This window comes from Megascapheus bottae, chromosome 29 (genome assembly GCF_031878675.1).
Source record: "Megascapheus bottae isolate mThoBot1 chromosome 29, mThoBot2.hap1, whole genome shotgun sequence".
Classification (NCBI taxonomy): Eukaryota; Metazoa; Chordata; class Mammalia; order Rodentia; family Geomyidae; genus Megascapheus; species Megascapheus bottae.
The window spans coordinates 8,327,284-8,896,896 of NC_143537.1; the positions used below are offsets into that span (position 1 = coordinate 8,327,284).

The 569,613-nt window shown below is 45.6% G+C and overlaps 18 protein-coding genes and 1 long non-coding RNA gene across 40 annotated transcripts in view; 12 read left to right on the plus strand and 7 right to left on the minus strand.

The window, feature by feature from the left end:
• Window positions 1–482: 482 nt before the first annotated feature.
• Window positions 483–4,238, minus strand: LOC150044639 (nuclear envelope pore membrane protein POM 121-like). The gene is made up of 2 exons (XM_090321064.1): window positions 2,894–4,238; window positions 483–1,639 (listed from the first exon to the last, which is right to left on the minus strand). The coding sequence occupies exons 1-2, from the start codon at window positions 4,113–4,115 to the stop codon at window positions 1,611–1,613; spliced, it is 1,251 nt and encodes a 416-aa protein (XP_090177190.1). The 5' UTR covers window positions 4,116–4,238; the 3' UTR covers window positions 483–1,610.
• An 8,525-nt stretch (window positions 4,239–12,763) lies between these two features.
• Flt4 (fms related receptor tyrosine kinase 4) lies at window positions 12,764–50,228 on the plus strand. The gene is made up of 30 exons (XM_090321066.1): window positions 12,764–12,878; window positions 25,867–25,963; window positions 26,434–26,678; window positions 26,873–26,985; window positions 27,117–27,279; window positions 27,388–27,527; window positions 27,810–27,978; window positions 28,205–28,322; window positions 30,720–30,874; window positions 30,948–31,110; window positions 33,573–33,699; window positions 35,281–35,389; window positions 36,345–36,707; window positions 36,819–36,965; window positions 37,086–37,217; window positions 37,331–37,437; window positions 37,616–37,751; window positions 38,272–38,376; window positions 38,679–38,792; window positions 38,968–39,056; window positions 39,197–39,347; window positions 39,591–39,685; window positions 40,023–40,145; window positions 40,752–40,863; window positions 42,104–42,203; window positions 43,541–43,646; window positions 44,306–44,454; window positions 45,649–45,769; window positions 46,258–46,343; window positions 48,414–50,228. Exons 1-30 carry the CDS (start codon window positions 12,821–12,823, stop codon window positions 48,601–48,603), a joined length of 4,083 nt encoding a protein of 1,360 aa, XP_090177192.1. The 5' UTR covers window positions 12,764–12,820; the 3' UTR covers window positions 48,604–50,228.
• A 5,849-nt stretch (window positions 50,229–56,077) lies between these two features.
• On the plus strand, window positions 56,078–57,053 carry Scgb3a1 (secretoglobin family 3A member 1). Its single transcript, XM_090321065.1, has 3 exons — window positions 56,078–56,144; window positions 56,271–56,506; window positions 56,909–57,053. Exons 1-3 carry the CDS (start codon window positions 56,090–56,092, stop codon window positions 56,930–56,932), a joined length of 315 nt encoding a protein of 104 aa, XP_090177191.1. The 5' UTR covers window positions 56,078–56,089; the 3' UTR covers window positions 56,933–57,053.
• Window positions 57,054–58,530: 1,477 nt separating this feature from the next.
• On the minus strand, window positions 58,531–94,974 carry Cnot6 (CCR4-NOT transcription complex subunit 6). Of its 5 annotated transcripts, XR_016533083.1 has the most exons (13): window positions 94,592–94,974; window positions 85,402–85,515; window positions 79,788–79,974; window positions 77,730–77,815; window positions 72,162–72,266; window positions 72,010–72,078; window positions 70,290–70,447; window positions 69,413–69,567; window positions 68,725–68,879; window positions 67,588–67,818; window positions 65,048–65,250; window positions 62,258–62,540; window positions 58,531–60,751 (listed from the first exon to the last, which is right to left on the minus strand). XR_016533083.1 is itself a non-coding variant. In XM_090321056.1 (12 exons), the coding sequence occupies exons 2-12, from the start codon at window positions 85,511–85,513 to the stop codon at window positions 62,328–62,330; spliced, it is 1,659 nt and encodes a 552-aa protein (XP_090177182.1). In that variant the 5' UTR covers window positions 85,514–85,515; window positions 94,592–94,974; the 3' UTR covers window positions 58,531–62,327. The 5 variants fall into 5 exon arrangements, 4 of the variants coding, with proteins under 4 accessions (XP_090177182.1, XP_090177179.1, XP_090177180.1 ...); XM_090321056.1 differs by having other exon boundaries at window positions 58,531–62,540; window positions 72,177–72,266; XM_090321053.1 differs by having other exon boundaries at window positions 58,531–62,540.
• Window positions 94,975–136,047: 41,073 nt separating this feature from the next.
• On the plus strand, window positions 136,048–175,102 carry Gfpt2 (glutamine--fructose-6-phosphate transaminase 2). Its single transcript, XM_090321067.1, has 19 exons — window positions 136,048–136,155; window positions 148,300–148,407; window positions 150,137–150,235; window positions 151,179–151,304; window positions 156,153–156,211; window positions 156,905–157,039; window positions 159,644–159,705; window positions 161,608–161,687; window positions 162,162–162,279; window positions 164,049–164,212; window positions 164,860–164,955; window positions 165,063–165,160; window positions 165,662–165,782; window positions 168,189–168,346; window positions 168,726–168,840; window positions 170,043–170,170; window positions 171,253–171,420; window positions 173,166–173,327; window positions 174,169–175,102. Exons 1-19 carry the CDS (start codon window positions 136,149–136,151, stop codon window positions 174,211–174,213), a joined length of 2,049 nt encoding a protein of 682 aa, XP_090177193.1. The 5' UTR covers window positions 136,048–136,148; the 3' UTR covers window positions 174,214–175,102.
• A 4,058-nt stretch (window positions 175,103–179,160) lies between these two features.
• Mapk9 (mitogen-activated protein kinase 9) lies at window positions 179,161–216,074 on the plus strand. 4 transcript variants are annotated; one of them, XM_090321061.1, is made up of 12 exons: window positions 179,161–179,201; window positions 187,990–188,158; window positions 194,934–195,063; window positions 196,860–196,918; window positions 199,670–199,808; window positions 204,214–204,379; window positions 205,842–205,913; window positions 207,888–208,070; window positions 209,134–209,258; window positions 210,011–210,074; window positions 211,012–211,083; window positions 213,046–216,074. In XM_090321061.1, exons 2-12 carry the CDS (start codon window positions 188,037–188,039, stop codon window positions 213,186–213,188), a joined length of 1,275 nt encoding a protein of 424 aa, XP_090177187.1. In that variant the 5' UTR covers window positions 179,161–179,201; window positions 187,990–188,036; the 3' UTR covers window positions 213,189–216,074. The 4 variants fall into 4 exon arrangements, with proteins under 4 accessions (XP_090177187.1, XP_090177185.1, XP_090177188.1 ...); XM_090321059.1 differs by lacking the exon at window positions 205,842–205,913 and adding an exon at window positions 206,261–206,332; XM_090321062.1 differs by lacking the exon at window positions 205,842–205,913 and adding an exon at window positions 206,261–206,332 and having other exon boundaries at window positions 213,041–213,154.
• A 5,234-nt stretch (window positions 216,075–221,308) lies between these two features.
• Rasgef1c (RasGEF domain family member 1C) lies at window positions 221,309–257,494 on the plus strand. Of its 2 annotated transcripts, none has more exons than XM_090321058.1 (14): window positions 221,309–221,360; window positions 243,544–243,726; window positions 243,875–243,997; window positions 245,138–245,275; window positions 249,139–249,339; window positions 249,815–249,889; window positions 251,575–251,664; window positions 252,336–252,438; window positions 252,876–252,955; window positions 253,036–253,131; window positions 253,433–253,528; window positions 254,199–254,322; window positions 255,606–255,678; window positions 256,153–257,494. In XM_090321058.1, the coding sequence occupies exons 2-14, from the start codon at window positions 243,550–243,552 to the stop codon at window positions 256,175–256,177; spliced, it is 1,401 nt and encodes a 466-aa protein (XP_090177184.1). In that variant the 5' UTR covers window positions 221,309–221,360; window positions 243,544–243,549; the 3' UTR covers window positions 256,178–257,494. The 2 variants fall into 2 exon arrangements, with proteins under 2 accessions (XP_090177184.1, XP_090177183.1); XM_090321057.1 differs by lacking the exon at window positions 221,309–221,360 and adding an exon at window positions 221,724–221,847.
• A 15,539-nt stretch (window positions 257,495–273,033) lies between these two features.
• Window positions 273,034–362,179, plus strand: Rnf130 (ring finger protein 130). Of its 4 annotated transcripts, none has more exons than XM_090320865.1 (9): window positions 273,034–273,297; window positions 294,565–294,759; window positions 307,551–307,801; window positions 320,385–320,456; window positions 322,356–322,438; window positions 331,055–331,151; window positions 334,171–334,375; window positions 356,966–357,053; window positions 357,186–362,179. In XM_090320865.1, exons 1-9 carry the CDS (start codon window positions 273,051–273,053, stop codon window positions 357,244–357,246), a joined length of 1,299 nt encoding a protein of 432 aa, XP_090176991.1. In that variant the 5' UTR covers window positions 273,034–273,050; the 3' UTR covers window positions 357,247–362,179. The 4 variants fall into 4 exon arrangements, with proteins under 4 accessions (XP_090176991.1, XP_090176992.1, XP_090176993.1 ...); XM_090320866.1 differs by lacking the exons at window positions 356,966–357,053; window positions 357,186–362,179 and adding exons at window positions 338,486–338,579; window positions 343,944–344,120; XM_090320867.1 differs by having other exon boundaries at window positions 356,966–362,179.
• Window positions 362,180–365,566: 3,387 nt separating this feature from the next.
• Tbc1d9b (TBC1 domain family member 9B) lies at window positions 365,567–390,490 on the plus strand. 2 transcript variants are annotated; one of them, XM_090320833.1, is made up of 22 exons: window positions 365,567–365,784; window positions 370,143–370,253; window positions 372,839–372,957; window positions 373,424–373,652; window positions 374,308–374,566; window positions 374,734–374,941; window positions 375,833–376,045; window positions 377,511–377,672; window positions 378,047–378,197; window positions 378,720–378,934; window positions 381,416–381,533; window positions 382,061–382,346; window positions 383,020–383,149; window positions 383,263–383,361; window positions 384,094–384,162; window positions 385,876–386,116; window positions 386,426–386,491; window positions 386,716–386,787; window positions 386,992–387,042; window positions 388,487–388,546; window positions 388,704–388,810; window positions 388,904–390,490. In XM_090320833.1, the coding sequence occupies exons 1-22, from the start codon at window positions 365,667–365,669 to the stop codon at window positions 389,624–389,626; spliced, it is 3,807 nt and encodes a 1,268-aa protein (XP_090176959.1). In that variant the 5' UTR covers window positions 365,567–365,666; the 3' UTR covers window positions 389,627–390,490. The 2 variants fall into 2 exon arrangements, with proteins under 2 accessions (XP_090176959.1, XP_090176961.1); XM_090320835.1 differs by lacking the exon at window positions 386,992–387,042 and having other exon boundaries at window positions 365,568–365,784.
• A 2,340-nt stretch (window positions 390,491–392,830) lies between these two features.
• Window positions 392,831–406,793, plus strand: Mrnip (MRN complex interacting protein). The gene is made up of 5 exons (XM_090320734.1): window positions 392,831–392,913; window positions 393,730–393,789; window positions 398,818–398,906; window positions 401,348–401,420; window positions 404,381–406,793. Exons 1-5 carry the CDS (start codon window positions 392,848–392,850, stop codon window positions 404,852–404,854), a joined length of 762 nt encoding a protein of 253 aa, XP_090176860.1. The 5' UTR covers window positions 392,831–392,847; the 3' UTR covers window positions 404,855–406,793.
• Sqstm1 (sequestosome 1) lies at window positions 404,888–412,966 on the minus strand. Of its 2 annotated transcripts, XM_090320732.1 has the most exons (8): window positions 412,733–412,966; window positions 411,099–411,194; window positions 410,533–410,762; window positions 410,291–410,435; window positions 409,441–409,521; window positions 407,325–407,539; window positions 406,848–407,043; window positions 404,888–405,816 (listed from the first exon to the last, which is right to left on the minus strand). In XM_090320732.1, the coding sequence occupies exons 1-8, from the start codon at window positions 412,941–412,943 to the stop codon at window positions 405,659–405,661; spliced, it is 1,332 nt and encodes a 443-aa protein (XP_090176858.1). In that variant the 5' UTR covers window positions 412,944–412,966; the 3' UTR covers window positions 404,888–405,658. The 2 variants fall into 2 exon arrangements, with proteins under 2 accessions (XP_090176858.1, XP_090176859.1); XM_090320733.1 differs by lacking the exon at window positions 409,441–409,521.
• An 11,187-nt stretch (window positions 412,967–424,153) lies between these two features.
• Window positions 424,154–433,709, plus strand: Mgat4b (alpha-1,3-mannosyl-glycoprotein 4-beta-N-acetylglucosaminyltransferase B). Its single transcript, XM_090320735.1, has 15 exons — window positions 424,154–424,534; window positions 429,087–429,272; window positions 429,353–429,493; window positions 429,574–429,707; window positions 429,963–430,009; window positions 430,289–430,402; window positions 430,563–430,638; window positions 430,781–430,895; window positions 431,077–431,207; window positions 431,397–431,504; window positions 431,618–431,811; window positions 432,485–432,563; window positions 432,645–432,732; window positions 433,017–433,129; window positions 433,214–433,709. The coding sequence occupies exons 1-15, from the start codon at window positions 424,438–424,440 to the stop codon at window positions 433,235–433,237; spliced, it is 1,647 nt and encodes a 548-aa protein (XP_090176861.1). The 5' UTR covers window positions 424,154–424,437; the 3' UTR covers window positions 433,238–433,709.
• Window positions 433,710–435,464: 1,755 nt separating this feature from the next.
• Ltc4s (leukotriene C4 synthase) lies at window positions 435,465–437,533 on the minus strand. Its single transcript, XM_090320821.1, has 5 exons — window positions 437,371–437,533; window positions 436,238–436,337; window positions 436,069–436,139; window positions 435,902–435,983; window positions 435,465–435,677 (listed from the first exon to the last, which is right to left on the minus strand). Exons 1-5 carry the CDS (start codon window positions 437,426–437,428, stop codon window positions 435,536–435,538), a joined length of 453 nt encoding a protein of 150 aa, XP_090176947.1. The 5' UTR covers window positions 437,429–437,533; the 3' UTR covers window positions 435,465–435,535.
• Window positions 437,534–448,526: 10,993 nt separating this feature from the next.
• On the minus strand, window positions 448,527–481,365 carry Maml1 (mastermind like transcriptional coactivator 1). Its single transcript, XM_090320757.1, has 5 exons — window positions 480,785–481,365; window positions 457,647–459,062; window positions 454,774–455,019; window positions 453,788–453,884; window positions 448,527–451,737 (listed from the first exon to the last, which is right to left on the minus strand). The coding sequence occupies exons 1-5, from the start codon at window positions 481,097–481,099 to the stop codon at window positions 450,758–450,760; spliced, it is 3,054 nt and encodes a 1,017-aa protein (XP_090176883.1). The 5' UTR covers window positions 481,100–481,365; the 3' UTR covers window positions 448,527–450,757.
• A 1,003-nt stretch (window positions 481,366–482,368) lies between these two features.
• Window positions 482,369–487,928, plus strand: LOC150044653 (uncharacterized). Of its 2 annotated transcripts, none has more exons than XR_016533101.1 (2): window positions 482,369–482,827; window positions 487,790–487,928. It is a non-coding gene; the product is annotated as an uncharacterized LOC150044653 (long non-coding RNA). The 2 variants fall into 2 exon arrangements; XR_016533100.1 differs by having other exon boundaries at window positions 482,369–482,775.
• Window positions 484,550–510,434, minus strand: Canx (calnexin). Of its 3 annotated transcripts, none has more exons than XM_090321103.1 (15): window positions 510,350–510,434; window positions 498,718–498,894; window positions 498,050–498,123; window positions 497,297–497,355; window positions 496,774–496,915; window positions 495,297–495,378; window positions 494,179–494,371; window positions 493,269–493,458; window positions 492,325–492,438; window positions 491,869–492,025; window positions 489,268–489,483; window positions 487,782–487,901; window positions 487,136–487,259; window positions 486,888–486,967; window positions 484,550–485,122 (listed from the first exon to the last, which is right to left on the minus strand). In XM_090321103.1, exons 2-15 carry the CDS (start codon window positions 498,889–498,891, stop codon window positions 485,069–485,071), a joined length of 1,779 nt encoding a protein of 592 aa, XP_090177229.1. In that variant the 5' UTR covers window positions 498,892–498,894; window positions 510,350–510,434; the 3' UTR covers window positions 484,550–485,068. The 3 variants fall into 3 exon arrangements, with proteins under 3 accessions (XP_090177229.1, XP_090177228.1, XP_090177230.1); XM_090321102.1 differs by lacking the exon at window positions 510,350–510,434 and adding an exon at window positions 510,214–510,343; XM_090321104.1 differs by lacking the exon at window positions 510,350–510,434 and adding an exon at window positions 510,253–510,330.
• A 10,276-nt stretch (window positions 510,435–520,710) lies between these two features.
• On the plus strand, window positions 520,711–523,435 carry Cby3 (chibby family member 3). Its single transcript, XM_090321051.1, has 2 exons — window positions 520,711–520,763; window positions 522,797–523,435. The coding sequence occupies exons 1-2, from the start codon at window positions 520,714–520,716 to the stop codon at window positions 523,398–523,400; spliced, it is 654 nt and encodes a 217-aa protein (XP_090177177.1). The 5' UTR covers window positions 520,711–520,713; the 3' UTR covers window positions 523,401–523,435.
• A 10,715-nt stretch (window positions 523,436–534,150) lies between these two features.
• Window positions 534,151–544,236, plus strand: Hnrnph1 (heterogeneous nuclear ribonucleoprotein H1). 6 transcript variants are annotated; one of them, XM_090320862.1, is made up of 14 exons: window positions 534,151–534,230; window positions 534,764–534,893; window positions 537,078–537,233; window positions 537,437–537,580; window positions 539,046–539,184; window positions 540,121–540,299; window positions 540,390–540,461; window positions 540,516–540,649; window positions 540,793–540,928; window positions 541,317–541,376; window positions 541,468–541,557; window positions 542,275–542,367; window positions 542,829–542,878; window positions 543,465–543,554. In XM_090320862.1, exons 2-13 carry the CDS (start codon window positions 534,797–534,799, stop codon window positions 542,876–542,878), a joined length of 1,350 nt encoding a protein of 449 aa, XP_090176988.1. In that variant the 5' UTR covers window positions 534,151–534,230; window positions 534,764–534,796; the 3' UTR covers window positions 543,465–543,554. The 6 variants fall into 6 exon arrangements, with proteins under 6 accessions (XP_090176988.1, XP_090176984.1, XP_090176989.1 ...); XM_090320858.1 differs by lacking the exon at window positions 542,829–542,878 and having other exon boundaries at window positions 543,465–544,236; XM_090320863.1 differs by lacking the exon at window positions 541,468–541,557 and having other exon boundaries at window positions 541,317–541,406.
• Window positions 544,237–545,071: 835 nt separating this feature from the next.
• The window catches only part of Rufy1 (RUN and FYVE domain containing 1), a 29,790-nt gene continuing 5,248 nt past the window's right edge, over window positions 545,072–569,613 (minus strand). Inside the window, exons 4-18 of the mRNA XM_090321215.1 lie at window positions 569,578–569,613; window positions 568,788–568,911; window positions 566,743–566,804; window positions 564,077–564,142; window positions 561,073–561,142; window positions 558,142–558,243; window positions 556,672–556,788; window positions 555,505–555,672; window positions 552,361–552,458; window positions 551,059–551,178; window positions 550,471–550,600; window positions 547,690–547,784; window positions 546,633–546,681; window positions 546,251–546,328; window positions 545,072–545,624 (exon numbers count right to left, since the gene is read on the minus strand). The exon at window positions 569,578–569,613 is cut by the window's right edge and continues 66 nt beyond it. Coding sequence (XP_090177341.1) covers window positions 545,481–545,624; window positions 546,251–546,328; window positions 546,633–546,681; window positions 547,690–547,784; window positions 550,471–550,600; window positions 551,059–551,178; window positions 552,361–552,458; window positions 555,505–555,672; window positions 556,672–556,788; window positions 558,142–558,243; window positions 561,073–561,142; window positions 564,077–564,142; window positions 566,743–566,804; window positions 568,788–568,911; window positions 569,578–569,613 — 1,459 coding nt within the window. The 3' untranslated portion in view covers window positions 545,072–545,480. The remainder of the gene's footprint in view (window positions 545,625–546,250; window positions 546,329–546,632; window positions 546,682–547,689; window positions 547,785–550,470; window positions 550,601–551,058; window positions 551,179–552,360; window positions 552,459–555,504; window positions 555,673–556,671; window positions 556,789–558,141; window positions 558,244–561,072; window positions 561,143–564,076; window positions 564,143–566,742; window positions 566,805–568,787; window positions 568,912–569,577) is intronic.

Here is a 569,613-nt window from a genome sequence, read left to right on the forward strand (position 1 = left end):
CCAGAACCGCTGAGGAGTTATCCAGTGCGCCTGCGCGGGGATCTCCCGCCTCTTCCGGTCCCCACATCCTTGGGGTGTAGGGAGCTTGCTCCTGGTGTGTCGTGGCTCGCGTCTTGTCCTGCAGGCATACGGTACGGTCCTCCCCATCTTACACATGGACATGAATTAGAAAAATGGAACGCTGCCTCTCGTTCCCCAGGTCAGCCATAACAGGGTCGATCCAGGATGCAGAGCCTACTTTCTTGGTACCCAAAGAAAGGTTTCCACGAAAAAAGAACCCACAGGGATAGGGGCTAAACTTCTGGTACCCGGCCCTCCCTCTCAGCAAGGGCTATACAGGCATCCTCTTGACACTCTTCAGTTCAAGAGCGTGAGATTGGGTCTCTTCAGCTCATCCAGAGCACTTTAAAAACAAAACTTCTTACACTATTATATATATGTCCCTCCCATGGGATTACCACACACCTAAGGGAAGACTGCAATATTTTATCATTAATTTTATTCTTGCCCCCCTGTGCTCTGCTCTATGGTATAGACCCCAAGTCCCCGCAAATTACATTATCACCCTCATATCCAGTCAATTCTACTTAGGTTCAGCCAATGAACGAAGGGGAAATCCATATTTTTTTTCTGGACAGCACACTTCCCAATAAGATGAGGACCTCTCACTAGGGCTCACCTCCTAATTGTCCATACCACTTCCCAATAGGCCCAGCCTAGGGACCAAGTTTTTTAATATATGGACCTTTGAAGAGACAATGAAGATCTAAACTATAGCAACTTCTCCCCTGAGTTCTGCTGCTCATCATCGTTGGTCCTGTCCCATCCAGTACAGTCCAGTCCTCGTTTGACCTTTGTCCTCACAGTTCCTCTTGTTGGTGTTGGTGGTGTTATTTTATCTCTGCCACTTTAAAATCCTCTTCCTCCTCTTTTGGGATTTAGCTCCAGGACCTTGTATTCTGTCTTCTGTACTTTAGTTTTGCCCTTAAGGCTGTCACTGTCCTAGAGGAAACTAGAAGGAATTCCTTGAAGCTGGGAAAGGAGGTCAGTACAGGTGAGCAGGCCAGTGAGATGAGATGCTAAGTTATGTGGTGCACAGAAGCAAAAGTGGACACTGTGTGTGTGAAGGACACAGGAGTCAAAGTTGAACATGGATGGTGCCACTAAATGGTGGTTTTATGCTGCTCTGGACACAAGTACAAATGCTTTCTCGTGGCATAGCACAGAGAGTGGTTCCAAGAAGAAGAAGAAGCAGGCTTTCCTCATGGAGTTGGGTGCTGTGCTGGTGTCCTGAGGAATGAAAGGTTGAAGAAGATCTCAAGTCCGTATCTTCTGTGATGATCATTGTCCTGATAGGCAAGAAACAGTGGAAGACCAAGGGAGTAGGTGGGTCATGGCTGTGGCCAACAGAGAAGATATCTAGCCATCATCAAAGATAATATGCACCACACACTTAAGTCTAAGTCAGACATTACAGTTAGCACTTTAAGGGATTAAGTATTAAAATTAGTCTACATGGAACGTGATATTGTACTACATGTACAAAGTTCAGACTGGACACTCTTGGTTACAGGGTCAGCAGATGAGTTATATCGTCGTCTTCAACTCATTTAATTGCTGTGGGTCTTAGGTCCATCCTCTGTAAAAGAAAAAAAAAATCACAGTAGGTACTTAAAGGGCAATAACAAAGGCAATAAATGAAAAACAATGCCACGGAAGACATAATTGTTGCCAACGCAAGGTGTATACACTTACTGGCTCTGTCTGTCTCTCTAATAGAATTGAATATACCAGGGAAATTATTAAGCAAACAATAAAAAAAAAGTCTGGAAGCTGAAAAGAAAAAAAAATACTGACAAGTGATGTTAAGACCTGAGTAATGGTTTGTGACGAGCTTCCTATATTTCTCAGCTGCCTCAAATATCAAATACTTGGTGCTAAAGAGGCTTCCAATCTAAAATTACCAATAAGTCTGACACTAGATATGCGTACAGAGCAAGGTGCTTTTGGTCAGCATACTCCATATACTGCTGTGCTCCAGAAAGGCTCTGAAATTATTCAATTCAGTGTATTGATTGAAGATTATAATTGAACTGAAAAACTCCTTTTACCTGCCATCTTAGCTCTCTTAAGGTACCACAACGTTAGTCCCATATTTGAGGTGGTGCTGATATAAAGAACCCCACAGCGTTGCCAGTCACACCAAAGAATAGTTATATGATTATGTACTGTACATAATACTTGATAGTGATAATAAGCAACAGTATTACCGGTTTATATTTACTGTTACCATTCTTCAGTCTAAGAATTAGGCAAATGGGAGAGGCAGGAAGAGACAACAACAAACAGAATGAGCACTCTGCCTTCTCCCACCTAGAGAAAACAGGTTCAAAGCTTTCCTCTTCTGTGGCAAGGGATTCTGAGTCAATCAAGCCTGGCAATCTCCAGCTACCCAACTTTTGTGAGCACTTTTGGCAGAAAGGAAGAAGAGAATAAAACATTTTCCTCCTGGGGGTGAGTTAACCATCTGATGGGCCCACAGGAACTCCTCTGGGCTGGAATGGGCTCAAAAACAAAACTGGAAATCCCAAACTTGTCAAAATCTAAGCAGCAAAGTTACTGGGGTAACAGAACCCTGGTAAGCCAGTGAACTAGAATCTACTTCTTTACAGCCAGACAAAACACAGTAGGGTTTAGGATAAATGAAGAAAGCCTTTTATAAGGGTGTGGTCACTCCAGTTAACTATGGAAAGGCCACCAGGCTGGAGCTTCTGCCTCTTCCTGAAACTCTTTCACTGGGTTTGTGTGCTGGGGTGAGGATGTGGCTGGAGGGAGAATTCATGAAGAAAATCTCTGCAAAAGACAGGGAAGAACAAGCTTCTGTGAATCTTACCCTTCAAGATCTTGTTGATCCACTGGACCCTCGCTGTCTTTTCTAGGTCTAGATCTTTGGTAGTGATGGGGTACCCTATCTCTGGAGGTGGAGGTAGGATCAATGGGTCATTTCTTCTCCAGGGCATCAACAGAGGAGTCTTGCGTTTCTGAGGTCCACAAAGGTCAGATGAGGGTACTTGATGGCTTCGAAGTTGTTGTGGCCGGCTGGAAGAATCTTGGGTCACGTTGCCATGTGGGATTTTCCTTTGTGGTACCACTGAGGCTGAAGAGCTCGCCTGCTGCTCTTTCTCACTGACATTTCTTAATGGCTTGGGGGTACAGAAGGAGGTGGAAGAGGGAAGTCCTGTAGCACCTCCACTCTTTTTCTTCTGCAAGATGGAAAACCCTCCAGTGGAACTGTAAGAACTAGTGATTGCATTCCTTTTGCTGCATGAGCTCATGAAGGTCTGGGATTTTGAAATCAGACTGCTTAGTGAGTTCTTGTGACAAAATTCTCTCTTCAGAGGCCCAGGCCTGGGAATAAAAGAAGAGAGGACTCCATTGACCACGAGGCGCCTAAATGCAGATGGTGCCTTGTCTCTGCCATCCGAGGCCTTTCCCGGATGCTGGTGCCTTTTGGAGACTGTCTGGCTATCCAACTTTGCCAGCCCTTCCACCCTGTCCCCCAGCTCTTCATCTTCCTCTTGTTTGGCTTTTGACTGACTGCTCCTGTCTCCCGGGGCTTTGATCACCACGATCTCTTTTGCATATGGAAATGAGAGGTGGCCAGTGAACGAAGACCATATATTCAAGACTGACTGCTGGAGAGCCAGACGCAGTGTGACTTTACCCTTCGCAGATGCCAAGTTCAGGCTCACTGAAGGACAGGGCACCTTGGAGCTGGAGGCAGAAAGCACCGACTTCTTCTGCTGGTCATTCCAGGTGGCTGAGGAGAAGACCCCCAGAAATAAACACCGCGCCTGCTCCGCTGGGTAACGCTGCCGGTGGACGATCACGAGTCTCCGGCAGTGCTGGCGACGACTTGCCGAGGCCACACGATCCTCGTAGGTCAATCTCCGGGACAAGTTCAAAGACGGGGCTACCGAGTGAATCCGGAAAGCCGGAGGAACCCGACGACCATGGTGCAAGGACCCGAGGCGCATAGGTTTCTTATGGTAATGGCCACCCGGCAGATCGGGGGACTGTGGGTGAGGCCTGTCCCGGCTCAGATAACTCCCCATCAGGGGCTGTGCTGCACGATCGCCCTCAAAGGCTCGGAGAGGTTTCCGTTAGCTGCGCGCAAGGAGCCCCAAAGCAAAGCCCGCATGCTGCGGGGAGTTGGGCCTGTGACGTGGCCATGGATGGAGCGCGTGAGCGAAGAAAGGGCGCAGGGCACGTGTGCGCGCGTGGCCCTGGCCGGCCAGGGGGTGGCCGTGCGCGCCCCCAAGCCAACTCTGTGTGGGGGGACGAGGCAGGAATGTACTTCGCTCCCACCCCAGCCATGAAACACCCCCGTCTCCAAGACGTCGACCTCTCTTCTCTCACTTTAAGAGGATTACATTGGACGTTTAGATCTCTCATTTGACCCCCCCGCCCCCCTTTTTTAGCCCCACTCAGGATCTCCCCCTGTCAATACATAGTATAGACTAATCGCATCCTTTTCCTGGCTAACTGGTATTCATTTACTTATCCAAATCCAGTCCTGGAGTTTCTCTCATAAACACACAAATGTGGAGATTTTGATGTTTACACAGCATAACTCAGAGGCACAGAAATACATATTTTTTTTATCCACAATCGAGTGAAATTACTGTCAGGAACCATTCCACCATTGGCAGGACAAGTGCAAATAAACAATTTTATGCCTACAGTTTGCTCAATCATTTCTAGATTACATCTATGTTCCTTCCCCAGCTGACTCAGCCTCCTTTAGGGAAATTCTTGGCCCTCTATTGCTTCCCTTTCATGGGGGGATTTCATCCAAACGTGGATGTAGAAATTTGCCTTCCACCTTCAGCAGCATTAAGTATGGCTGGACGTTCTGCCTTTGACTGCTGGGGTGGAGCTGGCCGACCTGAAGCTGAGTCCTGCTGGGGCATCCAAGGATTACTGAGTTTTCTTCCAGGCCACATCTGCTGGGTATGTGTTCTGGGAGATGGGCCAAGAGCTTTTACCTTATCTCTTTGTACTGAGAAGGGCTCTTGCTCTGAGATGCTGACTCAAAGGGTCTGTGGTCCTCACTGTCTGTGTTCAATGACCCCAGCTAGTTCAAGTAGGATGTTGCATATGAGCAAGACTGCAGTGACCACACCATTTCTGACAATCCTCTAAACAGATAAAGCACTGACTCCATACCCTCAGATATCTTCCAGCCACCCTCTCATACTCAGTTGTCCCTTCCTGGGACAACATCCGAACACAAGGAGACGAGTCCCTTTGAACATGCAGGTCTCATCTGACTCCTATTCAGTTCCTGTCTCTCTTATTCCTTTCTTCCTGTCTGCCTAGGAAATGTGTGACTTTCCCCAGGGGACATTGGTTCTTAATGCCATCGCTGCTTGTTTCCCTGCTTTGTGGCTTCCTTTTATAAACTCTGTGGTCTCAGTGCCTCTAGAGTTCAACACAAAACAATGTATCCAGCACTGCCTAACAACTGCAAATCAAAAGCCTTCACATTTTTCGATGGGCTTCTCTGCTCTCTGTTTTAACACATCTCATCTGAAATTCCAAGCGGAGTGTCACTTCATATTCTCTGCTTCCAGGCCTCCAGCAGGCTGCTCTGGCAACATACAGACATGGTGGCAACAGGGTTAACCACCAGAGTGCAAAGTGACAAAGTCTTCCTATGCCACTTCTGCTGGATCTGCTTAACTAAAGTTAAGGCCTTCTCGTCACCAAAGGGAAAAGCAATCACCTTCAATCCCTGATAGGAGACACTGTGTAATAAAATCACACGAATTCAAGGAGAAGTAAAGAACAATGACTATCTTCACAATCTACCACACTAAGAAGTGTGAAGATGACGATGATAAATATTGTGATAATGCAAAATAAATAACAGCGTGGTAATAATAAATATAAAAATGCACAAATAAAGGGAAAAAGGGCAACATGATAGCTGTAAACCTAGCTATACCACTCACAAATCACATCGAACATAAGGTCATATCAAAGTTTGCAGATCTGGTATTTGAAGCCTAAACTGTATCCTGTCTATGATAGATGCATAAGGGCACAGTTAAAGTCTGGTCTTGTTACATTTGTTTTGTATCTGTGAATTTGTCTAATACAACGACACACACACACACACACACACACACACACATGCATGCGCATGGAAAAAAGCATAATTTGCATTTTGCATTTGCTTGCACAAATGATTTTGCTTACAAAATTGTCTGTAGAAAATTGTACCCAACCAAGTGACTGATATGGACCATGATGAAGGGCACAGAAAGCACACACACACACACACACACACCCCACATTTCCAACACCTCTCAGCCACCTGACTTCACTGGAAAAGTGACAACTTTCCATCTCATCTGCTTTAATCACCAACCACTTCACAACTCAGTTCTACTTCTACCAACAACCACTCCAACAAGAAGCCAGATTCCAGATTTATTGTAGCATTTATATTTGTCTAAACTATTTAACCTGTGTAAAAGTGTACAGCCAATATTGTGGTTATGGCTTGATTGAAATATAGCTTGCCTATCAAAGTATTCATCCATTCAAATTCAAGGAGGCTTTTAGTACATCTTTTCTTTTTCTTTTTGCCAGGCCTGGGGCTTGAACTCAGGGCCTGGGTACTGTCCTTGGACACTTTTGCTCAAAAATATTGCTCTGCCACTTGAGCCACAGCACCACTTCTGGCTTTTTCTGAGTATGTGGTACTGAGGAATCAAACCCAGGGTTTAGTGTATGCTAGGCAAGCACTCTACCACTAGGCTACGCTCCCAACCCAGCTTTTAATATATCTTGTGTCGTGAAACCATCACCACTATCAATTTTAGAACTTAAAAAAACTTGTTTTAGATCTGGGAATGTGGCTCAGTGGTAGAGGGTTTGCCTACTATGCATGAGACCCAGGGTTCAATTCCACAGTACCACATAAACAAAACAACCACAACAACAAAAAAACATTTAAAGAATGTTTTAGAAAGAAATTTTGTACTGTTTAGCTATCACTAGGCAACCACAAATCTCTATTTCCATTTGCCTACCATAGGCATTTCTTAAGAATGAATAAATATATAATGTGTCATTTTTTTTTGGCCAGTCCTGGGCTTGAGCTCAGGGCCTGAGCACTGTCCTTGGACTTTCTCAAGGCTAGAGCTCTACCACTTGAGCCTCAGCACCACTTCCAGCTTTTTTCTATGTATGTGGTGCCGAGGAATCGAACCCGGGTCTTCGTGCATGCTAGGCAAGCACTCTACCACTAGGCCAAACTCCCGGCCCCATAATGTGTCCTTTTATGGCCAATTTCTTTTACCTATTATAATGTTTTCAAGACTCATTAATGTTGTGTGTTATTTCTTGTATGCCATCATTATATTCCATCATGTAAGCCAAACCACATTTTATTTATGATGCATTTAGGTGATGGATAGTTAGGTTATTTCATTCTTTGGATGGTTTTGAATAGTGATGTCATGAGCACACAGGATTGTGCTCACATGCAGGTTCCCTTTCCTCGCATCTACTTCTTAGCAGAGAAATCGCAGGGGCCTATGCTAACTCTTAATCTAGCTTTTCATGTAGCTACCAGTCCATTTCTGAAGTAGATGGATGATTAGCAGTCCCACAAAGTGAAGGAGGATTTTCCCTTCTTATATCGTCCCCAACAATTTCCATTGTTCATCATTTGTATTTTGGTCAGCCTAGAAGGACTGATGAGGGATTTCACTGTGCCTTAGATTTGCATTTCCCTGGTGGATAATGTGTTGAGCATGTGTTTTATGTGCTTATTTGCTACTTGTACATAGTACTGTCCATCCAAAAAAATATATAAGTAGACAAACATAGTGCTGACAAAAGGAACTTTCCATAATTGATAATGAACCATTTAGCTATTCATATGGAAGGAGGAAAAAAGGAAATAAATTTGACCCTTCTCTACTTCACATTGTGGAGAGAAAGCCATCTTGGGTACCTGTAGATCTAAACATAATACAAACAAAAACAAGAAACAATAACCGCTCACCAGTGATTTAAAAAAAGAGGAAATAGGGGCCGGGAGTTTGGCCTAGTGGTAGAGTGCTTGCCTAGCATGCACGAAGACCCTGGTTCGATTCCTCGGTAACGCATCCATAGAAAAAAGCCGGAAGTGGTGCTGAAGCTCAAGTGGTAGAGCTCTAGCCTTGAGAAAGTCCAAGGACAGTGCTCAGGCCCTGAGCTCAAGCCCAGGACTGGCAAAAAAAAAAAAGAGTAAATATCTTCATGATCTCAAGATAGAAAGCATTTCTTTAGAAGAATACAAATAGCCCCAGCTAGGATAAAAGTAACTCATAAGAGTGCCACATTGAAATAATATCACTCATCTCCTCCAACCTCTGAAGACTGATCTTGACATGGTGGTAAATGCCCGTAGTCCTCGCTACTCAGGAGGCTGAAACAAGAGGACTAACTTGAGCCCAGGAGTTAAAAGATCAGTCTGAGCAAAAGAGCGAGACCCTGCCTCATACTGAGTGAAAGGAAAGACGCTAAATAAGAGAGGGAATCTGTAATACCTTGTGGTCAAGTGTGTTTCCCAAAGATGACCTCAAGCGTCTACCATGTCACATGTTCTTCTACAAGGTGACCTCCTCATCCCTGTCAAGAACTGGGGATTATTTCTAGAGGAATAATAATAATATTATTATAAGAAATATTATTTCTTCTCCTGACAACTTCTTTTGCCCCCACATGGCTCCCATGTGATCATCTGGGGTTGCTCATTTGGGTGTTCTTTTTTGGGAAGCTGGTATGGCACAGGAAGTTCAACCACCTTGAATTGGGATGGTAGAAAGACCATAAATGGGTGCACCAGTTTACAGTCCTAGCTGAACTCCCAAATGTCACTCAGCATCATCTGACAGCCATCCAATCCAGTCAAGCTTTCAGAGAGATGACAAAAATCAAATGAGGGATCCCAAGCAAAAATTATATAAGCCCTTCTCCAATTCCTGACCCGCAGAAACACGAGCAAAATAAAAATCATTGCTGCTTTCTCTGCACCCCAACATTTGGAAGTCGTTGTTACTCTGTAATAATGAGACCTGACTGAGAATTTCATTCCCAGAAAGCACAAAGGACTCCTTACCAATCAATAAGAGAAACAGACAGACAATAGGCAGGAAGAAGGAAACAAAAGGCTTGAAATCAAATTGGCCACTTACCAAAAATGTATTCAATCTCAATGACAATTGAGGAAACGCTAATTAAAATCATAATGAGATGCCACTACAAACCTACTACTATGAAAAAGAAATAGTTGATACTCTTGACTATAGTTGAAGAAGACACATGTACCTAGCAATTTTACCATAAATATATATATATACATATGTGAACATGTGTGTTTATATGTGTGTGAGAGAAGTGCATATATATATATACACCAGAAGATACATGCATGAGTGTTCAGAGTAGCAAAAGATAGAAACTGTAAAAACTCAACGTTCCATCAGTAGTAGGCAGACAAATTAATCACATTACATCAAACAACGGAAAATCCAGTGGCTGTGAAAATAAGCAAGGTATAAGTCATTACAGCAATAGATATAGAAATCTTGCAAATGATTATGACTGAAAGAATATCTATGACATGAATCCACTTAAATAAGACCCAAGAAAAACACGTATTTGGGAAATAAAGGAATAAAATCAGCGAAATGATAAGATCAAGCTACCTTATCCTGGACACCTTTGGGCATTAGTGAAAGGCTTGTGAAAGGAAGTGGGAGAAGCTTCTGGAATGTCAAAGCTATTCTACGTCTCTGGTTGGGACATAGATGTTTGCTTTAGACTTCATGTATCTAATGAAATTATGTTCTACTTAAGATATTCAATTCTTACACTGAAAAGAGCTAGTAATGGTTATCATTAACAATCTGGTCTTGGTTTGGGGCCAAGGATGAACTTGACTTGTGCAATGGCATGAAAAAATCATGAATGGAGACCATAAAAGCCGAAGAGAGGGTATCATCATCATCATCATCATCATCATCATCATCACATCATTGTGCTGGTCCTGGGGCTTGAACTCAGGGCCTTGCACTCTGCTTGGCTCTTTCACTTAAGGTTAGTGATCTACCACGTAAGCCACACCTCTACTTCTAGCTTTTCGTTGCTTTCTTGAAGATAAGAGTCTCATGGATTTTCCTGCCACCTCAGATCTCAACCTCCTGAGTATCTAGAGTTATAGGCGCGCGTCACTAACATCCAGCTTTGGATTGTTTTTTATGTCTTGTTATTATTCTTACAAAGGTGATGTGCAGAGGGGTCACTGATACGCTAGAAGCATTCTAGCGATGCGACTGAAAAAGAGGGAGAGGATGTCTGACGGAGGGCTTGCCAATGCAGAAAATAAAATGTATGTCACCTGATTTAGAAAGACTTAGGCATGAGCTCAGAGCACAAATATTTGGGGGAATTCTGAAGCAAGAGGTCAGACCTGCAGTGTGGGGTGGGATGGCAGGAAGGGTGATCATCCATCTATCTATTGTCACACATATATATATATACACACACATATACACATGGTCACACACACGCACTATATATATATATATACATATATATGGTCACACACACACTACATATATGGTCACACACACTATATATACATATGGTCATACTATATATATATGGTCGCATGCTATATATATGGTCACACACTATATTTGTGGTCACACTATATATATATGATCACACTATATCTATGGTCACACTATATATAAGGTGACACTATATATATGGTCACACACTATATATATGGTCACATACTATATATATGGTCGCACACTATATATATGGTCACACTATATATATATGGTCACACTATATATAAGGTCACATTATATATATATGGTCACACTATATATAAGGTCACACTGTATATATGATCACACTATATATAAGGTTACATTATATATATAAGGTCACATATATATATGGTCACACTATATATATGTGGTCACACTATATATATGTGTGGTCACACTATATATAAGGTCACACTGTATATATGATCACACTATATATAAGTTTACATTATATATATAAGGTCACACTATATATAAGGTCACATATATATATGGTCACACTATATATATGGTCACACTATATATGTGTGTGGTCACACTATATATAAGGTCACACTATATATATGATCACAATATATAAGGTTACATCATATATAAGGTCACACTATATATAAGGTCACACTATATATTAGGTCACACTATATATAAGGTCACATATATATATGGTCACACTATATATATATGGTCACACTATATATATGTGTGGTCACACTATATATAAGGTCACACTATATATAAGGTCACACTATATATTAGGTCACACTATATATAAGGTCACATATATATATGGTCACACTATATATATATGGTCACACTATATATATGTGTGGTCACACTATATATAAGGTCACACTGTATATATGATCACACTATATATAAGGTTACATTATATATATAAGGTCACATATATATATGGTCACACTATATATATGTGGTCACACTATATATATGTGTGGTCACACTATATATAAGGTCACACTGTATATATGATCACACTATATATAAGTTTACATTATATATATAAGGTCACACTATATATAAGGTCACATATATATGGTCACACTATATATATATGGTCACACTATATATGTGTGTGGTCACATTATATATAAGGTCACACTATATATATGATCACAATATATAAGGTTACATCATATATAAGGTCACACTATATATAAGATCACACTATATATTAGGTCACACTATATATAAGGTCACATATATATATGGTCACACTATATATATATGGTCACACTATATATGTGTGTGGTCACACTATATATATATGGTTACACTATATATGTGTGTGGTCACACTATATATAAGGTCACACTGTATATATGATCACACTATATATAAGGTCACACTATATATATAAGGTCACACTGTATATGTGTGATCATACTATATATAAGGTCACACTATGTATATAAGGTCACATTATATATGTGATCACACTATATATAAGGTCACACTGTATATCTAAGGTCACACTGTATATATGATCACACTGTATATAAGGTCACACTATGTATATAAGGTCACATTATATATGTGATCACACTATATATAAAGTCACACTATGTATATAAGGTCACATTTTATATGTGATCACACTATATATAAGGTCACACTGTATATATGTGTGTGTGTGTGTGTGTGTGCGCGCGCGTGCGCGTGTCCAGCCACACGATGGAGGTAACCCGCGCGGTCTGACACGCTGGTATTTCCAGGTTACATGTATGGCCTTTTTGCTGACAGGTCGCTGATGGAGGACAATTGCAGGGGTGGCGGGGGACAGCAGACCCGCTGCCCGGCTCGCTGGGTCCGACGCCCGTCCTGGGCCCCGGGCTGGCGCCGTCGAGGCCCCGGACACGCACGCGTCCTCCCCGGGCGGGGCGCACGCCGGGCGGCCGGGCCGGGAGGGCCGGGCGGAGGGGCGAGGGGGCGGTCCACGGCGCCCACGGCCCGCCTCTCCCCCTCCCCAGCTCCGCCCCGGCCCCACCCCGAGCCCGCGGCCCTGTCCGGGGGCCCCGCCCGCGCCCGGTCCAGCCTGCGATCCCGCTGCCAGCCCGCCAGCCACGGCCGTGCCGGTCGTACCCGCGCCGCCACCGCCACCGCCGCCCGGGCCGGAGATGCCGCGGGTCGCCGCGCTCTGCCTGCGCCTGTGGCTCTGCCTGGGATTCCTCGACGGTGAGCACGGGGCACGGCGAGTCCACCGCTGGTCCCCGGGGCGGGGAGGACGGGGGGGGGGGGAGAGGCTGCGCGCCCCGGGGCCAGTGGTGACCCCGCGCCCACGGCAGGCGGGGGAGACGGGCCGGGGGGGGGGGCTGGATGGGCCCCGGGGAGCTCCGGGAGGAGGAAGGGGCTGGGTCAGGGGACCCGGGAGAGCGGGCTGCGCCTCGGGAGATCGGATCACCTTAGGGGTGGCAGGGGGAGGGGGGGTCTCCGGCCTCCCGGCTGAGTCCAGGCGCTGCCTCGCTCCGTCTGAACCCCACCCCCGGCCCACCCCGGGCTGGATTGCGCACAGCGTCCACACCGCGCTTCCCAGGTGACTGGGCATCCAGAGGGTCTGTGGACCCCCGGCCCCTGACCCCGCCGGCTCAGACAAGCAAGCAGCGGTCGGGGGTTATCCATGCAGGAGCAAACTGGAGTCTAAGGCCAATCTTGAGTCCGAAGTGAGAAAGGGTAGCTTGGCATGTGATTGACCAGGAAAGCCAAGGGTCGAGCCCAGGACTGAAAGGTGTGGGTGCGAACGGGTGCTATGTCTCTGGCAGGGAGAGAGACCACCAGAGAAGAAGAGAGAGAAGGGAATGTGGAGCACAAGGGGAGGAAGCGGAGGGGTTGGATTGGAGGTATCAGGAAGGAAGAGGCAGAGAGGAGAGGCAGAAGGCACTGAAAATCCTCTCCAGATCTAGTGTATCTGGAGATCAGAGCGGACCAGGCATCACAGAGCCCTGGTTTGTTTGATTGGAGGAATGCTGGGTGGTTTGGAGAGAGACAGAGACAGACACAGACACAGAGTGGGGGAGAGAGACAGAGACGGAGAGGGAGGGACTTTTCCTGCTTTTACACGCCATAGAAGCTGGATATTGGCTTTGCATACTCTATCCTTTCCAATTCTTTCTATCCGTTCCAATCCCCGAGTACGAGACCTGATTTACACCCAGTGAAGCCTACATTTGAACTCAGAGACTAAATGCCGTCCCTAAGCTTTCATCACTCAAGTCTAGTGTTCTGCCACTTGAGTCACAGCTCCACTTCCAGCTTCGGGGTGTTTAATTGGAGATAAGCATTTCCCAAACTTTCCTGCCCAAGCTAACTCTGAACTATGATCCTCAGTATCCCATGACTAGCTTGGATTATAGGCATGAACCACTGGCACACAGCTTCCTTGATTAATTCTTGCTCTCCCACACCCAGCCCAGTCTCTCTCCACTGCTCAGTACGTGTTTCTTGAGTGACTGAGTGAGTGTGTGGGGATAGGAGCCCAGTTGGACAGCAGAAATGAAGACTGGAAGAGCTCCCCACTGCCCAGGGAACATGCAGCAAACAGCTGGGTGTAGGATCTGAGGCTCGGGACAGAGGTTGGATGGGGTAGCTGGAGGGGAAGCAGAGCAGAGGGTGCAGAGGGGACCTTGGAGGAGGAGATCCAAGAGGAAGGGGCTTCCAGAGAGACAGGAACAGTCTGCAGGTGTGAGAACCAGGAGATGCCAATAGGAGTGGGAGGTAGAGAAGGGAAATGATGCCGTCTCTGCAGAACACCCTGGCCAAACTCAGCTGTGAAGGGGAGAAAGGGTATTTGCTAGGATGGATGTCCCAGGCTGGACATAGCTGTGACTGGCAGGCAGATACCACTGACGGCAGAGGCCATGCCATTCTGAACCCACTCCTAGGATGGAAGAGAACCCAGAAATTCCCAGCAGGAACATGAACCCCTAAAGGAGGGTCTGGTGTGTAGCTCAGTAGCAGATGCTTATCTAGAGCAGGCAGGAGACCCTACAAAAGAAACCTCAACAATCCTAAATTTGATTACGTATCAAGGAAGCCAGATTGGGGGGGGGGCAGGTGAGAAGTCTGAAGACCCTGAATCTGACCTCTCCAAGACTGTAGAATGACTGACATTTGGGAGAGGCTATGCCCCCTACGTCCTTGTTGTGTGCTCTGGACTCTCCTTTTCCCTTCCCTTCCTGCACCTCAGTTTCCCCATGAGTTATGATGGACAGGTTGGTGAATTCAGAGGGCACTGTGTGTGCCTGGGTTGCACTTCATTTCAGCCACAGTCCGACTCCATTGTTAGGGAAGATGGTAAATGACATACTCAAGAAGTTTCATCTTTGAGCATGTAAAGTGGGGGGGGGGCTTCACCTCTAGATGGTGGGAAGCCAGCTTGGAGATGTTCAGAGAAAGTAGCTGAGATGGGGGGGGATATAACCTGATGACACGCCCCTGCCATGGTTTGAATTTCAAATGGCTGGTCCAGTTTTCTGCTTTCCCTGCTCCTCATCCCTGACCCAAGCCTAGGGGAGTCAGAATGGAGCAGGGACGTAAGTAAGTGCCAGCAGGAGACAAGGACCAGGTTCATTTTATTGGTGTCTGTGGACCTCTTGGCCCAAATCCAGTGCTCTGGGCTGGGGAGTAGGGGTTCTGTTTCCTTTCCACACTAACCCCCACCACACACACACACACACACACACACACACACACACACACACACACACACACACAAGGTATCCCAAGTGGAGAATCCACTGAACTCCCCAGTATGCCAGGGTAGAAGACCAACGCTCTGCAAGCCAACAAGCCATGGTGACCTCCTCAGAGTGGTCCAAGAAGGACTTGGCCTTGGCCTTGGACTGCAGGGTTTCTTGAGTGCCAGATCAGCAGTGGCCCAGACATAGCAGCTCAAGTCTGTAGCCCAGGGATGGAGCTGCTCAGTGGTCCCTGTGAAGCCCAACTGGCAGTGGTAGACTGCACAGAAAAATGGTGTCATTTCCAGGGGTTGGGGCTACGGGGGGGGGAGGGTCTGCAGATTTTAGGGAAGGGAATTATGAGCAGGGCCAAGAACCCCTTGAAGATAGCATGTGAGGACAAGTAAATAGTCCAATGAAGCTAGAGCCTGGGGTTGAGTTGGCAAGAGGTTGAGGCAGGAGAGGTGACAGGAGCCAGCAGTAAATCCACCACTGATGATTGTATAGATGAGACTAGAGTGGCTTAAAAGAAGGGGTGGATCACCAGATAACTATCAGCTGAGGAGCCCCCTCCCCTCCAAAGGAGAAGCAAATATGGAGAGGTCTGTCTTTCAGGACTTCCCATTTAATGTAACTCGGGCAACTAAGAAACTGGGAGTAGTTGAAGGTAATGGGGCAGAGAGAAGCCCAGGGAAATAAAGTAGGGTCATAGCCCGAGAAGGGAGGTTTTTTTCTGTGTTTAGCTTCCAACCCCCCTCATCTTCCTGCTTGTTGTTTAAGAGTTTCCATGCAGATAGATCTCTCTGCACCTGGGTCAGTGTGCCACCGTTTTCTGACATGCTCTAGGAGTGGCAGATGGGCAGGGAGAGGGATCCAAAGAATCCCTCACACTCTGTGACAGACAAGCCGCAGACACGTCCCATTTGGAGGCAGGGATTCAGACACTGGCTTCCTCTGGGATCTCAGTTTTCCGGTCAAGCCGAGGGACCAGTCTGGGAGCAGGAAGGTGCTGTGGGAGGCTCAGGGGCCAGGTCTGCCCCACTGTGGGCGGAGTGAACCATGGGCACACCCCCTCTCCTGTGCCTGGCCCCTCTCCCCCTGCATAGGGAGAGGGGGCTGGAGAGGGTGGACAGCTAGGCCGATACAGACACCCAGGTCTGGGTGGTAAGTGGGGGAGCCCCCGCCACGTGGCCACAAGGTCAGCAGGGGTTCATGGGAAAGGACTTGTCGGCCACAGAAGAGGACATCCTGCCTGCATTTCCCTCTTCCTGTGGCAGGAGCCGGTGGCCCCGATTTAGCCGTGCTGGGGGTCCACCTCTGAGCCAGCTGGGCTCATTGATAACAGTGCTCAGGCTGCTGCTGGTGAGCTAGAGGCCTGACCCCAGCAAGACCAGGGCAACTGCTCTGGCACCGCTAGCTGCCTTGAACATAGCGCTCACCACCTGCTAGGGTACCTCCCGCCTCTTCCACACCCCTCGGGGTACTGAGGCAGCCCACCTGCCCGGCCCATCCATCCTTTACTCATCTTCCTCAGCAATACCAAGGTCCAGCATCTTCCTGGCTGCACCATCCAGGAAGGGATAGCTCTGAAACACAGATCAGAGCCAGACACTGGTGGCTCAGGCCTGTAATCCTAGCTACTCAGGAGGCTGAAATCTCAGGATCACAGTTTGAAGCCAGCCGGGGAAGAAAAGTCCTTGAGACTCTAATCAGCAGTAAACGACTCCCGCCCCTCCAAAAAAAAAAACAGTGGAACCATAACTGAAATGGTGGAGTGTTAGCCTTGAGCAAAAGAAACTCAGGGATGACACCCAGGCCCTGAGTTCAAACCCCGGGACTGCCACACATACAAAAACCACACATCTGAACCTTCAGTGCCCACCCCTTTCCAAAGATAGGGACAGATTCTTGAACTACAGTAGAAGCCGGACTTTCTTGCTAGAGCCCATATGTACCCAGCTTGTATCTACTGAGCTCTAGTCAATTACCAGGATCTTTTCCTACTCTGGACAGACCCTTGGGAGAAGCTTCTAGAAGACAGGCTTCTAATAGTCACACTGAGTTGTAAAATGGTCCATCAAATTGGGAATTTTCACCTTGTGGCATGCATGTCATCAGGCTCATTTTGAAGATTAGAAAATGAAGACCAGAGGGTTGAAATGGCTCATTAAGATAGATGATAGATGATAGGGGTAAATTGATCTCTGTCCGGGAAGTGGTAGATGTCACAATGTGTCGCTATTTGGTCCCTGATGACAGAGATACCAAGAGAACACAAAGAAGAAAGCCCCACAGGTAGCCATCCACACCCCCCAGGGAAAGCCCTGGACGGACAGACAGGTAGAGTCACAGATTTCTGACACTATCTGAACATCGTTACCTGATGTCTCCTTCTTTCCCTCATGTTTGGTTCTAGACCAGGCTGCCCACATCTCCCTGGCATCTCTGCTTCCCCAGGCACCAATTCCCTCTCCTCGACATCTGCCCACATGCTCTGCATTGGGCTTTCTTTTTCTTTTCCTTGGGTTCTCACAGAGTCCATCATGGGTTAATCACTCCACAAGCCCATGCGGAGAAGGAAGAGACAAATGACAGCCCTTGACCTTGAGCTAAGGAATTGTCAAGTGTGATAAAGCCAGGCTCCAAGCTGCCACAGGAAAGTGCAGGAGGCCAGTGGAGGGAGCCTCAGTGTGTGACCCTAAGGTGGTAACACTGTGGATGGGTATCAGAGTGGAGGAGGAGGAGGCCTTCCCTACAGAGATAGCAAATGAGGGGCCTGGAAGGGACCCTGGGCTGGGGGTAGGGAAAGCAAAGGAGCACTCAGATCCCAACCATGCCAGGGAGAGGCAAGGAGAGGGGCAGATAGCTGACCACTAGATCAGAACTAGGTCAGTGGAGGCAGAATGTCTAAGGTTGGCCACCGTGCCAGAATGAGCCCTCTACAAGGTGAACCCTGTGGGTACAAAGTGAGCATGGCAATGGAGAGAATGGGCTGCACACAAAGCCACCCTGTCCTTGATGCCCCTCCTCCTGGCCCAACAAACACCTACTCAGTCTGCAGAGCCCTTGCTTCATGAGATGACCATCACTTGGGCAGCCAACCTAAGGAAAGAGAGAGCAAGGTTTCCACGGAAGAAAGGGATTTGATCATTCTTGCATTTTGTAATCTGCAGAAATGTAAATCATGTCGACATTGATGAAAGGTGCTTCATAGTCTTGTCCCCTCCCCTCCCCCCACCCAGACAGTCACGTCTTTTGGGACCAGTTGGCCTCGGTGTGTCTCGGTTTGTTCAGTATTGCAATGGTAGTAATAGCCCCTACCTGGGAGGGAATGTTAAAGGAGTGTGGGACTGCACAAGCACACCGGGAAAAATGCTAAATATGCATTTGTTCTTGTTGTTAGAACAGGATGCATTCATATAAGCAGAATTTGGGGGTCAAAGGGGACAAGGTTGTTTTTTTTTTTAATTGCATAAATGCCTGTTTTGTCCACATCCTTGCCAACCCTGGAAGTGTTGCTCTTTTTAGTACTTGCACATCAGGTCAGTGGACTCATCTGTGTTCCCTGGCTCTATCTGTTGTCCCAGGCCTGGATGTGATCTGGGCTTTCGAGCAAAGTCCACTGAGGATGGGATGCAAAGGAGCTGGCCAAGAGGATGGGGAGATAACAGAGTGAGGGTGAAGCCTCCAGGAATATCATTGTCAAGAGAAAAGCAGGTCAGAGGCCCAAAGTTGGGCCTGTAAGCCTGGGCCTTTTCCTGTGGCCTTATCACTTCACTGCTTACTCTTTATCTGTTCTGTGCACATGATACTTCTGGTTACCTACACTCTGGCGTTTACCACACATCCTTTCAATCAGTGTTTACCTCCTGGCCCCAGCAAACTTGTATTCAGTCTACAAAGCCCATTCTAGCCCACATGAACTCTCTCCCTGACCCTCTACCTCCACACTCTCACCTCAGCACCAGCTCACGATGAGATGCAGTGAGTCAAGTGCTCAGCCAGCAGGTGATGAGTGGATGGCTTGGTGACCGTGTCTCTACACTTGCAGTGGTTCTCAATGTGCTTGTGGTGGTATTTTGAAGTCTAGGGTTCCCAGCAATACTACAAACAATCTACATTTCACAAGGGGAAGAACTAGGCCTTTGGGAGAGAAATGGAGTCCATATCAGCAATAGCCACTCTGTCCTTGTCAGCCCTGCAGACCAGAAGTGAAGGACTCATGGCCACCAGAGCCTGACCCTTAAGCTCTAGAGTCATAGGCCAGAACACACCCAGTGCTTCCATGTTGGGTGTCTGCTGACTTGTTCTCAGGGATGAGGAAAGGGCACTGGGGCAGGTCTCCCTGACCCTTGCAATGGCCCAGGGAGCAATGCATGCTAGCCCTGAGTTCTCCCTCACCCTCAGAGAGAAGTTGTAAAGAGGACCCATGCTCAGTGCAGAGGAGCCCCTACTCTTAAGTGATTCTAATGACAACTTGTGTCCACCATATTGGATTTGGGGACCAAACCATGGCCTGATGATATTTCAGCCTTGATAGCCACCAGAGGACACAAATTTTCCTTGGGTTGTGGATTAAGGGCAGAAATGGGGTGACTGCTCTGAGCCCCAGAGGTGAGAGCAGACTGTACAGCCCTTGGAAAAGGATCTGAAGTTTGCCAGGCACAGACAGATGACAGGAAGGACAGCGGACACAGCCTGAGCCCAGGAGCTGGGCTAGGCAAGCACCTCTTATGCCTAGCCCAGAAAGTGGGGGGTTACTGGAACAGACAGCATCTTGGAGACTGTGTACTTTCATATGGCTGGAAGGAGTTAGAAAAGGGGTCCTGAAGCCACAGTATCCTCCTTTGGGATGAGTTCTGTTGCAAAGTGGTCAGGAGGCTGAAAGGCCAGGGAGCCTCTACTCAGAGTGGCAACATGAGTGGGTACCAGCTGAGTTATCCCTCTCTCTTTCCAGCTTCCCTAACCACCCTGTTCTGGGACCTGGGCTTGTCCATTAGATCCCAGAAATCACTCTAGCCCAGGCCTCATCCTTACCCTCACTGCAAAGGGGACTAAGTTCTTTCATTCATCTAGGAAGATCCCACTGTAGTCCCATTCATAAAGGGGATGTCCCCTCCTTCACTTCCAACCTTGCTTTTCTTCTTCTATGGAGAGAATTCATGTTTTCCTAACAAACCCTTTCTGGGCCCATCTAGATAGAATTCATCCACAGATGAAATTAAACCTCACTCTCTGGAAGCAGTACTTTCTGTGTTTGGTTGAATCTTCCCCCCAAGTTTCCCAAGAAAGATGCTTCTGATACATGATCTTGGTTTAAAGGTATGGGTTCCGTCCCCCCTGGGGATAGCAATGCACTCCTGTATGCTGCTCCCCACAGTTTTTCTTGCCAATGGCTGATGCAGGATTCCCAAGGGCTCAAGGCCAGGGACGGTGAGAGGGGCGGGATGGAGAGGAGAGGGGGTTGTCACGGGGCTGCTGACAGCACAGAGGAGAGGAGGTGTGCACTCTGGCCTTGCTGACCTCGGCCCAGAGCCTGCCCCGACTGCTCTGCTGCAAGCTGGAGGGGCGAGTGCCCTACTGGCCAGGGGAAGGAAGAAGCCAGTTCCCGGGGGCCAGAAACAGGAAGGCAGGGGGAGCGTGGCAGAGGCCAGGATGACAGTGCTTCCTGCTGCGGGAAGGGAAGGACAGTGGAGACAGACAACAGCCAGGCAGGAAGGATGCGCCTTCTGTAGGTGGGGGCTGGCAGTCATGGAGCCTCTGTGCCAAATATACCCAACTGTTGAGCACTGTGAAGTTTCATACACTCAGCAAGGAGCCTCACCTCCAAAACTGGAAATGACCTTTCCAAAGGAACAACAGAGTCTGATCCAGTTCTAACCCAAAGACCTGGTTAACCATCTTCCATCCCTCTGTCCATCCACCCATTAGTTATCTCTCCACACACCCATCCAACCATCTGTCCATGCTTCTTCTATGCTGTCCAAGTATCTTCTATGGTCCATCCATCCTTTCCATCTGTCCATTTATCTACATACCTACCTATCCATCCACCCATCCATCCATCTATCCATCCATCCATCCATCCATCCATCCATCCATCCATGTTTGTGCCCAACTCTGTCCAGCCACCTTTCTTTTCCATCCGTCTATCCACCCAACTACTTATTCATTTGACATGTATTGAGTCTTTGTTCTGTGCTGGATGCTCGACATGTTGTGGGATAGAAAGTAGAACTGTCTTGATCTTGGCACCATTGAACCTTGATGCTAGTGCAGGACATAGGGAAACACAAATAAATTTCATCTTATCTGTTGTGGCCAGGCAAGTAACCAGGAGGTGGAGATGGAGCCTAAAGAGGAAACTTAGATTTTGTAAGGGTGAGGTCCTAAGTTGAGACAAAGCTGGCTGTGCAGGGAGCATAGGAAAAGCGTATCAAGAGGACAGGTATGTGTACAAAGGCCCTGAGGGTAGAAAAGACATGCCATGCTATAGAGCATCATGAATGATACATGAGAGAGATGGGGGGGGGGCTAGACAGAGGCCAGATCTTCATCAGGTATTTGGATTTTTCTAGAAATGCATGGGAAAGTCACAGATAGGACGTAAGCATGAGGGTGACAGAGCTCTGTCACTGCATTGGAAGAGGAGACCAGGGCAGTCTCAGGCAAATGCAGCTGTCAACCCTCTGCCCACTCTCCCCTTTCCACCCCCTCCCCAGCAAGAGAGCAGGCTCCAGGTATGGGTGTTCAAGTCCACTGGGCAGGTAGATGCCTGGGGATGAGTTGAGCAAGAGATATATGTTGGAGACAGAGAGTCAGAGGTATCTTGACCCCTTGGTGATAGGAAAGTAAAAATGAGGAGCAGTAGAAATTAGTGTTGGACTGAGGGGGTGAAGGAAGCTGAGGGAAGAGTGAGGTCACAGGAGCAACAAAAGAAGAACGTTCTGCTATCTGCTCTTCAATGCACACTGGATCGTTGGCAATGGAGTCACCAGAGGTCATGAAGTTGGGGGGAAAAGTATGGAAAAAGTGAGCTTTGGCTAGAAAGAGTAAGGGAGAAACAGGACAGTAGCCAGAAGGAGGTCGGAGACTAAGGAACTGTTTTGTTTTGAAGAGGGGGGGATGATCTCATAAAGATCAACGATCTTGTGTGGTATCAGGGCCAGGGGCTGCTGAGTCTTTGGGGGAGAATTTTGGTTTGGGAGCAGAATTGCCAGAGGCCCTGATGGGCTGATGAATCTTCATCCGATGCTGGGTGGTGTGAATGCCGAGAGGAAGGAAGGGACACGGGGAAGTGCCTTCAGGAGAGCCTGTTAGCAGGAAGTGCAGCAGACACAGCCAGTATACGGGGTTTTGCAAGGGCTGTGTAGAGCTGCTTGATCGATGGCGTTGAAAGGTTGGCATGGGGAGGTGGGGGGAGGCAAGGGTGATAGATTCCGGCATGGGCTATCGGTGAGCGCTGCATCAGGATAGGAGCATCTACCAATGCTAAAGGTAATAGGGGAAGAAGACAAAGGAGAAGGGGGAAAGAGGAGGACAGCATGGGGAGAGAGGCCATACAATCGGTGATGGTACGGCTTCGTGTAATGTCTGTGTCCAGGGTGTGCCCCTGGAAGCCCCTGGGTGAGGGGGAGGAGAAGAGGGAGGTTCTCAAAGGCCGGGATTCTGGTGAGTCATCTGTGTGGATGTTGAAGTCATGGAGAGTGGTATGAGGTGGGGTGGGGAAGAAGATGGTGAGTCCGGAGCTACGGTCAGCAAAGAATGAAGGGAAGTGATCTGGAGAGAAGCTGATGACAGCTTTAGTAGAGAGAGGGTGGTGCCATCCAAGCATGAGATTCCAAAAGGTTATGGTAGGGAGGGGAGGTGACGAGGTGACCACAAGAAGTTCTTCATCTGGCCTGCGGTGGAGAGCAGTAACTAACCGCAGGGAAGTAGTGTCCTCAGAAAGCCGGATTTTACATCAGATAAGATGACCAGGATAAAGGATCCTGAAGGTGGAAGTTAGCTTCTTGTGATAGTATAGTACTGTTTCGGAAGAAGTTTCTATTGACTCTGTCCCCTCATCCATCCATCCATCCATCCATCCTTCCATCCATCCATCCAGCCAGCCAGCCAGCCAGCCATTGGTATGGTGATCCATTATTTTCCCATCTATCTATCATGCGTCCAAGCCCTGAATCTTGGGTTACACATCTCTTGATTTGAACTTAGGAAAGTACAAAGCACAATTCAGTCTATTAATGCTCTAATAGCAGGATGTCCAAGGAGGAGGGGGGGAGGAGAGGGAGGAGAAATGTTGCTTAGGTGGTGTTGACTGTCCTATGGGGAAGGGATGTGTGAATCAGACCCTAAATAGGGAGATCCACAGAAGAGAAGCAAAGGCAAAGGATTCAAGATATGGAAGAGGAAGGAAAAAAAACCCAAAACTGTCACTTTGCAAGTTTGGTGAGAGGACCTGTGTCCTCTCTACTGAAGCAGTAGAGAATGGAAGTGTCCAGAAGGTAGCTGCACATTTGCTGTACCTTGGAAACAAAGGGAACCACTAAAGGAAGCTAAGCTAGACATTGTCACCATTCTTACTATTGCTAGCAGTGTGCCCACATGTATACTACCGAGGAAAGCAACAGCCTCTCGGGGGCTGCATCCTGGACTTCAATGTGGCAGGGACCTCTCCGCCTTGGTGAGGGCACACATAGAGCTTGGGCAGGGCACTGAGTGTTGGGCAGAATATGAGTGTTCATATGCTGTCTTTAGGCCTGACCTCCAATACAGCCCTTTGACCCCTGTCCCAATACACCCAAGAGAGGGACCCAGTTCTTCCAGAGCTCTCAGTTCAATCACACATTTGCCCATGTACCTACTTAGCATGGTTTTATTTGCTTCCCACTAATTCTTTGGAGCACAGCTTGCTAATGCCCTTCTGGGGCTTCCTTCCCAGAGAAATCTTCTCTCTGGAGCTCTTGTATTCTGCTGTGAGAAGTTTCGAGGAGGCAGGGACTGGGGATTTGGACAAGCAATAGAGAATTACTGAGTTTTCAGGCCCAGCTCCTGTTAGGAAAGCTGGACACCTGTGCTGGTAAGGAGGCTTCAGAACCCAGGATCATCTTCTACATCCACGACCCCAAGGCAGAGTGGATTTCAGGGCCAGGGATGCTGGCCTGTGTGAGGAGGGGCATTGGGCTCAGGAGAAGAGAGTGCTTGGCAGAAATCCCAGCCACTGAGCAGGTGGGAGGCTGCCTTGTTAGGACAGCAGTTTGACAGGCTTGTTTCCTCTTCGGTACTTGGTAAGGCCTTCCCGGAGTTCTAGGAGGCTTTGACCTGGAGAGATGAAAGAAATTGTGATGAGAAGTGAGAGACAGTGGGTGCTAACTGGTCACTGTTTCACCCACATTTTGCTTAAGTGGGATCTTGGTGGACAGGATGCTGTCCTGGTACCATTTGGTCAGATTACTTGGGATCAGGTCTAGATTCCCCTTAGCTTCAGGGCAGGACTCAGTGGGTGACAGGGGCTGGCTGCTTTGAACCTCAAAGGCCTGCAGGAATGGAAAGATCTGGAGGCAAAGAAGAGTAAATGACGCTCCGCCCAGGAGGACAGGGACTTGGGGGGAAGGGACGGACAGGACACAGCCCTGGGCCTCTAGCCACACAGTCCTCCCTTCCTGTTGTCTCAGGATAGTCCTGGCAGGATGCATCTGCCAGAGTTCCAGGCCTAGACCTTCCCCAGGGTCTGCCCTCACCACAACACCCCCACACATACACATCGGGATTCCACCACCCCCATGTATATGTGCGTGCATAGAAGAATAAGTCAATGATAAGCAACTATGCATACTTGCACACAACACAAATTCACACGCCTAGGCCCACAGATACAAACAGACCTGAGCATGCAGAAAACATCTACCTGTCAACACGCACATGCAAACATGAATACAGGAAGCAGGAAGCAGGGTGTTGAGCACAGAGCAATGTGGATAGCAGGATACTGAAGGACAGAGGGAACTGTCCCCTTCTCCCCTAATTGGTCTCCAATCATAAAGGCTTAAGAGCCAGAGTTCAACCAGGTAAAAACAAGGATGGGGAGGTGTTGGAGAAAAGATGTAGGCAAAGAGAGTTCAAAGAATACTGAGGCAAGGAGACAGGGCCTGAATGGAGGGTGGGGGCTAGAGGAGAAGCTGGTGAAGCTGAGGAACAGCTTATAGGCTTCTTCCTTGGCAGCTTAGCCAGAGGTCAGGGTTCACTCTAGCTGCAAACAGGGCTTACTTTAGGGCTAGGCTGAATCTGAGGGTTGGGGCAAGGCCCCTGCTGGCCATGCAGGGATGTTCCTGGTTGGATTGGGGTGCATACAAGGAGACTTCCTTGTGCTGATCCAAATCCACTTGCTGGCCTCTGCCCTGGAAGGCGATGCCCAAAAGATCCAACAGCGCCGGCTCCGTTTTCATGCAAACTCGATCCAACGTCCCATTAACCCCACTCTCCCACTCCAGGCCTGGCGAGCGGCTACTCCATGACCCCCCCAATCCTGAACGTCACAGAAGACCAGTACATCATCAACACCAGAGACAGCCTTTCCATCTCCTGCAGGTACTGGCAGGCAGCGCTTCAAGGAGACGGAGAGAAGGTCACGGTGGGAGGTGTATTGGCTGTGAACCCAGAGCGTAGCTCTTTCCCCAGGGATATGAGACCACCAGGCTGAGTGGGGATTCCGTGGATGCCTGGAGGCATCCTGCACTCACCCACCCCTCACCTGTACTCATCAACCTTGACCACCTTGCATCCATCTCCAACCATCCTTTGCTAGCCCCAAACCCACACACTTAGCCTAGGACCTCAAGGACAATCCAAGACTCAGGCTTCTCTGCAGGCCAATCAGAGCCACCACACAGAGGCCTCTAGGGAGTTCCGGGAGTACCCTTCCTGGCTGGTCTATGCTGTCCCAGTCTTGGGGACAATAAGAATGATGTAAATGCTCCAGGCCCTTGAGGGAGTCTCCTTGGAGACTGTGCCCCGAGGAGACAAGGAGCGGCTTCCTGACCTCTCCCATGCATTGCCAGTGGGCAGCACCCCCTCGAGTGGGCCTGGCCAGGAGCTCAGGAGGCACCAACCACTGCGGAGAAGGACAGCGAGGACACAGGGGTCGTACGGGACTGTGCGGGCACAGATGCCAGGCCCTACTGCAAAGTGCTATTGTTGACTGAAGCCCATGCCAACAACACAGGCAGCTACCGCTGCTACTACAAATACATCAAGGCCCGGATCCAGGGCACCACAGCTGCCAGTACCTACGTGTTTGTGAGAGGTGAGGAGGCAGGCCTAAGGGGCCCCTGGTGGGATGGTTGGTGGCCCCAGGCTGGCAGGATGACAGCTTAGAGCTCTAAGCAGCTCAAACCGGACTGCCCAGCATTGTGGGACAGTTCTTGCTGCCCCTTGTACAACACTGACCAACGAGTCCCTGAACGCTTTGCCCTCCCAACTCCTGTCCCCTCTCCTCAGACTTCAAGCAACCATTCATCAACCAACCTGACACACTCCTGGTCAACAGGAAGGACTCTATGTGGGTGCCCTGCCTGGTGTCCGTCCCCGGCCTCAACGTCACCCTGCGCTCGGTATGACCCCCGCCCCCATCCCCACCCTAGGATCACACACACACCCTCCCCCTCCCTCCTGGGAACATGGTCAGTGGCCTGGCCAGGAGGAAAGAGGCAGCCAGGCACTGATCGTCACTCTGTCTGTCCAGCAAAGCACTGTAATGCGGCCTGATGGGCAGGACGTGGTATGGGACGACCGCCAGGGCATGCGGGTACCCACGCCACTGCTGCGTGATGCCCTGTACCTGCAATGTGAGACCATCTGGGGCGGCCAGGATTTCCTTTCTAACCCCTTTGTGGTGCACATCACAGGTAAGGGTGGCCACTCCCTCCTCGCCAGGCCGTGGCGGTGATGGGGGGAGGGGGGCCTGCGCCTTGTCAGCCATCAAGGGTTGGGAGTCACTGTGCGTGTATCACCAGGCAATGAACTCTATGACATCCAGCTGTTCCCTAAGAAGTCACTGGAGCTGCTGGTGGGGGAGAAGCTAGTCCTGAATTGCACCGTGTGGGCTGAGTTCAACTCGGGTGTCACCTTCGACTGGGATTACCCAGGGAAGCAGGTGAGTCTGCAGGTATCACCCTCCTTCCTGCCCATGGCTCTTGTGATTCCCCCCCTCCTCCTGCATGCTCTTCCCCCCTCCCCGCCCGCCCCCAGCACCATTCCCAAGTGTCTGTCATTTCCCATGCCCACCTGTGGGTACAAAGCGATCCAGCTCTGGGGCCAGGCTTCCTGAACCACAGCTGGCCAGGCAGGGTGTGTACATTTGGTGGGGAGGATTCGAGAGAGGGTTACCCTGCCAGAGGGTGCCTGCTGACCCTGGGCTTCCCCTGGGTGTGGGCAGGAAGAACGGGGCACGTGGGTACCTGAGCGGCGCTCCCAGCAGACTCACACAGAACTCTCCAGCATCCTGACCATCTACAACGTCAGCCAGCATGACCTGGGGCCTTACGTGTGTGAGGCCAACAATGGCATCCAGAGATTCCGCGAGAGCACAGAGGTCATCGTGCATGGTACAGACTGCTGGGGGCGTGGAGGGCCTTGGGGTGAGCCTAATAGAAGCAAGGGGGTCTTGGGGTGCCAGTGGGCACCTGGGAAGGGAAGGGGCTGCCTAGCTAGAGAGAGAAGGAAAAGCTATAAGCAGAAGCCCTGGCCAGCTTTGACTAACCGCAGTCTTCAAGCAATGGAGAGGAATCCCTCGTCAGCCTCAGGTTGACCTTGCCGCCTCCTATCTGGCAGAAAAGCCCTTCATCAGCGTGGAGTGGCTCAAAGGACCCATCGTGGAGGCCACAGCAGGTGATGAACTGGTGAAACTGCCTGTGAAGCTGTCAGCATACCCCCCGCCGGAATTCCAATGGTAACAACACCCCCACTCCCTCCCAGGCTTCTCTCTTGGCTCTCCTGCCAGGGCTAGCCTAAGAACTAGCTGGAGGAAGTAGGGCAGTGTCTGTGAGTCTCTCAAGGGCATGCCCACAACTCGATCTTCCAGCTAGAAGGAAAAGTTATCCCACCAAGCTGCTAAACCATAAACAAGTTAAATACCAGCCTTTCTGGTATGTGTGGTGTGGTGGGCCCAACATGAGATTTATCTAAATACTTCTGCATTCCCTTAGCATCTCTGGGGCCCTGCCAGCTGGACACCCCTTCCACCCATCCTGTTCTGAGTGAGAAAATTCAGAACTGGCCCTGTAGCCGTGGCTTTGGGTTTCTTAGGGTGCCTCCTTCCAACTAGCGGGGGTGGCTCTTCTAGGACACTCCAAGCCAGAAATTTGGAAATACCATAAGGGTTTGGCAGATTATTATAGAGCTCAGCAAGAGAGCTTTTAGGAGTCCTGGAATAGAGCTGAGAGGGTGAGATTTCCCCTGCTAGGTATATCCAGGGCACTGGGAAGAGAGACCCTCAGTCGAGGCTCCAGCCTTGCTGTATGTTCCTACCTGAGTCTTAAGCTTCCTGTGAGGGCTTTCTGCTCTGTCTTCTCCCATCTAGCCAGGGAACCTTGCCCACTTTCCAGGCTGTGGCACCTCCTGCCCAGCAGAACAGCTTTTTTTGTTGTTAGTCAAGGCAAAGCCCCAAGAAGCTTCAGCCAGAATTCCCTTGCACTGGCACAGGCTAGACTCAGCCTCCTGAGAGGGTCTGAAATGCCCTGGTCCTAGGCCTTATGGCCTGGGACCTGCCCTTTTAGGTCACAGGTTTGTGGGCAGCTGGCACAGCAGAAGAGAATTCTGAGAGGGCTACTGTAGCTAAGAGCATCACTCAAAACAGGGCAGCTTCTAGACCTATCAAGACCCTGTTCCCTGTCTTCCAAGGACAGCGGGACTGAGCCTGGTATGGGAGATTGGCCTTTGTTGCTGCCTCTGTGGTTCAGCCTGGTTGGTTCTCAGGCAGCTTGTGACTTCTCGGCATAGCTTTTCCCTATGGGGAAAAAAATCTCCCCTGCACGTGGCTTTTCTCTTCTCCTGCAGCTAAGACCTGCCTCCCAGAAATGCTTAGCCAACCCCAGGGCTCTGGTTATCAGCCCAGTCCACATTTTCTTGCTGAAGAAAATGATTCTGAATCAGTGGACAGTGAAAGGTCTTGGAGATAGACAGACAGACAGACAGACAGACAGACAGACAGACAGACAGAGAGATGAGTCCATCCTCAGCTCCTGGAATATTTCATCTGAGGCACAGCCTTGGCTCTTCACCTGCCTTCCCTGCCTTGCTGTGATTCCAGACAAAATCATGCTCTTCTTTGAGTTCCAGCTACCTTCACAAGTTGGTCCCAGAATCCCTGTTAGTGTAGGGGCCACATCTGACCCATGCATATGTCTTCCCCAGGGCCAGCCTGCTTCATCTCTGTGGCTTAGCATACCCAATGTCCAGAAGGAAGGATTATCTACAGAAGTGAGGACTTAGGCTACAGATCTTCAAGAATTCCAGAAATTCCTGGTTCTGGGGGGGGGTGGGGAGCAGCTTTATGGCTTATCAGCATTATTTTTCCAGGAAACTTGCCCACCACACCTGGCCTCTCTGTTCCCACTGGGAAGAAAGAAATCAGAGAACCAGGCAGTTGCTACCCCATGTGCTGCTCTTCCTGCACATATATTGGCCAGAGCTGCCATTTGCCCAAGTCCAGCCCATGAAGACAGGTCCCTTAGCCTTGTCTTCCTATCAAAATGTGGATTGACCGTCCTGCATGCACAGATCTAACCAATCATAGATGAAAGCATTTGAAAAAAAAATCAGTATACCTCACACCTGTAACCCTACTTACTCAGGAGGCTGAGATCTGAAGATCGTGGTTCAAAGCCAGCCCAGACAGGAAAGTCTGGGAGACTCTTGTTTCCAATGAACCACAAAGAAAACTGGAAGTGGTGCTGTGGCTCAAAGTGGTAGAGTTCTAGCTTTGAGCAAAAGAGCTCAGGGACAGAGCCCAGGCACTGAGTTCAAGCCCAATGACCCACAAAGAAAAAGAAAAAGAAAAAAAAATCAAGCATCTGTACCAGACACAAATAGATTTTTGTGACCTGTCTTGTCCTCATTCCCTACTAGTATAATAACCACACACATGGTATAGACACTGTATCAGGCGTTAGAAGAACTCTAGAGATGGGTGCATTCACAGAGGTGGGGGCAAACAGGATGCTATTTTATAGAAAGGACTTAAGCTCCTAAGGGAAGACTTAGAACCAATTTGGTTAGGATGGGACAGGAGTGCCAGGTTGGAGCTGGGTGAGATCCATTCAGCCTCTGAACTCCCTTCCTGGGCCAGGTACAAGGACAAAAAGGCAGTGACTGGGCGCCACAGTCCACACGCCTTAGTGTTCAAAGAGGTGACGGAGGCCAATGCAGGCATCTATACCCTGGCTCTGTGGAACTCTGCAGCCGGCCTACAACGCAACATCAGCCTGGAGCTGGTTGTGAATGGTACGTGGGAGAGAGGACGGGCAGGTGGGCAAGTATGGCGAAGGGGCCACTGAACAGCCATCTGTGCTTCTAGTGCCCCCCCACATCCACGAGAAGGAGGCCTCCTCCCCTAGCATCTATTCCCGCCACAGTCGCCAGGCCCTCACCTGCACGGCCTATGGGGTCCCCCAACCTCTCAGCGTCCAGTGGCAATGGAGGCCTTGGACACCCTGCAAGACGTTTGCCCAGCGCAGCCTGTGAGTGTGACTCCAACCCTGATCTCCTCGATTTTATAACCTCAGCTGGGGTAAACGCACTCTCCTGCCTTTCTTGACACCCAGAACTTTCTCTACTCTGCTAGGAGCCTTGCTCAAAGTATAAACCCTATCTTCACTTTTCTTGCCTGTGTGTTGAGATCTTACCCATCAAGTTCTCACGTAGACCAGCGTCATGACGTATTTTCTCTGTATTTTCTTCTAGTAGTTTTGTAGTGTCAGGCTTTCCGTGTACATTTTTTTTCACCATTTTGTGTTGCTTTTTTTTTCTTTTGTAAATGATCTAATATCACATTCTTCTCCACATGGATATCTAGTTTTCTTGTCACTACATATTGAAGTGTGTGTGTTTGACAATGTTGTCAAAAATCAGTTGGTTATCAGTGTTCAGATTTATGTCTGGGCTATCTGTTCTGTTCTGTTGGCTTAGATGTCCATTTCTGTGCTAATACCACGTTGTTTTAGCCACTGCAGCTTTGCAGGTTAGCTTTGAAGTCAGCTAGTATTAGGTCTATTGGCTCAAGATTGTTTTGGCTATATGGGAGTCTTTTCCAGTTCCTTATGAGTTTTAAGACATTTTTTCTGTTTCTGTAGAGAATGTCATTTGCATTTGGAAAGGAATTGCATTGACTCCGTAGATTTCTTTGGGTAGTAAAGACATTTTTAGTGATATGAATTTAGCCATAGGCAATCCCTGGCCTCACCTTGCCTGAGTAAAACTCAGCTATTTCCTTATTCCTGTGAGAGAAGGCCAGACTGGACCCTGGGAATGGAACTTGCCCTCTCCTGTCTCCCATAAGAGCGAAGCCCTTTGGAGATGTCATTACATCACTGGGAAGACCAAAGGAGGTGATGCTGAGAACCAAGGCTGGCCTCTCCCACAGAGTGGGCAAACTGGGACAGAATCATAAAACTTACACACAGCAGACACACTCACACGCCTTAGCTCATCTTAGCACACGTCACATTAGGAAACAGGGTCAGAGAGGGGAGGTAATGTGCACAAGGTCACAGCAGTAAGCAACCGAGTTTGCCTAAGTGCTGGCCCACTTACGTTCCTCTTCTCAAAGCTAGACATCAGTGGTACAGGTGGCAGAGGGAGGACACTCAGAGCAGAGACCGCTCGGACATGGAGGGGATAAGAGAGGTGCCGAGGTGACCAGCAGTCTCCTAGGCATGAGGGGGACAGTGAGGGACATTGAGCAAGAATGACCCATCCCAAGTTTGCTATTTAGCAAGAGATTCTGTGTCACAATCTGAGAAAGGTTAGGGCTAGAGGACAAAACCCAGGAACCAAAGAACGCAGGCGGGACATGAGAGATATCCTACTAGCCTTCCCACAGAATGTGGCTCTATCAGCTAGTGGGAAAAGCTCGAGAGTGGCCAGCCTGAAATATCCAAGACTTATAAGGGAATCTTCTAGACCACATACCATGCAAGTCATGCCGGTGAAACTGGACCTTTAGGCCCAACATCCAGGAGTCCCAAATTAGGTTTCTCATCTCTTTCCCCCATATGTCAAATAAGGAGACTCAGTGAAGGGCAAAGAGAGGTTAACTAGTAACATGGCAGCTGTGGAAGAGAGCACTTGAGTCAGCCATCTTCACGGGTCCAGACATTGCCTTCACTATAAATAGGGAGGATTGGGGACCTGAAGGTGAGAAAGGTATGGAGAGTTAAATATAGTCCCAAATCACAGGCTCTGTGGCCTGGTTGACCATTAGCGCAGTCTTTGTCCCTAGAGGAGTTCTGGAGAATTGTGAACAGAAGCAGAATAGGTACAAGGTGATCTGAATGGGGGGCTGTTTTCTTTTAAGATGGTTGAGGGGCAGTTTGCCTGTGACACAAGATGTTCATCTGTGAATTGGGCCTTTCTTGGAGCCCATGGTGATTGCAAAGTTGACAGCAACAGAAGAATTCAGCTCAAAAGGCACAGACACAAAGTTGGGCAGCCTTTAGTCCATTCACAGGGTTCAGCAAAAGTACCTTTTTAAGTTGTCCCTTACACTGTGGCACCTTCCAACTCACTTCATTCTGATGGCCCATGATTCTTCTCTACATCTGGGCAGATCCTCAGACTCCCCTGCTACTCTGTTAGGAACAGAAAAGAGCCTCCCATCCCAACAGGAGACCAATGTACTGGTATAGCCAGGGAAGGAGGGAGGAGAAAGGGAGGGGGGGCAGACTCAAGGCAGACTCTCTATAAGAAAGGGCACAATTGAAGTAGGACATAGTAGTTCAGATGTGTAGGAAGGGTAGCAGGTCCCTCAGCAAAGTCCTCTGCCCTCCCCCCACAATCTCCTTTATTACTTGGGCCTGAGAGTTACCCTTACCCACTGTGATATGCGATGACTATAAAGATGGGAAGGCTGGACTCCCACCGCAATCTCTACCATCCCTGTGCATATCCCTAACGTGCTCCTCAACCTTTTGGTCTATGGCAGCCGGCGGCGGCAGCAACGGGATCGCATGCCACAGTGCCAGGACTGGAGGCAGGTGACCATGCAGGACGCTGTGAACCCCATTGAGAGCCTGGACACCTGGATGGAGTTTGTGGAGGGGAAGAATAAGGTATACACTGAGTGGCCACTGAGAAGGAAGGAGAAGAGAGTTCTCTCCTGGCTTCTCTCTGTTTCCACAAAGCCTGCAGGGGTAGAAAATCACAGTTTCAAATCAAGTGGTATGTGACTGGGAATGTGGCTTAGAGGTACAGCGCTTGCCTAACATGCATGAAGCCCTGGGTTCAATTCCTCAGTACCACATAAACAGAAAAGGCCAAAAGTGGTGTTATGGCTCAAGGAGTAAAGGGTTAGCCTTGAGCAAAAGAAGCTCAGGGATAGTGCCCAGGCCCTGAGTTCAAGCTCCAGGACTGGCAAAAAACAAAACACACACACACACACACACACGCGCGCGGTCTTTCTGTTGTTTCTGGGCCTCAGCTGCCCTGCTTGCATAGAGGTGGGAGCCAGGCTTCTTGTCCAGGGCTTGGGAGCTGACCGACTCTCCACAGAAGGCTGCTGAATTGCTTGCTGGACCAAGCCTGGGGGCAATGTTGAGAAGAAGCCAGGAGGGGGAGGGGGACTGAACAAAGGCACCCACTTCCTACAGTCACTTCCTGTTTTCCTACACACCTCCAGAGCCTCTTCCTGTTCCAGGCCTGGCCAGGAAGTGCCCGGCTTGGGGTGGGGGTGGGGGTCTTGGGAGGGTAGGCAGGGCCTAGGGCCCTCTCTCCTCCTCTAGTGCTCAAGTTCCTTACTCCCTGAGGACAAATTTTTTCTGGAAACCTAGCATACCTTTCTCCCCCTTGAGATGACTCTGGACATGGGGAGAGGTGCTGTGTGCCCTGAGGTTTAATTGAGGTGGGCATATCACACAGTGATCAATTATTGACATTGAGCCACAGCCGGACCCTAGTTAGGGAATAGGTGTCCCCTTGAAATGACAACAGTCTGGCTTAAATCTGGCTCCAAATCAACCCCTCAATATGGCCCCTGTCTGAGCCCACAGAGAAAAGGTCTCTCTGGTCCTACCAAAAGCTACCATTGGCCAGCATTCTCTCTCGTTCTCTCTCTCATTCTCTCTCTCGTTGTTCTCTCTCTCTCTCTCTCTCTCTCTCTCTCTCTCTCTCTCTCTCTCTCTCTCTCTCTCTCTCCCTCCCTCCCTCCCTCCCTCCCTCCCTCCCTCCCTCCGTGCACTCCCTCTCTCTCTGTCTCTCTCTCTCTTTCTCTGTGTCTCTCTCTTCATTTGAGGGTGTTGCCTTTTTCTCCCTCTCCCACATTCCCAATCCTATTTCTGGGCTTTGGTCATTTCCAGTCCCAAAGCCTCAGTTTCCCAACCCCCTGCCCATTGCTAGTAGACACATTGGTCTCCTTGCAGAAAGAGAGGGTCCAGTCGGGAAAAATTGAGCAGAAAATGGATTCTTTTTTTTTTTTTTGCCAGTCCTGGGCTTGAGCTCAGGGCCTGAGCACTGTCCTTGGATTTTTCTCAAGGCTAGAGCTCTACCACTTGAGCCTCAGCACCACTTCTGGCTTTTTCTAAGTATGTGGTACCAAGGAATCGAACCCGCGTCTTCATGCATGCTAGGCAAGCACTCTACCACTAGGCCAAACTCCTGGCCCAGAAAATGGATTCTTATGTCTGTGCTCTGCCTAGACGGTGAGCAAGCTGGTGATCCAGGATGCCAACATGTCTGCCATGTACAAATGTGTGGTCTTCAACAAGGTGGGCCAGGATGAGCGGCTCATTTACTTCTATGTAACCAGTGAGTGATAAGACTATCCCTCAGGGCGGGCTCCTTCCCCTGGGCAGGACTGGGTGCCTTGTCAAGAGGCAAATTTGAGATTCTAGTGATCATAGAGACAACCAAAAGAGATATCCAGGGCCCATGGAACTGGATGGAAGGATACATTGAAAGACAATCGCTATATGGGCACTGGTGTACTGAGAGGGAAAGGGCACCCCTCTGTCCTTTGGTTCTGAAGGTTTCTTCCTCAGGGGTACCTTTCTGTTCCATCTGCCTCTACCAACCTCCTGTCCCTTCTCAGCCCTGGAGTCTTGTGGTTCGTACGTATATATTCTCCCCAGAGGGAAAGTCCATCGTTTGCTCTGATTTTAAAATGTGTTAATAACCTCTGGCAAAGCTAAGAGGCTCAGGGAGTGGACACTCACGGGGTTTAGGGGTTTCGATGAGGGCACCTCCCAAGAAAATATTTGGGGCCATGAGTAGCCTGGAAGACCTGACAGGACACAAATGAATATCAAGAATGTGGCAGTGGTTTAAAAAAAAAAAAAAAAGCTAGTGAAGAAAACATTTCAGAGAGAAGAGAGTGGTAGGATGTGATCAGGAGCAAAAAGACTTGGGTTCCACTGAGTCTGAGGGTAAAACACTTGTTGATTGGCGTTTCCAGGAGAGAAAGAGACAACAGCCCAGCGGGGGGTTATCTGGGAGAGGCAGAGAGGTAGAAAGAAATCCTGTGAGGTGAGGCTGACTTCAGACAGCAGACTCCACTAGTCAGTCAGTAATGGGGAGCAAAGATGCAGCAATAGAGGCCCGGGTGGATATTCATAATGCACATGCGTGAGAAAGAACATGGTGCATCACCCTGAGAGAACTGCTGCACGGCAAGGCCAACAGGAAAGAGGGAGAAGGGGCTGTGACAGGTGGACAGGTGAGCAAACACCTGGAGAATGTCACAGGGGTTCTTCTCCCCACACAGCCATACCGGATGGCTTCAGTATCGAATCCGAGCCCTCTGAGGAGCCCTTAGAGGGCCAGTCTGTGCGTCTCAGCTGCCGGGCAGACAACTACACGTACCAGCACCTGCGCTGGTACCGCCTCAACCTGTCCATGCTGCACGATGCCCACGGGAACCCGCTCCTGCTCGACTGTAAGAACGTGCATCTGTTCGCCACGCCTCTCGAGGCCAACCTGGAAGAGGCAACACCTGGGACACGCCATGCCACGCTCAGCCTAAACATCCCCCGAGTGGCGCCTGAACACGAGGGCGATTACGTGTGTGAGGTTCAAGACCGGCGTAGTCAGGACAAACACTGTCACAAGAAGTATCTGTCAGTGCAGGGTGAGGCATCATCCCCCTTCACTCCAGTGGCCCGTTTTAGAGTACTCCACTCCCAGATGCCATCTTGGTTGCTGGGATTCTATTCAGATCCCTTCTCTATCTCTGCCCCAGCTCTGGAAGCCCCTCGGCTCACCCAGAACCTGACCGACCTTCTGGTGAACGTAAGCGATTCCTTGGAGATGAGATGTGCCGTGGCTGGGTCGCACGTGGCCAGCATTGTGTGGTACAAGGATGAAAGGCTGCTGCAAGAAGAATCTGGTAGGAAGAGTTGCCCCTGGTGGACTGGAAGGATCCAGAGTCCTGCCAGGACCTAGATCCCATCTAAGCTAGAACCTTTCATTCACCCATCCATCCCCCACCCCACCCCCACCCGGGTAGGCATCGACCTAGCTGACTCAAACCAGAGGCTGAGTATCCAGCGGGTGCGTGAGGAGGACGCGGGCCACTATCTCTGCAGCGTGTGCAACGCCAAAGGATGTGTCAACTCCTCGGCCAGCGTGGCAGTAGAAGGTCTGATGGCCCACCCCTCACTGGCCCCTTCTCCAAGCCAGCTCACGGGCACACTTCCCCATAGGCCATGTCTTCCTTCTCCCGCACACAACACCCACTTTCTGCCCTCTCAGGCTCCGAGGATAAAGGCAGCATGGAGATCATTATTCTCATCGGCACCGGAGTCATCGCTGTCTTCTTCTGGGTCCTTCTCCTCCTCATCTTCTGTAACATGAGGAGGGTGAGGTGCCTCCCCTGATGTTCCCAGATTCCCTACATCCTCCATGCTGAACTCCAACGAGGAGTCTCCTGATCCCTCCCTTTCCTTGATTGACATCTCTGAGGCAAGGGCTGTGTAGGGTGGGTGATGTGTTCCTCCAGCTACAAGAGCACTAAATCAATAACCCGTCCCCACCCAGCCAGCTCATGCAGACATCAAGACCGGCTACCTGTCTATCATCATGGACCCCGGGGAGGTGCCTCTGGAGGAACAGTGTGAATATCTGTCCTATGATGCCAGCCAGTGGGAGTTCCCTCGGGAGCGGCTGCACCTTGGTGAGGCCAGACCCCATTCTGCCCAACCCTCCCCTCTCCCCATACACACACCCATCATGCACTGCCTGGCACAGGCAGCTTCAGCTGCTGCTGGGTCAGACACACTGGAATGTCAGAAAGGCCTCTCTTCTCAGAACTCATGCCAAGAAGGCCCGCCTGGTCTCCACCTGATCTGACCTGTTCCATCTGGGCCTGCATATCCCCCCAGAATCACTGCCAGGGCTTCTAGTTCCCAGGCTCCCACCCCCATCCCAAGGTCATTTCCTGCTGCAGTGAGCAGGGCAGACCTATCACACCTGTCTGGAGAGGATACTGAGGCCTTCCTGTCTTTTTCTCCACTCCCACTCTCCCACTCCTGCTCCCTTTGCTCTTCCTGTTTGGCAAATGAGGTCCCTACCACCACCACCGCCATGTTCCTTTCCTTCCTGGCCCTTGGGACAGGTTACTCCTGCCACCTACCCTGCTCCACCCTCCCCACCCCCCATCCAGCTCACCTGGAACAGGTTCCCTGCTTCCACAGGGAGAGTCCTAGGCCACGGGGCTTTCGGGAAGGTGGTGGAAGCCTCGGCTTTTGGCATCAACAAAGGCAGCAGCTGTGACACGGTGGCTGTGAAGATGCTGAAAGGTATGTTGGGGAAGTCAGCCTATAGAGGAGGGGCCTCCACGCTGAGTGAGACTGTGGCACAGGAAGGGAAACTGAGAGTATGAGCTAGAAATCCCACCTGGAGTGGGAAAATGGCAAGTAGCAGAGGCCGACTTCCACCTGAGCCTTGTATCTCAGTGGAATCAGGAGGATGAGCTGGAGACCTACACTGCCAGGAGCTCTACCTGTACCTTAGCCTGGAAGCCCTGGGCTGGCAGGGAGGAGGGACTGGGGAAGGAGCCAGGTGTGTCTGGCATTATGCTAAGCCCTCTGATCTCCTCCAGAGGGCGCCACAGCCAGTGAACACCGCGCCCTGATGTCTGAACTCAAGATCCTTATCCACATTGGTAACCATCTCAACGTGGTCAATCTCCTAGGGGCGTGTACCAAGCCCAACGGTAGGAAACTGGGTGGGTGGGATGGGGGGGTGTCTCTTGGGCATGGAACCAGGCAAGAAGGGGCCACATTCTTGCTATGGCTACACTTGGGATGAGCCATAGCCTGTTGGGGAAATGGAGGCAGAGGACTGGTGGCAGGCACACAGGCAGGGGTGCTCATGGTCCTGTGTCCTAGGCCCACTCATGGTCATTGTGGAGTTCTGCAAGTATGGCAATCTCTCCAACTTCTTGCGTGCCAAGAGGGATACCTTCAGTCCTTATGCGGTAAGTGGCGTCCCCCAGCCGGCTGCAGGTAGCTCTGGTGGGCACTGAGGTGGGCTGGGAATGAGAATGGAGACACCCCCCCGCCCCCCAAGGGGAGGCCAAGAGGCAGGACTTTTCCAGACGGCTTCGTGCATCCACAGGAGAAGTCTCCTGAGCAACGAAGGCGTTTCCACGCCATGGTGGAGGGAGCCAAGACTGATCGGAGGAGAACCGGAAGCAGTGACAGAGCACTGCTTACCCGGTTCCTAATGGGCAAAGGAGGAGCAGGGCGGGTCCCTCCGGCCCAGGAAGGTAAGAACCTGGCTTCCCCCCTTGCTTCATGTCTGATTGGCACCGTAATACTTCACGGTGACGTACGCTGGGACCACTGAGCCTGGGACCCTCTGTGGAGGAGATTCCATGGCAGGAGAGGGGACTAACATGCTTAGTGGGCGCCTTGCCAGGAGGTGGCAGATGCACACGTGTTATCCATTCTGGGAGGTGAGTGGGGGCAATGGAAGAGGCACCTCCTGAGTCCACCTTCCTCCTCTGCAGTGGAAGACCTATGGGCGAATCCCCTGACCACAGAAGACCTTGTCTGCTACAGCTTCCAGGTGGCTCGAGGGATGGAGTTCCTGGCCTCTCGCAAGGTAGATTCTTAGCACCTGTCGTGTGCTCCACTGGGGAGAGGGGTACAGCCCCACTGGCATGCCATAGGGGTGTGCAGGTCCTTCTTCACCACCCTTCCACCTTGCAGAGGCTGCCAGATCATCTGGCTGGTTGGTGGCAGAGCTGTAGATGGAATGAATCGGCTCACTAACTTTCTCTGCTCTCCCCCGTTTCACACAGTCTCTCCTTGCGAGGCACAGAAATCTGTCCCCCAAAGAACTCAGACAAAGACACCCTCTGGGGGTGCCCTGGAGCTCCAGGCCTGAGGATCTGAGCTCATCTGTCTCACTCATTCCCCCTCCCCGCAACCCTACCTAGTGCATCCACAGAGACCTGGCTGCTCGGAACATCTTACTGACCGAAAGTGATATAGTGAAAATCTGTGACTTTGGCCTTGCCCGTGATATCTACAAAGACCCCGACTATGTCCGCAAAGGCAGCGTGAGTGCATCAGGAGAAGGAGGAGATAAAAGTGCAAGGGAGATGGGAGGGAGAGATGCCAGTCCAGCAGTCTGCCAGCTCATCTCTCATTGCTGGGGGACTGACTGACTGCCCCTACGAGCCCACCAAAGTCTGAAGAGCCTAAGAGGATCATAGCAGCTTGGGCCTGTTTAGAGGCAAGAGATGAGAACAAGAATCACAGGTTCCCAATTGGAAGTTGTGTTCCAAATGCCTCAGCGCATTTAGTGAACACTGAATTTTCACACCTGCCCAGTATGGGTTGGGTATACACAGTGGTGAGACCAAGAAGGTGCATTTGTGTCTGAGGGAAGCCTTATTGGGAGGACTCAGAGGCAGATGGCTGAATGGGTATCCACAGCTGATGAGGGGGTTCAGGCTGCAAAGAGGAAAGAGAAGGGTTAGGGAAATGAACAAGATGAGTCCAGAGGGTGGGGTGATAGTGTGGACATGCTCAGCTATGGGAAAGACAGCTTCAGTCTGTAGACAGAAGGAAGCTATGTGTTTCTGTAGTGTGTCTCGGGAGGGGAGGGGAGGGTCCCAGTGTCTCCCCCATAGAACACAATCCCCTCTGCCCTCCTCCCCTAGGCTCGGCTGCCCCTGAAGTGGATGGCTCCTGAGAGCATCTTTGATAAAGTGTACACCACCCAGAGTGACGTGTGGTCCTTTGGGGTATTGCTCTGGGAGATTTTCTCCCTGGGTAAGTGGAGGATGAGCTATCCTATTATTCTGAGGGGATAGGAGAGTGTCATGCAGCTCCAAGGGCTGGGAAAACCTCAAGGAGTGCCTGTGTGGCAAGCAGCCCACCAGCATGAAGCAGATGAGGCTGGCATTAACTTCTACTCCAGCCTGACCCAGCTTCCCAGAGACCTTTGCCCTCCATAGGGCTCAGCCTGGCACCTCCATGACTCTGTGCCTAAGCAAGACCTTCCTTCTGTCAGCCTCCAGCTCATTGTGGGAGCTCCAGCGGGAGCTCGGAGCTCTCTCAACAAATGCACCTAATTAATGCAAGCCATGTATGGGGAACAGGAAGTCCCCATATGAGGTGGAAGGAAACACTAAAAAGAAAAAAATGAAATCACCAGATAGTAATCATGACACACAGTTACACAAATCAAAGGACAGAAGAGGCTAGGAAGCTTGGGGGTGGTGGGAAGTTGTATAAATCAGAGGTCTAGGAAGGATCCGGGCTACAGGAAGAGTGGTGTGGGATAGCTGTAATCAGGGGTGATGGTGGTACACCATCAATGGATGGATGGATGGATGGATGCATGCATGCATGCATGGAAAGATGGATGGATGGATGAATGGATGGATGGATGCATGGACAGATGGATGGATGGATGGATGGATGCATGGATGCATGGAAAGATGGATGGATGGATGGATGGATGGATGGATGGATGGATGGATGGATGGATGAGTGGACAAATGCATGGATGGATGGATAGATGGATGGAAGAATGAATGGATGGAGAAATGAAGTGGGTTACAGACAATGATCTCATAAGGCAGCAGTCCAGAGCGGGGAGGAGCCAGGTCCCCGAGTACAGGAGGGAGGAAGGTTGTGATCCGGGTAGGACATCAGGAGATGCAGATAGAGGTAGGAAAGGCTTAGTGGAAAGTAGTTTCACAGACTCCCCAGACAGAAGATCCCACTAATGCATGATGAATCAGTGGATGCACAGATCGGCGGATCTGTAGCAAACGAGTGGCCTTGTCTTCTCTTAAGCAAATGGAGAACGATATGGAGAACTAGAGCTGGAGGAAGGGAGTGACTTGCCCAGAGCCCCACCACCATACACACACACTAGGGCAGAGTTCTTTCTCCGTGAAAGGAAGAGAAAGAGAGGAGGGGACAGGGCAGGGGGAATGGAGGCAGAGTCATGCAATGAGCACCCATGCCCCTCTCCCTCCCCATTTTGCTTTTTTGCTGTCAGGAGCCTCCCCATATCCTGGGGTACAGATCAATGAGGAGTTCTGCCAGCGGCTGAAAGAAGGCACCCGGATGAGGGCCCCAGAGCTGGCCACCCCTGCCATGTAAGTCCCTTGGCTGTCGTGCATGTGTCAGTCACAGAGCAAGGGGGTGGGGAGAGGGAGGGGGAAGAGGGATGTGGAGCAGGAGGCAGGCAAGTAGGAGGAGGGATACACAGGTGTGGAGAGAAGTACACAGCCATGGGGGAACTCACCTGGAAGGAGCAGGCAGGGATGGACTCATGGCCTATAGTAGACAAAGCCACTGACTGTCATTAACAACTCCTCTCCACTTCAGAGTCCAGCAGACCTGGCCCCTGTCCCAGTGGATACACTGTATAGCTAGAAGCATGATGAACACAAAGAAGGGGTAGCCTGGATATTCTAAGGACATTTGACAGAATCAGGATGATCTGGGGATGATCTAAATACTCCCACAGTGAAAACAAAGGAGGATGTTCTTAGGAGAGGATTGCAAGGGCTCAATAGCTATGAGCATAAGATCATACAAAATGCGAAATGGAAAATGGTTTTTTTATTATTCTTTTTTATTCTTTGATTTATTCCCTTCTGTCATTGGTTTTTATTTCTGTACCCTTTGTCTTGTATATAAGTTTATCTGATTTGGGTAGGTGGTAGGAAAGCACAGAAAAGACTGGACAGAGGGTGAACAAATTCAACAGTAAAACCCACTAGACACTATGTTGGAAATTAACTGTACAGTGTGCAGGGAAGAGAAGCCAGGAGGGGGGAAAATGGGGAGAGAATGAGGGAGGGGATGAAATGCACTTGTTATCTGACTCGTGTCACTGTAACCCCTCTGCATATCACCTTCACAATAAAAATTTAAAAACCAAACAAACAAACAAAACAAGAAAAGGAAAGACAGCTGGAGATGGGTTCCCCAGGCAAAGAGATAGCAGAGTGAGGTGGGCAGAGCCAGGTAGGTAAGGATGGGCTTCGTCTGCTTTGTACTCCTGTAACAAAGTACTTGATACTGAGTACTTTGTAAGGAAAAGAACTTTTAGTTAACCCATAGTTTTTGCAAGTTCGAGAGCAAGACACCAGCAATTAGCCAGCCCTTATGAGAGCCTTCTGGCTGCAGCACACGTATGGCAGACATGATGAGACAAGAAACAAGGGATTGGAAAGGGGACAGGCTCTTTGTATGAGAACCCGATCTCTGAGGCACTAAATGACTCTCGTGAGACTTGACCCACTCCACAAAATCCCAGCATTAATCCATGCATGATGACATCTAGCACATAATCCTTTGAGCACCACCGATGAGCCATGGGCAAACCGCGGGGAGGGGAAGGAGGGTCAGGGGGATCAGGGTTGGTTAATAGAAGCTTTTGGGTACATCCAAAAGCCACAGATCAAAAGTCACTTTTACCCTGCAGACGCCGTATCATGCTGAGCTGTTGGTCTGGAGACCCTAAAGCAAGGCCTGCTTTTTCAGAGCTGGTGGAAATCCTAGGGGACCTGCTTCAGGGTTGGGGACTGCAGGTGAATGTCATCTCCACCCTGACACCCCCCTCCCCCCAGTCTTTTCATTGGCTGTCCCTCTAAGCACCTCTAAGTCCCACTCATTGCCTCAACCACCAGGGAAGGGTCATGTATCCTGTAAGGCAGCCCTGTCTCCCTGGCTTCATTGTGCCTATAGCCACAGGCCAATGACTCATGCCTGTAGTCCTAGTTACTTAGACGCCTGGGGTCTGAAGCCACATCAGACAGTAAAGTCTTGGAGGCGCCATCTCCAATTAATCAGCCAAAAGCTATGCTGGAGGCATGGCTCAAGGGAGAGCATGCCAACTATGAGCAAGGAAGCTAAGCAACACAAAGCCCTGTGTTCAAACCCTAGTCCAACGCCACTATTAGAAAAAAATAAATAAATGAATCCATGAATCAGTGATACATTCCTTCAGCCGCCCACCTTAACTGAGCTGAGGCTGGCCTTCCTGCAGCCTCATTTGCAGATGGTGTCTGGGAAGGATGTTAGAAGAATTAAACACCAGCCTTCAGCAACTTCGGTCTTCCATGCACACCCACTTGGTCCAGGGTCCAGCATGAGCTCCATGAGTCCTGAGGTCAAGAGTCCACGCCAGTCCTCAGTACAAAAAGACAGGTCGATCTCTCACTCTGCTCTCTTCTCCTCTCCCTGCCAGGATGGGGAGGAAAACTGCATGGCCCACTGCGGCTCTCAAAGCTCAGAGGAGGGCAGCTTCCTGCAGACGTCCACCACAGCCCTGCACGTGGCTGAAGCCGATGCCGAAGAGAGCCCACCAAGCATGCATCGTCACAGCTTGGCTGCCAGGTGAGCCACACTCCCCAGATGTGGAAACAGAGCTGGTGGAGGAAGCGGTTTGAAAAGCACTTTCGTTCATGAGTCATGAAGGAAAAGCAGCTTTACGGTGACCTGAGAGGACACTTCATGACATCACTGGGGTTAGGGTGATGTCCTGGTGACACTGGGAACCTAGCGACTCTACGTTTTTCCTTGGTGCCTCCTGTCTGTCTGCTGGGATCCAAGTCCGTTTTCCATTGCTATCATAAAATGCCCAAGGGTGGGTACTGTATAGAAAAAAAACAGTTAACTTGCCTCACAGTTTGGGAGATTTAAGAGCATGATACTAGAACCTGTTTAGCTCTAGGGGAAGTGTCATAGGATTGCAATGGTCAGAACATAGGCGGAAATGAGGATATGGCGAGGCTGGATGCCAAAAGGACTTGGAGCTAGGATGACTCTTTCTTAATACCAACCCACTGTCTTGAGCTAACACAGATTTCAAGAGAACTACATTAATCCTTCCTGAGAGTGGTCCCCTAAGACCGAATTACCTTACACTGAGTTCCACCTGTTAAAGGTTCCACCCCTCAATGCCACAGGGAGTAAGCTTGCAGCACATGAGCCCACAAGGGTCCACACTCGTGCTATGCCTGTCATCCTCTTTCCCTCAGCTTGGGCCCATTTTTCTTTCAGGATGACCAAGTCGAGGGGGCTGGGATCGCATTCAGAGACCCGGTGTGGGGGGTGGGGTGAGATGAGCCACTCAGGAGCCCATGTTCCGAAGTGAGACTTCTCCTAAGTTCCCAGACTCCTGGGTCTGAGGTCTCTTTGCTCTTGGCAGTGTAGACCCTGGAAGCCAGCATTGTTCGCATTCCTACCTGTGCCACTGAGAGGCTTGGGCCAGGCATGGGGTGGGGAGCAGGCTCGTCTGGAGGCATGCCACTCACTCCCCCGCTTTCACTCTGGAGCCTTAGTGGTGGTCTCAGAGATTGTATGGCCCATGCATTCGAAAGGAAATGCAGTTCTGGAGTAGGAGGGAGAAGAGGGACGTGCCCCAGCTCCCCGGGTTGGCGTGGTGAGGTGGTCATCTGAAGCAGGGTTCAGGGAAAGTCCAGGCTGCAGAAGACCCTGGCTGGAGGCCCTCAGCTGGAGGAGAAGAGGTTATTTTTCAGGAGACCAGGAACCATGTTCTTCTCCACTCTCTCTGTCTTCTTCCCACAGATACTACAACTGTGTGTCCTTTCCGGGTTGCCTAGCCAGAGGGACGCCGACAGAAGGGCCCTCCAGGATGAAGACATTTGAAGAATTTCCCATGACCCCTACCACCTATAAAGCATCAGTGGTAAGGGAAGGAAGGAGCATCCATGCCCCTTCGAGCATGACTAGGGGACGTGCACAGGGATTCCTGGGGAACTGGGACTTTGAGCCACAGTGCCACTTGCAGCTTTTCCTGTGTTTAACTGGAGAGAAGAGTCCCAGGGACTTTCTAGCCCAGGCTGGCTTTGAACTGTGATCCTCAGATCTCAGCCTCCTGAATAGCTAGGATTACAGTCATTAGCCACCAGAGCCTGGTTTATTGTTGTATTTTTTTTTCACATGCAAAGAGGTTACTTCAGCGCTTCATTCTTATTCACACCTCCTCTCACTTGTAAGCTCAATCACCACCCCCCACACACACACTGGTACCCACACCCCTGCAAAAGAACTTGTTTTACTTTAATGTCACGAATGATTATGTTCATTACAACGAGAGGCTTTATTAGGGGGACCAGCTGCCTTGTGAGGTAGCACCACGTGGGACCACCGCCTTGGCCCATTCTCTCTGTACAGGATAATCAGACGGACAGCGGGATGGTGCTGGCTTCGGAGGAATTTGAGCAGATAGAAAGTAGACATAGACAAGAAGATAGCTTCAGGTAATGACTTTCAGAACTTACACCCCTACAAGGATTGGGCATGTCCTATGCTGGGAAAGGCTTGAACAGGGTCTAATGGGGGGGGGTGCTGAGTATGTCTGTCAGTTTTATTCAAAACCTTTTGTGGCTGGGCACGAGTGGCTCATGCCAGTATGCCTAGCTATGCTGGAGACTGAGGTCTGAGGTTTGAAGTCATCCCAGGCAAAAAGAAACAAACAAAAAAAGGTCTGTGAGATTCCCATTTCCAAGTAACCATCCCAAAGCAGGAAGTAGAGGTGGGACTCCAGTGGTAGCGTGCCAGCTTCGAGAAAACACCTGTTGCATTGGGGATTGAATTTCCAGTGCACGAACTTTAGGGAACGCAGTCAAACCACGATACTGTCTAAATCTGTCCCTTTTTCACATGGGGGACTTGCTATTTGTGGTGTAGGAAATTCCAACACGAATAATCATGTCTTGAAATATATATAGATAGATAAGCATTATCCATGTGAAGTTATAAGACTAACACAGGAAATTAGAAAGAAAACGTCATAGTAGGGCATTCTTCAGAATGGAAAACTAATACCGCCTGCCAACAAGAAAGAAATATATCAGCAAACCAACAGCTGCACCATGAATCAGAAATTAAATAATTCAGAAATAAAAGTGGACAACTGTGAAGAATTAGAAGGACTAAAAGTAGGAAGGAAACATGAAATAAATTCTCTCAGAGTACCTGAAGCTCAATGTTAACCTGATCAGTTGTACAGTATAGGTCATAGTCCCGAAAAAATGAAGAAAATAACACAGGAACAAAGACATGAGAGTATCGAACATAGAATATGAGAAAAAGGTACATATTACATGTAATGTAGAAACCCTTGAAGTGGAGCAAGTGCAGTGAAACCACTGGCTTCAACTTTCATTCACTCACAAATAAAAGAAGACCTGAATCTACATATTGGAGGGGTGCCTAGGAAAATGTTAAGCTCTGGAGTCACATTTAGAACTATTTGACTTAGAGAGAGAGAGAGAGAGAGAGGGAGGGAGGGAGGGAGGGAGGGAGGGAGGGAGGGAGGGAGAGAGAGAGAGAGAGAGAGAGAGAGAGAGAGAGAGAGAGAGAGAGAGAGAGAGAGAGAGAGAGATTAGCATCAGGATTTCCTCAATAGCCCTGTGCCAAGTAAAACAAGGATAAATCAATTATTTCCAAAAAGATTCATAAGAGAACTAAGGATTTAGCATTGCAGGACAATCAGCGAGGCAGGAAGGATGAATTCTGTGGAGATTGAGGTCACAGTGCTGGGCTTAATTACAAGAGCAAAGAGGCCCCTGGAGTGTGTGTGTGTGTGTGTGTGTGTGTGTGTGTGTGTGTGTGTGTGTGTGTGTGTGTGTGTGTGTGTGTGGTGTGTTCAGAGGAGGTCCTGGTACCATGTGGAATTGAAAGGATCACTCTGAAGAATCGGCCACAGGGAGGAAGCAATGGAGCTAGAGATCTGCAGGGAGGGCTATTTCTGATCTTGCAGTGATCACGGGCTCTCTGAAGTAAGGCCATGGGGTGGGAAGGATATTCGGGGAGTCTAGGCAGCAATTCAAAATGGCTATGGGCAGGAAGTGTCTGCCATACCTCAGGAAAATCGAGTCTTAGAAAAATGGGTCCCATGGAAGCGAGAGTATCCAGAAATTGCACAAGCACACGCACACACACACACACACATTCAAGGCACTGCAGTCGCAGCAAGTGGCAACAGAGGGCGCTCTTCTCGGCACCATGGTCCCGGGGAAACCCCATGGTGAGCCAGGAGAAAGCACCCCCAGAGGCACGGGAAGTAGGCAGGTGCATTCAGTGTAATGAAGCAGAGGTGTTTTGTTTTGTTTTGGGGGGTGGGGATGAAGTCAAACATTTCCATGGTCCTGTGTCTGGACTGGGGACAGAAGAACCTGAGTGAGTGTCAAATACCTGGCTTGTGATTTAAGTCATTATTTCCCAGTGTCTCTGAGCAGGCTGGCGTCCTCCCACCCATTCAGAGCCTGAACCGGGCCCAGTCTCCTCTGCTCGACTTACTGACCTTCTCCTCTCTGTCTTGGCAGCTGTAAAGGCCCTGGCCAGGGTGTGGATGTGAACTCTGACCTCCAGGGGAGACGGCAGAGGACCAGCCGGGGTGGACAGGCAGGCCACGTGCATTACAACACGGAGTATGGGAAGCTTTCGCAGCCCTGTGAGGAGGCTGACCACGCCCCATCTGGGGGTGTGTCCTTCTTTACAGATGACAGCTACTAGGACAATGCTGGCAGTGCCCCCTTATCCCTTGAACTCTGACACCTGGGGGGTGGGGGGAGCAGGGGTCATCCCCACAGCGTGAGCAAGAGGATGGCAGGGGACCCCCTGTCGCCCCCCTGGAAGGCGTTTCCTCTTCCTTCTGTATACCTTCCACAGCTGGGAAGAGCCAAACATTGAGTTCAAGGACTCCCCTGAACTCTGCCACAAGACCTATCCCAGGATTCCCTTTGGCCTCCCATCCTTGGCTCTATCTCTCCCTCTGATTCAAAAGCCATTTAGCTGGCTCCTGGGCTAAGCACTTTGGCGACAAAGCGTCTGCCCTAGCTCTTTACATCACCGAGTGTGAGTGACATGGTTCCTGTATTCTGATTCCAAGCGTCTGAAGAGTTGCAGAGCGATTGAGGTAGAGCTAGACTGGAGCCATCACCTTAGAGTCCTTGTTCAAATAGGGCCCCATTGAGCTGCAGCCACCCAGACCCACGGAGGATTAGAAGAAGGTGGCAGTCTCTCAAGGACTGAAGAGAGCATACCACGTTTCTGAGTCCTAGATGAAGAATTGGGGAGCAGGGCTTGGGGGTGGGGGGAGACTCCTCTCCTGTGTGGAACTATGAGAGTTGACATCTGAATTGGCTAAGAAGCTCACGGGGTGGCCTTTTGTACGAGTTGAGCCAGTTACAAAGCACGAGGCAGAGTCTCCACCACCCTGAGACCTTAGAAGAACTGTTGGACCGATTCATTTTTCAATGCTTAGGTCAGAGATGATTTCAGCTGTTGCGAAGAATTTACTTTTCAATTTATTCCAACTGGAAAGGGGAAGCTCAGTGAATCTAGATGATCTTTTGAGGACCCCCTCACCCTACCAAATTCAGAGGCCTTCAGTGCAGACACCTCAGTTATTACCTGTCTCTTTTGAGAAGGTTCCTTAGCACCAACCTGGCTGGCTAAGAAACTAAAACAAAACAACACCTCTTTCTACAGCTGCCCTGAGCGATTCTTTCCCCTGTGCCTTGGGGAACTCAAAGTCCTCAAGAGAAACAGATAGGGGTGATTCCACTGAGGAATGCCTTGGGCGTGACCCAGAGAACAGTTGCCCCATACAGCTCTCCATGGGCATGCCTTTAGCTCTTTAAGGATCCTGCGTTTTTCCTTCCCTTTGCCTGGGTCTCCAGCTGGCATCTTTGTTCTCAAAGGCGAAGGGAAAGGACAGCTTGGAGGCCCGTCTTCCCCTGGAATCACTCTCCCCTGGACTCACTCTTCCTCAACAGGAACAAGATTCTCATCTCCATTACTACAAAGGAGATGATCCCTCCCATCCCCATCCCTATCCCAACAAGACGTTTGCAGGACAGGCGTCGGTGCAGCGAGCAGGGACTTGCTAGAAGACTCTCCCTACCGTGTGTGTGCTATTCCTCTATGACGCCTTGAATTCACCGATGACCCGAGGTCCTCAGTATCCTCTCACCTGCCATGGGACTTGCATCTCAAGGTTCACCAGAGACTCAAAGGACCAAAGCCATCTTCCTGTGGTGGTGTAGTCACCTGTTTGTGTTGTCCCCCTCCCCCTCCTGCCATATCACTGGACACCCTCCCCCCCCAAAAAAAAAATGTACTGGGGAAGAAAACCTACTATGATGCCTTTGTAGACAATGTTTTCTGAAAAGATTTAAAGTATTTAACAGAAGATAATAATACATTGAATGCCAGTCTTTGAGTTACAAGGAGTGGATGGCAAATGAAATGACAACTTTATTTGGGGGTGGCATGGGGTTTTATTTGTCAGTTTTGGGGATCAGGGCCTGAAATTTTGCACTCAATGCTAGCACTCTACCACTTTGAGCCATAGCACTACTTCCCGTTTTCTGATGGTTCATTGGAGATAAAAGAGTCTCATGGACTTTCCTGCCTCAGCTGGCTTCGAACCACAGTCCCCTGATCTCAGCCTCCTGAGTAGCTAGGATTACAGGCATGAGCCACCAGTGCCCAGCTACATCTGTACATTTTTTTTGCCAGTCCTGGGCTTGAGCTCAGGGTCTGAGCACTGTCCTTGGACTTTCTCAAGCTAGAGCTCTACCACATGAGCCTCAGCACCACTTCCGGCTTTTTTCTATATGTGGTACCGAGGAATTGAACCCGGGTCTTCATGCATGCTAGGCAAGCACTTTAACCACTAGGCCAAACTCCCGGCCCCCATCTGTACATTTTTTTAAATCTAATCGCTCTCCCAGTTGAATGGGAGAGGAACCAAAGGAAAGAGCCAGGATGGGAGGTGTTGCTGAGTGAATTTCTAATCTCTGATCTGCTGCCATTCCCTAGTGCTGACAGCAGAGGGCGTCTGGGTCTGGTTTGCAATCTTTGATGGCCTGCCTTTCTGTCACCAGCGTGATAGCACCTGGTGGGTTGTCCATCTGGTTGTAGTTGCAGCAGACTTTCCAAGGCAGGCCAGCCCAGCAATTGTCTCATCGGCTCAGGGAAGGCCATGGATGACTACTGGGCGGCAGCCCTGTCACCCAGACCAGCTTGACCCAACCATTCTAGGAAGGACCATATAGGCTGACCACCAGTTCTGTGGGGGCAGCCAGGAGCCCAGCAAAAGGCAGGAGCCAGAGATCCCTGCCCTGGATTACAGAAAACACCTACACTCTGGGCCTGCCCATCCCCCCTGGAGTCTGCTCTATACTTACAACATGGATTTTGCTGTTTGCCTGGCCTTCTTTTTAATGTTCGGGTGGGAACAGCCCTGAGTCAAAGAGTCAACTGTGGTGAAGTTTGTTTTGTGTGTGTGTGTGTGTGTGTGTGTGTGTGTGTGTGTGTGTATGTGTGTGTGGTGTTTGCTTCCATAATAAATCTAAGTCTGAATATGAAAAGACTATTTATGCCCAGGAATAAATAGGCAAACTCAAAATACACTCCATGTTTCTTTGGCCACTGCTGGGATCACCCTTCTTAGAGCCATGGCGGACCCATAGAAGCCTTCTGAGAGAATCCTGGGAACAAAAGCAGGGCTTCTATCCCCCAGACCGACTTACCATTTTGGATTGGCATTGCTGGCTGCTAGCTCGCGATCCAGAGAGGACAATTCGGTGAAACAGATACTGAAAATAGCAGAGAAGAGCAAGGGTTAGGGTGACATTATTGGAAGCTGGATCACATTTTAGCTTTGAATGTCAGTCATGCCTCCTCTTCAGCTCTCCTATCATTTCCACCAAGACCCTCAGCCCACATGGGAGGAGCCTAGCTGATGGCACCTTTCCACACTCTCTACTGCCTGGTAGAAGGTCCCTGGATGGGGAAAGGGTAGAAGGAAGTGCTTGAAAAGTCAGATCAATATTGACCAAGATAAAAACACTGCAGAGGGAACACACAACACTGGTGACACACGCAGCACTCCAGAATCAAGATGGCTAAACTATGAGGAAAGAGGAAGGAGGCTGAGGAGAGAGTGATGGCAAAGATCCATGAGTGACCCCCAAATGAGGCACCCACCTCTGTGTGCCAGGCAGGGAAGCCAGGGCATCTGGGAGAGCTTCGCAGCAACCCTGCTCTAGCTTTGTCCATAGCCTGAAGTACCTCATCAGTCACCAGCCTGCTACTTGTGCTGGGTGCTACAGAAAGTACAGGACCCTGCAAACTGGGGTTTGTACTCAGGGCCTGGGCACATTCCTTGAGTTTTCTCAAGGAAGGCTAGCACTCTACAACTTGTGCCACAACACCACTTCTGGCTTTTTCTGTGTATGTGGTACTGAGGAATCAAACCCAGGGCTTCATGCATACTAGGCGAGTATTCTACCACTAGGCCACACTCCCAGCTCGTGCAATCAATTCTTTTTTATTTATTTTTATTTTTATTTATTTTTTGCCAGTCCTGGGCTTGAACTCAGGGCCTGAGCACTGTCCTTGGGTTGTTTTTCTCAAAGCCAGAGCTCTACCACTTGAGCCTCAGCACCACTTCCGGCTTTTTTCTATGTATGTGGTACCGAGGAATCAAACCCGGGTCTTCATGCATGCTAGGCAAGCACTTTAACCACTAGGCCAAACTCCCGGCCCTGCAATTAATTCTTGACACCCAAGGGACCCTGCCACACTGCCTCTTGTCCTTGTCATGGACACTGAAGCTGGAGAGGAAGGAGAAAATCAGTCTCTTGGCCAGAATAGGGAATCTGGACCAGGAAGACTTCCCTAGAAAGGACATGGGTGGCTGGCTGTATTGGCTGGGAACCAAGGTCCGACAGGAGTCCAGTATTGTGGGAAGGCAGCAGGGTGCTGGCTGACCCCACTTAGGGTCACCCATTTGTCCCCACCCTCTTCTGGGAAAGGAGTTCTAAAGGAATGAGGAAGCCTAAAGGGCTTGTTTCCAAGTGGGGGCATACAGCTCCAGTGAGAGATGGGGCAGTATATGAACAAAGCACACCACAGACACACCCTGCAGCTGAATCATTGCATCCTCGAGGTCTAAGTAGCCCCCAGACTAAACTGACCATAGTAAGTATATGACACTTTGTAGAAAAAGCAGAAAGTTCCTATCGAGCGCTCCTTACCCCTATCCATACCCTCTAGACACCCCAGCAGGTGCCTGGTTTGAAGGTCTAAGAAACTAGGCCTACCTGCTCAGAGCAGGCACCTCATAAAGTGGTGGAATTGGGATTCACACCCACCCAGTACATTTGCTTAATTATTTCCTTCATTGATATCAGAAAGGGTTCCAAGATGGCAGACCTCAGAAATGGAGATGCTGGTTGACCATGGGAAAAGAGAACGAAATCACTTTGGGACTTGAGGATGTTGGAGGCAGCCAGGTGGATGCCCCACCAGTGTGTTGAAGCTCCAGCTCCATGAGCTTACAGCCTCCATACTTTGAGCCCGGGATTCGATGAAGGGTAACTGGGAGCGGAGGGGTGGGTTGTGCTAGTTCTGAACCCAGACTGCGCGCCGAGACAGGAACTGGATGGATGGCCATACCCAGGGGAGCGTTGGGAGGAATAGAGTTTGGCCTAGTGATAGAGTGCTCGTTTAGCATGCACAAAGCCCTGGGTTCGATTCCTCAGTACCAAATACACAGAAAAAGCTGAAAGCGACACTGTGGCTCAAGTGGTAGAGTGCTAGTCTTGAGAAAGCCCAAGGATAGTGCCCAAGCCCTGAGTTCAATCCCCAGGACTGGCAAGAAGAAAAAAATGGAGGCTAGTTTGTGAGTCTCCAAGGAGAAAGAGGCAAGTCCTGTGTTTAGCTGGGACTTCATCTTGAAGTCTGCTGGCCTTGCTATCTGGGATAGCACTGAGAACATTGCCTGGACAGTCTGGCCTTGATGTGTGTTGAAATCACACACCATCAGGTGATGGAGGTGCCAGCAGAGATACTGCTATTGGCTTCTCTACTCTCCTCACTGGACCATCATTAGCTGAGCCTTCCATGATTCCAAACTTGACCTCTGACCCAAGCCTAGGGCTGCTACTCATCATTTCCCTCCAAGACTTCTTGTATGCCCAGCTGATAAGACAACATGCAAATGTTTGCTCTGGCCCCAAAGATGCCCTGAAAACATTGCCTGGGACAGGCTGACATGTCATTCAAAGAAGGTGCCAAGTGAGCGCTGGGTGTTTCAGCCAGCTCCCTTGCCAGCAGGAGGCAGAGACTAGCAGGAATAGATAGGGAGGGACTCTTGACAGTCCCTGGAGACCCTCACCTGGGAGAAATCTGAGAGTGAATTATGCACCGTCCCCCAAATGTATTCACCTCTAATTGCTGGAACCTATTAGTGTTTATGTTGTTGTGATTAAGTGAATCCTTTGGAGAAGAGGAGGGTCTCCTAGGTTATCCAGGTGGACTCTGAAGGCAAGCATGGACAATCTTAAGAGGGAGGCAGTGAGATAAGACACATACAGAAGAGCGCGAAGCAAAGCCAGGTACCTGTGGATCATATCTGTCATCCTAGCCACTCAGCTGAGCTTTGAGGATGTCAGTCCAAAGCCAGCCCAGACAAGAGAGTCTATGAGACTATCCAGTTAATCACCCACATACAAAACAAAAACAAAACAAAAAAGCGCAAGAAGAGCTGGGGCTCAAAATGGTAGACACAAAGCTCAGGGACAGTGCCCAGGCCCCGAGTTTAAACCCCATGACTGACCAACATAAAAGAGCTCGAAGAAGAGATTGGGGAGATGTGGCCACAAGCCAAGAAAGCCCACAGACACCAGAAGCTGGAAGAGGCTAAGGATGGATTTTCCTATAGAGCTTCTGTAAGCCTGACAATATCTTATTTTCATCCCAATGATACCAAAATTCTGGCCTTCAGAAATCTGAGCATATAAATGTTTTTCAGCCATCAAGTAGATAGTATAGCAGAGTGATAATGGACAGAAAGCGTCCATTCCTCATGGATGGGATCAGTTTGGGTGGAAGGGTGGGTCTTTTATGAGAAGAGTCTGACCTGGGCTCTGGCACTACTTGGGAAACTGGGCGAGTCTCTTGGTCTTCTCCATGGTGAAACAGGGACATGATGACATATACCTTTAATGTCAGGATGTATTTTGGGAATTCAAAATCTTGGGAACAAGTTAACCAGGCTGGCGACAACACTATAAGCTCATAGGAAGCTAAGGACTAAAACACAAACTACCTGAGCCTGGATGATCCAAGAAGGCGTGGGTTTTGTTGCTTTTCAGCATGAGGAATCAAACCCAAGGCCAGAATTTTAGACTTATTCTTCTTTCCTCTATCATTAAGCCATACTCAGGTACTAGGAAGGTAATTGTGAGACGGGCTCTTGTTTTATAAGCTGGGTATGCAACAATCCACCAAGGAGGAAGGTTGTTTTAAAGATAAAGAATGCCAGGAAAGGATGTAGGGAGGCGTCAGGATTAAAACCAGGGAGCCAAGAACTATGGGGATACAGAGATGGCTGAACCCCAGCAAGACTGCCGCTTGACTCACTGTGGTAGAGTCCCTCCTACAACTCTCTAGGTAGTTTTTGCTATTTTCAGTTTCTCAGCTGGTATGGCAGAAGCCAGGCCCAAGTTCCGCTCCCGAGCTCTACGCAATCATTTGAGGGGCTGCTCGAGGAACGTGAGAAGTGTTGGTAAAGCCCTTCTCTCCTCCGTGAGGTGCTAGTTCCCATCAGGGCTTGTGTTCTACCCTTGGGCACGGTAGGGTGAGTTCACCAAGTCCAGGTGAAATCTGGGTGCGTCTCACGAAGACAAAGCACAGACAAGCCTCAGTTCCTGGTCTCAGGACAAGGGCTCAGCACTTTAGCCCAGGACCACTGCCAAGAGGAAACAGCCACGATCCAGGTGAGATCGAGGAGTTGTGTGTATGTGTGTGTGTGGTGGGGGGGAGATGCACTTCTCAGGACCCCCTGGGTCAGAGTGAGCATTTGGCTAGGGCACTCCCTATTAGCTGAGCAAACAATGCATTTGTCAGGAAGATGGGGCGAGGCTCCAGCATGGGGTATATGAAACCTTCAAGACCAGGCTCTGAGAGTAAGGAAGCATCTGCCATGAAGCTTGCCGCTATCTTCCTGGTGCTCTGCATAGCCCTGCTCGGAGGCTTTGGTGAGTGTCCTGGGGCACAGGAGATCCATCGGAGGAGAATGAGGGATGCAGGGCAGACTAAGGGTGGCTCCCTGCAGGAGGTAGGAATGCCTGCCCAGGTGCAAGCTTCTCTGCTTGTGTTGACAGGTGATGCTTTCTTCGTGGACTCGGTAGCCAAGCCTGTGGCGGAGCCTGTGGCTGCGCTTGCTCCTGCTGTGCAAGCTGTGGCTGACAGAGTGCCCAGCCTCCCTCTCAGCTCCTACACTCTCCTCAAGATGGTCCTCAGAAGCATGGGGATTCCAGTAGAGCACCTCATAGAGGGCTCTAGGAAGTGTGTCACTGAGCTGGGCCCCGAGGCTGTAGGCGCTGTGAAGACACTGCTGGTAACACATGCATCCTGGCATCCTTCTTGGCATGGGCAATCCCTCCTCAACCATGCTCGAAAAATCCTTCAAGTGCTGTCCCAACAAGCCTGGCCCCGGGGAGCTCAGGGATCTTACATGTCAATTGGTTTGATTGAACCATGTGTGCCAATGAGTTGTTTGTGTGTGTGGGAGGGGGGAGAGGAGAGCAGGGGGATGGTATGTGTTCTATAGTATGCTCCTTCCAGGGGAGGCGTCCACAAGGCCAGGGTACTCTGCCCCTGCACCCATCCCCAACCCTCTGCTCTACAGCTCCCTCCAGCGCCAGCAGCCATGACTTCCTAACCTGGGGTGCCCAGGGCCTTGTGGCTGCCAATTCTTTCTGGCGGTGGTGGACTTCAACTTGGCCTTTTTCCTCCCCAGGGGGCCCTGACATACTTTGGTTGAGCTGATGATGCTGGGGTAAGCCTGCCTGAAGACACGATACCCACGCCCACAGGCTGGAAGTCCAGCTTCCCCTTCCCCACCCTGCTGCAGGGCCTTCCTTCCTCTCTCAATTAAACATGGTAAATGCAGCATGGTAGTTGAAGTTTTTGTCTGAAAACCCCATGGTGCCAAGAGTACCACATGATAGAGCCCATGTGTTGGGGATGGAGGGGGAGCAGAATGGTGGAGGAACACATGGTTCTCAACATGTTCAAGATCCATCAAATTCTTTTTGTCAGTCCGGGGGCTTGAACTCAGGGCTTGAGCAAGGTCCTTGGGCTTTCTCAAGTTAAGAGCTCTACCTCTTGAGCCACAGCACCATTTCTGGCTTTTTCTATGTGTGTGGTATCAAGGAATCGAACGCTGGGTCTTCGTGCATGCTAGGCAAGCACTCTACCACTAGGCCAAACTCCTTGTCCCCGTAACATTCTTAACCATGACCCCACAAAGGATTTGAAAGGCAGAATCCTGGAACCAGGCTCATGATGGTCCTTTAAAATACAACTTCAAAGTCACCTCTAGATCTTGTGCACTCACGTAGGTATAGAAGCATGGCTATATTCAGGGTGCTTAAAGTCTGTAAGCAATTATAACAATCAACATGGTACAGGATGTACTTGCAAATCTTTTATTTCTAACCCTAAGATCTACACTTCCAAGAAGTGTTTCATCAAAATGGCTCAATTCTTCAAGCTGAAGGCAGATTAGACTAACTTTGCCAGTAAGGCTAGAAATAGCACTAGCAGCTCTTGGGGCTGAGATCTGAGGATCGAGGTTCAAAGCTAGCCCGGGCACAAAAGGACCTGAGACTCTTATCTCCAATTAACCTCTATAAAACATAGGAATCCGGGCTTGGCTTAAGGGTAGGGCTGTAGCCTTGAGATGAACAGGTAGTCTTGAGATGAAGAGCTCTGGGACAGCACCCAGGCCGAATGCAAGCCCCATGACCCACAAAATAAGGGGGGGAGGGGAATAAGCAGTTTCTCATGGTAGGTCCCAATTTTAAAGTTTTAGGGTATTTAGAATTATTTGACACTTGCCATTTAAGGAAAATGAAAAAAAGACATTTCTTTTGAGATGCTAAAAAAAAAATCAACTACAAGCTCACACCTGAAGATCTGGAAAATGACACATTCTTAGTTTATATGTATGAGAAAATACATTTGGCCCATAACTAATCAATTATTCATAAGCCTAACACCATGTTTGCTACTATATTTAAGAACATTCATTTAAAATGCATCAACCTCCTTCAAAACCATGGAAGACACCTAAGTCCCTTCTTGTATTATGAGGTACCTGATAACAACAGAAGACTGGACACCTATACACTAAATGCAACTTTGGCAAGGATATGAGCACAATACTGGATAAACACGGCCACAAAGGGGAAATGGGTGTTCATATCATTCCACCACCCTATGGCCACATCTCATTCATGCTTCCCTTTGTAGAGGTGAGTTATAACCCTGGTCCAGGTGAGACGGAAGGCCTGTCAATCAACACTGATTTTTCTCAAGTATCGATACTACAGCTGCACAAATTACACTGTTAAAATATTTGAAACAGATATTGAATTTATTGGTTGGCTATGAGTAGGAAAATACATCGGTAAGGAAAAGAGACCCTGCATATAAATATAATACTAGCTAGTTACAATTTGACCAGAAGGTTCCACTGAAAAGAACAGTAAAAGCGCTTGTTACCACCAGTCCATATGGTAGAAACTTGGTTTCCATGACCCTTATCCATGAGCTGCCTGGCAAATGTGACATTCTTTGAGCTTGGTGCAGATAGTGTGCTGGGTTTCATCATAGGGAAGGTAAACAAGAATCAGTCCAGTGCACTGCACAATACAATATACTGTGAATAAAGACTAGATAGCTACTTTACACATTACATCAGCATACTGGTTTTTAAATTTTATGTAACCAGAAAGAAGAGCAAAGTGAACATCCTAAAACACTGTTTATGGTGGTGGCAGGGTGGAGGGGGGAAACAACCTTCCTGGTGGTACAGTGTTCTCTGAATCGCCTGCAGCAGCTGTCCTGGATGGTATAGCTGGGTGTTACACCACCCTGCTGCCTGCTGTCTGCCCAGGTTTGCTTTTGTCCTTATGACAATGTGACCAGCAAACCTTAAAAGTCACAATGGAAATGAATTCCCTCAATTTAAAATAGGATAAAAGTGGAACTCTTAAAGCTCTTGTTATATTGAAACAAGCCAATCTTAGAAGAGGTTTGAAATGACAGTTTCAACGGAAGTGCATTCTACCCAATGTAATAATGTCGTCGTTAGGTTTCAAAGTGCTAACACAAAATAGGTTTTCCTGGTTGTTACCAAATCGAACACAAAAAGCACATTGCTTGGAGATGTCCTTTGCCTATCTTCTGGGACTATTAAAATTGCAATAAACAATTTACTTTTACAACTTCAGTTAAATTATACCATATTTGATTTTGATGAGCATCATTTAAATTCTCAAAGCATAAAAAATGGCCACAAATATGGCAACGATTCACAAGAAACCGAATGACTCCAAATTCTTATTTCCAAAACAGAAAGCATACTCCAAATTTCCTGGCAATCATTCCTAAGATGGATTTATCCAGCAAGAACACTAAAATTACATCAGAGAAAAACATTACACATATTGTTCACAGAATTTCAAAAAATAATCTACATTGCAAACAGACTATAGTTTTTTATTGCATTTTAGGAAGTATAGATTATTAGATATTATTCGGGACACAGAATGAAAACATAAAACCTTGCTTTCAAAAGTACCATTCAATTTTGGTGTGACTGACCATTCTTTATACATCCAAGTGTTTTGTTTGTAAATCAACACTCTTGGTTCAATTTACCTAAGTAAGGTGTAGAAGCTGTTCAAACTGACCTACCTATAGAATGTCTGGAAGAATCAAGAACAAGTATTTTCAAGACATAACAGGCTATTATATTTTAATATGCTGCTCCAAAATTCAAATATATTATAGACAGTAACAAATACAGGTGAAAATGTCTTGTGTAAAGCTCAAACCTTTAGCATCTAACAAGTGCACTCTAGTTCCAGCATCTATGTAAGAGTATGCCTTCCACCAACAAAATACAAACAAGTAAGTGCTTCTCCCCCCTCCCCTTCCCCAAGCTCTCAGGACCTGCCACTCCACAATGCAGGCCATAGGAAAAGCGGCTTCCTTAGTCTTATCAGTCCAACCAGCCCCCAGCTCCCCTGGCTGGAAATCGTCATGATGCACACACATTACCAACACAGTGTTTAGGAAAAACGAGTAAACATACCTTTAATTCACACATTACCCCCCCCAAAATAAGACAAAAGACCCTAAGAATTTATGCACTGGTTTCTACATCAGCAATACCAGCTTTCCACTGTACTGATTATAAACTGGATGTGTTTGGTGTCAGCACAACTTAAATACAAAGCACAAAAACAATTTTGTTGAAGGAAAAGCAAACGAAAATCCACCATTACAACAAAGTCTTAAAAAAAAAAGTTAAAGGGAAAAATCAAGTCTCAGACAGATTGAAGATCAAAACCTTTTGGAGAATTTCTTGAAAAGAAAAAAAAATTCATTTATTTAAACAGTATGTCATTTTATTTTCTCTAAAAACAGAATAAGCACATTAAGTGCCAAACATTTTCCATAAAATTTTAAGTCATTATCCAAAATGACTCCTCCTCTGTATAAAAACTGTTAATAACATTCAACAATTTTTCTTCTTAATGCTTATATTGGTGTCCTTTTGCTCCCCTGCCTGCAGTTGAAACAAAAGCAGTTAGTCCAAACTCCCTCTGAATTCATTTGATTTGGGAGAGAAGAATCAATGAATGAAAACAGAAGATACACAAGTTAACTTCGCAAAGTTAAAGCTGACTTTACATCTCTAATCTATTAATGGCACTATGGGCAAAATACAGGGTACAACATAACTTTTATCTTGGTTGACATATTAAAATGACTTAGTCACTTTAAAAATGATCTGAAGAATTGCTTTAAGGACCTGTTTTGAAAATGCAATCATTTATACTGCTTCATAAATGGAAAATTACTTTTTTTTAAAAAAAGGAATGATTTAAAAACAGTGAGAACAAGGAATCTACAGACAACCGAGTAGAACTCACATGATAGTAGTACTCTGGTGACTAACAGCACTATGCAGAGACACCTAGAAGCAGTGCGTGGGTCACCTGGCCCACCCTCTCTGTACACGCTCCAAAATGTGATATGCAATGCTTCACAATGGGAAAAAAGCCATAGCTCATACAAAAGCATTTTCATAAAATTCTCACAAATGTTCTTAAAAAATATAAAAGAAGATGCACAGATTTTCTCTGCATGCACAGGCAGTGCTTGGTGAGAACAAAGGTAGGCAGGCACAGTGGAGATAGATAGGACAGGAAGTGTCTCCACAAGGAGTGAAGCTGGACCAAGCAGCTGTAGTTTTATAACTTAAAAAAAATTACTTAAAAATATCAGAATGTACATATATTAACTATCACATTCGGTCCTTAAATGCCTACCAATCAGTCATTGTTCAGCTTATCTGTCCTAGTAGATAGTTTTCATAAAAATTCAGGAATTCATGAGTTTAAGTTGCCTCTGGCCCAAGAAAATGTCCTAAGGTCTAAGCAGACTTAGATTTAAAGAGCAATGTTCTCCATTTAAAAATAAAGTAGTACAAAAAGGGCTAAATAAAACCCTAACAGTGCAAATCATTGCAGAGAAAGTCTGTTGCAACTCTTTTACAAGCTGGCCTTCAGAACACAGGAAACAGGTTAAAAAAAGAAAATTAGCCTTAATTTACAATACAATTGTTTTCAAATCTGATTTTTTTAGTACAAAATTTCATAAATCAGGTCTCTGTGGATCATATACAATCATAAAGGCTAAATTCAAATTCTATACTTTACAAACAAGTCTGAAAAAGGAGGGAGTAAAGTCTGGGAGAATGGTCTCTGGCTGTTACTACTGGCCTCAAAAAAAGTAGTGCTACAGATTTCTGTGCAAAGAGAATATGCTGTTCAAACATTTTCCTATTTCAAGGCATGAAAATATTATATTAGATAGAAGAAACAGGAAAATTACTTGTAACAAATTAAAAATAGGTGCAAACACACCAATCCCTGTCTAGCAGTATATAAAGCATATTGGGCTCAGAATTTGTCTGTTGCTAGCACCTGGCTTCTTACAATACCCTTATACCAAATAATCAGACTGAAAATTCAAATCATCATTACAAAAGAATCCCTAGTGGCCATACCTCACTCCCTTATATTCAGGTTTTCACGAGCTTGCAAGTAAAACTGAGTTTGTCCTCTGAAGGTACTTGACTACCTCCTGCCAGGAAGATGAATGCCATTAACTTGGGGCAGGAAAGGCAGTAAGAGCTCCAATTGTGCAAAAAGTGAGAAGTGGTCGGAGGGGATGAGTGGATGTGGGCAGCCGGTGATATTATTCTCAACTAGCCAATGGTGGTCCAGAGGTCCCAGGATGGCTAACGTGTTTAGCTGAGGTTTAGAATAAAAGATGTAGTCAATTATACCCTGAAAAACAAGAATTAAAAAAGACAAAAGTCCCAATAAGATAACATGGAAATACTGAATGTTTTCAAGACATCCTTATCATCTATATCTGTTAAATAAGACAAAAGAAAATACCCTAGCTTTGCAGAAGAGATATTACAAAAACCAAATGACCAAGGATCAATCCTAAGGAAAAATCTGAGTCTGTGAATGTCCAATTCAGAAAAATGGATTCTGTCTATGTGGATCTTCAATGGATCCGATACTTCCTGTGCTTCTCTTTCCTAACTTCATTTGGGCCATTTTCCTTTCTGACTGCCACAGCAGCCTGCGGGCAGGAAGGAGAACCTTTCTTAGGGACTTTTACACAGCTCTCTCTCTGTGCGGAACATTTTCTCCTATTTGTTCTCTGTTAGCCCTTCTCCATCTTGAAATGTTAGGCAGAATCACTTCCCAAACATCCCTCTAAATCCTAAAATCCCTACTTCTTACATCTAAACCACTGATGTTCATCTTTTGCTAATGGCTGCCCTAAGGTGTCAAGTATATATCATGTGACTGAATTTGTTTTGATGTTGAATGTTCCTCAAATGTCCACGTGGTAAAGGCTTGGTGTCCACAAGGTGATGCTTTGGGGAGATGCTGCAGGCTTGAATGAGGTTTGGTCTTGGTGGACTCTGGTCATTAGAACCATGCCCTTGAAGGGAATTACATCTTTCTCCCCAGCCTGTTCTCTTCCTTGTTCTCTGCCTTTGCTGCCTCAGAGAAGCACAAAGTCATAGGGCCACTCAATCATGAACTAGAACCTCCAAAACTGATATAAATCAAATGCCTTTCTTTGATAAGCTGATGTTATAGTAACAGGAAGCTGTCTAACACAGGACGGGGTTTTCCCTTTCAACTGTAGCTGCAGTACCTAGAGCGACATTCAGCACCACTGCGAATCCGCTGGCTTTGTTCCCGTGTCCTTAGCCTCTCTTCTCCTCTCCTGGGCCAAAATCCCTGAAGCATATTCACAGAAACAAGAGGGAATCCAGCTGTACTCTCTCTCGCCCTTTGTTAGCATCCTTGACCCAGTCACCCTCAGAATTAAAAAAAATATTTAGAGACAGAGGTCATAACGTCTATGTTCGAAAGTGCAAGAAACCTTGAGACTCTATCTAAGCTCTCATTTATATTTCTGACAATCTTAAATGGAACTCTTTTTTTTTTTTTCTTTTTCTTTTCAGAAAGACAGAAACTGGGGTTTAGGATAACTATGACTAAAAAGCTAAGAGGGACATAAGAAAGAGGCACAGTCTTCCCACTACTTGACGAATGTTAAGTGTAACCCCTCTAAATGTTACCCTGACAAAATACAATTTAATGGCACAGCCTTCAACAATCACTGATAAACAAATGAGGAATGGCCGGGAGTTTGGCCTAGTGGTAGAGTGCTTGCCTAGCATGCACAAAGACCCGGGTTCGATTCCTCGGTACCACATACATTGAAAAAAAAAAAAAAAAGCTGGCAGTGGTGCTGAGGCTCAAGTAGTAGAGTGCTAAGCCTTGAGAAAGTCCAAGGACAGTGCTCAGGCCCTGAGCCCAAGCCCAGGACTGGCAAAAAAAAAAAAAGAATGAGGAATGCCACACACCAAGAGAAGTTTCTAGATTGTGTGCTACTAACTATTTAAGAAGGCACATATGAATATATTTTTAAAACAGAAGGAATGGCTAATCCCAATCACATTTTGGCACTCACTCTAAGGTATACAGTTTCACACACCAAACTAGATAATGTGGTATTACATTATGCATCTGTGCTGTGATACTGTACAAGACATAACTGGTCCCCAAAGGCAAAAAACTAACTTAGGAATTGATTTTGCCAATATTTCATCTCACTTCTCATTCTGGAAAACATTCTAATAGGTTACCTAGAAAGTACAGACATGAAACCAATTATGTGGAACTTCACAGAAGAGCAAAAAGAATACTGCTGTCAGTAAATCTAATTCAAGTATGAACCAACATTTTAAAGGCTTACTGGTGCAAAATCCTTTGGTATAAGTAATATATACCTTAAAATAACAGGGTTCAAGTGACAGCAGGAGGGTGAATGCAGAGAGTGAATAATGGTGAATATGATCCAACTATTTTATATGCATGTATGAAAACAAAACAATGAAAGGTGAAAATGTTTTAAGAAAGGAGAGACAAGAGATTGCTAGAGAAGGTGAGGTGGGTAGGGTACTCTCATGCATGTATGGGAATGTCACAATGAACTCCACCCCTGTACAACTAGTATATATTAATTTTCTAAAAAGTTTTTTTTTTTTTTTTTTTTTTTTGCCAGTCCTGGGCTTGAGCTCAGGGCCTGAGCACTGTCCTTGGACTTTCTCAAGGCTAGAGCTCTACCACTTGAGCCTCAGCACCATTTCTGGCTTTTTTCTATGTATGTGGTGCCAAGGAATTGAACCCGGGTCTTCGAGCTAAAAAGTTTTTTTAATGGAGATTTATATATAAGTCTAACAAATCTTAAGACATACCTTGAAATCAAATGTGTAATTCGTGTAAGGCATCAGACCACTCTCATAGGCACTCTTTAACTTGAAACCGTGAGTGATTCTTCCATTGGTCATTCCGTTTTTCCCATTGCAGCTGAAGTTTGTAAGACTTTCATTATATCTCAGTTCCTTAAAATCTTTATGATTTGTTTCTACTCCACCAGTGCTCAAATATTCTACAACACCTACAATGAAGTGGAATGTATTTTATCACTGTCAAGTATGATATACAGCAAGGAACATGTAATTTTAAATAGCTTAAAAACCTAAATATATTATTTTCTAAAATGTTCTGCTTTTTTTAAATTTCATATTTGTGTGTGTGTATGTGCGCACACACGCGCGCCCGTCCTGGGATTTTAAATCAGGGCCTGAGCACTGTCCTTGATTTTATTTTTGCTCAACGCTCCAATGTTCTGGCTTCTTTGGTGCTTAGAGATAAGCATCTCACTGACTTTCCTATCTGGCCTGGTTTCATATTGTGATTCTCAGATCTCACCTTCCTGAGCAGAAAGGATTATAGGCCTGTGTGACCTGTGTAGCCAAATTCATTTTTACAACTATAACACACTGAATATTTTACTTTTGGGGGGGGTGGTAATTGGGCTTGAACTCTGCCTGGGCACTGTCTCTGAGCTCTTCAGCTCAAGGTACCACCCTACCCCTGAGCCTAAGCCCCACTTCTCATTTTCTAGAGGTTAACTAGAGATAAGAGTCTCAGGTCCTTTGGTGCCCAGGCTGATTTTGAACCTTTATCCTCAGATTTCAGCCTCCTGAGTAGCAAGGATTACAAGCATGAGCCACCGTGCCCAGCTTAAATATTTTACATTTTTATTCACTTACATCTATACTTCATAAACAGATATATCTTCTCAATTATCTTTCCCCAATGGCTTTATAATACAATTGGGCTTAAGTCTATTTGCTAAATTGGTCCCTTGTTTTTAAAATTCAGGCAACTTTTGAAGAATTAACGATAATACCACATCTGAGGTTTCTGCTTATGTTAAACTAACTAGATGATATGCAATCTTTACCTTGGGATTTTATTTGTTAGTTTATATTGTCAACCATGGAAGAGACCAGATAGTGACAGAGCAACTTCACCATCCCTGGACACTTATTTCTCAATTTCCTATGCATAAAATGGGCTCCAGGGGCTAGGAATGTGGCTCAGTGCTGGAGTGTTTGCCTAGCACACATGAAGCCCTAGTTTTGATTCCTCAGTATCATATAGACAGAAAAGGCTGGAAGTGGTGCTGTGGCTCAAGTGGTAGAGCACCAGCCTTCAGTAAAAGAAGCTCAAGGACAGTGCCCAGGCCCTGAGTTCAAGCCCCATGACTAGCAAAAAAAAAAAAAAAAAAAAAAAAAAAACCCTCTGCAAATATGATAATCTGTCTTAAATTAGCTAGCAAGACTGAACAGTTTTCTACATTTGCTCCTAAAACACTGTGCTTTGCATGTAGCGAGTCATACTTTACTGAGAAAGTGCCCGAGAATTAATTCTCATCTGCTTCAGAGGCAAAAATACCCAAATAGCCTAACAAAATGGACTATAAATTATAGCTCTCCAATACTTTCATTTTCCTTGAAAACAAAAATTGTAACTGTTTCCAACACAGCTTATTTCTTAATGGAATTACCTACTGTGAAGGCTACCATGTACTGTCCAATTTATCTACTGTGGAAATGTGTGCATTCATGCCTACAAGCAAATCTCAAAGTATTCATGTTTGAAAGGGAATCAACCACAAAAAAGGAAGAATAATCTAGTTTCTTACAATAACTACAGTTTGTTGCCTGCATTACCTATGGAAAACTATTTAAGACTATAGACTTTCTGAAGCTACATTATGAAAAATCAAGGTCCTTGCTCTTTTTGATCTTTGTAATACAGAATCTGCATTTCTACCTGCAGTGGAAGGTCATCAAACAAAATAAAATATGAGTTTCCATAATATACAGTTATACAACTTAAGTAGGATTATATTACCACATGAAATCCCACATGAGCTTTTTTTTTTTTTTCCTTTTCGGAGATGGAGTTCCAGGTTAGTCTGGAACTTGTGATCTTCCTACCTTAACCTCTCAAGTACTATGATTATAAGCCCAAATCTCTGTAATCAGCTCCCAAAGAAGCTATCTTAATAACCCTTTTGGAGTGACTTCAGGCAAGAAAAAAAAAACAGCTGTATGAAGTCAAGTATGGAAGTCCATAAATCTCAGCACTTGGGATTTAAATTATGTCTATGTTGAAAGTTTAGGACATTGGAGCAAACTGGATGAGGGATGTCCAAACTGTACTACATGCGATAATGATAACTAAAAGATTCATAACCAACCACCTTAAGTTTCCACAACACCACATCATTTCCCAAAGTCTCCTTACCTCCTTATACCAAAATTTTTTAAATTGTACATTAATACTACAAACTGAATTTTTATTGAACTAAATTTGAAACAGGGAAAAAATACTGAATATCTCAGGTAAAAGGGGCTGATTCTGTACACCCTTTTCTTACCAGAGTCCGGTAAAGAATTCAGATCTGCACATAAGACAAGTGGAATAGTTCCAAATTCTCCCAACACACTGGATTTGAGGTTTCGTGAGGCTTTATCAATAATGTTCTTCACTTCTGAGAGGAACATCATAGTCTGCACTAACTTCACATCCGAGTATTCAGGATCCCAATGCATATGAGCATTTGCCACGAGAATAAGCTGTTTTTCTGTACCGAGATGTGGTTTGCCAGCTATATGAAAGAAGAAAAACTTGCCCATCAGCTCACAGATTCTTAAGAATATGAAAGCAAGTCATACTTTAGTCTCAGAATAAAAAAGGGCCCTAAACTTCTCCTGATCATATCCCACCAGATCACTGAATTTGATGTACAACAAACTTGAGAAAAATGAGTACCTAAGCCTCTGGTTGATATTTCTCAGCAAAGGGGGATTCACTATGTTATACAAATAGCCCAAGGGCAAAACAAGGCTTTTCAGATATCCTCTTTATTGTGCCTAGATCCAACTGGTCAAGAAACAGGAGGTTTCGGTTTTAGTAGGAAAGTCCCTCTAAATATACTTTTTATTTGAAATAAGTTCAATTATTAAAGAAGATCAAGAGAAATGAAGTTTAGAAACTATCCTTGTTGGTAGGAAATCATGGAATTGTATGCTATCCTATTCCTAAGCAGTTTTTAAAGTAATATTGACTTCAGCATTATCGTGTGTGTGTATGTGTGTGTGTGTGTGTTAGTTGGTTGTGGGGCTTGAACTCTGGGCTTGGGCATTATCCCGGAGTTCTTCAGCTCAAGCTACCTCCCTACCCCTTGAGCCACAGCACCACTTCCGGTTTTCTAATGGTTAACTGTCTTTAGTGACAGGACTGGCTTTGAACTGCGATCCTCAGATCTCAGCCTCCAGGGTAACTAGGATTACAGGCGTGATCCACCACGCCCAGCTTCAGCATTTTTTTTAATGTGATGAATTTTAGAGAACAAAAACATTTTCAACACTTTTTTTGGATAAGGACTTCTGAGTTTGTTCAGGTGTTAAGATGAGACCATTAAGTAATGAAATTACGGGTTCCTATTTTTTAAGATGTCTAAGCAGAACTATTAAATTTGAAAGCCAACTATAGAAGTGAAAGGATCACTCACATGACATTTCAATCAACTCCTTTCGAAGTTCTAGCAATATTGCAACTCCAATGTTATCTTTTGTCATGACTCTATTCAGCATAGCTTCAGACCCTTCTGAATTTGCCATTGCTAGCTGATTAAATTCAACAGTGTGTTTCTGAACCAAAGTAAATCTAAAACAAAACAAACACACACAAATTTGAGAATATCAAAATATTAGCTTCATAGAAAATATTTTCGCCCCAAATTCCCTGATGGAAAACTTTAACATTTAGTAGCAAGCTTCCCATACATTCAAGTTATTTCACTCTATTACTGATACAAATAAGACCTTGGAAAACCTTTACAAATTCATCTAGTATAGTTAAGTCATCCTGTTTGGGTTTCATGTAGGACTATCTTAGCTTGAAATTTTAAAATATTTTTTTGTTCTTCCCAAAATATAGGTTTAAGACTCCTACTGTCCCAGTAGGAATGTTAACTACACTGTATTTCAATTAACATCTGGAGTAATAAAAGACCTAAGAAGCACCTGAAGAAACAACAGCATTTAAAGCAGAAATAAGGTTATTTCTGATAGTTTAATAATCCCTTATGCCAATAGTACCAGATCTTGACAATACTAAGCACTTATTTGCCAATTTCCACACTCTCTGCTCCCACCATTTAAATACATTTCTCTTTTTAAGAAATAAGATGAGCTTACTTTTCTGTCTTGAAGAATATTGCACAGCCATCAACATGTTTTCTTTCTTGTTCTGACATTGTCCTAGCTCGAGATTTAGGACTAAAGAACCCATTATAGCCACGTTCTTTCAGTTCTACCAGGAAAAAATTATAATACTGTTCTGTTTCAACCTCCTGAAAAATTATAAACAGCAAATAATTCACAAAATGGAATGAGTCTTACACATAAATTCTGTATGTTCATTCAATTTTCCTAGGCATAAACACTTTCCATTTGAAAGCTTGAAAACATCTTTTTCAAAGAACAGTGTATAGATTAAAGACTATTTAACATTTTCACTGTAACTTATTTAAAATTGGAACAACTTATTGACACCAGCTGCCCAGGTCAGTTTTTAGTGGTCCAGTATAACACATGGAAGACACAGGCTTCTATGCATGTACATTCCACCACTACACGTGGTAGAAAAAGAACCACACATATAAGAAGGGAGCCTACTACATACCATAGGTCAGAGGCAATCTGACCAACATTACTTAAGATATGGGAGCTGGACTAAGGAACCACCTATGGATGAGGTCTAATACTTCTCCTACTATGCCCTAATTATATCAGTAATACTGCTACTAAAGTAAAATTTTATCTAGGCAATAGACATAACATCACTAACTTTGTTGTAGTGCAATTAAAAAATAGTGACCAATGATATTTGGGGAGCGTGAATATTTATCTGGTGCATTTGGCACCAGTACTACAAAGCAAACGTGTTTTCAGGAAAACCCAGTATTTTAAGAATTGTTGAAATTAGAACTTAAAATGGGTTCATGTAATATGCGCCTTGCTTTATGCATGTTGGGAGATTTGTGAAATTTAAACATTCTAATCTGTAACTTACCTGAAGACTTATAATGTCAGCATTACAGCTGAAGATTTCTTGAATAATGGCCTTTTTCCTGTAGTCCCAATTTAGTGCCCATGATGGACAGTAGCCGTATAACTGCCGGGTCGCATATTTATCACAAAGAACATTATAGCACATGACAGAAAACAAGGCTGTAGGAAAGATAACTTTACTTATTCACACACTTGGTAAAAATAAATAAATAAGCCAATAATTAATTCCAGCAATAATTACAACTTAAATGTTAAGTCCAACTTGAACCATTCAACCTACACTAAAAGCCGAGACATGGAAAAAATAAAGACGGACAATGAAAAGACACATGTGAATAAGTTAGAATATAATGTGCTTTGTTGCCCCCTACACAAGTGAGACTCAGATCTTGAGCCTTTCAACCTCTAAATCCAAGACTTCTGATTTCCACATGTCTTCCATTATGATACCAGTTATCAATATAAGACATGGAAACTTGGCAGCTTTTTTAATAGACATGGCTAGCTTTCTTTTACAGAGCAACAACAGGTGTAACTTGGAAAATAATAAAGTTTAGTCTAATACCATCATAATAAACTCATTTCTTGGCTTCTCAGTGCATATATGCTGAACCTATAGTCTATTAAATGTATAACATTTAATACTTAATTATGAAATAATCTCTTGCTAGAAAAATTCAAATAAATATCTGTGGTGATCATAGACAGGCTTGACTGAGTTGCCACAAACCTTCCACTGTAAAATAAAAACCTTCTAACCAAAAAAATTAACAGTATTTATATAAAGCACAGTCAGGCCAGGTCAATGAAATGGGGTATGACTGTATTGTTGATTTATACAGAACGAAGTATTATTGTTACATATGACACAGGAACTCTAAAGCTGTCTTTTCTAAAATTTACCTTAAAAGGAGATTATAGGTCATTAATTCAATTTTCTGTCTAGCTAGATTACATTTTTATAATATAAAATAAATATGGAACATATTAGGACATGGAAACTTCCAAAACAGTAATGTCTTGGTATATGACGAGTGAATTTTGGGTGGATAATCTCTGTTAGTGTAAGGCTGTACCCTGAGGACTACTAACACTGTATCTGAACTCTATTCAGGCCAGAAGCACAATCAAAATGTTCTCCAGGGGCCTGGAGTTTGGCATACTGGTAGAGTGATTGCCTAGCGTGCATGAAGACTCGGGTTCGATTCCTCGGTACCACATAGAAAAAAGCCAGAAGTGGTGCCGTGGCTCAAGTGGTAGAGCAGTAGCCTTGAAGAAAACCCAAGGACAGTGCTCAGGCACTGAGTTCAGTCAACTGGACTGGCAAAAAAAAAAAAAAAAATTGTCCAGACACTGCTAAATGTCCTGTGGAAAAGAAAACTGATCCAGTTTGAGAAATACTACTAATATATATTGTACTTTGTATAACAAAGAGTACACAGATCCAAGAAAGCAAGAATTAACCCCTCCCCACCTTTGATGCCAGTGTTGGGGCTTGGCTTTTTTGCTCAGACGGTACTCTATCACTGCCATCTTTTTGGTGGCTAACTGAAGATAAGATAACCAGCCTGGCTGGTTTTGAATTAGCTTTAGTATTATTACCCAACAAAACCCAGCTTTCTATCTTACTGGTACTAATAATCTGAATGAAGTATGTCAACAATACTGTCAGGCTTAACAGGAACAGGTAAAAATAAGGAGTTAAATATAAGGCTACCAACCAGTTGGTCTTGTTCTGTCTGGTTCTTGTAACATAATCCAAGATCTTGGAGGTGGTTGTTCTGTTGAAACTGGTTGAAAATAGAAAACATAAAATTAAGCAATGTTCTTTCATGTCTTCCTAATTAAAAGATTCAAACAAATAACCACTTACTTCTTTTTGCAGTACCTGACAAATTATCAAGCAAATAATTCAGTAGCCTTCTTGTTCCATCTGGTTCCTGATAGAGGTTCAATATATCCTGGGTAAGTGGATTTCCTACAAATATTTTTTAAATAGATAAACCAAGATCAATACAAACACACTTAATAATTGAAAAACATAACCACATCAGATTATTTGTAATGCTGTCATACTCACTAAAAATTTACAAGTATAGAAAATTTTAGTTTTTCAGTTTTTACATAAAAAATTAAAATTTATACCCTGGGAGGAAGAAACAGACAGGATAAGAATAATGAAAGGGGTTAACTCAGATAAAGAATGTGATACATAGACTGGGACATGTTACATTATAACTCACTTTACAAGCTTTAAGAAAATACTGAATTAAAACCCTTTGTACAACTACTTAAAAGACAGTAATAATAAACAAGGAAATACCATGTTCTCTAGAAGTATACAATAATTACCAATGGATATATCAATCTAAATATACTGTAGTTCCAGTAATGAATGCTTAGAAAAATCAAACTTGAGTGAAACTAAATTGAGAACAGAAGACTGGGAAGAGAAATTAAAGGAGGGAAAGATGACCATCAATCAATATAAAGCTCACAGAAGAACATTACAATGACAGAATTCTTAAGTTATGCACCCAGATTGTATGTTTGTATGTGTGTGTGGGGGGGGGGAGCGTATGTGTAAAAGCACATGCGTGGAGCTTGAACTCAGAGCCAGGATGTTGTCCCTGAGCATTTTTTTGCTCAAAATTAGCTCTCACTTGAACCATAGTTCTGCTTTTTGGTGATTCTGAAGAATCTCATAGATTTTCCTGCCTGGACTAGCTTTTAACAGTCCTCAGGTACCAGCCTCCTCTGAGTAGCTAGGATTATAGGAGTGAGCAACCAATACCCAGCTCACTTAGATCTTCTTTTATAACCCAACAGAACTAACAAAACAGAACAAATTTGATCTAATAAAGTGAGGAAGAGGAGAATGGGCCATTTTTGTAAATTTAACAATTTCTATGAATGCTAAAAACAAAAGCAAATATAATCAATCACTTACATGAACCTTCAAGAATCTCAAAAACCAGGAGGATGTTTTATGTACAATGAGGAATAACAGTGTTCAACTGGTCAAGTTGATGTTCATGCTATACAAATGCTGTATGTTATTCTAGATGTCCCAGTTCCACTTAAAAACAGATAAAAATCTATACGCAGATAAAAATGTTAAAGATCTTATACTAACCAAAGAAAAATGAAAAGTTACATAAAAATGATCACAGCCCTGAGGCTTTTTTAGTTCTCTTCTGAAAGACAAGACTGAAAAAGCCAAATGAACCAGGTAAGGTGGTTTATACTTAAAATTTTAGCTGTTCAGGAGGCAGAGATAACTGAGACTAAAGATGAAGATAACTGAGACTGAAGATGAAGATGAAGGCCAGCCAAACAGAAAGTTCATGAGCTCCCATCTTACTTAATTACTATCTCAGCTATTGGTAAATAAGAAGATGATAATCCAAGTGGATGTGCGCAAAAATAAGGCCTTATTCAAAAAATAATTAAATAAAGGCCAGAGGACATGACTCAGGTGACATAACACCTGCCTAGTAAGTACAAGCCCCTAAGCAGTGGCACTTCTTCTAGAAAAATGACAACTTATGTTCTTGTGATATTCTGTACACAGGATGCTTAGCAGCTTAACTTGTAACACCCACAAACTGGAAGCAATTTTATTCCAAAGGTGAATGGTTAAACAAACCATAGAACTTTTACACCATGAAGCACTAGTCATCAATATAAATGAACTACTGATAGACACACCAACCTAGCTAGACAACGCTTAGAAGAACTAATCAGAGTTACGAATGAGATGCCCCTTCAAGGTCTTTAGGACTCCAAATAGACAGGGCCAGAATAGAAACATTATATGGCATATTACAGTTAAAATACTAAGTACAGACAAGAAGAAAAATATTAAAAGCTGCATGAAGGGTCAAGTAATCTAAAAAGACCATGAGAACAGCAGATTTCTCAACAGAAACATTAGAGCAAAGAAGGCATGAAATGATATATTTTAAGTGCTGAAAGAAAATAACTGCCAATCTAGATTACTCAATTCTCTTTCATTAACTCAATGAGAAATTAAAACCTTCTGTGATAAAAGCTAAAGCTATTATGACCAGCATTGCAGAAGATAATCAAAGGAAGCCAAGTCTGTACACTGAACAACATAAACCCAAACACAAAAAACAAAATACGTCTCACTTAAGAAAAAAAAAAAGAGTAGAAAAGAATAAAACACTACAGTAACAAGAAAATGGTAATTACAACATACTTATTATATTAACCAATCAGTTGTAATTTTCTCAGTTCATCATCCAAAATACAAAATGATAAACTGGATTAAAAACTAAAGCTTGGAAAGTGGCACTGCACCTCAAGTGGTAGAGTGCTAGCCTTGAGCTGAAGAGCACCCAGACCCAGAATTCAAGCCCCACAATCAACTAAAACAACAACAACAAAACAAAGCTGAACCATTTGTTGCATATAAGAAATGGATCTCATAATGACAAATACTATCTTGGGCTGAAAGCCTAGGAAAAAAATCTTTTAAGTAGACAGACCCCTGAAACAGGCATGAAAACTTATACTTGTATCTAACCAAAGACTAAGTCCAAAATAATTTAAAAGAGTTCACATTACGGGCCGGGAGTTTGGCCTAGTGGTTAAAGTGCTTGCCTAGCATGCATGAAGAGCCAGGTTCAATTCCTCAGTACCACATACATAGGAAAAAAAAAAGCTGGAAGTGGTGCTGAGGCTCAAGTGGTAGAGCTCTAGCCTTGAGAAAGTCCAAGGACAGTGCTCAGGCCCTGAGCTCAAGCCCAGGACTGGCAAAAAAAAAAAAAAAAAAAAAGAGTTCACATTATACTGATAAATGAGATCTATCCAGAGGAAATAATGACTGTTAATAAGTATTGCACAACACTACATCAAACTTTATTAAACACACACCACTAGACTCAAAAACACAGATAGCCCTCAACAATTTGGGGAGATTTCATATCCTACTCTCACCAAGAGGTAGGTGATCTTTTGCACAGCAAAATAAACCATTACCAGAATCAAGAAACAACTCACAGTATAAGAGAACATTTTTACCAGCTACTCAACAGAAAAAGGTATCTAGCATATATATAGAACTCAAAATATTTAACATGGTAAAGGATCAAATTATATACATGTACATATATACACATATGTAAACAGTATAATGAAAAAAAGGGAATAGAACAACAGAAATGTTACTGAGGGTGAACTTGTCCTAAATTCACTGGATGTGTATATGAAATTATCACAATAAATCTCATTAATATACGCTAATTCAAAATAAATGTAAATTAAATTTGAAGTTACCCCTAAAGATTAGATACAATAGGATTCTATTAATGCAATATTAATCAAGAGGTGAATAAACCCAAGTAGCTGTCAGAAGTTAAGGAGGAGCTGAGGTAGAAACAAAGTCTTAACACTGTAACAAAACAATGAGAGAGCCTTTGATGATGGAAATGTTATGTGACAATTATAACTAACTATGGCATACAATTTAATGCTTCATTTTATGTATCACTGCAGGATGATCTAATCAGGCTATTCAATGCACAACAAATACCTTTTTTGTGTGTGGTAAGAATGTTTAAAATAATTTCATTTAGCAACTTTGGCCATTATGTTACTATCAACTATATTACCATGCTGTTCAGTAAGGACCAGACTTAATCCTCCAACCTAAATGCAGTAGGCCCACCTACAGCATCTGCTAGTCACCATTCTGCTTTTCAATAAATCTGATGCCTACATCAGTGAAATTACATTTTTCTTTGTGCCTGGGGACTTGACAAAACATACTACTGTATTTTCTGCTTGTGATAATGCTCTATAGTTTGAAAGAGAAAATGTATAATGAACACTGGTTACAAGTGCATATAAATCTTAAAGCAAAAGTTTAAAAGTGAGTAAGTGCATAACTAGAATGTAAATCTTACCTTTTACCCTAGCCCCTTTTTGAAGAGTCTGGTAAAGTGTGAGGAGAAAGAAAAGATGAAGTATGAGAAAGTACAGGAGCCCTACACAATCCATTTTAAAGAAAAAAAAATTCATGAATACTTGTGCTCTGAAAGAACATATCGTGTAGTAAGTGTAGCTCTATGCTTCCAATAACAGAATCTCTGACAAATCTAAGAGAAGTTATTGAGAAAGCAAGGTGACAACTGATGTAAGAAGTAGCTGGGAAGACATTAGAATTAAAGCAAAACACATTAAAAACTCAGAAAAAGACTAGATTTGTCTAAGAAGAACTCATGAAAAAGACTGTTATTAGAGCAATGTGTAGCACTGCCCATCAGGGCATCTGAGATAAGTGTTACTGTGCTCAATATCTCCAAGGAAGAAATGTTAAAAATACAGATGCAATATACAAAACATTGGAAACAGAAGAGCAAAAACAAAGGGGTGTTGCCAGGCACTGCTGCTTAAGAGGCTGAGATGGAAGAGTTAAGGTTTGAAGCCAGACTGGGTGGAATCCATGGTTAATCTCCAATTAACCACCAAAACCTGAAAGCACAGGTGTGGCTCAAGGGGTAGAACAACAGCCTTGAGAGAAAACATGAAGGGGCAGCAGCAAGGCCCTGAGTTCAAGCCCCAGTACTGACACAAACAATTCAAAAAACCAACACAGTGTAGCCAGATACCAATGGCTCAACACTCGATCCTAGCTGCTTAGGAAGCCAAGATTTGAAAGTCAAGGTTTGAAGAGAGCCCAGGCAACAAAGTCCAAGAAGCTTAAAGTAGAGATGTGGAAGAGTGCACCGACTGAGCACAAAAGCTAAAAGCACTCAGCCAGTGCCCGGCTGACTCATCCATCAAGCTTAAAAAAATAAATAAATAAAACTCAGATTGAAATTTTCATTAGCAGGTGTCAATGGATCAAATTTTCTACTTACTATTTCCTGTAGTATTTTATGAGTATCCATTATTTTGTGATATAAAGCAAGAAAAAAAAAAACCTGTTTATAATAAAATGAAAAAAAACTCATGATTAAAACAAAAGGCTAAAAGAGCAACCTTAGACTAGGCACCAGAGGCTAATGCCTCTAATCCTAGCTACACAGAAGGATGAAATCTGAGGCTCTCAGTTAGAAGCCAGCCCAGGCAGGAAAAGTCCTGGGTAGAAAAGTCCATGAGATTCTTTATCTCCAATGAACTATTTTAAAACAGATGGAAATGGAATTCAAGCCCCAGGACCAACAACCTTCCCTACTTCCTCCACCCAAATGAATGAATGAATGAATGAATGAATGCAATGTTAGGCTAGGAGCAAAAAGGAAAAAAAAGAGAGAAAACAACAGTAGATAGTCTGCAGCAAGAATGGTGCTCAGGCCCTGAAATCAAGGCCCAGGACTGGCAAAAAAAAAAGAAAATCCCTGATAAAAGTATTCTCTTATCTCTTCTTTAGAGTCAAAGACATAAAACTATAAGAAGCATAAAGGGATACCTGTCAGGCCTAGAGTTTGCAACTGAAACAGTTTTCCCAGCTCAAAAGGTAGAACTCGTAACTGGTTGTCATTTAAACGGAGCTCCCTGTTGATAGAAAAATTACAGAAGTCAGAAGACATACTAACTTTAACACTTAAAATCAACATATAATTTAGGAAACGATGTACCTAAGAACTGCAAAATTTTATTTTATTTTCCAATATCTAGTCTTGGACTTTTTTTGTGTGTGGGTCATGGAGCTTGAACTCAACCTGGGTGCTGTCCCTGAGCTCTACAGCTCAAGGCTACCGCCATAACCCCTGGGCCTGGGCGTTGTCCCTGAGCTCTTCAGCTCAAGGCTAGTGCCCTACCCTAGAGCCAAGCCCCACTTTCCATTTTCTAGAGATTAACTGGCTAAGTCTCAGGTCCTTCTGTGACCATGCTGGCTTTGAACCTTGATCCTCACATCTCAGCCTCCTGAGCGGCTAGGATTACAGTTGTGAGCCACCGCGCACAGCTAGTCTTGAGCTTTTTTATCTATATGGATTGAATAAAAAAATAAAACAAAATAAAAATAAAACAAAAGGACTGCCAAGGATCAATATTTGTAAAATATAGGAAAAAAATTACTGACAAAAAACAAAGAAAAAAATAAAACACAAGCTTCTGTTTCTATTTTTGGAACCAGTCCTAGGGCTGAACTTAGTGTTTGGGTGCTGTTCTTGATCTTTTGTGCTCAAGGCTAATGCTCTACCACTTGAGCCACAACTCCATTTCCAGCTTTTCTGGCTGTTAACTGGAGATTCAGTCTCACAAGACTTTCCTGCTAAGGCTGGCTTTGAACTGAAATCCTCAGATCTCAGCCTCCTGAAAAGCTAGGACTACAAGGTGGGAGGTCACCAGTAGTCCCTAGCACAGACCTATTTTAAAAAAATTGTTGGAGTTAGAGGCATGGCTCAGATGGTAGTACATCTGCCAATGAGTGTAAAGCATCAGACAATGAGTTTAAGTCCTAATCTCAGACAAAACTATAACCAAAAAAAAACTGTTCACAAACTTATTATTTATCTCACTTCAGAATAAAGTTCTGTAAACTGGTATAAGACCACAGCAAATAACACTGGTGTATGTTGTTGACTATATGTTTAAAAAAAGATATGATTAGAAAAAAAAACCTAACATGAATTGTTACAGGAGAACTAAAATGACCAATGAAGTTGAATAAATTCTTCCAAACTTTTTTTACTTAGAAATAACTAACTTTTCTGCCCAGTTTGGCTTAGAACCTTGGGTACTCAGATCTCAGCCTCCTGAGTAGCTAAGATTACAGGCCTGAGCCACCAGAATCTTGCATTGTTATTTATCAAACCTTTTAGTGTGGAAAACTTTCTATAATCTGTTTTCTTGAAATTTAAACAGATCTTGCTTTCCTCTTAGTAAACTTGAAGTCATGCCATAAACAGAACAAGAGAAACTAGTTCTGAGCCAAGTGGTTCCTGTTTATTCCCAAATACATAATATAGGAAAGCCCAGTAAACCAATTTATTTCATAAAAATAGTCACACTTGGCCAGGCATCAGTAGCTCACAACTGTAATCGTAAGCTACTCAGGAGGCTGAGATGTGAGGATTGTATTTCAAAGTCACCCCAGGCAGAAATGTTCCCACGAGACTCTTATCTGAAATAGCACTATGGCTCAAAGTGGTAAATAGCTAGTCTTTAAGTGAAAGAGCTCCAGGACAGAGCACAGGTCGTAAGTTCAAGCCCCATAACCAACAACAACAAAAGTCATACTCACTAATTAACCCTGAAAAATGTCAAACTATGGTACTACAACAGACACAGATGAGTACAAGGGACAACACTAGTGCCTGATAGTTCTTCCCCTGACTTGTTCACAAATTTTCACGCAATGGATTTACTTATTAGTTAACATTCAACTCTCAAAACTTTCAGTATAAGATAAGCTATGTTTCCCTTTCTTCAAATATCATCAATAAAGACAATCTTTTCCTAACAAAACTAATGCTGCATTTTAAGGGCATAAAATTAGTATATAATAATTGAATCCACATACCTGAGTGATACCATGTTTCCGAGTTCTGCCGGTAAACTACGGATTTGATTACAAGACAGGTCCAGATACACCAGATTGTGAAGCTTGGCAATGTCTGAAGGAATGCGGGACAAGGAATTGTCACTCAGATGCAAAGCTGTCAAGTGAGTTAATGACCACAAAGATGAGCTTAAACTTCTTACATTTCCTGTAAGAGGGAATGGAAAAGAGGAAAGGATTATATAATGGTCTCTATAATAATTTGGTCTGTGAATTAAATAAGATTTAGATGTCATGATTAGTAATACAACCATAAGTGTAAGAAAAGGTTAATAGAAGAATCTACGCTGTTCAACAACTAACTGCTATCTTAGTTTAGAAGCCCTCTACTTAGCAGATTGAAACAGTTTAAAGTGTATAACAATATTTAAGACCATATTTTTAAAAGCACAAAGAATAATTCAAAATGACTTTAACTATCATACAAATGAAATATTTTATAATGATCCATCTAATTTTTAAACATGACTGATTTAAATTTACGTAAAACCAAATTCAATTCCAGTATCTAAACTTTTAAGTTAAAAAGAAAAAAAAAAAGAATTCTGCCTAAAAATGAAAAGGAAAACAAGATATTCTCAGCTGAGTTTAAGACCAAAGTACTCAAGTATCCACGATCAAGAACCATGTAAGAAAGGGGTGGGGAGAATGCAGTCATAAAATTCAATGCATATTCTACAAAATTAAGACAACTGACGGAAGAATGGGGTTGGAAGAGAATGATGAAATGGTTGCTTTGATCAAGATGCACTGATATTGATCAAGATGCTTGGGTGAATGGCAACTTCTTTGTACAACTGCAAATAAAAAAAAAAATAAGCAAAATTTGTACTGCCCAGAAGTATTTTAGATATTAAATTATAATTATATAGTCAAGTAAAAGAAGAGACAAAATTCAGATAGAACAAAATGGAATTGGGGCCGGGAGTTTGGCCTAGTGGTTAAAGTGCTTGCCTAGCATGCATGAAGACCCGGGTTCGATTCCTCGGTACCACATACATAGAAAAAAGCCGGAATTGGTGCTGAGGCTCAAGTGGTAGAGCTCTAGCCTTGAGAAAATCCAAGGACAGTGCTCAGGCCCTGAGCTTAAGCCCAGGACTGGCAAAAAAAAAAAAAAAAATGGAATTATCTTTGAATATAATAATAAATGTGTACTTTGTCATTTCTTGATTAAAAAGTCAATATTTCAACAATGTAAATTTTTTCTATAATCACCTTAATGATTCAGGATCTAATCTGAAAGAAAAATGGGCAAACACATATAATAGAAATAAATCAACTGTTAAGAGGTAATTAACATCTAGTGGCTGGAAAACTGTTCTAAGACTTACTTCTAATTTAGATGGAATAAATTTCTTTTAACTCACTAAGTACAAGTTAGTCCTGGATTTATGGCTGCTCTAGTCTCAGAAAAAGTTAAGATCAGGACTCAAAAAAAAAGCAAATGTTTTCCATTAACCTAATACCTATAGCAACACTCAAAATCAAAACCCCTTCCTTTTTTTGGGGGGGGGCGGATCATGGGGCTTGAACTTGGCCTGGGCACTGTTGTCTGAGCTCTTCAGCTCAAAGATACAGCCCTACTCCTGAGGCCTGCATGCTGTCCCAGAACTCTTTAGCTCAAGGCTACCTCCCTACTCTTGAGCCAAGCCCCATTTCCTGTTTTCTAGAGGTTAATTGGAGATAAAGAATCTCAGGTCCTTTTGTTCCCAGACTGACTTTGAATCTTGATCCTCAGATCTCAGTCTCCTGAGCAGCTAGGATTATAGGCATTAGCCACTGATTAGCCACTGCACCTGGCTCAAAACCCCTTTGTGTAAAACTAAAGATAAAATGGTATCCCAGCTATTCCAAAGGCAGAGATGAGAATGGAAGAATAAGACCAGAAAGAGTAAAGAGATACTCAGGGACCTTGAGGCTGGCTCCAGCCTCAGCAAAAGATCCTATCTAAAAAATAAAATACAGGACCAGGCTGGATTCCATTCCCCAGTACCACACACACAGAAAAAAGCTGGAAGTGGTACAGTGGCTCAAGTGGTAGAGCGCTAGCCTTAAGAAAGCCAAAGGACAGTGCTCAGGCCCCGAGTTTAAGCCTCGAGACTGGCAAAAAATAAAATAAAATACAAAGGACTAGAGGGATGGTTCATGTGCTACAGCACTTGGCTAGTAAGGCCCAGAGTTCAAACCTCTTTTTTGAGAGAAATACCTGCATGGCCATGTTTATTGCATTTCTGTTCACAATAACTGAACTGTGGAATCAACTGAAGTGCAAAAGAATCAATGAATAACTAAAGAAAACTGTGTGTGTGTGTGTGTGTGTGTGTGTGTAATGACCTTAAAAAAATAAAACTGTCTAATTTTCAGGAAAACAAACAGAACTTGAGGCCATCATACTGAATTAAGAAAGCTCAAAAAACAAATATCAAGTTTTCACCCACTTGTGAAGTCTATACCTAAAAAGTTCACATGTACATAGATATATACATACTACAAGAACATGGTTGCAACTGTGGCACTATTTGGGGGAAATGAGGGACAATGGAGGATGAATAATATTCAAACAATCTATGCATGAAGACGGTGTGAGGAAACTTTGTTGAAATTTGCTGAATAATCAAATAGGGCAGGAAAAATGGAGAAAATGAGAGTAGATTAATCTGATTAAAATATAAGAGCGAAATACTATTGTGAAATCCCTTTGTGCAACTAATATACACCAAAAAGAAAAAAAAAAAGATGACAATAAAGTAAAATACGCTGTTGGTGAATGTGTACTATGAAAGGGAGAAAGGCAAATGAAGAGAAGAATGGTCATAGCTCGGGTGTCAGTGGCTCATGCCTGTAATCCTAGCTACTCAAGAGGCTGAGACCTGAGTATTGTTGTTCAAAGCCCGATTAACCACCAGAAAACTAGAAGTGGCTCGGCAGCTCAAGTGGTAGAGCGATAGCCTTGAGCTCAAGAGCTCAGGGACAGTGCCCAGGCCCAGAGTACACACTGTCAAAACACTTCACATTAAAAAAAACAAACAAAACACCTATTCAGATTGTTTTAAGAAGGTTAAGAGGCGACGAGGGACAATAATAGAGGGAGTTAATTTGACCAGGGTACATTGCATCATGTTTGGAGCTATCACAAACACCCCCTACACACAGTAATATACGCTAATAACAATGTTTTAAAATTCAAGATAACAATAACTAAGTTAATAGGTAAACATTAAAACCATATACATCTATACTCTGCATGGTCAAGATGGAAGACTAACATATTAAGAAAGAAAAGACAGATAACCCAGTCACTCTAAATGAACAAGTTGTATCAACTTCTAACATTAAACACTACGTGATTAACAGATCAGAAAAATTAGTGAATTTGAGAACTCTCCAGAATAAAAGGACAGGTGAAAAAAAAAACTGAAGAACAAAACAAACAAAAATATATCAGTGATACCAAGCATAACTTTAAACAATCATATATACATGCAATTAGAATCCCCCCACAAAACAGGGATGAGGTGAGCCAGAAAAACAGGTTTTAAGAAATAAATAAAGAGGGCCGGGAGTTTGGTCTAGTGGTAGAGTGCTTGCCTAGAATGCACAAAGACCCGGGTTCAATTCCTCGGTACCACATACATAGGAAAAAGTCAGAAGTGGTGCTGTGGCTCAAGTGGTAGAGCTCTAGCCTTGCGAAAGTCCAAGGACAGTGCTCAGGCCCTGAGCTCAAGCCCAGGACTGGCAAAAAAAAAAAAAAAAAGAAAAGAAAAGAAAAGAAAGAAAGAAAGAAAGAAAGAAAGAAAGAAAGAAAGAGCGAGCGAGCGAGCTGGGAGTTTGGCCTAGTGGGAGAATACTTGTCTAGTATGCACAAAGACCTAGGTTTGATTCCTCGATACCACATATATAGAAAAAGCTGGAAATGTTGATTTGGCTCACGTGGTAGAGTTCTGTCCTTGAGAAAGCTCAAGGTCACTGCTCAAACCCTGAGTTCAAGCCCTAAGACTGGCAAAAAAAAAAAAAAAAAGAAGAAAAAAGAAAGAAAGAAATGAAGGGCTAGGAATGTGGCTTCATGGTAGAGTACTTGCCTAGCATGCATGAAACCTGGGTTCGATGCCTCAGTACCACATAAACAGAAAAGGCCAGAGTGGCACTATGGCTCAAGTGGTAGAATGTTAGCCTTGAGCAAAAGAGGCTCAGGGACAGTGCCCAGGCCTGAGTTCAAGCCCCAAGAGTGCTCCCCGCACCCCCCCCAAAAAAAAGGAAAGAAATGAAGCTGGGCACCAGTTTCACACCTGTAATGCTAGGAAGGAAGGATGAGATACACAGGATTGAGGTTCAAAGCAAAAGAAGTTCTTCAGAGTCCATCCAAAATAAAGAGCAAAAAGCCAGCTAGAATAGTTTTGAGTATAGAACAGGAGGCATGCAAGCAAGGTGAACTTAAGCAAACATGATACATGATACCCTGAAAGTTCAAACTCAAGTGCCAGTACAAAAAAGAGTGAAAGAGAGAAAAACAGAGAGAAAGAGAGAGTGGGGGGTGGGGTACAATTAGATTACCACATACCTAAGAATGTGGCTGGACCCTTTCCTCATACTATATTCAAACTGAACTGAAAAATTCTTGACAGAAAACATGTATAAGTCTTCCTGGATTTGGGATCAGGCAACAAATCATGTTATGAGATTTGCAAAATGGATCAAGAGAAGCACTAAAAATTCTAAGAATGCTTAACTTAAAAACAGTAAAGCTGATGAGGAAGAAAACAACTTAACGTACCAGAGCGTGTGAGTTAACAGATGAAAAGTTTCAATCTCTAAAGGCAAATAATAGAGCTCCCAGTGTAAGGCAGAGGAAGGAAAAAGGGAAGAGAATCCTTCTTATCCTCAGAGAAATTAAGTGACCTTTCTGGTGCTATAAAATAGAGGGAATGTCCTAAAAACAGTGAGTAAAACTGCCAATACAAGCTACAAAGGAGAGAAAAATGTAAAAAATAATCCAAGTAACAAAAGGAAAGAGGAGAGAGTCATTGCATATTCATGAGACTTTTAAATGAAAGCATACTATTCTTTAGGCCTCCCCAGAATAGGGAGCCTATTTTGATAGGAAATTGGAAGACTCCCTATAATACCTACTTGACAAAACTAAGCTTAAAAGTGCAAGCACCCTAGAAATCAAGAGGGAAAAGGAGACACTCCTGTGACTAGCAATCTCAACCATGTCTGTACAGAAGGGCATTTATGTCTACCCAGGGACTGGTAAAAGAAGACAATATTTATTTTGTATTTTTCAGAGGTCAACTGAGAAGTAAAAATGACTCTTCACCAACTCTAAAGTTAGATAGCATTCCCAATAGCAGGGCTTCTGGGATATTCCTAGTAAGTCTAGGAGCTCATGTATTTATTTGGTAATTTAGATTGTATTAAGAGATAAGAGAACTTGAGATCTGCTTAAAGTTCTCCATGTTTTATTTCTGAATTAGTACTGTTCTCAGATATGCAGATTCATGTATTGCCATAGAAAACTTATTTTTCTGCCATATCTTTAATTCCCATACCATACATTCATGCTTGCATGCCTTACCACTTATTTCGAGCTCTGCCCAATGAGATTTCTTTCCGTTTGCTGCTTCCTCAGAGGACATAATTGTGTACATCCTCCGAGGGTCAGGTGGCTCGTATTTTTCTTTGGGCATGCCTGTGACAAGAAAAGAACCTAATCAGTATTTGAAGAATCAATAAATAAAAGTTAACACCTTTTAAAAGGTCTATATTGTAATTTCTATATATTTCACTCAAAAAATAAGAAACTCAAGAGTTTCCTGGAAAAATGGATGAATGGAGCCCAATTTGTATTAGTTCGACTGTGATCATTTTGTGGGATATTCGGTCTGTCTTATCCTTGGCCAACAGAATCCTTGTAAGTTAGGAAATGGTATTATTAAACCTACATGATGTTTGCACTCGGTGCAGAAACTAGAAATATATGCTTTTATGACCATCCTGGGAAAGTCAGGGGTGTGAAACAAAACCACAAACCTAAACACAATGAACTAAAATAGAAACTGTCCTGAAGTACTGAAATTAAAGACAGTCATACTGAATATCATTAGTGGAAAAGAGGCAATAGGGGATGAGCATTCAGGAATTCACTCTAATACCATACCACAGTTCCCTAAGAGTCTCTCTGTGTTTATGTTTTGTAGAGAAGTACTATAGCAATTTATCAGAATCTGATGAAAAAAAGAGAGAAGACAAGAAAAACAAAGGAAGCAGAAGAGAATGAAGATACTCCTAACAGCCAAGGAAGGAAAGTTACACCCTCAACCTTTACGTGCTACCTGGGTGAAGCCCTAAGCCCCCTACATTTTAACCTCCTCTAGTCAGGAGGGAAGCAGAAGGAAACGCTGAAATCAGACTTGAATTAAACTTCTACTCAACCAAAATCTGGAAAGCAACAAATCTTTGGGTTCTTTCATGAGAAAAAGATTTCTAACTACAAAAGTGAAAACACAAAAGCTAAAATCTGCCAAAAAAGTATCCCAGTCAACCTCTTCCTACCTTGATAAGCAAAACGGATCTACCATAAAGAAAAATATAGTTTTTCTTCTTTATCCTCATACTTAACACTTCTACAACCTGCTATATGAAGGTTTTCCCCACACAACAATTTGTCCAGTGAACACCACCGGCTGTCATATAATTCAATCCAATCCTGGCATCACCTACCTACCTAGTATTAAAGATCCTACAGTTTAAGGGCTCAGTCCCGCAACACAATCCCAAATTCAGATACCAATCTCAAATAGAAGGCTGTCACTTAAAACTTCTGACCAACATCCAGCTATGAATAGGGTTCCCTTTACTCCCTCCTTTGATCCAATTAATTTGCTTGGATAATCCACAAAACTCAAGAGAAACAGTTTACGTAAATCCACTAGTTTATTATACAAGAATATTACAAGGACACAAATGAACAGCCAGAAAAAGAGGTATCAAAGGGATATGGGAGAAAAGCTCCCCTCCTCCCCCAGGAAAGCAAACCTCATAGCAGCTTCTAGTTGTTGCTTAACAGGTTACACTACTGTTACTGTTAATAGTTCTGGGGATGGATACAGCATGCACAGTATCACTATATATTATAGTCCCTGCTCTTGTCTTATAGAACCCAGGACTTGAGCTCTCTTCTCTTTCTTCTACAGGTTGTTAATATGGACTGAAAATTTCAAATCTCTAATCATCAGGTGACCAGCCCTTATTGATATTTAGGGAACCCACCATGTGAAGTCATCTCTTTAGCATAAGGTAATGTAAGGAACTAATACAGTATACCAAGGTAAGAATAAGGGAGAACTAATGTATTAGACACTTGCAGAGGACACAGCCACACCCATCAACGAGCCAATTCCTATAACAAGCTCAGTAAGCAATGGACTTTGTTTCAAATCAGCATGGAGTGGGCCGGGAGTTTGGCCTAGTTTAATTCCTCAGTACCACATGCACAGAAAAGCCAGAAGTGGTACTGTGGCTCAAGTGGTAGAGTACTAGCCTGGAGAAAGCGCAAGGACAGTGCTCAGGCCCTGAGATCAGTCACCAGGACTGTCAATTCACTCCTCCCAACCGCCCCAAAAATAAAAAACACAAATCAGCCTGGAGGACATTTCTTCCCCTTAGTCTAAATCTGCTTGGGTAGTCTACCACAGCACACATACCCCAAACTATAATCCCCAGCTACTACCAATAAACCCTGCTTTGGAGAAGTTCCTTCAGATTCACCATGCATATTATATCTTACAGCTACAATATAATACTTGGACAAGTGTGAGAGTATTCTTGGGTAAAGTATAAAACAAATCAATTACCATGAAAACATGCAACCTGCATACTACATATACACAACCTACATACTTTATCCTAAGTACATGCATACTGTTTGAGATAGAAAATGGGAGGTAACCCAGGTATAAAAAAAAAATTAAGCAGGGTATGGTGGCTCATGTCTGTCTCCTAGCTACTTGGGAGGCTGAGATCTGAGGATCAAGGTTCAAAGCCAGCCCAGGCACAAAAGGACCTGAGACTTTTATTTTTTGGTCATGGGGCCTGAACTCTGGCCCTAAGCTCTTCAGCTCAAGGCTACTTGCCCTACCCCTGGGCCCAGGTGCTGTCCCTGAACTCTTCAGCTCAAGGCTACCACCCTATCCTTGAGCCACAGCCTCACTTCCCAATTTTCTAGTTATTAATTGGAGATAAGAGTCTCTTAGCTTTGTACTGCCCAAGCTACCTGGCTTTGAACTGTAACCCTCAGATCTCAGTCTCCTGAGTAGCTAGGATTACAGGCATGAGCCACCACTTCAGGCTTTGAGACTCTTTTTTTTTTTTTTAATTCAAAGAATTTATTAACATTGATTTTTACATCATATTTCAAATGATGTGTTTAACAAACAAGTACTCAAGAAGGGAATCTCTATATACAATCACTGGAACTTAGATTTTAGAACATAATTAAAATTAGGCTGAGGGTTTCTATGACATACAAACCCCCAGGCTTTGAGACTTATCTCTAATTAAACTTGAGAAAATGGGAAGTGGGGCTTAGCTCAAGGGTAGGGCAGTAACCTTGACCTGAAGCACTCAGGGACAATGCCCAGGCCCAGATGTAGGGCAGTAGCCTTGAGCTGAAGAGCTCAGGGACAGCACCCAGGCCCTGTGACCCACAAAAATAAATAAATAAATAAATTTCTGCTCAGCTATCCATAGTAAGGAAAATCACAACTATGAAAATAAATAAGGCACTGACATTATACCAATTTATTTATTTTACATTGTAAAAAGCAAATAAATACTTAATAATTGGGAATCAGTATTTTCAGTATAAAAGAATGCTTATGAATCAAGGAAATTAAATGAAAAACACTAAGTTGATTTAAGAATATCAATAATGCCAAGCTCAGGTGGCTCAGACCTGTGACCCTAGCTACTCAGGAGGCTGAGATCTCAGGACTACAGCTGGAAGACAGCCTGGGCAGAAAGTCTATGAGATTCTTTCATATCTTCAGTTAATCACCAAAAGCCAGAAGTGGAGCTGTAGCTCAAGAGTGCAAGACTTGAGCTGGAACAGTACCCAGGTCCCAAGTTCAAACTCCCGAGTTAAAGCTCCAACACCAGCACACACACACGCACACACTATTATACTGGGCTGAGTATGCAGGTATGACTATTAATCACACCTGTTCAGGAGAAAGACCATAGAAGGCTAGGCTAGCCTGGGCAACAAGTCAGCAAAACCCCATCTTAAAAACAAAACCAGGGGCAAGGAGTTTGGCCTAGTGGTAGAGTGCTTGCCTAGCATGCACGAAAACCCAGGTTCGATTCCTCGGTACCACATACATAGAAAAAAAACAGAAGTGGTGCTGAGGCTCAAGTGGTAGAGCCCTAGCCTTGAGAAAGCACAAGGACAGTGCTCAGGCCCTGAGCTCAAGCCCCGGATTGGCAAAAAAAAAAAAAAAAAAACAACTAGGTATGGAGGATCCAAGTCTGAGATCAGCCCAGGAAAAAGCACAAAACTCACTCTGAGCTGGGTTTTGAGCTGTGAGGTAGTGGCTCACAGCTATAATCTAGCTCAAGGACAGTGGCCCAGACCCTGAGTTCAAACCCAACAACCAACAACAAAAACCTATCTGAATAGCTAAAATAAATGGGCAGGGACTGGGAGTTTGGCCTAGTGGTTAAAGTGTTTGCCTAGCATGCATGAAGGCCAGGGTTCGATTCCTCAGTACCACATACGTAGAAAAAAGCTGGAAGTGGTGCTGAGGCTCAAGTGGTAGACCTCTAGCCTTGAGAAAGTCCAAGGACAGTGCTCAGGCCCTGAGCTCAAACCCAGGATAGAGCATTTATTTACCAAGTGCAAAGTTCAAATGGAAGCACCAAATACAAAAACAGTAATATCAATATGAATTATTTTTAATGCATTTCTAATTATTCATTTTTTCCAAAATGTTACTCCTAAACCTCAACCGTTACCTAATATGATAGCCTGTAAAGAATATATTCCAAGAGCCCCCTAGTACATGCATGAAACTGTGAATAATACTGAGCCCTTTAAGTCTAGAGCTTTCACATCTTAAGTGGTTGTAACTTTCCATTTGTGACAGCATAGGTTTCTTTCTCCTTCTTCATATCATGTGAAAGATTCATTTGTACTATGGCTGTCAGCAAACTCAGCCTAAGATTTTGTCTCTCCTTTGAGAACTTTCACCTCCTCACTCTGAAGCATTTTATGTATCTTTGGCATATTCAATTTGCCAGCACCATTGTGCTTGTGCTCTGGGGACACTAGATAAAATAAAGAGTTCAACACTAGCACTGTGATGCCACAACAAGCTGACAGTGCTAATGGGCAGCCATCATATACAGTGTGGAAACACTGAATAAAGGCATGATTCACTTCCTGGGTGTGGGATGGCACAAGAATTCGTGCTACTCAGGATGGTGTGTGTATTTATAACCTTAACTTGAAGACCTGCCTTCTGGTAAACATAGGGGTGATTTTTTTTTTTTCCAGCTAAGCTCTAAAGGCTACCTAAGCCTAACTAAGAAGTTCTCAAAGCTTGAACTTTCATGGGTACCATTTTAGGGCTTGTGTTGTTTTTAATTTCTTTTAAGTTCTTCCAAAACATACTGACATTTTGTTTACAAATGACCCTGTGTTATAGAGCAACAAACAGGACTACACACATACCACAAATCCACATTAAAAAGTTTCAGTCACTATCTCTCTTATTTTAAATGTGACTTGATTTTTGCATGTACAGTCTCCACTCTATTCTCCACACTAATACCAGCTGTTCTCTAACTTGGCTCCCATTAAAAAACAAAAACAACAACAACAAAAACTCCTTTTTAGCGGCTCTCTCCTAGCTCTAGGAAAAAAACATAAACCTGATACTTAACAAACAGGATCCTTTAAAATCTGGGCAGGATATAACTTTTCAAGTTCCTGTCAAGTCAATCCTGCCATTCCAGGAACATCTCACCACTGGCCCTATCCCAATACTTGACACCTCAGCAAACTCACTGTTCCTTCTGTGGCAAATGACTCTCCTTCCTAGTTTGGCAAGCTCTATTCAGTGACATTTTTTGTAAACTGGCACCAAACTCTCCCCTAAATTTAATCATTCTCGGTTCTTCCAAAGCAGCTGAAATTAAGCAGTGCTAAGCCTATGTTCTCACTACATGTAGGCAGAAACAGTATGGTCATCACGTCATAGGAACAGATATGGTCATTTGAGTTACCAAGAAAATATAAATGTCAGCCATTTGAGCAAAGTAAACGAAGCCCAAAAAGCCAAGTATTGTGTTTTTACTCATTGTGGGATCTAGACCTAAAAGAAATGTGTGTGTATACATGCAGACATATAGAGAAAATATGATTCTAACTGTGAGAGTGCTTGGTGGTACAAGAGAAAAAGGGAAAGAAAATAAAGAAGAAATAACATCAAAATGTATGGTGCTTACATAAGAAAACTTGCTGAAAGCTTTTAAATAGGGATCAGGGGAGCCAGTAATTTGGCCTAGTGACAGAGTGCTTGCCTCCGCGGTTTGATTCCTTGGTACCCCATAAACAGAAAAAGCCAGAAGTGGTGCTGTAGCTCAAGAGCTTTAGCCTTGAGAAAGCCCAAGGACAGTGCTCAGGACCCGAGTTCAAACCCCAAGACTGGCAATAAAAATTAAAAAATAACTAAGTAAATAAACAGGGAACAGGGAAGATGGGGAGAGCAACAGAGGGAGACAATCAGACTAAAACAATACGTATCAGTGTAATTTCATGTCTAACTAATATACACTAAAAAGTGAGAGATTAGTAAAAACAGGTCTGCTAGAGGGATAGGTACAGAGGGGGAATGGAGGGTCAACAAGACTGAATATGGTTGAAGTACTTTAAAATGGTAACAATGAAAGGGGGTACAGAGGATGAAGGAGAGTGACAGAAATGTGATTTTATGAAAATGTCATAATGAAAGTTCCTTGTACAGCAAATGCTAATTAAACATGTTTAAAATATATAGAGATAAATAAGGAATTACAAGGGCAAAGTTAAGGCAGCCTAAATGAGCCCCCTCCTGTTCCTCTTTATTCCTTCAAATACCAAAATCTGGTGCATCCAGATTGTATGCTAATACAAATGTGCTAAATGTATAGTATGATTACAATTTAAGGTATTCAATGTTCTATCACATTTCATTTCAAGATGGCTGTCTCTCGAAAGTGAGTAGCAGCTAAAGTTAAAGGAAAAAGTACCTCAGTAAAAGATTTTGCAGATACTAAGGGATTTGAGGATTAAAACTGGAGTTTCCTAGAAAATACAGTTCTAGCCAGAACAAGTGTATACGGTATTCTATACCCATAAATCCAAGTTTATTTTTCAATGAAACATACATTCTTAGCAGGACTGTGTGGACTTTATGAAATTACAATCCCTTTGTACAAATAGTAAATAATAAAAGATAAATTCATTAACCAAGATGTACATTTACAAGCTACAAATAACATGGGTGAATCTCTACAATGCCTTTATTTATAGTCAAGACCAAGTTCTGTATACTCAGAATAGCCTCAATTTTCCCACCAACTGTTGTTTTGCTTTACCTTGCCAACAAGATTTAAGAAATCTAGGATGGGGAGTTTGGCCTAGTTATAGATTGCTTGCCTAGCATGCACGAAGACCTGGGTTCAATTCCTTGGTACCACATACACAAAAAAAGCTGGAAGTGGTGCTGCAGCCCAAGTGGGAGGGCTCTAGCCTTGAGAAAGACCAAGGACAGTGCTCAGGCCCTGAGTTCAAGCCCCAAGACTGGCAAAAAAAAAAAAAAAAGAAATCTGAAATTGCCTACATATAAGGCGATCAAAAGCATCTTGCTGGACTACATTATCACTGATAATGACACAATGTGGAATTACAGAAGAACTGCCTTTCCAGGGGAATCTTTGGTCTCACAGCAAAGTGTCTTTTCTCTCATACTTTTGTCCATTTCAGTAGGTATCTTTGTTTAACCATGAGTAAAGACCTCACAGATCTACCTTAAAGGGAAGAACACCCTGTTCAAACAAATCTGTAGCAATTACCTCACACGTCCATGTGCACTGGCCAGCAAACAAAACTTGATCCTTCCCCCTCAAATTATCTTGGACAAGACACTTTCATCTTTCTAGGTTTCCTGGACAGCTGTTCAAACGTTTTGTTTCAAATAAGATGGCAGCAAACATGTGTCTAAAGATACACCACTTTTACAATAAATAATCACATTCTAAAAGATGTGACAACTGCCTAAATCATTAGAAAGTCTTCAGGACCTTTCGGTCAATGGCTATTGTCAGCCTCTAAAACTGTTTTGGAAAGGTGGTAAAATCTAGTAGACTGTGAAGAATACAAAGTGCTGTATTACACACCATTTTGCCATTTTCAGTATTCACACTTCCTCTCCAAAGTGAAAACTCTCTGTTACAAGCGGGTAAGAATAAAGAATATTCAGCACTATCCAGTCCACCTGTAAATCAGCTAAATACAGAGACTCAAATTCAAGCAGATTACTTCAACATCAGCTTACAGTAAATCCAAGAAGGTCAGGCACCGAGACCATTCACAATGTTGCCATTCGCTGTGAACAGTGAAAAAAAAAAGGGGGGGGGGAGATGATAGTGTTGGGTTAAGAGTCGAAGAAAACTAAAGGGGGACGGGGGTGGGAGGAGAACCCGACCACTTGAGGTATAAGAACAACAACAAAATGGGACTGCGATTATAGAAGGGGGGAAAAAATCGCTTCCAAGTACAATCCCCTACGTCCTCAGCAACACCACCGAATCATCTGGTGCTCAAAGTGCTTCTCCAACCATCGAATTCATCCCGATCCCTTCTCTCTTCTGCCCACCACCCCCCACCACCACAAAATAAATAAATAAATAAATAAATAAACCGGCCGTAAATTGAATTCAAAATACTTTTGGAAGCCAGGGCGCTGGTGGTGGAGGGGGGGTGCGGGGGGTGTGAGGGGTGGCTCATGCCTTTGTAAATCCTAGCTACTTCAGGACGCTTGCTGTCCTGAAGGATCCGAGGTTTCGAAGCCAGCTCAGGCAGAAAAAAAAAAATAATAATAATGCTAATAAGTGAAACAAATAAACGAAATATGGAAGAAGAGGAAAGGAAACAGGACAAACAACTAAACAAACCCACAGGCGCTTTCCCGCCTGGCGGTAACGACGTTCGCGTCGTGCAAAGTTCCATAGAGCGCAAACCCTCCGGAAAGGCCACTTTTTCTCCGAAGTTGCCACCCGTCGGGGCCTCGCGAGCCCCAAGGGGGTGGGGTGGGGGTGGGGGGGCCTAGAACGGGAGGGAGGGCTTAGATGGAGGAAGAGGAGGGGGGGGTGTCCTGGAGGCAGGGTGCCCGCCCTCGCCGTCAATCAATCTCTCCCTCTCCCCGCGAGGATGCGGGGTGGGGTGAAGGGGAGGCCCGGGGAGGGACGGGAGGGCGATCTCGTCGTTCAAAGGGGGAGGGGGAGGGGATCGGGCCGACAACCCCCCCCACACCTCCCTCCCACTCCGTTCGGCAGCGCGGCGTGGGTCCGCCATGCACAACTAGAAAGTTGTTCCCCTCCCCCCCCCCGACGGAGCCCCCAGGGTCCCGGCCAGGCGGAGGGGATGGAGGAGGAGCGGGGGGGGGGGGGGGGGGGGGGGACGGCGCGCCGGGGTCGGGCGCGGCCTGGGGCCGGGCCGGCCTCACCTCTCGAGGAGCGACGCCTTCGTCCTCCGCCGCCGCCGCCCTGTGAGTGCAGCGGGGTCTGAGCTGTGGAACCACCATACCAGTCCCGCCCGCTGCTGCAGCGCCGCCGCCGCCGCCGCTCGTCTGCCGCCTCAGCCGCCGCTCTTTGTTCCCCCTCCGAACGCCACCGCTTCAAGCTGCCCGCCTCCGCCGCCCCGACCGGACGCCACTACGCCCTCCTCCCGCTTTCACGGCCCCCGGCCTCGCCCTCTTCGCCGTGCCCGTCGCCGCCGCCGCCGCCGCCGCCACCGCTTTCGCCTCCGCGCCGTCGACGCCGCCGCCACCGACGCCGACGCCTCCTCCTCCGCGCCCCCCTCGTTTTCATTGAAAGCAAACAAGCATCATGGCGGCGGCCGCCTACCCCGCCCCCTCCCCCTCACCCCCCCCCCCCCGTTAGCCAGCGAGCAACCTCGACCGCCACCGCCGCTCCAACATCCGGATCGCTCATTGGCCGCCGCCGCCGCTGGGCGCGACCATCATGCGTCGGAAGCGTGGGGGGGGAGATGCGTGCTCCGTACGGCACTGGGCCTAAGCCCCGCCCCCGGCCCCCCCGCGCGCGGAGCACGATGGGCCAGCCCGACGCGCGTCGGCCCGCCTCCGCGGCGTCCCTTCCCGCTCTCTTCGGAAGTTTTCCTCGTCCTGCGTTTCCTCTCCTTCCTCCGCGCTCCTCCTGGCTTTCCTGAGCTCTGCCTTGTTCCTCTGGGTGCTCTCGATCTTCCTCTTCTCGCTTTTTTTTTTTTTTACCTCTTCCTTAGGCCTTGACCTGTCAATCACGTGGGAACACCGATTAGGCTCTCAGACTTCACGGGTTGCCCGGATCTTGGTCTTCTAAAGACAAAACATTGGATCTCCAACAGTCGTTTGATTTTCTTGCCATTCATTATATGCGTTGCATATATTACATCCGTATACACGTATTACATTAATATAGACATATGTGTATATTACCTATAGTATTACATATGTAATATGTTGTATATAATATATAATTGCTATGTATATATTTATAAAATATGTATATTCGTGGCCCATTTCCATCCATTAATGGTAATTCAATCCAGAGAACTGATGCATGGACAGTTTTTTGGTGGAGTTTTAGTTTGAATGGGCATAAGTGTTGGAAGGACAAAGTTCTCTGGGCGGGAGGAGGCTGGGGAATGGTGGTTGAAGGTGATAGAGAAAAGACTGGGCTGTGTCACATGCTGTTTGTATCAGGAAACATTTGTCAACTGGTACTTTCGGGCACACAGGAATCAGAGACTCCACTTGTCCTGAATAAGACCACAGGCTAGGGCCACAAGACCCCACTGACGTCAAAATACATAAGAGATGTACATTTGAGGCTATGGCAAGGACAAGATCAGCTCCCTCCTCTCTCTCACACACACACACACACACACACACCACCAGCCTCCACCCACCACCACCACTACCCATATGGGTAGAAATGAGTGAGAGGCCAGGTGTGGGGGCTCATCCCAGCTACTAGGAAATGGAGATAAGAAGATCTTGGTTTGAAGTCAGTTCCAAAGCAGGGAGTGGTAGATTCATCAAGATCCTGTCTCAGTAGCCAACTGGGCTGGTATCTGTGGCTTACGCTTGTAATCCTGATTATTTGGAGGTCTGAGGTTGGGAAGATCATAATTCAAATGAAGTTGGGGCAAGGAAAGTTCACACGACCCTTCAGCCAAGAGCTAGGCACTGTATGGCTGGGGCTTTAAAACAGGCAAGTCATCCGAGGCCTGTGTCCATGCTGGAATGAGGCACTATCTCCAATATAATGGGGGTGGGAGTGCATAAATGGGCTGGAAGCATGATTAAGCAGTAAAGTACCTGCTAGCAAGTACGGAGTTCAAACCTGATTATGACAAAAAAAAAAAAAAGAGATTGGGAGAGAGGGAAAGAGAATTGGTAGTATGATGCGATACTGTAGTCCCAAGAAGTGGAGGTGGATCTCTGCCCTTGATAGGCCCCAAACAAAACAAGGGGAAGACCCTATTTGAAAAGTACACAATAAAGCTGGAGATGTGGTTCAAGTGGTAGAGCCTATCAAGTGAAAGTCCCTGAGTTCAAGCCCCTGTTCCACGAAGAAGAACAAAAGAAGAAGAAGAAGAAGAAGAAGAAGAAGAAGAAGAAGAAGAAGAAGAAGAAGGAGGAGGAGGAGGAGGAGAAGAAAAGAAAAAAGGAGGAGGAGGAAGAGGAGGACAAGAGATTCCAAGAAGTAATAAAGAAGACACATTGAAAGTCTGCCTTGAACTAAAAAGGATGTGGGAAAGGGTTGACTTGCCTGGGGCTGGATGGCAGCCAGGATGAGGAAAGAATGAAGGCAAACACTAGTCAAGGACATATGTTCTATATTCAGGACAGAATTTCCACCCCGGCCTCTACTCAGCATGGCCTTGTGGTCATCACCCTCCATTTGTGGGGACAGCAGCAATCACAGCCCAAGCCTTTAGTGTCTGAGATACTGGAAAATGTGTCACTCTATTCCCATAGGAGTTGGATATAGTCTGTCTTCTACACAAAGGGTAGCAGGCTGAGGCCCCGGTGAGGTTGACATCTGGCTGAGCCTTTCCCATGCAAGTCTTGTGCCTTGCACAGCCTAGAGGAAGGGTGTAGTTGTGTAACAAAAATACTTGGCAGCACATTTGCCCATCTCTTAGGTCTGTGCCTCACACAATGACTGGGTGTTGAATGTCTGGTACCTGTGCATCTTCTAATAAAGCCCTTCGCTATAGATAGAATAGAGAATGCTTCATCTTTTTACCTTTCTGGGTGGCTTCCTTTCCCACATAGGCATTATCCTGGTCTTTACTCATGGAAACTCAGGGATCCAATAAGAAGGAAGTAGAAGCATCAAGATCTTTTGAAGGTCACGCTCTCTGAATTCTATCCATCGTATCCAGAGAATGGTGAACTTATATGGAGTCCTCTAAGTAAATGAGCCCCACAAAATGCTGGAGTACCCGGAGATGGTCAGGGTCGATTAGATTACAACCAAAAATCCACAGGATCCCAACAAATGAAGCAGATTCTAAGGCTTATTTGAAAGACAAGCAACCGCTGTAAGACAATGCATTTGGTGGAAGATCAATCCACGAATCGAGTAGGAAAGCTTGTGGGGAGCCAAGCCATACTGGAGTTTGCTTGGTGAGCCTGAGCTATGAACCTCATGGAAATATTCAGGACTGGGTAGTCTGATATCTCTTCCTAGATTTGGAGGCTTGGTGTCCAGGGACATCAAAATCTTCTTCTGTAATGCCTAGGACATGGGCCACAGTTTTCCTCAGGCAGAGTTTCAGATTGTAATATTTATTTTCCCTTCTATGATCCTTTGTCTCTTGGTTCACTGTATCAGTCTTCAATTAATCGAAAATCTGACTTGAACAGCTGTAAGAAAATATGGAAATGAAATGATCCGTTTGTTTAGCCTTCAAAGAGCCAGGAACCGTAAGCCACCTTGAGATGTGCCTTGGTAGGAGAGCTGATGCCAGCTCTGGTTACCTCTGGTTACTTTCTAATATGGTACTATGAACTAATATGGTATATGAATGATACAACTTGTGGGAGGAAATGGGAGGGAAAAAAACCTGGGAGAGAGTGAGGGAAGGGATGACATTGTCCAGAAAGAAATGCACTCATTACCTGACACTTACTTATCTGTAACCACTCTGTGCACCATCTTTTTTTTTTTTTTTTTGGTTGGTCGTGCGACTTGAACTCTGGGCCTGGGCATTGTCCCTGAACTTTTCAGCTCAAGGCTACTTCCCTACCCCTTGAGCCACAGTGCCACTTCCTGTGCATCCTCTTTATCATAACAAAACATTAAATAATGGCCTGGAACTGACTTTCATTTCCATCCTGAACTCAACACCATGGTCAAGGGAATGTCAGAACTGACCAGGAAGAAGTCATGTACCCATTTCTGGAGCTGGATTGTCTTCATCCTCACCAAAGCGTACATGGAAAGAGTTGGGAGTGAGAGGAAAAGGAAAAGAGGTATTGAAGGGGATGGGGAAGGGGCAAGAGAAGAGATGGAAGAAAATCAGAAATATAAGGGCAGGAGGAGGCAGAGAACTTGAGATCTCCACTTGGCTTGGACCCTTTCCCAGGTGATCCTCCAGACGCCTGTCTTGCTTGGCCTCATTACTGTATGTGTAATATCAGGGGAAAATGTCTCAATGCTTTAGAATGTGTGTGAGAGAAGAAGCTTCTATTCTGAGTTTAGGTATGATGCCTGAAAACTCACCTTTTAGAGAATCCATTAGAAGAAGAAGTGGCCTCAGATCTGTCAGTGTCTGTCACTGTTAAGATCGAACCCATTTTTCATTGTTAAATAATTTGTAGGGGCTAGATATAAGGAGCACTTGCCTAGCATGTGAAAGGATCTGTGTTTTAGTCACAACAAAATAGAAAAAAATAATCTGAGCTGACTACCAGTGGTCATACTTGTAATCTTAGCTACTCAGAAGGCTGAGATCTGAGGATTGTCGTTCAAAGCCAGCCTGGGCAGGAAAGTCTGTGAGACTCTTATTGCTGGTTTACCACCAGGAAACAAAAGGGGAGCACTGGCTCCAAGTGGTAGAGTGCTAGTCTTGAATGTAAAAGCTCAGAGACAGCACCCAGGCTCTGAGTTCAAGCCCCATGACTGACAAAAATAAAAAAAAAAAAACTTAAAAACGAGTAAAGCATAAAGAAAAAGTAAAAACAAGAAAACAAGACAAACCTCAGGCTGTTTTTCTAGATAAAGATGCTTTATTCCCAAGAACATCTGGAGACAAGAAGGTTTTATTCTTAAACATTATGTGAATCATGTTTTAAATAATATGCCCAATACATTGTTATGCAATTAACAGACACCATTTCAGATAAAAAAAATACTGTCTAAACTGAGACTAGCAGGATCCACTCGTCCCATCCAGTGGGAAGAAAAAAAATGAAATAAAATAAATCTGAACACTGATTTGTGTTGGTTGTACTCCTTCCAGGATTTTCTGATGGTTTGGGGTGTGGTGTGAGAGGCAGTAAGGAGATGGGAATGGTTCTTAGGCATTTAGCCTGAGCAATTGGAAGGTAAATTGGTGTCAGCTCTGACGTACGGACTGGTAGATGGAGCTATGTTTGGCACCACAAGTTACAGCTTGGAGATTCTTTCTGCTTAGACGTCATAAGATGCCAACACCCACAGGTGAGTAACTAAATCACCCATACTTCCTGGGTCAAAAAGCACTGAGCTATTGGAGTGATGATGGTGGGTGGTGGATGTAGAGAGTCTGAAAGATATTTATTATTGAGTTTGGCCTAAAAGAGTTTTTATTTTTTTAGGACAGGGAGACATGCTTGTAGCAGGTAACAGGAGGCTTTGTCAGCCCCCCTGGGAAGCCACAGTGAAAAGCAGAATTTACCTCCAGGGTATGCACAGCTGGACAGCTGTCCCCTAGAGGGAGGGGAGAGGACTGCTCCTCTGCCTTCAGGAACAATAGATTAACTCAGAATCCCAGAAGGGTCTACAGGTGGAACCTCAGCAGAAGTGAAAGCAAAAATCTGAAGAGATACAGAGAAGGTGAATCCCCTCAAAGATCTCTCCTCAGCTCCCAACACACAGGACACCCAGCAGTCTAGGTGATGAATAATTTCAAACTTCTTCATGTATAGGCCACCATCTGAATCTATTAGGACTCATTCAGCTTCTAGAATTAAAAATAAATAAATAAATCTGGGAACTGAGGTATGGCTTATATAGTACAGTGCCAGCCTTGAGCAAGAAAAGCTTAGCAAAGCCGGGTCCTGATGGCTCACACCTGGAATCAGAGATAAGAATCATGGTTCAAAGCCAATCTCGGGCAGGAAAAGTCCATGAGACTCTTATCTCCAATTAACTACCAGAAAACTGGAAGTGGCACTGTTGCTCAAGGTGGTAGAATGCTAGCCTTGAGCAGAAAAACTCAGGGACAGTACCCAGCCCCTGACTGATATATGTAAAAAAAAAAAAAAAAAAGCTAAGCAAAGAGTACCAGTCCAGACCCTGTGTTCAAGTCCTATCCAGTACGGACATTTTAAAAAAAACCTAAGGGGCCAGGAGTTTGGCCTAGTGGTTAAAGTGCTTGCCTAACATGCACAAAGACCCAGGTTCGATTCCTCGGTACCACATACGTAGAAAAAAGCTGGAAGTGGTGCTGAGGCTCAAGTGGTGGAGTGCTAGCCTTGAGAAAGTCCAAAGACAGTGCTCAGGCCCTGAGCCCAAGCCCAGGACTGGCAAAATAAATAAATAAATAAATAAATAAATAAAATTAAAAAAATAAAAAATACCTAACTAGAATTAAAAAACAAAAACAGTGATCAAGCAGAATTGGGAGTTTATTGGCTCAGAGTATAAGCATTCTGTATCTCAATAAACTATCCATTTATTTCTTGTTTATCTACCATTGAAGTGTTCCAATTTATCAGGGAATTATCCCCTAGGTAATGATTTATGATGTAGATCCCATCTTCTTCTTACACTCCTCTCATCCTCTAGGCAGAGGTTCAAATACTTATATATATTTCTATATCTATATACATAGCATATGTGTCTATATAAGTGTCTCTATATATACACACATATATGCATATATGTAGTTGATGTTTGATTCCTGTCACCTTATTTATTGAATACTCTCTTGTAAATTTTATATTTTTTGGAATTTTCTATGTGGTCCCAAAAAGCTTGATAGCTACTAAGTAATTAGTGGGCAGATAGTATATACAGGGTGGAATGTCCTGAATAAAGGGAAGATTTATGTCCTGACTTGGACTGGAGTAGGATTAAAAGAGATTTCATCATACTACTCAGAACCGTATGCTATTTTTTTTTTTTTTTTGCCAGTCCTGGGCTTGAGCTCAGGGCCTGAGCACTGTCCTTGGACTTTCTCAAGGCTAGAGCTCTACCACTTGAGCCTCAGCACCACTTCCGGCTTTTTTCTATGTATGTGGTACCGAGGAATCGAACCCGGGTCTTCATGCATGCTAGGCAAGCACTGTACCGCTAGGCCAAACTCCCGGCCCCTGACCATATGCTATTTTAATGGTATAAATTATTTATCTCTGGCCTTCTCATGGTCAAAAAGGACCATAAGCAGGAGAAACTACTTGACTATCACAGGTCCTAAATCTCAGTTCTCAATTTCCTGTGCCCCCTGCCAGGTTTGTTCAGATTGGGTTAAGTCTATAGTGCGTCTTTAATTTCAGTGTGTCTACTCTCTTGTCATCTCCACTCCATGATTAAATCTATCCAGTAAGCTTTTAAATTGTGGTTCCTGTGTTTTCCAGCTCTACAATTTCCACTTGGTTTCTTTTATCACTTCTTTGCTGAGATTTTTTTTTTCAATTGTTCCAAGAAAATGAGGTACCAATAACCATGGAATCATTTTTCTCTTTATGATGGCTGCTTTAACATTGTCAGATCACTCCAACATCTGATTCATGTCATTTCTGACGTCATTTGTCTTCTTGAATTCTAATTGTGGTTTTCCTGTTTCTGGGTATGCTGAATGATTTTCTATTGTACTCTTTATATTTTGATTATTATGTGAGAGGACCCTTAATCCTACTGAAATCCATTTTTAGCAGGCAGCTGCCCAGGTTTGAATGTAAAATCTGTTTACTTGTATGAGCTTTTGTTCTGATGACAGCTTGGCTTTCTGAGCCTTTTGGGTAAGTACTATTATGGTTTGTTGTGTTGGGGCTCACTCTGTTCCTGCTAGTCCACAGAAGGCACCTCCCTACATGTGACTGATTGGCCTTTGGGAGAAGAATGGATAGACTGGGGTCTCCTTATGGCCCAGGATTTTGGCTGATGGTGACACAGCAGGCCTAGCAGTTCCTGGCAGTGGCATGGGGTCTGGAATATCCCAAGGCTTTGTTGCAGATGCTGCTGAAGGCAGAGGGTTCCAGGCAGAGCCCTGGAATGGGAGCGGGGTGACCCAACAGGTCACTCTTGTGCTGTTGCCGGTGGATTGTGGGTCAGGGGCTGGATGTTGAGGTTTTAATCTGGTTTCTCCGCTTTCCTCTGTCCCTGATTAGTTTATACCACCATCTGGAATCTCAGTCAATTATGACTCAAGTATGTGTTTTTCAGCTTCCAAGATTTTATTGCTATTTTTCCTCTCCCTTTTTCTCCCCATTTTTGCTTTGGGGGTTTATTTGCCTCTCTTTATTCATTTTTACTGCACTTTGCATAAGGCATTAAGAATGATTGCAATCAGATGGAGGTAGGTCAGTTCTGCATCTTTTTTTTTTAATTTTTTTTATTGTAATTAGTAAAAGGGTTACATGATATTTGCCAGATAGAAGGTGCATTAATTCACATACATTGATACCCTTTCTCAGTTCTGCATCTTAAAACACAATTCATACCTGGGTAAACAGAAGAATAGATGAAAGAATATGAATATACAAGACTATCTGAATGAATACATATATACATATATGGATTGAATCAAAGATGTTGCCATATGCTAAGCACACAGTCTACTTTCTTATCATTTTTTACCTTCATATGAATCTGTGATCATAGCCTTTTCCTTATTTCTAATATTTCCTATTTCTGTTTCTAGTTTTTCCTCTCCTTTTAATTTTGAGTCTAACTTATTTGCTTTTCACTAGCATTGTAAAAAGTAATCCTTGATGAGGCTACATTTGGATTGTGTTTCACTCATTTCTTTCTCACCTTCATTAATTTTCTCCCCTTTCCTCTCTTAGCATTTATGGTCTTGCTTATTTTTATTCTGGGAGCGTTTTTACTGAGGGTTTTACCGAGGGTTTTTTTTTTTAAATTTAGCTGTATTCAATAACTTTTAAGATAGAATGCTCTCATTCATTGCTTTATGAATTAGTATTTCACTTTGTGTTTCTTTAACAAATAGTTATATATGAGTTTTCTTTTTCATCGCAACGTTTAGAATTCTGGCTAGGTAGAAGGAGAGTAGGGGTAGAGCACAAAGAGGCCCCATTTTGGTAATTTCTCCATTATTATTTTGTGGTGAGAAAGTAATTGGCACACTTCCTACATGGTAGAATTTCCTTAGATGTTCTTCATGGTAAAGGAAAACAATTTTGGTGAATGCTTTGTACGTATCTGAAGGGGGTGATAGTTTCTGTGAGCCACACTTGTGTTTGGACAATCAGGAAAGAATTTTCATTGCAGCTCTTTTAAAAAGGACTTATATTTATTGAGTACTTATTTTTATTGTCATACACAATTCCAGGCTTTCTCAACCCTGGCACTGTTACCATTTAGGGTAAGTCTTATAAAGGACTGTCCAGTGAATTGTGAAATGTTTAGTTGTATTTCTGACCTCTCTCATTCAGATGCCAGAAACATCTACATCAGTTGTTTCAACCAAAAATGTCTCTAAATGTTGTCTCTGGGTACACAATCGCCCCTCACTGAGAATCACCTCACTTGTCTAAGAACTTACATCTATGAATTTATGTTAGTCTTCCTCAGAAAACTATGAGGAAGGCTCTTCTAATATCACCTCATTTTGCAAGTAAGTATCTAAAAACCCAGCAAAGTTAAAAGTAACTTTGCTTGACTACAGTGTTAAGAATCATTTGTAGCTGAGGGGGGAAAAAGAACACAGCGAATGTAAACATCATTTAACACATCCCCTCACAGGCATACAAGATGTGGAACAAGTGGCTGCTTGATTTATGTCTCAGGACACTATTGAGGGGGGAGGGGGAAGAAGCAAGTTGCTGACATCTTCTAGTGAGGCTGAAATACACATCACCTCTGATCTGAAGATTCTAATTAGAGTCTTCTGGGCACGGTTTCTTTTCCTGTTTCTAGAGGTCCCTCTAATTAGGGGAGTCATGGTTTGAGCCTTTTTTCCCTGGTCTTCCCCTTTCAAGTAGGCTGCCTCCTCTTTGGATGTCAGCCTGCTCTGCCCTCTGTTCACATTTATGGAGGAGGAATAAGTGAGAGTTAGGGGTAGTACTTGTTGACTAATGCCCTCAGCACAGGCTGACTTTATCCTTGCACTTTCAGACACTCTTCTCTTAGCATGACCTTGCCAAGCAGCTCAAGGCACCAGAGTTCCTCCTTGGCCCTTGAAGTCCCTCCAGGGTGTTGCCACAGTTCAACAAGCCCAACCTCCATTCTTTTGTGATTTTGTTTTTCCAGTACTGGGGCTTTGAACTCAGGGCCTGGGTACTGACCCTAAGCTTCTCTTTGCTCAAGGCTAGCACTCTACCATTTGAGCCACAGCACCACTTCCAGCTTTTTATTTTTTATTTTATTTATTTAATTTATTTTTTTGCCAGTCTTGGGCTTGAGCTCAGGGCCTGAGCGCTGTCCTTGGGCTTTCTCAAGGCTAGAGCTCTACCACTTGAGCCTCAGCACCACTTCCAGCTTTTTTCTATGTATGTGGTGGTACCGAGGAATTGAACCCGGGTCTTCGAGCATGCTAGGCAAGCACTTTAACCACTAGGCCAAACTCCTGGCCCCCAGCTTTTTATTTTTATGTGGTACTGAGGAATTGAACCCAGGGCTTCACTCTACCACTAAGCCACATTCCCTGCCAAGCACTCTACCACTCTGAGCCACATTGCCACTTCTGGTCTCCTGGTGGTTCTTTAGAGATAAGGGTTTTACAGACTTTCCTGCCTCAGCTGGCTTTGAATCAAGATTCTCAGATCTCAGCCTCCTGAGTAGCTAGGATTACAGGTGTGAGCCATCAGTGTCTGGCCCTTTGGCTATTTTGAATGTGTCATTGCTTGTAAAAAAAAAAAAAAGGAGCAGCGTGAATCCTGGTCCTCCAGAAGGCCTTATTGCATTTTCAGAAAGATTTCCTGGGTGATTTTGACTGCCAGTCTGATTTACGAGCCATTGGCACAGACAAAGGGGCTGGAGTATACTTTCTCCACTTATCCAATGTGAATTTTTAGTGATATCACTGGCAATCCTTAAAGTCTTACTTTCCCCATCAGTGAACTAGGGATAGCGCTTTCTTCTGCAGAGCTGTTAGGTAAAAATTAGAAGAGATACTTTGTGCAGCAACCCTAACCTGGGTCTGAGAACAACACATGAGCTTATTTCAATATCCCTTTAGGAAGGCGGTGAAACTCTCACAAAGGCCACCAGGTGGAGCCATTGCAACCATTGACCAAGAGCAGCGGTGGTCAGACTTGGACGGACATCTGCAGTTCTGGTATGCATCATTTTCGTTTGTTTTTAAACGGATGGCTTCTCCAGGGACACAGACTCATCATCTCAAGGGTTGTGAAACTCGAAAATGGTCAAACAAGAATTATATGTATATGTATTTACGTATACATATATGATTTGTGTCGTGATGTGATGCTTTTGTATGTGTTTACAATGCAGAATGATTACGTAAATCAGATTAATAAACAAATCCATCACCTCACATGTTTAGCTTTTTCTTTTCTTTTTTTTTTTGAGTATGGAGAAGGAAGGTTCCAGGAGAGCTTCACCCTCCAACTTTCTTCAAGGGCTAATAGTAGCAGCAGAAGCATCCAGGATCTTGCTAGAAATGCCTAAAATCCTGGCATTTGCAGCACCATGGATAGAACAAGGACATTATTGCATCAAGTGAAGTTAGCCAGGCACAGAAAGAAAAATACCATATGTCTTCATCTGCACAGGTCAACTTACCATTGTTCTAATAACATGTAGGAAATAGGTGAGTTAGGAAGTAAGGAGAGCTTGATTTCACCTACAGTTTTGAAGACTCAAACTCCACATGGCTCAGCCAGGCTCATGAAGGGAGGACAGCAGTGGTGGTGATTGTGTGTTAGGAATAAAGAGCAAGACCAGATATCCATAATCCCCTTCAAGGCCTCTCTCCCAGTGGGACCTAAGGACTTCCCACTAGATGTGCCTCCTTCCAACACTGCTACTCTGTGAATTAAGCCTCTAGGCGTGGACCTTTGGGTGACAGTACATAGAAACCAGAACATGATTTGTATGTGGAAGCTATAAATATTTGGTCTCATAAAAGTAGGAAAGGAAACTTATCCCAGGCTGGAGAGGGGAGGGAAAAGATGGAAGGAGGTTAGCTACCAAACAAATGTATAGTTGGGTAGGAGAAATAAGTTCTGTTGTTCTGTAGTTCAGTAAGGTGATAATTGACAGTGACGCACTGTGCATTTCAAGATAGCTAGAAGATAGGGTTCTCTATGCTCCCTGGGCATGGAAATGATCAATATTTGAGGGAATGGATATATGAATTACTCTGAGTTGATCATTATACAGTGTACACAGGCTTCAACATATCACACTGTACCCCCATGAACAGTACCAGAATGAGAATACTCCTTCAAAAATTATGTCGGGGACCAGGAGTTTGGCTTAGTGATAAAGTGCTTGCCTAGCATGCATGAAGCCCTGGGTTTGATTTCTTGGTACTACATACACAGAAAAAGCCAGAAGTGGTGCTGTGGTTTAAGAGGTAGAGCTCTAGTCTTGAGAAAGCCCAAGGACAATACTCAGGCCCTAAGTTCAAGCCAGGACTGGCAAAAAAATCATATCTGTATTGAAAGACATGATTATATAAAAATAAATGTATATGCATTTGTTTTGAGTCATTTGTGGGGCTTGAAGTCAGGGCCTATACACTGTCTGTGAGCCTCTTTGTGCTTGAGGTTTGCATTCTACCAGTTGAGCCACAGGGGCATTTCCAGTTTTTGAGTGGATAACTGGAGACAAGAGTCTCATGGGAACTTTTCTGCATGGGGCCGGCTTTAAACAGTGATCCTCGGATCTCAGCTACGATTCCAAGCATGAGCCACTGGCACCTAGTTGTACATGCATGATTAGGTAGGTATTGTAAGTCACTAGAGATCATTTAAAGCATGAAGAAAGATGTTCCATAGGTTGCTTATAAACACGACACTATTTTATAGAAGTATCTCTGAATTTTGGTATCCATGGCACTAGACCGAAGCCCTCAGCACATCAGGGGATAGCTGTGTTTCCTTCTTAATGGATATCAGCATTGTGATGGCATATGTACTTTCCCATGACAGCCAGCACAGACAGCAGATGACTTTCTCTCCAAGATGGTGGGTGCCAGATCCTTATACTTCAGCCAGTGTTGAGTGACTGGTCAACATAGTACAGGATCCAGCACATTCCAGGTCCCTCGGGCTGGAGTGGCCAGGAAAAGCTTCTGGGAGGGCCTTCTTGAGATAAAGCCAGGAGGAGAATGGACACTGTGTGAGTACAGACTATTTCAGGCAGGGCCAAGTGTGAAGGATGAGACTGAAGTGTACTTACAGGAGGTGGAGAGAGGCTGCCCTGTCTGCAGGGAGGCTGTGGGATCTGCAAGGGGCTTCTGAGATGGGAACATAGAAGGCCCCAAATACCAGGGTAGATGAGGCTGGGACCAGGAAACTCCAGACCCTCTGAGCAGGGTTCAAGTACTCTGGGGCCTTCAAGGTTCTGGTCCCTCTGCTCTGGGTCACTTAACAGCAGGGCCCACCTGGATCTGAGCTCACCTTCCTTGGCACATTTTTCTTCTTAGTCTGTAATAGAATTCTGTACACTGACTAATTTCTTGTGAACAGAAATTTATTGAGTTCATAGTTCCAGAATCTGACTCATTGCTTGAGAAATAGAAAGCAGGACAACAAAGCCTATGATGAAGGAGAGAGAAAGAGAGAGAGAGAGAGAGAGAGAGAGAGAGAGAGAGAGAGAGAGAGAGAGAGAGAGAGAGAGAGAGAGAGAGAGAGAGAGAGAGAGAGATCCACCCTGCCTATCCCTTGCAGGGATTTTAACCACATTTTCACCCCCAGATTATTTGCCTATGTGAAATGCCTTCTTTTGTTTTCCCAAACCTGTTAGGACTGACCAGGGACCAGAAAACATCCCCTTTTCATCCTGGGTTGGACCTGAGGCTTTTCTCCATGCCTCATAGCTGGACAGGCAGTTCCCTGACTCACGCTCTCCCTTTAACTACCTCAGTTCTTATCTTGACTTCAAGGCAAGCCCTTATCCCTGGGTTATGGGATGCCTCTCCTCCCCATTCACCTCTGTTTTGTACCAAAGGCAAAGTGAACCATCCATCAGTGCATACCTGCCCAGGCTTCCAGCTGCGGTTGATGCTGGGATGGATAGGTGGTGGTGGGATGAGGTTGGAGACAAGACAGGAGGGACAACCCACTCCACCCTGGCTTTCAGACTTCTGGAAAGCCCTGGGGAATTCCAAACTCATCACTGGAACCAGGCAAGGCTCTGACTCCCCCAAACCACCACCATGGCCTCTGCCACCACTAGCCCTTGGCTGCTCAACCCAACCTCTCTATTCCAGGCCTTCCCCCATAAAGAAAACCCCAGGGATGGGTAATATTGAACTTTATGCTTAACTTTCGAGTCAGTGCTCTGTGATAGAATCAGGGTCTCCCTTTTTAGTCTGGCCCAATGCCCAGTGCTAGAAGGCTACTGGAACTCCCATTTTATCCACCTAGAATAGTGAGCAACAGGCTCCTTGCTCTATCTGTGTCAGCAATAATACTGCGCTGTTGATGGCTTGAGGAAAAGACTGGAAACCTCTCTTCCAGCCATATTCGCCCCCAGGGTGGATTACGCCTGAAATTCAGAATTTATAGACAATGGAACTGGGCTTTGATCAAATGCTGCCCTTCCTAGATTTGGGACATGGAGTCGGGGTGGCAAGGCAAAGATAACTTTGCAAATGGGGGTGGTCTTTGGCTAGGCCAGCCACAGGGTTTGTGGGAGACAGGGTATGATGATCCTACCCAGGTTAGCTCATGTGTCTGTGATTATCAGGCCGAGCCACTTGTAAACTTAAACTTCCTTCCTCTCTGTTTCCAGGCTCCAGGGGATCTTTGTTTCCTTCAGGGCATATACATATAGATATATAATCACCAAAAATAAACAGGTGAGTATCTGGGTTGCTTGGAGGAATCCAGCCTGGACCTGTTTCTCTAGAGAATTTGATCCAAAGCAAATTCTCCAACCTCAGAACTACTTAAGGGGGAACTGACCAGAAGTCCAGGGGCCATCTCACCTTTCACTGGGGTCTGTTAGTCTGCAAGACACCTCTTACCAGCTATCCTCACTCTGGCCCAACAGGTAAGCAGAAATGGCTCCCCTGTCTATTTTGCAGATGAAGAAACTGAGGTCAAGGAGTGTGCTACCGGCAGTCCTCCGATTTACAAAGGCTTCACTTCACAATGAAGCAGAAGCAATATGCATTCAGAAGAAACTGTGTCAAATTTTGAATTCTAATCCCTTTTCCAGGCTGGCCATAGGAGCCCCACTCATCAAGAGAATTGATAATCATCTGCCGTGTTACTGAGCTCAATGGTTATGTCTATTAAGTGTATGTTCACCAGGGCACAGTGTATGTTCACTGTAAGTTCAAGAATCTGTACTTAAATCTCTTGAATATGAGATAGCCAATCTGTTCCGTTTCCTCTTTGCTTCTTCAGTCTTGGGAAGGTCAGGGGGGGCGCACAGCTGGCCCAATCTGGTCCCTAGGAAGGCTCAAGCTGGAGTTCAGGCAGGAGCTGATTGTAAGAGTCAATTAGAAAAGCCAGCAGGGAATTGCAACCTGTACAGCTTGCAGATTGAGCAGAGTAAAATGATAAACCCAAACCCTGCTTGACAACAGAACAGGGGGCAGGGGGTCTACAAAAGAATGAGGAAGTAAGAACAGAAGATTAAGGAAATAAAGGTGGAACAATACATCTCTGGCATCCTCATCTTACAGGAAACAGAAAGGAAACCCACCAATCCGAAAGCCATCCATTTCTCACTATTTAACTTACAGCCCAAGCTCTGTAAAGACAAAGACAACCGAGATGGAGGAGATGGGCTAAAATGCCACTGCAAGGTGGAGATAAATCAAGCAGAGATGCTCTCAAGTCCAAATGGAATGCTCAATGGGTTAGACACGACACCAGAGTCAGATCTGGGCAGCCTATGAAGCTGTAGGGTCTGTCTGTGAGTTCCTGTAGGTGAAGAATCCATACTTTCTACCAATCTGGCATCCATTCTCTCTGAAAATGAGTTTCTTCTAAGGGATAATTTCTACCCCAGTCTTCATAGGTAGCGTTCCAGCAAGATCTCTTTTGCCAGCACCCCAACACCAGGCATGAAGTTGGGATCTGAATTCTGACTCAAGAGAATGTATTCCTTGCTTGGAATTCGTGCCTCAGAGGTGTGTAAGAGTTGAACTGAGTTTGAAAAGGCTTCATCTGGGGACTTTTGGGGGGGACGGTTTTCTGTGGGTTTATTGAGCCAGGCACTTTGGAAAACTGGCATGCAGGGTCTTTCCCAGGAGTGAAGTCAGCTCAGAGCATGGCAGAGTTGGCTGGCAAGGAGACACATGGGCTAGGGGGTTCTAACCAAGGATACCTAGGACCCACACACATGCTCAGTTAAACTGAGCCACAGCAGTCCTCTGGGATGGAGTTTTCACTGGGTTTCAAGCCCTGCCAAGTGGCATCCAGGGAGACTCAGTGCAATGTCCTCAGGAGTCCCACAACTATGGAGACCACGCGGACAGAAGGGGTGCAGGAAAGCAGGAAACAGAGCTGAGAAAATGAAAGAAGTTGTTGCTAGGAAGATAGGCCCTAAGGAGAAGGTAACTATAGAAGTCCAGGGAGTTTTTCAGAGTCAAAATACCCACTGGTCACTTAAGGCCCAGATTTTTAGTAGGCAATGGGCATGGTAGTCAGAACGGAGAATGAGATCAGGAAAATGGCACTGGTAGCCTCTCAATGAACCAGAGGCTGCAGCAGCTGTCCATATATCTTGTCCTCCCAACTGGGAGAGGGAATTATCACAACTTTCCCCTGATACTAGCCTAGAGGAGTGCTGGAGTACGACAGTGTAGAATTGCCCCAGTGACAGGTGCTAGCTGCTTCAATGAATTCATTAATATTTTGATATGCCTAAGTTTGTCTTTCTTTTTTTCAGTTGTAGGGCTTGCACTTGGGGCCTGGGCATTATCTCTAAGCCCTTCTACTCAAGCCTAGCACTCTGAGCCATAATGCCACTTCCAGTTTTCTTTTTTTTTTTGCCAGTCCTGGGCTTGAGCTCAGGGCCTGAGCACTGTCCTTGGACTTTCTCAAGGCTAGAGCTCTACCACATGAGCCTCAGCACCACTTCTGGCTTTTTTCTATGTATGTGGTACCAAGGAATCGAACCTGGGTCTTCATGCATGCTAGGCAAGCACTTTAACCACTAGGCCAAACTCCCGGCCCCTACTTCCAGTTTTCTGCTGGTGAATTGGGGATAAAAGTCTCATGAACTTGCCTGCCCAGGTTGGCTTCAAACCACCATCCTCAGATCTCAGTCGCTTGAGTCACGAGGATTACAGGTGTGAGGCACCAGTGTCATGACTGTTTGTCTTACACGTAACATAATGGAAGTGGTGCTGTGACTCAAGTGGTCGAGTGGCAGCCTTGAGCTGAAGAGCTTTAGGGACAGCACCCAGGGCCAGAGTTCAAACCCCACAATCGACAAAATAAAAAATAAAATAAAAATATGTTACTACCTGCCATGCAGAAATGAAAAGCTTGGTTGGTAAACCACAAGGATCCTAAATTTTCTACAGCCAAAGAAGCCTCATAGTGAGGTGAGGATTTAAGAAGAGTCAGGAGGAAACAAAACAAAAAGAGGAAGTTAGGCAGCCATGTGTGGGAACCAGCTCTCCAGACAGAAGTAAAGCCAAATGTGGCCTCAAATAAGGGACACATTCTGTCTCAAGACTCATCAGCCACAGAAGAGACCCTTGACACCTGCTGGCCCAATCAAATGGCCCACATCTGGTCACGGGGGTTTGTCTGCAGAGGCGGAAGAACGTTCTGGCCAAGTCAAGTCCTGGAAGCTCTTTTCAGCTGGAGTGGAAAGAAGCCTCTTTCTCATTAGTACTGGAGCCAAGGCTGTCATTTCCCCTGCAAAGAAGCAACTGCATAGCATGTGCTTGGAAAATATGCCCCAACATTTTCTCCAAATAGTTGGGGTTGTTCACTCCATTCCCAGGATTACTTGCTTTCAGCTATGTACTGGAATGATGGGAAGGGTAACATTGGTCAAGATGGATTGTATTTATAAACTGATTTGGCACCCCTGTTTATATAACAACTTAAAGATAATAAATTTAAATAAAGTATTGATCATCAGGTTATACAATGTACAACATAAAGACTTAAACTGTGCACAAAGCATACCAAGAACAGTGATCCATCCATTTTCTAGTGAACGCCTCTGGTCCATTCTTTGGGCCTTAGTTAATTTATCTCTGAATAGCATGTTTATATTGTTACTTGCTGATCATTTTCCTTTAAACTTCCTTTGTTGTGTTTCCATAATATAGAATGAAAATTTAACGCTTTCTCTCAGTCCCTAGCTCCTCCATATCTACTTTAAATCCCATTTCTCTAGTTTTATTATCATCTAAATCCCATTTCTCTAGTTTTATTATCATTTTGATTAGCTTGCTATTTGGAAGAATATAATTGTGACTATGTAAATACTATTCACAGCTGAACCACAGGGTACCATAATTACTTTTCCTTTCCTAGAAAAGTTCTTTGTTAGCACCAGAGGAATGATTGGTGTCTGTTTCTACGTGTACTGATTGGTGATTTTATCTGCAAACTTTCCCCCTTTTGGAATGGGAACGTTGACACTGTGCCATTTCATTTTGAAAGCATGTTACTTTCTTTTCTTTTCTTTCTCTCTGTCCTTTTACAGGGACTCACAGCTCAGAGTTTGCCCTGAGTCTCAGAAGATATTTTGGATTTGAACTTTTGAACAATGCTAGAACTTTCATGACTCTAGTGACTCTTGTAGATAGATTCAATGTGTTTAGCACTGGAAGACAGATGTGTGTCTTTGGTGGACTAAGTGCAAGACTAAGTTATGATTTGAATATCAAGCTCCCCTCCTGCTACGGAGGGGAAAAAGGCTTACCTATAGAAGGCTTAGATCCCAGCTGGCCATATCATATGAGTTTGTGAGGTTCTAAAAACTTTAGAAGGTTGGTCTTTGCTATAAGTGATGGGGACAGGCTCTTGGAAGCTGAATCTTGTCCTGGGTGTCTGTCTGTGTCTCTGTCTCTCTGTATTTCCTATCTGCTATGAAATGAGAAGGCTCTGTTGCACACTCCAGCACCATTCTGAAGTCCACCAAGCAGACATAATGTATGTCTGCCATATAATGAATTGAGAATCAGTGGAGCCAAGGGTCATGGACTGAAACCTCTGAAACTGAACCAAATGAAACCTTTCCTCCCTTAAATTTTACTACCAAAACCTGACTGAAACAATCTTGTTTTTTTGGTGGGCTTTTAAAGCTATTAATATTTTATAAGAAAATATTTAGTCTCCCGGTTAGGGATATGGAGATTCAAAATTATTCGCTCTATTTTTCAAATAATAAATGGTCACCGTTTTTGTCACTTATATCTATCAAAGAAAGAAAATGTTTATAAATCCATTAGAATTACCTCTGTTCCTATATATGTTTCTGAGATGTTATGCTTTGCATATAAAAAATGACCACTCTAAGCAATAGAAAGGCAGTTAGATGTTTATATTATTTTTATTACACTTGAATGATTTTCTTTGTCCCATTTACATACATTCTGCTTTAAATTCTACTGTCTGATAATAATGTTGCCATGACTATTTAAACTGTGCTTACATTCTTTTGATACAGTCATTTCTATTCTTTTTTTCCCTCAATTTCCTACATTTTTTAGGGCCAGAAATGCTCGTGTAAGGTGGATGGCCTTGTTGATTGTTTACAAGGTACTTTACTACAGATTTTCATCTTTGATACTTTTTTGCTTTTCTATATCATATAACTATATTTATTTTTTTAGAAATGACTTTTTTTTTTTTTGCCAGTTCTGAGGTTTGAACTCAGGGCCTCGGCACTGTTCCTGAGCCTCTCTGTGCTCAAAGCTAGCATTCTATCACTGGAGCCACAGCACTACTTCAGGCATTTTCTGTGTATGTGGTACTGAGCAATTCAACCCAGATCTTCATTACATGTTAGGCAAGCACTCTACCACTAAGCCACATTCACAGAGCAAATGATTTTTTACAATATTTTGTAATTTATACATTTAATTTACTCACTTCTAAGAATACTCATATTCAGTGTCAACATGAGTAGAGTGCATTTGAAATGTCAAAATCAGATCCTGGGACTGTCAGTGTAGTTGTCTGCATGAGCCAGTAACTGTTCAGCCTCAGTTTCCTGTCCAAGATATGGCAAGTGGCATCTGAATGCTTTGGGTCTGTCTCTCTCTTTGTTATCTTCTGCAATGTAAGGCTGGCGAGGGTTTCACCGAGAGAATATTCATTCACAGGCTATTCCAGGTTTCACTGAAGTTGTATTGCAAAGAGCTGCAAAACACTCCCCCATCCCATACACGAGCCCTCTGTTTCCCTGAGGACTTTTCCCTTCCCCAGATTCAACAAACACTCTGCACACTGCATTGGCTGGAGCCCCAGGCATACATGCCTTTGCATGGCTGTAATCACATCCCACTTCCTAGTGTCTAGCTCTGGCTTCCACGTTGCAACATAGTCTTCAGAACTTTGCTCCCTACGCCATCAAGCCAAAACACGTAACTCACAGATCCACACCCTTGCAAGCCAGAGGTTTTCCCCTTTCCTTCCAATTATTTCATTCGAGTAACTTCCCAGCAGTCAGATTCATGAGCAAGAGAATGTGAATACTTGTGTGGTTCAGTACAGTCATTTCCAAATTAGTTCCCCACATGTTTATGTGCTTTCCCTATAAATAAAGGAATCTAATGACTTAACTGCAGCCTTATAGGCATAGGTCCTTCACATGAACTTGTGAAAATGTTTGCAAATATCTTTACTCCTCCAGTTTGGGGAAAAAAATAGCTTGCCCAGAATATTTTTATACTTTTATAATAGGCCACTGGTAAACAGCTGATACAAAGCAACTAAATTTGCGGTCTGCCTTCATAGCTCTTTTTTTTCCCTTAAAAAAACAAAAACAGGGGCCAGGAGCTTGGCCTAGTGGTAGAGTGCTTGCCTAGCATGCACGAAGACCCGGGTTCAATTCCTCAGTACCCCTCATACATAGCAAAAAGCCAGAAGTGGTGCTGAGGCTCAAGTGGTAGAGCTCTAGCCTTGAGAAAGTCCAAGGACAGTGCTCAAGCCCTGAGCCAAGCCCAGGACTGGTCAAAAAAAAAACAAAAACAAAAAAAACCAAAGCCTATTATGCTCTCATTCTTTATAAGTACATTTTCCCAGGCCCTTATAATGTCATTGGAACAGTAAATAGTCTGGAAGACATTGGTATCATGTAACAAGCAAAGCATGATCACTGAAAGAAAGGTCATATAAGGTGTTTATGTGGTCAGTTTTTAAAATTCTCTTTAATCGTTACTGACGCTCCTCTTCCTGATTTGCTCTAAATCAACTCCTCCAAGTTTGTCTGAGTTTCCCTTATGGGTGCTTGAACTGGATGTTCTATTTCCTTTCTCCTCAAAGCCAGAAATCAGTTCTAAAGCGAATTCATTGGCTTCAAACACATTTTTTTTTTTTTTTGGTATAACACCTCTGAGGCAGGGTGAGAGCTTGGTATCCTGTCCCATTTAGAGGCAAAGGACATCTGCCATACCAATTGTGATCTCTACAAGATAAAGACCACCATCAACTCTATCCATTCAACCTTGTTCAGTCAGCATTGACTGGTCCCTGTGGCTTAGCAGTCAGTAAGGATCTACTCACCAGTTCCACCACAGAGAATAATGATTCAATGCTTTACTCACTCATTAACTCTGACCAGCGGGAAGTAAGAATTTCCTTTTAAAATCTGGAGTGCAAACATTCAGTTGCTATTCGAAGGAGTTACAGAGTCTTAAGCAGAACCCAAATATCCATCGATAGGAGACAGAACATACCAGCTTGTCGGTTGGTACTAGGGAAAACGGAAGTCATTAAAAGAATGGCAGAGAGCCATGTATTGACATAGGCTTTGTTCAGGAAAAGTGAATGGTGAAAAATTCAATATGCAGAATAGTATAGACATATTATATTTTTATGACACACACATGGAAACTGTGCATGTATGAGACTACAAACTCAAATAGTTGTTACTCAAAGTCTGGGACTGCAGGAGGATGGGGTGGGAGAGGGATTTTCAGGATTACTGAGATAGTTTTATTGTATAAGAAAGAGATATTCAGGCTGGGAGTTTGGCCTAGTGGTAGAGTGCTTGCCTAGCATGCATGAAGACCGGGTTCAATTCCTCGGTACCATATACATAGCAGAAAGCTGGAAGTGGTGCTTAGGCTCAAGTGGTAGAGCTCTAGCCTTGAGAAAGTCCAAGGACAGTGCTCAGGCCCTGAGCTCAAGCCCAGGACTGGCAAAAAGAAAAAAAAAAGAAAAAGATATTCAAACACTACTGGAATGTACATTGGTGTACAAGTGTCTCTATTATATCCTGATGTAAGTTCTTTCAAATAAATGACTAGAAGTGGTATTACCTGATCATATGATAGTTATCTTAGTTTATGGGAAAAGTCTATCTGATTTCCAAAATGGCTTCCATAGTGGTTACACTTCCAGAGTTTGCATTCATATTGACAGTGTCTAAAGGTCCAACTTTTTTTCTACATCCTCACCAACACCTTGTTGCCATTTGTGTTCTTGATAATGGGTCATCCTTGACTGAAGTGAGATGAGCTAGTAATACCTAAAATCCTAGCTACTCAGTAAGCTGAGATGTGAGGATCACGGTTTGAAGCCAGCCTAGGCAGAAAAGTCTGTGAGACTCTTATCTCCAATTAGCACCAAAAAGCTGGAAATGAAAGTGGTAGAGCGCTAGCATTGAACAAAAGTAGCTCAGGACAACACCAAGACCCAGAGTTCAAACCCCAGAGCCAGCAAAATAAATAAATAAATAAATACTTCATTTGTTTTGCTTATACTTGTATAATTCTAGCCACTCAGAAACATTTGCTGATAGCACAGAGCAATTGTAATTTCAGGTGAAGCTTATGTTTTGATGAAATCAAATGGGTCAAGTTTTATTTCTATGGATTTTGATATTATAGTGAAGGACTCTTTGCCTAGCCCAGGAAGGTCTTATCTTGGGATTATTGTTCTAAGTCAGCATTGCTTTGGACTTCACAAGTCATGAAAACAAAATTGTTTCTTAAAAACTTAACTGTTTACCAGAACAAAGCTCAAGAATATTTGTAAGAGCCAAAAAACAAAAAACAAAAAAAAATACAACAATGATAAAATTTACAACATACAACATCTAGTCAAAGATACCAGGTACACATGAAACAAGAAAGTACACTCTTAATAATAAGAAAAGTCCATTGAGATTGATTCAGAACTGGAATTGTGTTAGCATGACCCGACAAGAACATTAAAACAATCACTGTACTTAAATTATAATATTCAGTAAGTTAATTAGAAAAATGATGAAAATTACCATACCTGAAATGAAAATAAATGCATTCGATGACATGGATAGTAGATTAGACATTTCAGGAGGCAGTAAAAAGGTAGTAAACTTGAAGCAGAAATCAAATAACTAAAAATAAAAAGAGCACAAATGGGGCCAGGAGTGGCCTAGTGGTAGAGTGCTTGCCTTGCATTCACAAAGCCCTGGGTTTGATTCCTTGGTACCACATACACGGAAAAAGCCAGAAGTGGTGCTGTGGCTCAAGTAGCAGAGTGCTAGCCTTGAGCAAAAGTGCTCAAGGACAGCCCCCAGGCCCTGAGTTTAAGCCCCAAGACAGGCAACAAATTAAATAAAATTGGGGAACGTGTGTGTGTGTGTGTGTGTGTGTGTGTGTGTGTGTGTGTGTGTGTTAGGAAGACTGAACCCAGGGTTTCATATATACTGTCTAGACAAGCATTCTATCACTGAGTTATATTCCTGGCCCAAATTTGTTTTTAAAAAAAAAATCATGGTTGCAAGCTATATATATATGGTTGACCATCTTCACTCTGTGTCTCCCAGTGAGGGACCAGAACCTGATCTTGTTTGAGAATGCTGTGATATTGGCTTTGATGAAACTATAGGGAAAGAAGATTAAACTCAGCAAAAGAAGTTTTGAAGGCCAAGGGCAAAACCCATACAAAATATCTCCACTCAGGGAATCCCACTCCAGTCTCAGGGTCCAGCCTCTCACTCAGGACTTACTGTAGGTCAATCCTTCAGTGACAACCTAAATTCAAGATGTCAATAGTAAAACCTGTACTTCCGTTATCTGGATGTTTGCACAAATCAATCCTGGCAAATTCTGGGAAATTAGAGCTTAGAAGTTCATCATTGATGTGGGTGTATGCAAAATACTATACATCAGTGACAAGGAGATGATTCTATGGGTCATTATTCCTAGGAACTGGCCAAGGGTCAGTTTTCAGGCTTTCCTGGTAACATATAAGGTTTGAACAGTTGATTGCACATGGCACATTAATATTCCTCACTACATCACAGAGAGATTCCACCTCCAGATTGCAATGGAATGTGATTGTTTTTCATTTCTGTGACCCAAGAGAAAGAAACTTAAAGGAGTTCAGAATGATTTTGGGGGTGGGGAGAGGGGCTGGTCATGGGACTTGAACTCAAGACCTGAGTGCTGTCCCTGAACTCTTTTGCTCAAGGCTAGTGCTCTACCATTTCAAGCCACAGCTCTACTTCTGGTTTTCTGGTGGTTAATTGGAGACAAGAGTCTCACAAATGTTCCTGCTTGGGCTGGCTTTGAACCATGCTCCTCAGATCTCAGTCTCCTGAGTAGCTGGGATTACAGGCATGAGCCACCAGCAACTAGCTCTAAATGGTTTTTGATTCATGCTTTGTAAAGGTTTTCTCCATCATAACAGGAATGGGAGTTCACATTATGGTACCCAGGAAGCAGGTGGGGAAAAAGAATACAGTGTGGTGGTGGGGAGTGGGGAGCCAGGGCAAGATATAATCCCAAGGACACATATCCAGTGACCTACTTTCTCTCAATAGGCCCTACCTCCCAATAATGGCATTGTATTATAAATCAGTGAGTATGTTAATCCATTCTAATGGTGTCAGATTCTTCATGAGCTAATAGTCTCTGGAAGAGCCCTCGTGGACACCTCCAGAGGCATACTTTGCTAACCTCAATCATCTTTCATTCCAATCAAATGGAGAACTGAAATTAACCACTGCAAAGATTATGACCCTATTTATACACAGGAAAGAAGAGCAGCAGTGACTCGCAGTGAAACCAGGACAGTAAGAAAATGAAGGCCACATAACAATGAAAAGCAAGGGTTCTAAGGTCAGACAAGTCTGGGACCTAATAATGCTACCACTACTTAATTCCAGCATGACTGTGGGCAACTTCTGTCATCTTTTCAAAAAGACAATACCCTCCACAAGCACTGGGTCTAGGAATATGTGAGAGAGAGCAGCAGAGGTACTTAGCAGAGTTCCCAGCCATCTCTTCAGATAAGAATATTCCTTCCAGATTGGCCACAATCCCAGCCAGCCATTTGCTCCTTCAGCAGGCATCTATGTGTGCATTCTGCCAGCTTTCTAATGAAGGCCAGGATGCTGCTGTATCCTTGCCTGAAGGTACCAGAAAGGCCAAGACAGTTGGAGACCTCCCCAGCTCCAATCCAAGCTCTGCCATATCCCAACAACAGCTCCAAGGATGTGTTACCCCCATCCTGCATGCAGAAAGTCATTTTTCCTGTCCATCAGCCAAGAACATGAGCAGAATGAGGGAGTAGAGAGGGGGTACTGTCAAAAACCCAGAGCGGGGCACTCCCCCCTGCTCAGGCCTCACCTCTTCCTTATGCCCCAGCTGAGAACCTGAAGCTGATGTCAGAGCCTGATCTCAGGCAGCCTGCTATGTGACCTGAGGGTTTGTGGTCAGGATGTCCCCATCCTGAAAATTATTGACATAGGAGGATGAGTGACAAGGTGGGGGTGCTGGGTGATCTGAGGTCTCAGCTTACATGGAACAGCCACCTTTCTCACTATCAGAACTAGGCAGGATCAGCCTGCCAATGAGCAGAGGAAGAAAAGAATCCTTCTTGTAGGAAGATTTCAACATGGCGCCCTACCTGGTTAGCCATCACCCCTGTGCCTGTGGTTCCCAGAAGAAACCTGGTTAGCTGGATCACCAGATCTTTGGGTCTCCACACCCCAATACTCTGAACTTTGCACTTTTCCTTCCAGTTCTCTCTGCCTGGATGGAATTCCTTTAAATTTCTTCTTTCTAGGAGTTTCCCCTGGCCCACAGCCAGAAGTGTACCCTAGGCTCTGGACCTTTCCCCATTATCCTGCCAGACGACCACTCTGTAATGAGATGGCATAGTCCTATAGTTATGCGTTCCCCTCCAGGGCCTGGAATCCAGGGAGTAAAGACCACCCCATTTTCCCAGAACCCAGGCCAAGGCTCCACATAGATGTTTCAGACTCAGATTTATCCCAGGTTCATGGGACAGAACCTGTGTATCCCGTCACCGCCCACCCCACCTCAGAGTCCATGTGCCTGTGGTCATTGCGCAAGTCACAGACTCACCCCCCACCCCCCAGGAATACACAGCCTAGTGGTGTGTGCAGTGGGCCCAGGGGACGGGAGGAGTCTGTCTGACTTCAGAGGGGCGTGTGCAGAGACCAGTGTGAAGTCATGCTTGTTTATGACGCCTGTCATTTCTTCCCCACTGGGCCACACAGCTCTCCTCCCCAGCTCAGCCAGCAGCTGACTTATTCCCTGGAACCACACATTGTCCTTCTTGCCGCCCATTTTCAGTGGTGATGATGGGATCAGAGCTGTTTGTCTGCAATTTGGGATACTGAGTACCAGGGAAGTACTTTGGCCTTGGGGTCGAGAGACTCTCCCAACAGCTGGCCAGCTCAGGCCTGGCCCCTGTGTGGGCTGGAAGACTTCCCTGCTGAAGCTTGGCATGTCTGTATCATGGAGGCAGATACAGTGGAGGTCCCTCTCATTCAGTCTTGGGAAGGGAATGACCAGAAGGACAAACGAAAGGGATGGTAAGATTTAGTGTTGAGAATTAGACCATTTGGGTTATCCAATGCCCAACTCCCTCCCCTACCTCTATTCCTTCTGCTAGCTAGCTAGAAGAATGACTTCCTCTCATTGCAGAAATGGGGCTTGAGACACGGTGAAACCAGGACTAAAGCTGGGATGGGCTGAGGAAAATTTGATCTTTCCTAGCCCTAGCTACTCACAGCCCTCTCAGAGAAAGGCACACGGGTTGATTTCAGAGGCCTGGTCTCCAGAACACTGAGAGAACTTCTTTCTTTGTTTTGTTTTGCTTTGTTTTTAAGCCATTCAAATGTGGTCGTTTGTTCTCATAGCCACAGGAAATGAACACATTTGTTGACTAATAACTGAATGCATGGGCACCTGATTGAAGGAAGAGCTGTAAGCAGAGCAATTACTCCTTTACTTCGCACCCCTCTTCCATGCTACAGGGACTGTCTCTCTGCAGGTCAACTCCAATGGTACTAACCTCATGGTGGAATCCTTGGGGTAGTATGGAGAGGCCTAGTTGGCTTCTTCACTATGCTGTGATGTATTCTTCCTGTTCCTCCTGATTTGAAGGGTAAGAGGAAAGAGATCATTCTTGCCTGATGTTCAAGGCTTCAGGGTATAGGAGATGTCTAAAGGAAATATCCTTCTCGTCTGGATAAGTATGTCTGGGGTTCTCTCAGTGATCCCTGGAGCAAGACTTCTTGTTAGAGCATGTGTGTGTGTGTGTGTGTGTGTGTGTGTGTACTAAGACTGGGGCCTGGGCACTGACTCTGCTTTTTCACTTAAGGTTGGTGTTTTATCCTTCAAGCTACAGTTTTACTTCCTCCATTTGTTGGTTAGTTGGAGATAAAAGTCTTACAGATTTTCCTACCCTGGCGGGCTTCAAATCTCCATCCTCAGATCTCAGTCTCCAGCATAGCTAAGCTTATAGGTGTGAACAACCTCCTCTGGTAGTTTTTTGCTGATTAATAGGAGATAAGAGTCTTGTTGACTTTACTGCCCTTGCTGGCTTCCAACCTTAGTCCTAAGAGCACAGCCATCTGAGTAGGCATGAGCCACAGGCTGGCAGCAGGGAACTCTTGGCTGCCAGACTGGCATGCCTCCTTGGTTAGCATTGAAAGACCCTCCTTCTACCTCTGGTCTAGAATTTTATCCTCAAGATCTTTTGGGTTCATTCAAGGCCATCCACCTCCCAGATAATTCAGTGGCTCACAGGAAACTTACATATCTTGAAATGGCAGGCTGAATACACAGGCTATACAGTGCATTCCCAGATGCTATTTCCATTAAAGTGACTAGAAAGTAACATTGGCCAGTTAATTCCCTCTGTTTTAGTTACTGATTTCCTTGTAAACTCACACTTCCCCATAAATATTTAAATCAGTTAGTCCAGTCCCCTCCCCGTTCCTGTCTAGACTGGCTTTGAGCCATAATCCTCAGATCTTAGCCTTCTGGGTAGCTAGAATTACAGGTGTGAGCCACTGCCAAACACCCACCTGGGATGTTGAATTTTATTGAAGGATTTTTCTGCATCTACTGAGATAATTGTGTGATTTTAATCTTCAATTCGGTTTACATGCAGTATAGTACAGGTATTGGTTTGTGTGGTTGAACCATCTTTGCATTTCAGGAATGAGACCAACTTGATTGTAGTGGAATATACATGTTGGTCAGTCACAGGGCTTGAACACTGGGTTTAGGCTCTGTCCCTTAGCTTTTTCACTCAAAGCTAATATTCTACCCCTTGAGCCACAGCTCCATTTCCAGCTTTTTTTTGTGGTTGATTAGAGATAAGAGTCTCCTGAACTTGCCTAACAAGGATGGCTTCAAATCACAGATACTCAACCTCCTAGGATTATAAGCCTGAGTCACTGATGCCTGGAAAGAAATAATCTTAATAGCCTCTTCCTTGCGGCAAAAAGTCATCCTGTTTGTGTTTTGGAACTTAATCCTTCCCCCTAATGGGGAAAGCTGTTTTTGAAAACAAGAGTGGCAAGACTTCCACTCACAAGTCTTTCCCCCTATCAAAGCCCCAACAAGAGCCCTAGGCCAGGAGAGAGGTATCATAGGCAATATGACCTATAGATCTGAGACTGAGAGCATAGAGGCTTGTCAAAATAGGCCTTAAAGGAGGGGTGAAGGAAAGTACACCCCCCCCTACACACACACAAAAGGTATACAGCCTGAGGGAAGGCAGGGGAGGTGAGATGCCAGACAGGAAATGGGGATAAGCTGGTAAACTGGGCAGAGTGGGGCTCAGCTGAGTGTCAGGTAGCCCAATGAGATGCATTTGGTGAGAAGGGACAGACAGACTTACAAGGAGAGTCTCGAGGCACAGCTCCTAACTTCAGCAGACACCTTCTGGATCTTTCCCAATGCGAGGCCATGTCCTGACCACATGGCCTTCTTTGCAGCTTCTTCTTCCTCTCCAGTGGCTCTGTCTCTCCCCAACTCCCGTGTGTCTGGCTTCCTGCTGCCCTGCTTTGCCCAGCTGCTCAGCTGTGCTCTGGGCTGTGTCTGGAAGTCATTAATGGACAGCAGGGGCCTCCTGCTGTCTGCACCCGGCCAGGAAAGCAAACAGAGTGAGGGTGAGGAGTATGAAAGGACCTCAGTTCTGCCCTAAGAAGTAAGCTAGGGGGGTGGGTGGAAGTGAAACGGGAGAAAGTGGGCAGAGAAGTGAGAGGTAGATTTGCAAAGGAGAAAGGGGCCTCTGCCAGTCTAATGATGGGAGGAGGAGGGGAGAAAGATGACAAAGTTCACCAAGGCCACAGCATACAAAGGAAGATACCAGGATTCAGATAGGCTAAGGGGCCTTGGTGGGGGGGGGGGTGAGGATGATACCCCCAAGGGCTCTCCCTTAATAATTACACCTAGAAATGAGGGGTTGGAGAAGGGGCTAATGAGCTGCCCCCCTCTCCCCCCACCCCACCCCACACCACCCAGTCTCAATCTCTTGCAAGAAAGCAGACTTAAGGATAGTTTCAGAAGTGAGGTCCAGGGTACCATTAAAGTAGACATGGAGAAGAATGCTAAGACCTAGCCCAGGGCAGGTAAAGGTTGGGGCGGGGTGGGGGGGATACGCTTAGAACCTCATCCTGCTCTGAAAAGCAGCAGCGCTGGAATCCGCTCAGTGTCCTGGGAATCTGAGGGTTCTGATTACTCAAACTGAGCTCATGTTTCTAGAAATGATCAGAGGACAGCAGGGGTGGCGGGAGGGGGAGAAAGAGATAAGGAATTAGTCTCTGACCTTTTTGGAAGGCTGAGCCCACCCTAGGTTGAATGGGGGGTCTTACCCACGGATTATGGTGTTGTCACCATCCGATGTACTATTAGCCCATTCTGCAGGCAGAAGGAAAGAAGTGGCTCAGGAAACCAGGTCAGCTGCGCAACACGGCAAAGCTAAGAATTGTAGATACCTGGGCTTATCAACCTCCAAGGTCCACAAAAGCCTGTGAGCTCCTGCGGACCCAGAGGCGGAGCTGCAGAGTGGGCGTCTGTACCCCCACCGAAAGCCCCACTCCTTGCCTCCCCAGGGTGCTAGCCAACATCTCCAGAACATTCTTGGACTCCTGTCCTAACATCCCTCCCTCCCTCCTTCCCCTTCTCTGTGCCTTCTAGTTCAAGTTCATGGACACAGGATGCAGACTCACAGTTGAAAGGAGCAGGTGCTGGAGACTCTGTTGAATAAAAGTTTCTTTTTTTTTTGCTCAGTAAGAAGAGAGAAACTGTACCCTCTCTCACCCCTAAGAGGAAGGGTTTGGTTCAGCCAGAGGCTCCACCAAATTCTCAGAAGAGGAGCCTTCTCCATCTCAAGACTCCCTGTTCCAAGTTTGAAATTAGTTTCTGTGTTTATCTTTGAATGTTTGGCCAGGACTAGCTTTGGGTTTCCAGGATGGGAAGTCTTTATGTGTCACCATGTCAGTTTCAGGGCCCTGTGAGCTGTTCCCCTTGGGTACAGATCCTGCCTGACACAAGCAAACAGGACCCCATCCCCCAAAAAAGACCCTTAAAGTACTAGATCAGTTTTTTCTTCTGTCTGTATGTGTGTCTGTTGTATTAATTGGTTACAAAAAAAAGAGGAGGCTTTCCCTATGAAACCCAAAAGCTATTAAAAAACATCACTGGCTGTTATTATGAGAAGTTTTGCTTCCTGTTAGTAGAGTTCTGGTAATTTCTGTGCATCCAGGGTTTTTCACACATGCGTGCGCGCGCACACACACACACACACACACACACACACACACACACACACACACCACATACCTCTGCACTGGCTTTCTCTGAGGTTACATGTGAGTGAGTAGAGTGGTTCTGTAATTCAACTGCAGGACACAGCCATTTTACTTCCCTTGTCTTGGCATGGCTGTAAACAGTGTCCTTCTTCACACTGAAAACTCCAGGCTTAAAACCAAAAATCACAGGGTGACTTTACACAGAAGATGCTTAGATTGGTTTGAGAGGGAAGACCTTCTTTATTGGTACATTCCTGCTGGCATTAGCCACACCGGCCACTCACCAGTTTGTCCCTGGGATTTTGTTTCTCAGAGTTTCTAGGTGTGAACTCCCTCCACCCCCAACCTTCCTCCTTCTCTCTTCTCCTTCCTCCTCCTCTTCCTTTTTCTTCTGACCATAAAGCCTATCACATTCTTCTTTTTTTATCCGTAATGGGACTTAAAGTCTGGGCCTGGGCATTGTCCCTGAGTTTTCAGCTACCCCTGAGCCACAGCACCATTTCTGATTTTCTAGTGATTAACTGGAGATAACGGTCTCATGAACTTTTTTAGTGCCCAAGTTGGTCTTAAATCATGATCTTCAGATCTCAGCCTCCTGAGTAGCTAGGATTACAGGTGTGAGCCACCGCGCCTGGCTTTATTCTATTCATTTTTATTTCCACTTCTGGGATATGTCAGTGAGCACAAAACAAATGGGGAAAAAAGTCCTGATTTCTCTTCTCTAATTTTTTAATAAAGACACTTTATGGTTATGATTGATAGTTCTCTAAATACCTCCTTTGTATACATCCCAGAGATTTAAATATGTATATTCTTACACATCTTCTAATATTCCCTTTGGTTATAGGGTTATTTATTAAGAACGATTTTGATCATTTGGGTTTTAAAAAAAATTTCTAAGGAAATACTTTTTCTCTTATTAGAATTAATAAAGCTAATTAGATGTTTCCGGTCAGTTTCTAAAACATTCAAGTGCATCATACAGTGTCATAAATGTCCCTCTGACTCTATTTTATTTAATCCTTCCAACCCACTGAGGAGGAAACTGCTCTTCCCATTTCACATAGGAGACACTAAGGTCCAGACAAGGCTAAAGTAACAGATGATTAATTTTCAATGTCAGCCTGACTGGATAAAGGAATACCCAGAGAACTGGCCACACATCATTTCTGGGTGTGGCAGAATGTTTCTGTGAGTCAGTGGGCTGAGTGGGTAGACTAGCCTTGAACGTGAGCAGACATTATCTAATCTGTTGGTGGCCCAAACAGAACAAGGTGGTGGTAGTGAGGGGGGAAATCCCTTCTCTCTCCTGGAACTGGCACCCTCTTCTCATTCACCAAGGGAGCTCCAGGTTCTCTTCACCTTGGACCAAAAGGCCCATCACTAGATTTCTTAGTTCTGATGCCTTTGAACTTGGAATGAACCATATCACCTGTGTTCAAGGTCTTCGTCTTGCAGAAGACTATATGGGACTTCTCATGCCATCCCTATAGTCATGTGATCCACAGATAAAGATGCGGATGGAGACACAGGCTTACCTCCTATTGGTTCTCTCCCTCTGGGATACTCTGATTGATATAGATAACAGTGAAGGGTCTTGGAACAGGAACAGAAATTCTCACCCTAACCCAAGCAAGGCTCTGAACAGCAACTACTTCCATGCCTTCAAGTCCAGGCCTGGAAATCCACCAGCAGAAGCAATGGAGCTCTCTGGAAAAAGTGCTTGCTGGGCAGTTGCTTCTCAACTCTGATTTGAGTTTTACCTCTTCTCAGTGGGTGATGACAGAAGAACTAGGCTGTCCAGCCCAGGATAAGCTGTCACTCTGAGAAGGCATCTGATTGTCTCTGCCCCAGTCTAGCCCCCCAGATTCCCTCATGCCAGGATAGGCTCACTTCTGATCCCGTCTTCCAGTGCAGCAAACTGAGCAAGGTGCTCAGCAGAGAGACTTCTAGAGGCCTTGTTCACTCAGCCTGGGTCTTTCCAGTGAGACCTGGAAGTGGAGGAAGCATAGATGAAGCTTGGTAACGGAAGCCTGGAGCCTGGTCCGTAAGAAGGCACAGACAGAGCAGCGAGTGCAGTGGTTAGTGGCAGACAAAGCAATCGGGACCTTTAGGAACCTTTTCAACAGGGGCATTCTGGGGAGGCTTCTCTGAGAAAGGGACACAAGGCAGCCAAATAGCTAAGTCATAAAAAGGAATAGGGCTATTCTACCTCTGCCCCCACCAGGTCATACACTGGGCCAAATCCTTGAGGTGTTCTGTTGCCTGTTGTCCTGTAGCCTCTGAGTTCACACACACACACACTCGCACACACACACCACAGCACACACAACCTCTCAGAATCAGGGGATGAGTTCCAAACCAAAGAGCACAGCCTTTTCTCAATGCTCCTCCTAGAATCTGCATCTGCCACCACTCACTTCAAGGGTTCTCAAGTTGCCAGATGATGCTAGACTACCAAAGTACAGGGCCCCTCTCCCATCTGTCCAATGGGCTTGTTAGGCTACAAGATGATTCACTCTACAACTAAGCAACTAGAAGTTCATTTTCTTCATCCATCTGACATGACAAGCTCCAAAAAAATATCTTTAAGCTGACTGGGGTGATAGAGAGGCCATCTGGCCAACACCCGTCCTGTGACCAGTGATCTTTGATTTCCCAGCTGTGTTTTTGGAAGAAAATAATGAAGGCTCTGAACGTTGCCAATAGAGTGGTTCTGCCCTGTCCTTGGCAAGAACCCCTGCAGGAGGGTCCCAACTTGAAGTTCCCCTCCTCTGGTTGCAGCTCCACCCACCAGCCTTTGCTGGGGCCTCTGGAGTTTAACTCCCTTGGGAGAATAAGAAGCCACTACCTTCCTTTTCATGAATGGGCCCATGTTCCTTCCTGCAATGCAAGTCTTGGACCCTCCTGGCCTTGCCTGTTGACTCTTGAACACCTATTCAAGGCTTCCTGATTTCAGAGCCTGCTTGGGAATTAGGCTTTCTCAAGCCTCATTTCACACACGGGGAACAAGGAGGTTCTAGGAGATGAAGAGGCCTGCCTGGAGTCTCAGATGAGCAAGATTAGCTTAAAATCAGTAGAATCCAAGCATTTTTTTTCTTCCTCTCTCCCTCAATCTGCTGCCATTTTGAATTCTGAAGAGCCTTTTCTACTGTCCTCCAGTTGCATCCAATCAAGACAAGCCCAAAAGACTCTCCACTTCTGGATGCCATGGGTAGTCTGCCCCCTTTACTTCTACTTATCTTGGAGCACAGTAAGTATTTTCTAGTCAGTGTTTGCTTGCTTGACCATGGAGGATCACAGACAGGGGTAAAGATTCATTCACCACTGGTACTTCAAGACAAACACATGCCTGGAAAGTGCTTGGAAATGAATGGATGCTCTTCTTAAGTGAGAGAGGGGTTTCCTCCCCCTTCTCCCCACAGGTAACTTCCTGACAGACAAAGAGGAAGAAAGGGAAGGAACATGCTTCCTCCTCTGAAGGCTCTCTCAGACACACAGGGATTTGGGTGAACACTTTGCATGGGAATTACTCAGCCTCTTCCCTCACATTTTCTCTGGGGGTCCCTTTACTTCCCGCTGGAGGTGGAGCCACAGGAAAGGGACCCACACCTCCAACTTCCAGGACAGAATTATAATGGGGAGGGGACTTCTCCCTTTTTACTGACCTCACTACTTGAAGAAGGCTCCTGCTTGAGCCTCCCCAAGCCTACCCAGAGACAGCCTACAAGAGAGTCAGAGGGATGGAGGGTGGGGAGACAGCACCATCAAGACACAAGTTAAGTCCCTGAATCTGCTTTCAGGAATACCAAGTGACCTTTATTTTAGAAAGCTTGAGCTAGGTTGAGGTAAGTTCCTACTTCATGAACTAAGCAGAGGGCACTCCAGGCTGGCAGAAGCCAGGTGGAGAAGATAGGAATGAGGCAAGACAAACAGACCCTGTGTTTCAAGGAGTCACAAGCCATCCAGGTGTCCCAGTCACAGGGATTTGTTTGACTGGCAAGTAAAAGAGTAGTGTCATATCCCAAATTACCTTCAGTCACATCCCAGGTTGAAGGCACCTGGCATTAAAGTCACATAAAGGCAGAGTCCAGGCTCTCTGACATGCCTGTGAAATATTAGTGGGAGCCCAGACAAACCTAGTCTATCCCGTCCTGGAAAAGCAGTAGTTTGTTACCAGGGGCTCTACTGTGATTCCGTCTGTGCACTTGGACATGCCTGCATGGAGGATGGGAGTCTGGATACTGGCTGGTGTCTGCATCTTTGTTCACCAAGGTCTACGTGAGGTCTGAGGCCTCTCATTCCACAAACTGAGCTCATGATGTGGGAAGAATCTGTAGCCGAGTGCTCACAGAAGTCCCTTGTTCTTCCTGCCCTGGCTTCTCCACCAAAGAGGAGACCAACCAGACTGGCTGGTGCCCAGAAGCACTGGATGCTACCCTTCAGAAGCTACTGGTGGTGGCCAGAAAGGGATGCTTGGACCATCATGCCTCTGTGAACAATGATCCCTTCCCTGGGCCTGTGAGCTTCCTGGACTGAGACCTAATCCTCTGCCGTCTGCGCATGCCTCCATGACTTCTCCCTCCACAGCAGTTCAGAGACCCACTTTGCAGACAGGACCTTGTTAGGCTGGAGGCCAGCCCCTGGTATATACACCCTTCCACATTTGGAAGCTTGCAATCTGCAATCTCTTTCTCTCTCTCGCTCTCTCTCTCTTCCAAAATAATGATGAAAATAGTCCAAAGTGACGGCAGAATGGTTGTACAACTCTGTCATAGTAAAATCCATTGAATGGGCCATTGTATTTCCCCTCAAGCTTTGACAAACAAATTTGCCTACATGTACAGTATACAATATAATGTTTTGAGGGATGAATACATTGTACAATGACTATCACAAAGCAAGCCAGTTAATGTATCCATTCATCTCACGCAGTTATTATTTCTTGGATTGGGGGAGGGGGAGGTTGTTTTGTTGTTGTTGTTTGTTTTTATGGCAGGATTGGGGCTTGAACTCAGGGACCTGAGTTCTTTTCCCTTTTTCACTCAAGGCTGGCACTCTAGTTCTTGAGCATAGCTTCACTTCCAACTCTTTGCTGATTAATTGAAGATAAGGGTCGCACCGATTTTCCTGCCTTGGCTGGCTTTGAACCACAATCCTCAGATCTCAACCTCCTAAGTAGCTAAGGTTACAAGCCTGAGCCATCAGCACCCAGCAACAATTGGCTTAATTTCCTTTCCTTTCCTCATCTCTTCTTTTCTTTTCTTTCTCTTTCTTTATTTTGGTGGGGAGCCTATTTAAAATGTCCACTCTGGGCAAATTACAAGTGCATGGTACAGTAATATTCAGTAATTACCATGCTGTGTTTTAGCTCTCTGGAACTTCTATTCCTCCCACCTGAATGAAACTTTGTGTCCTGTGATCCTGTATCCACATCCTCATGATGTGGACTGTAAGAGAGTAAATTATAGACTGAGTGAATGTTCTCTAAATAAAACTGTTAAATACAAAGCAAACACACGGGACTCATTATGCAACACACACTTACATCTTCCTGGTGGCCCTCCTTTTCAGTTTAATGGTAGAGCCTGTGCATTTGTTGACAGCCTCAGATGAATAGTGCCTCCTTGTGGGTAAGGTGTATTCTTCTTGGAGCCAGTCCGCTATGGATAGGTGCTATTTCTAATGTTTGCTCAGGGTAAGGGTATCAGGTGAACATCTGGACTCTATTTCTCCCAGTTACTCATTATCTCATTGAAATAACATTACATCACAACCTACGCGTTTTAAGATCTTTGATACACACAGTCAAATTTCTCTCAAGAAAGCACCCAGCCATGCTACCTGGAGCAGAGTGTGATACGAAAGACTCCGCTGTTTCCATTTTATGGAGAAGAATGTGTGCTAGAGGCCCCGGTGTACAAGCCTTTATCCTGGACCAGAGCACTTTACACTCTTGTAGTTGTCTCTGGTTAGTGCTACCTCACCATCCCTCCTTCATCTTTGTCATGCTGGCTCTAGGCCCTGGGGGTCATTGGTGCCTGCTTGTGAGCCAGGCAGGGAAACAGATGCCACGAGAGTACAGTTCTGCAGGCTTTACGGGGTGGAAAAATACTTAACTACAGTCAGCTGTTGCAACTGGGAGAGGAGTGACATGGGGAAAGCGGTAACTATTTTTAGGGGTTACACATTTCAAAAGTCTAGCTGGATACCAGTGCCTGTCATCCTACATATTCAGGAGGCTCAGATCTGAGGATCACAGTTCAAAGCCAACCCAGGCAGGAAGGGCTAAGAAATACTTCTTTCCAAGTAACTACCAAAAAATTGTAAGTAGTGGTAGACCTCAATTGGTAGAGTCCTGGCCTTGAGTGAAAAAAATCTAAGGGATAACACCCAGGTCCTGAGTTCAAGCCCACTACTGGCACAAACTTTAAATGCATAAGATAAAATTAAAAATAAAAGTCTCAGAGTCATACCTTCCATTATCATGGCTAAATCCTGTTTATGTCTTGATTGAAACCAATAGGCTATAAAAATGTAATTTTGAGGACTCGGTGGTTACAGGTCACTGGTAGAGATTTGCCTACCATGTTTGATCCCCAATACCAGCAAAATATATATAGTTATATTTTTGAGACATTCAAGGATCTTTAATGTGAAGTGAATATTAGATAGTATCAGGGTATTATTACTGCTATTGCTTGTTTGATGTGATCTAGAATTGTCATTGCAGATCTTTATTTGTAAATCCACATAAAGAGTTATTAGCAAGTCAAAATCTGATCAGGATTTGCTTTAGAAAAAAACAAGCAAAACAAATGTGGAAATGATAGTCTTTTTTAAAGGGGACGGGGATTAAATACTGATAATGCTTGACTTGAAATGAGGAGGTTGGGGAGTTGGCAGATTATTTTTGCACTTCTGAAATTTTTACCACAACAAAAAAATTGTGTGTATGTATAAACATAGGTGCTAAGACCAAAAAAAAAAGATGTTCCACCAATAATATTTTTGAAGAAAGGAATTCAGAAGTTCACATTCCCGTTTATAGTTATAAGGAGGCAATGTTTTCTGTAGATAGGTCAAGTTATTTCAAGACATAAGCAAAATATTGCAAGACTGTCCTGTATTGTCTGTAAAAGTGTTTTTGCTTCCCAGAAGCATGAAGGTCCCTCTTTTCATCAACTCAGACTGAGGGGGGGTGGGAAAGTTTCCATTTCTCACAGCAGTGCTTTTCACTGATGCAAAAGATACAGAGCAAACATCCAGGGGTATGCTCCTGTGTTTCCTGGTGACTGGCTTTCCCCAAACAGCATGAGCTGTACAAGACTCCTGCGCTCAGCATTTCATCGAAGATGGAAGTTAGATCCACCCCACTGATTATATGGGCAGATACTAGCACCCTGTAAGAAACAGCTAAGAATTTCACCAGAATCAGGAACCTGCAGGACCCCATCACAGGAAAGACTCATGTACAGGAAGATAATGGATGCCTGTATGTCTGTATGGTAAGATCACCCAAAAGACCCCCAAACGCTGCCAAGCCCAGAGAAGTCAAGACTATTAGCTGCGTGTATGACCGCAGGTAGGGCTGAATCCAGACGCACACAAAGCCCCCTTCCTCTGTGTTCTCCACTCTGCTATATTTTCACCTTGAAATCAAGGTATAGACACCCCCTGTCCCCTAAAAGAAGACTTAATCCTTCATTCAAATATCTGGTCATCTGCTGGAGGAGCTAGGCATGAAACAAGGTGGAGTAGGGTATTCAACTTAGAGTCTAGGAGCAGGAATGGGGGTTAGAAGGGATGAGGGACAAGGCCCATTAAGGACATGGCTGGCCACCCTCTGTGTCAGACAGCTATTGCCTTCTGGGTATGGCCAGTTCTTCTGGGTTATTTAGAGACTGGAGTCCAAGGGTGTGTTTAGGTTTTTCTTCCTCTGCCTGTAGACAAGAATGGAAGGGAACCACAAGACAGGATCAGAGTCTCTATAGAAATGGAGAGGCAGCTAAAGTAACCAATCCTTCCTCCAACCCCCCTGCTCACAACCAAGGGGTTGTGTGGAATATAAGAATTTCATTGATAGCGTTCCTCCAGGGTTCAGCAAGGACCCATGATGGGGCCAAGTCAGGCTTAGGATGACCACTCTCCCGAAGAGTCTCAGGGGTCTACTCTCCAAAGCAGAGGGGAGGGCATGGAGGCCTTTGTTGCTTCAACTGTTTCCAGGGGTCCTGGCATTCATTCACACCACTCCTCATCGCAGAGCTGTGAGTCTCCAAGGCCTATGACGAAGGACAGACCTGGACCCTGACTCAGGGCTTCTGGTGTCTTAGTGCTAATAGAAATCTTGATGATGTCATCTTGCCTCCAGACAGCAGAGGTTAGTCTGAGGCCAGACATCTTAATCTCAACACTTAAAGTTTTGCCCTCAGATCTGGTATCTGCATCTCTTTTTCTTTAATCTATAGACTTCCTTTGGCATCCTGCCTTGGCTCTGGACTGACCAAGTTCAGCCCTAGCCCAGCCCTAGGTAGAGTTGAGCAACTTTCTACATTTTTCCAGACCCTTCTTGTAGCCCACCTGGAATTGCCCAGCTCTCTGTATGACCATTACTTAATGACCATTGTTTCTCTGTCACTTTGAAAGTACTGACAAGGCATATGGTAGATCTGTTCTCATTTGACAAGTTCCTTGCATGGGACAGGGAAGTGCCTGCTTGGAAACAAATAAATGAGTGAATGAATGAATGAAATCCTACACAGCCTTGCAATCAACTCTAGTATTTTCTAGCAGTGAGATTCAGACAACCCTGTCTTTGACTGTTACTGAGCCTCAGTTTCCTCCATAGTTCAATGTGTACAATAGACACCTCCTCCTCCCTTTGGGTCTGCAGAGCTCCATGAAGCTAGAGATGTATCTGGTAAAGCACCCTGGATGAGACAAAAAGCTGCATCTCTCTCTCCCTCCCTCCCTCCCTCACCTCCCGTTTCTCCCCTCTGTCATGGGGCTTGAACTCCAGGCGTGGGTCTTCAGCTCAAGACTACTATTCTACCACTTTGAGCCACAGCACCACTTTCCAGTTTTCTGGTGGTGAATTGGAGATAAGAGTCTCATGGACTTTCATACACGGGGCTGACTTTGAACTGATGCTCAGATCTCAGTCTCCTGACTAGCTAGGATTACAGGCGTGAGCCACCGCCACTTAGCCTGCTTCTCTTCTGGTCTGGTTCTTCTTGTTCTTGTTCTTGTTTTTCTTGTTCTTGTTCTTCTTCTTCATTACTGGGATCGTTAAAATTTTCAGGATATCTCTCTGTCTCTGTCTCTGTCTCTGTCTCTGTCTCTTACACACACACACACACACACCAAATGGCTTCAAAGGACACAGGTATTAGTCCCATTTTCATGATTTAGGGAACACTGGAAAGGAAAGGGACAGCCCCAGTCTGGGGAAGGCCAGGCTTGGGTGAGTTCTGACAGGTTTGGATTTCTGCTCCAGGCCACTTCAGGACGGAGGAGCCCCTGGCTTTCTCTTCTGGGTTAGCCTCAAGGAAGAAAGGTCTACTGTAGCAGTGGTTTCTTGGGCCACCTCTGTCTTGGCTGCTAACCGAGGGAATCCTTATCTACAGGTCCCAGCTTTGTAGGATTCCTCCCTTTCCATCTCCAAGGCCATTGGGGTTTTTCTCCTTTTCCGGGTTCAGAGGGGCCTAAAAGTGTGTTGCATTTTCAGGTTCGGTAAAGGATCTGATGTGTCTGTGTGTGTGCATATGTGCAAATGTGTGTGTGTGTGTGCGCTTGTGTATATGCATAGGCATGCGTATACCTGACATTGTGTCAAGCGATTCAGATCATCTCTAACCTCACCAGGACTTTTTTTTTTTTTGGAAGTAAGGAAACTGAGTCACCGAGCCACCAGCGATCAGGGCCCCCCTCCCTATCCCCCCCCGGGAAAGATCCACACCAGTGGATGATGGGGTCTGAATCCCGCCCTGGTATTATAGCCCAGATTCGCGCTTGGCCCCCATCCCCAGCTCGCGCTCTGCTCCTCCCCCCGCCGTTGTCACGACAACCGGGAGCCAATGGGAAAGCGGCAGGAGGGAGGAGGCCCCGCCCCGCCCCACCCCTCTCCGAGGGCCCCGGGCTATAAGGACTTGAGGCCGAGGGCAGGAGGAGCCGAGCTGCTGCTGGAGCGCCAGGCGCGCGCGGAGAACTCGGGGTGCCCGGAGCCAACGGATCCCAGGAGCAGCAGCCGACATGTGCGGTGAGTGTAGCGTGGCGCCCGCGCTCTGCCCCTTCTCCTCGGCGTCTCAGGGCCTCTGCCAGGCTCCGGGGACCGGGCTGGGGTGGGGGGTTGCTGGGCCTGCCTCCTTCCCGCCCCTGCGCGCGCCCCCCTCATCAGAGGTGTCCTGGGCGGCCATTGTGAGAAGACCCCCCCCCACCACACACACACACACTCGGGGTGGGGAGCAGCAATGGGGTCCCCACCCCGTGTCCGGGGCGCCTTTCCTCCACTGCGCCCCGGTCCCTCACAAAGGCGGCCACGCGCGCAAGCCCGCGCGTCCTGGGTGCGGTGGGGGGGTCCCACCCGGGTCTCAGCCCTGCCTCCCCTCGGCAGCCTCCCCGGTGCCCCACAGGGCACTCGGGGCAGCTGTCGGGGCGCCTCCTCCAGCCCTCCCAGCTGAACCACGCGTTCCTGGAAAGGTGGATACCGTGGCGGACCCCGTCGTTGCAGGGAGGAGAGAAGGGAATGGTAGGGAAGCCCTAGAAGAGGGTACCTGGGATGGGGATCCGGGCATCGCAGAGGGGACCCAGGTCCCCCAGGATCTGGGCACCACTCTGGGTATCCGATTATCACGGTGACAGGGAGCTGTCCCTGGCGTGGCGTGGGGTGATGGGGATGGTGGAGTGGGGTGGTGGCCCTGGGCGCACATCACAAGTCCTTACTCTCCTGGCTGGGCCGCCTCCACTGTCTGCCACCCCCCCTTCCCCAAAGCCAGGAACTTCTGCTGGGACAAAAGGTCACTGTGTTTATTTATTATTCCCCCCCATCTTCCTCCCCCCTTCCCCCTTCTCCTTGAGCAGGATTCAGTTACCCACCCCAGCCCCCCTGTGGCTAAAGAACCTGGTGAAACTTAAAAAAAAAAAAAAATGCATGAAAGGTTCTCTGAAGGCTGAGGGCAGCCAGGGTGGGGCGTGCCAGTGGTAAGCCCTGGGCCAAATTCTGTACCGGCCTTGTTTCTCAGGCCAGCAGCTCAGGAAAAAGGAACATCTGACCCAGGAGTTTTTGGCAACAGAGATTCAGCGTTACTCCGGCAGTGTAGGCGTTGTTTTAAATTGCTGAACCCTTCAGTCAAAAATTTTCAAAAAAGAAAGAAAAAAAGAATCTCAGGACTCCCAGGCAAAGGTTAGGACTGGTGGCATGTTTCTAGGGACAGGGCTGAGGCAAAGGTAGCAGTTTTGTCTGTACAGCAAGAGCCTTTCCCATCCCAAAGTCTTGGTGCTTGAGACTGAATGCCAGCCTTGTGAAGGAGACCTTTGAATTGGTGAGCTTTCCTCTCTCTTAGATCCCTCCCCACACACCAACCCTCCATCCTTCTTCCTACTTGCATCAAGCTTTCATTTCTTTCTGAGCTTTGGTGGAATGTGACCCCACTCTCCCAATCACAAGTTCTTTTCTTTCTTTCTTTCTTTCTTTCTTTCTTTCTTTCTTTCTTTCTTTCTTTCTTTCGTACAGGGCCTCAAGGTGAGGCAAGTTCTCTACAGCTCTACCACCTGAGCCATACGCCTAGCTCTTTCTACATTCGTTAATTTTCAGATCTGGTCCTGCCTTCCTGAACAAGACCCTCCTAGTTATACTTCCCTCAGAGCTGCTGTGATAGATACATGCCAACACACACCCAGCTTCTGGCTTGAGACGGGGGTATCAGTAACACTTTGCCTAGGCTGGCCTTGAACCCTGATCATTTACCTCCAGAGTAAAGTGAGACTACAGACATACGCCACAAAGCCTCACCTTTGTGCTGCTCTCTTAAAGGGTTGCACATGAATGATGCCTTTGGAAAAGGTTAAGCTTTCAAAGGTAACTAACCTATATCTTCACATCTTTGAAACCAATGTGTGGTTGAGTGTAGGAAAAAAAAAAAACTCTTGAGGTTGCCAGAGGATGTTCAGGGCTCAGATGCCCATTCAGTGCCAGGATTAAAGAGCATGTGCTATTGGCTACTGCTGTCCTTCCTGACCCCTGGCCCTTAGCAAGGATGCATGCAGAATTCCTGTGGAGGAAAGTTACTCTGTTTCAGTGGAGTGGGCAAAAGTCTCAACTGGGTGCTAAAGTTTTTGCTTCTCCAGTATCCTTTGTACAGAGATGACTGTTCATGGGTTCAGAGAAGAGAGCTGTCACTGGCTAGAATTGAGTATGTGTTCTAGACCATGATCCTTGTATGGATGGCAAATATACATTATTTTCCTTTTGTGGTTCTCTTGGAATGAATTCACTTTGGCTTATGAAAACATAGTCCATTTTCCAGAAAAATTGTAAAGAGATGACCATGCTGTTGGTAGAAGAGTACAGCTAAAATTGTGACGATGCTCCAATAAACATGACTGCTTTGCTTTATATTGAGGAAAACTGAGGCCCAGAGAAGTCTCTAGATACTTGTCTGTACCTGAGCAGGAATTGTCCCTGGGCCATGTTTATTGAAGCAAACACAGGTCTCAGCTCTCCCAGACTCAGATTTATCTCAGGGGTCAAGGCCAAAGGCCGTTCCTTATCAACTAGTTAAGAACCATGCTCAGATGATGTCTTTGCTGCTTCTCCTATGGAAAGCTGGAGTCCAGCAGTAGCTAGTCATCCACAAATTGAACAGATGCCCCTCCAAAAATATAGTGCACTGTCCTTGGGCTTACTCGAGACTAGCACTCTACCACTTGAGCCACAGTACCACTTCCGGCTTTTTCTGTATCCGTGATACTGAGGAATCGAACCCAAGGCTTTGTGCATGTAAGGCAAGCACTCTGCCACTACGTAGAGTATTTGCTTTCAGTAGGATGATTATTCTATTTCCATTTCCTTGTCTCCTTGATCTCCCCTCTCTCCCCCATCCTCCCTTTCTTCTTTATTCCTTCATAAAACCACCAGTGAAGGACTGCATGTGCAGAGGCTCTGTGTTTTCCAGGCCTGGGACTTCAGGCATGAGCTACTGGCGCCCAGCTTTTCAGCCTTATCTATCAGTTTTCCCCAAGTTCTGAGAAACCTATAAATTTTTATAGTATAACAACAGCAAACAGCTCTTCAAAATGGAGACAGATTATTTTTGTATTTAGCAAAAGTATGACAAGGGATTAACCAGAAGTTAATAGCAAGTTGGGAGAAAAATACAAAAGCAATTAAACAATTTCAGCGGACCATCTGCCTCTTTTCTGTTTCAAAAGAAACATTTCTCACTGAAAGAAAAAGCTTTGGCTTCTTTTATAGCCATATTTTGGCAGCTGAGACCTTTAAAAGTTTTCTTTTCTTGCAATAACTATGGGAGAATACAGTACTTCTTGCTTTATTCTTAGGGAAATTCTAACCTCACACAGGCATCAGGAACTTTCTGTTAAAAAGATAGTGTCAGACAGGCACCGGTGGCTCAGGCCTGTAATCCTAGCTACTTAGGAGCCTGAGTTCTGAGGACTGTAGTGTGAATCAGCCAGGGCAGGAAAGTTTGTGAGACCCTTATCTCCAATTAACCACCAAAAAAACAGAGCTATGACTCAGTTGATAGAGCACTAGTCTGGAACAAAAGAAGCTGGGGGGGACAATGCCCAGGCCCTGAATTCAAGCTCCAGTATCTGCATACACATGCAAAAATAGCAGTGCCTTATACAATGTTTACTCCAGAAAGAAGAATGGTACTGTTATCCTGTATATTTATCTGGCAGTAACTTGAACCCAGGGAGTTGGGAGGAGGCCCCAAGCAGGATAAAGCTGGTCCTGGAGAGGCCAAGACCTCTTCCTGCCCCTAAGCTAGGAACTGGATCCTGACCTTAGGGCCCTGTGGGGTTTGTCTCTAAGTACTTGGCTTTGGGACTGCATGTCTATGTGGGCACTTCCCCCTCCCCTCTTGTTTCTTTGTGGGGTGGGGGGCGTTGACAGTAGAAATTGTCCATAAAGTGGTCTGCCCTAGTCTTTTTGGGAGAGAGGACCAAACCTCTGATCTGCTTTGGTGACTTTCACCGATCTGTAGGCTGCCCAAGAGAGCAGATTTGCCATATGAGGGGGGGGGAGAGGGAGAGGTAGAGGGGGAGAGAGGGGAGAGAGAGAGAGAGAGAGAGAGAGAGAGAGAGAGAGAGAGAGAGAGAGAGAGAGAGAGAGAGAGAGAGACAGAGAGAGACAGAGAGAGAGAGACAGAGAGAGAGAGAGAGAGATTTTATGAGCATTCACTGAAGTGCAAACCCAACTTGGCCATGTTGTCTTTTTAAGAGGAAATTCTAAAGTGACCAGGCAGAGAGTAATCCAATTTGAACACCCGATCTAGGTTAGGCTTATGGACTAAAAACATCCGTTTCCTTCAATTCTGAGGTGCAGTAGACAGAAGTAAAGGGGAGCCCCAAGTCCCTCCCTCTCTGGATACCCAATCTCTGCCACCCATCTGTATCCCCTGCTATTCCTCCATCCTTTGGCAATCCACCTGATGCTTAGGACCTGCTCCCCCACACCCCAGCCTTGACCAAAACCAGCCAATAGCATCTCTCCTGTGAACCCAGGACCCTCTGTGAGAGCTGTTTTCCACCCTTTGGCAGCACTCTGTGCTCAGGACCAGGTATCAGTGGTGGGGCCTCAGAGCCTCAGGTGTGTTCTCTAAATCCATGGCATCTGTAGCCTCTTGGAGATGATTAGACAGGATCAGGGGCAGAAGAAGTGAGCACATGGTCCATTTGTCTAGAAGGTGTCCTCATTCCAGATTTAGGATCCTCCTCATGGCTCACAGCAGTAAGGGGAGGAAGTGTGGAGGTGGTGCAGGGAGCAGAATATCTGTCACCCCTGACACCATTCGAGGGGTGGCCCTGTGGGGACCCCAGGCTCAACTATACCCACTTTCCCAGCCTCTTTACCTCTCACACATTCCAAATGTGCCTCTGGATGGCTACACACGATTTGCTAAGGCCCAGCTTTGCCTTTAGTCATCCTCATACATTCATTCATTCACTTGCTCATTCAGTGATTCACTGAGCACCTAATACACTTGGGCTAGTGCCAAGGACGCAGTGATGGATAAGACAGATGTGGGCCTTATCCTTATGAGGACTGCAGTACAGTAGAGAGTCTGGTAAAAGGACCGGGATAGGAAGTGAATGGCTTTAGGACTTTAAAAGGCAGGGAGGGATAAGAAAGGGCATTGCAGAACGACTTGTATTACATCTCATATGTTACCTGGCAACTGAAATGTGCAGAATATGTCAAAGCCACCTTTGTAAAGAGCCAGCCCTTAGGAGCAGTCTGTCCCCAAGCCAACAGGAAGCTGCTTCACACCTCTCAGCCCTCAGCCCCACCACCTGCAAATCCTGACTAGGTCCTCAGGGGCCCAGAGAACCATTTATGGGACAAACTCCACCTGGCTCAAGTCACAGCTCCAATCTCACATCTGGCCTAATCCATGTTTCCCCAGGCGGTCGTGGAAGAAGAGATAATAGTGCCGTGGTATTTAAATTATGTTCATACCCTGTGCACCACAGAGCACACACTGGATTCAACCCCAACAGCATCCTCAGGGGTGGGGGAAGAAGGGGGAAAGCTGCCTGCCTGCTCCACTTTGCTACATGACAAGCACTGTGCGGTGGGCTTTACAGACACCCTAATTTGTCACAGCCACCCTGGTGAGAAGGTGCTTCCTCTGCCACTGTTTATCACAGAAGAAATGGAGACACTGGGACTCGGGGTCCGGGACAGACAGACAGCAAGGGATGGGGGAGGGGAGATGGTTATCTGTCCCTGACTGCAGGCTTCCGCCACCCACCCTGGGTTCTGTGGATCCAACAGGTGTTGTGCCCCCAGATGTCCCCTTCTTGTGCCCTTGTGACAAGCAGGCATAGGAAGGCACAGTCAGATTGGGCTGTCCCAGCTCAGGAGGTGGCACGGCCGGAAGGCAAAGGTGGGAGCAGTGTCTGAGACCCTATAAAGTCAAACCCAAGGAGGGAAGAGTTAGAACATCCCCAAATGGTGCCAGTCCCTGAGGAAGGAGAGCTCTCAAGCCTGCCACTGGCATGGCTGCCCACAGGGGAAATCAGGGTGAGCTAGGGTCATGTGGCAGTGACCATCGTCCATGGTTTGTCCTCGTGGACCCTCCTGTCTTCGTTAGGATGTCCCTCTTTTGATGGGATGGAAGCTTTTTTTTTTTTTACTTAGAACTTTTTGACCCATCCAGGTGGCTGATGTAGTCAGAGTCATGGTAAGATATTGTGATCTTAAAATATTAAGATCTTTGGGTTGGGAGTTTGGCCTAGTGGTAGAGTGCTTGCCTAGCATGCACAAAGACCTGGGTTCAATTCCTTGGTACCACATACATAGACAAAAAAAAAAAAAAAAAGCTGGAAGTGGTGCTCTGGCTCAAGTGGTAGACCACTAGCCTTGAGAAAGTCCAAGGAGAGTGCTCAGGTCATGAGTTCAAGCCCCAGGTCTGGCCAAGAAAAGAGAGAACAAGAGAGCAAGAGAGTGAGAGAACGAGAGAGAGAGAGAGAGAGAGAGAGAGAGATTAAGACCTTACCCAGTAAGAAATTATGCACTAGCTGTGGAGGAAAAAAAAAAGACATTTCTGCCCCATATCCAGTGGACTCTTCAAAATGGCCACTGTCCCATGGGTCTTGTAGATCCTTGCAGAAGTGCATTATCAATGGGTCAATAATTCTAGGATCATGGACACCTAACCCTACAGAAGTTCAAGTCTTCTATATAAAATGGTACCTACGGGGCTGGGAGTTTGGCCTGGTGGTTAAAGTGCTTGCCTAGCATGCATGAAGACCCAGGTTCGATTCCTCGGTACCACATACATAGAAAAAAGCCGGAAGTGGTGCTGAGGCTCAAGTGGTAGAGCTCTAGCCTTGAGAAAGTCCAAGGACAGTGCTCAGGCCCTGAGCTCAAGCCCAGGACTGGCAAAAAAATAAAAAAATAAAAAAATAAATAAAATGGTACCTACATATTACCTGTATATTTTGAATCATCACTGGACTCCTGTATAAGGCCTAATACCTTGCAAATGCTATGTAAATTGTTTTATTGTGTTGCTTAGGGAATACTGACAAGTAAAAACATCTGCACATGCTCAGTTATAGGTACAAGGTTGTTTTTCTTTTTCCTGAATATTTTTGATCTGCAAATTCAATCAACCTTGGGCAGAAAATGTTTGGAAGAAAAAAAAAATCCACAGATTCCAAAAAAGCCTCGCTTGAATTTGCCACGCACTAAGATAATTCTAAATCCAAAAGAAAGAAGTGGCTTGTAGATGTTGTATTGAGGATGATCAGGAGTATACAGATGATGAAAAGACACAGGAGGTCACGTACTCACAAAGCTGAGATTACGAATCATGGTGGGAAGCCAGCCTGGACAGGAAAGTTCTTGAGAATCTCCAGTTAATCAGCAAAAAGCCAGGAGCAATGGCTCAAGTGGTAGAGTGCTAGCCTTGCATGAAAAAGCTAAGGAGCAGTGTGCTCCAGTACTCACGTGCATGTGAGTACACACACACACACACACACACACACACACTCACACACAGAGAGTATGCAGGGGTATAGCTCAGTAGAGCCTGTTTGCCTACCATGCATAAAACTCGGTTCAATTCCCAGCACTGAAAACTAAAAGGATTATTGAGGGATGTGGGATCAAATTTGAATAGTGCATCATTTTATATAAGGGACTTGAATGCCTTTGGATTTCTGGTATCCTCAGGGTATCATGAAACATCTTTGCAGATATAGAGGGAAGACCCTATCTCCAGCTCTCTGTGCAAATCATAGCCTCACACTGCATAATTTCCCCAAGTTCTGCAAGCTGGTTTTTTTTTTTTTCTTTCACTTGCCATAGAGTGGAGACTTCAATCACTTTCCAAGAGCCCCAGCCAGTGATCAGTTGAGGGCTGCTTCTCACTCCTTGCCAGACCTACGGCTGACTCTAGTGTGTCTTTGGCAATCACCCATAGAACTGAGCACTCATCCCTTAATGTGCACAAATGCATCTCTGTAAAGCTATCTGTGGGATACATTTCTAGAAATGCATTAAGCCTGGTTAGCACATATGTACATTTTTAATTTTGAGAGAATGCCAAATCGCCTTTCTAAGGAGGGCTCCCAATTTTAAAACTCTTACTAATTGTTCATCCATGATCTCTTTAGTTTATTGTTTTTTTTGGTTTTTTGTTTTTTGTTTTTTTACTGTTGGTGGGAATGTAAACTAGTATGACCTCTTTGGAAGGTAGCTTGGAGGTGCCTCCAAAAACTACACACAGGACTACCCTATAATTCAGCCATACTACTCTTGGGCATTTCCCCAGGTTATTATAAGTCAAGATACAGTAAAGACTCATGTACCTCTATGAACATTGCTGCACTATTTACAATAGCTGGAAACAGCCCAGATGCCCTACAACACATAAATGAATCTATGAAGTTTGGTATACGTACACAATGGAATTGTACTCATCCATTAGAAAGAATAAGATTATGTCATTTGCAGGGAAATGGATGGACCAAGAGCAAAGTAGGGTAAATCAGGAAAGCCAAGCTCAGAGATACAAATCGCACATGTTTTCTCTCATATGTGGAAGCCAGAACTAAAATATAACTGGACATGAAAAGCTATGCCAGGTGCTAGGCATTCACACACGAACAGGAGGATACTCTTAGGAGAGGAACCCCAGGGTATAACTTCTCTGAACAACTAAAATACTATTTATCAAAATGAAAAAGAATTTTCATGGCAGCCTTAAGTATATGTTATATATGTATACATTCAAATATATACACACACATAAGGAAGAGGTTACAAGAGGGAATACTGACAAGAGAAATTCCTAAGAAAGCAGCTTTGTTTGATTTTATTATCGTTAAAAAATAATAAGAACTGTTGATAATAATTAGCAGTATAAATGCTCTTTTATTTACTCGGGTTCAGTGGAGTACAGCCAAGAAGATGAGCTACGCACAGAGAGAGGCGGTTCTTCATTACTGGGGGAATCACTGAATAGATATTTCATGTTGAAAAATTAGATTTATGCCTTCTTGCGTAAAAGACCCTGGAAAAGACTTCTTTGGCAGTTGCCCCTGTAAGTCAGCTTCCAGCCTCTGCCAGGCCTCCCGGCTGGGTGTGGACACAGCTGGCAGTCCTGAGGACAAGGACCCTTTACTAGTGTCAGCCCAACTGGTGGCTCTCAGCATCCTGCATTTCCCCTGGGAACCTTTATGTTCCCAACTGAAGTGGGGGGATTGCAGAAAACTAGGGAGCTGGATCATGGAGGCCCCTCTTGGAAACCACTCAAATCTTACACATCTTTTCACATTTGGCCGCGCGTTAGCTTTCTCCACCTTTATCTCATTTGCAATGCAGATCTGATCCCCTTTCATAAATGCCTATACAATTCTGGAAGGTTTCTCAGGATGCTAGGAACGTTTAGTTCAGTTTAAAAGACTCCCAAGAGTGATATGCAATATCTTCTATCCCGCTCGTCCATGGAGAGGTGGAGATTGGGGGGTGGGGGTTGTTTGCAGAGCCCCAATGAAATGCCTGAAATGGCGGGTTCATATAACCTTAAAAGTTATTCTGCAATTCAAGGTGGTTGGTTCTTTTCGATCTCAATTAAGCACTGGCTATGATTTGCACGTGTGTGTTGGTACTAGTGCGTGAACACAGGTCCTGAGTATTGTCCCTTAGCTTTTTTTTTTTTTTTTTAAACATTCAAAGCCAGTGCCCTACGGTTCTACTTCTTGCTTTCTGCCAGTTAACTGGAGATAAGAGCCCCTTGGACGTTTCTGTTCTTTCTGTCCAGGCTGGCTTCAAACTGATCCTCAAATCTCAGCTGCCTGAGTATCTAGGATCACAGGCGTGAATGCCCAGTGTTCTTATTTGAGAACTTTTGCTTGGCTGTTTGAAAGCAGTGCTTTATGACTTCCCCTTCATGTATCTGACCCTGCAGCACCACCAGTTTTGCACATTGGTACCATTATTAAATAAAATAAAGAGTTACTTGGACATAAACCCCGTGCTACTGTGATGCTGCTAAGTGACTTCGTGGGAAGGTAGCATAGACCGCAAGAACACACTGGACAAAGGCTGGGTTGTCACCCAGGCCGTATGGACAAAGCGCTCGTTCATATGTCACTCAGACCACCGTGCAGTTTGCAACTTACAAGTTGCTGAAACTCTGGGATTTTCCATTTCATATTTTCAGACCCAGGTGGGAAGCAGGTAACTGACACCTTAGAAATCAAAATTTCAGAGAAGAGAGGATTATCATTGGGAATGATTTCACCTTTTACATTACTGTCTCCCAAAGTTCCACACCCTTTTAGTGGTGAGAACTTAGCCATCTTACCCTGGGTCACTTCTCCATTGCATGCAGAAAAAGTAATGTTGGGGAAATTTTGACCTTACCATAGACGGTGGCAGTGGTCACACAACTCTGGGAACACAGACGAAAAGCCATTGAATTGTATGCATTAAGTGAGATACTATAGAAGCATATTTCTATCTCAAGAAAGTGATTAAAATATTTAGGAAGGATGGGCTGGGAGTTTGGCCTAGTGGTAGAGTGCTTGCCTAGCATGCACGAAGACCCAGGTTCGATTCCTCAGTACCACATACATAGAAAAAAGCCAGAAGTGGTGCTGAGGCTCAAGTGGTAGAGCTCTAGCCTTGAGAAAGTCCAAGGACAGTGCTCAGACCTTGAGTTCAAGCCCAGGATTGGCAAAAAAAAAAAAAAATATTTAGGAAGGTGACTTAAAAAAAAAAAAACTATGTTGGAGGGGAAGAGGTCTTTGTGGTTCAAAATGCAGGGTGTAAAAGTGTGAGCCTCTGGCTCCATCAAGGGTCAGCTGCCCCTGGCAGTGGCAGGCACCTCCTTGGGAGGGAAGAGGCCAACTCTGCCCTGAGGGGAGCACCTGAACTGGATGCACTGGCCTTTGCAGTCACCACCTCTCACCTGACCCGCAGTCAGTGGGGAAGACGAAAATAGCTCACCCTCAAAATTACCCTTGGCCATTTTTTTTCTTTAAAAAAAAAACACCTAGTTGGTCAGAAAGCGCACTGCATATGCTTAAATCTAAGCCTGGTACCTTAATGCACATATATGCAAAAAGACACTGGTGCCTTAGTGCATATGTTTGCATATATACGAAAGATAAATGAGCAGACAGGCAGACAGACAGACAGACAGAGCTGTCCCCTGTGCAGTAATGTAAGAATGGGAATGTAATTGCTATTTAATTTTTATGGCTGTGTGTGTGTTTTTCATTCGGGAGTTAGAGCTGAGCTTTGAGGGGGGCAGGTATTCCAGAGCAGGGATAAGGAGGATGGAAGGCAGGGAGATGATGACCACTTAATGGGTGAGACAAGATCAAGGCTTCATCCTTGCAAATGGGAAGGGAGGAAGTGGACGGCAGAATCCACACAGTGACCTTTGCTTCCTATTTGGGAAAATACTAATTTGAGTTGTAAATTAAAACAATAAATAAATAAAAATCAAATCATCTTGGCTAGCCAGGCAACCCTCCCCTTGACCCTACGAACCCCCCCCCCAGGGACGAAGGGGACACAAGATGGACCGATTCTTGGAGTTGTAAAAGTATGCTGACCTACTGGGCACTAGTAGCTCATGTCTATAATCCTAGCTACTCGGGAGGCTAAGATCTAAGAATCAAGATTTGAAGCCAGTCCAAGCAGACAAATCCAATAGACTCGTAGTTCCATTTAACCAACAGCAACAACAAAATCCCAAAGTGGAGCTGTAGCTTAAGTCGTAGAGCACCAGTCCTTGAGGGGAAAAAAAAAAGCCAAAGGGATAGACTCAGGCCCTGAGTTCAAGACCAGGACCCAAGCAGGTATTTTTACTTTTAGTAGGGATGTGTAATTGGGGTTCGAATCCAGGGCTTGCTAGTCAGGGCTCCAACACTTGAGCCATGCCCTCTGCTTTTTTGTTGTTGCTGTTGTTGTTCAAGGTTAGTCTCGAACCTGGAGCCTCCCACTTACCACCGTAGCTGGGACCATAGCATCTGCCTTATTTATTAAAGTCAGGTCCTGGTAACATTTTTCCCAGTACAACCTAAGCCTTGATCTCCTCGCTCTTCCTCTTTCCTCTGAGTAGCAGGGATTACTGGTCTGAGCTATTGAACCTGACTCCAAATGTTTCCTTCATACGACTTTCTCTTTTTGGAACAGGAATCTTTGCTTACATGAACTACAGAGTTCCCCGGACCAGGAAGGAGATTTTTGAAACCCTCATCAAAGGCTTACAGCGGCTAGAGTACAGAGGTTATGACTCTGCAGGTCAGTGCTACAGGCTAGCTTGTATGTAAGGGATGGTGTTGTGGATGCCTCTCTGCTCCATTTCCTTTGTAGCATTCTGGTGAGTTTGTTTCTTTTGTTTTGTTTTGCTTCTGGTACTTCTTAAGCTTTCCTTTTAACATCAGATTAATACTTGCTCATTAAAGCAATTGGAAGCCGGGCACCAGTGGTTTCCCGCCTGTAATCCTAGCTACTCAGGAAGCTGAGATCTGAGCATCACATTTTGAAGCCAGCCCAGGCAAGAAATTTTGTGAGACTTATCTTCAAATGGAGCTGTGGCTAGTGGCAGGGCACTAGCCTTGAGTGTTAAAGCTCAGGGACAGCATCCAGGCTCAGAGTTCAAGCCTCATGGCCAATCAAAAAAAAATGGAAAATGAAAGAAAAAATAGAGAAAACTGGGGCTGGGAGCATAGCCTAGTAGTAGACAACTTGCCTAGCATGCATGAAGACCAAGATTCAATTCTTCGGTATCACATACATAGAAAAAGACAGAAGTGGTGCTGTGGCTCAAGTGGTAGAGCGCTAGCCTTAAGGAATGCCCATGGATTGTGCTCAGGCCCTGAGTTCAAGTCCCAGGATTGGCAAAAAAAAAAAAAATAGAGAGAAAACTGTTGTTAAACGTTATAGAAAAGAGCCAGTACTGATAGCTCATACCTATAATCCTATCTACTCAGGAGATTGAGAGCTAAAGATCTGAAATTCAAGCCAGCCCAAACAGAAAAGCCCAAGACTTTTTTTTTTCTTTTTCCAGTCCTGTGGCTTAAGCTCAGGGTCTGAACACTGTCCTTGGGCTTTCTCAAGGCTAGCACTCTAACACTTGAGCCACAGCACCACTTCTGGCTTTTTCTATGTATGTGGGGTGCTGAGGAATCGAACCCAGGTCTTCATGCATGCTAGGCAAGCACTTTAACCACTAGGCCAAACTCCCAGCCCCAAGCCCAAGACTCTTATCTCCAACTAACCAGCAAGATACTGAAAGTAGAACTGTGGCTCAAGTGGTAGAGCATCAGCCTTGAGCCAAGGAAAGTACACTGAGGGAAGCCATGAGGCTCTGAGTTCAAGCCCCAGTACCAACACACACACACACACACACACACACACACACACACACACACACACACAAATTGCAATAATGTTTGTGGTTTAACTTTCATGAAGTTCTAGATAGGCAAAACTAGTCTATTGGAACAGGAATGGGAACAGGGTTTGCCTGTTTGGGGGGGTGAGGAGCTGAATGGAAGCAGCCTTTCTGGTACTAGAACTTTCTTTCACACTAGTATCTGCACTAGGAAAACATTGATTCATGCTGTGAAATGTACCTAAATTTAAAACTCCTCATATAGCTGTGTGCTGGTGGCTCACACCTATAATCCTAGCTACTCAGAAGACTGACACTGAGGATCACAATTCAAAACCAGCGCAGGTAGGAGAGTCCTAAGACGGTTTTTTCCAGTTAACCATCTGAAAACCGGAAGTAGAGTTGTAGCTCAAAGTGGTAGAATGCTAGCCTTGAGCAAAACAAAACAAAACATAGCACAAAAACTCAGGGATAGCACCTAGGCTTTGAGTTCAAGCTCCACAACTGACCCAAGTATATACATACATTCATACATACATACATACATACATGCATACATATATGAATAAATGGAAATATGCATGTGAAACAGATGTGTTAAAAGATAACCCTGTTCTCTTGTTTAAACTTCAGGTGTAGCCATCGATGGGAGCAATCATGAAGTCAAAGAAAGACATATCCAGCTTGTCAAGAAGAAGGGGAAAGTCAAGGCTCTGGATGAAGAACTTTACAGTAGGTCAAAAAACGCTCTTTCGGGAAGGAATCCCTGCTGCTCTGACCATTTGGAAATATCTGATGCCAGCAACATTTAAGGAGGAAAGTATCAGCTCCGTGTCAGGGGCCCATTGCTTGCAGTGCCTAAAATCCTAGCTACTCAGTAAGGCTGAGATCTAAGGGTCGAAATTTGAAGCATCCCTGGCAAGGAAGTCTGAGAGCCTCCCAATTAGTCAGCAAAAGACCAGGCTAAAGGCATGGTTCAAGTGGTCAAGCACCAGCTGCAAGCAAGAAAGCTGAGCAAGTGCGAAAGGCCCAGAATTCAAGCCCTTGTACACACACACACACACACACACACACACACACACACACACCAAAGACTAAGGAAAAGGCCATCTTGTAAAACTGTATCATACAGAGGGTGGGGATGGTTTATTTTAAGCATTGGCACATGGTGAATTTTTGCAATTTTCTTTTTTTTTGCCAGTCCTGGGCCTGAGCTCACAGCCTGAGCACTGTCCTTGGACTTTCTCAAGGCTAGAGCTCTACCACTTGAGCCTCAGCACCACTTGCAGCTTTTTTCTATGTATGTGGTACCGAGGAATCGAACCCGAGTCTTCGTGCATGCCAGGCAAGCACTTTAACCACTAGGCCAAACTCCCGGCCCCTATTTTTGCAATTTTTAAAATAGTTGCATGCTTATTTTACATCTCTCTTTTACTTTTTTTTTTTTTTCTGGCAACGGATACTGATTTTCTGCTTATCACAGGCCTGTATCATTTCAAAAGCGGTTTATTTTGGTTCAGAACTGAGTTGGGTTATTAGTAAAAGCTGAGGAAGCATCCTCAAGGAGTGGCTGCTCCCTGCAGGGTTGCTGTGTTTGGAGACATGGGTCTCCATGTCTTGTGTCGATCAGTGCTTCAAAAGTGTGGCAGACTTAATTTTTCTCTCTTTCATGTAGAACAAGACAACATGGACTTAAAAGTGGAGTTTGAGACACACTTTGGCATCGCTCACACACGCTGGGCCACCCATGGGGTCCCCAGTGCAGTCAACAGCCACCCACAGCGCTCAGACAAAGGAAACGGTACGTGGGGGGGAGGGGTGATCTCCTTCATCCCTGTTCCTGCTGGCTTTGCCTCACTTTGAACTACTTTCAGGGATGATCTAACCACAGTGGTGGTGTTTTTGTTTGCTTGTTTTGTCAGCCATGGGGGCTTAAACCCAGGACCTGAGTGCTGTCCCTGAGCTCTGGCCCTACCACTTTAAACTACAGCTCCACTTCCAGTTTTCTAGTGGTTAATTGGAGATAAGAGTCTCATAGACTTTTCCCGACCAGGCTGGCTTTGAACCACAGTCCTCTGATCTCAGCCTCCTGAGTAGCTAGGATTTCAGGCGTTTGCTACCAGTGTGTTTTGTGCCAGGCTACAGTTGACTTTTTTTCTCTACTGCCCTCTTTTCCTAAGATATTGAAATTTCCTTTCCTAAAGCCTTCCAAAGTAGCCTTGGGCCTCAAACCAGAGGCCAACCCCATCTGACCCCTGTGAGTAGCTAACCACCCAGGTATGACACAGGAAAACAACTATAACTTTCCTAAGAGGAATGCAGGCTTTTTGTAACACAGCATGAAAGTGGAGTAGAGAAGTGCATCAGTCCTTTTTGTATCACTGTAACAAAATATCCAAAGCCTGGGTACTTTATACTGAAGAGTACAGGACAGTTCTCAATGCTTTGGTTCTCCTAAAATGACACTCTAACCTTCCCCACCTCCCCATGGGCAAAGACTGGCAGATCTCAGGCTCCCCAGTGACCTCTCATCAGGGGAAGAAGTATACTGGTTGGCTCTCAGGATGTCTGGCCCTCCTAGCAATAGGAAAAGAGAGATTTCTTTTATCTTCCCAGGCCCCTGAAGAGCAGACAGAGTCTAGTATATAATCTGAGACTTCAAGTAGGCCAGGAGGTTACACACTTGGCCACATCTGGGCCGAACAGGAGGGAGGAGTGCCCAGCAAAGAAAACAACTTCTGGTACCCAAGTCTTCTCTTCCACCATATCCCCATATCCCTAGCACAGTCCCAGTGGCTGGGGGCATCGTAGTGACACTTTGCTGTCCATGTGACCTCAAGCCATTCTTTTACCCACAGTGGGTCAGGACCCCAGGGCAGTGTGCAGTGCCGGGCACAAGGGCAGGAACCACCAGCTCTAACAGAAGGTGCCAGGTTGGGATTTCTGCCCCAAAGTTCTTTGAAGGGATTTTCCTGAAGGGATGTCGGTCCATAGGAGCAGAATCTTTCAATGGTGAGACTTTTACTGGGGGTTCTCCTTGGAGTCTAGCCCATGCCTTTGAACTAAATGACATCCCAAAAATGGAGAAGGGCTAGGAGGGAGCCACCCCCATGGGATGTGAGGACTGAGCCAAACCTTAGATCAGATGCTGTAGCTGGTCCCTGGAGCAGAGGTGTTAGCTATGAAAACATTACCAGGACCATGTGTCCTGAGAGGGTCTCAACTCCAGCCCAGCCTCCCACTCACCCATGCTGAACTTCATTAGGGAACCCTCCCTCCCTAATGAACCCTTCTTCATTCCAGCAATTCTGATTGGTATCCCCAAAGCCAGGAGGTTCCAAGGGGATGCACCCCACGCCCAAACTTGGAAACTCATGCTCTGATTCAGGATGAGTCACTGAAAAAAAAGGGAACAACACAGGCAAGATGCGAAAAGGTTCATGATGGGCGGAAGGTGGTGCAGACCTGTAATCCCAGCCCTGAGGAGTCAGAGGCGGGAAGACTCCAAGTCTAAGGTCAACATGGGCTACCCACTGAGATCCTGTGGCAAGACAAACTGCAAAGATTTGTTTAAAAAAAAAAATCCGGGTGTGGTGGGTCAAGAGGTAGGGAAATAGAGTGCTTGCCTAGCATTCATAAAGACCTGGGTTTGATTCCTTGGTATCACATACATAGAAAAAAAAAAGCCAGAAGTGGTGCTAAGGCTCAAGTGGTAGAGCTCTAGCCTTGAGAAAGTCCAAGGACAGTGCTAAGGCCCTGAGCTCAAGCCCAGGACTAGCAAAAAAACCCAACAACAACAACAAAAAACGTTTTGCCTAAGAAAAACTGGAGAGATGAATGCATATAATCAGTTGGTATCCAGCTTGTGGATAACTAGCATGCCAAGAAGAAATCTGAGCCAATAGAACTACTTTTAATTTTTTTTAAATATTATAAAGATGGCATACAGAGGGGTTACAGCGACAGAAGTCAGGTAATGAGTGTATTTCTTTTGGGATATTGTCAACCATTCCCTCGCTCTCTCCCAGTTTTTGCCTCCCATCCCTACCCACAGATTGTACAGTTCATTTTCAGCACAGTGTCCAGTGAATACCACTGCTGTATTTGTTCACGCTTTGTCCTTCTATTTCTGTGCCTCACATTTGCCTCCCAAAAACAGATAAATGAACAAACAGAACAAAAAGAAAAGAAAAACAGCAAAAAAGAAAAAAAAAACCTCTTGTTTCCATCTTCTGGAGTTCATTAGCTAAATATATATATATGTGTGTATAGCATACTCCTGGGATTGAACTCAGGGTCTGGGCTCTGTCCCTGAGCCTCTTTGTGCTCAAAGTAGCACTCTACCATTTGAGCCACAGTTTTACTTCCAGCTTTTTCTGAGTAGTTTATTGGTGATAAGACTCTCACAGATATTTCTGCCTAGGCTGGATTCAAACCATGGTCCTCAGGTCTGAGTAGCTAGAATGACAGACATGAGCCACCAGCTTCAATAAATATTATTTTATAGGATCATTTGCACATATGCATTGTGCCTTTCTCTTCCAATCCTAAACAAATGGAACTATTTTTAAAACTGCCTAAAATTGCAGAAGATCGCAACTGTGGTTAGTATTCCTGCTGACAATGAGCTTTCCCTTTTCTTAATTTTTTTTTTTTTTTTTTTTTTGCCAGTCCTGGGCTTGAGCTCAGGGCCTGAGCACTGTCCTTGGACTTTCTCAAGGCTAGAGCTCTACCACTTGAGCCTCAGCACCACTTCTGGCTTTTTTCTATGTATGTGGTACCGAGGAATCAAACCCGGGTCTTCATGCATGCTAGGCAAGCACTTTAACCACTAGGCCAAACTCCCGGCCATCCCTTTTCTTAATTTTTTTAAACTAAGTTTTCTTTTGACTGGCACATAAAAATATAAAAGTTGAGGGGCCGAGAGTTTAGCCTAGTAGTAGAGTGCTTGCCTAACATGCATGAAGACCCAGGTTCGATTCTTCAGTACCACATACATAGAAAAAAGCCAGAAGTAGTGCTGAGGCTCAAGTGGTAGAGCTCTAGCCTTGAGAAAGCCCAAGTTCGGTGCTCAGGCCCTGAGCTCAAGCCCAGGACTGGAAGATAAAAAATAAAAAAAATATAAAAGTTGAGCCAGGCACAGTGGCTCACATCTGTAATCCTAGCTACTCAGGAGACTGAAATCTGAGGATCATGGTTCAAAGCCAGCACTAAAAAGTCTGAGACTCTTATCTCCAATTAGTCACCAAAAAAACCAAAAGTGGCGCTGTGGCTCAAGGGGTAGGGCAGTAGCCTTGAACTGAAGAGTTCAGGGACAATTCCCAGGCTCAGGGTTCAAGTCCCATGACCAAAAAAAAAAAAAAAAAAAATTCAACCAAACAAGCCATATATATTTATGTAATATGTTGATATATGGACTCATGGAGTAGCATTTACATTACAGGCTTTCCTTATTCAAGGCCACTTATTTATTATGCATAAAAAATACTGAGAGGATAGGGAGGTATGGTAGTTCGCATCTGTAATCTCAGCTACTCGGGAAGTAGGTATCAGGAGGATCAGGATTCAAGGTCAACCTGAGTAAGAAATTAGCGAGGCCCTCCTCCCCTCCTCCCATTCCAATCAGTGAAGATAAACTTGGTGGTACACACCTATAATCCTAGCTATCTGGAAAGCATAGATAGAACTACAGTCCAAGCCTTGAGCTCCTACTTGAAATGTAGAATGAAAAAGGGCTGACGGTGTGTCTCTAGTTATGGAGAATCTGAATAATAACCTCGAGACCGTGCATGCAAACTTCAGTACCAAGAAAAGGAAAAGAAAAAGAATAGGAAGTTATAGTAGATATAAAGGGAAACCAATATCATAAAGGAGACATCTCTCCTAAACTGAAGGTTAACTTGAATTGGAGCTACAAAGAGTCTCTGAAAGCTGAGTGCTGGTAGCTCACTCCTGTAATCCTAGCTGAGATCTGAGGATCACAGTTCAAAGCCAGCCCTGGCAAGAAAGCCTGTGAGACTTATCTCCAACTGAAAGAAAACCAAAAGTGGTGCTGTAGCTCAAAGGGGTAGAGCACTCACTAGCTTTGAGCAAAAAGAACTCAGGGCAATCAGGCCCTGGGTTCAAGCCCCTTGATCACCCTTCCCCTCCCCCCACACACAAAATATCTCCTGTATTTATACAGGACAGCTAATAGCCTGGACACAGTTTCAGATAAAGTTAAGATCTCTAGGGCAGCAAAAGCCATATGTTTCTACCCTCGCTTGAAGATCCACTGCCTGCCTGTAAACCCAGCCCTTAAGAGGCTAGAGCAAAAGAAATGTGAATTAAAGTTCAAAGGTAGCACCCACCATTATTTCTGGAAAACTGATTACCTCGCCCAGGACTTAGATCCCTAGGCCTAGGAGATAAGAACAATAGATCACCAGGAAGAGCTCTGGTTATGGGAAGATAGAGGGGCACCTCCTGGGGTAAGATTGTACTAGTTCTAGTCTCGCCTCAGATGGAGCTTGCTGAACTGAAGTCTCTGTAGGAGGATTTGCCAAGAGTTTTCAAGCTATGGACATTTTCCCCCCACTTTGGATCAGACCCAAACTTCATTTCTCTCTTCTGACCAACCCCCCCACCTTGTTTTTTCTTTTTCTTTCAGAATTCGTTGTCATTCACAATGGCATCATCACAAATTACAAAGACCTGAGGAAATTTTTGGTAAGATGAAACAAAATTTTCCAGTAGTATAGTTTGTTCCTCAGAAGCTTCTCAATGAGTTCATCTCCCTCGAAAACAAACAAACAAACACAAAAACAAAACAAGCAGGAAGGAGATGAGATCTACGAGAGTTAAGTAAACTTAAGTCACAACACTGACCAAGAATCTCAGTCCCCACCGAACCACCCCAGGCCCAAATCTTGTTTGGGAACATAGCGTATAAAGTATTAGTGCTGGATCCCGGTGGATTCACAGAATTAACCAAATCAAACAAAAGATGGAATTGGTGTTATGTAACACATGGATTCACATGTCCAATGGAATGTAGGCCAGAAAGCCAAACAGTGAGTGCCCACAGAATGGAAAGGGTTGTACATTATAGGTCAGGATATGTGTAGATTTGACTCAACCTATTTTTTTTTAAATCATTTCCACTGCTGTGATTTTGCAAGGTCCAGATTAATGCCAAAGGCAAGTTTCTGAGGAGGGACAATCATACAGAATACAGAGATGACTCAGAGGTGTTTGGCAGTGTGATTTTGGCAGAGATTTTTTTTTTTCTTTTGGTCCCTTCCCAGTTTTTCTTGTTCTCGCCTTACGTCAAATCAGAAGGGACTAGAAGAAACTAGCCAGGCCAGCATTGCACAATGACCATTATCTGTCACCCCCATGTCCAACCTTTTCTGATTCCAGGAAAGCAAAGGCTATGAGTTTGAGTCAGAAACAGACACAGAGACCATCGCCAAATTGATTAAATATGTATTCGACAACAGAGAAACGGAGGACATTACGTTTTCTACACTGGTCGAGAGAGTCATACAGCAATTGGTGAGCTGAAAATCCCAACTGTCTAAATTAGTCATATATAAATGTGTGTGTGTGTGTGTGTGTGTATGTGTGTGTGTGTCTCAAGCCCAGCACCGGGGGCTCACGCTGGTAATTCTAGCTACTCAGAAGGCTGAGATATGAGAATCACAGTTCAAAGCCAGCCCAGGCACTAAAGTCTGAGAGACTCTCCAATAAACCATCAGAAAACTGGAAGTGGCATAATGGTAGAGTGGTAGCCTTGAGCTAAAGAACTCAGGGACAGCACCCAGGCCCAGAGTTCAAGCCCCATAACAGACAAAAAAAAAGATCAAGTGTTATTATGTAAATTGGTACATCATACTGAAGGTGGAAGATGATGTGCTAAGGGACTACATCTCTGTGGCACTGAGAAGGGAGGGAGGGAGGGAGAAAGATGGAAGGAAGAGGAAAGACTGGAAAAAGAAGACAGAAATAGGTGTCAGCAGATGCAGATTTCTGAGGTGATTCATTGTGAAAGGGCACAGAGCACCTCCTACTGGGGCAGGAAATGGTTGAAGTTCCAGAGAGGATTGTGTTTTCCTGATAAAATTGCTCAGAGAACACCTGCAGGCTCCCATCCCTTGTGTAACATCAGGGAACTGGTTCCAGGAAAGAGAGTGAGAGAAATCAGCGTGATCCCAAAGAGCTGAAGCCAAGAAGTAAAGTCCCTCCATCACAGGGGAGACCAGCAAGAGGACCATCCAAGGGGAAGCTCCCCCTCCTCTGAGGAAGACCTGGAGCAGCTAGACCAAGGGCCCCCATAGGATAAGGAGAGGTAGAGGATGAGAAGGGTCCACATATCCCAGATCCCACCCTCCTGGGTATTAGGCCATCTAAAAGCTCCTTCAAGCACCCTGGAAAGAGCATTCAAGGACCTGAAACCAGGACATGCCAGATCAGAGGCTGTTTGGAGCTTACTATGATTTAAACTATATTATCCTGCAGTGGACATTTTCAATCTACTGTCAAAACTCTTTGTGCCATGTCTCATTCTGAAGGGGTTATGTAATTAGAGGACATACGTTTAAATAAAAGTGCATGCCTCTTTCAATGTTGTCCCTCCATACATCAAGGAATTGGCTCCAGGATCCTTTCTGATGCCCAAATCCGTGATGTTCACGTCTCATAAAAATGATATTGGAAGTCTGGCATCAGGGACTCATAGTGCCTGTAATCCTCGCTACTCAGGAGGTCGTGATCTGAGGATCACAGTTCTAAGCCAGCCTGGAAAATTTGGAGGCTTTCATTTCCAAGTAACCACCAAAAAACCAGAAGCAGAGGCATGGCTCAGTGGCAGAGCACCCAGCTCTACCAAAACAAAACAAAACAACAAAAAAAATGTGAGCAAGAGTTCAAGATCCTGAGTTCATGCCTCAGTACTGGCACAAACTTCATATACTGCCCTCAAATATTCTCCTGTATACTTTATATCATTCCTAGATTATCTATAATTTCTAGTATAAGTTCTATATAAGTAGCATAAGGGACAATGACAAGAGAGATAAAAAATCTTTGCATGTGTAATATGAGCGTGAGTACTATTGGCCTAACAACAGCTAGAGTACATTTTCCAGGAAAAAAAAATTACAGGATTCAAATTCAAGGCCTTAACACATGCTAGATGAAACTCTATCACTGAGCCACATATCTCTAGACCCATTCAATTATGTTTTGTGTGTGTGTGTATGTGTGTGTGTGTGTGTGTGTGTGTGTGTGTGTGTGTGTGTGTGTGTGTGTGTGTGTGTGTGTGTGGCAGGGGAGATAACTGGGTCTTGAACTCATGATGTAGGCATTGTCCCTTGACCTTTTCACTCCAGGGTAGTGTTCTACCACTTGAACCACAGCTCCACTTCTGGCTTTTTTTTGGTGAGTAATTGGAGATAAGAGTCTCACAGACTTTTCCATCAGGGCTGGCTGCAAACCTCAATCCTCAGAGCTCAGCCTCTTTAGTAACTAGGATTACAGGCATAAACTACCAGTGCCCGCCTCTAAATCAGGTTTTGCAGAAACCAATGAGCTGCTGCACAGGCATAGCATATAAACAATAACGGTAATAACCTAGACTTTCTTGGATTGTCTCATCATGAAGTCAGAAGGTAGAAGTATTCTCATCTCGGTTCACAGATGATGTGATTGCCCAGGTTAAAGGATGGAATTCAGCTAAGTGCAGTTCTTAATGGGCCTCCATCTTACATCTGCTCCCTAAATTGGTCCCTTCCTTGAGGCCCACAGTATGGGGCACGTCAAGCCTCATTCTCATTTCCTGATCTAATTGTAACAGGTCACTCAGCTCACCCCAGTTCTGGTCATCTTCAATTAGAGTTCCTTGCCAATCCAGCCAGGCTTATGTTGTCCATGATAAGATTCACAAGTTCTGGACTTTGGTGCTTTTGATGGTATTTTGTTTGGCTGGCTTTTCTGACCTCAGCCTAAGCAAGCTGCCTCTGCACTCAGTCTTCCAACTGAATCCAGGACTGCTTTCTATCAACAGTGGCCAAGGGGAGACCTGGCCAGAACTGCCAGCAGCAGCAGCAGCTTAGCTAACCAGATGGAGCTGTCCTTTACATTCTTTTCCTGTGTTTATAGGAGGGCGCATTTGCATTGGTTTTCAAGAGTATCCACTACCCTGGAGAAGCTGTTGCCACAAGGTGAGGCCAAATGCATCAAGACTTCCACTAATAAATAAATTATTTAGCTTGAGGGCCCAGCCTGCTCTAGGATTTTTGGCAAACCAGAAAGTGCTTGCTTGTTGAAATGACAAAAGCACTTTTTGCTCATAATAGCCTTACTCTCTCTACAACTAGAGGTATAAAGAGCCTGTATATATTTTTTCTTTTAAAGAGAAGCCAGAAAGTTCATTTTCTATGTGAAATGTCCAGATTTTTAGAAGTTGACAACAAATTAAAATGCATAAAGGGACCAGATCCAGGCTTTGTAGGGGTTCAAAGCCTTAATATAATTTGGAGGAACCCTCTTGGATAAGTATGTAAAATTATGAACATAACAACTGGGAACCAAACTGACCTATGATTTGGATCCAGAACTGAAAAGCCCTGGAATGCCCTAGAAAGGGCAGGGGAAAGCAGAGAACCACACACATGCAGCCAGATTCAGTCCACATGTCTAGGTTTGTTACAGCCTCATCATTCTTCACCTCAACTCTGGATTCATAAAAGTTGAGGAAGAGCCATTCTGCTATTTTATTTTCAGATGGACTGATTATCCATCCGTGATCCATTGATTATTTGTTATTTGTTGAACATTTCCAGTGTAGCCATTTCCTAAAGGCCTTGTGACATCCAGCCCGGTCTCTGTGTTTAAGGAGAGAGAGGGCTCTGAGTGAGACTTCCAGTCTCCAGGGGTCTAATTGCCACCTGTTGTGGACCAAGTATGGGGATGACCAGCAGATAATCAGGTGGTGCGGACATTGTCTCGTGAACTTCATGGGTTAGAGAGACATGTAGGTGGATGCTGGCCTTGGAGGGAGCCTCAGCCCTGCAGGCTGCAGACCTCATTCTAAAAGCACAAAGGAGCCATGGGAATCTCTGTGCAGCCCTCCTTCCCTCCCCTCAGTCCAGAGCAGAGAGGGCAAGACTGTCCCTTAAAGACTGTCACAGTATCTAGGCAGAGAGATCATATGAATTTATCTTGATTCTATGTTTTTCTAGGACTAGAATGGATCTACCATTTGGGATGCAATTCTTTCCAACTGTGGAATAACAAAGTACAAGTTGGTTCCTAGCAAATTTAGAAACTCCCTTTAAAATGGGATCGTACCTATTACTATTTAAATCCACGCAGATGATGATAGTGGGAAGAAGCAATAAAGCTTTAGTTTTTTTTTCCCCCAAAGTTGCCATTAGCTGATGGCTGTATAACCACCAGGTCAATGTTGGGAGAATTCTATGTCTCAAAGTCTTAAGTTATCACAGAACTCAATCCACAACATTTGCCAAGAAAATTAGATAACCACATACTTGTTTTTTGCCTCAGTGCCATTATTAGAAAGCTGGTTCCCCAAACTGAGCCCAGCACTAGGGCCTCTGACTTGCTTTAGACACTATGAATATTCAGTATTCAAGGTGTACACCACACCTTTTTTTTTTTGACAGTATAAACCTGGGCCTACACTATGAGAACTCAGAAGAAGGGTCCCAATAGGTTAACACTGGAAAACAAGATCATTACTACTATACAATAATAAAAAGCCTGCATTGAGTCAGGCTAAGAGACCAAATGCATTCAATGACTAAACTAAGCCATTGAGCAAGTGACTTGTCAGATTACCAGTCTATAATCATACGACATGGGTGGACATAAAATAGGACCCCATCTTGTTGAACCATTGCGTTCAAGATAGTGGCTATTTTCTCATTTGACCTGCCGGTAGCTGAAACCTTTTGGAAAACAAAATTAAGAACCAGACAGAGAGACTACTGTAGTTGCTAAGAGGTCTGTGCTTTCTCCCACTGAGAGTGAATTAATCTGTCATAAGAAAGCACAGATAATGTTTTGCTGATGAGTAACTTGATGCTTTCTTGTCCCCACAGGAGAGGCAGCCCATTGCTCATTGGAGTGCGGAGCAAATACAAACTCTCCACTGAACAGATCCCCATCCTCTACAGGACATGTAAGTTTCTCCCAGAAGGGCTTGCACAGCGCAGCATCTGAGTAATTGCTCTGGTCCAGTCAGTAGCACTTGGATCTGGCTGGATGGTATTTCCAGGCTTCAAAGATTTTCATTTTCATGCAGTGGAAATCTAGCTTCATCTTTTTTTTTTTTTAAAGCTTTTCATTGTGGATATTTTCAAACATCCACAGAAGTAGAAAGAACAGAACTCAGCTCAATTATCACGACAACTGTGCCCTCCATTTGCGTATTGCTTTGGTTTGTTTTGTTTGCATTTCTCTCTCCCACTGTAGACATTTAAATGCTCTTTCTTTTGGTGATGCTGTGCTATTTTGAGGGGAGCTTTTACACGATTTAGCTGACGCAGCCCATCGCTAAAAATTGCACATTTCTCCCACACACATTCAAAGGGGAGATGGGTTCTGCAAATGGAATATTCTGCTGGGATCTGCAATCCAGCCTTTTATTTACTAGGCAATATTGAGAATGTGAAGAATATCTGTAAAACCAGGGTGAAGAGGCTGGACAGCTCCACCTGTCTTCATGCTGTGGGCGACAAAGCAGTGGAATTCTTTTTTGCTTCTGATGCCAGGTATTGAAACCCCCTTTCACCTTTCTATCCTGGGGATTGTGTAACCCAAGAGTGACTGTCAAAACACTATGCTTTCTTTTGTGAGAAAAACCAAAACCTTCCTGTTATTGGAAATAGACCCAATAAATATCAGTGTATGTGATGTAGACACACAAACAGATAGACAGACAGATAATAACTTCTTTTATCCATACTTTTCTTTCTTTTTATCCTTGGATGGCTTTTTTTATTCCCACCCCACTTCTAGAAGGACCTCGCTCTGAAATAGTGCTCTGAGCACTCCAGGCCAGATCTCCTGAGAAGTAAGAAGAAATCAAACCAGAACCCAGGCTGCAAGGCCTATTTTAGCCCACAGCTGGCATCATAACACTGATCGTTATCAGTGGTTCCCAAATTTGTGCTGCTCAGAGCAGCACTATTTCAGTGAGAAGCTTGGGTTATTTCAATGATCCTAAGACACACACACACACACACACACACACACACACACACACACATTTATTTTTACAGATTTTTGCACCCATAGGTGACATCTTTTAATTACCGTTTGATTACATTTTTATTTCATAGAAGCACACAGAATGATTGTGGCCTTACAAGTCAATGTGATCATATATTTGATGAAATATGGGGAGATGTTTTTCAAACTAGAAAAGGCCTAAGTGCTTGAAAGAAGATGAAATGAGTATTTATAGGCAATGTAGTTATACATATTTTAAATTCAACCAAAGGGCTGGTAGAACTAATACTGGCAGCTGGTTAGAAAATAAAGATGCTGAAATAGTCACTGTGCTGCCAGCTGCCTCAGCTGGTACTGCGTCTACCTTATTTCTTCTAGTATCAGCTCACAAGACCAAAGCTGTAGGCTTACAATCAGCAAGCTGTTTTTGGTGCCAGTACGGGGGCTTGCACTCAGCGCCTGGGCACTGTCTCTGAGCTTTTGTGCTCAAGGCTAGCTCTCTACCACAGAGCCATTTCCAGCTTTTCCTGGGATTTAAATGAAGATAAGAGTCTCATGGATTTGATTTGGCTACCAGGGCTGGCTTTGAACTGTGATCTTCAGATCTCAGCTTCCTGAGTAGATAGGAATACCATCATGAGCCACCAGCACCTGGTTAAACTTTTAAATTAATGATTCAGAATCATTTATATCAAGACCTTACTTCTTCCTCCAAACTAATCTGTAAACTCAACAGATCCTGATTTGAAGAAACCAATGATTAAAAAAAAAAAAAAAAAAAAAAGACTGGCCAGGAGTGTGGCCTAGTGGTAGAGCGCTTACCTAGCAGGCATGAAGATCTGGGTCCGATTCCTCGGTACCACATACCCAGAAGAAAGAAAAAAAAAAGACATCTGTGAGATTATTTAGAGAAATGTGAACATGGAAAATTTGATGATATGAAGAAAGAATTATTCATTCCTAGATATGATGTTGACCTCATGGTAAGTTCAAAGATAGTCTTTATCTCCCAGAGATAGAAGCAAAATATTTACAGGAGCAAAATGATAACCATGTTTTCCCGCATTTCCAAGGAGTTGAGATCAGGGATATGTTCACTTCACTTCACTGGCTGCAGATTAATTCTGAGGAGAAGCCGGCGGGGAGGGTGGGGTGGGGGGAGGGAGAGATTCACCCACGAATCCATGTCTGTAATTTTTTGTCGTGTCACTAAGATGGATCTCATGCTGGGAGCCAGTGAGTGACTGCCACTCAGTCACAACGAAGGCCGGGGTGCCAGTCTTGACATCTGTGTTTCCCTCAACTCCAGCGCCATCATAGAACACACCAATCGGGTCATCTTCCTGGAGGACGATGACATTGCTGCAGTGGCGGATGGGAAGCTCTCCATCCATCGAATCAAGCGCTCTGCTAGCGACGATTCCTCCCGAGCCATTCAGACCTTGCAGATGGAGCTGCAGCAAATCATGAAAGGCAGGTGTCCCCTGAGCTATCGCAAGCAGCAGCCGGGGGGAGAAGCTGCTCTTGGTGGGGTTGAGAGTTGGGGAGACATTGCCCTATATGGCCACTGGCTACTGGGGAAGGACTGCAGGTGGCCTGTAGCTTGCCCAGCTAACAGGCTATGGAGGGCCTCACCTATGACCCTGTGCCGTGATTGATTCCCTGTGATATTCTGAGGTCACCATTTATCCTCAGGAGCAAGAGATCTGTAGTAACAGGGGGTTATAGTCCACCTTCGTTAGATGACAGGATCTCACTATGTGCCCTCTCACTTTGAATCCTCCTCAGTTTTCTAAATGCCAGCATTATAGGTGTTCACCACTGCCCCCAGCTATTCTGCACCCACTTTTCTCTTCCACTATCTCTACTTTATAGGGCAGTGTGAGTAAAGTCTTTGTTGGTTTGGGTTAGTGCTGGGGTTCAAACTCAGGGCCCTTTACCTGAAGACATCCTCTGGGACCTGTGGTGGGCTTTGACAGGTGTGGTCACTCTGAGTAATGACACGATGACAGAAGGTTATACAAAAGACTTGCAACCAGGATCTTCCTCACCAAAAGCTAAGCCGTAGAAATGTATCTAAATGAAAAACTCACCTAACTTCCTTCACATTATCTGATCAGGTAACTTCAGTGCATTTATGCAGAAAGAGATCTTTGAACAGCCAGAATCAGTCTTCAATACAATGAGAGGTCGGGTGAATTTTGAGACCAACACAGGTAACCCCAATATTCAGTGGGGAGCCCCACCTGGGTCCCGTGTCATTGAACGAGGTCACTATGTAGACTTAGCAGCAGTGACGCCATGTCTGTCCTGTGCCCTGCAGTGCTTCTGGGAGGCTTGAAGGACCATTTGAAGGAGATTCGACGATGCCGGAGACTCATTGTCATTGGCTGTGGGACCAGCTACCACGCTGCTGTGGCGGTAAGTGCAGGCTGGACCTTTGATGGAAGTAGAAGGTGGGCAGAAGTCTAGGGTGAGACACTGCTCTTAGATTTTTATCATGCATTTGATCTTCTGGATTTGGCAAAGCCCTGGAACCCATTCCCATCGGTCAGCTTATGATGTGACACCGAGCTAGGCCCCCAGGGGCTCAGTCCTGTAATCCCAGCTACTCAGGAGGCTGAGATCTGAGGAATGGTGGTTCAAAACCAACCTGCACAGAAAGTCTAATTTATCCCCAATTAACCACTAAAAAACCAGCCTTGAATGACTAAGCCAAGGGACAGCATCCTGGTCCCAAGTTCAAGCCCCAGGACTGGCACAAAGAAAAGAATTTATAAATGTAACAATTGAGCCTTTTCTCCAAGGTGACCTCTATAAATGACTCCAGGCCCCCACCACCTGAACAGGAAGGCAACATGTTACAGACTGCCCCTGTGGGACCTAAGGTTGACTTTTTAGCCTTCATGTTTTTGCCTTCAGACCCGGCAAGTTTTAGAGGAACTGACTGAGCTTCCAGTGATGGTGGAACTCGCCAGCGATTTCCTGGACAGGAATACACCCGTATTCAGAGATGACGTTTGCTTTTTCATAAGCCAGTCAGGTAAGGGATGCAGGCAGTGTGTTCAGGTTTGCATTAGCTCATCTCTGGGTTCATCTCTTTGTATCATACCACACGTCACCCTCCCTTCCATTTACCCCTCTGTATACCTTCCATGTGCCCTGTATGCTCTCAGACATTGGCACACTTAACCCTCAAAGGCATCAGTATAAGGAAGATAGACAGGGCCGGGAGTTTGGCCTAGTGGTTAAAGTGCTTGCCTAGCATGCGCAAAGACCTGGGTTCAATTCCTCGGTACCACATACATAGGAAAAAAAAAAAAAAGCCAGAAGTGGTGCTGAGGCTCAAGTGGTAGAGCTCTAGCCTTGAGAAAGTCCAAGGACAATGCTCAGGCCCTGAGTTCAAGCCCAGGACTGGCAAAAAAAAAATTAAAAAAAAAATAAGGAAGATAGACAAGGTTACAATGGAGCTACAGGTAGGCTGAGACTCCAGGTCTGTTTTTCTCCCTGCCTTCCCCACCCCCAGCTCCACAACTCTCATCTGCTTCCATCCCAAAGCTACAAACCCAAGGACTACTCTCCAAGGCATTCATTAATGCTTGCTGGGTTTTAGTGAAGAAGAAAAAAGAAACAATCTCCAAAATTCTGCCAGGTTGAGAGTCCTAGCTTACTGCTCTCTGTGTGCAGTGCCCAGAATGTCCAGCAGGGGGAGGCATGGAGAGACACTGCTCTGAGTCAATTCTGCCTCCATACCAACCCAACACTAGGTAGGGACATTAGCTCTTAGTGGGGTTGTCATAGGCCTGGAGTCCCCTGGAGGTCTATGAGGATTTATGAAATATTTTAGTTATGACGAATTCCGAACCTTTATAAAAGTAGATTGATGTATATAATGAATGAGTTGTCAGGCTTCAGCCATGACCAGCTCTGATGTCGTCTTTAGCCAGCCCCCAAACCCTCCTCTAGATTATTTTTAAGCCAGTGCCAGACATCATGTCATTTCCTCTATAAGTTCTCCAGAATGTCTAATGAAAAATGATAAAAAGGAAAAAAAAACACTAAGCCCCATGTCATTATCATGATGGAAAAGCTGATAGTGATGTTGTAATATCCACAGTGGCTTTTAAGGCTGAGTCTATTTTCACTTTTTAAAACACCATTTCCACTTTGATGACTAGCTAAGAAAAACTAGTGTGGTCATACCTACTGTCTGGGGTTGCTATAGTTGCCTTTGAGCTAATGATCCCAGCAGAGCTTCAAAAACATTTCAAGAATCAATGGGAGCTATGAGCAAAATAACAGAGGTGGGTTTCATGTGAACAGAAAGCAGTCCTTTCGGCTTACCCTTGAGTGTTTATACCAAAGTGTTCAGCTCTTTAAAGAAATGGTGAGGGGGACTATTCAAATTGGGGGGGAGGGGGTTGTGATGGTATCTCCCTCCCCCAACTCCACCATTAGTGATGAGCAAGGCTACATGTGACACTCCAATGTGCTAAATCCAGATGTTCAAAGACAAGGAGGTAAAGAATTGAGCTATCAAACAGTACATAGTGTCTGCAATTAACACTGCCGAAAAGCCTGGATAAACACAGCCAAGAGCTGGGACTGTGTGGATGGAACAGCATCCAAAGTCCTCACTGGTTTTGATTTTGGGGTGTGGCTCGAGATTAACTTAGTTACAAACACGGGGGTGGTTATACTGGCTTTTATGCATAAGTCTATTGAAGTAGCTTTATTAGAAAAATTACTTGAGTTCCCCACTTGGGAAGCTCCAAGAGATGTCAAACGAGGTCTATCTGAAGAAACGTTCCATGAGTGGTTTTGCTTCTTCAATGTCTAACCTGTCAAATTGATACTGAAAATCCTGTAACTCTTGATCAGATCCCCAAGAATGAGCTCATGGACACAGAGGGAGAAGTAAAAGGTCAAAGGGTTTGTTGGAGAAAAAGATGAACAGACAGAAGGGGTCCCAAAGGAGAGCATCACCTGATTGGGCTTTCTGTAAGAGAGAATCACATGACTCTCAGAATTACTGGACAGCCTTTAGACCCTCTCCAGATCCAATCAGTGGCTCCACACAGCCTGCTCTATGCATCCTTCAGCAACCTTAGGTGCTGCTCTGGGGTTCAATTAGCCCATTGTTGATGTGCAAATCTCCCAGAGGCCATGGACCATAACATGATGCCCCAAGACTACTGAGAGCCACGTGGAGGGCTGCAGGCTCTCCATGGGAGGGGGCGGGATGCCTTGACCGCCCAGCCCATCGACAGGGAGGGAGAGGGATGTTGAACGTGCAATTTTCTCTCCTGAAGGCTGGCTGAATGAATCTTGGAAACAAGTTCTCAAGTAGACGCTAGAGAGAGTTGAGGAGTAGGGAGGGGGCAGGGTAGGAGGCTGGCAGAGTGCCTGAACTTGGCTGATGTGCACTGAAAGGGCCCCTGTGTGACAGGCGAGACCGCAGACACACTCTTGGCTCTGCGCTACTGTAAGGACCGCCGTGCCCTGACTGTGGGCGTTACCAACACCGTGGGCAGCTCCATCTCCCGAGAGACTGACTGTGGTGTTCACATCAATGCTGGACCAGAGATCGGTGTGGCCAGCACCAAGGTAGGACGCATAGATCTTTTCCTTGGGAAAGCCTGGGTTGGGTAGGTGGGAGACAAGGAGGATTTGACCGCTCTCCTCTCCTGGGAACCATGTGAGCAATTGTATCCCGCCCTACCAAGCACCTCAGCTCATTTCTCCCTCCCTTCCTCCATTCCTCCCTTCCTTCTTTTCTCCTTCCTTCCTTCTCTCCTTCCTTCCCTCCTCTCTCCATCTCTTTCTCCCCCTCTCTTCCCTCTTCATCTCCCTCCTCCCATTTTTCTCTGTATTTACTCTCTTTTTTGTTCATTGTTTTCTGGTCTTTGTGTTGTCCTTCAGTGCTTCAAGCATCTCTGAGACAAATTATTTTAAACTCTTTGCCACACTCCTCCTTTGACCACAGGCTTATACGAGCCAGTTCATCTCTTTGGTGATGTTCGGCTTGATGATGTCTGAAGACAGAATTTCACTACAGAACAGGAGGCAAGAGATCATTCGTGGCTTGAAATCTTTACCTGGTATGTTACAGAATCATTCTTTCCTTCCTTCCTTCCTTCTTTCCTTCCTTCCTTCCTTCCTTCCTTCCTTCCTTCCTTCCTTCCTTCCTTCCTTCTCTTCTCTCTTACTTTTTTCCTCCTTTCCTTCCTCCCTTGCTTCTTTCTTTCCTTCTTTCTCTCCCACCCGCCTTTTTTATATTAGTACTGGGGCTTGAACTCAGAGCCTGGGTGCTACCTCTTAGCTTTTTTGCTCAAGGCTGGCACTTGCCCAAGGCTGAGCTATAGTTCCAATTCCATCTTTTTGGTGGCAGACTAGAGATGAAAGTCTCACATATCCTGCCCGGGCTGTCTTTGTGATTCTCAGATCTCAGCCTCCTAAGTAGCTAGATTTATAGGCCTGAACCACCAGCACCCAGATCTTTCATCCATCTTAAAGACAATGACTTGCTATATAGCTCAGGTTGGCAATGAACTTTCTATCCCCCTGGTTCCATGGTGATTATAAGCATACACCACCACAGCCAACATTCTCTCTAATCAAATCCGGTGATTATAGTTGGCACTCTCTTCCTTGACTGTCTCTCCTGTAAACAATGTTGTTAATCATCCTCACCATCTAGAACTTTCAACCCACTGCTAGTCCTCTGGCAGCTTTCACTGGGTCAAGATTAACATCTACCCTACATCCCTGTACACTGGGCGCCTATAGCCTCTGACCTTATCCTAGCCTTTCCTCCTCTCTGGGTGGCTCAGGCCATTAGTAATTTCAGAACTTGGCAGACATTTACTCAGAAATGACAAAGCTAACTTGACATTTCAAGAGCAATAAATTGGCAACAAGCATTGCCAATTAATTAACATCAAATTTTCACTAAAAACTTAGAATTGTATCTACCTTCCTGAGATTAACCCCCTCCTGTCATTTAACAATTTTCCTGAAATCACGCTACTGTTAACAACTGTGATTTCTAAAATATACTTTACAGTAAAATAGATCCATTTCTAGAAAATTTGTAGACAGACTGAAGAGATTCTGGTTCCCACTAAACTAGGAAAAAAAAACAAAACGGTAAAATGGAAGTGTGGCTCAAATGATAAGAGTGCCAGCCTTGAGCAAAAACAAGCTCAGCGACAGTGCCCAGGACCTGAGTTCAAGCCCCAGACTGGCAAAAGAAAAAAAATGAAATGACTGGCTTCCTCCCTATGCATTATGCTTCACTTAGAGCTGATCAAGGAAGTGTTGTCGCTGGATGAGAAGATCCACGATCTCGCCCTGGAGCTGTACACCCAGAGGTCGCTGCTGGTGATGGGACGGGGTTACAACTATGCCACCTGCTTGGAAGGAGCCTTGGTGAGCCCACTCTGCCCACCTCCATCCCCCACCAACCACCATACAGCCCCTGGGAATCGTGAGGGCACTCAGAGGAGATAATGCCAAAACCAGGAAGAAAGAGAGCAGAGGAAGTGGAGGTGTAGCATGCTAGCCTTGAGCAAAAGGGCCCTGTTCAGTCACATGATGTGCTAGTTAAGGTCCCCATTGTACCCAGAAAGACTAAGCTTGAAAAGGCTAAGTACCTGGCTCAAGATTGCGTACAGAAAGCAGGGCACCAGTGGCTCATGCCTGCAATCCCAGCTACTCAAGAGGCTGATATCTGAGGATCAAGGTTCAGAGCCAGCCCAGGTACAAAAGTCTGTGAGACTCTTCTGGCCAGTGAACCACCAGAAAACCAGAAGTGGCACTGTAGCTCAAGTGGTAGAGCCCTAGCCTTGAAATGAAGTGCTCAGGGACTGCAACCAGGCCCTGAGTGCAAGCTCCAGGACCAGCAAAAAACTGACACATGCTGCCTTTTGAGGGACATAGTAGAAGTAAGCCCCCTTTCCTCCCCACCGCACCCCCCAATAGTTGTGCTGCCTGGCTGGGAGTCTCAGCTTCAATGGCTAAGTGTGCTGGTGAAAGACAGGGATTAAGTATCTAAAATCAGGAAATGATTCATCAGTTTATTGAATAAGGGTACACCTAAGCAGAACACAATGTTGTATTATAAATGATCTTTGCAGAAAGGCTATATGGTCGCCTAAGGAAGAAAAAGAAGGAAAGCTAGAGTGATACCAACTGTTCATCCAAAGAGGGTAGCCATGCATGGAACAGAACAGAAATGGAGCTACCTTGCTTGAGTGCCACTGGCTTAAAAAATGCAAAGGCTGCCAGCTGGGCTTTCATACTATCCTGGACAGCTGCCAGACCTTGTCCTTGGCCCCTGCCCTTTGCCGTTGCTGCTGTTGACTTGTCTGTCCATAGATCCATCCGCTTGACCCTCACTTCTCACCTCCCCCAGCTTCTTTCTCCTCCTCTATCACATCTACTGTACCACCCACCCTATCTGCCCAATGTGACATGGGTCCAACCTTATGTCCTTCCCACCCCACCCCCAGAAAATCAAAGAGATAACCTACATGCATTCTGAGGGCATCCTGGCTGGGGAGCTGAAACATGGGCCCCTGGCACTGGTTGACAAACAGATGCCAGTCATCATGGTCATCATGAAAGATCCTTGCTTCGCCAAATGTCAGAATGCTCTGCAGCAGGTGACGGCCCGCCAGGTGAGTTCCTTCTCTGAGGCTGGAGACCCCACTCCCTTCCTGTCTCTTCTGCCTGTGCCCAACTCACCCACGCTGCCAGCACTAGCTGTGGGTTGAGTTGCCAGTGAGTGGGTGTGACCATACCCCCCCACACACACACACACTCAGAATTAGTGAATCTATTGTGAAGGGAACTAGACAGCCTGCAGCCATATCCTATAATGGACACTCAGAGTGGTCCAGTGACTTAAACTGTACCCACCCTCACAAGCAGCCTGGGGACCTAGCCCTGGGGGGCAGTAGTGGGGGTGGGGGTGGGTGAGGTAGGACAGGTGATTCTAACTGTGCAGAGTGAGGTCAGATTTCACAAGACTGCCCTTTTTTGTTTTGTTAAGGTGTGTGTGTGTGTGTACTGGGGCTTGAACTCAGAGCCTGGACACTGTCTCTTTGCTTTTTTTCACACAGAGCTAGTACTTTGCCGCTTAAGCCACCCCTCCGCTTTGAGCTTCTTGCTGGTTAACGGGAGTTAAGTGTCTCACAGATTGCGCTGCCCAGTTGGCTTCCTACTGCAATCCTCAAATCTCAGTAGCTAGGACTGTAGCCCCCTACCCCCAACACCCACCTGGTTTCTTTTCTTGAGAGGCCTTCTTTCCCAGATCTCAACAGCATCTCTCAGTCACATCACCCTAGTCTTATTTTTTTGCTCTTGTGGCCTTTACATAAAATTCAACTTTGTTGATTTGCTTATGGTTTTTTTTTTTAAACAAAATTGTTTTGTTTTTCCATCACCAGGTTTTGAGCTCCATTAAGGTTCAGTATGAGACACCTGGGGTAGGCCCAAGGATAGAGCACCTGACCAGCAAATACTAGGCACTGACTTCAAACAACAACAACATTGAACGGGTCTGCATGGTCTTTGACATGATACCCCAAAACCACTTGGCAAGTGGGTGCTGAATTACCCATGAGTGACAATCACGTTTCCCAGAGAAAGAGAGAAAACACCCCAAGGATAATCACACACATGAAACCATCTCTCACCTATACCATGCTGTAACCCCACCTGTAATTCCAGCAAAACAAAATTAGCATCATCATGGTACTAATGCTGAGTCCAGGAACTCTGCTGGGTGTGAGAGCTGGCTTTTCTTCCCATTTTTTTTTTACTAGGTGCATTTTTATTAGCATATATTCATTTTGCAAAGTGGTCTCATGGTGACATTCCTATACATGCACATATTGCATTTTGAGTTTACTTTACTCTATGTCTCTTTTTGTGTGTGTGTGCCAAACTTGGGGCTTGAACTCAAGACCTGGGCACTGTCTTTTGAGTTTTTTTGTTCAAGGCAAGCATTCTACCACTTAAGCCAAAGCTCCACTTCCAACTTTTTTTTTTGCTGTTGTTGGTTAATTGGAAATCAGAGTTTGTGCCAAGGCTGGATTCAAACTGCAATCCTCAGATCTTAGCCTCCTGAGTAGGATTACTGGCATGAGCTACCAATGCCCAGCTTGTTAGTCTCTCTTATCCTTCATCCCCACTTCCTCTGTTTTTTTTCTTTTATAGTTTCTATAGGTTTTATCATGCTACTAATAACATGATAGGTAGATAGGTTTTATCTAATACATGATATAAGTACTTTCGTTCTATTCCACCCCTCCCCCACCTTCTCCATTCCCTCTTCCCTTCCTTATGGGCCTCCTCCAACAGCTCCATGTCTACACTCATGAAACGATCTATTTCATGACCTCAGTCCTGTCTGCCTCAGGGTCGCCCGATTATACTGTGTTCCAAGGACGACACTGAAAGTTCCAAGTTTGCATACAAAACCATCGAGCTGCCCCACACTGTGGACTGCCTGCAGGGCATCCTGAGTGTTATCCCACTCCAGCTCCTCTCCTTCCATCTGGCTGTTCTCCGAGGATACGATGTAAGTCCCAAGCTTGCACTTCATACAGCAAAGAGAAGAATAATCCCCGGGGAATGGAGTGTGGCCTAGTGGTAGAGTGCTTGTCTAGCATGAACGAAGCCCTGTGTTTAATTCCTCAGTACAACACACACAGAAAAAGCCAGAAATGGGGCTGTGGCTCAAGTGGTAGAGTGCTAACCTTAAGAAATCCCAAGGACAATGTCCAGGCCCTGAGTTCAAGCCCCTAGACTAGCAAAAAAAGAAAAATAATCCTGAAATTCCTTTCTTTTTAATTGGCACATGTTTTTACATAGTTACACAGCACAAGCTGGGATTGCAGTACACAAAGTGCACATATAAATTACTTAATTCCTTCTGGTTTTTGTTGTTGTTGTTGTTTGTTTGCTGGTCCTAGAGCTTGAACTCAAGGCCTGGGCACTGTCCCTGAGCTGGTTTTATTTTTTGTTTTCTCAAGGTTAGAGCTCTACTACTTTGAGCCACAGCACCACTTCCGGCTTTTTTTTATGTATGTGGTACCAAGGAATCGAACCCCAGTCTTCATGCATGCTAGGCAAGCACTGTACCACTAGGTCGAACTCCCGGCCCCCATATTCTTTTGATAATGTTAACATAGCATAGCATATATCAAGTACATACCAAGTGTTACTTGAGTGAACTACACATTATACAGCTAGATGAAGTAATAAACCCACTCCCAGGATGCTGATTCTCAGGGAGCTCCTGAGCTAGAGGTGACAGGAGCACCTGTCTCCTTGAGTTAGAGGAGTCTGATAAAGGTCATTAAAGAGAGCCTATGGCTGAGATTTGTGGGATCACGGGTAATTCCTGTCTTTCCTTTTAGGTTGACTTCCCCAGAAATCTAGCCAAGTCTGTCACTGTGGAATGAGAACAAGACTATAACTAGGCCATCCATCAACTTTAGTCTAATCCAAGACCTGTTCCAGCTGCAGGGATGCAACGTGGGGAGAGAAACAGAATATTATTCCGTGTGTCCCACGCGTTCCTGGTAGAGCTCGATAACTTTAAAGTGCCTTCTATCCAAGTGCTTTTGCTTACAGCAAATACTGTTTCTCTGTGTCCTGAAGTCACCCGCGGAGGAAAAGGGGGGTGGGGAGGGGTCACTAATTACACACGAGATCAGAGCAGACTTTTTCACTACTGTGCAATAGACAATACCGCTCTCTTCTGAGTAACTGTGAACCTTTTGTAATCAACTTTTTGTTTTAAAAATGTATTTAACCAATATTTTGTTTACAAAAAAAACAAAATATTTATAATGATGATTGTATAGCTTCTAAGTTATTTTTCTAGTATATGGCTTTTGGTCGCCATTGTAATTAACACCCAAGCTGGGCACCTCAGCTACATTAAGTGCCATCTCTGGGCTTGTCTTTGGCAAGTAGCATTCATCTCCAATTTGAGCACCTCTGGACCCCTTTCTCCTTTCCCTTCCTCTCTAGGCTTTTCCTGATTCCCATTCATCAGTGAAGTCCCTTCAGTTACCTGCTGATACCTCTTAGCTAAAATCTTCTTCCTTCAACATTTTCTTTTCCAGTGGGACCCAAATCCCTCCAACCCCCTGACTTCCATTTAATGAGATCATGGTTGCTTTTAAGTCCAGATAGCACTTTGGTCCCTGCTCTCTACTCACAGTAAAACAGCTTGAGATGTCCCACACAAGAGGATAATTTCAAGTGGGCTGCCTACTCTCTATTTAAAAGCGTGCACAATCAAATTTACTATGCAATTTAAGACAATAAAGATGGTACAGTTTGGGGCGGTGTTGTGTGTTTGGTTGTTGTGTGTCTGTTGTTGTTGTGCACTCTGGATTTTGAGGCCTAAAAGAACTCGGTAGTGTCTGCTGGGAACAGCCCTCTCTGTTATCGAGAGGGTATAGACAGGGTTTGAATGTGTTGAAATATAATCTTTATTCATAATCTCTTTATTTCCAATCACAATCTCGTGGGTCGAAACAATCCTTATTCCCAGCAGTGAATCTCAGCATCAATAAAACCCACCATGTATTCAGAACTTCAGATCAGCCTACATTCAATCTGAGCAGACAGACCAAGGTTATATGACAGAGAAATTAATACAATCAAAGAGCTGAATCTCCTTAAAAAAAACTGGAGATGAAAATTTCAAAAGAAAATATATTGGTGATGGCTTCAGAGAGATTGAAAAAAAAAAGACCTTGAAACAGTCATTCAAAAAATATTTAGTATACTTTTAAATGAACTTGATCTTTTCTCTCTCCCTTCCTCTCTCCCTCTCACACCCCCCCTCATCTGAGATGGTCCAGAAGCAATTACATTCTGATAGAAGCAACCACACCCAGAGAACAGATATTGGGTTCTAATGAAACCCCAGGTTTCTCCAGGGACCCGTGCAAAAATGGCTGGGTTTAGGCAAGAAATCCATTAACAGCCTCAAATTTATTATAGTACAAGTTAGGAAGTACTTATCTCACACATGTGCACACACACGTGCACACACACACACACACACTGATGGGGTTTATATAAAACTAAAAGAGCCATTTCACTAACATCATAAAACTGAATAAAGTACTTTTTTACAGTGGAGAAACCTGAATATAACATCTCAGACAGGTAAGCAAGTTCAACATCAATGATGATAAGGCATGTTAATAGTATATAGCCTGTACATATATGAATGAAATCTCCTCTGTGGTCTTCTTCCCCCAAACCCATAACCCCATTCTATCGTTAGAAAGGCATCAGACACACCCAACTGAAGGACATTCTTCCAAATAACTAGACTCCAAGCTTTGTAGATAGGTCAGAGAAAGTTGAAGACATTCCCTAATTCCTTCTTAGACTGGCAATAGAAAAGAAACATCAACACCAATGTAGCAGCTCCAACCTCTGCAAAGTGGACTTTCCAGAGAAACAGAAGCAACTTTACAATGGAAGTATACCAGAATTCATGAAATAATGAGTTCCCAGAACTGAAAGGCATGAGTTTCCAGCTGGAAGTGAAGACCAAATGAAGCCAAAACACCATACTGAGATACTTTAGAACACTTACAAAGGTTACCTACAAAGAAACAATGACTTCAGACAATTCAAACAGCAATATTAGGAGAAAGCTAATGGATCAGCTTAAAAAGTACACAGGAGCCGGGAGTTTGGCCTAGTGGTAGAGTGCTTGCCTAGCATGCATGAAGACACGGGTTCGATTCCTCGGTACTACATACATAGAAAAAAGCCAGAAATGGTGCTGAAGCTCAAGTGGTAGAGCTCTAGCCTTGAGAAAGTCCAAGGACAGTGCTCAGGCCCTGAGCTCAAGCCCACGACTGGCAAAAAAAAAAAAAAGTACACAGGAAAATTTCTCTTCGAACCTAGAAATCTGTATTTATCCTTGCCTCCTGCTATAGTCTCAATGTGTACCCCAATCCCAAATTCCTATGCTGAAATCCTAACCATCAATAGGGCCATATTGGAAATGGGACCTTTAGAACATGGTAAGGTTATAAAAGTGAGCCAGATCACAAAGAGAAGATTTCTGTGCATGAACCACAATGTGTGTCTTCATCAGATGAAAGATCCATCAATACCTAGATCTTGAACTTCACAACCTCCAGAGCAGTGCAAAAATAAAATTTTATATTACCTACTTAATGTTGATTTAAGACACCTTGTGTCTCAGGCTGTTTTCTATTGCTATAACCAAATACCATACTAACGCAGTTTTGTGGTCCAGGTTTCTCCAGGTTTGGTGGACTCTCAGCTGAGGGAGTCCCCAATCTCTTAATTATTTTTTTTATTCTTGGGATAATATATAGAGGGCTTACAGTTACATTCATCAGGTAGTAGGTGCATTACTTCTCATACACTGACACCCCTTCTTGTGTTTTGGTCCCCATTTCCCTCCCCCCTCCCTTTTCTATTTCTCTTATCAAGTGTCAGTCCTATCTACACTTTTGGCAGGATCTCTTCATTTGGAGGCCCCACCCTGGATTCACTATTCTCATCCAAGGCATGAACCAGCATCCCTCCCCATCATTATCACTTCACTTCTGCATCCACACCTGCTCATTATGTTTCATTAATGGAGTTGGGGGGGGAATAGGAGGGGTGGGGAGCAGTGTCTCTAGAAAATTCAGCATGAATATGTCTAGGAGTGACTAAATATGGCACTGTTTAGTAACTCACTTCTCATGGGGTGAGTGCTGTAAGATCAGACCTAGAGTGTTTGTCTAGGTCGCTGTGGTCCCATTTTAATGTGAGAAGCAGCACCTAAGGTTCTTTGGTGAAAGTACCACTGCTGACAGACGGGTTTCCACTGGTTTCCCATCATGGCAGGCATAGATGCTCTGTTTTCTACTGTATGCCTCATGAGATGCGGGTGGCAGGTGAGGACAAATATGGACAGGAGACTAGCACAAGAACCTTCTTCCACAGGCCACCACTCAGAAGCTAAGAGAATGTTGAGCAGGCACCAAGACGGGCTCGATTTTAGAAACCTCCCTCTGGTGGCCGAAGGGAGCATCTTCTGGCTCGGGCCATTCCTCCTCTGGGGCCTTCTCAGCTGGGCTCAACCCTCAGCATCCTTGGGAGCAGGGAGGCAGGGTTACTACAGCCCTGTATGCAAATTCTGCGATGTCCTCCAGTCCTCTGACTGTCCCCCTCTACAGGGCCTTGCTCTGGGCCTGGTCATTCTTAACTTCCATAATCTATTTGTCAACCAACTGGTCCCAAAAGCCGAGCTCCCATACTCCCAGCAGTCCACAGATTTCTGAAGAAATTTCCCAACGTGTCCCACCAGGTCTTTTCCACCTCACTCTCAGCTTGGCTATCAGCACACAGACTTGTGAAACACACCGACACACCGGTCTCCCTCAACATCCTGGGCCTGCTGGAGGCCCACGAGAAACCGCAGGAGATGGCTTAAAAGCAGTTTGGTGCCCAAAGACACCCAGTCTCCAGGGTTCCCCTCTCCTTTCCCACCCTCCCCCCACTTTATTCTGCAGAGGTGTCACCTCTACCACCAAGAACCTTCTCCCCAATACCCTGTCCCGGGCTTGCTGGGATCTCGGTCAGCTCTTCTTACTCCTCCCCTACCAAGCCATTCTTGGGCTGCAATCTTCCAGCAGCAAGCAGAGGCCCTGCACTTTTCCTCCCCTCCTCCCAGGGCCACTGGACATGGGGTTTCTGGACACCAAGGGCCCGTGGTTCCCACCCCCACCCCCTCGAGGCCACTCCCTAGCTCCGGATCCGGCGTTGGGCCTCGTCCTCTCCCCCCCACCCCCTCCCCATAGCCCACCCACCCAGCCCCCCCACACCTCTCTCCGGGACCCCAAGGGCGGGCTCAGGAGCCAAGCCGAGCCATGCACGGCCTGAAGCTCCAGCCCACTGCCCATATGGCATAATTCTGAACGCGGGGGGAAGTCAGTGTGCAATGATCTCTGAGCAGCCCGGAGGTGAAAAGCGCCCCCATTCGCTCTCGACCACCACCCCTCCTCGCAGACCCCAAGCGCAGGTCCCGCAGCCGACCCCTCCCGCGCCGCCCAGCAGAGGACCCGCCCCCATGACGCGTTGGCCACGCCCCTTTCGCTTTCCGCTCACTGATTGGTCAGCTTTCCGGTCGGTCAGGCGGAGCGCCGCGGCGGCGGCGGCGGCGGCGGTGGCTGTGCTGAAGGGAGCTGGACCGGAAGGGTCGCAGCGGCCCCGGCGCCCCTCACACCCACTGCGGCGGCGGCGGCGGCGACGGGGCGGAGCGGAGCGGGGCGGGGCGGCCGGAGCCCGGGACTGCGGAGCCCGGGAGCGGCTGTGGAAGAGCAGCTCCGTCAGTCCGTCTGCCAACCCGTTCTCTCTCTCTCTCTCCCGGGCGCGGCGGCCGGGAGGCGAGGTGAGCCGGGCGGGCGGGCGGGAGAGCTAGGCCCGGCCGGGGGCCGCTCGGACCAGGCCCCGCTGAGGAGGAGCGGCGGGAGCGTCGCACGGCCCGGGTCTGTGGGAGTGGGCGCGGGGCCGCCGGGCCAGGGTGGGTGGGTGTCTGTGGGGCGCTGGCGGCCGCCGCCCCTGCCCTCCGCGGTGCCGCAGCCCGGCCGTCCGGGGCTGCCGTCTCTGTCTGACCCGAGCCCGGCCAGGCGGACGGGTGGGATCTGAGGGGCGTCATCCTTTCCGGTGTGTGTGTGGGGGGGGGTACCTGTTCTGGATGCTCCAGGAAGGCCCTGCCGAGGGTGTGTGTGTGTGTGTGTGGTGGTGGTGATTGGGGGGGGTGAGATCTGGTGCCCGCGACCTTGGCCAAGAGTCTGACCCCCCTCCCCCTCGGTCCCTCCCCCCCCCCCGTCCCCCGGGAAAGCGGGGAAATGTCTACTATTTTTGGACAGGGATGTTGTCAGGCTGTGTGACTGAAAGAAAGCGTCAGAACGGATGGTGCCCAGGGCGCATCCGCGGAAAACTGGGCGGCCTACTGTCCTTCGCTGATGTCAACCCCTTCCCCATCCTCCACAGGTCTCCCCCACACACCCCGTTTTCTGCACTCCCCTGGCGCGCCTTGTCACAGCACACTCAGCTCCCAGCCAAGCCAGAGAGGGTTCTGCACCGCCTCCACCACACCACCCTAACCCACACGGCTCACCTGCCTTAATTTCCTACGTTTTGAAGTTGCCTCTGGGATTTTGGTGTAGACAACACTTTCTGGCCCTTGCTCTGGTTATTTTTCACGAGGCCTGCCTTGAGCGCTCTCTTTTCTCTCTTAGTCATTACATTTATTATTTCTGTGCCAGTACTAAGGCTTGGTCTCAAGGACCTGGGACAGGCATGGTCCATGAAGCTGTTTTTTTGTTCAAGGCTGGGTGCTCTACTGCTTGAGCCACTTCTGGAATTTTCTGTTGTTGTTGTTGTTCTGATTAATTGGAGCTAAGAGTCTCACAGACTTTCCTGTTGGGTCTGGCTTCAAACCACCATCCTCTTAGATCTCAACCTCCTAAGTAACTAGGATTACAGGGTGCCACTGGCACCCAGTTTCATTTCATTTGTTAATACCATTTTCTAGCACTTACGCTGCTTTGAAACTCTTCTGTTTGTCTGCCTGTTTATTTTCTGAAAACAGGTAGTTGTCTGATTGGTGCCCTGCTTTCCCCAGTGATTAGGAAGTAAACAGTAAGTATTCAGTAGTAGCAGTTCAGTGAATAAAGAATATTCCTATCTGCCTGCTCTTTCTGCTTTCACTTTTGTCTATGACTTCTAACTTGTGAAACTTATAAGCAGATGGAAGCTTATTCTCATTTTGTGAAATATTTTAATGTCCTTGACCCCTTTATTTTGTAACTGTCAGAACAAGCTGTGATAAAATTTTTACATTTTTTTTAAACAACGATTCACTCCTACTTCTTTCCCACATTCAGGAGACATCAACTGAATTCTGCTTTTATCTAGGTCAGGCTTTCTACTGGGCCCCAGGGATACCGACGAGATAGCAACAGGGTCCCCTCCCCCAGAGATCCCAGCAGCTCAGTAGAGAAGGCCAGCATGCAGATAGTTCCAGGATAAGGTAGGACACTTGAGGGGTAGTGGTGGCCTGTGTAGTAGAAATGTGAAGAAGATAATAGGCGGTGCTTGTGGGCCTTGAATGTTGGCCAGAAATATGGCAGGCAGAGAGGCACAGAGATGAGAAAGGACAAGACTAATCAAGGACTTCAGAGTGGGGTTGGAGCCCTTGGGACCAGGCATTTGTGGACTGATGAGGATACCGGGGAATCAGAATTCATGAAGTGTATCTGGCCTTTTTTGATTTCAACTCTTGACAAGAGATAAACATTTTAGAAGCTCCCTTGAGCAAAGCCAAATGCAGGCTTCATTGTGAACCTCTAGGACATGCTGTGTGGGAGGGTATTAGGAGGCACTGGAAAAGTAGCCTAGGGCCTGGGTACCAGCCAGGTACTCATTTGATTGTTGCTGGAGCCCTGTGAGTAGCTGCTATGAAACTTGATTTACAGACTCAAGTGTCTTAAAGGTCTACTTCATATCTAGCAGCTGGCAAATGGAATTTGAACCCAGATGTCCCTCAGGTCAGCATTCTTTCCTGAATCCCCAGCTCTTAGTATTCTTGTCTGACTTTTAATTTATTCTCTGGTAACAGCAGCTAATCTAGCTAACATTTTCCTCTACTTAATCTTTTTATTTTCTTTTCAGAAGAATCCTGTGGGGTTAAAAATAATCCTTTAAAAGAAAAGCATAGTCTCTAGAGAGCTTTGATTTTTCTGAAAATTTTATTCTCAAGGTACTAGGACTTTATAATTTTTTGACAGATTAAAATGTTTTTACTCAGTCCCCTAAATAGATGTTTGAGGATACACTTGGATTTGTTGAAAATCTCAGTTTTCCAGAGGGGAAAAAAAATAAAATGTCAGAGAATAGAGAGTTTGGCCTAGTGATAGAGTGCTTGCCTAGCATGCACAAAGACCTGGCTTTAATTCCTCTATAGCACATACATAGAAAAGCTGGAAGTGGTGCTGTGGCTCAAGTGGTAGAACACTAGCCTTAAGGAAAGTCCAAGGACACTGCTCAATCCTTGAGTTCAGACCCCAGGACTGGCAAATAAATAAGTAAAATGTCAAAGCAGTTAATAGTGAGCAAACCAGTTGTTCATATGATGTGTAAAAAAACTTGATGTTTTTCCTAAGACTTGATTTGGCAGTGGGACTATTTTTGGTAACCTTTCACACTTGGTTTGGAAGGTGCCAATTTGCATAATTCCTTTCAGAAATATTTTTAGTAACTTACTTTGCTTTATATAGCTTAATTCTAACATCAGTCTTTTTTCTTTTTTTAAAATTGTAATAAATAGAAGGCATACATTATATTCACCAGATAGAAGGTGCATTACTTCATAAACATTGATATCCCTTCTCATGTTTTTGTTCCCATTTTCCTCCCCCACCCTCTCCCCTCATCTTGTTTTCCCCCTTCTGTATCCTATTTCAAATAAACAAATATACAATATACCAAATAACAAGGTAAGATACTGTAACAATATGAGAATAACCAAGGAACAACAAAAGAGATGAGAAATAACGTAGTACATTAAGAACAACAATCACACATCATACGGTTCTTGTTTAACATCAGTCTTTTGTTTGTTTAACATAGGGACTTTCAAACATATTCCAAATAAGTTGAATAGTATCCAGTTTTAACGATGATTAACCCCTGGCCCATTTTGTCTATTCCCCTAACCCTGTAACCTTACTTACCTTACCCTACCTTCTTTTATTATTTTCAAGCAAAACCTACTATAATAGTAATTAATGAATTATTCAGTAGATCTACATATGTATAATATGTTTACATATAACAATAGCTAATTAAAACTTAGAAGTTTTAATTATGTTTGTACATTATAATATTTATATATTATACATATGTATGTATACATATTAAGTTTGTAGAAGGAATAACTCTTTAATGGCATCAAATAAGGAGTCAGTATCGAACTTTTACTTATTTTAAATTGAACTTTAGTTTCTTTAGTTATTTGAAGGTAGAGCCGCATAGGGATTCATTTGTTGTGATTGGTTTATGTGTCTTTTTAGTTTCTCTTAATGTCTGTATTTCTTTGTTTCCTTGTGGTTTTATTTGTTGAAGCAATTGGGTGGTTCTGTAGCATTTTCATGGTTGGGGTTTACTGATTATATCTCTGCAGATTAGTGTTTTTATTCTCTGCATTTCTTAAAAATTAGTAATTGAATCTAGACAAAGCTTGGTCAGATTCAAGGTGTCCTCATGTCAAGACCCTTCTCAGATGGGCTGCACTCATCCTAAGAGCAGGAGACACCCGGAGATTTTGTGTTAGTCTGTTTGAGAGATGAAAATAGTCACCTAAGGCCACCCAGATCAGTGGCTGGCCCTCAGGGACTTCCACTCCAGAATTCAGATCTTAACCACTGCTCCACACTGCTCTGCCACATTTATTCTCCTATTCAGTTTTGCCTTAAGCAAACACTGATTACTAATTACTAAGTGATTAGCAAGGGATTGAGAAATAAGTCAGATATGTTTTCTTTTCTTAAGCTCAGAATAGAGTGATAGTAGGCTTCCCATGCAAAGTAACTAAAAAGAATATAGGCCCAGCTAACAAACAGGGATCATTCCGAGCACAAGCTAAAGAGAAAAGACTGTGGAGGGAAATCTACAAGAGATTTTGAAGGATGATGAAGGCTGGCCAGGGAAACCAAAGGGAGAAGGAAGTCATCTCAGATAGATGGAACTGCTTGGGCAGAGACATGCAGGTGTGTGATGGCATGATAGATCTGCTGACCCCAGAGAACATTCCATTTCCTATGTTGTACTAAAGATTTGAACCTTATTCTCAGAGTCACTGTCAAAGGAATTAAAATAAGAGAATGGCATGCTTACTGCATATTTTCAAAAAAAATCTTGCCTTTTAAAAAATTTCTGATCATGCAATAATTATACATCTACAAGAAGTTATAAAGTTCCACTTACCTTTCACCCAGTCATCTAATGATTGCATATTTACATAACCTGAGGATAGTGTGGAAACCAGGAAATTGGCATTGGCTTCGTGGATGTGTGTGTAGTTCCCTGACCTTTTATCACAGGTGGAGATTCATATAACCACCACCACCACCACCACCATATTCAAGATATACTTATCATCCCAAAGATCTTTGTGTTATCCCCTCAAACCCACAGAACCTACCTGGCCCACCTACCATTTGTAACTCCGGAATTACTACTCTGTCTGCTTCTCTATAATCTTGTCATTTCAAGAGTATACATGAACGACCTGGGTGAGGTGGGTCACACCCGTAATCCTAGCTACCTGGGAGGCTGAGATCTGAGGATCACAGTTCAAAGTCAGCCCAGGCACTAAAGGACTTGAGATTCTTATCGCCAATTAACCACTAGAAAAGGGGAAGTGGGGCTCTGGTTCAAAGGTAGGATGGCCAGCAGTAGGGCAGTAGCCTTGAGCTGAAGAGATAGCGCCCAGGCTCAGAGTTCAAGCCCCATGACCCACAAAAAGAAAGAAAAAAAAAATACATGAAGTTACACAGCATGTCACCTCTGAGATGGGATTTTTTTTTTTTTTTTGGTCAATCCTGGGCTTGAGCTCAGGGCCTGAGCACTGTCCTTGGATTTTCTCAAGGCTAGAGCTCTACCACTTGAGCCTCAGCACCACTTCCCGCTTTTTTCTGTGTTTGTGGTACCGAGGACTCAAACTCCTGTCTTCGGGCATGCTAGGCAAGCACTCCACCACTAGCCATAGGCCAAACTCCCAGCCCTGGGATTTTTTTTTTTAATCATAGGATATTTCAGCTGCCATATACACACATACTTAGTGGATATGAAAGTCCATGTATGTACCAGGCACTGGTAACTCACACCTGCAATCCTAGCTACAAAGGAGATGAGGTCTCAGGGTTGCAATTCAAAGCCAATCTAGGCAATAAAGTTTCTAAGACTCCTATCCCCAATTAACTACCAAAAAAAAATGTAAGTAGGGCTGTGGTTCAAGTGGTAGAGCACTAACCTTGAGCACAAAAGCATAGGGACAGAGTCAGGAGTGTGGCCTAGTGGTAGATTGCTTGCCTAGCATGCAGAAAGCTCTGGATTCAATTCCTTGGTACCACATACACAGAAAAAGCTGGAAGTGATACTGTGGCTCAAGAGGTAGAGTGCTAGCCTAAGAAAGCGCAAGGATAATGCCCAGGCCCTGAGTTCAAGCCCTAGGACTTCCCCCCCCCAAAAAAAACCTTAGGGACAGTGCCCAGGCCCTAAGTTCAAGCCCCAGCACAGTACAAAAGGAAAAAAGTACATGAATGTTCAAATCCCCTATATAAAATGATGTAGTATAATTGTATCACCTCCTCTCATGCACTTTAACTCATCTATAGGACACTTTTAATACCTAATACAGTATAAATTCTATATCATAATTATCTTGTTATTACAAGGTATGGAAAAATGACAAAAATCTGTACAGCATATTTTCAGTTCCAAATGCAGTTTTCCCCAAACGCTTTCCTTTTAAAGTTATTTAAACTGATACATAAAATAAAATTTATTCATATCAAAGAAGTGTTATCCTTTGATATAGTTATATGTTGTATAGTGTTTAAATCAGGTCAGATATCTGCCCAGAACTGATCATTTTTCTATGGTGAACATTTTCAAAATCTTTTCTTCTAACTTTTTGAAATGTGCAGTACATTATTGTTCTCTGCAATAACACTCCAGAATTTCTCATTCCTATATATAACTCTAACTTAGCATCAACCTACCTTTCTGAATATTTTGTTTGTGGTTGGTTGAATCAAGTGCAGAACTAGCCAAATGCAGTGGCTCATGCTTGTCTGGGATTGGAAAGGATGAGGATTTAAGGCTAGACTGAGCTAAAAGTTTTCAAGTAAAAATAATGAGAGAGGTGGTGCACATTTACTATCCTAGCTATCTGTTGAGGGAGTGTAAGTAGGAGGATCGAAGTTGATGTTGGCCCAGGCAGAAAGTGAGACCCTATTAGAAAAACAAAGCAAAAAGTCCTCTCAGTCCTGGAAGGTGTGGCTGAAGTAGAAGAGCACCTGCCTAGCAAGGCCCTGAGCTTAAACCTCCAAACCACCAGAAAGAATTTTTAGAACCCACAAATATGGAAGGCTCATGATTCATCATGCCTTTGAGATCCACACAGTAGTTTGGTTCTTTTCAGTACTGGGACGTATTCAGTTCATCTAGACCACCGCTGAACCATCTATCTATTAAGGTCACTGGGGTTGAGTCCAGTTTTGATTAGAAATCAAGCTGCTCTGAGCACTTGAGCATAAGTTCTCATGTGGACAGAGTTCTCTTTTTAAAGTGGTGTGTGTTCTGTAGTCTAAGGGTTAGCAAGGATGGAGGCTAGGATGGCTCTTCTGTGCTGCCAGGCCCAGGGAGCAACATGTGGGATCTCTTACGATTTTTTGCCTTTGCTTACATTTTTGTTATGACCTTTACCTTACTGTAACTTAACCAAATAGTGAATTATATGCTACTTGAAGAATGGTTACAAGATAGTCATGGTGTGTCTTCTACAATACTTACCACGTTAGGAACAGAGGCACTCCCTGAAATGTTGAGTTAAATTGGTTTAGCCTCTTGCAAACTATAAATGAGTAATCTTTGATTTAATTATTTTAAAAGGTACCCTTTCAAATGTCACTAAAGTGTACCAGCATTGTGGGGAATGTTGGAGTGTGGGTCAGATCAGTGAAGGTTTCTTGAATGATCAATGTCTCAGGAACTAGGCCCTCCTTATCCTGTCCTTGGACTGAGAGATGCCATGCTAAGTGAGACTGACCTGTGCCCATCCTCCTGGTCTCAATGGTCTGAGGCAGCTCCTGAGTCCTTCCTCATATCAGGGTGGCCTTGGATTGCTCCAACGTGAGTTGTGACTGCCCATCCCTCTATGGGGGTTGATGGGTACAGTTCCTGTTTGGCATCTAGTACAGTTCTTGCCTGGGGGCACTTCCTGGCCAGGTGTGCCAGTGTCTCCCAGCAAGAGTGACAGGTTAAACATCCAAGAATGGTTTAAAAAAAAGTGGCACAATGGACAATTGAAGAAACTATTAATTTGACTTCAAGTCTTTGTTTAGGCTGTTATTAACTTGTTTGCATGTTTAAGAGACATGCTAGGCATCATTGTGTCAAAACATAAATCATCATTACAGAAAAGTTAATGTGGTAGGCATTCATTATTAGGTGGTAGAGCAAAGTCAGGAATTTGGAACTGTAGAAAAATTTTAATTCTGTGTTTATAAATACTATGAATGCTTACTTGCCTGATCCCATTCTTGGCCTTTAAGCTTTTAATAAAAAAATCTAACAAAGAACTTGCTAGGATTTCTATAAACTTTGTTGGACAATAGCCAAGGAACCAAGTAAATGTTTGCTCGTTTTCTTTCTTTCATCTTGGCTCTTGCATAGAGGGAAGCTTAACCTGCTACCTAAACCATAGAAAAACTGATTTCCCCAACTACTGGTTTATGCTTGTATTTGTGAATAGGCTTTCCAATATCAGTGTTCTTTTACTATAGAATATGGCAGAGTATGTGGATAAGAGGGGCTGCAGGCCTGCTTCAGCCTACCCTCATGAATGGTGCCCATTAATAGTATGCCGAGCTCACATCCGTGTCACCAGTCTTGTAACTGCCCTTCACTTTGGCGTATGAATCCTGCCTTTCAGATTCATCACTTTAACCCAAGTCTTTATTTAGACTTATCAGAAGCCTCCAGAGCCTCTAGAAGAGGTCTCTCTGAAATAACACCCCATCCCTGATAGGCTGTCTATAAACTAGCCCCACAGGAAACGAAGTGATAAAAAGCATTTACCATTTACCAACATAATAGTCTCATCATGGCTAGTCATAATATGTGAATTCTTTTCTCCAAAGGGGCATTTTTTCTAATCTAAAATTTCTAAAATCTGGTCTTGTAGGAGGATCTTAAGATTCCTTCCTTTAATAACAGTCTTGGACCACTGGAATGGCTTGGGGCCTGTGGGAGTCTTCAAGGCCTTGCTTAAGTTCAGAATTCCATCACACTTCGTTTACCAACTTACAGCTTCATTGTCTTCCATCCCAATGAATGTGAAACACTATTTCAGTAAGGATGTATGTTCCTTCTGTTTTTCATCTCAGGAACCTGACAGCATACCGGCTCCCGGAATATTGTATGACACTACATCATGAGTGACAGTAAATGTGACAGTCAATTTTACAGCGTGCAAGTGGCAGACTCAACTTTCACTGTGCTGAAACGGTACCAGCAGTTGAAACCAATTGGCTCTGGAGCCCAAGGAATTGTTTGGTAAGTATGAGCTATTTCATTCATGTAGATTGAATTTTTGCTGTAAGAAAAAGTAAAACAAAATCAATAAAACATAGAAAAAAATAAATAAAGCTAATTGTGTCAAGTCTTGCTGTAGTTATATGTAGTCAGGTTATAGGATACACACCCAAAACCTTAGAATGCCGCATAAACTCACATAGGTAGCAATTTTTCTTTTGCTTTCTTTTTTTTTCTTTTCTGTTTTTTCTGTTGTTATTGTTCATTTGATATCAGAGTACTAGGTATGACAGTGAGGTATAACAGAAATTTGGAGTTTTATTCATTTCTTCATCATGGCCACCTTTTCCTCCCCTCCCCCTTTTATTCCCAATCACTCCTATTCATTTCTAGGCGCCACCATTGCTGTGCCTTGCCATTCATTGGCAAGATGAGGCCAGTCAGTGTCATTATCACACCATGGATTAACCAGGAAGGGATGCTGTGTGAGGGGTTGGGCTGGCCGTCTCTTCCTTGGTGTCTCTCTTCAACTATGTGTCCTGCCCAGGACGTCAGAACTGTTGGTCTGACCCTGAACCTTAGTCTCTTGCATGGTAAGACAGTCAGCAGCTGCAACGTCACTGCCAGCTAAAGGTAAAGTTTTTCACCTGTTTTCTAGACTACAGTTACCAGCTCTTCTCAAACATTTTATCCCTAATTTTTCTCAGTGAAATGTTTTTTTTTTTTCTTTTTGGTCAGTAAAAACAGGATTCTCTTGATCTCTAGAAGAACCTGTGATAAAGCCAAGAATCTGTGTTTATAGCCAGTAGGCAGAGGAAGTTGAAGGTATAAGAACTCTATTGGGTATTTTGGCAGTGGAATTTACGTGTGTATGTAAAGAGGCTGAGCTTAGAGGATTTTAATCAGTGTTTTTTTTTTAATTTAATCCTAAAATTATAGAATTTATGAAATCCACTTTTATCCTTTGTTGCAGAGACATATGAGTAGGGAAATCAGTTGTTCTCTGATTGAGAAGATTGTAATCCAAATCTTTTGAGAAAAAAAAAAGCATAGTGAGTGAGAAGTGATTGTTTGGAAAGAATATTCATCTTCCACCCAAAATAGTGATAAGCTTAACTTCCAAATTATATCATGCTGTCTTGGTACAGGTAGAGGTTCTCTTATCTGAAGGAATACAGGGTACAGAGTTTCCCTTATCTGAAACCCTTAGGTACAAAATATTTCTGGTTTCTATTTTTTATTGTTAATTTTCAGATTTTAAAATATTTACACAGACTTTACAGATTGAACATCCCGAATCCCAAAGTCCTGTCAGTGTTCAGTAAGTTTCAGATCTTGGAACGGACCAGTTTTTGTTTGTTTGTTTGTTTTTCAATCATGGGACTTGAACTCTGGGCCAGGGTGCTATCTCTGAGCTCTTTGGTTCAAGGCTAGCACTCTACCACTTGAGCCACAGCACCACTTTCGGTCTTCTGGTGGTTATGTGGAGAGTCTCACGCACTTTAGTGGCTGGGCTGGCTTTGAACTGAGATCCTCAAATCTCAGCCTACTGAGTAGCTAGGATTACAGGCATGAGCCACCAGTGCCCAGCTAATAGTCCAGATTTTGATTTTTCAAACGTAACTCCATTGCATCAAGAAAAATTTGAAAGTCCAGATTTGGGAACTTTGATGTTAATAAAGATTTGTGAATGATAAAGCATTCTTTTGATTTATAATCCCTCTCTTAAGTGGTAACTTAACACACATAATTTGATGTGAGAGAAAGACACAGACAGAAAGAGAAAAAGTCAGATAGAGGTGAGGAAGGGAAGAAGAAATCAGAAATAACAAATACTAGTGGTCTTAGAGCAGTTCATTTTATGGCTGTAGATAGGCTGCTATTTTATATATGAGCTTTCTTTTCCCTAATTGGCCATTCACTTGTTTTTGAAGATTAGAAATAATATTAATAGTGAATATTTTTTATCCAGCTCTGCCATAATCCTCACTACATTAATGATGCTGTTAAGAACTCTGGCTCATTGCACTTCTCCCTGTCTCACAGGGGGTTAGGTTCTATCTATTGGTCTCAGGAGACCTTACTGCTTTTACTCAGGTAAAACTTGTCTATTCTTTTGAACCACTGATCCTTTTTGGTATGACCAGGACTCTAGGCTAATCCTTGTTTAGAATCTTAGAGATAATGAGTAAATGAGTATTTGTTAAGTATCTTATTTGAGTTAGTTCAAATAATCAGTTGTTTGTACTTATCTTGATAGAACAACTGTGACATTCAAGAAAAGTTTTAATTTTATAGCTATCATTGACTTTCAGTTTTGTATCTTATGTTCAGTTTCTTATCTTCTGTTCTCACTTGGAAAAGTAAACACTTTAGAAGTGTCTTCTTTTTGCCCTTGTTTTCTTTTGTATCCATCCCTTACCAGACTATAAAACAGGAAGTAGGATTGGAAAGTGATCTGCTAATGGCATATTCCTGTTTAAGCAAAACAAAAATTACTTTTGCTAAAAGAAACTTGGCAATAGATTAGCTACTACTTCAATAACAGGAATTGTTGAATTTTCTATAATTTCGTATTAAAATATTATCATTTATTGACTATTTTTTATTCTACTGTAAACATCTCATCCATCAGTGAATCCTTAGGAAAGTATAATGGACAAAAAAAAATATGTGTTAAGATGTCCACATCCTAATACCCGGATACTATGACAAAAGGAAATTTGTGGATTTAATTAAATTAATGATCTTTGGGTAGGAGGATTAGCCTAGTGGATGCAATGTAACTGAGAAAATGTTCTTACAAAAGGAAATCCAGGGTGTGGAGGGTAGCCTAGCAGTATGTGCTTGCCTAACGTGCACGAAGCCTTGGGTTCCATTCCTCAGTACCACGTACTCAGAAAAAGCCGAAAGTGGTACTGTGGCTCAAGTGGCAGAGCACTAGCCTTGAGCAAAGACAGTGCCCAGGCCCTGAGTACAAGCCCCAGGACTACACCCCCCCCCCAAAAAAAAAAACAAAGGAAGTTCAGTGATTCGCAGTAAGAGGAGTGATAGGAGTGATACAGGGCCAGGAGTGAAAGAATATAGGAAGCCTCAAAACCAGAAAAGCCAGGGGAATGGGTCCTCCTCCCAGAGCCTCCAGAAGGAGCACAGTTCTGCCCACCCCTTGGTTTTAGCCCCGTAGGATCCATGGACTCATGGCATCCTGAACTATAAAATGATGTTCTCTGTCCACCACCCCACTGAAGACTACAGTCAAGATGTTAGCTGGGCTGGGCTTTTTTTTTTTTTTTAAGGTTCTGGGGAAGAATCTGTTCCTGGGAGTCGGGGGGGGGGGGGAAAGTGGTTAAAAATACAGGTTCAACTGGTCAAGGAGAAGGAAGTGATCCTTATCAATACAAGACAGAGATATAGGTATGGCTCAAGGGATAGAGCACCAGCCAAGCCAGCAAGCCAAGCAAGTGTAAGGCCCCGAGTTTAAACGCAAGGACCAGAAAAATGTTTTAAACGATAGAAGTCAGAAGTAGTTATTAACTTTGGTGAGCAGGAGGGATAGCAATTGGAAGGGTATCTAGGGGCTTTTGAGACACTGACAGGCATGACTCTCAGTGATAAATATTGAGCTGAGGAGCCCAAAGCAAAGGAATAAACATAAACTGGGCCCTGGTCGTTCACACTTAACAGTCCTAGCTGCTGGAGAGATTGAGATCGGAGAATCTCAGTCTGGAGCCAGCTCAGGCAGCAGACAAATTCAAGAAACTCTTATCACCAGCTAACCTACAAAAGCTGCTGGTGAAGGCATGGCTCAAGTGGCAGAGCACCAGCCTTGAGTGAAAAGGTTGAGTGAAGTGGGAGACCCTGAATTCAAACCTTGGTACCAACACCCAAGAAAGAAAAGGAAAAAGACATACACTGAAATTCAGCAAAGCAGTAGACTTAAAAGTTCTGTAAGAAAATGAGTGATGGCAGAATGTGATCATTTATCTTCCATGTGATTTTTCTGGGAGAAAAAGGTTCTTAAACATGTATTCCAATACGCAAGACCAAACAAGAGCATAAAATATTCGAACAAGTGAAGGCCCATGAAAAGAAATCCTAGGATTATAGCAATGTGTTGTCAGACTTTAGACCCTCCAAGAAAATGTCCCCAAGCAGAATAGATTCCAAACAATAGATACTATAAGCAAGAAGTTAGTAAGTACTGATGATAAAACCTCAAAAGAGACATTTTTCATCTCTTAATAATGAGAAAAAATGTATTAGATATGTGGTAGGGTGATAGAAAAATCCATGATCTAAAAATAAAACAGATTTCTAAGGAAATAATGTTTTAGTGATTGGTAGAATGTAAGAAAATAAAACCTCATTTTTTTTTTTGGTATGAGTGGTCTTTAGAAAATGAAAGCTATATATGTGTATGCATACATACAGATAATATTTTGGTGTTCAGTTTTTTCAGGCACATCCTAAAGAACACCGAAGACTTAATATATACATAAAATGAATGTGTTAGCAAGCTGGCCATTTAAGCCAGATGTTTGGGGGAAATGAGAGAATAAAGAGAGAGAAGAGAGAGAGAATATACTGATCTCACTTTACCTACTGTGGGGTTGGCTCAAGAGATTCCTTTGAAAGTTGGTGGAGTAAGTGTAGGCTTGCTATTTAAAGTTACAAAGGTAAATCTAAAAATAACACAAGAACAAAACTGGCAAATGTGGGAGATCTCAAGTAAGTGGCTTAATTCTCTTGCTGGGAAAGAAGTATTTTCTCAACTAGATGAAAAAATCAGGAGTTAAAAAATGATCACAAAGTAACCATGAATTATTGAAGCCTATTGCTCTTGAAATTGGACCTGGGAGTTAGAGAAGCATGTGGATATTCAGATGCTTAGAATTAGACCCTTTGAACCATTTTTTTCTTAAAATTTTTAAAGTTAAAAAATAGAGGGGCCAGGAGTTTGGCTTAGTGTTAGAGTGCTTGCCTAGCATGCACAAAAATCCAGATTCAATTCCTTGGTACCACATACATAGAAACAAGCCAGAAGTGCTGAGGCTCAAGTGGTAGAGCTCTAGCCGTGAGAAAACCGAAGGATAGTGCTCAGGCCCTGAATTCAAGCCCAGGGCTGGCAAAAAAAAAAAAAAAATAGGAGTGTGTATTTTTATCATGTACATGGTTAAAACATGTATACATGGTCTAATAACTAAATTGATCTAATTTACCTGTGTATTACCTCACAACTTAAGTCTGTTTTTGAGCACTTTTTAAGGAAATAATACACTTTTTTTAACTAGGAATACCATACTGTATAGTTGAGCTCTTGAACTTACCATAACTCCTGTGTAACTGAAATATTGGACAAAAACTTTGGAGACCAGAAAAACATGTTTTCAAATTCTCTAGTCTAAGAAGTAAATACACAGGTATTGTGTATACAAGTTATTTTCTTTCCAAGGCAATTTTTCTTCATCATTTTATGATTCATACAGAATGGTACATCTGTAGGGCTAAGGAATTTACATACGTGTATATGTACATAGGACCTGAATTAAAATGTTTCTAATACTTAACCACAATGAACAACCTTCAACCTAAAATAGATACAGTCAAATTAGGAGTTGTCTGACCCAAAAGCATTATTAACAGAAAAGAACAAAGCATACACATTGTTATGCATTTAATAAAGTAAATACACAGAAGCAATTTAAAGTCTCTACCTAATTTCTTACCTGGTCTTCAGCATGACCTCTTTTGAACTCCTGATAAGTAATCAAAGGGTAGTAATACTAAGCTGTTTAGTGCTAATTTGGAAGTTGAATGTGTGTCATAAGGCAACTGTTTTCCTACTGAATTTCTGGAGGGAAATGAACTTTAAATCTCAGCTGTGTAGAATCTACACAGCCTGTAGATTCTGTTCTTACTAATGGGAAGAGATATTTCCAGCAGAATTTTATATATATTGCTTATGTTGCTCTGATAATTCCAAAATGTACTTATATGTAATCAGTGATAATTATTTTTAATTGTATGGTTAAGCACTATAGTTGTATAAAGAGGTTATAATTCTATAAGTCAAGTTACAATGATTAATTTCTTGGCCTGTTTGAACTGAAGATTTAATTTCTTGGCCTTACATGCTCTGTATTAAATTGCCTGGTTCCAGTGGCTCACACCTGTAATCCTGGCTACTCACAAGGCTGAATGTCACAGTTTGAAGCCAACCTAGGGAGGCAAAAGCCAGGGAGGCATGGCTCAAGTGATAAAACTCCAGCCATGAGCTTAGTACAAAGCCAGATAGGGAAGTCTGTGAGACTGTTAGGTCTAATTAACCAGCAAGAAACCAGAAGCAGAGTTGTGGATCAAGTGGAAGAGCACTAGCCTGAAGCACACATGCTAAGAGAGAGCACCTAGGCCCCGAGTTCCAGCCATCGTACTGGCATTCAGGCACACACACATACACATACCACATTTTTAAGAAAAATTATTTGGCTTGGAGCATAGTAATCTCAAAATTTTATCTCCTCAAGTGAAAATTGCATGTGTAGAGAATTGTGGGATCCCACCCAAACTGTGGGTGAAAGGTCATCCCCACCTGTGCAGAGAACTTAATCCATTCTTCAGTCCTCACCAGCTCCCTCCCCCTCTCTTCATCTGTTCTACCTTGATTGGAAATAAGCAGTACATCTTTCCTTATTTGCTAATTCATTTTAAAAGATAATGTATTGAATATTATGTTCTTCATTGCTATGTTTATTGAAACCATTGTAATCAAGTATTTGTTTCTATTTCCTAATTATAGTGCTGCTTTTGATACAGTTCTTGGAATAAATGTTGCAGTCAAGAAACTAAGCCGTCCTTTTCAGAATCAAACCCATGCAAAGAGAGCTTATCGGGAACTCGTCCTCTTAAAATGTGTCAATCATAAAAATGTAAGTTACATATATGGTGTGCTAGCCTTCAAGTTCTTTTGGAGATACACTGAGTTCAGACCTAGGATAAGAGTGGCCATTACAATCATTATATTTCGTTGATAGAAATGTTTTAGTTTTAAAGATTTTTGTTTTAAAAATATCTTATTGTATTTATTAAGTTGTTATATAGAAAGGCTACATTTTGTAAGTCAAGTAATGAGTACATTTCTTTTTTTGGAGAATGTCACCCCTTCCCATCCCTGCCCACAAATTTCTTAGGTCATTTTCCACATAGTGTACACTGAATAGCATGATTGCATCTGCTCACCCTTTCCCCCTCCTTTTTTCACCCCTCCCCCAAAGAAGAAACAGCAATAGTAACACTGACAAGTTTCCATTTCCATTTCCTGTAAGAGTAAACTCTTTTAGTCTGTTTGTATGTGAATGCCTAGAGTCTTGTATAAGTTATCATGTCCAGTTATATTTTAGATCTATCTTCCACATAGGAAAGAAAACATGTGTTGTTTGTTGATAGTTAATAGAGTTCGAAATCAACTCTGGGAAAACTGAAGTCAAAAACAGGCTTGCTTCATGAAGCCTCTTTTTAAACCACTCAACTAAGGTAGAAATGTTAACTATTCCTTTGACCATTTAGTTTTCAACATTTCTGTTTCTATTTCTATAAATAGAAATAAATAGTGATGTAACTTTTTGAAAAACAACCAACATTTTTTTTAATGCTGTATACAAGAAGCTTTTACCTTGTTATGGAGATTTCCGTTTTAAATACATGTTCTTAGATGGTGTTACATTCGGAAAAACTGTACTTGTCATTTCTACAAAGAATTGAACTTTAAGGAGAAATAATATGTCCCTATAAAATAAGCTTTGACTGAAGCATACTTCATGTCTGACTAGTGGTCTCCTGAGTTGTAATTTGATAACTTTACCCTGTGGTAACATTGTAAAATGTGAATCTAGGTGAGGTTTTGTTTTAGATTTTTTTTTTTTTTGCCAGTCCTGGGCTTGAGCTCTGGGCTGAGCACTGTCCTTGGACTTTCTCAAGGCTAGAGCTCTACCACTTGAGCCTCAGCACCACTTCTGGCTTTTTTTCCATTTGTATATAGTACCACGGAATCAAATCTGGGTCTTCATGCATACTAGGCAAGCACACTACCACTAGGCCAAACTCCCAGCCCGTCTAGGTGAGGTTTTGGAAGTCAAAACCTCTCTTTTTATTGTTGTTGTTGTTGTTTTTTAAAAAAACCTTAAGATTAATATTTTAAATATTAATGATATTTAAGACTAACTATTAAAGATTAATATATAAGATTAAATATATTAACATTTTTATAGCTCTTTCTTATATAGAGACATTAGGTATCAAAGGTTGGTTTATTGTTTTGAATCTGTGATTTGAGTTGGCTTTAATTTCTCAGTAAGTGTTTAAATTTTTTTTGACAGTACTAGGATTTTAACTCGAGTCCTCATGCTTGCTGAGCTTATTTATTTAGCTAGTATTCTCCCACTTGAACTACACCTCCAACCCTGGTTTTGTGTGTATGTGTGTTTTACTAGGGACACACAAGAGGAACTTGACTAAAAGTACATCTTATTTTTGGCTTATGTTTGACATTTCTCAAATGCCATGAAATAGAATGTTTTTTGGTAACAACCATTATAATAATAAATATTGAGTTCTATTGTCATGTGATTTTTTTTCTGTTTTAATACATTTTTATATTCAATTAATTTTTTAGTAATCCAATAGAGTCTTTTGGTATACTGAGGTGTAATTAATTTTCTCTTTTCAGATAATTAGTTTGTTAAATGTGTTTACACCACAGAAAACTCTTGAAGAATTTCAAGATGTGTAAGTATCAATTATATCAACAACAGAAAAAATTTAGAAGAGAAAGTAACTGATTTTTTTATATTTGGGAAATGTAGGTGGCCACTTGTTTAATTATAGACACTTTTTTGTCTGTGGGTACTAATATTTGCTTTGTTTTGTCTAGAGTTTTTTTTTTTTTTTCTTTTTTGCCGGTCCTGGACTTGAGCTCAGGGCCTGAGCACTGTCCTTGGACTTTCTCAAGGCTAGCACTCTACCACTTGAGCCTCAGCACCATTTCCGGCTTTTGTCTATGTATGTGGTACCAAGGAATCGAACCTGGGTCTTCGTGCATGCTAGGCAAGCACTTTAACCACTAGGCCAAACTCCCGGCCCCTCTAGAGTTCTTTTATCTCTGTAGCAGATCAAAGATAAGTGCAAAGAATTTCCTCAGAGCATGAAATGACCATTAATGTTTCTACTTTATTTCACTGAGCTGTTTTCCAGTTCTTGATAGGTATTTATAAGCATTATTTGAAATGATTGTGTCAGTCATTATTCTGTGTTTTACAGATTTTTTTACCCTCTACTACTGAGATTTGATTTCAGGATCTTTTACTTGCTAGAACACACCTCTAAACCGATTTTTTTTTACTGGTTATTTTTGACAATGTGGCTTCCTGCCTGGATGACAATCTGCCCATTTTAGGATTCTCATTGTAGGTGAATAACAGATATACACTACCTGGTGGGAAGAAGTCTCAAAAACCTTACTACCTGAGCTGGCCACAAACTGCAGTCCTCCCAGACTCCTAAATAAAATTACCTTGTAAACTTACTGTGAGATGATGTACTAGTCTAGCATATTTATGTTCAATGAGATCCTACTATTGGTCTATTCACTCATAGAACAAATATTTGATTGCTCACTAGGTGCTATACACTCCCTTAGAGTTGGGGTACATTAGTGAAAAATGGAAGCAAAATTCCCTTTATTACAAATTCTAAGTAGCAAACACCCTCCTAGAACTTGCCAGGGAAAAAAGATAATTAGTAGGTAAGGAACGTATGTAGTTCCCCAGAATATATTCAGCATTTTGGATAAAAAGTCAAGCTGGGTTAGGAGATCAGAAGTGTTGGGAGTTGAGATTCATGCTGCAATTTTAAATAGGCCAGGGTTCTCCAGAGAAAGTCAGTGCAGGGTGGAGGGGGGGATCATTATGTGAGACAGAGCTAAGATGCACACTCTAATTGCAAAGGCCACAGAGCCGAGAAGCCAGTGTGTATCTTTCCATCTGAGACAATGTTTGAGAACCTGAGGACCACTGGTGTCTTAGTCCTAGAACTCTGGAGGTAGGCAGTCCATAGTTCTGATGTCCCTAGAACTCTGGAGGTAGGCAGTCCATAGTTCTGATGTCCAAGGACAGCAGTAAAAGTCTATCTCTACTCTTTTAGAAGAGACCAATTGACCTGTTGCAGCCCTTGGCTGATGGAACGTTATTATACCTACACTCAGATTCACATACTTATCACCTCTATAAACACCTTCCCAGGCGTACCCTAACTAGGATTCTTGCAGGCCTCTAGGTAAAGTAGTCCCTAATCTGTTCAAGTTGACAATCAGAATGAACCATGACAGGCTAGTTGGGGAAAGACCTCAGTAAGGTGACATGTAAAGGAAGTCTTGGAGGAGATGAGTTAGCCCCAGAGGTCTTTGGGGTGAGATGGAGTGGAGATCAAGGGAGACATCGAGGGCAGAGCAGTAGTAGAACATACCTCATGTGCCAGGCAAGACCAACAAGAAGCCAATGTGGCCAGTGGAGCAGGAGGAGATTCAGAATCTCTGTGAGATTCACAGAGGCCTCTAGGTTAGTATAAGGAGGCCCCTTCGCTCTAAGGGAAGTCAGAGTAAAATTTCCAATAGTATTGTTATCTTACCTGGCTCATTTTAAAAAAGAATAATTGATTTCTGGGTTGAGAACTTCTGTAAAGGAGTAGAGACACAGAAACCCAGTTAGGAGCAGAGTCTTCTACAGCTACCCTCAGGAGAGATTACAGTAGATAATAGGGTTAAGGGAAGAGATTGGACATTGGAATAGAAAGAAAGCTTGTGGGGAACTGAAGTTCAAAGTTTTCGTTTTGTCTTATGATCACTTTTTAAAGATAGACTCTTTTAGGGGCTGGGAGTTTAGCCTAGCATGCACAAAGACCTAGGTTTGATTCCTCGGTACCACATATGTAGAAAAGCTGGAAGTGGTGCTATGGCTCAAGTGGCAGGGCACTAGCCTTGAGGAAAAAGCCCAAGGACAGTGCTCAGGCCCTGAGTTCAAGCCCCAGGACTGGCAAAAAAAAAGAGACTCTTTTAGAGCAATTTAAGGTGCACAGCAAAATGTAGCAGAAGTTATAGCTTCCTACATGCCCCCTCCCCCATTTGTTAAGCCTGTCTTTATAAATGTTAAGTGGTACATACCAGCATGGCTTAATACTGGCAAAAAGGATGAAGTAGAGAAAAAAACAAAGTAGGAGAATTTGTAGAAAATTTTATTTGCCATGATACGGATGTTATTTTATTTTTAACTTGAAAGATATTTTCTTTGGAAAAAAATTTTACAGTGTTTTATTTTCTTTCCAAATTCCTTAAAAAATGCTTCGAGAAAAGTCGCCCTTTTACTTAGCCAGTTCAGAGATGAGGTAGTGAGCTATAACTATTTCATAAAATATTTGGTTGAATAGCCATGAGGACTTTTGGGTAGTTTTCATGTAATGGCTGATCTTTTCTTTTTTAATCCTCAGGTATTTGGTAATGGAATTAATGGATGCTAACTTATGCCAGGTTATTCATATGGAGCTGGACCATGAAAGAATGTCCTACCTTCTTTACCAGATGCTCTGTGGTATTAAACATCTGCATTCAGCCGGTATAATTCATAGAGTAAGTAATGACATAATACTTTTTTAAAAAGTAATCATTATTTAGTTATCACAGTTCTTTATATAGAAAATAACTTTTTAAAAAAAATTGGCAGTGTTGAAAATTCAAATAAACTATGGAATCACATATTTCAGAATAATGTCCAGGTGAAAAAAGCATTTGTGGCTGGGCACAGTGGCTCGCGCCTATAATCCTAGCTACTCAGGAGGCTGAGATCTGAGGATCTTCAAAGCCAGCCCAGGCAGGAACCTGAGACTCTTATCTCCAATTAATCACTAGAAAATGGGAAGTAGGGCTGTAGCCCCACGAGTAGGGCCATAGCCTTGAGCTGAATAGCTCAGGGACAGCGCCCAGGCCCAGAGTTCAAATCCCATAGCCAAAGAAAAGAGATAGCAAGGCCAGGGACCCAGTAAAAGCATACCTAGCAGTCTGCCTCTGGAATCCTCTTCTTTTATTTTCTATATTTTTGCTAGTCCTGGGGTTTGAACTCAGAGCCTGGGCACTGTCCCTGAGCTTCTCTGTGCTCGAGGGCTAGTGCTTTACCACTTGAGCCACAGCACCACTTCTAGCTTTATCTGAATAGTTTATTAGAGATAAGCATCCCACAGACTTTACTGCCTGGGCTGGTTTTGAACCCCAATCCTCATATCTCAGCTTTCTGAATAGCTAGGATTACAGGTGTGAGTCAGGAGGCTTGGGATCCTCTTCTATCATAGTGTAACCTCTGATATCAAAATGTAGCCTTTGCTGCCACCTAATGGTCAGTGCAAATGATACAAATTGTGGTGGTAAATTCACTTTAACAGCAACACTAGACTATTATATTAAAAACAAAAGACTCCTAATACCATTCTACTTCTCCTCTTGTTATTATTATTATTATTACTATTTTGTCAGTCATGGTGCTTGGACTCGGCCTGGGCACTGTCTCTGAACTTTTCAGCTCAAGGCTACCTCCCTACCCCATGAGCCACAGTGCCACTTCTGGTTTTCTAGGGATTAATTGGAGATAAGAGTCTCATGGTTTTTAGTGCTTGGGCTGGCTGGCTTTGAACCAGGATCCTCAGATCCCAGTTTCCTGAGTAGCTAGGATTGCAAGAGTGAGCCACCATACGTGGCTTCTCCTCCTAAAATTTTAATACCTCTTAAATACTTTTTTTTGAAATTAAATTTGTTCTATAGAATAATTTCCCAGACTCTTAGGTTCTATTAATTTCAGGGGGAGAAACAATTTGCCATACTTCTTTCCTTTCAAGTCCAGAAGTCAGTGTGAAAACACAATTCCCCAGTTCCTGGAGGTCTCCTCAGAGTTGCAGCAAACATGTCCCTCAGACTGGTCCAGTCCTGACAATCAGCAGGTCACCTGTGCCCAAAGAAGCATGTCATTTCTTTAACAATTTTTAAAAACCTGTAAAAACCTGAGAAAATGGTTCTGCGGCCCACTTCCTCAAACTACCAGGTTTCACCACTTCCTCCCATTCTCGTGTACCCTCCTATTATACACATTCAGTTTGTGTCCACTTGTGAGATGAGACATTCCAAAATAGTACACAAGTCCAGAAAACACAGAATGGGAAATCCCTGTTGTGACCCCACCCCTGTCCAAGTCCCAGAAGTTAAAGAACCTTTTAGCATACCAGCCACCTTGTATGAACTATACTAGTCCTTTCCCCTGTCTACAGTACCACACATAAAGACACACACCCTTAATTTTATTAAATTTATTTATGCATTCAGCTGGCTGCAAATGAAAAATATTTACAAATCAGAAAACAATGTACTGAGCACATACAAACTTTTTTGGTCATTATTCCCTAAATTAATACAGTGTTACCACTACTTGCATAATAGCATTCCATCATAGTAGGCATTATAATTTGGAACCCTTAGAACCAATCTCTAGTGGATACTGGGAAATGGAAGTGTTTGTACACTATCTTCAAGTAGAATCCAGTGGCTGGAGGACCTCTCTGTGGAGGGCCTGGTAGAAATTTGGTTGCATTTGTGTGTGTGTGTGTGTGTGTTTTCAAGACTGAAGTAGGGCCTTGCTCTTGCTAAGCAAGTACTCTACCACTTGATCAGCACCCCGAGCCAGGCATTTCTTTTTATTAATTTTAAATATTAGTTCTGGGCCGGGAGTTTGGCCTAGTGGTTAAAGTGCTTGCCTAGCATGCATGAAGACCCAGGTTCGATTCCTCGGTACCACATACATAGAAAAAAGCCAGAAGTGGTGCTGAGGCTCAAGTGGTAGAGCTCTAGCCTTGAGAAAGTCCAAGGACAGTGCTCAGGCCCTGAGCTCAAGCCCAGGACTGGCAAAAAAAAAAAAAATATATTAGTTCTACATTTGCTATTCAAGTTTCATTGGATCCAGGGAGTTTAGAAAAGGAGAGCATCTAACAATATTAGAGCCTAATTGTAACTTTTTAAATGTTCTTGGCATATCGTGGGAACAGCTCCTGTCCTCATCTTGAGGCATCCCTGCAACCCATTTGTGGCCTGTCACTTGAGAAGTTTTCCAGTCAGATGCTGAGATTCACACTCTAAGTACCCTTGAGTTCTGCCTCCAGTTTGACATTGCAGCTACATGATGGGAGTTATTTAGAAGTAACGGTTTCTAGGGTAAATGTGCAAGCTGGACTCTCCAGGTAGTCAGATTCCTGAAGCTGGAGGGAGGGTCTAATACAAAGGAAGGGCTTACGCTGTGGGGGGTTGGGGAGGGAGGAGAGCAGAGATTGTGTTACTGTGTAAGATGTCGAAAAACACAGTAGAGTATGTGCATTGATTCAACATCTTCTCCGTGTCCTCTATGCCAGGTAACACTTCTGAGTTTGGGACAACCGTGAGATCCATGTCTTCCAAGAGTCAGTTGGAAAGGAAAGAGGAATAGGAGCCAGTAAAAGAACAGATGATTTGCCTGGCATCAGTGACTCATGTCTGTAGTCCTAGCTGCTCAGGAGGCTGAGATCTGAGGATGGAGGTTCAAAAGCCAGCCCAGGCAGGAAAGTCTGCGAGACTCTTATCTCCAGCTAACCACCAGAAAACCAGAAGTGGCGCTGTGGTTCAGATGGTAGCACTCTAGTCTTGAGCCAAAAAGCTCAGGTGACAGCATCCAGGCCCTGAGTTGAAGCCCCACAATCAACAACAACAAAAAGAATGGATAATTTCATATGTACTACATTCGGGCTGTAGAGCCAGTATCACAGGTGATTGGTAGAGTGCTAAATCATTTTGACAGGAGAAAGTTGAAATAGTCATAGAAGTCCTCTCCCAAGTGGAGAAACTGCCACAGGAAGATTTCAGAGATAGAGAAATCTAACCCTGGTCTGTGCGATGTGGTATCCTCCAGCCACATGCAAACATCGAGCCACCAGCCAGAAGTGGCTATAACTGGAAAATACACGCTGGACTTCAAAGACTTAGTATAATTAGAAGAACATGAGCTGAAAATGATGTTTTATATTATGTTCTACAATGATAATAGTATTGATATATTTGGTTAGGCCAAATATATTATGTGAGTTAATTTTACCTGTTTTTGTGTACATCTTTTCTTTTCCTTCCTCCCTCCCTCCCTCCCTCCCTCCCTCCCTTCCTTCCTTCCTTCCTTTCTTTCTTTTTCTTTTTTTTTGCAAGTCCTGGAACTTGAACTCAGTCTGTGCACTATCCTTAGCTTTCTCAAAGCTAGGGCTCTACTGCTTGAGCCACAGCACCACTTCTGGCCTTTTCTGTGTATATGGTACCAAGGAATCGAACCTATGGCTTCGTGCATGCTAGGCAAACACTTTACCTCTAGGCTATACTCCCAGCCCTTTGTTTATATTTTTTAACATGACTACTAGAAAACATAGTTACAGACATGGTTCACATTACATTCCTGTTGAACAGTGCAGCTTCTGACTGATGAGTTGATTAGTTGGAGTGGGTTAGTTGGAGGTATTGGGGGTGACCAGGTTGGATGTTGGGTGTTGGAGATTTAAAAAAAAAAGGACAGCCTCGGGGGCTGGGAGGCTACAGGCAGAGTTTTGCAAGCTCTTGAGTTTTAAGCAAAGGAGAAATGGGTTGAGGAAGACTTCTTTATGTTGGCTTTTAGTTTCTTTTGGGATTTGAAACAAGATCTTGCAAAGTGTAAGGGTAAGCTAGCCTAGAACTTTGACCCTTCCACCTCACTCTCCCAAGTACTGAAATAACAGGTGTATGTATGTCAGGCATTGCCTAACTTAGTTCTTCAAGATGATTTATATTAGTTTGCATCTGAGAGTAGGGTTTTCCAAAATGGTTCCAACTTGCATAGTTCTACCTGTACTCCATCCACAGAAGCCACTGACTTAAAGCCCCTCACCTGTGAGAAATGGAGTCTTTAGACATCTTTGGTTTGTTGTATTAATTCACACTATTTCTTTACTAGGATTTGAAGCCTAGCAACATTGTAGTAAAATCAGACTGCACCCTTAAGATCCTTGACTTTGGCCTGGCCCGGACAGCATGCACCAACTTTATGATGACCCCTTACGTGGTAACTCGCTATTATCGGGCCCCTGAAGTCATCCTGGGCATGGGCTACAAGGAGAATGGTGAGTACAGACAACTATGCGAGCTATGATGCTTAAAATTAGCACTGGCCGGGCGCTGGTGGCTCATGCCTGTAATCCTAGCTACCAAGGAGGCTGAGATCTGACTGAGGATTGTATTTCAAAGCCAGGTCAGGCAGGAAAGGCCTCCACTTAACCACTAGAAAACTGGAAGTGATGCTATGGCTCAAAATGGTAGAATGCTAGCCTTGAGCAAAATTGTTCAGGGTCAGCGCTCAGACCTTGAGTTCAAGCCCCATGACTGACAAAAAGCAGCACTGGTGGTCCACACTAGTTTCTTCTCTTCCAAACCATATGAAACATATGTTGCACAACCATTATCATAACCCATGGATCAAGTCTTAATTTTGCATTCACTTAGTTGAAATCCTTCGCTTTCAAAATTATACCTTTGGACTTTTTCTAATCAACATACAATGTATCTGTAGTAGGAAAGTGTTCTCAGTGTGCTCTGATCACGCCCACATAACCAGCAGCCCTCAAGGGTTCCCCATTCCCTGGCTGGGTCTTGACCCACACATTACCCTGCTTCCCAACAACAGAGTGAGTGTACATATTTTCTGCATTCAGTATAAATGGAATAATGCAGCAATGTTCTTTTGCGGAACATTGATACTTTTAGCATCAAAATTTTGTTTACCAAGATTTGATTTATTCTGGACACATCAGAAGCCTTTGAAACTTAGCTTTTAACAGCTCACCTTTATTTGTGAGAAAAAAAGAGGAATTTTGCTCAAGTCTTCCGAAATGAGTGTGTGCATTCATTTCAGTGCTTCGTAAGCTATACTACTTTTCTAAGAGGCACAGCTCCATGAGCTTCATGGGGAAGAGCTGATGATCAGATCCCTGTTCTCTTTCCCTCGTGTGTACACACCCACAGCAGCAGGTAGACACCTCTGCCAGTAGTGCCTGAGGCATGGGTTGCACTAGGACCACAAAAGAGGCCCCCACGGTGCTGTTGTGCTTAGACAGGACCTTGCCCTGAGCCCCGTCCATTGCCTAAAACACTGCTCTTCTCTGATTGGAAATGATAGTTCACCCAGGGATGCTGGTGACTCACATCTGCAATCCTAGCTACTCAGGAGGCTAAGATGTGAAGATCAACGTTTGAAGTCAGCCTGGGTAGAAAAGTCCGTGAGGCTCTTATCTCCAGTTAAGTACCCAAAAAGCCTGAAGTGGAGCTGTGGTTCAAGTGGTAGAGCACTAGTCTTGAGCAGAAAAGCTCAGAGACAGCATCCAGACTCTGAGTTCAAGCCCCAGGTCCAGTGCCAGAAAGAAAGGAAGGAAGGGAAGGAAGAAAGAAAGAAAAATGTGGTATGGGCTTTTACTAAAGCTCCTACTGACAAGCTGAAGTGTAGTGTGCCTGGTTTTGATTGGGGGGTGGGATTGGAGAAAAGAAATGTGGGGCTCTCTAGCTGGCTTTTAATCACCTGGTGTTTGGTAGTGGACATCTGGTCTGTCGGGTGCATCATGGCAGAAATGGTCCTCCATAAAGTCCTGTTTCCCGGAAGAGACTGTATCCTTCACAGGGAGCGCCCAGCACGTGGCTGGCTGGGTGCGGGGCGGGCTCGTGCCCCTGGAAAGCTTTGTGTTCATAGCAACTTCTTGTTTCTGGTTTTTATTTTCTGTGTTTGTTTTAAGCTGTAAAGCATTGGAATCTTTGGCACTAAGGCCCCAGGTTGCTGCACACTGAAGGCTAAAATAGAGGTCAGCAGTCATTCATACTGTATAAACGGTTCACCCCTAGCTAGCAACTTACTTTTCCATAGTTGTGTGTGTAGTGCACTGTTAGAGTTTCCTTTTTTCCTCACTTTTGTTTTGTTCATGGCACTTCATAATTTTATCATTTCATTTTATTTTCAGTTGATATCTGGTCAGTGGGTTGCATCATGGGAGAGCTGGTGAAAGGTTGTGTGATTTTCCAAGGCACTGACCGTATCCTTCCCCGAGACCTTGACCCTGGCCATGCTTTCTTTCTGTATGGGTGGCCTGAGATGCTTAGAAGGAAATGTCCAATTCGTGCTGTGCTCTCAAGGGGCTTTATCACGTATGTTGACTTAGTGTCACAAACTAGGTGGCTCCGTTTTATATTTTTTTTCTTAACTACCTGTGTTGATTCCATAGAGACTTGGAGTTATCTTAAACCAATTGTGTTAGCTCCTAGTTTTATTCAATAAAAATAGCTAGTTATGTAGCAGAAAGCATTTACTTTTTGATGAATGTATTGATACTTAAATAAAAATACTGTTATAGAAGCTAGTTCACTCGATTAATTCAATTAGGGAAGATGCTGTCTAAATTAATAAACTAATATGCTTGTATGAGTTAATTGATGAAAATGTATTTTGTTTGTTGTTGGTACACATTAAAATAGTTCCCTGAATGTAAGCATAAAAGCATACTAACAACAACAAAAGAAAAAACTGGCTGTGTTCTCCTATGAGAGAGAAAAGGCATTATGTCTGACTGGGTACTGGTGGCTCATGTCTATAATCGTAGCTACTCACAAGACTGAGTTCTGAGGCTCAAGGTTGAAAGACTGCCCAGTCAGAAAAGTCTATGACATTGTTATGTCCAACTAATTATCAAAAAGCCATAAGTGGAACTGTGGCTCCAGCGGTAGAGCTTTATCCTTGAGCAGAAAAACTCAGGATCAGCACCAAGGCCCTGAGTTCAAGCCCAAAGATGGGCACTCCAAAAGAGAGAGAAAGCAAGGTGGGGGATGGGGGGGAGCTTATGTGCCTAAGTTCTGAGTGATTTCAAAATGACCTAAGTTTGTTACCCGAAGAAGATTGCCTTCCCTGACACCTGAGTCTGAAACCCAGGTCGTGTACTTGGAAAGGAAGCCAGGTGCGTTACTAGATTTAGCAGGAATGGTGGAGGTGGGCCCGCGCCAGCTAAAACAGAAGGACATCTGAAAGCAGTCACTGCTCAGTCTCAGGAGTATGTTCATGTGGGAAAGGCCCATTGTGCAGTAAGATGAAAGCCCTGCTGCCACCCCTCCTCCCTCACTCTGTTGTCTTTGGCCAGCCTGACCCACAGGGCTCGGTTGCCCACCTATAAATAGGTCAGATAGGTCTCTTACATTCCTCTCTCCTTTAGAGAGCTGTGAATCCAAAGTAGCTATAGCGTGAAATTTTCTTATGTAAAGTGCACCTAATACCATGTTCAATCATTTCTACCACAGACTTAATCATCTCTGTCATAATTTTATTTTGAACTAGAATAGGAAGACAGATCTCATTGTTTTGATTTAATAAATCTTAGTTCATAGATGCAGAGTATGCAGGATTTTTTTTAATACTCTAATTTGAAAGCCCAAACTTTACCTGAATATTAGGTCCCAATGCTTCTACTGACCAGGTGGGAGGGGTGGCATAGTTACTTACTTGTCCGTAGGTATAAAAAATACTTTTTTTTTGCATGGTGCTATCACATGTAATAGGACTATAAGGCCCATCAGTTGTATTTTCCTCAAGAGATTCCTTAGATATCGATCAGTGGAATAAAGTAATTGAGCAATTAGGAACACCATCATCAGAGTTCATGAAGAAACTTCAGCCAACTGTGAGAAATTACGTGGAAAACAGACCAAAGTATCCTGGAATCAAGTTTGAAGAACTCTTTCCAGATTGGATATTTCCATCGGAATCTGAGCGAGACAAAATAAAAAGTAAGACGTCCTTTTGTTCTGACGCAGGTGCTGCTGTGTATCCATGTTTGCATTCTAAAACCTGTGCATGTGAGAAGATAAGCTAGTTGAAATCCTGAAACAAAGCCTAGTGGTCTGCTGTATCAAGGTATTCAGAGAAAAAGCAGAAAAAGCTTGCTTCCGCCAAAAATTAAAATATTCAGATTTTTTTTTTTTGCCAGTCTTGGGGCTTGAACTCAGGGCCTGGGCACTGTCTGTGGGCTTTCTCAAGGCTAGAACTCTACCTTCTGAGCCATACCACCACTTCTGGCTTTTTCTATGTATGTGTTACCAAGGAATCAAACCCCGTCTTCATGCATGCTAGGCAAGCACTCTATCACTAGGTCAAACTCCTGGTCCCTACAGTGTGTTTGTAAACATGCTTTGACCTCTTTAGGTTTTTTTTTGTTTCAGTTGTGAGGCTTGAACTCAGAAACTGCATGCTGTCTCTGAGCTCTTTTTACTCAAAGCTAGCACTCCACCTCTTTGAGCCACAGCTCCACTTCCAGTTTTTTAAGTGATTAATTGGAGATAAGAGTCTCACAGGGACTTTTCTGCCCCAGCTCGCTTCAAACCGTGATCTTCAGATCTCAGTCTCCTGAGTAGCTAGGATTATAAGAGTGAGCCACTGGTCCCCCAGCTCTTGACTTCATTTTTTTCAATGACATGTATTACAGATACTCCTCCCAGCACTGTAGGCTGACTTGCTCCATACTTTCCACCTTCCATGCAGGTTTCTAACAAAACATTAGGCCCTGACTGGACACTAGTCTGTGGCTTCCTGGTGCCTTTGTCCCATAGGCTACAGCCCTGTTCCCTTCCTCCCTCCCAGGTCCAGTACTGGAGGCCTAAAGCTGCATTTGAAAGCCTGGCTTATTCTAATAGTGGCCACTTTTTCTTATAAGTCTTTGTGTTGTTCTTGGACCTACCAAACGTGTCTCTTCATTCTGTCTGTGCTGTCACATTTAGTGGTTTCCTCTACTGTGTGGTTTCCTTTCAGGCTAATAGCATAAGTATATTAATCTAGTATTTACTTTTACCCTAGCAAGTCAAGCCAGAGATCTGTTATCGAAAATGTTAGTGATCGATCCTGACAAGCGTATCTCTGTGGACGAAGCACTGCGTCACCCGTATATTACTGTTTGGTATGACCCTGCAGAAGCGGAAGCAGTAAGTGTTCATTAGGAAAACATCTATATGAGAAACAGGGCTCACTTTTTCTGGATCCTTCCTCTGTTCATCTAAATAGCTTCAGATGAACAACAGGCTCCTGAATACAAAAGAAAAGGCCTAAGACCCGTGTCCGACACCTTGATATTGAAGCTGAGCATGCTTATTTGGTGATGACCTAGTTGCCTTTGGCAAAAGCTGATGTTTAATAACGATTTAATAAGCATCTGCTCTGTACCTGGCCTTACACCATGGGCCTTGCTCTTACTCAAGCCCCTGAACCAGAGAGACTAAATGACTTGCTAGAAGTGGCAGGTTGTTTATTATTCTTCAAGGCATCCGGGCACAGGATGTTCATCCCTACACTGGTGCTCCTGTCCATTTTCCATGGCAGTGCTGTGTGAATGATCTTTGCCTCTCCAATTCCCTAAATAAGAGGATTCAACCAAAGCCCATGACACAGGGCCAGGCACGGAACAGCTTTCATGTAGTGGTGCTGGGTGTAATCTCTTTAGTTATTAATTTTGTGATCACATTTAACAGATGACTATGGTGAATCTTAAAGTCATTTGATTAAGAAGATTATTATTAACAGCTCTTTTTTGACTAATTTTTTCTTATTTTGATTCTGAAACTGCTGTAGTATCATATAATCATATATGACAAAAATGTTTTAATAAACAATGCACTATACTTCAAGAGATGTTGTCTTTTAATTGAACTACTGATCTTACATGTCCTTTCATTTTTAGCCACCACCTCAAATTTATGATGCCCAGTTAGAAGAAAGAGAGCATGCAATTGAAGAGTGGAAAGGTAAAGGCAATTTATTTTGAACCTTACTGGTGACTTTTTTTTTAATAATCCTGAAAGTTTTTAATTTTGACCTGAGCCCTTTAGGAAGAGGCTAGAGATACCTAGAGCCTCTTTTTTTTTTTTAAATCCAGTCCTGGGGCTAGAACTCAAGTGCCCTCAAGGGCACTGTCCTTGTGCTTTCTCAAGGCTAGAGCTCTACCACTTGAGCCACAGCATCACTTCTGGCTTTTTCTATGTCTATGGTACCAAGGAATTGAGCCCCGGTCTTCGTGCATGCTAGGCAAGCACTCTACCACTAGGCCAAACTGCTGGCCCCAAGTAGTTGTTCTTATCAGAGAAAGTTGAAGGAAATTGCAGTTAAAGCTAAGACATGGTTTAAGTGTGTAGATTCATTTCTGACCAGTCTGAAGGAAGTTACAATCCCACATATAGATGCTGGTGACACCGAAGAACCACAAGTAATGGTGGAGAAAAACACATTCAGCTGCTTGAAAGTCATTTGATCCTTTAAAATGTTTATGAGAGCTGCTCTGTTCATCTGTGTATTCCCCTCCCTTCCCCCTTCTCCTCAACTTCTGTGTGGTTTCAGAACAGCCATACATTTCTTGCTGCCCTCATAATCATGTTGAAAAGATACAATGGGTTTTGAGACTACAGTGGTAGAACACTTGCCTAATGTGTGAAGCCCTGGGTTTGATCCCTAGCACAGGAAGAAGGGAAGGAAGGAAGGAAGGAAGGAAGGAAGGAAGGAAGGAAGGAAGGAAGATAAACGGAAGCGATGATATAATAGATCAAAATATAGACGTTCTGGTAGACTACATTAATGAGTAAACTAATAATACATCACAGTGCCTGTGGAGGGTTCAGGGGATGCGGAAGCATTATTGAGAGATGCAGAGACACTGACAAACATGTTAACTTGCCTTTCCATTTGAAGAGCTCATTTACAAAGAAGTAATGGACTGGGAAGAAAGAAGCAAGAACGGTGTGGTAAAAGATCAGACTTCAGGTTAGTGATTGCTTCAGTCATGTCATAGTACCTTTTCTTTGCCCAATAAACTTGTATAAATAGCAGTAATGTATGAAATGCCTATGAGACCACCACTGGATATGAACATCCAATAAAACTGTGTTACGTGACGTCATCTCTCCCTTTCTGCTATGACATAGTGGTCATGTTTGCTGTCACTCACATATACCAGTGCTGAACTAGCTCCATTTTAATCGTTTGTGCTCCATCCTTGCAACAGCCACTATCAGATCTATTTTAGAGTCTTTACAGGGAGGTTGGCCTTGTTTGTACCTGTCTCATCCAGTTAAAAAAAAAAAAGGCCACCAGACTGGGGTATTGGTTGCCCCTGCTTAATCCTAGTTCTTTGAGAGGCAGAGGTCAGGCGATTATAATCCAAAGGGTCACAGCCTCAATAAAAAATGAGACCCTGTTTAGGAATTAATGAAAATAACGAGGGTGGTGGCTGAGGTGCTAAGAGTCTCCACCTAGCAAGTGTAAAGCCCCTGAGATCAACCCTTACTATTAACAAAAGAAAAGGGAATCTGGGCGCTGGTGGCTCATGCCTATAATCCTAGCTACTTAGGAAGCTGAGACTGAGGATCAGGGCTCAGAGCCAGCCCAGGCACAAAAGTCCGTGAGACTCTTATCTCCAATTAGCCACCAGAAAACCGGAAGTGGTGCTGTGGCTCAAGGGGTAGAGCACTAGCCTTGAGCTGAAGAGCTCAGGGACCAAAAAAAAAAAAAAAAAGAAAGAAAGGAAAGGAAAAGGAAAAAAGAAGAATGCTAACATAAATCCAAGTGAAATGGAATTTGGTTTTGTGCTAAGAAAATATTTATATTTGACTTCGCTAGTGGTAGAAATCTAATGACTAGGTAATTGTGTCTTTGGGAAAGATATAGATATCAGTAGTCTTAATCTATATGTGTAGATTTCTTTTTGCTTATGAAATGAAATTTGTTATGTTTACTTAATAAATCCTACTTGAAATTACAGACATACCAGTATAAATTGCACAGCTTATTTCTTTTCTTTTTTCTTTTTTTTTTTTTTTGCCAGTCCTGGGACTTGAACCTAGGGCCTAAGCACTGGCTGTGGGCTTTCTCAAGGCTAGATCTCTACCACTTAAGCCACAGCACCACTTCTGGCTTTTTCTATATATGTGGTACAGGGGCATCGAGTCTTTATGCATACTAGGCCAAACTCCTGGCCCCACACAGCTTATTTCTTGTTAAATTTTATATTCAATGTGATATGTGTCAAGTATCTGGAGTTTACAGAACTTAGCAAGAATTTAGAATTTATAAATACAAATTTACAACTGCAAACACTGATTTCTGAGAGCTTTGTTATTTTATTTTTCTCAAACCAAACTAAAAAATAGGTATAGTATGACAGGTTAATGTCATTTTCCTCCAAAGATCAAAATACCAGTTTTCTGAACTCATGAGACAAAAATAAAATTTGTAAGATGCCACTAATGTTTTCTTTTGTGTGTTATATCTGCAGTATTCATTTCAGACTTTTTTTTATTGCAGACAATTTGAATATTGAAGCTCTTCTCAGAATTGGAGCTTATGTTATAACTGAAATATTTGGTGACACAAGTCCTATTCAGGCTTAATCTTCTTATCATACTTGTTGGATAAACCCAGCAATTTCCTTTCAAAATCAAAAGGTGTTTTTAAAGTAGTTAGCATGAGCATATATGACCATATCTATCTTTAGCCACTGGAGAGAAAAGTGGCATGAAACAGGAAAAAACAGGAATAGATGAAATACTGGGGCAAAAGAAAGACTTAAAGGAACCTTTAAATTGTGCAGTTGACTAACTTCTTGTTCATACCAATATCAAGTATTGGGAAACTGCAAAAGGACAGGGCCAAGCCTGAACTCCCACTGCCTGGATTTGAAGCAATGTCGTGCCTCAGATTTTATTCTATTTGGTTTTCTTAGCACAGATGCAGCAGTAAGTAGCAACGCCACTCCTTCTCAGTCGTCATCTATCAATGACATCTCATCCATGTCCACCGAGCAGACCCTGGCCTCAGACACAGACAGCAGTCTTGATGCCTCAACGGGACCCCTGGAAGGGTGTCGGTGATAGGTTGGAAACAGGAAACATCATCAGTGGAGGAACATCCGTTTCCATGGCTGTCCCCAAAACGTGGGAGTTAATGGAACCAAATAGAAAAACTCCATGTTCTGCATGTAAGAAACACGATGCCTTGCCCCACTCGGTTCTCATAGGATTGCCTGCCTAGATTATAAAACAAAGCAGATTATGTCTGAAGAAAAAAAAAGTGTGAGCCACACTTGTAGAGATTTTGTTCAAGATCATTTCAGGTGAGCAATTAGAATAGAAGACATTTTTACGAGTCATGTGGTGATAATGGTGACAATTTCTCCTCATCCATATCTGTCAGGACTTGGTGCATGTGGCCACTGGCTTGGGCTTGCCCCCCTGGCAGTGGAAATCAGTATTTAATGCCAAATAATCATCCAGGTAGTGCTGCTTCTAGAATGATCTCTTAATCTTCTTAAGTCATTTGGTGTCTGTCCAAGAAAAAAAATAGATTTATATGTATTAATTGGCCACCATCATATTATAATTCCTTACCCACTTTTATGGTATGATTTAATCTAGCTTTTATATTTCAGAAGGATATAATTAAATTTATTTAATAAAAATATAGCTTTTTTAAAAAAAAAAACTTGTGATGTTTTGGGCTGAGAATTATCACTGCTAAAAACCAAGACACTTATACAGACACTGTTTCCTCTAAATTGTTTAGTGTGAGATGATTCCACTTCTCTGCATGAAAAAATTTTCTGTTTTGTGCTGCTTAAGATGTAAGTACCCTTGAATCTTTTTTTTTCCTCTCGGTTGTTGGGACTTAATAATTTTAAATGTTCCCTATTTTACCTTATCAGACACATAACACTCTGTCTCAATAACATGCTACCACATAGGTTCCTGAACTCATTGCCTAAGGTTAGATTAGAACTTTTGAAAATGGTCTCAAGATCTGTCAATTACCAAGTGTTTCCTTCTCCAGATCTGGCCTGGCTCCTTTGCTCATCCCCTCATTGAGGATGAGGTGCATGGTGATCTCCTAAGGCCAACATCACATTCTAACTCAGTTTTCTTTCTCACTGAAAAAAAAGCCAGGTCAGTCCCCTCAAATGCCTGTTCTCTACTTTGGGGAGACAATCCCTTCTCCTAAGGGAAATCTATGACTGTTTTGGAAAGCTGTCCTAGAGGATAATGATTCACTCTTGAATCTTTCTGGTTTAAAACTGCTCACCTGAAATTGATTCTTTCAGACTTTCTGATGTGTGAAGTATATATGAAATTCATGAAGATACTGAGTATTTACGTGTCAATGCAGAAATGGAGTTACAATTATTATATTTGGCTACCTGTGCTCAGAATGATTTTTCCCTTGAGCTTACTTTATTGCTATTCATATCTTACGTTCAATTATTTTGAAAGCTATTTGGCCAACATTCTATAGTGTGTGTTTCTGGGAGGACCTTTAATAAGAGAGTTTATCTGAAATATATGATTCTCCGCACCAGTTGTATCTTAATGGTTGGTCTTATCACTGGAAACTGGAACCCTTAATGGACAGATTTCATCTTGAAGTAGGAATGGTTATATATCATGTCACTTAGATACTTTCAAGTATGAAGTGAAAATTTGAACTTGGATAGAGACAGAACACCTATTATGTGGCTTAGCCCTGGAGGCCTGATGCTATACCTAAGAAAGTCATCACTATACACATATGTAAACATCAAGACTCACTAAATCTGTCTTTGAAGTGAAAACCAACAGGGAGTACTGTACACTGCGTGATCTGCCTGTGCCATGTGCAGGTAGCACACTCCTGTCAGGCTCATCTGGTCCCATTTACCAGGAGACATCTGAAGGTGGAGCAAAGTGCCACAGAGTAGCTTTCTGCTCACCTCTTCCTCTGTGTGTCCCCAAAGCCTGTTGTCATGAATGGAGCCTGTGCTGGTAGGCAAAGGCCACCTGTCCTGACTCTCTTCTATCAGGTAGGCCAGTGTACCTGGACCAGTCACAGAACTCCACAGAAATACCTCATCCCGAGGTCAGGGTCCTCCCTCCTGAGCCTAGATTTGCCAGAGTCCTGATACAAGGCAGATGGTTTTGACCTGATCTCTGTGGAGAAATGCTGGTGTTGGATAATGAACTGAAAAAAAAAAACAAAAAACAAAAAAAACAAAAAACCAATATGCTCAACTTTTTCATCTTTTCTATTTTATTTTTGTAATTTATATTGTACACACCCTGGAAGTAACTATTTTGGACATGTATTTTTATAAACCAGGTAATGGGTGGTTATCTGGAATTTGAACTAGGTTTGTTTCTTTTGTTGGCTTAGTTACTGGTCAAAAAGGAAATGACCACTTTTCCCCATGTCTGGGTTTCAATTTCAAGCGCAGATTCTAGAGGGTAGAGTCCTGTCAAGGTAAGAGAGCAGTCAAGAAACACTGGCTGGGCAGAGTCCAACAGCTGTGGGTCTGCAAGTAAAGCAAGGCTCTGTTCCTGCCTTTGAAACACTAAACTCAAGAACTCCAGTGATGGAGAAAGCCCTCTGCAGGACCCCTTGCTCATGCTCAGGGTCTGTATCTGGGACTTTGGTTCAATCGGGACTGAACCCTGTGTTTGTCACAACAGTGGCTGGGTTTGTCTGGTTGGTTTCTGATGTAACTCCTGTGATATTTCATACTGATGGTAAATACTGGTCTGACCTTTCAGATCACATATCTCGAAAGTAACATTGCCTAATGTTTTATAATAAAATATATTATGTGTGTTTTGATTGGTTAAAAAATAATAATACAGACTACATTTTAAAAGAGAAATGTATAGCATGTCCAATTTGTGTGTATTTTTAAGTGACAGTTGACTGTATATTTTACATCACCATCTCTGATTACAGACTTAACCTGACTGTGAGTAGATGTTGGAGTGTAATAATTTCAGTCAAGATTTTGCCGTTTTCAAACTGAAAGTCAAGAAATGTTTTTGTTTGTTCGCTTACTGAGAATGTCCTGCAGATTCCCCAAATCATAAGATTTTTTTTTCAAAACAGCAGTAGTAAGTTTGTACTTCAAAACCACACACATGCAAAACCAAACACTCCGAGAAATAGCAAATCTGTTTCCTCACAAGTGGAACCCAGTCAGTCTGTCGATCTGTCTGTATTTGTACTCTGTAGACTACGTAATGGCACTTGTTTTCTACATGGGATGATCCACTCTCATCTCACCTCTGCTTTCAAGCACCTCAGGATGTTTGGGTAGCACAGCCTTCCATGGTTCATGGTTTATATATATATATATATATATATATATATATATATTTTGCCAGTCCTGGAGCTTGAACTCATGGCCCGAGTACTGTCCGTGGGCTTTCTCAAGGCTACCATTTGAGCCACAGCACCACTTCTGGCCAAGAAATTGAACCCTGGTCTTCGTGCATGCTAGGCAAGCACTCTACCACTAGGCCAAACTCCCGGCCCCTACTTCTTTATTCTTTATTTTAAAAGAACTAGAACCATTCCAGATAGATGGCTGTCAGTATTAGTTTTAAAGATCTTTAGATTGGAAAAATGCTTCTCTTGACCTTAGTCCAAATTCTATTTCTCTGTCCTACTTCTCTAATACCCTTCATAGGCTTAAATACTTTCTTGTTTATGACTGAAAGGATTCATGCAGGCAGGTGGGAGGGCTGGCTGGGAGAGTGTTAAAAATTAATATTTAATCATGACTACTCCTGTGAGTATGTGTGTGTATGCCAGTCCTAGGGCTTGAACTCTGGGCCGGGGCACTATCCCTAGCCTTCTTGGCTCAAGCCTAGCACTCTACAACTTAAGCCACAGATAAACTTCCAGCTTTTGTGTCGTTAATTGGCGTCTCACAGACTTTCCTGCCCTTGATTCTCAAATCTCAGCCTCCTAAGTAGCTAGGATTCCAGGTGTGAACCACAGGTGCTCAGTACCCAGGTGGATTAACATAGAACGTCATCTTTAACAACAGGGCATGAAGAGAGATGTGATCAATACAAAGCTTAAGCATACTTTTGCCTTTTTTTATGAGAACCCAGCCAGAGTCTATACATTCATGGAATCATATCCTTAAATATTTTGTACTCATCTATGAAACAAACTTGTGGTGCCAAGTAGGCCGCTATTATTTGTCCACCAAAGGTTCATGTCCTGGAAACTTGGTCCCAGTGTAACCAGGATGGAACAGTGACTGAGCCTTTAAGAGGGAGGGCCTTAGGGGAGATCAGGTCATGCAGTCCCCACCCTTGTGAATGGATTACTACCTGGAGAGACTGTGTTGTCAGCCTCTCTTCTGTCTGTCTCATGTACCCACTGCTTCTGCCCATGTTCACTCCCCCTTTCTCTATCCCCACCATGGTGTGACAGAGCACCAGGTGCTCACCAGAAGCCGAGCAGATCTCTGCACCATGTTCTTGGCCCTTCAGAACTGTGAGTTCAACACTTCTTTTGTCTCCTGGGCTGGAGACAGATATACACAAGACTCAAGTACCTGCCTTTAGGAACCTAATTCAAACATGTCTGCAGTGAAATAACAATTAGTGAGTGCAATCAAATAATTTCAAGTCTATTCTCAACCTGAACCAGAGATGAGTGTTGAGTGGAAGGGAACTTTAATAACAGATGATGGGGAAGATTTCTCCCTACTCTCCGCTTTTTTGAGACAGGTTCTGAATATATAGCCCGGGCTGGCCTGTGATATGCAGTCTTCCTGCACTAGTCTCCCAAGTGCTGGAAATATTATAGCCAGCTACGAAGATCTCCCTGTCTTAAGTCAGATATTTCTTAGGTTGGGGAGGAGGGAAGCCCAGTGATAGAGTACTTGCCTTAGCATGCACCGTGTTCTGGGCTAAGAAAAAAACATTTTTTGGATCAGCACATGATCATGGAATCAAGTGATCGCAATCTATATTGCTATATCAGATGCCTGCTGCGCATGGAAGGAAGCTTTTGAGAAGCTTTTTCAGGAATTGAATATACTGGGCATCTTTCAACTGGACAAATCAATGTTACATTTTACAAAGTTAAAACATCTGTATTACAGCACCACTACTACACTGACCCCCAAACCCCACTTAGGGCCCTTCCTAGCCACGAACCCCCAAGGACAACCATGCTATGTTAGCACTAATCACCTAGATTATTAATTTGGTTTGTAGTATTAGAATGGGATGATGCCATAGGTATCTGTATATCTGTGAGTCTATCCATACGGTGGAATACAGTTGTAATTTATTTCCTCTCATTGCCATGTGGGATGCCATAATTTACTTCTCCTGATAGGTATTTGGGTGGTTTCCAGTATGGAACTTTGCAAATAGTGCTGTGCTAAGCATTTTGAGCAGGGGTGGGGGGGCTTGGGGGTGCTTTTCTGATGGAAGTGAAATTGCTGAGTCGAGGATTGTGTTCCGTATTAGTGGTGTATTAGTTTTCTGTTGCCACCATAACAAATTACGACAGATGGAGTGGTTAAAGCAACACAGATTTATCATCTCATAGTTCTAGATCCCAGAAGTCCAGATTGGCTTAGGTTGCCTCTATGCTTTCTGTATTGGCCCCACTGCCATCTTTCCTTTTCCTTCCTTCTCCATTGCCTTTTTTCAAGCCTATCTGATTGACTCGTGTGAGGAAGTAGGAAAGAACATGCCTGAGTTCCTTGGTCAGCTGTGCCTTCTCTCTGTGCTCAAGCAAGTTGTGGTTAGAAGAGAGAGCATGGTCTCTTGGGCCATCAGTGCCCCGCTTAGTCGATCCTAGGTCAGAACCGAGGCTGAATTTCATGAGACTACTTTCCTTCCTAATCCTGCCAGCCCACCTGAAGCCCCTATGCTCAGACCCACATTCACCACCCAGACATTCACCCAACACCACACGCATCATATACATGCTATCGCATGTGACACCACACCTACAACACCTACTGTGTACACACTACACACTTGCGCTGTATGCATATGTGTAGAATACCAGCACACACGCAGAGGCATGCATCTACTACAAACTTAACACTCAGACACACAGTACATGCATCTACATAATCTCTTTTCCTCCTTAATCTCAGTAGTCCCTGCCCAGGCTGCAGATAGGTGGGACTGTGGTCTACATGCAATAGAAGGTGACCCTTACCACTAGTGCTGGCTGACTGATGAGTTTCTCCAGGAGCTTTGCCCTTGTAGTAACTTTGAAATGCTCTCACCAGATTCAAGAATGGACGACTAATGGCTTGTGCTAATAAAATGCTTTGGACAGAACCCAAAGTTCTGTTCTCATTGTGCTGGGATGTTATTGGTGATTCTTCTCTGCAGCCCTGCTTGCTGTCAGACTCCTGCCTGAGTCACCTGCTGCAGCCGTGCTGGGAGCTGGGACAGACGTGCTGCCACACAGACTCCTGGCACTGCATATCTGTAGCTGCTACAACCCCAAGAACCTCCTCCCTTCACCCCACCCTTAAAGGACTGTACCCACAAGTCTAGCCACCTTCAGGTGTTTGCTAGATTCCCCTCCCTGTTGAAAGTGCTCCTGCCTCCTGGCTAGGTCAGCCTCCTGGATTCTTCTGTCTTTCTATCACCAGCCCTGTGGCTTCTTCCCAAAGAAGAGCTTACCCTGTGTCTACCCTATTCTGTTTTAGAGTCCCCCAGCCTGCCTCCTTACACCCCAGCTCCCAGCCCTCTCTGTCATCATTCTTTCACCCTCTCACCCTCAAAAGATGGGAAGGCCACCACGTTGCTCATTGCTCATAGAACCTTCATCCCTAGTCTCCCTCCTCTCAGAGACTTCCCACCAGCTTACTTTCCACTGGTTCTGCCAGCCCAAACCCCATTGCCAAGAAGGCCTCTGCTGAGCCCTGCCATTTGCAGTAGCCCTAGCCCTGCTCAACCTCCTCCGCATATTGTTAATTTTATGACATTTAGTGACACTGAAAGAATCCTACTTGGGTTTTTTTTTATGGGTACGTTAGTGTTTCACTTCTACACTGTAAGCTCAGAGCTCCAAGACTTGCTACACACACACACACACACACACACACACACCCCTCAGTGAATACCACCTGGGCACAGAGCAGGGTGAAAGATCAGGGAAAGCTGACACTAGCTCATCACTACAGAAATGATCCCCAGGCACTTCCTGGCTTGAGAAAGGAAGCTGCAATGGGGGTAGGAGGTGGAGCAGCCAAGGGACCTTGCTGGAACCTGGACTCTTGGGTGCACTAAGAGGGGCAGGACTGGAACTCTCCAGAACGCCAACCATCCATTTGCAGAAAGTGCCCTCCCCAGCTGGGGATGACCCCCAGCTGGACTCCATGCTGGTCCTGTGGCTCATACAGGCTCTAGTTCTCCTGAGGCAGGGAGAGGTTGCAGGAAATTTCAGGGGTCAGGGCCACAAGACACAGCCTTGTCTGTCATACCCATAGGGGGTGTGGAGATTTCACAGGCGAGTCCACCGGCAGGTATTACTTGACTCTAACACTCCTGCCCTTTCCCAGCATGGCAGCTTGTCTCAGTGGCCCCAGATGTTGGCCAAGAAAGGCCCTTTCATAGAGAGATGGAGACAGACAGCCCCCAGCTCCTAAGTGGCACTGGGTAGAGAGAGCAGGGCAGTGCTGATGAGTGGGTCAGCTTCTTAGAGTTTTCTAGAGATCCCTCCCCTCAAGACCCCCCCAGGATACCATCAGCTGGTGCTCAGGGCCTGAGCTGAGGGGCTAGGATTTGGAGTGAGAATGAAAGGTTCTGAGCACTGGCCCCAGGGCTTGGACTGGAGGGGCATCTGGTCTTGGGCAACGCAAAGTCCCACTGCCTTCTCTGGCTCCCCCACACTGAAGCCAATCCATCTCTGTGCCCCTAACCGATGACTGCTCCCCGCAGACCTCCGTTTTCTCCACGGTTTACAAACGGGCTAGATTCTGTCATTTTTGACTTTTTGACTTTGTTGCCTTTGCAGCCTTCAGGGCATGCTGGGAGCCCCGTGCACATTGGCCAACTCCAGCCCCAGCTCTTCAGAGTGGAGGCCGCCTTCCTGGGAGCCAGCTCCTGGGGGCTCCCTCTCCCTCCCCGGGGAGAGAGGTGGATACCGTCTTCCCCGCCATGCCCACCTGGTGCCCACAGGACTCGGATAACCAAAGTAGGATGGCCATCAAAGGAGAATCGAGAGGAGCAGCCAGGACCTAGCCTTGAGGACAGAGGGTAAACGGGGTGTCTGGGTGAAGGAAGCTGGTGGGAGAGAGGGGGCCGTGGGAGGCGGAATGGTGCCAGGGAATGTGTGTGCCGATGCTCACGGCTGGCCCGTCAGCCCTGGGTGGAGAGTGAGGGGGCAGAGCGATCTTCCAGGGAGGGTCCCAGGCCCAAGGTTACACGTTTAGCCCGGATCCTGAGTCCTGGGAGCCTGGCCGAGGCCTGGTGGGCAAAGCTGCCCAGGGGCGCAGGCCAGCCAAGGCGGCTGGGAAAGCGGGCAGCGCAGCGCGCGGCTCCACCCGCGCCCCTCCCGCCCTGCGGTTCCGCGCGCGGCCTCGGGAGGGCGCCCCGCGCCTCCAGGCCGCTGGTCCGGCACACACGGCGGCGCTGCGCCCCGGATCCGGGCGAGCGGCGGGCGGCGGCCTGAGTCCAGGGCGCTGCGGTTCGTGGTGGACGCTGCCCATGGGCCAAGCCCGGGCTCCGGGCGCGCTGGGAGCCAGTGAGTGGTGGCGCGGCTGGGCGGGGATGGCGGGGATGGGGATGCCGTGGTGGTGGTGGTGGGTGGGGGGGGGTGTGTGTGTACGTCCCCGCTGCGGGACAGAGCGCGCGGGTCCGACTCAGGGCGCAGGTGCGCGTGCGGGGCGCGCAGGGGCTGGCGAGGCCAGAGCCCAGGCGCAGGAGTGTGTGTGCGTGTGTGCGTGTGTGTGTGTGCATGTGTGTGTGTGCATGTGTGTGCGCGCGCGCGGGGCGCGGGGCGGAGGGCAATGGAGCGGCAGGCGTCCCGGGCAGAGGGTCACCGGGTGGCTGAGACCCGGGGCGCCAGGAGGGGAGGGGAGGGACCCACCAAGGGCGGGAGACGGGACTCCGCTGCGCCAGGTGAGGGTCCAAGCTTCCTTCAGCCTCTCCGATGGCAGGAAAAAAAGGCAACCTGGACCCAAAGTCTCCGCCCCTCACCGGGCCTCAGTTTCCCTGTCTATGAAGTGCAGGCGGCAGGTTTGACCTGCAGGTGCTTTGCAGAAGGGAGAAGAGCGTTGATTGTGTTGTCCGTGAAGCTCGTACGGACCAGGGCTGTGGCCAGGGAGACGACTGGGTGTGTCTCCTGGGCAGAGACCTTGGACAGGACCTGCAGTCTGTGTGTGTGCACGGGTGTGCGTGTGTGTACCCATGGGTGTGCATCTCCGTACGTGTGAGCGTGTGCCTGTGATTATGCATCCGTTTGCATGCATGTGTATGTGTGTGTGTGTGTGTGTGTGTGTGTGTGTGTAGATGGGCAAAGACAACCTGGAGGGACGTTGGGAGGGGTGGGTGTTCTGGACCTCTGCTCTGGGGTCCCCCTGCCCCCAGCCTCCAGGGGCTACATGGCCATTGTGCCACTGAAAACCACAGAAGGGTCCTGGAAAGACCCACGAGCACTGTGTTTCCATCTCCCAGCAAAAGCCAGGGAGGCTTAGGGAGGAGACACTGTGGGTCCAGTCTCAGGAATATGAAGTGGAGGAGGTGAGGTTCCCACCGGGGGAACTTGAGGCCCCTGTGCCAGGCGCCCAGGGGAGGCTGTGTGCTTCACTCACTCGCCCAAAGCCATTCACTGAGGACCTACTGTGTGCTGACTTGTTAACTGTTCCGAGCAAGTGTGGTGTGGGAGGGGAAGGCCACACCAGGTGTTAGCAAAGGAAAACCATGGCAATGCTAAGTGCTAGGGACAGATCCGAGGGAACAGCCTGGGTAAAGTTCTCTGAGGTAGACAAAGATGATGGGAGGATGGGGGCAGGGGCAGCTGGAAGGGACAGAGCCATAGCAAATAACTGCTGGGGGCTGAATATTGAGAGGATGGTCCCGATGGTGACTGCAAAGGTCTTGGTAAGGGGAAGGGAGTGGGTCAGGCAGGGCTGGCACTGAGAAGGAATTGGAGAGATACTGGTGAGGAGGAGCCAAGAGGGGGGGGGGGTGCAGTCCACTCTTGGGGCAGGACAGAGCTTCGGGAATGTCTGGGGTCCTGGACAGGCTGAGTAGCCTGAAGGGGTCAGGCTCTTCTGTGGGTTCCCACACTGTAGCCAACAGGGGAGATTAATTTAAATACTGCCACCACTCCTAGGGAAGTGGGGCCTGGAGTTTTTAGAGGTGAGTGTGAGTTGCTGGGTGTTTGGTCTCCACCCAGTGTCTTGTCACCTTTCAAGTTAATCCTTGCATCCTTTGGGGGGGGCTCCCTCTAAGTCCTGTAGAGATGCTCCCCCTCCCATTTACATTTGGACCCCTACTTCAGAGGCAGCTTATGTTCTAGGATGCCTTGGTTCCATTTAGAAGGAGCTGAGGGGCTCAGACACCAGAATCTGGGGTCAGAAGAACTCAATACCATCTTGGTATCACTGCCCTTAGGATTTGTCAATGGCCCAGGCCAAAGAATCTTTTATTAAAACTGGAAGTTAATATTTCTATCTCCTTTGTCCCCCATGGTTTCTGAAAACATCAGTATATTTAACCATCAGCTTAATCTTAGAATGTGCCTAAAATATTTACAGGACCATCACATCTGAACCACCACTACCAACCTCAGATGGCTAGGTCAGGATCATATATGCTGAGCTTTGAGAGATCAGTATTATCAATTTGATAGATTATCAGCTTGTGTGTTTATCTGAATTCAATTTAGTTCCCCCTTTTTTGGTTGTTGTGATATGGTTTTATTTGTGGGATATATTAAAAAATATACACATGGTTCAAAAACTATACAAAAGCTACTAAGTCTCAGTGCCAGCCAATTCCAAGCCATTTATGCACGATGACAAAATAAGCATACAGATCTTCTTTGTATCTTCATTTTATTTTCAATTTTAAAAATATCTCAGAACACATCTCTTGAAAGAGTACTTCTTACCAGTTTGTAGACATTGCTCATTCTTTCTCATTGCAGCATAATACTCCATTGTGTGGCTGGAACACAGTCTATTCAACTTGTGTCCTACAGATAGTTTGGTTTTGTTCAGGCCTTTGTTATTGAAAGGAATAATGGGTAACCTTGCATGCAAGTTTTCTGAATTTGTGGTGGTGTATCTTTCGTATAAATCTCTAGGAGTAGAAATAAATGTGTATTTATTTTGTCAAATATTCCCAAATTGGGGCCGGGAGTGTGGCCTAGTGACAGTGCTTGCCTAGCATGCACAAAGTCCTGGGTTCGGTTCCTCAGTACCACATACACAGAAAAAGCCAGAAGTGGTGCTGTGTCTCAAGTGGTAGAGAGCTAGCCTTGAGAAATCCCAGACTCAGTGCCTAGGCTCTGTGTTCAATCCCCAGGACTGGCAAAAAAAAATCCCAAGTTCTCTGTGAAGGGTGGCATCATTTTCCATTCTTCCTATCAATGTGTGACCATGTTTCTTACCAGGCCTCACTGATTGAAAGTTAAGAGACAAACAACATTTCCGTGATACTAATGCCATATCTTTGTTATATCACACATATTTCTCTAGTTTTTTTTCCCCTCGTTTATAGTGGAACTTAGCATTGGACACTTCTTTTTGCGGGGCTTTAAGCTATCAAGGTCAGAACACAGACTGGGGAAGAGTCACTGTGAACTGACAGTGATGGGAACGAAGAGATGGGTCTGGGGTGTTCCATGCTCATTCTGTTCTGCACCTGTTTTTTGGAAATTTCTATAGGAAGAGGTTGAGAAGGAAAGAGGAGAGATAGCGTCTTTCTCTCTGAAAGAACCATGTGGCCTGGATGCCATGTGACCTTATATGTCATAGGACGGGCTTGTCTGAGCTGGTGATGGAATATAACAGAATGGGGTAGTGGACTTCCCTACCTCTCTCTCTCTCTCTCTCTCTCTCTCTCTCTCTCGCTCTCGCTCTCTCTCGCTCTCTCTCTCTTTCTGTTTTTCTCTCTCCTCACGAGGATGAGTGGCAAGAGTGCTGAGTGCATTCGTTCTAGGTAATGTGCATCTGTCAACAATCCGGTGCATGAAAACTGGTTCCCGCATGGTAACCTAATTTGTTCCTCCTTCCTTGACTCGCTGTTACAAAACAGAAGCCCATTTTCCCTGGCAGACATTTCAGAACTGCCACACACAGACACTTAAAGGACTTTTCATCATCCAAAGTGCTAATACACCTTTGGCTCTGCTCATGCAGAAATATCCATTTTTTTTTTTCAAGCCACAGGCCCCTGGGGATCTGCAATTCAAATCCCCAGAGTGACTGTCACACGCTCTGGCATCTCGGCTCGCTCCACAACCCACCTTGCACACAGTCACCAAAACCCACTGAGTGTGGCAGATTTGTTGTATTTTCTTTTGATTCTTAAGAGGCTTGTCAGGATCGCCGGGTTGTTGGAAGTACTGAGATGAGGGAAAGGCCTGGTGTAGACAGGACATGGCCACTTCCTCAGGTGACCACTGGGCACCATTCAGCTGTTTGAATGGTTTAATGTCAATACCCTGGGGTGGGGGTAGGGGCTCTAGAACCTTCTCTGAGCATTCAGGGCCAGCTCACTGGCCCTGATGCACCTGCCCAGTGACCAGGGTCTAGTACAGGACACCCTGCTCCTGTAAGCAGAGCCTCAGGCCTACTTCCATTCCCACCTCCTGACTCCTCTCTGCTACATGGGGCTGTTGGATGCTGACAAGGAGCTTGGGGAATGACTGCTTAGGTGAGCAGGTGGGTGAGCAGGTTGACAGGCATCTCTGAGCTCATACAGATTTATTTGTATAGCCCTCATGCTATGAATTTATCTCATAAAATAACAATTCTATAACCTGAGGCCAGGTAACGTATACTGGATTAGAACTATCACTGACTCATAGTTCTAGAGGATGGTACGTCCAAGAGTGTGACATTGGCATCACCTTGGCATCTGATCAGGGCTTCCCACAAAGGCTTAATGTGGTGGAGAGTATTCCACAAAGGAACAGAGCAAGTGTGCTAACTCCCTTCTCTTTGCCTATTTTTTTAAGGCCACTGACCACAATGAGGGCCCCACCCTCAGGACCTTAACCCTAATTAGATGAGGTCCTGCCTCCAGATACCATCAGGATAGGAATTTGGAGCTGTGAATTTCTGTCACATGATCCATATCCATTATCTAATAGCAAGTCTGTAATCAGATGCAGATCAAGTTGCCTGGCAATGTTCAAGTTCTTTCATGATTTTTTTCTTTTTTGTTGGTTGTGGGGCTTGAACTTTGGGTCTGGGAGCTTTGCCTGAGCTCTTGAGCTACCGCCCTATCCTCTAAGCCACAGCACTACCTCCAGTTTTCTGGTGGTTAAATGGAGATAGGTCTTATGGATTTTTTGTGCATGGGCTAGCTTTGAACCAGGGTCCTCAGATCTCAGCTTCCTGAGTAGCTAGGATTACAGGCATGAGCCACCGGCACCCAGCTTCTTTCATGATTTTCTATCTACTTGTTCTATGATGACTAAGGAAAAGGTGTTAAAAAAAATCTCTGATCTTGCTTGATGCATTTTTGCAGGGTTTGTTGTTGTTGTTGTTGTTTTTGCCAGTCCTGGGCTTAAGCTCAGGGCCTGAGCACTGTCTTTGGATTTTCTCAAGTCTAGAGCTCTACCACTTGAGCCTCAGCACCACTTCCGGCTTTTTTCTATGTATGTGGTACTGAGAATCGAACCCAGGTCTCCGTGCATACTAGGCAAGCACTCTACCACCAAGCCAAACTCCCAGCTCTGCAAGGTTTTTTTTAACTAGGCATATATATGTTCACAAGGTTTATTTCTCCCTAGCAAGTGACCTCTTTGTCATTATGACATGGCTGTCTGATTCTGTGGTAATATTCTTTGCTCTCACCTCTATTCCAATACTTCTACTACTACTACTACTACTACTAATAATAATAATAATAATAATAATAATAACTATAATTATCATATAGTCACAATAGCTTTTCATTTCTTATCCTTTTAATTCATCTGTGTTTTAAAATTTAAATTCTGATTATTGTAGATAATAATTCATGTGATTCTTGCTTTCTTATCCAATCTGAAAATCTTTGCCTTTTAATTGGGTTGTTGAAAGCATTATATTTAGGGTAATTATTGATATTGTTAGATTTGAATAAACCATCTTACTATATACTTCCCTCTGTTCCATATGTTCTTTGTTTCTTCTATAAATTTTTACTTCATCTGGATGAATGTGGGGATTTATGACCATATGCTGGGAACACAGTAGATTTCTGGCTCCAGAAAAGCCACAACCTCATGCTGAAGACAGCGGTAGTCTACACCCTTCAGGCCAAGCCCTGCTTTGACATGTGACTTTTAACCCATGGTTCCTGCTCTTTGTCAACTTTAGATGTGCCCTAAATGCTTCAGTGTGTTATTACTTCCACAGACGAATAAGTGGCTGCCTTTTAGTGTAATTGACTGGCTAGCTTTCCCCTCGGGGCTGCAGGGAGATGTTACACAAGCAGGTTGCCTCCTTCTGGTGGCAGCCAGGTGACCCTGGGCCCACTCCTGCCTCCACCAGCACCCTCTATTATCCCCCCTCCTCCTTCCTTCTCCCTCCCCCTTCTTCTCTCCTTCCTTCTCTCCCTTTCTTTCTCTCTTTCCGTTTTTTCCCAAATTAAAAACCCCTTTCTTGGTGCATTTCTGTTAGTAAGAGGAACACAACTCATTGCAAGGAGCAGGGGAAAGGATCAGATATGAAGAAAAGGTGATAACTCCTCTGGGTCGCTGGGCCTTTGATCTCCTGGTGGGAGAAAATGGATTTTTTTTTTCTTCTGCAAAGATCACTTCCTACCAAGCGCAGCTAGTATTGTGTGCCTCGCCCATATTCTTCCCCCGTCTCTCCCACCGTTTCTGCAGCTGCATAGAGCTCTTCACACGGCAGGGCCTCAGTTGCCTTTACTCCTCATCTTGCTACTTCCTGTTCCTGTTGTTCAGCAATTCAGTAGGACTTCTTGCCCTAGATATTGCTGTACCAATAGTAGAATTCTTTTCAGATGGGGTCCTTCAGGTACTTGCTGCTAACCTAAGCAGCTTTTAAGTATTCATTATATTCCTGGCCCCCGGGCTCTCTGTGCTTTCAAGCTCTGCTCCCCTGGCCTTACCAACTGCCTTTCTCTAACCACTGAGCCCTTTCTCTCTCTCTCTCTCTCTCTCTCTCTCTCTCTCTCTCTCTCTCTCTCTCTCTCTCTCTCTCTCTCTCTCTCTCTCTCTCTCTCTCTCTGTGTGTGATAAGACTTGAACTCAGACTTGAACTCAGGGCCTTGGTACTGTCCCAGAGTTTTCCTGCTCAAGGCTAGCATTCTACCCCTTTGAGCCACAGGTCCACTTTCCATTTGGGGGTGGTTAATTGGAGATAAGAATTCTCATGGGGACTTTTCTGCTCAGCCTGGCTTTGAACCACAATCCTCAGAGTCTCAGCTTCCTGAGTAGCTAGAACCATACATCACCAGCGTCTGCTGTTTGTGTTTCTGAGACACAGCTCATCCCTGGACTTCCTCCTGCTTCTGCCATGGTGTGGATAGAATTTGTTTCCTCCAAAGCTCATGTTGAAATATGATTCCCAGTGTAACAGAGTCATTAGCTAGTCAGACCTTCTTTAACAGGTATTTTATGGAGAGATTAATGCCAGTCTTGCTAGGATTGGGCTATGTCCTGGGTTCATTAGCTGCTGTCAGGAACCTCTTCTTATAAAGACAGACTGCTTTCATGCTTGTCTTTCACATGTAGTCTCATTTCCTTTCCGCTTTGCCCCCATGAATTGAAACAGTACAAAGCCCTTGTCAGATGGCAGTGCCGTGCTCTTGAGATCCCCAGCCTCCTGAAGCAGGACTCAAATCAAACTTGTAGTCTTTCCCCAGACACCAGTGGCTTACACCTGTAATTCAGGCTACTCAGGAGGCTGAGATTTGAGGACTGAGGTTCAAAGCCAGCCCAAGCAGGAAAATCCACAAGATTTTATATGTCCAATTAACCACCGAAAAGCTGGAACTGTTGCCATGGCTCAAGTGGTAGAACACTAGCCTTGAACAAAAAAGTTAAGGGATAGTGCCCAGGCACTGAGTTCAAACCTCAATACTGGCACAATATTTTTTGCTTTTTTTTTCTTTAAATTACCCAGTCTCAGGTATTCTCTTATACAGCAGGAATCAGAGTAAGACTACAGCTTCCAATTCACTCAGTGTAATCCCTACTGGCTGATAATGGTACTTTCCAGAAACATACCAGTCTCTAGAGCATGGGGTGTTAGGGTTCTGCCCTTGTTAAGTGCAGAAACCTAAATTCAGACAAACTTAAATCCTAAAGGAGAGTCTGTTTGCTTTTCAGAAGTATGATCTTATAAATAAAAGGCCCACCAGAGTGGATTTCAGGCATGGCTAGATCTAAGATACCATCTCAGCCTCATTGACTCTTGACTTTCTGGATTTCTCCATCTGGCCTCCTTTCACAATGAGATCCCATGTTGCTTCACACCTCCTAATTTGATCTGAGCAAAAGGAGCCAGGCTCGCTTCTATGGTTCAAATACATGCCCCAAGAATGAGGCACATGCCTAGCAATCTAGAATCTGTGCCAAGGTCTAACAGGATAGCATTCACAGAGTGGATAGCCCTGGTCTCAGGCCCATCCCAAACCATCAGGGACCAAGGCAACTCTCCCAAAGTGGCAGTGGAGAAGAGGAGGGACAAATGGGTTCTCTTGTTAGAGACAAGAACAGATGCGGGGCAAGCGGAAGGCATGGAGCCTGGGACCTTGGGCAGCTGTAGCAGGGCGAGGCCTTGACCTGGGACCCTGAGGTAAACCCCATCTCTCTCTCTGGTACACCCTCACAGGCCCGGTCTCATTCTACCCACTCCTGTACCCTGTAGTGGGTAGAATAGACACACTCCTCTGAAGATTACACTGGGGCTGCTGGAACATGACGGGGCGGGGCAGGGGGGGAAACTAAAATGGAGGGAGCACCCAAGCCTTCAGGGAGCTCAGCTTGAATGATGAGTGACTAAGGCCAAAAGGAGAAAGGACCAGGAATGGACTACAATTTAGTATTCAGATGGCCCCCAAAGCATCTTCTTCTAACAGTGTTTCTAGAAGGAATTCTGCCCAGCCTGGCCCCTACTCCTCAACCCCTGAGCACCTCACTTCCCACCCCCCTCCTGCTAACAAAGCCCCCACCTTGTAGCCCATTCCTCCAGGAGGCCAGGTTTGACCATGGAAGGGTGGGAGTGAAAGGCTGGGCCTTGGATCATGTGCAAGCCAGAATACAGGCAGGAAAAGCTCCTACCTGGCCCAGAAAGCTGGCATCACCACTGGAGATGTTAGTGTAGTCTCTGTTTGGCTGAATCTTTTTGGGGGGGTATTTATTTTTATTTATTTATTTTTAGTAGTAAGTCCTGAGCCCCTCTGTGACTCCCGCCGCACAACTGGACCTGCACAAGCATCTTTTCCTGGCTTCCCTGTCTTGGCAAGGAGGTGTCCCAGGGTGTGATAGATGGCTCCCAGGCCACCCAAGGCCCCCGTGCTGAGCCCAGAGCTATGGAGACAGCCTCAGCCGGAAGTCATTATCTTGATGACAGGATTGATGAGCACTGGTAAGGCCCAGGCTTTGCAAGATTAAAGTAGGCACTTAGCGTGGCGGAATCAAGTGCTCTCTGGGGGCCGCTCTATCTGCCAAAAGCCTGCAGAGAAGGGGATGGCGGCTGCCCAGGACCTGGCCTTTGCCTCCAGGGCCCACCTGCTGTCTGCAAGGGCAAGGGCGGGGCGGGGGGTGGCTACTGCATAAAGCTAAGACACATTGCCCTAAGTGACCCCAAATCCATCTCACCCAACATCCATGTGCCCTCCAGTGCTGCCTTCGTGGGTCGAGCTGAGGGCTGAATAAGTGGCAGAACGTTTGTCACTGTCAGCAGTCATTATTATGTGTTTGTTTTCATGCATTTTAAAAGCATGTACTTAGCACGTTAGCCCTGCAAGCTCACAGACTGGTATGGTGAAGCCAAATCTAATTTTAAAGTGCAAATTGACATGAGGAGCGAGTGAACCACACACCAGGAGGACTCAGACTCAGGCCCAAGAAATATCCCAAGTGTTTCCCAGAGCTTTTCATCCAACAAGCCACAAGCTGAAACAAGGGGGGGTCCACAGTCAGGCTGCACGGGGCAGCTGGGCTCCCGGAGGCCACAGATGCTGAGCTCTTTCTTAACAGACAGATCTTGTGGGGCTAAGCCCCAGAGCTGCCCAGCTCTGAGGATTATCCCTGACACACACACACACACACACACACACACACACACACACACACACACACACGATGACCAGCACCTACTCTCAGTCCAAGTCCCTGGGAAGAGCTTGGATGGTCCCATCACCGCCAAGTTCCAGCTGGGAAATAGAGCATATATCAGGCTTGCTCTTTCTCTCTCTCTCTCTCTCTCTCTCTCTCTCTCTCTCTCTCTCTCTCTCTCTCTCTCTCTCTCTCTCTCTCTCTCTCTCTGCCTCAGTTTCCCTTTCTGTGAAACACAAATACCCACAAACTGCTTTGCAAGAGATACTAAGTTCTCTCTCCACAAAGAACTGACACACGTTTTGTTTTGTTTTTTTTTGGCCTGGGTTTGAACTCAGGGTCTGGACATTGTCCTTGGGCTTTCTCAAGGCTAGTGCTCTACCACTTGAGCCACAGTCTCACTTCTGGCTTTTTCTGTTATGTGGTACTACAGGTATCGAACCCAGAGCTTCATGCATGCTAGGCAAGCACTCTACCACTGAGTCATACTTCCAGCCTATGACATACATTTAAGTTGATGGCTTTGTCACTTACCGTCACTTAGTTATTATACAATATATGCACACATCAAGATATCACCTTGGGTCCTAGAAATATGCACAGGTACTTTCTATGAAGCTATTATTATTATTATTGCTGTTAATACATAGAAATAGCAAAACTGGGAACAACAGAGGCAAAACTTAATGTAAAACCTTTGGTTCACGGAAGTCAAATAGACTTAAAGAACTGGAAAGACCTCCTGAAGTCATGGAATAGAAAATAGTGTTATTAAGTGGGGGGGGGGGCTTCATATCATTGAGCATTAACACAAAATGGGAGTTGATTTCTTTGCAAAATTTGATCAGGTGATCCTAAATTTTATATGCAAAAACAAAGGGTCTCTGAATATGCAAACTAACCTTGCATGAGAACAAAATTCGAATTTCTAATTTGAAAGCTTACTATAAAATTATAGTAAGTAAGGAGGATTCTGATGGCTCATGCCTATAAGCCTTGCTACTCAGGAGCATGAGATCTGAGGATCACTATTCAAAGCAAGTCCAACTGGGAAAGTCTTTGAGACTCTTATATCTAATCAACCACCCAAAAGCCAAAAGTGGAGGTATGCCTCATTGGTAGAACACCAGTCTTAAGTGAAAAAGCTAAGGGACAGTGACTTGGCCTGAATTTAAGCCCCATTATGGACACAAAAAATCGGGAAAAGAAGAGAAGGGAGGGGCCGGGAGTTTGGCCTAGTGGTTAAAGTGCTTGCCTAGCATGCATGAAGACCCGGGTTCAATTCCTCGGTACCACATACATAGAAAAAAAGCCAGAAGTGGTGCTGAGGCTCACGTGGTAGAGCTCTAGCCTTGAGAAAGTCCAAGGACAGTGCTCAGGCCCTGAGCTCAAGCCCAGGACTGGCAAAAAAAAAAAAAAAAAAAAGAAGAAGAGAAGGGAGGGGAGAGAAGGGGATGGAAATCAAGATACAAGATAGACTGCTACCCTAAGGGAATGTTATGGAAAACTCAGTGATAAATCTATGAAAATACTGAATAACTGAGTTGTACATTTCAAATGGGTGGGTGGAAGGATATATTAATATCATCCCCATAAATCTTTATCTCTGTATATTTAAATGCTTTGCAGATAGATTTGTGATTGTGTTTGTGCACATGCTTTTGGGGTACTGGGTATGGATAACGAACCCACTGTCCCAGAGCTAAGCCCAGAATTGTGTGGGGCTGCTGAGCCACGGGTGTGCACACACACATGCATATACACACACACACACGCACACACACACACACACACACACTGCCTTCCTAACTTTTCTGACAAGGGCCTTTTCTCTGCCTGCCAGACATTTCTAAGGAAAATCAGAGCAAACAGTGCATTGCCTTGTTTTTATCGCAACATCGATGACTTCATCTTCCTTGTCCTTCCCAGAAAAGACAGTGACAAATTTGTTAAAGTTCAGCTGTGAGAGCCTCCTCTTATAGCAAGAATGAGAAATATTCAAAGCCACTTCTTGCTTCCCCAGAGTTATTTTCAGCCACTTTCAGGTCCCATTCGCTGTCCCTGGGCCTTCTTCAAGCCCATACTATATGCCCTGAACCTACCCTCACTGCAGCTCCCCACACAGTGCTTAGCAGCCTCTATCTCCCATTTTCTGAGATCATCCCAAGTGTCCAAACTTCCTCACATCCGTGCATCCAAGGAATGGCTCACCACTAATGAAAAATCTGGATAGATCGCTGCTCATTTCTAAGTTTAGAGAAGAAATGAATCTCTCTTTCCTCTTGTTTTTCTTTCACTTAAGATTTCCCCATACTCTTCACAGACATCTTACGATGGAAGAAAATGGCCCTAGGGAGTGATGTCCACATGGCTGTCCATGATGAAATGGGGGGGCGGGGAGGAGGTCACTCCAGTGTGACCTGAAGCATCAGGACCCTTGCCTCCATGTCCCCTCTCTTGTCCCAAACCCCTGGCTGCCACAGAAGACTCAGTCAGGAGTGTAGAAGGACGGTCTGGTGGGCTGGGGGGAATGGGCAGCACCCCAGAATAGAGGCAGCAGCACTCAGCTCTAGCCAATGGATGACACCACGCAAGACATCGTGTGGCCATCTCTTCTGAGCTTTCCAAGGAAGACAGATGCCTATTGTTGGGAAAACCTCTTGTGGGTTCATAAAGTCATCAAATTCACAACTGAAAAAGGGATCCTGCAACCCAAACAGGCCACCCAGGCCACTGGATGTCACCTTACCTGACCAAACCTGAAATGACCATCAAGTAGGCATTTAGCAAGAGCCCCACCCCCACCCCAGAAGAACAGGGTGAACTGGGCAAGAGAGCCAGCCAGGGAGCAGCAGACTCTACCAGGGGACAAGTGTACCCAGAGAGCTGTGCAGAGGGTGTGGGAACCCAGAAAAGGAGGTGTGACTACCAGGATAGAAGTAGGCAGGCCTTTCAGAGGAGAGCCTTGGCTAGACAGACTGGCAAGAAAAGGAATCCAAGAAAGAAGGTGCTCAGGGAGGAAGAGGAAGGAGAGGCAGAAGTAGAAAGGCCACCCCAGTGGGGAGGATCTTGGGTGTGAGGAGGGTAGACTCTTAGGTGAGATCCTGGAGAACAGGAGGGCGTGGACTTGGGCCTTTGCTGGCAGATGGTACCACCATGGCTCTGTGGCTCTGACGTGTGTGTGGCTAGCGTTGGTGATAAACAGGCCCCATCAGAAGATATACATGTGGCAGATTCAGTGTCTCAACTGCTGAGGACTCCTGTTCCTCCACTCTCCATTTTCATTTTTCTTTAATCTACCTCATGATCCCCAAACTACAGCCAGACCTCAGAGTCTGGACTCTGAGCAAAGCCCAAAGCAATCCTAGCAGCAGAGAGCCAGGCGGCCCAGGTCTAAGAGTCTCCCTGAGTAGGTAGCTGAGACCTGGCTGGAGTGACCATCCTTCTGGGCCTGGCAGGGGGCACCTGCATGCCTGCATGTCTGGGGTAAGCTTGGATACACAATGGCTGCTTTTTCCCACTGGGCCTGCCCTGCTGGACTTCTTGACCCATCAAGGGGCAAAGTGGACAGGGCAGTATGGGCAGAAGAAGACCACAGCAATGGAAATACTAGCCATACCTCCCGACCCATTTAGGGAAGTGGGTCTTCCACGTTTGTGGAAACTGAGGCTCAGCAAAGGGAGAAGCTGTTCCACAGCCAGTCAGTGTGGATACCAACCCCATTCGAAGGGGCCCACATTCTGTCTACAAAGCAGCTCCCTGAGCCCCACTTCCCCCACTGAGGCTTACCCACAGTCTGTGAAGAAAACAAAGTCTTTATTTTTGCCAAATGCTCCCTGTTCTTGAAAGTGCCTGCAAAGTGTTTGTCAGGAGGTGTGGGTGACTCATGCAGACACTTGGAGACAGAACCGGGCTATTTTTGCCCCAGAGTCTGGAGGGAGGAAGCGGGGGCAGTGTGCCTGCAGGTGATCTGGACATGTCCAAGGGTTGTCAGCTTGACTGCAAACCCCTAGGCCCAAGAGGCAGGCCTGGAAGTGGCTAGGAGTGTCTTTCATGGCTATAGAGTGTTTCCGTACCTCTCATCAGTTATATAGGGTCTGGGGGCCCCAAGAGGGGAAAGGCTGTGGTCGCCCCTTGTTACTATCTGCTCCCCCAGTGAGCACACAAGGGCCCGCTCCTACAGATGGCTCCCCCTTTCCCCCCAAGTCCTCTTCTCAGTGCCCAGCATAGGATACTAAGCCCCCTAAGCTCTTGGGGTATAGAAGCCTCAAAGTCTTGAGAATGGCTTTTCTGCTTCCACATTCTTCTGGGTGCTCCTTTCCTGGAGGGTCCCATGCCTGAGCTGGGGAAAGACCAGGGGATTTCTAGAAAGAGGAACCATAGCTGGTGTCTTACAGAATGGTCTTGTGGTCCTGGGAACTTCTGCCTTCAGCTGGCTCCCCACTCTTTGGAACTGTAGGACCATGCTTTGGAGGGGCTTGGTGAAGCTTGCAGGGCCTCCCCCCCTCCAGGCCCTTACTGGAGACTAAAGGCATAGAGCAGACATGATGACTGCTCATACATCAAGACCTGGGCAGATACAGGAAAACCTCCCAGGCTCAGAGGACAGCAGCCATGAACAGGAAGCTCAACTTGAGGGAAAATTAGCAGCAGCCCTCATGTTCTGCCTGTGGCCCTCCGGACTCAGGACTGATATTTCAGGGGTCTCCTTCTGGGTCCAGACATAGAAGGAGCCAGATGGCCAAGCAGACAGGGGAAGTCAAAGTCTGGGGTCTACCATGCTGAACACATATAGGTGAGGGCCCCCCTGGAAGGTGAGCAGAAGTTTCATCGCGTGCCTTTGAAGGGCTGTGAGAACGGGAGTCTGGGATGGCTGTCTGAAGAAGGCCACTGCTGGTGTGAGCGTCACTCTCGGGGTGCCCCGGGGGGGTGGGTGGCCTGTACCTATGCAGAGCAGGCAGGGCAGGAAGGTACTGGGCCTTGAGGCTGGAGTGGGGGCCATTCAAAGTGAATCTCTGCTGAGGACAATTAGGATGTGCATTCTTAGTGCCTTCACAGTGGCAAATGTGATTTGAACACAATCTGATATTCATTCTCCATGGTAAATAAGGCACTTGTTTTCGTCTCACCAAACATGCCCCTCCACAGCTGCCACCCGGCTGGTCAGCCCTGTGAAAGCAGCCAGGTTGCTGCTGTCACCCTCAGCTGCTGGCCAGACAGTCACTGAGCTTTCTCTTCACTCTTCTGCCACCCTGGCCTCCTCCATCTGCTGCCACCCCCCACCATCGCTCAGTGATGTCATGTATTCATTCATGCACTCATCGTTCAGCCGGCAAGCATCAGTGCTGGGGTACAGTCAGAAGAGGGCTAGGGAAGGTGGCATCCCAGAAGAGCCTGCTGTCCCATGTAGAGGGTACATGACTTTAGATCTGCCTAAATCCTACCAGGAAAATGAAGCCAGGAGGTCAGAAGGACCTCCAAGGGAGGAAGAAATGGAGGAAGAAACCCTCAAAAGAGGGTTTCCAGTAGAACAGCAAGCTCAGAGCTCACAGGCAGGAATGAGCACAAAGCTTTCATTTACTCTGAATAATAAGGCCTATGAGGTTGTGTCCTACCTGTGTGCAAGAGGAAAGGGGGTGGGGTGGACAATGATGCGGCAAGGCAGGAAGGTGGGCAGAGAGCCTAGTGGGCCAGTAGTCGAGTCAGTGTGGGTCATGTGATATGGCCAACCACCGTGCTGAGCAAGTCCCAGCCAAATGCCAGGAGTATTGGCTCACACCCAGTTTGTACTTTCTTAGGCTTTTTAGCCAATCTAACAGAGTGAAAGACCCAGAAATAAGCCTATACACCTACAACCATCTGCTTGTTGACAAAGGAGCCAGAAATATACGTTGGAGGCGGCGGGTTGGGGGGAGAGGTAGCCTTTTCAACAAATGGAAAATTGGACTTCCATATGCGGAAGACTGAAACTGGATCTCTGTTTCTCAATTCAAAGTGGATCAAAGACTTCAATGTAAGACTGGAAACCTACAGAAAGGTGTAGGGGAAACTCTAGAACTTGCCTGCATAGGCAGAAGCTTTCTAAGTAATGATCCAAGAGACAGAATTGATAAGTGAGGCTGCATCAAGCCAAAACACCTCTGCACAGTGAAGGACCCAGTCTAGGACAGCCTAGAGAATGGGAGAAGATAACCCCTCAAAGAATCTATAACTCAATTCCTAGATGAGCAAAGGAACTAAACAGACACTGATCAGAAGAACTCGTGGGAATTTGCCCAAAAGATTGCAAGTCATGTGTGCATATATGTGTGGACACGTATGTATACACATGCATATATATGTACATATGTGTGGGTGTGTACATATACATGTGTATGTGTGTATTCGCACATAATAGAATTTTATTCACTCATCAGGAAGAAAAATATTGTGTCACCTGAAAGGAAATGAATGGAACTAGAAAAATGTCATTTTGAGTGAAGTCACTCAGGCTCAGAGAGACAAGAGGCGCGTGCTTTCTCTTATTTGTGGAACTTAGAGCTAAAATGTAAACCATTCTAGAAGAACACATACAAGGCCTATACACAGGGTCAGACTGACCAAAATGTGGTATACCCCGAGTTTCCTTAGTGTAACTCCTTTGAACAATTAACACAATGAAACCAGGAAGCTGAAATATGTCTGGTTTGAGGGGTTACAACGTGGGAAAGGGTGGGGAAGGGGGTGGACAAATGTAGAGAGGATCAGTGGGTAATGTAATCATAATACTCCATGGACACACATGAAACTTGAGGAGATGGGTGGAATAGATGCAGAACAAGACTGACGGGTGAAATGACAGTGATCAAGATGCATTATATATAGGTGGACATGTTACATTGAAACCCCTTTGTACAACTACTGGAAGATATTATTTTTAATTATTATTATCACTCTTGGTAGAATTGCTGCTGCCCTAAAGATGTCACAGGACATACTGGAAGTTATCATTTTTATTCAGGAATAAATAGAGACTCAAGTCATATAGATTCTTCACACCTGACTCTTGCGGATATATATTTTCCTACGTAGACCAATCTTCTCTTCAGTTACTCCATATTCTTCCTTCCCCCATATGTTTTTGTTCATTAGTCTATTCCTTGGGCTGTTTTCATATTATGCCTTTCCTTTCTGAAATGCTTTGTGTTGTTATTTTGTTGTTGTTTTTTAACTCGGGATCGCAACTACCAAATTGTTGTCTGTTTTTACCTAGCAGTTATTCCACAGGTGGGCTGTTACATTAAGAAGAGTGAATTCATAGCTTGTATTTGTTCTTAAAATTAAATTAATACTTGATAAAAGTTGCTTAGTGATCGGGGCCGGGAGTTTGGCCTAGTGGTAGAGTGCTTGCCTAGCATGCACGAAGACCCAGGTTCGATTCCTCGGTACCCCATATACATAGCAAAAAGCCGGAAGTGGTGCTGAGGCTCAAGTGGTAGAGTGCTGGCCTTGAGAAAGTCCAAGGACAGTGCTCAAGCCCTGAGCCCAAGCCCAGGACTGGCAAAAAAAAAAAAAAAAAAGTTGCTTAGTGATCAAGTTAGTCCTTGATCACTAGTTTGATACCATCTCCATTTTCGATGGAGATGGCTTATACTCTCCATGCCTGTGTAAGGGCTTATAATGAAATAAATTGCTATTTTACATTTTTTAAAAAAGATGGCAAGGGGCCTTACTACTTTCCTACTTTCCTTTCTGTTCTTTCACCATTCAGCCCTAAATCCAGGAAAGCACACTGCAGAGTGGGGTAAGTAAACCCCAACTTTTAAGCAGGAAGAACAAAACAGGGCTGCCTCGGGAAAATAGAAAATACCACACAGATTGTACGAAAGAAGGGATTTGGGAAAGCAATCCCACAAAGTTGTTTATTAACTCCTGAGTTCCACCTTAAGCACATGTGCACAAATCTGGCTTTGATAATGGAGGTACCACAACAGACCAATACCCCGATCTGATTGACTATTAGGCAACAAGTAAATACAACCAATTCGCTTTCTCCTTTCTCCATCCTTTCCATGCCCATAGCCAACTATGCTGAGAGTCCTGGGGAGGAAGCGGCAGCTGAGAAAAGAGAAAAACAGGACCTTTTTAAGAGATGGGCCCCCACCCCCTCTCTCCCAGCCTAGCTACCTTCAGGCACTGCACCCAGTTGCTGATATGTCTCAGTGCCCCCCCACTCTGCCCCAACTCTCAGTTTTCTGTCATCTGCCTTATTGAAACATTTCCCAAATATCACCACATGGTGTTATACTGTAAATAAAGATGCTATAAATATGTATGTGAATATTAGCAGAGCAAGGAAAGTGCCCTAAAAGCACTTGTAGGAAGAATTTATTAATCCATTCTAGGGACTAGCCTGTCTCTTAGAGGCAGGTTCTTAAGCAGTGTGTAGATTGTTGCTGGAGTGAGACCCTTATCCACACACATATTGTACTCATTGTGTACTGATTTATTGCATATTTCTAAGCTTTAAAGGCATTTTTAAAAGCTTACCAGTGCTGTATCACTGGTGACAGACCCATTATATATGGCTTACCTGAAATGAAGAGCTGTTTGTTGTTGTTTTTTTTCCTTCCCTGAGGTAAAGCTGATATGGATGCTGCCATGTATGAGAGGATGGTAATTAGGATATAAGTCTGGGTGCTGCCAAGTATTGGGGTCTTTGCCTGCTGCCCAGCCAGATGGCATGACCCCCAGGTGGTAAAGCTATGGCTATGTGTGACCCACCTCTCATCCTGTGCTATCTCAGGACTCTGCCAGCCTGTAGGGCATCACAGATTCAAGGTCATCACAAATGACCTTGGATCACAATGATGGATAAAAACCTCCTTTCCTTAGAACTTACCCAGTCTGGGGTTCTATGCTATATTAGCAGCAGCAACAAAAGAATAAGACAGAAGGCAAATGTGTGCCTTGACTGGGGCCTACAGGCCTCTGTGACACCCCTCTTCCCTGCTACTCAGGCCTGATGGAGCCAAGGGCTCCTGGGTAAGGATCAGGATAAGTACTGACCTGAACCACCTAAACCAGAAGAGACCTCAAAGGCAGCATCTCCATTTCAACAGTAACATTCAGTGGGCAAAAATAAATAAATAAATAAATAAATAAATAAATAAAATGCCTTATCCGAATTTAAAACATGTTGACAGAAATTAGATTTGGGAAATAAAATTTAAAAGTTTCCAGAAAATAAAGCACTGAGCTATCACTAATGGAAAATAAGAAATAACTGATCCTTTAGATGAGAACAAGTCCCGGAGGTCCCCCTTCAAAGACCAGAGAAAAATAAGGGGCAGGCACCTCTATAATCCTAGATACTCAGGAGGCTGAAATCTGAGGATTGTGGTTCAAAGCCAGCCCAAGCAAAATATCTATGAGCTCTCTTATCTCCAATTAACCAGCAAAATGTTGGAAGTGGAGCAAAAAAGGCAAGTGATAGCCTGAGGCGCTATGATCAAGCCCTAGTATTTGGCATAAATAATAATAATTATTATTATTATAATTATAATTTTAAAAAGAAATCAGAAATCACCAGTGAAATAATCTGGAAATCTTCCAGCAGTGGTGATGAAATAGTTCATACTAGAGGGTCAGTATTATATATTCCTTGATTTTGATAAATGTATAGGGTGAGTAGCTCTGGGTATAGTGTTATTCATACACAATGCTTTCCCTATTTCCCCATCCCTCCCTCCCTCCCACCTCTGGAAAACACTGCTCTTTTGCTGTCTGATAGATTTGTCTTTTCCAGAATGTCTTGGATGGAATTATGCCATAGGTAGCATCTTTAGAATGGCTTCTTTTACCTAAGAAATACATTTAATCTTCCATCATGGATTGATAGCTCTGGGTGTTGAATGACTTTCCTTTAACAGATGTATCATGTTTTATTTACCCATTTATCAACTGAAATGCATCTTGGTTGACTTTAGTAGTAGTAGTAGTAGTAGTAGTAGTAGTGTGTGTGTGTGTGTGTGTGTGTGTGTGTGTGTGTGTGTGTGTGATTTCTCAGTCTTAATAAGAAAGGAAATTCTGATCCATGCTGTGGGGTGATGAGGATTCAGACATCCGAGGGAGAGAAGCTTGCCTGGCTCACATGCTTTCTGTGTATGGAGTTAGACTCTGGTGCCAGCACTTTGGGTATGACACAGAGCTATCATCACCCACCACAGAGCATCTGCACCCTGTCCCATGTCCTCCTCCACGAGGGCTTCCTACTGGGACATACAGAAGGTAAAAATAAAAAACCATGTCTGTCACTTGGGTCAGCACAGATTGCTGCCCATACCAACATCTGAGTCTTCCCCATGCTGAAATCCATGAGACAGCTGTTCAAAGGGTCTCCTCTGACTCACCTCCCATGTTCCTTCTATCTAGGGTCACTCGGGGAGTGGAAAAGACAGACCCTGGGCCAAGGCCAGGGTCTTCACTGGAGTCAGTGAGAATGGGTTAAGCAAGGAGACTGAGTCCTGAAATTTCCTTATAGTGTGTCACCAAGACTCCAGGATTGAATGTCTAAGGTTTAACTGTTACAGGCTTGGTCAAGACGTGTCCCAGTGAGAGCCCCTCTTCTCCACCTTTCAAGCCATATGTGAACACAGACTCCTCACATGGGGGCATGGATACCAGGCTGTACCAGGCCTGAGAGGAAAGGCACATGGCGAGCTCTCCTCTGACAGCAGGCCCCCAACAGGGCCGACAAGGAGAGTCTGCTGATGCCTACCAGTACCAGTGGCCTTGAAGCGGGGGACACTCCAGCTATGTCTGGAAGGCTGGAGAAATGAGAATGATAGGTCAGCCATCCTGAAGGGGGGAGCAGCCTTGCAGCAGCTCAGAGTTTGGCAAGGTGTTTAGAGGGGGAGAATATGTGGCAGGTGCTCAGGTGTAGATGGAGCATGGGGGTGGGGTGGGAGGGAGGCAAGGGCGGGGCAGGTCAGCTGGTCCAAGTCACATTCTATAACCTGGAATGCCAGGTTTTGACTGTACCCTGACAGAACTCCAATTTAAGTATATAGGATAGAAAAAATTAATGAATCCAGGTGCTGGTGGCTCACGCCTATAATCCTAGCTACTCAGGAGGCTGAGATTTGAAGATCTTGGTTCAAAGCCAGCCCAGGCACAAAAGTCCATGAGACTTATCTTCAATTAACCACTAGAAAACTGGAAGTGGTGCTGTGGTTCAAGGGGTAGAGCACTGGCCTTGAGCTGAAGAGCTCAGGGACAGCACCCAGGCCCAGAGTTCAAGCCCCACAACCGACAAAAAAAAAAAAAATCCATGAGCAGCTTCAAGCATTCCTCAAGAATGTGCCCATTTTCCTAGCCCCTCATTGACAAAATGGTCCCAACAGACAGGAGAAGAGAACCATCGAGTGCCAAAGAAGGTCAGACCCATCTCTGAATCAATCTTTGTGACCAGATGGTCACAAAATGGTGCGTTTGTGGCCAGATGCCAGTGTCACACATCTGTAATCCTAGTTACTCAGGAGACTGAGATCTGAGGATCAAATTTCAAAACCAGCCCAGGCAGGAAAACCTGGGAGACTCTTAGCTCCAACTAACCAACAACAAGCCAGAAGTGGAGCAGAAGTGGTAGAAAGTTAACCATGAGTGGAAAAAAGCTCAGGAACACCATCCAGGCCCTGAGTTCAAATCCCATTAACTGGCACAAGGAAAGAAAAGAGAAAAAGTAAATCGAGAAACAGAGGACAGAGAAGAGATGGCTGGTTCCTGGGGGAAGAGCTGAGAGGTTGTAGGCGGGAACATGGATTCTGGACTGTGGGGTATGAAAGGGGAGGGGCGCCCCTCTCAGGAAGTAATCACTGGACTTAAATGCACAGAAGGGACCGCGGGAATCAGAGTCACCCAACCTGGATCCCAGGAAAGCTGCAGGTCCTGGCTCAGCTTTCTCCCAGCTGCTGCTTTATGTCGCAGGCAGGCATGCCCCGGACGCTGAATGCCTCGGACATGATCACCCAGGACAACCTCCGCCCGTCCCCCGCAGAACCCACCGATGGCGAGCAGGCCGGACAGCCCTTTCTGGACGGAGCTCCATCCTCAGCCTCTCTGGAGACCCTGATTCAACACCTGGTCCCCACAACCGACTACTATCCCGAGGTGGGTGAGCAAACTAACAGGGACAGGAAGGGCTCCCTCTCTACCAGGCAGACAGTATGGCCGGGAGAAGCCTTGAGCCTGGGAAGGCCTGATCTCCATCCAATACCATGATGATCTTATTTATTTTGATATTCCTACCATCCACCAGAAAGCCTATGTCTTCACCTTCCTGTTGAGCTCCCGCCTCTTCATCGAGCCCCGAGAGCTCCTGGCCCGGGTCTGCCACCTGTGCATTGAGCAGCAGCAGCTGGATAAGCCAGTACTGGACAAGGTGAGGAGCTAGGCAGGCTGGAGGCCTCTCAAGGAGGCTTGGTGGTCCCCCATTCCCATGAAAAGGAGCCCCATGTGGTTCCAAGCCTAAAAGGACAGAGCCCCCAAAACCGTATGGGAGCCCTGAAGATTACTGGGGGCTGTTGGGTGTTGGTGGCTCTTGCCTATTGTCCTAGCTCCTCAGGCAGTTGAGATCTAAGGATCAAGGTTCAAAGCCAGCCCAGGCAAGAAAGTCCATGAGATTATCTCCAATAAACCACTCAGAAAAGGCCCAAAGTGGTTCAAGTGGTAGACTGCTAACTTTGAGCTAAAGAAGCTCAGGGATAGCACCTAATTCCTGAGTTCAAGCCCAAGGACTGGCAAAAATAAAAGAGCTCAGTCAACAGGAGACCTTCCACCTGTGACGGGGAAATGGCCCTTCCCCTCTGCTGGCTTTCCTTCCCTCAGCACACTTCCATCACCGTTCCTTCTCTTTGAGGTCCCTTGATGTTCCAGACTTGCAAGTCCTGGGTACAGCACTGAATGTGGTCTTTCCACTCTGGCTTCCACTGTGGTTTCCCCCGGACCTTTCTGCTTTTCTCTGGCTTGCACCCTCAGGGTCACCATCTCCCCTTCCCAATCCACAGAAAAGACCACTCTCCTCTCCAGCCATCCACCAGAAGTCCCAATCTCATTGGCCTAGCTTAGATCACATGTCTATCTGTGAATCCATCATTACACAGAAGGAGCATATGTTAGGCTCTGGTTGGCCAGATTTCATGTGGTTCCACTTTTGGGGTGAAGTCTGGTGCTCCTGCGCCTGGTACACTGGCAAAGAGAGAAAGGGACGTCCTCAAAGGAAAATTAAAACACTGTCACTAAAGAAAGGAAGAAGGGATGCTGGGGATAGGGGACAGACAGACACAAGAGGTGACTGGACCCCCCCCCCCAAATGTGTGTCTGATTCTCTTCTGCTCTCCTGTGGGAAGAAGGGAGCAGTTCCCTGTCCTGTCCCGTTGCCTAGCACTGGAGAGTCCTTCCTTAGCCATCACTGCCTCTTAGGGGTAGCCCAAAGCAGCAGCGCACACAGTGAGGCATTTATGTAGCCCCCATCTCCCTAGCCAACCCCTTGCCCCTTATAGCCCACCTACTTGCCTTACAGGCTCGAGTCCGGAAGTTTGGCCCCAAACTACTCCAGTTGTTGGCTGAGTGGACTGAGACATTCCCACGGGACTTCCAAGAAGAATCAACCATCGGACACCTGACGGACGTGGTGGGCCGCATCGCCCCCTGTGACGAGGTGGGCAGGCCAGGGCAGGAGGCCCCTCACATTTGGGCATCCTCTGGCCCTCATCAGCTCCTTTCCGACCCATCAAGGAACCAGGCACCATAGAGTTGAGGGCACCAGGCCTCTGGTTCCAGGTTTGCTGTCCTGACCCTCGCTCTCCTGACTCACCAGAGAGCCAGAGAAGGAAGACCCACCAGGGATTCATCCATGGACAGGATGTTGGGCTGTGACCCACTGGGCCATCTGCCAGGGCCCATGTCCCAGAAGCCTTGTGCCACGGAGGCTTTCTTTCTCCTGCCCCAACCAGAATGGTCTGGAACTCAGTGCGCCTTGGGCAGGGTGAATCACAAGACCAGTGGTGGAAATAATGACCGCACACTGGGCAGGTCCCAGAGCCCAGCCTCCCCACAGAGGCTGTTAACCCTGCAGGATGGAAGACCCTCCTGCACCTCACACACCACGCAGGGAAACATGGCTCTTACACCTGGTGGCACTAGGGGGGCTGGGGTTCATGTGCCCCTGTATCCCACACCCTCACTTCCCTTATGGCTGGGAAAAGAGGACAAAAATCACCTCCTGGGATTATGACAAGCAGGGAAGGAGGGCCCTGTAAAGGTCAGGTGTCATCCTTTGTCTGGAAGGAGATAAGGGGGTGACTGGAATGTTAGTCGCCCTAGGAGGAATTTGAATATGGCAAGCTGGTAGCTAGTGATGCGCCCCTAGAGTGGGTCTGGACATGGCAGAACTATTTGTCTACAAAATGAAGGAAAATTGCTAAGGCAGGGTAGGCAACAGGAAATCATAATGTCCAGGGCATAACTAAGGCTCAGACAGGGAAGCCCTACTCAGTGGTCATTTCCCATAGCCGCTAGTGTCTGAGATGTTCTGAGGTTAAATAAGGGTCTATTTTCATCACCGTTGTCCTCCCCTTCCTCCCCCTCCCCCTCTCCCTTCTTCCCCTCCCCCTCCCCCTCTTCCCCCTCCCTGTCTTCCTTCTTCCCTTCCCTCTCCCCCTCCTCTCCCTCTCCCCTCCCCTCTTCCTCCTCCCCCTCCCCCTCTTCCTCCTCCCCCTCTTCCTCTTCCTCCTCCCCCTCTTCCTCCTCTTCCCTCCCTCCTCTCTCCTTCCTCCTCTTCCTCCTCTTCAGGCTCCCCAATTCTCTCCTCCTCTACATACCATGATTCAGCTCAGGATTATGACCCTTAGTTTAGGATACAGAAAGAATCCAGTCTGTCTGTGTGGGGAGGGGAGCAGTGGAGGTAGAGAAAGAGGCGGATGTGGCTGACGGATGGATGGATGTAGGGGAGAATGATGTTTGAGTCATTTGCATGGGCAGGTGGATGGCAATGGAAAGAGTAATGGAGAGAGGAGGAAGAAAACTAGGAAAGGCAGATGAATGTTTGGGTGAATAACTGGACGGGGAGGTGGCGAATGGGTAGGCGAGTAGATAAGTATTAGAAAGGAGGGAGGGAGGATGGGTGATAAACTTTTGGGTCTATAGGTGTGTTACTATCTAAAAAGAAGGGTAGACGGTAGCGCTTGGGTGGAGAAGAGGCAAGTACAGGTATATGATGGATGGATGAGTGAGGGTGATGCGGAAGGATGGGTGGGTGGACGGGTGAGAAGAGGGTGGATAGGTAGTGGAGGGTGGGTGGATGCGTGTTAGGGTAGGTGGATGGGTGTTAAAAAGGAGAAGTGATAAATGAGTGAATTGAGTCTGTGGGTAGGTACTGTATAAAGGAAGAGATGAATGATAGCACATGAAGAAACAACAGGAAAGTTCAGGGATGATAGGTGGATGGATGGATGGACAGACGTACTGGAATGACAGGTTTAAATCCTGGGCTAGTTTCCATGGAAAAACCAATGTGGGCAAGCTTGTCAGGGAAACTAGGTTGTGCCTGGCATCAGGGCTGGGGGTTGGGTTGGGGCTGAGCTCCCTGACCCCCATACCCACCAAGCCCAAGCCAGGAGCGCTCCCCTGTATCTTCAGGATATCCAAGTTGCCCTTCTCCAGAAAGCACCCAGTCTACCAAAGACATCCTTTAGATCCTGGCTCTCTACCCAGAATGCACAGAGCACTGAACCAGACGGCTGATGGAGGGCCCTGAGGACCGAGGGGTCTGGATCAGACAGCCTGAGCCCAGGTCCAGTCTTAGGGAGACTGTGTATGGTCTAGGCAAGACACTTTGCCTGCTACACTTTTATTCCTCAATCAGGAAGCCATTCCCACAGCTTGGCATCACAAGTCCCTCAAAGCCACGTGGGCTCTGTTCCTATTTTAGCCCTTAGTAAACTATGTAAACTATGATGAGAAGTGAATTGTTGCCCAAATTCAGGCAAATGAGGACTTTTTTTTTTTAACCCTTCCTTGTTGTTGTTGTTGTGGGGTTTTTGAGGTAATAGGATGTGAACTCAGGGCCTCGGACATGCTTGGCTGATACTTTCCCACTTGAGCCATGCCTTCAGCCCTGATTTTTTTGCCGGTTATTTTGAAAATGGAGTCTAGCAAACTATTCTGCCCGGCTCTGACCTCCAACTGCAATCCTCAAGTCTCCTGAGTCGCTTGAATTGCAGACAATGAGCCCCTGGTGTCCAGATTACTTTTAACTCTTCTGAAATATTTCACACATACCCGAAGAGCAGTCACTACCAACTACTTTGTACCCATCAATTCACTTCCACGGTTATTATTAACACTTTGCCCAACTTGTTTCTTCTTTGCCTTCATACATTTCTCCCTTGCAACAGGTTAGTTGCAGGCAAATCAGTCATTATGTCTTTTCTTATATGTATATATTTCTTCATTATGTTTTAGGGTAGGGACAGTAGGAGGAGGAGGGCTAGCCCTCACATAATGGGTATTTTCAGAGCTGTGTGTCTTTGGGCACATTACTATAAGGGGCTCCCCTTCCGTTGGGTTTAATAGTCACAGCTCCCTGAGGCTGAGAAGCTGGGAAAGCCCAGGTGTCCCTAGAGGAAGGGTATGGCTTTTTGTCTCTGCATCCAGACCAAGGCACAGTGCAAAGCCAGGAATCCATCTGCCCATGCTGAATGGTGAGGGTGTGTACTAAGTAGCAACGGATGAGAAGTGACCTGATGTCCACTGCATGCCCAGAGCTGGCTGGGGGCTGGGGCTACTAATGAAGATGGCAGCAGAGACGTCCCCTCTCCTGCTCTGGTGTCATTCTAGCTGACTAGCAGACAAATTCAGTCATCTTTAACAGTCACAGGGTTGGAGGCGTGGCTCTGTTGGTAGAGTGCTAGCCAGTGAGCAAAAGTAGAAACAGGTACCCAGTTCAAGTCCCAATGTCTGACAAAGGAGGACAAGGAAGAGGAAGAGGAAGAGGAGGAGGAGGAGGAGGAGGAGGAGGAGGAGGAGGAGGAAGAGGAGGAGGAAGGAGAAGAGGTCATCACATAGGGTGACCAGATGAGTAATTCAGGGACAGAGAGCAGAATGGTAAGGGTGGTGCACGGATCACCTAGCTCTGGGCCTGGGAGACACAGGACAGGGAAAAAGTTCTTCCCTCTTCCACTCCTTCCTTTCTCCAAGTCCCTAGCTCGCCCGCCTCTCTGCCCCGCTTACTCCCTTGTCCAGATGGCTGGGTCTGTGTGGTTTTCTCAGCTCCTACCATCATCCTGCAGTCTTCTGCCCTCTCACCTTGTCATACCCCTCCCCCCTCCCATCCCACACATACCTGGTCCTATTTCATGCTAGAGCAGGCACACTTGTTGGGTACCTGGCCTCTTCCAAAGAGGCAAAGCAGTGCTAAGGAACATGGCTGACTTCAGGGCTCAGGAGTCTGACTGGCCACAGCATAGAGATGGAATGCTGGGGTGGGAGTCACCCCTTCATCACGGTCCTGTCCCCACCCAGGCCTACCGAAAGAGGATGCACCAGCTCCTACAGGCTCTGCATCAGAAGCTGGCTGCCCTGGGCCAGGGCCCAGAAGGCCTGCTAGGCCCTGACAAGCCCCTCTCCTACCGGACCAAGCCACCAGCCTCCATCCACAAGGAACTCCTGGCTGTCTGCAGCGACCCCTACACACTGGCCCAGCAGCTGACCCATGTGGAGCTGGTGAGCAGGCAGGGTGGCTCTGTGCCAGACCCCAGTGACAGCAATTGGGAACAACCTCCCCTGCACCCCATAGTTTCAGCCATAACACAGCATCTGGGCCCTTCATAGAAAGGCACCTGTGGAAGTCCCCAGGACGGTCTCCTAGGGTGTATGTGTGAGTGCCACAGCGGGGCTGAAGGTACCAGCCCCTGCCCTGCCTGAGTCTAGGCCTGGAATAGAGGAACTGGATTCAGACTCTGGTGTTGGCACCTCCTGTGCTCCCAGGACTTTCCGGGGCTGGGCCTTAGTTTCCCCATCCAGAGTTCACACACACTGGTCCTCTCCAGCTTTCTATGCTCTTCTTCCTGCTTGTGTTGGGGATGCCTAACCCCTGAGAAGTGGGGTCCACCCAGGACATGAGGGAAGCATGGCGTGGGTTGCTTCCCTTCTGAAATCCACCACCAATGGTGATGACTCCTTTTCCCTTCCTGCACAGGAACGGCTGAGACACATTGGGCCCGAGGAGTTTGTCCAGGCTTTTGTGAACAAGGAACCTCTGGCCAGCACAAAGGTAAAGGCTCCTGGACCGGCTGCCCCACAGTGACCATCACCCCCCAGATCCAGAGGGCATCCACTGGGCAAGTCTGGGGCCATACAGAGCTGGATGAAGGGACTGGGCCAATTCCCTCCCCTCCACGCACACACCCTTTCCACCTCAGACTGTGATACCTCTGAGTGCCAGGGAACCCCAGAGAGCCTGATCAGCAGGGTGGAAGGATAGGTGTGGGGGGCGGGGGAGGCTCCCGGCCTCAAGCACCTAAGGTAGCTCACACCCCTCTGGGCACGGGAACCCTCCCAATGGGTTCTCTGGTGCCTTTGTGGGCGCTGGTGCCCTCCAGCGGCCACTCGGTGAAGTGCAGGCTAGCTTGGCCAGCAAAGCCTAAGGAATGGGTGCATCCCCACAGGTGTGTCTCTGCTGCCACCGACTCCGGTGTAAGAAAGCCAAGGGAGAGGAAGAGGCCCTCAGTTCAACCCCCAGAACCAACACACACACACACACACACACACACACACACAGATGATCCGCAACATGAGATGTACAAATATCAACAACACAATATCACCCATGACTAAATGGCTGTATCTAACACATTCCTGCTCTGTGGGGTTCGCCATGACATTTATGAGCCTAGAACTCAAGACCATGCTTCAGCACCATACTCAGAAGCTCTTGAAGATTTTGAAATTACCCCCTTTCCCCACCCCGCACCGTCCTTGGGAGGGTAAAGAGGGCACAGAGATGGAGGGCAAAGGGTAAGCAAATGCAGCAGTGGCACTTAGTAGACACTGTTGAAAATGAAATATACAAGTTATGAGCAGAGATGGGAGGGAAAACTGGGAGAAGCAAAGAAAGGGGTGACACTGTCCAAAAAGAAATGAACGCATTACCTCACTTATAAAATAACCCCGCTGTATATCACCTTTATAACAATACCAAAAATGTTTAAGTAATTTTTTTCTTTTTAAATGTTTTTGAAATTATCCACCAAAGCACAAAAATGGAGAAAGAGACACTAGCTAGACATTCAAATGATATTTGTTCACAGGGCCCCGGCTAGAAATGCTTAGTTAGGAAGCCAATGGTCCCCTTTCTATATACTTGTACAAATGACTGCAAAAGATACACAATCTATCTATCTTTGTCCTGGGGCTTGAACTCAGGGTCTGGGTCTTGACTCTTGGTCTTCACTCAAGGCTAGCATTCTACAACTTTGAACCATAGTGCCATTTCCAGTTTTCTGGTGGTAATTAGACATCATGGACTTTCCTGCCCTGGCTGGCTTCAAACTGAAATTCTCAGATCTCAGCCTCTTGAGTAGCTAGGGTTACAGGCGTGAGTCACTGGCTCCTGGCTCTTATGTATTTCTTATTAAACTTATTTAGTTCGATATAAAACTTTGAGCCCCCTCACTTGCTAAGTGTAAGCATGCATTCTACCACTGAGCTACATCCCCACTCTTCTCTGGATCTTTTTCTCCCCTGTAGTACTAAGGACTAAAATCAGGAACCATCTATGCACTCCTGCACTTTAAATATATAGGGTAAAAAGGCCAGAAGGATACACGCCAAAACCACTGGTGTTTCCTGGCAGTTTTAAAGTGTTCACGTTGTTCAGATTGTCTATCATGATCATGAACTGACTCTGTTCTAAAATTTGATTGACCCACTCGGCGTGTGCACCCATGTCTTTTCCAGCCCTGTTTCAGTGACAAAACCAACAACCTGGAGGCTTACGTGAAATGGTTCAACAGACTCTGCTACCTTGTGGCAACGGAGATCTGCATGGTGAGAAGAAAGCCAGGGAGGGCAGGACCTGGCATAGCCAAAGCTCATCTGGGGGCTGGAGAGGCCACCACAGTACAAACTGGAAGGATTTCTCCATCTCCAAGTTGGGGCTTGGCTGACACTGCTCCAAGCGACTGGGTTCAGGCCTCTCTTGAAGTGACATTTACCCTGTAGGCAGAGCCTTAAGGATGGACCACAGAGAAAGTCCCACTGTCATGGTACCCCAAGCAATTCCCCTGTCCTAGTCAGCCTGGCTTGTCTCATTTAGTCTTACATAGAATTCAGAGGATGAAGAGACCTAACCTTTACAAATTGAGATGCTGTACTTTAAAGGTTCAGGTCAAGGTCAGGTACCAGTGGCTCACACCTATAATCCCAGCTACTCAGGCTGCTGAGATCTGAGGATTGAGGATCAAAGCCAGCCCAGACCAAGAAACTCAAGAGATTTTCAATCTCCAATTAACCAGCAAAAAATAATGCTAGAACTAGAGGCATGGATCAAGGTATAAAGAAAGAGCCAGCCTTTGGTAAAAAGCCAAATAATAGCTTGAGACTCTGAGTTCAAGCCCCAGTGTGGAGACACATACATGGAGACACACACACACACACAGGGCTGAGCCTGGTGAACCTCAGAGGTCATTGCTGATGCTGCTATGGTACCCTGTTCCCAGCCTGCCAAGAAGAAGCAGAGAGCTCAGGTGATTGAGTTCTTCATCGATGTGGCCCGCGAGTGTTTCAACATTGGCAACTTCAACTCCCTGATGGCCATTATCTGTGAGTGACGACTCCCAGAGAGGTTGAAGCAGACACTTCCTGGCACATGGGGTGCAAGCCCCACCTCTGAGCAGTGGGTGGGTGTAAGATGGGCAGCCTGTAGCCATGTCCTTTTGCAGACAAGCTTAGTCCTCTCTGGGCTTTTGGGAAGGCCTGGTGATATGCACCCAGACCAGAGAATGAGGGGTCCAATGCGGTCTCTGGTCGCAGGAGGGGGTCTGGGTGGTGGAGACAGAGATGGAAGATCCCTACACGTCAGCTAGGCCTATTGGTACAGCCCACCACTCACCCAACTGGTGATCAAAGACCACTGCTGCCGTCGGGGCTGTCTGGGTGGGAGAGCAGGCTGCATCTGCACCTGAACTGGGTGCCTGAAGGAGCAAACAGGACTTCCTAGGCTGGAAGAACCCTTCCAAGCCTGGCCTTCCCTTTTCCAGCCGGAATGAACATGACTCCTGTCTCCAGACTGAAGAAGACTTGGGCCAAGGTGAAGACAGCCAAGTTTTTCATCCTGGAGGTAAACAAGGTGGCTCAGCTCAGGGGTGCCCGTTGGCTACTGGACCAAGCTGCCCCAAATCTTCCCTGTTTTCCTTCCAGCACCAGATGGACCCAACGGGAAACTTCTGTAACTACAGGACAGCCCTGCGAGGGGCGGCTCACCGCTCCCTGACGGCCCACAGCAGTCGGGAGAAGGTACGTGAGAGCCCGGCCGCCATAGCTCCTCCCTTATCCACTTGTGTCAAGTGGGTCACACGCAGTGTACCAGTGTTTCTCTCAAGAGTTTTGTCACAGTGGCAGAAAGCCAGTGCTCACGGCCTTGTCATCGTGAGGCCCTGAGGCCAGCCAGGCTTGTCCTGGGAGGCCCTCTGCCCTCTGCATCCTGGGGCTGCATCAGAGACAGGTTTCTGGGGCAGGTGCCTGCTGGCAAGACTGCTGCAGCACTGGGGCAGCCAGCCGGAGACCCCTGAGGTCTGAGCTCACTTCTCCCTTCCAGATCGTCATTCCCTTCTTCAGCCTGCTCATCAAAGACATCTACTTCCTCAACGAGGGCTGTGCCAACCGCCTTCCCAATGGACATGTCAACTTCGAGGTCAGGGATGGGCTTGTGGGGTGGAGGGAGGGAAGGGTGACACCACCAAAGGAGGCAAGCCGTGTATGTTCCCAGAGGAGGACTGCAGGACCTGAGGTAGCCGACAGGCAGCTCCAGGGCGAGGATTTCATTGTCCTTCCCTGCCCCCCATATCTGCCAGAGGGAGAAGACGGAGGTTCATGCCTGTGTCACTGTGTGCTCCGGGCTGGCTCTTGGGCCAGCCTGGGTGACACAGGTTCATTTTGGAGCCATAAGGAGCACCAGGCCTGTAAGATCTTTTAGACCCCTGGCAAGGTGTTCTGACAGGGGCCGTACAGACACACAGGACATGGGGACCAGAGCAGGGCCCAAAGGAGTTGGGCCCTGGGTGGCAAGAGGGGCAGACGCTCACCACTGTCAGCCTGTGCCCACTCCCCCAGGCAGAGTGAGCCCCTCATTAGGGCTCCCATGTGTTGGAGTGGCTGATGGGCCAAGTAGCAGAGACCAGAAGTGACAGATTCCTATCCCTGGAGGGACGGCTGTCCTCAACACGTCAGTCTCAGAGGGACACTGCCTCAGGTTTCCCCTCAAATCCTTGAAATCACCACACATGATGAGAGAGGCTTTACCAGGGCCACTTTCTCCATCTTCTGGAGCTTCCAGCCACTGGGGCTATCCTTATCTTGTGTAGAAATTTCTGGAACTGGCCAAACAAGTTGGAGAGTTCATCACGTGGAAACAAGTGGAATGTCCTTTTGAGAAAGACCCCAGCATCACCCACTACCTGTACACTGCCCCCATCTTCAGTGAGGACGGTAAGGTGACCCTGCTGGTACTCTGGGGATGGCTGGGTGCCTCTTAAGTTACTGTTTGTGGGCTTCTGCTCTGAGGAGAGAAGGCGATGGTCCCCTGGCTTGCCAGCCACCAGCTCAAGAGCACAGGGGGACAGGGACCTCAAAGACGCCAGAGCCAGACGTCCTCCCAGACACATTTTGGACTTCGTGCATTGGAAGTCAGAACTGTCCAGTATTCCTACCCCACTTGCATCATTAATAAAGCAGGGGTGAGGACAGAGATGACAAGCACTGGGCTGACAACTGTTGGTTCCTCCATGGCACCTGTGCACTTGGGGGGACTTGAGTGTGTTTGTGTGTATGTGTGATATACTGCCATGATGTGAGCCTCTCCTCCGCAGTGCTCTTATTGTCTGCCCTACAGTAAACAAGCATCCCTCTCTGATTGCTCATCAGACACGAACTTGCTTGAGAATTTGCTAGGAGAACAGACCCCAGGATCCACCTTATGGGGCAGTGTGGCCTCATGGTAGCTGCTCTTTCCTTGAAGGTCCCTGCTCAGCCAACAGGGCACCTGGCCACATCACACAGCAAGGGTGTTGCAAAAGGACCTACGGCTACGCTTGGGGAACGTTTACTACCCCACTCGCCAAGAAAACTAGGTGTGTGTGTGTGTGTGTGTGTGTGTACACATATCTCAGTACTAGGGCTTGAACTCAAGGCCTCTTGCTCTCTCTTGGCTTTTTTTACTCAAGGCTGGTGAAGCACCACTTGAGCCATAACTCCACTTCTGGCTTTTTTGCTGGTTAACTGGCGATACGAGCCTTAGATTTCTCTGCCCCCATTGGCTTTCCATCTGGATCCTGCCATCCCAGCCGCCTGAGTAGCTAGAATTGCCAGTATGCGCCATCAGTGCCTGTCAGGAAGGGTCGCTTAAATAAGTGTGACTATACAGTACTGCTGGCTGAGTGTAGACCATCCCTGTGGGCCCAACTTATGCTGACTTGAGTAATTCACAGTGTGGCCCTGGGAAAGGGGGGGAGTTCTCTCACTACCCCCACTTTACAGGTGCACTCAAGTGAGGCTTAGAGAAGGCTTGTTCTAAGGTTTCACAATTGACTACCACTCAGGGAAACTGAGGAAGAAGGTTTCCAGGCTCTCTGCATGTTCTTCTTTCAGCTTTCCACGAAACATCTCCAAACAGAGCATGTGATTCAGAATCAACATGCGGCTCAGGTTCTCTGTGTCGGACAGGATGTCATTGCCAGCCGTGTGTGCATCATGTCGCTTCTTTTCCTGTCTAGGTCTTTATTTGGCTTCCTATGAAAGTGAGAGCCCAGAAAACCAAACAGAAAAAGAGAGGTGGAAATCTCTAAGGTGAGGTTACATTTCCAGGATGGGGCATGGAAAATGGGGTGGGCAGAGGGGGGAGGATCAGAACGGTGGGCACAGGGACAGAGCTGAGAGGGTTCCAGCTGCTTCCTGGGGGCACAGCCCCATGGGTGGGGCAAGACAGAACTGAGGGGAAAGGGATAGGGAGGAGAGGCTGATCTGCCACTCCTCTTGACTGGTGGCTGCCTCCTGTGGATGGTCCTAGGGCTAGGAGCTCTAGCCCAAACACCTGTGGCAGAAAACAGCACACATGCCATCTTGTCTTTGCCTGGCATGTTCACACTGTTGAATGGAGGCTGGCAGTGAGCTGAAGCAGTGGGCTGAGATCTAAGCCCAAAGACTCTGCCTGACAGCCCTATGGTCACCTCTTCACCTCATGCCGAGAAGTGGCCAAGACCAGGAGTGGCCTAACTGCAGGGCAGGCAGGCGCTCTCACCACTCTCATGTTTCAACCTGCAGGTCTTCTATTCTGGGAAAGACCTGAGAAGCCCTGGACTAAAGGAGGAGGGAGAGTTGGAGAAAGCAGAGCCCCCCGCTACAGCCCTGCCTTGGGTGGCCCAGAGGGGTGGAGGCAGAGGCAGCGGCCTCCCTACTTTGCAAACCTAGACCCCCAGGTGGCTTGGCACCTGCCACGATGGCCACATGACACAGGAAACTGTTTGTGGGCCCTCAGAGCCGACAGAGACTCCAGATGTGTGGCTGGCACCTGCTTTGGGGACACTGTGCCTTCAGGACCATGGGAGTCAGGTTGCTGGTCTGTCTGTCTGTCCTGGACAATGACACGGCACTAACCCCCAGAGGGTCAGACAGTTGCAATCTGACGCTCTTGCTGGGTGCCATGGAGGCCAACACCACGGTCTGTCACCAGGTGGCCTGGGGAGCTTGTCCACTGCAGCTGGCATCGCCACATCACATGACGTAAGACGTGTCTGTGCCAGCTCAGAGCCCGCCCAGGCTCCTGTGGTCCTGCTGACGGACGCTGACCCTGGCCTTCCCCGGTGGGCTCGTTTCTGCAGCCCCGATCTCCCTCACTTTCTGGGTCCTGCTGGTATCGGGACCCAGCCATGCCGCAAGTCCTCAGGACCAGCTGGAGAGTCCACAGCGTGTATTCACAATCCCACTAGGTCTCACCTGTGAAGGGCTCCACAGAGCTCCCAGTACAACCACCAGGCTCCCAACATGGGAATCTGTGGGTTATTGGGGTGGGGGCAGCCATGGACACACAACAGCCAAACCGTAGCAGGGTGCTTCCATTAAAACTGTCCATATGTGATTGCTGTGGTGTGGCTATTTGACCCCTAACAATTTATCTCACCGTCTTCACGTGATGTCTGCATGAGGCTATGCGTTGCGGCACTGATAGAAATTGACTGGAAACATCCCAAGTGTCCATAAATAGCAGCTTAAGCCAATGAGTGGCCACACAGCCCTACCTGAGCAGCTGTCATTGTGACACCCACTGGAACAGGCACCTGTGAGTCCATGACAACACACGAGTCTGGGCCCTACCAGCACAATCAAGAGCCACCCCTCCCCTACCAATCCTTCCCATCGCTTAGTAGCACAATCTTGTTCTTGCAGCACCACCAAGAAAAGGAAAATGAATCAAGAAAGGCGATGAGGAGGGAAAATGACAGAAGTCTTGGGGACATGGCAAGGACAATGCAGCAGCAGGGAGAAGAAAAAAAGAGGAAGGAAAACCCAAGCACTCAAGACCTATAATCCTAGCTACTCCAGAGGCTGAGACCTGGAGGATTAAGATTCAAAGCCAGCCAGGATAGGCAAGTCTGAAAGATTCTATCACTAGTTAACCTGCAAAATACAAGAAGGGAGGCATGGCCCAAGTGACAGAACACTATCAATGAACAAGAAAAATAAGCAGAGGCCGGGAGTTAGGCCTAGAGGTAGCGTGCATGAAGACCTGGGTTTGATTCCTTGGTGCCATATGCATAGAAAAGGCTGGAAGTGGTACTGTGGTTCAAGTGTCAGAATTCTAGCCTTGAGAAAGGACAGTGCTCAGGCCCTGAGTTCAAGCCCCAGGACTGGCAAAATAAATAAATAAATAAATAAGCAAAGGCCAAGTCCAACACTTGCCTGAAAGGGCCATGCCAGTTTTATCCACGGCGCTGCAAAGATATAATACACATCTACACACATATCTGCATAGGAATATGTGCATATACATACATACACAGTGTTATTGTTGTATGTGTATGTAACAATCCTGGTTAGTAACCACTCTGTGGTTTTACTCAGAGGCCAAAGGGACTGCACAGTACCACCAGGGGGCGCCCACCCTCCATCAAACCCTTCTCAGTCCAGGCACCTACCTGGGGTGGGATGGATTCAGGCTCTTAGGCCCCTTGTGGAGTCTCTCCTCCTCTTGTTTTTTGTTTTTGTTTGTTTGTTTGTTTTTGTGGGTCATGGGGCTTGAACTCTAGGCCTGGGCGCTATCCCTGAGCTCTTCAGCTCAAGGCTACGGCCCTACCCCTGGAGCCACAGCTCCACTTCTGGATTTCTAGTGGTTAATTGGAGATGAGTCTCACCGACTTTAGTGCCTGAGCTGGCTTTGAACCCTGATCCTCAGATCTCAGCCTCCTGAATAGCTAGGATTACAGGCATGAGCCACTGCACCCGGCTTCCTCTTGGTTCTTGAATGCACTCCTGACCCTAACACTGCCACAGCAAGTGTTTCTTCCACCCATCAGTTAGTCACCAACAACCTGTGTCCATGTCTCCCACAAGATACCCTGGACTCTCTCCCTTCCTTAGCATCCCGCCTCCCTCTGTTTGTTATTTGTGTCTGTGTGTGTGCATGCACTTGCATGCTATGGAGCTTTATTAACTCAGGACTGGACACTGTCTCTGAGCTTTCTAACTCAAGGCTAGCACTCTCCCACTTTGAGCCACAATGACCCTTCAGGTTTGCTGGTAGTTAGTTGGAGATAAAAGTCTCATAGACTTTCCTGCTCAGGCTGGCTTTGAACATCAGTCCTTAGATCTCCGCCTCCTAGGATTACAGGTGTGAGCTACCAGCACCTGTCTCCAAGGATACTTTTCATCAGGCATCTTACTCTGTTTTCAAGTTTGTAGGGAACTTATTAGTATCTGTCAGCTCAGATTACCATAACAATATACCACAACTGGATGGTTCAAACAACAATTTTTTTTTCCCTCAAAGTTCTCAGACTGGAAAATTCAAGGTCAAGTGAACTCTGATTGTGGTAAGTGCTCTCTTCTTGGCTTTCAGATGACGGCCATGTCATTATATCACATGGCCTCTGTACATTCTTGGTATCTTTACGTACTAGGGCACTAACCCTATCAGACAAGGGCCTTACTCATCCGACCCTGGTATCAACTCCTAACGGCCTCGTCTCTAGTACCATCACACTGGGGGCTAGGACTCCAACATCTCGACTGGAAATCAGCATTCTCTCCATAGTAGGATTGTACAGATAAAAATGTATCCTATCAATAATATATACCAACATGATAGGCTAAAATGTGTCCCCTTAAGATTCAGGTTGGAATTCTCACCAGTGTATCCCCAGAATCGTAGAATGTGCCTATGTTTAGAGATAAGATCATGAAATGCGTAAGGTCAAATGAGGGTAATAGAGTGGGCTCTAATTCAGTGTGGATGGTTGTTCTAAAAAGAGGAAATTGGGACCCAGACACACACAAAGGGAAGACCAATTTGTAAAGGCAGCCATGAGCAAGCCAAAGAGAACTGCTTTGGAATGAGAGCTGGCGGTGACACCTTGCTCTTGAAATTCAAGCTCCCAGAATTGTGAGCAAAGAAATTCAAGTCATCTAGTCAGTGGTATCGGTTACAGTAGCCCTGCGGGGAGTGGGGGGAAGAAAATCACAGCAGCACACAGACAAAATTCCACATTTTCCATTTTCACAACTTACGGATTTACTCAGTACATCATCGTTTCCAGTAGAAAAAGATAAGCGACAGACAGTCCAAGTACTCACCCAGAGGACACTGATTAAATTAACTAGACTCTAGATTTGCTTGTTTTCTGTGCAGCTGTGTGGATGATGGAGGAAACTATACACCAAAATGAAAGATATTCAAAATGTGATGTTAACTATTAAACTATAAAAAAGTATAAAACCAGGTGCTGGTGGCTCATGCCTATAATCCTAGCTACTCACGAGGCTGAGAGCTGAGGATCAAGGTTTGAAGCCAGTCTGGGCAAGAATTTCTGTGAGACTCTTCTCCCCCAATTAAACACCAAAAAGGTGGAAGAGGAGCTGTGACTCAAGTGGTAGAGCCCTACCTTGAGGATAAAAAAGCTCAGGGACAACACCCAGGCCCAAAGTTGAAAATGCGTAAGTGTTTGGTGGGGAGGTTAGATTTGGTCTCTGAATCTTGGGCCTATTCTTTGTGCATATCTACAGTGTGGATGCACATTTGGTTCCCAGTTTAGGATGGCTGAACTTAACTTTATAACGGTGCAAAGGTAATATGCATTCAGTAGAAACCACACTTGTAATTCTAAATTTTGATTCTTCACCAGGTTGGAACTACAGCCATGCAGTGTGATACTCTACAGCGCACTTTGTTGCTAAGTGTGAGAAAGTTCCCATTCACTGTGACAAAATACGTAAGAAAAACAACTTAAAGGTGGGAAGATTTATTCTGGCTCACAGTGTCAGAGCTTTTAGGGTCATTTGGCTCTGTGTTTCTGGGCCTCTGGTGAGACAGAACATCATGGCACAAGGACATGGAAAACTGCTCACCTCATGGTGGCCAGGAAGCAGAAAACAGAAAGCCCCCCAAAAACAAGATGTATCCTTCACAGGCATGGTCTCACGTCCCCCAACCATACCTTCCTTCCAAGTGTTGGTCCATTAATGAAATCAGAGTCTGCATGACCCTTTCACTGCTCAAAGCCTTACCCCCTGCACATTGCATTGGGATCAAGCCTCAACATGAGCTCTCGTGGGGAGCAAGTGTTGAGTGAACACTTCATATCCAGACTAGAACGCTAAGCAAGGTTGTAACTCCATGGCGAACTAAAGAACATCTGTGTGGTGCACAGATGTCGCCATGTGAGTATTTCCTGTCTGGAAGCACCTTTTGTTAGCATATCCCATGTCATTGCCTATCATGTGGATACAGCGCAAGGAAATTCATTACTCTATGGGTCATTAAGTGCTACTCACTGAAGTTTCTGGTTTGCAAGGTCTGAAAGCCAGCCAGACTTTGGGCTGGTGATGTACCTTAGTGGAAGAATCTTTGCAAGGCCCTGGATTCCATACCCAGAAATACAGGGGGGGATGAGGGGGGGGGAAGAGAGGGAAGGAGAGAGTGACAAAGGGAGAGGGAGAGAGAGGCCATCTCCTACAAAAAGGAAAAAAATTATCAAAACTGACAAGAAGAAATAAGAAAATTGAACAGACCTGCAGTCTGCAAATAATCAAGCCATTTTGTGGTCTGTTTTATGAAGAGAAAAGTCATATCTTAATATCTTCATAGACTTAATTGGTCAGGACTTTTGGCTGTGACCTTAAGGGAAACAGTTCCCAGCAAAATTTCTGTCTTTGGCTCAAGAGACTGGAAAGCCAACTGAGTGGTGGCTTAGGTTCACCTGCACCCAAGACATTGTCAGAAACCTTCTTTACTTTTGGCCTGGTTCCCTTCTCACACAGGCTTCTTCCACAAGTCTGCCAGGTTCTCTCTTCAGGGATTCCAGGAAGGATCTTGGAACATACCTGTGTTTCTTTTTTTGTCACTGAGACAAATACCTGAGAGGATCAACTTAAAAGGAGGATTTATTGTGGCTCACTATTTCAGATATTTCAATCCAGTCACTTAGCTCCATTGTACTGAAAAGGCCAACTTCATGGTGAAGAACATGAGAAAAGGAGACAGACAGACAGACAGACACAGAGACACAGACAGGGAAAGGAGTTGGCAACAGAGGTTGGCTTCCAAGAAAATACAATCAATGACCTACTTCCTCCAAATGGGCTCTACTTCTTAGAGTTTCTACTATCTCCCAAAATGGTACCACCTGCTGGGTCCATGTAAGCCTAAGGGATACATTTCATCTTCAAACCCTTAACTCCCCTTCCACATCTGGAACACGTGACCACCCTGGGCTCTTTGCCAGCTCCTATACCAGAATGCATTCTGACTTTCATGAAGACCAGGAATTTGTCCCCGGTTCTCTTTCTCTCTTAAAAAAAAAAAAAAAAAAAAAAAAAACCTGTCTTATAATCTTTTATGTGATAGGTAGACACAGCCACAGGAGGACCCAGGTAAGGCATGCCCTAGAGCGAGGAGACACAGTGTGCCACACTGGGCCACCTAAGAAAGGCACCAGAGTGATCAGGAGGCAGAAGACCAGGGCCAGAGGCAGGCAGTCTTGATAGGCATTTCCTTACAAAAGGAAAAGTAGAGCGGGGAGAATGGTTCAGGATTGGCTAGTTGGAATAATCTCATCAGGTTCTACACTGTAGAAATGGTACTATGGCATCCATGTGTCCCCTCAGAGTTCATGGCTTAGAATCTTAATCTCAGTGCAACCATGTGGGGAGGTAGGGCCTACTATGACATGATTGAGCCCTGAGGGCTGTGACTTACAGAGCTGAGACTTGTTGGGTCAGGCTGTGGTCACATGCTCACCTGCAACTCCAAATCGATACATCTCTTCAGAGGATTTTTTTTTTTAATTTCAGGTGTTTTTCAATCCTGAAATTTCTTCTTGTGGGCTCTGTTTCTCTGCTGAGAGCATCTATCTTTTACCACCCCCTCCAAAAAAATTTCCATTTTATTTTTACTTCCTGGGATATAGTTACAAAGGCTGCTTCCTTGTGAGTTATGTAAAAGTTATCTTTTGAAGATTGCCTTTTTGATTGAAAATTTGCTGTATTTTGAATGGGGAATGACCAACCCCAAAGGCCTCTGTGTTAAAGGCCTGGTCCGCAGGGTGTTACTTCAGAGAGGTGGGGGAGCCTTGGCAGGAGGCCTTCTAGTCACTGCTGATATGCTGAGAAGGCAACTGTGCAACCCTCGTCTCTTCTCCTCTCTCTCTTTTGTTTCCTCAACATGAAGTGAGCAGCCTTTTGCTCTACCACAGACTTCTTACTTCACCCCAGGCCCCAAAGCAAGAGGCCAACTGACCACTTATTGAAATTTTTTCCACCTCTACCTTTCAAGTAGTTGGAATTGCAGGCATGAGTCATCATCTTGGTCTGAATACTTGCTAAAATCCTCTAGAGAGAAACTATATTTCAGTGTTTTTAGCAAGTGGCCAATTCTGGTTAGGTTCAGGTCGAAAGCTTTTCAGATCACTGTAAGTAGATCCAGGATTGTCTTGTTTTCAAATGGTATTGACTGATAGGGAGGTAAAGCAGTGCAGCTTCTCTGAGACAAGAGTTTCACAGTTTCTTATAATCTAGAATGCACCCAACATGTGACCCAGCAATGACACTCTTGAGCCTTTGAGAGAAAACACCCTAAAATATGTAAGCAAATTTCTATTTGTTTATAATGGCCAAGATTTGTAATATCCTTTAAAAAAAAAGCCCTGAATACCCTTCACTAGGTAAATGGTTAAACGAGCTCTGATATATGCATACAGTGGGATTTTATCCACTAATAAAAAAGAACACTCAACTGAACTCATCTCACAGACATTATGTTTGTGAGAAAACCCAATCTTAGAAGATAATACACGATGTGATTCTAGTTATATAACATTCTTAAAATAACAAAATGATAGATTAGTAGTTTCCAAAATCCAAGGAAGGGGATAGAAGTAGATGCAATTGTAAAGAGTTGCTGGAAGGACCTTGAGAGTGAGGGAGTCGTTTAGTTTTGTGTTTTCGTGCATGCACACAGTGCGCTAGGAATTGAATATATAACCTTGTGCATACTAACATGTGCTCTATCACTGAGCTATATCATCAGCTCTGATTCAGAACCCTGATGGTGGCAGTAGTTAAATCTATAGGAAAATTGCATAGACCTATACAAACACATGCATGCACTCGTGTGCATGTAAACATTGGGGGAAATTGAGTAAGACCTATATAATCTAGTTAATAATATTATACCAATGTCAATTTCCTGATTTTTGACCTTGTACTACAAAGTCTCATAGCTTACAAGGGCTCTGTACTGTTAATCTCACACTAAGCTGAAAATATCATCAGTCAAAAATGCATTGATGCGTTGTGCTGGTGGCACACATCTGTCACTCAAAAGTAGAAGGGGGAGGATTGAGGTCAGAGGCCTGTCCAGGGAAAAATACAAGAAAAAAAAAGCAAAAAGTGAAAAGGCTTAGGAATAAGACTCAAGTGGAAGAATGCTGTCTAACAATTCCAAAGTCCTGAGTTCAATCCCTAATACTTCTCCCCTCAAAAGAGCTTTGAATCCACCTTACCTATAGTATCCTACCCAGCCTACTGTAAAGTGTGGTTATTTCTTCTCACCATCTTGGAGTAGACTAGGAGCCGTGGCACCTGGTCTCTGCCCAGCATTACAAGACAGCATATGACCACTTGGAAAAATAGTAAAATTATAAAATAGAAGTGCAGTTCCCACTGTGCATGTTGTATCTCTTTCACACCATCACAAAGCTGAAAAACTGTAAGCGGATCCATTGTAAGTCAGGGACAGCCTGTAATTACATAAGTTGTCCTGACTGAGAAAAGCTGGGAGAAGGGTACATAGGATTTTCAGCACTATTTTTGCCACTTCCTGTGAGTCTATAATTATTCCAAAATATAAAGCTTAAAAAAAAAAGCCTTTTTCTGTGCTGCTTTGAATCTGTTCTGTGTAGCTGGGAGGCAGACCTGGGGCTTGGCTCAGCTCATCTGCAGAATTAGGGACCCCCTCCCATCTCCATTTCCAGCTGTCTTCTGAGATTCACATGAGTTGGGTTTTTTGTTTTGTTTTGTTTTGTTTTTCAGTTGTGAGGCTTGACCTCTCGGTCTGGGCACTGACCTTCAGCACTTCAGCTCAAGGCTACCACCCTACCCCTTGAGCCACAGCACCACTTCCGGTTTTCTAGCCATTAATTGGAGATATAAGAGTCTCACGGACTTTAGTGCCTGGGCTGGCTTTGAACCAGGGTCCTCAGATCTCAGCCTCCTGAGTAGTTAGAATGATAGGCGTGAGCCACTGCACCTAGCTTCATGTGAATTTTCTCGGGAGAGTTTCTTGGTAGCACTGCTGCTACCCAATTGTATAGCTTCGTGTCCTGGCTGCCCTCAGCAAGGTCAGAAGAGAAAAGCAGAAAAGGAAAAGGAGCTAAAGGTGCCTCCCTCTCTCTGTCTCTCTCTCTCTCTGTCTCTCTCTCTCTTTCTGTCTCTGTCTCTGTCTTTCATCCTGTAGGATCCCTTCTCAGTCCTCTAGGGTTCCAGTCAGCTTTCCATTGCTGTGACAAATTGCCTTGACATACTCATTTTAAAAGGAGGCAAGGTTTGGGCTCATGGTTTCCATTCCTGGTTGCTGTGGTGACAAGTGTATCATGGCATGGAGCCGCAGCGCAGTGAATCTACTCACCTCCTGGAGGCCAGGAAGCAAAAGAGACAGACCAAGGACCAGGGTCCCCAGATCTACTTGGAGGGCACACATTTCCCCCTCCCCCATCAAGGACCTAACTTACTTTCACTAGGTCCCACCTCTTAAAGATTTCAGTACCTCCTGATAGCACCATAGGCTACCCTATGAGCCTTGGGGGGTTGGGGGAGGGGACGGTGGGTTAGGGTCAAGAGCAGTCTAGTTTCTCTCGGTGTTTATTCTTTCTGTTCTCTCTCTTTCTTGTTGCATCAAAATGTAGCAGGTGGTATGACATAGGGAGAGCAGAAGGTCAGAGCAAGAGAAAGCAAGGAGTCTAAACAGACCTTTTCTAAAAACGCACTCTCAAGAGTGGATAGTCCAACCATAGCCTTTACCTGTACGAGTGACTGCAACTGAGGAACAGACCAATGCAAGGGGAGGTGTAGGGACAAGGATGGGGGAAGGAGAGTAAAGTGTCCCTGGCCTTCTGTGCTTGCCCATGTATAATCCAGTAAGGTCATCAACCTGACAGTACTGGGGCCTCGACACTGTCCTTCAACATTTTATTCAAGGCTGGCACTGTAGCTCTCAAGTCATGGCTCTACTTCCAGTCTTTTGTTGTTGTTGTTGTTTGTTTTGTTTTTTTTTTGTTTTTGTTTTTGTTTTTTGGTGCTTAATTGGCGAGAAGAGTCTTACAGACTTTCCTGCTTGGGTTGGCTTCAAACTGTGATCCTTAGATCATAGTCTCCCAAATAGCTAGGATTACAGATGTGAGCCACCAGTGCAAACTCTCTGAAGCTGTGCTTGAAGGATTATTGTGGTGGTTTAACTGGAGAAGTCTCTGGCTCTTGGTGGACAGCTCAGTCTCCAGCTCCACTCTCACTGTGGAGGTCAGCAGTAGGACTAAAAGTTTAACTCATCAAATCAGAGTTAGTTGGAGCTACCAGCTACCTATAATCTAATTCAAGTAAAATGATGCTACTACCAGAAACTCCAGGGTTTTAGAAGTTGTATGCCCAAACTGGGAACAAATATCATTTTTTTTTGCCAGTCCAAGAGCTTGAGCTCAGGACCTGGGCTTTGTCCCTGAGCTTCTTTTGCTCAAGGCTAGCACTACCACTTGAGCCACAGAGTCACTTCTGGCTTTTTCTGTGTATGTGGTACTGAGGATGGAACCCAGGGCTTCATGCATGCTAAGCAAGTACTCTACCACTAAGCCACATTCCCAGCCCTCAAATATTATTTTTTAAAATTCTACCACACTATTTTGTCCATGCAAGAGGCTGTGTTCCAGGCCTGCCACTTCTGTCTCTTGGAGTAAGCCTGCCAGCCTAGGGGAGGCCTATCAGGGCATTTTTATCTACTTGGTCAGAGCAGTTAGCTCAGTGATGGACTCAAGACATGAGATAAACCAATGAAATCCAGAAAATGATACAGAAAGTCTTGCTGCAACTTTCTAAGATTCTAAGAGAACAGAATGTTCCTTTAGGATTTGTTGAGGGCCAACTCACCCTTATATGAGAAGAACCTTAGGAAATGAAAAGAAAACTGTGATGAAAGACACACTGAAAGAGCCTTTCAGACTGGAGTTGAGAGGTGACAAGGGAGGGCTCAGTTATGTTTCTACAGGCTGCTGGGAGGGTGAACTTTGGTTCCTTTCTCAGTCTGGGCAGCTAGAACAGATGGTTCCAGGATACATAGGGAATTGGGCATATCCAGAGCTTGTCAGAATCCTTTCTTATAGACATTGTTACTGAAAAAAAAAAGTTAGTTACATGGCCTCTGCTGTTCTTTCTCAATTTCAGTAGAAGTTCCCTACAAAAGAGGGTGAGGGTGAGGGTGTGTGTGTTGGTATCAGGGCTTAAACTCAGTGTGTTACACTCTTGCTTTGGTTTTCTATTCACAACTGGTGCTCTACGACTCAAGTAATATTTCCTGAAGCAAAAATGATTGGCAGGAATGACATCCAATCAAAACTCCAATAGGTGTCATGGGCCAGCCCCATTTTGCCCTTTGCAGTAACATTAAACACCAGACTAGTCAACAAGGTCTTTTTCTGGGACCATTACTAGCACTCATGTCTTATCTGCTGAAATGGTGGGATACTTTTATCAAAGGTATGAATGGTCAAACCAAATTTATGAATGTGTTGGTTCCCCCCCACCCTTCAAGGGCTAGGGTAGAATCACTTAAGCTGTGGCCAGTGTAGGGAACTTCAGTGTTATGGACTGAATGATGGCCCTCACACCCAATGTGATGGTATTTAGAAATGGGGCCTCTGGGCAACCATTAGTAAGATGTTGAGTGTGAGGCTCTCAAGATGGGACTGGGGAGATGAGGAGAAGAGAAAGGGAGGCAAAGTGTTCTCCAACACGTGAGAAGGCAAGTCACCTGTAATCTGGAGATTGAAGAGCCCTCACTGGGACCAAAATCTGCCAGTAGCTTGACCTTGGATGTCTAGACTCTACAACTGTTGAGAAATACAAATACCTGGCCTTTAAGCCACCTAATACAAATTTGGTAGAGTGGTCTAATAGATGAACACAGGCCTGTAAAGGAGAATTTTACCAAGGGATTCTTGGAGTCATAACTGTAACTTTCCCAGCATTGACCCACTCCACCCTAATAGCACCCCAATCACCCTGCCATAATCTGACTTTTTATTGGGGTCCTCAGTGTTCTTTGATGAAGCATCAGATCAGTGCTTGTTTTTTGTTTCTTTTTTCAAATCACTGCAGAAAGAACATATTTTGAAAGTTGCAAAAGAAATAAGGAAACTAAAAAGTTTACCCACAATCCTCCCAAGGAAGCCCAATTATTTTCACTTTGCTAGTTCCTGCCCAGCTCTTGCTCCCACATGCAGGCTTATTCTACACAGTGTCAGGAAGAGATTTACTTTGTATTCTGCTTCTGTGCTCTGTACAACAGCAGAAGTGTTTGCAATACTGCCGCTTGCTTGATATATTAATAGCTGCATAATTGTCCTCAAATTTGTTGCACCATAATTTGCTTAACAAAATAAATGAGTTTATTTCCAACTTTCTGTCCCTGTAGCTAATGCTGCAATCAACATCCTATGCACAGAGTTTGTTTGTTTTTCTTATGTAGAATGTCAGCTTAAATGCAGCCTGGACTCTGGTGTCAGCCTGAGGCTGGAATCTTACATTGTCTCATTCCTCCTGAATCTCCAGGCTTCTGGCTATGGAAACACTTTGGGTCTTGAAGATCAGACCCTTACTGGACGCTAGTGACTCACACTTGTAAACCTAGCTCAGGAGGCTGAGATCTGACGATCGCTGTGCCAAGACTGCCCAGGCAGGAAAGTCCATGAGATTCTTATCTCCAATTAACTACTCAGGGAAAAAAAAAAAGGGAAGTGGTGCCGTAGCTCAAAGTGGCAGAGCATTAGCTTTGAGCAAAAAGAGTTCAGGGACAGCGCTCAGGCCCTGAGTTCAAGCCCCATGACTGAGGGGAAAAAAAAAAAAGACTCTCAACTGACCACAGATGACCTGGAAAGTAACATAGGCCTCCTAACTGGATAATGTCTTAATCTGTTTTCCGTGGTTAACACCGAATGGCACAGACTGGGTAATTTATAAAGAATGTGAATGTATCTTCACTCATAATGATGGAGGACGGGAAGGGCAAGGGTCTGATGCTGGTGTCTGCTCAGCATCTAAGAGGATTTTCTCACGGGTGGGGATCTTCTACACAGTCCCAAGGCACCACGGGAAGTCACAAGGCAACACAAGTAACACCTGCTTGGTCTCTCCTCTTCAGAGCTGCTAATGCAATCATGGAGACTCAGTCTCATGACTATTTAATCCTAATTATTTCCCCAAGGTCTCATCTCCAAATACCATTAATATATATATCATATATATATATATATATATTACTCTTTGGGGATTGTGCCATATATGTATGTGTGTGTGTGTGTGTGTGTGTGTATACATATACACACGTGAACCTAGAACTTATAGGGATTGCCAGATGGTAGGCCCACACTGTGCCATAGCTTCTCAGACCCACTAGGAAAGGTAAAGGGTGTGTGTGTGTGTGTGTGTGTGTGTGTGTGTGTGTGTGTGTGTGTGTGTGTAATTTTGGGGATAAAGTTTGTCCCCCTCTGGGATGGGGAAAAACTGCCACATCATAGCAGAGGACACAGTGACAATCCCATCTCTACTTCTGGAATGAAGCAGCCAGTACTCATTTGGTAGGAAGTAGAATCAGGCAGTGTTTGGGGGTGGGGGGCCTCCTTTGTGACACAGAGGCCATCTTGCTTCCCTCATGCCTCGTGTTGCGCTTCGTTGGCTCTAGCAGGGCGAGTCTTCCTCTGCCCAGGATGACAGTCAAGGTGCCCTGTGTTTTTCCAACCAACCAACACATGGGCACTTGACTCAAGGTCGATAGATCAGACGTGTACTTTGCTGGAGGCATGCATTGCTGACTTAGCTAGATGGCTAATGATGAAACTTACCACCACCCCCATTCCAGCTCTACAAGTCCTCTGAGCTGTGTGGGTGCTGTCTGTCCTTTCTGACCCCACTCCTGCCACCTCCCCTTCATGGTGGAGATTAAACCCAGTGCCTGCACACGCTAGGATCCCAAGGTTGAGCGCTCCACATCAGCTTGAGTCTCCGCAGTTAAACATAAGGTCTGTGGCCCAGGCCTGCCCCACTCAAGCACTGTCTACCATGTCTTAGCTCGCTGTAGCTCAGTCATTCATCATTCTGTACAAACAAATCCTGACAAAGGACAAAGCGATGGCTTCGATTGGGCTAAAAGGCAGTCACCCTGGCAGCTTGTCTCTGTTCAACATCCCAAGGGAGGGATCAGGCTCAGGACCTACTCAAATTCCTGGACAGAGGCTTGGCCTCAAGTTTCTGGCTTCCTGGGCTGGGCCAAAGACAAGGTAATCGACGGGTCACCTGAATCCTGAGCCGGGAAGCAATCTGTGGTGGTGGATGAGTGCCAGGGCTGAGCTGGTGCTCTGGAGACCCCGTCTGCTCCTCATCAGCTGGGCAGAGGTGTCTTCTCTGTGCTTCAGTTTCTTCACCTACAGAATATAAAATGGACCCAATAACCTGAAGGCCTTCAGGAAAACTAAGTTCTGGTCTCAGACAACTACGGGTTCCAAATCAACTATTTTAACTGTTATTACACTTCTGTCTATAGGAGTTTTCACAGTGTCACCCCACTTGGTCCCAAGCTCATGGTCTCAGATGAAGCCTGTGAACGTAGAACTTACAGGGCTGCCATATGGTGGGCCCACACTGTGCCATGGTTTCTCTGAGACCCACAAGGAAAGGGATGGGGGAGCAATTTTCTTCCTCTAGCAGGTCCATCAAAGAGCATCCACTCACTCAATCTCTCAATAAACCATTAGTCTATCAATTCACAAATCTAAGAGTGGGCTAATTCATTTGTTTAGAGCACAGCCCCTTGGACCCAATTATCTTGCAAAGATGCTACCTCCAAATACCACTTACACATGAATGACTTTGGGGATTAAATTCCCAACACATGAATTTGGGGGGAAACAAATAATTAAACCACAGAAAACCAACAGGCTTCATAACACTCTAGGTTTCTCAAATCAATACAAATATAAACAAAATGGATAAATCAATGGTGGAATGCTATATAGCATTGAAGAGAGCAAAGATGGGGAAGGGAGAAAAAAGAATTTCACAGATATAACATTAAGTTTAAAAGAGTACATATTATGTGAATTCCATTGTTTTAAACAAATGAATCTATGATCACAGAAATCAGAATGGTGGGGGTGAGAAGCCAAAGGAACCTTCCAGAAATGTTGGCAATATCCTCCGTATTAACATTCTTGATAGTTACACAGGTGTGGCCTTGGAAACATTTATTGAGTTGTGTATGTATTTAATGTTTCTGAACAGCAACTTTCAAATGATTGAAAGTGGCACATACCTATAATCCTAGCTGAGACCTAAAGATTGTGGTTCAAAGCCAGCCTGGGCAGGAAGGAACACCCCCCCCCCCAACACACACACACTTGGGAAACGCCTCATGTAGGCTCCTAAAAGTGGTTTGGAGATGTTCAGGCAGGGAATTCCAGGGTTCCAGGGAGCTAAACATGGATAGTCTAGCCCTGAAGAGTCCTCAGGACGCTTTGGCCTGTGAGGAAAGACCCACCTGGAAGAGAGACTGTAGAGCTCTCTTTACACAAGGGGTCAGGGTGCTTGGGTTTATAAGTTGAACTCTGAGGTAAAAAATGACAAGTTTCCTAGGCCAGGGCATGTGTAGTCAGAAGATGATAAGAGTGGGCAGAAGGGAGGGCGGTGGAGGGACCAACTGTGAAGAATATGGCCACAGGGCAGTGTTGAACACTGAATCTTCTTCCTGGAAACAGTGCCTCGAGTGTTTTGCTTTTTTTTTTTTTTTTTTTTTTAAAGAAGCTAATTCTCTCCAGGATTCTTAGTTCCTTTTGGTTCAGCAAGGTCAACTCCAATTCCTCTCCAGTATAAGATGCTGGGGGCAGGAGATCCAACCTGGTGTGTGTAGATGGAGCTCACGACCGCAGACCCTTCCTATCCATGGGCTCTCCGTCTGTGTGTACACAAAGACAGATCTAAAAATATGTGGGATTAGAAAAAGAAAGAAATGCATGCCACGGTTCCCTAAACAATACCGTTTAACAGCTATTTACGAAGCAGGTCTACTGTATTAGGTGATGATGTCACCTGGACATGACTTAAAGAACACAGGAGGTTGTGCATCGGTTCCATGAAATATGGCTGGTATTCAAGGGACTTGAACACTCATGGGTTCCCCCCCGACCCTGGGATGGAGATCCTCACAGATAAGGAAAGGAACACGTGCACAATCTTATTCACAGTTTCTAGAGGATTCTCTCAGGTGCCACCAGCCACTCCGGCTGGAATCAGCAGTTCTAGGTCTGTTCAGAGACCGCTTCTCCACACCCAGGATGTCAATTACGTGGCATATGGTTAACTAGCGGAGATCCATGTTCAATCTCAAAGACGTTTTAGAATCTGAATTTTCCAGGATCTTCGAAAATTCCGATCACCCATGTTTTCCTGGGCTCTTAAAACAACAACAACAACAACAAAAGACAACCACCACCACCCTCTGGGGCTCCAATACATCCTGGTGGCTTTATCATCCCAGGCCAAATCAGAGTCTGGTGCCAATGCACGGGCGACGGCACCTCCCTCCCTCCCCGGTGCCCTCGTGCAGGCAGGCGGGAGCAGACGGGACTTTGTACGCATGCGCCAGGGGGCGGGGCTACGCCTCAGGGCCTGCGCGCTGCCGTCCGAAACCAGACCGGGGATTGGGGGGGGGGGAGAGGGAGGCGGGGCGCCCCGGCGGACGCGCGCCCCAGGCGGCAGTCCCCCTCCCCCTGCCGCCCCCCCCAGAGCCAAGACAGACTTTTGTGCGCCTTTCACCCTCTTTCCGGCAGGTCGGAGCCGCCCGTTGCCACCCGTTTGCCCTCCCTCCGGACACACGACGGGACTGAACCCGAGAGGATGAGGGGGGGAGCCCCCCACCCCGTCCCCTGAGTCCTGGAGGTGCTCCCCGAGGAGACGACCGCGCGAGACCTGACCTCCGTCCTCGCGGAGCGCCTCCGCGCGTGCGCGGCCCCGCGCGCTCCCGTGGGCAGGCTGCGGACGCCGGAGCGTCGCTGAGGAAGAAAGCCGCGCTCGTGCGTGGCTCCGCGCGCTCGTGCGTGGCGACGCGCGCTCCCGTCGCCATCCAGGCCGCGCCCGCCCCGCCTCTCAGCGCCGGCCCGGGAGCCCGGTCGGCGAGCGGCGGCGGCCCGGAGGGAACGATGAGTGGCGCGGCGCGGGCGGGCCCGGCCCGGCTCGCCACGCTCGCCCTCTTGACCTGCAGCCTGTGGCCGGCGCGAGGGGACAACGCGAGTCAGGAGTACTACACGGCGCTCATCAACGTGACGGTGCAGGAGCCCGGCCGCGGCGCCCCACTCACGTTCCGCATCGACCGCGGGCGCTACGGGCTCGACTCGCCCAAGGCCGAGGTCCGCGGCCAGGTGCTGGCGCCGCTGCCCATCCACGGAGGTGAGGAAGTGGGGACCGGGGAGGGAGGAGCCTCGGCGGGGGGTGGGGGGCGCGGCCGGCCGGGGTCGCCGGGGTCCGTGGTCCCCGGGGTCCGTGGTCCCCGGGGCCCGGGCTCGCCTGCCCGGCGCCGACCGGGTCCTCCGGTGGAGAGGACGGTGATGTGGGGAGCCCGGCCTTTGCCCACCGGCTGGGAAAGAAGCTCCCGTGTTTTCTCATTTGGTTTCCGCTGCTCCCCAACAACCCTCCAACCCCCCCCCACCACCCTTTTTCTTTTTTTTTTTCTTCTTAAACAAAAACACCACCACCGCCGCCACCACCCCAGAAAAGACCTAGGACGTTCTTCTTTTCAGGTAGCTTGTTTACTGGCGGGGCATTGAACTGCGAGTTTACCAGGCACAGCTTTTAGACAAAGGAGGTGGTGCCCGAGTGCAGAAAACTCATTCGCGGTGGGCGAAGCTCTTAATCTGGATTTTTTTTTTTTTTTTTTTTGGAGTCAGGTTGTTGTTGTTGTTGTTGTGTTGTCTTCCTGAAATCACCCGGGTTTAAAGCTGCCTTTGGGTCTCCCAAAGATGCGTGGCCTCCCCCCCCTTCCTCTACCCACCCACCCCCTTTTTTTTTTCTTCTTAAGTGATGGTAAATGGGGGTTGGGGGGCGGGGGAGGGCTGCGTCTTGTTGTTCCTCCGGTAGTTTTAGTGTAATGTGATGCCGGGTGTGTGTGTGTGGGGGGGGCGGATTCTTGTTAGGAAGAATCCAAGAGTCCAATCTTCAAGTCATGGGTGCCAACCCAGAGGGATGTAGGTGAAATTGTCAAGAATCGTGCCTTTGAATCAGCGTGGACTTACCTTCTTGTTTTTGTTTTTTTTTTTTCTGTATGCACACAGGCTCCGTTTGGTGGGGGGGAGTGATTTGCTGTGAAACTTATATTTGCCTAAATGGCCCGTTGTGATTTAAAGGAAACGTCTCTCAAGATTGTGGGGTGTGATTTGGGGTTTTGGCATCCTGAAGTTTTGGGAAATGCTTGCTCCACCCCCCTCCCCCAACACACACACTCACTCACTCCTACTCTCACTCTGAGAGTGCTGAGAAGGGTTTTGTTGTGTTTTTTTTAACTGCTTCTCATCTTTAGATGAACTCAACCAGTCAATGTAAATAAGGTAATGTGTTTGCTTTTGTAGTCCGAAATATATATGTATATATATATATATATATAATTTAATGCTTCTAGGAGTTCTGTGTTTGTATGCTAACATGCTAAGCTGTTTTCTTCTTTGTGTCAATCTAGAGGGGGGGTAAAGGAAGGTCTCAAGGCCTTACTGTAGGCAGCCCCCAACTGAGACAGGTTTATTTAATGTTCATCTGTACACCTGTAATCAGGTGTTTCAGGTACATTCCTCATCTTAGTTAAAAAGCCAGGGGTTAGAGATCCAGCTTGGCCATAGAAACACTTAAAAGTAATAATAACATACGTTGTCATTCAGAAGCAGGTTTCATTACCTCTCCACACCTGTTTACACTGTCTTGCAGTCAGTCTCACCCCTCTCTCTGTACTATTCCCTGCCCCCAGAAACAACTTTTGTCTTTGCTTCATTCAATAAATATTTACGTGCCTGTTCTGTGCCAGTCACTGTGGTTGGGACACATAATGTTGCCAAACTATGGCAATAACAATGCTAGCCTATTTTCTGGTAGGGAGGGTCACATGGGAGGGGAGGAAGAGGAAGAGAGAAGCAGCTGTTGTGGAGTAAGCTGGGCCCCATACAGTGTTTTGAAATCTGTGGTTTAGGACTTGGTTCCCTCAGACACCTCCATTGCCAACACTTTAGATTCTTCCCTCTGAAGTATTCCATAAGCTTAAACCCCAACCAGAGCTCCCATCTACAAGGAAGATGGTTTTAGGTGTTCCAGCGGAAGAGAAAGAGTTCTCAAAAGAGAACCGATGTGCCCTGAATGTGACTGAAGGTCAAGCCTTTTGCCCTCCCATTGGGGAAGTAGCTTTGTAAGATTAAAGGCTCTCAGTCAGACCTGTGTTGTACGTGTATTATGTGACCCTGGCTAAGTGTCATTGCCTCTTGCCCTCAGTTTCTTGTCTGTAAAATGGATTAGTGAAATACTTAACCTCTTCAGGTTGTTGAGAGATTGAAATAGTTCTGAAATTCACCAGAGGTTTGAAAACCTACATGAATTTTCTGAACGAGTGGAGTTTTAGACACCAATCACAAGCACATTGGTGAAGCAGTGTGTATTTGAGTTTCTGTCCATCCTCCCTGAGTCTGTAGGAAGGAGAGGTCATTTTACATCTGTGTCATAGGAGAATTGGTAGCTTGAGTCTGGTTTCTTACCAAGTGGTCTCCATTCATAGGGTCTTTCCATCCAGTATATGCCGATCAAAATCCTGGTGTGCCCAACACACAGTTTAGAGCACTGGCAAAGCGAGAGAAGCCGCGTCAGTAAATAATACCAGTAAAAAATGTTTCAGAGGCTCTCATTTTAGTCTTTGTTAGAATTGTTTCTGAATTTAGAAGTGTATGTAAAATCCAACATATTAAAAAAAATCCAACATATTCCCTGCTTGTGCAGAGGGAACTTAAAAATGTTTTTTTTATTATAATTAATAGAAAGGTTACAATTATATTTGCCAGATACAAGGTGCATTACTTCATATACATTGATACCCCTTCTCATGTTTTTGTCCCCATTTCCCTCCCCCACCCCCTCCCCTCATCTTTTCTTTTCTTTTTTTTTTTTTTAACTAGTCCTGGGCTTGAGCTCAGGGTCTGAGCACTGTCCTTGGACTTTCTCAAAGCTAAAGCTCTACCACTTGAGCCTCAGCACCATTTCCGGCTTTTTTTCTGTGTATGTGGTACCAAGGAATCAAACCCGGGTAAAGCCTTACTGTGTGTTAACATGAAGTAAAATGAAATTTCACATATATACCAAAAAATTAGGAGATAGAAATCCTGGCTCAAAATTATCTGAGGCCAATGAGAAATTACCAGGATTTCATTTTGAGAGTGTTTCGTAGAAATAAACAAAGACAAAAGAACTTTACCACTTTTCCAATGTTTACCTGATAGCTCATTTTACGTCTAAGGTTTTATTTATGAAATTAGAAACATTTTTTGTTTTTCAGTGCTACTCTCAGGCATCTGTAAACTACATAATTTGGCCTGCGTGAGTTACTGAATAATTGTATATTGTATTTATTTTCTCTTTTTGAGGACAGTTTATTTTGGCCATTAAGTAGAATGCACTGGTAAATTGAGAGTCATTGGTTCAGGACAAACAAATTTCACATTGTAACTAAATTCATATTTTAAATGATGTATTAAAATGCATTTATGGGGGGCCGGGAGTTTGGCCTAGTGGTTAAAGTGCTTGCCTAGCATGCATGAAGACCCGAGTTCGATTCCTTGGTACCACATACATAGAAAAAAGCCGGAAGTGGTGCTGAGGCTCAAGTGGTAGAGCTCTAGCCTTGAGAAAGTCCAAGGACAGTGCTCAGGCCCTGAGCTCAAGCCCAGGACTGGCAAAAAAAAATAATAAATAAATAAATAAAATGTATTTATGAACAGATCATAGTTGTTTTCTTACTGTAGTTTTGAGTTAGGAGCAAGAGCAGACCAGCAAGTATAAACTGAGGAGCAGCATTGCAACTGTGCTTTCTGTGTGTGCACACTAACTTTTTGTTTGAGCCCAGAGTGGGGGTTGGGTGAGGAGAAAGCCCTGTGTTGATGATGTAATTATGTATGCAGATGTGCCGGTGGGAAGAATTTGGTATCAGCCACATTTTGCCATGTATAGAAATTTTCCAGATTAGGTGTGTTACAGCCTTAGAAAACAATCCTATCAAATTATAAACCTTTACTGATACTTTCCTCTCTGTAGGAAAGTAAGAAAGGCTTTTAAAATAAGTCTTAGGCCAGGAACTGGTGGAACATGCTCATAATCTAGTAGCTTACTCTGGAGGCTGAGATCTGAGGATCATGCTTTGAAGACAGACTGGGCAGGAAAATCTGAGACTCTTTATCTTCAATTAACAACCTAAAAACCCGAGGTGGACCTGTATGTAGCTCAAGTGGTAGAGAGCTAGACTTGAAAATAAATAAGCCAGGTACAGGTGGCTCATGCCTGTAATCCTAGCTACTCAGGAAGCTGAGATCTGACGATGGAGATTCAGCCAGGACTCTTTAAAAAGTCCATGAGACTCTCATCTCCAGTTAAGCACCAGAAAAACCAGAAGTGTCACCGCAGCTCAATGTGATAGAGCTGTAGCCTTGAGCTGAAGAGCTCAAAGACAGCACCCTGACCCAGAGTTAAAATCCTACAACCAACAGAAATAAATAAATAAATGAAAACTTAGGTTTTTGGTATTTAGAAAAAAACTCTAGGACTAGCACAAAGGAAAAAGAAAAAAATGATCCTGATTCTGATGATAACTTTATAATAGTTCCCTTAATAAGCTGGAAATTGGTTTTAGAAATTCTCATGAACAGTGAAGGAGACTAATATAAAAATAGTAGTTTGGGCAAATGGGGCCATGTTATGTGGTATTAGAAATCATAATGGCAAAGGCAGGGATGAATAGTTAAAAATTTCAAAAAAAAATGTAGCGAAAAAGTATATATGATCTTGAGAGCAGAAACTCTGTTCATAAAGAGAATCCAGAAGTAGCTTAAGGCTCTAAAGCCCAAATGTTGACACAACTAAATAACCAGATGAGAAGAAAAAGATTGTGTGTGTATGTATGTATCCACTTAACATTCTAACCAACTAGTCGTATTCCCCTTATCCTCACCAATATTTACCTGTTTTCTTGAGGATTGACATTCTGATTGGGGTAAAAGGGAATCTCAGTGCAATTTTGATTTGCATTTTCTTTTCTTTTCTTTTTTTTTTTGGCCAGTCCTGGGGCTTGAACTCAAGACCTGGGAACTGTCTTTGAACACTTTTTGCTCAAGGCTAGCACTCTGCCACTTGAACCACAGCACCACTTCTGGATTTTTCTGTGTATGTGGGTTCTGGGGAATCGAACCCAAGGCTTTGTGCATGCTAGGCTAGCACGCTACCACTAGGCCATGCTCCCAGTCCTGATTTGCATATCCCTTATGGCTAAGAATGTTGAACATTTCTTTATATATTTATTGGCCAATTTACTTTTGAGAACTAGTTGATTGATTTGCCCATTTACTATTTGGAGTTTCTTCTGTGTTTAGCTTTTGGAGCTGTTTATGTGTTCTGTATTGTTATTAAACTGATGAATAGTATTAATCTGATGAGTAGCTGACAAAGACTTTACCCTGTTCTATAGGTTGTTTTGATTTTGATATTTTTTTTTCTGTACAGAAGCTTTCTAATTTGATATAATCCTGTTTGTCAATTCTTGCTTTTTTTCCCCTGAGCACTTGGAATTCTATGCAGAAAGGCTTTACTCATGCCTGTATCTTCTAGGCTCTTTCCTAAGTTTTGCTGTAGTAGTTTCAGAGAGAAAGCACTTTGTATGTACTCATGTAAATTTACATAACACTTCCTCACAAAGAGGAATACTGGCATCTTGAATCGTGTCCACATAAATGGGATGAATGAATAGTCTTCTGGGCTACATTTTTGTTTGTTTTTTGTTTTTGTTTTTAAAGTTCATCAGTCTTGAACTATTTACAAAATGAAACAAGTTTGTCTAGATCAACCTTTGTTTTATTGCACTAGGCATTCATTACTTGTCTTAAGTTGCAGTAGTATTGCTCTCTTTATTTTTGGAGGAAATTTTGAATAAAAACTGGATACCTTCGGATATCAAGTGGAATTCATCCAAAGGCACATAAGAAGATCCAGTTCTGTGCCTATGTTATGCAAGGCCTGTGCATGTGTAAAAGACATGATAGGCAATTGCTGGCTGAGAGAGAGGACTTTTTGGTCCTCTGTTAACCAAATCAACCCTATAGCATGCTACTATAAACGTTTGCAAGCTGTCTTCTGTCTACAAATGGGTTTTAAGGCAAGGGTCTAACATAATATTTTATTGGAATACAGCTCTACCTATTTTATGCTATACCATCAGAGTTGTAACAAGAGTCTACAGAGCCTGTAAGCCTAAAATATTTTCCTTTTTAGCTCTTTAAGAATAAATTTGGTGTGTGTGTGTGTGTGTGTGTGTGTGTGTGTGTGTGTGTGTGTGTGTTGGGGGAGAGGGGGAATAGATTTGGTGACTTCCATCCAAATAGCTCATTTATAGCTTTTGTTTTCCCATTAAAGACTATATTATGGATGAAGGTTTGATTTCTAAGTTGTCCCAAACTGAACTGGACCATGTCTTTGTTTTAGTTGTGTGCTTTAAGACTGTGTTTGCCATTAGCAAGGTACACAAATATGTGATCCCATTTAATCCTGCGGTGCTTGGTTTGGTGGCAGGCATCTTAGAAAACTATCTGTGGGATGGACAAGGCAGTGGCAGAGTATAAGGTGTGATTTCAGTTATTTAGCTTGACTATATATGATGTGGAGACTAGAAAATTAGAAATGACTTGAACTTGAAGTCTGGGAAGCTCTCATAGAAAAAATGGAATTTGAACTGAAACATGAGAACTGCTGCTTGCACTACAATAAAGTAGCAGGCACTGGTTTACTTTCCCACTTTAACTAGACTAGAAAACTAGACAACAGCATGAGCAGCAATTTTCAGATAAAGGTCAGTGAGCTTGCATGGTAATCCCTGAGAGAAGGGAAATGAAGAATCTGTTTCGTTGCCCCCAAGAATCAGGTGGTCTTTTGAGCTGACAAGATGGTTCAGGCTGTAGGAGGCTGAGGCAGCACCAGTATCTATAATGGCATTTTTTTTTTGCCAGTCATGGGGCTTGAACTCAGGGCCTGGGCACTGTGCTTGTACACTTTTTGCTTAAGGCTAGAGCTCTGGCACTTGAGCTACAGCATCACTACTGGCATATTCTATGTATGTGGTACCGAGGAATGGAACCTGGGTCTAGGCACTCTTACCACTAGGCCAAACTCCCGGCCCAGCACCAGTATCTAGAAAAGATGGGTTTCTCAGAAACTAGTTCTAGATTGCTGCAGAGTGGTTCCCCCAAGTCTCATTTAGCACTGATCTGCACCCCTTGGAGGCTGGGAGAAAGAGCCACCTGAAATTAGCAGGACAGGAGACCTGGAATAGTTCATATTCTTCTCACTAATCAAAGTAGAAAGACCTTTTAGTACACAGGGCATGGAGTGAGGCCAGATTACTTCTAAAGCAAAACCTATTAGAGTCCCCCTGGTGATATTTAAAAGCTGTCCTTTAAAGAATCTGAATCAGAATAACTTTTCTCAGAACAGAGTGCAAGACTATTTAAAGTAATACATCAAAATTCTAGTCCAAAATCATAAAATCTAGCCGGGAGTTTGGCCTAGTGGTAGAGTACTTGCCTACCATGCACGAATACCTGGGTTCGATTCCTCGGTACCATGTACATAGGAAAAACAAAAAAGCCAGAAGTGGTGCTGAGGCTCAAGTGGTAGAGTTCTAGCCTTGAGAAAATCCAAGGACGGTGCTTAGCCCTGAGCTTAAGCCCAGGACTGGCAAAAATAAATAAATAAATATATATATATATATATATATATGTATATACACTCTGTTCACTACTACGGGTAGAGCTTTCAAATATACTAGTAAATAAAATACTGAATGCAGCAAATAGAGAAAAAGGAACAAAAATAAACAACAAAATCATAAAATCTAGAATTGACACCTAATCCAAAATTGCTAGACTTAGAAAGAAGCAGAAAATATGACCTTCAATTAGAGAAACAAGAAAAAGGTCTCTAAAAGACACAGATGACAGAATTAAGGATGTCAAATGGGCTCTTGTAAATATACACAGTATGTTTGATGACATAAAAGAAAATATAAACGTTAGGAAAAAAAATGGATACACAAAAGACCTAGATCAAACTTTTTATGATAAACTCAGCCTTGGAAATGTATAGGATTTATATTGACCAAAAAAGAAGTGAAAATATGATAGAAAGTGTGAACTATGAATATCTTTTTGTACTTTCACTTTGTCCCAATTAGTTATGTAGCTAAGACATGTTTAGTACACACTGTGTACCAAGAATGAAGCCCGATATTTTAGCAAGGATTATTTAAAACTCAAACAGCTTTAGGTGGTACTATTATCCTCATATTGTACTTGGGGAATTCAAAGCACTCCAGTCTTTCATTTGATGTTTTTTTTTTCTTTATAGCACTTAACATAATTGGAAATTATACATTTACTTTCTTTGTTTCTAAGGGCAGGGATCCTGTCTCCTGTGTCCACTCTGGTATAGTCAGTGATTAATGTGGTATTTGGAGGTTAGTAGGGTAGTGCTTGGCAATTAGTGTTGGTTGAGTTAAAGTGAGTGAGGTAACTCACTGTGTGGCCTTGGGGATGCAGCAGAACTGGGACTTGATGTTAGGCCCATCTGATGGCAGTGCCCATGCTTTAACCACTTCTTTGTATCACTTCCCAAGTGGGTTTAATAAATTATGATATATCCACTCAGTGGAATGTTACATAGCCATAAATGGGGATTCTTGTAAAAAGCTCTGTGTGCACTATGAAAATAAATATATTTGTTTACGGTAGACAAGAGCTCAGTGCAAAAATAAAAATGGTGGTATATTGATTAGATCACCAGTGACATCTCTTCACTTCCCCTACCCCACTCCTTTGATGGCACTGGCTGTGGAACTCATGGCTTGTGCTTGTCAAATAGGCAGTCTACAACTTGAGTCTCCCCCAGACCTTTTCCTATTTTCTTTTTTCATTTCTCTGTTTCTTTTTTAAACTTACTGTAGATCTAGAGATATAGCTTAGTGCCAAAGTGTACTCTAGGCTAACTTGTGCTGAAGTGTTTTCACTACAAAAGGAAAGTATATCTTCATGAGGGAAAGGTAGGGAAATGCATGTTATCTGAAGAGAATAACCAGGAATAAGAATCTAAAGGCCGAAGGCCGAGAGCATAGCCTAGTGGTAGACTGCTCACCTAGTATGCTTGAAGTCCTGGGTTCGAATCCTTGGTACCATATACTCAGAAAAAGCCAGAAGTGGAGCTGTGGCTCAAGTGGTAGAGTGCTAGCCTTGAGCAAAAACATCCAAGGACAATGTCCAGGTCGAGTTCAAGACCCATGGTTGGGGGAAAAAAATCTAAAGGCTGAACCCCCCTCCCCCCCCGCCACTCTCATACCAGCACAAATGCTCTCACTGAACTGTTCCCACCCCCCTTTATTTTCCTGAGTGTACTCTCTCTACTTTCAAGAAAAGCAGAATGAAGATGAGAGTGAGTAGGAAAGTGGGCACAGTATTTTGACTGTAGAAGGAACTTTAGGACCAAGACTGATTGAACCATGTAATACAAGCTAGACTGTGATGTGATTTTGAGCAATCCTAGAGTCTTTTGTAATGTTGCTTTTGCTTTGTTGGATTTTACCATTTAAAATTAAATCTATTTAAAGCATAGGAGGCTTAATTATACTTTCAGAGCATAGCATCAATAGCCTTAAACTTAACAGTATGCAAAATATACTTACAGATGTAGCTTAAGTGTCAGGGTACTGCTCACAAAGAGGTCCTGAGTTCAAACCTCATTCCACCAAAAAATAAAAAATAAGAAAAGGAAATACAAACAGAGGTGGCTAAGTGGAGAAACAGAAGAGAGAAAAGAGATGTTGGGGACAGCTGAAGAGCCAGTATATTTGTTGTACAGGGTGAGGACTTATGAGGTCGTTTGTAGTTACAGAAACTTAGGGAGGTTTTACCACACAGGAAAATAGTGGAATAATCAAATGAAGGAAGAGGACACGAAGAAGAAGAAGAATTCTGATTTGTGACATAAATGCACAAATGTTGTCTCAAGTTTGACAGTCCAAGAAATAATGGCTGTGAACAATGAATTTGTACCACTTTTAATCTGAGGTATTTAATACAAAAGTCTGAATGGAAGGTATAAGTTGGATTGGGTTGTACACAACTTTGGTCTACCTAGAACCTCAGGGTATGCTCTTATTTGGAAGAGCATCTTCACAGATGATGTTAGTTAAGCGTCAAGAGGACCCTATACTAGTTTAGCTAAGCCATAATTCCAATGACTGAGTGTCTCCATGAGGGGAGAGGATACAGAAGTATACCCGCAGAGAAGAAAGCCATAAGAAGCCAGTCAGAGATGGGAGTGATTCTCCCAGGGAGTGCCAGTGATTGCCATCCGTCACCAGAGACTGGGAGAGAGGCATGATGTGGTTTTTCCCTCACAGCTTCCAGAAGGATCCAACCTTACAAATACCTTTATCTCAGATGTGTGGCTTCCAGAACTGAGGCATCAGATTCTTGTTATTTTGAAGCATCAAGTTTGTGATCATGTTATGGCAGCTAAAAGAAACTAATAAATAATGAAATGGGAAAGCCAAATTTAAACCTTGTCTTATAGATTTTGGTTTCACCAGTGCAGAAGACAGCAGGACTGTTTCTATCCTTCTGGACAGCTGCCTAACGTTCCACAAGCTATTTTGGTAATCCTGGTCACTGACTCATACCCCGTTTATCCTTCAGTCTTTTAGAGTCTCCTCCATGTGATTTTCTCTTTGCTAGATTCATCTTGTTCACCAAAGCCTGTTAAGATAACTTTTGAATCCCAATTTGTCATTCAGACTTCCTCTTTGTAGTAACCTTGTATGATTAGTAAATATCTGTAACTTCCTGCATTATGATCTGCAACAGGGTAGACCTTGTTGAACTTTCGGAGTTGTAGAGATCTCCTTTAAGGTTTTCATGAAAATTGTGACCTTTCTACAGGAAAATACATATGTACATAGTATACCCACATATCCAGAGTTGAGAGTGTTTGCTCTGGTCCTGGTATGGTGACACAGGTCTGCCACCCCATTACTTGGGAGGCTGGGACAAGAAGATTATGAATTCTAGGCCAACGTGGCTCACATAGCTAGACCCTTGTCTCAAGGAATGATAATAAAATATTTGCTCTAGGAACCGATTAAAAAACAAAAGTATTGAAAAATCTGAGGAACAAATCCTTGCGATGTTAACATTCCATTCATCTGTGCTCTTGCTTGGGAGCATTTCATGCAGCTTCCTAAGTTTATCAGTTTTGTATTTAGAGGCTATTTCTTTGTCCTGTGACATCATAAAAAAAATAAGGCCGGGAATTTGGCCTAGTGGTAGAGTGCTTGCCTAGCATGCACTAAGACCCGGGTTCGATTCCTTGGTACCACATACATAGAAAAAGCTGGAAGTGGGGGAGGGTAATGGGGACCAACACATGTGAAAGGGTATCAATGTATGTGAATTAATGCACCTTCTATCTGGCAAATATCATGTAACCCTTTTATTAATTACAATAAAAAATATCAAAAAGAAAAAAAAGAAAGGAAAAAGCTGGAAGTGGCGCTGTGGCTCAAGTGGTAGAGCTCTGGCCTTGAGAAAACCCAAGGACAGTGTTCAAGCCCTGAGCTCAAGCCCAGGACTGGCAAAAAAAACAAAAAAAAAACAAATAAATGCTTTGGTGGAAAAAAGTATATTAACCAGGAATCCTGACAAGGAAGGAAAAGAAGTATATCTTTTAACCACCCTATGTCAGTTACATAACTTACAAGTTAGCACAAACAAACAAGGTGACTTAAAGCATACAAAGTAACATTTTCATACAGCTCTAGAGATCAGAAACTTGAAGCAAGTCTTTGGGCTAAAATCAAGGTGCTGGCATGATTGTATTGCTTCTAGGGGCAGCCTTGAATTCCTTTGCACATGGCCCCTTTTCTCTATCTTCTAAACTCTGATTCTGAACTTTTACCTTTTTTCTCCACATTTAAAAGACTCTGATTACACTGAGTCTGTACTGATACTCCAGTATAATCTCTGGAAGAAAGAAGTAAAAAGAGAAGTGCTATCATGTCCTTTGCTACTCTTTCTGTCCAAGAATTAAAAATGCCTTTGGAAGCCAAGTATGGTGGCTCACGCCTGTAATCTTAACTACTCAGGAGGCTGAGATCTGAGGATCACCATTCAAAGCCAGCCCAGGCACTAAAGACTCTCATCTCCAATTAATCACTAGAAAAGGGAAAGTGGGGCTGTGGCTCAAGGGGTAGGGTAGTAGCCTTGAGTTGAAGAGTTCAGGGACTATGCCCAGTCCCAGAGTTGAAGCCCCATGGCCTACAAAAAGAAGCCTTTATATACTCTTCTGGATTCTATATTTTGCATAGACTAGCTGTAAATTGGGTTCCATTGATCCTCCTGCTTGAGCCTTCATGGTTTCTGGAATCTCAGGCACACATCACTGCGTCCTGCTTACTGTGGATTCTTGTTTTGACTTTGAGTCAGAATCTCAGTGTGTTGCATTAGGCTAGTTTTGAATTCAGTGAATCTCCTTCCACATCATTCCCAGTGCTGGTAGTACAGGTGCGTAGCAGTAGGCCTGGCTTGTTCTGTATTCTTGTGTGTGACTTGTATTCCTGAGTGTATCAACAATGTTGAGTCAGTAGCCCCACCCCAGCCCTTCCCCCCAAAAAAAGAATATCCTCTTAACTGAACTGTGACTTCAACCTAGGAAGATCACACTTGAGGGGATGAGGCACTCAGCATTCATGGAGAAACATCTAATAGCCTTTCCTGTTAAATATTGAAGCTCAAGAGAGTTTGGAGAATCTTCATAAAGGTGATAGTTGAAAGCCATACGTGTGAATGATAGAGCTCATGAGAAAAAGGGACTGAGAGTAGAACCTTAATTCACACCTCTGGCTAAGGGAAAAAGGAATAAGAACAGGCAGAGAAGTGGGAGGAAAGCATGATTGAGCCCAGTGAGGAAAGCCTCAGGGGGTTGTCTCAGTGCTGAAGCCCTTTTGTGCAGTGGGAAATGAGGTGAATTACATAATATACATTTCTCTGTACTACGATAGCAGTTTTGTCTAAGGACTGAGCTGTAATTTTCACTTACTTTGATTTATAGCATCTCTTGCATGAAGTAGTTGTTGCATCAGTTGTAATAGAAATTATTTTTGAATGTGACTTTTCATACTGAGTGATTTGTATTTGCCATCATTTAAAATTGTTCTTCAGATGCTTTTTATTATATCATGGAGAACATCCAGCAGATATATTTGAGTTCTAGGGATGTGAAAAATAATCAAAATCCATTTGAGATGTAAGCAGTAACTAAGTATAGAAGACAAATGATAATGGATAGCTATTGACAATTAAGTTTGCTGACAGTTAAGCTATATATGACTCTTCTTGCACTCTTGATTGATGTGCACAGCACTTCAGGTGTACAGATAGTTTGTTCTTTACAATTTTATGTAAAAAAGGGATAATTTCTTGGTAAGACTTCATTTCTTTAGAATTTGACCAAAAAAGTAAAAATTGCCAATTAGGGGGAAAAACCCTAGAAACACATATCTTTTAAAAATATTAAATTCGGGGCCGGGAGTTTAGCCTAATGGTAGAGTGCTTGCCTAGCATGCACGAAGACCCAGGTTCAATTCCTCGGTACCACATACATAGAAAAAAGCTGGAAGTGGTGCTGAGACTCAAGTGGTAGAGCTCTAGCCTTGAGAAAGTCTAAGGACAGTGCTCAGGCCCTGAGCTCAAGCCCAGGACTGGCAAAAATAAAATAAATAAAAAATACACTTGAGAACATATACAAGATAACTTTGTGTATTCTTTCTTGAAGAAACCAGAGGATAGTAGAATTATAGTTTTGAAATACCCAGAAAAAAATTTGCACTCTAGAATATTTTATTTAATCTGTCTCTGAAGAAGGTGAACAGAAGATGTTTTCAGATGTAAAAATGTAAGCTTACCCTAAGAGATCCTTATTTCAGCGATTTCTAAAGCAAGTAGGCTAAAAAAGAAAACTGTGAGAGTGGTCCATTCTATGTCAACCTGCCTGGTGCTGGATGCCAACATACATGATTATACATTATTCCTCTAGCATTTCTGTGGGCATGTTTAGGTGAGATTAACATTTGAATCAACAGACTGAGTAAAACAGATTCTCCCCAGCCCGTATGAGTGGACCTCATCCATTCAATTACAGGCTTGAGTGCTGCAAGACATCTACACTCACCCCCAGCAAGAGAGAATTGTTTCCGCCCCCCCCCCCCACCCGCATGCCTTCAGACTGGTACATTGACTTTTACCTGCCTTCATTCTGAAATGTCAGCTCTTCTTGGTTGACTCCTCATCCATCTCCATCTCACCCACCTTCTAGATCTTGATTGTCAGGCAGATTTGGGTTTATTAGCCTACCATTTGTAAGCTGTATAGGCCACAATTCCCGCTGCTTACTAACCTCATATTACTATGACCTAGCCTACAAAATGGGACAAAACAGCCTACAAATAGATAAATTAGACTTATTAAATGATTCGCTAAAACTTGCCTCTACCACACCCTTGCATTTCTCCTTTCCTAGATTTTTTTTTTTTTTTGAGAAATTGAGACTGTAGGCTCCAAAATTGGACTGGGGAAGGGGAGTAAAAGAAGAGAGGTATAAAAAACAACAACAACAACACTGAAGGGATAAACATATAATCATATATCATCTAACATTTCAGTCAGCTGTGGGTGTTCCCATAAGGTGATATCTTGCAACGTGGTTCATTGCCTTCCTTAGCCCAAGTACACACTGTGATATTCTTACTGCAGGTTGCATACTAGCTCATATATCCTTCCCTGTCATTAAGTGATACATGACTGCTGGTACAAAGTGAAGGGAAAGCTGAGGCTTAGATTGAGTTTGTTTAAGAGAAAAAGAAAAGTAAAACAGTGTGTGTGGTCATGGGGTTTGAACTCTGGGCCTGGGCGCTATCCCAGAGCTCTTAAGGCTACCGCCTTACCTCTGAGCCACAGCCTCACTTCCCATTTTCTAGTGATTAATTGGAGATAAGAGTCTCAGGTTCTTCAATGCCTGGGCTGACTTTGAACCGTGATCTTCAGATCTCAGCCTCCTGAGTAGCTAGGATGACAGGCATGAGCTGCCGCACCCAGCTGACAGTACAGATTCTTAAAACAAGGTCTCACTATTCACTAGGCCAGCCTTGAACTCATGATTCTTCTGCTTCAGCCTCCCCAGTGCTGGGATCACAAATGAACAGCACCGCTTTTATTTTCTTTGTTTTTTTTTTTTTTTTCCCCCTGGTGATACTGGAATTGAACCCAGCCTCATGCTTGATAGGCAGGCACTTTACCATTTGAGCTGTGCTTCCAGTCTCTCTACTTCTCCCCCCCTCCCCCCAGTCCTGGACTTGGGCTCTGAGCCTGAGCACTGTCCTTGGGTTTTCTCAAAGGTAGAGCTCTACCACTTGAGTCACAAAACTGCTTCCAGCTTTTTTCTATGTATGTGGTACCGAGGAATCGAACCCTGGGTCTTTGTGCATGCTAGGTAAGCCCTCTACCACTAGGCCAAACACCCGGCCCCTCCAGTCTCTCTTTGCCTTGATTAATTTTGAAGTAGGATCTCATTCTTGCCCAGGGCAGCCTAGGCTGTGATCCTCCTACTTGTGGTTCCCAGTGTCACGGAGGCTGTCAGGGACATGCCACCGAGTCCAGCCATTACTGAGATGGAGTCTGGTGAACTATTTTTGCCCAGGCTGGCCTCATATCTCAGTTTTCTAATTTTCACCTCCCAAGAGCTAACATTGCATAGACACGCATACACACCATCCGACAACTTTTTTTTTAATGTCAATTTTTGTTGACCTCCATCACTCTTCCCTTCCTCACTTTATCAAGTATATTAAGCATGTGCCAGACACGCTGGAAGTGATAATGGATTTCACATTCTAGAAGGAAAGATTCAGAAATAAACAGTCAATTACTAATGCAGTACAATAAATGCCAAGATGGATGGAATCTCAGGGTGCCATGGCAACTTGGAAAAAGAACCCAAGTCAGTCTTTGGAGGCAGGGAAGACATGATGAAGGCATTTAAGCAGAATCCCAGGGATCAGAAGGTAGTGAGCAAAGGATTGGTGGGGCTGGCATTTCAGGATGAAACAAGACACAGCCTAGGAGCAGAAGGTGCATCCCGGCAACTGCACTATATGCCTGGGGCAAAGGAAGCCACATAACTTGACGGTCCCCGCAGAATAATGCTTTCCTAAGTTCTTGCTTCTTACCCTCCACCCCCTACCTGTCTGCATTGAGAGACTTCCAGCTTGCAGCAAATGGATGATTCTCAGAGCTAGGAAGGAAACCATTAACCCACACATAACAAGGTGACTGTGGGATATTAGCATTTTTAAGAGATGAAGACTTATTAAAAATCAGAGGAACCCAAGTGGTAAGTTTCAGACTGGCGGGAATATGGAAGAGATTTTATTTGTTCATCAATTCACAATACAACGCTTTAAATATTTATATTTTCTTCATACCAGAATATCCTTTCCCTTTTCTCATTGCAGATGAATTCTTTTTTCTCAGAATCAAACATCTCATATCTATGTAGTATTGTCACTTATACTAGCTGTCTTAATCAGTTCTCTCAAATGTTCAAGAGAAAAAGACTTAGGGCTGGGAGCATAGCCAAGTGGTAAAGTGCTTGTCTAGCATGCACAAAGCCCTGGATTAGATTCCTTAGTACCACATACATAGAAGAAGCCAGAAGTGATGCTGTGCTTAAGTGCTAGAGGTAGAGCACTAGCTTTGAGAAAGCCCAAGGACAGTGCTCAGACCCTGGGTTCAAGCCCCAGGACTGGTAAAGAAAAAAAGAGAAGGATTTATTATTTGTTCTGTGTTCTTATGCAAGTTATTTCTGTGCCTGTATCATTTCTGCTTGGACAGTTTTAAAGGGTTCCATTTATGTTCCAACTCCCAACTTTCCATTAGAATACTCTCCTCCTTTCCATACATTTCAAAGCACTCTTTCTATACTGTTTTACTGATATTTCTGTGATTGTCGTTCTGGACCAAATTGTTAAGCCCATTATAGTTTTCCTTGGTATTTAGTATGTTGCTAAATGCTTGTGTTAAGATCTTTATTGAGGTAATTGTGGGGAAGATCCCATAACTGCTTCCTATCAAGTAATAAATAAAAATTATTTCTAGACTCAATAGGAAAAAATTTTAGTTATTCACCAGTCATGGGGCTTGAACTTGGGGCCTGGGCACTGTCCTTGGACACTTTTTGCTCAAGGCTAGTGCTCTGCCACTTGAGCCACTACGCTATTTCCGGCTTTTTCCCAGGGCTTCATGCATGTTAGGCAAGCACTCTTCCACTAGACCTCATTCCTGTGCCCTCTCCCTCCTTTTTTAAAATTGGAGCCTCACAGACTTTCCTGCCCAGGCTGGTTTCAAACCATGATCCTCAGATTTCAGCGTCCTGAGTAGCTAGTCATGATCCACCAGCAACCATCTCGTTCCTGAGCTTTTTTGCTGAAGGTTTTAACCACTTGAGCTATAGTTCCACTTTCAGTTTTTTGTTTTGTTTTGAGGCGTGGTTAATTGGAGATAAGAGACTCATGGACTTTACTGCCAGGCTGGCTTTGAACCATGATCCTCATTTCTTAACCTCCTGAGTGAGTTTACGGGTGTGAGCCACCTGGAGCTCAGCAGTTCTTTTGTTTTTGTGGTGATTGAAAACAGAGCCTCATGCTCTTTGTGTTACATCCCTAGTCTTTTAAGTTCTTCCATATGATTTTGTATTATCTATAATTTCATATTTTCAAATAAGTTTTTTTCAGCTCTGCAATAAATGAAAAATTAGAGATAGCATCCTCTTAAGCAATGTAGAATAAACAAAATGATTCTGAAAATTGTTTTGAGACACATTAGTAATTCCTAATTACACAGATATTTTATGCTTTACTGTATCTTCACTGAATAAATGACTTCAAGTATTAACTGGTATTAAATTTTGAAGTAGTTCCACTTTATCATGGTGGCCAATTCTCTTGGAAAGTTGTTTTAGAGCTATTAATATTATCTTCATTGTTCATTTATTTTTTAATTACAGGAAGGAATTACTAGATAAAATGAATATACTAAAATATTAAGTGGGTTGTGCAAACCCCTTATTTTCTTCTCCTGAATAATAAAACCACTTCCTGGAATAGGAACTCACATATTTCATTCTTGTCTATAATTGCAGTTTATGTTCTTACTGATAGCAAAAAGCTTTTGGAGCCTTTTTGTGGACAGTGATTTGGTGAATTTGAGAGAGTGGGAACATTCTTTTGCTCATCCAGTCTGTTGTTAGAATTTGTTTTGATCGAGCACTTGTTCTAGAATCTGTTCTTAGTGGGAGGGATTCCGTTAGGAGAATTTTCGAGTTCTCGTCAATAAATTTGATGTATTTGTATTTGTTGGGTGGTTTCACCCCTTGCTGTTTCTTTGCATTCTGAGAACACTGGGATATTACTAATATGCTATTTTTCTCAGTGTACTGTGACACTGTCAGAGGAACAGGAATAGAAGACTGTTGTGGAGTGAGGGGAATTTCACATGCATTAGCACATAAAATCCCCAAGGCACCAAACTAGATAGACGTTGATTTAAAGAAAAAAAAAAGGGGGGGAGGATGTAGTTTTAAGTTACCAAAACAAAATAATTATCATAGGCTTTGTGGGTTTTTTTTATGTGTGTTTTGTTGGTGTTGTTGTTGTTGTCGGTCATGGGGCTTGAACTCTGGGCCTGGGTGCTGTCCCTGAGGTCTTCAGATGAAAGCTAGCACTCTACCACTTGAGCCACAGCACTATTTCCAGTTTTCTGGTGGTTAATTGGAGATAAGAATCTTAAGAGACTTTTGGGTCTGGGCTGGCTTTGAACCACAGTCCTCAGATCTCAGCCTCCTGAGTAGCTACAATTACAGCCATGAGCCACCGACACCTGGCCTATCGTAGGCTTTTTTTTTTTACATATATAACTGAGTTAAAATTGTCAGACTGGGTATGTGGCTCAGTGGTAGAGCACTTGCCTAGCATGTATGAGGTCCTGAATTTAATCCCCAGCACTGTAAGTAAATAAAGTTTTATTTTTTTTTTTCAGTACTAAGGTTTTGAACTTATAGTTTGCACTTGCTAGGTAGGCAATATCACCTAAGCCACACCTCCAGCTCTTTTTTGCTTCCCTTATTTTTCAAATAAGTTAATGCGTTTTGCTCTAGCTGACCAGGACTGTGATTCTACTGTGTATACTTCTCACATAGCTGGGATTACAGTGACACATCGCCCTACCCAGCCTTTTTTTGATTGATATGCAGTCTTGAGCACTTTCTCCCAAGATTGGTCTTGAGCCGTGATCCTCTCTGTCTCAGCCTTCAAGTAGTTATAGGCATAAACTATTGCATCTAGCTAAAATTTCAACTTTCACAAATAAGTAAAATTTAAACATCAGATTCTATTTAACCTGTCACAGTTCCTCAGCTAGTAAGTAACTGATTTAAATTTGGAATCTAGGTCTTACTGATTCCATAACTACTACATTGTTAGTCTGTGACAAACCATAGAGAGGTGGAATAACAGAGAAATGCATAGAATGCAAAAGGTACCAATCCCTGTAGGTATTCTTGATTCTACATCTTCTGCCAAGGTTTGTGCAGCAGTATGTTTTGGAAAATAACAGATGAAACACTTTAAAGCTGATTCTTTGATTGCTCCCTGTTTGGATACACTATTGGATGATTTCCTAAGACAATAAGGTTATCATAACACATTGCCTAACTGCTTGTATTTTAAAACAGCATAATTATCTGTGAAACAGATAGCACTGGAAGTAAACAATCTGTTTCAGAATTTTATCGTTTCGTAATGTGATGGCTGTGTCTTTCAATAGTTGACTACTAAAATCATGACATTGGTTTTCTTCTGCCTTGTTGATTTATTAAAATTATCTTTGCTAGGGATTAGTATCAGTCACAAGAAATTGTGGAAACATCTCCCACTCTGCATTCTCCTATATATTCAGAGACTGTTGGTAACAAATATACTCTTGTTTCCATTCTTCACTATAGTAATTATAAGAAAATTGGAGGAAGATACTTAATGAATGAAGTTAGTGACATCTCTGCTTTTTTTCCCCCTCCAATTCTGGGGCTTGAACTCAGGGCCTGACCTCTGTCCTTGGGCTTTCTCAAGGCAAGATCTCTACCACTTGAGCCACACCACCATTTCCAGCTTTTTTTTTATGTATGTGGTACCGAGAAATTGAACTTGGGTCTTTGTGCATGCTAGGCAAGCACCTTACCAGTAGGCCAAACTCCCAGCCCCCCATCTCTGCATTTCATTTCTTTCTCGACCTATTTTTAGATATATGGAAATCAGACATTTCCTTGTAGATATCACCTCTTTATATTACCTAATTCTATCTTATTAGTTATTACAGTTTATCATTTTTGTTTTGGGGGGGCTTGAACTCAGAGCCTCATGTTTGTTGAGCAAATGTTCTACCATTTGAGCCAAACTTCTAGCCCTTAATGCTTAAATTTTGTTTTGATCATTAATTTGCCTCTTTTGTCACCCTTGTGAATCCGTATGCTGTGATCCTTTTCCCATGTCTTCGCTAGTACACACAGGAGTGGCAGTGACTGACTGTAGGAGGCACAGGTCCTCCAGCTTCTGTCACTGCCTGTAGGCTAGCAGACAGACCTTCTGTGATATCTTATGGACTACCCTTTCCTTTATTTTAAACCTGGGCTAAATGTGTGAGTGGAAGTATGAGAAGAGCATCTTTAAGATTTCCCAGAGCTTTGATGGCCATATGTGTGAAATAAAACTGGAGGAACTTAATATAGTAGATTTAAATGTATGTATGGGTACTGGAATAAACTGTCCAAAATTTAGAACTGTGGCCATACAGTTTATACTACCAACAGATGATGGCTCTTCTTGTGTTACATGGACAGATGGACAGGTAGATGTAGTACATATTCCTCCCTGCCCCCTTTATTTTTTTTAACTTTTTTTTTTTTTTTTTGTGGGCCATGGAGCTTGAACTCTGGGCCTGGGCACTGTCCCTGAGCTCTTCAGCTCAAGGCTACCGCCCTACCCCTTGAGCCACAGTACCATTTCCGGTTCTCTATTGGTTAATTGGAGATAAGAGTCTCACAGACTTTCATGCCTGGGCTGACTTTGAGCCGTGATCCCCAGATCTCAGCCTCCTGAGTAGCTAGGATTACAGGCGTGAGCCACCAGCGCCCAGCTTGTTGGCATTAAGGTGCCTGAAGTGCTGTTACACTTTGATAAAGTCTTAGTTCTATTTACCTTTAATATGTGCATGTGTTTTCCTCTAGTTGCTGATCATCTGGGCTGTGATCCTCAAACACGCTTCCTTGTTCCTCCTAATATCAAACAGTGGATTGCCTTGCTGCAGAGAGGAAACTGCACATTTAAAGAGAAAATATCACGGGCTGCTTTCCACAATGCAGTGGCTGTAGTCATCTATAATAATAAATCCAAAGAAGAGCCAGTCACCATGACTCATCCAGGTAAAAGATTTTAGATTTTATGGTTTCTTTTAAAATTCTTGCTCTGTAGATATACATTCTACCTTTGGTAAAAGCATAATTTTTGGTACAATTCTGTGACTATTTACTTATAGTATTGCCATTTGTTTATACATTTTTCCTTAAAAACTGATCATAACAACTTACAAAATTTTCACTGGTTAACTGCCTGTGATTGAGTCTAGCTGTTTCTCATTTCTACACTTTGCTTGGTAACTTCAAAAGATATATATTTGATTTAGAGTCATTCAGCAGATTAGATTATGGATTTTCAAGGATTACCAGTCTAGGAAGGATACTTTTTAAATTTTATAATTTGTAATAGTAATAGCCATATTTTCATTTCTTATGGGAAGATTTAAGATAGTTCTAATGTAGGTTTTTTCATGATAAGTTACAAATTTATTGAATACTTACTAAAATATGATTCCTAGTCCTCACAATAGCCATGCACAGTGGAGGGTTTTTTCCCCATTTTACCAGAAACTGGAGCAGGTAAGGTACAGGAGCCTAGTCTTATGTTAACTGATGTGTATTCTTTAATTTTCTTTAAGTTCTTTAAGTTGATGTTAAAGTCCAAACTTTAGTAAAATTTGGCTTTACCTTCCTAAAGATTTTAGAACCCAGATATGCAGAAGGGATAAGTAGGTTTGAGGCTTGAGACTGACCCTGGCAAAATGTAAAAATCAATCTAAAAAATAAATAGTCAGGGCCGGGAGTTTAGCCTAGTGATAGAGGGCTTGCCTAGCATGCATAAAGAAGCGGGTTTGATTCCTCAGTACCACATACATAGAAAAAAGCCAGAAGTGGTGCTGAGGCTCAGGTGGTAGAGCTCTGGCCTTGAGAAAGTCCAAGGACAGTGCTCAGGCCCTGAGCTCAAGCCCAGGATTGGCAAAAATAAATAAATAAATAGTCAGGCACAGTGCCTCACACCTGTAATCCTAGCTTCTCAGGAGGCTGAGATCTGAGGATCAAGGTTCAAAGCCAGCCAGGGCCATAAAGACCATGAGACTCTCATCTCCAATTAGCCACCACAAAAACAGGAAGTGGGGCTATGGCTCAAGGGGTAGGGCGGTAGCCTTGAGCTGAAGACCCAAGGACAGCGCCCAGGACCAAGATAAGGTTGTAGTCTTGAGCTGAAGAGCTCAGGGACAGGGCTCAGGCCCACAGTTCAAGCCCCATGACCAAAAATAAAGTAATTAATTAATTAATTAATAAAGCAAAAGGGATTAGGAATATGGTTCAAGTGGTAGCTTGAGACCATAAGTCTAAAACTCAATAGCAACAAAATACTGTCTTATTTAAGGAATTAACTTTTCTTCTTTTAATAATATATTTTAGACAGCTTTGGGGGTTTTTTAAATAAAGATTTGCTTATCTTGAGTCACTAATATTTTTGTCCATATCTGGATAGAATAATTTAGATGAATTTAAATTTTATAGTTCTGTGTTATTGTCTTCCTTTCAAAGTAAACCTTTTAGAACTAAAATGTTTTCTTCCGATAGCAAAAAATAAAGTCATGCTTATACATAAACCAACTAAAAATCAGAAATAAAATATAGAATGAGTGATTTTTTTTAATTCCTCAGATTGCTAGAGCTCTGTAACTTAATTTCTTCAAGGAATCCCTGGGGCAATCTAATTGGGCTACATCTCAATGTGGGAACATTGGGTTCAAGGCAGTAATTTTCTTCCTGTCTTTGACCAGGAAAGAATAGCTATTTGAAATAGAGATTATCTTGCTGATTTAAAAAAAGATTAGATATCTCAGTCATTAGAAAAATGTAATAGAAACAGCAATGAGATACCATTTCTTACCTGCCTGAATGACCATAATTACAATAATGAGACAATACCAAATTTTGTCGAGAGTATAGAGAAACTGGGACTCTCATTCACTACTGCGTGGGTGGGGGTGGCGGGAGTGAAATGATACTACGATACCACCAGTTTGGAAACTGGTTTAGAAGGTTCTTTAGAAGTTAAACATCAGTGACTGGGAGTTTGACCTAGTGATAAAGTGCTTGCCTAGCATGCATGAATACCCAGGTTCTAATCCTTGATGCCACATACACAGAAAAAGCCAGAAGTAGTGCTGTGGCTCAAGTGGTAGAGCTCTAGCCTTTAGAAAGCCCAAGGTCAGTGCTCAGTCCCTGAGTTCAAGCCCCAGAACTGGCAAAAACAAAAAAAGTTAAACATCAGTTTACTATATGACCCAGCACTGGGTCAAGAGAAATGAATTAAAAACAAACAAAAAACAAATATCTATCTACACAAAGACTTTGGTACAAATGCTTTATGTAATTATTATACTTACTTTTGTTTTTTTCTCACTTAGGAATATATTTTATAACAAATATGAAAATACCATGTGAAGTATTTTGTCTTTCTTTGTCACCAATGTTTTAAGAGCTTAATGATACTTTTTCTAAGGAGTGCCCTTCATCTTGTAACTGAAGGACATCTTTCCCAATGTAGTGTCTATGATGTCATTGACAGGAAAGACGGCTCAATATGTGGTTTTACTTGCTATGTCTAGTTGGCAAGATGAGTTCTTTGTCATGTAGCTAGCGGATATGTGGTAGTATAAAGGGGAAGTTACAGGCTCTTGGAGAGTTTAAAATAATGCACATTCATCTGAAACCTAGGGATCTGTTTTCCGGGTTTGAAAAAATTTATATAGACTTCACTGTTACTGTTTATTGTCTTAAACTGTTTCAGATCATTGTCTAATTGGAAATACCTAGATTTATCTAAATATTTTTAAGAATATGTAGATATTCATAACCAAACAATGTTGCTTTCTAAAAATGTCAGTCAGCAGTATCACATGTTTCTTATACTGTTCTTTTGGCTGAGTAAACAGAATTATGAATTAAGTGGATGGCTCTTCTCCTTTTTCCATCTTACTCTCTTTAAAAACTTATTTTGCTCTGTACTTGTATCTAACAATGCCACACTTTAAACATACAAAACATACTTTATGACAGCAAAACACAAACATGTTTTCTTATGAAAGAAAAATCACAAGCATTAAAATACCTTTAAATATCAATTAATTTGGTCCACTTAATGTAAAACTGTTGGCATTGTACAAAAAGCAAATCAAGAAGATAAAGCAGGGCCAGGAATTTGGCATAGTGGTAGAGTACTTGCTTAGCATGCACAAAGACCCCAGTTCAATTCCTCAGTATCACATACATAGAAAAGCCAGAAGTGGTGCTGTGGCTCAAGTGCTAAAGCTCTAGCCTTGAGAAAGCCCAAGGATAGTGCTCAGGCCCTGAATTCAAACCCCAGGACTGGCAAAAAGAAAAGGAAGGCAGGCAGGCAGGCAGGAAGGAAATTAAAAAAAAAAAAGGAAAAAAGAGAAAATGAGTAAAATACTATTGTGTTACCCTTTAAAGACTTTCAGCCTCAGGCTGGGAGTTTGGCCTAGTGGTAGAGTGCTTGCCTAGCATGCACGGAGACCCAGGTTCAATTCCTCAGTACCACATACATAGAAAAAAGCTAGCTAGCTAGCTAGATAAGATAGATAGATAGATAGATAGATAGATAGATAGATAGATAGATAGATAGATAGATAGATACAATCACCACTGCAGGGAGGTCTAAATAGGAAGATTGCAGTCCAGGCCTGCCCTGGGTAAAAATGTAAAACCTTATATAAAGGATGTGGCTCAAGTAGTCAAGAGCCTGCCTAGTGAGCACAAGTTCTCAAGTGCAAAAATTTCACTACTAACCAAAACAAAACTTTTTTTTTTTTTTTTTTGCCAGTCCTGGGCTTGAGCTCAGGGCCTGAGCACTGTCCTTGGACTTTCTCAAGGCTAGAGCTCTACCACTTGAGCTTCAGCACCACTTCCGGCTTTTTTTCTATGTATGTGGTACCGAGGAATCGAACCCAGGTATTCATGCATGCTAGGCAAGCACTTTAACCACTAGGCCAAACTCCCAGCCCCAAACAAAACATCTTTTAAAATATACAAGTTAGGGCCAGTAGGTTATTAGCCTAGTGGTAGAGTGCTTGCCTAGCATGCACGAAGACCTGGGTTCAATTCCTCAGTACCACAAACATAGAAAAAAAGCCAGAAATAGTGCTGTGGCTCAAGTGGTAGAGCTCTAGCCTTGAGAAAGCCCAAGGAGAGTGCCCAGGCCCTGAGTTCAAGGCCCAGGACTGGCAAAAAATAAACAAATAATAAAATATACAAGTTGTACTAAGGGCCCCGATTTAGTTTAGTGGAATAGCACTTGCCTGGCAAGTACAAGGGCCTGAGGTCAATCCTCAGCTCTGGGAAAAACAACAACAACAAAAAAGCTTTAAAAAAAAAATACTAAGCGCTGATGACTCATACTTGTAATCCTAGACACCTAGGAAATGAGACAAAGAAGAGCTTAAGCAGAAAAGTCTGCAAACCTCCTTCTTCAGATAACCAGCACAATGCTGAACTGGATCATCACTCACGTGATAGAGTGCCATCTATGAATAAAGAAAAGTAAGCAAGAGTACAAAAAGCCAGTATTTGACCAGGCCCTGAGTTCAAGCCCCATGACTGGCAAAAATAAATAAATAAATAAATAAATACTAAAAACCTCCGAAGCAAAAAAAAAAAAAAAGCCAGTAGTGGCCAGATAGTTAGATGAACGGATAGATAGAACTTTTAAAATTAAATGTATTGGCTCCATTTAGAAATCTTTTCAATAGTTCTTGCTAATTTTTCCTTAATACCTTTTAAATCTTTTTTTTTCTCCCCTCCGGTCATGGAGCTTGAACTATGGGCTTGGACGCTGTCCCTGAGCTCTTCAGCTCAAGACCAGGTTTGATTCCTAAGTACTACATACATAGAAAAAGTCGAAAGTGGTGCTGTGGCTCAAGTGGTAGAGCTCTAACCTTGAGAAACCCCAAGGAAAGTGCTTAGGCCCTGAGTTCAAGCCCCAGGACTGACCAAAAAAAAAAGACTTGTTTGTCTTACAGTTTAGAATATAGCACAATGTGACTTTATTACTCAGATTATTTTAGCTTTGACCATTGGGAACTCATTCATTTGGCCCCTGTATCTTTTGACATGTCCCTATATTGTAAGCATTGGAATTTTTGGCTTTTTTCATTTTTTAAGCATGTCTTTTTTGTTATTGAAAGTTACTATCTGATGATGAGATACATTTACATGTCTTTTCTATCTTATTCTTGGAGGCAGCATTTCTCTGAGGAATCCTCAATCATCATTGAAAAATGGGAAATAGAAACCATTATCTGAGTAGTAGGTGTGCCATATCTCTTGCTTCTGGGCTTTATAGAAATATATGTGTCTATAGTAACCTCTACAAATATTTCTGCATATTTATAGAAATAAACATACCCAGGACCGGGAGTGTGGCCTAGTGGTAAAGTGCTTGCCTAGTATGCACAAAGACCCGGGTTCAATTCCTCAGTACCACATCCATAGAAAAAAAAGCCAAAAGTGATGCTGTGCCTCATATGGTAGGCACTAACCTTGAGGAAAGCCCAAGGACAGTGTCCAGTCCCTGAGTTCAAGCCCCAAGCAAAAAAAAAAAAAAGAAACATATGCATTAGTATTTAACTATCTGCGTCTATATTATTCCAAGAATAAGTTTATGTTTACCTCTTCAACTCGAATCTGTTATTTCCTGGATACTTTAGCCTTTCTCCCTTATTTATCTATAAGCTCACACTCTAAAAATGAGAAATCACACTCCTACCATCCTACCATCCATGAACTTAATGGTTCAGTTTACTGAGCACTTTCTTGGGCTTACACATTCCTATAAGGGAGAGTTAGGCTTAATCTTTTTATAAATTACTCTAAACCCAAGAAATGGGTTATAGTAACTATTTTAACCCACTAAATAAAATAAAAAATATGAACCCATCTTGATCTAAATGCTTAATGAAGAATAGAATATTTACCTACTCTCAAAGTACTTCCCATAGTAGCTTCATGGTTCACATCACTTTCTCAAATGATCAAAGGAAACTTCATCAATGATGGGAAGGATGACACTGTAAGCCATCTGCTAGTATACATTGAAAAAGAACGCAGCTTTGCTTCTCTGATATTATTGCCAGAGTTCCATGACCTGGATCTGGCCATGAGGAAATACCTTCTACAAAGGAACTGGACTGTAATCTTCAAAAGTATCAAGGTCATGAGTATTTTTTTTAAGAATTTTTTTATTGTGATTAATAGAAGGGTTACATTATATTCACAAGATAGAAGTTGCATAACTTCACAAACATTGATACTCTTTCTCATGACATGGTCCCCATTTCCCTCCCACTCATGAGTATTTTTTTTTTGCCAATCCTGCGCTTGAGCTCAGGGCCTGAGCACTGTCCTTGGACTTTCTCAAGGCTAGAGCTCTACCACTTGAGCCTCAGCACCACTTCCAGCTTTTTTTCTATGTATGTGGTACCGAGGAATCGAACCCGGGTCTTCATGCATGCTAGGCAAGCACTCTACCACTAGGCCAAACTCCTGGCCCAAGGTCACGAGTATTAAAGGGAGAATGGGAAACTCCTCCAAAGGGACAGAAATTGGATTTTTTTTAAAGGCAAAACAAAACAAAACGATTGTTAAGTGCAGCAGCATGACTTCGTCTGCCTTGCTACAGTAGATATTATTAGGAAAATTGAGAATGTTTTAATGGACTCAGAGAAGAGAAGGTATCAAATACTGATTGCTTCCTGATTTGGGAAGTTGTATTTGGTGTACAGATTTTTGTTTATATGTATAAAAATGCATGCTAGTCCAGGGGTGTGCTGAGGCTCACGCCTGTAATCCCAGCTACTCAGGAGATAAGGTTGAAGCCAGCTCAGTCAGGAAATTCTAGGAGACTTTTATTTCCAGTTAAACCCAAAGGTCAGAAATGGAGCTGTGGCTCAAGTAGTAGAGCAAGAAAGCTCAAGTGCCCAGGCCCTTAGCTCAAAGCCCCAGGACTAACATACAAAAGGAATGTTAAATAACAGGTAATGAGGCATTGGGCCAGCATGTCACTCTGGAAGCTTCTAGGTTCTAAGTAAATACAATGTTCCCAGTTTTCTATAAGCTTTAGATTGCATTTTTAGGGCTTGCCCACTCTGCAGCCACGGAGTATGATAGAAGAGTCCTTGGAATTATACCTGCTTATTCCTCACCAGTAGTCCTTCTAGACCTTTAGTGTGATTTTAATCACTTTAATCTGCTTATCATATAAAGCATTTGTGGATTCTCACAGAAATAATTACAATGTCGTCAGTAGTAAGCACCAAGTTACGAATAATTGATAGTAACTACCAAGTGATTTAAAAAAAAATGAATGGAGCCTGGCGCTGTGGCTCACACCTATAATCCTAACTACTCAGATGGCTGAGATCTGAGGATCTCAGTTCAAAGCCAGCCCAGGTACAAAAGTCTGTAAGACTCTTATCTCCAATTAATGACCAGAAAACTAGAAGTGGTGCTGTGTTAAGGAGTAGGGTGGTAGCCTTGAGTTCAGAGTTCAAGTCCCCTGACCAACAACAACAGAAAATTAATGGAGATCCTTAATGTATTAATGCAGCATTTCCCTCATTTTTTTTGTAAAGTTTAAGATTCTCTCTGAGTTTTGACTGGGCTTAACAGGACAAACTCATCTATGAAGGTATATAATCTCTGATGGATGAGACTTTGTACAGGGATAATATTTTCTTAGGAAAAGTAAGCTGGCCGGGAGTGTGGCCTAGTGGTAGAGTGCTTATCTAGCATGCACAAAGCCCTGGGTTTGATTCCTTGGTACCATATTCCCAGAAAAAGCCAGAAGTCATGCTATGGCTCAAGTGGTAGATTGCCAGCCTTGAGAAAGCTCAAGGACAGTGCCCAGACCCCTAAGTTCAAGCCCCAAGACTGACAGGAAGGAAGGAAGGAAGGAAGGAAGGAAGGAAGGAAGGAAGGAAGGAAGGAAGGAAGGAAGGGAGGGAGGGAGGGAGGGAGGGAGGGAGGGAGGGAGGGAGGGAGGGGGGAGGGAAGGAGAGAGGAGGGGAGGGAGGGAAGGAAAGAAAAGGAAGGAAGAAAGGTAGGTTAGTTACCAGTATGTATCTTGCTAAGATTTGGTCCAAGAAAATCAGATTCCAGAATCCAAATGGAGGTTCTTACAGTTAGCTAACCAGAATTTTGATTTATAATCAGGTTCACAGCAGTATTACTGTTTTTGGCCATTCTTTTTCTCCACTGGAAAATAGTATTGTTAGGAGTGGGGGGGCAGTTCTGTTCATGAAGGGAAAAGTATAAGAAGAAAATAACAATCATTTTATAAAATTAGATAAAATTGAGTTTTTGAAAATCACAGCTTTGTAAATGCCATTATAGTAATTAATCCAGTAATTGTTTTTTTATCATAGGTGATATGAGCATTGAGCGGAAGTTTATTGAGGAATTGGCTATTCACATGATCTGAAAACATTGCCTTATGGTTTATTAATTGAAAAGAGGAATATACTCATTTGTAGTGAAGAAATTTGGCAAACTAATCAAACCTTAAACTTTGCCACGTGAAATAAATCCACTATTGTGCTTCCTGATGTAAGGAACAACATTTTAAAAGGACAAACCTGTGAAGGAAAGATATAATATGACCTCATAAGCTTACTTGCCATCAAAAGACATTAAAACACCCAAATTGAGAGACATTTTGAGAACACCACCTTAGATTCTTCAAAAAGGCCAGCCTCATAAGCAGTGGACCAAAAAATGACTAAAGGAATTATTTTATTTTCGATCAAGGAAGACTAACGAAACAAGATAACCAACACAATGTCTACGCACCCTGAGTAGATCCTGAGCATAATACTAAATAAAATCATCATAATACCTGGATATAATGCTAAACAAAACAATTATAAAAGTCATACTAGGACAAGTCCATATCCGAACGTGGACTGCATTATTTAAAGAATTGCATTATGTTAGAAGTAAAGATTTTAAGTATTAATAATTGAATCCTGATCATTTAAAATAACCTTGTTCATAGGAGATACTGCTGAAATATTTAAGGATGAAACATTCTTTTGGTTGCAATGTACTTTTTATTCGTTTCATCAAAAATAAATATGGGAGCTGGGCGTGGTGGCTCATGCCTATAATCCTAGCTACTCCAGAGACTGAGATCTGAGGATCAAAGCCAGCTCAGGGAGCTAAGAACTAAAAACCTAAGACTATCTCCAATTAATCACTAGAAAACTGGAAGTGGGGCTGTGGCTCAGGGGTAGGGCAGTAGCCTTGAGCTGAAGAGCTCAGGGACTGCGTCTAGGCCCAGAGTATAAGCCCCGTGACCCACACAAAAATAAATAAATAAATATGGGGCCAGGAGCATGGCCTAGTGGTAGAGTACTTGCCTAGCATGCTTGAAGCCCTGAGTTCATCCCGCAGTACCACATACACAGAAAAAGCCAGAAGTACTGCTATGGCCCAGGTGGCGGAGTGCTAGCCTTGAGAGAGCCTAAGAACAGTACCCAGGCCCTGAGCAAGCCCCAGGAGTGGCAAAAGAAAAAAAGACATGTGAATTCCCACATAGTATTGAAACTTATGTGAGTTTAAAATTTTCTAACGTAAAAGAATAAAATTGTTTACTAAAGTAGTCAGACTCAAGCAATGGGAAACATAAATTCCCATTAAAGAATCACAGTGAATCCGGTGGCTCATGTGTGTAATCCTTGCTATTCAGAAGGGTAAAATCTGAGGATTACTATTTGAAGTCAGCCTGGGCAGAAAAGTCCCTGTGAAACTCTTCTCTTCAATTAACCGCTCAAAAACTGAAAGTGGAGCTGTGGCTCAAAGTGGTAGAACACTAGCCTTGAACCAGCCCCACAGCCTACAAAAAGAAAGAAAATCACACTGGAGAAAGTCATCAGAGAAATAAAATGTGGCCATCTACATGACCTATTAGCGGTGTTTGCCAAAGGCTTAGAACATGAGGGTAATAATAGATGTCCCAAATATTTGTCATCTCTGCTTGACTGTTAAGGTCATTATGGTATACTAATTACCCCTTAATTCTTACCAACCATTGCTGATTTAATCATAGTTTTATCCTGAAGGTTAATTTTTTCTGGTTTTAATAATTCTCAAAACTATGTAAGGGTCCCTAAATCTTTTAAGTCAAGTGTCTACTTCACCCTTAGAAATAAGTTAGGGTCTTTGAACCCAGGAAGGCTTTGATGTGGGGAAGAGAGAGAAAACTCTAGAAAGAGTTTTTGATATAACTACCCTCAGGTTCTAGAAGGGATTTGAGAACTGCCATGGCTAAATATCTAGTGCCTCCACTAGAATTCAGCTGATCTGCTATAACTGTTTTTTATTTTTACTGGATGAGCAATTTCCTAGTCTCCTTTGCCCTCACTATTCCCATGCTTCTCCTCAGTGCTGGATAGTGAAAATACACCAGTGTTAGATTACTCTTTCCTGCCCTTTTCAGATTCCTCATCAAAGCATACATTTATTTTTCATGTTCAAGAGCAGATAGGTTTTATTACTTCCTTTAAGAAATGAAAGGAGGCTGTGAGCATGGCCCAGTGGTAGAGTGCTCGCCCAGCATACACAAAGCCCTGGTTACGATTCCCTGGTATCACATACACAGAAAAAGTTGAAAGTGGTGCTGTGGCTCAAGTGGTAGAGCACTAGCTTTGAGAAAGCCCAAGGACAGTGCTCAGGCCATGAGTTCAAGCCCCAGGACTGGCAAAAAAAAAAAAGTGAAAGGAAAAATAACATAAAAGGTAGACTATAATCTTGTAGTATGTGCTCAATAAATACCACTGGCTACATGATTGAAATAATTAAACACTTCTTTTCCCAAACAGCTTTCCTGTTGAAATTAGTTGCCGCTTCCATTTAGTATTTGAATGCACTTACCTGAACTGATTCCTTTGGCTACCTCTGCACTTTCCCACTCCTTTTCCAGCTTGAGTCTTCAGGAGAGAGCCTCAGAACTGATTTCTAAAACCACTTGTACCTGGTGTGATTATAAAGCAATGAGACTGATTGTCATGTGTCGTGTGTGGGATCCGTCTCAGTTACTTTATAGCCATACCTGGTATCTTCCACCACAGACCATTGCCTGTTGAACAACATTTTGAAAGTACAAACTTAAGTTTCTAGATGGAGAGTCAAACTGGTTTAGTTTTATTTTATGATTTTCCCTAACTTACTGATCAGAACTCTTATTTTAGAAAATAATTGGATGTTAACTTGATTGCTTGCTTTAATTTTGCAGTTTTGATTTTGTTTATGGATTTTTATCAGTATTTTAATAAGCCACTATTCTGATAATGTAGCTAGAATAATTTTGAGTAAGGTAATACACCAGTATATGTTTTATTGGGTTACAGTTTTCATAAAATTCATTTTATTTGGTTTGTTTTCTGTTTCATATAGTTTTGACACAATGTAATATAAGGATGATCCACTTAGCTAAATACAATAAGACATAAAACCAAATAAACATTTTTAATATTCAAGAAGGCTTTGAAAGGTCAAGTTTTAGGAGCTGTTGTCTTCTTTTGTGTTTTTGTTTACATTCACAAGTTTTATTCCTATTCATATAACAGATTCTGATTTTCTCTCTTTAAGAGACCTTCAGTCTCTTAGGGGATATTGGAGAAGATAGATTATAAAAGTTGCATGTTGCCACAGGCAGCTTAAATTCAAGAAAGTAGAGATGCTGACACTTATGTAAGTGGTAGATACTTGTCTGTTTCCTTTAAAGTCGGGAGCTGATGCCTTAGTGGAAGAAGGGATGGTGATTATCTTCCGACATAATTTATGGTTGTGGTTGTTACCATTCTGGATACTAGTTCAGAATGTCAACTCTTGGACCTATCTGAAGAACGTTTGAGTTTTCTGGGTGTGGAGATAGACACCTATAATCCCAGCACCCAGGAGGCTGAGGCAGCTGTATCGTGTTAGCCTGTGCTAGCTCTTGATGCCCTATCTATAAAAGGTGTGGGGGGTGGGGTAGAGGGTGAAATGGAAAGGAAGTGGGGTGGAAAGAGTAGAGGTTGAACTCCAGATTCTAAAGAAACTACAAAAAAACCTTACTCCAGTTAGACCTAGACCAGAGTTAGTTTTTTAAATGTTTTAAAAGGTACCACCTGGCCTTTGGTACTTCGTTGTAGCTTTAAAATGTGCATCCTTTCTCGGTGATGTTATAAAGCTCCAGCTGTGTGCTTTTTTCTATTCCTAATACTGTTTCTACACACAGTAGTGCTCAGGAATGGTTCTTAGAAAATCAGTGCAAGAAGTACCTGTCGGTACCATAACACACTTTTTATCTTTCCTTAAGAAATTAGGCTGGAGATGCAGATCAGTCACACAGCACAAAGCCCTGGATTCAATTCTCAGCACTACAGTTTTTTTAAATTTTAAGTTAAAAAATTAAGACTTACTGAAGATCATTTGAAATAGAAAATGTCTTATAATGTACACCCACCATGATATTGTCACATTTCTATTGCTGTCTAATTCAGCATTTTACTCTTACTACCTTTGACTGGCTGAACAATCTGTTTATTTAAATCCAGTTACAAATCAGTGTGGTTCTTAGCACTGCAGTTGTTTTATACCAGATGTTTTTAAGTCTTAGGTACCACCCAGCATACACAATGGCAATTGCATTTTTGCAGAAAGTACAGTCTGCAAATCCTTCCATGAGCAGAACTTGCAGTTTCTTTCAAAGAAGCTTATTTATCTATCTAATGTGTCTGTATGTTTAGATGCCACTTGAGAAATGTATTTGTTTTACATTACAGGCACTGGAGATATTATTGCTGTCATGATAACAGAATTGAGGGGTAAGGATATTTTGAGTTATCTGGAGAAAAACATCTCTGTACAAATGACAATAGCAGTTGGAACTCGGATGCCGCCAAAGAACTTCAGCCGTGGCTCTCTAGTCTTCGTGTCAATATCCTTTATTGTTTTGATGATTATTTCTTCAGCATGGCTCATATTCTACTTCATTCAGAAGATCAGGTACACAAATGCACGCGACAGAAACCAGGTGAGCTACAAGTTCAGAGATTAGTTTTCAGCAGACATAAATCCATATAAATGCTGTGATCAGACATCATGCAAACATTTTTCATTAAAATATATGTAACCTGCAGTTATTTGACTGTGTTGAAATGCATGTTGTTAAGGATATTTTAAATACCCTAAAGTAAAAATTATTGTATATATAGATATCACTAATAATATTTCTGTTAGGTAGATAGTTCTATGTCACAATATGACCTAGATAATTCCAAAATCAAAAAGTTGTACTTTTAAACTAATGCCTTCCATTGTTTCTGGAGATGAGAACTGGGAGGGTTGAGGAAGAGAATTCACTCTATACCTTTTCTTTGTGAATCTTTTTCCTTTGGTGAATTTTGAATTAATGTGTTATCTATTCTGGAGAAAAAAATGAATTAAAAGTAAATTCTCTGTCATGTCTAAGCTCAGATACAGCAGTAAGGAAGAGGAGGAAGATTGATAGACATGATCTCCCTAAAATAGCCATTTTAGAAATTTCATTCTGCAGCACATCTTAAGTGAGGACACTGTGGAGATTATACACTTTCCTGGGCTTGGAGAGTCTAAAGAGAATGATTTCTCCCCTTGTTTCCATGGTGTCCTGAGAGTCTGCCTGTTAGGTCCCTGCCCTAGCCTTTTCCTTAAGGAAAAGTTGGAGAGGTGGTTTAAAGTCCAGGCTTACATAGCATAGTACGGTCTTCTTGTAGCCCAGTGTGTCCAGACCCCTGGGGAAAGGGGATTTTTATCTGTTTTCACTGAAGCACATGCTTGACACAGAAAAGATTTGAATCAAGCTCCACCTCATCATAAGTTTATACTGCTTCTCTTGAGCCGTTTATTTAGTATCTCAATTTGTTTCATCTGCAAATAAGTAGGAAGTTTCTTTTTCTCTATTTTTGCTATGTTGGGAATCAGACCCAGTGCTTCATGAATAGGCAAATGCTCTACCACAGAGCTATATGCAATCATTAAAATTTCTGGGGGAAGAAAACAAGACCCCATGATTTTTAAATGAATACCAAGACGTACAAACATGTGCAGGGGGAGGGGGCAATGGGAGGGACTCACAAATGAAGGGAAGGTGAGCAAATGCAGCCAATATACCTTATGTAAAAATTGGAATTAGGTATACAACTCGAGGGTAGGGATGAAAGGAGGTGATGGGGACACAATCTAGAAGGAATGACATGGATCAAGATATATTGCACTCTAGAGATTCCCTCCTTGAACACTTGTTTGTTAAACTTGTCATTTAAAATATGATGCAAAAGTCAACGTTAATAAATTCTTTAATAAAAAAAACAACCACTAAAAAAAAGATATATTGTACTCATAACTCCATGTATGGACTTGAAACTACTTCATTTTGTTTAAAAACCAAATTTTTGAAATATTATGTACTGAGTCTATAATGTCTTCCACATGTTTGAATTTTTATTGTGATAAGTTCCATTATTTATCATTGCAGAATAGTATTTTAAAGTTGGGGGCTGGGAATGTGGCTTACTGGTAGAGTGCTTACCTTGCATGCATGAAGCCCTGGGTTTGATTTTTTTCAGCACCACATCAGCAGAAAAAGCCAGAAGTGGTGCAGGGGTAGAATGCTAGCCTTGAGCAAAAGAAGCTCAGGGACAATGCTCAGGTCCTGAGTTCAAGCCCCAGGACTGGCAAAACAAAAAACAAAAAAAGCTGCAAGAGTAGTGTAAAATATTCTCTGCTTCCTTTTTCATGTATGGATATATTATCTTTTTTTTAATGTAAGTACTAGGGCTTGAACTCAGAGCCTTACACTATTGCTTATTTTTTTCACTCAAAGATGGAGCTCTAACCACGGGAACCACACCTTCAGTTTCTAAATATTTTCTTTAACTAATTTATGGAGTATGCTTGACACATAATGCTCCTCTACCTGTACTTACTTCTATTTTGTTAACAACACAGCCAGAAGAAATTCTTTTTGCTCTTTCTTTCTTTCCTTTTTTTTTTTTGGTCTGAGACCAGGATTCAAACTTTTATACTTTTGCACATTGGCTGGTACTCTACCACCTGAACCACGCCTGCAAAAATCAACATTTTCTTTTATAACCATAGTGTAAGTTGGGAAATTAACACTGGTATCGCATATGATCTATAGACCTTTTTCAAGTTATGTAAAACCAGTTCCATAATGTCCTTGGTAGCCAAGAATATTCCAGATTGATTGGATCAAATTATATGTTGATTCAGCTGTCAAGTCTCTTAACAGAGGTTGTGTTTTGTGATGCTGACATTTTAGACTACAAGTCAGTTATTTTGTATTTGAGTTTGTTTAATAATGTTGCTTCATAATTAGTTTTAGGCTTTATGCATATATTAGAATATCCACCCTTTCCTTTTTGAAAAATTTAATTTGATCTAATTGTAGCTTTACTTCACGTAAAGAGAAATCCACAGCCCTGAAATATGTTCCCCCCAGTGGTAAAGCCTTGCTTGTCTGTACCACAACCTGGAAATTGATGTGGCCTGGGATCTGACTGAATCCACTGAAATCTTCACATTTCTGTAGTTCAGTTTCTGTGCACTGTATGTGCTTGGTTCTGTGCAGTTTTATCACATATGTAGATGCCTGTGACAGCCATCACAATCAAGATGTACAACAATTTTTATCCTAAAGATTTGGTGCAGCTCTTACAACCACAGCCACTGCCTCTGTTTCCTGACCTCTCACGAGCACCATCTGTTCCCTGTCCAACGTTTCAAGCAGCGGTAATATAGATGATTGTACTCAATCTCTACCTCCCAAATAGCTGGAATTATAGGCATGAGCCACTGTGTTTAGTCTGGAATTTGTACTTTTTTTGCTTGACATGATTCCCTTGAAGTTTTTCCATGTTGCGTGTATCAGTAGGTTCTTCTTTGTTGCCGAATAGTATTCCATGGTGAGTATATACTAAATTTTATTTGCTCATTTACCCATTAAAGGATAAGGATAGCTGGTTAGTTGGAATTTTGGGCCATCATAAATAAAACAAGTCATTTTTGCCTTATTTCTCAGGCAGGGCCTCCCATCTTAACCTGGGTCCAACATCAGATTCTGGTATTCAGCCTGTCGCAAAGCTGACATCACAGGTGTACATGCTATGCTAGCTAATTGATTGTGATAACTTCAGTCCTTCCTATCTCTGCTTCCCCAGTAGCTGGGACGCTGGGCAGGAACCCACCAGACACTATATCCTGTCTGACTAGGATATAGTTTATCGTGGTGAATGTTCTGTGGGTCCTTGGAGGTCATGCATGTTCTGCTTCTGGGTGGAGTGCCCTGTAGATGCCAGGTCAATGCACTCACTGCCCTTGTGAGCAGCTGCAGGAGAAACCTATAGTGTATCACTGGTGGAAGCAGGATGGGAGGAGGAGGAGGAGGAGTATCATTCTTAGCATTTGGCTAGAAGGTGGTCCCAAAGGTTGGCTATTAGGCCACTGTGGCTATAGGAGTCGGGCTTTCTTGGCTTTGGCTGTCCTGTTGGTAGTTCTGTGTTGTAATCTTCTGGACGATGTGGGAAGCAGTAAGGATCAGGAACTCAGCACCCTGTGTTCATTTCTCCAGTAATCTACCAGTAGCCTGCTTTGCCTTTCTGCTGTATAACTTAAAAAAACGACATTGAAGATTTGTTTTTTTCTCTTGTTCTTCCTTTCTTTCTTTCTTTTTTCTTTGCCAGTCCTGGGCCTGAGCACTGTCCTTGGGTTTTCTCAAGGCTAGAGCTCTACCACTTGAACCACCGCACCATTTCTGGCTTTTTGCTATATGTGGTACCAAGGAATCAAACCCAGGTCTTTGTGCATGCTAGGCAAGCACTTTACCACTAGGCCAAACTCCCGGCTCTCTCTTGTTCTTTTTGTATGAGACATAAATGTAAAAGGGAGACTCGGTGGGGGGGGGGGCAAGTAGGAGAGAGCAGAGGGAAAGACAATGATGAAGTAACTACAACCAAAGTAAATCAATGTGCAGTCATCTAAAGGAAATTTTTTAAGCTCTGTGTGTTAGAGGTATTGACATATGTAACACTGCAAGTAAAATGATCAGGAGCTGCTCTCAAATGGTATTCTAACAAAGTCTTAAAATAATGGACTGAATGTAGCGCAAGTGAGGACCTTTAGAAAGAGCTCGTGCTTATCCCAGAGGCCTGCTGCTATTTGAAGATAGTACTTTAATTAGCACCCGGTGTGGGGCCTTGTGTGTGATGAAGGAGTAAAAACTCACCATCTGGCACAGGCCACAAACTAGGCGCTTGTTTCCTAGCATTTGTTTTCAGCTGCTTTCAAAGCATCCCACTCCAGACAATGCGTTAGTGGAAAGTAATGTTCTGACCTTTTTTCCTCCTTCCGTTTTACCTGAGGTTGAGAAACGCTTGATGAAATTTTTATGTGGCTTAAAATGTTTAGCTTATTAAAGTTTAATAAGAAGGTGGCAGCATCCCCACTGGTTGAAACCTTTGGCTATTTTAGAGAAGCCAGAACTATTAGAAAGAAAAAAAAAAGTACATTTAGAGAAAGCTTCTGATTTCTATCCTCCATATGTGAAATGTTATCTTGATACTGTCCTTTTAGAGAAGGTGCTACCAAGAAACCATATAAGTAGCTTTCTAGCACAGTGTGATAGTTATTCTTGAGCTCATTTTACATGTGATATGAAAAATCACATTATTTGACTTTTGATCTACTGCTGAAAATCTGGTTTGCTTTTCTGAAAAAGGGTCAAAATTTTTTTTTCTTTTTGCCAGCCCTGGGGCTTGAATTCAGGGCCTGGGCACTATCCTTGGACACTTTTTTCTCAAGGCCAGAGCTCTGCCAATTGAGCCACAGTGCCACTTCAGGCTCTTTCTGTGCATATAATACCAAGAAATCGAACCTAGGGCTTTGTGCATGCTAGGTGAGCACTCTATTACTAGGCTATACCTGCACTCCTGGCCTTAGAATACATTTAAATAATATGTTTAGGTGCATATAATTCAGATGATGGCGAACTTAATATCACATTCAAATCAAGTCGGCCATAGTTAACTTACCCAAAATAATAGGGATTTTGGGTGCTTTTTATTGAAAGGCTATGTGCAGATCTCTGAAAAATGTAAATTTTTCAATAATTCTGTGGTTAACATTGCACCTTTTTGTTACTCAACCTTTTTTGTCACTGTGACAAAAATACCTTTGATATGAACAACTTAAGGAAGGCAAGATTTATTTTTACTCACAGGTTCAGAAATTTCACTGCACGGCTAGCTGGTTCCATTGGTTGAGGGTCCTGGCAAGTCAGAGCATGGCAAGCAGCAGAAGGGTATAGCAAGGAAAGCTACTTACCTCATGGCAGCCAGGAAGCAGAGAAGAGAGGCCAGGAAAAGACAGCTTTCAAAGGCATGTCCCCAGTGACCACCTCCCGCTAGGTCCCACCTTAGTTCCAACCATCCCCTAGTAATCCTACTTCAATTTCCAATTCATCCTTGGAATTAAATCACTGATTAGATCAGAGCCTCAAGATCTAATTATTTCTGGGAATACTTTCCAAAACACACCCACAGGTGTGCTTTACGAATTTCTTAATGTCTCTTGACCCACCTATGTGGACAGTCAGATTTAAACATCACAACCTCGAATCCCAAAGAAGGTAACTTTGAGTTTTAGCTGGAAATACTTAGGAATATTATGTTCCCAAATAAGGCAGCTCTTCTTCCTCATTCACTGTTGAAGAATAGGCTGGGAGTTTGGCCTAATGGTTAAAGCGCTTGCCTAGCATGCACGAAGACCCGGGTTCGATTCCTTGGTACCACATACATACAAAACAGCCTGGAAGTGGTGCTGAGGCTCAAGTGGTAGAGCTCTAGCCTTTCTCAAGGACAGTGCCCAGGCCCTGAGCTCAAGCCCAGGACTGGCAAAAAAAAAAAAAAAAAGGACATATATAAAAAGTCTCCTGGAATATCTTATGGAAATTTCCATGGAAAATGCATGCAGTTCCTAAGATAGTTAAAACTTATAAAGGACCTTGCTTTAATGTAGGTGTACAGTAGTCATGGACTCTAAGCATGTCTCCATTAAGCAGTTTGCTTTTATTACCTGTCTTCATCTTAGAATGGCAGTCAGAGAACATACTTGCATGTCAGAATATGGAAGCACAGTGAATTTCCCTGTGTCTGAGGAAGCTAATATTTTGTATTTGCAAGATTGGAGGCTGGATGGAAGAATTTTATATACTGTAAGATTTTTCTCTGTAGAAAAGGGCAGACTTCTTTTGCCATTATTGTATGCTGGAATGATTTTTGTTTTTTAGGCATAAACAATCCCAGAGGAACCAGAAAACTATTTGAGCTGTGAATTGTTTTATCAATTGATATGGCAAGTAGTCTGATTGCTTATAATTTTTTAATATATTTTTTATTGTAATTAATAGAAGGGTTACATGATATTTGCCAGATAAATGGTGCCTTAATTCCCACACATTGATACCCTTTCACATGTCATGGTCCCTATTTCCCTTCCCCCCTTCCCCACCCCTCATCTTGTCGTCCCCCCCCCCCCCCGTTCCCTATCCAATTTCAGATAACCAAATACAAATATATCCGATATATCAGGTAACAAAGTGAGATAGTGTAACAATATGAGATACCAAGGGACAGTAGAAGTGATGAGAGATAACATAGTACCTTAAGAACAACAATCATTAATTATATGGCTTATGTTTACATCCTATTTTAAATGACAAGTTTAACAAACAATTGTTCAAGGAGGGAATCTCTAATTACATTCTCTGGGACTTTGATTGCTTATAATTTTTATAAACTAAATAACCCCTTTTATATAGGGACTTCATGCCTTCTAAAATACACAGCAAAAGCTTAAGACTGGATTTTTTAAGGCATTGTATGTTCAGAAAGAATTTTGAGATACTCATTTCCAAATCCTTAGAGTTTAGCATAGGGCCTACCATGTCACACTTACTTGAGAAATATTTAAACAAATTAAAGAATGAGCTGACATTCTATCAGAAAGACAGATATAATCAAAATACTAGGTGATAATAGAGTTACTTTGGGGAGAGGGGCAAAATGATGTTATTCTCTGTGAGTCACAGACAGTTCATAAAGTAGGTAGTGATATTTGAGCTGGATTTCAAAAGATGAGTAAGATTATTTAAGATAGAGACCTGGAGGAAATTTAAGCAAAAAATAATAATTTTCTACAGTGCTGTGAGGGGAAAAAAAGGAAAAAGAGACAAGAGAATTAAGTGGTGGAACATCAAAACTGTGAGAAGGAACCTGGGGACTGATTAGATGAGTAAATTAACGCTAGACTGTGAGGGGTTTGGATTACATGCTGAAGAGTTTATACTTGATTCTCTAGGGATGCAGTGAAGTGATTCAAAGCTTTCCAGCCTGGCATGATGGGGTATACCTATAATCTTACTATGTGAGTTGAGGCAGTTGGATCCTGAGTTTGAGGTCATCTTGAGCCACAGTGAGAACCTGTCTCCTAACAGGAAAGGCTTAGAGGAGAGAGGAGGGAAACTATTAAAGAGGAACAGAGGGAATACAATGAAAGGTAAGGGTGGTGATATTAGTAAAGCAAGATTATGTGGAGCCTGGAGCGGGGAGGACGCGAGCACAGGCAGATGGTTTCTAGAAAAGAATTAGATAGACTTTTGAGAGAAAAGGGGGAAAATGGTGATAGTAATGAGAAAGTGAATGAAGGAAGATTCAGACAAGACAGCCTGAACCAAGGGAAAGTTATATTCACAGCACCTACATTTCACCAGTGTTTCAGAGAGAGAACTGCTAAATACTGATTCAGACCCAATTCTATTTCTGTGGGACAGTTATGAGTACTGAAAGGGGAAACATGAGAGGAGTGTCATTAGAGTGGTTTGTCCTGAGTGTATTGAGAACCATCTGGCTAAATCGTTCCAGTTAGGGTAAGCACTAGAATTGTTTTCAATTATTTTCTCCCAGTGTAAAGCATTGATAGAATTGGATTCAAATATAGAATGGTGCTAGAGTTGGTATTATTGGCAGCTTTGACCAAAACAAGATAATCCTGACACTGACAAATACCTTCAGATGTTATAATTCAGCGACACTTTCAAGCATAGTATAGTGGGAGAATGATGCATTCTTGTGGTTTTGTCATCCCTAATATTTTGTCTGTGGCCTGTGTGTGGCAAGATAGAAATTTGAGCAGTTTTATTACATGGAAAATAGAGCATGGTGCACAATATGGAGAATAAATTAGTGGGAAAGTAGGTCTTTATCAGGTGCAAAGCCATGAGCTTGGTCTCCAGCATCCAGAGGAAACAGAAAAGAAGAAAAGGGGGAAAGTGAGCACAGAGTAAGAAAGAACACAAATTATGAAATTTATAATACAAATGGAATTTATTATACAAATTATGAAAGAATACTTTGGAAATTATCCTTACTTTAGTGAATAGAAAACTAGATTCCATCTACTGTACTCTAGCAGTACAACCACACAGCACTTCTGACCTGATGTGTGCCAGCCTGGGCACAAAAGGCCAGTTAACCACTAGAAAACCGGAAGTGATACTGTGGCTCAAGGGGTAGAGTGGTAACCTTGAGCTGAAGAGCTCAGGGACAGCACACAGGCCCTGAGTTCAAGTCCCACAACCAACCAAAAAAAGAGGGAGTAGAAACAATGAATAAAGTCACTAAAATGAAAAAGATGGTCATCCTCATTCATAGGTTAAATGTGACTTAAAGCTATATTAAAATACCATTTTTTAGTTTGACCAAAAAAAAAGTTCTAAAGTTAGGCATCGTATTTCCTTTGGCAAGGTTATAAAGGAACCAGCATCTTCATATATTGATAATGGTTCTTATGATTAGGAGGCAAGACTTTATGATACCTAGCACAGTCACATATGTGATGATCATTGTCTTAGTGACCTCCCTAGTAGTAATGTAGCCTAATGATAAACTTACATAAATTTAAAATGACAGCTATACCAGATTATTCATTGTGATACTATTATATATAGCTATTATTGTAACTGAATGTCAGATAGATGTGGTTAAGTAATCTAGTAAAGGGGCTCTGGGCACTGGTGGCTCATGCCTGTAATCCTAGGTACTCAGGAGGCTGAGATCTGAAGGTCACAGTTCAAAGCCAGCCTGGGCAAGAAAATCTGTGAGACTCTTATCTCTAGTTAACCACCAGAAAACTGGAAGTGGTGCTGTGGCTCAAAGTGGTAGAACACTCAAGGCTGAAGAGCTCAGGGCCAGCGCCCAGGCCCAGAGTTCAAACCCTATGACCTACCAAAAAAAAAAAAAAAAAAAAAAGTGAAGATTCCTCTAAAGGGCTCAGTATGCTTTGGTGGCATGATCTCTAGGGTATATTATAAAGAGAATAAAATGCAAAATGCATCATCATTTTGGTACTTTTATTACAATGAAGAGGGCTTTGGAAGTATATTCAGGTATGTGGCTATACATAGCATCTGTATGTGTCTACATATGTGCATACTGAAATGTGTATTTTTTTTAAGGGAAACAAGGCAGAGATAAAAGAGTTTATAACGGGCATGGTGGCTCACTCCTGTAATCCTAGCTACTCAGGAGGCTGAGATCTGAGGATCAAGGTTCAAAGCCAACTTGGGAACAAAAGGATCTGAGACACATCTCCAATTAGCCTCTAGAAAATGGGAAGTAGGGCTTGGCTCAAGGGTAGGGCAGTAGCTTTGAGCTGAAGAGATCAGGGACAGTGTCCGGCAAAGTTCAGACCCTATGACCCACAAAAAAACAAAACAAAACAAAAAAACAGTTTACTACTCTGGGAAGAAAAAACAGGGCGAAGAAGATAAACTTAGAAATGAGACTTCCTTGTGCCTCGTTTTATAGTTTTGACTTTGAAACTATATCCATGTCTGACATAATTTTTTAATCATCAAAATAAACGGAAGCTAGGTGTGGTGGCATAATGCCTGTAGTCCTGGCTACTTAGGAGACAGAAGCAGGAGAATTACCTGGGCCTGGGAGTTCTCAAGGCTGACCTGGGCAATGACCTGAGAGCTACCCAGGCCACTAGTCAACCAGAATATGTGAGGAAACTACCCAGAGATGAGGGGACACTCAAAAGGATTTGAAGAAATGGTATACATTCAAGGTAGAATTTGCAATTTCTTCTCCCAAACCTGCTGTCTTTTCATCTTCCACATCTCAGGAAGTGGTTCTGTTCTCAAAGCTTCCCTGGCCCCCAGCCACCATTATCATCTTGAACTTTTCTCCGTGTTAATCTACCAGTTCCCTCAGATATATACTTTTTAAATAAACCCAGTATACCAACTATGAACAATTAAAAAGAAATTAATAAAGCTATATATCACATAAGGGATTAAAGCCTGGAATGTACAAAGAACTTTAAAATTCAGTAATTTTTTTAAAGCCTGATTTAAAAATAGGCAAAGGAGCAGGACACTGGTGGCCTATGCTTGTAATTCTAGCTACCTAGGATGCACAGAACCAGGAGGATTGTAGTTTGAGATCCAACCTGAGCAGGAAGACAGTATCTCATAAGACACTTTCTTAACCAGTGGGAGGTAAGGTGATCATGCCTGCAGTCCTAGCTGTGTGGAGACTGAGATGAGGGAAATTGCTGTTTAAGTCCAACGGGAGCAGAAAAGTCCCAAAGACTCTGTTTCAGTGAAGGAAGCTGTGTCTGGTGGTGTATGAGAGGAAGCCAGAAACAGGGTCATCCAAATAAGAAATAAGACTAGGGTCTCAAAAATAACCAGTGTTTAGCCAGGTACCAGTGGCTCATACCAGTAGCTACTCAGGAAGCTGAGAGCTGAGGAACACAATTCAAAGCCATCCCAGACAGAAAAGCCTATGAAATTCTTACCCTCAAAAAGCCAGAAGTGGAACCGTGACTCATGTGGTGGACGCCAGCTTTGAGTGAAAAAGCTAAGGGACAGATCTCAGGCCCTGAGTTCAAGCCCCAGAATCAACACCAAAAACGCAGTTATATCTAGAGTGACCACAGTTTCAGTGCATCAGTGTGAACTTTTTTTTTTTTTTGCCAGTCCTGGGGCTTGTACTCAGGACCTGAGCACTGTCCTTGGGCTTTCTCAAGGCCAGAGCTCTACCCCTTGAGCCACACAGCACACCTTCTGGCTTTTTCTACATATGTGGTACTAAGGAATCAAAACAGAGTCTTTGTGCATGCTAGGCAAGCACTCTACCACTAGGCCAAACTCCCAGCCCCTCAGTGTGAACTCAGAAAGCCTTCTGTTTTGAACAGTAAAATGCATGCTTATAGTAGTTACTGTGGGTGTGTATATGCTTTCTTTCACTTACCATCTTCACTGCACTATTCCTCTGTCCAAAATCTTCCTTCTAACCCAGAGCTCTTCCTTATCTAACTACTTCTTTGTACTTAGTCTTGACCTCTGGCCTTGTGTCCTCAACCTTCCCTGACATTCCTCTGCTGTGACCTACCCTCTATATGAGGTTGCCTCTTTTACTGCCATTCTGCCCTGAGTTGGCTCACCTCCCTGTACAGTACGTTTATTGGTGATTTCTTCAGTGTAGATAGCTTCTCAATGTTAAAAGTTCACTGTCTTTTTACTTTGGTGTCTAGCATTTGATCAGTGTCTAGCAAAATGTTTAATAAATTTAATTTTAGAGATTATCTGAATTAACTCCTAAGTAAATGAGAATGTCTCAGCCTGGGAAGGGAAATATACCTTCCTCCAATTACAAGCATAGAAGTAACAGCCAAACTTAGAGCTCCTTACTCAACCTTTCTTCGGTCATCCTCCTGATAAGAATGTTATGAAGGCCTGGAAGTATGGTCTAGTGGTGGAGTGCTTGCTTAGCATGCTCAAAGCCCTGGGTTTGATTCCTTGGTACCACATACCCAGAAAAAGCCAGAAGTGGTGCTGTGGCTCAAGTGGTAAAGCACTAGCCTTGAGAAAGCTCTAGGACCTGAGTTCAAGCCCCAGGACTGGCAAAAAAAAAATGTCAAGAAGCATTGAAGGTCCTTTGCTACCCTCACCTGTAGAACACAAAAGGTAAGCTAGGATAGTAGCTCTACAGTGCACATGAAGTAGATTTGTGTGCTGCTACAGTACTTTACTTGTTTAGTAGACACAAAGTACAAAAATGATTATGACATCTGGCTTTTCACCATATACACTTTTTATTCAACTGGAATATAGCATCTGATTGTCTGAAAAATATTTTTTGCCTTTTAAAAATCTTCCTGTAGGGCCAGGAATTTGACCTAGTGGTAGAGTGCTTTTGTACCATGCATGAAGACCCAGGTTTGATTCCCCAGTACCACCTACACAGAAAAAGTCAAAAGTGGTGCTGTGGCTCAAGTGGTAGAGCTCTAGCTTTGAGAAACCCCAGGGACAGTGCTGAGGCCCTGAGTTCAAACCCTGGGGCTGGCAAAAAAAAAGTTCTCTTGTCATACTATAGTATGACATGGAACATGATATAGCAAAGAGGCTTTATACCCTTAGTTATTTAAAGTAAAGGCCTTCATTCAAAGATTTTACTTTTAATGTCTGATTGTGCTTGCCATTTTCACAGCGTCGTCTTGGAGATGCTGCCAAGAAAGCCATCAGTAAATTGACAACCAGAACAGTGAAAAAGGGCGATAAGGTACAGTAATGAAATAACTTTACCTTTTCTTTGAAGTCTAGTCTTACTATGTATGTCATCCGGAAGCCATCAGCTAGCCCTCCTATTTTCCTAGGCTTAATGTTTCTGCCACTAGTAGCATCATAAGACTACTTACAAAAGTTTTCTGCTAAAACCTGGCCTACGTCTTCCAAGTATTGTAAGGGGACAGTTTGTACATAAGAGTTAAGAGACAGGCATTTTCTTCTGTATCTCTTGTGGCTTTGTTTCATCTCTTAGATTTTGTTTCTAAATCAGTTAAATGGAGAACTAAAGACCTATATTTCTAAGACATTTCAGTTAACTTGCAGGTGTTAACAAAGTTCTCTTTCGCTTTCAAAGCAAAGGAGCACAGTTTTTCAGAAGTGGGCCTGATGCTTCTAAGTCTAAGAGACAGTGACAAAAGGCAATCTATGACTGAGACCTTAAACAAGACTTGCTCAGTCAAGTTATGATAGAACCTGCTTCACCTCTGAAGGACAAAATAACACACTAGTGTTGGGTTATATATTTAGTATGTCAAGACTACCGATAATGGAGAGAAAAAAAAAGCCTCTCTAAAGGCATAAAACCAAAGCTTATCTCCTACCCCACAACCAATACATTTGAACAAAAAACTCTGGAAGTCTGACTTTAGATACTTGGATTTCATCTACTTTTGTTCCCATTGCCTTGACACTATATTATGTAGCTGCCTGGGACATAGATAGAAATATTCTCCGTAGGCTTCATTGTATATGAAGGAAAAGGGGAAAAAAAAATCACTGGAAGAGGGCCGGGAATTTGGCCTAGTGGTTAAAGTGATTTCCTATCATGCATGAAGACCCGGGTTCGATTCCTCTGGTACCACACATAGAAAAAAAGCCGGAAGTGGTGCTGAGGCTCAAGTGGTAGAGCTCTAGCCTTGAAAAAGTCCAAGGACAGTGCTCAGGCCCTGAGCTCAAGCCCAGGACTGGCAAAAAAAAAAAAAAAAAAAAAATCACTGGAAGAAATAAAGCTGCATCAAGGCAGCTGCATTTAACCTCTGAGGAGTGATAGCCAGTGAAAATGCTTTCTTAGCCTGGCGACCTTCAGCTGCCATTGATTTGAAGTTCCCTGGAGCTGCTATAACCTGTCTTCCTCCGCCTCAATGCTAGCACAAATCAGTCTTTGTTGACATTGTTAAAGCTACCGTATCTTCTTAGTTTTACCTTTTAAACCTGCCAAGAATTTTTCCCATTGAATTTCAGCCCAGCCAGTAGCCTACCTTCCCAGGTTAGGGTTGTCCTTTTTTTTTTTAAAGTCGGGTAAAACACACTTTAGCCCTGAAGATAGAACACCAAGCTTACTATTCCTATCTCTTGATAGATTACCAGTATTGAACTGAGCCAATGACTCTTCTCTACTTGATATCTTTGACCAGAAGCATAGCTCCTGCACTTGGACTGGGGCTCTAGCTAGTCTTCTACTGGGAGCTCACCAGCTTTTGTGCTTTTATTTACAGAGTGATTGATTAAGTTAGCTTCCTGATGAGGACTCAGATTTTGAAGAATGTGCAGTGAAACCTATTCTATTTAGTAATAGCAGTTGTGAGTGGGGAGCAGAGATGATTCGAGGTAATAGCCAATGTGAACATTAAGAACAATTAGAACTCTGACCTTATTCTAAGGTAGAGCATGAACAAAATTAGTATTGATTATTTTACATTAATATTAAAATGAAATAGATTGGCTTAGATACAGTTTGGGTCAGTATACTTCAGCAAATGACAGCTTAGTTAACTACATTTCATAACTTTTACTTTATATACACTTGTGTTCCATAGCTGATCTAGAAGCCACCTTAGCTGAGTTACATCTCCATTTTACATACTTTGAGCATGTGACTGCTTTTTTGTTTCAGGAAACAGACCCAGACTTCGACCATTGTGCAGTTTGCATAGAGAGCTATAAACAAAATGATGTTGTTCGGATTCTCCCTTGCAAGTATGTCAGCTTTCTTTGTTTGAAACCAGTGACATTAATGTTTTCCATGTCTCCCTTTCAGAGTACATGTCCACTTGCTTCTGTGAGTCACCTACCTGGTGACTGTTCTGGCAAACCAAGGCCTGGCTGTATGTTGTTCTAGCAGCAGGGAGGGGTGACAGTCAACGTGAGCAATGCTGCCTCCCAAGAACTGATTGCATAAGTGTCATAGGATCATATGACACATCCAGATACATTGTAACTTAAGGGTTTCTCTTTTTCTATGAATGTGGTACTGAGGAATTGAACCTGGATCTGCATGCATGCAAGGCAAGCACTCTACTACTAGGCCAAACTCCTGGCCCTAACTTAAGGGTTCCTATGTGACTTCTGTGGGTTTCCAAAATAGTCTCCCACCCAGTCATAGCGCACTTGGTTGGTATGCATGCATGAGTTCAATCCCTAACCCCACAAACAAAGAAAACCAAACAGGCTGTATGGTTTGGAAATGGTGGCCTCCATCTTAAACAGTGACTGGGCCTGATGGCTTGTGCCTATTATCATTCTTGTGACTGAGGAAAGCGTAAGTTAAAGGGATTGCATACCAGGTGGCCTAAGCATAAAGCAAGACCCAACCTTGAAAATAACGAATGCAAAAAAGGTTATGGGCAGAACAGTGATAGCTCAAGTGATACAAGTGTCTACCTTTGCAAGCCTGAAGGCCTTAAATTCAATCCCAGTGTGGCCAAAAAAAATTACTGTTTCCCTCCAGTGAGAACCTCCATGGTGTTTACCTGGCTCCAGATTGCACAAGTGTAGAGACCTGGAACTAGGTCTTTCTCTGAACTTGGAATATGCAAACTGGAGAAGGATTGATAGTTGATTTGTGCCTACTCTGGGCCAGTACTCTGACTCTGTGCAGGTTACATTTTAACTGTCCTTTGTGAACCTGCCAACAATCCAAAGAGGTTGTTTTTCTCCAGTTTGTATTAGTCATTTTTTTCATTACAATGACAAAATATCTGACAAGGGCTACTTATAAAGAAAATGAGGGACTGAAAACATGTTTTAGGGGTTTGAGTGCTTGGTTAGTATGCATGAAACCCTGGGTTCGACTCCTTACTACCACCCACAGAAACTGAAAAGGCTATAGCTCAAGTGGTAGAGTGTTAGCCTTGAGCATAGAGGGACCCAGGGACGCTTCCCAGGCCCAGTAGTGGCAAAAATAGAGAGGAGAGGGGAGAAAGGGAAGGAGAGAAATGAAAGGGGGAAAGAGGGAAAAAAAAAACAGAAAAGGAAGTTTATTTTAGCACACAGTTTTGGAGGTCCAAAGTTCACAGTCCCATGGGCTCTATTGGTTTGTCCTCTGTAGAAGGCATTATAGTGAGAGCTTGCATGGAAGCATCAGTCACCTCTGAAATAGGAGCACTGAGAAAAGAGGATAGACAGGCCAGGCTGGCTCCTTCTGTAACAGCTCTCTCATGGGACATCCAAAGCAGTCTCATGGGAATACCTCACATCCCCAGTGACCTAAGGACCTTCCATTTGAGGTTTCCTATCTCCCAAAGGTTTCCCCTCTTGCCAGCAGCATCATCCTAAGGACCAAATCTTTAATCACACTATACATACATTATAGCATCTCTGTACTGGAAAGATAGTGAAGCCAATAGAAGAGGAGTTAACCCCATTCAGAAATAGCAGAGCCAGTTTAACAGTCTACCTTTAATGTCATTGTGCTTTACATAGAACCTAATACCTCCATCCAGAAGGAAGGTGTCCACAGAAGCATTAGTGCCTAAAAAGAGCACATTTTCTTTATAAGCATATTCATTTCTATTATGATCCTATCCCAAGCTTGGGACTGTGAAACATTTAAGATATACTGTTATGAATGTCAGCCAGAAATACAAAGTTATCTCCCAAGAAGCCTAAGATTAAAGATTTCTCTCATCTCTTCTTAGAAGATACAGAACATGTAAGTAAATAAACTTTGTTATCTTTAAGGCTTCGGGCCCTATTTATTTACAAAGTAATATACTTTGAGCCTAGGGATATCTGTTTGTCTTTAAATTACAGAGTTTAGCCAAGTGTCAGTGACTCACACCTATAATCCTTGCTATTCAGGAGGCTGAGGTCTGAGGATCAAAGTTCAAAGCCAGCTGGGGGCAGGAAAGTCCATGAAACTCTTATCTCCAATTAACGACCAAGAAGTTGTGTCTCAAGTGGAAGGGTGCTGACCTTGAGCAAAATAGCTCAGGGACAGCGCCCAGGCCCTCAGTTCAAGCCCCAGGATTAACCCCCTCCCCCCAAAAAAGAAAAAAAAAGCTTAAGATTTCTGCAATGGGGTATCAGTGTTCAAGAAGTAATATATGAATGTAACTGTAACCCCTCTATATATCACCTTGATAATAAAATACAATTGAAAAAAAAAGATTTCTGTATACTAAGAAAAATAAGATTCTGAGTAAACACATCATTCTAGTGATATCAAACTAAATGTTTATTGTATAGAAATTAAATTATATAATAACCATTTTTAGCATCCATAGTTACTTTTCAGTCTAAAAACATGAAACACACAGGCACGTGTGCACACGCGTGCACACACACACACACACACACACACACACATACACAAATCAGGAAAAGTGTCAGTAGGATGCATCTTGAAACATAGTCTGCAAATGCCTGCTGTGAGCAGGAAAAAGCCAAGACTTCACAAATTCCTATGTCAGTCTAGTATCCCCTGGAACTATATGGAACCTAAAGAAAGGAAGGAAGGAGGGGGAGCTTACATAGTCATTACTCAAATGAGAGTATCTTCCTCAGGGGAGTCTCAGCCTAAAATAGGTGATTTTGAGAAGCTTGCTCTCATTCTCTCCATCCCTAAAGCCTTGGCTTTTCCAGAGTTTCATTCTGAATTCTCTTTCCTTGATTTAACCCAGAGCTTTCCAAACCTGACTATGTATGGGAGTTAGTGAAAGCTTTCAGAAGCACTCCAAATGGAACCCTGGTAGAGTTAGTTACAAGTTTCCAAGTGATTTTGATGCCCGGAGGCTCGCCCTCCACTGAGTGAGGCCCAAGGCTTGGATTGGTCTCCTCGGTGGTGGAAACTAAAGAGCTGGTTCTCAACCTTCATATTTGTGGGCTACTTCTGAATATTAGAAATTTTGATAGACTTAATTGAATTTCTTTGCAACCCTGGTTTCCACTGTGTTCCCACCATTGTTTTGGTCCTTGTTTTTTAATAGACTTGTCTGGATTCTCACATTGCTTTGAAGCTGCTGCAGTCTATTACTCTTAGCACCCAAATCCTAGCAAGTCCCTTTCTCTATGCTTCATTGTTTGACCTGCTGAACAGAACCCTACACCTCACTGAAAGGGTATGAAGTGGAAAGGTGACTTCTACATTGAGCAGCATTCGGTGACAACCTTTTTCTTTGGTACTATTGACATTTAGTGTCAGATTTGTTTGGAATTGGTAGTGGAAGAGGCTATCCTATGTATCACAGAATATTCAGCACTGTCCTTGGCCACTAGGCACTGGATGCCAAAAGTACCTACACCCTACAGTTATGGCAACCACAGATATCTCCAGAGTAGACCCATTGACCTACTAGATGGTCTTCTCTAAGTCTTCTCCAAGCTTTTATTTCCAGTCAGTGCCTATCCAGTCCTTTGCATTAATTCTACCCACATGCCTCCCCTTAGTTGTGCCCACCTTCTTCTTCGTTGTCTCTGGTCTTTGAAACTGAGATTGCTAGAGCTCCCTTTATCTCACAGGGCTAAGCAGCTCTGCCCCAGGCTCCCACTACGTCCTTGAACAGACTGGACATACTAAGACCCTACCACCAGCTAGACATCAAGCGTTGCCAGAACCCTTCTTTCTCCTTAAATACCTATGTTCTCTATACCACTCCCACATTTAATCGCAGTACAGTGAACTTCATAGAGAAAGTAGTGGTTAGAATTCTCCCAGCTTCCTGTGCCTAGGCCTTTGGATGTAAAGGTAGGCATCTCCTGTTGCATGGAAGAGGCGAGGCAGCTATCCTCTCATCTGGTGCTGTTCTTCCCATCTGGGCCTGCCTACTCTTTCTCTTCCTCAGGACTTTCTCTGCTGACTCTTTTCCTCAGTTTTGTTGTGTCTCTGCTGTTAGCAATTAATCCTGCTCAAATGTTTCTCAGTTTAGTGTTCAGATCCCTTACCCCTACATAACCACCTTGAAGTCTCCCCCCTTCACAGCCTGCCTTGGGCAGGACGTACTTCTCCTTCACCTCAGTAAGAGAAAAAGACAGCCAGGTCTCTGGTGTCCATCTGTCCTTGATTTTAACAAGTCTGTCTAGATTTTGAACTAAGCCTTGCTATCTATAGATAATAGCTCTCTCATGAATTGCTGGCTTTTTGTCACATGACCTTTCCTTTTCATCCTCTGTCGCACTAATTTATTGTGGACAGATGGCAGTTGGCTCTGCTTTTGGGACCTCCTGATTGTGTCAGTTGATTACAGTTGATCATTCTTTGGCTGTTACCCAGCATGTCTTAGAAGCGTGGAAACAGTCACCTTTTTTAAAGGTTAGCCTTTTAGGTAAGAATCCCTTTTTAGAAGAAGAATGCTGCAGCTTGGATTTTTAAAAATGTCTGCTTAAGATGCCAGCTTGGGAGTTAAAATGGGTCATTCAGCTGGCTGCTGGCTGGCTGAATTACTGCGATCATCCCCACCTTGGAGGGAGGGTGGACTAAACAGCATCTGCTACCACTCCTGGCTACAGGAAGTTCTTGTCTCTGACCTTTAATAATCTCAGATCCTTTTATGTTTGCCAGGTCCTTGACACGGCACCCAGAGGCTGTAGAACTGTGAAAACACCTCACCTCCAGTGTAGACTCCTCACCCCACCCCCACCCCCACTATTCTCTGACATCTCTAGTTCATGGCCTGTGGGGAAGTAGAAAGGAAAAGGGCCCTGCATTTCAAAGTATTACTGGTTTTGTTCCTTCCTTGTTCTATGCATTCCACATTCTGTATCCCGAAGTATTTCTTATAAGAATAAAAGACTTTTTGGTTGAAGCTCTGATATGTTTGTCCTTTTCACATTTCACTGTTCCTTAATATATCATCTGCTTTTGTTCTCAGTACATTATTCCACCCTAAATATGCCAAGCTCTTTTCTGCTTTTGTGTGTATATTTATCATTAAAGTCTTATAACATGCCTTAAGTACCTGCTGAAGAAGGCTTAATTCTGATAAAAAGTTACTGTGGTTTTGTAAACAGAGAACCTTCCTGACATTAAAAGTTATATATATACATATATATGTATATATATATACATATATATGCGCATGCTGGGAGTGGTGGCTTTCATACTTGTAATCCTGGCTGTTTGGGAGACAGAGATCAGAAGGATAGAAAGTGGGAAACCAACCTGAGCCACCACCATCCTACCCCTCCACCCCACCCCCACAAAAAAAAGTGGTAAGGCATAACTCTACAGGAGACAAAGTTAGGAGGATCTTGGTCTGGGCCAGCTCTGAGCAAAAAGCAAGAACCTGTCTGAAGAAGTACTAAAGCAAAATAGAGCTAGGGATGTGGCTTTAGTGCTACGGCTTAAGTGGGAAGGGGGTTCTTTTCAAGGTCTTATTTGTCCCAATTTCCACCTTCTGAGGTGTCTGACTGTCCATAGAAAATCCTTCTGTGGTGAGCCAGCACTGCACTAGGTGTGCCATGGCCTGAGGCATGCTGTAGGAATGATCACACCATTTATTGGGATGGGATGTTGTTGGAATGTTTAACAGTACCTTTTATTTGCACAGTCTGTAGAGTCATTTACTGCTCTAGACAGCCTCATAAGATAGATCAAGTCCACCTTCCCTCTTTGCCCTGCCTTACAGTCCTTAGGTGAGACAGTTGGGAGGCAGAAAGGATAGTAGTTGCAGGAGGGGTAGCAATTGTGCTAGCAGAACTTTGCACAGTAGGTGTGGTTGAAGCAGTAAAACTGAGGACCTAAGAGCAAGTGGGTGAAACGAATGGGTGTAGAAAATAAGGCATCAAAATGACAGGAAGAGCCAGATGTCTGGTGGCTGGTGCCTATAATCCTAGCTACTCTGGAGGCTGAAATCTGATGATCGCAGTTCAGATCCAGCTAGGGTAGCAAAGTCCATGAGGCTTTTGTCTCCATTAACAAGCAGAAAACCAGAAGTGGAGCTGTGGCTGAAAGCTGGTCGAACACTAGTCTTGAAAAAACATTTAGAAACAGTGTCCAGACCCTGACTAAGTTCAGGCCCCATGACCACCAACAAAAAAAAAAAATGGATGACTGGCAGGAAGGACAGTGGAAGGGTGTCAGAGCTGGTGAGTACAGAGAACAATTCTTAGTTTTGTCTTCAGAGGGAGGGTATGTTGTAGGAGTTAGAGATAGGCGGTGTGAGGTGAGGTGCAGAACCCAGGCTGCTGGGGAATCTGGAAAATGAGCTCTAGTTCGAAGGAAGGAGAGTTAGGAGGGTGGAGGAGATGACTGAGGTACAGATACAAGGATAGATAGCCCAGAATAACCTATCTTTTAAAGAAAAGAACCATTTCTTTCAGGTTTTGAGTTGACTAAGGAAGGAAGATTTTCTTAATTTGTCCCCAAAGAGCCAGTTAGTATGTATTAATATTTAGTACAAGACTCCATAGGAGGCGTTGTAATTAGCTGGTGGAGTGGAGCAGTTTTTCCTTATAGATCAACCAACCTGCAAGGAAATAATTGCATAAGAAGGAAAATCCACTTCTAGTTGACTCAAAGGAGCAGGTAGACTTAAGGACCTTTAATTTATGCAGTTAAATATGGGAGTTATACCGAGTTGTTTCTCTTCTTCATTCTAAATAGCCAGTTCATCGAAAATAAAAAACACTGTCCAGAACAAGGAAGTATCTGAGCCAGACTACTGTTTACCCCTCACAGGCTGCTATTTATTCAAACTAGGATTTTCACCTAGCTGGTTAAATTTGGCTACCCTCACTCTAGAACCAAAGTGGGCCTGATCAGAGATCACATTCCCTCTTGACTTGTAAGCCAGCCAAATCCTATTGTCTTCCCTTTGCACAACTGACATAGAGCGAATGCCCTCCCAGTCACCCCACCTACTCCCAGCACTAGCCAAACCCTCAGTCATCCATAGCTCCACACAAATATGCGGAGGCTACTAAGCAGCTGTACCCTTGTGACTTAGGATCTGTCCACAGGACTGAACCTTGTTCTGATCTAGGTTGACTCCAGTTAGTTTTGGCTCCCTTGAACAGTACACTGAGTAAGGAGTACAGTACAGTCAGGAACCCTTCTTACTTTGGAATGCTCCCATAGGTCAGTACAAGTAACCAGAAGCAAATGTAACACCTCATGTATAGTATTAAATCAATAGATTACTAGGGGTTTTTTTTAGCCTTTATGTAAAAACCTTAAGGCTTCAATCCTCCAGGGATGATGAAGTTGTGCGTAGATGCATTGTCTGCAGGTTTTGGACTAGACAAGAAAAATGGCCAGACACCAGTGGCAGCTTACACACATGATCCTAGCTACTCAGGAGGCTAATAAGATCTAAGGATAGTAGTTCAAAGCTAGCCTGAACAGGAAAGACTGAGACTCTTCAGCTAACTACCAAAAAGCTAAAAGTAGAGCTATGGCTCAACTGGTAGAACCCAAGCCTTGAGCAAAAAATCTTAGGTACTGTTCCCAGGCCCCAGGATTAGCACTAAAAACAAAAATTAGGTGTGTCTGGGGATATAGCTCAGTAGTAGAAGAGTTGACTAACATGTCTGAGGCACTGAGTTAGATCTCCAGCACTGGAAATAAACTAACAGAAATGTCCAAACAGGCAGGAAATGTAGCTTAGTGATAGAGTGCTTGTCTAGCATGCATAACGCCCAGAGTTCAAGCTCAAGACCGGCAGGAGAGACAGAGACAGAAAAAAACCGTCCAATATCCCACTTGTTATGTCTTATTACACAATGCTGCTGCTAAGGTATGAAGTTGGGTTCAGGAGAAGTTTTGCAAGTTTTATATACACACTTTAGCTTAAAAATATGCCAAGCCAGGACCTAGAGGCTCCTATAATCCTAGCTACTCAGGAGGCTGAGATATGAGGATTCTTTTTCAAAGCAAGCCCTAGCATGACAGTGCATGAGACTATTAATCTCCAATTAATCACCAAAAATCCAGAAGTAGAGCTGTATCTCAAGTCAGAGAGAGCCAGCCTTGAGCAAAAAAAACTAATGAACAGTACCCAGGACTTTTGATTTCAAGCTCTCTCTAGTACTGGCACAAAAATAAAAAGGAAAGAAAATGTGCTGTGAAGAGGCAAAACAGGTCTGGGAGTATGGCCTAGTGGTAGAGTGCTTGCCTAGCACGAATGAAGCCCTGGAGTCGATTCCTCCCTGCCACATACACAGAGAAGTCTGGAAGTAGTGCTGTGGCTCAGGTGGTAGAGCTCTAGCCTTGAGAAGGACCAAGGACAGTGCTCAGGCCCTGAGTTAAAGCAAAAAAAAAAAAAAGAAAAGAAAAGAAAAAAGCAAAACAGGTTAACTAAAAATTGCATTTCTTTTCATTCTGAGCTAAAAGTTTTTCAGTATATAATTGATGACTTAATTTCCATTATTTCATAGGCATGTTTTCCACAAATCGTGCGTGGATCCCTGGCTTAGTGAACACTGTACCTGTCCTATGTGCAAACTTAATATTTTGAAGGCTCTGGGAATTGTGGTATGTTGCCTATTTTGTCACTACTTTTGTGTAGCATTATATCTAAGTGTAGTATACTATAATGTAGTTGTTTAACTGATATAGTTAATCTCCCAAGAACACATTAACTTTGTCCTATAACCTTCTTAACCCAGCAGTGCTTTTCTTCCCGATTATTTCAGAGTCTAATCTAAAAAAGGGAGATAAATATCTGCTAGTCTACTTTTTTTTCATATAAAAAGAATATACTAGGGAAATAGATGGTGAACTGACTGGCCAGGGACACATTGCAGACTCGGGAGCTGACACTGTGACCCCGAACGGTTCTCACGCAGGGTTTTTAAGGGCAAAACCCATGCAGTCAAACCTGGCTGCACACAGGTGGCTGATGGGATTGTTACATACCCAGAGGGACCATATCCAGCTCCAGCCACACGCAGGTAGCCAATAGGGTTACAGCCTAGTGTTTGAATTTACCTATCACCTTAGTTGGAATTGGCACTCGAATTTGGCTGATCTCCACACAAAGCAGCCCCCCCCCACCCCGGCCCCACAAACCAAGCAGATATCCTGCCTCATGGGGGGTGGGGATAAAGTTGCCCCTCCCTAGAAGGGCAAAGGTGGCTGGGCTGCTTTACCATTGTTGGCCTTCCACAATACTTTTAAAAGTATACTTCTGTTGGGCAAAAACAACATTGCAAGGTACAGAATCAAGACTTTTGACTCAGGTATAGTAACAAGTTTGGCTTGTGTGGGACATAAAAAATGATGTCATCACTTAACGTTTTTTTCCTCTTAAGTTTTCCTTTGGCATTGATAAGCACTGAAGGCAGATGGTGATGAAAGTCCCTAGAGAACCTTGAACATCCTGGCAAGGGCATTAATGGAGTATGTTGCATAGAGTTCAGTTACAATGTGTGCCAGATCATAAATGCGAACTTGCTTAATGTCTCTGGGGTTAGCCTTTCTAGAGAAAAATAAAATGTAAAAAAAAAAAAAAAAAAAAGTAATTTCCTCATGGAACAAAATGTTGAGTTTGGTCCAGCAGTTGAGCCTGTATTTTAGCCTTATAACTTAAAAAAAGATTTTAAGTAGTCCTACTTGAAACATACCATCAAATCACAATTTAAGTGTAGTGCTATAGGGCAGTAATGCCTCTTTTATCCTCCTCTCCAGAGGTCATTCTGGCCTCACTGGAACTTTAGGGACTAGCTAATTCCTTCCATATAAGGGGCAGTCCTATGCATCGAAGACTGCAGTAGTATCTCTAGTCCCTTGCCATAAATGCTAATAACATGATGCAAGTCAGGATGCATCCCAGAATGTCAAAATTTTATTCCTAAAGCCAGGCACAAAGGTGTACTCCTAGGGTCCCAACTACTCAAAAGACTGAGCTAGGAGTGTCACTTGAGCCCACAAGTTCAGGACACCTGCCTGGATCAGTATAGTCAGAGCCCATATCTTAGGGGAAAAGTAAGAGTTCCAGTCATACCAGATATCTCCCTGCATGTGAGATTGGTACCTCACATATAGTAGACACTTGGAAAATATTAAGTCTGTTGGTGACTCCAATCTATTCTTTGAGGTGCTAATACTTTTCCTGTTTTTAGGAAAATCTTTTTTTAAAAAGTTTTATAGAGCTGGGCACTGGTGGGCTCATGCCTATAATCCTAGCTACTCAGGAAGCTGAGATTGAGGATTTTAGGCACTAAAGTCTGTGAGACTCTATCTCCAATTAACCACCAGAAAACCAGAAGTAGAGCTATGGCTCAAGGGGTAGGACAATAGCCTAGAGCTTAGGGACAGTGCCCAGGCCAAGTTCAAGTCCCAGGACCCACCCCCACCCAAAAAAAAGTTTATTGTAGTTATCACAAATCATTAGGATTTGTTGTTTCAAATAGGGTTTTGGAATGATCTAAAAGTGGAATTCCTTTGCCCAGGAAGCCACAGACACAGGATTTGACTATTACTTCTTTTACAAAGTTCTATCAGCCACTTTTTCCAATTCTTCTTTTCCTATGCTGTCTGAACAAGCAAAAAGAACTGGAGGTTGCATGGAAACCAAATGATTCATATTGTTAAGTCAGAAGGTTTTGTAGCCACTTTTTTTTTAATTTATAGACTTTGGCTCCTACCACCTATATATCTCTCTGTTAGGAGTGGGTGTTTACGTTTTAAAACAAATCATTTTCTTATAGTCTCAAAATCTTCTCACCTTGGATCTGCTCTTAGTTATATGTGTTATTTATGTTTAAAGATAGAAGACACTTAAACTGTGTGCCTGATAAATGGACCATTTAAGAGGCATTAGTAGGATGAAAGAAGTATTTTTTGTCATCTGCTTTCTGCTATCACTCAACTTTTTTTAATATCTGTTTTTATTAAGTAGCTGTACTAAGGAGTCAGAAGTCCAGAAATCAGGTTATGAGCACCATGCATCTTGATCACTGTCACCCTTCCGTCGTTCTCCCGTTGCTCCCCCTCTCATCCATACCCTCAAAGAACATGGTTCCATTTTTATGTAATGTGCATTGAATTATGATGACTGCATTTGCTCACTCTTCACCCTCCCCATTCACCCTCCCCACCCCTTCTCTTGGTCCCCCCCCACATGCTTCAGCTTCCTCATATTCATTTTGTTAAAGGGTTCTCAACATTAACATTGGATGTTAACCAAAACAATGTCATTAGACATTTGTTAACCTGGATATTTATCAGCCTTATAGTAATGATTATGACTCTTCAGTTTATGATTATGTCCGTAAAAGGTTGTTGTTTCTATACCAAGTTGCATTTGTCAGTTTTCCCAGTACTGTAGGGGATTTTGGTTTCCCTTTGTGCCAGTTTTGGGAGATCATCTGGTCTTCTGAAGAAAACCTCTCTTGAGTGAGAATAGAAAAGACAAATGAGCAGGGAGACCAGAAGAAATCATACGGGGAAAAAAACTCGATGAAGTCTTTGCTATAAGTGTCACACATTCAGAATTTTATAAAAGATCTTGTCCTTACAAATCATTTTTGATGTGGAAATATTTTTGCAGCCAAATCTGCCATGTACTGATAACGTAGCATTTGATATGGAAAGACTCACCAGAACCCAAGCAGTTAATCGAAGATCAGCCCTAGGTGACCTCGCCAATGACAACTCCCTTGGCCTTGAGCCACTCCGAACTTCGGGGATATCACCACTTCCTCAGGATGGGGAGCTCACTCCTAGAACAGGAGAAATCAACATTGCAGTAACAAGTAAGTGGGGCACCTTTGCCAGGCACAGAGCAGCACTGCCACTTGTGTCGGGCATTCGGTGACTGTCAAGGGGAAAGTTGAGCCCACCGGGGCCAGTGACTTTGCAATGTATTCTTTTGTTAAAGCAGATATTTGGAATAACAAAACTTTCTGAGAAGAAACATTGTGTATACGCATATAATCAGTAGGAAGAGCTATATTTGCTGTGTTAGTCATTCAGAGGCTTGGCTTGGGAGCTGTTTTTCTTAATTGAGTTTTGAAATCAGTGGCATTGCAAACCATTTAAGGTAGACAATGGAATGTGTCGTCAGCCAGAGGCTTCAGTGCCGACATGTGATGTGGCTGAGCCCTGCTGCTCTTCATCTCCCAGGCCACAGGAAACCTAGTGAAAACCTAATCTAGAATCTGACGCTATAAATTCACAACTTCAGGAACAGTTGAGATGGCCTGTCGTTGCTGACTTTGTCTTATACTTTTTATGAAAGTTTGATCTATTGACACTTAACTCTTGGGTATATGAGATGGAAGACAAGCCAAAAAATAATCTGCCAAAAAAACTATTCTGGGCTAATACTGAATGTCTTGATTGTTCAACTGGTGACAAATGAACTAGAAATGTGCTGAGTATTTTGAGGACAGTGCTTGTGTAAGTGTGAATGAGTTGGTGGCGTGTGTGGGCATTGGAGACATTCACCTTGTAACATGCCAGCTCTTCTCTTCAATTCCATTCTTTACGTGCAGTTTCCATCTAACAGCCTTTCACTCATTTCTGATTGCCCTCTGGTTCTGCCTTTTCTGATTTATGCCTTTGCTTGCCTAGAGCTTCAAACCCTGAAACTGATGGGATTCTGCTTACCACCGGCATTAGTTTCTCTGGACATATTAAGACATGTGTTATCTGAGTTCAAATGAAATATGTTTTTTAGCCAATCAGAGATTATTGCTAGAAAATGATTTCCCAGGTTTTAATGTGCATTCAGTTAAGCTATTCTTTCATGTATTTTAGCTCATTCTTTACCATTTCACAGTCATTTGTTGTAAGAACATTTCATGATTTTCCTTCTTTGGCATTAAGATTTTATGGTCTAGTTTTCTGAAAAAAAAAAGATCTAGTAATCATAAAGGAGACAAATGCTGTTAATGAGGTTTTATAACTCCTTCATTCATCAGACATTTATTGAGCACCTACTACCACATTAAGCACAAACTTTGTTGTATGCTATATAAAATGGCCTTTCAAAATCTTGTTTTTGATGATAAAAAGTAATCACTTCATACACCAAATTAAATACCTGTACCAGAATTTACCCGTGCAACATAGAATAGACCCAAGTTACCTCTGCTTTTACTTAGGAAGTCCTGTAGCACCTGTAGCACAATTGCAGTATATTCACACAGTATCCTCTGTGTGCAAGGCACTGTGCAAAATAAGCAGCAAGAGCAGCAGTGACCAGGACCCTACCTGTGATGGATTGCTACTAAAATACTCCAGGACATGTTAGATGTTTCTGTGATAGTGTTTACTTTGATTAGTAATTTTTATAAATAAAATCACACACACCAAAAAAAACCCCAAAGATATATGTGTATTCAGAATTCATTAATATAGACATAATTAAAGTTTTACATATTAGTTTATCATGTACAAACACTAAGAAGTTGAAAGTAGAGCTGGATAGTGGAATGTGTGCTTAGTGCATATGAGGCCCTTGGTTCAGTCAAAATGGTAGATTTAACATGGATCCTTGAGAGCCCAATTTTAATAAAAAGCTTTAATCTAATGATGAAAGAAATTAATACAAGCGACTACCCTGTAATTTTCAAAAGTTTGCCAAGCATTTTAGTAATATAAGCTAATAAATCCGGTGGAGATAAGCCTCATAGACCAAACTCAGCATCCTAGAATCCTAAAGAGCAAATCATCCTAACCTTTTGAAAGCCTTTAAAAATTGAATGGAAAGTTGAGAAACCCCTTTTTAGAGAAACGGTTCTGTATACAACTATTTTGCAAGCCATTTCAGGATTCATCAAACCCAGATTAAGAGCTGGAGATGTGGCTAGATGTAGTGGCTCAAACCTGTAATCCTAGCTATTTGGGAGATGGAGATGAGTTATCATAGTTCAGACCAGCCCAGGAATAAAAGTTCATGAAACTACTCAGTGAGTATCTAGTTGTGGTAGCATGTGTCTGTTACCCCAGCCACAGGGGAAGCACAGTGGTTAGGCACAGCAGTAATACCTATCATCCTCAGTGCCACCAAGAAGGAGGATCACAGCCCAAGCCAGTCCAGGCATAAAATGAGCCCCTATCTCAAACTAGGCAAGGCCATCCGGGCACTGGGAGCTCATGCCTGTCTATAATCCTAGCTACTCCGGAGCTAAGATCTGAGGATCATGGTTCAAAGCCAGCCCAGACAGAAAAGTCAGTGAGACTCTTATCCCTAATAAATTACAAAAAAATCCAGAGTGCAGAGCTGTGGCTGAAGTAATTGAGCATTAGCCTTGAACAAAAGAGGCTCAGGGACAATGTCTAGGCCTTGAGTTCAAGCCCCAAGACTGGCAAAAAAAAAAAAATAGCCAAGGCATAAAACTGATAGGGAAAGGAACTAGAAGCATGATTCTCACGAGGGATAGCACCTGTTTTACAAGCATGAGACCCTAAGTTCAGTCCCCAGCACTCCCCTCCAAAAAGCTGCAAGTCTGGCTCAAGTGGCAGAGCACTTACCTAACAAATGCCAGCTCTCAAATTCAAGCCCCAGTATCGGCTCCCCGCCCCCACCCAAAAACAGGAAGGATTAATGAAAACTCATCTTACACATAACTTGTGCATACACATGTTTGGTATTCTAGATATAAATACTTCTCTGCCTTATTAAAGATGTCGAGGGAGGTTTACTGATTATTATTAGATTAAACCAACCCTAGTTGTTGTAGTCTTTAAGAAATACTTTACCGTTCAGAATTTAAAGAAAGTTAGATTGGTTTTCAAGGGCTTTTATTGTTGTTATTGTTATAAGAGAGAGGGGAAACCGTAGGGGAAGAGAAAGATAGCTATACCATGTAAAAAGTGAGAGAAGCTGGGCATCATTAGCTTATGCCTATAATCCTACCTACTCAGGAGGCTAAGATCTAAGGATTGAATCCAGCCAGGGCAGGAAAGTCCAGTCCATGATAATCTTATCTCCAGTTAGGCACAAAAAGCCAGAAGTGGAGCTGTAGTTCAAGTGGTAGAAGACTAGCCTTGAACACAAAAGCTTTAGGGTCCTAGGACCAGCCAAAAAAGAGAGAGAGATTAGATAAAAGAGGACTGGAGATATATTTCTTTGGTAGACTTAGAATGTACAAGATCCTCAGTTCCTTGATTCCCAGCACCATGAAGTAATAATAATAACATGATGATGATGATGATGATGATAACAATAATAATAGAAAAGGGAAGATAGAAGGAGAAATACAGAAAGACCCACCTTAAAACTCCATATACCAGACCTTCACCTTTCCCTCCTACTTCTCAACAAAACAAGAAAACCAATGCTGCTTCTGGACAGTGGGGTCGTGAACCTATTTTCTTGAGCCATTGGAGAGATGTTGTTATTATTTATCCTAAATATGCCAATACCTAAGAGCATAGACATGAATGTCATGGGTGCCAGTTTATAGACTGTTTGCAGTATCCTCTAAGCCCTTTAAGACCCACTACTTCCTATTTCTGAGCCTTTAAAAGTTAGTGGTACAACCATGCAGAAATTAAAGGGAAGGTTCTAAGTATGGTTACTCTGCCATTGAAATTAACAATGAAAATACCGATATCCATGTGTAATTTCATATATGCTTTTCCTATATACTTTTTGGTGGCCATATAGACCTCAGGAAACTGGAAGAAATGGTTGGGCCATGCTTTCCTTTCTCCTTGCAGCTTTTACCAGTACTTCCACTAACCTTCTCCAGTTAGTAGCACTCTGGCAACCCTCCTCCTGCTTCACTTCCTTGAGCCAATCTTGGCTTACACCTCCGTTGACGTCTGCTTCGTTGCATTTGAGGGAAATGTTGACATCGATTTGACTTAAACCTTCTCCCCAGAGTGATTTCCTCCCTTTCCTTTGTCAACAGAAGAATGGTTTATTATTGCCAGTTTTGGCCTCCTCAGTGCTCTCACACTCTGCTACATGATCATCAGAGCCACAGCTAGCTTGAATGCTAATGAGTAAGTAACAAATTGTTTTTTGGATTGCATGTGCCAGATGATCCCAAGAAAATACAGTTTTCATAAAGGTGGTGAAAATTGGCTTTCCACCAATTCCATACTGATCCCAGTGGAATCATAAGCAACATAATTTATTTATTTCACTTTATATCAGTTACACAGATTAGGAATTCACCTTGTTCCACAGAAACAGCTCATGTGGCAAAGTATCTAGAGGTTTTCACTAGCCACAAGCTCAGTGAACCCACAAATGTCAGTCTGTATATGTAAAGAATGTCTGCATCCTCAGCAGTGACATAAATAGCCCCACTTGATAAGGGCCCATCAGACATTATTTGGAGTCTTGTAGATTCAGCATTTGGGAGAAGATTGACATTTTTGAAGAAGTCTTACACAGAAGTGGTCAGGGAAAAAACATGCTCTTTCCAAATGTTACAGGAGACAGGAAGTAGAAGCAGTCAGGGTAAACTATATATATATATATATATATATATATATATATATATATATATATACACACACACATATATATACACACACACATATATATACACACACAAGCAAAACCGGGGCTGTTGTAGGTTACAGAAAGGTAACTTTCACCTTGTAACAGGAAGTACATCAGTCAGGCTTCTTAATGCGAAGTTGAGGAGGTTTGCTTTGGGAGTGCAAGAGGTTGGAGATGCCAGCGGATACCAGTGTTTCTTATCAAGGCTACGGCAGGTAGGGTGCTTTTCAAAGGATGAAAAATTGGGCTAGGTGACTCTTAAGGTCCATTTAGATGCAGCACTTTTCCGAAAGTATCATTCCACAGTGATGAGATACAGAAGAGATTCTTTGATTTTGTTTTAATTGTGTCATTTTCTGTTTAGTCCATTCATAGATCAGTATTCATGAAAAGTATTTAAATGTGGAAGCACCCTTGGGGCCCTGCTCGAATTTGAGCCTTCTCCATAGTTGGTTATGTCCTGGCACTTTAAGTGATTAATAATAACTAAGCACCTCATTCAGTTGATTTAATGTTGCCCCACTGTAGAAACAAGTAACCTCTACTTACCATGACTTGAGTTTTATTACTCTAACTTGAGCTATTGGCTGGGTGCCTGCAAAAAAATGCTTTGTGGCTTAGTGACCATTCCATAGTGAGAGGCTATCATGGTAGCATTTTTAACCTCTAGATGTTTAGTTTCCACCTCATCCATTAGGTCAGTAGCCAGCTGCTTCTGTTGATGCCACTGGGCAGTTTTCCTTCAGCAGAGCCCAATGTTTATTGCTCAGATTCCAGAGTCAGACACTCCTGGATTTGACTCTCAGCTCATCCATTTTTTTATTTGTCAGACCTATATAGTTAAATTTATCTGGAGCTTATTTGAATCCATAAAACAGAGATAGTGGTTGGACTATATTATAGAGGTATTGAGAGCATTAACATATAAAGTGCTTATTAGCACAGTGCCTGGTACATATTAAGTGCTCAATAAATGTTAGCCAAATCAATTCTGCTGAGATTCTATCAAAGTTCTATAAATAAGATGACCATCTGCCTTTATCCTTTGGCAAATGAATTTAATTTCTTCCATATAAGAGTATACAGAACTGGGCCGGGAGTTTGGCCTAGTGGTTAAAGTGCTTGCCTAGCATGCATGAAGACCCGGGTTTGATTCCTCGGTACCACATACATAGAAAAAAAAGCCTGAAGTGGTGCTGAGGCTCAAGTGGTAGAGCTCTAACCTTGAGAAAGTCCAAGAACAGTGCTCAGGCCCTGAGCTCAAGCCCAGGACTGGCAAAAAAAAAAAAAGAGTATACAGAACTGTAGGAGCTTTGTGAATGCCTGTGATTCAATCCTCAGGTCAGAGAGAAATAATTATTTCACCTGCCACCACCTTTTTGTTACTCTCATGCTAATCCATAAGGTTGGATAATAATACAAGCTTTAAAATTTCGCCAGAGAGGGGCCAGGATTGTGGCAAAGTGGTAGAGTGCTTGCCTAGCATCCACAAAGCCCTGGGTTTGATTCCTTGGTACCACATACACAGAAAAAGCCGAAAGTAGTGCTGTGGCCCAAGTGGTACAGTGCTAGCCTTGAGCAAAAGAAGCTCAGGGACAGAGCCCAGGCCCTGAGTTCAAGCCTCAGGACTAGCAAAAAAAAAAAAAATTACCAATGAGTGATAGATAAACACTACAAGCAAATGCTTACGCTGGGTACTTGGAGAGAATTATTAACAATTTGATGGTCATCTGACTAGCACTCAGAATCTTCTAGGTGCTTAGTTTATGCATCAGGTATTTTAGAGAATGCTCAGTGGACATGTTACCTATTAGAACACCAAGTACTTGGGTCATATTATTTTAGTTCCATGCATAAATGCCTGCATGACTCAGAATCTAAGTCATGGATCTTAGATCCATGTCTTAGTCCAACCCTCCTCCATTAGCCTTTGAAGAGGGTTGATTTGCAATTGGTCATTCGACTATTCTATGCCTTCAATCAAACCCACTCTGAAGGACAATATTCATGATCTCATTTAGAAAGAAAAAATGAGAGTGAATGTATGTGTGTGTATGTGTGTGTATGTATATTCACACATGTGAATGTTTGAAAGGACAGTTACCAAAATCTTAATGGTGATTGTCTTAAATTAGAATTCAAAGTGATGTTTTCCTCTCTGATTTGTGCTTTTATATTTTTTGTTTTTATAATAAATAAGTTACTTAACTTTTAAAGGACATTTTTATTATGGATAATAAAAAAAGATAAATGGATGTTCCTACCCAATGTTTCAAAAATGTTGATAATTCTGATATAATTTTATTCCAGAATAAAAGGAGTTTCTAGTAAATAAATTTATAATTCATTTAGAAACCTTTGAAGTATACCTTTCTTTTTTGCCAAGAAATTTACAGTCAAAATGGAATCCCTTTTTCATTTTAAATCACCCCATTTAATTTCATAGGCAATTTTAATCTATATATAATTAGGTTTAAAGATCTTTTGGTGATATAATATCTGATTATCAATAGTAAGCACCACTTGAACTTCATGTTTATGCTAGGATAATTTGTTTTCCTGACAGTGCTGCTAGTCTGACCTTGCACATTACAGTTTAACCCCATAGTTCAGTGTGTTCATTCACTCTGGAACACTGTGAGCATGATGAAGCAGTCTATCAGGTTTAAGGACGAGGCCTCCCTGGTATCCCTTGTATGTTGATGACAACCAAGAAGCAGCCAGGCCAGGCGCAGTGGCTCACGCCTGTCATTCTAGCTACTCAGTAGGCTGAGATCTGAGGATTGTGCTTCAAAGCCAGCCTGGACACGAAAGTCCCTGAGACTTATCTCCAGTGAACCACCAGAAAACCATGGCTCAAGTAGTGGAGAGCTAGCCTTGAGCTGAAGAGCTCAGGAAGAGTGCCCAGACCCAGAGTTCAAGCCCCAAAAACAACCAAAAAAACCCAAACAAACAAAAACATTTTGTACCCACAAGTAAATATATGACTAAAACAGAAATCTTACAAACATTTCCCTCACTGCACTTAGTATTTGCTTATATACTTTTTCTGTACTTTGAGGGGTTTTTTTAATGCTAATTATAAGCTTCTAAGTTGATTTTATAAGTCATTACTAGGTTGTATCCTGCAGTTTGGGAAACATTGGCTTAAAGAATTTACTAAATTCTCAAATACTTTTGGCTCCTCTTGGCAATCATTTTTGTTTTTTATTTTACTAAGAATGCCTTTGTTGTTGTTGTTGCTATGGGGCTTAAATTCTCGGCCTGGGTGCTGTCCCTGAGCTCTTCAGCTCAAGGCTACCGCCCTACCTCTTGAACCACAGCCCCACTTCTGGTTTTCTAGTGAATAATTGGAGATAAGAATCTCTTGGGGTCTTTAGTGCCTGGGCTGGCTTTGAACCTGCATCAGCTGCCCTACTTCTGTAATTGCAGGCCTGTACCAGATGCCTGGCCTCTCTTCTTTCTCTTAGTATTTATTTCTCCTTCTAGTTCCTCTAAGTATGAGACACTTAGACAAGGAATAAACTGCAAGTCAGAGGAATTCCAGAGAGATACTAAATGAAGGAAACTGGGATTCGGCCCAGCTCCAGAGAGCCCTTGAGGGCTCCGAGTGAGGGAAAAGCAGGAGGTCCCGGGTGCGGTGTGGTTTGATGTGTCTCCTATAGTGGCAGTGGTGGCAGCAGGCAGACTGCAAAGTTTGGGTTTTCTTCTTCTAACACAGTGGGGAATATCTAAGGCTTGTCAGCAGAAAGATAATTGCTGGTGGCTGCAAAGTTTCTTTGAAGTGGTGGAATAGGGAGACAGGTGGCAGGTTAGGCAAAAATATGAGTTGAGAGAGAAGGTGAGAGTGGTAGAAAGGAGAACAATGGGAAGAGGTGTGATAGCCAGAAACTATGTGGTGCGAGACACAGATCTGGCACCTAGCATGTAGGAGGGAAGAAAATAGAACTAAAGACATGATTTGAGAAGTGTGCAGATGTGTGGAAATGAACCAGAGTGTGTAAGGAGGCCGTGCCCTATGCAGGGAATGACCCCAGTGTTCAGGGACAGGAAGTGAAGGAGGCCCTACCAGGCCAGGGGCTGCAAAGAGGGCAGCAGAAATCTGAAGACAACAAAGAGCTTGTCACAAGACTTGAGGTACATTTTAGCATCTGGTAAAGGAACACACACACACACACACACTCTCTATCTGTACCCAAAATCTGAAGAGAGAACTATATGTCCTTGGAGAAATTGTTCTTTAACCAATTTCTATTTGAGCCGTAAAAGAGGAACATATTTTAAAGAAAATATGTTTAGCTACAGATTCCAGCACACTCAGCACTTAGCACATATGTTGAGACCAGAAGAAGTTGTAATATGTGTGGTAATTGTTCCCATATATTAAACAAAGTGCTGTTAGGCTGCATTTCTTCCTGTATTCCTTCAGGAATGGTAAAAACACTTCTAAAACAATGAGCCACCTGGCCAGGAACTTGGCCTAGTGGTAGAGTACTTACCTAGCATGCAAGAAGACTAGGGTTCGATTCCTCAGTACCTCATAGAAAAAGCCAGAAATGGGGCTGTGGCTCAAGTGGTAGAGCTCTAGCCTTGAGAAAACCCAAGGACAGTACTCAGGCCCTGAGTTCAAGCCCCAGGACAGGCAGAAAAAAAAATCCACTTGATTACAGGAGCAAAACTGCTGATTTCAGGCAAATGCTGATTGCTTTCTGGACTTAGCAGAATGATTTGGGAAACAGTTGGGGTGGAGGGCATTCCCAGGCCACCTTTTAGTTAGGATCACTTCTCTGTTACTTTTAATATCACTAACTTCCCTTTAACTAATTCATGACCTCTTTTTCCCTTTTGTTCCATAGGGTAGAATGGTTTTAAAGAAGAAAACTGCTTTCTGATTGCCTTGAAGGAAAAAAGAACCTATTTTTGTGCATCATTTACCAATCATGCCACACAAGCGTTTATTTTTAGTACATTTTATTTTTTCATAAAATTGCTAATGCCAAAGCTTTGTATTAAAAGAAATAAATAATAAAATACAAAGATTGTGCTGTTGAGTATTATTCACTGACTTGTGTCTCAAAGGCTGATTTGGACATCACAGTCAGAATGTGCCTGTAATGCCCCACAAGAAGACAGTGACACTACTCGTGTTAAGCCCAAGTACAATGTCCTACACCTTACACAGGAATGCTGCCCTGGCTCTCATCTCTTTTTCTTTCAAGGTGTCATTCACTCTGGTAATTTCTCTTTCCTTTGCTTATGGTTGATCACCTCTGCCAAATATATCAGCTCCCCTTCCAGAGCAACAAACACTTTTAAACTATCACTGTCATATCTAGAGTAGAGTGCTTTCCACGTAGTAAGTGCTCAATAAATATTTGTGGGATGAAGGATGAATGACTATAGGCATTTGCAAAATGCACACTGATTAGTTTTAAAAAAAATGTATCTATCTGAAACATTCTTTTTACTTGAAAGTGTTGGGTGAATGTAACTGTACATGTAAAAACGAAATACTTGTTTCATTGAAGAGGAAAATCATGAAATACTTGATCATATTAAATTGTATGCTAGAAGGATGATCATCAATACTTGCAATTTTTTTGTACAGTCAATTCTCAACTTTCTACCTCTGCATACCAGTTGATAACATTCCTTTTCATTAATCTCAGCAGTCATAATCAATTTGATAGATGATTAAAGGGACGTTCTCCATTATTTTGTTGACATAGAGTTTATTTACCTTAAAATTTACACTTTCAAGGTTTTTGTTTCCAGAGATTTTAGTTTCCTCCTGAGGTTATTCAACCATCATAACTGTCTTAATTCCAGAAATTTTCATCACCCCCCCAAAAAAAAGATTTAAAGATTTAAAACCACAAATCTTTAACTCTCTTTGCTTACCTATTCTAGGCATTTCATATAAGTAGATCATATAATATGTAGACTTTTATATCTAGCTTCTTACCATAAAATTTATAGGGATTATAGATTTTTTTGTTATCTATACTTAATTCTTACAGAAATGAGTGGTTTTGTGTCTGTTTGTTTGTTTGTTACTTTAATCATGCAGCTTGCTGAGCTTCTTGCTGGTATTGTTTCAGTAAAAAATTCTTGGGAATTTTTTATGTACAAGTTGACATAATTAGCTGGGGGCCAGTGGCTCATGTCTGTAATGCTAGTTACTTTGGGGGGGGGCTAAGGTCTGAGGATTACAGTTTGAAGCAAGCCTGGGTAAGAAAGTCCATGAGACTCTTACCTGTAATAAACTACTCAGAAAAAGCTGAGTGGCTCTGTAGCTCAACTGGTAGAGCGCTAGCCTTGAGCACAAACTGGCTAAGGAAAGCTTTCAGACCAGGACTAGCCAAAAAAAAAAAAAAAACAATTTTCATATGGGCATAGTTTTGGTTCATCCTTTACAATCTGGACACCATTTTATTTCATTTTTTATCATTATATCTGGGTAGAGCCTTAGGTACTAAATTGTTAATAGAAATGAGATTGTGAAATAGGTATGAACAAACCGACATTTTGTGATTACCTTGAAATGAGGGAAGATTTCACTTTATTACCATTGGTCCTGAATGTAGCTATAGGATTTTCATATATTAGATACCTTTTGTCAAGTTGAGAAAATTACCTTGTATTTGCTAGCTTATTGAAGAGTTGGATATTTATCATATTTTCAGTATATTGAAATGACCTGGTAAGATGTTTTATTGTATTTATATGGGATATTACATTGTTTATTTAGCTTTTATTTTTTCAAGACAGAGTCTCACTATTTAGCCCTGACTGGCCTTACAATTACAATCCTGCCCCAGCCTTCCAAGTGCTGTAATTACAGGTTGAATGCCACTATGTCTAGCTAATACTTGACTTTTTTTATTTTTTATTTTCTTTTTATTTATTTATTTTTTTTTTTTTGCCAGTCCTGGGCTTGAGCTCAGGGCCTGAGCACTGTCCTTGGACTTTCTCAAGGTTAGAGCTCTACCACTTGAGCCTCAGCACCACTTCCAGCTTTTTTGTATGTATGTGGTGCCGAGGAATCAAACCCCGGTCTTCGTGCATGCTAGGCAAGCACGCTACCCCTAGGCCAAACTCCCAGCCCAGTACTTGATTTTTGATTGCTGACTAACTTCACATTCCAGGGACAAATCACACTTGGTTTATAGGGTATGATCTTTTTTTTTTTTTTGCCAGTCCTGGGCTTGAGCTCAGGGCCTGAGCACTGTCCTTGGACTTTCTCAAGGCTAGAGCTCTACCACTTGAGGCTTAGCACCACTTCTGGCTTTTTGCTACATATGAGGTACCAAGGAATCGAACCCAGGTCTTTGTGCATGCTAGGCAAGCACTCTACCACTAGGCCAAACTCCCGGCCCCAGGTATGATCTTTTTTATACATTGCTACATTCCATTTGCTGAATATTTTTTCATCATCATTCATAAGATATATTGATCTTGTAATAATCTGTCTGGCTTTGGTGTCATTGTAATGCTGGCCTTATATAATGAATTATGAAGTGTTCTTTTCTGTGATTTGGAATAGTGTGAAGAATGATCAATATTCTTTAGCTGTTTGGAAGCCATCTTATCCTGGGCTTTACTTTATAGAAAGTTTTAGCTTTTCTTCTTTCCCCTTCCCATTATTTAGAGAATATTAGTTGCTGTGTAAAAACCCATTTAGATAACACATTGCATATTTAATACAGTGCTTTTATATACCCCCAGCATAAATGGGAAAAAAATAAGTTAAATATTTTTTTAGAATTTTTATTTGTATTTATATTTTTTTTGTGGGTCATGGGGCTTGAACTCTGGGCCTGGGTACTGTCCCTGACCTCATCAGCTCAAGTCTACCACCCTACCCCCTGAGCCATAGCACCACTTCCTGTTTTCTAGTGGTTAATTGGAGATAAGAGTCTCACAGTCTTTAGTTCTTGGCTGTCTTTGAATTGTATCCTCAGATCTCAGCCTCTGGAGTACCTAGAAATGCAGGTATGAGCCACCGCTCCTGGCTCTAGATCAATATTTTAATGTGAAAAAAAAAATCAAGTTACTGATCTGAGGGTTTTTTGGTGGAGGAGGGGGGATGGACTGGGATGTAGGGTCTTAGTGTTTCCTAGGCTGGCGTTGAACTTGTTCTCTTCCCTGATTCCAGCTGTGCACCACAATGCTGATTTGAAGTCTTCATCTTTCCTTTTCTTTTCTTTCTTTTTTGTAATGCCTATCCTGGGACTTAAACTCAAGGCCTGGGTGTTGTCCCTGAGCCTCTTTGTACTCAAGGCTAGTGCTCTACCACTTGAGCCACAGCACCACTTCCAGCTTTTTCTGAGTAATTTATTGGAGATAAATCTCATGGTCTTTTCTACCTGGGCTGTCTTAGAACCTCGATCCTCAGATCTCAACCTCTTGAGTCGCTAGGATTACAGGCGTGAGCCACCAGTGCCTAGCTTCAAATCTTACTCTTTTTATTTGAGACACGGTCTTGATACATTGTCCAACCTGACAAGTGATCCTCTCAGTATTCTGATCAGCTGAGGTGATAGGCACGTAACACCACCCTTGGTTTTTTTAATAATCGATGCTGCAAGTTTGTTCCTACGCCCTTCACCTGTCTATAAATTTGATATGCCATCTTTTTCATTTCATTCATCTCTACTTGCCCTAGTTTTGTTTTATGTTTGCCAGTCCTGGAGCTTGAACTCAGAGTCTGGGCACTGCCCTTGTGTTTTCTCAAGGCTAGCGCTCTACTGCTTGAACCACAGCGTCACTTCCAGCTTCTTCTCTGTATGTGGTACTGAGGAATCAAACCCAGGACTTTGTGCATGCTAGGCAAGCACTCTACCACTAAGCTATACTCCTGGCCCAGTTTCCCTAATTTCTTTGACCTATTGTTTATATAGAGTTATATAAATCCTGTACATTTTCCAAATTTTATTGTTAAAAATTTTCAACTTCTAAACCTCAGAATTTCTAAATTTTGAATTCAATCACTGGTTGGAGATCATACTTTATATGGTTTCAATCAGCTAATGGGGCTTCTTTCATAACCTAACAGTCTCCTGGAAGATATTCCACACACTTGAGGGGATATTCTGCTGTTGTTGGGTAAAGCATTCTAGATGTCTGCTTAGATCCAATTAGATAATAATAGTCAATCAAATTTTCTCTTGTGTATCTTCTGCTTTGTTCCATTGTGGAAGGTGGGTATGGTGTCTCTGTCATTGAATTATCTATTTCTCCCTTCCGTTCTTTCAGTTTTCCGTGTGTGTGTGTGTGTGTGTGTGTGTGTGTGTGTTTTGTTTTTGTCGGTTGTGTGGCTTGGACTCTGGGCCTGGGCACTGTCCCTGAGCTCTTCAGCTCAAGGCTACCACCCTACCCGTTGAGCCACAGCCCCACCTTCAGTTTTCTAGTGGTTAATTGGAGATAAAAGTCTCATGTTCTTTAGGTTCTTTAGTATTTAGTACCCGACTGGCTTTGAACCACGATTCTCAGATCTCAGCCTCCTGAGTAGCTAGGATTACTGGTGTGAGCCACTACCCTGGCTCCTTTGTGTATTTTAGGGCTTTGTTGTTCTGTGCATATGGGATTGGAGAATTTTAGGAAGTTGTGCACTTTATTCATTACTCTTCTGCTCATTGAGATTCATTGGCTCAGTGGCTGTCTTGATGGTAGCAGCCACATCAGAATGCTAGAGAGTTCGGCTGAGTGCAGACTTTATTCTCTAGAGAGAACTTGTTGCATAGATGCCTTTCTCAGTATGATTGGTTTAAAGGGCAGGTAGGGGGTGTCTGGCAGTATTTTTGTACATTAATAATATAATTCCTCCCCCATATAGTTCTATTCTAGAGGAAATCAAAGTAGTTCTGTCTTTTCATTTCCTTCTCATTTATGGTGAGTCACTGTATTTATTCATTAATCACCAGGAGATGTAAGACTTTAAATGACATTGTTACTGTTCGTTACAATTTCTACTACTTCAATGCACTTTTATTATCTTAATGCCAAGTATTACTTTGAAAAGTCACACCTAAGCCCGGCGCACTCGCTCTTACCTGTAATCCTAGCTACTCAGGAGCCTGAGATCTGAGAATGACAGTTCAAAGCCAGCTGGGGCACAAAAGAACATGAGACTCTTATCTCTAATTAACCATGAGAAAACGGGCAGTGGGGCTGTGGCTCAGGGGTAGGGTGGTAGCGTAGAGCTGAATAGCTCAGGGATAATGCCCAGGCTCAGGGATAGGGCAATAGCCTTGAGCTGAAGAGCTCAAGGACAGTGCCCAAGACACGCCCCCCCCAAAAAAAAGTGCACCTGTAATCCTGTCACTCAGGAGTCTAAGATCTGAGGATTGTGGTTCAAAGCTAGCTCAGGTAGGAACATCTGTAACATTCTTATCTCCAGTTAACTACCAAAAAAGCTAGAAGTGGAGTTGTGGCTCAAGCTCAGAGACAGCGCCCAGATCCTGAGTTCCAGCTTCAGAACTAACCCCCCAAAAATATGAAATGGTGGGCTGGGAGCATGGCCTAGTGGTAGAGTGCTCGTCTAGTCTGCACAAAACTCTGGGTCCGATTCCTTAGTACCACATACACAGAAAAAGCTGTAAGTGATGGTGTGGTTCAAGGTTAGCCTTGAGAAAACCCAAGAACAGTGGCCAGGCCCTGTGTTCAAGCACCCAGATTGGCAAAAAAGAAAAGAAAATGAGTACATTGATAGAATGTGACTGTTGGTTTTGGGGAAGATGTGTCCCCAATGAAATTTGAACTTGCTATTTTGTGGCACTGGGACTTAAGTGGCATCGCGATTTCATGTTCTCACTAACCAGGATTATGGTGCTATGTGCATGTGTGGTATCTTAACAATGTAGATTTCCATTCCTTAGGACCCAACACAGTATTAACCTTAAATGCAGTTGTTTATTCCCATAACAAGCTTGGTATGACTGGAAACAGTTGATGGTGCTAAATACACTTTTTGTTTACCATTTTAAAAGTCAGTGAACAAAAATCAATGAGTAAACAGATGGGATAGTTCCACTTTAAACTTTCATTGCTGAAGATTTTGTGATGCATAAGGTTTTGTTTATGAACCTTTCCCCACACAAAGAAAGTATTTTTCAGACATATTTTAAGAAAGCTTTGGTGTTTCTGTAAACCAAGGGTTGGTAAACAAAAAGTATGAAGGAAAGCAGTTCACCTGATTCTTCCTGTGCCAGAGGTAACTGTTGTCACTAAGCCTAATCAAGCCAAATCTCATTTCACTTCTATTTGTATTTATTATAACTTGGACTTTTTAAATAATTGAGAAAAGATCCTAAAGGCTTCTTAACTTTCTTTTTTGTGTGTGGGGGTCATGGGTCTTGAACTCTGGGCCTGGGGGCTGTCCTTGAGCAATTCAGCTCAAGGCTACTACCCTACCCCTTGAGCCAAGGAGCCACTTCCCATTTTCGAGTAGTTAACTGCAGATAAGAGTTTCACATTGTTTAGTGCCCAGGCTAGCTTTGCTTTGAACCGTGGTCCTCAGATCTCAGCCTCCTGAGTATCTAGGATTACAGGTGTGAGCCACTGCACCCAGCAAGGCTTCTTAACTTACTATGTTCTAAATTGTTTGGTTATACTGTAGTAAGTTCCTTGTGAAGACAGTTTAGACCTTAAGGGCAAAAAAATTAGAAGTAAGAATGAAGGAAGCATCTGCATACGTACAAGTGGCTGTTTCAGATCAGCTAAGAAGCTGGACAGGAGAGCCATTCACTGGAAGCAGCTCCTCATCATACCACACTCCTTGTTAGGTGCCACACTGACTTGTTTCATGCTATAAATTCGCTTTATTTATTTACATAATTTATTGCCAGTCCTAGGGCTTGAACTCAGGGCCTGGGCTCTGTCTCTGAACCTGTCTGTGCTCAAGGCTACTGCGTTTCTATTCTAGTAACAGCTCAAAGAGTAGAGTAGTTTATTGGAGATAAAGAGTCTCACAGACTTACCTGCCCAGTCTGGCTTCAAACCGTGGTCCTCAGATCTCAGCCTCCTGAGTAGCTAGCATTTCAGGTGTGAGTCACAGGCACCTGACTATAATTTTTTATATTTACCAGTCCTGAGGCCTGAACTCAGGTCCTGAGCACTGTCCTTGGGCTTTCTCAAGACTACAGAGAGCTCTACCATTTGAGCCATAGCACCACTTCTGGCTTTTTCTATGTATGTGATACCAAGGAATTGAACCCAGGACTTCCTGGATGCTAGGCAAGCACTCTACCACTAGGCCAAACTCCCGGCCCCCCCCCTCCATGTTTTTTTAAACAGTTAAGAATATTTAAGTCAGGCACCCGTGGCTCATACCTATAATCATACCTATGCAGGAGGCTGAGATCTGGTGACCGCAGTTTGAAGCCAGCCTAGGGAGGAAGCTCCATGAGACTCATCTCCAAGTAACCACCAGAAAAACAGAAGTGGTGCTGTGGCTCAGAGTGATAGAGTGCTAGCCTGAGTGAGAAAGCCCTGAGTTCAAGCCCCACAACTGGAAAGAAAAACAGATTTCGAGAAATTCAGTAATTTGATGATGTTATGCTGCTAATAAGTAGCTGGAGCTGGATTCCAGTGCAGATGGCCTGGCCTGCGCTCTGTGATACCCTGTTAGGTCAGCTCCCCACAGGAAAGGGGCAGGTTTTTGTGGAGGCATCCTGTCCTATGGAGCCTTGTGTATAAAGCATGAGAAAATCCATGTCATGTGCTAGACTGGGGATAGGAGTGGAATTAGTAAGAATTATCCTGAGAACAAGGAAGCAGTGCGTGCGTTTTAGAACCTGTCAATTAGCTGTGTTGTCCTGAAACTACAATTACTGAGTCAGTCCAAGACTAGGTAGAGGTGATGATTTACAATATCGCAGTTTAGAAGCTGCCTTTAAAACAAGTAAGAAGGGGAAAAAATAGATTGGGCCAGTATCAAGGAGAAAAATGTGGAAACCAGTGGATAGAAGGTAGAGTAGTGAGTTCCTTCTTGCATCAAGAACTCTCTTTGCCCAGGGCAGTATCAGTACTCTAGAACATCAGTGGGCACCATACCCACTCAACACATCCTACTCAGAAGTTTGGAGACCTTGTTGACAGAATACTCAGGACCCCGAGGAATCAGAAAAGCAGGCAGAAATAGCAGGAGCCAGAGTGGCAGCCACCCCTGCCTGTTTTCAGCCAAAAGCTAAAAAAGAATTGATAGACGAATGAAGATAGACCTGTAACTGTTCTGGCAGCCCTGCCTCGCCCAGGCAGTGCTAAGGCTTCAGCGAACTGAAAAAGGAAACTACTACATGCATAAAAATTAGTGCAGCTCTTTATCCTTCAAGGTTTTCAGAAATATTTCTTCTGAAGAAAAGTCAGACGATTGTAGAGGGGAAAGGGTGTTTTCCACCATGACATACTATAGATCTTGGTCTAAAGGTGGTAGGCAAGGTACCGTCCCTGCTCAGGCCAGCACATCACCCTGCTCTTGATACGGGAGTAGAAGTGGGTGCCTTGTCAGAGGGGCGCCCAGGCTCGCCTGGCCCTTCCAGAGGTGGCTTCTCTGTGAGTACACATATATCCCGCAGGAAAACGCAGACACTGTCAGTGAACGTTTCACTGCCATAAAGGCACAAATGGTTCTCTTTCCCTTCAAGCCCAGAAAAATAGGGGGTTCTGCAACCCAACGTTTGATTACAACATTATGATGACAGTAGAGGAGAGTTGTGTCTTAGGGGCTTGAGAATAGTAGAGAAAGGCACAAAACAAAGTGTAAACAAAATGACATTAGATCCTGTAGAACTGAATGCCAGTGGCTCACTCATAGCTAAGGGGGCTGAGTTCTGAGGATATGGTTCAAAACTATCCCAGGCCGCAAAGCCAGTGAGACTTCATATTTCCAGTCAAACACCCAAAAAAAGCTGGAAGTGGAGCTCAAGTGATAGAGCTCTAGCCTTGAACAGCTCCCCGACCCTGTCGTCAAGTCAAAGGATCACGCATGTGCATGACACACACACACACACACACACACACACACACACACACACACACAATTACACAATTGAAAATACAGACTAAGAGGAGACTTTGATACAGATTTAAACACAAAAGAGTATATTCTTGATCTGTAACACAAGTCAAAAAGAAGAAGAAAGGGTGGGGAGTTTGGCCTAGTGGTAGAGTGCTTGCCTAGCATGCATGAAGACCCAGGTTCGATTCCTCAGTACCACATTCATAGAAAAAAGCCGGAAGTGGTGCTGAAGCTCAAGTGGTAGAGCTCTAGCCTTAAGAAAGTCCAAGGACAGTGCTCAGGCCCTGAGTTCAAGCCAAGGACTGGCAAAAAAAAAAAAGAAAACAAAAATAGACCAGGGCATAAGAGTCTTCTGATAATGGTGAAAAACAATATGTGTGCAGTTCAGGTTATAGAAGGCGTAGGGATACCACCCCATGGTAGACACTCTAAGAGATCCCTAGGTTCAGTCCCTGGCATGCACACACACAAAACTCAAAGTCACAGAAGGAAAAGAGAGAAAGAGGCATAAGCAGTATTTGAAGAGATAATGACAGATTTTTCTAGAACTAGTATGAATTAATGCACAGATTGAAGAAGTTCTATGAATAGTAAGCATAGTAGATAAAACCATGCCAAGACATCATAATAAACCCACATGGCAGGTGCTCTACCACTTGAGTCATACTTCAAGTCCTTTTGCACTTTGTTTGGGGATTTAATACATAGGCAATACTCTTAAGTATTCAGCTTAGGTTTGGGTGGGGGGTTGCCAGTCCTGGGGCTTGAACTCAGGGCCTTGGCACTGTCCTTGGACACTTTTTGCTCGAGGCTAGAGCTCTGCCACTTGAGCTACAGCACCACTTTCAGCTTTTTCTATGTATGTGGTATCAAGGAATCGAACCTGGGTCTTTGTACATGTTAGGCAAGCACTCGCTCTACCACTAGGCCAACACCCCCCCCCCGATTTTTTTTTTAATTTGATAAAAAAGCAATACATATTCCAACGGAAACTGTAGTTCAATTTTGACCTTTCCACAGGTCAAAATATGCTCTCAAAATTCTGGGCAGTAACAGAGCTCAAGCTTCTAGTCAGCCACAAACTCACAGCCAGTCCTCTCCCTTGTCCGCTGTGAGATCAAGTACATTAGATACTCAACACTTTAAAGTAGGCTTTATGTTAGCGGGTTTGCCCAGGGTTTGCGGGTGTAAGTAATGGTTCTGAACACATGGTAGGCTAGGCTGGGCTATGATGCTCACTAGCTTAGGAGTCTGTAATACATTTTCACCTTCATTCTGTGGCTGAGTAATTATCCTCTGCACAGTTTATTCATATATTCGCCACTGGGTGGGTATTTCAGTGCTTGATACATTTCAGCTCCTGTGAATACTGATGCTGGTGAATATTGATGAGCAAGAATATGCATGCATCTTTGTTTCCAACCTCTATAATGTGTACCTGGTAGTGGAATTTCTGAGTTATGTAAGTCTATAGTTAACTTTTTCTTTTCTTTTGGTGCTAGTTCCGGGGTTTGAACCCAGGGCTTCAGTGCTATCCCGGGACTTTTTTACTCTTCCATTTGAGCCATAGCTCTGCTTCCAGTATTTTGTTGATTAGGATTAGGTGATTTGAAGATGAGGGTCTCATAGACTTTCCTGCCTCAGCTGGCTTTGCACCTTAATCTTCAGATCTCATCCTCCTGAGTACCTAGGATTACAAGCATGAACCATCAGTGCCTGACTTACATTTAACTTTGGAGTCCCCAAACTGTTTTCAATTCCTCATCAACACTTGTTAAAATTGTATTTTAAAAGTATACACATTTGGCCAGTCATTAGTACCAGGAGGTTGAGGTCTATCTTTAGTAGACAAATCTGAGAGATTCTCATCTCCAATGAGCAAAAGGCTGGCTCAAGTGGAATGGTAGCTCAAATGGTAGAGCTCTGTCCTTGGTCAAAAAAGCTAATAAGCAAGACCAAAAGATTAAGCCCCATTAATCGCACAGGCATTAATCTAAATACCTCAGTAAGCTCTGGAATTGGCAAAGATTTCTTAAATCTGACACAAAAGCACACACTTTAAAAGGAAAAAAAATCAATAAATTGGACCAACATTTTTAAACTTGCTCTTTAAAAGGCATTGTTATGAAAATAAAAAGGCAAGCCTCAGACTGGAAGATAATGTTTGCACTATCTGACAAAAGAGTTGGATCTATACTTTTTAAAATCATAAACAAAAATCTCTTCTACTCAGTAATATAAAGACAACTCTCTTATTTTTTTTCAAATGGGCAAAAGATTGGAACAGAACATTTTCCAAAAGAAGATATGTAGGAGGTTGGGCGTGGAGCTCAGTGGAAAAATGCTTACCTGGCGATGAAGCACCCTCATCCATCTCTCCTCGCTCAGCCCCCTCTAAGGGGAAGAAAAGCAGTTGGCCAATGAGTACTTGAAAGCTCAGTGTCATTTCATTAGTCATCTCTGAAAGTCAGGACCACAAGGAGAATGACTAAAATTTAGAATAGTTAAAAATGCCAAAGACTTTATATTAAGAGTTGGTGAGAAGCTGGGACTTGCATGCACTGCTGGTAAGCATGTGAAATGGTACAAGTACTTTGGGTGGGGGGGAACAGCCTGGCACTTTCTTTAAAAAACGAAGCATACACCCCCTCTCGTCATCCATTTTCCCCCCCCACCCCATGTGGAATGAGACATATGTTCACACATAGCCTGTGCCCAAGTGTTCATACCAACTCCCTTTTGTCAGAGCCAGTCTATGCTCTATGATTCTATATTTATACAAAATTCTTGAAAGAGGTACGCTGTTTCCCCGGTAATTGGAATAAGATGCTGAGAAGGGAACCAGTGAATCTGAGCGAGTAATGGATGAGTATGTTCATATCTTCATTCTGGTTCATTAGGCATATACATTAAAATGCACGGACATTTTATTGAAGAACAATTATGACCTAAAAGCTGTAAAATAATAACTGGTTGTGCCAAAAAGGAAACATAAAAGTATAGTCTAGTTCTGAATAATCCAAAGTCAAATAATTGAATGCACACCTACACTGTGATCCTCTAGTTTTGCTCCCCACCATAACTCGAGCCATAGGCACTTGACCCAGGCCCAGTTATGAGTTGAGACTTTTCTGTCTGTGCTGGCCTCCAATGGAGATCCTCCTACTCTCAGCCTCCTCAGGAACTGGCCTGCAGGCATGAGTTGCTAGAGTAAGTGTAAGTAGAATCTTTTGAAAAGCACCAGCCAGCTTTGATTTTTTTTTTGGGGGGGGGTTAGTCATAGGGCTTGAACTCTGGGTCTAGGTGCTGTCCCTAAACTCTTCAGCTGAAAGCTAGCCCTCTACCGCTTGAGCCACATCACTACTTCCCAACCTTGATTTTGAAAGAGCGACAGTGGTAAGCCCCTTAGGGTTCTCGAGGAGGGAATAGATGTTTAAAGTGTGCTTACAGAAATGGGGAACCTGCTCAGTGGTCGGCTTGATTGAAAGATACCAACATTCCTTTGCCTTTCTGTAATGATAAGAGGCCCTAAAAGAGGGAAGTGTGAGAAAAATGACGATTCAAAGATCTTCCACAGCTGGGCGTGGTGGTGGTGTGGTGGCTTACCCCTGTAACCCTAGCTACTTAGGAGATCAGAGGATCATGGTTCAAAGCCAGCCCAGACACTGAAGTCTGTGAGACTCTTATCTCCAGTGAACCACCAGAAAACTGGAAGTGGGAGAGCTCAGGGACCGTGCCTACGCCCAGAATTCAAGTCCCACGACCAATCAAAAAATCCTTCCACATTCTTTTCTCTGAAGCCCCGAGGGACATGCAGGCCGGTGACCTGGGCTAAGTCTATCCTCATTTCTTTTTCAGGTGGTCATTTCTTTCACCGAAACTCCTTGTCACCTCGGAGCGTGGTGTATGAAAGTGAATTCTCTACAATCGAGCCTTCTTTGGACATGTATGATGAGAACAAAACCTGAGGGTTTGGTTTTTTTTCTTTTTGAAAAAGAAAAAAGATGGGCTGTTGGGGGTCACTTCTTTTGTGATTTGATTTTGTGATCACCTTTCTTATTTTGTATTCTTCTGTCAGCGTCTATTTGGGAAGAATGGCAGCGCTTCTGAGCACAGGTTGGGGTTCAGGGTTAAGGTGAGGCTTTTGAGGACAGCGTGATGACCCAGGAAAACCTCACGGTACCACATAACCACCCCAAGCCAGCCTCTGAGCATGGGCACCCAACAAGCCTGGTGGTTTCAGAGAAGAGACAGGGCCTGGGGGTAAGAGTTGGGAATGTGTCCCTGAATGATCACATGTTGTTCTGTGTCAGGGTGACCCTGGGCTTTTAAACTACTTTTTACGATCCTCACTTACTGTAGGTAACACCTCCTCCTCCTGCAGAAGCCAACCTCGGCACCTTGATCTGCTCTGCTGTATCCTGTCTCCTGTTAAACTTTTGGTTAAAGGGTCTCTGGCCACAGGGAGTTGAGAGGAAACCTTGCCTCCCTATAACTCTGATACTCTGGCCACCTTTGTTTTCTGCCAGAGCTCAGCTGGGCACATGTAAGCCAGGAAGCCAGGGGCAGTGCATGAGGTGAGACAGTCATTCACTTTGTCTGTGTTGAGTATGACCTGCGGGACAAGTGTTTAGCCACTAAACATGAAACCCTCCCACCCTCCCCGCATCACTTGGTAGCCACTGAGGTTTGTGTACGGGGAGGCGGCATGAGGAGCCCGTCCTCTGGGCACAGCCGTCTCACAGGGAGCACTGCTAGCAGCTGTCAATATCAGGATGGATTGGGATATTTTACTGAGATCAAGCCAACTCTCTGCTGCTGAATCCAACTGAGAACCCCCTCTTCAGCCTTCATTGTGTGACCCAGTCTCCCCGCGAGCCTCAGTACCAGCAGGAAGAAGGCATGGGAGCATCCGCAGCTGGGTTCACAGAAGAGGATTTGGAGGCCAGTGTGCTGGACATCTGGACACATGTGCTCTTCCCACACCACCCAGGATGACATCAGGTTAACCCAATTGAAACCAGTCACCTGTAAGTGATCCCAGCATGGGACCACGACACACAAATGTAATATGCCCACCTTTCTTGCGACGGCCACACCTTAGGTAGTTCAGTCTTCCTAATTCCCTGAGCTGTGCAGAGGTGAGAAGGACTTTGGATGGGAAGCCTTGGATGAACAGCAAATCACGCAGACCCATGAAGGAGCACCTGCCACCTTTCTGTGAGTGGTTCCTCCCCTTTCACGGCATCTTTTCTTTGTAACGTGTTGCTAAGATGCCTGGGACAGGGGCCTGCCCCTCTCCCTCCGGAAACCAGCCTTTACAAGCATGGCAGCAGGGTGAGCAGAAGCATCTTATCTTCGTAATTAGGGGTTGGGACATGGCAGATCTTTAAGGTCTTAACTGCTTTTCCTTTTTGCTGTTTCCCAAGGGTCTTTTTTCTGCCTGCTTTTCTTTTTATGGTCTTTGTACTATATGACATATTTTTGATAAACTGTTTTGAGGAAAGCATCGTTTGGAGAGACAGGTCTGTCCTGCTGGGTTCTCCAAGAGAGCACGTGCCGGGAGATGCAGCGGCAGCTTGACTGAGCTCCAGAAGCACATGTGTGCTTGTTGGCTTTGGCTCACCAGACAGATATGATCATTTATTTGATTCTGATTACTGCCATCCTGTCCCTACCGCAGGCTTGTTTCATTCCTCAAGCTAAAACTTCAGACCCCTACGCAGCATTTTCTTCTGAATTCGGCAAGTCTTGCAAAGACATAAATGGTAAACACTCTGGACAGTGTCTTCATTAGAAAGCCATAAGATTGCTTGAGAAGAAACTTTAAAAAGTGAAGCCCCTAAAATATATCTGTGGATATGATAGCTGAGTTTCTTGGAAATCTAGGACACATGTTCACTACAGAAGAGCCAAAGAGGCTTTCTCCCAAGGAAATTTACTCAGAATAGTGCTTTAGATCTCAGCTTGACTCCCTGTTCCCTCAAAATCAGGGCCATCCTCTGACTCAAGAGTGTCAGGAGGGATGGGCACTCTTCCTCAAGGTCCCAGGCTTCACGAGCAGAGTGGATGGAGTTTTCTAGCTTAGATAACAGCCTCTGCTGGCAGCTGTGCTGAAAGGGACCCCAGCCTAGAGCCAGTGACATAGCAGCTCTCCATGCCAGATTTGTGGGGACACACTGGCCCCTGTCTCTGAGCATCTCAGTGGTCAGTGCTGACGTGGCAGGCCCAGCCAGAGCACAAAGAGTAGTTTCTTTTATTACAGGTATCTCGATGTTGCAAGTTTTAGCACCAGTCCCAGTCAGGAAGTGTATGATTACCTTGAAGCATGTTTCTTGGGGGACTATTTAAAAAAAAAAAGTAGAGCCAAAGAGTGAGCCTCTTTACATAATAAACCCTCCATGGACAAGCTGCTCTGACTAAGCCTGTCCCCAGTCTTCGCCTGCCATACCTTCAGGAAAAGATAGTTTTCCTTTCCTGAAGTCCAGCTTGAGGTCTCTGGTGCTGCTGCCACTGCCGTTGCAAAGGGTCCCTCCAGAGTTGCTGTCTGAGACAGGCTCTACTACCTGATAGTATACAAGGTTTCATAAGCTTTGCTTTTTTGGGGGGGTGGGTCAGTCATGGGGCTTGAACTCTGGGCCTGGGCACTGTCCCTGAGCTCTTCAGCTCAAGGATACCGCCCTACCCTTGAGCCACAGCACCACTTCTGATTTTCTGGTGGTTAATTGGAGATAAAAGTCTCATAGACTTTAGTTCCGGGCTGGCTTTGAATTACAGTCCTCAGATCTCAGCCTCCTGAGTAGCTAGGATTACAGTCATGAGCCACTGCACCCCGGAGAGCCTTGCTTCTGAATGGAGGCACCATTACTAGCTGTACTCCATCTCAGCTCCTCTGCTGGTCTGTGGGCCTGATCTGGAGGCGCATCTGAGGCACTTCCCTGAACAGCTGTACAACCACTTGACTGAAACTAAATTTTGAGCTGCCCTGATGAAGCAACATCCCTAACTGCCAAATGATGAAGTCAGCAAGCTATTAAAAAAATGACTGAATTTTACTCACTTGAGGCATTGTGTGGGCTTCAAAGGCCTTCTTATGTTTTTATTGCCCCTCACATCTAATCCAGTACTTTCCCTGATTACACTCAACACTACACTGATGGGAGAAAACTCCTGAGTTTTTTTCTCTGCTGTAGTTATTACTGTTGGGGCAGTGGCTCTGCCACCAGAAATGAACTGTTCGTCATCAGTGTCAAGAGACAGAGACAAGGATGTAGCATTTAGAAGGAAAAGGCAAGACAGTTCATTATGTCCACACACCTTTATTCAGTTCTCAACTGTGTGCCCAACACATGCCCTGGGTGTTCAGATGAATCCGGTGATCATGTAGACTTGAGGGGCTGTGGCTGGGGGTGGAGGGGACACCTCAAGGGTACAGTGAGTCTTAGCAAACACACACACACACACACACAGGACCAAAATAAAAGTTTGGCCATAGGAGTGGGAGCAGGACCGAGGTACCAGGTGGAGGCCAGAGTTCTGCTTCCTGAGCTGGAGAGACATTGCCTGGGAAAGGTTAGGCGCCAGTCTCTGGAAAGAGACCACATTGAGCCTCAGGCTGTGTGAGGAGGGGAGCAGGGAGGCGCTGCCGGTGACGGGCCCAGCTCCATCTGATTGAAAGGAGGGAGCCAGATGAAAGGGAAGCCAGGTTTTAAAGCTCAGCAAGAGTATCGTCTTGTTTTGGCCTTGTGAAGAAACTTCTACCCAAAGCCCTATGGGAAAAGGATGAATACAGAATATACCCTGGATGTGGCCATGACCCCTGCCCGATGATGGGGAAATACCTTGTGGATTCTAAGTCTTCTTACAGCTCAGAGGACTGAGGAAGTCAGCTGAAGGCTGCTGTGTTTGGAAGTGATTTCTAGACTGTCCTTCTAAAGCTGGACAAGCAAAACACACAGCGCCCCTGGGCTGTGCCTTGGGGAAAGCTCCTCTGCAGACCAGGTGTGGCTGGCAGGCTGGCTTCTCCTCTGCCCTCAGTCATGGTATCTCAAGGTCACACCAGCTTCTGGGAGCTTGGAAATGGCAGGCTGAGGCTGGGGTGGGGGGAACAGCAGGGAAATCCTCTCTGTTGAGGTTGTCTTGAAAAATCCAAGCAAACTGAAATTGGAAGGAGAGATCTCGGCCAGGCGGGTCTCCCACGAGACACGGCACCTGCTTTTCCACTGTGACCCCACTAACCTGCAGTGCTCACAGGACCAGAGGGCACCTCAGCCACTGAAGGACACCTCCATAGCCAAGGCTCTGGGGGATCCCCAGTCTATCATCTCTATTTTTCTGTCCTGAGAATCACCCCAGGCTCAAGCCATTCTTTTTTTCTGTTTTCTTCACTCTGACTTGGGGAAGAAAGAAGAGTCTTTACGACAGGAGGGCAGAAACACCTTTGAATCTCCTACAGCTTGAATATTGGAATTTTTCCAGGGTTCCGGGCTGCTGGACTTGCCTCTGGGCTCCCTCCAGTTCTTCCTGGTGGCCCTTCCCCAGGCAGGCATCCTCAACACTGGCCCTGAAGTGCCTCAGACCGGCGGATAGCATAATGGAATCACTTGTCCCAGAAACCCAGTTGCCTGTGGACCAGAGCTGAGGGTGTTGGACTAACATGGAAGGGCTGAGCGCTGGAAATCACCAGCACCCTTGCTCCTCCAGCCCCCAGACCCTCTCGTGTGGGATTGCTGTGGGAATCCACTCCCCTCCACTTGTGCAGTAGATGCGTGCAACGGGGAGGGAATGTGCTGGTCACCCAGAAAACCCACCTGGGTCTTCCCCTTTCCCTCACCCCTCCATGTTCTCTGCCCTTTCCACCCTCCCCTCCTTACTGCAAGAGTCACACATGACTGCCCTGATTCCCTTTTTTTAAAAAAATATAATATTTGATTTAATGTAACATGAATTCTAACCTGCTTTTGGAATTATCCTTCATCCACAATTGAATCCAAGCATATTGACATTGTATGACGTTAAAAGACTTTTCTAATGACTGGAAGGTACCAAACCACACTACTTGATTTTTGTTTTGTTTTTATAGAGGGATGGTTAGATCGATGATAACACCCCAAGCCATTTCTCTCCCTCCAGATGAGCAAGCTGCTCCTGCTGAGTTAGCAGCTGTGCTCTGTGGGCCTGGAGGAAGATGGAAAGGGCTCCATCTCCCTTCATCCTCCCTGGCAGCCCTGCCTTGCTGGCCAGTCGAGCTCGAAGATGGTTTCCCTTGGCTGGTGCTTGCCAGAATCTCAAATCCAGTCAAGAAGGGAAAGCAAGATGGACACCAGACTGGCTAAGAGAAGTATCTTGTTCCTGCACAAGAAAGTGAATTGGTTTAACACCCAGGCCACATATGTTACAATGGTTTCTCCCCTGACGCTCCATCGCTTTTATACTCATAGGAAATAGTGACTTTTCCCTTTCATACTTGGGTCTAAGAGCCCCCTCTCACTCCGGGTTCCTGCTAACTATGCACAACATCTCAAAGGATGACATACATAACTATTTTTCTAATGGTAGCACAGGTAATTTGGGGGTGGGGGAGACTTGGTGTTTTCAGAATTGTGGCAGGTCACCAGGTGTGGAAGCATCTGAAGTGATGGAATGGCCAACTATGCACTTGAACTTTCACTCACCTTTAGAATGCTTGTGCTAGAAAGAACACACACCAAATACCTGAGAAGCCAATTAATCACTCACTTAATTAGGGGGGAGGCTCACTGTTAGTGTGGGGGGAGTTACCTTGTCTAGAACATATACATGGATGTACAGTGTGAGCTGATTTCCTGACAATCAGGTCTTTCTTATCAGTCCTTGGAAGTGTTCTGGGCAGCACAAACTCTGAGTTCCTTATGATTGCTGTAAGTATAACTCCATAGTGAAATTGTATGGTATATACCTATATGCCAGTAGTGTATACCTGTATGTGTGGAATTTGCTAATATAACCATTTCAATAAAAATCTGTTGAAAAAGCTGCTTTGGCAACATGGAATACTGTCTATTAATGGTGACATGTGAGTGACAGAAAACGCAGCCCAAACTGGCTAAAACAAAAAGGGAACAAAAGCTGAAAAACAAAGCTCAGGCACACGGGGGAGACCTAAATTGGGTATGGTGTGATTTGGCCTGTAAATACTCACATTAAAACACAGCTGCCAGCTTTTTGGTGGTATGCCCATACCCCATCTACTCAGGAGCTGGTTCTTCCCCTGGTGGTCCAGGCCAGAATGGCATCGCCCAGCAAATACCTTGCATAACAGAAAGGAGAAATGGATGTTGGGGGCAAAAGCAGCCAGTGTCTAGTATGTGTAGAAAAGAGCCAGTGCCATAAAGTCTGGATATTAGTACCACCTCTGCCACAGACTAGTGAGGAGTAGCTAGTCATTTCACCTATCTCAATTCAGCTTTATCATCTCTAAAGGAGAAATCATACAATACCTACCCAGTAGAGTTGATGTATGAAGGAGAAATTAAATTTAAAATAATGTAAGCAGGAGGAGCCGGGTACAGTGGCTCATGCCTGTAATCCTAGCTATTCAGGAGGCTGAGATCTGAGGATCAATGTTCAAAGTTGGCCCAGACACTCAAGTCCATGAGACTCTTATTTCCAATTCACCAGTAGAAAACCGGAAGTGGCATTGTGGCTCAAGTGTAGGGTGGTAGCCTTTAGATGAAGAGCTCAAGTACCCAGCCCAGAGTTCAAGCCTCATGACTGGAAAAAAAAATAACAATGTAAGCAGTAGGCTTATATCCACATAAAGAATTCCTAATGCAACAATAAAAAGATAGTCCACAAAGTGGAGTGGTGGCTTGGGCAAAAAACTATGGGACAATGCCCAGACCCTAAGTTCAAGACCCAATACTGGCGAGCACACACAAAGACAATCAAATCTAAAAACGAGGGAAAGGTGTGAGTAGGCATTTCTCCAAACAAAATAGGGCCAGAAAACATAAGAAAAGAACTTAACATCACTAGTCAACAACCAACAGCTATAAAAGTAAAGCACTGCTTGCTACAACATGGACACATGTTAAATTACAGTAAGTGAAAGAAACTAGCTTACAGAAAGCTATATATTGTGTAGTTCCATTTACATGAAAGATCCAGAACAGACACATCTGTAAAGCTAAAAGCAGATACAAAGTTAGTAGGGCCTGGAAATGAGTCAAGAAGAAATGGGGACTACTGACTGCTAGGAGGTACAGGGTTTCCATTTGGAATGATGAAGAGTTTGGAATTAGGTAGTGACCCTGGTTGCAAAGCTTTATGACTATATAAAGCCTCTTGAAATCATGTATTTTTATTACATGGGTGAATTATATAGAATGTGAACTATATCACAAAAAAATAAAGAGGGACACAAATAGGCTCAGCTCATACTAAGTGCTTGATTAACGTTTTGTTTTTTTCTTAGAATAGTTTTCCAAGGGTTGCCAGTAATCCTAGCTACTCAGAAGGCTGAGATCTGAGCCTCGCTTGTTAGAAGCCAGCTGGGACAGGAAAATATGAAAATCTTATCTTCAATTAACCCCCAAAAAGCTGGAAGTGAAGGAATGGCTCAAATGGCAGAACACTAGCCTTGAGCAAAAAGCTCAGAGACAGTGCCCACACACAAAAACTAAGCAAAAAGGTCCCAAGGGTCGTCTCCAGGCCGGCAGCGTCAGCATCACCTATGTGCCGTGTCTTTGGGATGAGGTGCAGCAGTCTGAAGGGCCTGGGCCCTGTCCCTTAATGTCAGCACTCTACCACTCACACCACAGCTTCACTTCTGAGGGGGGGGTGTGCGCTGGTCCTGGGGATTGCACTCGGGGCCAAGACTAGGATGGCAGATCTCCCAACTGTGACCTCCAACTCCAAGGCCGCCCACCCACGAGCCGGGTGAAGTGACACACGACTGGCCTGGAGTCGCCCTGACAGCCCTCACTGGGCTCCGGCAGATTCCTCCGGTCAGGCTCAAGGAGCGGGGAATCTGCTAACGCTTCCAGACTCCCTTTGCTACACAGCCAGCAGTATATCCAAGAACGCTGAAGCTTTAAATGTTCTCCCAGAGCATGATGTTGTTCGCCCGCAAACGCCAGGAACCCATCTCTCTATCCTCGGTTCGCTGCAAGAACTGGGAGGGGCGGGGCCTGTTCGGGGGCGCAGAGGGGCGGGGCCTTGGTGGGGCGGGGTCTGTTCGGGGGCGGGGCGCGGCCTTGGTGGGGCGGGGCCTGTTTGGGGGCGGGGAGGGGCGGGGCCTTCACTGGCCGGGCTTTGACGGAGCGGGGCGGGACCTGTTCGGGGCAGAGAGGGGCGTGGCCTTAATGGGGCGTGGCTTTGACGGGGCGGGCCTAGCGGAGCCGTGCGTGCTGCCGTCCCCCCCCCCCCCCCGCCGCTTGCCTGCAGGGGGCGCCACGTTCCCGGCCGCGCCGGCCCCGCCTCTCTCGCTCGGCTCCTTCGCAGAGGCGGCGGCGGCGGCGGTGGCAGTGGCGGGCGCTTCCGCTTCGCGGGCCTCGGCCCCGGAGCGAGCGGCTCCGCGATGTGGCTAGGCCCGGAGGAGGTGCTGGTGGCCAACGCGTTGTGGGTGACGGAGCGGGCCAACCCCTTCTTCGTGCTGCAGCGGCGCCGCGGCCACGGGAAGGGCGGCGGCCTCACGGGTGAGAGTCGCGCGGGCGGCGGGGCCTGGGGGCGCCGGGCTGGGTCGCGCCGGGCTGGGCCGAGCCGGGGATATTCACGTCAGCGCGCGGCGCGGCGGCGGCGGCGGGGGGGGGGGGAGACGGAGGGGGAAGCCGGGGCAGGGCGGGGTCAGAGGTCACGGCGGAGGGGGGGCTACGGCGGGAGGCGACGGGTCGGAGTGACCCGAAGATCCGGTCAGGGCCGCCCCGGTTGTAGACTGCCGGGCGCGGCCTCTGCTGAGATTCGACCGTCTTCGCTTCATCCCCGGTCTGCCTCAGTTTCCCCAGGAGCACATGTTTCTTTCTAACTCTCTTCTTTATTCCCAACTTGCTGACGAAGACCTGAGGGCTCCCCCGAGCTGCTCTCCCCTTCCGCTTCTGCCCCGCCCATCTTTCCTGCTGCTGACCCCAAGGCTTTTTTTTTCTAATTACCAGGATGGGTGTTTTCCCCTCCAGAGCTAGCCAAGAGGCCTGACACCTCGTCACTCACACAGGACACGAGCTTCAGGCGTGTTCTGTAGGATTTGGGAGTTCTTCCCACTGGTATCCAAAGGCCCCTCTGCTCCAGGGCCTTGCCTGCTGTGGGACCAGAGACCCCCCCCAGTGCATGATTTCTCTAGGACTTCCTTTATTACCCAGCCCAAAATGCAGGCCTCGTGTGGCTAGATCTTCCATTTTATCAAGAGAAGTTTCTGGGAAATGACCTGGTTTTCAAGTATTGCAGCTCTTACAGTCTGGCCAGATGCAGGCGGTGACCTCTGCCACTAACCTCTCCTGAACCATTTAAAGTGGAAGAGACTGTGCCGGTTCCAAGAAAACACAATGTTCCCGTCAACCACTTGGTCTCCCTCTCCCTTCCTCTTAGAGACTTGCAGAAGCTGTGCTGGTCCTGCCTCAGGACCCGGCTGTTCAGTGAGAGTTGGAAGTCAGAGCCCCTTTGGAGGGTTAATTAGTCAGACTTGGGATCTTTCCCAGGCCTACTGAGGAAAGGAGGCCCTGGGTGGCATCACCCATCTCTCTGTATCCCCCAAGATGGAGCTTCCAGGCCTGATCACCCCTCCCTTCCCCCAGGGAACTATCCAACTGCTTGTGCTCCTTAGCATATGCCATGGAAAACATGCCCAGAAGAGAGTTGTCAGTGATCCAATTTTATTCCAACTGTCTTAAAAACCTCTCAATCTGGGCTAGGAGTTTGGCCTAATGGTAGAGTGCTTGCCTAGCATGCATGAAGCCCTGGGTTCCATTCCTCAGTACCACATACACAGAAAAAAGCCGGAAGTGGTGCTGTGGTAGAGCGCTAACCTTGAGAAAGCCCAAGGACAGTGCCTAGGTCCTGAGTTCAAGCCACAGGACTCGCAAAAAAAAACAAATAAAAAATTAAAACAAAAAACCCCTGCCAACCTAAATGTTAAATGGGAGTCTGAGGAGATGAGTGAGCCCATGAAAACATTTTCAAGTTCTGCAACATGGTCATGCCAACAGTCTAGCAACTCTAAAATACGATTTCCAAGACCAGAAAAGAAATCCCAGCATAATCAGTGAAAGGAGGTTTATTCCAAACTGTCTTAATTGTAGTTTAGAGACTACTTTGTAGAGTATTTCACTGAAACAGGTGAGAAATCAACAAGCCCCTGATTTGAATGTATCTGAGCAATACCTGGTTTGCAGTTGTTCATTGTATTTAGTAAAGATGGAATTGGAGAGGGGAAGGTCATATTAAATGAGTAGAGCTGGCCTGACTTAGTGGGGCATGCCTGCAGTCCCCTTCTACATGCAGGGCAGATAGGATTGAGGTTTAGGGCCCACCAGGGCAAAAAAGTTAGCAGGACTTCCTCTCAGAAACAAGCTAGCTGGGCCAGAGTGTGGCCTACTGGTTGAGTGCTTGCCTCTCATGCATGAAGCTCTGGGTTCGATTCCTCTGTACCACATACCCAGTAAAAGCCAGAAGTGGCATTCTGGCTCAAAGTGGTAGAGTGCTAGCCTTGAGCAGAAGAAGCTCAGGGTCAGTGTCCAGGCCCTGAGTTCAAGCCCCAGGACTGGCAAAAAATAAATAAAACAAAAAACCAGCTGTGGCAGTTTATCTGTTTCTACTTAGAACAGGAGTTATATATAGGAAGGTCTCTGTCTGAGGCTAGACTGAGCAAAAAAATGCAATACCTGAAAAATAACTAAAGCAAAATGGGCTGGAGGCATGGCTCAAGTGGTAGGATGCTTGCCTAGCAAGTTTAAGGCCCTCAACTCAAATCCCATTTCTGTACCAAAAAAAAAAAGTTTTTAAGGGTCTAAGAAACAAAAGTATGAGAGTTGAGTAACAGAATCAGTAGGTGGGCTGGAAGCAGGATACAAATGGTAGAGCATCAGCCATGATTGAAAAAGCCAAATAAGATCATGTAGCTTTGAGTACCCGCATCTAAAAAAAAAAAAGGACTAAGAGAAATTACCTCTGGCATTAACAGAAAGATGAGAACAACAAACTTTCAGGCCTTACCAACATTTCTGTTTAACAAGAAAGACATTTCAAACAATAGACAGGACTTTAGATTGCATCATCATTTAATTACTAAAGATGAGTGACTCATCTTTAGATAAGTGATAACAGAAAACTTAGTCTTCCTGCTGATTCTTTGGAAAATAATGACATGGATCAAGAATTCTATCACAGGTCATTGAGTAGGTGTACAGGATGAGAGGAAATCTTGAAATGCCCTAAAAATTCTTCAGTTTAGGACAAAAAAGGAAAAAAAATGTTTTCCCAAACTTAGCAATTCTACATATGTCCATATTGTTTTCCAGCCATGACTTTTAAGGCTGAAAGAAACTTTCTTCAGTGCTCAGAAATAAAGGTTTGGCTGGGCACAGTGGTTCACGCCTGAAACCCTAGCTACTCAGGAGGCTGAGATCTGAGGATCACGGTTCAAAGCCAGCCCAGGCACTAAAGTCCATGAGACTCTTATCTCCAATTAACCGCAGATAATGAAGTGGCAGTGCAGCTGAAGGAGTAGGGCAGTAGTTGAACTGAAGAGCGTATGTGATCCTATGGCAGAGGACTATAGTTCTTTCTGTTCTTGATATGGAAGATGATGTTACAGAACCATTTTCCCATGAAAAAGCAGCCCTCATTCTCAGCCAACAAGGAAGGGAGGCATTCTAAGGGATATGTCTGGTGTTTGGTGATATTAATAAGTATAAACCAGGCATATTGGTCTTACCTGTAATCCCAGGGGCTGAGGCCAGGAGAGTTAAGAATTTGAGGCCAATCTGACCTCAAATATAGGGAGACTCCATCTTGAAATAAGAAAGATTGTGTTATTTTTCTAAATTTTTGTGATTTGTATGGCACTGAATATCATTATTTTAATTTGTATCTTGTATTTTCTCATGTGAAAGAAATACTTAGCCAGGCACCAGTGGCTCCCTCCTGTAATCCTAGGATTTCAATTTGAAATCAGACTGAACAAAAAGTTAGACATCTCCAATTATCCAGCAAAAACGCTGGACTGAAAAAAAAAAAACCGCTGGACTAGAGGCATAATTCAAGTGGCAGAACACCCATTGTGAGCAAATAACTCCAAAGAGAGGAGTAAGGCCCTAAATTCAAGCCCCAGTACTAGCGGAAAAGAAAGAGGAAGAAAGAAAGATAGATAAGGAATTGACTAGAGTGTTTGCCTATCACGTGTAAGGCCCTATGTCCATAGCACCACAAAAACAAAAAAAAGAAAAAACGAGGGATGGAGGAAGAAGGAACACTAGAACAACTTGTTTGTGCCAGGTTCCATTGGCTTACCCTTGTTGTCTTAGCTACCTGGTAAGTTCAGAAAGGAAGGACTGACATTTGAATGTCAAGTGAAGCCTGCATAGACAGAGAAGCAAAAAGTGGAAAAGAAATATGTGTTCAAACCCAGAAGAGGACCTCTTAAGAGTTTTTAAGCATTGAGTCAAACCTGCCTGTGCCCCTGCCCAAAAGTATTTATGAGCCAGAAAAAAAAATCAATGATGGCTTCCTAGAAGTAGCTGGAAAGATCTTTTGTGAAATCAGACATCAGTGGAGGCCACAGAGAAAGAAGCTGTTTGAGTTGGGAATGCGGCTTGATGGTAGAGTGCTTGCCTAGCATGCATGAAACCCTGGGTTTGCTTCCTCAGTGCCACGTAAACAGAAAAAGCCAGAAGTAGTGCTGTGGCTCAAGTGGTAAAGTGCTAGCCTTGAGCAAAAGAAGCTCAGACACAGTGCCCAGGCCCTGAGTTCAAGGCCCAGGGCTCGCAAAAAAAAAAAAGCTGCCATTCTGGCCAGACTCAGCCTCTGGGGCCTCTCACTCTCCACACCTCTCTGCCCTGCCCCCCAGGTCTCCTCGTGGGCACCCTAGACGTGGTGCTGGACTCCAGTGCCCGAGTGGCCCCTTACCGCATCCTGCACCAGACCCAGGATGCACAGGTCTACTGGACAGTGGCATGCGGTAGGTATCCCAGGCCAGAAGGTCTTGTCTGGGAGGGAAGGGACACGCAGACTGCATTCCCATGGGTGGCTGCTTCCTGAGACGCCTCTCCCCACCCATTAGACAGCACACCCTATGCCTGCAAGAGAGACGGGCCAGGCAGGGGACAGATGGAACCCCTCGTGACCCTGAGCACTCAGCCTCAGTGTTGAAGATTCATTTTCATATTTACTTCTTGCTAAAATTTATCTGTAACCTTCTGGTCGAAACCTCAGGCACTTTCATGGTCTTACATTTGCAGAATGGTGAAAATTTGAGTCACTCGATGGATTTCCCCAGCTGGGGACACAGTGACATGCTGCCTTCTTGTTTCAGACCTCACAAGGCACACAAGAGGCCGTGTGTCAGTCTGTTTAGTGACATGTTTCGTGTTGTGCTTGTGCTGACACAAGCATTAAAATGGGGTCCCAGGGAAGTGCATCCATCACTTGTGAGTACAAGCCTGTGACAATGGTGCCCCTGAGACTTCGCGTCCCAGCACCACTGACGCTAAGCAAAGCATCTTTAAACTGAAGCACACAGCCAGGCGTGGGGGCTCACGCCTAGCTACTCAGGAGGCTCAAGGTTCAAAGCCAGCCCAGGTTCAAAAGGACCTGAGACTCTTATCTCCAATTAACCTCTAGAAAATGGGAAGTGAAAATGGCTCAAGGATAGGTCGGTAGCCTTGAGCCGAAGAGCTCAGGGACAACACCCAGGCCAAGTTCAAAACCACTGAAGCACACACAGTGATGCATTGATGGAGTATTGTGATCAGAGGACCTGGCCCTGTTTCTCCCCTGGAATAATGGAGGGGCTTTGTGTACACCCGCCATGAGTAATGATAATCCACTGTAGTCCCGGGAGGAAGTTTCCTGTTGGCTGGCACTGGCCAGCCTGAGGTGGCTCTGAGAAAAGGGCGGTCTTACCATCCTTGTGTGCCAGGCACCCGCCGAGCCTCCTCGTAGGTACTCTTGGCTCTGGGCTGGGGCCTTGGGGCCACCGCCCCCCAGGAGGGGTGAGTTGTGAATGTGTGTAGACTGTATCACTGGCCCTCACCTTCAGGAGGTGGCACAGAGGGACAGGAGAATAGAAGCACAGAGCAAGTGGCCACCCAGAAACAGCCTCTGCTTACCCCCATGTTGTCATTCCCTGCACCCTGAAATCACAGGTCTGCCGTCCTCTTCACGATCATACAATGTGGGTTAGAAAGGGGAGATTGCCCGAAGCCAGTGGAAAACCCTGGCAGGAACCCAGGTTTCCTGGATCCCGAACCAGGGTGCATTGCAGAAGAGAAGGGCTTTCTGTAGGGTCCCCAAGGCAGGGTCAGGAACCTTGTGTGTTTCTAGGCCATAGGGAAATAGGTAACTTTAAGGTGAGCCCAGGAGCCGGCACAGTGGTCCACCCTCGTGATCCCAGCCACTCAGGAGGTGGAGATGGGACCGTCACAGTTTAAGGTCAGCCCAAGCGTCTCAGCCCGTGGTTGGGCGTGGTGCTTCACCCTGTCATCCCAACTCAGGGGGGGCAGGAAAGGGAGGATTACGTGTGGGCTCTGGAGATTGCCACCGTGGTCTCAGCCGAGTTCTTCTTGGGAGTAGGCGGGAGAGGCTGGAGGACCTACAGCCAGGGAGAGGGGGAGGATCGGGGTGGGGATCCCTCTAATGACAGGGGGCCTGAGACTAGGGCGAGGCCCAGCCATGCTATAGACCCCCACCTCCAATTCATGACCTGACATCATCCCCACACCAGACCCTGATGGCTGCCCTGTCTCCTTCCCCACCAGCTGGGCTGGGTAAGAGAAGCAACTCATTATAGCCAGATGTCCTGCTGGCCCCTGTTCCCCTTAACTGGAGGTTTCAGAACCCCTAGAGTCCATCTGACTTTGTTTCTGGCCTCCTTTCCCCCATAGACAGCCTTGTCTTCAGACAGGTGAAACACCTGCAGGGCCTGAAGATCCCCCACCAAACCTCTCCTGCCCTCCCCCCACACACACTGTAATCCCTCACAACCACACCCCCCCCTCCCTCCTAATCCTCTCTGGGCTGGATGGTTGTACCAGCACTCCCACAGGAAGTCCCTCCAAGGCTAAGGGGAGGCTGCAGCTAGACAGGCAGGACTGGATTCTAATTTGGTGACTTCCAAGCTGTGACTTTGGCTCACTTAAGCTTGCTATGCATCTGCTTCCTCCTTTAAAATGGAAATAATGATGTCTTTCTGCATGGTATATGGGTAAAATAAAATCCCAGGGAAGTCTGAAAACGGGTGGCTTCATACTCAATTAGCTGGTACATCCCTTTTGTTGCAGTACCTACCAGCAGCTGTCCGGTTTGCATAAGGGTGCTGGTGTTCACATTTCCCACATAACTGTCTGCATGTCTGACTCTGTGTGTGTGTGTGTGGCCAGAACCATTTATCATTTTGGTTTTATGTATATGTGATATTTCAGCAGAAGATTGGAGAATGGCAGATGGTAGTCACACGAATACAGCCAGGACAAGTCACCTCTTTCCCTCTCTCTCATTTGAGTTTAAGCCCTGGTGATTTAATATCTTTCTTTACCAAACTTCTAGGTTCTTCCCGCAAAGAGATCACAAAACACTGGGAATGGCTGGAAAACAACTTGCTTCAGACCCTGTCCATCTTTGACAGTGAAGAGGACATCACCACGTTTGTCAAGGGCAAGATCCATGTAAGGCTGTGCCCATTTTCAGTCCTCCCTCCCCCTGGCCACAGCGCCCACGGTGGGCCGGGCATTGTGTATAAGAGAAAGAGACCTGCAGTGAGTATTTGGCAGTGAGACTTGAACACTTACACAAGAGCAGGATTCCTTCCTGCCTTCCTTTCTTTTTTTCTTTTTTGCATTTTTTTCCTTTTGTATGGAGTCTATGTCAGAACAATTTTACCTTAAACTTGTCTATTTTACAAAGTAACTGCCCAGAGCCGGTGGTGCCAGTACCTGCAGGCATTCTGGGAACTTGCTCAGTCACAGGTAGCTCTGTCACTCACGTGTCTTCACAGCAAACCAGCAGAGCCAGAGCAGGGCCCGTTCCTTCCCGGGAGCCACTGCCCCAAGTTCCCTGGGCCTCTCTGTTCCTCACTCTCTACCCTGGTGAGGCTAGATCTCACTGTCCCCCGCCCCGCCCCACCCGCCCCAGGGTATCATTGCAGAAGAGAACAAGAACCTGCAACCCCAAGGAGATGACGACCCTGGGAAGTTCAAGGAGGCAGAGCTGAAGATGAGGAAGCAGTTCGGGATGCCGGAGGGGGAGAAGCTGGTCAACTACTACTCGTGCAGCTACTGGAAGGGGCGGGTGCCCCGGCAGGGCTGGCTCTACCTGACCGTCAACCACCTGTGCTTCTACTCCTTCCTGCTGGGGAAAGAAGGTGAGCACGCCCCCCCCCCAGCCCCCCCTTTGCTCCTTCCCTTCACCTTGCCACCAGAACAGCATCGCCCCTCCACACCGCCAGCCTTCCTGGTGGCTCCCACACCTTCGCAGCCCACACAGGGGCACCCCAGCTTCTACCTGCTCTTGCTGGACTCTCTTCATACCCACAGCACCCTTCTTGACTGGCCCCCAGGTTTTTGTCAAAAGTTAGTGCTTCTAGGAATGCACGTCTTTGCCCAGTGCGTGTAGTGCTGCAGTGCTCTGAGCATGCGCCACCCTGCAGGACACCCTGGCACCCTCCCCCAAGGCTCCTCCAGAAAGCACGGCAGCCTCCAGCAGTCCCACCTGGCCAAGCCAGGCCCCCTCCATGTCCCCTCCATGTTCCTGTGCAGTCTCCCCTCACCCTCCTGCTCTGCACCGCTCACTCTGATTTCACCCCTGTGCATCTTTCTGTACACCCCAGCCGTCTGTGGGGCTCACGGATCCAGTGCAGTGGGTCAGGCAGGGAGTCTGAGGCCTGTCTCAGCAGCCACTCGGTCACCAAGGGTCCATAAGTGGCGCCCTCAGAGACGTGTCCCCCAGTAGGTCCTGGTATGCAGGGACCCTCGTGCCGCCCCACTGATGGGTGGTGCCTCTCTCCCACTGGCATCCAGTGAGCCTGGTGGTCCAGTGGGTGGACGTCACTCGGCTGGAGAAGAACGCCACCCTGCTCTTCCCCGAGAGCATCCGCGTGGACACCCGGGACCGGGCGCTCTTCTTCTCCATGTTCCTCAGTATCGGCGAGACCTTCAAGCTCATGGAGCAGCTGGCCAACCTAGCCATGCGGCAGCTGCTGGACAGCGAGGGCTTCCTGGAGGACAAGGCTCTGCCTCGACCCATCCGGCCACACAGGAACATCTCAGCCCTGAAGCGGTAGGTCATCCGCCCGGCAGGGGCCAGGAGCCAGGTCCCCCGACCCTGGCTGGCACCCAGCAGTGAGAAGGAGACAGGCCATGTGCAAGGCTGAGGTCATTGCCGCTCTGATCACGGGAGCGGCCATTTCTGTGTTAGCCCCAACTGGTTGCCACTGTTTTCCTCAGAGACCTGGATGCCCGCGCCAAGAATGAGTGCTACAGGGCCACCTTCCGGCTCCCTCAGGATGAGCGGCTGGACGGCCACACAGGCTGCACCCTGTGGACGCCATTCAACAAGCTGCACATTCCAGGACGGATGTTCATCTCCAACAACTACATCTGCTTTGCCAGCAAGGAGGAGGACGTGTGCCATCTCATCATACCCCTGAGGGAGGTGGGCATCCACTCAGCGGCCCAGTGAGCCCGGTGGGCCTTGGCTCTCCCTTCCAACCACACCTCCCTACACTCCCTGCAGGAACTGGTGCCCTGCCATCTGTCCACCTGCCCTTGATGCTCCATCCTGACCATAGACATTCTGCCATGCACAGCAGCACACACGCACAGAGGCAACACATCCGTGTTTTCACACACGTACCCCACACAAGCTTGCTTCCATGCTCGTGCAAGTACACATATGACACACACCATACATGTCGACTTCTACATGCATACGTATCCATACCACATGTTCACGTACACACACCTCATGACACTTTATCCTATGTACATGTGTCACGTGTGTGTGCACGTTCATAAATTTGCATGTGCATACCACACAACAATATCACACACGTACATACCACACACACAAATGTATATTTATGAATGAATATTTGTAGATACCACAGTGAGTGCTGTATCTGCACACATGTCCCCCTCCCCCCACCGTGCCTCCCCTCCCTTCGCACCTCTCCCACCCACTGACTCCAGGACCAGCTGTGAAGGAATGCTTCCAGAACAAGTGTTCAAGTGTAGGGAGCAGTCTTGCACGAGGAGCTCAGGACAGGAGCTCCTTAGACGAGCCAGCGGGTCTCCTGCTACACATTTTATAGCCCCAGCTTCAGAAAAGCCCTGCAAGGACAGTCAGCACGCGCATCTTGGGCAGATGAATAAAGCAGACTGAGAGGCACAAGTTCCTCTCTCTAGGCCATACACAGAAGGGGTGACAGCAGGCTATGAATCCAGTGGGTCCACTCTGCAGCCCTGGGTCCCTCACAGTGTCAGGCACACCCAGACTTATACTTCAAGATGCAAAGGCGCAAGAGAACTGCTTTTACCTTCTCAGGTGACCATTGTTGAAAAAGCGGACAGCTCCAGTGTCCTGCCCAGCCCTCTGTCCATTAGCACCAAGAGCAAAATGACCTTCCTGTTTGCCAACCTGAAAGACCGTGACTTCTTAGTTCAGAGGATCTCCGACTTCCTCCAGAAAACGCCATCCAGGCAGCTGGGCGGCACCATCGGAGGGAGGAAATCCAGTGTTGTGGATCCTGCCCCAGAGGTGAGCCAGGGCCCTGGGGCATAGGCAGGGTAGGAGGATGTGGGGAGACCCGCTGGAGTCAGCCATGCCCTGTCTGCGATGGCGGGGTGAACAGCTGAACCCAGTCCCAAGCTCCACCCACCTCTTAAAGACCCCTCTTGCACTGGAATCCCACCCTTCCCCTGGTCCCCCTCTCCCCCATTTTATTTTGGTGCCCGTCCTGGGGCTTGAACTCAGAGCCTGGGCATTGTTCAGAGCTTTTTTGTGCTCTACTACTTGGGCCACAGCTCCACCCCTGGCTCTTTGGGTGATTAACTGGAGATAAGAACTTTTCTGCCCAGCTGGGCTTCAAACTGTGATCCTTAGATCTCAACGTCCTAAGTGCCACCAGCACCCAGCCCTTCCGGCCATTGTCCAGTCTACTACGGGGCCATTCCCCATGAGAAACCTATGACCACACCATCCATAAAGTCTCCTTATCAACCTCTACACTGAGACAGGGCCACACTGCTGAGCCCTGCCATTACTATACAGCAGACTGAACACTAACCCCTTAATGCCACCAAGTACTGCCTCAGTGACCTGTGAGTGACTTCTAGGAGCCCCTTTTGATCCTCAAGTCTGGGGCACTCCAGTCTCTCGTATGAAGTGGCATAGTAGTGTTTGCATATAACCTCTGCCCATCCTTACGTACTCCCATACTCTTGTGTCTGTGTGTGCAGCTTCCGCAGCTGAAATTTACGTCCTCACATTTTTGCTTAGTATTTTTTTTTTTTTTTTTTTTGCTGGGTCATGGGGCTTGAACTCGGCCTGGGCACTGTCCCTGCGCTCTTCAGCTCAAGGCTACCACCCTACTCTTGAGCCAAGCCCACTTCCTGTTTTCTAGAGGTTAATTGGAGTAAGAGTCTCAGGTCCTTTTGTGCCGAGCTGGCTTTGAACCATGATCCTCAGATCTCAGCCTCCTGAGTAGCTAGGATTACAGGGGTGAGCCACCTCGCCCAACTGCCCAACTGCTTAGTTTTTTCTTAACTCAAGGCTGGCCCTCCACCACTTGAGTTACACCTCCACTTTTGTTTTTTTGGGTTTTTTTGGCCAGTCCTGGGGCTTGAACTCAAGGCCTGAGCACTGTCCTTGGGTTTTTTGGGGTTTTTTTTCTTAAGGCTAGAACTCTATCATTTGAGCCACGGCACCACTTCTGGCTTTTTCTATGTATCTGGTACTGAGGAATTGAACCCAGGTCTTCGTGCTTGCTTGGCAAGCACTCTACCAGTAAGCCAAACTCCTGCCCCCCCCCCTTTTTTTTTTCTTTTGTTTAATTGGAGATACGGGTCTCAAAAGACTTTCCTGCCCAGGCTGGCTTCAAACCTCAGTCCTCAGATCTCAGCCTCCTGAGTAGCAGGGATGACAGCTGTGAGCCACCAGTGTATTGAGGCGCCTTGCACAGCTCAGTTGTTAGGTGTGTCCCCTTCCCTGTTTTATTTTCTAGTCTCTCCCAGCTCCTCAGGAAGTGTCAGAACAGCCCACCAGCCCGTCCTCTCCCCTCGGCAGCCAGACAAGCTTCAACGCTCAGGAGGTGCCAACCGCTTCCCAGGGCCTGCTGAAAGTCTTCCAGAAGAACTCGCCAGTGGAGGAGCTCGGGGCCAAGGGGGTAAGCCTGAGCCACAGGCTCTCAGCTGCAAGTGCCGGAGTCCGGCCCTGAGAGGGAGGCAGGAGCTGCCTCTGGGTTTGCACCTCCTGGGCAGTCTGAGGTGGACCAGGCACTCCTGTGGGGACAGCCACTCTGCCTGACCCGGGCAGCTGCTCTGAAGAAAAGCGCCACACTCACCTTCCCCCTGTAGGATGGGGTTGGGCTTACCCGTGTCTTATCATTGTTTTGAGAGCCGAGCTGGCTGGCCGTGCTCTAGGTTATTTGCACAGTGAGCCTCTGGCCTTGCGCAGAGTGGGGCTGGGGGCCTTCATCCCTGGCCTCGGCACCCAGACGGCCTGCAGCCTCCCGACCCCAGTGCTTTCCTCTCCCCTCAGGCCAAGGAGAAGATGAAAGAGGAGTCGTGGAACATCCACTTCTTCGAGTACGGCCGTGGCATGTGCATGTACCGCACGGCCAGAACTCGGGAGCTAGTCCTGAAGGGCATCCCTGAGAGTCTCCGAGGAGAGCTTTGGCTCCTCTTCTCTGGTGAGTGTGGCCCGTTGTCCTGCCCATGGCCGAGCAGTGTGCAGCTCCATGGGCAAGTGGGTGGTTGGCATGGCCCAGTCCCCGGATCTCATCCCTAACCAAACCTAAGAATTGTTCCCATGTGATGTAACATCATCTGTGAGCTACCTCCCGAAGTCACCACGAAGGGAAGGTGCCAGCCCCTCCCAGAGCAGCTATGGAGGAGACCCCAGTCCAGAAGAATAGGTGTCAGGGGGGGCACTTTGCATGGGTGGCACCCATCTAGCTGCAGTGAGAGGGGAGACGTTCTCCTGCGTGTCCCCCCCACGGGCTTTAGTCTTCACACCTTAGCATGTTCACTCAGAGCTTCAGAGAGGGGCAAGTCTGCCCCTGACCTTGGGCGGAGAATGGCCGCTGCCCAGACGCAGTAACCAGGGCGGTTCTGCCTTACCTCTGTGGGGCATTCCTGTCTCCAGTCCCCCCAGTTCCTGCCTCTCCAGTGGTGGGAGGAAGAGGAGAGACAACTGCACTGTGTCTCCCCAGGGGCCTGGAACGAGATGGTGACCCATCCCGGCTACTACTCGGAGCTGGTGGAGAAGTCCACCGGGAAGTACAGTCTGGCCACCGAGGAGATCGAGCGTGACCTCCACCGCTCCATGCCTGAACACCCTGCTTTCCAGAACGAGCTCGGCATCGCTGCCCTGCGGCGGGTTCTGACCGCCTATGCTTTCCGAAACCCCACCATCGGCTACTGCCAGGTAAAGCAGAAACGCAGAAACCCAGAAACAGCTTTTGCTCAGACTCCCAGGAGCAGGGCCCTGTAGCTTGGGCCTCCCGCACCTGTGCCCTGCCCCACACCTCAGAACGAAGCCTGACCACAGAGCCTTAATTTAAAAACATCTCAGTGTGGTGGCTCTCGCCTGTAATCCTAGCTACTCAGTAGGCTGAGATCTGAGAATCGAGGTTCAAAGCCAGCCTGGGCACTAAAGACTGTAAGATTTATCTCCTATTAACTCTCAGAAAACCACAAGTGGCACTGTGGCTTAAAGTGGTAGAGGTCTGGCCTTGAGCTGAAGTGTACATACTAAGTTACCTTCTGTATGCTGCCAGCCTGGGTCTTAGCAGCATTTGATTTGTATGTGAGAGATATGCATAACTAAGTCTCCATTTTATTGAGTTCAGTGGCATTCATACCATCTGACAGCCATCGCTGCTGTCATCCACAATACTTTCTGCATCTTCCCTACGTGAGATGCTCCCAGGACACAGTAACTCTCCATCCCCTCCCACCAGCCCCTGGCAGCCACTGTCCTTAGTACTTCATAAAATAGAATGGTGCAGTATGTGTTGTTTGTGTCTGGCTTTTCCCATAACATTGCTGTCTTCAAGACTCATCTATATTGTAAAATGTGTCAGACTTTCCTGAATAATAGTTCACTGTAAATACAGACCACAGAATGTGTATCCAGCTCTCTGTAGATAACAAACGTGGTTTGATTATTGTGAATACTGACTGCTGCTATGAACCTGGAGAGCCAAATCTGTCCAAGTTTCTATTCAAGTTGGTTTGAGTATGTGACAGAAATGAGACTGATGACTGGATCTTTCAGAGGCATGTGTCATTGGATGTTCACTCCAACCATCCACATGTAGGTATTTCACTGTGGGACGGATCTCACTGTGGTTTTGATCTGCAAGCAGCTTCTTAGGTCATTAAATGTAGACTTCTTCCTGGCCAGGTCAAATGGCTTTGTCTTGACTTTGACTTGTATCTGGATTTCTAGGACACCAGGTCCCAGACCCCCATCCTTCCACACTCACCGTGTGTTACACAAGTCATGGAAGGCCAGTGTGCCCACTAAAAATAGGTTTTAAAAATGGTGTGCCAAGGGCCGGGAGTTTGGCCTAGTGGTTAAAGTGCTTGCCTAGCATGCATGAAGACCCGGGTTCGATTCCTCGGTACCACATACATAGAAAAAAGCTGGAAGTGGTACTGAGGCTCAAGTGGTAGAGCTCTAGCCTTGAGAAAACCCAAGGACAGTGCTCAGGCCCTGAGCTCAAGCCCAGGACTGGCAAAAAAAAAAAAAAAAAAAAAAAAAATGGTGTGCCAAGGGGCCTGGAGTTTGGCCTAGTGGTTAAAGTGCTTGCCTAGCATGCATGAAGACCCGGGTTCGATTCCTCGGTACCACGTACATAGAAAAAAAAAAAAGCCGGAAGTGATGCCGAGGCTCAAGTGGGAGAGCTCTAGCCTTGAGAAAGTCCAAGGACAGTGCTCAGGCCCTGAGCTCAAGCCCAGGACTGGCAAAAAAAAAAAAAAAAAAAATGGTGTGCCAACTATTTACCAGAGCAAAGATATGGAACCAACCCAGATGCCCCTCAGTTGATGAGTGGATCAACAAGATGTGGTATTTATACACAATGGAATTCTATGCTGCTGTCAGAAAGAACGACACAGAAAAAAATCATACTAAATGAAGTAAACCAGACTCAAAGGAACATTGGGTCATTGGTTTCCCTCATTTGTCATAATCAGTAGAAACCTTGGGCTCTCCTAGCAGAGATTTGCAATAGAGCAAAACCTAGATAACATAAGGCCATATAGAATGACACTAAATGAAAGGACTTCCAGGACATAGAAACAAAAGCCAAATAATGAGTGATTGTTGTCCTGAATGTACTATGTTATCTCTCATCTCTTTGGCTGTCCTTGATTATCTAATATTGTTACAGTATTTCACCTGGTTATCTGATATATTGTATATGTGCGTATTTGGTTATGGATAGGGAAGGGAGGAAAACAAGATGAGGGGGCGGGGTGAGGGGAGGGAAATGGAGACCAAGACATGAGAAAGGGTAATCAGTGTTTGTGAAGGAACGCACCTTCTGATGAATATAATGTAACCCTTCTATTAACTGAAAAAAAAAAACTAGTGGCTCTTAGGGGAGTGAGGCCCATACCTCACCTGTCCATCAGCGTTGTCACCGGTTTGTTGTCCTCCATCCATGGAGGTGTCATTCACTAATGCCCGCCTTCTCTCCTTCCCAGCGCCCTCTCACCCATGTGAAGGCGTTTGCTGACTTTCTATCCAATTGATTTCCTGTAATGGGTCTCCTGGTACATTTCCCTAAGTTGGGCAAGCACAGTTTCTCACCACGGGGCGCTGGCCTCTAGAAGGAAGGGGCCAGCATGGCGGGGCCAGCAGTGTGAGCCTCTCCCCTCGCCTCCTCTGTGCCCACAGGCGATGAACATCGTGACCTCGGTGCTGCTGCTCTACGGCAGTGAGGAGGAAGCCTTCTGGCTGCTGGTGGCCCTGTGCGAGCGCATGCTGCCCGACTACTACAACACCAGAGTGGTGGGTGAGTGTCCCTGCCACTGGCTCCCGACGGGCTCCCCTCCCCAGCCCGGCCCCGTGCCAAGCACGTCCTGCCGCCCTGCAGGCTCTCTTCTTACACACAGAAGGGTGAGAAATAGCCACAGACCCCTCTGATTCATTCTGCCAGTCCTGGACCTTGAGCTCAGGGCCTTAGACTTTCTCAAGGCTAGAGCTCTACCACTTGAGCCATAGCACCACTTCTGGCTTTTTTTACCTATATGGTACCAAGGAATGGAACCCTGGTCTTCGTGCACGCTAAGCAAGCACTCTACCACTAGGCCACACTCCCGGCCCCATGTTTTTATTTTGTGAGTAATTTCACACAGGGGCTTCACTTCAGCAAGTCAGGTTGTGAGTACAGTGCACCTTGATCTGCCCCTCCCCCGGGCACACCCCTCCCCTCAACTGTCTGTGTAGGTACAAGTGGCACGTTTTGGGGTTCCCTGACTCCAGACTGTAGGGTTCTGCCTAGAGGCCTGGTTCACGCTTGGCCTCCTGTCTCTTCTGCAGGAGCCCTGGTGGACCAGGGCATCTTCGAGGAGCTCACCGGAGGCCTCCTGCCCCGGCTGTCAGAGAAGATGCAGGATTTGGGGGTGATCTCAAGCATCTCTCTCTCGTGGTTCCTGACCCTCTTCCTCAGCGTCATGCCCTTCGAGAGCGCTGTGGTCATCGTCGACTGCTTCTTCTACGAGGGCATCAAGGTGATCCTGCAGGTGGCCCTGGCCGTGCTGGATGCCAACATGGAGCAGCTGCTGGGCTGCAGTGATGAGGGCGAGGCCATGACTGTGCTGGGCAGGTGACTGCTGGCCTTCTCCCTGTGCTGGGGGTGGGCATGGAGGCCCGGGGCCTCCAGTGACCGTGCCCTCCCTGAGCCAGCCAGCCTGTCGCCAGGCTCAGAGATACTCCATGGGCAGGAGGGGGCACTGCTGGCGGGAACCCCAAAGAGGGCAGGGGACAGAAGCCTCCAGTCCCCCTAGGCTGGGGCCTGCGTGATTGGATCCAGGCAAGCTAGAGAACACCAGCACAACAGCCTTAGCTGCTAACGGAAGCCGAGTCTCCATCAAGCTGCTCTGCTGGCCCTCTGCCAAGCTTAGCACTGCTACTTCCCCTTCCCAGAGAGAGTGCCTGCATCGGATCTGCCAGAGCAGCAGAGTGAGCCAGTAACAGCTGACAGTGAGGGAGGTTCAGGCTTACACCCCCCTCCACCCCGTCTGCCTCCTCCCTACAGCCCAGCCCTCATAGATAGTCTCTGGCACCCAGCCTTTGCTTCCTCCCCAGCCACTTCACCAGAGGCCTGGAGAGGCCCCTCCTTGGGCTTTCACCTCCAAGCAGGGAGGGAGGGAGATGGTGGCAGCGGGGGGCGGGGGGGGTGGAGAGCTCAGCTTACCTGGGACCCAGCACATCCTCGGAGCCACAGGTGAGACTTGGGGTGGGTGGGTAGTCTAGACTTCTGTCTGTATTCTTCGCAGGTACCTGGATAATGTGGTGAATAAACAGAGCATTTCTCCTCCAATTCCACACCTCCATGCCCTGCTGACCAGTGGAGATGAACCCCCTGCCCAGGTGGACATCTTCGACCTCCTCAAAGTGTCCTATGAGGTCAGCCCCTAGCCATGTTGTTTTGGCCAGGCCTCTTTCTCTGGTGGCCACAGGAGGGCCTGGGTGGGGTCTAGGCCCTGGCCCTGGCCCTGACCATTCTTCTTGTCCCACAGAAATTCAGCAGCCTGAGGGCAGACGACATCGAGCAGATGCGGTTTAAGCAGAGGCTGAAAGTGATCCAGTCCTTGGAGGACACAGCCAAGAGAAGCGTGGTACGGTCTCGGGTGCCTGGCAGGGCCTTCAGGCTGCTCCCGGGGTGGGGGCCGGGGTATCTCTAGGCCCTTCCTGGGCTGGGGCAGATCCCCACATCCGCCCTGTCTCTCATGCTGTCCTGGCACCTGTGTCGTGGCTAGGCTTCCAGGACTGGAATCCGAAGTGGGGATTAGACTAGCTCTGCGCCCTTTGCTCACGGGTGGTTGGTAGAAAGTGTTTCTGCCACCCCACACCGCAGGACTCTATCAGAGCCTTGGTCCTAATCTCTGCAGGTCAGGGCCACCCTTGCCCCTGCCTGCTGTGGGACCTCATGGCTCTTCCCCCACAGAGACAGGACAACTTGTTTCACCTGTCTATTTCCAGCCCCTCTAATCGGTCACAGCAACCAAAAGGGACTAACTAATCCAAGTAGAGAGCCCTGACTAGTGGGCTCTCAGACTGTTCCAGAAAGCCAGTACTGGGCCTAGCAGCGATCCAGATAGCAGCCATTCCCACCCTCATCCCTGACTGGGACCCCCTGGCAAAAGGGGCGCAGGGAGTAGGAGCTGATGCAGCCAGTGGCCAGGCCGTACCCACTGTCCTGAATGGGGCCATCTCCCGGGCGTGGCCCATGATACCAAGAGGCTGTCTGATGCTCTCCCTGTGCACTTGAGTCTCACAGAGTCGGCCCTTGTGCCTCCTGTAGCAGGAGCCTGGGGATCCACCGGCGCAGCTGTGTCTCTCTCCTCCAGGTCCGAGCCATACCTGGGGACATTGGTTTCTCAATTGAAGAGCTGGAGGACCTTTACATGGTGTTTAAGGTGAGAGCAGGCATGAGGGTGGGACCAGCACCTCATCCTAGTCCCCTGAGAACATTCATACCCCACTTCCTTCCAGAGGAAGGGGGAAAAAAAGCCTCATTGTACCTGACAATGAGTGCTTAGAGTTTCGACAGAACTCCTTTGAAGTAAAGAGAAGCCTTGTGTCGGTGGCTCAGGCCAACTTACTACTGCCAGGAGGCTCCTAACTACCAAGGAAGATTCTGCTACCTGTGAACAAAACCACCAGCCTAAGCCAGGCACAGTGGCTCACGCCTGTAATCTGTCTGGTGCGGTTACTCACGCCTGTAATCCTACCTACTTAGGAGGCTGAGATCTGCGAATCAAGGTTCAAAGCCAGTCTGGGCACAAAAGGCCCTGAGACTCTTATTTGTAATTAACCTCTAGAAAATGAAAAGTGGGGCTTGGCTCAAGGGTAGGGTGGTAGCCTTGAGCTGAGCTGAAGAGCTCAGAGACGAGTTCAAGCCCCATGACCCACAAAAAAAAAACAACAACAAAAAACCAGCCTGGAGCACAAGGGCCTGAACTCAGGGACACATGGATGCACACGCACAGACACATATGCACACACACACACACACACACACTCCCAGTAAAGGGAAGAAAATCCATTCAAAGCCAATTGCTAGTGTCTTATACATGTAATCTAATTTTTTCTTTATTTTGTTGGTAGGGCTTGAACTTGGCCTGGGTACTGTCTCAGCTTGTTTATGCTCAAGACTGGCACTCTACCACTTTGAGCCATAGCTCCACTTTTGGTTTTTTTGGTGGTTAATTGGAGAGGAAAGTCTCACAGAATTGTTCTGGGCTGGCTTTGAACTGGGAGCCCCAGATCTCAGCCTCCTGAGTAGCTTAAGATCTGAAGATTGAGGTTTGAAGGCAGCCCAGGCCAAAAAAAAAAGTCCTTGAGACTCTTATCTCTAGTTAACTACTAAAAAGCTAGAAGAAAGGATGGACACCAGTGGCTCGAGTGATAGCCTTGAGGAAAAAGCTCAAAGACAGCACCCAGGCCCTGAGTTCAAGCCTCACAGCTGACCAAAACCAAATAAACAGAAAGGGCTGGGAATGTGGCTTATACCTAGCATGGACAAAGTCCTGGGTAAGATTCCTCAGTACCACGTAAACAGAAAATGGCCAGAAGTGGTGCTGTGACTCAAGTGGTAGAGTGCAAATCTTGAGCAAAAAAAGCTCAGGGGCCGGGAGTCTGGCCTAGTGGTAGAGTGCTTGCCTAGCATGTACAAAGACCTGGGTTCGATTCCTCAGTACCACATACACAGAAAAAAGCTGGAAGTGGTGCTGTGGCTCAAATGGTAGAATTCTAGCCCTGAGGAAAATCCAAGGACAGTGCTCAGGCCCTGATTTCAAGGCCCTGAACTGGCCAAAAAAAAAAAAAAAGTTCAGGGACAGCGCCCCTGAGTTCAAGCCCCAGCACTGGAAACTTAGTTAATTAATTAAAAGTTGGACGTAGAGCTGTGGCTCAGATATTGGACCACCAACATTACATTAAAAAGCTACGGCGATTAGGCCCCGAGTTTAAGTCCCAATACTGGTCCACCAAAGAGAAAAGAAAGTCCAAGTCACCCTACACAGAAAGGCGTGCAGACACTTCACTGACCAGCCTAGGGATGCGCGGCTTCCAGCCCAGGCAGCTCCCATCCAGGCCCCAGAGGCCCCTCACACCTCGGTCCCCTGCAGGCCAAGCACCTGGCCAGTCAGTACTGGGGCAGTAGCCGCACTGCAGCAGTCCACCGAGACCCCAGCCTGCCCTACCTGGAGCAGTACAGGATTGACGCCAGCCAGTTCCGGGAACTCTTCGCCAGCCTCACACCGTGGGCCTGCGGGTCGCACACGCCCGTGCTGGCTGGTCGCATGTTCCGACTCCTAGACCAAAACAAGGACTCGCTGATCAACTTCAAGGAGTTCGTGACCGGCATGAGTGAGTGCCACTAGAGCCTGCCAGGGCCAGGCGCTGCCCACCCTGCTCTGGGAAGCTTTCTGGATGTCAGCCAGAGGTCTGTCCCACAGCATGAGCACGGGGGCCACGAGCCCGCCATGAGGAAAGGCGCCTGCCTTCCCTCCACCCCGCCCAGCGCTGCCCACCCTGTGCAGGGTCCTGGGAAAGCGAGAGGCCTAGGGCTCGTCGAGCAGTGGCCCACCCAGCCATGAAGCACCGCACCGGAACGGGGAGGGCGGGCTGGGTTTCAGAGCCCCCCACCAGCGCCTCTCCACCTTCCCTGCTCCACAGGCGGGATGTACCACGGCGACCTCACCGAGAAGCTCAAGACACTCTACAAGCTGCACCTGCCCCCAGGTGAGCCAGCCTCTGCTCCAGGGTCAGAGGGTGGCGTGTGGAGGTGCAGGAACAGGGCCATGGCAGGGAGGGGTGTGCAGAACCCCATGTGTGCAACTGCCCCAGCCATACCAGGCACAGGGCCTGGAGGAGACCGTGGGGGGTGTGAGCCTTTGTCTGAACTCAGGGTTCACTGAGCAGAGGTCCTGCTGCCCTCTGCGGTGCTCACCTTTCCCTCCTCTTAGCGCTGAGCCCAGAGGAGGCCGAGTCAGCCCTGGAGGCCACGCACTACTTCACGGAGGACAGCTCCTCAGAGGGTGAGCCGCCCTGCCCCACACCCCCACGGGGCCCCCGGGGCCAGCCAGGTGCACGCCTCACAGGGTGCTCCACAGAGGGCCTCCGCCCCATTCCTGGGCCTGCTTGGTCCCTGTGGGTGCTCTCAACTCCTGTTTCTCTGCGTCTGTCTCCACGGACCTCGGCTTCTCTTCCCTCTGCCCTCTGCACCTCCTCTGCTGCCCTAGTGTCTCCTCTGGCCTCCGATCTGGATCTTTTCCTGCCCTGGGAGGCTCAAGGTCAGTCCCCAGGGTGGGTAGGGTTCCCTCTTGCCCCCAGCTTCATCCCCCCCTTATCCTTGGAGGCCCAAAAACTGTGTGCAAGGACTCTGTCCTTTGGGGATCAATCCTGGGGGGCCCACAATGAGGCTGCGCCTCATGTAAGACAGGGGGCCCTTCAGCTCTGGGGTGGGTGATCAGTGGTTGACACATAGCACACAGGACAGCAGGCAGGTCCAGTGTCACCTCATCATGTTTGCAGGAAAGGGATGTAGAAAGATGTGCTCCTGCCTCGGGAGGTAGAGGCCCAGGGAATGGTAGACGCTGCCCGGATGCTGTCACAGATTTCTGTTCCATGCAAATACATGCTGAGTGCCTGTCAGAATTCATTCTTGTGCCACATTTGAAGCAGGCGGGAGCTGGGCACCAATGGCTCACACCTATAATCCTAGCTACTCAGGAGGCTGAGATCTGAGGGTCACAGTTCCAAGCCAGCCACAGCAGAAAAGTCCATTTTCACCAGAAAACCAGAGGTAGAGCTGTGGCTCAAAAAGTAGTAGAGTGCTGGGGCCGGGAGTTTGGCCTAGTGGTTAAAGTGCTTGCCTAGCATGCACGAATACCCGGGTTCGATTCCTCGGCACCACATACATAGAGAAAAACTGGAAGTGGTGCTGAGGCTCAAGTGGTAGAGCTCTAGCCTTGAGAAAGAAAGTCCAAGGACAGTGCTCAGGCCCTGAGCTCAAGACTGGCAAAAAAAAAAAAAAAAAGTAGTAGAGTGCTACCCTTGAGCAAAAAAGCACAGGGACAGTGCCTAGGTCCTGAGTTCAAACCCCAGGACTGGCAAAAAAAAAAAAAAAAAAGACCCAGAGTGCACCAGGATGCCAGGGCAGTTTCAAAGGCTTACGTGAGCTCAGCTACTTGAGGTCAAGTTGCAAGTACAGGTGGGATTGATCTGTGGAAATTTTTCAGCAGAAATGATGTAATTCATTCATCATCAAGCACATCATCATTCACTTAAACATTTTTTCAAAGCATAATGAGGGTTTTTTTGTTGTTGTTGGTTTTTTTTTTTTTTTTTTTTTTTTTTTTGCCAGTCCTGGGGCTTGAACTCAAGGCCTGGGCACTGTCCTTAGACGCTTTTTGCTCAAGGCTAGGGCTCTGCCACTTGAGCCACGGCACCCATTCCAGCTTTTTCTGTTTGTGGTACTGAGGAATCGCCCCTAGGGCTTCATGCATGCTAGGCACGCACTCTACCACTAGGCTACATTCCAGGACCCTATTGTTTTTTAATGGGAAGTGATTCATTGGGCATTTTGTTTGTGAACTTGCCCACCAGTGCCAAGCTTTGCTTCAAGGCAAGAAGTGAAGAAGTGACTAGCTCTCCCTCCCCGGCCTGGCAGGGGACAGTGAGGGCTGTGGTCCGAGGAATTATGTCCATGCTCTCTTTATTTTTCTCCCTGTCCAGAGACACTATCACAGGAAGAGCAAGAAAGCCATGGAAATGAGGACATCCAAGACAAAAGAGGTACAGCCGCTTATTCTCCTCAGGGTTAGGGGTCTCGGGACCACCCCTTGTTCACTGTGGGGGAGCCACCATTATCTGCCCTTCCCTGGGGCCATGCTGGGTGCCCGTGCTGCCATGGTCACTCATGGGTACGAATCTCTCCCTTCCCCCTACTCAGAGGAGAAGGGGACCAGCCCTCCCGACTACCGCCACTACCTGCGAATGTGGGCCAAGGAGAAGGAGGCCCAAAAGGACACCATCAAGGATCTTCCTAAAATGAACCAGGTAGGCTGGGCCAAAGCCCATGCGGACACCCAGAGAACAAGGGGTGTGGGGGGCTGGGCCGCGGGCCTCCCGCACCCACCACGTTCTCCGCAGGAGCAGTTCATCGAGCTGTGCAAGACGCTGTACAACATGTTCAGCGAGGACCCGGCCGAGCAGGACCTGTACCACGCCATCGCCACCGTGGCCAGCCTCCTCCTCCGCATTGGGGAGGTGGGGAAGAAGTTCTCGGCCCCCGCTAGCCGGAAGCCCCGGGAGGGGCCCCGTGGAGAGGGCCACGCCAGTGCCCCAGAGGAGGACGAAGAGCCACCGCCGGTCCCCCAGGCCCAGCTGGACCCCACACCTGAGCTCCAGCCGCCAGCTGCAGGGGATCCCCAGGCCAAAGCCGGCGGGGACACCCACGCGGGGAAAGTGGCCCAGGAAAGCCAGCTGGTGGCAGAGGGAGGCAGGGGTGAGGGGCAGGGCTCGCCATCGCAGCTCACGTCTGATGATGACACCAAAGATGACCTGTCCATGTCTTCCTATTCCGTGGTCAGTGCAGGGTCCCTGCCATGCGAGGACCTCACAGAGGACACGGTGCTGGTGGGCGGGGAGGCCCACAGTCCCTCCAGCCACCCTCGGGCGCGCCTTGGGGGCTCTGTGGACGTGGACTGGTGCATCTCCTTCGAGCAGATCCTGGCCTCCGTCCTGACAGAGTCGGCGCTGGTGAACTTCTTTGAGAAGAAGGTGGACATCGGACTCAAGATCAAGGAGCAGAAGACGGTGGAGAGACAGTTCAGCGCCTCCAGCGACTATGAGCAGGATGGGGGTTCAGGCTGAGCAGGCCTGAGTCCTGGAAGTGGGGACCCTCTCCCCTCCTCCTTCCCTTCTTGCCTTCGTTTTCCTCTTGTGCCAGAAGCCAGGGGTCCTGAAAGAAGGCCGGGTACAGAGCAGGTACAGGACTCCTGGACCTGCATCCCCAGAGGCTGGAGGTTCTCGCTTCCTTCATGTGGCCAGGAATCCACCTGGAGCCCGGTGGCTCCACTTTAGCACGGAGCTGAGATCTACCCCGCCTGCTGAGATCCTGCCCCCATGCCTCCCCTAGGCCAGGGCTAAGGGCCTGCATCTGAGACTGGCCTACAGATTGGGGCTCAGGTGCCAGCTCCTGCCACCTAGTGGCAAGATACATGCTTTTGGGCTCCAGAGTGCTCTGAGGAGCCTTGAGCCTGAGCTTCTTGAGAAAGGAGGGCAGGAGATGTGAGCTGCAGGCAGGGCTGCACGCCTTCTTTCCAGCTTTCTCCTCCCCGTTCACGTTGAAGGCGCATCCTCAGGTCCTAATCCATGTCCTTGTATTCATGTCAGTTGGCTAAAAACCACACTGTGCTCGATGCCTTAATAAATCCCTGAAAGAAACAAAAAGCACACCGTGTGCTGTCCCTTCCTGTGGCCCTGTCCCACTACACTTAGTTCCCCCCTGGCCCATGCTGCTGGGGACTTCAGGCCTTCCAGGATAAAAAGTGGGGCCCCCGTGTCAAGGCAGCTCCCCACACATGTGAGTTGTGTCCTCAGGCTGCTGTGGGATCCCCAGCAAAAACGAGCTCTGTGACTTGTTTTTCATGTAACTTACATGTCACAACTGTATTTGTTTTCAAGTCTGAGTCTGAGTTCTAGTAAATGTAAAGGTGTATAAGCACCTCCACAGTGCAGTTGTAAACATTTCGTTTTCTGTGACCAGATAGACTTGGTCTACTGGTGGACTTCCCTGCCTGTCCCAACTCCCAGCCTGGAGACCGCCTCTCTACTACCATACGTTTCATGGGTGTTTTAAAAAATGGGCAACTGCGGCTCTCAACTATAATACCAGCTCCTCAGGAGGCTGAGATCTAGGGCTCTACATAGCCTAAGTCCATGAGACTTAACCTCCAGTGAATCACCACAAAGCCAGAGCTTTGAGCTGTGGCTCAAGTGGTAGAGCACTAGCTTTGAGCACAACAGATCAGGAACAGAGCCCGAAGCCTGAGTTCAAGCCCAAGACTGGCACCAAATATAAAAATAAGGAGTGGACTGAAGTATGGTTCAGTGGTGTGTCTGAGAAATGTGAGGGCCTGGGTTCCTGTACCAGCAGTGCAAAAAATAACCATGCACCTCAAGACTACTTTGTTTATGTCAGCTCTCTTTACAATGTCACATTCTTTATTGCCTTTTTAAAAATAGGGTCTCATTATATATCTAAGGCTGACTTTGAATTTACAACGTTCTGCCTTAAAACCACTCCCAGAGGCCGGGAGTTTGGCCTAGTGGTAGAGTGCTTGCCTAGCATGCACGAAGACCCGGGTTCGATTCCTTGGTACCACATACTTAGAAAAAGCCAGAAGTGGTGCTGAAGCTCACGTGGTAGAGTTCCAGCCTTGAGAAAAATCCAAGGACAGTGCTCAGGCCCTGAGTTCAAGCCCAGGACTGGCAAAAAAAAAAAAAAAAAAAAAAAAAACCACTCCCAGATTCTTACAGCACAGTCTTCATAAATGCAGCAACACAACATCAAGAAAATGAAACAACTTTTGTCTCTTTTCTCTGGCAATACTAGGGTTTGAAATCAGAGCCTTACACTTGCTAGACAGGTGCACTAGAATTCCTAGCTCATTTTGCTTTATTTTTCAGGTAGTGCTGGTGTTTTTTGGCTTGGGGTCAACCTCAAACCTTGATCCTCCAACTGTGACTTCCTGCATAACTGAGCTCAGGTATGTACCATGATACCTGGCTTACGGATCCAGATGTGGTCTTGCTAACTTTTTTCCCCAAGCTGGCCTCCAACCATTATTGTCCCTATCTCTGCCTCACAAGTAGCTATGAGTATGGATGTGAGTCACTGAGCTTGAGCTTTTTTCCTTCCTTTCTTCCTTCCTTATCTTTTTTTGCCTTCTAGTACCAGGGTTTGAAATCACATTTGCTCAACTTGTTTAGCTAGCACTCAACCAGTTGAACCAACTTTCTGTTGGGATGGAGTCTTGAGAACTTTTCTCCCCAGACTGGATGTGAACCATGATCCCCTAGGTCTCAGCCTTCTGTATATTAGGATAACAAGTGTGAGCCACTATTGCCTGGCTAAAATTCCTTAAGAGAACAAAAAAAGCCACTACAAAAATGAAAAAAGCAACCAGATTCCAGTAGCTCATGCCTGTAATCCTAGGTACTCAGGAGGCTGAAATCTGAGGGTCTCACTGAACAGTAAAGTCTATGAAACTCTTATCTCCAGTTAACCAGCAAAAAGCGCAAAGTGGAGCTGTGACACAGATGATAAAGATCCAGACTTAGGCATAAAAGCTAAAGAACAGCACCTGGGCACTGAGTTCAAGCCCAGTTACACACACACACACACACACAGCTTGCCCAGTTACACACACACGCACCTGGGCACTGAGTTCAAGCCCAGTTACACACACACGCACCTGGGCACTGAGTTCAAGCCCAGTTACACACACACACACACAGCTTGCAGAACCTGTTTTTGTTTGTTTTTATCCTTTTTGGTAGTAGTAGGTTTTGAACTCCGGGATTCTTGATTTCATGGGCAGGTGCTCTACCATTTGAGCCATGCCTCCAGATCAAAACCATTCTTTGTTGCTTTGCCAGTAGTGTCGATTGGTCATTCCCAGTCACCTCAAGGTTTTTCGCGGGGCAGAGAGGCCAAGAGCCCTGGGGGGGGGGTGCAGCCAGCACCGAGCAAGCTGGGTGGAGCCTGTCTAGGGGAGCAGGGCCAGGACTGGCCTCAGCGTGGGGCTTAGAGGGGTCTTTAGCCTAAAGCGTGTGTGCTTGCGAGTGGGCGCCAGGGTCTAGAGAGGACGCGGCGTGGAGCGCATGCGTGCGAGGGGGCGCCGGGGTCTAGAGCGGACGCGGCGTGGAGCGCATGCGTGCGAGTTGGCGCCGAGGTCTAGAGAGGGCGCGGCGTGGAGCGCATGCGTGCGAGGGGGCGCCGGAGCCCAGAGAGTTCCGGAGCCGGTACATAAAGCAGAGCCAAGGCCAGACAGCACGCATGCGCGCGCGCACGCGCGACGGGCGTCAGCATGGCGTCCGCTCAGCGGTCCCGCGTCCTCCGGTGCTACAGCTGCCGACTCTTCCAGGCTCACCAGGTGAGGCGGGCTCGGGCCTCGCCCTCTCCTGGCGCGCGACGGTGGGAAAGCCGTGGGGGGTTCGGGTGGCGTCCGGTCACGCGGCCTCGGAGCTCCGTCCCGCGCCCGGCCCGGTGGGTGGTGCAGACCCGAGGCCGCGGCCCAGCCCCGGGTCCCGGGAGGCGCCCGCCTCGCCCGGCGCGTCTGAAGCACGGCAGCAGACGTCGCTGTGGTGTGCACAGGATCTTTCCCCGGAGCCCGGGCTCTCCCCGGCGTCCGCCTCGCGAGTGGGGGCCGGGAGTGTGGCCTAGTGGTAGAGCGCCTGCCTAGCATGCACGAAGACCCGGGTTCGATTCCTCGGCACCACATACATGGAAAACACCGGAAGTGGTGCTGAGGCTCAAGTGGTAGAGCTCTAGCCTTGAGAAAGTCCAAGGACAGTGCTCAGGCCCTGAGCTCAGCCCAGGACTGGCAAAAAAAAGAAAAAAGGTCCCTTGGACTTACCCGGGCTGGCTTCAAACCACGACCCAGAGATGTAAGCCTTCTGAGTAGGTAGGATTACAAGCACGAGCCAGAGGCTCCAGGCTGTAGTTCGTAAAATCTACAGTATAGCAGCACTCTTGATTGTTTTGTACAGCTGTCTGGATATTTCTGGTTTTTCTTTTTGTTTTGCGCCAGTACTGGGGCTTGAACTTGAGGGCTTCACACTCTTGTGTTCTTGGCACTTGAGTCACACTCCCCAGCTAGCTTCAAATCACTATACCCTCAGATAAAAGCCCCTGAAGAGCCAGGATTATAGACATGAGCCCCAGCTTTATTCCTGCAATTTCATTCCAGGTGAAAAAGAGTAGGAAGTGGACGTGCAAGGCTTGTGGAGAGAAGCAGTCCCTCCTGCGGGTAAGTCCCCAGCAGGAAGTGCACCCCCACCTTTCCCCCTCTCCTGCGGAAATTCACAGAAAAGAGCTCGCAAAGAGCACACAAGCATATAATTTAAAACTGGACTCAGTACCATGAGACGAACTTGACCTGTATAAAAAGGTAATGGGGGCCTGGAGCATGGCCTAGTGGTAGAGTACTCGCCTAGCATGCATGAAGCCTTAGGTTCTATTTCTGGGTATCATATACACAGAAAAAGTGGTGGTGTGGCTCAGGGGTAAAGCACTTGCCTTGAAAAAGCCCAAGGACAGTGTTCAGGCCTTGAGTTCAAGCCTTAGGACTGGCAGGAAAAAAAAATAATAACGGAAACCAGGCCTAGCAGGCTTCACAGAAAACTGTTGGTGGCAGCGTGAGGGATTAGAGCTGGAGCAGACTGGAAGTCTGTAGATTGCCTGGCACACATGGGCATCTGACCTGTTGCCCTGGTCCCTTCTGCGGGGTTCTCATTTTCCTGACCCTGCTTTTCCCACCTGTTCCCCATCATTGTCTTTGAAACCATGCAAGCCCACTTTTTTTTTTTTTTTTAAAGGATTCTGTAGTCACCGGGGGCTCCCCCTGTTCTCATGCTCATTGGAAGTTGTGTGTGAATGTGTTGGAGTGGGCCGTTGTCTCCGTGGGAGCAGAGGCTCCACCTGGTTTCTCAGTGCTCCATCGTGTTGACTAAATGTCCAGGCCCACATCGCATCTATGGATTGATTGGTTTGGGTCTTCACTATGATGCACAGCTCTGCAGTAAAACCTTTTATTTTGCAGTGGTAGAGGTTGAACCCAGGGCCTCGGTTATGCTAGGTAACTTCAGCAGTGAAATTTTTTCCAATTGTGCTTTTGTTCGCTGGACTAGCTATTTGTGTCCTGAGGACAAAATCCTAGAAATGGGATTGCTTTAGAGGTATTGCTCCATCACAGTTCTGGTTGGGCTTTTTTTGGTGGTACTGTGGTTTGGTCCTGGGTCTTTTGCACTGAGTCTGCAGGTGTTCTACCAATTTGAGAGCCACACCCCCCACCCAGGTTCTTTTAGTTACTGTTGATAGCCAAAAACACTTCGGAATGGCTTCTAGGAGGTAAAAACCAAAGGGTTGGCAACATTATAGGGTAACAGGGAATCTAAGGGCAGAACTCTCCAGGGCTTGCAGTCCCAGCGGTTGGGGAGGAGACTAGGGCAAGGCCTCTAGGGCAGGACACAGTGCTGCAGCTGTCACCCTGTAGGAGGACCTACAACCCAGGCTGCTCTGGGCTTAAAGTGAGACCTACCTGGGAAATAACCAATGCAGAATGGACTAGAGACATGGTTCAAGTGGTAGAGTGCCTGCCTAGCAAATGCAAGGCTCAGTCCTCAGTAACTAACACACACAAACTAAGGAGGTTGAGACGGGAGTTTGAAGCCAGCTTCAACCACATAGAGTGTTCCCGGCCAACTTAGCTACAAAGTGAGATTCTGCCTCAAGAAACTGGATAACAGTCAGACCAAAAACCTGATGGCTGGGAGAATGCAGGAGTTTGAATTCTCTCCAAAGAGGTTATTTGCAACTATGAAAATGGAACAGTGACTCCTATTGGGGATACATTGGGGGGGGGAGGTGTCAGAGTGATTGGAATACAGTGTATGTGTGGAGGTGTAATAGTGAAATCTTTCATATAACTAATGTGTAAGCTAATTTAAAGAAAAAACAGAACACCTGAAACACTAGCCAAGTATGGAAAGTGCCTCTATATCATCATCTACTAGGCAGCTGAGGCAGATTGAGTTCAAGGCTAGCCTGGGCCAATTAGCAACCTTGTCTTTAAAAAAGGCTGGACGTGGCTCAGGCCTGTAATCCTAGCTACTCAGGAGGCTAAGATCTGAGAATCACGGTTCAAAGCCAACCCGGGCACTAAAGTTTTTGAGACTCTTATCTCCAGTTAACCACCAGAAAACTGGAAGTGGGACTGTGGCTCCAAGGGTAGGGCTGTAGCTTTGAATTGAAGAATACAGGGACAAGAAGGCCCAGACCCCGGAGTCGGGTGGTAGGTAGCCTTGAGCTGAAGAGCTCAGGGACCACGCCCAGGCTGAGTTCAAGCCCCACAACCGACAGGAAGTAGCTCCATGCATCCACGCCAGAAGCTTCTCCACCTGCCATCCATCACTGCCGCCCAGCAGTCTGTTCTGATTTGGAATCCATCTTGGCTTAAACCATGCATTCGTTCAGAGCCTTCTTGAGCCAGTCATTTCCTGGAAGCCTGGCAACCCCACCCCATTAGCAAGAGCCTGCGGGGGTGGGGGCACATTTCATATTAAACACTAGAAATGGACTATAGTAGCTCTGTAGTAAAGCGTGTGCTTATTATAAGCAAAGCCCTGGGTTAAATCCCTTACACCCCAAAACAGACATGGCGCGTTCTCCTGCCTTTCATGCTCTTGGCTTTCATTTTAATGGGGAGGGGATTAACTCCATGCCTTGCACCACCAAACCCCCCCCCCCCTTCTTTTTTTTTTTTTTTTTTTTGCCAGTTCTGCCTGGGCTTGGGCTCAGGGCCTGAGCACTGTCCCTGGATTTTCTCAAGGCTAGGGCTCTACCACTTGAGCCACAGCACTACTTCTGGCTTTTTGCTACGTGTGTGGTACCGAGGAATCGAACCTGGGTCTTCGTGCATGCTAGGCAAGCACTCTACCACTAGGCCAAACTCCCGGCCACCTAACCCCTTCTTTTTGATGTGGTTCAGTCTCCACTGTAGCCCAAACTACCACCAATTCACCAAGGGCTGGGATTATAGGCATGTCCAGCCTGCAGGCTTTCTACATCTTAAATGCTCAATGTCTTCCTAAGAAAAGGCCAACATTTCAGTTAAGATGAATTTTGCTGTTCATCTTTATATTGTGCAATAGCAGTTTTAAATAGAAGCATGCGAGCATGTCACCAAAAATGACACGATGCACATTTCTCAGCTTGTTTATTCCTACAAAGAGCACTGGGAAGGCTGACAAGTTGAATTCACTGTTTTTAGTCCTCCCACCCCTTCTTGGTGTGCACACTGCCCTCTGCTGCCACTGTGTGGGGCTGGAAGGCCCTCTGTGATAGAGTCCATCGTTTCCCCCCCGCCCCGCCCCATGGTTGCTCACGCTGGTAGCAGCCTTGAGAAGGGAGGAGTGGAATCTGGGTTGGCTTTCTTGTGCCCTTGTGGCAGGTCCTGGTTCAGGCTATGCACGCACCCCTGCTGTCCATATGGAAAGCACCCACCTGACTCAGTGCCCTGGGCTCCCAGCTCTGTGCACATGGCCTGGCAGGCAGAGAGCAGGTGCAGTGTGCACCCAGAATGCCCCTTTCCCCCCATACTTAACTGACAAAACACAAACATGCTTTCTTTCTGGTGATGTCTGGGGCATTGGGTCCAGGACCCACAATAGATACAAAATTCGTCATCCATGAAATGCCACACAGCCCACCCGTGTCCTCTAGCGTGCTTCTCTGGGGTGAGGGTGGAATACAAGCTGTGTCCCAGGTTGGCCTTGAACAATCCTTCTGCCTCCGCCTCCTGAATAGCTGGGACAAAGGTTTACCCACCACCTCCTATGACCACTAAATCATCTCTCAAGGACTGCACAATACTTACCACAGTGCACAAATTTAAATCCCTTTTTATAACTGCTTAACAGATGAAGCAGGCACATGCTTAGCAGAGATGCAGGGGGGCTTTTGCGAGTATTTTCCATCTACAGTTGGTAGTATCCCTCATGAAGAACCCCAGGACGGGGTTCAGTGTCTCCAATCTGTATTCTAGCTTCTTGGGAGGCAGAGTTCAGAGCACTGCAGTTGGAGGCCAGCTTGGGCATAAAAGTTTGTGAGATGATACAGCAGTGCTAGGGTGCAGTGTTGCTCTATTAGTCCAGTTACAGGGGTCGTGACCGGGCACAGTGGCTAAACCTGTCGTCCATAGTGATACAGGAAGCACAAGTACATTCAGAGCCCTGACCTCCAATCTAACCAGTGCAAATATGGCTCAAGTGATAGAGAACTTGCATAGCAAACGTGCGACCTTGAGTTCAATCCCAGTACTGCCCCAAAAGGGGACTGCAAAGCCACGTGTGGCTGAAGCCTGGTGCTGGTGGCTCCCGCCTGTAATCCTATCCACCCATGAGACTAATGTATGAAGACAGTGGTTCAAAGCAGATATAACAGGAAAGGTCCATGAAATTCTTATCTCCAGTTCACTACCCAAAAAAGCCATAAGTGGAGCTATGGCTCAGTACTTAAGTGCCAGCCTTGAGCACAACAGCTCAGAAGAAACAGCACCCAGGCCCTGAATTCAAGCTTCCAATAGGCCCAGGAAGCTAGTTCTGCTATGGTAGAAACCTAACCAAGTTCCAAATTTCATCTCCTGTGTGTTTTCCCAGACCTCCCAGTGCCAGGCCTTGCTCTCTGCACTTATTTCCATTCCACTGTGCCTCCTGGAATGGTCTTCGCAGGGAGTGTGTGTGTGTGGATGTGTGCATGCACACTCATGTGTGTGCTGGTACCACAGCCTTAAACTCAGGGTGTGAGCACTGTCCCTTTAGCTTTTTCACTCACAGCTAGTGTCTACTAGCTGGATGGAGCCACACCTCCATCTATTTCTGGCTTTTGATGGTTTATGGAGATAAGGGTTTTGTGGATTTCGCTCAGACATAGATTGAACAAATGAGCAACTGCTCAAAAACTGTGCCATTTTGTATTCTTTTGATTATAGTGAGGATAAATTTTATGTCACGTACCTTTTGACATCGTTGAGGCTTCTCATGACCTTTCTGTTTACGTCCATTAACCATTTTGTGTAGGGCTGCGGGTTGAGTGGAGTTGTTAGGGAGAATTCAAGCAGCCAGGTAAAGCTAAACCTCAGCTCCAGAGCCCATTTGTTTGTAAACATTCTAGAAATCGCAGTCATATTCATCCCCAGGCCTGGCAGGACTTAGCGTCGTCCTCCCTGGGGCAGAGGCATGTGTAGTGATCTGTTTTGTGGGTGTTTTTTCCTTCCCAGACCTACGGTGAGGGCTCCGGTGCTGAGTGCAGACGCCATGTCCAAAAACTAAATCTGCTGCAGGGCCAGGCTTCTGAGCTGCCACTCAGGTATGGTTTGAAAGGTGTGGGTGACTGTGTCCTGTGGGGACCCTCCCTGGGGGAGGAAGCGTGGAGTGGAGAAGTCAGTTTAATTCCCAGTTTTACAACAGAACCCACTGAAACCACTGACTACAGCCAGATGCTGTGCTCCTGCCTGTAATCCTAGCTACTTAGGAGACTGAGATCCAGAGAGGGGAGGTTCCAAGCCGAAAAGTCCATGGGATTCAATTCTGCCTCTTAAAATAGCTAGCACATAGCAGCACTGGAGACATGGCTCAAGAGGACAAACGCCAGCTGAGCCAGGAAGTCAAGCAAGTGCAAGGCCTTAAATTCAAACCCTGGTTTTGGCTCATGCCTATAATCCTAGCTACTCAGGAGGTAGAGATCTGAGTATCCCAGTTCAAAGCCAGCCAGGGCACTAAAGTCCATCAGACTCATCTCCAGTTAACCACTAGAAAACACATTGGTGCTGTGGCTCGAGGGATAGGCTGATAGCCCAGAGCTCAAGCCTCACGAACCAATGGGAGAGCGCTCCACCAAAGCCAACACAGAAGCCAGAAAGGCACAGGGATTTCTCCTCTGGCAGGCAGCAGCTGCTAGATGTCTTCTTGTCCCAGTCAGTGGGGATACTGAGTACTCAAGATGGTGTCAGACTCCAGTGCCCCAGACTGCCCTCTCTTCAGACCTGTCACAACTCCAGCTATAGGTGCAAGTTGCTTGAGTGGCTACAGAACTCAGGAAACACTAAATGCTTATGTTTACTGCTTTATTTTGAAGATACAAATAATCCAGATGGGGCCAGGAGTTTGACCTAGTGGTAGAATGCATGCCTCACATGCACAAAGACCCGGGTTCAATTCCTCAGTACTACATACATAGGTGCTGTGGCGCAAGTGGTAGAACTCTAGCCTTAAGAAAGCCCAAGGACAGTGCTCAAGCCCCGGGACTGACCAAGAGTTGCCCTCTTGAATCTGGGGTGGGCCGCCTCTCAGCACATGCAGGAGCTGTGTGGGCTTTTACAGGGACGGGCAGTGGCCTGTCTGCTTCAGGCCCGGGCCTCCTGGGCAGCACTGCTCCCTCCGGGGCATGCCCAGCCCTCAGTGCCTTATGCAAAAGAAATCTGACTTTCTTCCATGCCTGTGGATGGAGGCAGGAACCAGAACCATGGACAGAAACTAGTGCAACTGATGAGAACTAGTGAGCCCAGTGCAGTGGCAAAGGGGCCTGCTTAGCATATGTGAAGCCCAGTGATACCAAAAAGAAAAAGACTAGAGAAAAGAGAGTGGGCTGGCAGAGTGCCTCAGCAGTAGAGGCCTGCCTGTATCAATCAGGAGGCCCTGTGCTCAAACCCCAAGACTGCCAAGGGGGGAAAAAAAAAGGGAGGGGGGAATGAGGTAAAGGCATTTCAAAGGTAAGAGAACATTTTCTAGAATCAAAGAGGTAGCATCTCATAGAAAACTTTTGCAGTCATTTGCAGACATTATGGGGGAAATTTTTTTGTTGTTGATCATGGGCCTGGGCATTGTCCCTAAGCTCTTCAGCTCAAGGCTGCCATCCTACCCTTGAGCCACAGCTCCACTTCCAGTTTTCTGGTGGTTAATTGGAGATAAGTTTCACAGACTTTAGTTCCCTAGCTGGCTTTGAAACGCAATTCCCAGCTCTCAGTCTCCTGAGTAGCTAGGATTACAGGCGTGAGAAGGCCTCAGCATTGTCCTCCTCAAGGCTAGCGCTCTACCACTTGAGCCCCCCAGCTTTTCCTGTGTATGTGGTACTAAGGATTGACCAGGGCTCCATGAATGCTAGGCGGGCACTCTACCTCACCCGGTCCTGGATTTCTTGTTCTGCCAGCCTTAGGGCTTGAACTCAAGGCCTGGGCCACTGTCCGTTAGCTTCTTTTGCTTAAGGGTAGCACTCTACCACTTGAGCCACAGTGCTACTTCTTTTATTGTGTATGTGGAATCAAACCCAGCGCTTCATCCATGCTAGGCAAAACACTACCACTAAGCCAAATGGTAAAGGTATAATTTATTCAGATTTATCTGCCTTGTATGAAGAATGTAGCTCAGTGGTAGAGCTTACAGCAGGTGAGAGAGGAGAGGTGATGGCAACAAGCCTCCCAGCTGCCCAGTGGTAGCATTAGAAAGGAGAAGTCAGGTGTCCTCAGAGGGCCACGAGGACCTCTTTAGTTGATGAAGTTTGCCCTTTACTAGCTTCAAGTCTACACATATTAGATGAGCGTTATACCAGAGCCCTCCAGCTCTAGGACGAGGGGATTATGGAGGTCATCCAGCCCTCAATTACTAGAGACACACTCTCTGCCTGGCCTCCTCCAGTCCTGGGAAAGAGTGGATCACATCAGGACCCCCCAAATAATCTTCAGTATCATTGTCAGGTGCTTGCAGCCTGTTCTTTCATCTTTGTCCCTTATTTTCCTGGTCCCTTCCCCTCAGTTGTCTGAAAGCTGCTAGCGAAGTGCATCCCAGTGGAGAAGGCCAGGCACAGGATGAGAATGCCAGTCTGCAGGTAGGTGAGCCCTTGCACCTGCTGTGACACCACATTCTGTTTATGTTGCCAAACACACTTAAGTTCAAACCCCAGGACTGGCCAAAAAAACAAAAAACTTAAGGGCCTGAGCTCTGTCCTTGGACTATCTCAAGGCTAGTGCTCTACCACCTAAGCCACAGTACCACTTACAGCTTTTTGTTATGTGGTACCGGACAACTGAACCCAGGTCTTCGTGAATGTTAGGCAAGCACTGCACCTTGTCTGTTTGCTATTAACTGGCTGTGACCTCGCATGAGCATGCTCTCGATTTTCTGTTCTATTCATTTTGAGAAGTCTAATAGCTATGAATATTCATGAGACTTAATTCTAGTTAAAAAGCTCAGAATGGAGCTGTGACACAAGTGGGGCAGCATTTAGGCCTGAGTTCAGCTCCTAAGACCAGCACCAAAAAGTGACCTACAGCATACAACGCATGAGGTTCCTAGTGTGGGCGTTTAAGTTAGGCTTCTCGATTCTATAAATGTGTGCCACTGAGAACCCAGGGCTTCATGCATGCTAGGCAAGTTCTCTACCACTAAGCCACATTTCTCAACCCTGAGTTAGTGTCACTGTGACAAGCATGTATGCTATGCCAAATTCACCATTTGACTTAGTTTCTTGCCAAGTTGTCCCTGTTGCTTTATCAAGGCCCAAGTCTGTAGTATCCTGGTGTCTGAGGCCACTCACATCCAGCCAGATGCCCTTCCTGGTGGGAGAAGAACCTGGACTTTCCCGAAACTAAGAGTTTAGCTGGAGTTTAGGATAAGTGACTGAGCTCCAGCAGAGTCAAGTCTGCCAGGGCTGTCATCCCCAAGGAAATGGGCTGACGTGCCGGGTTTCCCTCAGCTTTGAGCAGCTGTGGCAGAGTGCTATGGCCTAAACAAAAGAGCTCAGGCGACAGTGCCGAGGATCTGAGTTCAAGCCCCACAACCAACCCCTCCCCCCCCCCCAAAAAAAAATCTCAAGAGGAAAATGACTCAGCCAAGTTCCTGAAGTATGGGCATAGTGGCCAGCAGGTCCAGAGAAGCAGACCTCAGACACTTTCCCAAAGGCTCCCCCTCTAGACATCTACAAGGAATCTGGGGACACTGCCTTGGGTCAAGGAGCCAGGTGGCTTTTAAGGTAGATTGCATTTTCAAATAAAAAATGTGCTATGAGGGGCGGGAGTGTGGCCTAATGATAGAGTGCTTGCCTAGCACGCATCGAGTCCTGCGTTGAATTCCTCAGCACCACATACACAAAAGCTGGAAGTGGCACTGTGGCTCAAGTGGTGGAGCTACAGGTACCCTTGGGCAAAAAGTGTCCAAGCACAGGGCAAGCCCCAGGACAGGCAAGAAATGTACTGTGAGGTATGATTCACCTAAGAGCACAGAGTGGTGGCTGGGCAGCTCTGAGTGACGAGCAGGTTCCTCCTGGGGCTGGGAGCCTGACTCTGCTCTGCTGGGTGCTAAGCTGGATGGCTGACAATGAGTGCTTCTGCCAGGAACCGGACTGCACAGACCAGTCTCCATGGAGCCAGCATGTCCACCCCAGGAGACAAGTAGTATCCCTGGTCCTATGAGTCTCACCTGTGTAAGCATGTTCTCTAGACCTTAGAATCTTATTATATGAGGTCCCACACTGGCCTCCAGCTCCTGAACTTAAGCAGCCGCCCTTACCTTAGTCTCCCAAGCAGTGGAGTCCAGATGGCAGGGCTTGAGTGTGCTTCACTGTTGAGACCCCAGTAGACGCTGTACGGGCTCATGCACCTCAACGGCAGGATGTCCTCCTCCTGCAGCCTGGGGAACTCTTCACCTGGCTGTGCATAGTAGGGTCTGCATGGGCCCTCAAGACACCTCCCTGTGCCAGCTACTCAATCCTGCATCCAGAGCCTCCCCCCACAGTGTGCTGCTGGGTGCTCAGACCCAGCGGGTCTGGTCCCATGCACTCAGCACTGCAGGATGAAGGTTTGACTGAGGCAGCCAAAAATCCCCACTGGGACATTGCCTCCTGGCAGAGGTCTAGTCAGCCTCAGGCTGCTCCCAGCCAATACAGCAGTCCAACACTAGAGTTGCCAATACCTACCTAGTGACTCACTCCAGTATGTGGACAGGTTGCAGCACAATGCAAGTTACTGAATTACTGTGTGCTAGTCCATTGACCCAATAGTGTGTGTCCTGTTTTATCCCACAGCCTGTTGAAGTTCAGTGGCAAGGCTCAGACTGCAGGCTCTTCCTGGGCAGAGTGTAGGAACTGCTCTGGGTTTCAAGAGGTGAAACCTGATTTTCTGTTTGTACTGGTACTGGGGCTTGAACTCGGGGGCCTAGACAGTGAGAATTTAGCTTTTTTCTCAAGGAAGATGGCCATCTACTTATTGTCTGAATCACAGTTCTTCTGGTCCCTTGGTGGTTGAGGTTAAAAGTCTCATTCTTGCCAGGAGTTTGGTCTAGTCGTAACATGCTTGCCTAGCATGCACAAAGACCTGGGTTCCATTCCTTGGTGCCACATACTCAGAAAAAGCCGAAAGTGGTGCTATGGCTCAAGGTAGAGCTCTAACCTTGAGAAAGCCCATGGACAGTGCTCAGGCTCTGAGTTTAATCCCTGGGACTGGCCAAAAAAATAGCCTCTTCCTGCCCAGGCTGACTTCCATCTGCAGTTCTTCTCTCTTAACCTTTTGAGTAGCTAGGATTACAAGCATGTGATGCCTAGCTTAGTCCCATTTGCCATGCCCCACCAAGAAAGTGCAGCCACCTCCATAACCCTGTCCTAGCCCTAGACGCACTCCTCCTACCTGGTCAGGATTGAGCAGACAGGACAGCCATGTCAGGGTGGTGTGGGGTGCGCATCGTCCCTCTGAGCCTGTCCTCACCCTGCCAGGACTAGCAGGCAGGACCCCGACCCGTCAAGTGAAGCTGTTGGTACCAAAGCTGAGGAACCCGGCCTTCTCTGGTTTCTTTCAGGGTCTGCAGGGAACGGAGCAACAAGGCAGCAGCCTCCAGAGCTCTGCACACTACCATACCAGCGAGCTTGGTGGTCCCCAGTGGAAACCAGCTCCTGCATCCTACAGTAAGAATCCATCTTCTAAGTGGGCACGATTTCTCTCATCACCCGGAAACAGCTCACATGTGGACACAGAGCCAACAAGACCACTCCTGAGGAGCCCCAGGCCTGCTTGCCCAACACACACTGAGCAAGGGACCCCTAAGACTGAGACCTCCAGAAAAGCTTGCTCAAGCTGGCCCCTTGCCACCGTCCAGCTTCCTCAGGCCACATGCCGTCCAGATGGACCCATCAGGAAGAACCCCAAAGGATCATGGGACATAGAGACACCTTCGGTGGTGGCAACGGCTTCGGCCCAGCAGACACTGAAGGCCCCGTCAGTGAGCCTATGTAACCTCTTTACAACTGGGGAGGACTTCGATGATGACCTGTGAACTGAGAACGTTCTGAAACCAGTAAGGACAACATTATATAAAGTGTTTAACCTAAGTTTAATTGGTTAAAAATTGGGCAACAAGACAGCTACAGAGGAATTTTACTTTAAAAGCAGCTGACAGGTCTGGACAGGAAAACTAGAGTGCAAGAGCTCAAGAAAGAACCAAAGCTAGATGCTGCTTGCTCAGGCCTATCCTCTAAGCTACTTAGGAGGCTGAGCTCTGAGGATTGCAGTTCAAAACCAGTCAGGGCAGGAAAGCCCATCAGATTATTTCCAATTAACCAGCAAAAAGCCAGAAGTGGAGCTGTGGGGCTCAATGGCAGAACACTAGCCTTGAGTGACAAAGCTAAGGGACAGCATTCGGGCCCCGAGTTCAAGCCTCACAACTGGCACATATACACAAAAAAACAACCACCATGGAGGGTTTTCCCTCAGGGGGACCCACTGACCATGGGGCTTGCTCCCTAGAGCATTTGCATTTGTGGAAAATCAACTGTTACTTTTAAAAACAAAAGGTAGCCATTAGGCAGGACCCGGGGGCTGCTGATGTGATGCCAGCGGGGAGGATGGAGCCAGGCCTCTGGAGGGAAGCTCGGGAGCTGGTATTAGTCATCAGACACATGCAGCAAATGTGCAGCTTTCCCCTCCTGCCCTTCCTACTGCTCTGAATGGCTTCATGCATCCCCACCCCAGAGATTCTGGATTAGCCATTGTCTGTAAGGCCCTGCTGCTCTATGCTAACTCAACACAACTAGAAGACAGAAAGGTGCACAAGATTGTGGTAGGGTTATAGCACAAACTGTCACAATGGTGGCGGGTGCTTCGAATACTGGATGGTGTCCAGAGCAGCTCCAATATCGTAATTCTTGGTCTGTAGGAGCCTGGTGAGCCAGCCACCTTCATCTGAGAACCCCATGGACAGCATGTGAGAGAGTGACTCAATCAGCCGGGGATCAGCCTCTGCCAAAACAGTAGAGGAAGCCACGGAGGGGAGGAGTGTCACTGAACTGTTACTCGAGGCGGAACTTCCTCCCCAGAGCCCATTAGCCTTAACAGGCATGTGCACAGGAAGACCTGGCAAGCTTTTCCTCTAAGGGCTAAATAGGCTTGCTATGCAAGCTGCAAAAGCTTTTAAGGCCGTCTCTTACCACCCAACTCTGCCATTATATTATGCTTGATAGCACAGGCCTATGGTTCCAGCCACTGGGGAGAATGGAGGCAAATCACTTGATCCTCGGAACGTCAACACCAAAAACAAGTAGAAATGCTGAGCATGCTTGTGTGGGCCTGCAGCCTAAACACATAAGTAGAAGCAGCAGAGCTGCACAGCCTGGGCTATGTACTTCAAGGCTAGTCTGGCTGGTGAGACTTTGTCTCAAAAAGTTGGGCTGGGAGTTTAGCCTAGTGGCCGAGTGCTTGCCTAGCATGCACAAAGACCCAGGTTCAGTTCCTCAGTGCCACATGCATAGAAAAATCCGAAGTGGTGCTGTAGCTCAAGTGGTAGATAGAGTATGCATGAAGCCCTAGGTTTGATTCCTCGGTACCACATACTCAGAAAAAGCTGGAAGTGGTGCTGTGACTCAAGTGGCAGAGTGCCTTGAGCAAAAAGTATCCAAGGACAGTGCCCAGGCCCAGTGCCAGGCTCCAGGACTGGCAAAAGTCAACAAAAAACCTGCAGTGTGGGTGAATGTCAGTGGCTCACACCTGTAATCCTAACTATGAGGAGGCCGAGATCTGAGGATCAAGATTCAAAGCCAGCCCAGGCACAAAAGAGCCTGAGACTTACCTCCAATTATCAGATGAGAAAGTGGCACTGTGGCTCAAGGGCTAGGGCAGTAGCCTTGAGCTGAAGAGCTCAGGGACAACGCCCAGGCCCAGAGTTCAAGCCCCAGTGCCTGAATGATTAAATGACCACTCCGACAGGAGAGGCCAACTCATCCTTTGGTTTGTGTTGCCAACATGAGAAGGGACAGAACCCTTCCATCACTTGCCTGGTGGAAGGTGTGGGTACAAGGCAGCTTCCTTCAGTCCTGTGGGCCCCTCCTGGGAAGGATCAAGGGAGCTGGGCCCTTCTGATTCTGGCATCTGTAGAGACTGGAGCTCCCCTGTAGATGGATCTACTTCTTTAGAGGACAGATGAGTCCAGTCGTCATCTCCACCAGAGCAGTTATCAGACTCCATCTGTTCCTAAAGCAAGCACATGGACCATGGGCAGATGACAAGGCCAGCCGCATTGCCAACTCCCCATAAAGAAATGGGCAATTGGGGGGAGGGGGGAAAGAGTCCTAAAGACGGGCAAAAGTTGTGCACAGCCATGCAGTGAGAGGCTCACACAGCACAAAACATTCTATCGGTGACTGAGATACCACAGGCGTACATTGCAAGTTGACAGAGTGCCTAGGGCTGCGCGGAGAAGGGCAGAAAGCACCAGGTAAGCTAGTTTAAGTGGGCAGGAGGGACCAGCATACCTCAGGCTGCCCCACAGACTCCAGGGCAATCTTTTTCATTTGTTCTGTCAGGGACTGAGCAGTGCCTTCACCATTCCCAGCCTGTTTTCCAAGTTCAGAAGAGCAGCTACTTGGCTGAGAGCTACATTTGTCTTCTGTGCTGGAACTTTCCGGGGAGACAGGTGTCAGGCGGCTTCTCTTCCCACCATGTTCCACATCAATATCGACTTCAATGCCTAGAACCAAGGAATAAACAAAGCCATTTAGCCCAGAACTTACCTACAAGTGAGATCTCTAAAAACAAAAAATCTGGGGCCTGGTGTTGGTGGCTCATGCCTACAATCTGATGACTCAGGAGGCCGAGATCTGAGGAGTGCAAGTTCAGAGTCATTCCAGGCAGTAAAGTCCATGAAAATTAGAGAAAAAGCCAGAAAAAAGCCAGAAGTAGCTCTGCGGCTCAAGTAGTACAACACTAGCATTGAGCCCAAAAGCTGACAGTGCCCAGGCCCTTAGTTTGAGTCCCTAGGCCCTGAATCTGGGGACTGTGGTGTAGGGAGCGCTTTCACTTAGTCTCATCAGCATGACACCAGGACACTGGCACTCAGCCTACTCAGAACCACACAGTGGAGGTATGATAAGGCGTAACCTCATGAGTCTGAAACCCAAGTCAGCCTCCATCTTCAAGACCCCCAGGGACACTGTCCTTCACCAACCTTGCCCCAATTCCTTACTTCTACAAACTGGACCTTTCCTCATCCAAGCTGATAAAACATTAACCTCAGATAATACCCAAGGTCAGCTTCTGAGCCAAAGTCCAGAGACCTTGTTTCTCCTGCCCAGGCCCTAAAATAGGGTAAGGGCCAATACCACATGTGGTTGAACACCCCAGCCAGTGCAGGAGCCCCCGGGATGCACTGCTTGTGCATGCAGGGCCCGGGATACAATAAAGCACACACTACACACGAGGCTCAGGAGGCAAGCAACCTGGAGGCTAGGTGTACAGTACACAAGCCCGCACATGCGCCTGTGAGATGGAGGGCAGATTCAATACGAAGATTACACAGCCACAATTTAGAGGCAAACTCTTCCTTCTCTAATCACACACCAGAGACCCCTGCTGACTGAAGTCCTTTTCCCAGCCCCCCCCTTTCTCCTTTTCTGTGTCTCCTCCACTTGCACACTCTTCTCCCTGTCCCTCCTCCTCCACCACCCTCTCCCATCAGGGTTCTTTCAGACACAACAAAACCTCTACACAGGCTGACCACACTTCCTGACCTTGTAGGAAGATGTGATGCCATCCGGTTCCTACAGTCCTTCCCCCTACTGCCATGCCTAACACGGCAGCATCCACTCGTCTACTCAGGATGTGCAGGCACTTCCTAAAGCCGTGCCTGCAGTCTTCACAGCAGTCGAGAGGGGCACGTCTGCTCACTCACTGACAGATCTATTTGCACCTTAGCACGGAACTGGTGTGACCTAATGGTAAAGTGCTCGCCTAACATGCACAAAGACCTGGGGTCGATTCCTCGGTACCACATACATAGGAAAAGCCAGAAGTGGTGCTGTGGCTCAAGTGGTAGAGCTCTTGCCTTGAGAAAGTCCAAGGACAATGCCCAGGCCCTGAGTTCAAGGCCCAGAACTGGCCAAAAAAAAAAAAGTGTTACCCAGAGCAGAGCATCACTTGCCTCCATCATTCCCTTTTCTCCCTTAACTGGCAGCACTTGGGAAGCAGCCAGACAAGGTCTGGGGTGTAACAGGAAGAAAAAAAATGAAATGGCATTTCAGCTGGACCACCCAATTCTCTAGTTCATATGTCAAAGCTGGGCTTAGATGGAAAGGCAGACTGTTGTTCCCTCAAGGGAGAGTCGGATGGTGACAAACCAGCCCTTCACCCAGTCCAGTGCCCTTCCTCCTGAGACGCTCGCTGATGCCACTTCTCACAGAAAGCCCAAGAATTTTCCAGGGAACCTGACCTCAGGTACCTGTGGCCCAGCACTTGGTAAACACGGGTTTTATACAAAACCTTTCAGTGTCATTAGTTGTCCATGTCCCTGCCACACCCCAGGTGAGAGCTATCAAAGCCACATGCAGTCACCAAACTACAGGCCTCAAAAACAAACAGAAACAGCTCACTTACCCAGAGGACTGAGGGCAGCTGCCACACTCTCCCCTATGTTCTTCAGGAAATTCACACTGGGATCCTCTGATGGACCAGAAGCTTTTGATTTTTTACAAACAAAAGATATCTTTAATTTAGTGCCTTTGTTGGGTTTTTTTGTGACAGGATCTTACTATGTAGCCTAGTTTGGCCTGGAACTCTCAGTTTTCCTGCTCTGGGCTTGCAACAGAATGAGGGTATTGCAGGTATAAACTGCCATACTCAGCCTAAGGCAATGCCTCCGTTCTAGCATTTTCCCTGCTGGAGATCCAGGTAACCACCCCACGGAGGCCGGGACGCGTCACCCTTCTCTCCTGCCCCCCACCGGGTGCCCTCCTCCTCCAGCAGACCACATCCTGCTCTGCTTTATTTCTGAGCCAGTACTGAGGCTTGGACTCAGGGCCTTTCTTGGCACTATTCGAGCTTTTTTGCTGGACTATCACAATACCATTTGAGCCACAGCTATACTTCCAACTTTAACGGGGTGGTTAATTGTAGATAAGAGTCTCTCAGACTTTTAAGTACCCGGGCTGGCTTTGAACCATGATCTACCGATCTCAGCCTCCTGAGTAGCAGGATGACAAGCATGAGCTATCAGCTTCCGGGCTACTCTTGTCTTCTGCAACCCACAGAGACTCAGTCAGTGCACACTGTATAGAAATACTGACAATATCTTAGATGCCAATTACCCCAAATCAAGCAAATACGCCATGCTGGTGTGGACCCTGACAGGCACACAGGAGACAGCGCTTGGCTCCGGTTCCGCAGCAGTGCCTGTCCTCGCATAGCCCACTGTCTTTATAAAAGCCGGTTCAGAAGCAAACCTCACCTGATTCCACCGTGGTGGTGCTGGGGCGAGCATCGCCAGCTCGAGGAGGGCGTGGGCTCCAGTTCCCTGGTGGGCCCATCTCCCAGCCTGGCCACCCAAAATGCCCATGCTTCAGCTTCCGGAGCCAGCGGCTGTGAGAGAACCCCTGGTGAGGAGGAAGCAGAGGGGCAGGGCAATGAGGGGCCAGAGTCACAGGCTCCTGCCACCCTGTGTCCACACAGGGCCACAGCAGACCTGCTCACCTCTGAGTGGTGCCCAAAGGGGCTGGGGAACACAAGCTTGTTGTGCTCCCTGTGCAAGCCCTTGCCCTCACACACACTGCACAGGTCGTAGTCGGGGCACACGGCACACTTGTAGCGAGTTCCCAGCACAGGCCCATTGCAGCCATCGCAGATCACGTTAGGGTGCAGGGCGCTGCGGGACGTCTCCGGAACACAGGGGGGGCGGTGGTCCCGACGGCACTCCTTCTTCTCTGCAGGAAGAGTAAGGAGAGTCTCAGGAAGAGGCTTCAGAGTCGTCCCTCCATGGACACACAAAACTATCATAATCAGCAAAGCTCACAGCCTCACTCCCCTCCAGCTACACAATCCAGATCCAGACCTGCGAGCCCCAGGCAGCAGAGCAGCAGCAGAGGGACCCTTGTCTGTCTTTGACCTTGGTCCTCACCAAAATCCTTTACTTCCCCCAGCCCCAGGGTACCAGACCCCACTCCCTCAAAAAAGATGGAGTCTTCCTCGGGCCCTGGTTAGACAAGGCTCTGTCTCCCAACCTTGTTTTTACTCAGCAACAGCACAGAGCAAGCCCTTACCTTTAATGTAGATACGGAAGAGGTCATCCTTCACGTAGGACATGGCCATTGTCAGCTCCTCATCACTGGAAAAGGCAACCAAGTCCCCATCCTCATCTAGATTTCAAATAGAAATGGAAAGTGTGGTTCAGGGGGAGACTGCTATTCCAACTTATCAAAGGCCCTGGGATCCATCCCCAGCACCAAGGGAAAACAAAAGCAGGTATCGGTGGCTCTCATCTGTGATTCTAACTACTCAGGAGGCTGAGATCTAAGCATCATGGTTCAAACTCCCAGCCCAAGTCCATGAAACTCTTACCTCCAATTAACCACTAATGGAAGTGGAGCTGTGACTCAAATGAGCCAAAGAGCTCAGGGACAGTGCCTAGGCTAGAAGCTCAAGCCTCATGACTGACACTGACACACACACAAGCTCCCTATAAAAACCCATTCACAGCCAGCGGCTCCTGGGTCACGCCTGTAATCCTAGCTACTCAGGAGGCCGAGATCTGAGGATCAAGTCTCAAAGCCAGCTCCAGGCACAAAAGGACCTGAGACTCTCATCTCCAATTAACCTCTAGAAAACAGGAAGTGGGGCTGTGGCTCAAGGGGTAGGGTGGTAGCCTAGAGCTGAAGAGCTCAGGGGCAGCGCCCAGGCCGAGATCCAGCCTGTGACCCACAAAAAAAAAGAAAGAAAGAAAGAAAGGAATTAGGACCTGGGCACTACTGGCTACTGCCAGCTCCTAGCTACTCAGGAAGATTTAAGGACCATGGTTCGAGGCCAACCTGGGTAGGAAAGGCAATGAGACTCATCTCCAACAGACTACCTAGAAAAAGCCAGAAGTGGCACTGCGGCTCAAGTGGCAGAGTCCTAGCCTTGAACAACGCATGATCAGAAACCGTGTCCTGGCCCTAAATGTAAGGCCCTGAACAGGCTCCCCTCCCCCACAAAAAAGGGGGGGGTCCTGGACCACAGTGGTTCCAGGCCGGGCCAGGCAGAGAGGTGGGCGACACCGCCCCGTCTCCAGCCAGCAAGACGCGGGGCGGCTGGCCCGGCTCCACAGCGCCGACCCGGGGGAAGGACGGCGCCGCCCCGCCCCGCTCCGGAGGGAGGGAGGGAGGGAGGGCGGGCCCAGCGCCCTCACCTCCCCACCACAACCACCGCCCAGCCCGCCCCTCGCAGGCCCCCCGGGGAGAAGGCTTCGGCGGCGGCGGGGTCCCTGGGCTGGCGGAGGAGGACCTTCGCGTCCCCTGCACGGCCACCCGTGGGGCCCAGCGCCCCTCCCGCCCCCGCCACGCTGTTTACCGGCCTCACGCTCCGCCCTCCTCCCCTCCACCTCCACCCCCGCCCGGCTCGGCCCGGCGGGCCCGACGTGTCGGTGTCACCCGAGTGACTGCCTGCCCGCCCGCCCGCCCGCCAGGCCGGCCCCGTCCCCGCGGGGGAAGCGCCGAGTTCGCCCGGCACGGCGGCCTCACGGCGGGGGGCGGGGCGGCGCTCGCGCCCGGGGCCCCGCGCCGCCCCGCGGGGAGAAGCCCACCCACGCGGGCCTCCGAACGGCCCAACGTCCTCACCCGCCGGGCAGCCCCCCCGGGCCCGGGCCGGCCTCGACGACCACCAAGGCGGCCGCCGCGCCGCGCCGCCCCGGCCCGCTCACCCCGGTAGTGCGCCTGGAAACCGCCGGCCCGCAGCGCGGGGAACAGGACGGCCAGCCGCTGCAGCAGCCGCTCGCAGGGCCCCGGGCGGACCGCAGCCTCGGCGGCCGCCTCCGACTCGGGCCCGTCGCCCAAGCCGAAGTTGAAGCGCCGTATCTCCCGCGTCGCTTCCTCCTTGCCCAGAAGGTAGGCCTTGACGGTGACCGACGCCATGACGGCGCACCGGGTACTCGAGACTCGGCCGGCCGAGCGCCGCTCCCGGAGCGTGCCTTTTATAGGAGACCGCGCAGGCCCCGCCCATGGAGGGGTGTGGCCTCGCCGCGCCACGCCCACCGCCGGGCCTGCGGCGGCGCGCGAGCGGCCCTGCCCGGGGCGGGGGGGGGGTGGGGGAGGGGGGGCTGGGAATGTCACCGTCCCGGCTCCAGCCGCCGCCCCCTGCGCGTCTCCCGGGCCCCCCACCAAGCCCACCCCCTCTCTCCAGGGCTCCCAGGTCACCGGGGAACCCTAAAAGGCCGAAACGTTAGGGAACAAAGGACGGTTGTCCTGCTCCGAGCTCCCCCTAGGCTGGGGCCTGACGGTGACTCAGCTCGGTCGGTCCAGGGCCATGGCCTGGGAAGGCTCTGGGTGTCTGAGCGCTGCAAACCGGAGCCAGGATGCCCCCTCATACCCATCTCCTAACTGGGTTAAGACCCCCCCCACACACACACACACACACTCAAAGTTCCCAGTTTAACTAGGTGGGGGTTGACAGGTGCCGGGGATGAGGAGCCAGCCAGCCCCTCACCCCACCCCATGAAGGGCCGGCTGGGGCTACCTGGGCATCAGTGCAGCCCTCGTGGGGGCTCAGACACCACCTGCTCTGGCCTAGGGGGCCCTGGCCCGGTGGCCAGCCCTCCTAGAAGCACTGGCTTATGTGACGAGAGTGACCCATTTACCAGGCCCTTCAAGAAGGCAGCCGGAGCCCTGGGGCTGGTAAGGACGTAAGGCAGAAAAGGAATGTCACCCAGACAGAGAGTCCTGTCAGCAGCAGAGGAGACACCCTGGGTCAAAAGTCATGTCCTTTTAGGATGGAGTTGGTGGAAGAAGAGAAAAGTCTTCCAAGCTGTGAGGCCACAGCTCAGGCTCGGTCACAGGTGTGACTGCTTCTTCCCAGAAGATTACCTAGGGGAGGCTTCGAACCCAAGGCCCTGTTAGGCCTCTCTCAGCATTCTGCTGCAATGCCCAGGAAAATGGCCCTCAGCAGGCAGGACCCACTGCCATGCAGACACGGGACAGTCGCTGTGGCCTGCACAGGTGTCTGCCTAACGTGACTCAGCAGCCCTGTGGCCTAACAGCCTCAAAGCCCATGCAGGCCGGGCTTCAGACAAGGGCCCACCTGAGTGGATGGGGTACCCCCAGGAAAACCCTCTGGTTCTGGAGAATCTGGCTTTCAGGAAGGCCCTGGCCCCCACCTCCGTGGGCCACCAATAGATACTTGTTTGCTTTTCTTACCATTTGGGTCCTGGGGAGCTTTCAGGTAGGGTAGAGAGGCTCATGAGAAAAGGGGCTATCAGGAAATGGGGGACCCTGAGAACCCAGCCTAGAGGCCTATGCCCCACCCCTGGGGGGGGCAGGGTAGGATGCCCTGAGCTTTTGCCCTTCCAAGTATGTCTGGCTGCCTACACCCCCTCCCCCGCCAACCAGAGGTAAACAAGGCAGTGGCTGGGGAACCCCCTGGCAGGGCCCTCTCTGCCTGCCCTGTGGTCAGGTGGCCTAACCCAGTGAGTCAGAGTCTCATGATTAAGGACACAACAGGGAGATTCCCTGACTGCTGCCATCCATTGCAATAACAGCAGGCAGGACTGGGAGGAAGCCCAGGGCCCCGGGTGGGGGCCTCTCTGAAGCACCCAAGCACTCAGAGGCCCTGGGCTTGCAGGCTCTCCTAACATCTGATCATCTTTCTCATTCCCAGGCAGTCAGGAAGTCCCCTTCCCTGTGTCCTCTGGCCGCTCCCTATCCTTCCAGAGAATGGCATGGGCCCCGGAGAAAAGAAGAAGGGGGAAAGCTTGACACCTGAGTCAAGAGAGAAGCCCTTCCGTCTTTGGGCAGGTGACCAGCCTCATCTTTCCTCATCTTTGAAAGAGGTCAGTGGGGGGAGGGAAATGGGGACAAAAGCATGAGAAGGGGTATCAATGTGTGAGAAGTAATATACCCACTATATGGCAAATGTAACTGTAACCCCTTTATACATTTCAATAAAAAATAATTGAAATAAAAAAGAGGTCAGGAATGTGAGGACTTGAGGGGCCCCCTCCCAGGTAATGATTTACCAGTGTGTGTGGGGGGGTAGCATTCAACTCAAGGCCTGGTTCTACTGGTACTGTAGCAAGCCTTAGCCCCTCCTTTTGCTGATTATCTTGGAGATGTGGCTCCCTATCCCTGGAGCCACAGCACCTCTTCCGGTGTTCTAGTGGTTCATTGGAGATGAGAGTCTCATGGGCTGGCTTTGAACTGCAACCCTCAGATCTCAGCCTCCTGAGTAGCTAGGATTACAGGTGTGAGCCACGGCAATGCCTGGATCACTTTTATGTTTTTATTGGTAAAAACTCTGAGTAATGAGCAGGGGAGACCAGAGAGTCGAGGTGAAGGAGTAGAGAGCCCAGAAGAGAGGTCCCAGAAGAAAAGGGGTGACCACAGGAGTTACAACTTATTTTCTTCCTTCCCCCTCTCTCTCATCCCAAACCCCACTGGTAAGCAATGGCTTTCTGTAGTATAGTGGGTTTTGTTTTGCAATGCTAGTACCAGAGCTTGAAATCAGGTGCTTATACTGCCTGTCTAGCTTATACTGCCCCGCACTGTGGGGGGAGAGGAGAGCGAGAGGGGCCCAAGTCATAAGCTGACTTAGTGGGAGAATTAGATATCCGAGCCCTGGGAACACCAGGGCCACATGATGGAAAGGTCACAGAAGCCCTCAGGGCTTTGACGGCAAGCAGAGCTTAGGGACATTTTTTTCAAACCAGTGGACACCGTCAGCGGGGAAGGCAGGACGCCTGGGCCCTCCAAGGGGCACCAAAAGCAGGCAGGACATGAAAGCCCCACCAAAGCTCAGAGTGTAAGAGGAGGCCGTCCAAGACCACCCCAGGAGGTGGTGGTAAATATTTTGCACAAAGCTCCAATTGGCAGAAACTTCTGGACAAGGCAGCTCTGGAGAGACCTGGCCAGCCAGGACAGCAGTGTTGGGTGGCTGGCCCCATAAGAACTTGTGGGGGGGGGAGGGAAGCGTGGGAGGGAGGGGACCAGGAGGAGGCCCGATGGCCGCCCGGGGGAGGCTGGACACAAGCTGTCCCTGTGTCTCTGGAAGTAGTGACTGATAGCCAGCCGGCTGGGTCCTCACTTCTGCCTGGCTGAGTCCTTCGAGGGTGAAAGCCAACCAGACCTCACTTTCCCTCAGGCAACAGGAAAGCACACCCGGCCTTCCGGCTGTTCATTCAGGGCATCCTGGCTCTGCCTCCTGACCAGGCTTTTTCCCAACACACGTGTGCATACGCACACACCACACGCACACACCACACACCACACACCACACACACACACACACACACACACACACACACACACACACACACACACACACACACACACACACACACACACACACACACACACACACACACACACACACACACACACACACACACACACACACACACACACACACACACCCTGGCCTGACTTGGGAAAACCAGGGAAAGTCAGAGCCCTGGAGTGGGAGGTAGGGCTGAGAGCACTGCACAAGACCCTGGAAGCTGGAGCCCCAGTGCCCCACTGAGCCAGAGACTCACACCTGTAACCCCACCTGAAATTGTTATCTGCCCTTTGGAGAAATCAGTGATTATCAGCCAAAATTCCATTATGGCCCAGCTTCAACCGCCATAATAATGCAATTCCCTCAGCTTCAGTCCTCACAGAAAAAGTGAACTAAAGTGACCTTGTTTTTCTAGGACTCCTGCTCCTTCCTTCCGAATAAGCAAACTAACAGTTGATTCATTGTTTTCTGTTTTCTTAAGCGCTCCCTTCTTATCTATAAAAACCAATCCCTTTTGCTTGGGTCTGGCATATTTTGTTTTATAGGATGAAATGATGCCTGACTCTGGAATTACAAATGAAATCCACCAAGGTTTTTTAAGCTAGACTTGTTATAATTCTCTCTCTCTCTCTCTCTCTCTCTCTCTCTTTCTCTCTCTCTCCCTCCCCCCCCCTCTCTCTGTGATAATGGGGTTTGAACTCAGGGCCTCACACTCCTTTTTGCTTGCTCATGGCTGGGACTCTGCCATTTGAGCAATGCCTATAGCCGGGTATTTTGTTGGTTAATAGAAGATAGGGTCTTACTTTTCTGCTAAGAGTTGGCTTTGGACTTCAATCCTCCAGGTCCCAGTCTCCTGAGTAGCTAGAGTTACAGGCATGATCCGCCAGAGCCCAATGTCTTTGACACAGAACTTGTGTCCCAGGGGCCCGGAGTTTGGCCTAGTGGTAGAATGCTTGCCTAGCATGCACGAAGACCCAGGTTCCATTCCTCAGTACCACATACATAGAAAAAAGCTGGAAGTGGTGCTGAGGCTCAAGTGGTAGAGCTCTAGCCTTGAGAAAGTCCAAGGACAGTGCTCAGGCCCTGAGCTCAAGCCCACGACTGGCAAAAAAAAAAAAGAACTTGTGTCCCAGATCACATAATCCTGGTGCTATGAAATAAGAAGGTATAGGCTCGGTCTTGGGTAAATGCTCACAGTAAAATATGCCCCTCTACTTGAATTAGGCCACAGCATATGACTCTGGCTTAACCACACACATTACTGTAGCTCCTTGGGTCAGTCAGGATGCTGACAAGACATCCTCTTGCGAGAGTGAGGCTCCAGTAGAAACAGCCTGTGACACCTGGATCCCAGTCTCCGAGCTCTGGGATCTCTCCATGCCGGATAATCGGAGGAGGCCCCATTGAAAGCAACCTAGCAGTCAAGGAAATAACCAAGGTCCAGGTGGAATGTGGGAGGGAGTTCACAGCTGGGAAATAGGCCAAATGGAAAAATGATATGAAAACCGAGGGCTCAAGTGGTTCCCACACATGAGACAGCCAATCAACAGGTTCCTCAAAACAGGGCCTATCCAATCACAGCTTCTCCAATCAGTTACAAGCCTCACTCCCAAGCCTGTCAACTGTGCCTGGCTCCCTGCCCGCAAGTGCCCTAATAAACCTTTGTTTCTCCTGTTCTGTCTGGGTAAATTATTTCACCAACACTTGATCTTATCTCCAAATATCCACAACATAATGCTAGGTCATAAAACCCTGCTCTAATAATTCTAGGAGCTGGCTGTGGTCACATCCTCTTATACCACTAGCAGCTTCTGTTAATTGTATTTCCTGATGATAAGAATAATAATAAGAGTAATAACACTCATACAGCATTTCTTTTATGCCAGGAAGCATTCTGAATATTTTATAAGTCTTAGCTACTCCCTTGAGGGAAGACCATGTGATTCATTCTGGACAAGAAAAGCCACAAGCCATGTATGAAACCAGGATTTTTAGGTCCAAAGTCCTGGAGTCCCGTAAGTCCAGCTGAATGTCACATGGTAAAGGGCAGAGAAAGGACGTTTCTACATGGCAGCCACAGGGAGGAAGTGTTTCCACTGTCTTGGGTGAGGATGTGGGTACAGATACTGGCTTTAGGTCAAATAGGGAGAATTGAGAGCAAGTACACATAACTAAAACAGTCCTACGTCACAGGTGTGGCCTGCTTGGTTGTTGACAAAGCATCTGTTGTTGAAGAATTTTCTGAGAAGTTATCACTTTACCACTGGATTGGAACCTGAACAAGTTGCCTAAAAGGCCATTTTGGATGTTTCCTCTTTTTGTGTGAATGTGTCAGTCATGGGACTTGAACTCTGGGCCTGAGTGTTGTCCCTGAGCTCTTCAGCTCAACGCCACCACCCTATCCCTTGAGCCACAGCACCCCTTCCAGTTTTCTGGTGGTTAACTGGAAATAAGAGTTTCAGGTTCTTGGGCTGGGAATTTGGCCTAGTGGTAGAGTGCTTGCCTAGCATGCACAAAGACCCAGGTTCAATTCCTTGGTACCACATACATAGAAAAAAGCCGGAAGTGGTGCTGAGGCTCAACTAGTAGAGTGCTAGCCTGGAGAAAGTCTAAGGAAAGTGCTCAGGCCCTGAGTCTGAGCCCAGGACTGGGAAAAAAAGTTTCAGGTTCTTTTGTGCCTGGGCTGACATTGAACCACAATCCTCAGATCTCAGCCTCCTGAGTAGCTAGGATTAGAGATGTGAGACACTGGGCCCTGGTAGTTGTTTCCTCTAAGATGATGTTAATACATCTTAACAGGAATTAAAAAGACTCAAGGACCTTCCTGCCTAGGCTAGCTTGGAAGCCCTGTTTAGCTCTCAGTCTCTTGAGTAGCCAGGTCTACAAATGTGAGCCAGTGGCACCTGGCTTTTTTTTTTTTTTTTTTTTGGTGGGTCATGGGGCTTGAACTCTGGGCCTGGGCATTGTCCCTAAGCTCTTCAGCTCAAGGCTACCACCCTACCCCTGAGTCACAGCTCCACTTCCCATTTTCTAGTGATTAATTGGAGATGAGTCAGTCTTTAGTACCCAGGCTGGCTTTGAACCTTGATCCTCGGATCTCAGCTTCCTAAGTAGGATTACAGGCGTGAGCCATCGGAGCCCCTGGCAACAAATTCTTTTTTTTTTTTGCCAGTCCTAGGGCTTGAACTCGGGGCTTGAACCCTGTCCTTGGGCTTTCTCAAGGCTACAGCTCTACCGCTTGAGCACCATGTCTGGCTTTTTCTATGTGGTACTGAGGAGCTGATCTTTGCGCATGCTAGGCAAGCACTCTATCACTAAGGCCAAACTCCCGGCCCCTGGCTTCCGTTTTTATGACACAAAATAACTATATCCTGGATTCCTTTTTCTATAACCACCCCTCTCTGCCCTCCATTCCTTTTATTGCCTTTGCTGTCAACGTAGGGCAAAGTCCAGATCCCTCAGCCACCCAGCTCCCTTAATACTTTTTTTGTTTCTTTTGGGGGGTGGTGTGGGTCCTGGGGCTTGAACTCAGGACGCTGTCCCTGAGTTTTCTTTTGCTCAAGGGTAGTGCTTTACCAATTGAGCCACAGCTTCATTTCCAGCTTTTTGGTTAAATGGAGATAAAAGTCTCCAGGCAGGAATATTTCTGCCTGGGCAAGATTTTGGAAGTAATCCTCAGGTCTTAGCTTCCTGAGTAGCTAGGATTACAGATGTGAGCCACAAGGGCCCAGAAGGGTGTTTAACAGATCTTTTGCATATGTTGACCTACTGGCTTTCCACTCTGAGTCCCTTGAGTCTATCATCTTCTGCTAGTCCAGACATGGCAGCCCTAGCTACTCAGGAAGCTAGATCTAAGCCACTCTGATTTCCATTTAACCACCAAAAAGCTGGAAATGGAGCTGTGTCTCAAGCAATAGAGCACTAACCTTGAGCAAAAAAAAAAAACAACCCTCAGGGACAGCCAAACCAAAAAAATAAATAAATAAAATAAATACTGCCTTCCTATGGGTTGGGCAGTTTGAGCTCTGGCCAGGCATCAAGCAGATCAAACAGAGCAGTTGTTTGCACTTGCCTGTGTCTAAGGTGGATACTGAGAACACTGATAATGAACAAACAGGGCAACAGTTAACAAAATGGCAGGAGGAAATGAGGATTTAAGAGGCCAGTCTTCCAAACTTTCACTGTATTATCCACACCCTTCAGCCATTGCAGGAGGTGACAAATCCATTTAAAACAATCCTTGCCCAAGCACTGTGGCTCACACCTGTACTCCTAGCTATTCAGAAGGCTGAAATCTAAGGATTTCGGTTCGATGGCCAACCAAGACAGGAAAGTCCATGAGATTCTATCACCAATTGACCAGCAAAAAGCCATAAATGAAAGAATAATTCAGGTGGAAGAATGTCAGGCTTGAGCAAAAAATACTAAGTGACAGTACCTAAGCCCTGAGTTCAAGCTCCAATACGGGCATTAAAAACCACAAGCCGGGCTGGTGGCTCACAGCTGTAATCCTAGCTACTCAGGAGGTTGAGATTTGAAGATCTCAGTTCAAAGCCAGCCTAGGCACTAAAGAACCTAAAAGTCTTTTTTTTTTTTTTTTTTGCCAGTCCTGGGCTTGAGCTCAGGGCCTGAGCCCTGTCCTTGGACTTTCTCAAGGCTAGAGCTCTACCACTTGAGCCTCAGCACCACTTCTGGCTTTTTTCTATGTATGTGATACCAAGGAATTGAACCCGGGTCTTCATGCATGCTAGGCAAGCACTTTAACCACTAGGCCAAACTCCTGGCCCCAGAACCTGAAAGTCTTATCTCCCATTAATCTCTAGAAAAAGAAGTGGGGCTGTAGCTCCAGGAATAGGGTGGTAGCCTTGAGCTGAAGAACTCAGGGACAACACCCAGGCCCAGGGGAAGGGCGGTAGTCTTTAGCTGAAGAGCTCAGGGACAGTGCCCAGGCCAGAGTTCAAGCCCCATGACAATAACAATAACAACTTAGGACTGGGAGTTTGGCCTTGTGCTTGCCTAGCATGCAAGACCCAGGTTTGATTTCTTGGTACCAAATACATAGAAACAGCTGGAAGTGGTACTATAGCACAAGTGGTAGAGCTCTAGCCTTGAGAAAGCCCAAGGACAGTGCTCAGGCCGTGAGTTCAAGGCCCAGGACTGGCAAAAACAAAACAAAACAAAAAACAACTCTGAGGCTGGGATTGTAGCTTACAGGTAGAATGCTTGGCTCACATACATGAAGTCCTGGATTTAATTCCTCAGTACCATATAAACAAATAATAACCACAACAACCAACTCATTTGTGTTTTGTCAGTTCTAGCATTTGAACATCTGGAGCTTATGGAGTTGGCACTCTATCATCTGAGCCAGACCTCCAGCCCACCTTTTTGCTAGTAATTTTGGAGATAGTGTCTAGAGAACTGTTCTGCTCCAGTTAACTTTGAACTGTGATCCTCCAGACCTCAGCCTCCCGAGTAGCGAGGATTACAACATGAATCACTAATAACAGGCCTTCCCCCATGCACCCCATGGTAGTGTTGTAGCCTTGGGTTTAAAAAAAAAAAAAAACCAAGTGAGAGTGTGAGGCTCTGGGTTCAAGTTATACACACACACACACACACACACACACACACACACACACACGCCACAGAAAGAGACACCTCTAAAGGCGGTCTCAGAAAATCTCCAGGAAGACAAAAGTTGGTTAAGGCTACCTGGTAATCTCTGCACAAAAGTGCATTTTCACTGTGTGGAATGTAGGAACAAAGAAAGAAAAGCCCACAGCCTGGTGTTTGGAGAAAAAAGCAGGGCTTTTTTGTGCCAATTTGGCTCCAAATTCCCAGATCTGGTCCTCAGACACCCTCAGGTGAAGGAGTGCCAGGGGCCCAGAGTGACCAGCAGAGCCAGGAAATGCCCACAGGGAATTTGGGTGGCAGGCAGACCCGGATTAATCAATTACTGCAAGGGCACAGAGAGGTACAGAAAATGGGCAGGTGGCCAGGTGGCTGGTGCCTGCCCTGGTTCAAAGGGAGAAGGCTGGTGTACACACAGACCCAGCCGCGGGGACATCCCATGATCCTCTCTCCGACAGAGGCAGGGTCGTCCCTGGACATCAGGGCAGAAGCCTGGCCCACTCTTGGGCTGTCCTCATACCTGCTCCCTCTGTCCCAAAGGTACTGTGCGAGGGGGACCAGACTTGGTCACTGATAACCTCTGTCCTTTATTTTGATTAATTTAATAATGGTGATAGTTTTCCTTAAATCATCTCACTTCTGTTTTGGTCAGCTGTGCAGCTTGAACTCACGGCTTTGGTGCTGTCCCTGAGCTTGAGCCCCAGCTCCACTTGGGTTTTCTGGCGGTTAACTGGAGCTAAGAGTCTTGTGGGTTTTCCAGAGTGGGCTGGCTTTGAAGCATGATCCTCAGATCTCGGTCTCCTGAGTAGCTAGGACTACTGTCACCTTGTTCAACTCAATATTATACTATTTTTTAAATATAAAATATGGTTTTCCTTTTCTACTTTGTGTGTGTGTGCCAGGAATCAAACCCAAGGCCTCCAGCATGACAAGGAAGCACTCTTATCCCTGAGCTACACCCCAACTCTCAATACACACTTAAAAAGAAAATAAGACTTTATATAACAACCGCAATGAAAAACCGTTATCTCTTACCACAAATAGAAGACGCCTGTGAAAACACAGGAACACAGTTTCCTGGAGAAGCCTCCAACAAAGCCTCCAGATCATAAAATTAATTAGCAAGTAGAGAGCAGTTCCTTGAGAAGTGCGGACTGGAGCCCAGGGCTGCAGCATGCGGACCTGGATCCTGGATCCCTCCTCTCCTTCTTCTGGCATGTGTCTCTTAAGAGTCATCAGCTCCCTGAGTCCTGGCTCCAGGGCTGGGCTTGGGGAAAAAGAGCTCCTCTTCACTCCCTGATTGAACCTACCTCTTAGATCTTCCCCAGTACAGTCCCAGGACGATGATTTCTTTTTCTAGCCAGATTAAGAACTGAGTGGAGGAGCCGGGAGTTTGGCCTAGTGGTAGAGTGCTGGCCTAGCATGCATGTAGACCAGGGTTCAATTCCTCAGTATCACATATATAGAAAAAGCCAGAAGTGGTGCTGAGGCTCAAGTGGTAGAGCCCTAGCCTTGAGAAAGTCCAAGGACAGTGCTCAGGCCCTGAGCACTCAAGGCCTAGGACTGACAGGATTCAGCCTGAGGGGGACCAGTCCTTTTATTATTTGTCCCCATCGTGGTTTGGGCAGAGGCTTGGGGAGGGGAGGGGGGGTGGTCAAGCAATGTGAACCCAGGAAGGGGCATGGGAGCCCCCAGCCGTCGGGGTTGAGGGGCTGGCGCCCCGCCCCACAGCCCCACCGTGCCCGTTCTGCGGAGCAGGGGCGCCTCCCCGAGTCCCCGGGGGCCGAGGCGTCCGGGGAGGGGCTGGGGGGCTCCCCCGCTCCCAGGCCCCCCAGAAGCAGGCCCCTCCATCCCCTTCCCGCTCGCTCCCTAAACCCCACCGGACCTGGGGGATCCCCAAGAAAACAGCCTTGAGGCGTGGAGTCTGCGGGTGCAAAGTTCCCCCTGGAAAGGGACTGGGGGGCCCGGGGGGGAGGACTCCACCCTCGGTCCGCGCCCAGCCTTTTCAGAGAAGCCCCAGCCTCGAGGCCCGATCCCCGCGCAGCCGGGCGCACGCGGGGACCCCGTCCGATCCCGCCCGCGGGGCTCCCACCCCCTGCGCCCTACTCGCGGCAGCGGCGGCGGGTGACGCGGCCCCTTTAAGTGCGGGCCGCCCCGCCCTTCACTGTCGACTCCGCGGCGGCCCGGATCCAGGCCGGGCCGCGGCTCCCGCCGCCCAGCCCAGCCCCGTCCAGCCCGGCCCGCCGCCGCGCCGCGCCGAGCCCAGGCCGCCCGCGTCCCGAGCTCCGGAGCAGCAGGCGGCGCCACCCCCTGCGCCCGGGTCCCCAGCCCGGCCCGATCGCATCTCCTGCCCGGGCCCCGGGTCCCCCCCACCGCCGTTCCTCGCCTCGCTCCGGGGCCGGGGCCCCCCCCGCCGCCGCCGCCGCCTTCCCGGCCCCCGCGCCCCGGCCCCGGTGCCCCGGGCCATGCGGCCTCGGCCCCGCCGGCGCCCGCCGCGCACCGGGGGAGATGAGGCTCCGCAATGGCACCTTCCTGACGCTGCTGCTCTTCTGCCTGTGCGCCTTCCTCTCGCTCTCCTGGTACGCGGCGCTCAGCGGCCAGAAAGGTGAGTCCCGCGCCCGCGCCCCGCGCCCCACGTCCTGCGCCCCCGGCCACGGCCCCGGCCCCGGCCCGCGCCCCCCGGCCCCGCGCCCCACGTCCTGCTCCCCCGGTCCGGCGCCCCCGGCCCCGCGCCCGCCCGCACCTGCGCGCACCTGGGCGTCGAGGGCCGAGCCGGGTCCGGGCGGGCGGTGGCCGGAAGCGGCGCCCCTTCCCCGGCCGGGCTCCCTGCCGGGGGCGGGCGGGCGGGAGGGAGAGAAGGAGGGAGGACGCCCCTCCCACCCTCGCCCCCACTTGTTTGCTGCTGGCCCAGCCCGGCCAAGGAAGGGCTCCCCAGATTAGGCGGCCACTGGCCCCGGATGGCTCCGCTCCATGCGGGGGGGGGGGGGGGGTCGTCGCTCCCCTGGCAAGTTGATGATCTGTGGAGTTCCCACAGAGGGCCAGGGACACAAGGTCACAGCGCTGGCTGAGGGGAGGGGTCCCTGGAGCCAGCTGGAGCAGGACAGTGTTCTTGGGGTGGTAGGTATCTCCCTCCTCCCCCCAAAAAAACCACAAACCAACCTGAGGGAGGGGGGGCAGCCAAGACATCCTGGCATTATCCCTCCGCCCACATAATTCCATGCCATCTGGCGCCCTCCATCCCGCCCCAGCCCAGGGCACGGCTGCAGCTGTGTGCCGTTCCCTGGGGCCCAGCAGCCCTGCTCCATGGCACCCAGTCCCAGGACTCCTCCCTTACCGAGAAGCCTTCTGGCTTGTCTTCTGGCCTGTGCTGAGGGCGTGGAGGCCCCCGGGAGCAGCTAGCCTAGCTGGACTCTCAACCCATCGCTTACTTCGTAGGTCTCATTGCCACCACGTCCGAAGCTTGGGCATCACCAGGGCCTTTGAACATGTCAACACACTTGGGAGTTGAGGGGGCCAGATCCTAGCACTGTCTGCGGTGGGTGGGGTGCTTGGTAAAGGTTGGGGTTGTTTGGGCCGGGCGTGGAGGCCTGAAGCTCCTCAGAGGTTCTTGTTCACCCAGCCTAAGAGCAGGATGCACAGGGGAAAGCTGCTTCCTTCCGGCCTCCTGGTCTTCCTGCAGGATGGGGGTGAGACTGACTGGCCCACTGCCTCCTCTTCCCATCTCTTACTTCCCTATTCTCCTGTGGGGAACTAGAGGAAGCTGGGGGAGAAACAGCCACCTCTCTCCAGCCCAGCCAGGCCAGCTTTCTGCACTTGTCCTGTTTAGGTAAAGCCTTGGATTGGCCTGAGTACTCAGGGCCAGAAACATAAGCTAAAGACCCCCAGGACGGATTCCCCTAGGGCCTGGTGTGGGCAGAGGCTACAGGGCTGGGAGAGTGGCTAGGAAAGCTTGGAGGCCATGTCTGAAGACCTGAGACTGTTCCCCTAATTCTGGGTGGGGTGATCAGCCCTTGCATAGCATCCTCAAGCCATGGTGGTCCCTCTATATCTCCTCACGGCTGCCCTGGCTCATGTCAGGACCTGCAGCGCCGAGCCTCTTCTGGAGCACAGACCCACAGGAGCCTGAGGGGGTGGAGACAGTGGGGACCTGGGGCCTGCCGTGTCCAGAGGCTGACAGTTTCTGTGGGAGCCCAGCCAAAGCCAGGTTTTTAGAGGCCTTAGCCAGAAATCTCTGGGCTCATTCCACAAACCCTTCTCAAAGAACAACTGGGCAGTGACCCTGTTGTCGAGCTGTTCTCTGCCAATCTGAGACCATGACTTAGGGAAAAGGCAAAGGAGCCTGAATAGGCACAGAAAGGTTGAAGTGACCAGGAAGCCAGACAGGAAGCGGACAGCAGGAAAAGGGGCATCCTGGAAGCCTGACTCCAGCCCAGAAGGATTCAAATCCTGGCCAGACAGATCCAGGAAGAGAGCTAGAGGCCCAATTTCACACCCAGACTTGGCCAGATTTGTGAAGCAGCTCTGCGGGGCTCAGTGCAGCCTGCAGTCAGGCTGCTATGGATCTATCCTTAGGGAAAGCCAATCCTCAGCAGGTAGAGCTTGGTGTATGGCCTGGAGAGATGAAAACCTGTTACTCTCTTCCTTCTTCCCCCACCAAGTTTCACAGCAGACCTGTAGGCCTGGCACCAACCTGTGGCTTTCTGACCTGTTTCCCCTACCACAAGGACAGGGTTGGTTTTGGAATCTGCCAGCCAAGAGGAATACAGGTGGGCAGCTGTGGCATGTAGGCCTCAGGGCATCCTGATGAGCCTGCTTTCGGGAGAGCAGTGTGAAAGCCTCCAAGTTTCACCACTGCCCGTAGAGATCTCAGTGCCATGGCTAGCCCTTCCCTAGGGCAGCCCCACCTGCCTCTCTGTACTAAGGAGGTGTGGGAGGCTCTGCCTCCCAGGAGGCTCTGCTCTGCCAACTCACCTACTGGAGTTGTTGTCCTACTCACTCACCACGCAGCTGGCAAAGATTATAGGATATGGTATAGAAGCCGGCAGAGCTCCAATGCATGGCACAGTCTAGAGAAAGCCATCACAGAGCTTGAGTTTCTGGCTTAGATGGTTAAGGACATCTGCTCCCTGAGTAGTTGAGGGTCAGGCTTGAGATAGGTGGGCAGCAGCAGGCAGGGCATGGCCAGAAAGCTAGAACCAGTTTCTGGGTGATAAAAAAAAAAAAACAATGGCAGCAGGGTTCATGTTGGGCAGGGGTCCTATACCTGCTAGTAAACAGGTAGCTCAACACCTAGGGGAGAAGGAAGGCCCCTGGGGAAGGGAGGGCAGGGCAGGGAGCAGACTGTGCCCAGGTCTAGGCGATCAGGGTGGTTGGCCTGTCCACCTGGAGCCTGATGGCGCAACAGAGCTTGGCAGTCTTGAAGAACAAGGGAGATCAAGGCAGGCGCCTCACCTTGATCAAGGGGCGGGAGTCAGAGTTGTGTGTCCCCATCCCTAGGGACTTCTTTGGACAGGGCCACTGGCACAAGATTGCCCATGGATAGATGGCTGCTAGGCAGGTGGCCTTCAGGCAAGCAGGGACTCTGCATCCAGGTGGAGGGAGGTTCTGTCCTGCCCAGGAAGCTTGCAGCTTCCTCCTGGGGTCTCTGAAGGTCTGGCACCCCAGAGCCCTTCTCTCTCCACTACTACCACCAAGAGAACAGTCCGGGTGGTGCCAGCTTGGGCTGTGCAGCAGTGCTGGGGTGGCAGCCGCTCAGTGTTCTGGGGTCAGGTTTCCCAGGTAACCTGGCCCCAGAGCCCAGCGCAGAGCCTCACAGATGGGTAACCGGACTCCCGCTCCTTCCCCCTGTGTGCTGGAGTTCCTTGTGGCCTGGGCCTTTAGCCTGAGTGAGGCTAAAGATTGAGGACAGGCCACTAGGGCAGGGACATCTCAGGGGCATCCACCTGGCTCTCCTGGCACGCAGCACTTTTCTCCAAGCCCCACCTACCTTCCTTTTTTTGTTTTTCATTTTTTGACCCTGCTGAACAGGTGACAGAACTTGCTCAGATTCTCACCTTTGGTGTAGAGGGCTGAGGGCAGACAATGCCAACACAGGACCTGGGGGATGGGGGGGTTGTGTGACGTGGAGAGTCCTGGAAGGTTCCTGGTGCTGTATACCCTTTTATATAGCCCCAAGACAAAAGCAGCTAGAGGCAGAAGAAATAGCATGTACTGAAGCTGAGACGTGAGACCAGGGGAGGTGGAGGTAATGGCAAATAAAGAGGCCAAAAGCCACACGAACAAAAGCCCGGAGCACTCCGGCTGGCAGCAGCTGCTGGCACTTGGCCACAAAGATGTTGTTTATCATTCTGGTTCAGTAGTCCCTGCCCAGACCGTGGGGCCAGGCACTTGACCACCCCAGGGACTACACCGTGGGGCAGTCCCAGCTGGGCGGAGGCCAGACAAGGGCGCCATGGAGGATGCACATGGACCCTTCAAAAGGACCTGAGCCCAGGTCTTAAACCACACAGGCGTCAGGACGTTCATTCCGAGCTGTTGTCTGGGCTACTGATTGGCTGAGCAACTCCTGGACTAGTTTCTCAACTTCACCTGCTTATCTGCGGGCAGGGATGGGGGTGAGGGCGTGTGGAATGGGGGCACACACCTACCTACACACTGCAGGGCCTGTAGGAGATGGAGACAATGTTATGGAGTAAGCAAGCCATGAGGGCCGGGGGAGACGGGTGCAGAACAGGTGTCCAGGCGCGGACCTGCTCTGAGGGTATAATGAGTCCAGACTGTCTGAGATTTCGGTGAGGGCCGGGGGTGAGAGGAGGGAGTGAAAGCCAGGGCTCGGGAAGACCTGGGAAGGAGGGGGGCTGTGGAGGCAGGATGCCCTCTGAGGCCCTCGGCCCCTGCCGCGCGTTGGGGATTGAAAGTGGCCTTGCCCAGCTGCCCACCTCACTCTGGGTATGGAAACAGAATGGAGGAGAGGCTCCCCAGGCATGCGCATCTGGAACCCCAATCTGGAGACCCCGATGGGTTCCCCACATCGCTGCTCCGCGCGCGCGACAATGGATGGAGAGGGGCTGGGCCCGGGAGCGGAGGCGCGCTCGCGGCCGCCCCCTGGTGACGGCCCGGCCGCCCTGCCCTGCCCGGCCGCCCTGCCCTTCCCGCAGGCGACGTGGTGGACGTCTACCAGCGGGAGTTCCTGGCGCTGCGGGACCGTCTGCACGCGGCTGAGCAGGAGAGCCTGAAGCGCTCCAAGGAGCTCAACCTGGTGCTGGACGAGATCAAGAGGGCCGTGTCCGAGAGGCAGGCGCTGCGGGACGGCGAGGGCAACCGCACCTGGGCCCGCCTCACCGGTGAGCCGCGGGGCGGGGCGGGGCGGGGCGGCGCGCGGGGGCCGGGCTGCGCCTGACCCCGGCCGCCCCTCTCCCCGCAGACGACCCCCGACTGAAGCCGTGGAACGGGTCCCACAGGCACGTGCTGCACCTGCCCACCGTCTTCCACCACCTGCCGCACCTGCTGGCCAAGGAGAGCAGCCTGCAGCCGGCCGTGCGCGTGGGCCAGGGCCGCACCGGAGGTAGAGGCGCGCGCGCGCGGCGGGGGCGGAGCGGGCGGGCGGCGCCGGTCCTCACCCGGCCCCTCCGCCCCGCCCCGCAGTGTCGGTGGTGATGGGCATCCCCAGCGTGCGCCGGGAGGTGCACTCCTACCTGACGGACACGCTGCACTCGCTCATCTCCGAGCTGAACCCGCAGGAGAAGGAGGACTCGGTCATCGTGGTGCTGATCGCCGAGGCAAGCGGGAGAACCCGGACAGGCAGCTGCCGTGGGGCTGGGGGAGAGGGGGCGGGAGGGAACCGATCAGGAGCGCAGCCCCAGTCCAGCTCCACTCACGGCAACCAGAGGGGCTGCGGGCGCCCCCTTGTGCGCACCCTCCGGAGGCTCACACCCCCTCCACGAGTGGGGACATCTGACGCCCGCACCCTCCCCCTCCCAGGCGTTTTTGGGGTGGCAGTTTGGGCTAAGGGAAGGTGCTTGGTCTTCCCTCAGACTGACCCACAGTACACGTCGGCAGTCACAGACAACATCAAGGCCTTGTGAGTACTGGCATCCAGAAAGGGCTGGCGGGAGGAGGGCTCTCTCCGGCTGGGGGTGTGGGGCAGGCAGGGACTTGCCACCTCCCAGGATGGCACTTTTCCTCAGTGGGAGGAAGAGGGTGTGTGTGTGTGTGTGTGTGTGTGTGTGTGTGTGTGTGTGTGTGTGTCCTGGAGTCCGGGGGCATGGGTGGTCCTGCTTGGTAAGGGTCTTGGGGCTTTTCTTTAGATCCTGGAGGCTGCATACCCATGTAAGCCTCCCTGCCTCTTCTCCACTCCAAGGTTCCCCACGGAGATCCATTCTGGACTCCTGGAGGTCATCTCCCCTTCCCCCCATTTCTACCCTGACTTCTCCCGCCTCCGAGAGTCCTTTGGGGACCCCAAGGAGAGAGTCAGGTATGTGCATCGCGAGAGAGTCAGGTATGTGCATCGCAAACCACCTGCCCACCTGTACTGAGAAGCCATTCCCCACACACACACAGCCCAAGGAGGGTGGTGGCAGGTCCCAACCATTTGTAGGGTCACAGCTCCTGAAGCCCCTGCCCCTGGCCCACAGGTGGAGGACCAAACAGAACCTCGACTACTGCTTCCTCATGATGTACGCGCAGTCCAAAGGCATCTACTACGTGCAGGTCAGCCCCACGCTCTGCTCTGCCCTTGCCCACCCCGGCTGGACCAGGGTGAGAGACCCTACCTGTGTGTGTGTGTGTGTGTGTGTGTGTGTGTGTGTGTGTGCCCACACGAGTTCCCCTCCCTCCCACCTGCTCCTTGCAGCTGGAGGACGACATCATAGCCAAGCCTAACTACCTGAGCACCATGAAGAACTTCGCACTGCAGCAGCCCTCGGAGGACTGGATGATCCTGGAGTTCTCCCAGCTGGGCTTCATTGGTGGGCACTGCCACACCCGCTGGCTGCCATGCCTACCCCTCCCCCACCCTCCACCTGGGATATGTACACGTTGTCTGCCCACTAGGAGTTTGCTAGGGGGAACCCTCCCTCCCCCCGGCCCCGAGGGTGTGAGGAGGTAAATGCTGCCGATTCAGCGACCCCTCTCCACTCCCACCCCAAGGGAAGATGTTCAAATCGCTAGACCTGAGCCTGATTGTGGAATTCATCCTCATGTTCTATCGGGACAAGCCCATTGACTGGCTCCTGGACCACATTCTGTGGGTGAAGGTCTGCAACCCGGAGAAGGACGCGGTAAGCAGAGGCCACAGGGGAGGCAGGTCCACTCAGATGCCAGCCTGGGTCACACGTCCCTTCTCTGCGTGTCTGATCAGATGGCACTGCTGGCCCCTGGCAGCAGAGGCCCCTGCATGTCCTCAGCTGAGGCTCTGTTCTTGGGAGCCGGGCTGAACGGAACCTTAAGGTGCCGTCCCCGCTTCACAGAAGCACTGCGACCGGCAGAAGGCCAACCTTCGGATCCGCTTCAAGCCGTCCCTCTTCCAGCACGTGGGCACGCACTCCTCACTGGCAGGCAAGATCCAGAAACTGAAGGTGGGATGCACCACGTGCTCCGAGGGGCATCATTTTGGCTGAGCCCAGCTGGGGAGGGGCCGAAGAATGGGGTTCATGCCCGGTTCTGCTCTGCTGTTCCCACAACTGTGCAGGACAAGGACTTTGGGAAGCACGCCTTGCGGAAGGAGCACGTGAACCCGCCCGCCGAGGTGAGCACCAGCCTCAAGACCTACCAGCACTTCACCCTGGAGAAGGCCTATCTGCGGGAGGACTTCTTCTGGGCCTTCACGCCTGCTGCGGGTGACTTCATCCGCTTCCGCTTCTTCCAGCCACTGCGCCTTGAGCGGTCAGTGCTCTGTTGGGGAGGAGGAAGGCACGGATACATAACTCAGCACACATAGATGGGCCCCGGCTGTTGGTCTCCCTCCCTGGCCACCAGATTTTGTAGCTTTACAATTTTCGAACCCCACTATGACCTGAAAAGGTGGATTCGAACCTGGCACTAAAGGCTCATGCCTGTAATCCTAGCTACCTAGGAGGTTGAGATCTGAGGTCATGGTCTGAAGCCAGATCAGGCAGTCAAGTCCATGAGACTTTTGGTGGTTAGCTCCAATTAACCAACAACAAAAAAAAAATGGAAGCTGAGCTATGGCTCAAGTGGTAGAAGTGCCAGCACTGCGTAAAACAAGCTAAGGGATAGTGCCCAGGCCCTGAGTTCAAGCCCCAGTATTGGATCATGCAGATGTGCCAACACACACACACACAGCTGGACCTTGTAAAGACTACCAGGCAATTCTGAGGGACTCAGTGACACTGGTCACCACCGGTCCAGCTCAAAGCCCTGGTCACCTTACACGGTACATCTACTGGCCATGATAGTTTCCAACAAACAGCCCACTTGTAAGCACCCTAGGGCCCACTCTGCCCCTGGCCCAGGCCTGGTCTTTTCCCTGCTGGGCCCTGGGTACTGCTCCCTGCCCGTCATGCAATAGCTCACCAGCCTTCCCGGTGGTGTGCAGGTTCTTCTTCCGCAGTGGGAACATTGAACACCCCGAGGATAAGCTTTTCAACACGTCTGTGGAGGTGCTGCCCTTTGACGTGAGTGGGGTGGGGTGTGGGGTGCTTTGGGGCTTCCCTTCTCCTGGCCACCTGCTCCAACCTCTTGATTTTTGCCCTCAGAACCCTCAGTCAGAAAAGGAGGCCCTCCAGGAGAGCCGCTCGGCCACTCTGCGGTACCCTCGGAGCCCTGACGGCTACCTCCAGATAGGTGAGTGCGCAGCCAGGCTAGGCTGACTGAGGCAAGCCATTTGGGCCAGGCGTCTGTGTTGACATTTTAACAACTTGGGGTGCAAGACCCGGGTTCTATTCCTTGGTACCACATACATAGAAAAAGCCAGAAGTGGTGCTGTGGCTTAAGCGACAGAGTACTAGCCTTCAGCAAAAAAATGTCCAAGAACAATGCCCAGGCTCTGAGTTCAAGCCCCAGGACTGGCAAAAAAGAAAGAAACCAACCAACAAAAAACCTTGGGGTACTTCTGCCTCCTCTCGCAGGCTCCTTCTACAAGGGGGTGGCAGAAGGGGAAGTGGACCCTGCCTTCGGTCCCCTGGAAGCACTACGCCTCTCCATCCAGACTGACTCCCCGGTGTGGGTCATTCTGAGCGAGGTGAGGTGGGCAGGGCGCAGGGAGCATTCAGTGGAACCCTGGGTGGGCAGGACCCTCCACTGACCCCGAGCCCGACTCTTCCAGATCTTCCTAAAAAAGGCCGACTAAGAAGAGGGCTTCCAAGGGTGCTCTGTGGCCAGCTCTTCTGAAGACCATGTGGCCGAAGATGCCGTCGCTGCTGGCCCCAGAGGGCCAGGCACATCCGCCCTGCCGGGAAGGCTCTGCTCATCTCCGAGCTCGGGCAGGCCTGGGGTCCGCCGCTGGCCCGGAGGCCCCAGGAGCTGGTGCTGCCCCTGCCCGCCGGGCCGAGGCAGGAGGCAGGCGGTCCCCACACTGTGCCTGAGGGCAGGTCCACTGCCACCCAAACCCAAACAAACCAATCGCACCCCAGCCGGCTGGCTTGAGCCAGGCTGTTTTAGAAGAGCTTTTTCTTGGGCGCCTGCAGTCTCTGGCGCGAACACTGGAATGCATATACTACTTTATGTGCTGTGTTTTTTATTCTTGGATACATTTGATTTTTTTCACGTAAGTCCACATATACTTCTATATGAGCGTGACTTGTAATAAAGGGTTAATGAAGTATGTGCTTCAAATGTCAGTGTTTGGAGATCAAAACAGACACCTCCCCTGCTGCTGCCTCTGCACTCACTCTATCCCCAAAAGGTCCCTAACCCAAAGGTGGTAGATTGGGCAGGTCTCAGTGCCGGGCAGTGATCATGACTTTGACCTATATAGACCATGCCAAGGCCTTCTCTGTATGTGCGTGCCAGCACTCCCAGAACAGAGTGCAGTGCACCCTCACCCCTACTTTGCAGGAGGGAACCAGCTACCTACTTAGTAGGTAGGGTCAGTAACTCAGAATCCAGATTTGTTCTCAATCTATGTTAATTCCTCCCTAAGCAGGCCCCTTCTCTATCATAGGCTGACATCAACCTACCCCAACTGCCTTTGGGAACAGCCTTATCTTCATGCTGCCAATCAAAGGTCTTATTCCCAAGCCTTGGTCCCCTTCCTTCATGGTTCTCTGTCCTCAAGGCCCTGCTCATCTCTCCTCCCTGGTTTAAGGACACCTAATATAGTCTTCTTCCTCAAAATAAGCTTTCTCTGCTCATCTCAGGGCCTCTGCACACATCCTTTGTCTTCTTTAGAAAACTTTTTCCTTTTGAGCCAGGTGTGGTGGCTCATGTCTGTAATCCTAGCTACTCAGGAGGCTGCGATCTGAGTATCAAGATTCAAAGCCAGCCTAGGCACAATAGGACCTGAGACTCTTTTTCTCCAATTAACCTCTAGAAAACGGGAAGTGGGGCTTGGCTCAAGAGTAGGGTGGTAGCCTTGAGCTGAAGAGCTCAGGGACAGCGCCCAGGCCCTGGGATACAGTAGTAGCCTTGAGCTGAAGAGCTTGGGACAGCACCCAGGCTGAGTTCAAGCCCCATGACCCACAATAAAAACAAAAACACTTTTTCCTTTTGTTTGCAAGGCTCAGTCTATTTTGGAGATGCTCTGTTTGGTCCCCTCAAGGGACCTTTATGGGGAGAAGCTATATTTGACACATTCCTGGCTATGCCCACTGCATTTGTCCCTGTAGAGGTGCCCCAGACACCTGTGCTATGTGTGCACAAATATATATATTTGTATATATAATACTATATATAACATATCTTTTGATTGTGCATCACATGCCATGAAGGTCCAGGAAGAAACCGTAAGGTCAAGGTTTTTGTGAAGAATGGAGTTGACCTTACAGTCACTTTCCATGTCATCTGTGGTGTTGTATGAGCATGAACAATCTCCAGCATGCAGACTGGGTGGGCACCTATCCATACTTCTCTTTTTGTGAGCACTCCCGCTGTGTAGTCCAAGCTGATTCTGAACTCAGTGATCCTCTATTGTGATCCTGGTATTGAAGGTGTTCACTATTCTGCTGATCTACCTATACCATTGCTGACGTTGCAAACTAAGTGCTGACCCAAACAAGGGTCCTGCGTTCACCTAGGGAGAGAGACAGGCCCGCTCTAGTGGGGAAGGAGGGAGGCGATGTGAACTAGTCTGTCTAGAGTAGTCCAGGATCCGGAGAGGGGAAGGAAGTCCTGAGAGGAGGGGGGCTGGGGAGGGAGTGTTTGTCATGGGAAGAAAGTGCGTGTGTGTGTGTGGGGGGGGGAGGAGGTTCTGCGGGGATAAAAGTCAGACCCCGCCCCTGCCCGAGGCCCCGCCCCAGGCCCCGCCCACGCCCGGGGCCCCGCCCACGCCGCAGCCCCTCGGCCTCTCAAACCCACCTCGGCCGCGTGGCGCAGTCCCCTCCGACCCAGAGAACGAGGCCAGGGCCAGTCACGGGGACTTTAATGTGAGATGGTAACGTGGAAGTGGGTACCCTCCCTTTGTCCTGCCGCTCTTCTCGGCCTCCGCGTCTCAGGACGTGGGCAGCAGCTCCCGGAGCCGTGTGAGCAGCGCAGCACGCAGCGCGGCGGGGAGGAAATGAACCAGCAAGCCGAGAGCAGCCATCGCCACGAGCAGCCAGAGCGCACGCGCGCTCGCGTACAGCGGCGCCAACCTGCCGGCGGCGTTCCGGAGTGGGCGTGGTCAGTCCGTGGCTCCGCCCTCAGGACACGCCCCCTCGGTAGACCCGCCCTCCCAGGACCCACCCGCTGCTAACCCCAAGGCAGTCACTTCCGATCCGCTCCCAGCCAATCCCTGGGGACCCCGGCCCCCGGAGCCCCGCCCACGAGCGAGCGTTCCCCAGCCCCGTTTTGCAGGGAATCTCGCCCAGGTTCTCACCTGAGCTGCGGCGAGCGGGCGTAGCCCTGAAAGTAGCGGAGACGCATGAACAAGTAGACCAGACCGCACAGGGCCGCCGCGCCTGGAGAGGGGCAGGGCAGCGTGAGCACCGCGGAGCGGGGCTGCGAGGACGCCCAGTGCTTGCGCCCCCAGGCTTGCCCCCAGACCTTCATGGAAGAAGATGCCGGAGATCCAGAGCACGGCGAGGAACAGTGGGAAGTACTCGCTGCAGTTCACCCTGCGATGGAGGCGGGGCAGGGTGAGGGGTGATCCGTGGATCTTGACCCATCCCCGTCCCCCCCCCACATCCCTCCGCTCCCTCCCGCCCCGCCTCACTGGGCTCGAAAGACTCGTTCGAATTCCGGTGGGCCGGTGGTGAGAGGCGGCGACACGTGGAAGGCCCTTCGCGCAGAGATCACCTGCATGGAGAAGTAGGCTGCGGGGTGGGGTGGGGGAGGAGAGTGGGTCAGGTGGAGACCCAATGCAGAACCAGATGGGGATCCTCCTCCCATCCGGTCCTGGCTTCTCCCCTGTGCCTGGGCGCGTGTCTGGAGGGGGGCCGTGTTATTTGCTTCTTTGTACTCGGGACACAAAGGACCACGCTAGTAAGTATGGGGGGAGGGCGATGCCCACAATACCACAAGGAACTTTGCTCCTAAGCCATTTGATTTGCAAAACTCAGGCAAATGGCTAGCTCCCACTCTAAGCATGAACATCATTCAGTCTTTTACCCCCTGGGTAGGTAGAGCCACTGAGGCAGAATTGGCTATATTCTCTTAAGTGCAAGGGGAACATTCACCTATGGCTACCTAAATCCTTCAGCCATGTTTGCCAGGGCAGCTTGAAGGTCAGCCCCTTGCAAGCCCCGTCCCCAGGCTGTGCCTTCTCGAGACCTGCCCACAAGCTGGAGCAATAATGTCCTCTACAGTCCACCAAGAAAGGCACCAAGCAGCCACCTCTTTGAGGTCTAGGGGGCAAAGGTCCCCATTCTGCCCAGTGCCACAGGGTCCCAATGTGACTTTGAAAGTAGAGCCTGGGAAGAGAGTTCCCACCAGGATCAGCTGTCCCACTATTCATCCTGCAGGATCCACCTGCCGCTGGCCAGCGCATCGAGCTCCACACGTCTGTGTAACCACACTTAGGTCCTCAAAAGCCTGCATCTTTCCTCCAAGCTTCTTAGGCTAGCCAAGCAGCTAGCTACCAATCCCCAACTCCAAGGCAGGGAACTGGCAGACCTGCCTAATTTCCACAGTTTCCCCTTCCCAGCCTAGGAAAGTTTGTACCTGAGCTGAGATTCAGGCCCTTTGTTATTCAAGTCTCCAGGGACCCTGGAAGAGCTTGAACCTTGGTGTCTGGAGTCTGGGCTACAGACTCCTCTCCAGGCTTCACCTGGACCAGGGTCTGTCTGCCAGCACTTCCCCAGGGCTTGCAGCATGGCCCCCTCACCTCCCAAACAGGAGCCAGCCTACCTTGCAGCAGGACTCCCAGGAGGGTGGTGGCAGCCAGAAGAGCTATCTCGTCCTTCATGGTGCCGGCAGTGGTAGGACTAGCTGCAGACTTTACTAGACTGCTGCTTGGTGACCAGCCAAGGAGAGGAAGAGCCTCAGTGAAGGGGGGGATTGGGAGGATGGGGGCGTGACTGTGCTCACAGAGGCAGGGAGCCTAGCCAAACGGGGAGGACGGAAACCAGGGTTGGGGACAGCCTGGCCACTTCCCCCAAGTTGTTTTGCCCCTTCCACGCCTAGTTATGTGTCTACAGAGCCAGACCCATATCAGCCTTGAGTCCAGCTACTATGTCTTCCTAGTGTCTCTCAGGCCTTAAACCCCTTAGCAGGCTTCAAGTGGTCCATCAGAATTCTCTCTCATCCAAGACCCTCCCAGCCCCTCACTCCCTACCCCACTTACCTGTTCCCCTGCTCCCAACCAGGGCCATCCAGTAACCCAATCGTCTTCTTGCTTCCTCCAGGAAACATGAGCCTCACTAGCCTATCACCCAAGCTCCATGCACGAAAGACCATGGAGGGGACACCTGTCCCAAGGCTTGGCTGATAGGCTGGGTCACCCCACTTGAGATGACTGAAGCCACCACTCTGTGTCCACTTCCCTTTCACAATCCTCCCCACATTTAGGCACTATGGTCTGGACAGGTCCCTCCCATGCCTGGAGTTTGGCTACATGAGACCAAACTGTGAGCCAAGTCTAATTTGAGATCGAGAGCTGCAGTTCTGGAAAGTTCCTTAGCAATCTAGAGAGAACGCTTTAGAGTGGAGGGGGGTGAGTGGAGGGGCATCTGGGCACCCTATTATGGATCTCACCTTGCCTTGCATACTCCCTTTCCAGTTTTATGAACTGGTTCTTCTCCTTTTGACTCCAAAAGGTGAAGTGAGTTTGGTTAGCTGGTGGTGGCAGAGTCGAGGCAGCACAGAGAAGAGGCCACCGACATGCTGTGGGACAGGATATAGTAGCTGCCACACCGGGCACCAGTGGCTCACACCTGTAATCCTAAGTACTCAGGAGGTTGAGATCTGAGAAGCACAGTTCAAAGCCAGCCTGGGCAGGAATAGTCTGTGAGACTCTTATCTCCAATTAACCACCAGAAAACTGGAAGTGGCGCTGTGGCTCAAAGTGGTAGAGCACTAGCCTTGAGCTAAAGTGTTTAGACTCAGGGTTAGAGTTCAAGCCCCATGGCCGACAAAAAAAAAATAAAGAAAAAAATGAAGAACTGCCACTTCACCAGGTCCTGGGGCCACCAGGATGCCCTGTCCCCCAAGTCTGCCAAGCCACATTCGGCAGAGTTATACACTCCTCAGGAGCTCTGCCCTGACCACCCTGCAAGCCTCCTTTCTTGTTGTCCTTGCTAAGCACCCACCACTACCTCCAAAGCCTTTTGTTCTTTGTTGTCCCCAGGAAAGCAGATGATTCACAGCTGGGGATTTGTGTAAGCTCCTCAAGTACCACCTCATGCTAGTCAAAAAGGCCTCATGCTAGTCCTCATGCTAGTCAAAAAGGCCACTAGCAGTTCAGTGGTGGAGGAATGACAAGATAATCCAAGACACACACAGGATATCAGGAAGCCATGTTGGCCCCAGCAGGCACCAGTAGGCCGTGTTGGTATAAACCATGTGGTTGGTCGCAGAACTATCAGTAGACCCCGATGAGTGAATCTGGTTGCTCTTCTGTGGGCCTGCAGGTTCATCTGGATGTACATCTGGAGTTCAGGCACTCCTTCCAACAAGCTCTCATTTCCTCCCAGGCATCGTGTCCTCCCATCTAAGTCCATTCCCTCTGCTCTGGTGACCGGAAGTTGAGGCTTGCCATCAGCAGCTTGTGAGGAAATCCCTGGGCAGATGTCCAGGACTAGATTCTGGTCTCTGCCCCTGGTCCCTCCCTAAACAGTTTGGGCTTAAGCATACTCAGGCTGGCTGAAGGGCTGGCCCAAAGTCCTCCAAGCCACAGTCTGCTCACCTTCCATCCTCCTATCCAGGAGAAAGTGACTGATCCTGCAGGAGAAGCCTTCAGTTTCAGGGAACCTTCTGGATACTGAACTCAAGGAAACTGCAAAATTAAATAAATAAAATCATAATGTAAGTACAGTAGATCAGCAGTGGTACATGATCAGATCTTCAGCTTTAAAACATAAATATATATTACACACACACACACACACACACACACACCTGATTCTGATCCATCACATGCATGAGCCAGCAGTGCCTGGCTTATATTTTCATATTAAGAGGAAGCAGAGCCAGATGCTGGTGGCTCACGCCTGTAATCCTAGCTACTCAGGAGGCTGAGCTCTCAGGATCAAGGTTCAAAGCCAACCCAGGAAGGAAAGTCTTGAGATTCTTTTTTCCAATCAACCACACAAAACAAACAAAAGAAAACAAAACAAAACAACAACAACAAAAAAAACAGAAGTAAAGCTGTGGCTCAAATGGTAGAACATTATCCATGAGCACAAAAACTCAGGGACAGCACCCACACCCTGAGTTCAAGCTCCAGGACTGGTACAAATTAAAATTAAAAATATAACCATAATGTAATTAGCACTCATTCAAGGTCATTAAGCTACTGTATATATCTTATTCAAGTTTCAACATGTATGTGTCTCACTGAAGCAATAAAAAGACTCCAGGAGAGAGTCTTAAGTGTGTGAAGCATAAAAGACCACATAGTATAGAATTCCATCTATATGAAACAGCAAGAGAACACAAGCTATAGAGAACCTCCCCTACGGCTGGGGAGGTAAGGCAGCTTATTAGGGTGATAAGAAGGTTATAAAAATAGTTTGTAGGGGTGTTTTCACAGTTTGGTAAATTTACTAAATTATATGCTTAAACCAGGCAAATTTCATGGTCTACAAATTATACCTCACTAAAGCTGTTTTTTTTTTTTAATTAAAGAAAATAGTACAAAAAGGAGGGGAAAAAAGTATAAAGCATGTTTGTACACCTTTCACCTATCTTCCCCAAATGTCACTATGTCTATTTTCATTCACTGGGGTGGTAGTGAGGCTCAAATTGAGGGCCTCCTCTTCTTGCTAAGTAAATCTTCTTTCTCTACCACTGAGCTACATTCCCAGTTTCCACATCTTATATAACAACAGTACAATTATCAACAGCCAGTAAATTCACAGTGATACAAGACTGTTAACCAATCTAGGGATAATTAGTCTCTCAGCATGGTAACAAAATACTTGAGGCAGGATGCTTCACAGAGAAAAGAGATTTATTTAGCACAATTTTTGTTTGTTTTTGTGCTGGTACTCAGGGCCTTGCACTTTTACTGATCGTTTTTGCTCAGTTCTGGCATCGTACCACTTGAGCCAAGTCTCAAGTCTGATACTTTATTGATTAATGGAAGAAAAAAAAATCTTTCAGACTTTTCTGCCCTGGCTCGTTTCTAACTACAACCTTCAGATCTCAGCCTCCTGCATTGCTAAGATTATAGGAGTGAGCCATCAGCTTCCAGCTAGCTCACAGTTTTGGAGGCTGGCATACTAAGAGTACAGGTGTATGACAGCATGTATAGTCTCTTTTTCTTGTAAAGCCACCATTCATTAGCCTTCACTCTAATGAACAAATCTAATGAGTCATTTTTCTTGACACCATAATGCCTTCATCAGACAAAGCTTAATATGGTGATTAAGTTTCTACCCTCTTAAGTTAACACCATTAATACAGACTTTAAGGTTGGGTATGGGGGACAAAGTATATTTATCTACAGCATAGATCTTATTCAAATTTCCCTATTTTTTCCATGGCATTTCTTTTCTGGTCCAGGAACTCCCTTTGTATTTAGCCGTAATGTGTCCTTAATCTCTTCTGAAGACATAGCTCAGTCTGTCTTTATCTTTCAAGATTTTTACATTATTTACTTTTCTGCAATCCTCAGGTCTCAGCCTCCTGAGTAGTTTTTGTTTTTTTTTCCAGCCCTGGGCTTCAGCTCAGGGCCTGAGCACTGTCCTTGGATTTTTCTCAAGGCTAGAGCTCTAACCACTTGAGCCCCAGCACCACTTCTGGCTTTTTGCTGTGTATGTGGTACCAAGGAATCGAACCCGGGTCTTCGTGCATGCTAGGCAAGCACTTTACCACTAGGCCAAACTCCTGGCCCAGTTTTTTTTTTTTTCTTATAGATGAGTTCCAGGTAATATATAAAAAGGGGTGAATTGCACATTGAGAGTACCCATCAGGATTCCAATATGGTGCCACCAAGATGGACCTGGTAGAGTGGTTTCACTCCATCCCTGAGCATTTGAAAGAGGTCACTGCCAGCGCTATACAGAATATCAACGTGAAGGCACGATGGCTGGGAGAGTGTGGTGCTGGCAGCCCACATGCTTCTCAGCTATTGCCATTCTATAAGGCCCTCAGAATAAACAGGGACATCCCACCACTGAGGAGGGGCCAGCACACTGTGTGCACTCCCTCCCTGAGGAGCTTGTTCCTGGGCTTGAACTCAGGGGCTGAGCACTGTCCTTGGGATTTCTCAGTGCAAGAACTCTAACACTTGAGCTATAGCATCAATTTGCCTTTTTTTTTTTTTTCCTCTTATGTATGTGGTATCAAAGAATCGAACCCAGGTCTTCGTGCATGCTAGGCAAACACTCTTACCACTAGGCCAAACTCCTGGCCCCTAATAAATCCTTTTATAGCCTAAGAATTTACATCTAATGAAAGGTAACTGGCATAGTTAAAGCTAAACAAAAGAAAGTCTGTCCCGTGTAATCTGCAGTGACATCTCAGGTCTAGGTGAAGATCTTTCAGAGCTGTTGAGTCCAATGGGTAAAGACTGCAGGGAAACCTTCTGAGGATTGTTTTGCCACCACCTGAGCTCTCACAGTGAGTATTTTTTTTTGTGCTAGGCCTGGGGTTTGACCTCAGGGCCTATGCACTATCCCTGAGCTCTTCTGGTCAAGGCTAGCACTCTACTACTTGAGCCTGGGCGACACTTCCAGCTTTTCTGATAGTTAATTGGAGTAAGAGTCTCATGGACTTTATTGTCTGGGGTTGGTTTCAAACCAGGATCCTCAGATCTCCACCTTGACAAGATACGAGCCAGCAGTGCCTGGCTCAACTCAGTGATACCTACAGTTTTGGCTTTTTGCTGGTTAAATTTCATAGATTTGTCTGCTTGGGCTGGCACTGAGCTGTGATCCTCAGATTTCAATCTCCTGAGTAACTTGTATTACTGGCAAGCTTTCTCTTTACCAGCAGTGAAGGTGGAATGAAAAACATCAGGAAGCATAGGCAACTGGGGGAAAACAAAGAACGGGTAACACTGTCCAAAAAGAAATGCATTCATTACCTGACAAAACGGTAACTCCTCTGTACAACACCTTAATAATAACAATAAAATTATATTTTTTCAAAAAGCAAAGGAAGCCGGGCATGGTGGCTCATGCCTGTAACCCCAGCTACTCAGGAGTCTGAGATCTGAGGATCAAGGTTCGAAGCCAGCCCGGGCACAAAAGAACCCGAGACTCTTATCTTCAATAAAATTACCTCTAGAAAACAAGAAGTAGGGCTGTGGCTCAAGAAGCTAGGTCCATAGCCTTGAGCTGAAGAGCTCAGAAACAGTGCCCAGAACCGAGTTTATTATATAGAGGAGATTTAGAGGCAGCAATAACAATCAATTTGTGTTGTATTAAGGAAACAGCTGAGGGTCAGAGATAGGAAGTTTCTAATATCACAGGGACTGGAACCCAGGGACCAGGGATTTCCTTCAGGGTTGGGGCTGCAGCTGTGTACCTAGTGTTACATGTTTTGCATTTAGGAGTTGGTTGCCCGATACTCACTACATACTTTGTGAGTGAATCATAAGCCAGCTCTGGTCATCACTGTTTACCAGAAGTGGGCTGGGGTAGAGGACATGAAAGCACACACAAATTCAGATTGAGCCTTTTTTTTTTTTTTTGACCAGTCATGGACCTTGAACTCAGGGCCTGAGCACTGTTCCTTAGGCTTTCTCAAGATTAGAACTCTACCACTTGAGCCACAGCACCACTTCTTGCTTTTTCTATGTATATGGTACTGAGGAATTGAACCCAGGTCTTCGTGCAGGCTACACAAGCACTCTATACCACTAGGCCAAACTCCTAGCCACATAGAATAAGTCTTTACGAAGTTGGGCTGTTTCTGGGCTAAGGATGCATGGGGCTCTGTTTTGCAGCTGAGGGTGAGATGGGAATTTTGTGCCCAAGGTCACAGAGACTGGAACCCAGGGTTCCAGTTGGGGCTGTGTCTGCCATATTTGGTGATGTGTGTATTTAGCATTTACAAGTTGTCTGGCACTGGCTACATGTTTTGTGAGTCACAGGCCAACTGTGCTGTTAGTGTGGTATTCACCTCCTCCTCTAACTCCTCCTCCTCTTCCTTCTCCCACTTCAGCCCTTTCTCCTGACCTTCAACTGTTAATATAGAATAGCAACCCTGCTTGCTTAACTGCACTCAGAAGGGCACACAAACATGTGCACACATGCACACACACGGACACACTGCTTTTTTTCTTATTTTCTTTCTTTTTTGGGGGGTGGGAGGGGCTTAAATTCTGGGCCTGGGTGCTGTTCCTGAGCTCTTCAGCTCAAGGCTACCACCCTACCCTTGGGCCACAGCCCCACTTCCCATTTTCTAGAGATTAATTGCAAATAAGAGTCTCTCAGCTTTGTAGTGCCCAGGCTAGCTTTGAAGCAAGATCCTTAGATCTCAGCCTCCTGAGTAGCTAGGATTACAGGTGTGAGCCACCACGCCCCCATATCCTTTTCTGAATCATTTGAGAATAGTTTATGAGAAAAAAAAGTGCCTTTATAGTCAGTACTACTTTGGTGGTATTTCCTAAAAATGACATTTCTATTGCTATAGTACAACTATCAAAAATCATCAAATAACATTAAGGTAATACTATAACCAACAGACCTTAATCAAATACTGCTAACTGGCACAAGGAATTCCAGTATTACGCTATGAATTCCACTGTCAGGTTATCTGGTTATTTGCTTGCTTGCTTGCTTGCTTGCTTGCTTGGTTATCCTGAGAACCAAACCCAGGGACTTGCATGCACTGTGCGTGAGAGCTACCACTGGCCAGTTATCAAGCATCTTTGGTCTGAATATTTGTAAGTTACTAGGTCTCTCTTGCTAGTCTTTTTGCAGAAGTCACTAGTCTAGGCTATCTGAAATTTCTGCTGGATTGTAACTGCAGCGTGAGTGATACTGGTTCCTTGAGGTGAACTATCTCAGGAAACACCTGATGCTAATCTAGCCCATACTGTTGATGGGAACTGTGAGTTAAGGTGGCACCAGATGTTTGCACCAATGTGAAGTAGATACTACAAAAACTCAGCTGAGGAGATGCCTGAGTTCTAGGTCAGGGCCAGCATTACATCTGGAATTTTCAGGGCTTCATTTTAGTTTCTGTCTAGAAAAAAGCTCAAGACTAAGAAAAGAATTTACCATATATTCCAGACATGCCAACCTTAACTCCTGCCTCCAATGACAGCACAGCTAAAAGTTTAAGGTAATGAATAAGCTAATTAGCCTGATGATTATACAATATATACATTAATAAAAACATCACATTGTACCATCTGAGGGCAAACAAGAGTATATCACCCCAAATGAGCTACTATAGCATACTATTTTCCATTAAAAACGAATCAGTAGGCGCAGGAAAGTTTCTGTGTCCTTCATTCTGTTTTAAGGCAGGGGACGAAATTCTGATACCTTCTGTAACATGCAGAAGTCAAGTGCCTGTCCATATTAGCAAGGATGTGAGATTGAAGTGGAGGGAATTCTGTAGAAATAAACTGTGTGTTTCTAGTCACTTCTCTCCCCAATTAAGTACCTGAGTCAGGTGCCTTGGCTTTCTCCCATTTTGCAACCTGTATACTTTGCACACATCAGGAGAGAAGTGACTTATAATTTACTCACTGCTTAGAACATTCAATTTCCTCATGAGAGGTATGAATTCATGGCGAAACAATAGTGGAAGACTTAACTATGTTGTCTGTATCAGAGACAAGTGCTCACAGATGGGTTATACATCTTCACCTGACCTCATCATGAGTTTTGGGGGCCTTTTTTCTGTTAGTCCTTGGGCTTAAACTCAGGGCTTAGGCACCGTCCTTGAGCTTTTGTGCTCTCTGAGCCACAATGCCATTTTTAGAGATGAGTCTCATGTATTTTCCTGCCCAGGCTGGCTGTGAATCTTGATCCTCAGATCTCAGCCTCCTCAGTAGCTAGGATTACAGATGTGAGCCACTGATGAGTTTCAAGTTTCAAGCTGAGTCTACACTCTCATAGGTAATCAGATTTTCTTCTGTAACACAAGACAGAACCCAGCAGCATGCAGTCATTTTCAAATTCAAGAGCTACTGATGATATATACAACAGTTAGATCTCCTAACTTTGAAAGAAAACAAAACAAAACAGCTGTCCTTCCTTTAACCCAGCAAAGTTCTGCTTTTCCAAAGAAAGAGTCGTCTTCATTGACTCTATGTAGCTGTCTGAGTCAGGGGAACTGGTCAGTTTCTCCTGCTTTGGGTTGCAATCTGTGTGGTCAGTTCTTCCTCATTGTGGCCTGTGGTGCTGAATTCTGATTGGCTCACATTCTGGAGCCCTTCCCCCTCCCCAAACAGCAGCTGCTGTATTTATTCCTGAGGCACACAGAGCCTCATTTTTCCTAACCTATGTCGCCCTTCCTAGACTGCATTCCAGGAAGCTGATGCAGCCCTGGCTCCAAGAGCTCTCTGTCTTAGCCCCACGGGTTTCTACCTTGGGTAGAAGAGCTGAAGTTCTTTTTGCCCAACATCCACAAAACAGTCCCCATGTAGTGATGAGATGCTACAGCTCAGCTTATTGCCAGCATTCAGGGAGCAAATTCTCTTTAAAGTGTCATTACAGCTAATAAGAAAGCAGCTTGAAGACAGGAGAAAAGTCCAATAGAGGATATTTATCCTGTCCCACTGCGCTTGTGCTGGGCCGAGGTGTATCAGATACATTTCAATGCACTTCAGCCATGAACCTTGCCAGCAGTCTGCATCTTCCAATAACATTACAGGGAGATTGCCAGCTCCAGGCCAAACCCTATGGATAATGCTGCTGACAATGCCCAAGGTGGAGCATGAGCCTCTCCCGCCACTCCCCCAGAGCTTGTCTCTACCTACTCAGGCATCTCCTAAGGGGCAGGCAAGTAAGCCTTACTTACATAGGCTGGCTGGCAGATGGTCTCCAACAGAACAGCTGTCACTACAGGTTACTGATCTCACTGGTGTCTGGAGGGGCAAGAGACAATGTTACACCATTGTTTGTGTATGTATATATGCATGTGCATGCACACATCTGTGCTGGGACTTAAAACTCAGGACCTGGACGCTGTGCTTTTTAGCTTTATTGCTTAAGGCTTGCACTCTACCACTTAAGCCACAGCTCCGCTTCTGGCTTTCTGCTGATAAGAGTCTCATGGACTTTCCTGCCACAGCTGGCTTCGAACCTCACTCTTCAGATCCCAGCCTCCAGAATGGTTAGAGTACAGGCATGAACCACCAGCACCTGGCTGCTTTTAAAACTTAAATGCATGGAGATCAGTGTTGTAGTACAAGTCTATAAACACAACACTCGTGCGAAGGGAGCTGGATCGCCATGACTCAGGCTGGCCAGAGCTAAGGAGTAAGACCCAGTCTCAAACCAATAAACAAACCAAAATTAAACATGTGGGGGCAGTCCCTGTCCACTCTGCCTTCTCAGCATCCTACCCTGTGCGCTTGATAGCATTCGTTCCTCCCCTTTTGGGAGAACTTCCTTTCCTACTCCATATGGCCTCAGACTTGGTCACCAAACTGCTGGTCCCATTTCCCTCATGGCTCGGGCTGGAGGACTCCTATCTAGCATTCCAGACTCTGTTAAACATCACCTTCTTAGAGACTTGCCCCAACCACCTCCCAGGTTCCAAGTGTTCTGTGGCCCCAGCATCTTCTCTATTACCCTGCTTTACTTCCCTCCCAACTTACCTCAACCAGACTACTTCAGAGGGCTGTATACGATGACTTCTGTGGACCAGGATGGCGGCTGGCGATGCACTCCCTTGGACTTCCTCTACCAGGTACAGTGCCTAGCCATGGATGTCCCAGGTTCTCTTAGGTAACCCCTTCCATTGCCCTGTGAGCTGGTGGCCTGCCCTCCCCCCCACACACACACCTGGAACCACCTATCCTTTGCTACTGCTGAGGCCCTGTGGCTTAAAACCTTAGAAATGGCTGCGGGAAGGCAATTTTTATGTCTATTATTAGTCAGGCTTCTTTTCAATTCTCTTGTAACATAAGAATCACAAGAAAATCATTATTACGTGTCAAGCAGAACCCTCCATATATATCCTCTCCCTTTCTTGAGGTACTGGGTTTAGAACTTAGAGCCTTGGCACTTGCTAGACAGCTTCTACCACTGGAGACATTTCCATAATCCCTTTTACTTCAGTTACTTTTCTGTCTCTTTCCTTCTTTTTCCCTCCCTCCCTTCCTCCCATTCCCTACCTCCCTCCCTCCCTCCCTCTCTTCCTCCCTTCCTCCTTCTTCTTTGGTCTGTTGGTCTCAGGGCTTGAACTCTGGGCTTGGGCACTGTCCCTGAACTCTTCAACTCAGGGTTACCACTCTACCACGTGAGCCACAGCACCACTCTCTGTTTTCTGGTGCTTAATTGGGAGATAAGAGTCTCATGGACTTTTGTTCCCAGGGTGGCTTTGAACCGGGATCCTGAGATCTCAGTCCTCTGAATAGCTAGGATTATAGGCGTGAGCCACCAGTGCCTGGCTTCATATAGCGGTTTCTCTTAGCAACACAAGTGATGGTTTAATATCTACATTACAGAGCAAATACTGCTGAGCCCTCAACCAAACTAAGTCTCCCCAACAATGTACAGTAAAAAAGCCAAGTTAGGACTGGGACTATGCTCACGTGATGGAGCATTTGCCTAACAAGTTACAGGTCCTGAGTTCAAACCCCAATGTTATTTGGGGGGGGGGAAGAGGAAAAGAAAACAATGTTAAATCACAGCAGAACATCAATGTTATCAAATTTCCCCTGCTGTTCCATCCATCCATGGAAAGTCAAATACACAGGCAGTTTCCATACTAACAAAATATTTTTATTATTTTTATACTGATAAAACAAGGAAAGTAAAGATTTCTTTTTGGTATATACCATAGTTAAGGGAAGTAGAAGAATAAGGGGATTAATAGGATTTTCTTAAAATGTACTTTTGATGACCATAAAAAGTTAACAATACCACTGTTTGCGATAAAACATTATAGCCCCCACAACACATATATAAAGGATCATAGTTTTAAAATCTATAAAAGTAAAAAATATACAGTTGGAAGCTCTAACGCTTATTCCATCTTCAATATAAAATTGTAAACATTTATTTACACAAAGCACATGTGTATAACAAAAGTCCGAGCACCCTTTTCTTCTGAGTCCTGGCTCCAGCAAGACGGGGATGTGCACGGAAATGTCTCCTCCTGACTCCCCAAAGCTAGATTCATAAATAAAGCAGTGGGTAGCTCTGTGGGGAAACCCCAAGAATCACATTTTATTGCTATGACACTGCAGCAAGTGAGAGGCCCACTTTCTGTGTAGCCCGGGGCCTAAGGCAGAGTGCTGGGGCTGGTTAGTGCCCAATGGATAGAGGCAGGAAGTGGGCAGCAGCTGGGGCCAGTCTAGGAGCGGAATGGGGATCCATAACCAGCCTTCAGCCCTATATTTGGTAGAAAACCTGCTGAAGTCACCCTCTTCCCCTTCAGATTGGGGAATTTTCTGAGAGTGGAGCCTTCACTGGCTTTATAATCAGTCCCCTTCGCTGAGAGCTAAGTGGAGTATCTGGGGAAGGCTGGGAGGGGGCTAAAGGGAAATGGCTATTAGAGCCTCTGAGGACCTGAGTGCCCTCAGTGACAAAGGCACTGCTGGTGCAAACTAATTGACAATGGGTGTCCCACCCTTCCCTTCCCTCAGGCTGGTCACATGAGTCTTTTCCTTAGATCAGTTCTACCAGGCTTTGAATGCTTCATCTTGATACTCCAAGGAGATACAAATGGGGTTGTATTTCTGCATGTAAGCCACTCTTCAACGAACTCTTTTCCCTCTATCCCACACTGAGGGTCTTTCCCTGCTCTCACCATCTTGCTTCTCATTTTGGCAAGTGCTTTCTTTCTTGTTCTCCATAAAGAAGCCACATGCCATATTCTATTCTGTGGTCTCTCAGCTCAGTCAGGTCCATTTAATAGACCTCCAAAGTGAATCCACTTGAGTCTACAGAAAGGATGCATTAGTGTTATAAAACAATCTTTTAAAAAGTGCAAGTCATTTGAGGAGGGAGTGGCAGAAGCTGGCAAAGTGGAACCCCTTCCCTTGGGCTGGCCTGCAGCCTTCGTCCCCTAAACCTTTTCAATGCTGGGGTTCCCTAAGGAATCTTAACAACTTTTTGCCTCCACCAATGTAGTAAATCATCATTTCCCATTTTGGCTGGGGTGGGGGAGTATGAAAGAGAGGTCATGAGATGGGGTAGAGGAAAGCCATCCGTGCACAAATGAACATGAACCTACCACGTTTAATACAAGGTATCAGAGACAACACACACAAGCTGAGGACTGAACCCCCAAAACTCTCTTTAGCATTTGGCTTGGTACAGGGCCTGTGGTGCTCAAGAGTGAGTGACAAGGACAGCACTGCTAGGTGGTCATCAGATCTGTCCTCATGGCATCTTGCTCCTTTTTGGCATCTGCAATCACAGCCTGTGCTTACTTAGGGAATGATTTCCCGGCTACCCCCCTCCCATGAAAGCTGACAGAGAGGGAAAAAAAGGGGCTCTGAATTAAAAGAAAAAGCTTAGGTCCAATGCCATATAAACAGTATAAACCACCACCTAGCCTAATCTGTTTTAAAACCTTTCTTTAAAAAAAAATTAAAATCTCTTTTATGCTACAAATTGCAAGTAATTCTATTTAAAGTTTCAGTAAAAACTTATCTCCAACACACGGCCAGTGGAGAAACCTTGAAGTCAACACGATGGCACAGACTTTCCTAAGCCTGACACTGTGGAGTCACACTGCTGCTGTTTGTTTTTGGTCACCTTCCTGCTCTCTCAGCACCAGGCAGTGATGCCAGCAGATGGGCTGGGACCATCCCGACGGACCGTAACTGCTAGCCTGGGAACCTTGCAGATTCCGCAAGGGATGGGCCTTAGCTGAGGCTCAGGCTCGCTAGCTCCCTGGATCACGGGCTTTTGGTCCAAAGTAGTTGCCCCTTTTTGAATCTGAGAACAAAAATATAGGCCATCTGCACACTAAAAATATCACAAATCCTCCATTACTGAGACCCTAGAAAGTCATCCAAGTCACTTATCCACTCCTCGGAAGTCCTGTTCTTCAGCAGGGAGTCGATCAGGTCGGTAGGTCCTGCCACGCTTGAGAGCCCACTGTTGCCAGGCTGCCCGCTGTAGGCAAAGGGCAGCTCTTGGCCCGAGGTCCGCACAGGGTAGGCCTGGGCACAGTGCAGTCCGGTCCGGCCACTTATCTGGGAGGTGGGGCTCTGGCTGAAAGCCCCTAGCTCAGCCCCTCCGGGGCTCAAGCCAGGCAAGCCCTGCTGGGGGGCTGCCTGAGGAGGTGCAGGCACAGGGGCACTGGTCCTCTGATGTGTGCTCACTGTGGGCAGCATGGACCCCGCTGCAGCTGCCGAGCTCATGGGGGCCATAGGCCTGCTGGGCATTGCCTGGGAGAACTGTGAACTGGACATTTTCAGGTGGGCCTGCTGTATGTGGAAGCTGGAGGCTGCAGTGAAAGGGCTTACATTGTTGTTCCCTGGGGTCTGGCCACTCAGGTTTGGTATTCCCTGGTGCTGCCATGAGGTATTCTGACCTCCCATGGCTGCTGACACCCTTGGGACCTGCGGCTTCGTTAAACCAGAGGTTAGGGTCCCCTTATTGTGCTGCTGGGAGAGGCCAGAGCTCCCCAGAGAGTTCTGTCCATAAGCAGCTTGTACTGAAGTGTTCTGACCCACGCTGGTCTGCCGTGGAATGTGGGCATGTCCATTGGTGGCCTGTGGAGGAGCCTGGGCAACTAACTGTGTTATACCAGAAGCCATGCCATAGAGGCTGCTTTGAGGCATGTTCTGGGAGCCAGTGAACTGGGCTACACCCCGGTCCTGCTGGCCTGAGTTGGAGGGGAGGGAGGAAACAGAAGCATGTCCAGGGCCCATTGGCATCAGACTCCCAGGCTGAGGGAACACCCGAGGGCAGCTGGAGTTGGATGGACCCAGGTTGTTCATGCCAGGCACAGCAGCAGAGGATCCTAGAAGACAGAAGAGTCTGTCAATCAAGTTGGTATTCCCTGACTGTCACTGTGGAAACACTTCTGATCTAAGCTGCTGATCATCTTCCATAGGCAAGGAGAACATGGTAATATCAGATCTCTGTAGATAATGGCAAACTACCAAGAACAGTGCCCTGGGACAGGAGGGGCAGAAAGTCTTCCATAGATTGTAATGGAGGCCAGATCCAAAACAGTGACAGCATTTAGAAAGAGGACTGAAGCTCCAGGGAGGAAAAGCCAGTCAGCTTCTCCAGCTTCCTTTTGGATACCAGCTCAAGTTTTGTTCAGTGGTGGGCTAGGCTGGATACTGGGGATTTTAAGATGGATCCATTCCTGAATCTGCCTTTTGGAGGGCAAAGGCGCCACAGGGTATGAGCAGGGGGCTCTAGAAACACAGGGGCCTGAAGACTAGGTGACTAGGAAGATTTCACAATGAGGCTTAAAGGTACTTATGGTCAGATGCCAGTGCCTATAATCCTATCTATTCAGAAGGCTCTAAGACCTAAGGAACCCAGTTCAAAGCCAGCCCTGGTAAAAAAAAAAAAAAAAAGCCCCCAAGATTCTCATCTCCAGTTAATCAACAAAAGGAGAAAACCAAGAGTGTGAGGCCTTGCATTCAAGCCCCTGTACTGGGAGACAGACTGAAGGACTAGGATTTGAAGCCAGTCTAGGAAGAAAAGTCTGAGAGTTACTTCCAAAAAAAAACCAGCAAAAAGGAAGGATGTGTCTCAATGTCATCAGTGAGCAAGAAAGGAGAGTAAGCTCTAGGCCCCAAATTCAAGAGGCTGGCTTGGCCAAGTGTGGAACAGGCAAAAGAGGCTGAGCACTGGTGACTCATGCTTTTAATCTAACCTGCTAACGAGTCTGAGATCTGAGGATCAAGGTTCAAAGCCACTGAAGGCAGCCAAATCTGAGGGATTCTTATCTCTAATTAATTAATAAAAAGCCAGAAGTAGAAATGAGACATTAGTGCCACCCTTGAGTAAAAAAGCCAAGTAAAGGCACAAGTTCTAGTTAGCAGTGTGCACATGTGCGCACGCACGCGCACACACACACACACGCGCACACACACACACACACACACGCACACAGAATGTCCTTCAACTAGAAATGATTTTGCTTCAAAAGAGAGCAATGAGCCAATGGCTCACACCTGTAATCCTAGCTACTCAGGAGGCGAGATCTGAGGATCTCAGTTCAAAGCCAGCCCAGGCACTAAAGTTTGTGAGACTCTTATCTCCAATTAACCTCTAGAAAAGGAAGTGGGGCTAGGCCCAAGGGTAGGGAGGTAGCCTTGAGCTGAAGAGATCAGGGACAGTGCCCAGGCCCAGTTCAAGCTCCAGGACCCACAGAAAAACAAAAGATAGCAAGGAAGCCAAGCTCAGTAGCTCATGCCTGTAATCTTAGCTATTTAGGAGGCTGAGATCTGAGGATGGTAGTTCAAGCCAGCCCAGGGACTAAAGTCTAAGAGAATCTTATCTCCAATTAACCAGAAAACCAGAAGTGTCGCTGTAGCTCCAGGGGTAGTGTGAGCTGAAGTGCCCAGGCCCAGAGTTTAAGTCCGACAACTGACACCCCCCCCACGCCCCCAAAAAAGCATGCCTAGCAGTCCACGCCTCTGGAATTCTCTTCTTTTTATTTTTATATTTGCTGGTCCTGGGGTTTGAACTTAGAACCTGGGCGCTGTCCCTGAGCCTCTCTGCACTCAAGGGCTAGTGCTTTACCACTTGAGCCACTGTACCACTTAAATTTTTTTCTGAATAGTTTATTAGAATAAGAGTCCCACAGACTTGCCTGCTCTCATCCTCCTGAATGGCTAGGATTACAGGTGTGAGTCACAAGTGCCTCACCTGGGATCCTCTTCTAATATAGGAAAACTAGCAATCTAGGCTTCTTGAACAGACCATTCATTTTGTACCTAGTGCAGAGCTAGGAACTCAATTAGCACTGAACAAGACCAATAGGGAGCTGAAATGACTGACTGGTAATACATTCATTCCATCTGTGTCCACTCCACTCCAGCCTTTACCTGTGAACTGTCCAACCTGTTGTGGGAAGGTGCTTTGTGTTGGGTCTTGGTACTGGGGGGGTGGACGGGTCAGATGGCGCTGAAACTGCTGCTTCTCCTACAATATGCCAAGAACAAAACAGAATAATAAAACTCATGTAAGAGGAAAAGCAAAAACAAATGAGCAAGCTGGGATGCAAGCTGGGTGGTAGATATCTGTAATCCTAACTACTCAGAAAGCTGAGATCTGAGAGCTTCAGTTCAAAGCCGGCCTAGGCAAGAAAGTCTATGAAAGTCTTATCTCCAAATAACCACCAAAAAAAGCAGGAAGTAGAGCTATGGTTCAAGTGGTAGAATGCTAACCTTGAATACGAAAGCACAAGGACAGCACCTAACCCTGAGTTCAAGCTTGAACACAGACACCCCCATCCTCCCAAAAGAGCAGAGTTATGTCAGAGCAAAGTAGTGTCCAAGTATGTTATTTACAAACAGGATCCCTCTTCTGGAGGGACACGGCCTTTGGTTTGAGTAATGAAAATGTTCTAAAATAGACTATGCTAATGGCTACACAATTCTGAATGTAAAAAGATCAACTACAATTGTACAGCTTAAGTGAAGGGACTGGACTGTGCATCTCAGATTCTGCAACCTCAGAACCACAGGGATGGATGTTCTTTACCCGTCACCTCCTGCTTCTATCAGACTTCCCATTCACAGTGAAGCTGAGCTGCACAGCCACTAACAAAGCTCAGTGGTTTGCAAGGTGCTAACTGGAAAGATGGAAAAAGGTCCCTTATACAAACAGTTTTAGCCAGAGATTTTGTGTTCACAAATCCCCACTCAGTGACATGAGTGCCTTCTAACATAAGCCAGCTCTAAGAAATCTCCTACTACTGAAAAGGGGACTAGAAAGGACAAAGCACTATGGCAGGGGGTGTGCAAACATGTTAGTGCAAATACATGGGCAAAAGTGTTGCCTGTGCAGTCTTTTCCAGGTTTCTCATCACCTGCTCTGCCAGAAGGTGCTGTTGCCTCTGCAGGAACTGCTGCTGCTGCTGCTGCAGATGCTTCTGCTGTTGCTCTCTCTGTTTCTGCTGGTCCAAGAGCAACTGATGTTGCTTCATTACAGCCACCTGCTGCTGGTTGCTGAGATATGGGGAGTTGCTATGAGTGCTGGCTACAGACACAGCAGGTGGCTGAGTCCCCACGCTGGCGGCTTGAGCTGGCCCTGAGACGCTGGGAGGATTCTGCTCCTGTCAACAGATAAAGCAATGCCAGTCAAGAGGGAGAGCTGCCAGGTGACCTTCACCCAATGAGAGCCTTCTTCAAGGCTCTTTTGTCATGGCAAATCTCTACTGAACTCCCCTATCTAGTGGGTTGGGTGGAGACTAAAACCTATGCTGCTCAACAAACAACTTACTGTGACTTTACACTAGGCAAACTTAAGCAAGCTAAACAATAACCTGACTGTTGAAATGCTTGATTGAGGAAGGCGATCTGGTAGATGGAAATGTCACATCCTGAGGATGTAAGCCTGGGTTTTAGGCTATCTCCAAACAGCCTGAAATTGTACGTCCATCTACAGAGTACCAGCATTTTTCTGGGAACAGAATGATTAACTTTCATCATGTTTGTGTTAAAAAATACTGATATAGGGGCCGGGAGTTTGGCATAGCGGTAGAGTGCTTGCCTAGCATGCACGAAGACCCAGGTCCGATTCCTCAGTACCACATACATAAAAAAAAGCCGGAAATAGTGCTGAGGCTCAAGTGGTAGAGCACTAGTCTTGAGAAAGTCCAAGAACAGTGCTCAGGCCCTGAGCTCAAGCCCAGGACTGGCAAAAAAAAAAAAAAAAAAAAAAAAAAGCCGGAAGTGGTGCTGAGGCTCAAGAGATAGAGCTCTAGCCTTGAGAAAGTCCAAGGACAGTGCTCAGACCCAGGACTGGCCAAAAATAAATAAATAAATAATAAGAATAATAACAAAGGCAGGGCTGGGAATGTGGCTTAGTGGTACAGTACTTGCCTAGCACACATATAGCCCTGGGTTTGATTCCTCAGTACCACATACACAGAAAAAGCCAGACACTGTTACTCAAGTGGTAGAGTGCTAGTCTTGAGCAGAGAATGGCTCAGAGACAGTGCCCAGGCCCTGGGTTCAAGCCCCTGGAAGGGCAAAGAAAAGAAAAAGAATAAGGAGACCTTATCTCAATAAGCTGAGCTACTTTTGTGACACCAGCTACAAGAGAAGGATAGGTAGAAGAATCATGGTTCCGAATGATGAGTCAAGAATTTGAAACCATCCTAGCTACTCAGGAGGCTCAGGTCTGAGGATCCTGGTTCAAAGCCAGCCAGGGCAGAAAAAAATCCACGAACCATCAGAAAACCAGAATTAGAGCTGTGGCTCCAAGTGTAGAACACCAGACTTGAACAAAAACAGCTCATAGCCTCTAAGTTCAAGCCTATGACTGGCCCAAAACAAACAAACAAATACTGATATATATATATATATATATGGGTGCCAGCGGTTCATGACTGTAATCCTAGGTAATACTCAGGAGGTTGAGATCTCAGGATCAATGTTTAAAGCTAGTCCAGGATGATAAAACTGTTAAGGCTCTCATTGCCGTTTAACAACCAAAAAGCCAGAAGTGGAGGTATGATTCAAGTGGTAGAGTATCAGTTATGAATGAAAAAGCCAAGCAAGGGCCTAAGTTCAAACCCCAGTATCAGCATCAAAACAAACAACAACAACAACAACAAAAAAACAGATCCCCAACTATGTATCAGAACTTTATCAGATTTACAGGCTACCGCAATATTATGCCAACATCATTATTTACAATTAGAAAAATGGAGAAAACAAGAAAAAGGGCAAAAAGCAATTTTATGTAAACAAGTTCATCTTTTCGAGCTCCTCTGTAGTTCTTATTTGTTCCATTATATAATCAAGATTGTAATCTTAGAGGTTGCAATGGTGTAATGTTCACGGAAGTGTGGCGTAATGTCCTCACTGTCCAGAAGATGCAGAACTCTGGGGGCGGGGGGGCTTTGTAAAGTACGAAGTACTCTCACATCACTGCTTTCCTGTCTACAGGTCATGTTTAATGGCTAATACTCAGGGTACTGCCCCTGAGCTCTTTTGCTCAAGCACTCTACCACTTTGAGCCACACCTCCACTTTTGGTTTTCTGGTCGTTAATTCGAGTTAAAAGTCTCATGGACTTTACCTGCCTGGGCTGGCTTTGAACTTCGATCTTCAGATCTCTATCTCCTGAGTAGCTTGGATTACAGACATGAGCCACTGGTGCTTGTTCAGCAGGATTTGGTTTTGAGACAGGATCTTATATATATATAGCCCAGGCAGGTCTCCACTTTGAGATCCTCTTGCCCTAGTTTCCTGAGTAGCTTCTTGGACTTTGATGCATGCCACCCTCCTGGCTCAAGGACTGAACACAGAAGGTGACTCTCCAAAAGCCTCTAAAAAACACCTTAAAGGTGTGCATTACCTACAAAGCACAGCTACAAATGAGCTTAACTACACAACATGACAGGGACACTGGACTAAATGAGATGATTTTTCAAATCAAGTTATAGGGCTGGGAATGTGGCTTAGTGGCAGAGTGCTTGCCCAGCATGCATGAAGCCCTGGGTTCGATTCCTCATAAACAGAAAGAGCTGGAAGGGGTATGCTGGCAAAAAAAAAAAAAAGTATATTAGGGAAACTATTTTTATTTACTGAAAACTGTAATTGGTTTATTTTACATTTTTACTCCCATAGAATTCAAAGGCTGGCAGCAGCTGCTACTTTCTTACTTGGGCCCAACTCAGCCGTTACCTCACTGATGTCTGCAACAGAGAATGGCAAGGATGCCAGGCACTTACCTGGCCAGGTGGAACCAGTGAGCGGAAGGGCATGTTTCCCGGCTTTGGTTTCATCAGAAACAAGGGATTCTGCTCATTATTCAGATGAGGCAGCTGCTGGGGAAGATAGGCCATCAAGGCTGACTTGTTCTGGCCAGACCCTGGGCCCCCTTGCCCACAGTCTGCTTTATAATGAGAAAGGGGCTTGGTATTGCCGTAGTCCAGCGCTGCCCCTTGAGTATTCACGGTGCTCGGATTCAAGCCACTTGGGGACTGGTGACTCAGCAGGCTCACGTGGCTGGGCTGGAGGTAGGGGGCTCCAGGCCGAGGGGAACTCTTGGTCACGCTAGACATCATGATCAGTTTAGAGTTGGGGAAGTCTTGCTTGTAGCCGGGAGGACTGGAAGACTTCTCCATGGGATAAGGGACCTCTAAAGGATTGTGAGGAGGCCCTGCCTGCTGCCATGTGGACATTTGGCCCGGGGCAGGGGCCGGGGCAGCTTGCTGTGGGTTCTGGAGCATCTGCTCACGCTTCTGCTTGGCAGCAATCTGCTGGAGCTGGTGGGCAGAGGAAAGCTCTGAGGCCCCTCCAGGGCCCTGGCTGGGCAACACCACACCTGGGAGGGCTCTTTGTGTACTCTGGGCCTGGGCTGATGCCAGCATCAGGTTGGAACCAGGACTGTCTGCCCCAGGCTGACCAGAGTTGTGGAACAGGGTCTGAGAGCCCCCAATGGTGGACGAGTCCGTGTTCACAGGGGCAGATGAAGGTGCCAGAAAGGTCTGTCCTGCAGACCCGGCCCTTACTTGCGGCGAGCCTAACTGTTCTTGTTCAAAGGCTGCTGGAGAGAATTCTGTCTTAATATTAATGTCTTGGGCCAGCGGGGGTTGTATGGCTGAACCAGAAGGTTCAGGGTCCTTCTTCTCCTCGAAGTCCTCCGTGAACAGGTCCTTCATGTCCTCGTCAGGCACTGACCTGTTCAGTTCCTCGATGAGCTCCTTCCACTCTTGCTCATTGAGATTGAGATCAGGCATGAGGTTGCTCTGCGATATAGATCCTCCTGCCCCAGTAATCATGCACGGCAGGTCATCAACAGGTTCTTGCTTCAGTTCTTTATTCAGGCTCAGAGGAAATGAATCGCTGGGGTTGCTGCCTCCATTCAAATGGAGGCTTGAGTCTGCCAGACATTTTTTGTTGATGGAGTCTAGCCCCAGGGAGTGCTTCCCACTGGACTGCAGGGCATCTCCCCCAGAAGGCTTCTCAGGCTGACCAAGGGGTGAGGCTGGAGGTAACCCATTAGCAGTCACAGGGACACCCAGAGGTGTCTCCCTGCGGGTCTTCTTATGCCCAGGAAAGAGGTCCCCATAGCCATTTGGCTGATCACCATTCTGAGGGGAGGCAGCGCTGTCAAGATTCCTCTTCACTGTATCATGAAGATGCTGAAAAACATGGAAAAAATAAACGTAGGTATATACAATCAGGTCTTGAGTTCCTCTGTTTCCAGCAATGACTTCAACTAGGGGCTTACCTCCTTGCAATGTCCTCCTATGGGTTTTTACCCTCACTTCTGGGTCCCCATTCCCACTTAATGGCACTGCTTCTCTCAGGAGGCCTATGCCTGGTCAGTCAAAACGTGACATCCCACAGCTCAGCAGTGGGAAACCAATGTGTCATACCTGGTCTCTTGCAGCCCCCTTTTCTTCAGAATACTGCCTGAAGCTGCCCAGGTCACTTAGTTTTGAGGGCCTTCCCAGTAACGGAGCTAAAGAAAAGCCAGAGGATACATCTACAATCTTGCTGATATATCTGTCACACTTGAGTAACTATCTCCTGGACTTCCCTTACATGAACCAACTTTCTAACTGTGTTGCAGTTGCTTGAATTTGGATTTAGTTACTTCCAATCAATGGAGCTCTGAGTAGCACAGTCTTTTTCTCAAGTAGAGGTGGATGCTCGCTCCAAGTGTCCTACCTTTACCTGAGTGCCCAGGCTCATTTTCATACTATTCCTGGCCCACCCTTTTCTCCACACCGGAATGCTTCCTCACATGACAGATCAGCTTTTAGTTCTTTCCTAAGCTCCTCTCCAACAACTTTTCAGCCACTTGCAATCAACTGCCCCTAACATCACCTCACAAATTTGCCACTTCTTACTGTGACCCTTCATTGAACGCAATCATGACTGCTTTGTCCCTCTTATTCTCTCTTCTTCCCTGTTTTCTCCTCCATCATCTATTCTGTTAACCTTATTAAGAGTCTATGAGGGGGAAGGCTGGGCATGTGGTGTGGTGGTAGAGTACATGCATGAAGCCCCTGGGTTCAATTGCTTAGTATCACATAAACAGAAACAAAGAGCTGAAAGTGGCATGGTGGCTCAAGTGGTAGAATGCTGGCCTTGAGCAAAAAAAGCTCAAGGACAGTGCGTGGAGGGAGAATCTATAAGAGCGCTGGGGAATATGGAGACTCTTCACTAGCTTCTGGTCTCCTAGGACATGGAGCAAACCCGGATATGTTTACATAATAAGGCAAACACCTTATGCAAGGGGTATAGTAATAGAAAGCTAAGAACTCAGGAATTCCATGATGAAAAAATGGCAGTAGGATGGGGAAGAGAAAGGTAGTGTCTGGTCCCCCTACTTCCCCAAGCCTGGTCTTCAGCTGACAGGACATGATTCCCCCACTGTCCACAGAAGGTGCCTAAGCTCAGTCCCTCTCACATTTATTTATTTCTCACATTTATTTTTTATTACATTTTGCTTTTCATTCTCCTGATATCCTCTCTCCTTCCCATCAACTCTAAACATCTATGGTGCACCGGGGTTCCAGCCAGCAGTGGCTCACCCCTGTAATCCTAGCTACTCAGGAGGCTGAGATCTGAGGATCAAGGTTCAAAGCCAACCCAGGCACAAAAGGACCTGAGACTCTTATCGCTAATTAACCTCTAGAAAATGGGAAGTGGGTCTTGGCTCAAGGGTAGGACGGTAGCCTTGAGCTGAAGAGCTCAGGGATAGTACCTAGGCAAGTCGAGTTCAAGTCTCATGACCCACAAAAAATAAATTAATAAAAGAAAAAGAAAAATGTTTCAGCCTAGTGTAATGGCATACACCTATACTCCAGTAAGCTGAGACCCAAGGATTGTGAGAATCAGGAATGCCTGGGCTACATAGTAAAACTATCTCAATAAACATAAAAATAAATAAAAATAAAAGAGCTACGCACTGGTGGCTTAATCCTGTAATCCTAGCTACTCAGAAGGCCTGAGATATGAGGATTAGTTTGAAGCAAGCCTAAGCAAAAGTCTATTACATTCTAATCTTCAATTCATCAGCGAAAAACAAAACAAAGTAGAAGGATGGCTCAAGTGATAGGGAGCCATCCTCAAGGGAAAAAGCCAAGCAAAAGCTTGAGGCCTGGGGCTGAGAGTTTGGCCTAGTGGTAGGATGCTTGCCTAGCATGCATGAAGACTGGAGTTCATTCCTCAGAATCACATACATACAAAAAGCTGGAAGTGGTGCTGTGGCTCAAGTGGAAGAGCTCTAGCCTTGAGAAAGCCCAAGGACACTGCTCAGGCCAGGAGTTCAAGCCCCAGGACTGTCAAAAACAAACAAACAAACAAACAAATAAAAGGCGGGGCTCGTTGGTTCTTGCCTGTAATCCTAACTACTTAAGAGGCTGAGCTCTGAGTATCAAGGTTCAAAGCCAGTCTACTAGACAATGGGACTCAAAGCTGTGGCTCCAGGGTAGGGTGGTAGTCTTGAGCTGAAGAGCTCAAGAGTTCAAAACCCATGACCGCCCCCCCCCCACATAAACAAAGTTTGAGGCTCTGAGTTAAAGCTCTAGCATAAGCAGACAGGAAAAAAGTTCCAAATAAAGACTTCTAATTATTATTTCTAAATAGATTTCAGAGGAGTTAGGGTGGCCTGTGGTAATCTGTGCAGTGTGTCCTCTGGCTGCATAAGAAAGAAAAGGGTTATGATGACCCACAGTAGCCCTGGAGGACAAGTATAAATGTGTCCCATGGCAGGACAGCAGGTCTCAGCAGTGGGCTATCCACAAGATGCCAAGGAAGATGATTTTTTCTTACCTCTTTGTCCCAACTGTAATACTCCTTTTTGTTGTTGTTGTGGGTCATAGGGCTTGAACTCGGCCTGGGCACTGTCCCTGAGCTTTCCAGTTCAAGGCTACCACCTTATTTTGAGCCAAGCCCCACTTTCTGTTTTCCAGATCTGTTTTCCAGAGGTTAACTGGAGATAAGAGTCTCAGGTCCTTTTGTACACCGCTTCCAGCTTTTTCTGTATATGTGTTACTGAGGAATGAAACCCAGGACTTCATATATGCTAGGCAAGCACTCTACCACTAGGCCACACTCCTGACCTCCCTTTACTTTTGTCAACCCATTTCTTAACTATAAAAGCTGACTGCACAGAACTCTAAAAACCCCAGCCAAGCATTTCTTAAATCCATATATGGGTGTCTAAGTTGGTCTGGGAAAAAACTTAGAAATGCCTGACCAAAGGAATTGTAGGGCAGAGGTAAGCAACAGAGTCCTTGCACTCAATTTAAGAATTTAAGGATGTCAAGCAGGTTTTTCTGCTTCCTACTGCCACCTAGGGACAAGAGGGGAAAAGGAACCATACCCCTTAAGCATAGCCTTCATAAAACCCATTGTTTGCAGTTTCCTTTAGAGAAGGTAAATTCGCCTCCATTTAATAGATCAGAGGAAATAAAAACAAGATGCTAATATTTCTTTTCTTATCCTTTTTCCTCAACACAGGATCTCATTACATGTAGCCCAGGCTGACCTCAAATTCTTGATTCGCCTGTCTCAGGCCTGTAAGGGCTAGAATTACAGATGTAAACTGCCACACTGGGCTGTAATAATTTTTATTTCACAGAGCCAGGTCTGAGCTAGTCTGTAAACACAAGAGCTGTTTTCCATTTTCCTAAGGGGAAGATGGAAACTTCAGGGGTCAAGGCATTTGATGAGTCAGCTGGCTGTCCCAGATTAGAAACAGAATCCCTCTTTGCACTAACAATTATAAAACCTACCACTCCCCCCTTCAATAGCCACATGAAAACAGCTGCAAAGAGTTCCAAAGGAACAACTCAGTTTTGCAATACTGGTTACTTTTAGCCAAGGGAAACACTGGACCTCACTCTCAACTCCTCACAAAATGTAGCTGGAATGGTGTAGGCGGGGATAGGGAGTGTGGAGTGTAGAGGGTGGAATGTGGTAGTCCTGGAAGATCTAAGTCTTGGACTCTACAGGAGTCACTGGTATGTGCAGAGCATGTAGGGGAAGCAAAGTTGAGTTAATCCTGTAGCCTAATTTCCAGGCTTTCATAATGAAGATGGCAAAACGGCCTACACAGACTAAAAGTTACGTTGGGGCTGGGAGTTTGGCCTAGTGATTGGGGTGCTTGCCTAGCCCAAGGACAGTGCCCAGGCCCTGAGCTCAAGCCCAGGACTGGCAAAAAAAAGTTACATTGGACACTGATGGCTCATGCTTCCAATCCTAACTACTTAAGAGGTTGAGATCTGCAACTGCGGTTTGAAGCCAGCGTGGGCAGGAAAGTCCATGAGACTCTTATCTCCAATAAACCACCAAAAAGCTGGAAGTGTTGTAGTTCAAATGGTAAGAGTGCTAGCCTTGAGCAAAAAAGATAAAGGATAGCGTAGAGGCCCCAAGTTCAAGCTTAGCATACACACACACACACACAGAGATGTGCGCACTCCATTCTTAGTATATTCACATTTGGATCCAGTACACTATATCTTGTTGCCACATTCTTTTTTATTTATTTATTTATTTATTTTTGTCGTATGGGGCTTGAACTCTGAGCCCTACCCTGGGCCTGGGAGTTGTCCCTGAACTCTTCAGCTCAAGGTTACTTCCCTACCCTTGAACCACAGCCCTACTTCCCATTTTCTAATGATTAATTGGAGATCAGAGGCTCACAGACTTGGGTGCCCAGGCTGGCTTTGAACCACGATCCTCAGATCTCAGCCTCTTGACTAGCTAGGATTATAGGGGTGAGCCACTGGACCCAGCCTGACATATTCTTAAGACTGTACTTTTCTCATGCTGTTTTCCCCACTTTTGCCATTTATTTGACTAAGATCAGTCATGTAGCTTGTAGAATTCCTTGTTCTCACAAGCTGACTAATTACATTCCCATATCCTTTACCAATTCTTTTACCCCATATACTTCATGTAAACTGGTAGTAAGGTTCAATCCTTTAAGTGTGAAGAGGAGCATAAATAATTAAAGATGTGAAGATTTTGTCTGTTTTCTAGTATGGGAGTTTCAAACAAGGCCTAGCACTTGCTAAGCAGGCACTCTACCACTTGAACATTTTTCAAAAAGTTCTCAATGACTATGTACTAAATGGACTTCAGTATGAGTGGTTGCAGGCATGGTAACAAAGTAGAAAACTACTCAAATAAGTTTTTTGGGGGCCAGTCCTGGGCTTGAACTCAGCACCTGAGCGCTGTCCTTGGGCTAAAGCTCTACCACTTGAGTTGAGCCACAGCACCATTTCTGCCTTTTTCTATGTATGTGGTACCAAGGAATCAAACCCCAGTCTTCATGCATGCTAGGCAAGCACTCTACCACTAGGCCAAACTCCTGGCCTCAAATAGTTCTTAAGAGAGATGAAGACTCCAGTGTGGGAATGTAAAAGAGAGAGGTTTTAGAGTTAGTAGAAGAAAATTCAGCGGATACATTTATTTTAGGGATAAAAAGAGGCTATTCTGTCTAGTTTGAATGCATGGGTAAGATAGGAAATAAAGCTGGGCATGGTGGCTTACTCCTGTAATCCTAGCTACTCAGGAGGTTGAGGTCTGAGGATCGCAGTTCAAAGCCAGCCCAGGCACTACAAAGCTGTGAGATGCTTATCTCCAATTAATCACTAGAAAATGGGAAGTGGGACTGTGGCTCAAGGGTAGGGCAGTAGCCTTGAGATGAAGGGCTCAGGGACAGCTCCCAGGCCCAGGGTAGGACAGTAGTCTTGAGCTGAAGAGCTCAGGTACACAGCCCCATGACCCACAAAAAAAAAAAAAAAAAAAAGATAGGAAATAAAAGGAAGAGTTAAGGGTTTTCTTGCAGGTGGGAGGGAGCTGAGTTCCACTTCAGCCATGAAGAAATGACTGTGAGACGCCCAGGTCATGTCTAAACGGCAGTGAGTAATACTGAGTTGGAGCTCTGTGGAAAGACACCATCAGCAAGGCATGAGCTGGAACCATGAACAGATACGATCACTCAGAAAGGTGGAATCTAGCCAGGGGCAGGAGAAGAACCCATGATAAAAACAAGAGCTCAAAGCAAACTGGTGACTTAATGGATAAAAAAAAAAAAGTGCAGAAAAGTAACTACTGAACATTTTCCATGGGTCTAGCAATTAGAGGGTCACTAATGACACTACCCTAAGCAATGTTACTCAACAGAGTTACATTACAGAATAAGATCTCTTGACCTGAGAAGAACCTGGAAGGTGAGTCCATAGAGATAGTATGAGTGGATTACTCTTTTCTAAGTTGAATTTAGACAGGAGACAAAGAAGACAAAGCATCAGTGGTTGCCTAGGTCTGGAGGGAAGCGAAAAGTCTGGGTTGATGGACATAGGATTTCTTTCTGGGATGATGAAAATGTTCTGTAATTGAATGTGCTACAACTTTTAATGTACTTACTCCACACCTAGTAATGGCAGAGCATCTGCAAAGATGGGCTTACCAAGGTAAGCCCTGGTTTTTAAATCCAACAACATTTCACACTTATCTCCCAGAGGCTCTGGACTCTGGATGACCACCCTTTTTCTCCTTATGTTTTTTGCTCCCTTTGTGTCCATGCAGCCACTCTGAACTTGTTCTGCCTCCAAGACCACTCTGCAAGCCCCTTCTGAAGCCTGCCCCTCAAAAGATAATGTATGCAAGCAGAATCTTCATCTCTTTCAATCATGTCACCTCCCCAGATAATGCTATCTATACGCAAATTCTCATCTACAACCTGACAACCAGGCAGCACAGAGCAGACACCCCAAAAACTAAGTTTTTCCTTGTAGATGGAACCCTAGTACTTACATCATCCTTAGCACGTACATATTTAGCACATACATACATACTTAGCCATACACATACTTAGCACATACTCTACCACTGAACTTCATCCCTAGCCCTGATACACTTACTTTCATTTATTCCTCCCTTTTGTTGTACTCTACCCTCTCTCCTCTACTCTAGACTTACAACTTCAGTAGTAAACTGGAAATCTCAATGTGGGTGTGAGATAGAATACATGCACAGCACAGAGTTCAAAGCCTCCCTCTTGCCTCCACCCCTTGCCCTTCAATGAGACCTTCAATGTGGGCTTCAATCTTTGTCCTCTTGGATGATACTATGTTCTACATATCATCTCCATATCACCCCATTATGGATATATTATAGCCATATATATGGACATATAATTATATATATTATACATGGATATATATTAGATACGATTATATATCATATATAATATGACATTATATATATATATACACACACACACACACACACACACACACACACACACACACACACATGGGGGGTGATGGTCATAGGTAGGGCTTGAACGGAGGGCCTATGTGGTTTCTCTTTTTTGGTCGGTTGTAGGGCTTGAACTCTGGGCCTATGCGCTGTCCCTGAGCTCTTCAGCTCAAGGCTACTGCCCTACCCCTGAGCCACAGCACCACTTCCAGTTTTCTGGTGGTTAATTGGAGATAAGAGTCTCTCCATCTTTTAGTGCCTGGGCTGGCTTTGAAACATGATCCTCAGCTCTCAGCTCCTAGGTGCTTTTTCTGCTCAAGGCTAGTGCTACACCACTTTGAGACACAAATCCACTTCAGGCTTCCTGTCAAAGTTAATTGGAAATAAGACTCTCATAGACTTCCTGCCTCCACTAACTTGAAAATACAGTCCTTAGATCTCAGCCTGTAGAGTAGCTAAGATTAAAGGCGTGAGCCACCAGTACCTGGTTCTCATATTTTTTACCTAAATTACTGGAATAACTTCATGTTGAATTTTAATTCACTTTTTATGATGTTATCAGCATGACTGTTTCTTACTTCCCCATCACTGCATATAAAATTCTGATTCTTTGGGTACAAAAAAGACTGATCTGATCCTGAATAAATTCTCCATTTAAACCCCTGACATTCCCTTGAGGCCCTAACCTAGATTGAACTTTCAGGGCAGAATACACCTACGACATATGATTTCTATTAATCTGTTCAGATTTAGCTTCAATTTCAAGTTTGTCATATTTCTCATCAACTGGCCAACTTCCTTCTCTATCTCCAGTGCTCTAACAATACCCTGACCACAACACTTGCATTCCACTTTCATGGCAAGGACAAGACTGTCTCTAACTGTAACTATTCGCTGACCTCGTTGCATCTCTCTCATCTATGAAGGACAAAAGCCTTTTCCCTATTTTTTTTTTTGTTGTTGTTGTTGTTGGTCATAGCGGCTTGAACTCTTTTTTACTTTTTATTTTTTGGGGGGCTTGAACTCTTGAGACTGGATGCAGTCCCTGAGCTCTTCAGCTCAAGGCTACCGCCCTACCCCTGGAGCCACAGCCCCACTTCCCGTTTTGTGCCCAGGCTGGCTTGGGCTGGCTTGGAATCTCGATCCTTAGATCTCTGTCTCCAGAGTAGCTGGGATTACAGGCATGAGCCATCATACCCGGCTCAAAATAACTTTCATTAATACTTGTCTTTCTATGAGTTCTATCTCCCCTTCACCATCTCCCCAAGCAGGAGGTAGAATTAGACTTTGGAGGGGAAGGGCCAATTGTCCTAACAACCTGTTAGCCCTCATTTCTTGTAACTGTAAAGTGACCGGGAGATATGAGTTCCACAGATGAGATGGCACATCAATAAGTATCCAATATAATGTTTTATCTCAATATTGTACAAACTTGCTTGTTACTGAATAGCCATCTAGCAGAAATGGCAGTCACAATTGTGAGCCAGGTATTGAGCTTTAAATTTTTCTAGTAGTTATCCAGGTGTGGTGGTATATGCTGGTAATCCTAGCCACTCAAGAGGCAAAGGCAAGAGGATTTCAGATTTGAGGCCACCCTTGGCAAGATCCTATCTCAAAAACAAGAAAAAGGTGGGAGTGTGGGAACGTGTCCTAGTGGTGGTATGCTTGTCTAGCATGCAGAAACCCTGGGTTCCAGCCCTTAGTACCACATACACAAAAAAGCTGGAACTGGCCGGGAGTTTGGCCTAGTGGTTAAAGTTCTTGCCTAGCATGCATGAAGACCTGGGTTCGATTCCTCGGTACCACATACATAGAAAAAAGCCGGAAGTGGTGCTGAGGCTCAAGTGGTAGAGCTCTAGCCTTGAGAAAGTCCAAGGACAGAGCTCAGGCCCTGAGCTCAAGCCACAGGACTGGCAAAAAAAAAAAAAAAAAGCTGGAAGTGATACTGTGGCTCAAGTGGTAGAGTACTAGCCCTGGAAAGCCTAAGGACAGTGCCAAGGCCCTAAGTTCAAGCCCTAGGACCGGAACAAAAAAAAAAGGCTAAAACAAAAAGACTGGGGATGTAGCTCAGAGTAGTGTTTGCCTACCAAGCACTTGGGGACTTTTTCCTTTCCTCTTTCTATTTTTTTTTTTTAAATGGGTCATGGGGCTTGAACTCGGCCTGCCTAAGCGCTGTCCCTGAGCTCTTCAGCTCAAGGCTACTACCCTACCCTTGAGCCAAGCACTACTTCCTGTTTCTAGGGGCTAATCAGATCATAAAAATCTCATAATAATCTCAGATCATTTTGTGCCTGGATTGGCTTTGAACCTTGATCCTCAGATCTCAACCTCCTGAGTAGCTAGGATTACAGGCGTGAGCCACTGCACCTGGCTCCTTTTTCTCTTTTTCTTTCTTCTTGATGTGCGTGTGTCAGAGAGAGAGAGAGAGAGAGAGAGAGACAGAGACAGAGAGAGAGAGAGAGACAGAGAGACAGAGAGAGAGTCAGAGAGAGACAAAGAGGGAGAGACAGATGCAGAGACAAAACTGGGGCTTGAACTCAGGGTCTCTCTCTTTTCTGCTCTCAGGTGGAACTCTATCATTTGAGCCATGCATACCTCCATTTCTGGTACTTTGATGGTTAATTGGAAGTAAAAGTAGTTTCTCAGATTTGTCTCCCAAGCTGGTAGATTCTTGATGCTCAAGCCTGAGTAGCTAGAATTATATGTGTGAATCATCCGTGCATAGTTAGATAAGCAGCTCTGGCAGCTCTCCTGGGAGGAGAGAGACTGCTATATCACATCATCAAGGACCCAATGTGTTTGGAGCAAGAGCATAGGAGTGAAGAGCATGAAGAGATGGTTCCACGTGGTAAAAAGGTAGTAAGTGGGCCTGGCTGTGTTAACCCTGAATGAGGAGAGGAGAAAACAGAGGGTTCCTACAGATCAAGATCATCATTCTGGGAGACAAAGAAGAGGCAGAAATCTAAATTAAATAAATGAAGGCTCAGGCTGAGATGGTAGAAGTAGTTTCCAGGGTGGTGAAGGTGGAGTGTGTGAAGTCTGAGGATGGGTGAGCCATGAGATTGGCCTCAGGATATCTCAGATGTCAGCACAGAGATAAGGCTCATCTGGACCATCAAAGGCAATGTGTGGGTGTGTGGGGTGAAGAATAGAATGGAGTAGAGAAGTGTTTCTGCAAAAAGAAAAGGGGGCTCTGTAGACACTGGGCAGCAGAGAACATGCAGTCTCCATCACAAAGCCATCCTCAGTTTCCAAACGTGACTGTAGTATGCCACTGGCTTTCCCTAGTGTCCACAGCATTTTGTGCCACCCTTCAGTTGGTAGAATGTAAAACACAGGGGCCCAGAGTTTGGCCTAGTGGTAAAATGCTTGCCTAACATGCACGAAGACCCAGGTTCAACTCCTTGGTATCACATACATAGAAAAAGCTGGAAGTGGTGCTATGGCTCAAGTGGTAGGGTTCTAGCCTAGAGAAAACCCAAGGACAGTGCTCAGGCCCTAAGTTCAAGCTCAGGAGTGGCAAAACAAACAAACATATAAAACGCAGCACATTGATGTCCTAGCTCTGTCTTCACTAGCTCTGAACATAGGGTACCTCCTCATTCACCTGTCTATCCAACTCCCCAAATAATCACTGTTCGGTAACCAGACCCCAATTCTATCTTTGGGTTAAGTCAACTTGCCAAAGGTGAAAAAAACTTCATGGCTACCCAGGTCGTCTGGCAGAAGCTCCTAATTAGCAGAGGTAATTAGGAGATAGTTTTTGAAACAAAAAAATAGAAAACCACTTAAACCTCTTAAGCAAGTAATAATTATTACTTATTAAGAACCCCTTCAGTGGTAGGTCACAACAGCCTTGTATAATGTCATCATTTTACAGGGATTAAAAACTACCCTGTAGCCCAGGCCCATGAGTTCAAGCCCCACTAAAAAGGAGAGGGGAGGATGGGAGGAAGGGGAGAGAGGGAGAGAGAATCCTACCCTGTAGAGGAATTTAAAAAAAATACAGAACCGGTCAGGACTTTGGCCCAGTGGTAGAGTGCTTGCCTAGCATGCATGAAGACCCAGGCTCGATTCCTGGGTACCATATACATAGAAAAAAGCCGGAAGTGGTGCTGAGGCTCAAGTGGTAGAGCTCTAGCCTTGAGAAAAATTCCAAGGACAGTGCTCAGGCCCTGAGCTCAAGCCCAGGACTGGCAAAAAGAAAATAAATAAATAAATAATAAAAAAAAATACAGAACTGAGAGGGAGAGAATCAGAGGTAAATGTGGCTCAGAAGCAATGTCAAAGTCTGTGTAGTCTTTGTGTATATGTGAGGTGTGAACATGGAAATGACAGCTTAACTGTTGAAGGCATAAGGAAAGAACACTTGAGGGGGTGTGAGCTGCACCACCTGTGTGCAACCTCATAGCTCCCGAGGATAGCTCACTGCCTATTATGCAGAAGACTGGTAATATACACACCGAGTTCTCCCTTACTTTCACGTTTTTTGGGGGGTGAGGCACTGGGCATTGAAATCATGCCCTTGAACTTGCTAGGCAGGACATCTATCATTTAAGACATGTCCTCAGTCCTTTGTGCCTTCCTTATACCCAGCCACATACTGACTTGATGCATGGGCTTAAGTGGTACCACAGAACTTAACCTAAAAAGTAAATTCTAAGCTGGGCACACGGTGGCTCACGCCTGTAATCCGAGCTACTCAGGAGGCTAAGATCTGAGGATCAAGGTTCAAAGCCAGCCTGGGCACAAAAGGACCTGAGAATCTTATTTCCAATTAACCTCTAGAAAATGGGAAGGAGGGCTTGACTCAAGGGTAGGGCGGTAGTCTTGAGCTGAAGAGCTCAGGAACAGCGCCCAGGTAGGCTGAGTTCATGCCCCACATAACCCATCCAAAATAAAAAATGTAGACTCTAGCCAGGCACCAATGACTCATACCTGCAACCCGATCTTAGAACTGTAGATAAAAGGCAGCCCAGGCAGAAAAGTCTGTGAGACCCTGATCTCCAATTAACTACCAGAAAACCAGAAGTAGACCTATAGCTCAAAGCGGTAGAGAAGTAGCCTTGAGCAAAAAAGCTCAGGGACAGGGCTCAGGCCCTGGGTTCAATCATCAGGACTGGCACAAAAACAAACCAAAAAATGGGTTCTAAATTTCCTCTAATAAAAAAAAAGTTAGGGGGCCGGGAGTTTGGCCTAGTGGTTAAAGTGCTTGCCTAGCATGCATGAAGACCCGGGTTCGATTCCTTGGTACCATATACATAGAAAAAAGTCGGAAGTGGTGCTGAGGCTCAAGTGGTAGAGCTCTAGCCTTGAGAAAGTCCAAGGACAGTGCTCAAGCCCAGGACTGGCAAAAAAAAAAAAAAGTGAGGGGGCCGGGAGTTTGGCCTAGTGGTAGAGTGCTTGCCTAGCATGCACGAAGACCCGGGTTCGATTCCTCGGTACCACATACATAGAAAAAAAAGCCAGAAGTGGTGCTGTGGCTCAAGTGGGAGAGCTCTAGCCTTGAGAAAGTCCAAGTGCTCAGGCCCTGAGCTCAAGCCTAGGACTGGCAAAAAAAAAAAAAAAAAAAGTTAGGACAAGGCTGAGCATAGGGATGCATGCCAGTAAGCCCAGCACTCTGAAGGTTTATGTAGGAGCAACAAGAAAGCACAAGAATTGTGGGGGGATGGAATGGGGGGGACTACAAAAACATGAGGGGTATCAATGAAGAAGTAATGCTCCCATTACCTGATGAATGTAACTGTAACCCCTGTATACATTACCCCGACAACAAAACTTTAAAAACCAAAAGCAAACAAACAAAAAAAACCAAAAAAACAAACAAACAAGAATGAACCAGGTACCAGTGGCTCACGCTTGTAATTGTAGCTACTCAGGAGGCAAAGATCTGTGGATCATGGCACAAAGCCAACCCAAGCAGGAAAGTCCATGAGACTCTCATATCCAATTAGCCACCAGAAAACCAGCTGTGACTTAAGTGGTAGAGCATAAAAGCTCAGGGACATCATCCCTGACCAGCATTTTACAGAGACCAGTAAGAGTTCATAGCATGGGCTATGTAACAAGACCCTCATCTCAAAACAAAAATGAAATTCAACACCAGCAAGGGCTATATATATCTCGATAACCTTTCTCAACAACAACAACAACTGTATAGAGAACATTTCTCTTCTGTACTGGGATTTGAACTCAAGGCCTCATGCTTGGTAGGCAGGCACTCTTACTTCTGAGCTATATCTCCAACCTTTTTTTTTTTTTTTTTTTTGCCAGTCCTGGGGCTGGAACTCAGGGCCTGAGCACTATCCTTGGACTTTCTCAAGGCTAGAGCTCTACCACTTGAGCCACAGCACCACTTTCGGCTTTTTTCTATGTATGGGGTACCAAGGAACCCAGGTCTTTGTGCACGCTAGGCACGCACTCTACCACTAAGCTAAAGTCCTGGCCCTCCAACTCCTTTTTTAAGATAGGATCTCACTTCCTGCTCAGGTCTGGGTCTGAGTCTCAGTCTACCTTCCAGACTTGAGGCACTGTACCCAGTTCTAAGTTGAGAAGGAGTCTTGCAAAACTTTTCTGTGGGGGCTAGTTTCCAATGTCCATCTTCTGACTGGCACTCAGTTCAAAACCTAATGTTTAAATTATAACACAAGGAATTCCCTTTGACTACATTCCTCTCTTGTCCCAATATCCAAACTATCCAGTTCATCCTTCAACTCCTGTGACTGCTGTCTGTGGGAGTTGCTCAAAAATCCATTTTCTCCTCTCCTCTCCATGACTGCCAGAAACTATGGTCCTTACATCTCTAGTGAGCTCAAACAACTAATTACAGAAGCCCTGATTGCATCTACTCTTGCTTAGCTCGCATCAACCTCAGACATTCTCCACATAGCATCACAATGATTTTTAAAAACATATGTCAGGCTGTGATGACACATGACTATAATCACAACTATTCAGGAGGTATAGATAGGAAGATCTGGGTTTAAGGTCAGACAAACAAAAGTTAATAGGAACCTATCTCAAAAACAAAAACAAGCTTGGGGGGGCTGGGATTTTGGCATAGTGGTAGAGTGCTTGCCTAGCATACATGAAGACCTGAGTTCGAGTCCTCAATACCACACACATAGAAAAGCCGGAAGTGGTTCTGTGTGTGGCTCAAGTGGTAGAGTGCTAACCTTGAGGAAAGCCCAAGGACAGTGCTCAGGCCCTGAGTCCAAGCTCCAAGACTGGCAAAAAAAACCCAACAACAACAAAAAAACTTGGTATGGGCCCGGAGTTTGGCCTAAGTGGTAGAGTGCTTGCCTAGCATGTACGAAGACCCAGGTTCGATTCCTCGGTACCACATACATAGAAAAAAGCCGGAAATGGTACTGAAGCTCAAGTGGTAGAGCTCTAGCCTTGAGAAAGTCCAAGGACAATGCTCAGGCCCTCAGCTCAAGCCCAGGACTGGCAAACCCCCCCCCCAAAACAAAAAAACTTGGTATGGTGGCCCATGTCTGTGATCCTAGCTGTACAGGAGGCAGAAGATACTATGGCTGGCTTGAGCAAAACCATAGATCCTATCTGAAAACAAACTGAAGCCAAAGGGCTGAGGCTTGACCCAAGTAGAGTGAGGCCTGAGTTCAATTCCCAGAATCACCAAAAACAAACAAACAAAAACAACAAAAAAAAAACATGTAAGTTTTATGTGACATCAGGTTTCTGCTTCAGGACCTGCTACTGCTTCCCACTGGACTTGAACTTGTTTGGTCCTTGTTTACCAACTTTTCATTTCAGCTGCCATGACCTTCTTTTCATTCTTCCTGCAAGCTCAGAAGGCTCCTGCCTTAGATTTTTTATGTTGGTGGTTTTAACTGGAATATTCTTTAATGAGACTTCAGGCTGACTGATGAATGTCTTTTCTTATTCTTTAGGCCCAGAGTAAGACACCGCATCTTGTGGCAAACTGCCCAATCACTTGGTATCATATAGTCATCAAACTCCTTTCATTCTTGCTTAGCATTTATCATAATCTCCTTAAAGTCTCAATAAACTCTCAAGATCTTCCAGAGTAGTTGAGGTTATAGATCTGCACCACATCCAATTATTAATCCATGACAAAAATTTTAATCTGTTTTGTTCATTGCTATATTCCTAGTACCTAGCATACAATAGGTGCTCAAAGAGTTTTTGCACAAATTAATTAGGAAAATAAAAAAAAAACAGAAAGCTGGAAAGAAAATTAGAAGATAGCAGAAACTAAGAGAAGAGTCTTATTAAAGAGGAAGTCAAGAAGAATGATGACTAAGAATGATGAAATCACTGATTTGGCAATTCCATCCTTGATGTCCTCTAAGAGGCAATTACAGAAGAGTAGAGGATGTAAAAGAAGAGATTATGGAATAAGTGAGTGAGAAGTTCAGATAGAAAGTGCAAAATGAAGACTATATAATTCTTTATTTATTTAGTGCCAGTCCTGGGACTTGAACTCAGGGCCTGGACACTGTCCCTGAGCTTCTTTTGTTCAAGGCTAGCACTCTACCACTAAGTCACATTCCTAGCCTATAAGACTATTTTGAGTGTGAGAAAACAAAGGAAAGCAGTTTATTAGTCACTTATGTGACGTAAATACTTTTCTTAACTTTTACAAGATACACACTAGTGTAATTTGGGGTAGATCAATTAGTATGAATTTTCATGAAACACAGAGGGAAAAAAAAGTAGAGACAGAAGGAGAAAGGAAAGAAGAGGGAAGAACAGTACAAATGTTAAAGCAAGTAGAGCACAATAGGGACTCATGTTTGTAATCCTAGTTACTGGGAGGCTGATATATAAGGACCAAAGTTCGAAGCCAGCCCAGACTCTTAACTCTAATTAGCCACTAAAAAGCCAGAAATGAAGGTAGTAGAATGCCAGCCATGGGTAGAAAAAGCTAAGTAAAGTGCAAGGCCCTGAGTTCAAGCCCCAGAACACATGAACACACACACAAAGTTTCAAGAGAAATGACAAATAGGCTGGGAATGTGACTTCGTGATAGAGTGCTTGCCTAGCATGCATGAAGCCTTGGGTTCAATTCCTCAGTACTACAAACAGAAAAAACCAGAAGTGGCACTGTGGCTCAAGTGGTAGAATGCTAGCCTTGAGCAAAGAAGCTCAGGGACAGCATCAAGGCCCAGAGTTCAAGTCCCAGGGCTGGCAAAAAAAAAAAAAAGATGCAAGGGGGGGGCAGAAATAAATAAATAAACTAATTAATTACAATTGGGGGTAGGGAGCTTGGCCTAGTGGTAGAGTGCTTGCCTAGCAGGGTTTGATTCTTTGGTACCCCATACATAGAAAAAGCCGGAAGTGGTACTATGGCTCAAGTGGTAACCTTGAGAAAAGCCCAAGGACAGTGCTCAGATGCTGAATTCAAGCCCCAGAACTGGCAAAAAGAAAAAACAGAGAAATTACATACAACCTAAAATAAAGCAGGGAGAGCATATCATGGACATTAGTTGAATTTGTCAATTATTATACAACTTAGCAGTAAGTTTCTCTGGCTCAACAGCAAAAGTCTAACAACAGTTGATAAAGGAACATTTAACACTTTGCAAAAGATAATATCCAAGCTACTTGAAAAGAATATCTTCATTCTAAGAATGAATATTTGTTGGGTGCTGGTGGCTCATGCCTGTAATCCCCACTATTCAGGAAACTGAGATCTGAGGATCAAGGTTCAAAGCCAGCCCAAGCAGTAAAGTTAAGTTTCTTATCCCTAATTAACTACCAAAAGCTGGTGGCTCAAGTCATAAGTAGAATGCTAGTCTTGAGCAAAAGAAATCCAGTGATGGTGCCCAGGCCCTGAGTTCAAACCTCAAGAGTAGCACCAAAAAAAAAAAAAAAAAGAAAAGAAAAGAAAAGAAAAAGAAATGAATATTGGTACTGAGTGAGTTGATCTCCATAACCCAATCATCCTAAGGAAAAAGATCATCTTGTCATTAGAATACTGTTTCTTCATCGAGAGCATTGTTAGGGGTAAGCAGAGTGGCCCAGATGGTAAGGCACATGGCAATGAGTATAAAGCATTAGATATCAAGTTTGAGTCTCTATGTCAAACACACACACACACACACACAAGCACAGACTAGAGAAAAAAAAAAAAACATATAAGCTCATTCCTTTAAAAACTAAGACCTGGGTGCCAGTGGCTCATGCCTATAACCCTAACTACTCAGGAGGCTGAGATCAATGATCACAGTAGCTTTGTGCAAAAGAAGCTCAGGGACTTTTTTTTTTTGCCACTCCTGGGGCTTGAACTCAGGGCCTAGGCAACCGTCCCTGAGCTTCTTCTGCACAAAACTAGTACTGCCCAACCTTTTCTGTTTATATAGTACTAGGAATCAATCTCAAACTTTCATGCATGCTAGGTGAGCACTCTACCACTAAGCCACATTCCCGGACCTTCCAAGAACCTCTTTATCTCCAATAAGCTACTCCAAAAAAGGCAGATGTGGCTCACACCTGCAATCCTCGCTACTCAGGAGGCTGAGATCTGAGGATCACGGATCAAAGCCAGCCTGAGCCCTAAAAAAAAAAATAAATAAAACCTAAGTCCTGTGAGACTCTCATCTCTAATTAGCCACCAGAAAACTAGAAGTGGTACTGTGGCTCAAGGAGGTGGCCTTGAGTTGAAGAGCTCAGAGGTAGTGTCTAAGCCCAGAGTTCAAGTACCAAGACCGACCAAAAAAAAAAAAAAAAAGGCAGCAGTGGAGTTGTAGCTCAAGTAGGAGAGTGCGCTAGCCTTCATCAAAAGAATCTCAGACAGTGCCCAGGTTCCAAATAAAAAACACAAAAAAGATCATGCCAAATACCAATGGTTCACAACTGTAATCCTAGCTACACAGAGGCAGTTTGATGCCAGTTGGGACAGGAAAGTCCATGAGAGTCTTTTTTTTTTAATTTTTTATTGTAATTAATAAAAGGGTTACATGATATTTGCCAGATAGAAGGTGCATTAATTCACATACACTGATACCCTTTCACATGTCTTGGTACCCATTACCCTCCCCCCCTCCATGAGAGTCTTAACTCCAATAAACTACTCAGAAAAAGCGTGGGCTGGGAATCTGGCTTAGTGGTAGAGTGCTTGCCTAGCATGCATGAAGCCCTGGGTCTGATTCCTTAGTACTGTATAAACAGAAAAAGCGGAAAGTGGCACTGTGGCTCAAGAGCTAGAGAACTGGCCTTGAGCACAAAGAGACCCAAAGACAGAGTCCACACCCTGGGTTCAAGCCCCAAGACTGGCCAAAAAAAAAAAAAAGTTTGCTAATTAGGGAACTCTGGCTGTACAACTACAATGTAAGAGAACTATAGCACACTTGAAAACAGAATTGTCAAAAGTAACAATGACTAAGACATGCCTTCTTCTTTCCATCCCTCTACACAAAGTTGTGTTCTCCAAGTCAATCCTACTCAGCCAAGGACTCTCTCCCACTCTAATAAGTCACTAAAATGGAAAACAGCATTGTTTTCTTAGTGATAGTTATCTTCTGAATCCTATTCCAAGGCTGAACAGCTCAGCTGGAATCATTTGGAGCCTGAATGAAAGGGTCCCTCCTCCCAGAAAAGCCAGAGTGTATCACGGTCAAGTTGAAATTCATGAGACCCCTCTGGTCACGATTTTTAATGTGAAAAAGATATTAACTCAGGGGCCGGGAGTTTGGCCCAGTTGGAGAGTGCTCACCTAGCATGTACTAAGGCCCAGATTTGATTCCTTGATACATAGAAAGAGGCCAGAAATGGTGCTATGGCTCAAATGGTACAGCTCTAGCTCTGAGAAGGCCCAAGGACAGTACTCAGGCCCTGAGTTCAAGCCCCAGGACAGACCAAAAAAAAAAAAAGATATTAACTCAGTATGGCACATTATGATCAGCTTCTGACTCCCAAAGAAATAGCAAGCTAGATTCAAGTTCTGACATACTCATAATTCATTTCTCTTCAAAAATTGGATGTGCACCTGATTTCTCTCTAGTGATTCAGAACAACAACAACAAAAAAATCGTGTAGGTTCTAAATTCTTAGTCTAATTTTCAAAGGAAATTAGCCAGGTGCTGCTGGCTCTGGTCTGGAATCCTAGATACTCAGGAGGCTGAGATCTTTAGATTGTGATTCCAAGCCAGCCTCCAGTCCAGACAAGAAAATTCATGAGACTATTATTTCCACTAAAACGTCAAAAGTGGAGCTGTGGCAGAGAGTGTTAGTCTTGAGCAAGAAAACTCAGGGGGACCGGGAGTTTGGCCTAGTGGTTAAAAGTGCTTGCCTAGCATGCATGAAGACCTGGGTTCGATTCCTCAGTACCACATACATAGAAAAAAGCCGGAAGTGGTGCTGAGGCTCAAGTGGTAGAGCTCTAGCCTTGAGAAAGTCCAAGGACAGTGCTCAGGCCCTAAGCTCAAGCCCAGGACTGGCAAAAAAAAAAAAAGAAAACTCAGGGGGGGCCGGGGAGTTTGGCCTAGTGGTAGAGTGCTTGCCTAGCATACACAAAGACCTGGGTTCGATTCCTCAGTACCACATACATAGCAAAAAGCCAGAAGTGGTGCTGTGGCTCAAGTGGTAGAGCTCTAGCCTTAAGAAAATCCAGGGACAGTGCTCAGGCCCTGAGCTTAAGCCCAGGACTGGGGAAAAAAAAAGAAAAAGAAAACTCAGGGACAGTACTCAGGCCCTGAGCTCAAGACCCAGAAGGGGCATAAACACAAAAACCAACGGAGTATTAGTAACCAGTGGCTACAGTAGGTGAGTAATTTTAGATAGATTACCAGGTTAAGCACCACCAAGGTTAAATCAATCACTCACAACACCAAGCCCTGAGGGTCTAAGGGGTGTGTGTGTGTGTGTGTGTGTGTGTGTGGTCTCCAACGTCAGAACTCTCTGCTTTAAAGAGCTTACAGTCTATTTGGTAAGATGCAATGTGACTGAAGTGATATATGACTATGTGAACAAACAAACAACATGGGCAGTAATGTGCCATGATTCATAACTATTTGGACATAGGAGATTCTGACTAATTTTTTTTTTCTCAGAAAACTAGCTGTAAAGCAGAAGCAGATGAGCTGTACTAGTACAGACAGGATGGCAGGATCCATCCAGAAAGGATTGAGAAACAACTTGCAGGTGGCTCTCAAGTTTGTTAAATAATTTCTTATCTATACTCTTTTCTTTTGGAGAATACAAGAAGCCTGCTAAGACACCTAAACATAATCGCCATTAACAGGCCAAAAAAAAAAAGTGAAGACAACAAGACTAGCCCAAGAAAAGTGAAAATGACAGCTGATACAAAAGCAATAAAACTGGGTTTGAACCCCACTATTGTGGGGTATTATCTGCTCTAAGTCCAGCAGCTGAACTAGCATGGAAAAGAATGAGAACAATTCAACCAGAGAAGCAGATCTTTAGGGGACATGGAAAGATAGATCAGGTCAGACTGGTCCCAAAAGCCAAGCCAAAGAAGATTCTCAACTTCATTCCTTTAATTGATAAATGGCTCTACCAGGGGTTGGGAGTTTGGCCTAGTGGCAGAGAGCTTGCCTACTATGCACGAAGACCTGAGTTCGATTCCTCGGTACCACATACATAGAAAAAAAAAGCCAGAAGTGGTGCTGAGGCTCAAGTGGTAGAGCTCTAGCCCTGAGAAAGACCAAGGACAGTGCTCAGGCCCTGAGTTCAAGCCCAGGACTGGCAAAGTAAATAAATAAATGGCTCTACCATTTAGAAAGCCTGAGGACTAGAGGGAAGGGCTCCACTAACAGTCCAGGTAAACGACTATAAGGGCCATGAATTACAAATACGCCGAACAAATAATTGTCTTGTAAGCTTTACCAAGAAGGCTGAACTCAAAAAAAAAAAAAAAAAAAAACCCAGCACCTCCCCACCCATACACAAGTCTATCTCCCCTTTTATAATCAGGCTCATGAAGGAAGAACTTCTAAGCAACCAATACTACCTACTAAAAACCCCACAGAGTATACGCATGTACCAACGACTATCGAAAATCATCAGCGATGTTAACCAGGCCTCATAGGTTAAGCATGCAATGGTTAACACTAATACCGAAGCCATCTCAAATTCCCACATTTCAAACAAGAAAGATCCAGGTGCAACGCCCTGTGCGTTTTACCAAGGTTTTCAAAGACACTGATTTTTTTTTCCACTTCAAGCGGTTTGATATTGACAATTGAAGGCCGACTTATTTCCATATTAAAGCCAGGACTCCGATCAACATGAGCAGAATAAATGAAGTCAGTCCCTACTTGGGCAAGAATTCTCCCCTTACACCGCAGGCAAAGGGAGCTGCTCAGTCCCCCCAAATGAAAGTTGTCAGGGTTCTTCAGGACGGAGTCTGGAAGGAAACGCTACGTCCTCTCTCCAGTCTCCCCAGCCCCCGGGCCTCGGGCGACGTCCTCCCGGGGTCGTTTTCTTCACCCCGGCTATGCCCCAGTGCCCTTTCCCGAGGATGACAACCGCTCAGCACCCCGCCGGATTCGCTCCGCGCCCCTCCCCACCCCCGCCCGGAGCCCGACCCAGGAGTTGTGGACGCGCGGGGAAGTTTGCCAGAGGGCCCGCACCGCATCCGGGAGCGGCGCTTGGAGGAGAAGAGGCAGCCGGCGCCTTCCGTACTCACCGCGACCGGGCGGCCGTGCTCGTCGGCGGCGTCGAGCCGCGGGGCCGGGGCGGGCGCCGGGGCCGGGGCCGGGGCCGCGGCGGGCGGCTGGCGGTGCTTGCCGGCGCGCTTCGCCTTGGCCTGGATGCAGCGCTGGTGCAGGGCGAAGGTGTGCTGGCGCTCGAGCTCCAGGCGTTCCGGGGACACGGCCTCGTAGCGGGCCTCACAGGTGCTGTGGTGGCGCCGGCACAGCTCGATGCGCCGGCGGAGGCGCTCCATGACCGCGCTGTGCCGCGGCAGCGCGAACTCCGCCATGGGGCAGGTGGGCAGCACCATGGGCCGCGCGGGCTGCACGGGCCGGGCCCGGGCCTCTCCGGGCCGGCTGGCACTGCGGGGCTCCGCTTCCCTCGGCGGCCTCGGTCCGCCTCACGGCCGTGGTGCCATGCTCCCGCGAGGCTCCGGAGCAGGCTGGCACGCGGCGGCCTCGCTTGCCCCCGCTCCGCTCTGCCGGACTTCGGACGGGCGCTCGCTCCCCACTTCAGGCCTCGGCCTGTCCCCTCCGTCTCGGCCCCATTGTTTTCCGTGCCGCCGCCGCCGCCATCTTAAAATTGTTTTCAGGGCTCTCGGAAGAGGGCGGGGCCTGGGCCGGCGAGCGCTTGCGTCACGGGAAACGGACGGGAGTCGTGACCAATCAGACGAGGAAGAGGCCGCCACCCGCGGGCGTGGGCCGGAGCACGTAAGGGGACGGCGTGGGCTCCCGAGCGGTATTTAAAAGGGGCCGAAGGGAAGCCCCAGGGCGGGCCTCCGCCTCGCAGGCCGAGCGGTGACTGACAGGAGCCTATCCGAGAGGCGACAAAGGGCTGCTAGACGCCGCCCCCTGAAGGCAGGCCCTTCCGGGTCCCCGAGGGGAGCGGGGTGAACCTGATGCCCGCCTGGCAGGCAGGCCGGCCGGGGCTTCCCGTTTCCCCTCGACTCTTTTGAAGCGTGAGGCTTGGGTGAACTCCCAAATCGGCTACACGTTCTTTCCAGCCGTGTCTCCTTGACCTCACGCCTCACATCCGGTGCCACCATTGGTCGGGATCGTTCACCCTCGTGAATCACGGCCACCGACCATTTCCGCCTATTTTATGTAAGTCTGAACCCGTCTCATTACCAATAAAAAAAAAAAAAAGCAAGGGAGAAACAAAACCAAACCCTGGAGGTGAGCAGTAGGAGCCCAGCTGTCAATTACAGGGCTCTGGAATGGTCGATGGGGAGAGCACGACTCCGGCTTCAGACCGAACACAGAGGTCTCTCTCCGTCATGTCATTTAGCAGGGAAGGTGGCAGAGGAGGAGGAAACCGATCCAGCCCCCCCCGTGGCTCACGCCCGGAATCCCAGCTACTCAGGGGCTAAACCCACCTCTAAAACTGTAAGCCTTTCAGCCTGCAGCTGGGGACCGAGGATCACTGAGGATCGCGGCTTAAAGCTCGCACCTTTCAAGAGTCCCAAGACTCTTGTCTCCAGTGAACAAATGTTCCAAAGTGATCGCAGGATGCTAACCTTGAACTGAAGAGCTCAGGGACAGTGCCCAGGCCCAGAGTTCAAGCTCCACTAACCGACAAAAGTAAAATAAAATACACACTAGACTATGTGAAGAGAGGGTCCTAAACGCTACACACGTAGGTGTGTAGGAGGCTGCCCAATGGAAGAGCTCACCAGCATCGTTATCACAGCTTTTAAGACTTTTTTAAATTGGAGGAAAAAACAAAACAAAGGGAAAAAAAAAGCCCTGAGCCAAATATTTTTATATAAATGCAGTAGAAAAATACAAATTTGGAGTTCTAAGTTCTAATTCTAGAATATCAACAAACTTTTAAAATAAAAGAACCATTGGCCCACTATAGAAACAATAAAAACACATCTCCTCAAAGGTTACCATGAAGTTCAGTCAAAAGCAAGACACAACACAGCTTTAAAGTAACACCATTCAGTGCGACAGCCTGAAAAAAAAAAGTGAATGAGAACACTAGGTAAGAAAACTGAAGGAACAAATCTGATTGAGAGTGGGCACTTTACAACAACGTAAGTATCCAAATATAAGAAATCCCTCTCTTATTTTGAGGTGTTGGGTGGGGAAGTTAAACTCAAAGAGTCTTGAACATGTCAGGCAGGCACTCTACCACTGAGCTACTGAGTTACATCCCCAGCCTTGTAAGTGCTTTTCCAAGAGCTAACACTACTGTCCATTTAATGGATCAGACATTTTAACAAAACTAAAGAACCAAGGTGTTTGTGTTCTTTCATAAAAATTTTGCTAAATAAGTCCAGAAATGCAATAAACACATGTAATTCAACCCTGCCTTTTCACAGCTCAGCTGGAAAAAAAACCATATAAGTAGTCACCGGATGATGAAGGTAGAAATGTAATACCCACATATTTGCTCCAAGGAGAAACCTGCAGTCATATTTTCAGTTCTTGCTAAGTAACTCTTTATTTGCACTCCATACATTTGGGAAAGTTGGCTACATAGCTAAGGTCACAATGACCACAAAACAACAATGAAAAGAATAAAGCACTGAGCAGCAGCAAGATTTTATCCCATCCTCAAAAGAATTTAATTAAACCAGCATTAAATTTTTTTAAAGGATAAAACAAATGGATAGTCTTCATCCTATAGTTCCTCTCTTAATATCTCCCCAATATAAACAGTGGAGAGTGTTTTTATATTCAGTGCAAGAACAGTGTCTTCGATATTTCTGAAACCCTCTGAACAAAGAATAAAATGGAAACAATGTTTCTGAATACATTTCAGTGTGGTATAATAAAATTACACCACAGTGATGGGGAGAAGCTCCAAGCATTCCACATTTAAAACAAAACAAAACAAAAACCTCCTAAAATCACTTGAGAAGAAATCTTTCAAGCCATATTAAAAAAAAAATTTGAAAAGGACTTCTTTATTGTGTAAATTTAAGACGTAACTGTTACATGAATTGCAAATGAAGACTTAAAATATTCTACAAAAATTCATGCTACATGTCACTCCTCCCATAAATACTTTTATTCTGTGTTCAATTACAGTCAATTCTGAATTGGCCCACCTCTGGATTAGATTTCTAAAGTCTTTACACAGAGTAAAGGAAATAGATAAAAATGGAAGGTTGTGTTCTATCCTGTACTTTGACCCTGGAAAGGTGTGGGTCTGCTTAAAAAAAGAAACATACACATAATCACAATAAAGCTTAACACTATGCAGAGCTTTATAATAATTTTCAGCAACGAACTGCAAGCTGTGCTGTGAAGAAATGCATAGCAGAGAGCTTGGGGCAGGGGTAAGGGGTGGAGGGGGAAGGGACGGGTTGGGTGAGAAAAACAGTGTCAACACAGTGGAACAAGTGGTGAAGCATCTTCTCTGGAGCCCACCTGCCCTGCCAGTGTTCTTTGACAATGCTAGCACTCCAGGAGGCTGGGTACCAGATACTCCCATATGTGAAATAGGAATGCCCAAGTGCTGCTTACATCACCACCTCCACCAACTGAAAAGCTGACTGGGAACCAAGTAGTTCCAAGGGCAAAAGAACACACAAACCTTATGATCTAACCAAGTGAAAGCTCGTGTGTGTGTGTGTGTGTGTGTGTGTGTGTGTGTGTGTGTGTGTGTGTGTGTGTGTGTGTGTGTGTGTGTGTGTGTGTGTTGTCTATTTCTAATACAACTTAAACAAAACTTTTATATATAAATTTGGGCTTCCATCTAGTCCCAATATCCATGGAGGAATTGAGTAACAGAAGCAAGCAAAACAAGATTATAACCACAAATGACTGTACTTAAACATGATTACCAATTTTAAGGGCCACAGATACTTGAATTTTTTTTTTTTAAATACCAAACCTAAAAAAAAAAATTGTTAGAAAACTGTAATTCATCTCCCTAGCCTTTTCTAAAATGTTGGTGTTATTTCTGCATGGACAGATTAATAAATTAAGCCAAGATTTTAGACTGGCAAAATTTCTATCATTCTATTTTAAACAAAGATGTTTAAAAACAAAACAAAAAAAATACAAGTTAGTTGCTTCATGTTACATTTCACAACCATTATGTTAATTGTTTTCTTTCTACAGAAACAGGGTCCTTTATGTCACAACTGCAATTATTTACTGCTAGATGTTTAAAATTACACAGACTAGTGTTCGGCTGGAACCTGTTGATGGTATCATCTTGAGGTTTTCTGAGTTTCAACCTAAGATTTCCAGGCCCTCTCCTGGGACCACACTTGCAGGGGAGGGGAGGGAGAGGAATTCACAGATAAGTTCTTAAGATTGTTTCACTCTCGCCGTGGCTTTCTGTTTCTTGGTGATCTGTTCAAAATTTCATCTTCCTATCAATTGAAAAGAAAAGAAATTCACTGTAATTAACCAAGTTAAAAAGAACTAAAATTTCCAGAATCAGACAAATTGAGCAACTTATTTGAAGCAAAAGCAGAAGAAATATGAGAAGAAAATGAATAAAACCATAGCTTATGGCCCATAGGTAATGCAGTTATATGTATTAAATTGTCTTCGTTTTCAAAAACCATGTACTTTTCTCAGGAAGTCCTATAAACATTTTCCTGAAAAAAGGATCAAGTAATCTGGTTTCATTATGTTACTTGCCTAATCCTACCAAAATTAAGTAAGGGAACAGTGGCTTCATTCTGAGAATGAAAAAGCTTTCTTCAAAAGAAAATGGGAGACAATCCAAGTAGATTGAAATCACAAAGCTCTTTCTAGTCTATCAAACTCTCAATATTGTAAACTACTATTTGAAAAGGCTGACTTTATTTAATCCTATAACCAACTTTTAAAAAAAGGTTTAGAAGCTTGGAAGTTTTTTCTTTTGTTTTGTTTTGTTTTGCCAGTCCTGGGGCATCCTGAGCACTGTCCTGAAGCTTTCTCAAGGCCACAGCACCACTTATGGCTTTTTCTGTGTATACAGTATCTGTTGAGTCAAAGCCAGGATTTCATGCATGCTCAAGAAGCACTCTACCACTGAGATTTAAAAACAGCATGACACATGTACCATTAGGAACGGCATTGTATTTCAGATTGTATTTCAGGAGGCTATAACCATCTCATATCAGGTTGATCTGACCTAGGGAAAACATACCAGCCAGAGTGATCAGATCCTGCCAAATCTGTGCTCCAAAGTCCTATTAGCTGAACATATACTAGAAAAAAAAGGCTATGTCCATACAATGGCCTGTGAAACCTACTTCTCTCATCTGGAACCTTCTCTACTCTCCCTTCAGCACTCCTTTTACTACTGGCCATCTAGCCTTTGGATAGCAATAGCTGTAGGTCTTACACTAATGGCCTACAATGTCTTCCCATGGATATTCTCTTAAAAGCCTTTTATCTCACTTAAGTTTTTGCTCAAATGTCACCTTTCTGAAGAGGTCTTTAATGCTGTAACCTACCCCACCTCGGCATTTCTAGTACTGTTTTCTGTCCTAACTTCTCATAGCTTACTAATCAAGTCATTTACTTCCTTCAAGTATCCAGTGCTTATTTATTGCCTGACCTTACTAAAACTTCAGCTCCTTCAAAGGTAATGTTACCTTTGTCTTGGTTCACTGACAATGCTTGGCACATCATAATGGGAACTTAACAAATAGTGTTAAATGAAGCTAGGTGCCAGGGATTCTCATCTGTCATCCTAGGTACTCAGGAGGCTGAGATCTGAGGCTCATGGTTCAAAGTCAGCCCAAGTAGGGGTAGTCTATGAAACCCTTATCTCCAATTAACCACCAAAAAGATGAAGTGGAACTGTGCAGCTCAACAGGTAGAATGTCACACTTTAGTGCTATTACTACACCCAAGATCTCAGCCCTAGTACTGGCACCCAAAACAAAAGTTGTGCTAAATTAATACAAAATAAATAGGGAATAAAACTTTAGAATGTACTGGTTTTTGCAAGAATTTGAGATGTAAATAAGACAGAAAACTAGATAAGACACAATTGTTTGAAATTCAGAAGAATTCTAACTTCTTTAAATTTTTATTTTTGTTCAAGACAGGAACCAGAACTCTGTATGACACTTGCTTTTTTATTCACTGGCTGGTGTTCTACCACTTGAACCATGCTCCCCCTCCAACTTCTTTTACCTCTGCTTTAGGTTTTCTATCTTCCTCCTCTTGACTGACAGTACCACCATCCTCTTCAGCATCACTTTTTTGTTTCTCTTCTAATACCAAAAAAAAAAAGTAAAACCATAAATTTGTTTTGATAATTAAGACAATTAGCACCATTCTAAAACATTCTCTATTATTAACACGTAAATCCATTTATCAGGGGTTTAAAACAGTATCTCAGTGTCTTCATTTAAAGGAGATTTTGGGGAACAACTTCTTACCAAGCTTTTCTTCACCTTCCTCATCCTCATCTCCTTTGTCCTTTCCCTCTTCCTTCTCTTCTTCTTCCTTGACATCTGGTTGAGGAGCATCTGTCTTCTTATACTCCATAGCAGTGGGCTGCTTCTGAAACAGTCCCCATATTTTCATAATTATAAAATGCTTAATGGATAAAGTTAGGTAATCAGGCTGCCAGGAGGAGATGTAAAGACACCACAAAGGTTTAATTCACACCCTGTTGGAGTGTGTGATCCAAGGTCAGAACATGCAAGCATAGGTCTAACTTAGATTTGCAGAACAGGGATAAGGTTAAAAGCAGAACTTTGAATCTGGTTACAAAGTCTGTGAATGCAGAGGGATTAACCAGCAGAGAGCATGCAAAAAGGACAAAAAGTTACAACATGGCCATGGAGCCTACCATACATGTATTGTTTTGAGAGTGGAGAATGGTGAGGGAACAATGAATGAGAAATCAAAATAGAACTACAGAAATAGGTAAGCCAAGGGAAAAAAAATCTGGTTTGTACATAGATAGCTGATTTTGTAACTGATTTGCTGCTCTTCTCAAAGAACTTTAGGTGATCTATTTGAATTATACGTAACATCACAAGAATTCCTTCTAAAAGTAATTCTAAAGCACCTTCTTACCTTTCCAGAACAGCAGAAGAGGATGACAAGGAACACCGGCAGAGCCACAGTCAAAATGTAGACCACCCAGAGCCATGGGCGCTCCTCAGCTGCCTCTAGCATCTGTCCCACTACACCTGGCTGGAAAATAAGACAGCAATGATGATATGCACTGCCTTCTGACATCACATGCAATCTATAGTGTTTGTCCCTCTGTTCAGTTACAGCAAGACCACTACTCAGGTCTCCCCTTTCTTAAAGGGCTCAAGCCAAGTAGATTTTGGGGGGATTTTTTTTTTTAAATGTCAATCCTGGGTAAAGAATTCAGGGGCTGGGTGCTGTCTGAGCTTCTGAGCTCAAAGCCAATGCTAATGCTCTACCACTTGAGTCACAGCTCTACTGACTTTTTAGTGGTTAACTAGAAAAAAAAAAAAAAGTCTCTACTGGGCATGGTGGCTCACACATGTAATCCAAGCTACTCAGATGGCTGAAATTTGAGGATTGCAGTTCAAAGCCAGCCGGGGCACTAAAAACTATTTGGTTCTTATCTCCAATTATTCACCAGAAAACCAGAAGTGGCACTGTGGCTCTAGGGGTAGGGTGGTAGCCTTGAGCTGAAGAGCTCTGGGACAGCACCCAGGCCCAGAGCTCAATACCCACAATTGACAAGAGTCCCACATGTTTCTATCCAAGCTAGTTAAGAACTGAGATTTCAAATCTCAGCTTCTTGAGTAGCTAGGCTTACAGGCAACCCAGAAGTGCTTGCTTATAATATCTTGGGCATTACAATTAAACTTATCTCAGTCACAAGAATAGTTGTCTAGGGCCAGGAGTTTGGCCTAGTGTTAAGAGTGTTTGCCTAGCATACACAAAGACCCGGGTTTGATTCCTTGGTATCACATAAATAGCAAAAAGCTGGAAGTGGCGTTGTGGCTCAAGTGCTGGAGCTCTAGCCTTGAGGAAAGTCCAAGGGCAGTGCTCAGGCCCTGAGTTCAAGCCCCACAACTGGGGGAAAAAAAAAAAAAAAAAAAAAAAGGAGGGGGGTGCGGGGAATTTGGCCTAGTGATAAGAGTGCTTGCTTAACACACAAGAAAACCTGGGTTTGATTTCTTGGCACCACATATTCTTATCCCCAATTAACCTCTAAAAAATGGGAAGTGGGGCTTGGCTCAAGGGTAGGGACTTAGCCTTGAGCTGAAGATGAAGAGCTCAGGGACAGCGCCCAGCCCAAGTTCAAGCCCAGTGACCCACCAAAAAAAAAAAGTTGCCTAAAACTTCTACATATTAATAATAAACATTTTTAGGAGTGCACTAAAACATGCTCTAAATGGCAATTAAGACATCCACACTGTACATATAACACAGGAGAGACCCTAAGGCCACTCAGTGATAATAAAATAAGGCCTATAGTTATAGTTTAGGTAATGTTATATTTACAGAAAGAGAAAAAAAACTACAAGATAGCATCTGCAAATTATTTCTATTACCTCTAATAGCAAATACAAACCTCAGCAGCTCCATCGGCAGCTTTCTTCAGACCCCATCCATCATTAGCCCAATCATCAACAACTCTTCGATCACCACTAATGATAAAGTTGTCAAAAAAAATGTCAGAAGTCATGGACCACAGCTCCAAACCAATAGCACTAAAAGGTGTCATTCTGAAAGGCTCTAGATCTTCAAAGAAATCTGGATTTGGTATTTTTCTGGGTTTCCAGATTCCCTAAAAAAGAGTTTAGAAACATTATTTCAGATAATGAACACAAAAAACTTGACTGCATCAAGAACAACAAATACTAATTTTATTAAATTTAAGTAAGCAGCAGGAAACAATTCAAAGGACACTAATGTTCTACTGATACTGGAAGATTCCATTTGTTTAATAGCGCTCTACCTGCTTTTTGCTGGTGAGAGAGATAAGTCTTATGAACTTTTCCACTCACTACAATTCTCCTGATCCCAGCTTCCTCAGTAGCCAAGTATTTAGCCAATGACAACTAGGTGCTACTCTCCTGGCTCCATAGAATGCACTGTCCCTTCCCCCGCCTTTTGTTTCCACAGCTAAGGACTGCTAGTGAAAGTTTGTAGTTGTTTTCTGGTCATGGGGCTTGAACTCAGGCCTTGGGCACGGTCTCTGAGCTTTTTCAGTCAAGGCTAGTATTCTTACCACTTTGAACCACAGCACCACCTTTGGCTTTTTAGTAGTTAATTGGAAGTTAAGAGGCTCACAGTTTCCTACCCTAGGCTAGCTTTGAACTGAGATCTGAGGATCTGAGCTCCTAAGTAGTAGGGATTACAGACAGGAGCCACTGGTACCCAGGCTCATTTTTTTTTTTTTGCCATTCTCGGGCTTATACTCAGTCCCTGAGCACTGTCCCTGGGCTTTCCTCAAGGCCAGTACTTTACCACTAGAGCCACAGTACCACTTCCGGCTTTTCTATGTATGTAGTATGGAGGAATCAAACCCAGGTCTTTGTACATACTAGGCAAGCACTCTACCACTAGGCCAAACTCCCAGCCCCGGGCTCATTGTTGTAAGCATACTTTTTTTGTCTTAGATTCCTGAATTCTAAATTTCTGATATCCATGACTCTTGTTCAAAATGAACACTTCATGCCATTCAACCCCATTCAACAACCATAAAAGCCTGAAAAGCCTGAAGTGGAGCTTTGGCTCAAGCCTGCCTGGAGCAAAAGAAGCCGACAGCTAGTGCCCAGGCTGAGTTCAAGGTACAGGTCCAGCCCAAAAGAAAAAACAAAATAGCAATAAAATATCTGCAAACAAAAAAACCCAACACCTCACTCTGGACTACTACAAAACCTCTACTTACATCAACTGCTACTTGGGAGTATAAGTCAGTATAACTTAGGATTGTGGTAATTTAAACTAAAATGCAATGCAATCTTCAACTAGCATTCACTTCTAGATAACTACCTAAAAACAGATGATTCATTAAGTATCCACCAACACTGAATGACTAAATGACAATTTTGTGTGGGGGGTGGGAGGGGGAGGGAGGTCCAGTCATAAAGCTTGATTTCTGGGCCTGGGCACTGCGCTCTTACACTCAAGGCTAGCACTCTACCACCATTAGCCACAGCACCATTTCCATTTTACTGGTGGTTAAATGGACACAAGTTCCACATCCCAGCTGGCTGTGAACTGGGATCCTTAGATCTCAGCCTCCTAAACAGCTATAATTACAGGTGTGAGCCACCAGTGCTTGTTCATTTTTGTTATCCTGAATGCCCAAGTGCACAATTAACAGAAAACCATAAATCTATGTAGGTGTATAAATATACCTACACTTTGTATTTTCATGCTGACAAAGTGGAATTTAATTATTACAATTTTACTATTTATAGTACAAACAGAAAACAGAATGATGAAAGTAGGCACATTTTGGTAGTACACTGAGAGCTTCATAACATCACTATAGCTGGCTTACCATCTAATGAGAGCCTGTCTTTTTACAGATGAAGATACTGAGCTAAGCAATGATCTGTCACCACACCAACACAGTCCCCTGTCTATATAACAAAGATGGACAATCTTGATGGCTGGATCCTATGGCTAAGGCACCTCTGCTACATGACATCACAGGTTCTTCATTCTCTTGAAAAGAGCACATTTAGCCAGGAGCGATAGCTCATTCCTGTCATCCTAGCTACTCAGGAGGCTCAGATCTGAGGATCACGGTTCAAAGCCAGCCCAGGCACTAAAGTCTGTGAGACTCTTCTCTCCAATTAATCACCAGGAAACCAGAAGTAGCACTGTGGCTCAAGGGGCAGGGCGGTAGGCTTGAATTGAAGAGCTCAGGGACAGCACCCAGGACCGGAGTTCAAGTCCCACAACCAACCAACCAAAAAAATAAGAGCACATTTAACAAAGAGAAAATAAAGGCCACTCAGATGAGGGGAGGGGTTGGGGAGAGGGTAATGGGGACAAAAACATGAGAAGGGGTAGCAATGCCTGTTAAGTAATGCACCTTTTAACTGGTGAATATAATGTAACCCTTCTATTAATTACAACAAAAATAAATATTAAAAAAAAACTTCAACAGGGACAAACATTAATAAAAGCAACTCAATAGTGAAAAAGCACAAACCTGGTAATTAGGATTGTCAATCATAGGAGGTTTCCATTTGCCCTTATAATTGGGATTGTCAATCATAGGCCGCTCCCAGGCACCACACCCAGGAGCTGACTCACACTTAGGATTGGCAATCTGTGGTGCTTCCCACTCTCCATCCATATCCTCATCCCTGTGGAATATAAACAACAAATTACCAATGGGCTCTGGGATGAAGAACTATGAACATCCGGCCAACCCAGCATTCCCAGGAGATCCTGCTGGAATGCTTTCAGTGTTATACTACAGAACAGCATCTTCTCTCTTGCTCTCAGCAACAATGGCCTTTCTTAGTCAATGCATTTTCAAAAAAGTAATTAATAGAGCCTGTTCCTGAAGTTTGGGCATTTGGCTGTATTTAACCATTTAGTTTATTTTAATTAAAATTAAAGGAAGAAAATAGGTCATTTAGAAACTGACTCCAACACTTACCAATCCTCTGGTTTTTCTGCATCTGGATCAGGTATATATTCGAGCTCATAATCTAACCAGCCTTCAGGTTTTGTGGCCTCCTCATCTGGAATCTTCGCAGGGGCATCCTCATCCCTTATACACACAGAAAGCAGCAATTATGACTGTACTGACCAGATAGGAGATGATAGCTCCTTTCTTAGTAACTGATTTACTTATGAGAAACTGATCATTATTAGCTTTCAGATAAAGCAAATATTTACCACCACATTTATGAGAACATTTAAAATATTTAATTTTGACAATCTCTAATCTAAACAAAGCCACACATAATACATTACTAAATTCAGTCAAGTTTCTAAACTGTAGTATTACAAAACACATTTGGTACAAAACTAAGCTGGATCACTTATTTTGTGTACTGGGGAGGGGGGGTGGGGAGACAAATACTCTACCGCTAAGCCAAACTTCCGGCTCCTGATTTCTTTCTTTTGCCAGTCCTAGGACACTTTTTGATCAAGGCTAGTGCTCTGCTAGCACTCTACCACTTGAGCCACACACAGCACCACTCCTGGCCTTTTCTGTGTATGTTGCAAAGAGGTAAAGTGCTAGTCTTGAGCAAGAGAAGCCAAATGAGAGCTCTGAGTTCAAGTCCCATCCACTGATGACAAACCATTTTTAACATTCTGTGGTTTATAAATTGGCATGAGAAAGTCTAGATCATCACTATTGGCCACCTTCCTTCTCAAGTAGATGGTAATTAGTAAATTTCTATTTTCTCCTCAAGAAGAAACTAAAATATTTCCTTTTCTTTTATTACCACATTTGACTTGCACTGTCAACTATTTAATTAGTTCTTACATTACCAACATTTGGCTGTTCAAGAGATATGAGCAGTCATATGAATTTAAGTAAATGCTCCCTAATTACACCCTTACACTAAAAGAAGGATCCCCAAGACTCACCAGTCATCTGGCTTGACAGCATCTGGATCTGGTATTTTGGGTCTTTCATCCCAATCCTCAGGCTTCCTGTCCTCTGGATCCTCAATTTCACGCGAAGGATTTACAGCAGGAGTCATGTCATTTAGCAGATTTCCACTGTTCACAACTGACTGATCAACTAATATTTCAAAACTATTATCTGGATTCAAGACTGGAAAAAGGTTAGATACAATTAAAGTTAGTTAATCATTCATTTCCACACTTCTTTCACAACATAGAAATGTGGAAATGGTGGCCTGGAGTTTGGCCTAGTGGTATATATATATATGTATATATGGAAATGGGTACTTGCCAGACACCAGTGATCAAGCCTGAAATCATATTCATTGCTGAATCTGAGGACCCGAATGATTAATGCCCAGATACTGGAGCATTCAAAGTCAGTTCAACACCTGGTCACTGGTGGTTCATGCCTAACCCTAGCTACTCAGGAGGCTAAGATCTAAGGACTGCATTTCAAAGCCAGCCCCGCCAGGAAAGTAGGTAAGACTCTTAGTTTCCAGTTATTCATCAGAAAATCAGAAGTGGTACTGTGGCTCAGAGTGGTAGAGCACTAGCCTTGAGCAAAAGGAACTCAGGGATGGCACCCAGACCTTGAGTTCAAGCTCCACACAACAAGAACAACAACAAAAAGTCAGTTCAACTACCACTTGAAAAACTATATATCTGTACTGTATGTCCTATTATTTCATTTTCTCGCCCCTCCCTCACCACATGCACACAACAGAGTTTTCACTCAACCAATGGAAGCTTCTTTTAGTGGTAAACCATTAATTAAGTTCATCCTAGCACAAAGATAATATTACAAGATTTCTTGCAGGCTCGAGTATTATCCAGGCATAGAAAAATCCAATCTAATATTTTTTCTTACTTAATGTGTAAAGATGTGTTTTCTTGTCAGTAAAATAGGTCTTCAGATCTGCATCTGGCCTTTTAGCATGCTTTTCTTCATATACACCTGTCTTGGGATTTTTGTGGCGAAAGATGAAGTGCAATTTATAGTCTTCTCCACATTTATCTGGACCAAACATAATTGTATAGGGGGTCTTGTCATGGAATTGATCCTTCAGAAACAAAAATGAATAATTTTAAGTAAATCTTATTAGTGTTCAAAAGCAGTCTTTCATAAGTATGTTCTAAATGGGGGCCGGGAGTTTGGCCTAGTGGTAGAGTGCTTGTCTAGCATGCTTGTCTAGCATGCACGAAGACCCAGGTTCGATTCATCAGTCCCACATACGTAGAAAAAAGCCAGAAGTGGTGCTGTGGCTCAAGTGGTAGAGCTCTGACCTTGAGAAAGCCCAAGGACAGTGCTCATGCACTGAGCTGAAGCCCAGGACTGGCAAAAAAATAAAATAAAAAAATATATAAATAAATTAAAAATTGGCTGCTTTACAGATTTAGCTCAGATATCAACGAAAATTATTAGCAATCATTAAAAAACAATATATGTAAGTGTTTAAGAAAACAAGATAGGGCTGGTTTGCCTAGTAGTAGAGTGCTTGTTTAGCATGTACAAAGACCACGGTTTGATTCCTCGATACCACATACACAGAAAAATCAGGAACTGGTGCTGTGGCTCAAGTGATAAAGCTCTAGCCGTCAGGAAGCCCAAGGATAGTGCTCAGGCCTGAGTTCAAGTCAGGATTGAAAAGAGAGAAAAACAGAAATCTAGAAAGAAGATACTGCATATATATAGATAGATGTTTGTCACACAAATATGCTTGTCAAAACTAAAAATTATACAAATCAGAAGCTAGAACATACACTTGTTAGCAGTAACTTTTATTTTTTTTTTTTTAGGGAGGGTCAGTTGTGGGGCTAGGACTTTGGGCCTGGGTGCTGCCCCTGAGCTCTTCAGCTCAGGGCTACTGCCCTATCCCTTGAGCCACAGCGTCACTTCCAGTTTTCTAGTGGTTAATTGGAGATAAGTCTCACATTGTTTAGTGGGTCTTTTGTGCAAGGCCAGTCACACAACAAACAAGTACCTACCAGGTTGAGTTCTGGTGTTTTGGAAAGTAGTTTCACATAGGCACCACCACATTCTATTCCATTTTGGAAATTAACTTCGTACCTAATTTGAGAGAAAAAAGCAAAACACCTCATGGCATTCTGAAAGATTAGATCTCATAATTCTTTTCTCCATGCTAGTCATAGCTTTTGTCACAGATTATAAGCTTGTACTTAGAAGATTTCATTACTTACTATTTTTGTTTGTTTAAACTATACTTTTGTCTTTTCTTTTTTGGTACTGGGGATTGAACCTAGTATGTTGTACTTGCTAGCCAAGTGCTTTGCCACTGAGCTACATCCCAGCCCTACCTACTATTTTTGTATGTTCTATCCATTCCCACAAAAAATAACTAAGAAAAATAAAATTGAACCATAAATCAGATTCCCAATACTTATGAAAAATTCAGATATTCCTTTATTATGAAGAAAATAACTAAGCTGGGTACCAGTATTTCATGCTTTTAATCCTAGCTACTCAGGAGGCTGAGAGCTGAGGATCGTGGTTCAAAGCCAGCCCAAGTACGAAAGTCTGTGAGACATTATCTCCAATTAACCACCAGAAAACCAGAAGTGGTGCTGTGGCTCAGAGCAGTAGAGTGCTGGCCTTAAGTTGAAGAGCTCAGGGACAGTGACCAGGTTCAAGCCCCACAATCAAGGAAGAAAAAAAACAAAGAAAACAACCAATTTGTTTCAAAATACTTGGTTAAGCATACAAAAACAATCTCAGGATTCTAAATTTCAGAATACACACACATGTATACAAACATTTATGTATGTACACGCGTATACACATATATATGCACACATATGTATGTATATATATGTGTGGGGACTCCTAGCTAGTGGTGTAGGAGCCCAGGCTGTTTGCCACCTGTGCTTCCGTGACTCCGTGCTGGACACTCAGTGATGCAAGCACTGGCCCTTCCCACCTCAAGCAGGAGCAGGGGCATGTGTCAGGACACCATTGACTGACAGTCACATTCGGAAAAGACCCAATAACTACCACTGCTCAATCTGTTTTTAGCGAGCACGTTCTCTAAAATAAAGTTAGATCTGCACTGAGAGTCTGATCTCCAGAGTCTGTGTTCCCGGAATTATTTGTAGGCTCCATCGCCATTTTACCCCCCTCCTAGACATTCGAGAAGGACCCCAACATATATGTATTCACAATATATAAAATTTCCTAATTTTTGGCTGGGAGTTTGGCCTAGTGGTAGAGTGCTTGCCTAGCATGCATGAAGACCCGGATTCGATTCCTTGGTAACACATATATAGAAAAAAGTCAGAAGTGGTGCTGAAGTTCAAGTGGTAGAGCTCTAGCCTTGAGAAAGTCCAAGGATAGTGCTCAGGCCCTGAGCTCAAGCCCAGGACTGGCAAAAAAAAAAATTCCTACATAGTTTTCTGATGTTCTCTTAAATTGCCTTTCTAGAAAGCTTTTAACAAGAATTTCACTTACTGGACTATGAGAGGCTTGGTATCAAATTGGAAGGGCTTATTCAATTTAGCAGAAATGGCATGATGCTTGGCCCGAGACATCAACACTAGTCCTTTATCGCCTGGAAGCTTTGTTTCCTTCATTTCATCTACCTCCCACTTTCCTGCAAGACAAAAGAAAAAAAAGATCTCCATTTAACCACATATTTGAAGGTCTTTTAAAAGGAAACTTAACTAGATGTTACAAGAATCTATTATACTGACTGTTAACATACTCCATTATTCCATGGCTATTAATATAATGTACATACATATTTATCAAATAATAAGATATTTAACATATTCTTTATACTAATGCCTTGGGGGAAAAAAACTTCATAATATACAGCATCACAGGAGATTACATAGGTCTAATCCTATCAAGTAAGACAACACATAAAGAAGATGGTGCAATTCCCAAGGAATCCTCTTGGAAACTAGCTAGTCTTAAAGAGATGCCATGGAGACACATCGCCTGAATCTGCTAGACAAAATCAAATTCTCACCATCATATTTGGCAATTTCATCATCAGTGTCATCTTTCTTGGCTTTGGATAAAATCCACCTGTAATAAAAGATAAATTCTCAAATTAAGATTCAACTGACAGGGGTCAGCAATGTGGTCTAGTGGTAGAGTGCTTGCCTAGCATGCACGAAGCCCTGGGTTTGATTTCTCGGTTACCATATACTCAGAAAAAGCTGAAAGAAGCTGGAAGTTTGCTCTAGTGGTAGAGTGTTTGCCTAGCATGCACGAAGACCTGGATTCGATTCCTCAGTACCACATATACAAAAAAAACAAACAAACCAGAAATGGTGTAGAGTGGTAGAGTTCTAGCCTTGAGAAAAACCAAGAACAGTGTTCATACCCTGAGCCCAAGCCCAGAACTGGCCAAGAAAAAAAGAAAAAGAAAAAGCTGAAAGTGGTGCTATGGCTCAAGTGGCAAGGCGCTAACCTTGAGTAAAAAGTATCCAAAGGCCAGAAGTTTGGCCTAGTGGTATAGTGCTTGCCTAACATGCACAAAGACCCGGGTTCGATTCCTTGGTACGACATACAGAGAAAATAGCTAGAAATGCTGCTATGGCTCAAGTGGTAGAGCCCTAGCCTTGCAAAAGACCAAAGACAGTGCTCAGGCCCCAAGTTCAAGCCAAGGGACTGGCCAAAAAAAAAAAGTATGGCCCCAAAAAGATCCAATATCCACTACTCAATTTTGCATGATGTCCAATATGTGTATAGTTTTTCAACCTAGGAAAACACTTACCCTGACAGAGAGCCTCTATCAAAAGAATCAGCAAAATAAACTTCTCCTGTTGGAACTGGAGCTTTGTAGGTTACCTATGTTGAACATGGAAGTGAATTAGGAATTGAAATTTTAGCTGAGCCTAGTGGTTCACAAATTCTGTAATTCTGGCACTTTACAAATTAGGCATAGGTCAGACCCTGCCTTAATTTCCCTCCCCCACCCCTGGCCAAGCACTAGTGGCTCATCCCTGTAAATCCCAACTACTGAGGAGGCTGAGATGAGAATAGTAGGCTTTCTTTCTGGGGCTAGCTTCAAACTACTATCCTTTTTTGGTGCTTAATTGGTGATAAGCAGGAAGTGGAGTGACTCAAGTGGTAGAATGCTAGCCTTGAGCAAAATAAAATGGACAGGACCTAGGCCCTGAGTTTCAGCCCCAGAATCAGAAAGAAAAAAAAAAGTGCCCCCCCCCCCGAACATTTTCTTTTCTTTTCCACTGATACTGGAGCTTGAATTCAGCCTTGTGTTATTGTTTGGCCTACTATGTTTAAATTTTTTAATTTTTCTTTAATATTGGAGTTTAAATTCAGCCTTGAACATACTAGCTCTCTACCACTGAACTATATATATCCTCAAGCCCTATCTTCATATTTTACCATGAAGTAACAGGTTCCAAAACCATGTCAAACCTTTGGAGATGGAGGAGTGCTGGTATCTGGTTTCGATTTTGAGTCTTCTACCTCTTCAATGACATCATCGAGGTCATCCTCAATATCAATCATATCGTCGTCATGTCCATCATGAGCCTGAACAATGGCAGTTCCAAGGACCAGTAACATACACAGTAACCATCGCCCTTCCATGATCTACATATTAAAAAAAGAGTAAGATAAATGAAATGTGCTTATTTTAAATTTCAGAAAGACTACTAATCTTTCCCACTTCCACGTTTAAAAATAAAGCTTTCAAACCAAATAGATAAAAGAAACCTTACTATATTCTACAGAGATTAAGAAGCATTACAATAAAATAATGAAGATGAACCAGGTGTCTGTGGTTCACGCCTGCAATCTGAGTTACTCAGGACACTGAGATCTGAGGATCATGGCTAGAAGCCTGCCTGGACAGAAAGTGAAGCTGGGGATGAAAGTGGTGAAGTGCTGGCCTTGAGTGACAGAGACGGTGCCCAGGTCCTGAATTCAAGCTCCACAACCAAGGCTACAAGTGATACTGTAGGTCAAATAGAAGAGTGCTAGACTTGGGCAAAAGAAGGTCAGGGACAGCCAGGCACTTGCCTTACGCTTGTAATCCTAGCTACACAGGAGGCTGAGATCTGAGGATGGAGGTTCAAAGCCAGCCCAGGCACAAAAGGACCTGAAACTCTTATCTCCAATTAACCTCTAGAAAACAGGAAGTGGGGCTTGGCTCAAGGATAGGACGGTAGCCCTTGAGCTGAAGAGCTCAGCGACAGTGTCCAGGCCCCCACAAGAACGCAGGAAGGAAGGAAGGAAGGAAGGAAGGAAGGAAGGAAGGAAGGAAGGAAGGAAGGAAGGAAGGAAGGAAGGAAGGAAGGAAAGAAGAGAAAAGTCAAGTCAGGGGCAATCTTTTTTTAATCTTATTTTACTGTTCACAATTTTACCCAAGCAAATCTAGTCTTTCCAGGTACCTTCCTTCCTGCGATTCCCCAAATGTGAAGCATAGACATATGTGCATGCACACGCACACACGGGTGCACACAACTAAAATCACCCTGAAATACACAAGTATTTATTGTTTTCTGGTCTTTATGACAAATTGTGAATTCTGCTTATCTTTCTGTCCAATATCTGCAATTACTGTGGCCCACTGGTTTGATTTCTCCCAGACCACAATTCCTTCCCTTGATTTAAAATCAGTTCAAGTCCACAGTTTCAGCTAAAAACCACTACAGTAAACATACTTTCTAAGAATAGTGAAGTTTGAAAGGTTAGTCAAATGTTGTCAGGGACGTGGAGAAGTTGGAATCCTTAAGTACTGTGTGTGAAAAGGACTGTAAAATGGTGAAACTGCTATGGAAAAGCAGTTGCCATATGTTCCGGCAATCCCATTTTGGCATTTTGTAGCCAAAATAACTCAAAGCAGGATCTCACAGAGATGTTTGTACACCCATGCTCACAGCAGCACTATAGCTAAGAAGTGGAAGCAACCCAAATATCCATTAAAAGATAGACGAAAGGAAAAACAAAATGAGGCATTATACATACAATGGAATACTATTCAGCCTTAAAAGGAAATCCTGTCACATGCTAGCACATGGGTGAACCTTGAAATGTTAGGCTAAGAAAAATAAACCAATTGAAGAAAGGTAATTCATAACCCCATTTATATAAAGTATCTAGGCATTTCTCGCTCATTTTATTAATTTTAGTTTTGTAGGAGACGAGACATGGTTACTATTATTACTGATCTCCAAAGGGATTGTGTAGCTTATGACCCAGGAAGTACTGATTATGGTTTACAATCAATTTGTGCAGTGTTCCAGTTTATAAAAGCATTTTTAGCTGGGCACAGTGGCTCACGCCTGCAATCCTAGCTACTCTGGAGGCTGAGATCTGAGGATCAAGGTTCAAAGCCACCTGAGACTCTTATCTCCAATTAACCTCCAGAAAAGGGAAGTGGGGCTTTGGCTTGACTCAAGAATAGGGCAGTCCCTTGAGCTGAAGAGCTCAAGGACAGCGCCTAGGCAGAGTTTCTAGCCCCATGACCCCCCCCAAAAAAAGACATTTTAATACACATTATTTCCTGTGAACCTTCTAGGAGCAACTCTCATTTTCTGTTATACTTTTAGAACCAAGACTTAGTGATATTAACCTACTCATGACAACCAATAAGGATGATTTGAGGACTCCAAATTCCTAATTTCTAATATACTAGACAATATGTTATTGCATACTTATGAAAAGGTGTGTCAAGAGGCAGAGGACAAGAACCCTTCTCAGGAAAGAGCAACAAAAGAAGTGATCCAGAACAGATCTTTCCGGAAGGTTTAGTGGGAAGCCTGGCCCAGGATAGGGATCAATAAATGAGAAGGGGGATAGATAACATGGAGAAAGTTTAACAATCCCAATAAAAAGGAAAGAGTTCTTAAGCAGTAGGCAATGTGTCATATTGAGAACACTTCGCTCCCACTACTAATTCCCTTGCACCCATAGTTATAGGACCTGTATTTTAGACAAGAATTACTTGGGCGCTCTTCTACTTTTGCATTATCTAGACTCTGTGAAGGGGGCTGGGAAACCTCTATCACCCAACTATGCGACAAGTTGGTTCTCATAGCTGGCTTTATGTATGCTGTTTTATCTACCTTTTTTTTTTTTGCCAATCCTAGGACTTGAACTCAGGCCTGGGCTCTGTTCCTGAGCCTCTCTGTATTCAAGGCTACTGATCTACCACTTGAACCACAGAGCTACTTTCAGCATTTTCTGCTTATGTGATACTAAGGAATCGAACCCAGGGCTTCATGCATGCGAGGCAAGCACTCTTATCACCAAAGCCACATTCTCAGCCCTATAAATGTTAAGTTTCTATCCTGTAAAAACACCAAAGACAATCATAAACTGGCAGAAGGTACTTGCAAAACACACATCTCCTGGTTCTAAAGCACACAAAAAAACTCAATGAACAATAAGAAAACCCAATTAAAAACAACTACAACAAAGAATGCAGCTTATCGTTAGACTACTATGTGGTTATCACTACAGGCTTGCTGGGCACTTGTGCTTCATGTATGTAGTCCTGGCTACTCAGAGGCTGAGATCTGAGGATTGCAGTTTGAAGCCAGCCCAGGGCAGAAAGTCTGTGAGACTCTTACTTCCCATAACAAACAGTAGAGCTATGTCTCAAGTGGCAGAACACTTGCCTTGAGCAAAAAATTCAGGGACAGAGCTGAGCTCAGGCCTCACAAGTGACACTGACACACACACACACGAAAAAAGCCATGGACTTAGAATGGACTTATAATCACTAGCACTGCTACTAGGTAAATAATCTGTGGGCAACCAAAATGTCCTTCAACAGGTGAATGAAAAACTACATCACATCCAAAATAATGGAATATTGTTGAACAACTAAGTGCTCAAACCACCAAACAAAATGTGAAAGAAGCTAAAATTCCTAGCTGGGTGCTGGTGGCTCATACCTGTAATTCTAAACCACTGAAAGGTTAAGATCTGAGAATCTTGGTTTGAATCCAGACTACACAGGAAATTCCATGAGACTCTAATCTCTAACTAAAAAACCAGAAGCAAAGCTGTAGCTCAAGTGGTAGATTGCTAGCCTTGAACAGAAAAGCTCAAAGATAGCACCTAGGACCCGAGTTCAAGCCCCAAAGACTGGAAGGAATAATTTTTCAAAAAGCACATTGCTAACTAACAATAAAGACAGCCTCAAAAAGTGGTATCAAAACTGGCTCATTAATTTTAATAAATATACCATATTAATGTTATTATTGTAAATGATATTACAAACTAGACACAGAACATTTTGGGTACTCACTATACTCTATTTTCTGATAACCTGTAACTGTTTCAAACAATAAAAAGGCCAATCTTAGCTACTTGAGAGATGGACATGGGAGCTGAGAGGAGACTCACAGTTTAAGGCCATCCCAGGAAAAAAGAAGTTTGAGGCACTCAAAAAATGGCTGGCAGTGGTAGCATGTGCCTGTTATCCCAGCTTCCCAGTGAAGCACAATGGCTGAGAGCAGTGGTACACATCCGTTATCTCTAGCAGCACAGTAATGCACAAACAGAAGTCCAGGCAGGTGCAGAGCATAAAGCAAGATTCAGAAATAATCAATGAGAAAAGAGGCCGCAGTCACAGCTCATGTGGTTGAATGCCTGCCCTGAGCTCAATACCCAGAATTGAGACTATGTCAGAAATAGACAGGAAACCTGCTTCGCAAAGAGTAGAAATAACAAATAAAACATTTATTAAAAGTTATAGCATCATGCCTCAAATGGTTGATCTCTTCATCACCATCCCCCTCACCCTAAGTCATTGTACAGCTGAAAAAATATTACATAAATATGGTCTCTCTGTTCTCCTTTAGGAAAAACTGAAGTCCAGAACAACTTGCCCAAATTGTGTGTGTCTTCCTCCCTCCCCTTTTCAGTATTGGGGCTTGAACTCAGGACCTGGGCTCTGTCCTTGAGCTTCTTTTGCTCAAGAATAGCGCTCTACCACTAGAGTCATAGCACCATTTCCAGCTTTAAGTAATAAGGATCATAAACAAGGCCTCATGAATGTTAAATAATTGATTTACCTTTGAGCTATAAAGCCAGCTCTTGAGTTTTACTTTTTTGTCAGTAATAGGGCTTGAACTCAGGGCCAGTGTGCTGTCTCTTGAGCTTCTTTTGCTCAAGGCTAGCACTCTTGAGCCAGAGGCCCAGTTCATTTTCTGGTGAGTAATTGGAAATAATAGTTTCACACTTTCCTTTGTGGGCTGGCATCCTCACATCTCAGCCTCCTGAGTAGCTAGGTTTCTGGTTTCTCCCACCCTTGTAAAGCCTTAGTCAGCTTAATTCCTTTTCCTATTTATAGTTGGAAAACTAGTCATTCAACCGTTTACTCAAACACAATTCATAAAACCAGATGAGAATTGTTCTTATGTTGGGACAGATCCCAAAACCTAGCACATGCAAGACAAGCAAGTACTCTTGATGTGGAGGACAGACACATCAAGCCCAGGTGACTAACTTTTAAATTCTCATATTTAACCCAAAGACTTAATATGCATGGATAACAAGCTGAGCTACTTTACATAACAAGAAAAACTTGATTTCCTCAAACTACATTTTACGATTTCTTCTTTAATGCTTCCTTCTAATAGTATATAGGATATGGAAAGTTAAAGGTTGAGTTGTGATTTTTTTTCCTATTCTACCACCAATAACTTTTCATTATGAATTTTCCTAAATTAAAGATAGCCTTTTACTAATTTATATTTAATAATGTACTTAAGACTTCCAATAATTATATCCCCTCTTTTTATTGTGGTGCTAGAGATCAAACCCAAGGCTTTAAACAAGCTATGTAAGCTCAGTACTACTCTGACCCTAAACAGCCTATTTTTCTTGTTTGGTTAGTTTAAACAGGGTATTGCTATGTAATAGTCTGTGTCAGAATTCAAATCCTCATACCTCAGCATCCAGAATGCTGAAAGTATCAACTTCCAAGACCACCTAAATATATTATTTATTATTTGGTGGTACTAAGTTTGAACTTTGGACCTTGTTATTTGCTACTCACAGATGCTCCTACTACTAAGCCAGCTCTGATTTTTGTTGGTTTTTAAAATAAAGAGCACAATCCGTATATGTTAAGCTTTACATAGCTAGGATAACAAACCACAAGCCACTAAGTCCAGCTCTTGCTGAGAAGGGTGTCTTGTGAATTTCTCTCCCTTGGTTGGCCTCAAAACCAGTCTCCCCAATCTTAGCCTTTCAAGTAGCTAGGAATACAGGTATGGGCCTCTGACACCCAAATAAATAACTATTTTTAACAGAAGCAAATATACTCTGAAAAATATATAAAAAAAATCCAGACAACTGGGCTGGAGTTTAGCTTAGTGGTAGAGTGCTTGCCTAGCATGCACAGAGACCCGGGTTTGATTCCTCAATACCACATACATAGAAAAAAGCCGGGCGTGGTGCTGAGGCTCAAGTGGTAGAGTGCTATCCTTGAGAAAGTCCAAGGACAGGGCTCAGGCCCTGAGCCCAAGCCCAGGACTGGCCAAAAAAAGAAAAGAAAAGAAAAAGAAAATCCAGACAATTATTTAGATCAACTTTAAAAACTGGTAAACAGGGGCCGGGAGTTTGGCCTAGTGGCAGAGTGCTTGCCTAGCATGCACGAAGACCCGGGTTTGATTCCTCGGTACCACATATATAGAAAATAGCTGGAAGTGGTGCTGAGGCTCAAGTGGTAGAGCTCTGGCCTTGAGAAAGTCCAAGGACAGTGCTCAGGCCCTGAGCTCCAGCCCAGGACTGGCAAAAAAAAACTTGGTAAACACTAAAGAATTATGAAGTGACAAGACTCAAAAGCAAAGCTTTCATAACCTCAGTACGGGTCTGCTCACATATAAATAAGGGCTCCTCGAGCTATTTTCAAGTAAGGAGATTTTTTTGTGTGAGTCATGGGGCTTGAACTCTGGGTCTGGGTGCTGTCCCTGAGCTCTTCAGCAAAGGCTACTGCCCTAAGAGTCTCATCTCCTTTTGTGTCCTGGGCTGGTTTTGAACCTCGATCCTCAGATCTCAGCCTCCTGAGTAGGTAGGATTACAGGCACGAACCACTGCACCTGGCTAAGGATGTCTACCACTGAATTATACTGGAAAATTCCTTCCTGTTCCTAGATTGCTGAGTATTTATCAAGAATGGGTGATTACTTTCTGTGCCTGATGAGATCACCATATAGTTTTGTCGTTAATGTGGTAACCTACAATATTTTTGGTATGCTGAACCAACCTTGGGTTCTAGGAATAAATTCTGCTTAATCATAGTTATTGTTTCTCATGTTATGGCTAAGGTTAAGTGTACTTTAATCCTGATCGTGATGTATAACTCCTTTTATTCAGTTCTGTATGCTGCCAAATTCAATTCGCTAGTATTTATTTACTTTAAAACAATCTGAGAACAGCTAAAAACTGGGAGGGCCAGAGATGAGGACATTGTCTAAAAAGAGATGTACTCTTGACCTGATTTGCATAACTGTAATCCCTCTGGTAAATCACCTTTATAATAACAACGTAAAAGATTTTTTAAGGGGCTGGGAGTTTGGCCTAGTGGTAAAGTGCTTGCTTTGCATGCACGAAGACCCGGGTTCAATTCCTCAGTACCACATACATAGAAAAAAGCTGGAAGTGGTGCTGAGACTCAAGTGGTAGAGCTCTAGCCTTGATAAAGTCCAAGGACAGTGCTCAGGCCCTGAGCTCAAGCTCAGGACTGGCCAAAAAAAAAAAAAAAAAGGTTTTTTTAAAATCAACTTTCTGAACTAAATCTATGGTTTTTTTTCCCTTTTTATGCTAGTCCTGGGCTTGAACTTGATGTCTTGGCACTGTTCCCCCAGGCTTTTTTTTTTTGGGGGGGGGCGGTCCTGGGGTTGAACTCAGGGCCTGAGCATTGTCCTTGAGCTTTTCCCTCAAGGATAGAGCTCAACCACCACTTGAGCAAGGGCACACTACTCCCAGCTTTTTTCTATGGACATGGTACCAAGGAATCCAACCCTGGTCTTTGTGCATTCTAGGCAAGCACTCTACCACTGGGCTAAACTCCTGCCCCTGTTCCTGAGCTTTTATATTCAAGGCTAGTTCTCTAGTATTTTGAGCCACCTCTCCATTTGTTTTATTCTGGTAGTTAATTGGAGCTAAGTCTCATGGACCTTAATGCCTGGGCTAGCTTTGAACCACAATCTTCAATTTCAACCTAGCTAAGGTTACAGGCATAAACCACCAGCACCTAACTATTGTTTTCATCAATTGTAGTTTTTCTCTTGGTTGAGGTAATTCTAGCCTTATAGATTCAGGTAGAAAATGACTCTTCCTCTATCCCCTTTTCTCAGTGGTTTGTGAAGGTTTGTTGCTACTTTTGTAAATAGTTGGTAGAATTATCTATGGGAAACTTACTTGTACATTTTTCTTTCTGAGACTTATCTCTTTAAAATAAGTCGAGCAATGTTTACTCTAATTCCTTTAAGTTTATGATACTTAGAAACAGAAAAAAAAATTGCCTAATGTTCTTTTCAATATATAAGCAAATTTAAACACAGCATGGGCTGTGAATCAATGGCCCATGCCTATAAACATTTATCTACAAACATTAGAATTAATTTCTCTAGGCTAGGATGTAGCTCAGTGGCAAAGTACTTGTCTAGCAGGTGCAACATTCCAGGTTCAATACCAATAATAATAGTAAAAATAAATTTTCTATAGCAATATTTTTCCTATAAACAATTAAGTTTAAGATGTAACTACTGGGCTGGGATTTTGGCTTAGTGGTAGAGCCACTAATAGGGCATGAAGCCCTGGGTTCAAGTTTAAGATGTAACTACTGGGCTGGGATTTTGGCTTAGTGGTAGAGCCACCAATAGGGCATGAAGCCCTGGGTTCAATTCCTCAGTACCACATATAAAGAAAAAGGTAGAGTAGAGCTGTGGCTCACGTGGTAAGAGTGCTAGCCTTCAGCAAAAGAAGCTCAGCAACGAAGCTCAGGCCTTGAGTTCAAGCCCCAGGGATGGCAAAAAAAAAAAATTTAAATTTGACTAGTCCTTCAAGCCCTGGGGGGTGGGGGGAGAACAAAGCTCTCAAATGGTAAAGCAAGCATGAGGTAGAGTTCAAACCCAGTACTACAAAAAGCAAAAGATGTAAATACTCAAAATACTGAAGATTCCCTAAATTCCATTTTAAAAAATAATTTGAGGGCTGGGAAATGTGGCTTAGTAGTAGAGTGCTTGTCCAGTATGCATGAAGCCCTGGATTCAATTCCTCAGTACCACATAAACAGAAAAAGCAGGAAGTGGCACTGTGGCTCAAGTGAGGAGTGCTAGCCTTGAATAAGCAGCTCAAGGACAGTACCTAGGCCCTGAGTTTAAACCCCACGACTGGCAAAATAATAATTCTGAAAATAAATAATAGTTTCACAGTTAAGGTTAACACTTGTTGCCATAACAAAGCATTCAAGCAGTACTCTCCTGAAAAGTTTTTTTTTGTTGTTTTTTGTGGGTCACTGGGCTTGAACTCAGCGTAGGCACTGTCCCTGAGCTCTTCAGCTCAGGGCTACTGCACTACCCTTGAGCACTTCCTGTTTTCTTGAGGTTAACTGGAAATAAGAGTCTCAGATCCTTTTGTGCCTGGGCTGGCTTTGAACCTTGATCCTCAGATCTCAGCCTCCTGAGTAGCTAGGATTACAGGTGTGAGCCATCGTGCCCAGCTTCCCAACAAGTTTTGTAGAAAGTTATATATAGGTTATCTTTGTGCTAAGTGACTTACTTGTATGTGCTGGTCCTGGTGCTTGAACTCAGGGCTTGGATGCTGTGCCTGAAGTTTATTTTTATTGCTCAAGACTAGTATTTTACCACTTAAACCACAGCTCCAATTTTGGCTTTTTCTTTTTTTCTTTTTGTAGGGGAGGTGATGGTGCTAATTGGAGATAAAAGTCTCAGACTCTCCTGCCCTGGTTGTCTTTGAACCAGGGTCCTCAGACCTCAGCCTGAGTAGCTAGGATTACAGGCATGAGCCAGCAATGTTCAGCTAGCACTTTCATTATTTCCTAGGAGTTACTACGAGCCACCAATTATATTTTCCCAGCTCACTGCACTCTTCAAAGCAGTTTCATATTCACCACCTTATCTGCCCCTCCCAATTCCCCTAAAGGTTAGGCAAATGGGAGACTAACTCCTTTTTAATCTACACACAAGCTAGTTAACCACATTGGGCACAGAATTCTAGTACCAGAGACCTGCATCCATGCCTACCAACTCCCTTAAAGTATCTTGCATGGCAGGATATATACACATACACATACATATGAATGATGCAACAGTGTCATTGCCAAAAACAGCAGGCACCTCTGTCAAACGTTGAACCTCATGGTTCTTGGAAGATAATGGGCTAAGTGAACTGCTCAGTTAAGATAGTAAGGACACTGACACCCACTTTCAGACTGGTCAGACAATTTCTATTGTGTGACATTCACTGCAGTACACAGTTAACTGGAAACTTCTCATGATGCTTCTCTTGATTACCTGCCTTGTTTGTGCAACCTGGATGGTGAAAAGGAGAACTTCCACACTCAATTCTTCTGCTGTAAGTTTAATAAAAGTTATTTTCCAAGGAACTGACTCTACTCATGACCCTTAACATTGCTGAAAGAAGATGAAATTAAGATACAGCAGGATTTTAAAATTCAATACAAATTTTCCTCTTTAAAAAAGTGTTAAAAAACAACTACAACAACAATAAATACCCCAAACCTTCTATTTCCTAAACTAGAAGTAAAAAAACTTAACTGTGGTTCACCTTTGTCCTCAGAAGCTTTTAATATTCGGCTCAGTTTAACTTCCCTCAACTACCAGAGCCATGCCCAGCAGTTTATACACAATAAGGTCCAGTTCCTTCTTCCATCACCAAAAATGTGACTTCAGGCCCAGGGTACAGTACTTAACTCAAAGACTTAAGGTATCAATGCTGTGGACCAAGGCATTCATTCAGACCACAATAATTCTGTACAATTATTACACATCTTAACTTTTTAACATTCTAAGCCTCACTTACATCTACTGCCTAAGCCCAAAAGGTAAGAAAATGGCCCAAGTTAACATAGCAACCAACAGGCTGAAGCACTTGAACCCGGGCCTTCATGTTCAGCATCCAAACTACCTTACGGCCCATTATAATCCCAATGTGACCATTAGACTACCTGCATGACCTTGGGACAGGCATTTCATACCTCTAGGCTTCAGTTTCCTTCACGGTTGTAACTGAGGTATACTAGGTGGGCTTTTTAGTCGTTTTCTTGCTTTTTGAAGATCTGGAGAATCTCCGAATGGATCATTACCTACCCCCCCCCCCCCACAACACACACATCGGATGCTGCAAGTTTTCCAAGCACTGAATGTTCTAGTACCTTCTCCTTCCGCCTCCGTTTTAAGGGCCTCGTTTTCAAGCTCTGTAGCTGGAAAGCTAACCCTATAGGTAGTCTCTGGGTTCAAGTCACTATTCCCTACTACTAGGGATACCCGCTAGGCCCAATCCCCGCTCAAGATTCCCAACGGGTTAATTCGGCCCACCTCGGGGCGGGCCCAGGCGGCCAGGCCCAGAAGAACCAAGACACAGGAACCAGTTCGCGTCCTGGGAGGTCAAGGGAGGCCCCAGGGCACCTGCCACGCCTCCCGAGCCCGGCGGGGCGGCCTGGGCCGGGCTCCTCTAGCCAGGCTGCCCGAATTCGGCCTCTCCCCTCACGGCGGGTGCGCAGGCCTGGGCCCGAGCCTTGGAAAAGCCAGAGCCTCCCCCGAAGACCCCCCCGACCACGCCCGACGTCCTCAGCCGCCGCGAGGCGTGTGCACGAGGCGTGTGCAGGCCCTCCCCCTCCCCCTCCCCCCCACCGCCGCGGTCCTCACAGGCCCGAGCCCCTCCGGGTGAAGCCTCCCACCTCACCTCAGGCCAACCGGAGACCACTCGGCGGGGCCCGCGTACCTTCCACCCGCACACCCGGCCCCGCGCTGCAGAGGAGACAGCGGCGGAGGCGGCCCCGACCCGTCACGTGCCGCAGATCCGAGAGACCTCGGCTTACCGCTGCCGCGCGAGCGAGCCCCACCGCACGAAGCCCGGGCCTGTGTCCGCCCCTCGGCTCCTGAGTAGATACGGCTAACGCCAAATCCCGCCCACCGGCGCAAGACCTGAGACTCGATTGGCCCCGACGGCTATCGCTCAACGTACCTTCCCAGACGCCCCCTAGGGCTATTCTTCGTGGAGCCCGCGGATTGGTCGAGAGGGAGGCAGGAAGTGGCTGTTGGTTGGGCTGCAGGCGATGGGGGGGAGGGACGCCATCGGGTGTGTGGGGGGGGGAATCGCGCGTCCGGGGGCGGGGCCGGCGTTTGCGCGCCCACGTTTGCCCCGGTGCCTCAGTGGGCGCCCCGCCCAATGTCTCTTCCACCCCCACCCCACTCCCCGGCTTTCCCTGCTGATCCAAACGTCTGAAGCCGGCGCTGGCCTCTGCCGCCCTTCGATGGAAGGGTGCGCCCGGTCGAATGGGACCCGGGAGGGTCGTCGCGTCCCAGGGTAACGAGCGGATCCCCCCCGCGGCGTGCTGGGCCGGGACGGCGCCTGGAAAGCGGGCTCCACCCTTCCTGCAGAGTCATTGCCCAGGAGCCCCGCAGCCCTTCCTTACCTAACGTAAACCAAGAACCAGAAAAAAAAAAAAAAAATATATATATATATATATATATATATGTAGAGATATAGATATATAACCTAAGATGAGTTCCATTTTCTAGGTGGGATGTTCCCTGCCGGAGGAGGAGACCTAACCTGCTTGACTGGCCTGAAAGAACCACAGGCCCTGCCAAGATTCAGAATATTGCCACCATCTTTTCCCCATTTTTTCCTAATTTACAGGTAGATCAGATCACTACCAAGCTACTCCGCTTAATCTGCAGATGGTTGTCAACAGATTCATTTTTAACTTCAAACAAAACCAATGTTAGGCACAGCGAGTGAGGAATATTTTATATGTTCTAGGTATTTAGGAATATTTTAATTAGAAAAATAAAGGCAATGGATTATCTATCAATTTCATGAATTAAAATCAAATAAACCTCTTAAAAACTGAACCTTAAGTCACAATGCTGTTAAGCTTCCTTACAGTAACAAATAATACCGAGCTGTTCTGGAATACAAAAAAAATCTGAAATGCTGAGCATGAAAGTAATTTATTAGACATTCCGTGTTTTCAAGCATTAGGTCTACTGAATAGAATTAACACAACTCATGGAGTAGGAAATAAAATTCCATCCAGTACCGGTTTCATTTTGAATTTCCTTGGGAGTTTTGTATTGCCACTATTTTTATAACCGTTTTTTTTTTTCAATATACTGAAAACCGCAGAAAAAAGGAAGTTGTCCAGGGTTTGGACTTCCGAGTCTCTCCTCTCTTGTGTGGAGAACTCGGGGTTTTGAATGCAAGAGAAAAACGAGAATGAAGGGGGAATAGTGTCTGCAACCAAGAGCCAGCTACCTCTAGTCTTGTCTGCCACTTGGGACAGAAGGGGAGCTTTTCCCATTTTTCTGGGGAGGGATGTTGAGAGCCTACTTCTGAAGCCAGACCTATTTCCAATTACTCAGGAGACTGAGGTAGATGTTTTTGTTGTTGTTGTTGTTGTTTTTTGAACCCAGAAGATTGAGGCCAGGAGCTGGGAATGTGGCTTAAGGGTAGGGTGTTGGCCTAGCGTACATGAAGACCTGGGTTGGATTCCTCAGTACCACACACACAAAGAAAGCCAGAAGTAGGGTTATGGTTCAAGTGGTGGAGTGGTAGCCTTGAACAAAAAAAGAAACTCAGGAACAGTGCCCAGGCCCTAAGTTCAAGCTCCAGCACTGGTCCCCCCCCCCTGCAAAAAAAAAAAATTAGGATATTAGTGTTACTACAAATTTTTCCCAGGCTTCTTTGCTTTTAAATTGGGTGTTGTTTGGGGTTATAAGGGACAAAATCCACTGAAGCTAATTTCGAAGTATATCGAGATACTAAAGAACCCAAAGATGATGGGTGCTGGTGGCTCATATCTATAATCCTAGCTATTCAGGAGGCTGAGATTTTATGATCCTGGTTGGAAGCCAGCCCAGGCCAGGAAGTCTGTGAGACTCTTATCTCCAATTAACCACCAGAAAACAGAAGTGGAGCTGAGGCTCAAAGTGGTAGAGTGCTATCCTTGATCAAAAGAGCTCTAAGCTCTAAGGCCCTGAGTTCTAGCTTCATGAGTGAGCCTGAAGGGGGCGGGGCAGGCATCTCGGATGGCTTATGCCATCCTAAACTGGGAATTGCAATGAAGACTGTTCTTTCCTTTCAGAGACACCTGACCCCTAATCCCTACATTCTCTCCACTAGGCATGTCTACCCACTTTTGATTTTCAGTGCTGGGGGTCAATGGGGCCTTGGACCTGCAAGGCAAGCAGTCTGCCACTAAGCTATACTGTCAGCCCCCAGCCTTCATTATCCTATATGGTGTGGTATGCCTGTCAGCTCTCTTTTTATATGCTAGTTCTTCAAGCCCAGCCTATGGCCAAATGAGCTTTTCTATGTACTTGAAGCTAATGTGTTTGAGGAAAGTTTTATTTTTGCCAGTCCTTGATCTCAGGGCTTGGGCATTATCCCTGAGCTTCTTTTGCTCAAGGATAGTGCCCTACCACTTGAACCACAGCACCACTTCTGGCTTTTTTGTGTATGTGGTACAGAGGAACTGAACCCAGAGCAAGCACTCTACCTGTAAGCCACATTCCCAGCCCAGTTGTGTCATGACATTCTACTAATTTCACTGAGCGCTCGGCCATTAGCAAATAGTTTTATTCTAACCTTAATCGTATTAATTCACAACAGCACGCTTTCCATTTCATAATGACTTACAGGAGAAGGGCTAAAGGGTTAAAGTTGCTCTAGGGCTCAAAGGTACCTTGCTAAAGGCAAGAGCAGAACTGGTATAAAGGCACAGAGCATCACAGCAGGTGGTTAGATATTAACCCAGTCACAGAGCTGTTGTGGCTCAGAGGTCTCTAAAGGTAAGAGTTGGTTTCAGGCTTACCTGCTAAGCCTGATGGGTCATCTCCAGCAGGGAAACCCAGTCGAGCTGCCAGGGAGGGAACAGAATTCTGTGGTTACCTGTTGTTCCATGAGGCTGCACCACATGGTTCTGGGTGTCACCCTACCCTGAGTATTAGGTGCCCCTCCTTTTATTTGATTAAGGTGAGGGGTTGAATCGTCCTTGGGAGTCCCTGGGTCTGGTGTGTTGGATAAATTTATGTGCTTTGTTTTGTTTTTGTAATTGTAGTTTTAACTCAGGGCATTTTTCCATTTGAACCCTGGCTCCAACCCTCTTTTATTACTCTTTTTGAGACAGTCACAAACATTCCTGCTGAAGCTGGCCTTGAACTGAGATGCTCTCAGTAGCTAGGATTATGTATGTTACCTGCACCCAACATGGGATGCTTTCCATAGGGAAATGAGACCATGTTTCCTGATTTATTTTGGTAAATTCAGAAGTGTTACTCTTTTATTCACATAAATCACTCTGTATAGGCGTACTCACACCTATACTCCTAACTACTCAGGAGGCTGAGATCTGAGGGTCAAGGATCAAAGCCAGCCTAGGCACTAAAGTCTGTGAGACTCTCATCTCCAATAAACCACTAGAAAACGGGAAACAGCGCTGTGGCTCCAGGAGTAGGGCAGCAGCCTTGAGCTAAAGAGTTCCAGGACAGGGCCCAGGCCAGAGTTCAAGCCTCACAACCAACTAACTGAATAAATCACTCTATGTCACAGTTTGTGTTGGCCAGACGGTGTGGCTGTTAGCTTGCACAAATAAGAACCATTTATGTAGCGCAATTGTACCTCAGTGTTTATGCTTCCAGTTAACTATCAAAAAGTCAGAACTGAAGTGTGGCTCAAGTTTGCATTTTATGGCCAGATTGAGAAAAGTTCCCTAGACTTTATTTCCAAAATAACCAGCAAAAACCAGGGCTGTAGCCAGAGGCTCTGGTGACTCATGCATATAATCTTAGCTAGTCAGGAGGCTGAGATCTGGGGATCATGGTTCAAAGCCAGCACAGGCAGGAAAGTTTATGAGACTCTTTATCTCCATCTAGCCACCAGGAAACTGGAAGTGGCATAGTGGCTCAAAGTGGTAGAGCAACCTAGTGTTGAGCTAAAGAGCTTAAGGACAGTTCAGGCCCAGAGTTCAAGCCCCATTAATGACAAAAAGACCTAGAGAGAGCTGGGCGCAGTGGCTCATGCCGGTAATCCTAACTACTCAGGAGGCTGAGATCTGAGGCTCAAGGTTCAAAGCCAACCTGGGCACAAAAGGACCTGAGACTCTTACCTCCAATTATTCTCTAGAAAACGGGAAGTAGGGCTTGGCTCAAGGGTAGGACAGAAGCCTTGAGCTGAAGAGCTCAGGGACAGCACCCAGGCCAAGTTCAAGCCCCATGACCCACAAAAGAGAGAGAGGGAAGGAGGGAGGAACAGAGAGAGAGAGAGAGAGAGAGAGAGAGAGAGAGAGAGAGAGAGAGAGAGAGAGAGAGTGAGCGCGAGCACTCAGGGACAATGACCAGGCCCTGAGTACAAGCACAGAGGACTTTTAGGGGTAAAGAGCTGCAATGCACATAAATGGTTCAGAAATAAGGTAAAATAGGATGGATGCAATGCTGGACAGGAGTGAATCTGGATCATGCATACGTAGGCATTCTTTCTTCATTTTTAAGTTAACAGCTTTTTAAAGGTTTCAACAGAATAAGAAGTTCAAAAGAAAAGCAGGCTTTCACAATTTGAGACAACGGTCCAGATCTTATTTTGAAATCAAAAGCCCAGGACACAGTTCTGCAGATTGCCTCAGGCTTTCATGAAATGAAAGCAGGCACCTGTGTAAAAAAAAAATCATGTGTAATAAACCAAGCATTTGAAGCTAAAGAATAAACCACCACACCACCTAATTTAAATGTGTATACACAGAAAACTACCATAAATTCATCCATTTACAGCTCTCCTGTAAACATAAATCCATAATTTTTTTGGTCAGTCCTGGGCTTTGAACTCATGGTTTGAGATGGCTCCCTGAGCTTCCTTTTGCTCAAGGCTAGTGCTCTACCACTTGAGTCATAGTGTCACTTCCAGTTTTTTTCTGTATATGTGGAACTGAGGAATCAAACTCAGGGCTTCTTGCATGCTAGGCAAGCACTCTACCACTAAGCCACATTCCCAGCCTCCATAATAAATGTATTAAGCATAAAGTAAATCCCAAACCAGATGCTGGTGGCACACTCCTATAATCCTAGCTATTCAAGAGGCTGCAATCTTAGGATCACAGAAGCACAGTTAGTTCGGGCAGGAAACACTGTGAAAGTCTTATCTCCAATAAACCCCTTTAAAAAGCCAGAAGTAGCTGTGGCTCAAGTGGAAGAGTATTATCCTGGAACAAAAAGAGCCTCCAAGACAGTGCTGAGGCTCTGAGTTCAAGGCCCAGGACTGGGGGGGGGAAAGGGGGGACAGAGAGAAAGGGAGGGAGAGAGGTAGTGGTTTCCTGTCATGAGGAAAGCAGCCTCCTCTACCTTCAGGTTCTCGATACCTTGATAGTCTGTCTCAACCAGACAAAAACAAAGGATCCAGCCAACACTGGAATGTAGCATGTCAAGCTGATCTGGCTAATTTTGGCCAAACTAGTCTTGAAGTCAAGATCCTCCTGCCTTTTCCTCCCGAGTACCTGAGATTACAGTTGTGTGAAACACAACTCTTACACACATATTGAACAACTGTTAATCAACATGGAGCTCAGGATTTATCATTTTATTTATTCTTCACAGCATCTGAGTGGGTAAAGCACACAAGCAACTGGACTCTGAAGTTGTACTCTAGAGAAGGCACTGTCAGTAAAGAATGGAGGCACTCAGATAAGCTCACAAAAAGCTGACCGAAGAAATAGAGACCTAGAACCTTCTCAGGCCTTGGGACGAGACCACACTGCTAACTAACATCATCACTGCAGCCTGCAAAGACATAGAGCCAGAAGACCTACAAAGCACATCTTGATTCTTGTACAGAGAAAATGGGAGATAATAAATACTTCTTTACATGGGGGGTAGAAAGAGAGAGAGAAAGGGGGGGGTGCAAGCACACAAAAGCAGAACCACACATATAGACCAACAAGATTTTTTTTAACCAGTCCTAGGGCTTGAACTTTGGGCCAGGGTGCTGTCTCTGAGCTCCTTTTTGCTCAAGGCTAGCATTCTACCACAGCACTACATTCTGCCTTTCTGTGATTAACTGGAATGTCTGGCTTTGAACCTTGCCCTCCTCAGATCGTAGCCTCCTGAGTAGCTAGTATTACAGGTGTGAGCCACTGGGGCCTGGCAAGATATGTTCTATAAATAGTGTTAAGTCATGCAGAAAAAGGAAAATTCGTAACAAAAAAAAACCTCCTCATAAATAAAAATTAAGTAAAAAATGGGGCACAGACTAAAAGTAAATACTACTGTACATTTTCTAGAAAAGCAAAAAAGATCCTAATAACCTTGGTTTCAGCAGAGAGTTTTTAAATGACACAAAAACATTAAGTATGAAACAAAAAAATGACAAATTGGATGGTATCAGGATACTTTTTTTTTGGCATCAGAATTTTTTTTTAAAAAAACTACAAACTTTTACTTGAAAAGACAAGTCACGGCCTGAGAGGAAATACTTGCAAAATACACCTGTCAATGAACTTTTAACTAGCATTGTAAAATTGATCCAATTTTTAAAAACATACAAAAGACTTCAAACAACCGCTTCCCCTAAGTGTATACCACACACAATAAAAAGATACTCATTTGTAATCCTAGCTACTCAAGAAGCTGAGATCTGAGGATCAAGATTCAAAACCAGGCCAGGCATGAAAGTTCATAAGACTCTTATCTCCAATTAATCACCAGAAAACTGGAAGGCACTATGGCTCAAAGTGGTAGAGAACTAACCTTGAGCTGAAGAGCTCAGGGACAGCACCCAGGTCCAGAGTTCAAGTCCCATAACTGACCAAAAAAAAGTTCAACATTGCTGCTGGAGAAATGCAAATTAAAGCTAGATTTAGACATGCAATGACAGTGACTCAAAAAGGTTTTACCATACCAAATATTGGCTAGGATGTAGAGGAACAGAAACTTTCACTGTCGTAGAGGATGTGGTACAACCAGTTTGGAGAAAGGTTGGGCAGCTTCATAAAAAGATAAACATATTCCTGCCCTGTGACCCAGGCATTCCACTCCCAGGAATAAATTCAAGAGAAATGAAAGCACATATCCAAGCTGGGCATGGTGATGCATGCCCATAATCCCAGTATTTGTGAAGTGAAGGCTAGAAGACCTCACATTCAAGGACAGTCTGGGCTACATACGTAAATAGAGGCGCAACTGAAAACAAAAGAAAAAACAAGAAACAGGGCCGGGAGTTTGGCCTAGTGGTAGAGTGCTTGCCTAGCATGCATGAAGACCTAGGTTCAATTCCTCGGTACCACATACATAGCAAAAAGCTGGAAGTGGTGCTGAGGCTCAAGTGGTAGAGCTCTAGCCTTGAGAAAGTCCAAGGACGACAGTGCTGAAGCCCTGAGCCCAAGCCCAGGACTGGAAAAAAAAAGAAAAAGAAAAAACAAGAAACAAAAAAAAAAATCATACATCCTCTCAAAGACTTGTACAGACTTGTCCTTAGTTGCTTGAACTGCAGTTGATCTTGAACTGGAAACCAAATTGTGTATAAATGTGAAACGTATAAATTTCAAAATAATGATGCTGCAAGAAGCCAAAGTTACTTAGCCAAAGAACACATAGAAATAATTCAATTTATGTAAAACTGCTGAGAATACAATTGCTTGCAAGTATAGGAACTTTTGGGGATAATGGATATCTTCATTGGGATATTGATATTGGAGGTAATATCATATAACATTATCAAAGCATATCATTAGAGATACGAGGTTTATTATATTGATTATACCTCAATAAAAGTATTAGTAAGTCGGGTGAAGTGCATACTTGTAGTCCCAGCTACTCAGTAGGCTGGCAGGCCCACCCCTTGAGCTAAGGAGTTCAAGGCCACACTTGGCAAGCTAGGAAGTCCACACTGCAGACAAAAGAAAAACTATTGAAGGAAAAAATTCCCAGAAAGTGGTGCTGGTTACTTCTATGTGGTCTCAGGGCCTTGGGAGCTTCTCTGGAGCTTGGGTCAGGCCATGAAGAAAGGCAGATTAACTAGGAAGCCCCGGGGTAGAGGCCCCTGAGGTCAGACATGACAAGCAGAGGTGATGGCAGTCCTGAGTGGGCTTGGCAAGTAGGACTGACTTCATTTCCTTCCACCATCCCCAAACATGACGCTTGTCCTTCCGTGTACAGCTCCTTTCTGCCTCTAGACTCCAGATCTTCAACAGGCTGGAGTCTGTGGTAAAGTGTCTTTTCTGAGTACCTTGTCTAAATTAATTCCTACCCCTCACCTTGTCTCAAATCTGCCTGCTTTATTTTCTACCACAACTAGAAACCCAGACCCACTTGGTAACTTCCTTGCATTTTAAAATTCCCTTCTCTTCCTCCTTCCTCTGTGCTGTTTGAGCTCCACCCAAATCTTTATTACTACTGGTACACTCGCCCCAACCAAGCTTTGTGGAGTAACAACTCACACCTGCCCTCACCATGCACTGGCTGAAATGTGGGGCTCTAAAGAAGAGTGAGGCTACAGCCGGGCATGGTGGCTCACACCTGTAATCCTAGCTACTCAGCAGGCTGAGATCTGAGGATCAAGGTTCAAAGCCAGCCTGGGCACAAAAGGACCTGAGACTCTTATCTCCAATTTAACATCTAGAAAGCAGGAAGTGGGGAAGAGCTCAGGGACAGCACCCAGGCCAAGTTCAAGCCACATGACCTCCCCCCACCCCCGCAAAAAAAGAGCAAGGCTACAAAAACTTCCTTTTCTTAAGGAGTCCAAACTCTGGGCTGCAATTTGTGCTATCAAATCAAATAAGATAGTTCATACTAAGACCACACTCACACTCTCAAGTTTTTCCCCTGCCCCTCCCACTTGTGAAAGCACTCCATTTCTAACTTTTTTTTTTATTTTTTGGCTTGGACGTTGAACTCAGGGCCTGGGCTCTGGGCTCTGTCCTGCAGCTGTTTTGAACTCAGGGCCTGGGCTCTGTCCTATAGCTGTTTTGCTCAAGGCTGATACTGTATCACTTGAATGATAGCTCAACTGGAGGTAAGAGACTCATGAAATTTCCTGCCTGGGCTGGCTTTGAACAGCAATCCTCAGATCTCAGACTCCTGAGTAGCTAGGATTTCAGGCATGAGCTACCAGCACCCAGCTTCATAACTCTCCTGAACCAAAACTTTCATCATAAGCTGTGCTTATGGGGAACGCACTCATGACATCCCATATCAGCTTCATGAAGCACTGCCTTGTTAATTCCATTTTCTGTTGCTACAAGAAAATAAAAATAAAGCAAAGAGGTTTATTGAACACAGTGTTGGAAGTCCAAGAGCGTGGTTCCAGTATCTGCTGGCTCTGCTGACTGAGCCCTTTCTGGATGTATCACAACATAAAAGATAGCCTTAATGGTGGGAGTGCATGTAGGAGGGAGCAATCACATGACACAAAAGGAATCTAGAGCCCAGGAGGATCTTTGGGCTGAAATCCAGGGCCTCATGCACAGTAGGCAAGTGCTGTATCATCGAGTAGCACTCTAGACTTGCAAGAACTAACCCATACTTCAGATCAGCATCAATCTAGTCTTGAAGACAGTATTCCCAAGGTTCTCAGTGCCTTCCACTACTCCGAAGAGCATGGACTTAACATGTACAAGGTCTTGGATTCAATTCCAGCACACACACACACAAAAAAAAAAAACCCACAAAAAGTTTTCATTACCAAAAAGAGCACTGAGCTTCCAACACACAAATCATATCTTCATATCTAAACCAAACCAGTCCTCTAGAATATATTCATGTCTTAGACTGCTTATGACTATTCCCCACGCCTACTTTCCAGCCAAGAAATACCTATTTAGCCAGGCACAGAGGAACAAGTCCGTAGCCCCAGCTGTTTAAAAGGCTGAGGCAGGAAGATTACTTAGGCCCAGGCACTGGGGTGAGCCTGGGCAATGTAGTACAGTTTTCCCTCACCCCCAGCTCTCCCCCACCAAAAAAAAAAAAAAAGAAGTTTAATGAGGGACTATTTTAAATTCCCTAGAATAATGATCAGAACACAGAACACAAGTAAGTGCTGAATAAATTCATTACATGAAGGCAGGGGTGAGCCAAGGGTCCATGTTTTCTTTTTTCATCACTGGACTGTCAACAGCTCTTTTCTCCTGGGGTGTCCTGGGTTGGGCTGGAGGCATTGTGAGTCATAGCTAGTACACAGGAGCTGAGTAGTTCAGAGATGTGGCCAAACCTGGAACAGCAGCTTGGCACCTCCAACCCATCTTCCAGGTGAGGCACACAAGCTGTAGATGTTGGGGAAGGGTTCTCGGGGTCTTGCGACTTTGAGGATAGACTGAATGAGGGATTCCAGAGATGGGAATCTAGTCCCCTGAACTAGATGGGGTGGCTGGGAGAGTATGATCCAGCCTCTGCCCAGCTGTGAGGAGTGTGTGTTGAATTAATGAGCATACAGTGGAGGTAACCTTGACCATTATTTCTCTTTTCATTCTCCCTGGGCAGAACTGAAAACAGTACATCATAGAGCTCCTATTCTCATACAATTGAAGCAGTCCTTACTAAAAGGAGTTTATATAGACCAACAGAAAGAAAGAAACATGTCTGTTATCTGGACCTTAGATCTCTTGAGGGTGTGGTCTGCTTGAAAAAAGTTAAATTTAGTGTACACAGCACTAGTTTCCCAGAACCCTAAGCAATCCAAAAGCCTAGGCAAAGGTACATGCCCCTGGAGCTCACTGCATCTGTCTTCTCAGATGCACCAGGAATATCCTTGAAGTCAAGAACCGGTTGTGCTGTTCAGATCAGGGCCTACCAAGGGTCAACTTCAGGTTCAAAGTTGTCAATTGAATGGTGGGAGCAATCACAGTGTTGGCTACACTTAACATCCCACAATACTCTGCAGCTTCCCTATCTAACCTTGACTTCAGGGAGGCCCAGTGGAATGAAGACTAACCAGCTGAGCTTGCCTGTTTGAACATTAAGGTGCCAGTGTTGGAGCATGGCTCGAGACAGAACACAAGGTCCCCAGGTCCTTTCTTCCAGCTTCCTCTTGTGCTAATTAATCCCTGAACCAATTTTACTCAAATTCTTCCACATATGTGGAATACTCACCCTCATCTGCTCTTCCTTACCCATTCCCATTGCAGTTGAAGAATCTACTTGTCTCTATTACTGGTCCTTCCTCACCCAAGACCCTGTGCAAGGACAGCAGCAATCCTAGTCTTTTTTTTTTAACTTTATTTATTGCTGGTCCTACGCCTTGAACTCAGGACCTGGGTATTGTCCTGTCCTTGTGCTTCTTTTTATTCAAGGCTAGCACTCTCATCACTTGAGCTACAGATCCACTTCTGGCTTTTTGTTTATTGGAGTTAAGAATCTCACAGACTTTACTGCTCAGGCTGACTTTGAACTACCCTCCTCAAATCTTAGCCTCCTGAATTGCTAGAATTACACGTGTGAGCCACCAGCATCCAGCATTGAACTTTATTTCTTCCTTATAAATCATGTCATTTTCTACCGAGCTCACAAACTACTCGTGATGTAATCACAGTACAGGTACTACTTGTTCTTGTCACCTGTGAGTCTAACCTTGACTCGTCTTTTTTTTTTTTTCCCTTCCAAGTCCTGGGATTTGAATATTGGGCCTGGGTATCTATTCCTTTGGCTCAAGTCTAGTGCCCTACCAGTTGAGCTACAGCTCCACTTTCTGGCTTTTTTTTCTGCGATAAAAGCACATAAGTTTCACGGATTTTCCTGCCCAGGCAAACTGTTCTCCTCGGATCTCAGCCTTCTGATTAGCTAGGATTACAGACTTGAACCATCTGTACCTGGCTCTTTTATTTTTTTTCCGGGACTGGTATTGAGATTTTGTGAACTCAGGGTCTTGGCTGTCTTGTAGGTGGTTTGACCCAAGGCTGACGCTGTACCATTTGGGCCACAGCTTCCACTTTTTCCGCCTTTTGCTGGTTAAATGAAGGTAGGACTCTCATGGCATTGCCTGCCTGAGCGGCTGGCTTCCAAGTGCGCTCCACAGATCTCAACCTCCGGAGTCGCTAGGACCACAGGGGGTGCACCACCGGCCTTAGTCCTCTGTGGATTTCACCTGTACCCAGGGCCTGGTCTGTGGACAAGCTTGTGCGTCTTGGGTTGGGCCTTAACCCAGGCCTTGGTTTGCGAAGGGTGAATCAGGCTGCTGACCCAGGGCCATTCTGCTCCTTAGCAGTGCCACTGGCACACCAGAGTGAGAGTGCAGCCTTTTGTGACTCCCCCCCACCCCCGCTCCCCGCCTCCCTTCCCTTCCACAGCTCCCCCACGAGGCCCGACCCATCATCCCTCGCCCTGGAGGCCTTCGAATGCCTGGCTTGGAGCCAAGCCGCCGGCCGCCTGTGGGAACAGCTGCGGCAGTTCTGGGCGGATCACTTCTCGCGTCGTTTCTCGCCGCGACGGCCGCCGCTGCGCCGCATCTCGTCCATGTCCACCTTCTATTTGCTGGACCACCGCACGCGCCAGGCCGAGCTGGGCCTGAGTTACGGCGCGCCGCGCACGCGCCTCAGCGACGAGGCGTTCGTGTTCCGCGGGGGCCGCTGGGCCGCCGAAGGTCAGCTGACCCAGCCGCGGCGGCCGCCGCTGCCGCCGACGCCGCCCCTCTCCAACTGGAAGCCGGCGGCGCAGGTGCAGCGCACCAAGAGTCAGGTGCTGTTGGAGGAAAACAACTACCTGAAGCTGCAGCAGGAACTGCTCATGGACATGCTGACTGAGACCACGGCGCGCATGCACCTGCTGGAGAAGAAGCTCGACCCCGACGTCAGCCCCGCCGCCGCCGCGCGCGCCTGGCAGAGGAAGATGCGCAAGCGCGAAAACGCCAACGGCGTGCTCATGATCCAGCCGCGCGCGCTGGAGTCGCGGTGACGTAATAAAAAGCCCCCGGAGGCGGCGCATGCGCACTTCGACCCTCGCACCCCCCCCCGGGGGGGAACGTCTAGACTGCAACTGCGCATGCGGGTGAGGGGCGGGCTGCCTGCTCTGCCAGGGGTCTAGGCTGGTCCTGGATGCAGCACGCTCTGGGCTGGTGATGCTGAATCTGGATCCGGACGGGGAGGGGGGGCGTCGTGTGTGTGTGTGTGTGTGTGTGTGTGTGTGTGTGTGTGTGTGTGTGTGCGCGTGCGTGCACCTGCCACCCTCCACGGGAGCCTGGCATGCATGCCAGGCATGGGGCAGATGGCTACTAGCATGCTATTACCTGGGCGGAAGGCCTGGTTGCAGAGAAGCCTGGGGCACTTAGGAGGATGAAGTGGGCAGGGTCGGGGGCCTCTTTTGCCTGGAGGGTTACAGCCTTAAGAGTTTCAGACTCCTGGGAGTTCTTTTCCAGCCTCCAGTGAAGCTTCTAGAGACTGTTGCTGGGTGCTGTGCCTCACACCGGTAATCTTAGTCTGGAGGCTAAGATCTGGGGATCACAGGGACTCCAAGCCAGCCTGGGCAGGAAAAAGTCCATGACCCCCCCCCATCTCCATGTATCCACTAAAAAGCCTGAACTGGAGCTCTGGTTCAAGTGGTAGAATTCCAACCTTGAGGGGAAAAGCAAAGGGCCTGACAATACCCAGGCCCCATAGTTCACGCACACATTCACAGGTATGTGTGTTGTAAATCCTGCAGGGCTAGGACCGTTTTTTTCTAAGGTTACCTGCAGAGGAGTTCATGTTGACTTTGCATTTAGGAAAAAAGCAGGGACTACACGAAGCCACTGTTCATGTACTAAATTAACAAGACACCATTACAGTCTTCACAGTCAGTTTTGTTTTTATTTTTGGCTGGTTCTAGGGCTTGAACTCTGGGCCTGGGTACTGTTCCCGAAGGTTAAAACTGTTCAGAGTGAGACGCAGAACTACTTTTGGTTTTCTAATGGTTAATTGGAGACAAGTCTCAAGGACTTTTCTTGCCTTGGCTGGCTTTGAACCACACTCCTCAGATCTCAACCTCCTGAGTAGCTAGGATTCCAGGTGTGAGTCACCAGTGCCAGGCTTACAGTTCTTTTAAGCACTGCTTTTCTATTTTAGTAATGTATTTATCGTCAGATGGAAGAACTCATTGTTATAAATGCTGTGAAATAAAATTTCCTTTAAAAATAAAAAATGGCTCTTGGGAATTTATTTCTAGAAGCTGAGCCACCTGGCATTTGTGATGCCAAGTGGACGTGCCCAGTGCCCACAGGTATGTTCTGGAAGCCAGGGCCAATGGTCCAGATGGCTCAGCTGTAAGTGGCTTGGCTAGGATACACTCTGTCAGGTCAACCCATGGCGCTTCAGTGAAAGTGATCATGAGTCTGTGGAGCCTGACATCACTTACCAGGAGTCCTTAGGAACGTAGCCAGTGCAGGGGAGGAGACAGCTGGCCTCCATCTGAAGAGAAAACAGATGTGGAAGTGTCCCCAGAGCCAGGGTGACTTTTAAGCTCTGAGAGTTTCACTGAGCTGCTGAAACAGTGCAGCATTTCATACAGATGGATTCGTCTGACCCAGAAATGTACATTGAAACTGCTGGTTCTGGGTGTCTCACACCTGTAATCCTAGCTATTCTCCAGCTATTCTGTAATCCGAGCTATTCTCCTAGCTATTCGAGGATTGAATCACTATTCTTTTGATATCCATTCCTCAAGTAGCTGAGCTTACAGGCGCATTCTACTAGCCCTGGCCTAGAGTTAGGTCTTTATGCTTTTTAAAATCCTTATCTTCTAGAGATACTGCCAGAATATTTACAACTAAAGTGATGCATATATTTAGATTTGTTTTGAAACAGTCTAGAACATAGGTAGGGAAAATAGATAAGTGTGAAGATGGAAAAGATTTGGTCATAAGTTGTTTATTGTTGAAGCTGAGTGATACAGTACACTATTTTAATTTTGCACATAGTTAATATTTTCTTCTACCTCCCTCTTTTTTCTCTCCCATTCCTGGGGCTTGAACTCAGGGCCTTGGCACTATCCCTGATCTTCTTTTGCTCAAAGTCAGCACTCTACCACTTGAGCCATACCTCCACTTCCAGATTTTTGGTGTCAATTGGAGATTAGAGTTTCATGGAGTTTTCTGCTAGTGCTTCATGCCCAGAACACTAGCTATTCAGGAGGGTGAGATCTGAGCATCACTGTTCAAAGCCAGCTTGGACAAGAAACATCCCTGAGACTCATCTCTAATCATCAGGAAAAAAAAATTGGAAGTCAAACTGTGGCTTAAGGATAGAGCACTATCCTAGAGGAAAAAACAAAAACAAAAAACAAAACAGGGATGGGCTGGGAGTTTGGCCTAGTGGTAGAGTGCTTGCCTAGCATGCACAAAGACCCTGGTTCGATTCCTCAGTACCACATACATAGGAAAAGCTGTGGCTCAAGTGGTAGAGCACTATCCTTGATAAAGCCCAAGGACAGTGCTCAGGCCCTCTGTTCAAGCCCCAGGACTGACAAAAGAAAAAAACAAAAAAACAGCTCAGGGATAGAGCCTATCTCTTGAGTTCAAGCCCTAGACCCAAGTGTTTCTTAGGAAAATTCTACTAAATATGAAGGGACAGATTATTCCAACCATGGAGAACAAATTCTCCCACAGAATAAAGAACATTAGTCAGTGCTGTCCAGTGAGCTTTGGTGGCCAAGCCAGGTAATAATATCTCATCAGGTCCATCTCAGAGAGTAAAATAGCAATTGAATTGGAATTCAGTAGCAAAGAAGGAATGTGACATTCCTACCAATTATTTGCAAACCAAATTCCATCATGCCTTAAAACTGCAGTGGTCATGCCCATGCTGAATTTATCCCAAATATACAAAGATTATAGTGTTAGAAAACTAGAAATAACAGAGTAAACCAAGAAGAAAAAAAACAATCTAAAATAAAGAAAAATGATTAGATACAAATCAGTATCTGAGTACCAATGTTTCTAGCCTGTAATCTCAGCTGATCAGCAGGCTGATGAGACCTAAGGATGTTGGTTCAAAACCAGCTCATGGGGCCAGGAGTTTGGCCTAGTGGTAGAGTGCTTGCCTAGCATGCATGAAGACCCAGGTTCGATTCCTTGGTACCACATACTTACAAAAAGCTAGAAGTGGTGCTGAGGTTCAACTAGTAGAGTTGTAGCCTTGAGAAAAATCCAAGGACAATGCTCAGGCCCTGAGCAGGACTGGCAAAAACAAAAACAAAAACAAAAAACAGCTCATGCAGACAAGTCTGTGACCCTTATGTTCATTATAACTAAAATCTGTATTGAGGGCTGGGGAATGTTAGCTCAGTGGCAAAGTGCTTGCATCAAAGAAAACTGTTCTTTTATAGCATCTTGGATTCCATCCCCGATATTTTTTTTAAAGGTAAAGAAAAAAGTACACTTAAAAAATAAAACTAGGGACTGGGAGTTTGGCCTAGTGGTTAAAGTGCTTGCCTAGCATGCATGAAGACCCGGGTTCGATTCCTCGGTACCACATACATAGAAAAAAGCCAGAAGTGATGCCGAGGCTCAAGTGGTAGAGCTCTAGCCTTGAGAAAGGCCAAGGACAGTGCTCAGGCCCTGAGCTCAAGCCCAGGACTGGCAAAAAAATAAATAAATAAATAAAATAAAAAAATAAAACTAGAAGTTGGGTGCAGTGGCTCATGCCTGTAATCCTAGCTACTCAGGAGGCTGAGACCTGAGGATTAAGGTTCAAAGCCAGCCCCAGCACAAAAGGACCTAAGACTCTTATCTCCAATTAACCTCTAGAAAATGGGAAGTGGGGCAGTAGCTGAAAAGCTCAGGGACAATGCCTAGGCCCAGGGGTAGGGGGTAGCCTTGAGCTGAGGAGCTCAGGGACATCACCCAGGCCGAATTTAAGCCCCATGACCCACAAAAAAAAAAAAAAATAGATAAAAAAGAGAATAAAACTACAGTATTTTGTATTTTACTATCTTTTTTTTTTTTTGCCAGTCCTGGGCTTGAACTCAGGGCCTGAGCACTGTCCTTGGACTTTCTCAAGGCTAGAGCTCTACCACTTGAGCCTCAGCACCACTTCCAGCTTTTTTCTATGTATGTGGTACCAAGGAATTGAACCCGGGTCTTCGTGCATGCTAGGCAAGCACTTTAACCACTAGGCCAAACTCCTGGCCCCATATTTTACTATCTTTTTGAATGCAAAATCAAGATTCAATAATTTATGTGTGAGTGTGTGAATGTGCCAATCCTGGGACTTGCACTCAGGGCCTAAGCACTATCTCTTAAGATTATTTTGCTCAAAAATGGTCCTCTACTACTTGAACCACAGCTCTGCTTCAGGCTTTTTGATAGTTAATTGAAGAGTCTCATAGGCTGGATGTGGCTTGCCTAGCATACATGAAGCCCTGGGTTCAATTCCTCAGTAATACATAAGCAGCGAAAGCTGGAAGTGGTATTGTGGTTCAAGTGGTAGGGTGCAAGCCTTGAGAAAAGAAGCTTCAGGGACAGTGCCTAGGCCTTGAGTTCAAGCCCCAGGACTGATCAAAAAAAAAAAAAGTCTCATAAACTTCCATGATCCTCAGTTCTCAGTCTCCTGAGAAGCTAAGATTACAGACATGAGCCTTGGCCACCCAACTTTTCATACAGTGCCCTACAATGTGCTTGGGCCTGGGTAGCCATTCCTGGGGAGGCCACCTTGGTAAGTAACTCTTCTCCCAGCCTTTGCTTCTAACTTTCTAGATCACCGCACACACCGCCTACAAGAAAAGCCAGGCCAGTCAGCACAGAATGTGTACTTGATCAAACAGCAGAAGCTTATCAATGTATAAAGCTGGAACTTTAAGAGCAAGATTTCAAATGAAAGCCAAAGTCCTTACCATGCCTGGATGCAATGTCACAAAAGGGAACTGGTGATTATATCCTTCAACCACTTTGAAGGCACTAATCAGGAAAGGGTTTCTCTGAGCCTGACTCACTGGTCCCGACTCGCGGAAATCTGGCACCCTCTACTGGTTACAGATTCACACTCGCGTTTCCTTGCACTGGAACAGGGCAAGCGGTGGGTGGGTTGTTTTGTTCTGGCTACCCCAGGCTGCTCTGAGGTTTGGGTCCATTCTTTCTCCCCTTCTCTTCCTTGCTCCTCTCCCTCCTCCTTTCCCCGTTGGTCTGTAATCCTAGCTACTCAGGAGGCTGAGATTTGAAGAGCGCAGATCAAAGCCTTGTTCAGTCAGGAAAAATCCATAAGACTCTTGATCTCCAATTAACCTCCCAAAAGCCAGAAGTTGGATGTGGCTCAAATGGTGGAGCAACAGCCTTCAGCCTAAAAGCTAAGGAGAGCCTGAAGCCCTGAGTTCAAGCCCCTGTGCAGGCATGATCTTGCACACGTGCATGCATGTACACACACACACACACACACACCCCTTCTGAAACAAATTAGGGTACAGATTGAGCATCCCTTATCCACAATGCTTGAAACTAGAAACACTGCAGATTTTGTGCTGGGGATTTTTTTTTTTTTTTTTTTTTTTTTGCCTATTGTGGGGCTTGAACTGTGAGCCTGATTATGGTCCCTGAGCCTCTTTTGCTCAAGGCTTGTGTTCTACCATTTGAACTACAGCATCACTTCTGGCTTTTTTCAGAGTAATTTCTCCAAGATAAGAGTCTTGCAAACTTTTCATCCTGGGCTGGCTTTGAACTGTGATCCTCAGATCTCAGCCTCCTGAGTAGCTAGGATTACAAATGTAAGCCACCCGCGCTTAGCCAGAGTTCAGACATTTGAATTAGGATGCTTAACCTATACAAGCAAAAGAACAAAGTTTTCTTTGAGAATCCAGAGTTCTTTTCTTCTATGACAGTGGGAATGATTCCTCAATTTAAGGCCAGCAGGATTCTTTTCATGCTGAGGAGCCTGTGTGACTTCCTGCTCTGGCATGGAGAGATGTATTTATTAGCTGTATATTAGGAATAGCTTATCTTTATTGTGCTCATCTGCAAAGTTACAGGCTTAAGCAGTTTTGGATTATTGCTCACTGTTCTGATAATGAGCAAAATGATAGAGACCCACTGCTGCCTGGGGCACTGGGGCAGGAGTTAAGCATGGTTAGAGAACTACTGAAATGCTATGAATGATAGGGATGGCCTGTAATATAAGCACCTCTGCTATTATTCATCTTTTAAATGTGGTGAGATGTTGAGGATTAGAGTGATAGGATTCCCTAATTGACAGCTGGAAGACACTTCCCTGGGGCCTTGGCTGTCTGGAATGAATGGCTGATGATAGAAGGCACATTGCCCTCTCCTGTCAGCATTGCACGGACACCTGAGCTGCTGTGAGCACTGCACAGACATCTGAGGAAGTTACATGATAACCACTGTTGCTGCCAAAGCACAGCTCCAGCTCCTGATGGCACAGTTCCAGCAGTCAGCTAGCACCAGACATACTGCTTTCACAAGTCTTGGTGAATTCCAGACGACCCTGCAAGCCATTTCCACTTAGGCCAGGAGGGGGAGCACTTCCCCTGGTGGCCCAACAGAAGATCGGTGATTGGTGTAAACCCAATTCTTCATTTGCATAAAAGATGCTAGCAGGGCCTGTGCTATCATTGGGCAAATACCAACACTTCATTTGCATGAGGGGACTGCCATGATTGGAACCTATCATGATATCAACTATATCACCTTAAATACACAAGAAGCCATTGGTCTGAGGATCTCTCTTTTTTTTTTTTAATTTATTTTTTATTTTTATGCCAATCCTGGGCTTGAGCTCAGGGCCTGAGCGCTGTCCCTGGATTTTCTCAAGGCTAGAGCTCTACCACTTGGTGCCTCAGCACCACTTCTGGTTTTTTTTCTATGTATGTGGTACCAAGGAATCGAACCTGGGTCTTTGTGCATGCTAGGCAAGCACTCTACCACTAGGCCACACTCCCGGCCCAGGATATCTCTCTTTTGTACTGGATTCTGAATTTAAGGCCTCAAGTTTGCTTAGCTGGTGCTCTACTATTGAGTTTCATCTCCAGTCTGACCCTGTGGGTTATTTTGGAAATGAGGTCTTAGAGGCTTTTCTGCACAGGTTGGCTGCAAACTGTGATCCTTTCCATCTCAGCCTCTTGATGAGCTAAGATTACAGGCAGGAGCCATGGGTTCCTGGCTGTGAGTTGGTTTTTCTACTTGGAGTTCATATACTAAAGTATATATATATATATATATATATATATATATATATATTACAATATCAAATAACATTTTGCAATATTTAGTACATTTTACAAAAACAACCCTCAAACCCACCACCACCAACAACAAAAAACAGTCAAGTTTGCTTTTTTGTGAGTCATGGGGCTTGAACTTGGCCTGGGCGTTGTCCCTGAACTCTTTGGCTCAAGGCTACCACTCTACCCTTGAGCCAAACCCCACTCCCAGTTTTCTAGAGGTTAATTGGAGATAGGAGTCTCAGGTCCTTTTGTGCCCAGGCTGGCTTTTGATCATCAGATCTCAGCTTAAATAAAGCACTCATGATGCTCAAATAAGACAAATGCAAATCAGGTGATTTCCTTTGGTTGGTCCTCAAAATACTAATTACAGAATCACTGCATTATTCTGCAGTTGTACTCTTAGACAAGTGCCCCAAAGTATGAAAAGGGAAGACTCAGTTGATTACCAATGTTTAAACCAACTTTATTTTTAATAGCTAAAAACAGAAAGGTACATCAGTAGGTGGATATACTATATTGTATGTATGAATTCTTTTGTGTGTGTGTGTGTGTGTGTCATTGTAGGGCTTGAATTCAGGGCTTGGGTATTGACCCTGAGGGTTTTTTTTTTTTGGTGGGGTATGGGGCTTTAACTCCACCTGGGCGCTGTCTCTGAGCTCTTTAGTTGAAGGCTTCCGCCCTACCCCTGGGGCTGGGTGGTATCCCTGAGTTCTTCAGATCAAGGCTACCACCCTACCCTTTCGCCAAGCCCCACTTCCCATTTTCTGGAAGTTAATTGGAGATAAGAGTCTCAGGTCCTTTTGTGCCCAGGCTGGCTTTGAACCTTAATCCTCAGATCTCAGCCTCCTGAGTAGGTAGGATTACAGGTGTGAGCCACCGCACCCCGGCTTGTCCCTGAGTTTTTTCACTTAAGGCTAGCACTCTACCACTTTAAGCCACAGTGCCACTTATTTTATTTTTGTGATTACAGATAGTAGTCTCATGGACGTTCATGCTCAGGCTGGCTTCCAAGATCCTCAGATCTTAGCCTCCTGAATAGCTAGGATTACAGGTATGTATATTCTGTAATTCAGTAGGATTATTCAGCTTTTTAGAGAAGAATTAGAAAAAACATTTTGTGGGTCATGGGGCTTGAACTTGGCCTGGGTGCTGTTCCTGATCTCTTCAGCTCAAGGCTACTGCCCTACCCTTGAGCCAAGCCCCACTCTCTAGAATTTAATTGGTGCCCGGGTTGGCATTGAACCTTGATCTTCAGATCTCAGCCTCCTGAGTAGCTAGGGTTACAGGCTGGAGGCACCGTGCTCGGCTCATGTTTTTGTTTTTAAAGATTCCCTCTAAGCGCAGTCTCCCTATGCTGCCTTGCGAAAGCTAGCCTGGAATTCCTGGACCCAAGTGATCCGTGATCCTTTCATCTCATCAAGCAGAGTAGCTGGAATTACCAGCAAAGCACCATGAACAGTGAAAAGATTAAAAGAAAAAAAAAAAGTGGGAGGTGGCTTTGAAAGAGAATCAAGTAGGTGGAAGAGTGTTCCAGAACACTCTGAGACCAAATAGTGAGATTTATCTGAAAAGTAACCTAAAGAAGAACATACTGGAGATGTGTGGTAGAGCAAGGCTCCAACTTAAAGCAATCCCCTGCCCCCATCAATAAGAAGTGCCAGAAAAATTAAGGGCTTATTGTCTCACGTCCTAAAGAACATATGTTAGTGCAGAAAACCATTCTAACTTTTGAAGGTCCAGACACAGACCTCCTGGCTTGAGATCTGGGAGTCTTTTCATTGATTCCCTCCAGCTTCTTTGCAGTCATGGATCCTGCCGTTCCATCTGTCTCTGAGACACCAAGCACTCTTCCTTACAAACAGATCCTAGCTGGGTACCAGTGGCTCACGCCTATAACCCTAGCTACTCAAGAGGCTGAGATCGTAAGATCATGACTCGAAATCAGTCCAGGCAGGAAAATCTCTGAGAGTCTTATCTCCACCAAACTCAAAATGCCAGCAATAGCTCCAGTGGTAGAGCCCCAGCCTTGAGCCAAAAGAAGCTCCGGGATGGCACTCAGTCTCTGAGTTCAAGTCCCAGGACTGGCACAAACAACAGATTCTCTTGCTCCTTACAGTTGACTTGAGATGTCTAACCATGCCCTTGGCGTTCACCTCACTGCTTCTACCTCTAGGCTTCTTCCTCCTTCCATGCTCTCTCCAGTGTTACCAAACTGTCAAACCTGGCTTGGCCTCCACACCAGAGCAATAGGGGATACACACAACCCCCAAAGCTTGCTCACTGCCTGCATCTTACCTGGGTGGCAATCCAAAGAGTGTCACTCATCCGGGTCTGACACCGCCTCCTAGTCATTTTATTGCCACTGTCTCCTGGGGCTGGGGGTGAGGTGACCAAGCCAGACCTGGACAGGTTGGGGAAGACTAGGCCAGATGATTCCAGATGATTCCTGCAACCCTGCTGGAAACCAAGGAACTTTTTATTCACTTGGTGCACCAGGAGCCACCCTGGGGGCCTCGGCCTGGGCCACGGCACCGGTGCACCCGCACCTCTTAACCTGTTGGGGAGGGTGGGCGGCCCGGGGCCTCCTCGCGCCCTCGGGGATGGGGTGGGGGGGGCGGCCTCGCGGCATCCAGGGCCCGCAGACTCCGGGAGGGGCGGGGAGGGGGGGTCCTGGGGTTCGCCAGGGTGCGGGTTCGTTAGGTGGAAGCGGGGTCCGGGGATCCCGGGCGGGCCGGGGTCGGGGTCGTGTGCCACGGCAGGCAGGCAGGTAAGGGGAAGTGTGGGGGGGGAGGTGGGGAGATGGCCGGAGGGTGGGCGCCCAGGCGAGGTGCAGGGGATCGGGGTGAGCCTGGGGGAAAGTGGGGGGGCCAGGCGACACGGGGGAGGGGGGCCAGGCGACACGGGGGAGGGGGAGTCAGGCGACACGGGGGAGGGGGGTCAGGCGACACGGGGGAGGGGGGCCAGGCGACACGGGGGAGGGGGGGTCAGGCGACACGGGGGAGGGGGGCGAAGGCGACGCCTGTCCTTTCTGGAGCTCGGGAGAAAAATAAATCAGTCAAACCCCGAGCTCTAGGGGACTGACCTACCCTCCCTATGGGGAACTCTGGGCCGCCATTGCCCTCCCCACCCCTCCACCCCACCCCATCCCACCCCCCCCCCGCCCCCACTCCGGCGGGTAAATCCATGGAACGGTTTGAAGGAAGACGCATGCGCCTGGAAGAAAATGACTAAATCGTTCAAAAGTTCACTATTTGCCCAAAGGGCGCAGGCGCCCAAACAAACAAATAAAAACAACAACAACCCCCCCCCAGGAAAACAAAAGAAAACAACAAAAAAAAGCCCCGCAGGTTCTTAAGAGGCGCCGAGCTGAGCCTTCACGCGTGCGCAGAACCGTCTCTCTGGAGGGAGGGGGGGCGGTACCTAGGGACTCAACACTGCGCCTGCGCCCGGGTGCTGTGTGACGCAAGGGGGCGGGCCCAGGGGACCGGGCCGCGCGTGCGCAGAGCTGGCTCCGAGGACCTTATTTAGGTTGCGCAGGCGCCCGCTGGCCATTTCTGCTCAGCGTCGTCGAGGCTGCGCGTGTCTGTGAGTGTCGCTCCGTCCGGGGTGGACGGGCCCTTGGATGTTCCCCGAGGATGTTTTAGAAGGGATATCGGGCTCCCTAAGTCCCCAGTGGAGCTCGAGGGGGGTCCGGGGCGGCGTCGGGAGCGGCGAATGGCTCTCCGGGGCCTGGGCAGCGCCGCCTAGGCCCGGAGGCCGCGCCGCCTCTATTGTGTGAGATGTGGGAGGAGGCGGAGCGGAAGCGGCCGCCGCCGCCATTTCCTCGCCTCCACGCTGGCTCGGCTTGGGGGGAGGAGAACCTCCTCCGGTATCTCGCGCCCAAGTTAGGCTTCTCGAGCCCGGGTGCAGGCGGAGGACGAGTCGGCGGGGTCCGCACGGCGCGGGGTGTGTGTGTGTGTGTGGTGGGGGGGCGGGCGGGTTGCTGCCATTGTGGCGGGCGGGCGCCGCGCGTCCCCGGGGCGCCCCGATTTCGAGATTCCGCTTTGGTGACTTAGGAGTTGAGATCTTGAGCCTCAAGCAAACCCCCCCCCCCCACCCCTCTTCCCCCCCGTTTGCAGTGCATTCGGACGCCAGGAAGCTTCGCGGAGACCATGATGTTGGGTACCGAAGGCGGGGAAGGGTTCGTGGTGAAGGTTCGGGGCCTGCCCTGGTCATGTTCGGCCGACGAAGTGCAACGATTTTTCTCCGGTGAGTGGAAAGCTTGGAGGCGCGGGGAAGTCGTTCGGCCGGGGGGGACCGGCGGGGCGGCCCGGCCTCCTCCCCCCCCACCTCCCCACCCCCTCCCCCCGCCCATGGGCGGGGCGGGCCGGGCCCTGGGGCGCCCTCTGGCGGGGCGCGGGAGGTTAGCGGTTCCCGCTGCGGTTCCTCGCGCCCAGCGACGGCTGTTACGCAATGGAAATTGCGAAAAGCCCCCCCCCCCACCCTTAACCTCTTTTGTGGAAGGAGGAGGAGGAGGGGCGGGTGGCTGGTTTGTGGCCACTAGGGTAGAATTGATTATTCTTTTAATTTTCATCACCTATCAAATGCCAGCTCGGCTCTCCATCCTGGATGTCCTCTTTGGAAAGTTGACATCTGCATGGTTGGGATCTTCCCCCCCCCACCCCTTAGTTCTAAAAGATTGCCTGCCCGGTAGGTGTTGGGCCAAGTGATAGAAAGTTGCCTCATCATAAAGTTAGACTTCTTGATATCCAACTTGAAGGGAGTGTCAGTATTTCATAAATTCACAACTTGGTAATGGAAGAGTGACTGTACACATTTGGTTTTTGGTCGGGCTCATTTCTGCACAGAAGCCAAAATGTGTATGTAAGTCTTTATGCCGTAGTTAGGCTATGATTTCTACTGGACTCCCGCGTGTTCCATTACTCGTGTAAGGGGTAGACTGTTTAAAGTTGGATTTGGAAGACCTGGACGGGTTTTGTAGTGTTGACTTACCATCTGAATTTAGCCATGGTAACAGAAAACTACCTGTAAAGACAAGCAAGTACACTGGAAGCCACTTTTGCAGGGTGCAAGACTGGGTTTGGCTTCAGCTGGGCAGCTTGGTAACAGTGGTACCCTTTTCACGTGAGTAATAGGCCTGCAGTTTGGACTTGAATGACAAATTGCAGTGTGCCTGTTGTCAGGATAAAGCTGACAAGATTACCCTCACCCAGACTTTCTGCTGTGTTAAGGAAATGAATTTATCAGGTCTAGAAAAGTTTGGTCAAAAGTGAAGATAGGGACAGTTCCTTGAGGGTTTTTTTTTTTTTCAGGCCAGTCCTGGGGCTTGAGCTCAGGGCCTGGGCACTGTCCTTAGGCTTTCTCAAGGGTAGCGCTCTACGGCATGAGCCACAGCACCACTTCCAGCTTTTTCTGTGTGGTACCGAAGAATAGAACCCAGGGCTTTGCATGCTAGGCTGCAAGTGTTCTACCACTAGGCCACTCTGGTCCCTTGAGTGTTTTTAAATTTTGTCATTAGGTTTGAACCCTGGGCCCTGAGCGCTGTCCCTGAGCTTCTTTTGCTCAAGTCTAGCACTCTGCCACTTGAGCCACAGCTCCACTTCCAGCTATATTTTGGCTTTCCTGCCCTGGCTGGTTTTGAACATTGATCATCAGATCTCAGCCTTTTGAGTAACTAGTATTAGCAAGCCAACCAGCACCTGGTTGGATTGCTGTTTTATAGTAGTAAGTGCTTAGAGATAGCTGCTGCTTGCTTCTTCTTTTTCTTTTTCTTCTTTTTTTTTTGCCAGTCCCAGGCTTGAGCTCAGGGGCTGAACACTGTCTTTGGGCTTTCTCAAGGTTAGAGTTCTTCCGCTTGAGCCACAGAACCACTTCTGGCTTTTTTCTTCTATGTATGTGGTATGGAGGAACTGAACCCGGGTCTTCTTGCCTACTAGGCAAGCACTCTACCACGAAGCCAAACTCCCAGCCTTTAAAGATAGCTTCTTCAGGAAACTGAACTATTGGCCTGGATCAAGTGGTAGAGAATTTGCCTAATAAACCAGAGTTCCTGAAGTCAGTTTCCAGCACTTGGCTGTGAGAAAAGCTTTGCAGTATTGGGGGCATAGTTCAAGTAGACTCCAAATTCATAACCCCAAATAATGCAAGAAAATGCCCACATTTGTGATCCTAGTACTAGAGAGTAGGAATCTGTCAGAAAAGGGAAGGAAAAGGAGTGGCTTTGGTAGTGGATTTCATTGATGGATTGGGGAGTGTATCCTTTCCAGGCTTGATGAGAGAGTGACAAGAGGTAACCTAGGAGTTGGTAATTTTTCAGTCATTTTAGGCATCATACGTGACTTCTTAGTGGTGACATACATGGGGGATCTCATCTGTATCATCCAGAGGTACTTTTAGGTTTAGGTTCTATATTAACGGCTGTTTTCTTTTCAGACTGCAAAATTCAAAATGGGGCCCAAGGTATTCGTTTCATCTACACCAGAGAAGGCAGACCAAGTGGCGAGGCTTTTGTTGAACTTGAGTCAGAAGATGAAGTCAAATTGGCCCTGAAAAAAGACAGAGAAACTATGGGACACAGATATGTTGAAGGTTTGATTTACATTGCCCTAGTAACAGTAAACTGTTTAAAACACATAGAGGTCTTACTCTTCTGAATTTTAGGTATTTGACCGCATGGAATGGGCATCTGAGGGAGTTTATGGCAGTTCTTTCTAGCTTATCTAAAGACCCAGGAAATCTGGACTTTGTTCTCTCACTTTCCAAAATTGACTAATTCTAAGCACCTTTTTCAGTATTCAAGTCAAACAACGTTGAAATGGATTGGGTGTTGAAGCATACTGGTCCAAATAGTCCTGACACTGCCAATGATGGCTTTGTACGGCTTAGAGGACTCCCCTTTGGATGTAGCAAGGAGGAAATTGTTCAGTTCTTCTCAGGTATGTAGTCCTGTTTGTTGCGGAGCAGTGAGTTATGGCTAGCTTCTGGCATCATAATAAGTAGATATTAAATTGAGTAGCTTAGGTACCTCAAGTAGGCTATATCTATGAATGAATTAATGTTTTCTTCCTAGAGACCTTCAAATAACTTAAGCCCATCTTTTAAAGGTGGAAGTTAGAAGTATTTCCAAAATGTTAACTTTGCCTGTGTTTAGTATTGAAAGTTCAGCTTAATTATCTGACTTTGTTTTTAGCAAATTCAAGTTAAAGGTAAGATCTGTCAACAGTAGCAAGAGGTGTTAAGAGAGTGTTGTAGTCCGTGGTGTCTGTTGTGAGACACTTAAAATTTGAGTCATGGGACCAGAGATACTTCTAATGGTCTAATTCTCTACGCAGGACACCATTAGTGGTTTAGCCAGCCTATCATAACTTTACTGAAAACCAGATGTAGAAAGTATAGAGTGAGTGAGTGTTCCAGTGCTAGTATCTGAGAAACAGAATAGAAAGTGTTTGACAATTGTGCGGCTGGGCCTAAAGTATTTGAATGTTTTTATGCTGAAGAGCTGATAGGATTGCATGTTTAGCAGAATGTTAGATTATTTTAAAATACTGTTCTTAATACTCTTTCTTGACACCCTGGAATTAAAAGCAAGAAATCCTTTCATGGTTTAGTGTAGTCATGTATTACGATTTTGACCATTAGATATGTACCAAGTCCTAGTATTTTGTCAGTTTGAAATCAAGTCTGTTTTGTTTTATCTAAATTGGTGAGAACTGAATGCTATCTGTCAACGTTAAATATGAACATAATTTCATATCTTCTAGGAAAGTGCTTTAAAGCCTTTTTGTAAGCTTGGGAATGTATCCACGGAAAGGATTTTTCATAAACGGAATTTCCAGAAGTGAATCAATCATACCACTGTTAGAACCTAAAGAGTGCATGATTGTGTTGTGTAGATAGTGTTTGTTGAAAGTTTAGACTGTATGTTTGTCAATTATGATTTAAGTAATGTTTTGATTTTTATATAGAATGTTTAAATGTACGTTTCTTTTTAACTTGAAGTTCCAATAGCTTTGCAATGAAATATAAAATTAGGTCAAAGGTGTTGTCTTGATTTTAGTAAAAACTGTTATTTTAATGCTTGAAACTTATATTACATTCTTGTATAATTCTCAGTATTGCATAGCATTTTTAATTGTGGAATTCTTAATGCACTCTGTGGAGAAGCAAGTTTCGTTGTTTAATGTTTATTCAGTGCCACAGGATGTGTTAAGAATCCAGTTATACTTTGTAATAGTGGAACTTCATATTATTGCAATGTATTATTTAAAGAGTACTTGTTGAAAGCATACCATTTCACCTAAGTTAAAATTCTGGTTTATTTAAAGCTATAAGAAGAATCATTTCTGGGCTTGTGATGTTAATATTGCCCCCCTACTGGGGTTATTTGTCCTTGGGTTGAAGGGTTGGAAATCGTGCCAAATGGGATAACATTGCCGGTGGACTTCCAGGGGAGGAGTACGGGGGAGGCCTTCGTGCAGTTTGCTTCACAGGAAATAGCTGAAAAGGCTCTAAAGAAACACAAGGAAAGAATAGGGCACAGGTGGGGATGGATGGTTGGTTGGATATGTCACTTTTCTTATGGTAAACAATTAAATCCATATTCTCTCTGCTTAAAAAGAGGAAATCTACTTCCTAATCCCAGCTAATTCACACAGTCCCAGTTCTCAAAACTCCCAATGTCCTATATTGCATCCACACTAAATTTTAGGTTTTAAAATGGTCCTCAGTTTATTTGGTCTACTTTGATTTTGTAAGATTCTCCCCCAAATCGGTAGAGTTGAGAGACTATGGCTTTAAAAGATTAATGCAAACCTGGCTTAGCTGTAATAACACCCATCTAGTAAATTCATATTACCATAAGAAAATGTGATACTTTCTGATCTTGTTTTTAAAGTTGAAATGCAACAACCTTTTTTCTTGCTGTATAAATTATTCTGCATATGTATTAATATAAGCATAGCTTTCAAGAAATTGTCACAAAAGGTTTTATTCTCTTTGCTTGTGACTATTTTTCATTGAAGCATGCGCTTACCTATGCTGATTCCTACTAAAAGCATAGGCTGGTTTACTGGCGAAAGGAAATGTGTAGTGTGGGCTACATAGTTGGTGGAGGCTGGCTGTGTATCCCACTCGCTATACATGCTGCCAACAGATTTAAGATTTGAAATGTTGAAAGTTGAGTGGAATTCTTTCCCTCCTAAACCCATTTATTTGTAGTTCTCCTCTTTACCCCTAAGGTTGGGCTCTGCCTCAGAGGAGTTATTTTTGATATATAAAGTTGACAATTAAATAGTTTTATTATTGAGTGAATTTCTGGTCATTGCCTATGCAAATATAAATAAGAAAGCTGGCTTTAAATATTAGTCAGTTTCATGGCTCTGACTAGATTTGTTTTTTGTGTAACTAAATACCTGTATGAAATGAACTAATGTTTCCTCTCCCCTCCTACTCCCTTCCCTCTTGAACAATGCTTTAGGTATATCGAAATCTTTAAGAGCAGTCGAGCTGAAGTTAGAACTCATTATGATCCACCACGAAAGCTTATGGCTATGCAGCGGCCAGGTCCCTATGACAGACCTGGGGCTGGCAGAGGGTATAACAGCATTGGCAGAGGAGCTGGCTTTGAGAGGATGCGACGAGGTGCTTATGGTGGAGGTGCGTACCTTCCCTCTTGCATGCTAGGCTGCTTGGTGCTAAGGCTATGCGCCTGCGTGTTTAACGTGACCATTGTAATCTGTCTTCCAGGCTATGGCGGCTATGATGACTATAACGGCTATAATGATGGCTATGGATTTGGCTCCGATAGATTTGGAAGAGGTGAGGTGAGAATGGGACTTGTCAGCTGAAGGGTGCTTACACTTGTCCATCTAGACCTCAATTACTGTTTTTCAGGAATGTCAGATCACAGATATGGCGATGGTGGCTCAACTTTCCAGAGCACAACTGGACACTGTGTACATATGCGGGGATTACCTTACAGAGCTACTGAGAATGACATTTACAATGTAAGTGTAACATGAATGAGTTCCTCAGTGAGATACTTCATTCTTTTGCCTGTAAGAAGACTTAAATTTGGGATGTAACAAACTTTAGGTTTTTTATGAGAAAGAGGATGCAAGTGTTAAAAGTTGTTTCTCTTCTCCCCCAGTTTTTTTCACCTCTTAACCCCGTGAGAGTTCACATTGAGATTGGTCCTGATGGCAGAGTAACTGGTGAAGCAGATGTTGAGTTTGCAACTCATGAGGATGCTGTGGCAGCTATGTCAAAAGACAAAGCCAATATGCGTAAGTACAACCGAAGCATTTGGGGCTCAGGAGGCTGTGACAGGCATTTATAATGGGGGTGTTTGAGGTCTAATTAACGTCTTCGGCATGACAGATTTGGTTATGTTGAGAAAAGTTGGGGATTTTAGTCACTACTGAGGAAGATGTGTGATGCTCCTATCCTGCTGTTGTCTTAGTGGATAGTTCTGACCAGTGCTCAAAAGATGGATGTGACAACCAGTAGCTAGAAATTTTGACCAGTTTTTTTTTTTTTGAATTTTTATTAGCAATTAAGATTTTTTTTAAGCCAAAAGTAGTAGTGGTGGTTGAAAAGTCTACTTAAGAACTTGTGTTTGTCTTGTTTTCTTTCACCAACAAACATTTTCAAATTTTTTTTCTCTCATTTCAGAACACAGATATGTAGAACTCTTCTTGAATTCTACAGCAGGAGCAAGCGGTGGTGCTTACGGTAGCCAAATGCTAGGAGGCATGGGTTTGTGTAAATATCACTTTAGTGTCTTTTTTTAAGCTAACCTTGTATGCCTTTTCTCTCATTTCAGAACACAGATATGTAGAACTCTTCTTGAATTCTACAGCAGGAGCAAGCGGTGGTGCTTATGGTAGCCAAATGATGGGAGGCATGGGCTTGTGTAAATATCGTTAGTTTTTTTAAAAACCAAAACATATATCTGTATAAGTCAATAAGTTTAATCTATATTTGATTAGCATAAGAATATTAAGTTAGTATAACAATTTTAAGTGTACAAATTTTAAGTTAGGCAAATCAGATTCTTTATTGGATACATTTTGTAATTGTCTTTACTATTTTAAAATTTGTACATTACATAAAACAGCTTAGGGTAACTAATTCAAATTAAGAGTTAAATGCCCTTGGGGGAGGGGATTACTGAACTAGAAATAAACTATCTGAATATAAAGTTTAAATCTAAACTATTCAGCAAGAATTCAGAATCAAAAGAAGTTTAATCTGGGGGACATAATTAGTTGGATGTAATTAGGATTTGAGCGGTACTGTGTGGTAACCTAAACAAAACTTGATGTATTAAGCTAAGGGAGAAACCCCACTAAATCCAATCTGTTCAGATCTTCACAAAAATGCCTCTACTTGTTGAATCATGGGGATTTAGTCCTGCTGATGGGAAGTGTTAACATTGGTTTATAAACATTTGACTAGCTCAAATGATGAATACAGGGATTAGCCTGGTAATAGACAATAGCAGGGGGAGACAGAGGTTTAGTAATAAAAGAACAAGACTGGAAACCATAGACCTAGAGTTACAAGCCCGGTACCACCAGGTACCACACTGCATGAGGAGCAAGGTTCTAATGTTCTCTTAACTTAACAGCAAACCAGTCCAGTTACGGTGGCCCAGCCAGCCAGCAGCTGAGTGGTGGTTATGGAGGCGGCTATGGTGGCCAGAGCAGCATGAGCGGATATGGTAAGCATGGTTTTTTATGTGTCCAGAATAAGTTTTAGGTAGGTTTCTTTAGTTGGGGGTGAATATACAGGATCCTTTTTGGTGAGATTGGGTTATTGTATGCTTTTGATCCTAATTGTTCTTAATAGCTTAATTTTCAGAAGCAATCATTGGGAGGGGGAAGTTCTGTAAGTTAAAATTTTAGTCATTGCAACTTTGGATTATCGTCGAATTGGAAACATCTGCCTTCGTTTATTAACATTAAAGTAATTTCACCTTTTCTGTCTTGGCTAGCATTAAATCAATTTTTGATGGGAGTGTTTTTTTGTTTGTTTTTTAAACAGTAGAATGGTGGTTGGGTTCAGGACCATATTTACTAGTCAGTTAACCTAGGGATGGTTTTATTAATTAATTTTTTTTCAATTGGTCTAAAGAATGGTGATTTTGGTATTATAGTCTTACCCTACAAAATCCTTTTGCAGACCAAGTTTTACAGGAAAACTCCAGTGATTTTCAATCAAACATTGCATAGGTAAATATTTTCTCAAAAAATATAATTTAAATTCCCAATAGCAAATACTGATATGTTGTAATAACACTTTCTATAGCAGTCAGTCAATGGCTCTGACTTAACTCTGGAGGCTGCCATTTTGGGCACAGTGAGTTGCCTTTAGCTTAACTTTGTCTCACTTCTGCCCATATGAATAGGAAAAGCAAGAGAGTTCCCCTGTGTTCCCTATTCATAAATACCATTCAGTGGACACATTGTGAATGTTTATGGTAAATTTTTTTTAAATGCCTTGCTTAGCTTTAAAAACAAAGTAATTTTGCAATTTTTGAAAAGCACTAGTTTTCCTTTAAACTTAATTTTCTACGTTGATCCTGAAGAATCCATTTAAATGGTAGCACAAGAGTCTGACAAGTTGGTACTGCAGAGAAAAAAGGGGTTAATTGAGACTTGCTTGGAGTCGGGACTCCCTTTTCCCACACGTGCTTCCTGCCACTTGGACAGCAGCCATTTGTACTCGTATACCTTTTACACTTTTTCTTGGAATGCTGTATTTATTTGGCTGATGATCCGACTTCACTCCTGACTTGTCACGTGGTCTCTTTTGCAGGTAGCCAAGGAGCGGTGAGCAACAGCTACTACAGTGGCGGAAGCCGTGCATCTGTGGGCGTGAACGGAATGGGAGGGATGTCTAGCATGTCCAGTATGAGTGCTGGATGGGGAATGTAACTGATCCTGATCACTGACTCTTGCTCAACTTTTTTAAAGAGAAAAAAAAAAAAGCAAAACCTTCAGTTTAACAGTTTTTGCAGTCCAGCCTTGTGATTTATGCTTCCTCTGTAGGTGGAAATGGGGATTGTTTTAAGGACTTGAGATGTTGAGGATTTTGAACATAGCAGTCATCTAGGATGTAACAGCCAAGTTGAGTAAACTATTAACTGTTAAACCATTTTCAGCTTTTCCCTAGTTATATTGTAGGATGTACTTAAGCAGTAAGTGTATTTAGGTTAAAGCAGTTGAATTATGTTAAATGTTGCTCTTATACCACATTACCTTGAACACTGTTTGCATGCATGTTGAAAGACATGCTTTTTTTTTTTTTTGTAAAATTCAATATAGAAGCTGTGTCTACAATTAAAAGTGAAACATTTGGCATGTTTGTTAATTCTAGTTTCATTTGATAAGCTGTAAGGCACGTGAGTTTAAAGCTTCTTTAAGTTAATTGGGAAACTTGGAGACGCAGTACCAATATTTAGGATTTTGGCCTTGGTGTTTGTTTGAAATTCTGAGGCCTCAATTTCAATCTTCATTGTATTGTGATTTCCTTTTAGGTGTATTGCGCTAAGTGAAACTTGTCAAATAAATCTTCCTTTTCAAAAGTGCACTTTGTCCTGTCTGCTTCAGCGTCTTGTGTTCTGCCCCTCCTCACCAGGGTGTAGGTCCTTGTGTCTAGCTGTCACTGGAAGGCCACTGTCTGACGGGTAAATTTACCTCGAGGCCTTTAAGGACGGGCTGTGCATTTGGCATGGTCTGAACTGTGCACAAAGGGGAGGTGCTTGCACGTCCTGCAGCCTTAGGCACGGCTGCTGAGAAATGCTGCTCTGCCCAATCTGATGGCAGATTTTGTTTATAGGGTTGGCTTTTCCCAACCTAGGATGCTGCTCATGCTAGGTGATACTTAGGTTTGAACTCAAGTGTTCTACAGAAGTCGCTACCTTTTTACATTTTATTCATTTTTTTTTTTGGTTGGTTGTACAGCTTGAACTTTGGGCCTGGGTGCTGTCCCTGGGCTCTTCAGCTCAAGACTACCGCCCTACCCTTGAGCTAAGCCCCACTTCTATTTTCTAGAAGTTAACTGGAGATAGGAGTCTCTGGTCCTTTTGTACTTGGGCTGGCTGGCTTTGAACCTTGATCCTTAGATTACAGCCTCCTGAGTAGCTAGGATTACAGGCATGAGGCACCATGCCTGGCAGTCCTCAGATTTATAGTTCCTGAAGTGGCCTAGTGGTAGAGTGCTTGCCTTGTATGCACAAAGCCCTGGGTTTGATTCTTTGGTACCACGTTAAGTTCTTAGCCTCTTAATACCAAATTTTTCAAAGAAGCTGTTACTGCTAAGTGTAGAGAATGAACTGAAGGATTGATCATGGGTGAAATCAAGTGTTTAGCACACAGCTTGATCAAGTGCTACAGGCACAAGTGCACTATCTGTAGACACAGTGAAAAATAAAGGATTTTATTGCAGGGCTGACAGGTGAGTTGAGGACATGGAATGGCAAATCTGACATGGAAGCACACGAGGCACACTCATGTGGCTTAGGGCACTGCATAAATCAAGATGTTAGGATGGGAATAGGGAAAAGCAGGTGCATACTAGTCCCAGCTGCTGCAAAATTACTATTGCAGTGTGGAGTCTCAGCAGCTGGTCTGCACAAGTCCTGGGAAGGCTGAACCTGCTGTCTTCCAGAGCACCCAAGAGGAAAAGATTTCAATCTTCCTTTAAGTTTCTATTGGGAAATGAGGGGCTTTGGGGTTCCCAAGCCCCTGGTAACCCCCTCCCCCCAGATCCATTTTGGCACTGTACCCTGGGCTGCCCTCTGCCCTGAGGACAGGTGGGCACGCTGGGACCTCAGGAGGCAGTGGACGAGCAGCGCTGGAGCAGCAGGGTGTGGCAGCTGTCACACACACGCACTGGCTTAGGGTAGGAGGGCAGGGCCAGCTCGTTGCTGGAGCAGGTGTTGCAGAAGATATGGCCACAGTTGCGGCAGTGGTGCTAGAGGACAGGAGAAGGGCAGTGAACACCTGGTTTCCCAGTGATCCAGCTGGCTCATGTGCTATCATCTTATGCTGGGTTTGGTTCCTTGGCCAAGCTCAGGGTTCCTCCATGTTCCCTGCTCTCCCCCCACCCCCAAGTGGATGGGGTAAGCAGAGGTGATGCCTTGTTGGGGGTGGATGGGGGCAGGCCTTCCCTGCAATGCATCTTTAAGGCCCATGTACTACCAGGGTCAAGTGCTCTCTGCTCTTACCAGTGAGATTTTGATGACCTGTGCTATGGGTTCCCCAGGGGTGGTTTTTGCCCAAATCAGCCAAAGTTTGGGTCTAGTACATAATTTCCAGTGATATATTTACCTAGAGCAAGCCAGTCACTAAGGGACTAGTGGGACAGCAGTGGTGGCGGTGTGACTGAATGATGGCTATGCCTCTACAAGGTGTGGAGGGCAGACTACATACCCCCCTGCCTGGGATGAGGGACCGGAAGGGAGGGAGGTCGGTTGTCTAGGCACAGCAACAAGTACAGCCATAATATAGTGCTGCAATGTGCTTGTCTAAGAACTTAGCCTGGACCAGAGAAGAAATCCCAGCAGGGCGAGAACTTGGGGAGAGGCAGCCCCCGCTTACCTTCCTTCGGGAAATGGAGAACTCCTTTTCACATTGCTTACAATGTGTTGCTTCATCATCTTTCAGCCAAGTATGGCCCTGAGGAGGTAAGAACATCTTGGAATTCCACCTTGTCTTACCCAGTGAGTAGCAATGTCTGGTCTCATGTATTGTCCCTTCCCGGTGGGTGGCACCTGGTTTCTTTTTGAGGCACAGCTGCTTTGTTGGCCTGGGCTCGAAGGACTCTGCCTGCCACCTACTGGCCAGTGTGCAGCTCTGCAGCAGTCCAAGCCTCCAGGCCGACTTGAGTATCCAGTTCACCAGGAGCTCCCCCATGCCTTCCTCAGACCAGCCCCCATGATGCACTGTGACTTCTTTGATGGGACTGTTAATAGCCTCCTACCTTGAGTGCCTTATTTACTTCCTTTATGTCTTCCATCTTCAGTTTGGACCTAAAAGAACATAAAACATCATTTTATAGCGGGGAGAGATAGAAACCTAGAAGAGGAATGCAACAGGATGTTGCTGTCAAATGTTTTCTACCTTCGTGTAGTTTCAGTCACCTCAGCACACTGGCTGAGGCTGAGCCTGAGCCTGGAACCAAATCTGGCCCCCCAAACAATGTTTAGCCTACAGGGGGCTTCAGACAATTTGGAAGTGGTTGATATAACGTAAAAGTTGAGGATGATCTTACAGAACTTCATGGAACAATCTCAGAAGTCCAAGTCTGTGGTATCTCTGCACAGCCACATCTGAGTGTGACATGCCTGCAAGGAGTGGGGTGGCCCCCTATTCTTTCTGGCAGAAAGAATAGTCCCTAGGCTTCTCCCTACTGGTGCTCTTGTCCACATAGTCTCAAAGGGGCAGGCAGAGGCCATGGCTGTTCATTCTGTCTCTAGCCCACTAGTGTTTATATAAGCAACAGAACTAGACATGGTCTTCTTGACAGAATGAAGTCAAGTAAAGTGAAACATTCATTTTCAATTAGAGGATCCACTTGAGCCTTTTTAGAAGCTGAGATGAGTCTAAATTGCCATTATGTCAGATCGAGTACCAAAACAGCAGGTCTCTGGGAGATGTAGGCCAGACTAAAGAAGGGATTAGAAAACATGCTCATCACTGATGGTCAGTAGACAGCTGTCCATTCTTGACCTGTAGGAATAAGCTGGACTGATAGATCAGAGGCTGCCAGATGGACAGGCCTTGGCAATATGGTCAGGATGGCAGCCTGACCACATTGACTGACTTCTGGAAAGCAATATATGAAGCGCCAGAGAAACCAGAAACTTCTCATAGCTGGGCGAGGTGGAGTCTGGCATCGGGCATGGGCTTGTAGGAGGGACAAGGGACGACTCTCTGCCTCGTTCTACCACCAGAAAATAGCTTAGGGTTACAGGTGGGCAGACGATCAGAGAGGAGGTCATGGTATGTGAAGGTGCAAGCGGGGAGCTGGCTCTTACTGGCTGAGATGCAAGCCCATTTCCTGGAGGGCTTGTTCCTGCTCCTCACAGACCTTCTGCAACTCTGCCTTCTCCTCCTGCAGCTCCTGCAGCTCCTGAAACAGACAAACCATACATGCCACACACAGTCCCCAACACATGCAGATCTTATAAAACTGTAAGAGCAAAAAGTTGATTTACTGCATTAACTTCTTCAAGAAGGGTTCTTTTGTGTATTACGGACGGCTAGAAGGTGAACACTCTTAAGAGTGGTGCCCGGCTTGGGGCAGGGACCAGCTACATTCATCAGGCACTAGTTACTCAAAGCCACGAATGGTGGCACACACCTGTCTTCCCTCCTACTGAGGAGGCAGAGATCTGGAGACATCTCAAAGGCAGAGATGAAGCCCTGTTTCAACAACAAGAACATTGGGTATGGCAGCTTGTACTTGGCATCCCAACTATGTGGAAGATGTGGTACTAGGAGATTGTGGTCTAGGCTGATCTAGGTAAAACACTTGAGACCCTACCAGAAAAATAACTAAAGCAAAAAGATCTGGGGGTGTTGCTAAAGTGTTAGAGCCCCTGTGTAGTGGGAGGCACCGAATATTCAACTCCTAGTACCATCTCCCTATAAAAACCCCGAACCCAAACTAGTTATTCCCACAGGGCAAACAAGGCCTGCCTAAGTGAGCTTCTATTAAAGACAGACTTCCTGTTCAGCAGTGAAGAGGTTGCTTCGGAGAGGGCTGACCAGGGATGATGAGGGCAGAGTTCCAGACCCTCTATGGACTTGGGAGCCTGTGTGGGGAGGAAGGAAGATCACTAGGGGCAATGCTGACTGTCACCCAGGACCAGTGCACTTGGCAAGACTAGGAAAGCCAGGATGGAGACACAGAAACTGGGTTTTCACGTTGGGATGCTAGGAATAGCAGAGGGGTTCAGTACCACCAACTTCTGCTGCACGCTCTGTTGGGCTGTTAAGCACTGGAAATGTTAGGCCTGTTAGACTGGGGGTAGGGGTACTGGGGTAGAAGGATGTAATTCAAATAGAGTCTTCTAAATTGGAGTATATTAAACAAGCAGAACTTATCTGTGTGTGTGCTGGGGGGGGGGGGGTCATGGGGCTTGAACTCGGCCTGGGCGCTGTCCCTGAGCTCTTCAGCTCAAGGCTACTACCCTACCTGTGGGCCTGGACACTGTCCTTGATCTCTTCAGCTCAAAGCTACTGCCCTACCTTTGAGCCACAGTCCCAGGTCCCATTTTCTAGAGGTTAACTGGAGATAAGAATCTCAGGTCCTTTTGTGCCTGGGCTGGCTTTGAACCTTGATCTTCAGATCTCAGCCTCCTGAGTAGCTAGGATTACAGATGTGAGCCACTGTGCCCGGCTACAAGCAGAACTTTCTAGGTCCTCTCTCACCATTTCTCCCCTCCCCATTCTGAGCCCTTCCCAGCAGCTTGAGGCCCTTTCCATTAGAAGCCACACTGTTACATGGTACAGGGACTGCAAAGCCCTGGTCTGAGGATGCCCACCCTAGGGACAGCCCCATGTTGGCTTGGCCAGGCTGGCAGTGACAGCAGGCCAGGGAACCTTGAGCACAGGGCACATTATTCTGGGAGCTGGGAGGAAGGCTGGGCACACGAGCTGTAACCTGCTCTACCCAGAAAGACTGGGCTGCGGAGACTGCTGGGATTTTCCTGGGGGGGGGGGGGGTTCAGACTGCTCTGCCTTTCCTGGGAAGTCTGGTTCTACTAGAAGATGGGGATGCCAGGCCAGCACCCCACTTCCCTCGCTCTTGGAAGCCTGTAGGATCTGGGCCACATTTTCCAGGTAGGCGATGCAGGGGGAAATGGAGGGGAGGTCTACTCCAGATCTCACTGGGAGTCCCAGTCACTCTACTTTCTGGGGATGACTTGATCTTGAACAGAGTGGCCAGCCACCCACTGGAGAGAGGGAGTCACTGGTGTTGGTTAGAAAGTGTTGGTTTTGGCTAGGTGTTGGTGGCTCATACCTGTAATCCTAGCTATTCAGGATGCTGAGATCTGAGGATCACAGTTCAAAGCCAATCCCAGGTAAGAAAGTCTGTGAGACTCTTACCTACAATTAACCACTCCAAAACCAGAAGTGGAGCTGTGGATCAAAATAGTAGAGTGCTAGCCTTGAGTGTAAAAGCTCAGGGACAGCGTGCCTGCCCTGAGTTCAACTCCATGACCAACAAAAAGAAAAAAAGAGGGTGGGAGGGAGGGAAGTTGGAAGGGAGGGAGGAAGGAAGAAAGGAAGGAAAAAGGAAGAAAGAAAAGAGTTGGTCTTTGCACATCGTGCTGGTTTGGGGCCTGTTCAGGTACAAGGGCCTGCCGCCTGCACAAGCTCTGTATGCAGATCTCTCTGCCTTGCTCACCACTCAGGCCTTTGGTCTCTGCTGCTCTCACCCTTCCATTCCCAACCCCCTCCCTGAACTGGTTGTGAGGCTTGAACTGGGGGCCTGGGTGAAGTCCCTGAGCTCTTTTGCTCAAAGCTAGTGCTCTACCCCTGTGAGCCACAGCTCCACTTCTGGTTTTCTGGTGGTTATTGGAGGCAAGAGCCTCACAGACTTTCTGCCTGGGCATGCTTCAAACCGCGATCCTCACATCTCAGCTTTCTGAGTAGCTAGGATTGTAGGTGTCTGCCACTGACATCCAGCCACCATTCCACTCTCAGGATGATCTTGGCCTTTTCCTTGGACAGGTGCTGAGAACAGCTCCCTACACTTTGGTGGGCGGTGGGGCTCCCACATGAAGGGCATGGGAGAGGGCCTGGCTTACCTTCTTTAATCCTTCTACTTGCTGTAGCTCTGCTCGGAGAAGAGACGAGGAGTCTTTCTCATGCTGTAATTCTCGCTGAAGAGCTTGTCTTTGCTCTTTTTCGGATTTTAACTCTTTCTCTAGACTTGAGCTGTTTACCCAAAAGGAACTGGAGTTAATGTCATTGGAGGAGGCAAGGAGACCAGGTGCCAGGCACCTGTGCCCCCCCTCCCTCCACAGGAAACACAAGAACCCAAGGCCACTGAGCAAATGACCTGTAGAGATGCTGATGGAGAGAAAGGAAACACACCACAGCACAGTGCTGTCCTGACTCAGAGATGGAGCTAACAGCAATAATTCCAACCACCAGTAGCAATGGATGAAACTGAGTGGTGAGCGAGTAGTCAAGGCCAGGGCTGAGCAGCAGAGGGCTGGCAGGACCCCTCAAGCCTGCTTTCTCATGGCTCATTTGTTGTTTGTTTAGCATGTGGGCTCTCCTGCATATCTTAGCTTGCAGGGGTGAAGTCTGAGGTGGGGTGCTACCTGCCTCCAGCTCTTCCCTCCTCCAATCCTCCCAGCTGCTCCCCGACGCTTTCCAAGGAAACTTACCATTGCTCGTGCAGCTGGGCCAGCTGCAGCTGCAGGGCACTGACCTTGCCGCCAAGCTCCTGTTGCAGCTTGTGGCTCCGCTCCTCAGCCCCCTGTCTTGCCCGTTCTGAGTGCTGTAACCTAGAGGCAGTGGCAGTGGCAGAGACAGAGATAAAGGAAAATATTGGGTTTTGTTGTTGTTGTTGTTTATGAGACAGTCTTAGTAGCCCAGATTGACTTGAACCTTCAGCTGTCTCATGTGCAGGGATTTCAGCTGTGTTCCATGATATTCAGCTTTCTGTTTTTTGGAGACAAAGTCTCACTGTGTTGTATCATTTTTTCTCCCCATTCTCCCCAAGTTCTGGGGCTTGAACTCAGGGCCTGGGCATTGTCCCTGAGCTTCTTTTGCTAGCACTCTACCACTTGAGCCACAGCTCACTTTCGGCTTTTGTTTATATGGTACTGTGGAATCGAACCCAGGGCTTCACGTATGCCAGGCAAGCACTCTACCACTAAGCCACATTCCTAGTCACACTGGTTGGTTTCGATCTCCTGGGTTCCAATGATCTCTGGTCTCAGCTTCTCAAGTAGCTAGGATTGCAGGCATGAAGTACTGAGTCCTGCTGCCTCTAATTTGAGATCCTTCTGCCTCAGTCTCCTGAGTAATGGGATTGCAGGTATTGGTGGCACTGGCTTCAAACTCTGGTCTGTTTCTATAGCCACGCCCTCAGTCATTTTTGTATTTTGTTAGGCTCTTGAGATTTTACCCACATTTACAACTTGCCTTTTATTCTCTCTCCCCCCCCACCCCTCTCTCTCTCTCTCTCTCTCCCCTCTCCCTCTCCCTTTCCCTCTCTCTCTCTCTCTTTTGGTCATGGGGCTTGAATTTTGGGCCTGGGCACTGTTCCTAAGGCTAGAGCTATACCACTTTGAGCTACACCACCACTTCCAGTTTTCTGGTGGTTAATTGGAGATAAGAGGCTCATGGACTTTTCTGCCTGGAATGGGGCTTTGAACCATGATTCTCAGATCTCAAACTCTTGAGTAGGGAGGATTATGGGCATGAGCCACTGGTGCCTGGCTTGATGTGATATTTAAATGTGAGTGACATAACACTCACTGTTTAGCTCTTGTTACTGTGAGGACAGTTTGATGCGGTGGCCAAAAGGCTGGTGAAGGAAAGATTGCTGCAACCAGATCTTCTGCTGGGCAAGGCTCTCATCACCCCAATTTGTCTGTACTTCTGGAAGGAGCTTGTTGGTCTCAGGCCCAAAGGATGCCCAGCCCTCTACCACCACACTCTTTGCCAGGGGAAGTGATTACCTTTCTTCCATTTGTTTCATGTTGGATATCACTTGATTGGTTTTTCCCTCAAAGGATGTGATAGCTTCATTCTTCTGCTGTAAACTGCTCTCTGCATTCTACAAAAGCAAGGAAGGGTTTGTATGGGGCACCTTCAGGCCTGCTCTGAAAAAAGATAGGAACACTTTTGTGTCAATTAAATACAGGTATTTAGAAAGAAAAAAAAAACAGAAAAAAAAAGATAAATGGATACTAGGTAATGGGAAAGTGAATGGAAGAAGGCAAAAATGAAACAAGAAAGTGACAAGAAAGTCTTTTTTTTGGACAGTACCGAGGTTTGAACACAAGACTGTGCACATGCTAGGTAGGTACTCTGCCACTGAAGCCATGCCTCCAGTCCTCTTACTTTGCTTTACTTTTCAGGTACGGTCTCAGGTTAGGGTGAGGAGGAATGAAGTCCAGCCTGCATTTGGATCCTCCAACTTAAGCTTCCCAGAGAACTGGGAAAACAGGCATCACAACCTAGCTTTTTTGTTGAGATGAAAGTCTCACCAACTTTTTGCTTGGGCTGGCCATAAAATGTGGTCATCCTAATCTTTATCTTCTAAATAGCTGGGAATCATGGCAGCTGGCCAAAGGAGATTATTTTTATTACTGTGTGTGTTAAAATGAGGAATAGGATGGACTGAAGTCTGGATAGTAGAATCTGCAAGGGGAAGGAAGGGTATGAAGTGCAAGGAAGCTAGAGCAGGAGCAGACAATGGAAGTATAACACATGTGCTGTGGTCTTAGCAGTTGCGTTTGATGCTGTTAAGGTCGACATGGCAGAGAACTGGCCATCTTTGTTTCTTGTGGCAGAGTGAAACTCTGATCCACAGTACCTTGGAAAGCAGGAATGCTGGGCTGCTGGTATTGTGGGGGAGTGGCTAGTGTGTTGGTGTTTTGCTATGAGATCAGGTTTTAAAGAGGCACAATGCCAGGCCAAAGTCTGCCAGACTAGAGTGTAGGGTTGAGGTCTCCTGGAGTTGGAGGTGCCAATTGCTCTGGAACCACTAATATATGATAAAAGAAAAAAAAAACAGAGTGATAAAGCCCCCATACAAACACCTCCTGTGGCTCATGGTAGCACATGCCTAGCATGCATGAGGTCCTAGGCTGAAAAGAAAAAACAAACACAAAACAGTCTCAGACTAAAGCCTCTCACACCTAAATCTGTTTTGGGTGATCTGCCATTAATGACAGTGAGGGACACGGACCCACACACAGACCTACTGAGGGGGCAAAAGGCAAAGTAATGAGGCAGGTGTGAGAGCTGTGGTCAGTGAATCTGGGTCACTGGCACACAAGGAGGAGGAGTAGATACACAGGGTTTGAAGAAGGCAAATATGCTGCTAAAGAGCCTCAAGTCTGCGCTGAACAATTCCAGGGCTCTGAGTGACAAGCTGCCCACCCAGCTGTTTAGTCTCCAAGGACACACTGCCTGTGGTCTGGGAACATTACTGCTGAGGTGGGGAAGTGCCTGAACAAGGCAGAGCTGGGGAAGCTGGGTGTGTGAAAGAAACAGTCTGCCATTAGGTGCCAGGGCTTTGTTCTGCCCAGAGGAAGTGATGATTGACTGCTGTGGGCCAGAGACTGATATCCACTGCCAAAAGGGTTCCTCTGTGTGCGCATGTGCGTGCGTGCGTGCGTGTGTTTGCCTGTCCTGGGACTTGAACTCAGGAGCTGGGCTCTGTCCCTAAGTTTCTTTGTGTTCCCAGCCTAATGCCACTTGAGCCACAGCACCATTTCTGGCTTTTCCTCAGTAGTTTATTAGAGTTAAGCGTCTCATGGACTTTCCTTCCCAGGCTGGCTTTGAGTTGTGAGTCTCAGATCTCAGCCTCCTGAGTAACTAGGATTACAGGTGGGAGTACCCCAGTGCCCGGCTTGAACTCAGGGCCTGGGTACTGACCCTGAGCTCTTTTACTCAAAGCTAATTGTGTGTTCCACCATTCTATGCTACTACAGGCTATGGTGAGGACAGATGTCTGATGGCTTCCTGGTCACATGGGCTGCAACCTATGAGATTTCAGGCACCAAGTGGCACTCCACACCAGGCCCCACAGGACAGCTGTAATTATGTGTATACCTCTCTATTTCCAGATACTACTACATTGTTATAGCACACACTAATTGGCTTTCTATACACGGACCCAAACCAGAAGACAATGTAGGCAAATTCAAATTGCGATTCATAAAGCAGGTGTCCTCTGTTCCTCTTCTGTCTTGCTTCAATTTTCAGAGTTGCTATTAAAACACTGGTCATGTAGGACTTGGAAAAAGAGGTAATCGCCCTGTTAAGGAGGTATGATTTGTCATACTGACTGTAACATTTAGGAGGAGGCAGAAGTTATAGTCTGTTGAGGAGGACTCAGGGAGAGAGATACCAGTCTATGGGAAAATGAACCACGTCTGTTGAGAATAAAGTAGGAGCAGAACCTGGAAAAGAATGTTTTGTGAGGGACCCATAATGGTGCAGTCTGGTAGTTTGTGGAAGGAAGCACTAGAAGTTCTAGGTGTTGTTTTTCAGACTGGCTCTGATGGCCAGCTCCCCTGAAATGACAACACAGGAGAGGCAAGCAGAAGACTCAGCACAGGGTCAGAAAAGACAGTATTAAATGATGGCTTTACTTCTCTAACTCTTGGTGCATCCAATTAGTCACTGGAAAAGAAGAAAACAGACAGAAGGGAAACCATGGAGGTGAGACAAAATTTGGGTTCAAAAGACAGAGCAATGGCTTATTGCTAGCTCTACTTAGCTACACCTTTAGAGGCATGGGATTTAGCCATTTGGTTTTGTCTTGTTACTTCTATTTCCCTCCATTTCTCAGGGACTGTTGTAAGGACTAAAGAAGACAATAAACCTGGTACATTCCTGTAATCCCTATATTCAGGAGGCTGAGACAAGAAGAGGCTACTCTGGGCTACATAATAAGATCCTGTCTCCCTCATTCATTCTTTCACAAATAGGTGCTTTAACCCAAAGGGCTGTGGTTCAGGTCTGACACATATGTGATGTTCACAGATGTGTTTCCTGGCTCACTGGGCAGGTGATATAAGACAACAGCATGCATGGAATGCAGCAGCAGGGAAGCACACTGCCACACAAACATAGAGCCACTCTCTCACCTGAACCTTGTGGAACATCTGTAAATTAATGGCTTTGACTTCTTCCAGTTGCTGGCGCAGAGCAACGAGTGTGTCCTGCTTCTCGTGGGTGTCTTTTTCCAGTAACTTCATGGCGATCTCCATTTCTGTTTTCATTCCAATTTGTAATTCCAGTTCTTTTTCTAGCTCCTTTGGAGGATATTTACAAAGAAAACGTGTGTATAAGCAGAGCACACAAATGTATTCATTGAGCTTGTTCAGGGCAATGACTCAGACAGCGCAGGTGGAGACAGATTTGGGGGGTTGACAATGGGTTGCGGTGGTTGAGGACAAGCTTAGGGCCTACGACAGTCTGTCTGAAGCTTCACCCTTTCACCATTGTACAGTCAAAAGTCTGCTCTGTGTGTCAACAGAGATATGACTTGCTGAGTGAGCCTCAGGGTCTAGCTGCCATGTTGCAAACCTAGTGACCAGAACCCATGGTCTGGAAGGATGTTGAATGATGCCTGGGTCAGGGAGGACCTGCTGATGAGGTGCTGCTGCTTGAAGGCAACCATTCTTTTTTTTTTTTTTGGTGGATCATGGGGCTTGAACCCTGAGTCTGGGTGCTGTCCCTGAGCTCTTCAGCTCAAGACTACTGCCCTACCCCTGGAGCTACAGCCCCACTTCCCCTTTTCTAGTGATTAACTGGAGATAAGAGTCTCTCTGTCTTTAGTGCCCTGGCTGGCTTTGAACAGTGATCTTCAGATCTCCTGAGTAGCTAGGATTACAGATATGAGCCATCTCGCCCAGCTTGAAGGTACCAATTCTATCCTGGGGAACTCAGGACATGTGACCCCACAGTCATTCAAGGGAGAGAGGAAGTAAATGAAGGCACAGAACATGATTCCATGAAGAACTGTGGTCACTCACAAACACTGAGTGGCAATAAACAGGCCAGAGGCTCTGCCAGAGAGTGGGTTATTGTCAAAGAAACCATGACTCTGGTCTCTTAGCTACCTCTAAGAGGTTGATAATCAAAATAGGAACAAAACGGAAGTGACAATGTGGAACTACATAAACTTTGCAATTCATAATCGCTGGAAACTTCTCAGTGCTTGTGCATGCCTTACCAGCAGATTTAAGCATGTCCCTCTGCCTGGAAGGCTATGGAGGGCTTCTCCTTGCATATGGTGGGCTCACACTCACCTGTCTGACTTTCTTCTCCTCCTTCAGCTGCTTCCACACATCACTGTACATTTCGTCCAGGCCTTGCCGGGTCTGCTTGTAAGTCTCTAGTTCAACTTTTGTGTCCTGTTTTGTTATCTGTATCAAGCAAGAGTTCCCAGAAGAATGGTTTGCTGGTGGAAAGCACACTAGCAATGTATTAAAACAGACTATAGACCATAACTCTAGATAGAAAGGAACATTTCTATCTTTCAGGCATGATAGGGAATTAAAGGCATGAGAATTTGAAAGATGAGGGTGGGAGCCAGCCAATAGACTTTTTTTTTTTTTTTTTTTTTTTTTGCCAGTCCTGGGCTTGAGCTCAGGGCCTGAGCACTGTTCTTGGACTTTCTCAAGGCTAGAGCTCTACCACTTGAGCCTCAGCACCACTTCTGGCTTTTTTTTGTATGTATGTGGTACCAAGGAATCGAACCCGGGTCTTCGTGCATGCTAGGCAAGCACTTTAACCACTAGGCCAAACTCCCGGCCCCCAATAGACCTTTTTTAAAAATTTTTTAGACAGTCTATGGTTGGCCTTAATCTCCCAATCCTCAGCTTTCTAAGTGCTGGAATTACAGATATATGTTATGTCTGGCTAAGCCAATATAATTTTTTGTTATTATTGTTGGTTGTGGGGCTTGAACTCAGGGCCTAGGTTCTGTCCTTGAGGAAAAAGCTCAAGACGAGTTCTCTACCACTCTGAGCCACAGTGCCACTTCTGGTTTTCTGGTAGCTAATGGAGATAGTCTCATGAGCTTTCCTGCCAAGTTGGCTTTGAATCCCAGTCCTCCCCAGTAGCTAGGATTATAGGTGTGAGCCATAGTGCCCAGTGCCAAAGAAATTTTGAAAACTTATGTTCAGATAGTAATTTATATTCAATTCTCTTTAAAACAGGACACTAGTCTCTGGTAGAAAACTTCACTCAACTTCACTCAATCCATTACTCTCCTTTTATTGACTAAGTTTTCTTTTCTTTTTTTTTCTGGGGGGTGGGGGGTTATGAGGCTTGAACTCTGGGCATGGATGCTGTCCCTGAGCACTTCAGCTCAAGGTGAGCATTTCATCACTTGAGCCACAGCTCTACTTTCCGTTTTCTGGTGGTTAATTGAAGATAAAAATCTCACACTGCCCAGCTGTGATCCTCAGCCAGCTGAGTAGTTAGAATTACAGATATGAGCTACCAGCGACTGGATCTAGGTTTTAATTTAGCACTGGGTGGATTTAATGGTGAATTGGATAGGTTTCTACCCTTAAGCCATCAGGCAAGACAGTGAATAAAGACAATGTCACTTATTCTAGAGACTCAAGCATCATGGGTTTTGGTACCCACTAGGGGGTGGGGCAGGATTCTGAAGCAGATCCCTCACCGATACCAGGGGATGACACCATGAGCTCCAGGCCAGAGCTGGGTGAGTCACCCACGGCCGTGCAATAGTGAGGTCTGTTACTCACCTCCACGCTCTTTTCACTTCTCTCCCGGATTAATTCGTTCTGTTCTCTTAACTGCTGCTGCTCTTCTTGCAGTGAGCAAATGCGGTCTGTCGCGGCAGAAAGCTGATTAAAGAAGATTCAAATTGTTTTGTTTTTTTTTTAATTACATTTCTTTATATCAAAATGCATCTCGCTGTTCAAACTTTAAACAACTAACAGTTACTTGGTACCTTCACATTTGGCATTTCATTTTGCATAGGGAATGTGTGGCTTAGAATTGTAAAGAAATGAGAATATGTAGTCTCCCAATCAGTTCTGGCCCTAACCATCTCTGTTACTTTATGTGGACAATTATGTAGAAACACAAACAATTGTGTTTGTAAAAAATCTGAATGTCCACTATTAGAGCAAAGGGTAATAAATACATTACAGTGGAGGTGCAAACAGAACCATTAGAGCATTAGCGATGCCAATGTTCACAATAGCTGTTAATGACTTAAGAACACACTTGGAATACTACTAGAGAAAGAAGCAGGTTATATGGTATGGTCTTGTCTATAACAACAAAACCAACTAGGAAAAAAAGGTTAGATTAAATGATAAGAGAATTCTATACTGGAAAATAGAAAAAGCTAGCGTAGAGATTATGAGTTGTTTTGAATTTGTCTTTTTGTCAGTTTTTTGAGGAACACATCTATTTTATCATTAGAGGGAGGATTAAAAATACCAAGCCAGAAGCCGTGGCTCATGTCTTTAATCCTACCTACTCAGGAGGCTGAGATCTGAGGATCAAGGTTCAAAGCCAGTCCAGGCACAAAAGGACCTGAGACTCTTACCTCCAATTAACTTCTAGAAAACAGGAAGTGGGGACTGGCTCAAGGGTAGGGTGGTAGCCTTGAGCTGAAGAGCTCAGGGACGGCACTTAACCCAAGTTAAAGCCCCATGAACTGCAAAAAACAAAACAAAAAAACAAACAACAACAACAACAAAACCCCAAAAAACAAGCCACAGAGCTGTTCTCCTCTGCTTGAAGGGGGAAGGGAAAGTGTATGGAATATGATGTTTTCCCAGACCTGCCTCAGGAGAGGAGATGAGGGTAATGGGAAAATACTTCCCTTCCTTTCTCCTGCCCCAGGGCACTGCTTTTGGGGAGGAAGAGAGGCTGGAGAAGGATCAAGAAGCAAGACATTTGTCCTTGGTATATTTCTGGGGGGAGTGGGTCAGGGGTACTAGAGTTTGAACTAGGGACCTTGCACTGGCTAGCAGGTGTTCTAATGTGGAACCACATTTCCACTGTTTGTTATGCTGGTTATTTTTTAGATAGGGCTCACTTTTTGCCTGGGTATGTGTCTGGACTGAGATCTGCCTGTTTTAGACTTTCATTGCAGCTAGCATTTTAGCTGTGAGCCTTTGTGTGCAGCTTCATGTTGAGAAAGGGTTTTGTGAACTTTATTGCCCAGGTTGTCCTTAAACCGCGACCTTCCCAATCTCAGTCTGCTAAGTAGCTAAGATAATAGGTGTGAGTCTCTGGCACCAGCTGACCTTGGCACTTGGCTCTGATTTCAGTGTTATTTTCCAGAGGAGGGACCTCAAAGCACTGAACTCCTCTCCAGCATCTACAATCCCTAAGAATTACTCTCCACTTAAACCTGGAACACCAGTTGGAGTTCCCAAGCAACCGCTGTGCCTGAATGAGATACTGTATGCTTCAGAGCAGTTGTCACAAGCAGGCAGAAGCCATAAGCTGCTTTCCCAACCTCTCTGAAGAGACAAAGACCATGTCCTGGAGAGAAAGGAATGACTACTCTCTAAAGCCTGGCTTCTTTTACAGTCACCTGCCTTGAAAGGCAACACAACTGAGTTGTTTAGTTTCAAAGTAAAATCAGACTTTGAAAGCAGGAAACGTGGTCTGAAAACAGAGTGGTTTACTTGTCCATAAATCAGCCAGTTCTCCTGCACCCACCCCAGGTGCTGCGTTAGCCATATTCATATGATTATCAGTCTTATATTTATATGATATTGTACAGTATGTGTCATTGTCTAACTTGGGGACAGAAAAGTGAGGCTCCAAGACTGACCTACCTAAAGGGGACATAAAGGCCAATGTCTACCCAGAAGAATGGGGCCCTTCTAATGCTAAATTCAGTCTTTCTCCTGGATGCCCTTGGACACTGTCTCAAACTCCTGCTAACACACCTCTGAGCTTCTCTCAGGAGAGCATCAGTGTAAGGAGAGTATTAATCAGGGGTTAATGGAGGCATGCTTGCAGCCTCTCCTTCCACTGTGCCCTGTTTCCACACCATTGGGTGTTTCCTTTTGAGCCGCCTCTCAAAGCTCTCCTCCTTTTCAATGAAATTAGGTGGGAGGCCGGAGCAGCCAGGGACCGCTACCTGTGGGAGCCTCAGAGAGGCTGTGCAACCCCCCTCCTGCTAACAGGAGACAAGATGTGTCCACCAAGGAGCCTGCCGGGCAGCTGGCAGCAAGCTTTCTTCCTCGGCCTCAGCCCTCCTTCGTCCTGTCCTTTCATTCTCTCTCTTCCTAGTGAGAAAGCAGAGAAAGACCACGCTGTGGGGAGACGAGTTTCATGCTCCTGAGAGGCCGAAACAGAGGGGTAGGCTGAGTAAGAGCCTCTTAGAATATAGTCTGAGCTTTCTGTGGCCCTAGGGAGGCACATAACATCACAGGAAAGATGGAAAAAAGAGGAAGATAACAGCTAGGCTGGTCCCAGTTCTGGGTGATAAAACCTAAGCCTCTGAGAACTGGAGATGAGCTGCAGTGTCTTGCTGGGAGCTGTACAGGGCAGAACACAGGTGTCCTGTCTGTGGCCAGCTCAATTCGAGGCTGGCCACTCCCTTCCTTCCAGCGAGCAGCTCTGCACAAGCATACCAACTCCACTGCTTCTTTAAATCTCGGGCCACTGTTACATGTAAGAACTTCAGTGAAGTTACAGACCTCTTCTTGGAGCTTTGAATTAGTCTTTTCTAAGCCGTCTATCTTGGACTGAAGATCTCCAACTGTGCAGCTGTAGAAAATCACAGTATCAGGTAAATGTGAACTTATAAAATCTAAACATGCATGTGTATGTGTGTTTAGATAGATTTTCACGAGTAGTTTTGGCCAGTCCTGGGGCTTATTCAAGGCCTTGGCTCTGTCTCTGAGATTATTGCTCAAGGTTAGAACTCTACCGTTTGTGGCAGAGCTCTACTTCTGGCTTTTTAGTGGTTAACTGGAGATAAAGATTCACATGGTGGGCCCAGAGTTTGCCTAGTGGTAGAGTGCTTGCCTAGCATGCTTGAAGACTGGAGTTCAATTCCTTAGAACCACATACATAGAAAAAAGCCAGAAATGGTGCTGAGGCTCAAGTGGAAGAGCTCTAGCCTTGAGAAAGTCCAAGGACAATGCTCAGGCCCTGAGTTTAAGCCCAGGACTGACCAAAAAAAAAAAAAAAAGATTCACATGGATTTTTCTGCCAACGCTGGCTTCAGACCATGCTCCTCAGTTGTCAGCATCCTGAATAGATAGGAATACAGGCATGAGCCATCAGCAACCAGCTCTTTTCACTGTTTTTATCCCCAAATATGTTATTCAATTTTTTATAGTCAGCTAGGAAAAAATATTGTTTACCTTAAATATAATAAATGATAGAAAACAAAGTATGTCTTCAGTCATGTATTTGAAGTTATTATTCATGAGTGCTGGAGTTGGAAGCCCAAGCCTAGGCTTGCTAATGTCTCCACCCCAGCTCTTCCCTTATCTGGAAATTAATTCTTCCTTTACTTTATTCAATTGTTAGACTCTTTTCAAGTTCATACATTATAGACTGAGGGCATCTGGTTGCAGAGTCTGTAATTTGGGCAGAAGGTCATATCCCGCAGATCTTGCCAGTGAGCGGGACTGAAAAACAAACATTTTTAGTTTGTTTTGAATGGAGGTTCAGGAGTTGGTGACAGAAATACAAAGATACAAAGACACAAGATGAAAAAGAATGAAGTTGTAGAGGGAATAAAAAGATCTTAAGAGGGGCCAGGAGTTTGGCCTAGTGGTAGAGTGCTTGCCTAGCATGCAGGAAGACCCGGGTTCGATTCCTCAGTACCCCACATACATAGCAAAAAGCCGGAAGTGGTGCTAAGGCTCAAGTGGTAGAGCTCTAGCCTTGAGAAAGTCCAAGGACAGTGCTCAAGGCCTGAGCTCAAGCCCAGGACTGGCAAAAAAAAAAAAAAAAAAAGATCTTAAGAGTATTCAGTTTTTGATTCTATATCAACTGTATAACTTCACAAAATAGCCATGTTGAGGACATTGGTAAGTGATTCATGCCTTAAACATAGAATATGGCTGGGTGCCAGTGGCCCATGCCTGTAATCCTAGCTACTCAGGAGGCTGAGTTCTGAGGATTGTAGTTCAAAGCCAGTCTGGGGAGGAAAGTCCATGAGACTTTAATCTCCAATTAACCACAAGAAAACAGGATGTGGTATTGTGGCTCAAAGGGTTAGAGCACTAGCCTTGAGCTGAAGTGCTCAGGGACAGCATCCAGGCCCGGAGTTTTGGCCCACGACGGACCCTTCCCCCCCCAAAAAATATTACATATTAAGAGGAACAAAATACTCATAGCCAATACTTCATAGGTGTCTCCCAAAGGTGTCTGATCACCTTTATCAATGTATGACCTGGAAATAATCAGAGCTGAGCAATACAACTACATAAAAATATAAACAAAGAAGACTGGACCAGTGAAGTCAGGCTCCAGGAGAAAAGCACAGCCAATTAAACAATTACATCTGTGATGGAGTTCAGTAGGCATGGGTTGGTAGAATGAAATCCTTTAATGAAATGGATCACCAATAGATAAAGGGATAAATAAAAGTGAGGACTGCCTTAATGGATGCTAAAATGCACCTGTTAAACATCCGTATCTATTCCTTAAGAAAACTTTCAAATTAGAAATCAAAAGATTTCTTTAAATCTAGCCAGCAAGGAGGCTGAGCACAGACTCTGAATAGGTTTTCCTAAGTACGGAAGAAGGCATCACCTTTCTGGGTTGCTTCATTGGTTCTAGGGTACGCAGCCTAGACAGCACAACGCAGTCAGTGGAAGGCTCAGAGAAACATGACTTTGAAAAACAGGCCAAGAGTTCCCCCACTCCCTTCCAATACCTTGAAGGCTTACATTTCATGAAATACAGCAGTTTTCCAGCTATGATTTAAACTCCTTTTTGCTGTTGTTGTTGTTGCTGGGAGCAGGGATGAACTCAGGGTCTCTGGTTGGTGCTGGCTGGTGCTCTAACACTTGAGCCACATCTCCAGTCCCCCAGGTACAATTTAAAAAAATCAAGAAGATGGGGCCAGGAGTTTAGCCTCGTGGTAGAGTGCTTGCCTAGCATACACGAAGACCCAGGTTTGATTCCTCAGTACCACATACATAGGAGAAAAAAAGCCAGAAGTGGTGCTGTGGCTCAAATGGTAGAGCACTAGCCTTGAGAAAAAATCCCAAGTTCAGTGCTCAGGCCCTGAGTTCAAGCCCCAGGACTGGCAAAAAAAAAAAAAAATCAAGAAGAGGCCTGTGACATGGCCCATGGTTGCCTCTTGTATGTGGCTGGGGTCACAGGCTTACAGTGCATGATTCTTTTTCCTGCCCTGATGCACCAGGGAGCTGTGTGCTAATGTGCATTGACGAGAGCACGCGACATGACTGGCCTGTCAACCACGTGGCTGGGGGAGAGGAGAGGAGGCCCAAGGCTTAAGGCCTTTACTCTCCACTAAGTAACTGTCCCAAAGAAAAGAACCAGCGTTCCACCCTGTTATCTGTCAAGAAGAAACCTGCTTTCCAGTCTTGTGTGCATGAGCACTGCTGGAATGATCTGACTCTTTTTCACCTGGTGTGGAAAAAAGTTAGTTATAAATACATAGCCAACAGTGACCTGTAGGTACGTGCAGCACAAGAGAAGAGGAGGGGCTCCTACCTTAAGTGCCGGTTCAGTTCTTCCACGTAATTTTTTTGATCAAGGACATCAGTAATTCTTTCATGCCTTAAAAAAGAACACAAAAAGGGATACTTATTTTGCTAATGGTTAATACTAAGGCACTGTTCCATCATTTTCTCACAAGCTGTACAAATGTATTAGGAAATTTAGTGACAGTCAGAGCTAAGTAATTCTGTCCATGTGTCCTAGGAGTATAAACATAGCCAGTGACACAGAAGCCACGGCTCCAGAATCAGGTACCCTCCCATGCACTCTAGCCTCTAGACTGGCTGTGCTTCTGCCATGGGGAAAAGTGTGGGTGCACACATAAACTCTGACCCATACACACATACACAGGTCTGTGTGTGCACACATGCAGACATATATACACACACTCATGCAGTGAGTGTTACAGTCTGCCATATGACATTCCAAGTATAATCCTGTTATACCAAGGTTCACTTGGGACAAGAACTAAAACTTTCCAAAACACAAAGCTGGGCAGTATAAAAGCCAGGGATTGTCAGCACGGTGGCTCACACCTGTAATCCTACCTACTCAGGAGGCTGAGATCTGAGGCTCATGGTTCAAAATCAGCATGGGCACTAAAGAACAGGAGATTCTTTTTTTTTTTTTTTAATAATATCTTATTTTATTTTATTTTTTTTTGCAAGTCCTGGGCTTGAGCTCAGGGCCTGAGCACTGTCCTTGGACTTTCTCAAGGCTAGAGCTCTACCACTTGAGCCTCAGCACCACTTCCGGCTTTTTTCTATGTATGTGGTACCGAGGAATCGAACCCGGGTCTTCATGCATGCTAGGCAAGCACTTTAACCACTAGGCCAAACTCCCGGCCAGGAGATTCTTATCTACAATTAATTACTAGAAAATGGAAAGTGGAGCTGTGGTTCAGGGGTAGGGCGGTAGCCTTGGGCTGAAGAACTCAGGGACAGCACCCAGGCCCAGGGTTCAAGCCCCACAACCCCCCTTCAATAAAAAAACCAAACCAGGGGCCGGGAGTTTGGCCTAATGGTAGAGTGCTTGCCTAGCATGCACGAAGACCCGGGTTTGATTCCTCGGTACCACATGCATAGAAAAAAGCCAGAAATGGTGCTGTGGCTCACGTGGCAGAGTGCTAGTCTTGAGGAAAAACAAAGGACAGTGCTCAGGCCCTGAGTTCAAGCCCTAGGACTGGCAAAAAACAAACAAACAAACAAAAAAACCTAAAAAACAAAAAACAGGGTGAAATAGAACAACAATAACAATAACAACAACTCCCCAAACAAACCCCATAACATATGAAAGGTTCATCTTGTAAATTTTTACAAATATATGGACAATTGTAATCGACACAAACAGAGTCACTCTATATAGGCTGTGTTGAGTGATTTTTTTCCCCTTTAACTTATTTTCTTTCTTCTTCCCTCCTTCCTTTTTTTCTGAGTTTGGAAGCTGAACTTACTGTCTGGCTTCTTCACTCATTGGTGGGTAATTACCACCTATGCTACACCTCCAAGATTCCTTTCTTTTTTCTTTAGGTACTGGGGTTTGAACTCATGGCTTTATGCTTGTTAGTGAAGTGATTTATCACTTGACCCACACCTCCAGCCTTTTTATTTTTAGTGTATTGTTTTCAGGGAGAGACTCTCTCTCCCTCCCCGCCCTCTCTCACCAGTCCTGGCTTGAACCTAGAGCCTGAGCACTGTCCTTGGACTTTCTCAGGGTTAGAGCTCTACCACTTGAGCCATAGCACCACTTCCAGCTTTTTTCTATGTATGTAGTACCGAGGAATCTTCATGCATGCTAGGCAAGTACTTTATCACTAGGCCAAACTTCCAGCCCCTAGAGTTTCTCGTTTTTGTCATATCTGGCCCTGTACCACAATCCTTCTGCCTCTGCCTCCCAAGTGTGGCTGGGATCATAGACTTGCATCACTATACTTTTGTTGTTGTTTTGAGATACAGTCTTACTATGCAGCCCAAGCTATCCTCATACTCATTATGGAGCCTATGCTGGCCCTCAACTCTGTCTGCCTCTGCCTCCCAGGTGCTGAGGCTACAGGTGTTTTCCACCATACCTGCCTCATCTCTTCTGCCCTTTACATATCTTTTCTGGTAATGCACATGAACACTTTTGAGTATTCATCTCTGTGTATATAATTCTAACATCTCAGATGGTAGAGCTCTAGCCTTGAGAAAGTCCAAGGACAGTGCTCAGGCCCTGAGCTCAAGCCCAGGACTGGCCAAAAAAAAAAAAAAAAAAAAAAAGATATATAGGCTGGGAATGTGGTTTAGTGGTAGAATGCTTGTTTAGCATGCATGGCCCTGAGTTCAATTCCTTAGTACCATATAAATAAAAAATAAATTGAAAAAAAAAAAAAAAGGAATATTTGGTACCATACTTTACTCGTTCAGTAGTACATTGGGGAATTTCTCTAAGTCTAATACACTAAGAGCTCAAATTGATTCTTCTTTATGTCTGCACAATATACACGATGAGGAAAATGATGGGCGAGGGAATGTAATTCCCTGGATGATAAGGACTGGAACAAATTCCCTCTGTAACTAGGAAGAACTGACAAAAGCTAAACTCTCAAAGTAAAAGCAAGAGCGGTGTTCTACACCAGAACTTTAGTACACTGAGAGCACAGCACCCTGAGTGGGACTTACTCTTTGCCACTGTCAAGGTCCTGCCCATCTTTAAGGTAGAGGGAAAAGTCGATCACTCCAACCTGGTAAAAACAGAGTCACAAGACGCAAGATAGTATTTTTCATTTTTCACAAACCTTACAGTCCTGCAGGTTCAGGGCATTTGAGCCCACTACTGGGTATATATAATATTAAAGGATCTCACTGCTTTGAAGATTAGTCTTTCTCTTTTTTTTTTTTTTTTTTTTTTTTGCCAGTCCTGGGCCTTGAACTCAGGGCCTGGGCACTGTCCATGGGCTTTCTCAAGGCTAGGGCTTTACCACTTGAGCCACAGCACCATTTCTGGCTTTTTTTTCTATGTATTTGGTACTGAGAAATCGAACCTGGCTTTTCCTGCAAGCTAGGCAAGCACTCTACCACTAAGCTAAACTCCTGGCCCAAGAGCACTAGATTTTTAAAATGGTTACCTTAACTGATATGTCTGAGACTTTCTTCTTTACTGAGCTGTGAGTAAAATGGTCTAGTTTGTATGTTAGGGAAGATTCTCAGCTGGGAAACAGGGAAGATCTTGTCTTCCCATCCCACAAAAAAAAGAAGCTTTGTCAAAAAATGTGGCACTGGGTTGGGAGATTGGCCTAGTGGCAGAGTGCTTGACTAACATGTATGAAGACCTGGGTTTGATTCCTGAGTACCATATATATAGAAAAAAGCTGGAAGTGGTGCTGTGGCTCAAGTGGTAGAGCTCTAGCCTTGAGAAAGTCCAAAGACAGTGCTTAGGCCCTGAGTTCAAGCCCCAGGACTGGCAAAAAAAAAAATAGTGGCACTATAATATAAGGGATGCCACTGTTAAGATACATGAAAAGTAGGTACAATCTAAGTGTCCTTCAATGGGGCAATGCAAAAATCAATCATGTGACGTTATCACAGAACCGTTACACTATCACTACAATGAATGCGGTGGATTTGTAGACCAACCTGGGATCCAGCTAAAATATTAAGGCCAAGAATAACATGTACAGGCCAGGCATGGTGGCTCACACCTGTAATCCTAGTTACTCAAGAGGCTGAGATCTGTGGATCATGGTTCAAAATTAGCCAAGGAGCTGACATCCTGCAACTCTTATCTCCAGAAAACCAGAAAACCAGAAGTGGCTGTGGTTCAAGTGGCAGAGTGCTAGTCTTGAGCTAAAGAACTCAGGGACAGTGCCCAGGCCCAGGGTTCAAGCCCTATAACTGACAAAACAAAAATAAAAACAGGGGGTGGGGAGTTTGGCCTAGTGGTAGAGAGCTTTCCTAGCATTCATAAAGATCCAGGTTCAATTCCTCAGTACCACATACATAGAAAAGCCAGAAGTGGCTCAAGTGATAGATAACTGGCCTTGAGCAAAGCCCAAGGACAGTGCTCAGGCCCTGAGTTCAGTCCCCAGGACTGGCAAAACACAAAAATAAAATCAAAGACAAAACACAAAATCCCCTCAAAACCAAAGAAACAACACATTCCTGGACATAGTATCTCACTAGATGCCAAAAATATATCTCTGATGGTATTTAATATTTATGTTGAATAAAATAACAAAGCAAACTGAAATAGGTCAGCACTTTGTAAATATGAGAACCAACATATACACATTAACAGCAAACATTCATGCTTTATTATAATGTCCTGCAAGAGACACTCATATCTATTATTTAATAAAAATCCTGAGGGACCAGTTACTTAGGAGGCTAAGCCAGGAAACTCCCTTGAGCCCAGGAATTTGAGAAAAGTCTTGACAATGTAGCCCAGGAAGTTGTATTTATTTTTTAGCAGTCCTAGGGTTTGAATTCTGAGCCTCTTGCTTAGTAGACTGGTGCTCTACCTATTGAGCCATGCCTTCAGACCTAGTGGAGGTGTAAATAGGAAGATCATGGTCTAGTCTGGGAATAAAAAGGAGACCCTATTTATCTAGCAAGTGAAAAACCTGCGTTCAAATGCTAGCACTGCAAAACCAAATCAATACGTGTATATTAATTCAAATATAAATTCCAGTACTGATTCATTGCATCAAGTCTAAGTTCCACTTTACCTGAGAATCCAAGTCTTCTCCTTTTAAGCAGAGATTGGCATCAAGGACATTGAGTCCTACCAGTAGACCAACAATCACCATCCCTTCTTCCTCCATCATTAGGGCCTCAGGCTCATAAAACTCACTGGAAGAGATGGACAGGACAGGGGAGCTATTCACAAATGCCTTTGCTACTCATTCCTTCGCTCCAATTTGCTTTTCCACCCTAAAACTGTAAGTAAAAACAAGCCTTTCAGCCTGGAGATGGTGACGCATTCCTGTAACCCTAGCTACTGAGGCAGCTGAGAACTGAGGATCATGGTTCAAAGCCAGCCCAAGCATGAAAGTCCATGACTCTCTTATCTTCAACTAACCACCAAAAAGGTTGAAATGGAGCTCTGGTTCAAGTGGTAGAGAGCTAGCTTTGAGCAAAAAAGCTCAGAGACAGTGCCCAGGCCCTGAGTTCAAGTCGTAGGCCTGGCAAAAAATAAAAATAAAGTTACAAGTTGATAAGCTGATATGTGTGATAGTAACAGAAAACTGACAATAGTCTCCATCTTTTCATCCCCACGCCTGCTTCCTGGGCTGTCATGGAATCATGATCCCACCAATATCTACCTTCTGAGTAGCTAGGATTACAGGTATGAGCCACTAGGGCCTGGTACAATTCTGAAGAATTATCAAGTTATTATTTTTTTTTAAAGGAAAGTCACCTAAACTTCCTTTCATAATGATTTGTGATATAGGGGCTCAGGGGTATGCTTCAATTATTTACAAAGTAGGAAATAAGCAAAGATGGGTGACAAAATACCTCAGGAGATGCTTATTGTCGATCAGAACTTTCAGA

Coding starts and splice junctions, on each gene's coding strand:
- LOC150044639 (XM_090321064.1), bottom strand. CDS start 4,115: ATGGGGAGTTATCTGAGCCGGGACAGGCCTCACCCACAGTCCCCCGAT. Junction 1,640..2,893: donor GATCAACAAGATCTTGAAGG/GTAAGATTCACA, acceptor TTTCTTTTACAG/AGGATGGACCTAAGACCCAC.
- Flt4 (XM_090321066.1), top strand. CDS start 12,821: ATGCCGCGGGTCGCCGCGCTCTGCCTGCGCCTGTGGCTCTGCCTGGGA. Junction 33,700..35,280: donor TTGTGGAGGGGAAGAATAAG/GTATACACTGAG, acceptor TGCTCTGCCTAG/ACGGTGAGCAAGCTGGTGAT. Junction 36,966..37,085: donor GCTGCTGCAAGAAGAATCTG/GTAGGAAGAGTT, acceptor CCACCCGGGTAG/GCATCGACCTAGCTGACTCA.
- Scgb3a1 (XM_090321065.1), top strand. CDS start 56,090: ATGAAGCTTGCCGCTATCTTCCTGGTGCTCTGCATAGCCCTGCTCGGA. Junction 56,145..56,270: donor AGCCCTGCTCGGAGGCTTTG/GTGAGTGTCCTG, acceptor TTGTGTTGACAG/GTGATGCTTTCTTCGTGGAC. Junction 56,507..56,908: donor GCGCTGTGAAGACACTGCTG/GTAACACATGCA, acceptor TTTCCTCCCCAG/GGGGCCCTGACATACTTTGG.
- Cnot6 (XM_090321053.1), bottom strand. CDS start 85,513: ATGCCCAAAGAAAAATACGAGCCACCTGACCCTCGGAGGATGTACACA. Junction 79,975..85,401: donor GGCAGAGCTCGAAATAAGTG/GTAAGGCATGCA, acceptor TCCCTCTTACAG/GAAATGTAAGAAGTTTAAGC. Junction 62,541..65,047: donor ATTACACATTTGATTTCAAG/GTATGTCTTAAG, acceptor CTTGTTTTTCAG/GGTATAATTGACTACATCTT.
- Gfpt2 (XM_090321067.1), top strand. Junction 156,212..156,904: donor AAGACCTGAGGAAATTTTTG/GTAAGATGAAAC, acceptor TTCTGATTCCAG/GAAAGCAAAGGCTATGAGTT. Junction 171,421..173,165: donor AGCAGGTGACGGCCCGCCAG/GTGAGTTCCTTC, acceptor TGTCTGCCTCAG/GGTCGCCCGATTATACTGTG.
- Mapk9 (XM_090321061.1), top strand. CDS start 188,037: ATGAGTGACAGTAAATGTGACAGTCAATTTTACAGCGTGCAAGTGGCA. Junction 196,919..199,669: donor CTTGAAGAATTTCAAGATGT/GTAAGTATCAAT, acceptor TTTAATCCTCAG/GTATTTGGTAATGGAATTAA. Junction 205,914..207,887: donor CCTGTTTCCCGGAAGAGACT/GTATCCTTCACA, acceptor GAGATTCCTTAG/ATATCGATCAGTGGAATAAA.
- Rasgef1c (XM_090321058.1), top strand. CDS start 243,550: ATGCCCCGGACGCTGAATGCCTCGGACATGATCACCCAGGACAACCTC. Junction 251,665..252,335: donor TGGCAACGGAGATCTGCATG/GTGAGAAGAAAG, acceptor CCCTGTTCCCAG/CCTGCCAAGAAGAAGCAGAG. Junction 253,132..253,432: donor CCCACAGCAGTCGGGAGAAG/GTACGTGAGAGC, acceptor TCTCCCTTCCAG/ATCGTCATTCCCTTCTTCAG.
- Rnf130 (XM_090320865.1), top strand. CDS start 273,051: ATGAGTGGCGCGGCGCGGGCGGGCCCGGCCCGGCTCGCCACGCTCGCC. Junction 331,152..334,170: donor TGAAGGCTCTGGGAATTGTG/GTATGTTGCCTA, acceptor ATATTTTTGCAG/CCAAATCTGCCATGTACTGA. Junction 357,054..357,185: donor ATCGAGCCTTCTTTGGACAT/GTATGATGAGAA, acceptor TTCTTCTGTCAG/CGTCTATTTGGGAAGAATGG.
- Tbc1d9b (XM_090320833.1), top strand. CDS start 365,667: ATGTGGCTAGGCCCGGAGGAGGTGCTGGTGGCCAACGCGTTGTGGGTG. Junction 372,958..373,423: donor TTGTCAAGGGCAAGATCCAT/GTAAGGCTGTGC, acceptor CACCCGCCCCAG/GGTATCATTGCAGAAGAGAA. Junction 373,653..374,307: donor CTTCCTGCTGGGGAAAGAAG/GTGAGCACGCCC, acceptor ACTGGCATCCAG/TGAGCCTGGTGGTCCAGTGG.
- Mrnip (XM_090320734.1), top strand. CDS start 392,848: ATGGCGTCCGCTCAGCGGTCCCGCGTCCTCCGGTGCTACAGCTGCCGA. Junction 398,907..401,347: donor GCTTCTGAGCTGCCACTCAG/GTATGGTTTGAA, acceptor CCTTCCCCTCAG/TTGTCTGAAAGCTGCTAGCG. Junction 401,421..404,380: donor ATGAGAATGCCAGTCTGCAG/GTAGGTGAGCCC, acceptor GGTTTCTTTCAG/GGTCTGCAGGGAACGGAGCA.
- Sqstm1 (XM_090320732.1), bottom strand. CDS start 412,943: ATGGCGTCGGTCACCGTCAAGGCCTACCTTCTGGGCAAGGAGGAAGCG. Junction 407,540..409,440: donor AGCTGCCCTCAGTCCTCTGG/GTAAGTGAGCTG, acceptor CCTTGGTTCTAG/GCATTGAAGTCGATATTGAT. Junction 407,044..407,324: donor AGTCTGTGGGGCAGCCTGAG/GTATGCTGGTCC, acceptor TGCTTGCTTTAG/GAACAGATGGAGTCTGATAA.
- Mgat4b (XM_090320735.1), top strand. CDS start 424,438: ATGAGGCTCCGCAATGGCACCTTCCTGACGCTGCTGCTCTTCTGCCTG. Junction 431,505..431,617: donor GCAAGATCCAGAAACTGAAG/GTGGGATGCACC, acceptor ACAACTGTGCAG/GACAAGGACTTTGGGAAGCA. Junction 432,733..433,016: donor TGACGGCTACCTCCAGATAG/GTGAGTGCGCAG, acceptor CTCCTCTCGCAG/GCTCCTTCTACAAGGGGGTG.
- Ltc4s (XM_090320821.1), bottom strand. CDS start 437,428: ATGAAGGACGAGATAGCTCTTCTGGCTGCCACCACCCTCCTGGGAGTC. Junction 436,338..437,370: donor CCTGGGAGTCCTGCTGCAAG/GTAGGCTGGCTC, acceptor CCCACCCCGCAG/CCTACTTCTCCATGCAGGTG. Junction 436,140..436,237: donor GAACGAGTCTTTCGAGCCCA/GTGAGGCGGGGC, acceptor CCTCCATCGCAG/GGTGAACTGCAGCGAGTACT.
- Maml1 (XM_090320757.1), bottom strand. CDS start 481,099: ATGGTGCTGCCCACCTGCCCCATGGCGGAGTTCGCGCTGCCGCGGCAC. Junction 455,020..457,646: donor CACTGGTTCCACCTGGCCAG/GTAAGTGCCTGG, acceptor ATCTGTTGACAG/GAGCAGAATCCTCCCAGCGT. Junction 453,885..454,773: donor AGCACCTTCTGGCAGAGCAG/GTGATGAGAAAC, acceptor GGCATATTGTAG/GAGAAGCAGCAGTTTCAGCG.
- Canx (XM_090321103.1), bottom strand. CDS start 498,891: ATGGAAGGGCGATGGTTACTGTGTATGTTACTGGTCCTTGGAACTGCC. Junction 496,916..497,296: donor TGAAATTGCCAAATATGATG/GTGAGAATTTGA, acceptor TTTGTCTTGCAG/GAAAGTGGGAGGTAGATGAA. Junction 489,484..491,868: donor TTGACAATCCTAATTACCAG/GTTTGTGCTTTT, acceptor ACTCTTTTTTAG/GGAATCTGGAAACCCAGAAA.
- Cby3 (XM_090321051.1), top strand. CDS start 520,714: ATGTGGCCAAACCTGGAACAGCAGCTTGGCACCTCCAACCCATCTTCC. Junction 520,764..522,796: donor ACCTCCAACCCATCTTCCAG/GTGAGGCACACA, acceptor TCCCTTCCACAG/CTCCCCCACGAGGCCCGACC.
- Hnrnph1 (XM_090320858.1), top strand. CDS start 534,797: ATGATGTTGGGTACCGAAGGCGGGGAAGGGTTCGTGGTGAAGGTTCGG. Junction 537,234..537,436: donor GGGACACAGATATGTTGAAG/GTTTGATTTACA, acceptor CACCTTTTTCAG/TATTCAAGTCAAACAACGTT. Junction 540,300..540,389: donor ACGAGGTGCTTATGGTGGAG/GTGCGTACCTTC, acceptor TCTGTCTTCCAG/GCTATGGCGGCTATGATGAC.